This window comes from Arvicola amphibius, chromosome 10 (genome assembly GCF_903992535.2).
Source record: "Arvicola amphibius chromosome 10, mArvAmp1.2, whole genome shotgun sequence".
NCBI lineage: Eukaryota > Metazoa > Chordata > Mammalia > Rodentia > Cricetidae > Arvicola > Arvicola amphibius.
The window spans coordinates 81,103,677-81,657,343 of NC_052056.1; the positions used below are offsets into that span (position 1 = coordinate 81,103,677).

Sequence of the window (553,667 nt, forward strand, 5' to 3'; positions counted from 1 at the left end):
AAGCCAGCCTGGTCTACAAAGCAAGGTCCAGGACAGCCAGGGCTACACAGAGAATTCCTGTTTCAGACAACAAAAAACAAAAGTAAAGAAAGGCCAACCTCTTCATCTGTGTCCTTTGTCCTGTGATGGGGACTTTGGAGCATTTGTTGTCTGTCTACCTCATCCACTGTCTCCTCAGGAAAACGGAGTGCCGTGAAGCTTAACAGGAGTGTTAAGCTCTTGGTTTCATGGCCTCGAAACCTCCTTTGAAATGATCTACATCTATGTAATGCCCTTGGTAACCAAATGGTGAATACAAACAAACTTCCCTGAGTTGCCCAAGCTGTGGTGAATTAAGAATCCTGGTTTGCAGCTGGGCCGTGGTGGCACACGCCTGCCTTTATTCCCAGTACTCTGAGTTTGAGGATAGCCAGGCTACTCAGAGGCCCTGTCTCAGAAGACAAAAAAACAAAACAAAACAACAACAACAAAAAAAAAAAACCTGGTTTGCAGTGAGTCCTTCAGAAACACAGGTAAAACAGCCCAGGACTCGGCACTAGCTAGCATTAGACATACGGCCAGTCTCAGGGTCTGAGTTCTCACCAATGGGGCCTGGTGTGATCTCCAACTACTAAAGATAGTCAAATTGTGTGTATGCTATGCTTCATGGTTGAGAACGGGTCTCTTTTGTACACAAGCTGGCCTAGAACTTGCTACGTAGACCTGTCTGACTTCAACCTTGTAGCAGTCCTGGCTCTGCCGCCCAAGTGCTGGGATAACTAATAGTCTACCACACACCCATTTTGTTGTTTTGATTTTATTCTTCCTCTTTTGTGGTGCAATGGATTTAGCCCGGACTTTACCCATTTTAAACATACTCTCCACCCGTCAGTAACACCCCAGCCATAGAGTGTCAGAACTGAGGTAGGCTAGAGGACACCCAGCCAGTGTACCCTGTAGATTCTGGAGAACTGGTGGTTGATTGGTACTTAGGAGGAAGCCTCACACCTTGATGACCAGAGGTCCCAGCAGTTTATGTTGTGAGGACCTAAGGGAACACAATGAGTGTTTCTCCTGTAATCTCAGAATTCTATCGTGTTCACTTTCACACATGCCCAAGGCTGGGCAATTTTTATTGCTTTGCTTGACAGTGATTCCCCCAAAGTAGGGCTTTGTTTGTTTGCCTTCCATTAATCTTTCCTGGTTTGCAGCACTGGCCTTTATGCAGACGAGCAAGCGCTCTACCAGTTAGCTATGCCTTCTGTTATTAGAGATTAGGTCCTAGGTAGTTGAAACTGGTCTTGAACTCGCTAAGTAGACAATGAAGACCTTGAATTTTCTTTAGCCTCTACTTCCCACATGCTGGGATTACCTGCATACACCATAGGTCTGGTTTCAAAAGGAACTTACTGATCCAGTTTGACCATGATGAAATCCTGATTAGCAGTTTCGTTTTTACCAAACATAATTGATACATTGTTAAAGTTATTTTTATAAATTATGCTCTACACTGACATCTTCAGGACAAGACCACAGTGAATGGCAATGCGTAAGTGAGTGGGTTTTGTTTCTTTATTTGAAAAGAGAGAGAGAGATGGCTTGGCAGTTAAGAGCGCTTACTGTTCTTGAAGTTGACATGAGTTCAGTTCCCAGCATCAACATCAGGTGACTCACAACTTGCGGTAGCTCCAGCTCTGAGGCTCCAATGCCCTCTTCTGGCTTCTGCTCTCGTGTCCAAATACACACACACACACACACACACACACACACACATACACACACACAGAGTTTATAAGTAATAAATGAAGGCTGGAGAGATGGCTTAGCAGTTGAGAGCACTTGCTACACTGACAGAGGATGTGTTCCTTCTCAGGTCCTACATAGCAATTCATAGCCATCTGTACTAACTCAGGGATCCAGTGTCCTCTCAACCTCAAGGGCATCAAGCACACATGTGGTACTCACACATATGTGCAGTCAAACACACACACACACACACACACATATATATAGCCTTTAAGAGTAATAAATGAGAAAGAAAAGGTTAGCCATGTGAGGTGGCTCACGCCCATAATATCAGGCAGGACAATCACCATGAGCTTGAAGCCAGTCTAGGCTATAGAATGAGGCTTTGTTGCAAAAATAAATAGGTGAACAGATGAATAGATAAATAGGAAAGAAAAGGTTAAGCGAGGTGGGGTGGTGCATGCTTATAATATTTAAAACTACCTTTTATGTTATGTGTATTTCTTAAATTTATTTTATGTGTATAAGTGCTCTATCTGCATGTACACCTTTATGCCAAAAGAGAGTCTCAGATCCCACTGAAGGTATTTGTGAGCCACCATGCCATTGTTGGAAATTGAACTCAGGACCTCTGGAAGAGCAACCAATGCTCTTAACCACTGAGCCATCTCTTCAGACCTCATGATGTGTGTCTTGCTGTACATAAAAAGAAGGGAGACTTGGCAGGTCAGCAGAAGCCTAAAATCTGTGCCCTCAGGGAGACAATGCAGGTGACTTCAGAGTTTCAGGCCAGGGCCAGCAAGCTGGTTCAGCAGCTGAGAGCATTTCCCACCGCGTCTGATGACCTGAGCTCTATCCTTGAGACCCAGGTGGTAGGAGGAGCCATAAGCTGTCCTCTGACCTCCACAACAAGAAATCTTGGCAAAATCACCCACATTCACACCCACAAATTTTATTTATTATTTATTTATTTGGTTTTTCAGGACAGGGTTTCTTTATGTAGCTTTGGCTGTCCTGGAACTAGCTCTGTAGACCAGGCTAGCCTTGAACTAATAGAGATCTCAGAGATCTGCCTGCCTCTGCCTTCTAAGTGCAGGGATCAGAGGCATGTGCCACCACCACCAGGCCAGGCCAAAAAAATTTTTTTTTTTTTTTTTTTTTTGGTTTTTCGAGACAGGGTTTCTCTGCGGCTTTGCAAAAAAATTTTTTTAAAGACAGGGTCTCAGCCAGTGGTGAGGATTTGATTCATAGCTGTTTCTATGTACAGAGCTAGCTCTAGGACAGCCAAAACTACACAAAGAAACCCTGTCTCGAAAAATCAAATCAGGCTGGGTGGTGGTAGCACACATCTTTAATCCCAGCACTCAAGGCAGAGGCAGGTGGATCTCTGTGAGTTCAAGGCCTGTTTGGTCTATAAGAGTGAGTTCCAGTACAGGCTCCAAAGTTACAGAGAAATACTGTCTCAAAATCCAAAAGGGAAGGAAGGAAGGAAGGGAGGAAGGAAGGAAGGAAGGAAGGAAGGAAGGAAGGAAGGAAGGAAGGAAGGAAGGAAAAGAAAGAAAGAAAGAGAGAGAGAGAGAGAGAGAAAGAAAATATATTAAAACAAAAAAAGCCAGGGCCTCATCTTGTCTCCCTGGCTGGCCTTAGAGAGACAGACAGGGAGAGAGGGAGATACAGAGAGACGGGATGGGGGTGAGGGGTGGTGAGAATCCATGCCAGTCTAAGATGCCTTGTCTCAAGGCAGAGAAAGACATGATTCAGTGTAAGACACACATCTATCTCTAGTACCAATGGGAGCAGTGGGGGCGGGGGAATGGGAGCAGTGGGGTCGGGGGAATGGGGGGAGGTGCTCATATGGTGCCAACTCTTTGTGACTTTGGTGGTGAGGATTTCAGTCATAGCTATTTCTATGTACACCTAATGTATTAGTCCTAATTAAAAATTTTAATTTCCCAGGCTTGGCAGATGGCACAGCTGATAAGGTACCCTGCCCTGCAAGTACAAGAACCAGAGTTTAGATTCCCAGTGCCCACATAAAAAAAGCCTTGCTGGTCTAGTGGATTACCTGAAATCCAAGTGTTTGTGAGGCAGACTAGATCTCTGGGGCAAGCTAGCTAGCTAGACTAGCCATATCACAAGCTCTGGGTTCAGGGAGAGACCCTGCTTCAGTAAATGAAGATCGCCATCCACCGAGATAAATCCGAGATAAATGACATGAACCTCTGGCCTCCACTTGTAAGTGCTCATACATACATACCACACACACACACATACACACGCACGCATGCGCACACACACACAGTGACCTTTTAAATTGGTCATTATAAAAGTCAAGGGACAGGGTTATAACAAGGAAGAGTTTAATCCTCCAGAGCAGGGAAGTCAGGCGAGACACAGGGCAGACAGCTTTCGGCTTGCTGCCAGCAGCACCAGGTTTGGAGCCCAGCTGCTACCCTCTTGCCCGATGAATGAAGTAGTGACAGCCTGTGGAAGAAGGTGGCAGCCATCAGACCCCAGGCCTTGATGAAAGTGGGCCACAGGCAGAGTCCTTCTGGGACACAAAAGACCAAGAAGCAGGTGAGCAGGCCCTGTCTGACTGCATCTTCAAAGAGCTGGTCTGTTTCCCGGGGAGAAGATAAGTCTCCGAGAAAGGTACCTGGCAGTACAAGGAGATAAGGGTCTCCTGCACTGTGAACACACCCACGTTACAGCCTTGTCATTGTATGTCAGAGTTATTTATTTACAGAGCATTTCAGCAGGAAGACCAGGAAGCCTTCCTTCAGACATTTATCGAACTACAGTAACCCCAGATACGGACTGGGGACCGTAGTATCTAGTAGATGTTTGGTAAAAGTACATTTCATTCCATGAGGTTCTCAGACCTAGCATCTAACAGGTACTCAACAGATGCTCCTCTAACTGAATACTGAGCCACTTGCACCAAGCTTAGCAAGTAGGCATCTGCTAAATGTGCAACTGCATGCAGGAATACTATGAAGCATGGCCTGAAGAGATTCTGAAATATTAAAACCTGCACCTTTTTAAAAATTTATTTTATTTTTTGAGACAGGGTTTCTCTCTGTAGCCCTGGATGTCTTGGAACTCACTCTGTAAACCAGACTGGCCTCGAACTCAGAGATTCACCTGCCTCTGTCTCCCGAGCACCACGGGTGGAGACAAGATCAGAAACTGAAGGTTATTCTCAGCTACATACGAGTCTGAAGCCAGTCTGGGCTTCCTGAGGTGGCCCTATCTCAAAACAAAGCCATCAGATTCAGTATCTGATGACAGCCGCTTCCTGGCTCAGTGATGGCATATTCTTGCTATGTCTTGTAGTAAAAGAGACAAGTGTTCTCTGGGGCTTCTTTTATGAAGACATGAATCCCAGTCATAAGGGAGAAGATAGAACGCCATCAGATAAAGCTTCCCTAGTGGGAAGCTGAAAAGCCACTGAGGTGCCTTCCACAGCGTAGCGAGCTAAATAACGGCCCCTCTATACACATCCTGGAACCTGTGAACAGAATGAGGTGGGTTAGATGGGAATGGCTTTACAGAGGGATTTTCTTTTTTCTCTCTCTGTCTCTGTCTCTGTCTCTCTCTCTGTGTGTCTCTCTCTGTCTCTCTGTCTTTCTCTCTGTCTCTGTCTCCGTCTCTCTCTGTCTCTCTCTCTGTCTGTCTCTCTGTCTCTCTGTCTCTCTCTCTCTCTCTCTCTCTCTCTCTCTCTCTCTCTCTCTGTCTGTCTCTCTTTTGAGACAGGGTTTCTCTGGGTAGCCCTGGCTGTCTTGAACTCCCTTTGTAGGCTAAACTAGCCTCAAATTTGGAGATTTGGCTGCTTCTGTCCCCCAAGTGCTAGGATTAAAGGGGTGTGTTGGCCGGGTGGTGGTGGCACATGCCTTTAACCCCAGCACTTGGGAGGCAGAGAAGGGCAGATCTCTGTGAGTTCGAGGCCAGCCTGGTCTACAGAGCGAGTTTCAGGACAGGCTCCTAAGCTACAGAAAAACCCTATCTCAAACCCCCATACACACAAAATAGGGGGTGTGTATGCCATTTTGCCTGGCAAGTTGTACCTTTTAGAAAGATTTTCTGATTGCTCTGACAGAATGGGCTCCAGGAGTTTTAAAAATAGTCACCGAAGAGTTGGGCAAGGGACAGCTGACATCCAGTGACTGATGGTGGCACTCTGGATACAATGAACAAGAGGAAGCTGGAGGAAAGAGCTGACTTTAAGGAAATGTTCAGGACCAGAATTGGCTGGGTTTCCTGATGGACTGGATGGTGAGGGAAGGACACCATAAAGGAAGGGGTTCGAGTATCTCCTCGGGTGATGGGTGTTCCTGGGAAGCAAGGTATTTTTATGTCATTAACCTGGAATAGTTCTGAGAAATAAGTGCCCTTAGTCTAAAGGGTTTTTATGAGCCAGGGCAGAGGATTAAAGGCAGCCAGGCTCCAGAGAAATCCCAGGTCAGTAGACTGCAGAGTATGGTGACTGTAAAACTAAACCTTAAAATGTTTTGACTCTTCACTCCCTGGGTTCAGAGTGTCACTTTAAATATGTGTTTGGCAACATCAACTGTTCTATTTTTCTTTTTAATTATACAAAGAAAGATCCCGGAGATGGCCCAGCTCCAGACTGGAGGAGGGAAGGGGAATTTGGCAACCACAGCTGAAGGCAGAGACATCAACTGAAAAATCAAGTAGATTTCAGATCTTTCTGAAGGAGCTGTGAGACCAAGCTCCCTACTCCCCTGAACTCGGTGTGGTCAGCCCTGACTCAGGATTTCTAAAAGGAGACAGATAGACTCACCAGCTTAGAGCGGACACAAGACAGATGGAAGGGTCTGGATAAAAATATCTCTGCACTAATGCTAGACTTGTACCTTAAGTTTACTTCAGGCTCCACAGTCGTCTTCCCCTTCATCCTAGGAGAGCAGAGAGCTTACTCCTTTTGTCTGTCGGCACTGCCTACTGTGTGCCAGGCACTGGGTGACACTGGTATGGGTTCTGTTTGTGCACCCAACTACCTGAGTCGATATTATCTTTATACCTGGTTTCTGCACATGGTATTTGAGGTGACAGAGGGCAATGCAATTCCACAGCCCACTGCTAGGTCTGGCCCTCTGTGCTGTCAAGTCTATCCCATCCTCTTATCCCGCTTTGGTCCTGCATCACTGAGAGCCATTCTTATGGCCGCTCAATCAGCAGGCTTTCTGCACAGACCAGACCAATGGGAGGCAGGGACAAGAGCGGATGGGGGACCACCTGGAGGGGAGGGTGGCAATTGTGTCTTCCTTTCCCTTCCTTCAGGGCAGTACCATATCTGTTCCTTTATTCTGCTACCTGTTTTTCCTGTTTGGATTCTCAGGATGAACTGCCCTTGGTAAATACAGATTAGCCCATTCAGTGCCATGGCGCTGCCTTCATTCTTTGATCCCCGCACAGCCCGTGAGAGGGAAAATAGCTACCATTTATTGAGCATTGTGCTGACTGCCAGACAAATGTCCTGTCACAAAACACTCGTAACAACCCTGGCTGCCTGGTGCCATCGTGATTCCCGCTTGACAGATGGAGCCTAGACAGGTTGGGATGTTTGCCCAAAGTAGCAGAGCCATGCAGCGATGAAACCAGAGTCCAAATCCAGGTGTCCCTACCTCACTCAGTGGTCTGCCATTTTTCTTATTTTTGAATGTACTTGCAGCTAGCCCCCTGATAAATAAGGATTCAACCTCTCTGGTCAGCTGAAGTCTCCTCTTAGGCCCTCCAGGGTCCTGAGATTAATCTCTCAGGCTAACATTAAGAAAACACTACAGGGCTGGAGAGATGGCTCAGTGGTTAAGAGCACTGGCTGCTCTTCCACAGGTCCTGAGTTCAATTCCCAGCACCCACATGGCAGCTCACAACTATCTATAACTCCAGTTCCAAGGGATCTGACACCTTCACACCAATGCACATAAAATAAAGTTAAATAATTTAAAAAAAAGAAAGAAAAAAGAAAACACTACATTCTGTTCATTTATTATTTTTCATTTATTATTGTCTCGAGACAAGGTCTAATTATATAGCTCAGGCTGGCCTCAGACTCTTATCTCCTACCACAACCTCTCAAATGCTGGAATTACAGGGTGCCCCACCACACCCAGTTAACGGATTTATTGTCTCAGTTCTGGAGGTCAGAGGGCAGCCAAGAACTACAGCCATATCACTCTGATGTCACCCAATCTCCCCAGTGTGTCAGGAGGGACACCCTTCTCAAGACTTTAGAGGAAGATCTGTTTTCGGCTTTTTGCCCCAGCCTCTGGCATCCTGCATGTACTCCAGCAGATGATAGTGGTCTTTCCCTGTGTTTCATCACATCTATGTGCAGATGCTGGGTGTTTTAATTTCATGTGTGGGTGTTTTTGTGTGTATGTATTTGCATCAGAGGTGTGCCCAGTGCCCAAGGAGGTCAGAAAAAGGTTTCTGATGCCCTGGAACTGGAATTAAATGATTGTGAACCATCATGTGCATGATGGAAATTGAACCCAGATCCTCTCTCTGCAAGAACAATGAGTGCCTTTAAACCACTGATCTATCTTTCCAGCCTAATTGTGTATTTTTAGGACTCTGTAGCCCAGGGTGGCCTAGACTCACTCTGTAATCAAGGGTACTCCTGCCTCAGCCTGTGAAGGTCCAGGATCAGAGTTATAAACCACCAAGCTGAGTTAATATCTCAGTTTTGCTTAAACAACCAAAGCTCCGGGAGGAATTTGCCCAAGGTCACATTGTAACTGAGCAGACAGAAGCACAACCAAATTTAAGCATGTAATAGACTCAAAACACTTGAATGCTTAGCTAGAATGGCTTCTTTTTAAAGATTTTATCTATTTTTAACGTGTATGGAGTGCTTCGCCTGCAAAGATGTGCACCATGTCCAGGGAATGCCTGTGGTAGTGAGAAAAAGGTGTTGGATCCCCTGATGCCACTTGAGAGTCACCGTGTGGGTGCTGGAGAACCAAGCGCTATATTCCTACTAGAGCTCTTAACCACTGAGCCAACTCGGAGTCTCTCTGTGTGGCCCCGGCTGTCCTGGAACTAGCTGTGTAGACCAGGCTGGCCTCGAACTCAGAAATCCACCTGCCGTGGTGGCGCACGCCTTTAATCCCAGCACTCGGGAGGCAGAGGCAGGCGGATCTCTGTGAGTTCAAGACCAGCCTGGTCTACAAGAGCTAGTTCTAGGACAGGCTCCAAAGCCACAGAGAAACCCTGTCTCGAAAAATCAAAAAAAAAAAGAAAAAAGAAATCCACCTGCCGCTGCTGCCTCCCGAGTGCTGGTATTAATGCTTTTCCCACAGTATGAGGATGTTGCTACCACCTAGGCTACTCACCCAGCAGTCTTTGATCGCCCCAGGCTATAGCCATTAGTCCCAGTAAACTGAGCCATTTTCCTTGCAGGAGGGTCTCTACACTGTCAGGCACAAAATTGATTGGAAAAGAAAAGTACTTAGCGCTTTTTTGAGATACCAACACCAGAGGGTGAAAGTGTACCTTTGGTGTACTTGAGGGAGCAGCAGGTTGGCTTGGAGAAACTGACGAATCAGGATCCTGGGTTCCGATCCTCTCTGTTCTCTGTTGGCAACTTTTACCGTCTTTTAGCACGGTGCTTTCTCGCTGGTTCCTGAAGTTCTTCACCTGCTGAAGTATGGGTACTGACAACTTTGCAGCCTTTGTGGCCACTCATGGTCCAGCTGAATCTAGGAAGGGAGACAAAGGTTACTATGGGCCCTTCTATCCTGCAGGGCCAGTGGCTGTGCTTAGCAGCCTCCCCTCCACCCTAGGTCTGGATTCTTTCTTTGCTTTGCTTTTTGTGCCAGGGTTGAACCCAGAACTACATGCTGAGCTGTTTTCTCAGTTATACAGATGGGCTGATTCAAAATCAGATTCAGAATTAGCTTGATAAGGAGAAGAGGGGATTAGCATGTGGCAACCAGGAAACCATCTCCCTGTAAAGCCCCTCTGTAGCCACCACTGCCAGATCCCATTGCTCCAAACAGTAGGTCTCTCTTTGTGGTTTCCAGACTCCTCCCTCCAGACCTCAGCCCCTCTCTCAGCAGGGTTTTCTCTGGACCAAGGGCATTTGTTACTTCATTCAACCTGTTTCTATACACACACTCTAAGGGTGCTCACGCTTTAGGGGGGGTCAGATCAATACACAAATTGGCTAGATAATCTCAGATGCTGTCTTAGTGTTGCTGTGAGAAAGGCCAAAACCAAAAGCAACTCGGGGAGGAAATTCGACTTACGCTTCCTAGGTCACTCTATGTCAGGACAGAAGCTGAAGCAGAGACCAGACAGGAACACTGCTTCCTGGTGCACTCAGCCTGCCTTTTTATAGAACCCAGGAATACCCACCTAGCAGGGACAGCTGGGCCATCTCACGTCAATTATCAATCAAGAGAATGTCCTACAGACTTGCCTATGGGCCAATCTGAAGGGTGCATTTTCTCAATTGAGAGCCGCTCTTCTCAGATGATTCTAGCTTGTCTCAAGCTGACAAGGAAAAAAAAAAAAAAAAAAAAAAAGAGCCAGCACAGATGCTGTCACAATCGGAGATATGCAAGGAAAGATATCAGGGCGACTAGACACGTCCTGGTGAGAGGCTGTAGGCAGAAAGAGAAGGTCTTTTTGGAAGTGATATTTGAGTCCAGATACAGATCAAGAGTGATAAGCATAGGAGGGGTGTAGTGGCCTTTAATCCCAGCACTTGGGAGGCAGAAGCAAGTGGATCTCTGTGAGTTCAAACCCAGCTACCTACAAAACAAACTCAGCGGGGTGAGATTTCAAATTCCAAGTCCTCAATCTTATTTTGTCATTTTGATTTTGTTATTGAGCCGGTCTTTTTCATGTAGCAGTGGCTGGCCTAGAACTCAGAGATCCACTTGCCCTGCCTTTGTCTTGCTGAGATTAAAGGCACTTACCACTGCAAACTCAGAGTTCTGAGTCTTTATAAACCTGGGAAGAAAGCCTCTAGGGGAATCTCCGAAACTTGGATGGACGCATTCTCCTTTGTACCAGGTGGTTGGGTGGCGGGCTGCCCTCTAGTGGTTTTACAAGAACGATCGCACCATAGACCTGGCGTGCCACATGCTTAGGACTTGACTGGGGTCTAAATGTGTCACTTGTTCTTCTCTTTCCCACATGTATTCAGTCAACAAATATTTCTTCAATGTGGAGCATATGCCAAGAAACAAACATCCTGAACTCTGGGGCCAGAGCAGCGGAACCACTGTTAACATAGTGGCTTTGGATTTAACATTGTCGAATTCTTTAGTCCGTCCGTACCTTACCTCTCCTGAGCCCCACCCTCAACCCCCATATTCCGAAGTCCCTGACTCGTGGTCTCTGCACTTAGTTTCCTTTCTCCTTAGGTCCTGACTCTTTACATTGCTGGCCCAAGTCTCAGTTCAGATGAGACCCAGAGGTGTGAACGAGTATATTGTCTGCCCCCACAGAATAGAAAATCCCATGAAGAGACCCAGGAATGGTAGTACACTATTATTTACTTATCTATTTATTTGTTATTTATTTATTTTGAGACAGGGTTTCCCTGTGTAGCTTTGGCTGTCCTGAAACTCACAATGTAGACCAGGTTGGTCTTGAACTCACAGAGATCCACCTGCCTCTGCCTCCTGAGTGCTGGGATTAAAGGCTCACGTCACCACTGTCTAGCTAGTACATGAATTTGATGCAAGCACTCCAGAGCCCTGGGCAGATGGATCTGTGTGAGCTTGAATCCAGCCTGGTCTATATGACACGTCCCCAGGCCAGACAGGGCTATGTAGTTCTCAACAAAACAAAACAAAACAAAACAAACAACAACAAAAACAAATCGGAACTATCCCCATTACTATCCACTTTTTTTAAAAACCGTTTTTATTTTTCCCTATACATCTACAGCTTTCTGAACCATAATTTACACGTTGGTGTTTGTGGGTCTCTTCTAGTAGAATGTTGGCTGCAAGGGAGCATGGAATTTTGCTCCTCTTGTGTTCTGAAGCAGGCACTCACTGCTCCTTCAAGCTCGTGAAGCTCCTGCCTCAGCCTCCCCTGTGCTGGGATTACAGGCAACATGACCACTCTGGGATCGACTTTTTATCCCTCTTAATCACAAATTTAATGCCCGTCCTGAGCGCCTGGCAGTGTTGGCACCCAGTAAGGCGCTCAATAATCACCGAGCGAACTCTAGACCTCCACTTGGTCTTTTTCCAACAGACCTTTTGCCACCTTGTTCCAAGGAGGAAACAGGCCTCAGGAGGCGCCCAGAGGTGACCTCGAATGGCTCAACTCAGAAGCTCCGGGAGCAAAGCCACACGAGCAGCTGCAGAGATGAAAAGCGAGGCCTGTCAGCGTGGGTCGCTTCCAGGAAGATTCGCCAGGGGCTGTGGGCGGAGCCGTCGGAGGCGGCGTGGGGCACGTAACTCGCAGGACACCGCCCACCTCTTTGTGGGCGGGCATCTGAGTGGGTGTGGTGTATGCAAATAACCGCGGGGGGGCCGGCCAATCGTGGAGCGCATCGAGGTGTCGGCCTGGGACCGGACGCCGGTCGGCGCGCAGGCTCAGGTTGCTGTAGCTTGGAACTTGCGGAGCGCTTCTGTGGCCACGGCCTCGGCCTCTGGATCGGGTCCGTCCGGCCGCGTGCGACAAACTCGAGTGGGCGCAGGCGGAGGTGCGGCGCGGCCCAGGGCCGCAGCCTTCGCAGGCGCCCGCCGCCAGCCGAGTCTTCGCAGAGTTACTCCATGCATCCGGAACCTGCCCCGCCCCCGAGCAGCAGCAATCCCGAGCTTCCCTTGAGCGGCGGCAGCAGCACCAGCGGCAGCCGCCGGAGTCGCCGCCGCAGCGGGGACGGGGAGCCTTCGGGGGCCCCACCGCTGCCGCCACCGCCAGCCGTCAGCTACCCGGACTGGATCGGCCAGAGTTACTCCGAGGTGATGAGCCTCAACGAGCACTCGATGCAGGCGCTGTCCTGGCGCAAGCTCTACTTAAGCCGCGCCAAGCTCAAAGCGTCCAGCCGGACCTCGGCTCTTCTCTCCGGCTTCGCCATGGTGAGCTCGGGCCGCCCTGCCTTCCTCCCCTCTTCCTGCTTCGTCCGCCCCCCCCCCCCCCCCGCCGCAGCCCCGACGGGGCCCACAGTTGGGAGCGGGCTGGGCGTGCCTGGGGTGAGGGGAAGAGCTGGGATAAGCCGTTGTAAGCGCCGGTGGGAAGCCAGAGGTACTGAGCTGAGAGGGAGAAGTGGACCACCCGAAATACCCAAGCACAGGTGTTTTCAGACGGGTACTGTGTTGCGGCAAAGAAGTTAGGGGCACAAAAAATGTTCCTTTCCTGAAGTTGATAGTATAAGAAGTCTGCTCTGCATATATGTGCTCAGGGGCACAGGGAGAATGCAAAAGGTCTGGCCCACTGAGGACAGGTGTCAAGGGATGGAGAGGAGAGCTACCCTGTGTTGTGCCCTCCCACACACCTAAAGCCAGAAGGTATTACCATGGCTACTTTATCAAATACTGGAGGAGATTTCCTAAGGCTTTCTGCTCCCCATACTCCACCCACTCTCACTCCCCCACGTCTCCCCCCACCCCCGCATTTTCCAAGAGCCTCAGCCTAGGGTTTGACAGCCACTCCCCATCCTCAGTTTCTTCTCCAGAAACTTGTCTCTGAGTCACTGGGTGTGGGGGAGGAGGGTGGGACATGTTCCCCTTGAAGGCTCTCGCTTGATTAGGAGGTTGATTAGGAGGAGGTCAACATATTTTCTTCCTCTGGAGTCCTTAGAAGATGGTACAAGAAGTAGCAGCAGGAGGTGCCCTGGAGGCTGCAGTTATGCTTTGAGAAGTTCACTCTAGGAATACCTTCAGGCCTGACAACTTGGAGTTTGCCTGGGGCAGGGCACCACATAACAATTTCATTATTATCTCTTGGTGATGTCAACCTGCTTCAGTGAAGTCTATCTCCCTCCCCTCACCAGCACTCCCGCCCCCCCTTCCCAAGAATTAGCTAAACCTTGGCCTTGAGGAAGGGAGTGGCTGGCACCCTTGGTGTTTCTTGGGAAGGGAGTGTAGCAAGGTCTGGGTCTCTCCCTGTCTTGTGTCAGTGCAACAGTGAGCCTGAATGCTTTAGAGGCTCTCAATGTGCTGGGCCTCACTGAAAGGCCAGGAGAGGGGGTGATGGAAATACCCCTCCCAGCTATGCCACTTGCTTGTCACTCTCAGGCCAATCCCTCCCCTCTCTCCCTCGACCTTGATTTCCGAAATGGTAAATAAAAACTTATTTAAAAGTCCTCTGATGCCACTGGGTGGTGGGGAGGCAGAGGCAGGCAGATCTCGCTGAGTTCGAAGCCAGATTGAGTTCCAGACCAGCCAGGACCACACAGAGAAACTGTGTCTTCAAGGTGGGGAGAGTTCTCTTGCCTTTAAAAATGAAGTTGAAGGGCCCATTAGTGATGAAAAGAGGAAGAGTTGGGTGAGACCTATAATTACAGGGGGAGAGGCAGGAGGATTGCCCACAAGTTCAAGGCCAGCCTATTCTGCTTAGTGACTTCAAGCCAGGGCTACTTATTAAGACCTTGTCCTGGAGAAAATAGAGGAGTAGCTCTGTAGTTTGTAGTTCAGGCAAAATGATAAAAATTTTCTTCTTTTCCAGATAGTTTCTCTTTGTAGTCCTGGCTGTCCTGGAACTCGCTCTGTAGGCAGGCTCAGAGATCCACCTGCCTCTGCCTCCTGAGTGCTGAGCTAGTCTGGTAAACAGGACTTGACCGAGGTCAGCAGGCAGGCAGGTAGTTCTTGTTTGGGTACTTGTACCACCTGTCACCATAGTGCTGTGATCCGTGTCCAGCCGAAGGCGGGTAGCACCAGGCCTGGGGAATGAAAAACTAAGCCAAAAGGTTTCTTTTTGTTGTTTGTTTGTTTGTTTGTTTGTTTTGTTTTTCGAGACAGGGTTTCCGTAGTTTCTAGAGCCTGTCCTGGAACTAGCTCTTGTAGACCAGGCTAGCCTCGAATTCAGAGATCCGCCTGCCTCTGCCTCCCGAGTGCTGGGATTAAAGGCGTGCGCCACCATCGCCCGGCGCCAAAAGGTTTCTGTGGACACTAAAGAGAAAGTTTTACAGTCTGTGGAGGTGAGCGACCACTGTGTCCACCTTCCTTCTTCAGGTGACACTCTCCTACTCTGTTGTCCTCATTCTTTACTCTGCAAGAGGCCAGGCCTCCACTGTCAAAAGGCTGGAAAATAATATAACCTTGAGGGGGCGTGGGCATCTCCACACTCTGGGAATTTGGTTTTCTCAGCCTTGGTGAAGTAGGTTCGTCAATTCCACGATGGCTTCTCCTACGCTCTGCAGACTGGGGACCGTTGAATCCCAGGACAGCCTCCATGTTGGGCAGCAGATTTGAGAGGGTAGCTAAGTTCTTGCTGTGAAGCTGGACTTCTGAGAGCCCTGGAGACACGGTCTGAGCTCTAATTGTGCCCTGCCCCCACTGCCCACTGAGTGAACCTCAAGAGAGGAAGGGGTGCCTGCCTCCCCAGTGCCATGGTAACAGAGTGACAAGTTTCCTGGATTACTCTCCCTTGGCTTGTGAGTCAGCACAACTAACTTCCTGTCCCCAGAGGGCTTCCTTCCTACAAACCTGGAAGAGTGGAGGAGCTCACATGACCTTTGCTCTCTAGGGTCAGCCAGGTTGCCTAGAATGCCAAATTTACCTCTTTGTCCATAAAGTGAGGGTGAGGGAGAGAGTCTCCCAAAACGCCTGGGGGAGATCGAGCTAACCCTTGCTTCATTCACATAGGAAGAGCAGCCAGGTACCTGTAACTTGACGAGGGTAAATGTCTGGAGCTTAGTCTTCTCACATGTGAGGTAGGCAGATCCTAATCTCTTGACGTGAGTGAAGATTCACTACAAGGGTCCACGGCAGGGAGAGGGGCAATTTCAGGATCTGATGATGTACCCTGCTCTTGTATAGTCTGCTGGTGAGACTCCACAAGATGAAGAATAAACCCAAACGTAGGGTAGATGTGCGTCTTGCCGTGTCCTTCGGAGCCTGCCTTCCAGCTCTCCGTACCTAAAGTTACCACTCGACAGCCTGAACAGGACTCCGTAAGGACTGTGTGCTCATGCATGGCAATCCGGTCCACTGAGGAGGGCAGGCTGTAACATTAGCCTAAGCAGACAACAATTGGAAAGGTCACTGGTGCAGTAAACAAAATGCTTTCCATGACCTGGGATCAATTATTTTTGGATTATCTTCCTCCTCAAGTTCTTCCCGCCAACCCCCTTTTGTTCCAGGTTCCAGAGCAGGTTCAGAAGTTGGCTGAGATTTCTGGGAAAATGAGTTGGAAGGAGACACTCAAGCCATGAGACGTTATTGGGTGTTTATGACGTCCTCAGAGCTCAGGGAGCCTGGAGATGACCACTTGGTACTAATCCCCAGAAGTGATTGTTAGTGCTGGAGCTGATGAGGCTCTTGCACTAGGCCAGCCAGGGTACAGAATGCTCTAGAAGTGCCATCATGGCATCTTTTTCCAAGCATGGTTGTCCCTGATGAATGACTTGCCTCGTTGAAGTCATGTGGTTGGGAAAGTGGCTGTATCCTTCTGAGCGGCACCGAGAGAAAACAAGCATCAGAATGGTAAGGGCATAGAGCCCGGAAGCTCTAGGATAGAGGAGTAGGAACAGGGACCGCATCTCTCCAGCTGGATGTCAATCTCAGCCCAGCCTCTTCAGACTGTACAATCTGGGGGAAGTGGAAGTCACTTAACCTCCTTGGATCTCGGTTGTCTCACCTGTAAAATGAAGTAATAATAACAGCAACCTCGTTGGTGTGAGGATTTGGTGGGTTGGTATTTGCCTAGATACATGCCTTGGTATCAAGGAAGCTTGTTCACCTGAGTTTCCAAGGTGTGGGGGGGGGGGGGGTTTGGAAGGGTTAGCTGAGTTAGAAGAATGTGTTTCCACCTGAGCCTTGAGGACGGTGGAGTGAGGTTTGGAGAAGAGCCTCGTCAGAGGAACCGGCAAGAGCAGTTACAGAGATCAGGGAAAGGTAGGAAGTCTGGTGTGACTGGCATTGTGCCACGTGCCAGTTCACTATGGTAGCCAGGCATGGTGGTGCACATCTTTAAGCCCAGTACTCAGGAGACAAAGGCAGATGGGTCTTTGTGAGTTCAAGCCCAGCCTGGTCTACATAGTGAGTTCCAGGCTAGCCATAGCCATAGTGTGAGCCCTTGTTTGGCTGTTTGGGAAGTTTGAGCTCCTGTGTGGGCGGTAGGGAGCTATCAAGGGTTACAGACCCCAGAGTGGCATGGCTAATGTGATAGCGCTGGCCGAAGTGGCCATCATGCAGCTCCCATTGTGTCTGGAACAAGCCCGGACCCCCTTCTTTCATTCTTGTTTAAACCTCACAGGGCTCCTCGCAGCTCAGCTCGCCACTAATTTGGAGCCTTTTCTCCTCTTCCCCCTCTTGCCAGTATTCCCTGGTTGGTACCCAGGCCTTTGGAGCCTGCCAGATGCCCAATTCTGCATGCAGGATTTGTGTGCTGGGCTGTGTGTAAAAGGAATGCTGCTGAATGTCCCAAGAGGAGGTTGGTGTCTGCCCTACTGAGAAGCCTTTTGTGAAACTTCACAAGTGCCTGCGGCGTGTTTCTGGAATTCTCAGCTGGGAACAGTGAGCCCCCCCCCACCCCCCCGTCCCCGACTGGTAAGGAAAAAACTCTTCTGAAGTAGGTTTCCCAAGGCAGTGCCCTGTTGATGCGCACTGGGTAGAGATGGAGGATACTCAGAAGAAAACGAAATACGAAGTTAAAGTGGAACTCGGCCAGTTTCTCTGATGAGACATCTCAGGGTCTTTAAGTAGCTGATAAAGAGGCCAGATTCAGACGGCACCACAGCCCGACAGTGTTGATGTGTTTGTTTTTTAAAAAAGGATCGTTGTGATTTTTATTTCTTTGAAATTGGGTCTCTCTAGAGCCTGATCTGGCAGGGAACCCCTGCTCTTCCTGCTTCAGTGTCCTGAGTGCTAGGAGGGCAGGCATATACGGCCACGCCTGGGTTTCTCTGTGTAGTCCTGGCTGTCCTGGAACTCACCCTGTAGACCAGGCTGGCCTCAAACTCAGGGGTCCTCCTGCCTCTGCCTCCTGAGTGCTGGGACTAAAAGCTTTTGTCACCACACCTGCTGAGAAAGCTGTCATACAGGTGATGGGTTTCGTTATGGCATTGTCGTTCCTGTGCCCTTAAACTTGGCTCTGATGGGTGATCCTCCCCCGAGGTTAGGACTCGTGTGTGGCTGTTACTTGTTAATCTCCTTTTGGGAGTGTTTGTCCAACCCCAGGGTCAGCCAGCTTTCTCTGTCAGGGCAGTATGGTTTTCCAGGTAACTGTCACACTCTGCCATTGGCCTTAGATGTTATGTAAATTAGTGGGTGTGGTCAGTAGAGGGGGGGTAGGCCTATAAAACATGTAAACCACAATCTGAGGGCCCTAGTTGATCAACCTTTGCTCTGAACTTTGGTCTCCAAACTACTAAAACTTGTTAGTGCCAGCCTTACTAATTTTTATTTGTTTATATTGAGACAGGATCTCACTGTAGCCCTGGCTAGCATGGAACTGTGTAGACTAGGCTGGCCTCCAACTCCCAGAGATCCACCTGCCTCTGCCTCCAGAGTGCTGGGATTAAAGTCGTGCGCTGCTACCCCCAGCCTTGTTTGTGTTGTGTTTCTACAAGTAATATATACATTCTAATAAAATAGCAGTCAAACCAGTGGTGGTGGCACACACCTTTAATACCAGCACTTGGGAGGCAGAGGCAGGCGGATCTCTGTGAGTGCGAGGCCAGTCTATGGAGTCTATAGAGGATGAGTTCCAGGACAACTTGGACTGTTACACAGAGTAACTCTGTCTCTTAAAAAAAGAAGGAGGAGGAGGAGGAGGAGGAGGAGGAGGAGGAGGAGGAGGAGGAGGAGGAGGAGGAGGAGGAGGAGGAGGAGGAGGAGGAGGAGGAGGAGGAGGAGGAGGAGGAGGAGGAGGAGGAGGAGGAGGAGGAGGAGGAGGAGGAGGAGGAGGAGGAGGAGGAGGAGGAGGAGGAGGAGGAGGAGGAGGAGGAGGAGGAGGAGGAGGAGGAGGAGGAGGAGGAGGAGGAGGAGGAGGAGGAGGAGGAGGAGGAGAGGAGGAGGAGGAGGAGGAGGAGGAGGAGGAGGAGGAGGAGGAGGAGGAGGAGGAGGAGGAGGAGGAGGAGGAGGAGGAGGAGGAGGAGGAGGAGGAGGAGGAGGAGGAGGAGGAGGAGGAGGAGGAGGAGGAGGAGGAGGAGGAGGAGGAGGAAGATATCGATCATGTTATGGCCGATCATGTTATGGCCGGGAGGTGTTGGCACATGCCTTTAATCTCAGCACTCAGGAGGCAGAGTCAGGCAGATCTCTGTGAGTTCGAGGCCAGCCTGGTCTACAAGGCGAGTTTCAAGACTGGGTCTATAACTACTGAGAAACCCTGTCTTGAAATTGAAAAACAAAATACAAACCAAAAAAGCTATCACGTCATTAGAAACATACCTAGAAACAAAAGAAAGTTAAAAGATGGAGCTAAGCAATAGTAGCACGTGTCTTTAGTTCCAGTAGCACTTGGGAGGCAGAAGCAGGCAGATCACTGAGTTTGAGGCAAACCTGATCTACAGAGTACCAGAACATCTAGTACTACACAGAGAAACCTTGTCTCGAAAAAGGGAAGACAAAAAAAAAAAAAAAAAAGGTGGGCATTGGGGTTCATGCCTGTCATTCCAGCACTGGGGAGCTAGAGGCAGGAAGATCAGAAGTTCAAGGTCATTCTTAGCAGTGAGTAAGAGGCCATCTGCTACAATATAAGACCCTATCTTGAAAAGGAAAAAATGCTTCTTGTTCTTTGGAATGTACTTGACCCAAAAGAAAAGTTAAAGGGATGCTTGGTGCTGAACCTCAGTTACAGAACACTTGCCTGGCATGCACAAAGCCCTGGGTTTGAATAGTAACACCACAAAGAAGAAGAAGCGTGCTAGATATCCACGCAGGAAACCCAGACAGGAGGACCGTAAGACCTTGTCTCCAAAACGCCTAAGCATGGGTGCTGGACGGTTGGCTTGGTGGTTAAAATGCATGTTGCTGAGCAGTGGTGGCCACACCTTTAATCCAAGCACTGGGGAGACGGAGGCAGACAGATCTCGTGAGTTCGAGCCCAGCCAGAGCTACAGGACAGCAGACTACACAGAAAAACCCTGTCTTAGAAAACAAACGGAAGAAATAAAAAATGTGTGGCTCTTGCAGGGGACCTGGCTTTGAGTCCTAACACCGAAATGGCTGCTCACAGCCATCCATATCTCCACTTCTGGGGGTCTACCACCCTCTTCTGACCTCTGAGCTCATGTACCTAATATAAGTTCAGGCAAAAATCCTCACATAAAATAATAAATCTTAAAAACAAACAAAAATGTGAAGAGACAGGATGAGACAGGAGGATTGCCAGTATGAACTACCAAGTGAGGCCCTGTCTCAAAAATAAAAAGGGGTGGGGGAGAGATACCATTGTGCTGAATCTGCAGAATGAAACCTTTACTCAGAGAAGTGACAGCCTCATCAAGGGTCAGAAATAAGTGTGAGGCCAGGTGTGGTGGTGCACGCCTTTAATCCTAACACTTGGGAAGCAAAAGCAGGAGGATCTCTGTGAGTTCAAGGCCAACCTAATCTACACAGCAGGTAGGACATGAAGATCTACATGGTAGAGAAAACCCGTGTCAAAACAAAGCCAAATAAATAAAAATGAGTGTGGACACCAAGATCAGTAGATATGTGTCTCCATTTGGGGGGTTTGTTTCATTTTTAGAAACAAGGTTTCTATAGTTTTGGAGCCTGTCCTGGCACTTGCTTTGTAGATCAAACTGGCCTTAAACTCATAGGGAGCCTCTGCCTCCCGAGTGCTGGGATTAAATGTGTGCGCCACCACTGCCCGGCTTTCTCCATTTTTTTTTTTTTTTTTTGAGGAGCCAGCTAGGGGGTCCAGCACACACACCACCACCCCATTGACCCTGGTGTTGTATGCTGGCCCTTCTGCACCTGCCCTTGGGTTAAGGAAGATTGAATGCCAGGCATTTAGGAGGGCTTGCCCAGTAATGGTGGAATAGTGTTTGATTTCCACAATATTGTGTCTCCTTCAGAATGGGAGGAGATATCTCTGGAATTCTCGGGTGGGGGGGGAGTAGTGAGCCCGAGCTTGTAAGAATGGACTGCATTGACAGGCTACAAGAGTAAGTGGTTTTTAGTGAAACTTTTGTTTCTGTTTCATAAAAGAGTACATATCTATTTTTAGAAACATTTATTAGAGTACTGGACTGCTGTGGCCAAGAGAGTTTATAAACCATGGGCCTGGATTCAGATCTCTCTCAGTCGATGGTTTGCATTTGGAGTGGAGTTGGCAAAGGCAGGCAGCTCGCTGAAGCTCATGTGGCTGGGGTCTGGGGGTCTCCCAAAGGCTACAGCTATCCAGAGGATAACTGTAGGATGGACTGGAAGAACTAGGGGGGAAGAAAGCCATGTTGCCCACTGTGGGTAGAGGGGTTGGGCAAGGCAGGTGGGGGGCTCTCTCAAAAGTACGTGAGTGGCCAGGTGCTCAGGGTCTCCATGCACCCAACAGGAAGGTGTGAGATGGTATTCAAGGGGAGGGGGGGCATGTGCCTGGCCAGGTCAGCCAGGCATTGCCCTCCACAGGATCCGTCATCTTTAGCCCCTGCTTCAGTACTAGGATCCCCAGTTTCCCCGGTGAGGGTGTGTAGACTGGTGGGAGCTGGGGACCGTGGTCACTGTTCCGTCCGGCCAGGTTTGTGAATTTGTGAAGGCCCCTGGCTGACTACGACTGTTTATTTTGGGTTAACAGCCCTGCTCCCTGCTATATTTACCTTGTGAAGCTGCATGCAATCTGATCTGATGTGATCTCTCTGGACGCTGCTGGGGCCCCCAGATGTCAGCTGCCAGATCCTGCCAGGCCTCCCCTGACTTACTCCCCCGACCCTGCGGGACATACTCCTCGTGGGAATCATTTCGGAAGAGGACTTATGTCTGTGAGCGGTTTTCATCGGGGTTCATGATTTATGCCAGCCCCCCCTTACTTCTCATTCAGAACCATTTCTTGTATGTAGCCTGTGCTATTGAACTTGGTCCTACACGTGGCAAGTGTTCATCCCGCCAGCCTGTGTGGCTGGACTTCCAGGAATGGTAGATGAGGATGATGGGTTCCTTCTGGAGCAGCAGGCCCTTCCTCTTCCTTGGGGACTTCAGCCTTCCCTCAGCCCAAGGCTGTGAGGATACTGACTTTTGTGGCCCTGGTGACGCTGTCGTGCAGGGATGGTCAGTTGACCAGGTCTTGGGTGGAGTACACTTCTCCACTACCCACACTGGGAGCTCGTGCTGTCTCCGAGAGAGATATACCAGGCCCCCAGTGAGGAATAGCGTGCAGGCCTGGGGAATCCACCCTTTTTCTCTTCCACTTCTAGCTCTTTGTTTTTCTTTTTAACTAAGATTTATTGAGCTTCTCCTTTGGCCGATTCTGTGCTAAACATTTACACACAAAAACCTCATTTAACCTCAGTGACCATGTGAAGAAAGCGCACCCTCATTACACGCGTCCCCCTCCTCTCCCCTCCCCTAGCACAGCGTAGCTGCCTTTCTGCATTGATCTCATTTCTCTGAGCCTCAGTTTCCTTGTTGGAAAATGAGTAATGAATGCGTGTCTGTCTGTCTGTGCACATGTGCAGGGCCTCACCACGCTAGACTAGCATGCTCTTGCTGATAACTAGTAAGAATCATTGATGCTCTCTAAAGTTTATCCTAGGTCAAGCAGTGTTTAAAAGGGCATTTTGTGCTCACTGTGGCGCTTCATCCCTGTTACAAGCAGGCCGTACTGAAGCCTTTAACACTGACTTGTCCAGGGTCCCCAGCTTTGTGAGCTGCTGCCGCCCAGGTTTCACATTCAGCCTTCTGTTGTGGGTCTGTGTGCTAGACGCTCCACAGAGTGGGGCAGGATGCCATGAGAAGGTTGCTGGGATGCAGGAAAGTACACAAACTGACCGGAAACACCCCCAGCAGCAGTCCCACAGGGCAGCTCTGCACATTCCCCTCCACTACAAGTGCATCTGTGGTGGCTCCTCCAGGCTCTCCTGCTTGTCCTTTCTCAGGTTTCAGTATCCGGAACAGCAGGCCAAAACAGGAAGAGGAAGTGTGGGGGTGGGGAGGTGGCCGGAGGTGCGGCTGCTGAGGGTACCAGGCTCCTCCAGGTAGGGGTAGTAGAGACTGGGTCAGAGCCTCAAGATGTTACCTTTCCTTGTGCTCTTCCATGCCCCTCACCCGCATGTACTGAGTTACCCGGCTCCCTGACCCGCATGGGCTCAGAATAATTCTCAGGGTTGGCATTAGGCCACTAGGGAATCTTAAACAACGGTCAAATGCCTCATGGCAGTGCCCCAAATTTACATGAACTTGAACCGTTTTATAAATTCTCAGGCTGGAGCATCCTTATCCTTGCTAGTCGTGGCAATTCTTAGGCAAAAACCTTTAAATCCTGTTGAAGTGTTCTGGCTGTTTGTCTGCAGCATCCGCTCGTTTCCCGAGACTCTGGGCTATCTCTTTGCTCTGATCCTGGTCTCACCCCTTCTATCTTACAAGATGCTTGGGTCTGGGCAGAAGCTTTAGAGGGGGACTTGGAATGGCTCTGACTTGAGCCAGGTCCACTGGTGACCTGCTTTTCTGGAGCTGAGCCTGTCTCTCCAGCAGGCGGGTGAGAACGGCAGGATTTCAGGTGGACTGGGATAGGAATGAAGGGTTTAAACTGAGTACTAATAAAATCTATTTTTATTGTGCCCCTCAGGTTTTAAAGGTTTGTCCACACCACCTGCACTTACCATCATTTTGTTTTATTTTCTCATTAAAGACGGGGTCTCGTGTAGCTCAGGGTGTCCTTGAAGTTGCTGCGTAGCCAGGGATGACCTTGAGCTTTCCCGGTGCTGAGATTCCAGGCATGAACCACCACACATAGTCTATACTGTAGCCATGTTAGGGACTAATGGGGCTGCGTGCCTGGGAAGCAAGCACTCTAGCGAGTTAACACTCCCCAGCCTGCCGGGCGGTAGTGGCGCACGCCTTTAATCCCAGTACTTGGGAGGCAGAGGCAGGTAGATCTCTGAGAGACCAGCCTGGTCTACAAGAGCTAGTTCCAGGATAGGCTCCAAAGCCGCAGAGAAACCCTGTCTTGAAAAACCTAAATAAATAAATAAATAAATAAGTAAATAAATAACACTCCCCAGCCTTCCTTTTTAAAAAAAAAAAATTATTTATTTATTATGTATACAATATTCCGTCTGTGTGTATGTCTGCAGGCCAGAAGAGGGCACCAGAACTCATTACAGATGGTTGTGAGCCACCATGTGGTTGCCAGGAATTGAACTCAGGACCTTTGGAAGAGCTGGCAATGCTCTTAACCACTGAGCCATCTCTCCAGCCCCCCCAGCCTTCCTTGATGATAGCGTCCTCTCCCTGTCTCTCTGCCGCCCTTGACCCTCCGGCCCACATGGGCAGACCCTGGCAGTGCACCTGGTTGCCCAAATCTGATGAGCTGGTGTAAAGAGCAGGTAGCAGGCCCAGAGTATGACCCTGGTAACCCCAAATCCTCAAGTCTCCAGGAACTTGGGGAGCTGGTGTGTGAGCCCTTGGGCTAAAGGACATGGCCGTGGGGCTTGCTGGACAAGATACAGGCACAGGGTTGAGTCTGTCTGTTCGGAGAAGCCACTCTTGGTTCCTTGTTGGCCTGTGCACTCTGTTCTCAGAACGGACCTAGATGTGACGTGAGAAGGCCTTCACTTCTCCAGCTTCCAACCTGTTCCTTGTCCCCGAGCAGGACATGAAATAGAGTCCTGTTGCCGGGCGATGGTGGCGCACGCCTTTAATCCCAGCACTCGGGAGGCAGAGGCAGGCGGATCTCTGTGAGTTCGAGACCAGCCTGGTCTACAAGAGCTAGCTCCAGGACAGGCTCCAAAGCCACAGAGAAACCCTGTCTCGAAAAAACCAAAAAAAAAAAAAAAAAAGAAATAGAGTCCTGTTTTAATATGACACTGTGGGGCCAGATGAAGTAGTAGATGGTAGTTGTTGGGGTTTTTAGGCTTTGTTTTTGTTTGTTTGTTTTGTTTTGTTTTGTTTTTTTCAAGATAAGATTACTCTGTGTAGGCTTAGCTGCCCTGGAACTTACTCTGCAGACCAAGCTGGCCTCGATCTCACAGAGATCCACCTGCCTCTGCCTCCTGAGTGTTGTGATTAAAGGTGTATGCCACTACCATCCTGTGATTTTTTTTAAAATTTATTTTATATGCATTGGTATGAAGGTGTCAGATCCCCTAGAACTGGAGTTATAGAAAGTTGTGAGCTGCCATGTGGGTATTGGAAATTGAACCCGGGTCCTCTGTAAGAGCAGCCACTGCTTTTAATTGATGAATCATTTCTCCAGTCCTGACTTACTTTATTTTTAAGGTATTTTAAAGTTTTCCTGATCTAGAGAGAGAGTTAAGCAGGTAAAAGTACCAGCTACCAAGATTATCAAGCTGAGTTTAATTCCCAGGATCCATCATGACAGAAAGAAAAAAATGTGTCCCCCCCCCCCCCACATACACCCCAAGGCAGAGACAAATGGATCTCTGAGTTTGAGGTCAGCCTGGTCTACAGAGAGACTCTGTGTTGAAAAAACACAACAACAGCAACAAATTACAGTGTGTATAATACATTTTACTGTACCATCTTCCCTGTCTCTGATCGACACTGACAACGGCAGCGTTCCCATTTGGAAGATGTTTATTGTACACCAGGAACCCTCTTAATTGTTAAAATAATTCTGTTTTCTATATGGTAAGGCTCAGCGACACTGACTTCCTAAGGACACACAGGTAATGGATCCATTCTTGCTGCCCTCATCAGTAGTTTTTGCTACTTCTCTACTTGAAGCGGGTAGGGCTTTATCATTCCCCGAAACGGAATCTGAGAGTCCAAGGGACAGGTTGGTGGGAAGGGAACTAGGATTTGGCCTGCTCCTCACTTCCCTGTTCCCCTCCCTAGGTGGCGATGGTAGAAGTCCAGCTGGATACAGACCATGACTACCCCCCGGGGTTGCTCATTGTCTTCAGCGCCTGTACCACGGTGCTGGTGGCCGTGCATCTGTTCGCACTCATGATCAGTACCTGTATCCTCCCCAACATCGAGGCTGTGAGCAACGTCCACAATCTCAACTCCGTCAAAGAGTCGCCGCACGAGCGCATGCACCGCCACATCGAGCTGGCCTGGGCCTTCTCCACTGTCATCGGGACGTTGCTCTTCCTGGCTGAGGTCGTGCTGCTCTGCTGGGTCAAATTCTTACCCCTCAAGAGACACTCAGGCCAACCAAGCCCTACCAAGTCCCCTCCCGAGTCAGCAGCTGTTGCCAACAGCAGTGGCATCACCCCGGGTGAGGCGGCAGCCATTGCCTCCACTGCCATCATGGTCCCTTGTGGCCTGGTTTTCATCGTCTTTGCTGTTCACTTCTACCGCTCACTGGTCAGCCATAAGACAGACCGGCAGTTCCAGGAGCTCAACGAGCTGGCAGAGTTTGCCCGCTTGCAGGACCAGCTGGACCACAGAGGGGACCATTCTTTAACACCCGGCACCCATTACGCCTGAGTCTTTGCCTTCCCACTGGCCCTGGGGAACTTTCGAACTTTTGAGCTTTTGCCTTAACGCCCTTCCCATGACCTTGTCCTTGCCCGATCTAGAGGACAGCCTGTGCAGGCGGCTGGGCTTCACCAAGGCAGAGTGTGGAGGGAAGAGGCTTTTAAAAAAGAAATCACTGCACTTTGAGACTTTCTTCTGTGAGAATAAGCACTCCCTGTTCTTCCAGCTCTGGGTCCCCCTCCTGGTAGGATGTGTGGGGGGTGTGGGACAGATGCTCTTTGTCCAATTCTCCTCCCCCGCACCAGTGCCACCCGGATGCTTCCTGTCCTGTCCTTCTCAGCCTCCTTCCCAGTTGGTGTGAATGTGTGTGTGTGCGTGTTTGTGCGTGGGCGCGTGCTTGTGGGCGTGTCACATAAAATATACACACAAGGGACACCTCTTCCTCGTGTCTGCGTTTGTTGGGTCTAGACTGTGTGATAAAATGCCCTAGTCAATTGAGCCACTAAACAATCTTTTTGAAAATTGAGGAAAGGGGCTCAGGGACAGAACACTAGCTTCATAGGGCCAAGGCCTTGGCCTTGGACCACCAACCTCTACAACACTTGTGTTGCTGGGCACAGAAGTCAGGACTTGCCCCGCACTCTTCCACGGAGCTCTACTCCAAGACGTGTAACTTTGTTTGGATAAAAGACACCTTTGCGGGGTGGTGGTGACAACACACACCTTTACTGCCAGCACTTGGGAGGCTGAGGCAGGCGGATCTTAACAGCACTTGACTGTGCTTCCAGAAGACCCAGGTTTGATGCCTGATATCCGTGTCGTAGCTCACAACCCTCTGTGACTTCCATTACAGGAGATTCAACGGCCTCTTCTGGCCTTTATGGGGACTAGACACACATGTGTTCATAGGCATGCAGGCAAGGCAAAAACACACACATTAAAGAATTTTAAGAGACCTGGTTGGTGGTGACCCATGCCTTTAATCCAAGCGCTCTGGAGGAAGAGGCAGAGGAATCTCTAAGTTTGAGTCCAGCCTGGTCTACAGAGCAAGTTCCAAGACAGCCAGGACCAAATAGAGAAACTATCTTAAAAATCAACAAAAAATAAAAGACACAAGGCCAGAGAGATGGCTCAGTGGTTAAGAGTACTTGCTGCTCTTCCGGAAAACCAAAGTTCAGTTTTCCAGCACCCACAAAGGACAGCTCACAGCTGCCTGTAACTTCAGCTTCAGGGGATGTGACCCCCTTTTCTGGCCTCACTGGGCACCAGCATATATGTGACGTATGCTCACATAGATTCACGGCTATCCTTGTTAGCTTAGATACGACCTAAAAACAAAGCTGTTCCTTTACATAGCCACAACTCATTGATCAATTAAAAAAAAAAAAAAACAAAATGAACAAAACTTGAGAACAGGATTTTAAGTAGCCAAGGCTGGCCTTGAACTTGTGGTCTTTCAGGAACATCCACTGTCCAGGTGCTGGAATTAACAGTTTTGTGGGCCACACATCCACTTCACGGGATGCGGTCAAGCCTAGGGCTTCTTCTGTGTTAGGCGAGTTGTTATGCTTTGTCTAAATCCTCGGTCCAGATGCAGGAGATTGGATTTGGGGTTCACTGCAGTCACTTCCTGATGCTCAAGTACCGTTTCCTCCCTTAGGACCACGTTACAGCAGTCTGTTTCTCCGCCCCATGTGTACTAGAGTTGTCGCTTAATGTCTACCTTAGTGTGGAACAGTTGCCTGACTTATGCCTTTTCCAGACCCAACCTTTTGGGGGTTTTATTAAGATGGCTTCATTCATGTAGCTCAGGCTAGCCACGAACTTGCTATATAATGGAGAATTACCTTGACCAGCTGATACTCCTCTGTCTCCCATGTTCTGGGATGACAGGTATACCACCATACCAAGTGGCTTGCAGAGCTGGGGAATAGACATCCAGAGCCTCCTGAATGCTAAACAGGCATCTAGGGACTGAGCGACATCCCAGGACAGCCTCCAAAGCTACACAGAGAAACCCTGTCTCAAAAAGCCAAAAAAAAAAAAAAACCAAACTTTTTTAATGTTCATGTGTGAGTGCTTGCATGTATGTATGTATGTGTGCCACATGCATGCCTGGTGCCTTTGCTGGGCAGAAGAGGATGCCACATCACCTGAGACCTGGACTTCAGTTGTGAGCCACCATGTAGGTGCTGGGGACAAAACATGGGTCTTCTATGAGAGCAGCTGGTGCTTTGATCACTGAGCCATCTGTCCAGCCCAGATTTTAATTTTTTTTTCAAGTACCCAGAGCTGTGGTTTTACAGAATGCCGTGTTAGTTTAGCTTTTTGATAGTTGTAGCCATTATGTGTGGGGTGTTGTAAGTACTGCGTGCTGCTCACTGGACCCTCAGCATTCTCAGCACGTTAATCTTCACTATGCAGGAAACAAAGGTGATGCTCAAGGAAGCTAATGTAGTGAGCCTTTGCATCACGTGACCAGGGAGGGACAAAAAAGGCAACTCCGAGGATTGGTGTCAGCTAGCCGTCTTGGACGTGTCAGCCCGTGGTGATGGAGAGGGTACAACAGAGACATTAGTTTGTGTCATGGCAGCCAAGAGTCAAACAAGGGGACCTAGGAAGTGACCACAGCGAGTTCCAGTCCGCGAGGATTCACATCCAGTGACCTTCCCGTCAAGCGCCACCTCCCATCCTTCACCACCTCCCAATAATGCTGTAGTACATGTTGGCCAGAGAGCCAAGACTCCCTGCCATTGATTAGGTCAGAGACCTTGTGAGCTACTTCTTTGGAAATGCTTGCACAGTACCCAAGGTGCTTTACTAATCCCCTGGGCTTTTCCTAATCCAGTCAAACTGACAGTGAAGATTAAGTATCTATCACAAGAACTTGCCAGAACTCAAACCCGGAAGGTGCCTCAGAGCTCAGGGCCTCGAAAGAATCTTACCCAGGTAGGGTCTGGCGTTGCCTGAAGAATGGGAAGGTGCAGGGGCCCTGGGCCTGCCTTGCAGAGCTACACTGAGCAGGGCCTCTCTACCACAGCCCTCACCACTCCCTGTGGTTCACACTGGGCCAACTAGTATTATTTCCCTCGGGCTATCCGATGGCTCAGCAGATAAAGGAGCTGTCCCAGAGTCTGGCCACCTGAGTTCATATCCCGGAACCCACCCGCATGGCAGGAGGAGAGAGACAGTTCTCATCAGTTGTCCCCTGTCCTCCACACATGCAATATGGAACTTGCAGACATGGTCACAATAAACGTAAATTTAAAGACATTATGTACCTGACTCCCACAGGCCCTGAGTTTGAGATGTGTCTTCCCTGAAGCTCCAGTATATAATGCGGTTTCGTTTGCCTTCTAATGGTGCTGAGAATCAAATGAAGGGCATCGTGCATAATAGGCAGGCATCCTACCACTGAGCTATATCCCCAGGCCCTATAAAGTGTCATGCTCCCATCACTTGCCAACCATCCTGCATCTCGGCATCGCTACACAAGGACCATCCTCAAGAGATGCTAGGTACGACTGGGGAGGGTCCCAAGTGCTACCTCTGCTCCCCAGAGAAGCCTGGCTATCACGTAAATCACCTTCCTGCTTCTCTAGAAATCCAGGATCCTGCTGGAATTACTCCAGTACAATGACTCTGAAGTCTCATGTTTTGTTTCCTGAATGTGTCTGGATCAAGAATCACCTGGCTGACTTGTAGAATGTAGATTCCCAAACATCGCCATCCACCATGAGCTGCTGATTCAGGTTGGCGGTTGACCTGGGTACCCAGGCACCTAGAGTAAATACTCGTTAAGAACCCCATCTCGGAGCTGAGGTGTAGCTCAGCGGTAGAACATTTGCTCAGCCTACACCAGGCTCTGTGTTCTGTGTGTGCTCTATCCCAGCACCAAAGTAGATGATTAAATAAAAACACAGTCTCTCTGCTTCAGATTTATTTTTATTTTGGATATGGTAGATTATTCATTTGCTTCCAAATTCAACAGTAAAAAGTTGTTCTTAAACCAGGCATTGGTGGTACACGCTTTTAATTCCAGCACTTGTGAGGCAGAGTCAGGCAGATTTCTTAAAATCAAGGCCAGCCTGGTCTACAGAGTGAGTTCCAGGACAGACAGGGCTGTTACACAGAGAAACCCTGTCTCAAAAATCAAACAAGCCGGGCGGTGGTGGCGCACGCCTTTAATCCCAGCACTCGGGAGGCAGAGGCAGGCGGATCTCTGTGAGTTCGAGAACAGCCTGGTCTACAAGAGCTAGTTCCAGGACAGGCTCCAAAGCCACAGAGAAACCCTGTCTCGAAAAAAAAACCAAAAACAAAAATCAAACAAAAGTCATTCTCCACTCCTATTCCCAAGTCCTCAGTTGTCTCTAGAAGTAACTACTGTTACTTTTTATAGATTTATTGCTTTTTATAGATAAGTATATCCTCAAACTCCACCCCTTTTTGAGGTATGCAGTATGTAGAACAGACCAGGCTGGCGTCACAGAGATCTGTCTGCCTTTGCCTCCCAAATGCTAGGATTAAAGGTTGCACCACCATACCTGGGAAAAAGCCATATACTTCACTATCTATGAATGTAAAGATCTGGGCTGGAGAGATGGCTTAGTGGTAAGAGCACTTGCCGTTCTCTGGGACCCTGTTTAGATTCCCTGCACCCACGTAGCAGCTCACAACCATTTGTAACACCTTCTTGGGCACCAGGCATGCACATGGTACACAGACATGGTACCATGCAGGCAAACACACAAAAGTAAAAGAATATATAGGGGCAGGCAGTGGTGGCAAACATCTTTAATCCCAGCACTTGGGAGGCAGAGGGAGGCACATCTTTGTGAGTTGAAGGCCAGTTTACAGAGTAAGTTCCAGGACAGTCAGAGCTAAAATCTTGTCTTGAAAAAGCAAATCAATTAGGTTAGGCACAGTATTAGCTTGGGGACTTACAAACCTGTTTCCTCTAGAACAGCAGAGAACAGTAGGTCACCTCACAGGCTAGGGAGTCACAGGAGAGGCAGCTGAAGCTGTCCACACCCAGTCTGGGACAGTGCAAGCACCACTTGGCATGTAGTTATGTTGATCTTGGAGTCAGGTGCAGTCAATACCACACACACTGAAGTAGGTCAGCATGCTTAGAATTTAGGGGCAAAGAGAACCTCCTGATGTCAGTGTGAGCTTTTCTGTTCTGCTGAGGCCATCGTTTGTACTCACTGTTTAGCAGGCTGGTGTCAAACCCTTAATGATTCTCTTCCCCCCATCTCCAGAGTGCTGTGATTATAGGTGTGAGCCACCATGCTTCGTTGAGTTTGGGGCATTTGCTAAGAGCTTTACAGACAGACATTAAACTGAATTATTCCTTTGTAATCTGTTTACAATGTAGCATGTTGAGCTGGGCATAGTGGTACAGGAGGCAGAGGCAAGCAGATCTCTGTGAGTTTTAGGCCAGCCTGGTCTACATAATGAGTTTCAGAACCATCAGAGCTGTTACATAGAGAAAGCCTGTCTCAGAAAAACAGAGAAATAGACAAACAAACTAAAACTTAAAAAAGTATAACATGTTTAACAACATCCCTGCCCTAAGATGCCATTAGCATGGCTCTCCGTCACCATGACAACCAGGAGTGTCTCCAAGCATAACCAAATGTCCCCAAGGAGCCGGGTGAAAGGATTCTTCTCAGTGGTTTTAAAGTACTGTCTTTTTACCGTGAGATCTCACGATACTGCCCTACTGAGTGTGTAGCCCAGGCTGGCCTCAGACTCAGATCCACCTGCCTCTGCTTCCAAATACCTCTTGTTAGGGCACGAACTGCAACAACTGTCCTGTATACTCATGGTTTTTAAAGCTTCCTTGAGATTCCTGTGATAGGCTAAGGAGGTGGGGACCTGCTTTAATCTCAAATCTTGGTGGCCATTGTGGCGGAGAGGGCAGCTCACTTTCTGCTCTTGGCTGGCTCAGATGCAGTAGAACTGAAGCCACTTCCGTGCTCCCCTGCCTCGAACCCTCAACTCCTCCTGACACACACACACACACACACACACACACACACACACACAGAGTTGGTGAGGCTGCCTCTCCTTCCTCTCTGACTCCTCCCACCCCTGCTCAAGCCATAGGTCCTTGGAGCAAGGCCACCAGGTTCTTCTTTATTTTCATGTCCTCTGATAAAAAGGCATAGGGCAAAGGATTTAAACAAGTGGGTCCCCAAGGCCAGCCAGGGAGAAGTAATACCACACCTCCATTGGCAAAGAATAACCTAATGTCTTGGAGGAGTGGGTGCCCTCTGAGGGAGCCAAGGGCGTGCCCAGAGTCGCTTGCTTCTGCAGGAGCTGCACCGGTCTGAGCAGTTTGGTGACAAGGGCTGGCATTTCTCCTGAGCCTTGATGTGCTCTCTCTACAGGTGGGGATGATGCTGGAACTAGTATTAGAAACACAATCATCTAAAACAAAACAAAAACCACTGTCATCAACACCCTTTCCCTGAAGCCTCACAGCCACTCCAGGCAAGGCCCAGAAACAGCTGACCAGCTCAGTGCTCACCTCAGGAGGCTGAGAATGCACCTGCTCTTCTAGGAACATGAGCTTCAAAGAGGAGTAGAAGGAAAAGCTAAGGTACAGGAGCAGGAAGCTCTTCCTCTCTGGTCCTGCTCTCAGAGATACCAGATCAGCAGTGTTCAGGGATGCAAAGCCTCCTCAGATTCTGAGATCAGAGATGGCAGATGTGTCTTCTTACCGGACGTCAGTCCTCTTCATCCTCCGAGTTCATCAGCGCAGCTATTGCTTCCTTCAGCACACCATCTGGGTCCTGAATCTCTACCTGGAGAGCAGCAGCAGGAGGGGATTGGTTGCTTGGTCTAAGGGCATGGAAAGCCCCAGGCTACCTTGCTAGAGACGCTCTGCTAAGGGGAAAAAAAAAAAACCTTTAATCCCAGCACTTGGGAGGCAGAGACAGGAGGATCTCTGTGAGTTCAAGGACAGCCTGGTCTACAGAGCGAGTTCCAGGACGGACAGGCTCCAAAGCTACAGAGAAACCGTATCTCAAAAACAAGAACAACAAAACAAGACAAAAACAAACAAACAAACAAACCTCAGTAAAACAAAACCTTATCCATAGTTCCTGGACACGTGGGGCTGCAGATGCTATATCTATCCTCTGGCTTCACCCACCTTAGGAATGGGGAACTGGGTGGGCTCCGGGGCTTCATCACGGCCGAAGTCAATCATGGTACCACACTTGGCCACGTCATCCACCCAGAAGCCTTCAAATAACTGCCATGGTCCAGGTGAAAGAAACGCCCGTGCCCATTCTTCATGCCTCTCTCCCAGCTGCCCTCATATCGGTTCCCATTCTCTATGGATATAGAGAACAGACAAGCCTGGGTGCTGGACACAGGGCAGCAGTCAGGGCTATCAGGCTGGGCCTCACCCGCCTAGCTGCTGACACAGGTACACTAGAGAGTCACTAGGCGCTAGACAGCAGCCCACCCCAGCACAGAGAGTCCCTAAGCGCTAGACAGCAGCTCACCCCAGCACAGAGAGTCCCTAAGCGCTAGACAGCAGCTCCACCCCAGCATAGAGTCCCTAGGCGCTAGACAGTAGGTGTAGCATCCAGCTCCACACCAGCAAAAACAGCGTTTTACCTCGACCACTTCAAGAGGGTTTATTTTTTTGGTGTTGGAGACAGAACATGGCGCGTGCATGGACACACTCTGGCTGTAGCATGCATGCACACACTTGGCCTCTGGGCTGTAGCTCTAGTTCCAGTTTATGGTTTTGTTGTTGCTTTTTTTTTTTTTTTTACTTTGTTTTGCTCTGCAGTGCTAGGGGCTTTGAACGTGCTAGGCAAGTGCTCTACACCCCAAGAATAGCTCTGCCTGTCTCTGCCTCCTAAGTCCTGTGATGAAAGCTACAGAAGTTGTATCTTCTGAGACAGCATTGCCACCTAGCTAGCACAGGCTGGCCTTTAAGTCGAAGCAGAGCTGCTGATACCACAAACTTTTACTCTGGGCAGTGAGTTCTCTCCTACCACCTCTTGGGCCCAGGATCAGCCTCAGGTGGACAGGTCTGTGTGGAAGAGCCATTACTCACTGAGCCGTCTCCCAGGTCCTCTGCAAGCAGATTGCCTGGGGCCACAGCGCTAGCACGGACTCACACCGGGATCTGAATTCAGGTAATCTTGCCCAGAGCCCAGGTCATGAGAAATGACACGCCTAGAACATTGGCTCTGTTCAGCAAGTGACCCTGAATACAAGTTACACATAGTGGAGACACGCTGAAGGCTGACTTTGCTAAGGCATACAGGGACAACAAGACAGACCGACTGACCGACCGCCAAAGCCTTCCACCTGACCCAGGGCCTCAGCTAGTCGGAGCTCACTGGAAGTTGGAATCTCACATTTTAAGGGCCAACAAGGCTGGTGTTGCAGGGACGTGGCAGGTGGGGCAGGGAGTCGGGGGGGGGATCTTTCCGGGAAGGGGTGGGGCCAAGAGGCATTGGGGCGTGGTTTCACGGGGAGGGGCACTCACTCAGCCGCAACATGCCCTCCCCGTCAGGCTTGTCGTTCTTCCACTGGCCCTCGTAGATGTTGCCATTGCGGTAGTACATGCGTCCCCACCCGCTGCGCTGGTTGCTGCACCACTCACCCTCATAATAGTCCTTGGGTCCATAAAACTGGATCCCATAGCCCTGAAAGAAGGAAGATGTCCCACCTTTTGCCAGGTTACCCAAGTCTCACACCTGAGCTTCCTCGCTTCGCCAGCCATCCAAGCAGAAGTGAAAGAATTCTAGGATTCTAGCACCGGCTTTCGATTCATCACGTGCACCGCCTTTCTACAGCCCGCGTCGGTTTTCCCTCGACCCCTCTTCAGTAGTCCCCTCATCTCTGGCGCCACTTCCGCACACCCTCCGTACCGCTCCAGAAGGATATTTTATAGTCCACAGCGTCACCCATCCAGCTCTGCCCTCCCCAGGGAAGACATGACCTGCTATTCGACATCTTTGTTATTTCTTCCTCCCCGTTGACATGTCTACCTGGCTAACCTTGTTTCTTTGGGTATGACCTGCCCTGTATTTTCTAAGCTAGATAACACAATCTCCCAAGCCCAGGGAAGCCACTGTTAAGGCTCTATTAAATGCAAGTCCTTTGCTTTAGACTGTCTTCCCTCTAGGAGCAAAGAAGATGAAATCTTGGGCTCTGAAACTTGGCTTAGTTAGTAGTCCCTTAGTTAGTAAACCGGAATACTAAAGGTGATAAACTGTTACAGGAGTCAGTTCAAGTACCGCATACAGTAAGTGCCCAATAGCAACACTGTTATCAGCAGGCTCCATAGCCAGCATGAGTAAATATGTCTGCAGAATGGACAGGGATTTCTCTCTGACTAGCTTCTACCCCCTTCTCTCTTCTACCCCCTTCTGCTCTTGCCCTATGGCCAAGGATGTGAACCCTGTTCTCGCTCCCTGTTTTCTACCCCCTCCCCTTTCCAGTCATGGTCTCTCTGTGTAGCCCAGGATGACCTCAAACATGCTATCCTCCTGCCTCCACCTCCAGAATGCTGAGATTGAGGCCTGAACCTGACCTCATTACACCCTGCTTCCTCACCTTCCATCTGACTTAAGCCAAAAGGAGGAGACTCAGAATGGGGTGCCATGGAGAAGAAAGCCAGGAAATAGGGGGGAAGAGGGTGGAGGAGGCCTTGCCTGCTGCCTCCTAGTAGCAGTAGAATTTTAAAGGTTCCTCCGTGGGGCCCTCTGCTCCTCTTGCTTCCTGTTTTCTTGGTTTTGTTTTGAGAAGCACTCCTCCACCCCTTCCTTATCCCACCCACCAAACTACTGGTCCTCCTGGCTCTAGGTCCACCTCCTGCCTTCCCCCACACACACACACACACACAGAGAGAGAGAGAGAGACAGAGACAGAGCTAGGTGCTCAGCCTCACCTACAGACAAGGCATGCTGGGACCCACTCACCGATTTCTTGTCCCCTTTCCACCAGCCTGAGTACACCCTTCTGTACTTTCCGGTCTCCGGGTCAGGGTGACTGAGGGTGCCATAGCCATCTCGCTTCCCAAACTTCCAGTCCCCTTCATAGGTAGCGCCGCTCTTCTTCCAGACCTGTGTTCCTTTCCCTGGTGACACATGGATAGGCCAACACTGCAGACCGTTGCCATCCGGAAGCTGAAGGCCATGTGCTGGTACAGACCTCAGGGACTTCCGCCCTGAACAATTTCTTCAGAACTGGCATAGGGTCTGTACCTCATCATTAGACTGTAAGCATGAAGAAGAAAGGAAAGTTCCATGGCTAAAAACAGTTCTCCTGCCCACTGTCTCACAGCTAGACTGTTAGGGCAAACCTCAAGTAGAGGTGAAGCTGAGGCAGGAGGATGGTAAGCTCCAGGCCAGCTGGGGCAGCTTCTAGAGCCTGTCTCAAAATAAAGAAAAAAGAGGCTGGGAAATGGTGTGTGAGATCATGAGTTTGCTTCCCAGCAGAGAAACAAAGAAAACAGAAATCCTTCTATTTACAACATGAACGAGCATTGAGATGAGTGGAACAGCCGGGCGGGGGTGGCGCACGCCTTTAATCCCAGCACTCGGGAGGCAGAGGAGGCGGATCTCTGAGTTCGAGGCCAGCCTGGTCTACAGAGTGAATTCCAGGAGGAGAGTCAGGACCACACAGAGAAACCCTGAAACCCTGTCTCAGGAAAAATAAAAAAGAAAAGAAAGAAAAGGGAAATAAACCAGACTCAGGAAGACAAATACCAAGGGATGCCACTTTTATGTGGAATCTCAAGAAGCCAAACTCAGAAACAGAGAATAGAATGATGGATACCAGGAGCTGGGAGGAGAGAAAGAGGGAGGTATAGGTCAAAGGCTCTCAGCTTAAGGTGTCTACCTTCTAGAGGACCGATGTCCAGCATTGTGATTAAGTTAATAACTGCATCATCCTGGAGAGATGGCTTGGCCATGCAAGCCTGATGACCAGAGTCTCAGCTCCGGAATCCACGGCAGGAGGAAAGAACTGACTTCCAAACGTCTCTCGTTTCCCATCCACACACATGCTGCGGCAATGCCTGGCCTCACCTGTACACATCACACATGCTGTACCGGGATTCGAATCCTGGGATGCATGTCAGGGAAGCCATCTATCAGCTGATGGCTACATCGCTCCCATATTATGGATTTTTGAGACAAGATCTTATCCTATTTCCCAGGCTGCCCTTTTACTCATGATCCTCTGCCTTTTTCCTGAATCCTTGCTTCTCAAGGATTTAGATTACAGCTATTATTGCTACTATTCCTGGCCAAAATCAGTCTGATTGCAATGAATAAATCTAAGGAATGAATGAACGAATGAGTGAGTCACCATGAAAGAAAGCATTGGAAGCAAGTACCCATGTCAAGTCTGCATGCATCTTTCCTCAACTCCCCTGCTGGCTCATTAGCAGGCCAGAATTTTCTGTCCCCTAAACAAAGTTAAATCAAAAGCTGCTGGCAGGGGCCCCAGGGCTAGCTGGAAAAGGTGTTCCTGCTTTCTTTTTTTGGGGGGGGGGGGGTTTCAAGACAGGGTTTCTCTAGCTTTGGAGCCTGTCTTGAACTAGCTCTTATAGACCAGGCTGGCCTTGAACTCATAGAGATCCGCCTACCTCTGCCTCCCGAGTGCAGGGCTTCAGCAGTGCCAGGCAAGCTGTCTATCACTGTGTTAGCTAGTTGAGTGACTTTTGAAGAGAGCGACAGTGTCCCATCAGATTGGAGCCGTGAGCAAACCTGCAGGGCAGTTTCCTGACTGACGGTTGGTGTGGGTAGGCGCAGCTCACTGTGGATATTATCACCCTGTGTTCCTGGGTGCTGTGGGGGGAGGGGAAGCAGGCTAGGGGTGGCTTAGCTGGAGAGATGGCTCCATGGTTGGGCACCCTTGCTGTTCTGACAGAGCATCAGGGTTCAGTTCCCAGCACCCTTGTCTCACAGTCCTCCACAGACATGAATATGGTGCACAGACATGCATATATGCATGCATGCATACATACAGGCAAAAGACTTACACACATAAAGTAAATAAATTAAAAAAAATGAAAGCCAAGAACAAGCCAAGTATCAGTTCTCCTCCATGGCCTCTGCATCAGCTCCTGCCTCTAGGTTTCTGCCTTGGACGCCTGTCCTGACTCCCTTTGTTGACGAACTGTAACGTGGAAGGAAAGACAGAAATAAACCCTTTCCTCTCTAAGTTGCTTTGGTCTGTGCTGTTTCATCACAACAATAGAAACTTGGTAAGACAACCACTGAGATACATTCCTAGCCCTTGGATTTTAAATTTTATTTATAAAATAGTATTTATTTTTAGAGATTTATTTTTTAATTAATTAATTTATTTTTTATTATTAAAAAATTTCCGCCTCCTTCCCGCCCTTCCATTTCCCCTTCCCCTCCCCCTAGAATTTATTTTATGTGCCTGTGTGAATGTCATGTGAATGTAGTACCTACAGAGGCCCGAAGAGGGTGCTATAATCCTGGGAGGTGAAGTTACAGTGCTTATGAGCCACTGAAAGTGGGTGCTGGGAACTGAATTCAGATTCTCAGCTTTCTTGTTTGTTTTGTGTTGTTGCTGAGACAGGCTTACACTGTGTACCCCCAGATGGCCTAAGACTTGCTATGTAAACCAGGCTGGCCTCCAGCTCAGAGCTCTACCTGCCTCTGCCTCCTGCTTCTCAGCTTGAAGGTCTGCACCACTGACACTTCTGAGCCATCTCCCAGGCCCAACCCTTGGGTTTTTAAATCTAGAGCAGGTAGGGCTTCAGTCATATCTCAGTGGTAGGACATCTGCCTAACAATATTTGAAATATTGTGAAATAAAATATTCACATAAAAATTTGATCTAGGTTATTCCTGACAAGGGCAGACTCACCCTTCATCCAACACGTGTTTGGCACACACAGTGCTGACTAGCCTGTTCCCTTCTTTTCAACAGTGTTTGTCCTGTAATAAAGACAGACAAAGCTTGGGGGTGGAGAGATGGGTCAGCGGTTAGAGTACTTGCTGTCTTTGCAGGGGACCTGGCTTCTGTTCCCAGCATGCACAACCACCTGTAACTCCAGTTCCAGTGGGATCTAATGCTTTCTTCTGATCTCCCTGGGTACCAGGCACTCACATGGTCCATATACATACATCAAGGCAAAACGCTCATGCACATAAAACAAATCATTTTTTTAAAAAAAGAGAAGGCTCACAGTGGTCCATGAGGCACAGTATATTTGTTGGACAGTTAGCTGTACAAGCACCTGAGTCTCTCTCTTATTCTCTCTCCTTTCTTCCCTTCCTCCCTCCCCACCCCTCTTTGTTTTATTTGTTTCATTTTTGAGACAGGATTTCATTATGCAGCACAATTGGCCTGGAACTTTCTATGCAGACCAGCCTGGTCTTGAACTCACATGCACAAAGATCTCCTGCCTCTGCCTCTGGAGTGTTGGGAGTAAAAGTATGAGCCACCACAGCTGGCCACTGCTCTTTTTCTTCCTTCCTTCCTTCCTTCCTTCCTTCCTTCCTTCCTTCCTTCCTTCCTTTCTTCCTTCCCTCTTTCCTTTTTAAACTTTATTTTGTTTTGAGATAGGGTCTCTTGTAGCTCAGGCTGACCTTGAACTTACTGTGTTCAGAAGCTGGATTTGAACTCCTGATCTTCCTGCATTATCTTCCAAGTGCTTGAGACTACGGGGAATGCATCATCACCCCTGGCTCCCTGCCACATACTTTCTTTTGTTTGAGAGAGGGTGGCTCAGCCTCCTGAGGCAATAATTGTAATAATAAAACCACACCAATACTGGCCCTCTTTCTCCCATTGCCCTCTCTGTTCCAGCTACACTGACTTCTAGTCTGTTCCTCCATCAAGGTATACCAATCTCCCTAACTCTAATTTTACTGTTTAAGGTCTAAACTTTAGACCCTTAGCCTGGCCCCTGCATTCTCGTCCTCTCTGCCCAGTTCCAACATCACCCGGCTCCCTACTGTTTTCTGACTCTACTCCCTTCCCTCTCCTGTCTGGTAGTGTTTCCACTTAACAGGTGAGGAAACTGAGGCTCGGATATGGAAATGACGACCTCCAGACTGGAGCTGGTAGAACTAGGATTCTAACACTGCAGGCTCATGGTTTCTAGTGTGGATAACTCTGGAAGGCAGGAGAAGACAGTGGTTAAGTCTGGAATTGCAAGACTGCAGTGTGAGACTCTGAAGACTTTTAATAAAGCCTCCCGCACACCCCCCACCCATGCCCCGGTTTGCACTGAATTACCAGAACACCTTCGCCCCCTGCTGGTCAGACCTGAGCCCAGGCACACAGGAGTAATCATGGAAGCTGAGTTACTTTTGGGGGTTGGACTGGTCCTACCTGTGTCCTGAGGCCCAGGCCCTGTGCTCCACCATCTGCAGAGCATCAGGGCTGGGTCTAAAGCCCAGAGCCCCTACGGCAAGCCATTTTCTTATCATTTTAGCCTTTTCTGTCAACCAGCCCCAGGCTCAGCCAGCCTATCAGAAGGCAGTGAGGGGCCCAGCTCCATCCCCAGAGCCCCAGCTTTGGGCTGGTTTCTGAAGACCTCTACCCTATCAGTGTCCCTAAACCTCTGCTCAGCTGAAGTCATGGCTGAGATGGGCCTCAGAGCCAAAGCATGGGAATGCCCCTTGCTTGTCCTGATCAACATCTACCCCCAAGAGGATTGGGACACCACCACTTATGTTCCTAGGGAATTCTGTACACTGCTTTTGGTTGTGGGTTTTTGTTTTTGTTGTTGTTTGTTTTATCGAGACAGGTTTTCTTTGTATAGGCCTGATTGTCCTGGAACTCACTTTGTAGATCAGGCTGGCGTTGAACTCACAGAGATCCCCCTGCCCCTGCCTCCTGAGTGCTACCACTTCCTGGTTGTTTTTACTTTGCTTTGCTTTGCCCGCCCACTCTGACCCCACACTGACCCCTCGAGGACCCCCTGCTCACCATGTTTTAAGTTGTCTTTCCATTCGCCCACATAGTGATCGCCGTTCACTGCAAATACTTGGTGCCTCAGTCCATTCTTCTGGGCCTTCCAGTCCCACCCCTTCCACAGGGGCTCTGATTTTCTTGGGCACTTGGTGACTGGCATGTTGGCTGCTTCTGTGGTGTTGAAGGGTGCTGGCAAGAGGTAGGAGCATCAGGGACTCAGTGTATCCCGTGTATCTCTGGGATCCTGGGGCTTCCTGGGGAGGCGCCTGCCTGAGTTCCAGTAAGGCAGGTCATGTGTGTTCTGAGTCCCCAGGGCAGGTGAGCAGCCCTCAGTGGGGATCCTTCTGTGCTGGACTGACCCTGAACAGTCCCCTCTCTTGCATTCTCCTGGGGCCCTTCTATGGGGATGTGATGGCACAATTGCTTTGGAACCCAAGGAGACCAATAGGAACCCAGGGCTTATGATGACATCAAGGAAGAATGATAGTCACATACTTAGTGACTAGAAGGGCCAATCAGAACGGATTTTGATGGAAGAGAAGCCCAGTAGGAAGGATCAGATGGTGGCAAGTGCTGGGACCACTCCAGGAGAGGCCAAGGTTACCAGGCAGACAGTTGCCTTCCACACAAACTGCAGGACATCCCTGGTTCAGTGCCTGCTCAGTTGGCCCTACATACCTGGTAGATGGGACAGATGGTGAAGCTCAGGGCTGCCTTTCAACTGGGGCAATCCTACAAATTCAAGAGACCGATTCCAGCCGGGTGGTGGTGGTGCGTGCCTTTAATACCAGCACTTGGGAGGCAGAGGCAGGCAGATCTCTGTGAGTTCAAAGTTAGCCTGGTCTACAAGAGCGAGTTCTGGGACAGGTTCCAAAGCTACAGAGAAACCCTGTCTTGAAAAAAACCAAACTAAACCAAAACAAAACAAAACAAAGGCTGATCCCAAGCCAACTGCCCCTGGCTGACTATACAGAGACCTTAACTCAAGACAAACACAGTGTAAAGTCTGCAGCATCTTTCCACCTCTGACCCCTGACCTCTGCTTTACCACTCAGCTCAACCCCCTGGTCAGCTTCTTCTATGGCTCCATCTGCTAGAACCCATAAAGAAACCGCGGGGTGGGTGGCCCAGGGCCTCCTCCAGGTGTCTGGGAGGCCCTGTCTGTGTTCCTCATATCTCCCAGAATCTCCAGAGAGGACATCCATGTCTTTCCATCTGTCTCCACAGAGTTTGCTCAGGGGTGATAAACAGCCCTGTTCCTCCTCAACAAATAATCCTGTATACTCCCTAGGTTCTGAGGCTGCCCAAATTCACTCCCATTAAATCTTGCACCAGCAGCACACACAGGTACTGCCAACCCAAGTAACCTCAGGCCAGTCCCCACCCCATCATGGCTATCTCAGCATCTACCCACAGGGCCAGCCTCAAAAGCGTGAGCACACCACCGTGCCTGCCACCTGTGCAGCTGCGCAGCTTCTGTCCACAAAGAAGGATGCTTCAGATCTTTGCTCACACTTTGTTGCTACCCAGTTTTGAAAAATCTTTCATTTATTTTTTATTTTACTTTTTGGTTTTTCGAGACAGGGTTTCTCTGTGTAACAGCCCTAGCTGTCCTTGAACTCACTTTGTAGACCAGGCTGGCCTTGAAATCACAGAGAACTTCCTGCCTCTGCCTCCCTAGTGCTAAGATTAAAGGTGTGCACCACCACACCTGGTAATTTTTTTTAAATTGAGTCTTGCTATGTAGCCCTGGTTGACCTGGAACTCCATATGTAGAGCGGGTTGACGTTAAATTTCCACCGTTTTTCATGCCTGGGCTAACAGACACGCACAGCCACACTCAAGTGCGCTCACGCATTCATTCTCTCTGCCTCTCTGTTTCTGATAGGCTTTCGTGTACCACAGGTTAGACTCAAACTCACAATGAAGCTGAGAATGACTTATTTTTCTTTTTTGAGCCAGGGTCTCACATAGCCTAGGCTGACCTCAAACTCAATATGCAAGATGACCTTGAATTGGTGACCCTTCTACCCCCACCTCCCAAGTGCTGGGGTTGCCGGCAGGCGCCAGCATGCTTGGTTTCTGCAATTCAAGGGTCAAACTCAGGGCTTCATGCATGCTAAGCAAGCCTTCTACCAACTGGTCCTCTGCCTTTACCAGAAGAAGACATCAGCTCCCCTGCGCCTGAAGTTCCGACAGTTATGAACCCCCATTTGGATTTTAGATATCGAGCCCGGATCTTCTACGACAGCAGCCAATATTCCTAACTGCTGAGTCCCTACAGTCACCTCTCCACAGGCCCTTGGATTGCATCTTTGTGTAGAAGGCTGGATTCCTGGCAGGGCCTCAGATGGGGAGTGGGACTCTCGAGAGAGGAGCAGCGGCTGAGCAGTAGTAGTGTGTGCATCTTTAATCCCAGCCCTTGGGAGACAGAGGCGGGTGGATCTCTGTGGGTTCAAGGCCAGCTTGGTCTACAGATCTAGCTTTAGGAAAGCCAGGACTACACAGAGAAACCCTATCTTGGAAAGAAAGTGGGGGAGTGGAGAAAGTGAGAGAAGGAGGGAGAAAAGAGGGGTCAGTAGTATGAAAGGATTTTGCTGCTGGCATAATACTGGGGTTACCAATGTGCTTTACGATATCATTATATGTTCTTCAAGATCAATCTTGGGGGCTGGAGAGATGGCTCAGAGGATAAGAGCACTTACTGCTCTTCCAGAGGTCCTGAGTTCAATTCCCAGCAACCACATGGTGGCTCACAACCATCTGTAATGAGGTCTGGTGCCCTCTTCTGGCTTGCAGGCATACACACAGACAGAATATACATAATAAATAAATATTTAAAAAAAAGATCTTGGCAGCACCTTTCCCCCGAGTCCCCGCGCAGTGCTGTTCCATCTCAGTAGAGAGGACAGATACCACGTCTTTTCTGTTTCTTACCGCACCCGGTACCTGCACACATTAGGTCCTCAACTAAGGACAAAGGGACCGTGGGAGTAGTAATGCAACCTGGAATCCTAACTGTTGGGATGTTTAGGCAGAGGAATCCCCATGAGTTCGAGGTCAGCGTGGGCTACAGAGCGAGCCACTGTTTCAAAACAGCAGAAATCTGGGCAGGAGAGGATGGCTCGGTTGTTGGGAGTCCTGGCTGCTCTTGCAGAAGACCTGGTTTGGTTCCCAGCACCCAGCTCACAATGGCTAACTCCAGTTCTAGGGAATCCAATGGTGGCACATGAGTTGTGCGAGAAATACATGTAGGCCAAATATCCATACACATAAAATAAAAAATAAAATAAAATACATGAGAGATGAGCAAAAGTCAAGGGAGATATGGGTGCCATATTAGCCCCAAAGTGACAGCGTGTCCTGGGCTTGCTCAGAATCGTAAAGGAAGGCTGCACGAGACCCCATAGCACCACGGTGTCAACAGGTGTCACCGCTTCAGCCATGCATCACAGAGTCTACTTTTTTTTTTCCAAGACAGGTTTTCTCTGTGTAGCCCTGGTTGTTCTGGAATTTGTTCCATAGACCAGGCTGGCCTCGAACTCACAGAGATCCACCTGCCTCTGCCTTCCGAATGCTGGGATTAAAGGGCTATACCACCACTGCCTGGCATAGATTCCGCTCTTGTCCCTGCATTTTTCAGAACTTAAGGAGAGGTAGAAGTAGACCAGAAAGGAAAGGCTTACAAGACTGCCCAGGTTGTTTTGTTTCTAAAGAAAAAAAAGGAGAGACCAGTGTGGACACTGGAGGGACGGGCACAGACAGCTAGGTGTCCTTTCTGAGCCCCCCCCCCCCCCCTTGTCCTCATGGCTCACCTGTGATAGCAGTTTTGGGCTTCACCCTCAGCCAGCAGCTAGAGTTGCGGCGAGTGTGGGCCCCTAGAGGTTGTTATAGCAACAACAAAACGAGCTGGCAGTGCCCGCCTCTTCCTGCAGAGGCAGGGGAGCGGGAAAATTTAAGGACAAGGAAAGTTTTGTTTGTTCTTAGTCGTCTAGGAGTGCTTTGAATGTCTTTGGGAAGCTCTGGAGACTGTCTCCCAGGAAGTTGCATGGCATGCATATGACAGACGCAGGTTCCTGCTCTGCCTACCACGCTCACGTTGTATAATAAAGCCTTGAAGACGCTGGAAGACCGTCCTCGCCCCTCCACTTTTCTCTTTGTCCTGTCCCCCTAGGCTTCCTACTCTGCTCCTGCCAGGCTACACACTTGCTTTCCTGCTGCTCCTGCCTCAGGCTTTGGGCTCTTCTGGGACAGCTGCTAGGACATCCCTTCCTCCACACTTTCCTAGAGAGCTCTGTCCAAACATCAGCCCCTTACCAAGGAGTTCCCAGAACCACCCTATTTAAAATTGGAATCACCACGTGTTTCACTCCTGCTTATGCTGTTTAAGCACTGAGCACCGCTAACGCACCCACCCGTCCCCAGCCACGGAGTTGCTGTCCATCTCCGAGGACAAAGACTTTTGCGTTCTCAGTTTTCTTTCGTTTGGTTGGTTTTCTTTTTCCGAGACAGGGTCTCACTGTATAGCTCTGGCTGTCCCAAAACTCACTAGTCTGTATGACTAGACTGGCCTCAGAAAGATCTGCCTGCCTCTGCCTTTCAATGTTGGTATTAAGTCATGTACAACTACACTTGGCTCGCATCCTTACTTTTCTCTTGTGAAAAAATAAACAAACAGCAACAAAATCCTCAAACATAAAAAGAAAAAAATGGCTCAGTGAGAAAGGCACCAAGCCTGGTGACCTGAATTAGATCCCTGGGTCACACACAGTGGGAGGGACACACAGTGGGAGGGACACACAAAATTTCAAAGACACAGGAAAACATAGCTGTGACATACGCTGCTACTTCCCCTTCCTGCACTCAACTGGGCCATTCCTGACCCTAAAACTGGGGCCATTCTGCCTGATCTGAAAACAGAGAAAGTTTCGTAGGTTTTTACTGTGTGAACTCACGAGTTCCCCTGCCTCTGGCTCCAAGTGTTGGGATCACAGGCGTGCACCACCAAGTCTGATCTTCATCGTTCTCATTCCATCATCAGCCTCCTTATGTTCTTGGTAAAAAGGAGCCACTCCCTATGTCTCTGCGATTTTAATTCCTTACAGGAATTATCTGTTTCCAAATTCCTATCTCACATACTCAGTTGGCCCAGCTAGGCTCTAGAATCTGCCTTGGCTGACACTGCTTCTCCTCAGGCATCCAGCCAGCAGCCGCAGCCAGCCTTTACCCTGGTACAAACTGTCCTTTGGCCGCTGGCCCTGTCCTGAGCCTCCTTGCCACCTGCTGAGTAGCACCTGCAGGTGCAGGCGCTCACCCTCTCTAGGTCAGACTGCAGCCCAGCATGCTGCCTCTCAGGTCCCCACTGTGAGCGAGCCATACCTTGTTTTCCAGACAGGGTTTCTCTGTGTAGCCCTTACTGTCCTGGAACTCGCTCTGTACACCAGGCTGGCCTTGAACTCACAGAGATCCTCTTGCTTCTGCCTCCTGAGTGCTGAAATTAAGGCAATAGCCAATACCATCCGGCTTTTTCTTTCTTTCTTTTTTTCTTCTTCTTCTTCTTTTTTTCTACAGTTTTTAATATAATGCAGAGGAAACCAGGTCTGCCTCGCAAAGAAAGATCTGGGCTATGGTTTATCTGTATTGCAATCTGGCCTAAAAGGGCAGGTTATAAACATATTATATTGTTCTCCCTATGGGGTCAGAATCTGATAACGTTTCTAAAATATTTGTTTTCCCTGCATGCATGTCTGTGTACCATATGAGTGTAGTGTCTTTAGAAGCCAGAAGACGGTTCCCCTGGAACTGGAGTTTCAGACAGTTGTGAGCCATCATGTGGTACTGGGAATGGAACCCTGGTCCTCTGGAAGAACACGGGAGCCATCTCCCCAGCCCTGGCAGCATTTCCACAAGTCCATAAGTAGGTCCCTTGGACTGGCCAGTGAGTGTATCACTCTTGGGAGTGTCCATCTCAAATGCCCTTTTGTTGCTGTTGTTAAAGATTTTTGTTTTAAAAAAAAAATCTTTTATTTTATGTGTTTGAGTGCTTTGCCTGCATATGTAAAATGCCGCTGCCTGCAGAGGCCAGAAGAGGGAGCCAGATACCCTGGAAGAGTTATACCTGGTTGTAAACCTTCATATTGGTGCTAGGAACCAATCCCCAGCCCTCTGTAAGAAGCCATCTCTCCAGACCTCAAATACTTTTATAATAATCACTTGCCAGATCTGCAAGGTTGGCATTTGACTAGACTCTTCTCAAGGATTTCATTTACAGTTCGAGGGAAGGGTGTTGTAATGTGAAGTGAGAGAGGTTCCCACACACACCACATACAAATGTTTCCTTGGGGAGGCGTGGTCCTGCAGACATTAACCGGCTCCAAAGCTTTGATTTAAGGCTGGATGCTATGGCCTAGCAAAGAAACCCACGACCTCACTGAGAACTGTCCAGATGCAGTGGGTGCCACTCATACTGAGAGTACAACCTAAAATGAAACTGAGAGTGTGGCTTGCTGGATCAGAACCACCTAGGTCTCACCTTCCCAGAACTACCAGGAAGGACCGACCTGTCTGGACCAGCCAGTCTCATTGAATACAATGGACAGAAGGTGGAAACAGCCCAGGTATCCATCAATGGCTGAATGGATAAACAAAATACCGTCTGTCTGCACAATAGAATATTATTGACTATAAAAAGAACAAAGTCATTGACACATGCTGCAACATGGATGAAACCTGCAAACACGGCACTGAGTGAAAGCTGCCGGACACTAATTATACCATCCCCGTTCATCTGAAGCATCCACAGTAGGCCAGTCCCTCTGTACGGACAGCAGATTAGTGGGTGCCAGGGAATAACACCTAATGAATACAAGCTGTTTGTTTTGTTTAGACAGAGTCTCACTGCGCAGCCCTAGAGGGCCTGGAACTTGTCATGTAGACCAGGCTAGCCTCAGTCTCACAAGCTTAGCCTACTTCTGGCCGTCTGAGTGCTGGAATTAAAAGCATGCGCCCCGCACTGGCCTCTCTGTGCAGCTGAGCATGACCTTGGATTTCTGAGCCTTCTATTGCCAGCTCCCAGACTCTGACGACAGGCTAGGTTTATTGGGATTTCTCTTTTGGGGGTTATACAGTTGTCCTAAAACGGACTGTGGTGATGGCTTCACAACTCTGTGAGAAGATTTAAGACAACTGTGAACTTTAAATGAGTGAATTTTATGAGATCTGATTTGTATGAATATATCTCACTAAAGCTGTTTATCAAGTCTTCCATGCGGAAGGAGCGCCCTCTAGGGGCTCTCAGGAGTTTAGAGTAAGTCACAGGACAATTTTTGTTTCGAAAAAACAGAAAACAAAAACAAATAAACACAAAAATCAATGCAGTCTTGGTTTTGTGTTTTGAGATACTCACTTTATAACCCAGCCTGACCTGGAACTCATGATCCTCCTGCCTCAGCTTCTTGAATGCTAGGGTTAGAAGTGTATGCTACCACCCCCTGTAAGTTTTTCTCTTTTCGTGTTAAGGATGGAATTCAGGACCTTGGGCATACTAAGTACATGGTCTACCACTGGATTTCAGTCCAAATCGTTCTTTAACATTCTACTGAAGTGTAAAACTGAGTGGGGTTTTTTTGTTTTTTGACAAGGTCTCTTGTAGCCCACACTAGACTCAAACTTGCTTTATAGTTGAGTATGATTTTAAGCTTTGATCTTCCTGTTTCCACCTCCCAAGTGTTTGGATTATGGGTGTCTGCCAACACGCCCTGTAGTGTATTGCCTCTGGTGAAAACCAACTCCCTTTGGGACTTTCTTCTTCAGGAACAATGTCAGGAGTCAATTTTTCAGTTCCTTTTTAGCTATGTGGACTACCTTCTGGTAAATTTGCAGATCCCCCTCCTTGACTCTGTTTTCAGTCTCATGTTGCTGGCTCTACAGACTCTACAGACTCTACAGACAGACCCTAGAAAGTTCTGCTGTGCAGAACAGCTTTTGGGATGGGCGTTGTCTGCTGGCCTCCATCTTTTTCTTGTCCGTTTGTCTGCCTGTCTCTCTCTGTTTCTACAGACGGGTCTTGGGTCTTAGTGTGTAGCCCAGGCTGGCCTTGAACTCCCTTTTCCTTTTTTTTTTTTTTTTTTTTTTTTTTGGTTTTTCGAGACAGGGTTTCTCTGCAGCTTTTTTAGAGCCTGTCCTGGAAATAGCTCTTGTAGACCAGGCTGGCCTCGAACTCACAGAGATCCGCCTGCCTCTGCCTCCCGAGTGCTGGGATTAAAGGCGTGCGCCACCACCGCCCGGCTTGAACTCCCTATCTATAACGGCTGAATTTGAACTTCTGGCTCCTCTTGACTATATCTTCAATGCGCTGGGATTAGAGGCAGGCGCCACTGTGCCTGGCCTCTCCAACATTCTTTTTTTAAAAAAAGGCAACAAAATGCTCTGTCAAAGCCAAACATAATGTCTACAGGGATAAGCCAGTAGAAATTACAGTGTTCAAAAACAGTTGTCAGGCAACGCAATAAAATTAATAAATTATCCCAAGGGAAAAAATGCATGGTCTTACTAGCAATTAAAGAAATTAAAATTAAAATAACTCTACCATACTATTACATATTGTATAGACAAGGGAAAGTATGTAAAAAGAATGGCTGCCCTATGGTCTAAGAGACCATTACACACACCTGGCCATCCTTGCAATTAGGTAAATCCTTCTGAGGAACTTTCTGGAACTCTGCAGCTGGAACTGTACTGCTGTCTCATGAATGAAGAATGCCATTTATCAACTACTATTTATTTAATATATGATTAGAAGAAGGTATAATACTTTGTACTTACATATTTTAAAAACTTACTTCTTGGGCTGGAGAGATGGCTCAGTGGTTAAGAGAACATACTGTTTTTGCAGAGGACCCGGGTTCAAGTGGCTTACAACTGCCTGTAACTCCAGCTCCAGGGTTTCTGATGTCTCTGACCTCTGAGGGCGCCTGTAATAATATGCACATACACACAGTTAAAAAAAAAAGATTACTTCTGACAATCCTATGAGACTGGTGGGTGTTATCTGCAGGTTAAAATCCAGCATCCCTTAGGCTCACTGGTGAAAGTAACATTTCTAGAAAAGAGCAAGAACCGGGCAGTGGTGTTTGGCACTAAATCTTGGAAGCTTTACTTTCTTGCCCCCAACCCCAGACAGGGTTTTTCTGTGTAGCCTTGACTCCTCTGGAACTTGCTCTATAGACCAGGCTGGCCTTGAACGCATAGAGTTCTGCCTGCCTCTGCTTCCAGAGTGCTGGGATTACAGTCATTTGCCTCCACAGAAGGGCTTGAAATTCAGTTTTCTGTTTGTTTCTTTTGGTTTTTTTTTGGGGGGCTTTTTTGTTTTGTTTTGTTTCTTGAGACAGTGTTTCTCTGTGTAACAGTCTTTACTGTCCTGGAACTTGCTTGGTAGACCATGCTGGCCTCCAACTCACTGAGATCCTCCTGCTTCTGCCTCCCAAATACTGGGATTAAAGGCGTGCGCCACCACCGCCCAGTTTAAACTGCTTTTTTTGGTTTTTGTTTTGTTTTGTTTTTCGAGACAGGGTTTCTCTGTTGCTTTGGAGCTTTTGGTGTTTTTATTTTTTTTTTTTTTTGAAACGGTTTTTCTATGCAGCCCTGGTTGTCCTGAAACTCACTCTGTAGACCAGGCTGGACTCGAACTCAGATCTACCTGCCTCTGCCTCGCCTCCTGAATGTTGGAATTAAAGACATGAGCCACCATTGTCCGGCCTAAATACTTAATTTTAAAAAGCATTTTTGAAGCCAGTTTTGGTGATAATTCCAGCACTTGGGAAACTGAAACAAGAGTATCATAAATTCAAGGCCAGCCTGGCCTACAGAGGGAAACTCTGTCTCAGAAGACAAAAGGCAAGGGCTTAGGATGTCTGTGGTCGATAGCTGCTCTTCGAGAGGTCCTGGGTTCTGTTTCTGGCACCCACATGGCAGCTTACCACCTTGTTACTCCAGTCCCTGGTGATCCGATGCCCTCTTGCAGCCTCCTCTGGCACAAGGAACACACGTGGTCTATAATAAATGCAGATAAAACACTCATACACATAAAATAAAAAATATTAAACAAAACATTTGGTTGTACTTAGCCAGCCATACTATAATGTGAACTTAAAAATTTTTTTTTTAAAGATTTATTTATTTATTATGTATACAACATTCTGCCTCCATGTATGCCTGCACGCCAGAGGAGGGCACCAGATCTCATTACAGATGGTTGGGAGCCACCATGTGGTTGCTGGGAATTGAACTCAGGACCTTTGGAAGAGCAGGCAGTGCTCTTAACCTCTGAGCCATCTCTCCAGCCCTGAACTTAAAATTTTTATACATAAAAACGTATGAATTTAGTTTTTAATCACAATAAAATAAAATTATAAATCAAAACCCACAATTATGTAGAACTAGAGTCTAGCTCTTTAAAAGCGGGGTTGTGGCGAAAGCAATACAGACAAATCACATCGATTGTGTGGCTGACATAAACTTCGTAGTACTCGTTTTAAGTGAGCATGCGTAGAGCTCGCTTTCCCCCCCCCCATCACCACGCGCCTCCTCTCAGTGCGCCTGCGCACGGCGAAGCCCGCCCGGCTCTCGGCTCCTCCTGCTTAGGTGGGCGGAGTCAGTCGCGTGAGTTCCCGAGACCCACCTGGTCCCGCGCAATTACCGGGCCTAACCTCTGCGCACATGCGCAGTCACCCTCACGGGCCTGGGAAGCCACAAACAGGCGGCCGGGTCTTGCGCCTGCGCTCTGGATGCCCTTAGCGGAAGTGGGTGGGGGAGGGGTGGAATCGCGATTTGACTCGGAACCTGCGGAGGGCGGGGCAGGAAGCGCGGTAACGGTTGGCGGCTCTGCCCACGGTGTCCGGAGCCCGTCCAAGTCACGTGAAGACCGGAATACAGTCACAAAATACTTTACGATTTTAAAAGGTTTCGCAAAGTTACCGTTGTCTACGTGAAGGAAGTTTTTTCTTTCACCTTGTTTTTGTGGAAATAGTTTAATTAGTCCACGCAGATCTCGAACTCATATCCTGCTTCGCTTAACTTCACCCAGGAAACTTTTCTATATAAGTATTTATTTATTATGTATACAATATTCTGTCTGTGTGTATGCCTGCAGGCCAGAAGAGGGCACCAGACCGCATTACATGTGGTTGCTGGGAATTGAACTCAGGACCTTTGGAAGAGCAGGCAATGCTCTTAACTGCTGAGCATCTCTCCAGCCCCATCAAACCACTATTTAGTAGAATGTGCTAGGCAGTCTGGTTTCATGTGCTTCTCCGTGTAGTTGGCCACTGCCGTTTTGCCCTAGGCCTCACAAATTATGTAGTCGATGTTGTTTCTCATCTCCCAACAGGCTGTCCATATTCTACCACCACCACCCTGAGGGCGGAAGGGTTTTCCAGCGTTCAGGGACATATTCAGATCATAACAAAGCACACCTAAGCGAGGGGCTGGCCGGATATGCCGAGCAGTTACAGCTCTTACTGCTTCAGAGGTTCTGGGATTCGTTCCCAGTACCCACATCAGGCTGTTCACAACTGCCTGTAACTCCTGTTTTAGGGGCCTCCTTTAATCCCAGCACTCGGGAGGCAGAGGCAGGCAGATCTCTGTGAGTTCGAGGCCAGCCTGGTCTACAAGAGCTAGTTCCAGGACAGGCTCCAAAGCTACAGAGAAACCCTGTCTCGAAAAAAAAAAAAAACAAAACTCTGTTTCAGGAGATCCAGTGCCCTCTTCTGGCATCCACGGGCATCCACATGAGCCTGTCTCAAACAAAAAAAGGAGAGACAGAGAGAAAGAATTCCCTGTGTGGGAAGACTGTATCTCAGGTTCCTAGCTATGGTATGATAAAGAGAAATAACCTACAACCTGGACAGAAAAAAAAAAAAAGACAAAAAGAAAACACAAACCATGCTGTTGCAGGGCAGCCGACCTGGGCAGGCCCTGGACATCTGCCATGCTCTGATACTCCACTTCATCATCCTAAAACGACACAGCCATCAGGCTGAGCTCTTGGGGCTGCCACAAGGATTAAGTGAAGTAGTGTTTGTGAGCGTCTGTAAACAGCTAGCGGCTGTTCAGATGAAGGTGTGTGGAAAATGTACCCGTGGTGGTGTTTGCCCTGTTGTCAAACACAGGGGGAGCTAAGAGGCCTGAGTTCACTCGAGTCTTTCAAGTGCTTTCTTCTGGCAAGTGGTACTTCTCTGCTCAGGGCAAATTAGCCAGCTGTCTGGTTTTCAGGAAAACACACTTGGATTTTTTTTTTTAAACATTAACTAAATGTAATGTGCTTTCGAAAGGTAATTAGGAAAGCAGAAGGCTTGCATCCTCTGGGGAGTGTAAATCACCATGACAGACAGTTTAGTGTCAAAAGGTTGGAAATGGGGGAAAGCGTGTATCCAATTAGGGATCAGGAGGAAGGGAGGAAAGTGTTCACTGTGGTGCTCTTCTTTAAATCCTTAACTGGAAACCGCCTACTGTTTGTTGGGAGCCGCCAAGGCAGAGCACCGCGGCTGTGAACCAGCTGTCTTACAGCAGTGAGGATGCCGGATACTGGTTGGGAAAGGAACATGGAAGCCAGGTGTCGTGGTGCATGCCTATAATCCCAGCGCTTGCAAGCCTCAAGCAGGCAGACTGGAGAGACGGCTCAGTGGTTTTAAGCTCATGCATTTGCAGAGGACACAAGTTGTTTCCAGAACCCATATGGGGCAGCTCACAACTGCCTAAAACTTCAGCTCCAGGGGACCCAACACCTTTTGAGGGCACCTACATACATGTGATGTACAATCTTCACTCACATAAATAAAAATAAACTCGAGAAACACTCAAGCATGAGAAAATGCTTGGGCTGCATAGGGAGATCAGTGGGGTAGCGGTGCTGGCACACAGCCTGACGCAATTACAACACTGTCGAGCTTTCCCATGGGGTGGCATTATAGCATTCCATTGTATTTTATGTCACATTTTATTCATTTCATAAGATGATGGACATTCAGATTATTTCTTTTAAAAAAAGATTATTTCTTTACGTGTTTGTGTCTGTGTATGGGTATGTGCACATAAAAGTGGGTGCTCTCAGAGGGCAGAAGAGGATGCTGGATCCCCTGGAGCTGCAGTTACAGGCAGCTGTGAACCTTCTGACTCAGGTGCTGGGACCTGAGCTCAGGTCCTTTCACAAGTGGCAAGTGCTTTTAACTGCTGAGCCATCCCTGATTCCTATGGTCGTTTCCTCTGTCTGGCTATCATAAAATATGCTTTTATAATGTACACAAGTCTTCATGGGGACATACGTGTTTATTCTCCTTTCTAACATACCTCCAGCTAGAAGTGGAATTTATGTGTCATATAGTTAAATTTGCCAAATTGGGCCAGGTGGTGGTGGTGGCCCATGCGTTTAATCCCAGCACTCAGGAGGCAGAGACAGGCAGATCTCTATGAGTTTGAGGCCAGCCTGGTCTACGGAATGAGTTTGAAAGCTACAGAGAAAACCTGTCTCGAAAAAAAATTGTTTTCCAAAGTGGCTGTGCCATGTTCCATTTGTGTCAGTAACATGCTGTAAGGGTTTTCATTTTTCTTTTTTTTAATATTTATTTCTATTTCATATGTGTTGGTGTTTTGCATGTATGTCTGCATGAGGGTGTTTTATCCTCCATAACTGGATTTATAGACAGTTGTGAGCTGCCATGTGGGTGCTAGAAATTGAACCTGGGTCTTCTGGAAGAGCAATTAGTGCTCTTAACCAATGAGCCATCTCTCCAGCCCTGGATTTTCATTTTTTCTGTGCTTTAAAAAATGTATATTTTTGGGCCCGGTGATGGTGGCGCACGCCTTTAATCCCAGCACTCAGGAGGCAGAGGCAGGCAGATCTGTGAGTTCGAGACCAGCCTGGTCTACAGAGCTAAGCTAGTTCCAGAACAGGCTCCAAAGCCACAGAGAAACCCTGTCTCGAAAAACCAAAAAAAATGTATATTTTTGGGCTGGAGAGATGGCTCAGTGGTTAAGAACACTGACTATTCTTCCAGAGGACCCGAGTTCAATTCCCAGCAACCACATGGTGGCTCACAAGCATCTGTAATGAGATCTGGTGCCCTCTTCTGGCATGCGGGCATACATGGAGGCAGAATGTTGTATACATAATAAATAAATAAAATCTTTAAACAATGTCTATTTTTGTAAGCCTGGGTACTTTGCCCGGGCTCGACACGCACACCTGACGGCTGAGACCAGGAAAGGGGGTTGGATCTCTTGACACTGGAGTCACAAACTATTTTGAGCTCCTCTGTGGGTTCTGAGAATTGAACTTCGGTCCTTTGGACGAGCAGCCAGTCTCTCTAGCCTCTCTCTGTCTTTCACATGTTGGTGTCCCTGTCACCTTGCTAGTGGGTATGAAACAGTCTCTCCCTACAATTTTGTTTGCATTTCCCAGATGGTTATTGATGCAGAAGGCATCTGTGCTTGTTTGTTTTATTTTGTTCTAGATGGGGTCTCACTATGTAGACCAGGCTGGCCTTAAACTCCCCGATATCCTCCTGCCTCTGCCTCCCAAATGGTTGGGATTAAAGGCCCAGCGAGAATATATTTGTTGAATGCAAGAATAACTATAAGAATTTACAAATAAAATGGCTACACTAAAAATTTAAAATTTGTGTTTATTGCCGGTTGTGATGGTGCATGCCTTAATCCCAGAACTCAGGAGGTGGAAGCAGGTGGATCTCTATGAGTTCAAGGCCAGCCTGGTCTACAGAGTGAGTTTCAGGACAGCCAGGGCTACACAAAGAAACCCTGTCTTGAAAAGAAAAAAAGGTTGATTTATTTCTTATTGTGTGGTTGTGAATGTGTGTGCCGTGGCATGCATATGAAGGTTGGGATGACTTTGTGCCAACCTTTTCTCCTTCCACCTCCATATGTGGGTTCTGGGAATTGAACTCAGGTCCTTAGGCTTGTTTGGGTGGGCAAAAGTGCCTTTACCCACTGAGCCATCTTGCCACCCTGAAAATTTCATATTACTGATTTAAAGTGCTCATTTAAAATTAGTACTTTGAGGGACTGGAGATATGACTCAATGGTTAAGAGCACTGGCTACTCTTCCAGAGGTCCTGAGTTCAATTCCCAGTGACCACATGGTGACTCACTGTGGCGGCCGCACTTACATTTCGCCATTACAAGATGGCGCCGAGGGCTAAAGTAAACAAGTATGTGGCGCGAACTTTTCGCGCCACATCTGCCTAGCAACAGGTTTCCACCAATCCTTTTCTGCCACGTCACCTAATCAGTAGACACGCCCCGTCCTCCTCTATATAAGCCACCACCCAGCCCGGCTCGGAGCCCCCTGCTTCCAGCTCTCCCTCAACCAAGCAGCGCTTCATTAAAGTGTGATCAGAGAAGAATCCTGTGTCGGTGGTGATCTTTCCCTGCTGGTCAGGGCTCGCTCGCCGCAGCTGGTGCCGAAACCCGGGAACTTCGGCGGACACACACAGGGGGCCGAAGAGGATTCAGAACTCTACACACGAAGCGGTCGGCGCCGGTAAGTATCCTCAGGTATGCTTCTTGGAGGAATTAGTCCTTTGTGGTTTGCATTAGCAGTGGTTGTTTTTGCTGTAGTGGTTTATGCCTTTTGCATTTTTATCCGTTGTCATAGACCAGGAGAGGAGTGTCTCTGCTGCAACATCTAAAGCGAAAGTAAATCCGTGGCAGATAAGGCGATTTTTCTGCCCTTTTGTAAGCCTCTTGTAGAAAAGTGAGCAAAGATGGGCAACGATCAGTCTGTCTCCGGTGCATGCGATTTTGTAGAACCTATACAGCGGTTACTACAGGAGAGAGGATTGAAAATCTCGAAATCCACCATAAAGGTGATTGTCGGGGATATTGATCGCATGGCTCCGTGGTTTGCGGTGTCTGGGGATCTAAATCTGCATTGCTGGAGAAAGCTAGGCAAAGATTTGGAGGCAGCAAAGGAACAGGGGCAATTAAAGAAGGGGACTTATCCTTTTTGGAGATTAGTACACTCCTGTTTGAAAGACGGAAAAAATGTAGAGGAGTTAAGAGAAGGAAGGAAAATGCTGGCAAGACACCAGGACAGCCTTTCAGAAGCAGGTTCAAAGACAGAGGAGGATACTGAAGAAAAGTGCACGGTAATAAGGAACAAAAAAGGGAAAAAGAAAGATATAAAAGAAAAGGAGGATCCTAAGATAAATAAACCTTCAGCACCTCCCCTGTATCCGGTGCTGGATGAATTCGCAGCCTTGCAGCTGGCTGAAGAAGAGCTGGTAGAGGCAGAGGAGGAGAGCTTAGAGGAGGAAGATGCACATTATGAGGAGGAGAGATATGGGCCAGCTCTAAAAGTGCCCACTAGAGAGTTTCCCCCTCCTTACGTGCAGCCCAGGAGTAGCTGCCATTTCATTGACAGGGGCACTCTTGCGCAGTTAGCTGTGCATTATCCACCTTCAGTGGTGGTATTTCCTGTTTTTGAGGATCAAAATCAACAAAGATATCATGAGCCAGTCCCTTATAAAGAGTTAAAAGATTTAGTGGAAGCGGCAAAGACTTATGGAGCTAATGCGCAGTATACCCGCACATTACTGACTCGGTTGACCACCAGAGCTATGACACCAACAGATTGGTGGGAAATTGCTAGAGCATGCCTTTCTACAGGTCAATATCTAGATTATAGATCTATAGTGGTAGAAGCTGCTCACACTCAGGCTCGAGTAAATGCGCAAACGCCAAATCGAGCTCCCTGGAATGCAGACATGTTATTAGGGCAAGGGCAATGGACGGCTAATCAAACAGCCTATCCAGTGGAGGTATATCAACAAATTAATGAAATTTACACAAGAGCATGGAAAATGATACCAAAAAGAGGTGAAGTGACGGGCAACCTTACTAAAATTATTCAAGGCCCTACTGAACCTTTTTCGGAGTTTGTGGCTCGCATGATGGAAGCCGCAGGGAAGGTGTTTGGTGAAGCCGAAGAAGCCATGCCTTTGGTTCAGCAGTTAGTGTTTGAACAGGCTACTAAAGAATGTAAGAGAGCCATCATGCCGTGGAAAAATAAAGGACTGGATGCTTGGCTTAAGGCCTGCCGAGAGATAGGCGGCCCTCTAACTAATGCTGGTCTAGCGGCTGCTATGCTAGCAGTCTCCAGGGGGCAGGGAAGATTAGGTACCTGCTTTAATTGCGGGAAGCTGGGGCATGTACGAAAAAATTGCCCCCAAGGCACACATAAAAAGAGCCAAGGTCAGAGACAGCCGGGCACATGCTCGCGGTGCAAAAAGGGAAAACACTGGGCAAATGAGTGTCGATCCGTAAAGGATATCAATGGACAGCCCATACCTAATGCAACATCAGCCATGTCAAAAAACGGGCAGAAGGGCCCACTACCCCAGGGCCCGAGAATTTATGGGGCAATTCAGGAGCCAAACATGAGACCACCCCAGTCATCAGAAGGGCCACCACAGGCTCCGCAGGGTTGGACCTCCGTGCCACCTCCGGATTGGTACTGACTCAGAGTATGGGTGTTCAAGCTATAGACACAGATATGTCAGGACCTCTAGAGGAAGGAACAGTAGGACTAGTTTTAGGAAGATCCTCTAGTACTCTTAGAGGGTTATTAGTGCTACCTGGAGTGATCGACCCTGACTACAAAGGCATTATTAAGGTAATGTGTCATTCTCCGTTTAGCATCATTTCGATTGCACCCGGAGATCGTATCGCACAATTGTTAATTCTTCGATCAGACCATGAAAAGTTTCCCGCTTGTGAGAAAGAGAGGGGCGAGCGAGGGTTCGGCTCCTCTGGGGTTGAGCTAGCATGCTTGTCTATAGGACTTGATGATCGCCCCATGTGTACCCTAGAAGTAGAAGGAAAGCTCTTTACGGGCCTGTTGGATACCGGAGCGGACAGAAGTGTGATGCGTAAACAGGATTGGCCGAAGAGATGGCCGTTACAGACGGCTGCACAAACCTTACAGGGTCTAGGATACAAAAATACTCCAGATATGAGTGCTAAGCAATTGCATTGGAGGATGGAACACAGTCAAGGCACTTTTCAGCCTTTTGTCATAGACCTTCCTTTAAATTTATGGGGAAGGGATGTACAACAACAATTAAAATTGATAATTACCAATGATTATTCTCAAGTGAGTAAAGATGTCATGAAGGCACAAGGCTTTGTACCAGGAAAAGGGCTGGGGGCTCGCCTTCAAGGACGAAGTGATCCCGTGTTGCCCACTCCCAAATCTGATCGGAAGGGCTTGGGTTTTTCCTAGGGGCCACTGATGATGCGTTACGCATCCCCTGGGGCACAGATACACCCGTTTGGGTGCCTCAGTGGCCCCTGTCTATGGAAAAGCTCCAGGCCGCACACATATTAGTTAAAGAACAACTTCAGCTTGGTCATATTGAACCTTCTGTGTCTCCTTGGAATTCCCCTATTTTCATCATAAAAAAGAAGTCAGGAAAATGGAGGCTGCTGCATGACCTTAGAGCAGTTAATGCACAAATGCAACTCATGGGATCTGTCCAAAGAGGGTTGCCTCTTTTAAGTGCTTTACCAAGAGATTGGCCTGTTTTTGCCATAGATGTTAAGGATTGCTTCTTTTCTATACCCTTGCATGTTTTAGATAAACATCGTTTTGCATTTACTGTTCCCTCTATAAATCATGAACAGCCTGATGAACGCTATCAATGGAAGGTCTTACCACAGGGTATGGCCAACAGTCCCACCATGTGCCAGCTATACGTGGATCAGGCGTTACAACCAGTGAGACGTAGTTTTCCCAAAGTTAGGCTGATCCATTACATGGATGATATCCTATTGGCAGCAAAACAAGAGCATATGCTAGAACGGGCATTAGTTGCCCTGGAGGCATCCTTAAAACAAAAGGGGCTGATTATTGCCGCCGATAAGATTCAAAAGACAAGTATTATAAAGTTTTTAGGAGCCCGTGTTACCCCAAAACAGATTTTTCCACAAAAAATTTGCATTCGCACATCACATTTACGCACTTTAAATGATTTTCAAAAGTTGCTCGGAGATATAAATTGGCTGAGAGGATATCTCCCCATTACCCGTGAAGCTTTGCAGCCGTTGTTCTCAATATTAGAAGGAAATCCTGATGTAACGTCACCTAGAGAGCTTACACCCAAAGGAAAAGAAGCATTAAAGATAGTGGAAAAGGCCATAGAACAAGCGCAGGTTCTTCGGTTTGATCCAGAACAACCATTATTGCTTTGCATTCTGCGCACTGTTGGTCATCCTACTGGAGTATTGTGGCAGACAGGCCCGATTTGGTGGATACATGGTCATACACTTGGTTCGCGCACGTTAAGCTATTATCCTGATTTAGTGGCACAACAGGCATTATTGGGAGTGAAGTTCAGCTTGACCACCTTTGGCAAAATGCCAGAGAAGTTAATATTGCCCTATACCAAAGATCAAATTGAGGTTTTGACAGGGACTACTGATGATTGGGCCGTATTGATTTCCTCATATTCAGGCGTTATTGATAATCATTATCCGTCTGATAAATTGCTGTCCTTTATGGCACAGAATGTTGTATATTTTCCAAAGATTACCAGTGCTTCTCCTTTGAATAATGGCTTGACTATTTTTACTGATGGGTCCAAAACTGGAATTGGAGCCTATATGGTATATGGCTCCCCGCCTGTTACTCTGAAATTTCGCTCTGGAGCACCCCAAGTCGTGGAGTGTCAAGTAGTGTTGGAGGTCTTTAAGGCCTTTCCCCATCAGCCTTTTAATTTGTATTCTGATTCATGCTATGTAGTTAATGCTGTAAAACATCTGGAAGTGGCTGCATATGTTAAACCTAGTAGCATGGTTGCATCTTTGTTATTACAAATTCAGAGTTGTATAGTTCAACGTGCTAAACCATTTTTTATCGGTCATATTAGAGCTCATTCCGGTCTTCCTGGACCTATGACTGAAGCTAATGATATGGTTGATAGGGCTACCAGGGAAATGGCTTTAGTTGCCCTGGATCCTATGCAATCGGCTGAACAATTTCATAGAAAGTTTCATGTGCCTGCAAATACCCTTCGCCTTAAGTTTAATATTACTCGCGACCAAGCGCGTGAGATAGTTAAACAATGTTCCTCCTGTGTGATCTTTCATCATCCGCCTCATATTGGGGTTAATCCACGTGGGTTAAAGCCACTTACCCTTTGGCAGATGGATGTTACTCATGTTTCAGAATTTGGCAAACAAAAATATTTGCATGTTTCTGTGGACACTTGTTCAGGTGTTATACATGCCACCCCGTTATGTGGTGAAAAGGTCCTTAACGTAAAGACCCATTGCCTAGAAGCCTGGGCTGCTTGGGGCAAGCCTTATTCTTTAAAAACTGATAATGGCCCGGCATATGCCTCTAAAAGTTTTCAACAGTTCTGCTCTATTTTTGAAATTAATCATACTACTGGTTTGCCCTATAATCCACAAGGACAAGGCATCGTGGAAAGGGCTAACCGCACCATTAAGGAATTGCTTCAAAAACAAAAAGGGGGAATAGCCGAGGGCGCATCCCCGCGAGATAGAATATCTCTCGCTCTCTTTACATTTAATTTTTTGACCTTGGATTCCAATGGCTGTTCAGCCGCGGAAAGACATATGGACCACAGTCACAGAAATACAGAATTAGTAAAATGGAAGGATGTAATTGATAACAAATGGTATGGACCGGACCCTGTGATACAGAGGTCCAGGGGAGCTGTTTGTGTCTTTCCTCAGAATCGGCCAGATCCAGTGTGGATCCCTACCAGACTGACAAGGATCGTGACAACACTGGAACAGCCTGACGAAGAGCAAGGAGATGTTGCTGCTCCTGATCCTGTTGGTGAACCTACCGGTTCCAGTTGAATCTGAAGAATCTTATTTCTGGGCTGTGGCCCGTACATGGCCCATTCCAATTCCTGTTCACAATGAGTCCACAATATTGCCACAATTTTTTGTTGATAGTTGCCAATTGAACTTAGTTTGCAAAAAGGTGGATGCTCAGGAACAAAAATTTAATCAAACTGTAGTGCCCCTAGCAGGAACTTTATGTTTTACCACAAATCAGAGCACTTCTATCTCAGACTGCATCTTGCTAGATGCTATGAATCTTACTGTAGCTAGAGATCCATTTTTAGAAGATACCCCCAATTTTTTGAGAAAGGCCATTAGCGTAGCCCTGCCTCAGGTTAGATCTGGAGCTAAATCTGGATCTGGCTCCTATTCCGGTTCCAATGATACTGTTAATGTTACCACTTATGGGATAAGTTGCAACCTTACAACGCCCAATTGGGTACAGGTTAGCAAGGTTAATAATAGTGATTCACAGGTTGGCAATAGTAATCATACTAGTAATAATATTTTTTCTTGGTCTGTCCCTAGATGCTCTGGTAATGATTTGAGCTATCCCCCTGAATTTGTGGATTGCAGAGGACGATATGATAAGTTTTACAATAATTCTGGATGGGTTCTTAGGAATCTTAACCATTTTAAGGTTAAAAGAAAACTTATGATAAAGGTTGGATCACCCTTTACTCCATGGATACTTATGAATTCCAGAGGAGCTATAACTGAGTTGTCTCCATTTGCTACATTTGTTCGCTCTGGAATAATTATGTTAAATAATTATACAGGGATTATGAATCACACTTCTAAAGAAATTAATATAACTAGTGTAGAGAAAAAACATAATACTACTCTACGGCAAACCAGAGTTTGCCTGGATCCTCCCTTTGTCTGGCTTTTGTTTAATACTACAGGGAGTTCAAATAATACTGCAGTTGATTGCAAGAAGGATAATTGCTCTCTGTCACAATGTTGGAATTTCTACCATTCAGGTGCGATTGTTATGCGCATCCCTACCTTTGTGTTTTTGCCTGTAAAAGCCAATCCTAAGAACTTCCCATTAGCCACCCTGGTTCGCCGGAAAAGGGATTTTGGCATTACAGCAACTATTGTGATGGCTATTGCAGTGTCTGCTGCTGCGGCTGTTACTGCAGGAGTAGCTATGGCCAATCAAGTTCAGACAGTTACTTTTATCAATTCCGTGGTTCAAAAAACCTCGGACGCTATGTATATACAAGAAAAGATTAACCATCAATTAATGTCAGGTATTTTATTGTTAAATAAGAGAGTTGATTTGGTGGAAAGAAATATGTTAAAAATGTTTGATATAGTTACCTTTGGTTGTGTAGATCGTACTAAGCACTTGTGTGTTACCCCCTATACTGCTACCCTTAATGAATCCCGAGCGATTTCTCAATATCTAAATGGCAATTGGACAAGGGAATTGGAACAATTGCAAGCCAATTTTAGTTTGAAGATTTTGGCTTTGAATCAAACCCAGGCGACTATGGTTTCGCTGGGGGAATTTACAGATTGGCTGGTAGATACCTTTTCATATATTAAGGAATGGGCAGGGGTTGGCGTGCTAGGATTAATATTAACTTCAGGAGTGATATTGGCGTTGTTTCTGATTCTAAGGCTGATTCGGGTAAGGAAACGGGAAAAGGTGGCCATTGCACGTGCCCTCGCAGCCTTGGAGGCCGGTAACTCCCCCCAAGCTTGGATCAGCATCTTACAGGACTCCTGACCCTGATCCCTGCTTTTGCACCCGAAGGCCATTGAGCCATTGCACTCGGAAAGAGGGATCGATGAGGTTCCCCTGAATCTGGGGATGTGTTGTCCTGGACAGGAGGTTTTGCACCTAAGAGTGCACTGAGTAGATCCACTCAGGAGATCATGACCTTATGCATATGGGTAGTCCCGCTTATTTTTCCCATCCCTGAGAAAAACGGGACATGTCTACATTTTCAGGGTAAGGTCCTCTGACCTCAGCCTTGACTGTCTTTTAAATTTCATAAAATTAAAAGGGGGGAACTGTGGCGGCCGCACTTACATTTCGCCATTACAAGATGGCGCCGAGGGCTAAAGTAAACAAGTATGTGGCGCGAACTTTTCGGGCCACATCTGCCTAGCAACAGGTTTCCACCAATCCTTTTCTGCCACGTCACCTAATCAGTAGACACGCCCCGTCCTCCTCTATATAAGCCGCCACCCAGCCCGGCTCGGAGCCCCCTGCTTCCAGCTCTCCCTCAACCAAGCAGCGCTTCATTAAAGTGTGATCAGAGAAGAATCCTGTGTCGGTGGTGATCTTTCCCTGCTGGTCAGGGCTCGCTCGCCGCAACTCACAACCATCTGTAATGAGATCTGGTGCCCTCTTCTGGCATGCGGGCATACATGGAGGCAAAATGTTGTATACATAATAAATAAATAAATAAAATTTTTTTTGAATTAGTACTTTGAGCTGGGCACACTGGCACACACCTTGAATCCCAGCACTAGAAAGACAGAGGCAGGTGGATTTCTGTGAGTTGAAGGGATATGCTTTACTTGGTAATGCCTTCCATGCATGTTTGCGTTTGGATCTTCAGAGTCCATTTAAAAAGTCAAGTATGGCGCTGAGAGATGGCTCAGCAGTTAAGAGCTCTTCCAGCTCTTCCAGAGGACCCGAGTTAGCTCACAACTGCCCTTAACTCCAACTTGTCTCCAAGGTTACCGGCACACCCATTGGTGCTAAGAAGGTAGACACAGGAGGACCCCTGGGGCTTGCTAGCCAGCCGGGCTAGTTGAGTCTTCAGGCTCCAGCTCAGTCAGAGACCCTGTCTCAAAAAATTAGATAGAGGCTTTAAGAATGACACCCAGTGTTGCCCTCTTGCCTCCACACGCCCTTGCACACATGTGCAGCCCACACACATCCACTAATGTAAAGCATAACTGAGGCCGTGGAGATGGCTCAGACATCAAGAGGCCCAGGGTCTCTTCCCAGCACCTACCTTTAGCATCTCACAACTACGTGTAACTCCAGTTCCCGAGGAGTCAGGTGTTTCTGGCCTCTGTGGTCACCTGCACACAAATGCCCAAACACACACTTAATTTAAAAAAATTTTTTTTTCGAGGCAGGGTTTCTCTGTGTAGCCTTGGCTGTCCTACTTGTGCTGTAGACCAGGCTGGCTTTGAACTCAGAGATTCGCCTGCCCCTGCCTCCTGAGTGCTGGGATTAAAAGCATGTGCCACCACCGCTGGTCACACACATAATGAAAATAAAATCTTTTAAAAAAAAGAATGGTTGAGGGATGCTGTTGTTTCTTTACTCTTTTGGCTTTTTTGGGGGGTCCACCACCCAGCCCCCAAGTAAATACACTGAGTTTATTCCTATTTATGAATGCCCAGCCTTAGCTTAACTTGTTTCTAGTCGGGTTTTCTTAAGTTATCTCGTCTACCCATCTTTCTCTGTTCTATACACCTTTCTTTACTTCTTACTCCATGGTCTGCTGTGTACCTGGGACTGGCCCTTGGTGTCCTCTGTCCTTCTTCTGTCGCTCTGCAATCTTCTCTTCCAGATTTCTCCTCTTATCTATTCTCTCTGCCTGCCAGCCCCGCTTATCCTTTCTTCTGCCTAGCTCTTCAGCTCTTCATTAGACCAATCAGGTGTTTTAGGCAGGCAAAGTAACACAGCTTCACAGAGTTAAACAAATGCAACATAAAAGAATGCAGCACATCTTTACATCATTAAACAAAAGTTCCACAGCATAAACTATAACACATCTTCAATATTCCACAACAGGACGCTCTTGAGCAAAGTACTGTGTATGTGTAAGAAAATATAATAATAAAAAACATTATGTTGTACACCAACTTAAATAGTTAAAAAAATGAATAAGAAAAATGGGAAAGTCAATGTTTTTGAGGTGAACTTTAAAAATTTCTAGTACCCAAACTAGCAGTCCATTTTTCTGTGAGTGATAGATATTTAGATGAGATAAAAATGAATTAATTTTTTTTCTGGTGCTGAGGCTCAAACTCAGCCTTACAGAGTATTATACATGAATATATTTTTTGTTCAATAACCCTTGTGCTTTTTTGTGGTAGGAAATAAATTCCATGAAATATCCAGCAGGGGGCGCAATAATCCAAGATTTAAGCTTGTAGTAAAAAAAAAAAAGGAGCTCTGCCAACATTGTACCTTTTTTGTTGGCCTGTTTTTTTTTTTTTTTTTTTTTTTTTTTTTTTTTTTTTTTTTTTTTTATGGGGGGATTGGTTTGGTTTGGTTTTCTTTGAGACAGGGTTATTGAGACAGCCCTAGTTATCCTGGAACTCACGCTGTAGACCAAGCTGGCCTTGAACTCACAGATATCCACCTGCCTCTGCTTCCCGAGTGCTGTCTCAAAAACCACATTAAACAAACAAACAAAACAAAACAAAAAAACTCACCAAATATGGTTTAATCATAGAACTGTTTCTCTTAGCAAAGACAAAACCATAGACAGTTGATATTTTTTCTGCTGCTTGAATTTTGCATCAAAATAATGGGTTTGGCTGGGGTTCAGGATCTGGGGCTTCTTGTGTCTGTGGCCAATGAGGAATGAGGAGAGCAAAGACTTTTGCTATCTGTAAATACATCCCTATGTGTTCCCTCTCTCCTTCCCTTTTTTCTTTTTGTAGTCCTAATTATGTGACCCAATGCCTCGAATGTGCCCCGAAATAACAACACACAAACTGCATTCATTTAAACACTGCCTGGCCCATTAGTTCCAGCCTCTTACTCACATCTTGATTAACCCATATCTAATAATCTGTGTAGCACCACGAAGTGGTGCCTTACTGGGAAGATTCTAGCGTACATCCATCTTGGGCTGGAGCTTCATTGCGTCTGTCTCCCTGAGGAGAGGAAGGTCTTCTGATCTAGCCACCAGATGAATCAGAGACTTTATTTATGGCCAGCTCCAAAACAGAAGGGCCATGGATACTGGGTTGGTATGTCATAAACTAAAAAGTCCTGCATTAGCTGAACATTCATGCCTGTAGTCCCAGCAGCTGGGAGGTGGCCGGAGGGTCAACGTTCAAGGTTGGGATGGGGTTGGTGGTGCGTGCCTTTAAGCCTAGCACTGAGGAGGCAGAGGAAGGTGGCTCTCTGTGAGTCTAACTCTAGTTGGGTCTACATAGCAAGTCCTAGGCTAGCCAGGACTACATAGTGAAGCCCTGTCTCAAAAATAAAAGGGATGGGGACCTGGGAGAGATGGCCCAACAGTAAGAGCACTGGCTGCCCTTGTAGAAGACCTGGGTTTGGTTCCCAGCTCTCACAGTCACACAGAACCCCAAACAAGACCACCACAGAGCTGGTACCTGATGCAAACCCACAATCTGACACTCCGACCCAGTAGGTGGGGGAGAACAGCCCCAAGGTCTCAGGGTAAGGGGATTTTTAAAGGGGAAACTGCAGGCAGGGTGACACAAGCCTTGGTGTTTTGGGATTGGATAAAAGTATACAACTTTTGAATTCGTTGGTTGGGATATAGAGGAATTTCAAAACAGTGACTGTCAGTAGACAATAACTTCAAAACAGCAGTTAATCAGATACCTATAAGGATGTATGAAGCAAGCAGATGTTGTTTGGACAGCCTGATGGGCATCCACTTTGGCCAGGGTTGGCACAGAATTCTTGGGAATGTTCATGACTTTGCGGGTTGCATTAGTTAGGCCCTGTCTAAAATGGAGCTCTTTCTCAAAATGGAGTTTGTAACTTCTGTTCCAGGAGATCTAAGGCCCTCTTCTGACCTCTGTGGGCACTAGGCATGAAAGTGGTACACAGGCATATATGCAGGCAAAACACCTATGGACATAAAAACTAAGACAATATTTTGTTTTATTTTTTTTTCTAGTTTTTTTCAAGATAGGATTACTCTGTGTAGGTCTGGCTGTCCTGGAACTCACTTTGTAGACCAGGCTGGCCTCAAACTCAGAGATCCGCCTGCCTCTGCCTCCCAGTGCTGGGATCAAAGGTGTGTGCCACTACCACTCGACAACAATAACAATTTTTTAAAAAGATTTATTTATTTATATTATATACAGTGTTCTGGCTGCATATATGCCTGCAGGCCAGAAGAGGACACTAGATCTTATTATAGATGGTTGTGAGCCACCATGTGGTTGCTGGGAATTGAACTCAAGACCTCTGGTAGAGCAACCAGTGCTCTTAACCCCTGAGGCATCTCTCCAGCCCAACAATAACAATTTTTTAAAAAAGACTTCAACGTCATTCTTGGCTAAGTAATGAGTTTGGGGCCAGTGTGGGCTACATGAGACACTCATCTGCAGAACACAGAGGAAAAGGTAAGGTGGAGGATTACAGTTTCTAGGATCTGCCAGGACAAGGTGTTAAGGGCTAGAGGAATCATGTCCCAAGCCAGAAGATAGGTATCACAGGACCTGCTGTTTACAAGTTTCTGAACAAAGTCAGAACAAGGACTTTATCATTATTTTTTATTTTTTTTCCATCGCGCTGGGGATTGAACCTTGGTCTTGTTTATGCTAGAAAGCACAATACCACTCAGCTATGTCCTGAGCCTCATGTCTTACTTTTTACTCTGAGACAATCGTTGCCGAAGGATGGCCTTGAATTCGATCTTGAATTCGATCTGTTCACACCTTGAATTTTGTGGGAAGGGGGTTCAAAATCCCTGGTTGTTTTGGAACTAGCTCTGTAGACTACAGGCTGGCCTTGAACTCACAGAGATCTGCCTCTTGAACATTAGAGTAAAGGCATGCTGGCACACTAAGTCTTGAAGTTCTGATCCCCTTGCCTCAGCCTTCCAGGACTACGTGCCTGTGCCAGCTGTCCTGCCTAAAATGAAGATTTTAATTTAAAAAAATTGAGTAATTAAAAAAAAATCCATCTATTTATATAATAGATCACTCCTGTTATATTAAATTTACCTGATTTTTTTTTCAGTGTGTACGAATACAACTTTAGTCAACATCCTTTTGTGGGGGTATCTGGGACAAGGTCTCAGTATGTATCCCAGGCTGGACTCCAGCTCACAGAAATCTGCTTGCCTCTGCCTCTGGGGTTCTGGAAAAAGGCACGCACCACTGGAATGAACTCAGAGTATACTTTATTAACTGTTTGCCTAGCAGAGGGGATTTGAGATGCTTCTCATTTGGGCTGCTATAAATATCTTTGCAAGATGGCTTGGTGTGGTCTTGGGAACTATTTTGAGCAAGCTCCTTGGGGAAAACAGACAAAGGAAGAGTCGCTGGAATTTTAACCTCACCTTGGACAGCTGTGTTTCTTTGGAAAGGACGCAGGGAGTTTTGCAGTGTGAATTCTGGGTAAGTTCTGTCACCCTGCTGTGCCTGCCTGAAGCACTGTTTGGGAGCCTGAAGGATGGCAGAATTTTAAGCCCCTCTGCATTTTAACAAGATTGATACTAAGGGTTCCAGGGTACATTAAAAGTTAGAGAAGCCAGCTAAGTGGTGGTGGCACACACCTTTAATCTCAGTTCTCAGTACGTGGGAGGCAGATGCAGGCGGATTTCTGTGAGTTGGAGACCAGCCTGGTCTATAAAGTGAGTTCCAGAACTGCTAGGGCTGTTACACAGAGAAACCCTATCTCAAAAAACAAAAACAAGGGGCTGGTGAGATGGGTCAGTGGTTAAGAGCACTGACTGCTCCTCCAGAGGACCTGGGTTCGATTCCCAGCACCCACATGGCAGCTTGCAGCTGTCTGTAGCTCCAATTCAAGAGAATCTGACATCATTATACCAATGTGCATGAAATAAAGTTAAGTAAAGTTTTTTTTTTTTTTTTTTTTTTTTTTAAAAAAAAAAGAACAAGTTAGGAAGCCAGGATTTGTGGCTCGCACAAATCCCAGCATGTAAGAGGCTGTAGCAGAGGGACCACAAGATCGAGGTCATCCTGGACTACATACCACACGTCCCTGTTGACTGAGGTTTTCTGTCCTGCCCAATCCCTTAACTCCCAATGAATCACAAAGAGATCTACATTAGTTATAAACTGATTGGCCCATTAGCTGAGATTGAGCTGATGGTGGAGGACCCAGCACTCCCTTCCCAGGCTGGAAGCAAGTGAATTGGTCTTGCAGAGCTTACTGAGGGAAGCCAGGTTCTTGCCACCTCAGCTGATGGCTTCTGGCCACAGCCAGTGTTGGGGGGTGATGAGTAACAGAAGAGTTGAGGAGGTCAGGAAAGCAGCACCCTTGATAAAGGTGGGGAGATGGGAGCCCTGAATTCCTCACTCAAGGCCCATTTCAGAGGGAGGGAAGGATTACAATCTAAGCTTTAGCCAAAGGTGGGAGTGGAAGAATGTGAGGGGTGGGGAAGGAAGGGCAGGAAAGCAACGAGGGATGGGACAATGGCTTGGACAGAATATCACTTAAGACTTAGGAAAAATGGAGACCAGGCAGTGGTGGCGCACACCTTTAGTCCCAGCACTCAGGAGGCAGAGGCAGGCGGATCTCTGTGAGTTCGAGGCCAGCCTGGTCTACAAGAGCTAGTTCCCAGAACAGGCACCAAAGCTACAGAGAAACCCTGTCTCGGAAAAAAAAAGTACCTCCAAGCCTCCCAGTAGTCCCAGGGTGCCACCTAAAGCCTTCCCATCCATTCTAAGGCCCACCATTCACCTGTGGTGGGGTGGGCAAAGGCAGATCCAGAACATGGGTCAGCAGCACGTGATTGTGTAACACATCTGTTCACAGTTGTGTTAGTTGTGCTCACTGCTCCCAAAGAAACCTATCTCAACACATCTTCCTGATCCAGAAGTTCAACTAGGCAGCCAGTGGTCACACTCGGCAGACGTTACACAGCACAGCCGAGGTATTTGAAATGGACCAGAAATGAGTATGAGAACAGTGTCTCAGGATGGACGATGTCTCAGTGGGACTTCCTCGCCAGGACTTTGAGGTCTACGAGAGGTATCTAGAAAGTTCACTGCTGTGGAAAACGAGACTTAGGTCAGATTGGGGAGGAGAGGCCAGGGCCTTGGTGACTAATTGCTGTAACACCGTCCTCTGGCGGCTGTAGTGGCTTCGTGTCCTCTCTTGACATCGAGTGCGAGGCTCCTGCAGGATGACTTTGATGCCTGGGACTTCTGGCGCTTTGCCAGCTCCGCTGTGGCTCTTGTATTCACCAAGCCATCTGAACTACTCAGAGTGATCGTTACTGACACTTTTGTTTATCAGTCATACAGATGGGGTTGCTTCTGGCTCTATTTTAAGGCTGTATATTCAGTTTCTGTGAATTGCTCTTGGAGGCCCAGATGTCCTGTTCACCTCGGTCATGTTCCTGTCATCTTCCAGACCCCAGCTGACGGCCGTCACCTCCTCCTGGCCTTCCAGCTCTTCCAACAGCTGGAAATTTTGAGGGACTTTTACTCTTGAGCCTGTGGTAGCTGCCGCAAAACTGTCTTTTTTTTTCAAGATAGAGTTTACCTGTGTAGTCCTGGCTGTCCTTGTAGTCCAGACTGGATTTGAACACAGAGATCTGCCTGCCTCTGCCTCTGGAGTGCTGAGATTAAAGGCATGTGCTATCATGCCTAGCCTGGGCTACTTGTTAAGTATCTGCCCAGCCTGGGCTACAGTATGAGACCTTGATTCAAGAAAAAAGAAATCGCCAGGGGGTGGTGGTGCATGCCTTTAATCCCAGCACTCGGGAGGCAGAGGTAAGTGGATCTCTGTTCGTTCAAGGCCAGCCTGGTCTACAGAGCTGGTTCCAGGACAGCCAAGACTACACAAAGAAACCCTGTCTCAAAAAAACAAACAAATAAACAAACCTTGAGGGACCCTGCTTTAGAGCAAGATGGTCCCTGATTTACTGAGGTTGGATTTAGTTTTTGATTTTTGTTTTGTTTTCTTCTTTTTCATGAGACCAAATTTCCCAATGTAGCCCAGACAGGCTCCAAGTTCTGAATTTTCCTGCCTCAACCTACAACTTACCAAGTCATCCTCTGCTACTTAGTGAGTTTGAGGCCAGCCTGGGCTATATGATACTGTGTCTTAAAGATAAACATAAAACCCCATTCTCATTAAGTTAGCAATCAAAATTAATTATCATGTGCTGGAACCAGGCCAGGATCGCCATTAGGGAAGACTTCTAGCAGCATCTCTGGCGGGGCAGCCTGCCTGTACCATCTCTATAAGGGCTTGTGGATAGTGTATGTGGACTCCCAACCCCTTGGAAGAGTCCCGCAGACTTGTAACCTGACATCTGGCTATAATGTAGCACCTGTCCAGGTGTTCTCCTGCAGACTTTAACCTGACAGCTGGCTATAATGTAACACCTGTCCAGGTGTTCTCCCACAGACTTGTAACCTGACAGCTGGCTATAATGTAACACCTGTCCAGGTTCTGGGGACAGGACCAGCCTTTCCTACTCAGCCTAGGAAGCTGCAAGGAGCCATAAAGAGACATCTCACAAGCCTTTTACTTATTCCCCCCCAAGAAAGGGTTTCATTTCATAGCCCTGGCTGTTCTGGAACTTGCTTTGTGACCCAGCCTCTGCCTCCCAAGTGCTGGGATTAGACTCCTCCAACATGCCTGACCCCAAGATCCTTTACTTTTGATTTTGTTTCAGTGAGTTCTACTAAGTAAATCTTTCCCTCTTTTCTTTTTTCTTCTTTTCCTTCCTTTCTCTCTCAAAAAAAATCATCTTGGTGTAGTGGTACACACCTTTAGTCCCAGCACTTAGGAGACTGAGGCAAGTGGAGCTGTGTGAAGTCCAGGCCAGCCTGGTCTACTAGGACAGACAGACAAGGCTACATAGTGAGAGTCAGTATCAAGAGAAAGTTTTATTTATTAATTTTTTAAATAAAGAAACATTTCAGGGCTGGAGAGATGTCTCATCGGTCGAGAGCACTGAGTGCTCTTCCAGAGGATCTGGGTTTGGTTCCCATCACCCACATGGCAGCTTGCAACTGTTTGTAGCTCCAGGATCCAACACCCCCACACAGACATACATTCAGGAGAAACATCAATGCACATGAAAAAAACAACAACAACAAAAGGAAAATCCATTTTATGTGTATGAGTGTTTTGCCTACATGGATGTATGTGTGCCGTGTATGTACCTGGTACCTTTGGGGGCCAGAAGAGGGCACTGGATCCCTTGAAACTGGAGTTAGGGATGGGTGTGAACCCATGAGGACCATGAGGGTCCTCTGTGAGAGCTGCGAGTGCTCTCAGCTGTGAGTCATCTCTCCAGCCCCTCAACAAATTCTGTTTTCATTATAGAAAGGATTATTCCTTTCCAGTTATTTGTTTTTAATTATATAGTGTGTATGTGTTTGTGTGTGTGTGTGTGTGTGTGTGTGCGCACGTGCGTGTGTGCACTCGTGCACATGAACAATACAACACACACGCAGAGGTTAGAGGGCTTTGGGGGAGTCTGTTCTCTTCCACCTTGTTTCAAAGCAGGGTCTCTAGTCTGCTCCTGTTCTATGAGTGTTCCAGGCTTTCTAGCCCAAGGGCTTCCAGCCTACTCTTTCTCTACTTCCTACTTTACCACCCTGGGAATGCTGGGATCTCAGAGGGATGCTCACCACTCCTCCTGACTTTTATGTGAGTGTGGGTTCTCGGGCTTAAACTGGCTTGGCAAATACTTCTATGCACTGAGCCAGTCTCATGATATTCCCAGGTTGATCCTGAATTTGAGATCACCCTCAGTCTCAACCTCCCCAATGCTGGAATTACAAGTGTGTCCCAGCATAGCCAGCTCCTTTTCAAAACTTCTAGCATTAGACTGTGGAAAGTATTTATCTGAAGAAAAAAAAAACTGGGCAGTGGTGGCATACACCTTTAATCCCAGCACTTGGGAGGCAGAGGCAGGTGAATCTCTGAGTTTGAGGCTAGCCTGGTGTATAGAGTGAGTTCCAGGACAGCTAGAGTTAAACAGTGAAACCCTGTCTCAAAAAAAAAAAAAAAAAGAAAAGAAAAAGAAACAGTCATTATGTCCTTGAGTGCCCTCCCATCCCCAGGGGAGGGCAACAAATGGTTTCTGAAGTAGCTCACAGCCCACCACTGTTTTAGGCACCTCTCACTAGCCGCGTACCAGTTTAGGAATCAGGGATAAGAACCTGAATTCCAAGTGGGTCATGAGTTTACATCTTGCATAGAGCATGTTCCTCTTCTGGTCTCAAGTAACAATTGAAATACACCTGACAAAGTGGTACCCGACTTTATCCCAGCACTCGAGAGCCAGAGACAGGCAGATCTCTGAGTTGGAAGCAAGCCTGGTCTACAGAGTGAGCTCCAGGACAGCCAGGGTTGCTATACAGAGAAACCCTGCCTTGAGAAACTAAAAAAGAAAACAAAAAAACAACAAGAACAAAACTGAGTTGCAAGCTGGGAGCCAGTTGTGGTATACTGCTGTGTGATTTTTTTTTTCCCTAAGAGACATGATTCTTCATCCCAGATAGGGTACCAAGGACAGACAGACCAGGACAGACAGACCAAAGAAAGAATTCCATCTAAGTCTGTCTGGTGAAGTGGTGAGTTTATTGAGGCTATTCACAGGAGTTTTGGAGAGAGGTTACTTAAAGAGCAGAGATGACTCAGAAGCAGTTGTATCTCGAAAAAGCCCTTCCTAGCACAGGGAGCCCATGCATCCCTGGAGCACCTGCATGACTGGCCTCTGGTGAAGGAAAGCCCCTCTTCCCAGCAGTTATGGCTGTTCTGTAACACTGCTGGGGGTGGGGAGTCCTCAAGAATCTTCTAAGTTTCAGGAGCTTCCTGAGGTCTGTAAGTGCATTTGAAGTCTCATCACAAGCCAGACAAAATAGACAAAGACTGGAGCATGCTTGTAATCACAGTGTTTGGGAGGCAGAGGCAGGAGGATCAGGTGTTAATGTCATGCAAGTTCAAGGCCGGCCTGGCCTACATGAGCGCCTGTCTCAGTTCCCTTTCACTTCCTAAAAATAATTGCAAGTATGTTCCTATGCACTTACATGAGTTTTCCTGGGTGGATCTGTGAATCCCAAACACTGGGAGCCCCTGCAGTAGATGACTCTATTATTTATTCCTTCTTGGCATTTGACAATTATTTATTGAGAGTCGACTTTGTGTTAAGCTCTTGGAATTTGATGACAAAGAAAACAGAGGCAAGTTCTTTGAGGTCTCATAGAGACTCCTCGCCCTTGGAGAGATACATACACACTCATCCAGAACCAAACCCTTCAGAGAATGACAACCTCCGTTACAGAAACTAAGCAGATGGTAGGTTCTGATTATTTATTTATTTAAATGATTTTTTTTTCCAGACAGGGTTTCTCTGTGTAGCCCTGGCTGTCCTGGAACTCTCTCTGTAGACCAGGCTGGCCTCGAACTCACAGAGATCCGCCTGCCTCTATTAAAAATTTATTTTATGGAGCCGGGCGGTGGTGGCGCACGCCTTTAATCCCAGCACTCGGGAGGCAGAGACAGGTGGATCTCTGTGAGTTCGAGGCCAGCCTGGTCTACAAGAGCTAGTTCCAGGACAGGCTCTAAAAAAGCTGCAGAGAAACCCTGTCTCGAAAAACCAAAAAAAGAAAAAAGAAAAAAATTTATTTTATGTTTATGAATGTTTGCCTGAATGTATGTCTGTGTGCCACATATGTGTTTGATGCCTGAGGATTCAGAATAGGGGATCCTATCCCCTGGAAGTGGGGTTGAAAGATGGTTATAAACTGCCATGTAGGGACTGGAGAGATGGCTCAGCGGTTAAGAGCATTGACTGCTCTTCCACAGGTCCTGAGTTCAATTCCCAGCAACCACGTGGTGGCTCACAACCATCTGTAATGAGATCTGGTGCCCTCTTCTGGCCTGCAGGGATACATGGAGGCATAACACAGCATACATAATAAATAAATAAATCTTTAAAAAAATAAAAAAAATAAACTGCCATATAAGAGCTGGTACTTGAACCTGGATCCTTGTTCTCTCTTGCCCAGTTTCTGACTTATTTGGAGTGTCATTACGACCCAGAGGAAAATGTGCTGAGGTGCTAATATTTAGCACCTCCCAGTATGACCTTACATGGAAATACGGTGTTTATGGATGTTATTAGTTGAGATGAGGTTACATTTGCAAAAGGTATTGTTCTCATTGCAACACAACACACACCTCAAAGGGGATAAGAGATAGTCTATTCCGGACTTGAGAGATGGCTCAGCAGTTAAGGGCACTGGCTAATCTTGCAGGGGACCCAGGTTCAGTTCTCAGCACCCATATGGTGGCTCACAATCAGCTCTAGTTCCAGAGTGCCCTTGAGTGCCAGACACACACATGATACACAGACATGCAGGCAAAGCACTCATATCTATGATATAAAATAATTTTTTTTAAAGAGAGATAATTTATTCTGAAGCCAAATATGATAGCCCGTGACACAGGAACAGAGATGTGGTACCCTGAAGTCCATATCCCAATGGGTAGCAGTTTGATGCAGTTTTTATGCTAACTGAACAAAGAAAGTCATAAATCAAGACACTTAAAAATACACCGCAAAAACCATTGAGTTATAGACAAGTGGAGACATCCTCATTCTAGGCCTGAGATGCTGCCTGATGACACCTTCAGTCTTTGGCCAGCAGGAATTAAGATTTTATTCAGTTAATTATTTCAGAAAGTTTTATATGTTAGATCTGATGCAGAGGTGGGCAAGTCATGGCTATTTAGCCCCCAAATGATAGCCCACGATAAACTGTAATTAGACTCCGGACCTGCAATATTCCGGCCTCTCCACAATCACGGAAATTCTAATCAGTTACCCAGCTTTGCAGAGGGTTCAGTAGAAGGTGCAGCTTCTTTCTGGAGCCTTCTTTCATAGGAGAGGGCACACAGAAAGGCCCCTCGGCCGCAGGTCAGAGAGTGGAGGAATGCAGCTGAAAGCTAAGGCACACCTAGGATGGACAGCCCCTGCCATGAGCCACTAGGCAGCAGGGAAGGCCTCTCTACCCAGACTCTCAGGTGGGGAAGGCTTTCCTGACACTTCCGTTTCATATTTGTAGGCTCTTAACTGTGAGAGAAGTGCATTCTAGGGTTTAGGCCACCCACTTGTAGTGACTGCAGCCCTATGAACTAATACAGGTGCCTCTCAAGTAACTTATTAATCAATTTTTAGTGTGTAGTCCCAGTGAGCCTGGAACTCACTATGTAGACCAGGCTGGTCTCAAATTCACTGAGACCTGCCTGCCTCTGCCTCCCAAGTGCCATGATTTAAGGTGTGCACACCACCCAAGCTTGGTCTGCAGAATGCACTTTTAACCATTGAACCATCTCTCCAGCCCCCACAGGCATGATTTGATGTTTCACTTTATTTTGTTTATTTTTTGAGACAATCTTGCTATGCTGTCAAGGCTGGTGTGCAGTACCACACCCGGCTGCAGGTTCCCTGTGAATGAGGCTCCAGGAATGGGCTAGAAGCCACTACATGAAGACTCAGAGGGAAGGTGCCAAGTTGGGATGAGATTTTTCTGGAGAGCTAGGACCAGGACAGTGAGATAGGAGGTGTGGCTGGAAAGCCAGGCTGGTGCAGCTCCCGCGGGACTCTGAAGGGAAAGGGAAGTAACTGCATTCAATAAACCTGGAGGTGGGGGCTGGAGAGATGGCTCAGTGGTTAAGAGCATTGCCTGCTCTTCCAAAGGTCCTGAGTTCAATTCCCAGCAACCACATGGTGGCTCACAACCATCTGTAATGAGCTCTGGTGCCCTTTTCTGGCCTGCAGACATACACACAGACAGAATATTGTATACATAATAAATAAATATTTTAAACAAAAAAAATAAACTTGGAGGTGGTTGTGTCTTCTGAATGACAGCAGCAGCTGTCAGGAGTCACCTAGTGTCATAGAGGACAGGAATCTAGGCTGTATTGGTTGCAATAAATACCAATGCCAACGTGAGGTGTCAGAGCCAAGTCTGCATTTTCCCACCCTGCCCTTGACCTTATTACACGGTCACTGTCAACTCTGGCATTCCAAGACACTGGCTTTGGCCTCCTGAGTCAGGCAATGTTAAGAGGTACATGGTTTTTCTTTTACCTCCCCCAAATCTTTTTCCACTCCACTCTCCCCACAAACACAATCTAAGTAACTTAAGCCACAAATGCAGCTTACAGATAAGTCCTCCACCCACTCTGAGGAGAAACGTACTATGCAGGAGCAGAAGGAGAGGAGACAGATCTAATCAAGAACTTAAAGTTGAGCCGTCCACGCGGCGGACGCAGGGAAACGTGTGCGCACGCGCGGGCCCCACCCTCGAGTGAGAGGTGGAGCTGGCGCCGGGGCGGGGCTCGTGACATCAGATGCGCGCGTGGCTCCGGCTGCGCAGGAACAGCTGGTGCCTCGGGAGGCGGCGAGTGAGCGGGCGGGCGTGGGGTGCTGGTGCCCGGCCGGGCCACGCTGCGGGAGCCACCGCCGCCTTGCATCATTGCACCATGTCCGGGCAGCTGGAGCGTTGTGAGCGCGAGTGGCATGAATTAGAAGGAGAATTTCAGGAGCTGCAGGTAGGGCCGGACCACCTGGTCCCGCAACTCTGCTACTACCTGCCGTGTGGTGCCTTCCCCACCTAGCCACCCCAGCCCCGAGGTGGAGGTGGGGCGATAGGACCCAGAGGGTGGCCCAGGCTGTGCGTCCGATAGGCTGGTGGGTGGCTTGGCACAGCCCCTTCCTATTTCCCAGGGCTTTGGCTTCTCAGCCTCGTGGGGCACCCGGTCGAAGCCCCCATTCTCCCGCCCTCTCACTTGCTCTTTGCTTCACGCTCCCCCTTCGGTGCAGAAAGTTGGTCTCTGACTCCTGAGGATAAGTTCTAGGTGTGTTCACGAGGAAATAGTGACTCTCGGAAGGACACCAGACCAGCCCCCACGCAGGGGTCTCCCTCAACTCTGCTACACTCCAGCTGCCGCTGGCTGCTCAATTACTCCCTCTGCTAGCGGGGCAGCCCTTCCTGCAGCTGCGCTTTGAGAGATGCACTCAGCAGTTTTCACCTTGATCAGAGATCACAGTCGTAGCCCTGTCTTTGGGGGGGGGGTGGTTTGATGTGGTTCTTCTTGTAGGCTGCTGCAAGCTGAGTTTGTCATGGTGGATGGCAGGCATCTGTCAGTTGACATCTAGCTGTCTCACCCAGCGATAGAGGACTGCACCCTACCCTCACCCTTTGACTCAGGGCTTTCCACCTGATAGGTCGAAGGCGGACCTAAGAGCTGGCTCTGGGAAGGATGGCATCGTGGTCTTATCAGGAGGGACCTTCTCATAGGTCCACAGAGGCCTCCGCTGTGTGCTCTGGGGACTAGAGACTCAGGAAAACTTGGGGATGTCCAACAGGAAGAACACACGGTTCCCTCTCGAGCCACCGGGTTGCCTGAAATCATTCCCACCCTCCCACCCTCCTCCCCTCAGTAGACACGTTGTCATTTCCCCTGTCCCTGTAGTTCTGCCTTGTCCAGAGGAGGATGTTGTCCAGGGTGCTGTGATTGGTCTTTCTAAAGTGAGGCTGTAAGGTCCTGATGTAGGTGCAGAGGGTGCTGCCTGAGCAGGAAGGCTCAGGTCCCTGGGTACGAAGGTCTCCCCAGCACACATGGGTGGGTTGGTGCCTCCTCTTTCAGATCTAGGGCTTGGATCCCTCATGGTTCTTTAGGGCTTCTTTGGTTCCACATTCAGGGAGAAGATGCAGTCACTTAATCTGTCCCACTGGGCTGCAGTGGGTCTTAGAGTTGGGAGTGGGAGAAGAGGTTTCCCAAGTGGGGCTTTTATTCAGAGTTCTTCCTTGTGACTTGCTTTTAAAACTGCAAGGAGGAGGAGCCGTACACTGCAGAACTCTGCAATTAATGCAATTAACAACAATTAGGTAGCAAGTCTTGGCAGGCAGATGTTGCAGAGGAATCCTTTGATTTGTTATGGTCTGGCTTGGACAGGAAGGTATCATGATGTGTCCAGTGCTGGGTGGTCAAGGACCGGGAGTTATGAGTTGACCTGGGTACCGCTGTGAGGTGTTTGAGCAGCAAGCATTGTAGAAGGACCTGCGGAGTGGAGGTGGTGGAGTGTCAGCTCCTCGGAGCCTCCTTTGAGGAAGAGGCACCCAGCTGGTGTAGGCCTGGTGGTCAGCTGCTGAGTTCAGCAATGGATGGCTGCTTGGGGCTCTGCTTGCATTTCTGTCTGTGCACCACACGCATGCCTGGTGCAGAAGAGGGTGTCGTCGGATCCTCTGGAGCTGGAGTTATAGTCAGTTGTGAGCCACCATGTGGGTTTCGGGATTTAAACCTGGGTCCTTTTCAAGAGTAGCCAGTGCCCTTAGCCACTAAGTCATCTCTCCAGTTCTCTTATTTATTTACTTATTAGTTTTGTGTCCCTCTGTGTGTGTGCCATGAATGTGCTGGTGCCTGTGGAGGCCAGAGGAGGAAGATGGTGTTAGAGCCTCTAGAACTGGAACTCGCTCTTGTAGACCAGGCTGGCCTCGAACTCACAGAGATCCGTCTGCCTCTGCCTCCCAAGTGCTGGTTATTTTTGTTTTTTAGACGGCATCTCACTATAACCCTGACAGATTCACAGAGATCCTCCTGCCTCTGCCTCCCAAGTGTTGGGATTAAAGGCGTGCACCACCACATCCAGCTGCCTTGTCCCGCCTCTACAGTTTTTATTTGAAGAGGAAGAAACATAGGAAACTGAGGGGTGGACATGCTGATTGTCCTAGCTGGGATCGCACAGTTATTCTATCTGAAAGTTAGTGCTAGATTTTATTCGGGAAATGTCTTGAATCTGCCTTTTGTTGTTGTTGTTGTTTGTTTGCTTTTTGTTTTGCACACATGGGAATTTTGAACTCCTGGGAAGAAAGTGTCCTAAGTCCAGGGTATATGTTGTGTATATGTTGAACAGAGATTCTGATGAGAGACATTTATGGAGAGACAAAGGTGATATAGCTGTGTGTGTCTGTGTCTGTCTGTCTGTCTGTGTGTGTCTGTGTATCTATGTGCCTGTGTGTGTGTCTCTCTGTGTGTGTCTGTGTATCTATGTGCCTGTGTGTGTGTCTCTCTGTGTGTGTCTGTGTCTATGTGTCTTTGTGTGTGTTGTGTCTGTGTGTGTCAGTGTGTGTGTGTCTGTGTGTGTCAGTGTGTGTGTGTTGTGTCTGTCTGTGTGTTGTGTCTGTGTGTCTGTCTGTCTGTGTATGTATGTGTGTGTCTGTCTGTGTGTGTCAGTGTGTGTGTGTGTGTCTGTGTGTGTGTGTCTGTGTGTGTTGGGGGAGTGGGTCTGGCTGCAACTGAAAAAGTTAACAATAGCAGGGACTTTTTTTTTTTTTTTGGTCAACAGGAAATCCTGATTAGCCAAAGTTTTCCTGCATCCTCCTAAGAATCTGGGATCTTGTTTTCCAGTTTTGCACCTCTTCATTTCTGCGGGAGATGTGTTTTGTCTGTGTTTTACCTCTCCTTCCCTTTTTGCAATGGAAAAAAGAGGAATCCTGTGTCTCAGACTCTGGAACATTTAAGAGGTCTTTGGAATCCCACTTCATCTACAAGAGTCCTAGGGCAGTGCACGGGACTTAGGGAAAGGTCTGTTTTCTGTGGACTTCGCTTTACATTTCCTGGGGCTTTGCTGGACTCTGGGGATAGCTGAGTCCTCACTGGGACTTACTGTTTAGGTGGTCGTGAATCGAGCATCAGTCAGAGATCAGCAGGCACCTGGCCCCCTGGCCTGTTTGTGATCTGAAGGTCACGTGCAGACCGGGTCTGTAGATTTAACGATCAGTTCCTGCCTTACGTCACTGGAAACCTGACCCCATCCTTCCCAGCACAGGAAGCAGCCTTTCTCAGTGTCTGGCTTCAGGGATCACTGGGGCTTTGTACACCATTGTAAAGACTTGAAATGGGCAAGCCACTGGCTCCAGACCACAAAAAATAAAAATAAGGGGTGAGCTCAGAAACGGAAGATCAGTGTTATCTCATTAAGACCCCATGAAATAGAACCTAGAGTCAAGTCTTTTGCCTAAGGTCACATGTCCTGTAAGTGTCAAGATTTGAACACAGATGGTAGAACTCCAGCACCTGCATATTCTCCTCCCCGCCCAAAGATTTATGTTTAATTATGTGTGTATGTATGCATGTGCACACATGTGTGTGTGTTTATGCACATGTGAGTGCAGGAGTTCAAGGTGTCCAGAAGACGATGTCATCTTCCGGAGCTGGAATTGTGAACTGCCCAGCGTGGATACTAGGATCTGAACTCAGGTCCTCTGCAAGAGTAGCAGAGTAGCAAGCACTATTAATGGCTGAGGTGGCTTTCCACACACACACTTTCTAATTATAAAACTGTACATTTATAGCTGGGTGGTGGCAGCGCACGCCTTTAATCCCAGTACAGAGGCAGGCGGATCTCTGACTCCAGGCCAGCCTGGTGTACAGAGCGAGCTCCAGGACTACATGGACTACACAGAGAAACCCTGTCTTGAAGCCCCCTCACACCATGTACATTTATTTATGTGTGTGCATGTGTGTTGGTGTCACGGCACATGTATGGGAGGCCAGAGGCCAGCTTGTGGGACGTGATTCTCCCTGTTTAAGGTTGGGGTTGAATTCAGGTCATCAGTTTAGTAGCAAGTTCCCTTTCCTGCTGAGCTGTCTGGTCCTGGAGTCTATGTTTCTCTCTCTTTAGAGGCAAGAGGCAAGGTCTCTCCATATAGCCCCTGCTGTCTTGGAACTCTCTCTGGGAGTCTAGGCTGGCCTTGAACTCATAGAGACTTTCTTCCTGCCTTTGCCTCCCTTAGTGCTGGGATTAAAGGTGAGTGCCACCACTGTCCCTGGCCAAGCCTGTACTCTTAACCTCTTCACAAGGCAGATTCATGTAGACTTATCTCTTTGGTTGGCCTTTGCTCTTCTTTTATGTTGGCTGCCCTGGGAGCCTCTCACTTTAGAAAGAAGGCTGCTTGGGAGTCAGGATTCCCCGGGCCCAGGTCCGCCTTCTGTTGCCACAGTCTGGCATCTGGCCTACAGCAAGCCACCACTCCGAGCTCGACAAAGACTGGCAGTAATGCTGTCCAGTGCCATAGTGAACTATGTGACACATAGCTGTCCCGTTGAGTCCGAGCCACGCCCCCTCCGTTCTATACATCGGGGAGTAAAGCTGAGTGAGGAATTTGGAAATTGGAAATCATCCACTTAGTTGGCTGGGCATGGTGGTGCTGTTACTCCCAGCTCTCAAGAGGCAGAGGCAGGGGGACCTGCTGTGAGGTTGAGAGTTCCAGGACGGATACATAAATAAAAAAGAAAAGAAAAGGAAACTCTTCAGGTTAGAATTTGAACACAGGTCTACTGTTTGATTCAGATGCTCCTGTGCCCCTACACAGTAGGCGCCGGGGTATCTTGAGAATTCCTTAAAGCTCTAGGAGAAAAGGTGGTTTTTTTTTTTTTTTGTTGTTGTTGTTGTTTTAACATTTATTTACGCTTGGGAGAGAGCTGTGAGCCATGGCAGATAAATGGGTGGCATCAGAGGACCTGGTTCTATCTCCACTGTGGTTCCAGCCTTGGTGGCAAGCACGTTCAACTTCTGAGCTGTTTCACTGGCCCCTGGAAGGAAAGGTTGGAACTTGCTGGGTCTTTGTTTGTGTGGAACTTCCTTATGCCCAGTCAAGACTCTTAGTTATAACTCTTAGCAACAGAACCCAGTTCTCTGGTTTTTAGCCAAAAAAGGAACTCCTGAATTGGGAAGTCCAGAAGAAGTGACTAAGCAGGACTGGATCCAGGAGCTCACTTTGTTTTGGTCTGTGTCTCTCCTTGTCCCCTCAGTTGGGTTTCATTGCCAGTCACCCTTCCCCCTTGATGTGATGACGGTAGCTAAGGCCAGGTGTGGTAAGAGGAGAGGCCTGTGTGAATTGACACACGCAGAATCAAGGCTTTCAGGAGCTGAGGCAGGAGGATCCTGAGTTCGAGGCCATCTTTCTGAGACCTTGTTTTATATCCAGCTGTCACTGTACTAACACTGGTCATGCATCTGCCTCTGGAGTCTGGGAGTGGGGTCCGTGAGGGTCCCTGGAATAGGTGGGGGGGGGGGGGTGATTCCATGCAGGGAAACCAAAAGAACAAAAGTTAAAAAAAAAACCAAAAACAAACAAAAAACAGAAAGGGATGATGGAGAAACTTTTTTTTTTTAATTTTGGCTAAAGCCATGTAATAGAAATTGTCTTTATCTGCTGGGTGGTGGTGGCATATGTCTTTAATCCCAGCACTCGGGAGGCAGAGACAGGCAGATCTCTGTGAGTTCGAGGCCAGCCTGGTCTTACAAGAGCTAGCTCCAGGACAGACTCCAAAGCTACAGAGAAACCCTGTCTCGAAAAAGTAAGAAAAAAAGAAATTGTCTTTATCTGTGATTCTCAAACTGTGTCTTGGCAGTCCTCCCCACAAGTAAGGATAATTAAAAATGTCGAGGCAAACAGTGAAATGTCAGATCCTGGGTCACCTTCCATTCTGTTTGATGTCATGTCTTTGTAGCAGTGCGAGACCATTTCACACAGACCTCTCCTCTTAGCTGTTAGCCAGCTGAGGATACTGAGGCAAGAGCGAAGCCACACATCTGAAGTCAGCCCGCCTGACTGCAGAGTGCCATCACTTACCCATTGTCTTACCCTGACTCCCTTGCTACACACCCGTGTGTGCAATCCTATCCCTGTCCTATGGCAGACATCACCTGTCAGTCCTGGCATATGACTCAGAATATTTCTCAGTACGGGAATGACAAGCTTGAGGTGGAGTGAACTTGCCATGTTTGGTTGTGTTTCCATGGTGATAGGTCCTCCTTAGGGAGAGTCAGCATCCAAGAGCCTCCTTGAAGATGCTTTGGACAGCAAGCTCCATGGAAGTAATCTCTTAGACGTTTACGACCAGCCAGTGGCTGAGCTATAAGGCAGTATGCACTCTGGTGGTGGCCCTGGCTCTGTTGCAAGTTGGACTGACACACCAACTGCTAATGCCCTTGGGCCAGAGCTCGTCTGTAGGTGCCATGAGATTCACCTGTCTGGAGATTCCTGTCTGGGATGTTGGCGAGGACGATTGACTTCCCTGTTCTGGATCTTGGATTGCATTGTTAAGAAGGTGATTCCAGATGGTTCTCAGTCCTGCTGGGACCTGGAGATGTCAACCTCACCTTCCCACGGGGGGTGGAGCATGGGGCCTCAGAGAAAGAGAGAGGTGGCCTGGATTTGTGCCTTGGTGGAAACTCTCTTGTTTATGTCTTCTAAGTGTGGCAGGTGGCAATTAGGCAGGAAGGAAAGACGCTAGGGACGTCCTGGCTTACAGAGCTGTTAGCCTTTTTGTTTGTTTGGTTTTAATCCAAATGTAGTCTCTTCCACATGTCCTTGTGGTTAGGTTTTGTTTGTTTTGCTAAATTTATTTCTTATGGGTGGGGCATAAACTACAGTGCACTGTGGAGGTCAGAGGGCACTTGTGTTTATGTGTGTATGTGTTCTTTGTGCACACCTGTGTGCTTTAGTGCACTGTGGAGGTCAGAGGGTAAACTTGTGTTTATGTGTGAGTGTTTTGTGTGTGCACTTGTGTGCTTTAGTGCACTGTGGAGGTCAGAGGACTTGTGTTTATGTGTGTGTGTTCTGTGTACACGCCTGTGTGCTTTAGTGCACTGTGAAGGTCAGAGGACAGCTTGTGTGTGTGTGTGTGTGTGTGTGTGCACGCCGGTGTGCTTTAGTGCACTGTGGAGGTCAGAGGACAACTTATGGGAGTAGGTTCCCCCTTCTACCATTTGTGTCTGGGAATTGAAAAGGTACTTAGCAACAAGTACCTCTTCTTTTTTTTTCTAGAACTCACTTTGTAGACCAGGCTGGCCTCTGACTTACTTACTAGATCCGCCTGCCTCTGCCTCCCGAGTGCTGGGATTAAAGGTGTGTGCCGCCACCGCCCGGCGACAATCGCCTTTTCACTGAGCCATATCATTATATTGCTATTTCCTGGGCCTAGAAAATGGCATTTATAATAGATCCCAAACTATTCAAACCAGTATGCTGTATTTCTTAATGATACTGTAGATGTAGCTCGAGTAAAAGACTTACAAGAGATAGTAAAGACCAAGTTCTGCTGGGTTTGGAAGCATACACTTGAAATCCCAGCACTTGGGATGCAGAAGCAGGAGTGAGTCAGGAGTTCAAGGTCATCCTCAGCTGTATTAGCCAGCCTGGGCTACGTGAGACCCTGCCTCAAAAGCAGACACACCAAATTTAGTGTAGAAGGCCCTGGGATAAAGCAAATGGATATGATTAAAAAAATAAGGGGGGAGAGTTGGTTTTCAGATGTGCATAGTTTAAGCTGAGCCCCTCCCCCCAGTTCAGGTCTGGACTGAGTTGTAAGGGTGGAGGCTGGGAAGGTTCTGTTATCTGCCCTTGGCTGGAGCAGCGAGCAGGAGCTGCCCTTGTGGAAGGATGCTGGAAGCAGGAAGAAGCCACAGCACAGTTTCTCTTCGGTCTGCCCTCCAAGCCCTCACTCAGGCCCATCCACCAAGGGTGCAGAGCAAGGGAGCCCGAGTTGGGCAATACATGGGGGTCAGAGAAGCAGAACCGACCTGGGTGGCAATGAGATATAAAAATAACCAGCAAAAGTGAGTCACCTTGTGTGGGGAGGATGTGGGACCTGTCTATTCCCTGTGCACTGTAGTTTGGTTTGGGGCCAGTGTCTCACATAGCCTGGTACATCTTTAAACTTGATATATAGTCAAGAATGACCTTGAATTTCCAAGCTCTCTGCTTTCACCTACCAAGTGCCCGGATTCTAGGCTTGCACTAACAATGGCACGATAGTTCTTACACTGAGGGTAGCATGTGGTTGCTAATTATGGGGTTGTCTGCAATTGTTTTTGTTTGTTTGGTTGGTTGGTTTTGGTTTTTCAAAAGAGGGTTTCTCTGTGAAGCCCTGACTGTCCTGGAACTCACTATGTAGACCAGGCTGGCCTCGAACTCGGAACTCAGAGATCTGCCTGCCTCTACCTCACCAGTGCTGGGATTAAAGGCTGCGCCACTGCCTGACCTAAACTTCATTTTTACTTCTAACTTTATAGTGGGTTGAACGTGGGGAATAACTCACCCCAAACTGGAGGCTAGCTCTCGGCAGACATAACCGTTTGCTTTTTAAATCAACTTATTAAACATGATTGACTCCCACATCAAGTTGCTACTTCTAAAAATAATACAGAGTGTTGGGAGTAGCATGGCAGACAGGCAGCTGTGTAGAGGACTCTGTTCCACAGACCAAAGCAAGCCCAGGCCCCCAACTGTCTAGTGTAAGAGCAACCCAAACATACAAACAAAAGCATGCAGTCTGTCATAGAATACCTAAAGATGGAGATGGGAGGGTGCAGCGGTCAGAGAGGAAACCCTGCCAGAGAAGAATCAAAGACTGGGACACTTATTTGCCACAAGCAAAAGCTACAGGGACTGGAGAGATGGCTTGGTGGTCAAGAGCACTGGCTGCTCTCACAGAGTTTGGTTCCCAGTACCCACATGGTGGCTTACCTCCATTTTCAGGAGATCCAAGACAGCAAGGGTAACAGTGAAACCCTGTCTCAAAACAAACAAAGCAAACAGAAAATGAAGTTCAGTAGTTGGGTGTTTTCTTTACAAGGTAGAAACTTACTTTATCAGAAGGAAAGAAAACGAAGGGTATGGTAGCACCTGCCTTAGAATTCCAGCACTCGCTCAGGGCAAGGTTTTGTTTGTTGTTTTGTTTTGAGACAGGGTTTCTCTGTAGCTTTGGAGTCTGTCCTGGAACTAGCTCTTGTAGACCAGGCTGGCCTCAGACTCACAGAGATCCCCCTGCCTCTGCTTCCAGAGTGCTGGGATTAAAGGCATGCCCCACCACCGCATGGCTATTTCGGTTTTCTTGAGACAGGGTTTCTCTGTGTAACAATCCTAGCTGTCCTAGAACCCACTTTGTAAATCAGGCTGGCCTCGACATAGCAATTTCCAAGCTAGCCAAAGTCACAGGGTAAGTCTCAAAAGAGGTGGTGGGGTAGGGATGGAATTTACTTCACATTCCAGCAATTCCACTAAGTGTCTACTCAAGCACACCACACCCAGATGGTCTTGAATTTCTAATCCTCTTGCCTTCGTCTCTGGAATCCTGAGACTGTATTAGGGGTATGTGCCACCTCAGGTCCAAAGGAAACTGGAGACTATGGTTAACTGAGGTGTCTGTTAGCATACCAAAGCGCGTGCTGGCCTAGGGCTCTCAGTTCTTCTCACCCTACCATTTCTGCCTAGTTCTCTGGGCTCTCTTTTGGTTCTTCAGCCCCCCTCTCATGGCCTACTCTCCTCTTTGCACATACCCCCCCCATCCTTTACTCCCTCCCTCACTGCCCCCCCCATCTTTCCTGTCATAACCCATTCTGTCTGCTAGCCATGTTCAGTCCTCGCTCCGGACACCTCCTCTGACTGTACTCTCCCTCACAGCTACAATATAAACCATCTCAGCCACACACCGGAGCAGTTATATCCTCATTTTTCTCAGCCGCCACATTGCTTTAATAAATTCAAGGCCTCTTGCACTCTGGGCAAGCACTATACCCACTAAGCCCTATCCCCACAAAAAGACACATTCTATAGGGTCTGAAGAGAGTGGCAGCCAGGGACTGGAGAGGTGGACAATGACTGCTGAGAGAACGTAGGGAATCTTAGTGGGTGATGGGATTTCTGAAACGAGATGTGGTGATGGTACACCTCGGTAAATGCCTAAAAGTCGCCGAACTGGGCCAGTGAGATGTCTCTGCAGGTACAGTGCTTGCCAGGCAAGCCTGACAACTTGAGTTTGATCTTGTGAATCCACACAGAGGTGGAAGGAGAGGACTGACTCCCGAAAGCTGTCCTTTGACCTCCGTGTGAATGCTGTGTCATGTCTCCTGTCACCGTCTGTCTGGTGCACACACAGATGATAATAGTTAACAGATGTCATTGAACTGTCCATGTACCCATTTTTGTGAGCTTGTATGTGTGTGTGTGGTCTGTTGTGCATGCATGTTTGTCAGCACATAACTTCACATTAGCAAAGGATTCTTTGGTTTCTGGGGTTGGTGGAAAAGCTACCCCACCTGGGTGTTCAGGGGTCTTCATGCTTGGCTGCCTCCTCAGCTGCTGGCCTGATGAGGGGACCGCTCAGCCAGCTTTCAAAGTCCTTATTTGTGGTTTCTCTCACCTAATGTGGTTAACTTTGCCCAGGAGGGAGGTTCTGGTCCTTGTCCCTTCAGTGTGGATTCTGGCACCTGCCTGTGTGGTGAAGATAGTAAGACCTGGTACGGCGGTGGAGTGTTTGCTTCTCAGGCAGTTGGGAGTCCAAGGGATGATTTCAGAGGGGAGCAAATGGATGCAGAAGAGGGCTCAGCCTTCATTTCCTTCTCCTCGGTTGGGTTCATTCCCGGCTATCCAGACATGGGTAGGACCACCCTGGTAGCTCTGGACACCATGTTCTGACAGTCCCTTCCTAGCCCCGCATCAACTGTCCTTAGTTCTGAGTCCTTGTATCAGCAGCTGGGTTGGCGGTGGGAGGCGCTGAAGTTCAAGTGGAACAGGCCCAGGCCATATGCCCTGCTTTTAAGACAGGGCCAATCTTACTCCTGGCTGGATCTCATAGGTTGAATATGGAGAAGAGATTGGTCTCCAAAGAAATCTACAGGCGTAGAAGCTGCCTTTCTGGTTAAAAGGAAAACAACAGAAGGTCTCTGTCTGGCCAGCTGGCTCCACGGAAGGAGGCCAAGGTTACTTGGAGGAAAGGAAGCTAGGGACACTGTTGTCATTTGGATCCAAAGTGTCCCCCACGGGTTCGTGTTCTGAACACTTGAACTGGACTTTCCATGCTGTTTTGAAGGCGGCAGAGCCTTTAGGAGCAGGGGCCTGATTGGTAGAAACTGGGTTAGTAGAGGTGGGACTTTCAAGTTCATACCTGTCCCTGCTTCCTGCCAAGCCCCCTCTGCCTCCTGAACTCTGCCACACATTCTCACTATCATGAACTCCACCATGCCTTCTCTGCCATGACAGGTGGGATCCTCTGAAACCATGAGCTGAAAGCTCTTCCTTCTACGTCATTTTTGTCTGCGTTTTGGTTAATGACACGGAAGAACAGGTGGTATCTGTTTGGTTGGAAGTGTCACCCCAGCCCCTGGTGCTATTCTTTTTAAAGATATAGGGGGGGGGGAAGGCTGGTCCCATGAGGGGTGGCGGACCCACGAGGGGCTGGGGCTGTGGTGGGTCCCCAAGGCCTTGGTGGGTCACCTTGGCAGGTGGGAAACCGCGGTGGGTGAAAGACAGATACACCATGCAGAGAGTTTGGGTTTAGAGCTTATTTAGTGGGTTATGGAGGGAAAAGGAGATGGGGAGGGGAGAAGAGGGAAGAAGGGAAATAGAGAGAGAACAGAGGTTACTCTTCAGGAGAGATGGAAAGAGCACAAGGGCTAGAGGAAGCAGGGATATCTGCTTCCCTTGGTAGAAGGGGAGAGGTTGGGAGAGGTGAGGCGTGTCTCTTAAAGGGACAGGGTACCCAGGTGACAGATCAGGCCAGCAGATCATAACACCTGGCACCCCTGTACCCAAAGACCCTGCTTTGTCTTGTGGGCTCAACTCTGGTTCCCAGCATGGTGGCTTGACAGGCATTCTGTCCCGTTGGTACCCTGCCCCCGCCCCATGCTGCCTCCCACTGGATTCTGTCTCTTCCATTCACTGAGCCCTGTTTCCACCACTGCTGCACTGCAGGCAAAAATCAAACCTGGACCTTCTACCAGCCCACTTCCCAGCTTTCCCTCGGTCCGCTGGGACAGTTGGTAAGACTTCCCTTGGTGGCCTAGAGCCGCTCGCGTGATTGCCCTTACTCTGGATGTCCCTCAGCACTGCACTCACTGAGTGCCCTTTGGACACTGCTCCCTTTTGGGCCTAGTTCTCCCCTAGCACTGTGCTCACTGAGCGGTGCATTCGTTTTTGGGGCCCAGGGGCCCCTTGGGTATTTTTCTGCCTTATTGCTTCCCATAGCTAAAAAACGTGAGCGGACCAATTGGAGTGGTCCTTGCACTGTTCGGATTGTGTGTATATGTTCTTTTCGGACCTCTCATAAGATGTCCTGGCGGCTGTAAGGATTGCTCGGTGGAATCAGCTTACTTGGAGACGGCAGGCTAGTTGCCCTAGGGTCTGTGTCGTTTTGTCGTTCTCACGTTTCAGCTATGGAAGACCAACCACACTTCTTTACCAGCAGACGGCTAGATTTAAATAGTCACACCACGTGGACAGCCATGGCTGCCGCCATTTTCTCGGTTCTGCCCCTAGCCAAAGAGTCTGGAATGTTTGGTTGGAAGTGTCACCTCAGCCCCTGGCGTCCATATATCCAAAGAGTCTAGAATGTTCAAATGGAAAGTTTCATTCCAAGCCCCCCCTTCTGGGAGTTGCTCCAATCTAGACTTAGCTCCGAGAGGCTCAAGACACTCCCACAGGCTATTTAAACTGCCCCCAGAGATCAAACACAGGGTTTCCAGTCTTCCATCTCCATCTCCTCTCCGAGTGCCTGGAAGGCCACCCGGAGTGCTGGCATCCATTAAACCTGGGCTTTTTCTAATTTGATTTGATTTGGTCTGATTTGGATTATTGTGTAGGAGAGGTTTACTGGAACATAAAAACTTTTCAGTATCTTTGGTTTGTTTTGCCTCCTGGGAGAAGCAGCTCATAGCATAGTAGCCTGAGTGTGTTAGAGACAGTCTCTGTGTGCAGAAGGAAGACAGGAACAGCACACTTTCTAGCCTCCTGCTAGAAATACCATGAACAGTCAACTGAGAGCTGTGGGCCTGAGGATTTGGCTCAGTTGGGGCCGTGGGGACTGTGGAGCTCCAGCTCAAGAGGATTCAGAGGGGAACAATATTAGCAACTGGGCTAGAGGCTATTCATGGGGATATTTTAGTGAACAGTCTATCTGCCTTCTGCCTGTGTCTTAAGAACTTGCCTGAGGCTAAGTTCAAAAGCAATAAAGTGATTTCTTTGGCTGAGGCAATTTCAGGGCAGCATAATATTGACTCTGTGGTGTGGTTATTATTAATAACTAACTCATATGTGGATCTACAGTGAAAAAGAGCAGTGGGGCAGAAGGAAATACAAAATATACAATTTGCAGTGGAAAAGAGTGCCAGGCAACTCAGTGTTGCAGCCAAGGCTTGTGTTGAAAGAGCTGAGATTAGGGTCATGGAGGAGGTGCTTCTCACTCAGCACTGGGGGAAAAGGAAGGGCCCTAGGGCAGGAAGACCCTGCCGCTAGCTTTCTGTCTGTGAAAGAGCGGGAAGAATTACTGCTCCTAGAAAGCAGCTGAATAAATGCTGCAGATGTGGTTCCGGGGACCAGGGGACCAGGATGCATCCCGAGCTGACGGGGTAGTTGACAGTGTTACCCACGCGGCGCTGGCTTTAGAGGCCTGGAGGATGCAGTAGTGGAGGAGGTGTGGATTCTCTGTGGTTTCAGGGAGCCCCTGATTAGGCAGTCTGTGGCGGGGGAGTCCCTTGAATGAAGGCTGTGCTTTTCTAAAAAAAATTCCTCGAGTGCAACAAGATCCAAGGAGGCTCTTCCCTCCCTCCCTTACCCACGTGACTGAGGTAGGTTCTAGGTGGAGTGTGAATGAGGGTTCATATGTATTTTGAGGCAGGGTCTTACTATGTTGATGAATTAGGTCGGTGCGATAAATAACCAGACCAGCTCAAGAACAACAGTGGTATTCTAATAGTTGAAAGGGGAAACTCACGCTACAAAGAGTGGGAGGTCCAAAATTCAATAGGTCCGGTGGGCACCCGGCAGAGAGCGCATACCTGGATCTCCTGGTTTTTCTACCTGGGCTCCAGGTAGCCACACCCTAACTAGATGTGATTGGTTGATAGTTTCCCCATCATTACTGTGTATGTATCCCCAGCTAACCGAGAACTCTCTGTGTAGACAAGGCTGGCCTCAAACTTATGGAGAGCCACCTACCTGCCTTTGCCTTCTGAGGGTTGGGATTAAAGGCGTGCGCCCCTCCACCCAGTTACTTTTTTTAAAAGACAGGATCTTTGGTACCTATCCTATCTTGGCCTTGAACCCTGATCTTTCAGATTCCATTTTGCAAACGCTGTTATTAGAGTTGTGTGCCACCATCCCTTGACTTTTAATTGTGTGTCACTGAATAGAATAATAGTAACTGCCTCAAGCTCATGAACTTGGAGGTGGGGTAGGAATTTAGACAGGGCACAGGAATTTAGAGTCCAGCAGACTGGCTGTGCCTATGTCGAAGGTCTCAGATGGAAGAACAGAACTATACGGAGTTTTCCTTTTTGCAGGTCGTTCTGACTTTAGGTTTCTCTGTGTAATTGGGGCATTGGGGTAGTGGGACTCTGTTCCGGGAGCAAATTGTCCAGTGAATGAGGTAGAAGCGGCATAAGCCTCGGTGGCCTTTCCTCAGAAACTGTGGTGTCACGGTGCCACATTTGCTGGGCCATTATTGCAGCACAACTCAGATGGGGGTGGGGGGCCAAGTCCCCACTTCTGTTCAGCCAAGTATGGTGGTGCGTGTTGTGTCTTTGATCCCAGCACTTAAGAGGCAAGCAAATCTCTGTGAATTCTAGGCCAGCCTGATCTTCACAATGAGACATTTTCTCAAGACAAAACACTCGGAACTATTAGGGATAATTACTTTTTGCAACAGTATATATTTTTCTGTATACATTTGGAAATGGCTCTTTCTTGACTATCAGAAGAGGCAGATGCAGGGAAGGAGCAGGGAGATGGTGAGTGTAGCCTGATAGAAGCTTACCTAGCATAAACCCCGTCCTGGGTGCCCTCTCTAGCACTCAAAAACAAACAAATAAATAAGTAGGTGAGGAAGGGCAGAAAGAACCAGATAGGTAAGTCCTAGACCAGGCCAGATGTGGTGGCTCACGCCTTTAATCCCAACCCTCAGAAAACAGAGAAAGGAGGATGTCTGGGAGTTGAAAGCCATAGGAGTTCCAGGCTAGTTAGGGCTGTACAGCGAGACCCTCTCTAAAATAAATAAATAAATAAAATTACCAAGAGGGTATCTTTTTTTGTTTTCTTTCCTTACCTACCAGTCTCTCAAGCTCTGGCTGGCCTGGAACTCGCTGAATAGAACAGGCGGGACCTCGAATTTGCAGTAATCCTCTGGCCCTGCCTTCTAAGTGCCAGGGTCACACAGGTGTGTCACCACACCTGCCTTGAAGTTCTTTTACACAGAAGTAGATAAGGGGGTGAGAGGAGACCTTTGGAGGTGATGGATGGGCCCACAGCGTGGTCTGTTGTGGCTGGGTACTCACCTCCACTCCGCTTCCTAGATGTTAAATATGACAATCATACAATAAAGTGTTTTGTTTTGGTTTTATTTTGGTACCGGGCACTGAATGCAAAGCACCACACAATGTATTTTTAAAGAAAGGAATACTGTGGACAGACACACAGAATACAACCTGGAAGAACATGGAGCAGATTGTCTAGGTGAAAGTCTCCGGGAGCTGTAGTGCACCCTGTAATTCCAGTACTTGGGAGACTATGGAGGAGTCCAGCTTGAGTTCAAGGCCAGCTTGGGCTACACAGTGAAGGTAAAGTCAGCTAGGACTACACAGCATGTCATGACCCTGCCTCAAAAACAAAGAAATTGGTGATCCTTTAACATGTTGTGTTGTGGTGACCCAACCTTAAAATTACTTTTGTTGCTACCTCATAACTGTAATTTTGTTCCTATTATGAATCATAATGTAAATATCTGACATGCAGGATGTCTGGTATGTGACCCCCAAAAGAGTCAGGACCCAAAGGTTGAGAACCACTGGATTAAGCCGTAGCTGGTGTTTCAATTTTTAACAAGGATAATGTCTTCATGTTTGACTTGTGAAATTAAATATTCACACTGAAGAGGGCCTGGTCCGCATCTGGCTGCTGATTTCGCAGCCTTTGTCTTATCTCGGGAAGGTAGAACCTGGGGAGGCTGTGTCGTCCTTTATCTGGAGCCCCTCCTGCAAAGGCCCCACCCTCCAGGCGGCTGTGGGCCCCGCCTTCCCTGCCATGTCTTGGAGGCTTCCTTTGCACTGAAACATCAACACCCCTTTACACGCGGTCTCTCTTCTTCATTGGTTTGTTAATCATTTCTGTTGCTGGGACCTCACGTGTGCAAGGCAAGCACTTAGCTGTGCTACATGCCTGACCCTGAGGTAACTTAGTAGTTACAAATAGCAAAAGTTGATTCCTCTACGGGTAGAGACTCAGGGACACTGTTAGCAAACACTCTAAACTGATGTCACAGACACCATGTTCCTCCTGACAGGAAGCTCAGAGCACAGGTCCTCATGAAGGCCAACTACGAAAACAGAAGCGAATCTTCAGGAAACATCAGGGTGAACCCAGGTCGAGAGATGACATCCTCTAAATGATGAAACTAGACCTGAAGGTGTCAGTTTGTGAGAGATGGAGGTTGAAGTTCTGTTCCAGGTTAAAGAGACAAAAATACCTGCAAGAATACTCAGTGTAAAATTGGGTGGGACCCAAGATCTGAAGGACAAGTGCCATGGAAGGGACAGTTTGGGCTGCAAGATGGCTCAGCAGGTAAAGGTGCTTGCCTGCTAGCCGAGCCCAGTGACCTGAGTTTTACCCCAGGACCCACATGGTGGAGGGAGAGAACCACCCCTGCAGACTGTCCTCTGACCTCATGGGTACTGTCTTAGTTAGGGTTCCCATGGCCACAACAGAACATCATGACCAAAAAGCAAGCTGGGTGGACAGGGTTTGTTTGGCTCACACTTCCACAGCACTGTGCATCCCTGAAGGAGTCAGGACAGGAGCCTGGAGGCAGGAGCTGATGCGGAGGCCATGGAGGGGAGCCACTTACTGGTTTGCTCCCCAAGACTCGCTCAGCCTTTCTCTTTCTCTCCTTCCTTCCTCCCTTCCTTGCCCTGCCTTCCCCTCCCTCTTTTCTTTTCTGTTTATTGAGACAAGGTTTTTCTGTATAGCAGCCCTAATTGTCCTGAACTGTCTCTGTAGACCAGGTTGGCCTTGAACTCACAGATCTGCCTCTGCCTCCCGAGTGCTGGGATAAAGGCACGTACCACCGTTGCCTGGCTTAGCCTGTTTTTTTATAGACCCCAGGACACCAGCCCAGGGGTGGCACTGCCCACAATGGACTTCCTTGCCCACATTGATCACTAATTGAGAAAATGCCCTACAGCTGGATCTCATGGCGATGTCTCAACTGAGGCTCCTTCCTCTCTGATGATTCTAGCTTGTGTCAAGTTGACGCAGAATCAGCCAGTGTATACACTGTGGGGGGCAGCAAACAACCACACACAGAACATGTAAACAAATGAAACTTTAAACATTTTAAAAAGACAGTTGGCAAACTGTGATGTCTATTTGTGGTATCTGAAAGCCTCAAAGATGTATATATGTATGTATGTATGTATGTGTATACATGTATGTATCTCAAGGTTTAGTAACTACATCTGAATAGATCGGATATCATTGATTACAGCTGATGCTCATTGAAGCTCAACTGACAAGATTACAGCTAACTCCCTAATGGGTCGGGATGGGGTGGTGGGTGGCGGGTAGGCTGGGTCAAGCTTCCTTGGCAAAGGGTCAAATAGGGAAGTGTGTGTGTGTGTGTATGTGTGTGTTTTGTTTTTCAAGACTGGGTTTCTCTGTAGATTTGGAGCCTATCCTGGAGCTAGCTCTTGTAGACCAGGTTGGCTTTGAATTCACAGAGATCTGCCAGCCTCTGTCTCCCAAGTGCTGGGATTAAAGGTGTGCGCCACCACCGCCCGGCTGAGGTTTTCTTCTTCTTTTTTTTTTAATTTATTTTTATTTTATGAGCATCGGCATTTGGCCTGCAGGCATATCTGTGTGAGGGTGTTGGGTCCCTGGAAGTGGAGTTACAGACAGTTGTGAGCTGTCATGTGGGACCCCTCTTTTTTCTTTTTTTTAAGCTTTGGAGGTCATACGGTCTCTGCACTGCCACTCATCCAGCTGTTACGGTACCAGAGCGGCCACAGGTCATGTGTGATGAGCGTGACAGAGCACAGTAAAGCTGTATGTGTGGCTGCCACAATTCCAGTGTCCTGTGGTGTTCACAGAGTGTGGGGTATTCACAATTCCAGTGTCCTGTGGTGTTCACAGTGTGTGGGATATTTACAATTCCAGTGGCCTGGGATGTTCAAGGAGTGTGGGGTATTTTAACATTTTTATTATTTTCAATCCTTCAGAACCCGCTTCTGTCTTATAGCCTCCAGAGAATTAGATGGCAGGGTTGCCTGGTGCTTACTGATACCTGATAGAGAAAGAGATGTGCACACACAGCAGACACACGTTCTGAGGGTCCCTGTGACTGGGGGAGAGGCTAGAGAGGGATGTTCTTCATCTGGCTCTTGGAAGTCTGCAAGCTTGAAATCATCTTAGGATAAATAAGCATATTAGGAAAGCATGATTTTCCTCCCTAGGAGGCACAGGGAAGAGAGGAGGCTCCTGGTTTTGCCCCTCTTGCAAATGGGTGGTACAGGGTGACTGGCTCACGTATTCTTGGATTAGCATTGCTAACTGTTCTTTTTTCCCTTTTGAGACATAGTCTCACTCGCAGCTCTGGCTGGGTTTGAATTCGCTGTATAGCTGGGCTTGACTAGCAATGACCTGGGATTAAAGGCGTTTGCTACCTGTTCATGGTCTCTTTGATACTTTTCTTGCTTCCTGATTTTCTGCTTTAACTTACTGTTTTCTTGGCAGGCATGCTAGTGTAGACTCTGCACCTTGCTTCCCCTCCTCTCCCCTCTGGTAAACGTGCTTCTATGGCAGCTGAGAACACAGCTGTTGAAGTCAGGCATGGCGCACCTGGGCTGAAGAAGCATCCAGATCTCTGAGTTTAAGGCCATTCCTATCTGCATAGAGTTAGTTGCAGGTCAACCAGAAAGGAGGAAAGGAAGGAATGAACATGGCTCTTTGAATTTTGTCTACTGCTCATTGATTTTGGCTTCATGTTCTGCACCCTCCTGCTTGCTCCCATCACCTCCACAGAGTTACTTAGTGTGCGTCAAGTGAGGCAGTAATTTGAGGACTTTGTTGCCTTCTCCCAACATTGGGATAAGTCTCTTGTTCTATGTCTCAGAAGGGTTGTTTTCAAGAAGGAATATAAAGTTTGTTGAGTGACGATGTCTGGGGCAGGGAAGATGGCTTTAAGGGAGGGGATGGGAGCTTCTCTTAGTTGACTTAGCAAGAGTTTTCTTCGCACTGAGGATCAGAAACTCAAAGTGCACAGGAAGTAGAAAGTGCACAGGAAGTAGAAAGTGCACAGGAAGTAGAAAGGAGCTTATGGGTCCGTACCACTTACAACTCACACCCAAGAGCTGAAATCTGTGTTGTGTTGTTACTATAAAATACTTGTGTGCTGAAGGGCTGGCTCAGCCATTAAAAGGCTCACAACCAAAAATAAAATACTTGAGAATGGCTGGGTGGTGGTGGCAGTGGTGGTGCATGCCTTTAATCCCAGCAGAGGCAGGTGGATCTCTGTGAGTTCAAGGCCAGCCAGGGCGACACAAAGTAACTCTGTTTTGAAAAACTAAAAAACAAAAAACTTGCTACTGGATACTGTATAAGGAGAAGAGGTCTGCTTTGGCTCATAGTTTGAGAGGCTGAATCCAAGCTTGAGAGCCACATCTGGGTAGGGTCATGATGTGCATCATGGGGTAGATAGAATATGGAAGAGTATGTGCTGGGAGATTGAGGGGGAAGCACCACAGTCTGCTCCTGTGAGTCCGCATCTAGTCCCATGAGACTTAACTGACTCCTGTAGCTCAGTCCTTTAACAGCTCCTAAAGATCCCAGTACATCTCAGTGTCATGACGTTGAGGACCCATATCATAAACCCAAGTCACAAACCCAAGTCATAGCAGATGCTGTCAGGATTCCATCTTAGCATCTCTGGCTTCTCTTTCCATGTCTGACTTCAGGCTAGAGTGGGCATACCCAGGGGAAAAGACATCTCTTGTCTAATCCTTCCATCCAAAGTCCCAGGACTGGATCTCATTGGGTCAGTAGGAACCATGTGCTCACCTCTGAACCAATCAGACTAGAGGATAATGATGGGCTGGGACTGGATATGTGACCAGCCATGCGGGCGTGTTCTGCTCTGCTGAACCATGCAGATGAGAAGTTGACAAGGGCTTGGCTGGGGATGCAGTTAACTTGGCATAGTGCAGGCCTGGCATGCATAAGGACCTGGGGGTGTTGGCATCTGGGTATTATCCTTGTACTCAGGAGGTAGGAGTGGAAGAATCAGACGTTCAAGTTCATCCTCAGCTACATAGCAAGTTCAGCACCATCCTGGGATACACAAAACCTGGTCCCACAAAATCAATAAGAAACGTGTGGCAGGGAGTCTGAGGATGTACTCCAGTGGTAGAAATTCTGCCCGGAATGCACAAGTTACTAGCCTCAACCCCCAGACAGACAGACAGACAGACAGACAGACACACACACACACACACACACACACACACACACACACAATGCAAGGTAACCTTTCTACATCATGTTTGGTTGTTCATGTCTGATAGAATGAAATAGTACACCTTCTTTAATACAAGCATTTAGAGATGGGGGAATCTCAGTTCAAGGCTAGCCTGGTCTACACATTGACTTCCAGGACAACCAGGGCTACACAGAGACATAGTCTTAAAAAAAAAAAAATCAGGAATGACTCCTGGGCAAAGCTGGCACTTATTCCACAGCTGCTGTGCCATGCCGCCTTCCTCGGTCAAAGCTACATCTCTGATAGTTGTACCATTATAGCTGTCACTGAGATCTCTCCAGCTGGGTCTCCAGACCTGTGAGAATGATGTGTGTGTGTCCCACCCTCCCGTCACACTGCTCTGCCCTTCAGGAGACGCACAGGATCTACAGGCAGAAGCTGGAGGAGCTGACAGCGCTACAGACTCTGTGTAGCACTTCCATCAACAAGCAGAAGCGGCACCTCAGGGACCTGAAGCACACGCTCCAGAGGTGAGAGGGCGTGGCTTGAAAGCTCCCCCAGGGCCTCCTACCCCCCCACCCCCACGGGTCTCACTCTGGGTGACTGAGGATGACCTTGAATTTCTGGCCCACCTTCCTTGCTGAGTTGGGATCACAGGTGTCAGCCACCATGCGTGGTTTGCACAGTTCTGGGTTCATTGGGATGGAACTTGGGGCTTTGCACATGTCAAGTGAGCACTCTACCTTTAAGCTACACCCCTAGTCCTAAAGGACAGAAACCCAACTCAAAACTGGCTTAAGAAGAAAATGGAAATTTTAGTAGAAAAAACCAAGGATAGCTTCAGGTATCCCTGGTTGCAGGGGTCAGAGTGTGTTTCTAGGACTGTTTTTTTCCTCTGAATGCTGCTTTTCTCTAGATTGGCTTTGCTGTCATGGTCACTGAGGTGGCCACCTGCATGCTGAGCTTAGATCCTCTGGCCCTTCCTGACTGAGGAAGACTGGGCCTTTCAGCCTCTGTCCTGTTAATAACTGCTGCTCAGACTGTTCGGACACTGGCTGCTCATCAGAACCCCAGGAAATACAGCTGAGTGGCCCAGCCCGGCTGTGACAGCTATGACAGACGCTGCTCAGTGTCACCACAAGAGAAGCACCATCTGAGGAAGGTTGACCCATCAGTTAGGGTCCTAGACTGAGGAACCCTTCTGTTCCAGGATGTGGCATCAATATGGTTCTATTTTTCTTCGTTTAAAGACAGGGTCACTTGTAGCCCAAGCTGACCTCAAACTAGCTATATCCAAGGTGACCTGAAATCTCAATCCTTCTGCTTCTCTCTCCCAAGTGCCTTCTCGTCTTCCCTTTTATGGGTTTCGGGGTTGGAGGTTTGGTTTTTTAAAACAGGATTGCTTTGTGTACCCCTGACTATCCTGGGACTTGCTTTGTAAACCATACTTTACGTGAATTCCAAGATCTACCTGCCTCTGCCTCCCGAGTGCTGGGATTAAAGGTGTGCGCCACCACTGCCCGGCTGGTTTTCTAGTTTTGATAATGGCATCTCTCCAAAGAGCAGCAGGAAGACCTTGATTGTTTGACTGCCAATACTTCCTCATGCCTCTCAGTCAGTCCACTTAGGAATCTTTAAGATCTGTTACAGTAGAAGAAAACAGCTTAGCCACCCACCCAAGTCTGCCAGCTACTGATGCTGAGCGTCATTCCTGATGCCTCACTGAGCCTGCTCACGTCATTATGTGGCTGTTGTTTGTGCATGCCACCCTTATCTGTCAGGTATGGTCTCAAGGCTAGAGGAGCTCAGCATCACTCCCTTTGCAGGTACAAGCGCCATTCCAGTCAAGAGGAGGCAGAGCTCATTCAGCAGATAGGCGCCAACATCAAGGAGCGACAGAATGTCTTCTTCGACATGGAGGCCTACCTACCGAAGAAGAATGGGTAGGAGTGGGAACCCTCTGATTCCTGTTGCGGACACCCCCGCCCCTGCTAGGGCATGAGATTCAGAGGAAAGGGGAGGAATGAGGACAAGGAGGAGAGGGCACTTCTGTACCTGCACCTCCTGATCTCGGAGGAGCTGCAGTCCTTCCCCTGTGGCTGGCAGTCCATTCCCAGTGTGACTCTTGTGAGCTGGCACCTGATACCTGTGTGTGCCACCTGGGCTAGGAGGAAAGCGTTCTCTCTCAGGAGAACGGACATGTGTTGAGTGAGTTTTGCGTGCCCAGCACTGTACTGGTCATGCCCCTGGCAACAGTTATTGTATCCTCAACAACCTGCTCTATTAGATTGAAGTGCTCCCCGCTTTTGTTTCCCTCTGGGATGGAATCCAGGGCATCCTTATATGCTAGGCAATGTTCTAGACTCAGCTACATCCCCAGCCTTTTTTTCTTTCAATCTTTTAAGAAGGGCCTTACTATATTGCTCTGGTTGACATGGAACTCTCTGTAGACCAAGCTACCCTCAACCTGGGGGTGATCCTCCTGTCTCCACCTCCTGAGTGCTGTAATTACATGTGTGTGCCACACTCTGCCCTTATTTACTTTCTGGTTTTGAAGCAGGGTTTGGCTTTGCATGGAGTCAGATCTTTCCTGGGGAAGATTCCTGTTGAGCCTTAGCCAGATGGGTATTAATATGGTGGCCCTGGGACATTGTAACCCACCTCTCAGTTTTCCTTTTTTGCTGTATTTGGATTAAAGTCTCCCCAAATTAGTTGGCAGTCCTGTTAACAGCACACCTTCCTCCATCATTCATGGCCTCTAGGACTGTGTTGCTCAAACTCACTTCCCTGGTGGTTTGGGCGTTTTGCTTCAGTTGGGAGTCTGTCACCCAGGCTAGACAGCTCAAAGTTGCTTCAGAAGAAATGAGGGATTTATAGCTCATATATAGCACAAATATAGATCAGGTCTGAATGGATCCTGCCGTCCAGATGCTGTTAGAACCCGCTTCTCATTTAACTTTTTTTAACTGTCTTTTCCAGTGTGTATATTTTTCTATTTATGGGCAGTCTTTCTCTATAAATACTCCCCGGCCATGCTAGGCTTGCTCCTACGTGCCTAGCTTTTCCTGGTTCCCCAGTAGTCTCAGGGATTTAAAATTCTAGGATGTGTTTTCATTGGGTTAGATTATGTTCCGTGACCAATCTTAACCCAATCAGGAGGATGTCCTGCTTTGATAAAGCTATGTTCATGTGCCTTTGGGGATGCAGGGGGGACTGTTCTCTGAAGGGATTGCATTGCCTTTGCAGGATGTAGGGACTGAGTGCTAGGTAAGAAATACAGGTCCTCGTAATACCTTATATCTTCTGCAGACTAGCGGTGCTCCACAAAGCCACGCCTAGTGGAAAGAAGGGCCCCTACTCATTCCTCCTCTCCAATCTCTACTTGTTCTTTAAAGCTCTGTTCACATGCCATCACCTCGGTGGAGACTTTCCAAAGCCCTTCTTCCCTCAGGGTCTCGAGGGTCCTCTGTTTGCATGTTTGTCAGTGTGTTAGAGCACGGCTGCTGCACAGAAAGAGGCCTAGCCATGCTTGGCTTACAAAAGAGAGCTTCTCCTGGGGTTGGAGCGATGGCTCAGGTGGTTAGGAACACCTGCTGCTCTTGCGGAGACCCGGGTTCAATTCCCAGCACTCACGTGGTGGTTGGCAATTCTCGATAACTATAGTTCCAGGGGACCTGATGTCCTCTTATCAGCTCTGAAGGTACTACACACATGTGTATAGATGTACATAGGAACAAAACACCCATACACACACAGAGAGAGAAAGAGCATGAGTGTGAGAGTTTACTTCTCTGTCATGAAGAATCAGAGAGAAGAGGCGAAGAATCAGAGATAAGAGGCCAAGAGCCATGGCCTGTAGTTCTCTGGCTGATGCTTCTCTGCCCCTCAGTAGCTGTCTTCTTCCCTGAGGACAAAGACTGTTCCCACCATCGCAGCCTCAGGAAGGGAAAAGAGAGGAAAGGAAGTAAACGATCCCTTTTTACAAAAAGAGCTGCTGCCATGTCTTCTAACAGTTAAGCAAACAGCATACACTGTGGTCCCAACATACCCTTCTAGCATGTATACCAAGTGGAAAATGAATGCTTATGTTCCTGCGTTTATTTATGTGTGTGCATGTTTGTGGGCACACACATGTCCTTGGCATGTTTAGTCATCTGCTCTTGCCTGGCTGCCAAGGAGGGTGGGAGATAAGGCCTGTGTGTTAGCTTCAGTGGGGAGGCAGATGGTCACACTGTCCCGTATGCAGCTGCCATGCTCTCTGGCTAACCATTATTCCCAGCCGTGGTGGGGCCCCTTGGACCGTTAGCTCAGCACCCTGTTTTCTAATATGAGACTCAGTGTGCATTCACCAAGCTTGAAAAGGACTGGTTGCACCCTCACAGGTCTTTCCTTCCAGGCTCTACCTGAATCTGGTCCTTGGCAATGTCAACGTGACTCTCCTCAGCAACCAGGCCAAGTGAGTATGCCCGGATCCTGACCAACGCCAGGAAGCCGCCCTTCTTCCTTTTACTCAGGGACAGACTTTGCATGGATCAAACTTGTTAGCAGTTGAGGCTCTGACCATCTGGCTTTCTGACCCTGCCCACCTCAGTGGTGTGTGATGTTTTATTCTTTTGGCTTTTTGAGGGACCCGCCACCCAGATCCCAAATAAATCACACACAGAGGCTTATTCTTACTTATGAATGCCTGGCCTTAGTTTGGCTTGTTTCTTGCCAACTTTTCTTAACTTAAATTAACCCAATTACTTTTGCCTCTCGGCTTTTATCTTTCTCTATTTCTGTATACCTTTGTTATTTCTTTCTCCATGGCTGGCTGGGTGATTGACCCTGATGTCCTCCTCTCCTCTCCTTGTTCTTTTGCTCCTTGTTCTCCTCCTCAGATTTCTCCTCCTATCCTCTCTGCCTGCCAGCCAGCCAGGCATTTTAGACAAGCACAGTAACACAGCTTGGCAGAGTTAAACAAATGCAGCATAGAGCTGGAGAGATGGCTCAGAGGTTAAGAGCACTGGCTGCTCTTCCAGAGGTCCTGAGTCCAATTCCCAGCAACCACATGGTGGCTCACAGTCATCTGTACTGAGATCTGGCGCCCTCCTCTGGCGTGCGAGCATACACTGAGGTAGAATGTTGTATACGTAATAAATAAATCAATCTTAAAAAAGAAAAAACAAAAACAAATGCAGCATAAACAAAAGTCACACACCTGAAAATAATATTCCTCAACATGGGAGAGCACTTGGGGAGCTCTCTCCTTCCTTTCCAAGAGTCAGTATGTTGGTTTGCTAGGACCCCCCCACCCCCAATTCCTACACCTTATCATGGCATCTGTCCTGGAGAATAGAGTCCTGCCCAACCAGTCGAGGTGCTGTTTCCAGGTTGCATTGGTCTTTGTTTCTGCTGCAATCTTTAGGTGAGGGTAGAGATCTTGTCTTTTAAATTATATTTGCGTTGGCCTTCAGTCTTTGACCCTTGCCTGTCCCCAGCACTGCCCCAAAGCCTAGGGACAGGGCCCTTTTGTAGCTGGTGCGCTCCCCTTCACTAGACATCACTAGCTGAAGGTCAGGTTCTGCTGTAGATCGATGGGCAGACTATGGCGGCGGAGGCAGGGCTGGTGGCTGGTGAGTCAGAGCGGGAAGGTAGCAATATGAGACTTTTCCTGGGGTGTCTGTCATGTCAGGTTTGCATACAAGGACGAGTATGAGAAGTTCAAGCTCTACCTGACTATAATCCTGCTTCTGGGTGCTGTGGCCTGCCGCTTTGTCCTTCACTACAGGTAATGGGGCATGGCGGAGTGTGGTGGAGTACCCACAGTATGAGCCAGGAAGTCCTCAAGGAAACAGTCTTTCTGTTTCCTCAGTCCGTGGCTAGGATAGGGTTGGTAAGGACCAGTTCTGACTGGCAGGAAGTGGCATACCAAATCCATCTAGTAAGCCTCACCGACCAGCTGCTGGCGGGGCCTCATGATGTAGTAACTGACCGAGTCCAGTGTGGTTTTATTTGTACGCTGGAATTTGACAGCCTTAACATGGAGTACAATGCTGACATGCTGCAGCATGGGTGAGCTTTGACATCATGCTAAGTGAAAGGCGCCGGTACAAAAGGCCACATATTATGTATGTCCATTGATATGAAATGACACATAATGAGGGGCAGAACTTGACAGGGGAAACAGGAGTGGGGAATAACAGTCCATGGGTACCAACATTTCCATTAGAGATTAGTCAGTAGTGTAAGAAAATGAACAAAAGATGCCAAATTACATCTTCTTTAAAAATTTTTTAAATTTATTTTTTGATACTGGGTCTCTTTGTAGCCCTGGTTGTCCTGGACCTCACTCTGTAGACCAGGCTGGCCTAGAACTCACAGAGATCCACTGCCTCTGCCTCCCAAGTGCTGGGATTAAAGGCATTCACTCCCTAGCCTTCAGATTACATACCTTAAAAGGGAAAATTTTACGGTATGCGAATTACATCTCAGTTACATAATAAATAAATCAATAGGGCTGAAGACGTAACTCAGTTGGGAGAGTGTTTGCTTGGTATGCAAGGAGACCTTGGTTCAGTCTCCAGCATTGAATAAGCCAGGTCCAGTGGTTCACCCCTGTGATCCCAGCTCTCAGAGAGTGGAGGCAGGAGGATCAGAAGTTCAAGGTCTTCACTGGCTACAGGAGAGTTGGAGGCCAGAGTCAGATGCATGTGACCCTGTCTCCGAAACAGATCAATAAAAGATGGACGCATGCAAGAACAAAAAGAGCACCTGGATTCCAATCCTGGCTTTGAGACTGAATGGCTATGTCTACGTGCAGATTCCCTGTGGAATCTCATTCCTCCATTTGTTAAGACAGTGGCAGCAGGCCATACCTTGTAGGGTAGCCACTCAGCTAGCTCACACTATGTGTGCTAGTACTCAGTGTCTGCCCATCCCTGACTGAAAAGAGAGGGAGGGCAGACCGAGCTGAGCTGAGAATGGAGCCCTCCTGCCTGGTCTGATCCACTCCTCTCTGCCTAGGTTTTCTGCCATAAAGGGGGAGGGGGTAGCCAAGTATGACTCATGCATTGGTCTAAGTGTCCAGGTTTGCTTTCTGCACACACTTTGCTGAGAGTCCAGCTGTTGGCCTGGCTACTTGAGTTTCTTAACAAAGGCCTTTGCAGGCTCTTAGTTCATGCCTGTGTGCTGCCAGTGCCTGACTCATGCCCCTGAGGGCAAAGGCTGCGCACACAAGTAACGCCTGCTCATCTGCCCTTTTGGAAGAGAGAGGAGTTCTTGGTGTGCAGTCACAGGCCCTTAGCTGGGGCCGCTGGGTTCTTCCCAGGACGTCATTGTCTAAACCTCACCTGGAACCTGGACATCCCCATTTCCCCCTCTTCTTAGACACACGTCTCTAATCTATCTCTCAAAATCTCACCAACTGGAGCACACAACAAAAACACATTTCTATGACCATTCTGGAGGCTGGAAGTGAGAGGTCAGGATGTCACAGGACCGGGCTGGTTCTGAATTCCTAGCAAGCTCTTCCACGGCTCTGTCACGTGGTCATCATCAGTCATTGACATTTTCCAGCTTAAACCTGTTCCAGTCCAGTTGCTGGGTGGCGAGGGAGGGCGCCTCTGCTAGACCTTCTTCAGATGTAGGTGGGACCAGGTAGAGATGGCACAGGTGCTGGGTGTGAGCAAGAGGAGACACCCAAGAACTGGTGCCAACTCTTGGCAGTTCTGGTCCTGGCTGTCCTGTCAGGACAAGGGGCGAGCTCATGCTGTTCACTTCCCTGGGGGCTGTTTCTTCCAACCAGGGTGACAGATGAAATCTTCAACTTCCTGCTCGTGTGGTATTACTGCACTTTGACCATTCGGGAGAGCGTTCTCATCAGCAATGGCTCCAGGTACCTAGAAGCCCAGCTTGTGGGGATGGTCAGTTGGGGGAAGAGGGAGCCAAAGAGAAATGTCAACCCCAGGGTGGGGGAGACCATGCCTGATGCTGTTGGTGTAATGTCACCTACTTTACAGTCAGCCTCTCGCTGGCAAGCGACAGAAACCCTAGTCCGTCTGATTTCATGTCATTAGAAATCTGTCGTCTCTCATAAAAACAGGTTTCTGGACTGACGCCAGGTAAGGCTTCATTCGGGGCTCAGGCACTCTGAGTGATACTGTTTCTCGCCATCTCTCACCCCCACCCCATTCTGTGCTCTCGGGTTTTGGGCTCTATATAGGGTGCTGCAACAACCCTGGGCTTACACCATTACTCCTAGCAAACGGCACATTTCCTTTCTCCTGAGAGTCTCCCAGCCTTGTCCCATTAGCTGTGTGCAGGCACTGGCTGGACTCCGTGCCTGTCTCTGAACCAGTCGTTGTCACCAGAGAATACAAGGCTGCGATTGGCCAGGCTTGGATGCTGCGTCCATCGTAGCTCCAGGGACAGAGCTGACTGGGACATTGAGGGAATGAAGAAAAGGCAAACACACAGAAACACATGGACACATAGAAATAAGCGGGCTCAGATGGACTGGGCCCACTGATGGACTCTCAGGTGAACGGCAGAACCATAAGCTCACTGTGTTTATAATACGGAGTTGAACGGAACTGTGATTATTGCATACAGCTGAACAAGGAGTGGGGGTTACTACATCCAGATAAAGAAAGGCAGGGTTATGGTATACAGCTGGTCCAAGGTTTAGCTGGTCTCTATAGGGGAGTGGTCTTCAGTCCTGGGGGAAGAAGCTACAGGGATATTTTCCACACACGACTGTTGGTATTTGTGCTTGGACCAAGAGGGAAGGCTTTGCCATTTCCTCGTGGGTCTGAGGCTTGGAGGTCTTCCACATGGCTGTGGTCATGATAACAGCACAGAGTCACTCAGAGCTTCTTCTGTTCCCCACACTTGAGCATCATCTTCCCCTAGGTCCATCAGCAGAAAGAAGGAGGTGTCAGGAGTGGGGGTGGGTCCCGGAGGAACATTGTTGCTGGGAGGATGAGTGGTTTTTGCTGAAGTGAGGAGGAGAGTGGACCAGTGATGAGGTTTTCAGGGTGTCTCCGAGCAGCTCTGGAGCACTGGGCAGGCCAGGGCCTCTCTTTCGATTGCTTCGCTGTCCCTTGGGAGAGTCACCATGTCTCAGTGTCAGAGTATGAGTCTAGGCAGGAGGAGGTTCCCGGTGGCTCTGCATTCAGGAGAAGCCACTTTTATTTCTTCTATTTGCTCTCCCTGCCTCTGAGCAGAGTCTTGGATCCCAGTTAAGATCCAAGATTTGGGGGACTGAAAAGATGGCCCAGTAGTTAAGAGTACTTGCTACTCTCGCAGAGGACCCACATGATGGCTCACAACCTTCTATAATTCTAGTCCTAGGGGATTCAACACCCTCTTCTGGCCTCTGAGGACACTGGGCACACATGTGGAACAATACATACATATAGGCAAAACATCTGTACACATAAAATGATAAATTTTAAAAAGTTTTTTTGAATATTTTATGAATAGAAAGTTATTTTCAACTGTTCACTCTTTTTTTTAAATTTATTTATTTATTATGTATACAATATTCTGTCTGTGTATATGTCTGCAGGCCAGAAGAGGGCACCAGACCCCATTACAGATGGTTGTGAGCCACCATGTGGTTGCTGGGAATTGAACTCAGGACCTTTGGAAGAGCATGCAATGCTCTTAACCACTGAGCCATCTCTCCAGCCCCTAAAAAAGTTTTTAAAAGATCATGATTTTTAAAAAATCTTGAGGCTAGCAAGATTAATCAGTGGGTAAAGGCTCTTGCCACAAAACCACAACTTGACTTCACTTGCTGAGACCCACAGAATGGAAGGATAGAATAAACTATAAAGTTAATTTTCTGACCTCCATACATTATCCCATCCTAAATAAATAAATAAGTGTAATTAAAATATTTTTTAAAATATTTGAAATATTGTAGGAGTAGTGGCTTACACCTTTACTCCCAGCACTTGGGAGGCAGAGGCAGGAGGATCTCTGTGGGTTCGAGGTCAGCCTGGTCTATAAAATGAGTTCCAGGATAGCCAGGACTATACAAAGAGCCCCTCCTCTCCCCGCAAAAACTGGGTCATCTATCAACCCCCAGTCATGTGACACCGTCCCACTTTTCTGCTTGGTGCTATCTTGCAGCAGGTTCTACCCCTGCATGTTTTCTCCCGGAACACTGAGCCAGAACGTAAGGAGTTCTGCCAGCCTGGCAGGGGGCACAGCAGTGCTTAGGAATGTAACCTGTAGCATGCAGATGAGGTCAGTGTCCCTCATTCTTGTCCTGTTTATGCCACCGTTGTCACATCCGTGCACCACCTGGGCCGTGAGTTCCTCACATTGTAAATCAATCTGGTCCCTGTTTTATTTACTATTTTTCTCTTTGTCTTTTGAGACAGAGTCTTCAGCAGTAAGCCAGCCTGGGCTCCCGCGTTAGCCACTTCATTTGCTGGGATCACAGGCATGTACCACCATGTCTGGCTACTGTTCTACTTTTTTCTGGTGGTTATTGTTGAAACAAGGTCTCATGATGTAGCCCTGGCTGGCTTGGCCCTCGCTATGTAGACAAGGTTGGCCTTGAACTCACAGAGAACTCCTTCTGGCTCCCGAGTGCTGGGATTAAATGCATGTGCCACCACACCCGGATTCACACCTCCCCCCTTTTTCTGGTTAGCTGCTGCCTCCCTGTCCCCGTGAACTTGCTGTCAGTCCCATTGTTTCTGTTGTACGCCTTAAGAGTATTATGGGGGCTGGAGAGAGGTGGCCCGGTGGTTAAGAGCACATATTATCCTCACAGAGGACTGAGTTCAATTCTCAGCACCCATACCCAAGTGCTGGGATTAAAGGCAAACGCACAGAGACACATGGACACATAGAAATAAGCAGGCTCAGATGGACTAGGCCCACCTATGGACTCTCAGGTGAACGGCAGAAGCCATCAGCTCACAACTGCCTATAACTCCAGCTCCAGGGGGTGCAGTACTTGGGCAAATGCCCATACACAGTTACACACATGCACACATATATAGATGGACGGACGGATGGATGGAGGGTTAGACACTTAATAGAGGGTGGTGTTTGGTAGCAGTTTTCATGTTGGAGTCATTACTCTGCCTCCATGTTTGCTTTAGTATGTTTAGCTATGGAAGGATCATACCAGAGAGAGAAGGGCAGAATTACAGAGGGTCCCCTGGAAGGACGAGGTTTCTCAGGGGTGCTAGAGGTGTCAGGGGTATGGAGTTCAGAGCCACGCCTTACGTGCTTTAGTTTAGCAGGGACTTTTCTGGGATCCTTGGAGCGGGGATGATCATCTGCATCCGTAACTCTGTGCTTTGGGTGCAGGTCTGCCGTGTCCTTGCCCCCATGTACCACCCATGTACCATCCATCACGCATTGACTTTGTTCCCCGAGCAGCGACACTGGGTTAGGGATTTTGAGGTAACTCAATCTTTTCTTCTAGGGATCACCCACAGATGTTTTAAAAGAGGCTTTCCCATACAATGTCATGGTCAAACTGTTTCTCCAGGCCTGGGGAAGGGGAGCCTGGAATAGATCCAGTGGACCCTAGCTTCTAGAATAACCACAGGAGCTAGGGCCAGTCTGTGGGGGCCATAGGGCAAGGCAGGTGGGCAACTCTGTGCATCTTATTTTTTTAAATGTTCATTTAATGTCTATGTATTGTTTGTGTGTATATGGGTATGCATCTGCAATTGTGTGCGTCATAATTTTTGTTTGTTTGTTTTTCAAGATGTTTTTTCTGTGTAAGCTTAGCTATTCTGGAACTCACTCTGTAGACCAAGCTGGCCTTGAAGAACTCACAGAGATCTGCCTGCCTCTGACTCCCAAGTGCTGGGATTAAAGGCAAGTGCCACTACCACCTGGCGGATCTTAAATTTTTTTTGCATTTGTTAATTTTGTTATTATGTGTCTATGTGGGCATGCATCTGCAACCATGTATATCTTAAGTTTTTACAGTTGTTTATTGTCTCTGTGTATGTGGGTGTGCATACACAATTGTGTGTGTCTTGATTTCTTTTTTACATTTACTTTATTGTCTGTGAGTGTGTGGGCATGCACACGCCACCGTGTGCATATAGGTTGAGCACAACCCATGGAAATCTTATCTCCTCTGCCATGAAGGTTCTGGGGATTGAATTCAGGTTGTCTGACTTGGCAACAAGTGCCCCTCCCACTGAGCGATCCCATGCCAGACCCTCTCTTATCCCTTAACCGTCCAGGACCTGTGCAGGGCTGGCTTGGTAAACACCCATAAGTTTGGCTGAGATGAATGAAGTCTGAGCCTTTCAGTGAGGAGAGATCTTTGGGGATCCCTAGGTGTCCTGGGACAGCAGACCTGAGCCACAGGCCTCCCGGAGACCTGCTGCCCAGGGTAGGCTCCTTGAAGCACATTCCCCTCTACCCTGTTTTGTAGAAACAGAGCAGAATTGAAACAGAAGGAAGTCAGGGAGAGTGGGCCTGGGGTGGTAGGGGATGACTGTCTTACTTTGAAACAGACAGTCCTGGGTGAGTCTGACACTCCACCACAGGCAGCACTCGTTAGCTCTATAATCAGTCAGCTTTCCCTTGCATTTTTCAAGTGTTGGAAACCCACCTAATGGACTAAATCTGAATGGCACTGACTGTTCTTTATCTGGGAAGTTTAAGGAGGCATGAAGGGTTAATAGCAAGATCAATAGCGTCCCCCCCACTTCATTCCCCACAGCCCAGGCTGGCTCCCTATCTCATCAACCTCTCTGTAGAAAGAAGCCTTCCTGTCATTCCCACAGAGCCAGTGGGGGTCTTGAGACAGACTTCTGATTGGTGAGGCTTGAGTCACTTGCTGACTTCTGAGCCAATCACTGTGGCTTGGAGGGCTATAGAACCCAGAGGGCTGGCTCCACTCTGTGTGCACAGACATCTCCATTCAAATCCCTGCCTGGGTGAGGTGCTGCCCCTTAAGGAAGCAAAGGCCTGGGAACCAGAAATACTGATGATTGGCAAGTGGCAAAAGAGCCTTTTCTTCTGGGCCAGAATGACTGAAGAATCCGCAATCATGTTGACTTATTCCAAGGAGCCAGCCTTGGTCCCCAGCTCCAGCTGGCTTTTTTAGGGGTTACACTTAGAACAAATGTATCTAGATGTATCTAGTCATGGTTCCTGGCTCCCTCTGGCTTTTTTAGGGGCTATACTTACTTAGAACAAATGTATCCAGAAGGTAGCGGGCAGAGAGAGAGAGTCTTTAATGCAGCCTCCAGCTATTCTGAAAATCCAAAGCCTAAAACCAGAAGCTACTTGGTACTGAACAGTGAGTGCCTGGCGCACCTCTGCTCTGCATGTGTGCAGGCTGATGTTGTCCTGCAGGGAGTAGCAGTGAGCTCTCCCACACAGTGCCCAGAGACTAGTACATTCTGTCTCCACATTCTAGATGCCAGGTCACCTGCTCCTCCTGGAGCCTACAAGCTCCCTGCAAGCTGCATATCTATAGCAGACAGGTCCAGGTCTAATAAGGGTGATTATAGTGATGGTGGCACAGCTCTGAAAAGACTCAAACCCACTGAATTGTTTAGTATCTGAATTCTATTATGATGAAAACTGTTACATAAACACATGCGCACAGAACCGGCCCAGAGCCTTAGGGAATGCAGACGATGGCAGTGGTTGCTCATGAGCATGGAGCTGGGGAAGAAAGTGGATTCTGGTTTCTAGTGTCGCCGAGCTGTGTTTATTGGTGGCATCTGTCTGAGCTAGGCTCTGGGCACAGTGAGCTGTGAAATTAAAAGCTGCTGCTCAGTCAAGCTTGTTGCCCAGGGTCTCTATCAAGCCCGAACTGCTCCCACACCAGGAGAGGGCGTTTCTCATGGGAGCTTTGTGCAGACAAAGGAGCCTGGGGGTGGCCAGGCTCTGAAGGCTTGTGGCATGGCCTTGCAGAGCTCTGGGGAGGGGCAGCCAGACCTCTTGGTTGCTTGTTGAGCAGAAAGTCTGAGGACCTGGCTAACTGCCTTTACTGTTAGGAAAGTAGAGCCAGGGTCTTCTAGATGCCGAATGGCCAAAGGGTTGTGTTAGGGCTGAGCCGGTGCTGGGGACAGAGTAACTAACTGTCTTGTCCTGATCCCCTCTGTCACGTCAATGTGGATGGCATTTAGACTCACTGCTTCTTTTTCCCTCTTTCTTTCTCTTGTAATTTTAAATCATGTGTAGGAGTGTGTGTGTGCATGTCAATATGAACACATGCGTGCAGCTGCCTGGGGAGGCTGGATTGGCTGCTTTTGTGTGTCAGCTTGACCCAAGCTAGAGCCATCAGAGAGGAAGGAGCCTCAGTTGAGAAGATGTCTCCATGTGTCCAGTTGTAAGGCATTTTCTCAATTAGTGATCAGTGGGTGATCAGGTGGGTGGTGCCACCCCTGGGCTGGTGGCCCGTGGTTCTATAACAAATCAGGCTGAGCAAGCCATGGGGAGCAAGCCAGTAAGCAGCATCCCTCCATGGCCTCTGCATCAGCTCCTGCCTCCAGGCTCCTGCCCTGTTTGAGTTCCTGTCCTGGCTTCCTTCAGTGATAAACAGCAATGTGGAAGTGTACTGTCATGATGTTTTGTTGCAGCAAATAGAAACCTTAACTAAGCCGGGCAGTGGTGGCGCACGCCTTTAATCCCAGCACTCGGGAGGTAGAGGCAGGCGGATCTCTGTGAGTTCGAGACCAGCCTGGTCTACAAGAGCTAGTTCCAGGACAGGCTCCAAAGCTGCAGAGAAACCCTGTCTCGAAAAAGCCAAAAAAAAAAAAAAAAAGAAACCTTAACTAAGACAGAGGCCAAAGCTGTCGGATCCCTTAGTGGCTGTGAGACACCTAACGTGGGTACTGGGAACCGAACTCAGGTCCTTTAGAAGAACAGCAGGTGCTCTTCTTAACCTTGAGCCGATTCTCCAGCTCCTCTTTCTTTATATGTGAGACAAGGTTTGATTATGTGGCCCAGGCTGGCCTTGTACTCAAGATCCTTCTGTCGCAACCTTCTGTGTGTTGGGATTACAAGCTTGTGTCACCAGGCCTGGCTTCAGGCTACTTCTCTCAACAGCCACAGCTCCTGGACCATTATTGCATTCATGTTGTTACCTGCTTTCGGTCGGTCGAGGTGACAGCAGCATAGAACCATTCAGCTGCACCCAACGGACTTTCCTACTGCAACGAAAGCCTTAGCACCCTTTCCCAATGGCAGACCCTTATGGTCCCTCTACTTTTTTTTTTTTTTTTTTTTTTTTTTGAGACAGGGTCTTATTATATAGACTAGGCTGGTCTTGAACTCTCAGGTGATCTGCCTGCCTCTGCCTCCTGAGAAAATGAAAACCAGAATCCTGTTGCTAGTGGGGGTTGTGGAACTATTTTAGGCCTTTGGGTAGAAGTGAAGGACCTGTGTCTGTTTACAGGGCTCCCATGAGATATCACACACTGGGCATCTTAATCAGCAGACGTTGCTTTTCTATGGCTTTGGGGGCTGCAGGTCTGTGATCCAGGTGTCATCAGTGTGGGTTTCTGGACTCTTCTAGCTTGCAGATGGCTACCTTCCCATCTTGTGCTCTTTATGGCCTTCCCTCTGTGCCCTGGTCTTCCTGATCCTTCTCTTACAGAGACACTAGGTCAAAGATGGTCGATGAAGGCTTCCCCCTTGTGTCCTCTTAAGCTCACGTACCTCTCCAGATGCAGTCTTGCTGGAAGGCACAAGGGGATTGAGCTCTAGCATAGGAACCTGAGCACATAGTTCAGTCCAGCATGGACCCTGGGCAGCATTATGCTTGGAGTATCTCCGTGCTGGGGATCTGTCCCTGGGCTAATCTGCAAGTAGTTTGGGCCCATTTCTTATTCCATCTGCAGGCTCGGAGGCGAGGAAGCAGGTGTCTGCATTTCTCTCCCCATCTGAACCCTTTTCTCTCTCTTGTTCTCACCAAGAATCAAAGGCTGGTGGGTGTCTCACCATTATGTCTCCACGTTCCTGTCTGGAGTGATGCTGACCTGGTGAGTCATCCCTCACTGGGCCCTTTGACCTCCCTTCCCATGGAGCCAGAACTGCAGCTGGTACATGGGGAAGGGTTCTCAAAATTGACTTGCGGGTTGGGTAGAAAGCAAGTATGAACTGAAAACTGGGTTAGAGGCCCCGCTGCCAGGGACTATTTCACAGTTTCTGTTGGCTGGGGCAGAGGTGACAGGGAGCAGCACGAGGAATCAGAGTGACCATGATGTCCCTTAATTCTGGAAAGGGTGATGGATGTGGCCTGATCAGCCCAAGGACAAAGGACAGGAATCTGGGAGTTTGTTTTACCTTTGGAAAGTTTTCTTCCCTTTCTGTTGGAATGAAAAAAAGGGGTCTAAGAGAATGTCTGGTTTCACAGTGTGTCCCACCTTTGTGTTTTTTCAAGGCCTAATGGACTAATTTATCAGAAGTTTCGAAATCAGTTTTTAGCGTTCTCCATTTTTCAGAGTGAGTACTCAAGCCCAGTTGAGGAGGAGGGACCTGGTCTCCCAAGGGATTTTACTGATGAGGAGGTCCCCAGAAGATATCCATCCTCACCTGTGTGGAGGGGCGGAGAGGGTTCTGGCCAGAAGTCTAGGTCATCTATCTCCTGCCCCAACACAGTCTTTCATACTTGTCTGAACATGTTTTATTACTTACAGTACGGACAGCTCAGACATGTAATGACCCATCAAAGCACCAACCAGACTAAGAACGACTGGAATTTTCCTAGGCTAGCAGTAGGCCCTCAGTAGATGCTTTTTGGAATGCAAGCTATGTGAGATTATGCTGGGAGCAACACGCAACATTAAGACCAAGATGAAGGGGAGGTGGCTCCTCGCTGAGGGAAACATACTGCTGAAATGAGGTAGAGACATAGAAGTACACCTGCAGTGACTTATTAAAATAAAAAAGCAGGTCACCAGGGTGCTCTTTCTGCCCTTCCACTCAGCCCACCCACTAGCCTGAATTTGTTGAGGGCATTGGATTTGGGGGAGAGGCCTTGGGTATATTCTCCTTGAGCCTGGGCGCTGTGCTCCCCCTACAGGCTGTGTTCAGTTCCTGCAGTACTATTACCAGAGAGGCTGTCTCTACAGACTGCGAGCCCTGGGGGAGAGGAACCACCTGGACCTCACGGTCGGTGAGTAACTGGGCTACAGGTAGAGCTGGGGAGACCGGGCCACCACTCTGCAGGAGAGGCACAGCATCAGGAGGGCCTAAGACTTCCAGGCCTCAACACTGGGCCGCTGTTCTTTCTTTACCCTACTTGCTGTTCATAATTCACTGGGGACCTCTGCTTCAGCTCCAAGTGTGGTGGCAGCAGAGTGCTAGGCCTCTCCATGGAAATGCCCATATTCTTGTCTGAACTTTATAATGTACACGATGTTAGGTCGGGTGTGGTGGGACACATATGAAGTCCCAGCTACTTGGGAGGCTGACATGGGAGAACCACTTGAGCCCACAGGTTTGAGGTCAGCCTGGGCAACAAAGAGACGGTGCTGTTTTTTAAGTAGTCACACATACTAAACCTCTTCACTCTTCCCCACAGAAGGGTTCCAGTCTTGGATGTGGCGGGGCCTCACCTTCCTCCTGCCTTTCCTTTTCTGTGGCCATGTGAGTCCCTCTATATGTGGGTACCCCTGTCAGGGATGACCCCTGGGAACAGAAGATCCTTGGGGCTCCCCTCCCTCACAAGGTATCTGTCCCCGGGTATCTGGGAGGAGATAACCCCTCCCCATACAAATATCACCCCCACCTGGCTCCCTGTTGTGATAGTTTTAATGCTTGAGCTTCAAAGCTTCCTGGGGCCATAGTGCAGGATAGGGCCAGTCTCTCTGAAGGAGAAGTGGAAAATCTCAGGTAGTCCCCACCCCGCCCCCATTTCCGCAGAATCTAGGGACACTAAAGGTAGAAAGAGCTGGCTCTTCAGACTTGCTGTCTCTGAGACACTTGTGGTTCCATAGAATGGGGGTGTCAATGTTTTGGGTAGCTGGTCTTGGATGCCGGGGGGCCTGGTCCATCTCCCTGGCTTTCCACATGGGTCTGCAGGGAAGCTGACAGGTGAGTGCTGCCTGTCTTCCTGTCTCCAGTTCTGGCAGCTCTACAATGCCGTCACGCTGTTTGAACTCTCCAGCCATGAGGAATGCAAAGAATGGCAGGTACCACGCCTACATGTGTCTGTCTGTCTGTCTGTTGGTAGGGAGGTGGGAGCTTGAAGAAGGCAGGGCTGCCTTGAGGAGGACTCTTTCGATCCCTTGTTTTCTGCTGCTGGGGCATGAGAGGAAATAGTAGGAAGGAATTTGAGAGGTCGGGGGGCCCCTCAGTGTTGTTGAATGAAGGAGGGTTACCCCAGTCTTCCAGAACCCCACCTGAACTTAGTCACCTATTTCCACACTTTGCTGGTGGCTCCTATGGCTTTGCTAAGGGTTGGGGGGCTGAGGTTAGAGGCAGGTTCTTCTGCAGGGGTATTGACTCAAGCTTCTCCTTCCTTCCCTGCCCCGGGCATTGGTGGGTGCTGCACGTCTGGATCGACCAGGTATTTGTTCTGGCACTCACCTTCCTCATCCTCTTCCTTGGCAATTTCCTGACCACACTCAAAGTCGTGCACGCCAAACTCCAGAAGAACAGGAACAAGGCAAAGCAGCCATGAACCTCTGGACCCTTGTGCCTGGGAGTCTTGAGACTTAAGACTGCTGGTGATTCCAGTCAGCACCCTGGCTGCCAGTCACTGGTAGCCAAGGGCAGCAGCATCTCAGGGGCCAGCAGCATCACTGGGAGCAGGGCCAAGGCCCTGGTCCCTGGCCAGACATGAGGAATGTGAAGGGCACCTTTGCGCACAGTATTAACTTGCCCGGCTCCCTATTTATAATGTATTTAATGCTGGGTCTTCCCTGCATCCCTGGAATCCGAGACCTCTGCAGTTCTGGGTGATGGCAGTGGCCATATCTACGTCCGTCTTCCAGGGAGGGGCAGAAAGCCTCAGGGAACCCCTCTCTTCCTACTCCTGTCATTTGAACCCCTCACTGGGGTTTAGATGTGCCTCACTGGGGTTGGCTTTAGCTGACCTGCTATTGACTGTGTCCCAGGCACCGGGTGGAATGATACCTTCAGCACCTGTGGAGCGCCCTTCTCTGGGCCACCCCATCCCCTGGACCACCACTTCTGTTGTAAGCACCCCCCCCCAACATCTCCCCCTCTGTGGTGAGGGAGTATTTAAGTTCTCAGAGAACCTGACTGTCTTGTCTCTTGCTTTGTGTTTCCTGAACCACCTGCCTGCTGGCCACTGGAAGAAAGTGGCACAGCCTACTCAGGATCTAGAGATCTCTTCCCCTTGGAACCTGAGGTGGCAGGGTTTTAAGGATGGTCACCACCAGAGGGCGCCAAGCTTCCGGGTTGTTTGCGTTCCAGTGAACTCTTGGGGGTTTCTCACTGCCGCCCTTCAGCCTTCCTTCAGGGACTTGTACGTCCTTGACATGGGCCCTAGACCCAGTGTGACTAGAACTTAATCCATTTGGAGATCATTCGTTCCCTGCCTCCCTCCATCTCTGAGAGTCTTATGTGGGAAGGCCTGTGAGATCCAGGCAGCAGCAAGGGTGGAGGTGCAGACAGGTTCAGTTGAATGTTCTGTCCCTTCCGACCCATGGACCTCAGCTGCCCGCTCAGATCCGACTCCACAGCTGGTGTCCTCAGACATGCTTCATTTGGTCTTCACAGGAGTTTACATTTCTTTAGTTATGTGATAAAAATGAGATCTCGCCTCCCCCACGTAAGAATCCAGATTTCTGTTTACCTTACAAAAATGGAAAGACCTGGCAACATTCCTAAGGGGCAAGATCAGGCACCTGCTTCTGTTTGCCACAACCCGCCCCTCCCTTCTCCCTGCCCTACTTCTGTCCTTGGTCTCCTGTCCTTGGATCACCTGGCCTGCCCTCTGCAGGTACCCAGGATTGCCCCAGGTTAGGAATCAGCAGACTTTTCCCATTAAAGCCGGACTATGGTAGTTCAGGCTTTGCAGGCTAGCCCTATGGTAACCTGCCATTGCACAACTGAGGCAGTTCAATAAAACTTTATTTACAAAACAGGCAGTGGCCACGTGTGGCCCACAGGCTGTGGTTTGTTGACCTCTGCCCTACATCATAATTTATCTACAAGGCCTTGGATTCTGAGAGACCAAGAGGTCCTTGGTTAGCTCTGCAGGGGACAGCAGGGCCTTGGGGCACTTGGGGGAAGGGGGTCAGAAGTCCCTTTCCTTGGCAACCTGACTTTGGGGGCTGAGTCAAGAGGTACTAGGACAGATGAGCCAACCTAGGCCATGGTTTCTTCTTGGGGGATGCTGACTTCCTCTTGGGGGCACTAAAACCACCTGGGAAACTTGGCTTGAAAAGTTCTGAAATGCAGACCTTCCGGAAGGAATTTCAGAACTCAAGAGTCTTGCTGTCGTAGACATTGGTGGTCTGCAGGTCAGTTCTGGAAGGAGGCAGGGACAGGCTATTCCTGAGCCCCACATCCTGGTAGAAGCAGATACTGAACAGGGAGGGGTGATGAGATTGATTACTTAAATGACCCAGTCCTGGCCATTTACAGATGGGGATGGTCTAAGGAAAGAGTCCATTCGCCTGAGGCCCCTGATGGGGCGCGGGCACTGTCTATGAGGAGTCCCCAGTGGAAGTCAGTGTGGGTTTGGAGGTGAAATCTGGGGCAGGGATCAGATGGGAGGCCTGAGTATATTTTGACCTTTTAAGAGATTATTTCTTCTTCCCCTGAACATGTGTCTCGGGCTAAGACAAACAGTGTGGTACAGTGGGAACAACTGGTGCCGGCCCATGTCCGGCTTGATGCCTGTGTTCTCTTGATAGGCTGTGGCCCTCAGTTCCTGACGGGAAGGAGGAAGAGGCTGGAGGATGTAGCTGAGCTATCTCAGGAGCTCAGGGAGATGGTGAAAGAGGAACGGTGACCTTGGGACACTTGTGAACAGCAGTGCACATCCATACTTGCACACTCTCCGTGCCTTTCTGAGCTTCAAGCATGAATTGGGTTTGGAAAGTGAAACACGCATGGCTGGGGCAAGAAGAGCTGTTCCGAGGGCCCTCCTGCGGCCTGGGAACAAGTGTCAGCCCCAGGGGAGAGCAACACTGGTGGGTCTGGCATCCTCATTCACCATCGAACCATAGCCTGAACCCAAAGGGAACAGTTCCAGAATGTTCCAAGAGTCTAGCCCCAGTGCTCTGATGGGATAAAATCCCAGCAGGAGCCGAGGCCTGGGTCCCTAACCAGGACAGCCCTACTCAGGGCTGTGTGCCCCAAGGTCACAGCAGCAAGCAGATCCTGCGCTTTTTCTGCCTTTGTGCTTTCTTCAGGGCACTGAGGGCCACCTTGGCAGCTTCCCTGAAGACGTCTTCCACATTCTCCCGAAACTTGGCGGAACATTCCAGGTAGAGCGCAGCTTTCATCTGTTCGCAGGCACTCATGCCCTGCGGCGGGATGGGGGAGGCAGTATTAATTAGAGGAGGGCCTGATGCCTCCTGACACCCCCTCAGAGACTTAGGAGTTTGGGATAGCTTTGGAGGTTCTCCAGAGTTGGAGAACTGACTTCGGTGGCCAAAGTCTAAGTGCTGGCCAGTTTGGTGTTTGCATGGCTGGATGGAAGAAAGACACCCCCCACCCCCAGTCCTCTCCCAAGTTCTCAGCGGAGGGGAACTGAATTCTGATATTCTGAGAACTGGGGCTAATTACATCTCAGGCTCTTTTCCAAACTCAACAACTGAGTTTGCTGGTTAACTGACATAATAAAAACCTTGGTTTTACTATTATTAGTGCCTATTCCTTTCTGTTTATTCAAGACAGAGTCTCACTACGTAGCTCTGGAACTTGCTACGTAGACCAGGCTGGCCTTGAACTCAGAGATTCATCTGCCTCTGCCTCCCGAGTGCTGGGATTTAAGGCGTGTGCCACACAGCCACCCAGCCCTAGCCTATTAGTTTTTGTTTTGTTTTGTTTTGAGACAGGGTTTTTCTCTGTGTAGCCCATAGACTGAGCTGGCCTCAAAAGCTCAGATCTGCCTGCCTCTGCCTCCCGAGTGCTGGGATCAAAGGTGTGCGCCTTATTATTATATTATTATTACTATTATTATTATTATTACTACTGCTACTGCTGCTGCTGCTACTTTGGATGCTCTTAGACCTTTGTTTGCTTCCACTCTCCAGAAGCCTGCTAAGGCTCCAGTTGAAAAGACCAAGCCCTGGGTGGTTTCTGGCAATGGTTGTTCAGGGACCGAGGACCTGAGTGGTAGCTGGGACCCTGGCCCACCTGTGTGTAGGTGATGGGCTCCAGCTGGGCTGCCCGGAGCTTCCGCAGCTGCTCCTTGTCCTTCCTCAGGTCTGTCTTGCAGCCGATGAGAACCATGGGGGTCCCTCGGCAGAAATGTGTTACTTCAGGGAACCACTGAGGAGGGAAAAAGCAGGGTATCAGGGCGGAGGCCACCCTGGAGCTGCCCCTACTCTCAGTGGAAGGCAGGACTTTACCTTGATGAGGACATTGTCATAGCTGGTGGGGTTCATGACGTCATAGCAGATGAGAACGAGATGTGTGTTCTGGTAGGACAGGGGCCGCAGCCGATCATAGTCTTCCTGCCCTGAAACCAGAGGGGCATCAGAGACACGAATCCTTGGGCTTTGATGAGGGATGAGTGCAGGGCCTAGTTTCCTCGTTTATAAAATGGACAGGACAGGGAGAGAGGGACTAGATCCTATGCCATCAAAGCCATGCACTCAGCTGGAGTGATAACAGAGAACTGTAAACTGTAGCCTTCTGCCAAGGATAGTGTACTCCCCTGCCTGCCAGCCTGAGACTTGGATCTGGGGTCTTTGCCATTCGGATGTCTCCCAGGCCCAGAAGCATGGGCTGGCTCCAGCCTCCTTGGTTCTGGGGCAGCTGCCTGGGTTCCTCCTACCCATTCTTGCAAATGCTAATGAGGTAGGAATAGACACATCTATCACCACATCTCATGGGGCAGTTAGCTCCCATTGCATCTGGCACCCACCAGGGGACATGTGACAGTCCCAGACATAGCGCTCCAAAGGCCCAGTCCAATCAGAACCTAGAAGCTGGGCCTAGGTGTGGCTCATTCTGCTTTTGTAAAAATTGGAGGTAACAATTTTTAAATTTGTATTTGTTTTGTTTGTTTTTGACATTTTTTTCCCTTGGGTTTTCGAGACAGGGTTTCTGTGCAGCCCTGGCTGTCCTGGAACTCTCACTGTGTAGACCAGGCTGTCCTTGAACTCAGAGATCCTCCTGCCTCTGCCTCCTGAGTGCTGGGATTAAAAGTGTGCCCCACCACAACCCAGTTTAACATAGGATCTTACTGTGCAGCTCTTGCTAACCGGGAACTTGCTGTGTGGACCACGCTAGCCTCAAATGCACAGCCACCTTCCTGCCTCTGCCTGGACCACCTGCATCGGCATACATCATTCCTAGCCACAGGAAGTTTCTGTCAACGGTTTTAAACTTCTAGAGTCTGCACAGGAGAACCCAGAGAACCTTCTGAGCTTCAGTGTCCCTGTTTGGCTCACTTGCTTGATCTGTCTCTGCAGTTACCCTGTGGTATCAGCACACATGCTACCCCCATTGCTCTCCTAGCAAGGTGCCTCAGAACAGCCTTCCTTTGCTTGTCATGGTATTGGCGCCAATCCCAGCAAGCCCCACCAACCCTGTCATTGTTCCATGGTGAAGTCAGAGTTCACCCACTTCACCAGAAAGGTGGGTTTTTCCTAGTCCAGGAAACCGTCAGGATTACACACCCCCTTGAATCACCTCCCACAGTGGGGAAGGAACACCTAGAACTCACTGGTGACCCTCAACCACCTCTGTGTAAACGTGATGTCCATCTCCTACAGGAACATGGAAGTCCAGGAGGCACCCACCCATCCTGTCCCCAGCCAGCCTGCACTCAGGATGTACACTCTGGGTCTCCCATTGGTAACAGGGCACAGGTTCCCCCTCTCTCCTGCCTGGTCTTATGGCCTCATTGAGCTCCACCAAAGCACAGCTTCTAAAGTCATGGGCACCATAGGCAGGTAGGACACAAGTTGCGTCTCTCACTTGCTGTGTGACTTAGATAAGTCACCTGTGAAACCTGAGTCTCCACCTGGAACATCGGCATCTTTTAATTTTTCTTTCTATTTTTCAATTTTGAAAATTTTATTGGTTATTTGAGAATTGCTGTTTGTTTTTCATTAAAACAAGTTTTTAAACATATCTTGGTCATAATCTTCCCTTCCAATTCATATGACTTTAAGCCCTTTCTCAAAATACGAGCAAAAACCCAGTACGACACCCCCAAAACCAAGAAAACAACCACGCCCCTACAATTTAAAAAACATTGAACTGTAACCAAATAAAAGCACACAAAAAACCCGCTGAGTCCATTATAGATTATTCAGCTACTCCTGCACACGAGGCCCATCCTGGAGGGGGTGATACACCCAGTGCCACTCTTGGGGAAAATGGATTCCCCTCTCCCAGCAGTTCTATGTGATGGGTCAGTTAATCTTTACCCTAGTGGCTAGGTTTTCATTCCTTTTTTTAAATTGTCTTAACTGATTTACTGGGGCTGGAGAAATGGCTCAGCAGTGAAGAACACGGGCTGCTCTTCCAGAGGACCGGGGCTCTGTTCCCAGCACCCATCTGGTGGCTCACAGCTACCCACTACTCCAGTTTCAGGGGACCTGACACTTTATTCTGATGTCCGGGGGCACCAGAGACACATGTGCACATAGTGGATGCATAACACCGATACACATAAACCTAAACAATTTTTTTTAATGAACTTATTTTGGGGACTGGAGAGATGGCTTGGTGCAGCACTGGCTGGGAGGACCTTTCTTGCAGAAATGACCCAGGTTAAATCTGCAGCACCCGACTTTTTGAATTGACTTATTTCATGGGTATGAGTGTCTTGCCTGAATATATGTTTATGTGCCATGCATGTGGTGCCATTGGAGTCCAGAAGAGAGGGCATCAGATCCCCTGGGACTGGAGTCACAGATGGCTGTGAGCTATCATGTGGGTGCTGGGAATAGAACTCGGGGTCCCGTGGAAGAGCAGCCAGTGCTCTCATTCACTAAGCCATCTCTCCATCTTTCTGTTCTGTTATTTTAAAAGACAGTCTCACTACGTAAGCCTTGGCTGACCTCAAACTCAGAGATTCTCCCCCCCTCTGCCCACCAAGTGCTAGGATTAAAGGCGTGTGCCACTGGACTTGCCTTCTTTACTTTTTTTTTTTTAACATGTATTGTGTGTGGCATGCATGTATGTGGGTTGTTTTTGAGACAGGCTGCTCCTGAACTCCTGACTCAACCTGCCTCCAACTTCCAAGTCTTGTTGATATTACAGGCACATATGAGCCCATACAATTAGGAACATGGAAAATAAAACCCGCCTCATGGGCTGCCACCAGCCAATATTCCTCTAATGGATGGGGTCAACAGAGTATGTGCCAGCCATCATGATGACAGCTGGGCCAGGAAAAATACCCATGCTGTCCTTCAGGTCCCCTCAACATGGGAGGAAGGGGCGCTTGACTTTGGCCTCTCTCCCCAGTACAACTAGGAGACACCCTTTGTGGGTGTCAGGGCACTGGCTCAGGATGTTACCCACATATAACCCTACGCAGTCTTCTATCTAAATCTCTGCCAGTGTCTTTCTAGGCCTGTGTATCCAGCTTCCAGCCCTATGTGACTATTTGAATGTCAACTAATTAACAAGAAGAAATTGAGTCCTGTGTTCACTAGCTACATTTCAAGTGATTAATTGCCACACCAGGCTGGCGGCTGTCCTACAGAGCGCCCTGTGCACAGCTTGGATCTGTCTGTTTGCTTGTTAGTGACCCCACCCCCATGCCATCCTTTTAAAAATACCAATGGCTTCTTCCTTTTTCTTTTTTTCCTGAGACAATATCCCATTATATAGCCATGGCATCCTGGATCTAACTACGTGTAGACTAGCCTGGCCTTGAACTCACAGGGATCTGCCTATCTCTGCCTCCAGAGTGCTGAGATTAAAGGTGTGCACCACCAGAGCCCAGCAACCAAGACAACTTTTAAAAGAAAGCATTTAATTGAGGGCTTGCTTACACTTTCAGAGGCCTAGTTCCTTATCATGATGGGGAGCATATGGCAGGTGTGATGCTAGAGCGATAGCTAAGGTCACATCTGATCTGCAAGTGGCAGGCAGGATCTGGTGAGGACTTTGGAAACCTCAAAGTCCAACCCCAGTGACACACCTCGTCCAACAAGGCCACACCATCTAGTCATTTTCAAATAGTTCTACTAACTGGGGACCAAGCATTTAAACATATAAGCTATGTGGGCCATTTTCATTCAGAGCATCACAATGGATATGAATGTTTTGCCCGGATATAGGTGTGCGCATCATGTGTGTTCTGGGGTGTATATCAGTCACCCGGAGCTGGAATTACAGGTGGCTTTGAGTCACTATGTGGGGACTGCAGACCTAAACTGACTCCTGTACAGAGCAAGTGCTCTAAACTGCTGAGCCATCGCTCCAACCCCAGTGTATGATTTTTCTTTTTTTAAAGACTTACTTTTTATTTTATGTATATACATGTTTTTCTTGCATGTACATCTGTGTTCCATGTACATGTAGTGCCCACAAATGCTAGAAGAGGGCATCAGATGTCCTAGAATTAGACTTACAGACAATTGTGAGCTGCCACATGGGTGCTGGGAACTGAGCTTGGGCCCTTTATAAGAGCAACAAGTGCTCTTAACCGCTGAGCCATCTAGTTTAAGTGTTTGCCATTCATCATAAGGATTCTTTACGGGGCAGAAGAGATGGCTCGGAGGCTGAGAGCACTTGCTGCTCTTGCAGAGGACCTGGGTTCAGCTCCCAGCACATCACTGCCTGTAACTCCAGCTCCTGGAAATCCAGTGCCTTCTGGATTCTAGAGGTACTAACACTCCTAACACTCACATACACATACCCACGAACACACACACATGAACACATACATACTAAACATTAGAATAAAGAAGAAAATACTTGCTACTCTTGGAGAGAACCCGAGTTCTGTGCCCAGCACTCACATGACTCAGTCATCTGTAACTCTAGTTCCAGAGAATCTGATTCCCTCTTCTGACCACTTTAGGCACCAGGTACATACTCCTGTCCTGCACATACATACATGCAGATAAGCAGACATAAAAATAATTCTTAAAAAGTATATGCCCTTAATTACAACCAAGGGAAAGTACAGCGACAGTCAACCTAGTATCTTTGGATCCTCTCTCCACAGAAGCAACTTCTGCTAGAAACATTCAGAAACAGCTGGGCTGCATCCTTTAATACCAGCACTGGGGAGGCAGAGGCAGGCGATCTCTGCAGAGATCTACAGAGCTAGTTCCAAGACATCCAGGACTGTTATACAGAGAAACCAAAAGACACAAAAGAAAAAAGAAACATTCAGAAAGCGACATTGTATCTGTACTGAACAAACAGTCTTGTCACATTTCCCTAAATAATACAGGCGGCAGCTCTTTACATAACACTGATACTGTATCCTCAGTAACCTGGGATAACTAAACAGGTATGTGTAGGTATGCCATAGATGCTGTACCATTTTCTCTAAGATCTTGAAGTTGAGTCTCAATGGATTTTATTATCAACGGGGTAGGATAAGGGTCTTGGAACCCATCCTTTGGGAATACTGAGGGATGACTCTACGCAGATTCATTTCACAGAAGAGAAACAACTTGCCTAAAGCCACTGAGTTAGAAGGCAACTCCAAACCTTCTAAGTGGAATTAATACGAACTAACAGCTTTTATTTTGTACTGTGTAAAGTCAGGCTCTGGGCCTCTAAGTTGTAGGTGGGGTTAGGGTGGTGATCATAACTCTGATACAAGAAACACATTTGTTCTCTTCCAAAATTTTGTCTATAGGGTTCCACAAATAGTTTACAAAATGAGGGCCAGGTACTGTGGTTTTCCCTGCATGCCAACTGCTGTGGGTTCGAAGGACACCTCCTCTGACAGGTCCTCCCTGCTCTCAGCATGTCTTCCAAGTGTGTCCTATTCTGCTTGTTCCAGACAGGTTCCTTAGATGCGTACCTGTTGTTTACTTTCTCACCTGAAGGCAGGGCACACTGTGAGGGCAGAGACTGACCATGTCTCTCCTCCATTCCCGGCCCTCAGGAGACATTCAGGAAATACTAGCTAATTGTTGGCAGGAAAGGAAAGAGATGTGCTGGGCTCAACTCAACTATACATTAAAGCGAGGGACCTGCGTAGAGTTGAGGGTGGAGTCGGTGGCTGTGGGTTGGAGGAAGAGGAACCACAGTATGTTCAGAGTGTTCACACACACTGCCATTACTGTTCCCTCTTCCAGAAGGTTCTCTTAACAGTTTGCAGCTGGCTGATTCTCTCATTTTTCTACGCAGAAATGTCACCTCCAGGAAACCTTCCACAACCACCCTGAAGCAATGGCCTCTTGGTGTCCCTCTATCCCATAACAAGGGTTTTCTTTCTCTTTCTTTTTCTCTTTGCTTTAAGATACATCTTATTTTCTGATGTCACATTACTTTTATGACGTTTGTTTCCCACTCCCAAGTAGGGGGCCACTGCAAGTCTGGGAAGCCAGGTGAGCACAATAAAAATTGAGTGAGGGAAGGGAGACAGCTAAGCCCAGAGCTGTTTCCACACAGCCCTTTGGTGGGTTTTGCATTTCACTTCTTGATCCAAGAGAATCCAAGCAGCACCCAGGTGCTTGCTAAGAGCCCACGTGGTTGAGGGGAGCCTCCCTGTCAAGGTCACAGTTGGGCAGTGCCAGACAGCTTAGTCCCCACTATCAAGGTCATCTCCTGCCCAGACACTCTAAAAGCACCCAGAGTCCCCCCAGGAAGGCTTTCCCAGTAGGAATGAAGCCACCTTCAGCCTCCTCATCTGTGACTGGAGCCATAAAAACAGGCAAGTCTTTATGACCGTGATCACCATGCTTAGTAAGAGTAACACTTCTCTCTGAATGCTTATCCTGTCAAAACACTTTTTTAAAATTTCATTTTGGGGGCTGGAGAGATGACTCAGTGGTTAAGTGGTTACTGGTTGCTCTTCCAAAGGACCCAGGTTCAAGCTGGGCCGTGGTGGCGCATGCCTTTAATCCCAGCACTCGGGAGGTGGAGGCAGGTGGATCTCTGTGAGTTCAAGGCCAGCCTGGTCTACAAGAGCTAGTTCCAGGACAGCTAGGACTGTAACACAGAGAAACCCAGTCTTGAAAAAACAAAACAAAACAGAAACCCACCACCAACAACAAACCCACTAGTTTATTGAGTTTCTGCATTGGCTTCCTGCAATGATAGACCATAGCCTATAAATAAAATAAGCCCCTTTTTCCTCCAAAGTTGCTTCTGGAACACTAAATTAGTACAGTACCCCAGCCCTGGCAAGTTTGACAGGGAAAATGTTGGCAGCTGTCTCAAGAAAAAAAGAGGCCTTTGTGAGGAAATGGGGAGCCAGCTTAGACTCCCCTTTCCTCCTCAGGCTTGACCTGACTTCTCTCAGGATTCAGCGTAGGCCTTTCATAAACACAAGGAATTCGAGCCAGGAGGTGGTGGCACACACCTTTAAACCCAGCACTTGAGAAGCAGAAACAGGTGGATCTCTGTGAGTTTGAGGCCAGCCTGGTCTACAGAGCAAGTTCATGGACAGCCAGGGCTACACAGAGAACGCTGTCTTGAAAAACAAAACAAGAAACAAAAAAGAAAAAAAGAAATTTAGGTTCTGCTGCCGCATCTTCCCTGCAGGGAAGTCCATGACGTGGACACACATCTGGAGCCTAGCACTTTCCTTTCTAAGTCTTAATTCCCTTACCTGGGAAAGAGGTGACAGACAGCCTCTGCCCTTGGGGAGGGGGGCAGAGGTGTAACCACCGCTATTGTGGTTACTACTGAAGCAGAAAGTTCCATGGTAGGTTAATGGGTGCAATTCTAACCCCCTGAATCTCTGAACCCCTTAAGGAGGCCTCCCACCCACTAGGTTGGTCTGTTTTCCTATTTTGCCCATGAAGATGCCCACATCACCTGCCCATAATCTCCTTAAGCATGCCCTTGGTTCTAGTGAGGAACGGGGCTGTGGCCAGAGCTCCTCTGGAGTCCCATTTCCCCTCAGCTAGCAGTTTTTGAGGCAGGTGAAAGTGAGGCCGTCCCTCCACCTGACGTTTCCTGTGGATGGGGCTTTCCCCACTTGACCATGTCCCTTTTCCGGCACAAGGTTCCTGAGTCCTAGAGCTGTATTGGAGACTAGCATGTCATCAAGACACAGTACCCCCGAATTTGCTGGAGGCCAGGAGGTGACCCGTTTTGACCAAAGCATAGGTTAGAGGTGTGGACAGCATGAGAAGGGGAAGCTGCTGAAGGAGGAACCCACTCTTACTGGCTTTGCTAGGGCCCCTCTACCCCCTTCCCTCCCTAGGGACAGGAAAAGACAGGGAAGTCCCGTCCTGATATGCGACCATGGTACCTGACTTGGCTGGCTCTAGGCTGGAGTGGTCCCGACTCTAGGACCATAATGCCCCTCTTGTTTTGACCCCTTGTCTTAGCAGCTGTTGTCCCCCAACTTTCCTATTCTCTCTCACACAGCTCCCCATGCTTCTGTGCCCCTCTAAGTCTAGATTAGCCTCTCTGGGTACTTTCTAAACACCCCCACTGCACCATGACACCTCCCCTCTGCCTAGCAACTTCTGGCCTCACCACAGCTTCCTGTCTGAAGATGTCAGGGCTCAGGGGAGGCTCCTAGAGCTGTGGGTGCTAGGGCCCCACCCCCTCCACCTTCTGAGCTTGGTAAAGGTTGTGGTGTCTCTGCTTCCGCAGGATGGAAGCAAGGAGCCAGACAGGCCTTACATGTGGGGCCTGTGGGCACTGACGTTAGCACTGCCCATGGCTGTCATTCCATTTGGGGATTGGTAAAAAATTAGCTTTCTGGGGTCATTCCTGTTCCATAATGCTGATTATTGCCGACTGGGGAGGCAGGTCCCTCTCCCCAGTTCCAGAGCTTTCTATGGCATTTTTTTAGACTCATTTCTAACTCAGTCATTGCCCTCACCCTGTAGCCTCCACTTTTCTCCAGTCCAGACAGTTACTAGCCATCACTTCTTCCCACAGTGTCCCAAGACCCAGCCACAGGTAGAGCTGACTCATCTTCCCGATGATGAATTCACTTATCCCACCGTCACTGCGAGAGCCTCCTCCTGACAAACACTGTGAACACACATGAGCCAGCCTCATGCTCGCTGCTCACTGGCCAGGGAATTTCCTCCAACCATTAGGACTTGCCCAGTCACTCCTGAGTGACAGACAACACGCTACTCTTCAACACAGCTCGAAGGACTTAGGAATCCTGTCCCAGAAAAGGTACAGTAGACAGTCCTTGAGAGGGTATCTAGATTCTCCACACCCTATAGTAAGAGCTGGGGCGGGAGCCGTGAGTGTGCATGTGTGTGTGTGTGGGGGGGGGGTAGTGTGGCTACCTCAGGTGGCTAGAAGGGAGGCTGGAGAACTAGAAGGCATCATGGGCTACTAAGCATGTCTGAGGCCAGCCCCAGGAACAGAGACCCTGTCTTGAACAAACTCAGACTGAGGACTGGGGATGTAGTTCAACGGTAGAGCTTAGCATGCACAAGGGTCTGATTTTTCAACCCTAGCACAAAAGAAGTCTAAATAACAGTATATGCAAAAGCTGGGCGGTGGTGGCACACACCCAGCACTCGGGAGGCAAAAGCAAGCAGATCTCTGTGAGTTCAAGGCCAGCCTGGTCTACAAGAGCTAGTTCTAGGACAGGCTCCAAAGTCTTGTATCGAAAAACCAATATATATTCAGCATATACATATCAGTATATGCTGAGCTGCCCAAGAGCCAGCCGCTGTGCTGAATGCTGTGTCTATGAGTTTTATCTCACTCTTCTGACTATTTTAGCTCTGATTAAAGATGAGGAAAATGAGACTCGGATGCCCCCAATGTCGCAACTAAGTAGAACCAAGTCAGGGTCTTGGTCTGGCTCCAAGTAGGTACAGAAAGTTACAGATGCGATCACCACACCGTACTATCATCTCAGCCTTCTGAGGACAGCCCCTGGCTCTACCTCCATCCCTGTGCAGCCTCTTTCTCCAAGAAGCAGCTGCATTCGGAACCCTCTATATGACACTCTCGCATGACATGTACTTTGGGCATCTTCCTTTTTCCAGAAAATGTCCAGAATGGTCTCCGCTCTGGTCTGATGGGGGAAACAGTCCCAAACAAGGAACTTTGGGATGTGACAGGAAAGACTGATGGCAGAGGGAGGAAAAAAACCAGACTTCCCAGCCTCTCCTGAGCTGTGGGGAGGCGCGATACTTCTGCTCAAGCAGTACTTCCCCCAAAGTATGGTCAATGGGCCTGCCCCTCCCTGGCTCCCGGAGCAGAGGCCTGTGAAAGTAAGTCTTCCAGACAGACTTTTACTGCTCTTGAAGCCACACCTCAGAATTCCTTCCTCACACACCTGGGGTTGGAGGAGAGGGAGGGCAGAGAGCCTCAGTGGGCCGCTCAGAGGAGCTGGAAGTCTCCAATAGAACCTACTACAGGAATGAGGTAGTCTGGGGTGAGAACAGCCCCCCTTGATCTTCTCCAGGTGGTGGTGGGCTGGGGAGAATGCCTGGATTTGGACTCCATTTAAGACCTGAGACTTTTTACCTCACACACAGGGATAGACTAGCAGGGAAAGGGCACTCGGTGACAGTAACGTGGTTCCACTCAGTCACTAGACACTGAGTCACCAAGATGGGTGAGGCTCCACCTGGGTCAACCTTTACCCTGTAAACGCTCATGGCACCCCAAGGGAATCCCAGTGTTCGTGGACTATGAGCAGAAGTCCACTCTTTGAGGGGCTGGCAGTAGTAACTTATTTTGACCCAATTCTTAGACCTTAGGTTCTTTCCTAAAGTTGTCTGTTTTTTCACAGAAAAACTAAGAAAACATAAAATGGATTGTAGGCCTAGGATCCCAGAAGTCAGGGACACAGTAGGAGGTCCATTCACAGGACCTTGGGGTCTCCACACAGACGAGCCAGCCATAGAATCCTGGAGGCACAGCTGTGGTCTAGAACTTGCTAACCTAAAACTATAGGGCCCAGAAACACAGCCCATTGGAATCCAAGCCCCAGGGGACTCAAAGACCACAGTAAGTAAGGAATTCTGCAACCCTAGGAGGTAGAAGTACAGCCCACGTTTTCTAGAACCACAGGAGAGAAACAAAGCTGCAGAACAGAACATAGCTTTCGGGGGGAGGGGGTGGCTCAGAGTTCACCTCAACCTATTAACCACCTCTTAAAGCTGAGATGGCAGAGGTCCTTTGGCTTGCAGGGCCTCCCAGCCAGCCAACACCCTACAGAGACCTTCTGGCATGGTAGGGTGTCAGGAAGGGAATGCCCCAGAAGGCAGGGGAAACCCTTGGGGATGACCAAGGGGACCCTTTGGGCTCTGGTGCACTTACCAGCTGTGTCGTAGAGGTTCAGGGTCACCTCCTTGTTGCCCACAGTCACACTAGCCGTGTACTTCTCAAACACAGACGGGGCATAGTGCTGTGAGAGAGGGGTCGGGTTGATCCTTTAAGGGATGTAAAGGAGGACCCAGAGTCCCAGACAGATCCCTCCCCCACAACTGTCTAACACCATCACTCCATCCAGCTCAGACCTGGCAAACCACTGGGCTCAGCCCAGGAATTCTCGAAGGGCTGCCTGAAGGAGACACCAGGACTCCACGGTCTAGACTCTGGGCCTGGGTCCAGGCTGGAGGATACCCCCTTGCTCCCCGCGGTCCTAAGCCCATCCTCACCCCTCCTGCCACCTACCGGGCCTCACCTCGGGAAAGGAGCCTTGGCAATACACCATGAGCAGCGACGTCTTGCCGCAGCCACCATCACCCACGATCACTATCTTCAGCTCCTTCCTTGCGGAGCTGGGGGCAGCGGCTGGGACCGGGGCACCTGGGGCGTCCATAGCCCGGAGCCCGCAGCGCGCTGGATGCTGCGCTCTGGCCAGAGCCCAGTTGAGCGACAGGGCGGGGGCGGGGCAGCAGGGCGGGGCCACGAGGCTCCGCCCTCGGGCAGCCGTCGCCACCTCTGCCAGGCAGCCTCCCGGGTTCCCCCTCTTGTCTCAATTACTCTCTGCTATGTTCCCAGTCCCGGGTGTTTCTTAGTCCCCGGGGAAACGAAAAAAAAAAAAAACCAAACCCGGAGGAACCGGATGCTGAACCGCAAGCGCAGCGCATCCCCGTCACCACGTGTCCCAGCACACCCACAGCTCTGTTAGATTCGTGGTTTCTGCCTCTTCACACAGCCCTTGATTGGCAGGCTCCGCCTCCTAGCGAGGACTCTTTGATTGGCCAGCTTCATCCCCCTCCTTCCCCCCCCCCCCCGTAGACTCCTTGATTGGGGGCTGTACCCGGCAAACGGGTTCGCATCCAGCCCTTGCAGCTAGTCGGCCAGTGTGGCCTGTTTTCCTATGGGTTGTAGTCCCTGGGTCGTTCCCGCGAAGACACCAGAACGTGCGTTGTGTGCGTCCACATAGTTTGCGCCTGGCCCTCGTCAGTGTGGGAATATAGGAATTCTGCTCTCTTCCCGTCCCTACTCAGGTGTTCTGTTGACTGGCACCGTGGAACCGTGGCGCCCCCTGCTGGGAAACGCCTTCTGCAGTGCCTTCAGAACAGCCTATTTCCAGGACTGACTCAAAATACATAGGTAGTATTGAGCAAGGCTCAGAGAGGTGAACCCAAGTGACAACTGTCGTGACTCTGACAGGTCGAGAGCACCTGGCCCTTCGGTAAACTTTTGGAAACCAATAGTCTCCATCTCCACCAAGATGCGTTCTGGTGTCCTCTGGCTCCGTGTCTTTCACCCCAGGAATTCCACTCCCATCATCATTCAAGTAGCTCTTGGCTGAGAGCTTAATACAAACAAGTACTAGCGATACAGTTGGTTGATGTCACTGTGACATTTTCCCGTTACTGTGAGCTGAGGATCTACTTTCAAAAGCAGGCCAGTGGTCAGGGAGTGGGATCCTTGCAGCTAGCCAGCAGTAGGCGCACCTGGGGGTATAGCATGAGCGCGACCCTCCAAGCTGGAGTTTGGCTGGGCTCAGGGATCTTCTTGATCCTCCCCACCCTGGTGATACCTAATTTGCAAGTTCTCCCCAAACTTTCAGTTAATTTCCCTTTGTGGAGTAAACTACCGACCCAGGAGGTTCCATAAATGTCAGGGTTTCTTGTTTCCCCGCCCTCTCCTCTTTCCTCCCTCTCCTCTTTCCTCCAGGAGCCGCAAGGCAAAGCCCTACCACCAGAGGGCAGCAGCGACCGCTCATGGAAACTCAAAAGCCAACATGGACCGGGAGAGTGGAAACCTGATCAACCTCCAGCTTTAGGGCAGAGGCCTCTTGTCATTGGATCAAGGAAGGCCCCTTAGACGAAAATTCAGCAAGTCGTTCAATTCCTTTCTTGCAACTTGTTTATTGAGAAGAAACGAGGCAGTCTGGAGGAAGCAGTCTGACAGGAGTTCCCAGCACCAGTGAGATCAGCTAAGGGACCAGGGAAGGCTGTGTTTGTTATATTGGGTACAGCTGGGCAGAAGATGTGCCAATGGAAGCAGAAGCTGTGCCCAACTTGGGCAAATGTACTGCAGCTTGAAAACCTTCTTCAGGTTTCAGTGGCGAGGGGGAAACAGGACCAAGGGGTTGTCAAGGTAACAGCTATATCAGGGAGGGCCTGACTGTTGGTTGAAGGGGAAGAAAGGCTGGCTACAAAGAGTCAACAGATGATTCCTGTCAAAACCAGGCAAGGGAGGAAAGCTGCGGCTATATCTTAGTGGCCCTTTGAGGATGGTTAAAAAAAAAAAAGCTGGGGGGTGGCACACACCTCTAATCCCAGCACCCGGGAGGCAGAGGCAGGCAGACCTCTGAGTTCGAGGCCAGCCTGGTCTATAAGAGCTAGATCCAGGACAGGCCACAAAGGTACAGAAGAATCGTGTCTCGAAAAAACAACCAAAACAAAAAAGGAGGGACAGCATGCCAGAGGCAAGGTTCCCCAGAGAACATAGAGCAGGCCACTCCAGGGTGGAGCACAAAGGTGGGGATGGCTCGGAGGGAGTTGGGACCCACTTACCTTTGCAAGGATTCCAGGTTTCTTCTTTCAGGCTTCTTTGGGCTTGGTCCTGAGCCAGGGAGGCTGGCTGGCTGCATGTGGCCAGGGGAGAAAATTCACTTAGAAGGAAAAAGTGCTTGTTCTGCTCCATATAGCCAAGAGAGGGCTCCCAACTTTCCACAGAACCCCGAGACCAGTGTCTGTAGTCTCCATCCTCAGAGCAAGTCTGCAGGAGCCTCAGAGAGGAAATGACTGAAACGAATGACTCTGGCTCAGGTGGGTTCAGGGTACACGCGCTACTGGTTCCAGCCTGCCCTACCCACCCACCCAGCTTCATCAGGAGGCTGGCAGAAACCCAGGACTAGCAGGCCTGGCGTGCTGAATTTGGACCCAGCTCTCATGGTGATGGTGGGGCTGGATCTGTGCAGCTAAAAATACCCAGGAATCCAGCCAGCTGCTGTTTAGAGACTCCTCAGAGGTCAGGCCAGGCCAGGCCGGTCTAGCTGAGAAGATAAGACTCACTCACCCACACAGGGTGGCTTATTCCCTCACCAGCAATGTTCTGGGGGCCCTGGGTCACTCTGATTCTCCAGGAATTCCTGGAAAGCGTAGGAGAGGGAGAGATTCCTTCATTTGCTTCTTACCACAAAGCCCCTCAGGGAACCACAGGACTGTCTCAGGGAAGACTATGCCACAGAGGCCAACAGGGAAGAGAGCCCAGGACAGCAGAGGCAGAATGCCTTCAGCCTTTCAAGACAAAGTACAAATTTGGATGGGAGAGGCTGAGGGCACCACTCCCCTACTCAGAGGCCCCATAAACCAATTATTTAGGTATCCAAATGTAAATGGTATCAATAGCAGTGAGAGACTCCAGGTTCTACTTAACAGATATGGGGGGGGGGGGTGAAGCCAGGGTGCCTGGGGTGCTATCTTAGCCTCTGGCTAGGCAGTCTTCCTCAGGCCCCAGCTGCCTAACAGCTCCAGGGAACCAGTGGAGGATGGCAAGTCATTTCTAGAGGCTAGGCTCAAAAAATGGCTTACGCTGGGCAAAAAGGATTGTACTTATGTCTCAGCCTGTCAAGAGGACCCTCTTCTGTTAGAAATAGCCTACAAGGTTGTTCGACTTTCCCCTCCTCGTTTCCACCCGCAGAAACTTGCCTGAGAGCACAGAACAGTCTGCGAAAACACTGGGGCAGGTGATGGTGGGGAGTTCCTACCCATCTTGACTACTGTCTCCACCTAGAGTGTCTAAAAGGTCATATTCCAAACGAGGGCTCCAGGCCAGGTGGAGGAGACGGAAGGGGCGGGGACGCTGGAGTCCGTGTGGGTGAAGCTAGTCCAGCCACCGCCCAGCTCAGGCAGTCCTTCCGCTGGCGTGGCCCTCTCTCAGCAGGCCAAAGCAGCCCCGCCCCAAGCTCAGTGGGTGACCAGTGGGCGGGGCACCCCTCAAGGCCAGGAACAACAGCCAGACAAACTGCTCCACCCTACTGCCCAGGAGGTGATAAGGGGGCCAAAAAAAAAAAAAAAAAAAAGAAAAAGAAAAAGAAAAAAAAAAAAAGAGAGAGAGAGCGAGCGATAGCGCGAAACCGGAGGTGAAAGAGCCTGAGGTGGAAATGGGTCGCAAGTTGGCCCTGTCACTTCTGTCTTTCCCTTTCAAGAGTCACACCACACAGTTTAGCACCTAATTGTTCCCCAAAGTCCCTCCAGGGTACAGCTGACACAGCGTGACTCGGTTACTTAGTCTGAGGCTGGAGGAGATAAAGACCCCAGACACAAGGACTCTAGCCAGAAAAGCAGGTCCCTTAGAAGGACCAAGTGGCTTACAAGGTCCGTATATTATGAACCCAACTTAGAAAGTGCTTTTCCTGCCTTTTCCCACTCGGGGCGAAGAGTTCAGCCCTCCCAGCACAAAGCAAGCTCACCCAGAGCTGGAAGCCTGGCCCTCTGTACCGTCGGGAGCCACAGGACCATTCTGGTTCCTCGCTATCAGCTATCAGACAGCTCTCTGACAGTGATGGCAGCAGACAGCTGGAACGGGAGGGTGCCTAAAATAACCCAGACAGCTGAGCAAGGGGTTGTCAGGGGCCCAGGCTCTGGGCTGAAAACCAAGATAACCTGGAACCCTGTCTGTCGTGGCCTCAGAACCTTGGGCGAGCTGTTTCTTTTCTTGGGGTCATTAGTGGGTAACCCTTAAAAATCGTGACCCACTACAGAACAGCCCGGACTGAAAACTGCACTGGAAGAAAAACAGCTGGCCGCCTTCCCAAGCAGAGCCAGTTTTCTTTCTCCTTTGCCTGGAGGCTCCGGCACGTGCTTCAGGAAGTGGGCTGGCGGGGAGGAGCCCAAGACACAGCCCAGCCCCCACCCACGCAGCCACTCCCAGCAACATTCCCTATCGTACTGGAGGCTAGAGCAGGAGTGCGGCCCCCCTTAATCGCCATTAATCCTGCCCAACCTTTTCCAGCAGTTACGATCCTTTTACGGGGGTGGGGGGAGGGGAACGGAACAGGAGACAGCACTGGTCCAAGGTCACTAGCTCACAGCTGCCAGGCTTCAATCATCCCCCGACTGGGCACTAACCTGCATGTCTCCAACAATCCCTCCGTGAAGCCTGCCGGGCTCCCCAAGCCACACTTCAGCACTCACTGTAGGGGTGACGAACAAGGGGAAGAAGCTGGAAGCTTAGGCCAAAACGGGAAGCACCTGCAGCCAAATGGCTCATCAAAGAACATAACTAGGCGCACTCTTGGGGAGTAGGGGTCAGAGATCAAGGGCCAAACCACTTTCAGCTGTGAAGTTTCCTGGGCCGGAGGAGGGCTAGCCAACTGGAGCTACACAGATGGAGAATATCCCAGGTGTCACCTAGCAGGGAAAGTCTGGAAAACTGGCCTGGGCCCTTGTAAGAAGTGCTAATTCTTAGATGCACCTTCTGAATGAGACGCTTTTAAGAGCCGGGCACAGTGAGGCTAAATGAGTTCCCCTTCCGACTTATGCTACGGTGCCTAATTTTTGCAGCTAAGGAGACTGCTCGGAGACCGTGTTGACTATGCACGGTAAACACATGTAAAGAGCCCGTCTACTTCACAGCCAGCTTTGTACAGTTCTAGAAGCCAGGCTAGGCTATCGCCATCCTGGCCTTGTTAGGAGCTAGGAGGCCACTGTGAGAATCCAGGAAAAGAAGTCAAGGAAACCTTTTCTCTGGGAAGGCTGCCTAAGATTTCAGGTTTTTTGGTTCTTTGTCTAGCCAGCAAGGCAGACATCAGAGGGTGGCTCATTTGGCCACCCTAATGGGACTCAGGAGAAATGGCTGAGGCACCACCGGCAAGCCTGGCAGCAGTCAATGCCTTCAGAAGCTTCCAGGACCCTCCCACCCACCATAAAACACACCACTGGGAAATACTTCGTAGTCCTGCTCTAGTAAGTTGCTAAATTCGGCAGAGAATCGCCCGCCCTAAACGCCTGACAACAGAGGTTGACAGGCGGGGCTGGATGGACCCAGCAGGCCGCCCATTTCACACACAGACACAACCGCCACATCAGCGTGGGGGAGGGGCTGCTGAACCAGCCCAGCGAGTTTGGGGATCCCAACCCGCCCTTCGAAGGCCGCAGGCCAAAGCCCCCGATACAGTTCTCTCAACTTGGGAAAAGGGCTCTTACCTACCTTAGTGGGCAAGCTGTCAGTCAAATTGGGCCTGTTCCAGATGTCCAGAGGAGGCAAGGATTGTTACTGTGGGGGGGATAACCGAGACATTGCTCCGGGCTCCGAGCAATACCTGTGAATTCGGACGATCTGTTAGGGCAGTCCCACAGTTTGTAGGTCAGAGAATGGATCGGCCAAATGCGAACCAACAGGGTCTACTAGATAGAAAGGGAGCCTCAGAAGTGCTGCCCCCCCTCTTCCAGCTGACAAGGCAGCCCTCACTCTGGAATGGGTGGGGGTGGGGTGGGGGTGGCTGAGTCACTAAGGTTCAGCCCGGGCGACGAGCAGCAGGAGACGGCTCATCTGCATTTCCAAAGGCCCGCCCTGTCCGCATCCCCTCCCCCAGGAAGGCTGAGATCTAAGGCTTTACCCTCGGGCACTGTCACGGGAGGGGGGGGTTCCCGAGGGGGAGGCCCCAATCGGCTTTCCCAGGCCCCAACCGCCCCCCTCCTCTAACACACACCTCCAACCCGCAGAGCTGGGTTGGAGGCTGAGCCCCTGGCGACCAAGTGAAGGGACTCAGGCACCGCGAGGGCCTCTATCCCAAAGTGGGGGACAAAAGGGGAGACCCGCCCCTCCGGCTCGGCTATCAAAGAACGACTGGGGGAGGCCGGGGTGGGTCTCCTGAAGCCAAGTGGGCAGTGAAGGCAGCCTCTTAGCCCTTGGCTACTTGGCTCCTGTTTCGAGGCAGAACAGCAGGCACAGCAGCCAGAGAGAGGCCTCGTGCCCTCCTGGGCCATGGAGTCCGGGGCTTCAGCGGAGATCAGGGTCCTCAACCCGCCTCCAGCGGCTCGCCCAGCCCAGCTCCGGCTCCTCCCGCGGCCGCCACTGCGGGAGTCGCACGCCTCACCCGGAGGCAGGCGGGCGGGTGTGGGGTGGGTGGGCGAGTGCGGGAACTGTGGTACGCGACGCCCCGGAGGCCCAAGGCCGCCAGAGACCCGTCACCGGTATCCCGGGTGCCTTGCCTTGCGGGCTCTTAGGACCCGGGACTGCCTCCCAGCGACAACCGGGGAAAGACAATGGCGGAAGGAAGGAGGAGAGCCGGCCGCCATTAGCCACCGCAGCATTGAGCAGCCGGGCGGCCCCAGCCTTGGCCCCAACCCGGCCCAGCCAGCGGCTCGGCTCAAAACCTGAAAATAAAACTCATGTTTGGGAGGGAGGAGCGAGCACGGCCGGGAGGACAGGCAGCGCCCGGCTGCAGGCGGGAGAGATGCTGCGTCATGGTGCCAACATGGACGCCGGCCTTTTGTCCTTTTTCTCTTTGGAAGAGCAGGCGAGCCCCGGAGCCCCGAAAAGCTGATTTAAGGGTGCAGAAACCCCACAATCAAATGGGAACGAAACCTTAGGATGGGTGGGAAGGTTTCCTCGCTCTTTCAGCCCCTCCATCTCCAAAGCACTTAAATTTCTTCTCTGCCACCAAGGTTCAGACCTGAGGCGAGCCAAAGGGACTATCGCAGACAGCTCCATGGATGTCCCAGGGTACTGGGGAGATGCTCTCTTCGCCTCTGGGGCAGAAAAGGCAAAGGGGTCTGGAGAGTCTTTGTCCCCTCACCCGCCCACTGTCACCGGTTGCCAAACTCAAGCTCTAGAAACCTCAGCTCCCATCACCTACAGCCCATGGCCTGCTCAATCAAGAGTTCCTCGAAGGGGGCAAAGGCACTTAAGTTTTTTCTAAATTATTTTAGTTTTTTACTTACCCGCTCAGCCCGGTGCCATGGAGTCTAGAAGAAAAAACTGGGCGGTGTTTTTGGAGATGTTATTATGAAAAGGTTTTTTTGTTGTTGTTTTGGTTATTTAGTTGGGAAAAAAAATCTGGGGTAATAGTGTTCTTTTGTTGTTACCTTTTTGTAAGTTACACTCAGTATTTTCTGCTCCTTCCACGACTGCAAACTTTCCAGGGTTGGGCTGGCAAAAAGGCGGCTTCGCTGTGGACTGTTTACCGCTCTGGATTTAGCAATGGTGTGATCATTAAGAAACAAAAGGCGAAAACACGGTCAAGTCAAACAAAAGGCAAAATAGCTCACCAGCCGTCCCAACCACCATAGAAAACAGCACCGGGTTAACGTGGGTGTTTGGCTTGCACCAGCTAGGACTTGTTTTCCAGTTTTAATCTAGTTTTCAGTGACGGCTTTGAGTCTTTGTAAAGAAAGACTTCCTTTCTCTCAGTCGTCCCCCCCCCCCAGTCGAGAAAAAACAACTGTTTTTCTTCAAAATAGATCGATTTTCAAAGAAAGTGTACGAGTTACTGGGAAGAAGTCGGAGCAGCATCTATTGCTATAAACATTTTTCCAAAAGCTTGAACTAAAAACCGTAGCTTTATAAAAGCAAGCGTCTAAAAGCATTTTAACTGACTTATATCAGACAGAGACAAAGACACACATGCAGATGAAGATTCCGAAAATTCAGGACATTTCAGGCGACAGTAACATGAAAACTGCAGTGCAGGAAGGACAGAATGGATTGGGTACTTACAATGTAAAAGGTTTTTTAGAAAATTTAACAGTAACAGCTCACAATTTTTTGTTGCTGCCATTTCGCTATTCCTACAACTATACATTTAAAACATTACCTTGTTAAAAAGAGTAGTTAATAAGATGACCAGGTTAAGTGTTTAATAGAGGAAATATTTAAAAATTTATTGTTCAGTCAAGAGAATACAGATTAAGACAGCTCCAAGCTCTCCCCCCATCCACCCAAGAAAAAAAGGAAAAAATTAAATATGTCATTTACTTAGGTTTTTTTGAATTCAAAACTGTTAACTGCTGACATTGATAGTGTGCTATGACCTAGTTATACAAGACAAAGATGGATTCCAAGTCATAAGGAAAAATCCAGATCTTTTTAAAAGGTCTTCTTCATTCTTCCAAGTGTGAGTCCTTTGGCAAATGTTAAATACATTCGGGCGTCCTGAACTGGATGGTGGAGTCAAAGGAAAAGCATTCCCCATTTGCAACAAAGGAAAAACCCACTTGGCCATTTAATTCCATTGCAGAAAAATGGCTCCCCTCATCTGTTGGCCTCTCCTTGGAGTCTGATGAAGGATGTTTTGAGATCAGCGTCTAATAACGCAAGCCCTATAGAAGCCGTGTGCTGATTGGCTGCCGCGCCCTGCCGCCCTGCTCCAGCCAATTACCTACCCACGGCCAAATTACAAACCCCGAAAAGAGCCCCAATATGAAAAACACCACCACGAAGCCCCAGCGAGGCGGCTGCTTCATGTCGGCAGCCCGAGAAGAGAGACCGAGGGGTCTGCAAACATATCCACGCGAAGCCGGGGAAGCCTCCGAGTTGAACTCACAAAATGGAAGCCGAGCGCTGATTGGCCGCCGCCACTCCCGGACCTTTAATAAAGAAAGGGGAAGGAAAATGATAAATGCAAAAAAGGGGACTCTCTGTCGCTGGTGCCTGGAGGAAGAAGCATGCGTTCAGGACAATTACAGGGCGCTCCCTTCCAAAAATAAAAACAGAAAGGAAAAAAAAAAAGCTATCTTCCACGTCCAGGCGAGGGCTGTATCCTCCCAGGAATGTGAAGGCTAATGTGGTTCCAAATCTTGGTTTCCCCTCCCCAGTACTGCTCCAGGGAGGGAGGGGGTGTGCGGGCCGAAGAGGAAGCGGGATCGGAGATACCTCGATTGCAAACTCGTTTGGGGTCGACGTCTGCTTCCCCAGTCTCCTAGTATTCAAGCACACAATCGCCCCCTCCAAACCCAGCCCTTTCGCCTAGTCTCCACGCGCCCACCTCCGGTCTGGGCAGTTTGGAAACAGTTTGGGAGGCCCCGGGGGCGCACGCCGTGAAGTGCCCGGTAGCTGGAAGAGTAGCCCCAGCCGCGGGAGGTAGAAGGCCGAAGAGACCCCCTCTCCCCCGCCAGCCAAGCCCCCCACCTCAGTCCCAGCAGAATAAATAAATTAAAAGGCCTTCCCCCCGGGGAGGGGGGGGAGGCAGTGTGGGAGCGCGCAAGTGAGGGGTGGGGGGCCGCTGGGGCCCGGGGCTTTGGCGGCGCAGCTGCCGCCGCCGGGAGAGTGCCTGGGGAAGCGGCGAGGAAGGCGAGGGGAGGAGGAAGAGGAGGAGGAGGAGGAAGAGGAGGAGGGTGAGCGCTCGGGTCGGGCTCCTTAGCGGTGTATTGTGGGATGTGCGGCTACTGGGAGCCGAGCCTCCGCCGCCAGCCGCCTCCCGGGCAGCAGCAGGAGCAGCAGCGGCAGCAGCAGCGGCGGCAGCGGCAGCAAGGGCAGCGACAGCCCGGGGCCCGGCAGCCGCTAAGGCGGCGTCCCCCCCATCCCGGCCCCCGGTCCGGCCGCCCCGGCCTCGGCTCCCGCGGGGGACACCATGTACTGGCTGGCGGCGCAGGGAGGCCGGCGCCCGGCGGGGATGTAAGCACGGCTGGGGAGGGAGAGAGGCCGAGGCTAGAACAGCCGGGCGGCCCGAGCCCCCGGCCCCCGCCCCGACGGGCGACGCCAGGCCTGCCGCGCGCCCCGAGCCCGAGCCGGGCCGAGCGCCACGCCGGGCGGCCGGCAGCACCATGGGCCGGAGCCCGCGTCCTCCGTGCGCCCCGGACCGCGCCAGCCCGCAGCGGGGGCCCCCGGCAGCCCCTCGCTGGCAGCCGGAGACGGTGGCCGAGCGGGCGGGCGCGTAAATCCTCCGGAAAGGGTTTATTCTCTCGCTCCATTCTTATTTTTTTCGGGGGAGGGGGAGAGCCAGCGAGACAAGCTTTCGGGGCGCGCTGGTAAGGTGGGAGGGGGTGGGGGCCAGCCGAATGGATTCTTTGGCGAATGTGTAGAAGCGGCGGAAAGGACAACAACTTGCTGGTTTTCAGGTTGGGTTAACGGCATGGAGAACAGTCACCCCCACCACCACCACCAGCAGCCCCCGCCGCAGCCCGGCCCTTCGGGCGAGAGGAGGAACCACCATTGGAGAAGTTACAAGTTGATGATTGACCCGGCTCTGAAAAAGGGGCACCATAAACTGTACCGCTACGATGGGCAGCATTTCAGTCTGGCGGTGAGTAGCCGACGCGCCTTCCCGCCACCCCCACCCCATCCCCGGTGGAGCCCCCAGACAGAGGCGAACGGAGGGGGACCCCCTCTCCCAGCCACCTGGCCAACTGTCAGCCAGGGCTCCCCCCTCAGCCTGGAGTGGGACTGGTGCCTGGAGACGGGGGTGGGGGGGGGTGTCTGCCCCTGCCCCTGGGGAGGGTGCCAGCCTTCCATACTGAGCCCCCTATCCCTGTCCACAGATGTCCAGCAACCGCCCGGTGGAAATCGTGGAAGATCCCAGGGTGGTCGGAATCTGGACCAAAACCAAGGAGCTGGAGCTGTCGGTGCCCAAATTCAAGGTAGGACCCCTCCTCTCTGTCTTATGGTCCCTCCCCCCTTCTCCGAGTTCGAAAATAACGCCAGTCCTGACCAAGCCCAGCCGGATTCTGAGTTCCCGCCGTCCAGGGTTGGCAAGTTTTGGCGGGGAGGGGGGGGGAGAGTGGTGTCCCCTCCCGGCCACTGTAAACAAAATAACACTCGGAGAAACTGTAGGGAGGGCGCTGATACAGCGTCCTGCCGGCGGAGCTGGGGGCTCCGGGTCCCTACCTGGGTCCTTGTGCACCCAGGGGCCTGGTTCAGGGACCCGCCCCCTTTCCCATCCCTTTGGCTTTAAAGGGGGCTACTTCTAGACTAGGGGGTCGTTCCGGAACCGGCAGTAAGGACAGGAGACCAGAATAGGGAGTGGGGAAAGAGAAACTGTTTCTTTTTCCCCTTTCCTTTCGAACCCAGAGGACTTCCAGGTTCCAAACAATTTAATCCTCCGCTTCTCAGGCCCGCCCGCATGCTTTTTTTCTCTTTCAAAAAAAATTTAATTTTTTTCCACCCTTTATTGCTTTTAACTGCTGGGCAAGTGAGGAGTGTTGTGTTTTTCTTTGGTTTTAATGTTTTCCAAACTCCCTTCCCCCGCGGCCCCTGCCAGATCGATGAGTTCTACGTGGGCCCTGTGCCTCCAAAGCAGGTGACATTTGCCAAGCTGAATGACAACATCCGTGAAAACTTCCTAAGGGACATGTGCAAAAAGTATGGGGAGGTGGAAGAGGTGGAGATTTTGTATAATCCGAAGACCAAGAAACACCTGGGTATTGCCAAGGTGGTCTTTGCCACGGTCAGGGGCGCCAAGGAGGCCGTCCAACACTTACATAGCACGTCTGTCATGGGCAACATCATCCACGTGGAGCTGGACACCAAAGGTTAGTAGAGGCCTATTGGCCGCCCATGGGGGAGGAGCTGGAAGGCCACCTGTCAGCCTGACTCCCTTCAGAGTTAGGAGAACCCTCTACTGTCACCTCTTCCTTGGGATCTCCCCCCATCACCTTATTTATTTTTTTGTCCCCTCCGGATGGCAGAGTCACATGGAACCAAATGTGTTGTCTGTTGCTAGGAGACAGGCTATAATTTACCAAATGTGCCAGTCCTTGGCCACTGTACCCTTAGGGACCACCCAGAGATTTCCCCACCCGACACCTCTGTGGGCCCCTCTCTGAGCCCCAGTGGCCTGGGTTTAGACAGTCCCTAGGTGTTGCTGCCTGCCTTAGGGGAGAAGGAAGCATTTGTTTATTGTAGGGGGCAGAAGAAGGACTTAAATTCAGATGTCATTCCTTAAGGATCTAGGGTGCCATGCCTCCTCCAACCCTACCGGTGCCCCTTCCCTGAACCAATCTGAGCCCTGAAGTGTTTCATTGATAATGTTCTGCTAGCACTGATAGTGGATCTTGGGGGCGGGCTGCTCTGGGTGCTCTAGGGTTGACACTTGTCTTCCCTCCTCTCTCTTAAAGAGACAGCAGCACCTTGGTCTGCTCTATCCGGCCGGGAGCCACACCTCCTACCTCCAGGGTTGCTGACTCCTTCCCTCAAGTCCTGGCTCAAGACTCGGGTAGAAAGACCTGGCAAGACTCAGAGGGCATTCCCCTAAGTCTGCCTGTGTCCTTTTTGAGGGATTCCTACCGATCTGAAGGAAAGAGCAGGGTGCCCTGGAACCAGGGAGTCCCTAGCCAGCTGTGAGACTGTTAAAGTCCAGAGTTGGGAGTGGGGGTGGCACACTGGTGAACTCTGCCTGAGAGGATTTCAGTCCAGCTCCTGGGTATTGTGAGCTCTAGGTTTGCGAGTATCTGAGCACACAAACGCAGGAGAGGAAAAACTTACTCTGTTTTGTTTTGCTTTTAATGATGGCTACATGCAGAGTGGCATCTCTGTGACTGACTCCTGTGCTGGGTGCAAAGAGTGGTGGGATTTTCTGAGTGAATTTGGGGAGCCCAGGGCCTGGCCATGTGGTCATAAGCTTTCCTATATGTCATAAGCTTTCCTGTAGACATGTCATGTCATAAGCATTCCTGCTCTTTTCCCTAGTTCCTCACTCTCTAGTAAAGCTGGTGCGTGCGTGCGTGCGTGTGTGTGAACAGACAAATCTACTACGTGTTCTTACAGTAAGCTCAAGTCTAATTTCCCCCAAGACTGAAGCATGGAGTCTCCCTCCCCCATCACCTGCCCACATCTTAAAAGAGCAGCTAAGTCTTACCACAATTTCATTTCTGAAAAAAACAAAAACAAAAAAACACCAACCCTCAGATACTACCACCTAAGTTTGAGATTGTCTTTCAGGAAAGAGTCCAGTAAAGAGTAGGTCGCTCAAGGAATGCACCTCCTTTGCATATGTAAGCAGCGCATCTAAGGTTCTATAAATACCAATGATCTGGGGCCTGGTTAGTAGAAATCTCTCTCTCTTCTGATGATGGGTAGAGCTTTAGACTTGGGGCTCTCTGGGACCATGTGGGGCCCTCTTGGGGCTTGAGCTGGAGCAGCACACGTTGGTTCACAGTAATCTGTGTGTTTGGCTGACTGTGCTGGTCTTCTGGTCCCAGAGAGTTAACAGTCACCTCTGTGTCACCTGACTTCCTCTGTCCTTGCTACAAGCCATGACTACTAAGTGTGAAAGAAGAATTGTGGGGAGATGGGGGTAATAATGGCTCCTTGGAACCGTGGTCCAGGTAATAAGAAGGACTTTGCACTCAGGATGATGTTTTCTTTGGGTTTGAGGGAGTCTCTGCCCAACAAGGTGCTAATTTTAGAGTCTCAGGATCAGAAAAATCAGTTTTGTGGCTTTGCTGGACAGATGGGAATCTTAAATGCGGTGCAGTGGATAGGAACCTAATCAGGGGACATGCAGTGTCCCCAGGCTTGTGGTCTCAGGCACAAGGGATCCATGAAGATGCTAATAAGCAAGTTGGAATCCCCATGGATGTGTCTCCTGCTGGAGCCTCCATGGATACCCTCTCCCCTGCCTGTTACAGGGGAAACTCGCATGCGCTTCTATGAACTGTTGGTCACCGGCCGGTACACCCCCCAGACCCTCCCAGTGGGTGAGCTGGATGCTATCTCTCCAATTGTGAATGAGACCCTGCAGGTAGGTTGATCCCCTGTTGCTCTCTGGCTCAGAGGTCTGACCACATCCTGCTGTAGGTTCCAGAGCTGGTCTAAAAGCCCTGTTTTCCCAAGATCTGCTACAGCATGTCTCCCCTGGGATTGGATCCCTGTAGCTGTCAGTCCACACGGAGTCCCTCCTCCTCTTCCTCCTCTTCCTCCTCTTCCTCCTCTTCCTCCTCCTCCTCCTCCTCCTCCCCCTCTACCTTCCACTTATCCGGGATTCCCACAGACCTGGGGCTGCTTTTCCTTATGAATGTCAAAACACTACTGTGTTTGGGTCTTAGTGTCTGGTGTCTGGCCTTCCCTGTACTCCTGTCTGCAGGAAGCAGAGTTCAGAACCTCTTGCAGAACAGACTGCAGAACTCCCTTTCAGCCCCCTGCCTACCAAGACACTTGCTTGACCAATTCCAGTCAACCACAATTTCAGCTTGCCCCCCCCCCCAGGGATATTAAAGTGTTTACCTGCTGATCAGGAGGCACTTGTCCTATGTCACACTGTTTAAATCTCTAGAATTTGTAAGGACAGTTCATCAAGCCCAGGACCACAGTTCTAGGGCACATCTCTGTCTCAATGCCCTCCAGCATCAGATAGCCCGAGGTGGGAAGGCAATGTCAGCCTTTATGGAGATGTCAGGGTCTTCTCTTCTGCTTCGGGCATTAGGGAAAGTTCTCAAAGTGTCCAGAGGGTTAACATCTATAGCTAGGGGGTAGAGAAAAGCTAAGAGCTTCTCCACACTTCCCTTGTGATGGAAAGTTCCCAAGTTCCCAGCAAGCCAGAGTTTTAGTGGGAGACCGCTGCACTCCCTTGCACAGATCTACCCTCCCTCCACTCCTGTGATTTCTTTCTCTTTCTAGTTATCAGATGCTCTGAAGCGTCTCAAGGATGGCAGCCTGTCTGCAGGCTGTGGCTCTGGCTCCTCCTCTGTCACCCCCAATAGCGGTGGGACCCCCTTCTCCCAGGACACAGCTTACTCCAGCTGCCGTCTGGATACACCCAACTCCTACGGACAAGGCACCCCGCTCACGCCTCGCCTGGGTACCCCCTTTCTCCCAAGATTCAGCTATTCCAGTCGTCAGCCCACACCCTCCTACCTCTTCAGCAGGACCCCACGGCCACTTCAAGGCTCGGAGGCACGAGAACAAGTTCCACCGATGCCTACAACCGCCGCCATGAGCATCATTATGTCCACAATTCTGGCCGTGGCTCCATGGCTGGAGCCACATCTAACTTTCCGAGGCTCCCTCAGACCTTCCTTTGGCAGCAGTGGAGGCAGCAGTGGCCCTCCCTTCAAGACCCAATCACAGGATTCGGCCACATTTGCCCACACTCCACCTCCTGCCCAAGCAGCCCCTGCTTCTGGATTCAAGTCGGCTTTCTCTCCATATCAGACTCCAGCACCCCCATTTCCCCCACCCCTGAATAGCCCCTGCCACAGCAGCCTTTGGGACCCGTGACAGCGGGGAGTTCCGGAGGGCACCCGCACCCACCCCCTACCACCTTCTGACCTCCAGCCAAGGAGAAGCCAGGCACACCTCCTGGTCCCCCACCCCCTGACAACAACAGGCATGGAGCTGGTGGTAGGCCTACCTTCGGCTGGAGTCCTGAGCCCTGGTATTGACAGCCCAGAGCACACCCACTCTGGAGTCATCTCCAGCCGGGCCAGAGAAGCCCCACGACAGCCTGGGACTCCCGCATTGAGATGCCTGCTGAAGAGCAACGTACCAAGCTGCCCTTCTACGTGAGCAAATGACTCAGACACTGAGCTCCAGGGGGAGGAGGCAGCCCCTCTCCTCCTCCCTCTCCCAGCCTCTCCCCAATCACCCACTTTCGGCACATAACTCGCAGCCTGGCTTGCCGTGGTCCCTCCCCGCCCATCCTCGCCACCCCTCAGCACAAGGTCTGAGGATATCAGCCCAACACCACTGCCCTGACTTCTGATGAGGATGACGACCTGAGCCTGGGCCTGGGGCCTTCGGCCTCCACCTGAGTCCCAGGCCCACCAGACCCCTATGGGGCTTTCAGGGCAGACAGCTGAGGTGGCTTTGGGGTACCTGGCAGGAGACAGTACCCCGACCTCAGAGAGGATGGATGAGGTATGTCTGGGATTGTTTTGTCTGTTTTATTCCACCCCTCCTCGCTTGAGATTTCAGTAGCTAAGACACAGAGCAATGGGACGAGGTGACAGTGGCGCTGTCTTTACTGGAGGTGGAGTCTAGGCTTCTCCACTTGGGCTAAGTTCTGATTTTGCGTTGAGTGGAGTCAAGACCCGAGCTAGTTTTGGACCGTGGTCATAGTTCCAGATCATTTTCCTTGTTGGTGGCTTATGAATGATCAATCAGTCCTGTGCTCAGGCATATGGAGGCTGGCCCGCAAGCACTCCCGAGTGTTGTTCTCAGAGCCTGAGGAGATAGGTGAGAAAGCATTGCTGGCAGTGCAGTTGGCTTCCTTTTCCTCGCCGATGCTTCAGACGATCCAGAGGGGAGGACTTGCAGGTTAGCTTCGGAGGGGGAAGAAAGCGTAAATCAGGCAAATTTTTACCCGCCCCGCCTTGCTTCACTCCATCCCATCGTTCAAACGTCCAGTCTTGGAAGGAAGTTTCAAAGCTGGGAGGAAGATGGCGGTGCTATTGTTAAGGTTTTCTGGGGGAGAGGAGGGTTATGTCATCCTCCTGAGTTCCTCTCAATCCTCATCCTGGATCAGGCATCACTGGACCCAGCAGACATGAACAAGTAGAAGCTCAGATACAGCCCCAATGCTGTGGACACAGAGATGAGGTTCTGCCTTCCCTAGCCCTTGCATAAGCCCCTGTCCGAGAGGAGGTGGGGCTGCAGGTGGCTGAGACTCCTGGGAGCCTGCAAGCAGTTCTCGGGAAGTGGTTTCTGGCTTCAAGGGTCAAGGTAGAAGGAGTTGACAGGTGTACTAGAACTAGCTAGGCTGTGAGCCCTCCCCCAACCCTTCTAGGCCGCCTAGGTTTGGCGGATGTTTATTATGCCAGCCACCTGGTCCAGGGCTGAGACGCTCAGAGTAGCTAGAGGGCACGGGCCTCTCTCCCTTGTACTCATGCACTCCCTGGACTTAAGAAGAGGAAACTAAGGCTGGGAGGGCTGGAGTCTGGGGCACCCAGGACAGAAGCCCAGGGATGCTTCCAAGTAGGGTTGAGCACCACGTCGGCCCTCCGGCGCCCCCTGCTGGCAACCTGGAGAGCGGTACTTAAGTGCTGTATCTGGTAGTGTGTAGTGCCTGTGTAAGATAAAGAAGAGCTCTGCCCACACAAGACTGAGATAGAGACCCGGGAGCTGCGGCGTGGAGGGGACCGGTGGGGAGAGACTGGATAGGCAGCGGCTGGTGACTAACAGCACAAAGTTTTAGCCCCAGAGCCTTAGCTGCCTTGTCACATGGGCTATGTAACCTAGAGGAAGGCATTTTCCTCTAGTCTCAGTTTCATCATCTGTTGAGTGGGTCAGTAAGAGCCCTGTCTCACCATCTCCATGGAAACACTGCGTTGCCTGGGAAGCCCAAGCGTCCTTCACCTAGACCTGCAGGAACTGCCGCCAGCTGGTTCCTCCCCGCTGTGCCCAGGGAGGAGGGGAGGGCTGAGCCAGAGCTTGCTTGGTGCTCCTGTGATTGGCTGACTGGAGCAGCCTGGGTTAACCCTCTGTGTGCTGCTCCACAGTGCTAGGAGCTGTCCAGAGCTGGTGTCAGGGCATCCTTTCTCTTTTTGCTGAGCTTGCCTGGTCCTCCCTCACATGAATACCTGAGAGTGAGCAAGTGTGTAGACATGGTGTGTACAGGGCAGATGAAGGGCTGATACTCTTTCCCCCACCAACGTCCCCTGAGACCCTCCTCACCAGGTGGTGTGACCCCTGACCTCACAGCAGCCTTCCAGAGTACTTGCTGTCTGTCTAGGAGCCTTGTTTTCTTACTGGTTTCACCCCAGGTAGGGACTGAGCCACAGAAAGAGTCTTGGTGTGGCACTGGAGCACCTTTCCTCCAGCTCCTAGTTCCACCTGTACCAGAGGAGCTCAGTGCCTCTCTCCGGTTCCCAGATTCTGACTTTAATATCCCAAGACCACGGCCTCAAAGTAAAGAGCCCTCCCCATGTGGTTTGGGATTTTTTGTTGTTTGTTATCGGCCCAGGATGTCCTTGACTTCTCTCCCTTCTACCTCCTCACTTTCTAATTTTTGGGGCGGGACCGAGGCCTCTGGAGCACGTCCCAGCTCTGGTTCTCACTGTTGGGTGTGGCTCTCTGGTCGGCTTCCTCATCTTTCAAAAGGGACCCACATGGAGCCTCACTGGGTGAGGTTTTCCTGCAGTTAAGGAATGAGACCATTCGTATCTGCAGCTCAGACCCTTGCCAGCCCTTTCTAAAAGCTTGGGAGACTTAAGTGAAAGGAATGATGAGAAAACACTGGAAAGGGCTCAATGAGAGCGTTCTGGCCAGCTCTAGGGGCTGTGGGGCCCATTACCCAGCATGCTCTGGGTCTGGGCTCAGTCTCTAGCAGCTGTCAAACAAACAAAAATCCCCTGTGAGTCCTTAAGGCTGCTACCTCACCACCCAGGCAGCACAGATGTTACATTTGCACCAGGCCCTGCTGGCCTCAGTGAGGACCACTGGCTGGCTCAGCCCAGCCAGGTCGGGGAGCCACTTCCTGTTTGAAATCCCAGCTGTGTCTCTTATTGGTTGTGTGGTCTCCGGGAAGTTACTTGAACCTTTCCTGTGTCCCAATTTCCTCACTAGTAAAAGTGGTAATAACAAACTCACTTTGCAGAGTTGTTCTAAGAACTACCTCATGTATGTAAATTTCCCTGGCCTGTGGTTCCCAGTGTTGACTCTTTCCTGTGTTCTCTAGTCCCCCTGCCCTCCCTCCACCCCGCCCCGGCTTTCCTCTTCTCCATGGTGCACTGTTGTTCGGTTACACTTGAGCTCCACCGTTTATGAGTTCTGCTCCGCACAGAGCAAGACTGGGGTCTGTCGCTTTCATGTTGTCAGCATCTAGAACAGTGCCTGGCACCCGGGTGCTGAACTAATGGTGGTGGAGTGAATGGCTGTTTGATGCCCCTTGTACCAAAGGAACGTATGATCTGGGCTGGTTAATGGGTTTGCACAGGGCCCATTCTGCAGCTGGGAATCTCCAGTACTGATCCCAAGTCTCCAACTTCCTGGTGCTCAGAAAGTGCTTATGAACCTGTGATACCCTCACTGCTCTCTTCCAGGGCCAGCAGTCCTCAGGAGAGGACATGGAAATCTCAGATGATGAGATGCCCTCGGCCCCCATCACCAGCGCTGACTGCCCCAAGCCCATGGTGGTGACCCCAGGGGCAGGGGCTGTGGCGGCTCCCAATGTGCTGGCTCCAAACCTGCCCTTGCCCCCACCCCCTGGTTTTCCTCCATTACCCCCACCACCTCCACCCCCACCCCCACAGCCTGGCTTTCCCATGCCCCCACCTTTGCCTCCTCCACCACCTCCACCCCCACCATCCCATCCTGCGGTGGCAGTGCCCCCACCACCCTTGCCAGCACCACCAGGAGTCCCACCCCCACCCATCCTGCCACCACTGCCACCCTTCCCCCCAGGACTATTTCCTGTGATGCAGGTGGACATGAGCCATGTGCTGGGTGGCCAGTGGGGTGGCATGCCCATGTCCTTCCAGATGCAGACACAGATGCTCAGCCGGCTCATGACAGGCCAAGGTGCTTGTCCCTACCCCCCCTTCATGGCTGCTGCAGCTGCCGCTGCTTCAGCTGGACTGCAGTTTGTCAACTTGCCCCCCTACCGGAGTCCATTCTCCCTGAGCAACAGTGGCCCAGGCCGCGGGCAACACTGGCCGCCCCTGCCCAAGTTCGACCCCTCCGTGCCGCCACCAGGCTACGTGCCACGTCAGGAGGACCCGCACAAGGCCACGGTGGACGGGGTACTGCTGGTGGTTCTCAAGGAGCTCAAGGCTATCATGAAGCGCGATCTCAACCGCAAGATGGTGGAAGTGGTGGCCTTCCGGGCCTTTGACGAATGGTGGGACAAGAAGGAGCGGATGGCCAAGGTATGTGGGCTGCCGGGCAGGGAATATCCTAGAGTGACAAGAGACACCTGGAGACATCCCTTTCTCCCAACATGTGTTACTGGCTGTGGGCTGCCTCTGTCCCAGCGTGAGACCCCTTTAAACAGTACACCTTACTGAATAGCCTGGACCCATGGCCTCTGGCTGTGCGCAGCTCTTTCCCTTGAAATAGAGGAGACGAACTGAAAGCACCAATCAATTGTGCAGTTCCTCATTTGCCCAAGCGGGAGTTTTAGAAGCTCAGTAGCTTCCTGCCCAGTGGCTGCCAGCTCACGTGGCCCCACAGCCTACCTAGGCCTTCTCGCCTTCCCTCTTTCTTCTCAGGTCTTTGGCACAAAGTCTGGTCTTGTGGGGACTTTTCCTTTTTTTTTTTTCTAGTTAGTTTATTTTACATCTGCTTTTCCTTTTTCCTTGGAGGGCATATCTATCCAGACTCTCAGAAGCCATCCCTAGCTGCCTTACCTCTACTTCAGTTCTTTTTCTTTAAGAGGTGGAGTCTCAGCCTGTAGTCCAGGCTCAAGGGTGTTTCTGCTTCTTAGGCCCTTTAACTACAGTGACAGGCGTGTAGCTGGGAGTGGTGGCACACACCTTTAATCCCAGCACTCAGGTGGCAGAGGCTGGTGGATCTCTGTGAATTCAAGGCCAGCCTAGTCTACAGAGTGAGTTCTAGGACAACCAGAGCTGTTACACAGAGAAACCCTGTCTGAATAAAACATGAAAAGCAAACAATAAGAATGCTGCTGACGACAAGGAAAACCGCAGCTCTAGGTCTCTCTGCTCCTCACCCCACCCCAGAGGGAAGCAGACTTTCTTTTGCTGTCCCTCCCTACACTGCACTTTAGGGAACGCTTGTGTGTCTGGGAACTTGCTCTTTGCTGAGTAAGCGAGCCCTCTCACAACGGCTTCTCGTCCATATGAGGGGGTAATAAACTAGAAAGAACCACCTGCCACCCGTTCTTTATAGTTCACTTGCATTGTGTTGGCCCCCTGGGATGAGTGACAGTCACAGCTAAGTAAAGCTGTGTCATCAATAGTGTAGTGTCCGTGCCCCAAAGACGGCTCATTTTGTTTTGCGCAGTTCCACACCATCCCTTTAAAGCCAGTGTCTCAGCCTTGAGTGGCCACCTGTGGGTGAACAGTAAAGGAACGTCTGTGCAGACATGCTCTGGATTTTTGTTTTCTCTTGTTGTTTGAGATAGTTTCACTGTGTTGCCTTGGCTGTCTGGGAGTTGCTCTGTAGCCCAAGCTAGCCTCCAACTCAGACCCACCCACTTCTTGAGTCCTGACTTTAAAGGCCTGCAATAACTCACTCACCTGGCGTTCATGAATATTGTCAAGAGGCTTTATTTATTTATTTATTTATTTATTTATTTTGGTTTTTCGAGACAGGGTATCTCTTGTAGCTTTGGAGCCTGTCCTAGAACTATTCCCTTGTAGACCAGGCTGGCCTCGAACTCAAAAAGATCCTCCTGCCTCTGCCTCCCAAGTGCTGGGATTAAAGGAGTGTGCCACCACCACCTGGATGAGGCTTATATTTATTAAAGCTGAATCTGGTTTAGGTTTAAATCAAATACTTATTGAAGCCAGGTGGTGCACACCTTTAATGCCAGCACTCAGGAGGCAAAAGAAGGTGGAACTCTAGAGTTAAAGGCCAGCTTGGGCTACAGAGTAAATTCCAAGACAGACAGCTTGAGCTACATGGAGACACCCTATTTCAAAAAAACAAAAACCAAACAACCCGGGCCGGGCAGTGGTGGCGCACGCCTTTAATCCCAACACTTGGGAGGAAGAGGCAGGCGAATCTCAAATGGGTTCAAGGCCAGCCTGGGCTACAAGAGCTAGTTATAGAGTTCTGGGAGAGGCTCCAAAGCTATAAAAAAAACCCTTTCTCAACAAACAAACAAAACCCAACAATAACCAAACCAAAACAAAAAACCCCACCAGAGACTCTAACCCAGGCTAACCTCAGATTCCCTATGTAACAGAGAATGATTGTGAATTTAGAATCTTTCTGCTTCTACCTCTGGGTGTTGGGATTACAAGTATGCCCCACCACGCTCAGTTTGGCAGATGCTGAGAGGAGCCCAAGGCTTCACGCTTGCTAGGCAAGTGGTCTTCCCAGCTGTGCTACATCCCCAACTCTGAATAAATCCTTCACGCTGTTGAAAGGACCTGAGCCAGAAGAGAAGCGCACCTGTAACCCTAGCATGTGGGAGGTGGGGTCAAGAATATCAGGAGTTTAAGGCCAACCTTAGCTACACGGCTCCATGCTATCCTGTAAAACAACAAAAGCAGCGGTTAGAGCGATGTCTCAACAGTTAAAAAAGCCCTGGCTGCTCTTACAGAGAGTTTAGTTCCTAGCACCTACAAGGTGGGTCAGAACTAATCTGTAAACTCAGTCCCAGGGGATCCAGCTCACTCTTCTGGCTTCCACAGACAACAGACAGACATGAAGACAAAGCACCCTTGCACATAAAATAAAAATAAACTGTTAATAGAAATTATGTAACAGGATTAAAGAAAAAAAAGAAAACAAAAAGAAAAAAGTTATGTAACAAACCTTGGGTCTGCTTTTGTGTTTTACGTTTATTATATTTTATCATACTTTATTTTGAGATAGGGTCTCGTGTAAGCCAGGTTGTCCTTAAAACTTTCTGTGCAGCTAAACAATGTGGGCTTTAAATGCACTGGTCTCCCAAGTGGTGAGGCTTGGGAGCGTGTGCCACCACCCCCAGCTCTCCCATCGTCACCAGTGTTGGTTGTTGGTGCTATTTTACCTGTACGGGTGTTTGCCTGCATGCATGGAAGTGAAGTCAGTGCCTGCCTGATGTCCACAGAGGATGGCATTGGATGCCCTGGACCTAGAGTTACAGATGGTTGAGGGTCACCATATGGGTGCTGGGAATGGAACCCAGGTCCTTCGCTAAGACAGCCAGTGCTCTTAACAAACCGTTGAGTCATCTTTCCTGCCCCCCTCCATTTTTTTAAAAGCACTTGCTCAAGAAATAAAATTGGTTTCAACTAATTTCTGAAATGGGAACCCCTAACACTCCATCCCTTCTCTTCTGGGGCTATCAAGTCTGCTGCTTCAACACTGTGGGCTGTTTGTAACATGCCGGACCCACACGGCACAGGAAATAAGACATTGTAAAGGTTCATTGAGTGTGGACCTTGGTCCGTGAGATAGTACACAGTACACAGCTCTCGTTCCCACATGCGGAAACTGCTATTCTATAACTTCATCTGTAAGTAGTGTGTTGATAGTAAGGCCATAATGGAGGGGCAGTGCAGGGCTTTGGACCCCCAGGAAGGGAGTGTGGGGTGGTCAGGTGTGTGGGAAGAACGTGTGCTGGCTGGAGAGGGTGGTAGCAATGCCTCTGATTGTGGTCACTGTTCCCTTCTCTCCCATCCTAGGCCTCACTGACCCCCGTGAAGTCGGGTGAACACAAGGACGAGGACAGGCCAAAGCCCAAAGACCGAATCGCCTCATGTCTGCTGGAGTCATGGGGCAAGGGTGAGGGCCTGGGTTATGAGGGCCTAGGCCTTGGCATTGGCCTCCGTGGTGCCATTCGCCTGCCCTCCTTCAAGGTCAAGAGGAAGGAGCCACCAGATACAGCCTCCTCTGGTGACCAGAAGCGGCTGCGGCCCTCAACATCCGTGGATGAGGAAGATGAAGGTTTGTGCTTTTCCACTGCTGGCTGGCTGTTTGTTCCCCTTCTTCCCAGCTCCGCATCTCAGCTCTGACTCCTGCTGTTCCCACAGAGTCAGAACGGGAGCGTGATCGAGACATGACCGATGCCCCCTGTGAACTCACCAAGCGGGACCCCAAAAGCGTGGGTGTGCGACGCCGACCAGCACGGCCCCTGGAACTGGACAGTGGTGGGGAAGAGGATGAGAAAGAGTCCTTGTCTGTGTCCTCCTCGTCATCAGCATCTTCATCCTCGGGATCTTCCTCCACCTCGCCCTCATCTTCAGCCTCAGACAAGGAGGAGGAGGAACAAGAAAGCACAGAGGAGGAAGATGATGAAGCGGAGGAGGAGGAGGAGGAGGAGGAAGAGGAGGAAGAAGGCCCTAGGAGCCACGTATCCTCACCCTCATCCTCATCCACCTCTGATAAGGTCTGGATCAGGGAGGCTCCCGGGTGCTGGGTGGGGGCACATGGCCCTTCAGCTCACCTGCGTCTCTCTGGCCCTGCATCCCAGGATGATGATGACAGTGATGACCAGACTGATTCTGATGACGATGGTCAAGACACAGTCCTGTCTGAGGCAAGTGAGAAGGACAGTGGAGACTCTGAGGAAGGTGAGCAGGAAGTAGGCGGCTGCCCCAAGCCCATCCTGATGCTCTGAGTTCCCAATGTTAGTGCTTTTAAGAGGTTTGTTCATTAGAGCGAAAGAGCACATACCTCTTGTGTCAGGATCCTAGCTACATCAAATGGCAGAAAGGACGAGTCCACAGAGCAAACATAGATGAGTGGGTTTTTAAGGCTGACCTGGGCAGGGGTAGGAAGGAAGGGGTGGCGTCTGACAGTAGAAGTGCTTTGGAGGTGGTGGTCGCCACACTGCGAGTGAACACACTGAGGGCGCTGGGATTCTTCACTTGAAAATGAAGAGTCTTGTGTTAATTTCACCTTGTTCTTTTTATATTGAGTGAGGGCTGTGTTCAGAGGGCGTCCTGTTCAGAGGCCTGTGGGGAAATACCTGGCATAGGGCAAGGGCACCCCGGGCTGTGTCATAACCCTCCCAACCCGTGTCCCTCATCCAGAGGAGACAGAGAGCATCGCCGCTTCCAAGGCCGCAGCCGAGTCGTCATCGTCCAGTGAAAGTTCTGAGTCTTCTGAGTTTGAATCCAGTTCTGAGTCATCGTCTTCATCTTCATCCTCGGAGGATGAAGAGGAAATGACTGTACCTGGTGAGGAAGAGGAAGAGGAGGAAAAGAAAGAGACCGCAATGGCTACAGCCGTGGTAGTGGCATTGGCCGACGAGAGCATGCCTCCAGCAGGTGACCAGGACTTTGAGCAGGAGAGGGCGGAAGTGTCTCTGGGCCCAGGAGCCCCCATGGGGGAGTCGTTGGGCACGGAAGAGGAACTGGACATTGAGGCTGAGGACGAAGTCCCTGAGGTGCAGGCTGCTGTGCTGGAAGAGCCTCCCCTGCCCGTGGGTGCTCAGGAGCTGGAAGGGAGCAGAGAGCCCCCAGAAGAGCCAATCCCAGACACACAGGAGGACATGTTGCTATCTCCAGAGCTCCCTGTCAGTGAGACAGAGGCCCAGCCGCCATCACCCCCTGAACGTGGTCCAGGTAATCCTGCAGCTTCCTGGGTGGGAGTTGGGTGGGGTATGGGGCAGGAAGCTGGGTAGTGTCTTTACCACTGGAACCAAACCAGATCCTTAGGAAGGGCCTCAGCAGACTCCTGGGACACTGCTGGGCTCACCGCTCAATTATAAGATTCCTGTCAAGCCTTTAATTTCCAGCGCTCAGGAGGTGGAGGCAGGCGGACGGACCTCTGTGAACCAGAGAGACCAGCCTGGCCTACAGAGCGAGTTCCAGGACAGCCAGAACTATATAGTGAAACCCTGTCTTGAAACCCACCCTCTTCCCAAAAAAAAAACTTCCCCAAGGGTTATTCCTCAGCCTGTGTGTCTCCGAGGTGCCCTCCCCCAAAACACACACTCAGTGGGAACCCATGGTAGATGAGTAGGGCAGCCTTGGGATGCCAGGTCAGGTGAGGGGACATTGGGGTTCTGTAGCCTCCACCACTTTGACAGAGTGGGGCAAAGCATGTGCAAGGCTCATTGCTGGGGCCTTGGTGTGAGTGGTGCCTGCAGGGGCAGAAATGGTCTTCACTTGAGCTGCTGGACACAGTGTTGCCTCTGCGCTCCTGGGGAACCAGTACTGCTGCTAATTACAATAACTGTTAACATTTCAGAATATTTAACTTAGCCGCACCTGGTTAGTATGAAATCCAGGAGATCAGACTGTAGTGTTTGTTTAATGTATGTCCTTTTACTGAGTCGAGACCACAGTCTGAAGAGTTAAGTCACTATGACGGTTCTCTTGGTCCCCGGTACTGTTTAGGTCATTGTCAGTACAGCAGTAGATCAGGTGGATGAAGCTGTCTGTCCTCATGAAGCATGTATTCTAGGTCAGGGTGGCAGGTAACAACAAATCCACTAGAAAACTTCAGATCCCAAGAGAACAGAGATAAATGCCAGGGGACTCTATGAAGACTGATGGGGATGGCAGAGACGAGACTTGAATTTTGTTCCTCCATGGAGTAAGTTTTCTTGGGCCATAGGAACAAGGTAGTGTCTGGTTTTCTGCAGTGCTGGGGTCCAGGCAAGTACCCTACCACTAAACTGCACTCTAATCACAGAGCATAGTTCCAAAGGCATGGGGGAAAGCTAGCATCGTTCATGCTGGCCCTAGGAAGCCCTTCTAGGTGCATGGCACTGGGCTGGTTCCCGAGGTGCCTCGGTTAACTGTGTAGTGTCTATGTGGCATGCATTGTAGGGCAGTAGGAGCACAAGGCTCTGAGAGATGGCTGTATCAAATAACAATGCCCTGGTTTCTGCCTTCCTCTCTGCAGAGGAAGACCTGGGAGTGGAGCCCGAGCCGCCGCCGCCGCCTCCGATGCTCACCTTGCCCTTGCAGCCGCCATTGCCGCCTCCTCGGTTGCTCCGGCCACCCAGCCCACCACCTGAGCCCGAAACCCCAGAGCCCCTCAAACCTCCTGTTCCCCTGGAACCTCCCCCCGACGACCAGCCTCCACGTACTCCAGGTCTCTGTGGCACTCTGGCCAAGTCACAGAGCACAGAGACAGTGCCAGCCACCCCGGGCGGGGAGCCCCCACTGTCGGGGGGCAGCAGTGGTCTGTCACTGAGCTCCCCACAGGTGCCTGGCAGCCCCTTCTCCTATCCATCCCCATCCCCTGGATTGAGCAGTGGGGGCCTTCCACGGACACCTGGCCGGGACTTCACCTTCACACCCACTTTCCCTGAGCCCAGTGGACCCTTGCTTCTACCTGTCTGTCCCCTCCCAGCTGGGCGTCGAGATGAGCGCTCTGGCCCCCTGACCTCCCCAGTGCTCCTGGAGACTGGCCTCCCTCTCCCGCTTCCCCTCCCTCTGCCCTTGCCTCTTGCATTGTCTGTCCCTGTCCTAAGGGCCCCACCTCGGCCACCTACCCAGCTGCCTCCCCTGCTGCCTGCTTCCCTAGCTCCGTGCCCACCCCCTATCAAGAGGAAGCCAGGCCGGCCCCGGCGATCCCCACCATCTATGTTGTCCTTGGATGGACCTTTGGTCCGGCCACCGCCAGGGCCTGCCCTTGGGAGGGACCTTCTGCTCCTATCAAGCCAGCCACAGGCCCCCATCTTCCCCAGTGCACATGACCCTCGGGCTGTGACTTTGGACTTCCGGAACACAGGGGTCCCAGTGCCCCCACCACCTCTCCCACCCCAGCCCCCCCCCACCCCCACCTCCACCACCTGTTGAACCCACCAAGCTGCCCTTCAAGGAGCTGGACAACCAGTGGCCCTCTGAGGCCATTCCTCCAGGACCTCGCCGCGATGAGGTCACTGAAGAATATACAGACCTGGCCAAGGCGCGAGGACCATGGCGACGGCCACCTAAGAAGCGCCACGAAGACCTGTTGGCCATGTCAGTGTCACCCGAGCCCTCCCCACCCCAGCCTATCTTCCGGCCCCGCTCAGAGTTTGAAGAGATGACCATTCTGTATGACATCTGGAACGGTGGCATAGACGAGGAGGACATCCGCTTCCTGTGTGTCACCTACGAGCGCCTGCTGCAGCAGGACAATGGCATGGACTGGCTGAACGACACACTCTGGGTCTACCATCCCTATATCCTGCCAGACGTGGGGCCCACATCCTCAGACCTGTCTGTAGCAGTCACAGTGCTGGGGAGGCGGTAGGAGTCATTGTCACCTTTCCAGGCTGTGATCATGCCAGGCCTGTGTCACTTCATAGGTAGCAGGGCTGGTCTCGGGTCCACATATAGGTTGAGCATCTTAGAACTTACCAGTAGAGGAGACTGACCAAGACTCCCTCAGCCTTTCTCTGCCTGGCTGGAATTGAATCCCAAATGGCCCAGTGAAATACCGGGTGGGTAGTTGTTGCATTTTTCACAGGAAGAAACCGAGGTTCAGAGAGGCTAAGTGACTTGCCCAAAGTCACACAGCTTCCAAGTGACAGGCAGAGCTGAGATTTGAAGACAAAGCTGGCTCTAGAGTCCAGCTCTTTGCTATACAATCCTGAAGCCAATTTGTTACCATGCCACTTTAAGAATGGACCTTTCTTGATCCCCACTGACCACACTGATTCTATCAAATGCTGTCTCAGGAGCTCTGACAGAATATTCTGATATATTTCACTATTTATAGATTCATCATTACTGCTGTTGTCAGGTGAGAAACGGGTAGAAAGTAGTCATAGCCTCGCCCAGGTCATTCACTTAGGGACAGCATCCGTGGTGGTGGCCTTGGGCATCATTACCCTTAGAGGTGGGTCTGAGGCTGGGGAAGCCAGGAGGAGGTACCTGGAGGGTGATCTCTGAGAATGTCCATGTGGCCCTTGACCCACACCCACCCACCAGCCTCTCGTCAGCAAAGAAGAAGAAACGAGAGGATGGCATCCGTGAACACGTGACAGGCTGTGCCCGAAGTGAGGGCTTCTACACCATCGACAAGAAAGACAAGCTGAGATACCTCAACAGCAGCCGTGCGAGCACTGACGAGCCCCCCATGGACACCCAGGTACCGTGAATAGGGTGGCCTGTGTGAGCCGTTCCCAGAGGAGGTTCAGGGCAGGGCTCCGAGAGCATCCTTCCCATCCCACCGTTGGGCTTTGGGTGGGACAAGGCAGGGCTGGGAAGGTGGAGGATTACCACATCTAGGGTAGACTGGGCTACATAGATAGACTCTGTCTCACAATCAAAAACCTGTGAATAGTGGAGAGCCCCACATGATTTTAACCTTGGACATAAAATGCATTTCCAAAAAGTTGGCTTTCCCCCCATTCTGTTCAGTATATACTTACTGAGCACCTCTGTGTACTAGTCATTGTTTAGGGACTGAGTCAGTGAACAAAAAGAAGGGTTTTTGTTTGTTTGTTTTTTAGTCTTTTGAGACAGGGTTTCTCTGTAGCTTTGGAGCCTGTCTTGGAACTCACTCTGTATATCAGGCTGGCTGGCTGGCTTTGAACTCACAGAGATCCACCTGCCTCCGCCTCCGCCTCCTGAGTTCTGGGGTTAAAGGTGTGTGCCACCACTGCCCAGCTCAAAATGAAGTGTTTTTTTTTGTTGTTTTTTTTTTTTTTTTTTTTTTTTTTTGGTTTTTTTTTTGAGACAGGGTTTCTCTGTAGCTTTGGAGCATGTCCTGGAACTAGCTCTTGTAGACCAGGCTGGTCTCGAACTCACAGAGATCCACCTGCCTCTGCCTCCCGAGTGCTGGGATTAAAGGCATGCGCCACCGCCGCCCGGCTGAAGTTTTTTTTTGTTTTGTTTTTCCTTTATGTTGTGGGATGAACTTTCAAGCAAACATACATAATCAAAGGCAAATGCCATGGATAAGAGGGAGGTTGAGAAGTCCAAGGGTTGGAGAAGGCGGTGTCGGATCTGAGGGAAGAGGGAGGAAGCTGTAGAGAATGTCAGAAGAGACTACTGAGGATTTCCATAAGGCAGGGAAGGGCTCAGTTGTGCGAGAAAGAAAAAGCTTTTCAAGATGCTGATAAGAGCCGGGCGATGGTGGTGGCGGCAGCGCATGCCCCTGATCCCAGCACTTGGTGGGAAGCAGAGGCAGGCGGATCTTTGTGAGTTCGAGGCTAGCCTGGTCTACAGATTGAGTTCCAGGTCAGCTGTGGCTATACAGAGAACCCCTGTCTGGAAGAACACTGAAGAGGTGGGAAGTCAGAGAAGCTCAAAACCAGGAGGTGGGGGCTGGGCTGGGGAGGAGGACATGGCAGTGCCAAATCTGCTCCTTTCTGATTTGTCGTCCCGTCGTGCCAGCAGGGTATGAGCATCCCAGCACAGCCCCACGCCTCCACCCGGGCGGGCTCAGAGAGGCGTTCCGAGCAGCGCCGCCTTCTGTCCTCCTTCACTGGCAGCTGTGACAGTGACCTGCTCAAGTTCAACCAGCTCAAGGTGAGGCTCACCCTTCCCTGGGACAGCCAAGGCAGCATGGGACCTGGAAGAGCACTCACCCCTCTGTCCTCCCCTCCCTTAGTTTCGGAAGAAAAAGCTCAAATTCTGTAAGAGCCACATTCACGACTGGGGCCTGTTTGCTATGGAGCCCATTGCTGCTGATGAAATGGTCATTGAGTATGTAGGCCAGAACATCCGCCAGGTAGGTGCCGTCCAGGGGACAGGGGAGGTAGCGGGGGGCATGGAGCAGGCCCAGACTTACAGTTTTGTGCGGCCAGGTGATCGCGGACATGAGGGAGAAACGGTATGAGGATGAAGGCATCGGTAGCAGCTACATGTTCAGGGTAGACCACGACACCATCATCGACGCCACCAAGTGCGGCAACTTTGCACGCTTCATTAACCACAGCTGCAATGTAAGTGCCCAGTGCCCAGTGAGGGGCTGAGAGGACCCCACCTTTGTACTAGGGACCCAGGCTCCTCTTGGGCATGACAGTCATGTGTTTAGTCTCCTTTCCAGGCTCCAGTTGACCAGAGGTGACAGGGAGGAGGGAGGGGATCTGAGGCCTGTACAAGGAGCTTTGCTCCTGGCCTCAGTTGTTGTTTCTGTGCAGTGGGTGCAGTGGGAATTCTGGAGTCAGGATGAAGTACTCAAGAGGTGGGTTGGAGCCTGGTACAGTGTGCACACCTCTAAACCCAGCGCTTGGGAAGGAAGCAGGTAGATTCTGATTAGTTAGGGGCCAGCCAGGACTACACAAGAGAGACCCAGTCTCATTAGTTGGTAAATTGGTTACCTGGCAAACACAGAGACCCAAGTTCAATCCCCAGAACCCACATAAAAAGGTGTGCTGTAATCCCTGTGCATAGCTGATTTGGTGAGCTCCAGACTAGTGAGAAGCTACTGCAGCTGCCCAGGTGAGCAATAATGGGCTAACCATGCCTGATGGCTTCAGAAGAAGGGGCATAATGGTTAGGGGCCAGAGCCAGCATTGACTGATGAAGGGGAGGGCTTGGGGAGAAGGGTACAGATAGTTTCAGGCGCCCTGTGAATGTGATGACCTCTATAGTAACTGTTTATCTCGCTCTCCAAACAAAAGCAGCTACAAGTAATATGCAAATGAAGGTGGCAAGACTCTGCCAATCACACTTTATATGCTAAAGTGGGCAACTAGGGCCCGTAGTATACAGAAATAGCACCTGCCTAGAAGCACAGATGTAGGCATCCCATGTATCACGGCTGATGGGAAATAATCGTGGTCATCTTTAAAGGTTCATTTGTTTGTTTTTGTTTGTTTAGTGTGTATGGGTGTTTCGCTAGCATGTATGTATGTGAGCTGCAGTGTTCCCCCTGAGAAGCCAGAAGAGGGTGCCAGGTCCCTTGAAACTGGATGGTTTTGAGGCACCGTGTTGGGGGAGACAAGAGCCTATTGTAGGACCTCTGCAAGAGTAGTAAATGTTCTTCCCCACTGCCATTTCTCCAGCCCCTCATCAGTTTTTTTTTTTTTTGTTTTTGTTTTTTTTTTTTTTTAAATACCAGGCATGGGAGGAGCTGGCTGGAGGGCTGAGCCCAGTCCTGCTCCATTGAGCGGGTGACCCCAGTAATGCTCAGTTGGGTTTGGGATAGCTACATGGGTGAGGACTGGCTAGGGTCCTGGTCCCTGGCTTACCCCATCACCACTTCCCCTACAGCCCAACTGCTATGCCAAGGTGATCACAGTGGAGTCGCAGAAGAAGATTGTCATCTACTCGAAGCAGCACATCAATGTGAATGAGGAGATCACATACGACTATAAGTTCCCTATCGAGGATGTCAAGATCCCCTGCCTCTGTGGCTCCGAGAACTGCCGGGGGACCCTCAACTAGTCCCCGGGTGCCAAAGGCCAAGGATGTCAGCCGTAGCCCGGGAGGACCCTCGCCCTGGGCCAGGCTCCACCTCCCACCCATTTCAGGTGCTGTCCCTTCCCCCAGCAGCCACGCTAGGGCCTGGCGCCCCCCCAACACTACCCCAGGACCCACCCGCAGCCCCAGCCCCGCAGCGGGAAAGGGCTTCTCTGTCTCACCTGTGTCTTTCCGTTTTAAAGACGCTCTCCGCAGGCTTTCCTCATCTCCTCTGTATCTAGCTTTCCATCCTCCCCCCCATCTCTCCGATGTTTTCCGTGAATGCTGCTCTGTTGCAGTTGTCTTCTCTTTATTTCTTCTTCCTTGTCCTAAGAAAAGACATTTTTAACCGTTGAAAATGTGAAGGCAGAAACAGAGGAGGAACCCTGTGAGGGCCTGGAGGCCTTGGTGAAACTGTGTGGGCCCAGGGTCCAGGCTGACTCCGGGCCAGGTGCTGCAGGAGGAGGGGGCTCCAGCGGCGGGAACCTCTCAGAACACTACATACCCGAACGGCCCCTCTCGGCCTGTGGGTGCAGTGAGCAAGACCCCACAGCTTCTCCGGCCTGTTCCCCAGTCTGTCCCTTCCTCTGTGGTTGAGGGTGTCCTTTCCCTGAGGTAGACCCTGGGGGAGCCAAGCTGGTCCCAGACAGAAACTTCCTTTCTGGGTGCTCCCAGCTGCCCTATCACCCCCAAATCCTTGGGTTCAATGTTTACTTTCTCATTCGGATGCCAGCAACGATGGAGCCTCCCAGTGCGGTGGGGGCACTGGGAAGGGTGTCTCCACTCTCTGCTGCCTCGGCTTTGCCTGGGTGTAGGGGGTGCCAGGGCCCTCAGGGCCCCCCAGCCCTGCCATTACGGGTTGTCTGACCGTACGCATGTGAGATTTTTTGTTGTTGATAAGCTTCGCCCCTTTACCCCACGCCACACCCACATCACCCTGCTGGAGGCCCCCACCTGGGAGGCCAGAGCGTATTTATTTCTATAGTGAGCAGGTTTTTTTTTTTCCCCCAGAGAAAGGAAAATAGTCTTGGAAATGATTTTAAATCTCAAATCTAAGTCTTAGGCAGCTCCTGTCCCCGCCCTAGCCCCATCCCCATCCTCTTCAAGACTAATTTTATGGATTTTTTTTCTCATGTATAAAATCAAAACGAAGGGAAAAAATGATTCTTTTTGAAGTTCAGAACCTATTCCTGTAGATAGACTGCCATAACGGACTTTTCTCGGGAACTTTGTTTCTTGTAGAAACGTGGGAAGACTTTTTTTTTTTCCATATTTCTTTGTACTTCCAAAAAAAAAAAAAAAGCAAACCAACCAACAACAACAAAAAAAATGACACAAACAGCAAGTCTCCCTTCCCCCCAAAGTAGAGCAGGCCTGTAAATACTTCTGGACCGTGACTGTTGTGACCCGGAGTCCTCACCAAGACGAAAGTGCTCCGGGTGGGGCCAACCCCACCCGTGGACCAGGGCGGAGCCTCTGGTATCAGCTTGTGTCAAGCTTCTTACATGTAAATTCTGTACAAAGAATTGTTATTTTTTTCTTTCTCTCTCTCTCTGTCGTTGGTGGTTTTGTTGTGTATTTTTTTGTTTTTTTTTTTTAATCCTCCACGGGCCTTCCGTGTTTGAGACCGTGCCCACGGGTCTGAAGTTAGTCTAAAGATGAGTGGCATATTAAGACACGGGGGCAACCTGGGCACCAGCGCCGACCTTCTCTTCCATTTACAGTTTTCCACATAACTGCAAATGAGGAAAACTATTTATTTTTCACAAGAAAATGTGTAGTGTTGTAGAGACGGCTAATTTGAGTTCCTCGTGCGGCCACCCCCCCCTCCCCCAATGGGCGGTTTTACCCTCACCTCCTTGTATCCTCCACAGAAGGGTGAGGATGATGATACCCAGAAGCCAGGGAGGAGCTGTGGGTCCCTGGCCCTGACTCTCCTTGAGCCCATCCTGGGATCCGCGTGCCACTCACCCTTGGCTTGACTTTGATGTGGGTGGTGTTGAGGTTGCCCCCTTGCCCCAAAACCCTGGCTCACCCCAGGATGGTTTGCGATGATCCTGATGTGGGACCCCATTCTTCTTTGAGTGCTTTTGTTATCACTTGAATAGATCTCTGCTTTTAAGGGCCAGGGGATTCTGGTTTTTTTTTTCGTCTACCCCCTCCCCCCCCCCGCCCCTACAAAGAAGCAGAACCAATAATAAGTTTTCGGGTTGTCTGCGTATAGACTCTCTGTCATCTGTATGTAACTGTTTTTGGAGATAGAGTGTTTTGTTGTGGGCTTGTCTTGCTGCTAAATACCTGTTCATATTTTTGTGAATTCAATACTATGTACATTGTATTATAGTAACTTTTTATAAAGCGAACCATAAATATACTGACTTTTCTTACAGATTCGCCGTCTCTCTTGCTCTCCCCCTCCCCCCCTTTTCCCCTTTTGGAAAGTGCACCCTGTTTACAAGGATGGGTGGGTTGGCCAGGCCCAGGAACTAAGGGTGTGGTGGGTTTGTTAGCAGTTGAGATTGTTTTACCTCTGTAGCCCAAGCTGGCCTAGAACTTAAGCCCTCCTCTAGCCTCCGCCTCCTGAACGCTGGGGTTGTAATCTGACTGACTACGCCAGCTGCCGTGTGTGTTCTCTCCCCTTGATTTTCAGGTTCAGGGTCCCTGGTTGGGTCTAAATTCTGAGCCTGTCAGTGGGTTCGAACTGGATCAGTTGTTTGTTTTTTGGTTTGTGGTTTTTTTAAAGAGAATTCTTGTCCTAGCTATTTTTATTAAGAGTTGCTAATGATCTATAATTAAGCAGAAATCAGTGCCATAGGCCTGTTATCCCGTTTACTCCAGCGGAGGGTCACAAGTTAAAGGCCTGGGTATAGAGTGAGTTCAAGCCCAGCTAGGCAATTTAGTGCGAGCTCTGCCTCAAGATAAACAGTATAAAAAGGGCCCGGGAGGCTGGCCACAATGGCTCAGCAGTTAAAGAGACTTGCTGCCCACATGGGTGGGAGGAGGGAAACTGATTGGTGCAAATTGTCCTCTGACCATATGTGTGTGTGCCTGACCTGGGGGCCTGGGTAATGGGATAAATCTCCACGGTGATCTGAGAAGAAAAGACTCAAACCTGAACAAGACTGGGTATAGTGGCACAAACACTCAGTAATTCCAGCAATCGGGATGCAAGCAGGATGGCCAAGTGTTCTAGACCAGCTGCTGTAAAATCCTGCTGCACGTGACGCAGGGCTAGTGAGATAGCTCAGGATGTCAAACACCTGAGTTTAGTCCTCAGACCTCACGTGGAAGGAGAGAGCTGGCTCCTGAGAGTTGTCCTCTGATCTCACGTGTGCTGTGCTGTGGCCATGTGTGTGCATTACACACATGCATTCACACACAATAAGTAAAATTAAAAACCCAAAACAAGCCTGGGAGTAGAACCAAGCAAGGGTGATTGGTGCCTGTAACCCCAGTACTGGAAAGCCAGGAAGGACTTTGAGTTCAGGCTACATACTAATAAGACCCCTGTCTGAAAAACAAAAGCACATGAAAGCAGGTGGTGGCGGCACCACCTTTAACCCCTACACTTGGGAGCAGAGACTGGTGGATCTCTGTGGAGTTTGAGGCCAGCCTGGTCTACAGAGTGAGTTCCAGGATAGACTCCAAAGCTACAGAGAAACCTGTCTCGGAAAAACAAACAAACAAACAAAACCATGTACATGACCCTGTGGCAGCCACTGTTTTAAATATGTTTGATGTGAAAGTCACAGCAGTGCTAGGAGATTGTTTTCTCCATTCACTAGATGGAGCGCCAGGCTCTGCGGAAGGTGGCATGCCCAAGGTCGTCTAGGTAGCAAGTAGCTGGTATGGGATGTGGCTATGGCCGTCCGAGCCCACTGAGGGTGTTAGGTATATGGAGGTACCACGACTTAGTACCAAGGCAAAACCAAAGACAAGTGGCGTCTACTGTGAGAAGCCAGCAGAAGCCCCGGGAGTGTGTGAAATGGCCCAGCTTCTAAAACGTTATCTGGAGCAGGGCATAATGGCATGTGCATTCAGTTCTAGCATCCAAGAGGCTGAAGCAGCCTGGATTTCTGAGTTACAGAGCAGCCTGGTCTACGTAGAGTGTTCCTGAGCAACCAGGCTACACAAACCGTCTCAAAACAACGACTCATTTGTTTGAAATCATACAGACAAATCTGTCCAGATGTGGCCCACAGCTATGGATTTTCAGCCTTCTGTGTCAGAGGATTTTTTTTTTCATGAGCCATGGAAATAGGGAGGGAGGAGTTTTGCATTGGCTGCAGCCTGATCCTCTCATTTTCTCCTACATGTTTTGTTTTTGATTTGCTTTTATGAGTCTCAGTACAGCATGGAGACTGTCCCCAAACTTTGGATCCTCCTGCCTCAGTCTCTGGAGTGCTGGGATTGCAAGTGTGCACCACCACCAACATCTTTCCACTTCCCAGTTCATGATCTTAGAAGCCCTGATTTTCCCTCTGATGGGAAAAAAAACCAAAAACCACAACAGAAGTTATGGCAATTTCCCCCCGTGATACCAATGCCATCTCAGGTCTTTTTCCTACAGAGATCAAAGTGTGCCTAGTTTTGTCATGGTGTGGTGCCAAACATGTTTGATTCCCAACCCTTTGGGAGGTGGAGGCAGAGGCAAGCTGAACTTGAGTTACAGGTTAGCCTGATCTACATAGCAAGTTCCAGGTCAGCCTGGGCTACATAGTGAGACACACCCCCATCTCAAAATAAAGTAAGTCCAATTTTAAGTTGGTTTGTGTTCAAAAAGAGAAACCGAAGTCCACCCCACTCTGCCACTGAGCTGCATCCCCAGGGTTTGAAGGAAACCATCCAGTAGCTTTTGACTGTTATCCCCTTTCCCAGCTGTCTTTGAACAAGGACATGAGGAATGCAGCTGCACTGGCAGTTGGGGCACCAGTGACCGCCAAGCTCAGGGTGCAGGGAAGGGGCTGAGGGGTTCAGATTGGACTCTATCACAGACCAGGAACGGTGTCCTGTGATGGCTCGGGAAGGATGCCACCCCCAAAGTCCCTTGACCCCCTTCATGTATTCCGAGTGACGACATTAAGGAAGGCTCATCTTTAAAGCCATATCGGGACCTTGTCTACTGTTACCTCTTTCTAGGACCTTCCCTGGATCAGATGGTCACTGGACTCAACTCCACCACCTGCCTTACTGTCTTAGTGGCACTTATCGCTCTTGAAACGGTATCATCTCTTTACCTCTATAGTGAATACCCCTTGGTCCTAGTTCCACAAGTTCGTCCCACCAGTAAGGTCCCATTTATTAAAGTTCTTGCACCCTGCACCTGCAGCTCTGCACACAGAGGACCCAGGCAGCTCAGCAGTCTTGGTCTCCCCCTGGCGGCGAAGTGATGCCACTACTTCTCGCCGAACGCAAACACAAGACACAGTTTTGGACCTGGGAAGGTCGTTTTACTCAGCAGGGAGGGAGCAGGCAAGGAGGGACCCTTGCAATTGAGGGGCGTGGTCATGATGTGGGTAGAACCCTGGGGTTGTCTCTCAGCCAGCAGAAGATTGATGCCCCCGGCATCTGCCTTGGTCTGGGTTCTAACCTACATTCCCGACCTCACTCCGTTGGTCTCCAGGTCGGTGAGGTTGCCCCGTAGGGCTTGCTCCTCTTCGAAAGCCTTGAACAGGGAATTGAAATTGCCTGCTCCGAAGCCCTGTGGCGATGGAAGGCAAGAATGAGGTGGAGACCTAGCAAGGAGCAGGTGCTTTTCTTGGGTGCGGCCTTACCTGGTGGTTGTGGCGCTGGATGACTTCCAGGAAGAGTGTGGGCCGGTCCTGCATGGGCTTGGTGAAGATCTGAAGGAGATAGCCCTTCTCGTCATAGTCTACCAGGATTTTCAGCTCCTGGGAGGGAGACAGTAGGCTCCGTTAGAGGAAGGCCCACCCGCCCTTGTAGAATCTTTGTGGGATCCTTAGAACTGCTTGAGGTCTGCCCCCCCCACACCGCGCCCCATTCTCCCATAGCTCCTATCAGATGTCACTCGGTGGAAACTGGGACTCTCTTCTGTGTTGCTGATGAGAATATAAAATGCTGCATCCACTTTGGGAAAAGAGCCTGGGAGTTTCTCAGAACGTTAAACATGTCTTTCACCTCAGAAATGGCTCAGCGCTTAAAAACACTTGCTGCCGAGCCTGACCACCTGAGATTAGTCTCTGGAACCTACAGGGTGGAAGGAGAGAACTGGATCCCACGCTTGTGCCATGAATGACCCCCCCTGCCCAATAAATAAGGCAGAGAGAATTTCTTAAACATATTTGCCTGTGCCGGATGGCTAGTCTCCCATATACATAAGAGAGGGAATGTCCGTGTAGAACCATGTACACCAAAGTCCACAGAAGCCTTAGCCATGATAGCCAAAAAATAGAACCTACTCACAGCCATCCACTGATGAAAGAATAATTACAATGTGATTTATCCATACAGTGGGATGTTATTCAGCCATGACAATGATCAAGTACCCCATAGGCGTGGACTGTGGGGCTGGAGAGACGGCCCAGAAGTTAAGAACACTTGCCAATCTTCCAGAGAACCCAAGTTCAGTTCCCAACACCCACATCAGGCATCTTACAACCACTGTGATTCCAACTCCGGGGTCTGGTGCCTCTGACCTCTGCAGCCATCTTCATGTGCAAGCACCCACGTGCAGACACATACCCACTCATGAGAACAAATAAATCTTCCTTGTTCTTCTTTTTGCCTTTTCTTTGTTTGGTTTTTGGGTTTGGGCTTTTTGTTTTGTTTTATTTTTTATTTATTTTTTTTTTTTGACATAAGGTTTCTCTGTGTATCCCTGGCTGTCCTGGAACTCACTCTGTAGACCAGGCTGGCCTCAAACTCCGAGATCTGCCTGTCTCTGCCTCCTGAGTGCTGGGATTAAAGTTGTGGACCAGCTGTGTGATTCTTTTTTTAAAAAATAACTTTTAAAAAAGAGTTTTTATGCACATTGGTGTTTTGCCTGCCTGTATACCTGTATGAGGGTGTCAGATCCCTGGAACCGGAGTTACAGACAGTTGTGAACTGCCCTGAAGGTGCTGGGAATTGAACCTGGGTCCTCCGGAAAAGCAGCCAGTGCTCTTAACTGCTGAGCCATCTCTCCAGCCCTTTTAATAATTTTTTTCTTTTCTTTTTTTTTTTTTTTTTGGTTTTTCGAGACAGGGTTTCTCTGCAGCTTTTTTAGAGCCTGTCCTGGAACTAGCTCTTGTACACCAGGCTGGCCTCGAACTCACAGAGATCCGCCTGCCTCTGCCTCCCGAGTGCTGGGATTAAAGGCGTGCGCCACCACCGCCCGGCTCCTTTTAATAATTTTTAAAGATTTATTTATTTTATGTGTCCATATGGTGCACTATCTGTATGTATATGTACACCCGCATGCCAGAAGAGGACATCAGATCCAATTATATATGGTTGTGAACTACTATGGGGGTCCTGGGAATTGAACTCAGGACCTCAGGAAGAGCTGTTAATGCTTCTAACCGCTAGTTGAGCCATCTCTCCAACCTCCAAAGAAGTGGCACATTCCTGGGGTACAAAAGCCATGTACAAAGTTCCAGGACAAAGCCAAGCAGTGGTGGCATACGCCTTTAATCCCAGCACTAGAGAGGCAGAGGCAGGCAGATCTCTGAGTTCGAGGCCAGCTTGGTCTACAGAGCTAGTTCCAGGACAGGCTCCAAAGCTACAGAGAAACCTGTCTCGAAAAACCAAAATAAATAAATAAATAAATAAAACAAGCCAGGCAGTGGTGGTGCACACCTTTAACCCCAGCACTCGCAGAGGCAGAGGCAGAGGCAGTTGGATCTCTGTGAGTTTGAGGCCAGCCTGTTCCAGGACAACCAGGACTACACAGAGAAACCCTGTCTTGAGAAAAATAAAAAAAAGAACTGGTCCCTGCCAACCTGCCCGGCCTCCAGTCACTTTAGCCATGGTTTCTTTCTGTCCCTCACACACTTAGAGGCTGTGTCTGCTTCAGGACCCTCTCACGTGTTGCTCTGTCTTTGCCCAGCCCTTTACGTGACCGGAACCTTCTCATACAGATTTCGAGCAAAGCCATCAATTCGGAGAGGCTGTCCCCAGATACTATGCAAAGCAGCCTCAGGTGGGTCTGTTTTCACACTGCTGCTCGAGCTTGTTCCTGTCGCTGACACCCCCTTTCCCGCACCCCAGCTGGGATCTGGTCTGGGTTTCCACTGCCTGTGTGGCCCAGTGGACTCAGGACTCAACGTTCTTTTAGTTGGGCATGGGCCAGGCCTCACCTCTAGCACGTCCAGGCTCTCCTTCACCTGGATCTTGGCTGTCTTGAGATTCTCCCGTAGCAGCTTGTAGTAAGAAGACGGGACAGCCAAGAACTCCATGCCTCGCTCCCTCAAGTGGCGGATCTGTCACGGAGCAGGGTCCAGGTCAGCCCAGTTGCCTAATCTCAACTACTATAGCCAGGAGGGGCTAACAGGGCAGAAGATGGCAGGGTCCTGTCTACGCCCTCTGTCAGGATGCCCTGTGACCTCTCCCTACGTCTGAGCTCCACAGAACGGAAGTGATTGGTCTCACAGAAGTGTACTCCACGCCTGCCTTTCTATGTTAGGGAAACCGAGGCAGTCAGATGTCTGTCTCGGCATAGCAGCTGGATGACTTCGGTGGCTATAAACCAAGTGTGTCACTTCTCTGCTTAACCCACAGCGAAGTCACAGTCAGATCAGACTGCAAGGTCCTCCATGGCCTCTGCCACCTGCCCCCTTTCTGACCTCTTCCTGTCTCCCTCCCTCATTTGGTCCTAGCCACACGCTTCTCACTGCTTCTGCAGCTTTCCTGGCTTCCTCATCTTTGTCTTGGTGGTCCTTTCTGTGTGGGGTGTCTCTTCTCAACTGCCTCCGCCATGTGGCCCTCTGTCCCGGCTGGGTTTATGTCAACTAGACACACTCTCTCCTCATCAGAGAGGAGGGAGCCTCAGCTGAGAAAACGCCTTTGTAAGACTGGGCTGCAAGCAAGCCTGTAGGACATTTTCTTAATTAGCAAATGGTGTGGGAGGGCCCAATCCATGGTGGGTGGGGTCATCCTTGGGCTGGTGGTCCTGGGTTCTATAAGAAAGCTGACTGAGCAATCCATGAGGAGCAAACCAGTAAGCAGCAGCCCTCCACGGCCTCTGCATCAGCTCCTGCCTCCAGGTTCCTGCTCTGCTTGAATTCCTGTTCTGACTTCCTTCAGTCACAGACAGTGATGTCAAAGTGGAAGCTGAATAAACCCTCTCCTCCCCAAGTTGCTTTGGTCATGGTGTTCCATCGCAGAAACAGAGACCTTAACTAGAACACCCTCCTTGATTGCCCTATTATCTTCCACTCTCTTGCACTTCTGAGCTTTTCCCCACAGCTCTTACACTGACCTGTTGTCTGTCCTTTGGGCCAGGACTAAACCAGTCCTTCCTTTAGGACTAGGTAGGCTCTGGCCTCCTTGAATATTGCATCCATAGGCAAAGCATATTTAATTTGGATAAAAGAACATAAGTGGTCTTATAGTCTAATATCCTTGGTTATGGACTGAGGCCCATTGAAGCCCAGAGAGGGTGCTGGATCCCCTTGGGCACACAGAAAAGTACCAGGAGAGCTGGGGCTGGAGCCCAGGCTTTCTTATACTTGGGACTGGATTTTTCTGCAGAACCAACTCTTCCATCACAGTGGGCAGGGGTAACTCTGTGAGTTACACCATCTGGAAGGAAAGCCCTGTCATCCTCCCAGAAGGACTGCCACCACCCTCTCCTACTCTATTTGGCAGAGACTGTCCCGGCAGTGGATAGAGAGGGCACACGGGCCAGGAACAGGGTTCTAACCGCTGTGATGATGTCGTCCGTCTTGAGAGCGATGTGTTGGACCCCGGCACCCCCATTATAGTCCACATATTCCTGAAGAAGAGGAACAAGGGAGGAGACCACTACCATTTGTTGGTCACTCAGATCTGTGCCCCGTAAGAGCCCTCAAGCCTCCTTCCCTGTTCTTCCCCACCTGAATCTGCGACTTCTTCTTGCCCGGCGCTGGTTCATTAATGGGCATCTTGATGGACTCCTCATAGTTGGCCACCACGATGGAGCGTAGAGAGCTGTATTCTGTGTGCACCTGCGTGTCATCCACGGACCAGAAACGGTGGAACTGAAGGTTTTTCAGATACCTGCAGAGTGGCCAGGGGACACACCCCTGAGTGCCTGACCAGATCCACTTAGAGTCGTCCCATTCCCACCACTGAGCATGTGCCCATCAAGCAGGAGCCACAAAAAGTGACACCTTGGGCATCATAGATTTGTCCTTTTGATAATTTTCTTCCAGGAGAAAGGAAAGGGTCTTGTAACAAAACGTAGGAGGAAGCCAATGCTCCCAACCGAGGGTCAGGAGCTTACTTCTCATCTAGAGGAGGCTGATGCTGATGCAAACCCATGGCTTGGATGTGCTGACCAAACTCAATTGCCACTGTGAGGATTTGCAGAGCCGGGACCCTTAAAGGGCTGGGCTGTAGTTTAGCGGTGTGTTGTGGAATATTCCTTTACACTGTGTGAAGATGTGTCACTGTGATTGGTTTAATAAAGAGCTGAATGGCCAATAGCTAGGCAGGAAGAGGTTAGGCGGGACTTCTGAGGACAGAGAAATCTCAGGGAAGAAGAAGCAGGACATGCTGGAGGAGAGGTAAAAGCCACGAGCCGCATGATGACACATAGATTAATAGAAATGGGTTAGTTTAAGTTATAAGAACTAGTTAGAAGCAACCCTAAGGGGCTGGAGAGATGGCTCAGTGGTTAAGAGCATTGCCTGCTCTTCCAAAGGCCCTGAGTTCAATTCCCGGCAACCACATGTTGGCTCACAACCATCTGTAATGAGGTCTGGTACCCTCTTCTGGCCTGCAGACATACACAAAGACAGAATATTGTATACATAATAAAAAAAGAAAGAAACAAGCCAGAGCTAAAGCCAAGCTTTCATAATTAATAAGTCTCTGAGTCATGATTTGGGGGCTGGCGGTCCAAAACAGCCTGCTACTGTGGTAGAGTGCTTTTGTAGCTACCTCAGCTGGGCCATGTGAACGTTCCCTGTTAAATATGATAATATTGCCAGGTGGTGCACACCTTTAATTCCAGCACTGGGTATGCAGAGGCAGGTGGATCCGAGTTTGAGGCCAGCCTGGTCTACAGAGTGAGTTCTAGGACAGCCAGGGATATAGAGAGACCCTGTCTCAAAGAACCAAAAAATGCATATCTTTATCATAGGCTTTATCTTCCTCACGTGCAAGTCTGCACACCCTGCTGTGACCTTGTGCAATAATAATAAATAATGATATATAAACAGACTCAGGTAGGTAGCAACACTCCTTGATGAAGGTGAGAGTCTCACACCGAATGCACGAATCTGCAACCTCAGTTTGGCCTTCCACTGCCTGTACCCTATTTCCCATTTCACTTAGAGAAATGGGGCAATGGGGGTTAGAGGGGGCGCTCAGCAGGGAAATGCACTTGCCGCCAAGCCTGATGGATTCCATTGTGGGACCCGGATGGGGGAAACAGAGAGTCAGCTCTTGCCGACTGTTCTCTGACCTCTACACACGTGCTGTGGGATGTGTGTGTCCCCACACACAAGCACATGTCAAAAAATGAGTAGCCAGGAAGTGGTGGCGCACGCCTTTAATCCCAGCCTGGGAGGCAGAGGCAGGCAGATCTTTGTGGGTTCAAGGCTGGGGACTCACCATTCTGAGGCAGATACCATTTCCTGGTCGGGTTGGTTGCCTACGATATGGTCGATGACCTCGAGGTTGCATCTGGGCCTAGAAGAGAGAAGGGGTTATAAGGTGGGAAGACTAGCCCCCCAAATCCTTTCCAATGCCGCAAACCTTTTCCCAACCCTAGTAGCTCACATTTATGTAGCAGACTCTGCTGTGCATTAGGCACAGTTAACCCAACAGCTCTTAACATTTTAAGACAGCATCTCACTATGTAGCCCTGACTGTCCTGGAACTCACTCTATAGACCAGGCTGGCCTCGAGCTCATGGAGATCCACCTGCCTCTGCCTCCCGAGTGCTGGGATTAAAGGCGTGCGCTACCACAGCCCGGCTCTCCCCATCCTGTCTTATGATGAAGAAACAGAGGTGTAAAGTGGAGCCTCCTGCATGAGGTTCATCGGCTGGAAGTTTGGAACTGGGATGTGAGCCAGAAAGTCTGGCTGGGGCCTAGGCCTTCACCTGCTATACCACTGCTCAGTGCCTGTGCCACCTTCAGATTCCACCAGAGTGGAAAGGGTGGTGTCTCTTTCTGCCACTCCCACACCAAGGGGCACTCACAGCTTTGGAAGGAGGGTGTCCTTGTACACTGGGGCCTCGAATCCAGGTAAGAAACGGCCAGTGTAGTTGATCTTCTCCACCAGGGTGTGTGTGGTATCTCCGTACTGGGGGTGGGAAGTAGCTGGAGTCAGGGAGAAGCCCCCACCCGTCAGCTCTACCAAGGTCCGGTGTTTTCAAGGCACCAGCAGACCTCTGGGTTCCACCAGGAATCTGACCCCGACTCAGAGGGCAGACCTTTCTGGAACGCATGGCTACTTGCCATTTGTTTGGAAGTGTCTTCAGTCTGCCTGTAGGTCCAGAAACTGTGGCCTGGGGATTCAGTTTTCTCCTTCATGGCTTTATTTATGTTTGAGATTGAGTCTAGTTAGTTCCACTTAGTTCCAGGGATTTTCCCGTGTCTACCCCTAACCCCCTAATGCTGGCCTAACAGGTATGCTGGCACTGTCCCTACCCCCAGGGGTGGGGATTAAACCTAGGTCCTTACATGTGCCAGGCAAGTGCTCTACCACGAAGGTATGTCCCCAGCCCCTACAGCACCTGGTTTTTTATATAGGTGCTGGAGATCTGAACCCACGTCCTCCTGTCTTTCTATGGGTGCTGGAGATCTGAACCCACGTCCTCCTGTCTTTCTATGGGTGCTGGAGATCTGAACCCACATCCTCCTGTCTTTCTATGGGTGCTGGAGATCTGAACCCACGTCCTCATGTTCTGCCGAGCACCCACCGCACCATCTCATTTCCGCAGCTCTCTTTCCACGTTTTAGATCTTGAGACAGCGTCTCACTGAGTTGCACAGGCTGGATTTGAGCCTAAGCACCTGGAATTTGTGATCCTCCTGCCTCAGCCCCCCAGAGGCTGAGATTACAGGCCTTCCTCACTTTCAGCAATCTTTAAATTTAATTTAACTTTGAGGAAGAGGGACTGGTGGCTGCCCCGGTCTCCAGATAATAGGATGTTGCGCAGGCTCACTGTCCCTGTAGAGAGTGACCCCTGTGCTGGGTGTTGTCCTCCTAGGTGCTTTCCTGACAGGGGAAGGGTAGTAGGTGGAGAGTCTGAGGCGCGAGGAGACTCACTATGTGCCCAGGTCACGTGTAAGTTCCCGCTTCAGTATTTGGTCATTTCAGCAGTGCCACAGAGGGGGAGATTTGCTCAGATGCCACTGCTCGCCCCTTTTTAATGCCCCCACCTCTGCTGAAGCTTACACCCCCCCAAGCTGTTGCTCCCCACTGGGGAGGATGCCTGGCAGCTCCCAGGAGCCTATGAGCACTGGTTATGAGTTTTCAGAGATCAGTCTTGAGAAAGGCTATACTCAGAGTCACGTGGATAGGGTGGTGTAATGGACGAGTTGGGGGTGGTGGTGTCACAGTGTCTTCATGGGAGTGGGACAGCAGAGATCACTCACCGTCTGTAGTACAGCAAACTTCACCTTCCCGAACTTGTCTTGCTCCACCCAGGGCTCCCTCACAATTTTGGCTCCCCGTTCCCGGGCTTTCTATATGTGAGACCAAATTGGGAGACTAGTGAGGGCTGGAGCCTCCCAAAGACATTTTGCAGGGCTCCTGCTGTGGGCTTCTGTGTGGCTCTGACATAGCAGGGCACCTTCAGCTGGGTTCTCTGGGACCAATGCTTCATGCCCATCTGCCATGTAGAGAAACAGGTCCAGGTTCGAAGCTGTGCTTATATAGGAGACAAAGCAAGTGAGCGTGCCTTTTGGCCTTGCCTTTACCAACAACTCTTTGAACCTGCTGTCTAACCAGTCCACAGTTTCCCCTCCTAGAAGAGGAGTGGTTGTATAGCAACAGACGAACTGCTCTTTCATTGGGCACTTAGCGTGTCAGACCCGGTGCCGACTGCCCGACCAGGCTCACACATTTCCCAGTGGGAGCTCACTCACTGCACGAAGTGTTCCTATCACAGGCCAGGCACTGCTCTGGGGTTAATCTGACAGTCACATGACACAGAGATGGGATTGCCATCTCTATTCCGAGGAAAGAAGCACAGAGAAGTTATGTCACGCTCTCAAAACCACACAGCCGCTCACTAAACCTCTCAGTTCCCATTTTCTTCCATTCAGTGCCTTGCCAGGGATGCTTATTAGGCAAGTGCTCTACTACGGAGCCCAGCCCATGAACAAGGAGGGCCTCGTGTAGCCTAGGCTATCCTCGAACTCTCTATGTAGCTGAAGGTAACTCTGAACTCCAGATCATCCCTCCGAGGCTCAGGGTGGGCATCACCATGGCTGGCTCTAGACTGCCTCTAGAGAACGTTCTGGTCCAGACATGATCATTTTAATTCATTTTCTTTCCAACCTTTCAGCAAGGCTATGATTGTCCCCACTTTGGAGAACTGGACACAAGATTTGCACAGAGAGCAGACACAGTCAAGGATGGGGTGTGTGTTGCTGGAACTAGCGTCCAGCCTGACTGGTGGGGTCCTAGTGGCAGAGGCTTGCTCTGTCCGTCCAGCGGCTTCTCACCTGCACAATGTGTTCACAGTCCTCCACCTCAAATGCAATGTCCTTCACCCCATCGCCGTGCTTCACCAGGTGGTCGCCCATCTCTGCAGCCAGCAGGAGAATACAGGCAGTGGTGGTCTGAGCCCCTATCCCGCCCCGGCCTTCTGGGCTCCAGTCTCACCCTGCCCCAACCCATCCCTGATCAACTGTCAGAGTCACACTGCCACCCGCTGCGATGCCCCTCACCTTTGTTCCAGGGGTTGAGAGCGGAACAGAGAACAAACACGATCTAAAACGTGGACAAGGGGATGGGATTGGTGGCCAGAAGAGGGTGAGGTGCCTGCCCTCCATCTTCCCTGCCTACTCTATGGCTCCCCTGGTGGGACACAAGGCTCCACCATACAGGATTCCTGGAGCATGTGTTCCCGCTCTTTGTTGCCTCTGGTCCCTCCTGGTCCTAAGAGCTGGGGGTTTTCCCCTGTGGTAGCCTTGTGCTGGGTCCTCAGTCAGAGCCTATAGAACTCCAGGGATCCCATAGATCAGAGCCCATTTAAAGTCTCTTCTCTGGCCGGGCGGTGGTGGTGCACGCCTTTAATCCCAGCACTCGGGAGGCAGAGGCAGGTGGATCTCTGAGTTCGAGGCCAGCCTGGTCTAAAGAGCTAGTTCCAGGACAGTCTCTAGAAACTACAGGGAAACCCTGTCTCGAAAAACCAACCAACCAAACAAACAAACAAAGTCTCTTCTCTGACATCCTAGGTTTCTAGGGCTTCTATGGGTCCAATGCTAGGCTAGTTTGAGAAAGCCGTGAAGCCAGGGAGATCCCGCTGCCTAGGGCATGAGTCAGTAGCAGCTTTGCCATGCTTCTTGGAACCAGCTGGGTGTGTGTCCTGAAACGACAGGGTACCCCAATGCAGGACACACTGGAGCCCTCCACGCCAGGACACCTGGGTGTGTACTCACTTTTCCTTGCTTGATGACGTGGCTGACCACCTCCCGGGAACCTGTCTCCAGGCCCCTGTAGGCCAACGGCTCAAAGCCCATCTTGTTGCAGTAGAAGGAGGCAGCCTGGATGGCACAGTGGCAAGGGGCTCAGAGGGGCGTGGGGACCAACCCGGGAGATCCCTAGAGGGAGCCCCAGTCTTCTGCCTGCCCTCTTGTTCCTCATTCTGAGACCCTCCTAGGAAGAGCGGCAACCCTCCCCTCCCTCTGAAAGGTCCCTGCTGGGGTCTGTGGATCTGATTGTGTAATGAGGATCCAAAGGGCCAGTTCTAGCCTGGCCTGGATCCTCCCCTCACAGTAGCCAATCCCAGTTGCAGCTGGGGCCAGCCCCCTAAAGGAGGCCTCTGACCTGTCCCCTGACCCCCCTCCAGCCTTTCTACCTGCTTGGCATTGCCAACCCAGAAGGTCACAGAGTGGAAATGGAGAAATCGGCCTCGCTCGGGCTGCAGGAGGGAGAAGAAGGAGGTTGGATCCCAGGATGGAATTTGTCCTTGCCTCCTTTCTCCAGTCTCAGTCCCCAAACCTAGGAGAATGTCACCCACCACCTGCATCTTTGTCTAGCCTCCAAAGACTTCTCTTGCTAGAGGATTTGAGCTCCTTGAGAGTTCAGAATTGGGGATCCCCCATAGGAGGCCTGCCCAGGGTTCTCAGAAGGAAATGAGCTCATGTGGGAACGGCATGGGTGTCAGGGAGACCACAGAAAAAACCTGAACAGGTAAGCCGGGCGGTGGTGGCGCACTTGGGAGGCAAAGGCAGGTGGATCTCTGTGAGTTTAAGACCAGCCTGGTCTACAAGAGCTAGTTCCAGGACAGGCTCCAAAGCCACAGAGAAACCCTGTCTCGAAAAACAAAACAAAACAAATCTGAACAGGTTCAAGAGACCGACAGGCATTTATAGAGGGAGTTCTTCAGGAAGCCGACATTAAGTCCAGCTCGGTCAGTTGAAGGGTCAGGGGATTCAGGCGTAGATGTCACACAGCCATGGGCGTTCTCCTCCTCTACTTTGACACCGTTTTCTTTCCCTTCCTCGGCAAAGGGCCCTGCATCTCTCTCCTGGCTTACCTTTGGTCCTTTGTTGGTGTAGGTGGTCTAGAGGGGAGAGGAAAGGCACAATGAGAGGTGATGGCAGGGACATCTTGAGTCACTGTGGTCAGCACTCATGGCTACCCACATGACCCAGACACACTTACCATGGCTGATAGTGGTCAGGAAGGCTGGGGCGAGAAGCCTGGGGAGGTTGGACGGTGTATTTATTGCAGGGCAAAGGCAGGGACCGCCCCTGGCCTGGCCTTCCTGGAGGTGGAGAGCTGAGCTAGCTCAGAGCTCCTAGACCTGGGAACCTCTGAGTCAGTTCTGACTTCCCAGGGACAGGGCGGTGGTGCCAGGCTCAGAGGGAGAGTTGATGTTGCTATGGATCACTGGCCAGTAGAGCAGAGCCAGGACAAGAGGCCAAGGGCACATTCTCTCCATGTGGGGTGGGACTGCGATCTTTGCATCCAGGTTGAAAGCTCTGAGAGTAAGGCCAGTTTTAGTGCAGGGGCTACTGACTCAAGGGAGTGAGCTGGGCTGTTGGGGATGTGTTGAAACCCAGTTTGCAAAGCAAACATTATATTTAGGGCAGGGTGCTCCACGGTTACTAGAGGCATGGGTGTAGGGGGGTTACATCCTGGCTCTGCTGTGAAAGTCACCAAGCCTGGGAGTCACAGTTTCTTTATCTGTAAAATGGGAACAATAGCCAGGTATGGTGACACATGTCTATAATCCGAGTCCTACAGGTCAAGCACAAGGATTCCCACAGTTCAGGTCCAGCCTGGTCTACATAGTGAGTGCTAGCCAGCCAATCCAGGTATATACAATGAGACCTTAGAAAAGGGGCCAGGGGATGCGGTGATGATTAATATGGAGGGGTCAATGAGATGACATAGTCTTTGGCATGGGGCCTGGAGCACGGTATGGCTCTACTTGTGCCGACTGTAATCAGTTACACTTCTTTGAGAGCTGAGGGGGGCCTTGGCCTTGCTATAATCTGAGTTTTTATTGGAAGGGAGGTTAAGGCTTTATTCCTGCCCCCTGGCTCTTAGCACCGCTTAGGATGCTGGGAAGGCAGAACTGATAGTTCTGGGGTGGGGAGAGGACCCAGGACCTTTCATGCACATCTCTGGGTCTTTCTAGGAAGATGCAGTGACAATAGCTGGTATTTACCTGAGGTCCCTAGGACACCCCCCCCCCATCTTCACTCTATCTCCACACCAGGACCTAAAACCTCTTTTTTTCTGGTTGACACCAGAGAGCCTGGCCGAGGGCTCAGGTTTTGACTATGCGATCGACAGTGGGAGAATGAGACTGTTAAGTTCAGGGCCCATGCTTCAAAAATGTGTTGTAATGCCAGGCGTGGTGGCACATGTCTTTCATCCCAGCACCTGGGAGACAGAGGCAGGCAGATCTCTGTGAGTTCAAGGCCAGCCTGGTCTGCAGAGTGAATTCCAGGATAACCAAGGCTACACAGTGAGACCCTGTCTCAAGCCCTGATCACCCAAAAAGGGGGAGGCTGGGCCAGGGAGGGCACTCTGTTGGCAAAGTACTGGGCCCATGAACCCACAAGTATGTGGTTGTGTGCCTTTTTAAATCTCTGCATTGGAAGATGGAGACAGGAGGATCCCTGGGGCTCCCTTGGGCAACTCCAGGCCAATCAGAGGATCCAGCTCAAAGGTCAGGAGTAGGGTGAATGGTCCCTGAGGAACAACACCTACGACTGTCCTCTGACCACCCATGTACATGTACACACCAGCGTATCACACAAGTCCGTCACACATGCACACAGAAATGGAGTTAACACGTCTTGGAGGTGGCCGAGCTGGTGGGAACAGAGAACCAAACTCTAGCCTATTTGATTCTGAAGTTGAATCTTATCTGCCCCTCCAGAGATCATTTCTCCATTGTTCAATCTCTGTATTTGGGGCAGTGGTGGAGGCAGAGTAGGTGGTCTCACTCCCTTACTCCTGCCCCTCCTCGGTGACTCTCTACCAGAGAGGGTTCCACTGAGGGAGAAGGCCACCCACTATCATGCTGGACTGGACCACAGGAACATCTTGTCCTTTGTTTACTGTGACCAGCTCAACCCCCTGCTGCTGGAACCTGGCCTGGCTTCTATCCTAGGCACAAGGCCAGCCTTTCCTGAATTCAGCAAGCACGTCACGTCACGAGCAGCCTTGGGTTCAGAAGGCTGGAGCAGCAGGTGTCAGGCTCAGCTGGGCACAGGTGGTGCCTGTAACTCTCCTCCCCTCCACCTTTACTTCCAGAAATGTGTTGGTTCTCAGTCATGGTCTAGATATGCGACAAGGTGCTTATCCATCTTTGGGCAGAGCCTAGGGCGGGCACTCTCAGGACTTAGCCTCGGGAGCCCCTTGTCTCTTCCTCATGCTCTAGTTGGGCTCCGCTGGACATCAGATTAGTAGTGGTTGAATGTGACCATTGCTACTCTACCCCTGTGCTAAGGGTAGGTTCCAGAAGCCATTTTTTTTTTTGAGTCAGGGTTTCTTTGTGTAGCTTTGGCTTTACTGGAAGTAGCTCTGTAGACCAGGCTGCCCTTGAACTCACAGAGATCCACCTCTCCCTTCCTCCCAAGTGCTGGGATTAAAGGCAAGCGCCACCACTGCCTGGCCACAGCACCACCTTTAAGAATCTATTTAAACAGAGCAGCGGTGGCGCACGCCTTTAATCCCAGCACTTGGGAGGCAGAGGCAGGCGGATCTCTGTGAGTTTGAAGCCAGCCTGGTCTACAAGAGCTAGTTCTGTAACACAGAGAAACCCTGTCTCAAAAAAAAAGAAAAAAACAAAACCAAACGAAACAAAACAAAAAAAGTGGTGCTATGGCTTGTGCCGCTGTCTCAGCGCTTGGGGGTAGAAGTAGGAGTTCAAGGCTAGCCTCAGCTCCAGGAGAACTCTGATTCAGCCAACCAACCAACCAGAGAGACAGGTACAGAGGACAGAAAGAACTCCCACAGAAGACCTACAATACAAGGGGGCCTTGGCTGGTATCCAGGATTCTGGGCTTCAGGAAAGTTCTCATCTTCTCAAAAATGATGAAGTGGTTGGCCATGCTCAAACAGTTTGGTTTGTACAGTACGAAGCCTGTGATACAGCTCAGTGGTAGAGAAAGGGTTCCACCCCCGGTACCAATAAGAAAGAAAGTAGAAGGGAGAGGAAGATAGGGAGGAAGGAAGAGAGAGAGCATGAATTGATGAGCTTCTGTGTAGTCATGGGGAAAGAGATTCAGGATATATGTTGGTTTTGGTTTGTTTGGTGTTTTTGTTTTGGTTTGGTTTCGTTTGGCTTTGATTTTTCAAGACAGGTTTTCTCTGTGTAGTCCTGGCTGTCCTGGAACTCACTCTGTAGACTAGGCTGTCTTTAAATTCACAGAGATCCACCTGTCTCTGCCTCCCGAGTGCTGGGATTAAAAGTGTGTGCCAACACCACCTGCCCTGAATTGTTTTTTTAAGACACAGAATAATGTATGTAACATGGCACCAGACAGTGGTGGCATATGCCTTTAATCCAAAAATTAAGGAAGCAGAGGCAGGAGGATCTTTGAGTCTTCAGAGTGAGTTCTAGAATAGCCAGAGTTACACAGAGAAAGCCTGTCTTGAAAAAGAAAGGAGGAGGGGCTGGAGAGATGGCTCAGCGGTTAAGAGCATTGCCTACTCTTCCAAAGGTCCTGAGTTTAATTCCCAGCAACCACATGGTGGCTCACAACCATCTGAAATGAGATCTGATACTCTCTTCTGGCCTGCAGGCAGACACACAAACAGAATACTGTATACATAATAAATAAATAAGCAAGTAAATATTAAAAAAAGCAAGGAGGACTAAAAGAAAAAAAATTTATACCAATGAATTACATCCTCAATCCAAATCATCTTTCTTTTCCCTCCCTTTCCCCTCCTTCCGTTTCATGTGTGTGTGTGTGTGTGTGTGTGTGTGTGTGTGTGTGTGTGTGGGAGGGTACTCTCCCTGTGGATGTGCATGTGAGCAGAGGACAACTCCCAGTGTCTGTTCTTGCTGTTTGAGAAATCATCTCCTGTCCTAGACTGTAGCTCATCCACAAGTTTCTGTGGAGTTTCCTGTCTCGCTGCCCCAGTGCTGGGGTTAGAGATGTGCTGTGGCTTCTGGGGATCCAAGCTCAGGTCCCACACCTGTGCAGCAAGTGCTTCACACATCTCCTCTGTAGATAGATGTTTTTGTCCTGCCCAGTTCCGCAACCTTTCAGTCTCAAAGAAGCACACAGAGGATTATATTAATTATAAACTTTTTAACTTATTAACTCAGGTCTATTATTAACTAGCTCTTACAATTTAAATTAACCCATAATCCTTATCTATGTTTAGCCATGTGGCTTGGTACCTTTTCTCAGTAAGGCATTCTCATCTTGCTGCCTCTGTGTCTGGGTGGTGACTGCGTCCCTCTGCCTTTCCTCTTCCCAGAATTCTCCTAGTCTGGTCACCCTGCCTAAAGTTCCTGCCTGGATACTGGCAAATCAGCATTTTATTAAACCAATACAAGTGACAAATCTTTACAGTGTACGAGAGCATTGTCCCACAGCACTCCCCAGCCTTCGTTACTTTCCGAGCCGAGCCCCATCTTGTGAGTGCATCAGAGTCGGTTCACAGTATGCTCCCTTTTCAGAAATCAGCTCATTGGTGTCCAGAAAAACCAAGTCTTGGGTATGAGAGAAAGTACCAGAGCAGAATGGTAGACAGCAGAACGGTAGACGACAGCAGAACCGTCAGTCACGTTTTCTCCCCTTCATTTCATGAAGAGGAGAATTCAGATTGGGCATGGGGCTCAGTGGGTAGAGAGGGCTTGCTTAGGTTGCCTGAAGCCCTTGGTTTGAATCCCAGCATTGCACATCACATGCCTGTAATCCCAAAGATCCAGAGGCAGAGGTAGGAGGGTCAGGAGGTAAAAGGCTATCCGCAGCCACGTGAACTCTATCCCCTCATCTCCCATGAAGCAGTAATTACAGCACATTCTCTAAAGGCATAGAACAGAAGCATTTTGTCTGCATGTGGTGTACATCTGCCATCCTAGCCCCTGGGAGGCTGAGGCAGGAAGAGCTGTATAAAGCTGAGGCCAATCTGGGCCCACAGCAAGGTCTTACTGTGCTGGCTTGAAAGAATAGGGATTGGCACTATTAGGAGGTGTGGCCTTGTTGGAGCAGGCGTGGTCTTGTTGGAGGAAGTGTGTCACTGTGGAGGTGGGATTTGAGTTCTCATATGTATTTAAGCTATACCCAGTGAGTCAGTTTACTTCCTGTGTCTGCAAGATGTAGAAATCTCAGCTCCTTCTCCAACTCTATGTCTACCTGCACACTGTCATGTCCCACCATGGTGATAATGGACTGAACCTCTGAACTGTAAGCCACCCAGTTAAATGCTTTCCTTTATAATAGTTGTCATGGTTGTGGTGTCTCTTCCCAGCAATAGAAACCCTAACTAAAACACTTACCTTTAAAAAAGAAAAGAGCTGGGCAGTGGTGGCGCACGCCTTTAATTCTAACTCTTGGGAGGCAGAGGCAAGCAGATCTCTGTGGGTTCAAGGGCAGCCTGGTCTGCAGAAGAGTTCCAGGGTAGCCAGGGCTGTTACACAGAGAAACCCTATCTCAAAAAACCAATAAGTAAGTAAATAAGTAAGTAAACAAATAAATAAGTAAGTAAATAAAAGAATTTCATTTAAAGCAAGGAAGAGAATCACTCATTCACAACCCACTTAAGGATCTGGGTATACGCATGCTTTTAATCCCAGCGTCAGAAGGCAGAGGCAGGGGAAGCTCTGAATTTGAGGCCAATCGGGTTTACAGAGTGAGTTTCAGGACAGTCAGAGCTACACAGAGAAACCCTTTTGTAGAGGGTGGGGGTGGGAGGTGGAGAGAGCCATCTAAGGGGCTGGAGAGATGGCTCAGAGGTTAAAAGCACATATTGCTCTTCCAGAGGACCTGGGTTTGATTCCCAGCACCCCCAGCACCTGATTCACAACCACCTGTGCCTCCAGATCCAAGAGTAGGAGCACCTCTAGCTTCTGTGAACACCTGCACACCCCCCATATGCTGTAATTAAAATAATAAAAATAAACTTAAAAGCAAAGCAAAACAAAACCCACCTAGCAGATTGTATGGTCACAGGAACCAGAACAATGACAGCAATGTGTCTGAGGGTCTTTGCCCCTCTTTCATAAAATGCCAGCGGATACAACTAGAGAGTGAGTGTGCTTCCCAAGTGGCTGTGACCTTAGGCTATGGACTGCCAGAGACTTAGTGAAGACCCTGGGTTTCAGAATGTCCTTCATCTGGGAAGGAACCATTCAACAAATATGGTCACCATGGGAACATTCCAGTTTGTGCCTCCAAAGTCGATGTTATATTTTAACCAAAAGAACTTTCTTTTTGTCTAATTTATTTAAATTTGTTTGTTTGTGTATTGAGGCAAGGTCTGGCGTGTAACCCAGGCTGGCCTCAAGCTCATGTTCTTGTCTCAGCTTTCTGAGTTCTCATCTCCTTGCCTAGGCAGATGCTAGAATCCCTGCATCCTTCTCCTAGAAGCTGAGCATCCTGAAGCCAGTCACTCAGCTTCTCTGAGCTCCATTTCATGCCTGAAAAGCGGGAATGGCCCTAGTGCCATTTCCATAGGGTTTCTGCAATGTCATTGCCGTTTGGATAGGAAATGTCTCCCCAGTGAGCTCACAGACTAAACGAAGGCTTTGGTCTTTGGAGCAAGTATTGTTCAGAGCTGAGGTCTTAGGGGAAATAGTTGGATCATGAAGGCTCTGCTTTGCCAGTGGATTAATCCATTGATAGAATCTACATCTTTCTTTTTAAGTCCTTTTAAATCCATAAAATAAATTGTATGTGTTTATTTTATGTGGATGGGTATTTTGCCTGTGTATGTCTTTATGTGTGCAGTGTCCTCAGAAGACATTGGAGCATCTGGGACTGCAGTTACAGGTGGTTGTGAGCTGCCATGATGGTGCTGAGAATTGAACTCGGGTCCTCTGGAAGAGCAGCCAGTGCTCTTAATCATTGAACTATCTCTCCAGCTCCCAAGTCCTCTTAATTTTGTCATAGTGAGTATTGAACTGAGAACATCATACGTGTTCTGCAAACACTCTGCCACTGAACTGTATCTCCAGCTATTAATTTAAAATCTATTTTTTAAATTAATTAATTAATTAATTTATTTATTTATTTATTTTGGTTTTTCGGGATAGGGTTTCTCTGTGGCTTTGGAACCTGTCCTGGAACTAGCTCTTGTAGACCAGGCTGGTCTCGAACTCATAGAGATATGCCTGCCTCTGCCTCCCGAGTGCTGGGATTAAAGGCGTGCGCCACCATCGCCCGGGTTTAAAATCTAATTTTTTAAATGTGTGTGTGCGCACACATGAGTGCAGGTACCCTTGGAGATGCGACCAGGTTGTCAGATCCCTTGGAGCTGGAGCTGCAGGCCTTTGTGGGCTCTCCAGTGTGGGTGCTGGGAATCAAACTCTGTATGGAACACTCTTAATCACTGGTCCCTTTCTCCAGCCCCTGAATTTCAATTTACGGAACAGAAGGGTGGCAGATAGAAGCAGCGAGGTTTCAGAGGTGCGGTCCTGTATGTAGAATGTCTTTCTCTCCAGCTGCCCATACAGCCTCCTCAGGCAAGGGCAAAGGTCACAGTGGGAGCTGGAGGAGGCGAGGAGCACCTGCCTCCTCATCTGCTGTTGGTTGTCTTTTACTTTTCGTTCCTTTGGGGACCCTCTACCCAGCTCCTAAGCACGGAGGCTTATTATTACTTATGGGTGCTGGGCCTTAGCTTGGCTAGTTTCTTGCCAGTTTTTCTTAAATTATCCATCTACCTTTTGCCTCTGGGCTTCTACCTTTCTCTAGTTCTGTGTATCTATCTTGTCTTTCCTTCTTATTCCATGTCTGGCTGTGTGACTGGCCCCTCCTTCTATTGCTCCTCAATCTTTTTTTTTCTCTTTTTTTCCTTCTCTTTCTTCTCTCTGCCTGCCAGCCCTGCCTTACCTTTCTTCTGCCTCATTATTGGCCATTCAGTTCTTTATTAAACCAAGCTCACGTTTCTCAGAGAGGTAGAGTAACCCAGCTTCACACAGTTAAACAAATGCAACAGAAAAGAATACAACACATCTTTGCATCAGTACACAAATGTCCCACAGCATGAACGAATGTAACACTTCTTAAAATGATATTCTACAACCCTCATCTCACGCGGTTATCAGTGCTGGCACAGCTGGGCAGGGCCACTTGGGTGGAACTGTTTTTATCTTTTGAGGCATAGTGCTGTAGCTTGAACTTTGTGGTGACAGGCAGCTACATCTCCAGGCATCAATGCCTGGAGAGTCCAGAGGCTCTCTGGAGTATTTGATGACATGGAATCAGGGGCTCTAGGCACTGTGAACTGTCATCTTGAGTCGTCATTGACTTCTTTCTAATTCTCAGTGTACCTAATTTTTAAGGCAGGGAGCCCTGAAATCTAGCAGGTTTGAAGGTTTTCCTCTGCATGGCACTGGGGACACTAAAAAAATCTCCTGGCTGTGTCATTCACATCCCCGCAGCATGTTTCTGTAATGGTTTCTCATTTTTCCTTTGTGAATTGCCCCTTTACCGCTCTGTCTGATGGGTCACAGGAATAGAACTGGCCTCTGGGGATCCAGTGACCTCACCAAGGATGGACGAGGATTTGCCCTGGGCTTGAGGAAGCCTGTGTCTGCTGTGCATATCAAATGGTGCTCTGGCGGCCAGGTCCAAGAGGGAAGATCCATTCACACTTAGAAAACAGTTGGGAATGGGGCTCATAGAGTTCCAGCATCTTCGGATCTTGCTCCTTGTGTGCGTCTCCCTGAGCCTAGGTGTCCTCCCACTGGCTTAAGTCTGAGCTGGGTCTCTGGCATTCATGGCACAGCCCTGGCAAACCCAAGGAGAACAACAGCAACCCAAAGTGTTTCTTCACCCTCCTAGGGTAGGGAAGGGAGTCTGATTTAACAAGGACAAATACCTTTTTGCCTTGAGGTTTATTTTATTATTTATTTGTTTAAATTTTGTTTTGTTTTCAAGACAGTGTTTCTCTGTGTAACAGCCCTGGCTGTCCTGGAATTAGGTTTGTAGACCAGGCTGGAGTCAAACACCCAGAGATCCACCTGCCTCTGCTTCCCTAGTGCTGATTAAAGGTGTGCGCCACCACCGCCCAGATCCAGCTTTCCTTCCTTCCTTCCTTCCTTCCTTCCTTCCTTCCTTCCTTCCTTCCTTCCTGCCTGCCTGCCTGCCTGCCTGCCTGCCTGCCTGCCTGCCTGCCTGCCTGCCTGCCTGCCTGCCTCCCTCCCTCCCTCCCTCCCTTCCTCCCTTTCTCCCTTTTTTCTTCTTTCCTTCTTCCCTGCCTCCCTCCCTCTCTCCCTTCCTTCCTCCCTCCCTCCCTCCCTTCCTTCTCTCTCTCTTTCTTCCTTTCTTTATGTATTTATGTATTTATTTGGTGTGTGTGTGTGTGCGCGCGCGCGCGCGCGCGCGCGCGCGCGCGCGTATGAGGGTTTTCAGATCTCCTGGAATGGAGTTAAGGGCAGTTCTGTGTCATGTGGCATGGGTGCTGGGAACTGAATGCTGGTCCTCTGAAAGATCAACAAGTATTCTTTTATTTATTTATTTATTTATTTATTTACTTATTATGTATACAATATTCTGTCTGTGTGTATGCCTGCACGCCAGAAGAGGGCACCAGACCCCATTAGAGATGGTTGTGAGCCACCATGTGGTTGCTGGGAATCAAACTCAGGACCTTTGGAAGAGCAGGCAATGCTCTTAACCTCTGAGCCATCTCTCCAGCCCCGATCAACAAGTATTCTTTTTTTTTTTTTTTAAATTATTTAACTTTATTTTATGTGCATTGGTGTGAAGGTGTCAGATCCCTTGGAACTGGAGTTATAGACAGTTGTGAGCTGTCATGTGGGTGCTGGGAATTGAACTCAGGACCTCTGGAAGAACAGCCAGTGCTCTTAACCACTGAGCCATCTCTCCAGCCCTCAACAAGTATTCTTAAGCACTGAGCTATAAAATCTTATTAACAAAATTGCTAGCCGGGCGGTGGTGGCGCACGCCTTTAATCCCAGCACTCGGGAGGCAGAGGCAGGCGGATCTCTGTGAGTTCGAGACCAGCCTGGTCTACAAGAGCTAGTTCCAGGACAGGCTCCAAAGCCACTGAGAAACCCTGTCTCGAAAAAAAAAAAAAAAAAAAAAAAAAAAAAAAAAACCAAAAAAAAAAAACAACAAAAAAAACAAAATTGCTTATGTTTGCTGGCATGTAATGATAAAGCCAACAGAATTGATCAGTTTTTATTAATATTCAGGTATTAGCTTTAGTGTCATTAGTACTTTTACATATTTTTATTTTTGTATTAAAACATAAACTATGAGTGTGTGCATTTGCAGGGGTGCACTCACGCCATGGCCTGTGTATGGGGGTTGGGGACAGCTCTGGCATCCATTCTCCCCTCTATCTTGTTTGAGACAGGATCTCTTGTTAGCCACTTTGTATACCAGGCCAAAGCTGGCTTTATTAATTTGAGGTATGGTCTCTCTACCTAGCTCTGCCTGTCCTGGAACTCAGCATGTAGACCAGGCTGGCCTTGAACTCACAGAGATCCACCAGCTTCTGCCTCCCAAGTGCTGAGATTAAAGACATGTGCCACCACGTCCAGCCCGTGAATCCGACTTTTTGTGTATTTTAGAGATCTGAACTCTGGTCCTCATGCTTGTTTGGCGAGCATTTTGCTCAGCTTGCTCCTGACTTGTATGTGTGGCAGGGAGAGGCATGTGCATGTGTGCTTGTAAGGCCACAGTGTGTGCATGGAGGTCAAAGGACAACTTTTGGGGGTTGTCCTTCCATAGGTTCTGGGGATCAGACTTTAGTTTCCAGGCTGTTTGTTTTCTTTTCTTTTCTTTTTTTTTTTTAACCCAAGGTGTCACTGTGTACCACAGGCTAGCCTTAAGAGCTCACCAACTTCCTATTTCAGTAGGGGCCTGGGTTGCAGCTGTAAACCTCCTGGCCCAATGTGAGAGTGCTTTGTTTTGTTTTTGAGTGGCTCCCAGGCTACCCTTGAACTTGGGTAGTGACAGACGACCTTGAACTCCCACCCACTCCACTAGTTGCTCCCTGAGTGCCAGGATTGCAGGTGTTTACTGCCAGGCCAGGTTTCCAGCTTGTTAGAATTGTAAAAGTGCTGCAGGCAGCACACACTGGGATTCCTTAGGGGAGGCTTTCCAGCCCTCTGTGGAGAGGTGAGGCAGCTGTCGTCCCCTACTCGGTCCCCTCACCTATCTGACTGCTCTGGGCCTCTTTCTTCCCAGAGCAGCTCACGTGTGGGTATTGAACAGTGAGACAATAAATTTGGCCATGTCACCCGAGTATGGTAGGTAAATCTGCTCCCAGAGCTGGGCAGAAATGCCCAAGGCCCTTTTGGGTCTCTACCACTGACTTCTCTACCCAGCCCCGCCCCTTTTCGTTTCACTAGTGTGGATCCCTAAAACAAACTTGCACCTCAAGCTGTGTGTCTTCGTCTCTGCCACGGGAGGCCCAGGTTACTAGTGCCTCCTTCCCACCCACACCAGGCTGGCCCAACCTCCTAGCTCTCCTTGCTTGGTGTGCCTGCCACTGCTGAACACTGTGCCTGCCCGGTGTGCCCTCTGGGAAAGCAGAACATACTCAGATGACCTGCCCATGGCCATTAGAAAATGCTGAGTCAGGTAATATGCGGCAGTATGTACCTGTAGTCCCCAGCTACTCAGGAAACTGTTAAGGGAGATACGGATACAGGTGAGTCTGGATGCCTAGTGAGATCCCATTCCAAACAGACAAACAGCAACATGGCTCAGCAGGAGGAGGTGCTTGTTGCCAAATCTGAGACCTGCAAATTGTCTTCCAATTTCCACATGCATGTCATGGTGTTTGGATGCACACACACACACACACACACACACACACACACACACACACACACGTTCAGTTGGAAGCTCCGTCTTAGCCGCCCTCCTCCCTCTCCAAACCCTGTTCCACCAAGGGGCAGCACCTCCTATGGAATAAGACTGTGCCTACAAGGTATTCAAGCTCCGGTTCCTACACCTGCCATGCGATTTCTCTTCCTCCGTCCCCCCAAAATCACCTGGGAGTGCTTTGCTCAGATTAAACCTGCTCCTTTGCTTTTTAATTCAGCTTGATTTAGCTTGTTGCACTGGGGGAGAAACCCACAATTGAGGTACTGAAAAATGCCTTCCAACACACACACACACACACACACACGCACGCACACATGCATGCACACCTCATAATTTTTATAAAGTTTAAAACAAAACAAAAATAACACCTCTGAGCCAGGACTCAGATTCACACAGCACTCAGCAGTCATTCTAGCCATCTAAACAAAAGCAGTTCCTGGGGCTGGAGAGATGGCTCAGTGGTTAAGAGCATTGCCTGCTCTTCCAAAGGTCCTGAGTTCAATTCCCGGCAACCACATGGTGGCTCACAACCATCTGTAATGAGATCTGGTGCCCTCTCCTGGCCTGCAGACATACACACAGACAGAATATTATATACATAATAAATAAATAAACAAATAAATAAAGCAGTTCCCATCTTCAAAATGCTAAGACACTGGAGGCCTTGGTCTCAGCGCTCAAACTCCTGAACCAGAGATGTCACAAGTTCAAGACCAGCCTGAGCTTGAAAGCAAGATCCTGATTCAAAGAGAAAACAAAAAAGCACATGAATCCAAAATTAAAAACAAAACAAAAACTAACAGTCTGTGTTTGAACCACCGACATCACTTGCTAACTCTTGCTTAAACAAGGAAGAAGACAGTGATCCGACCTTGGTTTGCATCACTGATCTCTATGTTGTGAGCACTCCCTGTGGCTCATTCCAAGTCCCCAGTGGGAGGTCACTGGACTTGGGATGGGGAAGGACATGTGCAAGGACACACACAGGGCATAATGAGAGTCATACCAAGAATAAAATGACTAAAGAGGGAACAAGATTTGAGCATTTAATACCTCAATTCTTTACATTGTGTGTGTGTGTGTGTGTGTGTGTGTGTGTATCTGTCTGTCTGTCACAGTACACACATGGAGGCAGAAGACAGCTTGCAGACTAGTTTCGTTCCTTCCACTCTGTGGGCTCTGGGGATTGAACTTAGGTCATCAGGCTTGTCAACAGTGCCTCAACCCACTGTGCCACCTTGCTGGCCCCTATTGTCCTTCCCATTCAATGTCCCCAGGCTTGCAAAAATCTCTTATGGTTCTGTTTGAAAATGCTGACTTTCAATTTTGTCAAGGGCCATGGTGGAATTCACTGCTGGTCTCTGATTTGCTGGTCACCTTTAATCATTTAACCTCTCTCTATTTTAATAGTTGTGGGGATTCATGGCTTTTAAACTTGGTTTTAAGATGCAGTTTAAGTGGTTATATCTGAAAAAAAAAATCCACAAACTTTCTTAGGAATCAGCAGAGACCCTGAGCGCCAATAGCATTTGTCCCTTGGCTTTGGTTTCAGGGGTGCGAAGCTGCATGACTGGGAGCAGGAGTAGGAAAAGCTGGTTGGGAAGCTGATCCAGCCTGGAACACATCAAAGGAGTTTCCTCTCCACTCTGACCAAACTGCTTTGACATCAGTAGTTCCATTGCTTGCATAAGGTGAGGGTGAAGTTACTCAAGACCAACCATTGATCCCCTCCCAGCTAAACCTGTGCCCTTGCCATCCAGTGTCCCCGGGCTTGCAAAAAATTCTCCCATGGTTGCATTTGGAGTGCTGACTTTCAATTTGTCAAGGGCAATGGGGGAATTCATGGTTAGTCTCTGATTTGCTGAGTTGACTTTAATACATCATGTAACCTCCCTTAACCTTCTTCTTATTTATGAATATTTAAAAAGAGCCGTTATGAGTCCCTGTTACCCACAGGGACAGGAGTGGCACTAGACATGGTGCTGTCCATTCGGCCTCATAACCTCAGGTTATTCTGAGACAGGACTGTGTATAGCCCAGGCTGGCCTCAGACTCACCACAAAGCTGAGAATAGCCTGGAATTTCTGTCAAGTGTCGGGGTTACAGATTGTGCCAATCATACCCAGTTTATTCTGTGCTGGAGATTGAACTTGGGGCTTCATAAATGAAGGGAGCACCTCTACTAACTAAGCTACATACCTGTCTCTAGATAGGTCTTATAGCTGTTTGAAAGATGGGGAAACTGAGGCTCACAGCAGTTGAGAGGTCTATACTAATGGGGAGAGATGGGGCTCATCTGTCCTTACCTTTGTCCTTGTTAGGGTTTTCGTTGCTGTGACCAAACACCATGAGCAAAGCAACTTGGGGAGGGAAGGGTTTCTTTGGCTTACATTGCACAGCAACTGCGCATCATCGAAGACAGTGAGGCCAGGATCAAATAGAGCAGGATCCTGGACACAGGAGCTGATGCAGAGGCCATGGAGGGGGCCGCTTACTGGTTTGATCCCCATGACTTGCTCAGACTGCTTCTTATAGAACCCAGGACCACCAGCCCAGGGATGGCACCACCCACAATGTCTGGACCCACCCACGTCAGTCACTAATTAAGAAAATGTTCTACTGTTGGGATCTTATGGAGACATTTTCTCTATTGAGGCTCCTACCTCTCTGAAGACTCCAGCTTGTGTCAACCCCTGTATACTGTTTTCTCCTCTTTCTGGTGGTCTTGTCGCCTTGGGATCTTTACACAGAGAGGGGTGTGAAGGCCAGTAAACCCGCACTTGAGCTCAAATGAATTAGAAACCAAGAGGGTGACACAGAGGGCAGAGCCGTTTGGGACTGTGAAGAGTTAGCTGTCAGATCTAGGGTGTGGAGACATGGACCAAGCTTGGCTCCAGAGACTGAAGAGAAGTTCCTGTGGGATCTGTTGATGAAAGTTATATTGATATCGTATCCAGGAATAGTCGTGGTTGCCTATAATCCCAGAATTTGTGAGGCTTGGGGCAGAAGTATCTTGAGTTCAAGGCCACTCTGGGCTGCATAAATTTTTGTCTAAAGTAAAACAGGTTGCATTACTGGCAAAAAGCCTCGATATAGTTAATACTGATGTCAGTAAGACAGGGCCTACAGTCACTGGGCAGGCAAGCCTCAGGCATGCCTGTGGGGAATTGTCTGGACGATGCTAGCCTCTGGTCCGTCTGTGAGGGATTACCTAGAGTCGGTTAGCTGAGATGGGAAGACCCAGCCTGGATGCGGGCAGCGCCATTCCGTAGGCCGACAAAACAAGCTGAGCAGCAACATTCATTGCCCCCTGCTTCTTGATTGCAGACCCAGTGTGAACTGCAGCTTTGCTGCTTCTGTTAGGAGTTTTGTTGCATCAGCATGACAAGTAGCTAACCCACTCCATTAAAAAACAAACAAACAAACAAACAACAACAACAAAATGAATCTCTCGGATAGACAAGTCAGCAACTCTGTTTGCCAAAGCCTAGGACAAATAACAAGGAGAGGAGCTTCTGCTGTGAGTGTAGTGTTTCCTTCAGGGATAGTGGGATTAGAGGAAGGTGGTGGCTGCATTACACTGTCATTATACTCGATGCCACTGAAGCTCGCTCGCTCTTTATTTATTTAGAGACAGGTTTCACTGTGTAACCCAGGCTGTCCTGAAACTCACTGTGTAGACCAGGCAGGCCTCAAACTCACAGAGACCTGTCTGCCTCTGCCTTCCGAGTGCTGCCATTAATGGCACTGTCCCGGCCTGTACATTTTAAATATTGGGAAATAGGATAGTGTTTTTTACTGAAGTTGGTTAGATATGGAAAAAGCACATATAAACAAACATGTGGCCTGAATTATTCCATACTGAAAATACCTGCTTAATCAGCCCAGAAATGTGTGCCTCTCTTCTCTCTTCTCCCTTCCTCCTTCAGACTATCTGGTGTGTGTGTGTGTGTGTGTATGTGCATGTATACATGTATGTGTTTTAGACAAGCTGTCACGACATAAGAAATTGATTTTCGCCGGGCGGAAAAAAAAATGATTTTCTTCTTTTGAGAAGTGAAGTTTGTTTAGAACAGAAATAATAAAAGTTAATTTAAAAGATGAAAGAAAACATGTAAAATTACCTGGCGCGAGTGAGAAGAAAACACGGAACACCGAACAAACTCTCTTAGGAGTTTATTAGAGGGGGCGTGTGCAGGCCTAGTGAGGTGGGTGTGCAGGGGGGGTGCTAAAGATGGCGCCTCCAGCTTTTAAAAGGGCTGCCTAGCTCATATGCCCAGGGGAATTGCATGGTTATATCATACGCAGATGACAGAGCTCACGCATGTGTGCAAGGGCTCACACAGCTGCGTCATACGGAGATGATGCAACCATGCTGCACGTGGGTCATGTGGGGTCCTTTAAGATTCCTGGGACCATTAGGCACTTCTGCCTGAGGGCTTGTCCACTCGTGCATGACCCTGGAACCAGGAAGTGTCAGCCATCTTGTGTGGCTGAATCATTACAATATCTAATTAAGAGTTAAAAAAAGTAAAAAGGAAGTTTTTAAAAATTTAGTAATCTTTTATCAATCTTTAACCATAAACAACCAAAGACATTATCTTATCTACAGTCTTCTAAAAAGTATCCATATACACATATATATGTATATATGTATATATACACACATGTCTGTATACATATATACACACATATATACATATATATGGAGTGACTTTATGCTTTTCTTTATATAATTTTTATATATACTTTTTTTGTTGTATAGTCAAGGGTTACCTTAAGCACCTGGCCCTCCAAAGTCCTGAGATTACAGGACTGCACTACATTCCTGGCTCTTTTCATATCTTTTCTCTCTGTGTGCGTGTGTGCGTGTGTGTGTGCGCGTGCGTGCGTGTGTGCGCGCGCGTGTGTGTGTGTGGGGGGGGGGTCAGAGTCCAGTGTCTTTCTCTGTCACTCGCCACCATATTTTGTTTGTTTGTTTGTTTTTCGAGACAGGGTTTCTCTGTAGCTTTGGAGCCTGTCCTGGAACTAGCTCTTGTAGACCAGGCTGGCCTCACACTCACAGAGATCCACCTGCCTCTGACCCCCACCCAGTACTGGGATTAAAGGCTTGCGCCACCACTGCCTGGCCACCATATTTTTTGAGACAGGGTCTCTTCTTTAAGCCTGGAGGACATTGACTGTTATTCTGGCTGGACATAAAGCTCAGAGGTTCCAAAGGCCTGTGTCCTCCCCGCGCTGAGGTTATGAACACATGTTCACACCCGACCTTTCATGGGCACTTTCATGTGACACTTCTGTGCCAGGCACTATACTCACGAAGCCATCTTCCTAGTCCCTTTTTTTTTCTTTCTAATTTCTTAAAAACTCTTTGGGCACCAACTTGCACAAATCTGCTACCCTTTGGGCTCTTGAAATCTCACTTTTTTACTGTTAAGAAACTCAGGAAAGCCAGTCGGTGGTATTGTGGGCCTTTAACCCCAGAACTCAGGAGGCAGAGGCAGACGGATGTCTGTGAGTTCGAAGCCAGCCTGGTCTACAAGAGTTAGCTCCAGGACAGGCTCCAAAGCTACAGAGAAATCCTGTCTCGAAAAACAAAACAAAGACAAAAACAAAAGAAAGAAAGGAAGTCAGGAAAAGAGAAGATGGAGTCTTGGACCAGGACCGAGGTGAAAGAAATACCACAGACTGCCAATTCTGACCCACAGATCCGGATAGGGTGAGTCTTTGTCTGTCTCCAGTTCCCTTATCTCCTGGCCTCTCTTGTTCTGAAGTGAACGTGAGAAAAACAAGTTACATAGAGGAGATAGCAATTCAGGCTCCTCTGGATTTTGGCAGCTTCCTAAGACACAAGTTTTATTAGGTCGGGTGGCAGTGCAGGCTGTGAACCCAACAGCCAGGTGAAGGAACAATGGTTGGTTCTTCCCCCTCTCCGCTGCAGCTATCACAACCCTGCTCAAACACCTAACGGTAAACAAGGCTCTGTCCACAAGTTTCTGAGAATCCAGGCCAAACACGTACAGCTGGGGCCAACATTTACATACCACACCGAGTGGAGAGGACCAGGCACAGACATTCGGGGAGGAGCTGATCAGTCGGGCCTGAGATGCTCTTCTGAGAAAGGGATGATCAGGCACTAAGCCCCTGAGTGCTAGAGACTGCTAGATGCTCAGTACGGCTAGAATCCTAGTAGCGTGAGGTCAGGAGGAAGGAGGGAGACTGAGCGCCTGAAATAAACAGAGACCAGAAAGGCCGGAAAGGCAAGAGAAGAGGCAGAGAATCATTGAAAGCTTTTGACTGACACATGGTAATGGTGCCCTTTAGAAAGGTTATTCAGGCTTCTGTGGGGGATGGATTAATAATAAGTCGACTGACAGGCTGCAACAGGGAAGATGTGGTGCTGCAGACTGGAGTAGCAATGAAGGCAATGATGGATTTGAGAGCTACCCAAGCAGTAGAAAGGGACAGGACATTCAAAGGTTTCTTGATCATAGCCACACTGATGTAACAGCATAACACAGTCTTTTAGACACCAGCCTTGGTTTTAGGTGGCTCTGGTGGGGCTCCTCTCCTTGTTATTGGGTACATTTCAAAGCTCAGAAGATTTGCCAGGCAGTTTGCATAGACATCCACATACCTTTCTCCTGCCTTACATATTGTTACATTTGCTTCTTCATACCGCCCTGGACCTTTTCAAACTCAACATCACTTGCAAGGTGGTTGCAGAAACCATGATCCCTTCAAAACTAGGGCATTTGTTGCTTTTCAGTAAGGAAATTCTCTTATGTAATTACAACATCATCTTAGTGCGGGAGTTACTCTTATTCTTCTTATAAGTATACATATATTTGCATATATACATATACATACATATGTATATATGCATGTATGTATGTGTGTATATATATGTGTATATATGTATATATATATACACACCACCATGCCTGGCTCCAAATAGTGTCGGATACCAGCTTTAACAAGGATACCACTTACCAGGGAAGGGGCATGGGGATTAGAAAAATAAGTAAAGAGAACGAAGACCTGAGTGAAATACTAAAGCAGAAGCATAGGAGAGTACTGGGAAGGAGTTCTAGTGAATACTGAGATTTCCTGTGTTAAATTTTCCATGCACTTTTATACCCCAATACAGTGGGGGTGGGAAGGGGTGGCAAAAGACTGCGTTAACGTATACAAAGGACAACCAGAACAGTTACTTTCCCCAGCACTTGAGACATCAAGTCATTAATGTTGTTTAGGCAGTGAACCCAGCCTAGCCCAAGTATCCTATCTCCAGCCCTTGCATTTTTTTTTAAAGAATTTATTTTTTTTCAACTTCTTATTTATTGATTATTTAAAAATTTCCATCTTCTTCCCTCCTCCTCCCCCTTCCCTCCCCTCCCCTCCACCCCTACCCCCCTCCCTCCCTCTCCAGGCCAAGGAGCCATCAGGGTTCCCTACTCTATGTTAAGACCAAGGTCCTCCCAACTCCCCCCAGGTCCAGGAAGGTGATCAACCAAGCTGAGAAGGCTCCCACAGAGCCCGTCCATGCAGAAGAATCAAAGCCCAGCGCCATTGTCCTTGGCTTCTCAGTCAGCCTCTACAGTCGGCCACATTCAGAGTCCGGTTTGGTCTTATGTTCCATCAGTCCCATTCCAACTGGAGTTGGTGATCTCCCGTTAGTTCTGTCCCACCGTCTCCATGGGTGAACGCACTCCTCACGGTCCTGACTTTCTTTCTCATGTTCTCCCTCCTTCTGTTCCTCATCAGGACCTTGGGAGCTCAGTCCGGTGCTCCAATGTGGGGCTCAGTCATTTTCTTCATCTATCGCCAGGTGGAGGTTCTATGGTGATATGCAAGAAATTCATCAGTATGGCTATGGGAACTGGCCTTTTCAGGCTCCCTCTCCTCAGCTGCCCAAGGAACTAGCTGGGGGCGTCTCCCTGGAAACCTGGGAACCCCTCTAGAGTCAAGTCTCTTGACAACCCTCCGATTGCTCCCTTAATAAGATATATGCTTCCCTGATCCCATATCCACCCTTCCTGTATCCCAAGCATCCCATTCCTCCGAGCTCCCCCCATTCTCCCCTTCACGCTTTTCTCTCCCCATCTTCCCTTGGCCCCGTCTCGCCCCACCCTCAAGATCCCAATTTTTGCCCGGCGATTGTGTCTACTTCCAATACCCAGGAGGATTACTATATGTTTTTCTTTGGGTTCACCTTCTTATTATCTTCTCAAGGATCCTGAATTATAGGCTCGATGTCTTTTAATTATGGCTAGAAACCGATTATGAGTGAGTACATCTCATGTTCATCTTTTTGGGTCTGGGTTACCTCACTCAGAATAGTGTTTTCTATTTCCATCCATTTGTATGCAAAATTCAAGATGTCATTGTTTTTTACCTAAAGAATTTATTTTTATCTTATGTGCATTGGTGTTTGGCCTGCATATATGTCTGTGTGGGGGTATCAGACCTTGGAGTTACAGACAGTTGTGAGCTGCCATGTGGGTGCTGGGACTTGAACCTGGGTTCTCTGGAAGAGCAGTCAGTGCTCTTAACCACTGAGCCATTTCTCCAGCTCCCGTGTTGCATTTGTCTAACCATGTAAAGACGTGTTTTACCTTGTCAGCCCAAGGCACCTATGAGGTCTAATAAAAAAAGCTGAATGGCCAATAGCAAGGGAGGAAGCAAGGGAGGTGGGACATGTAGGCAGGGAGTGTAAGGAGGAGGAGAAATTTAGACTCAGGACAATAAAGAAGAAAGATGACAGGAAGATGCCGGGGCCAGCCAGACTTGGAAGAAGCAGGAAAGTTGGACGTACTGAAGGGAAGGTAAAAAGCCCAAGGCAAAAGGTAAATGAATAGAAACGGATTATGTTAAAAGAGTTAGTGGGACAAGCCCAAGTTAGCAAAGGGCCAAGATTCGTAATTAATAAATCTCCACGTCTTTATTTGGATGCTGATAGGGGACCCAAAGAAAAATCACAACTACAGGCCATTATAGTCAGTAAGTTGTTTAAAAAGGGAAAAAATGAGGATTTGAAGGTGTGAAGAGGACAGGCTCAGGTAGAATGGGAGGAGTGCTGAGGTGGATCAGGCATATGACTGTTTGCATGCACAGAATTGTCGAATATTCTGAAAAACGTGAAAAGTTCCAAGACCACCTTCATCTACATGAGTTTGATATAGGTGACCGTGACTGAAAAACCCAAAATGCCGAAAAGCAGTTTTTTAAATGCTCAAGGGCTTTGCACTGTGTGAAGAACTGGGTTGGACAGCAGGACAGTGTCACAGGGATGCTGGGTGTCCTGGACATGGTAGCTTCCAGCACTCAGGAGGCAGGGGCAGGGGAATCGCCGGGTTTGAGGCTAGCCTGGTCTACAGAGTGAGTTCCAGGACATCCAGGGCTACACAGAGAAACCCTGTCTTGAAAAAAATTTGAAAGAACGAAAAGAAAGGGGTCGGGTGGTAATGGCACTTGGGAGGCAGAGGCAGGCGGATCTTTGTGAGTTTGAGGCCAGTCTGGTCTACAAAGTGAGTTCCAGGGTAGCTAGAGCTGTTACTCATAGAAACCTTGACTCAAAAAACCAAAAAGAAAAAGAAAAAGAGAAAAAAAAGAAGAAAAAGAGAAAAAAAGAAGGGAAGGAAGGAAAAGAAAGGAAGGAAAAGGAAGGAAGGAAGGAAAAAAGAAAGAAAATCAGCTGGGAAGTGAGAGCATGAAAAGGCTAGGTTGTCCGTGCCTCCAGACGTGCCTGCCGAGTCATCGGCAAACCACGTGGTTTATCTAGCTGGAGCTTCCGGTGATCAAGCTTCACTCTATACGTTTCCCGGCGCGCCAGCGCTGCCTGGGAATTTTGGCCCTCGGAGGGATCCGTGGTCGCCGTCTCTGCCGGCGTCCGTAGCCGGGAAACCGAGCGTCCGGCGCTGCAGGTTGTGGTCCGCGATGTCTGGTGAGGAAGCCCCGCGTAAGGCAGAGTCCTCCGAGGCCCGTGCGGCCGCTGTCAGCGACATCCAGGAGCTGATGCGCCGCAAGGAGGAGATCGAGGCGCAGATTAAAGCTAATTACGACGTCCTGGAAAGCGTGAGTGTGGCTAGGGCTCCGGGCGGAGAGGACGGCGAGGCTTGCGGACGCGAGGCCCAGGGGTGTCTGCTCAGCACTAACTAAGCGCTTTCCATCCGTTACCCCTTAAAAGCCCCTTGACGTGGGACTTATTTTCATTTTCGGAAGCATTTAACTTTGTTTTTAAATGCAGCCCAAGCTGGCCTCGAACTCGTGAGCTTGCTTCAGCTTTCCAAGTGCAGGAGTTACAGGCCGGTGCCATCATGACAGGCCTGAAGCATTAGTTAAACTTCATGCTCACAAAGATAGAGTATTTGCTGAGGCGTATGATAGTCACCACGGCCACCGTCCATGGGTAACGTTCCCGGGTTTGGCGTGCCTTGCCACCCGCTTTTCATTGGGCCGTAATAAACGTCATCAGTGAGAATTAACTGGGCCCCTTTTAAAAGGTAGGCTATAGCCAGGAGAGGCAGCCTTACTTGTAATCCCAGCACTTGGAAGGTGGAGGCAGGAGGATCTGGAGTTCAGGGTTATCCTTGGCTACATAGTTAGCTCGAGGCCATCCTGGGCTATATTGGACTCAAAAATTTAATAAAATAAAATACAGTTTCTAATTGGGGTGGGGAACAGACTCTGCATTTCAGGAAAACTCCTGGCAGCGCCACAAAGGACTGCTTTTGAGTGACAGGTAAAGGGCATTATTCTTACTGTAAAAAGGAGAAACTGAGACCCAGAGTGGAGCAAATGCTTGCCAGGTTAGGAAGTGGCAGCGGTGGTCAGGTTCTCTGACTTGTCTTCCTCCTTTTTTTTTTCTTTCTTAAAATCACAAGTCACGGTCTGGAGAGATGGCTCAGCAGTTAAGAGCCTTGCCTGCTCTTCCAGAGGTCCTGAGTTCAATTCCCAGCAACCACATGGTGACTCACAACCATCTGTAATGAGGTCTGGTGCCCTCTTCTGGCCTGCAGGCATACACACAGACAGAATATTGTATACATAATAAATAAATAAATGTTTAAAAAAATCACAAGTCACTTTGTAGAGGAAGGGGAGTCAAAATCAGACCCGGATAGGCTGGGTAGATGGGACTAATAGAATGATGCATCACGTGGAGGTGCCATGTTGTGGATATTAGTTAAATGTGGCTTTTTTTTTTCTTTGTCTTTTTGGAGGTCTGCCACCCAGCTTCCAAATAAATACATGGGGTCTTATTCTTACTTATGAATGCCCAGCCTTGGCCTGGCTTGTTGCTAGCCAGCTTTTCTAACTTAAATTATCTCGTTTCTCTTTAACTACTTTTTGATTCTGGGCTTTTTACTTTTCATTATATATTTTCTTTTCCTTCTTCCTCTGAGACTTGCTGGGTGGCTGGCCCCTAGCATCCTCCTCTCCTCCTTTTCTCCCTCCTCTTGTTTATTCTCTCTGCCTTAAAGCTCTGCCTATCCCTCTCCTGCCTAGCTATTTGCTGTTCAGCTCTTTATTAGACCAATCTGGTGTTTTAGGCAGGCAAGGTAACACAGCTTCACAAGGGTAAACAAATGGAACATAAAAGAAAGCAACACATCTCTGCATCATTAAACAGATGTTCCACAGCATGAAACAATGTGACACAGCTTAAGCTGATAGTCCACAACAGTACCACATACTAGGTACCGTCTTACTAGGTGCTGACCCAATGCCTGAACAATACATACTTTATGTGTGCTGTATCAGGTAACTGTCACAGCTACTCCGCTCAATTGGTGTGTGCCCCTGAAGCTCAAAGAGGTGAAGTCAGGGGCTGGAGAGAGAGTGCAGTGGTTACGAGCACTGGCTGCACAATCATGAGGACTGGAGTTCTGATCTAGCCCCTACTATATAACAGTCCACATGTCCCACAGACACCTCTAACTCCATATCCTCGTGGATACATTTAAAACAGACATGTTAACAAACAAATCACTTTTTAAAAATGTGTGTGTATTCATATATATTAATATTTATACATATGAAAGGAGAAATCATTTGCTTAAAGTCACAAGTTAGTTTCAGCCCTCGGGGTTGGTCAAGTAGAATCAAACATCTCATTTTTGATTCTTTGGTATTGGCCTCCTATTTACCATTTAGCCGGGTGTGGTGATGTATACTTGCAATCTCAGCACTTAGAAGGCAAAGGCTGGGAGATTGTCCCATGTTCAAGGCCAATTTGGTCTACACAGAGTTCCAGGGCTATGTAGTGAAATAGCAAGACCCTATCTTAACAGCGGTGGAGTTGGGGAGAGGAGATACTGGGGATATAGCTCTGTTTGTAAAGTGCATCCCTCAAAAGCCTGAAGACCTGACTTCAGTCCTTAGAATCCATGTGTATAGTTGTTCACGTTCGTAATCCCAGCTGGCGAGGCAGAGACAGGACGATGGCCGGGGTTTTTGGCCATCCAGTCTAGCCTGGTTGATGAGTTCCAGGCCAGTGAGACACCTGTCTCAAAGAAGGTAGAGGATGTTCCCAAGGACGTCCCCGGAGCTTTCCTCTGACCTGCACATGCGTATGTGCACGCACAGGTGCACCTGCATTCATACGCATGCACGCATGCACATGCGATAAAACCAAATAAGAAGAGGGAAATTTATAATTACATTGCACATGGAATCTGAGGCTATTTACTATTTTCTCTTAACTATAAGGTGATAGTGTATGTTAATTGCCTTTAATTTATTGTTTGATTGCTGAGGGCAAACAAATATCTTTTCTGATTTTTTTTTTTGTTTGTTTTGTTTTGTTTTTGAGACAGGCTCTTGGTAGGAAGCCTGGGCTATGTAGTAAGACCCTGCCGAGAAGGGGGGAAGGGGGGGGGGGAAGTAAGGTAAAGAGAAAGGAAAATGATACAAATATTAAAACTTCATTTTGGGGCTGGAGAAATGACTCAGCGGTTAAGAACACATTGGCTGCTCTTCCAGAGGTCCTGAGTTCAATTCCCAGCAACCACATAGTGGTTCACAACCATCTGTAATGGGATCTGATGCCCTCGTCTGGCATGCATGCAGGCATGCATGCAGACAGGTCACTCATAAAAAAAAATACATAAAACCTTTCATTTCATAATGCTTAGTCACGAATGTGAAAAGAGAAGGAGACAGTGGTCGCAGGTCATCCGATAAGAAGCTAGTGCCTGGGATATAGTAAAAACAGCAATAAATACACAAGTAAATAACAAAGTTAGCAAAAAACATAGGATATAAATGGACATTCCTCAAATAAAATATGTATGGTTGATAAATAAGCACATAACGCATTTGGAACAGGCCCTGGAGACGACTCAGTGGTCAAGAGCTCTGGCTGCTCTTTTAGAGGGCCTGGAGTCAGTTTCCAGAACCCTTGTGGTAACTTAAAACCAGCTCTGACTCCTCTTCCGGGGACCTGATGCCTCTTCTGACTATTGTGGTCACTGTATGCACATGGTCTGCATGCGTACCTGGAGGCAAAACACTCATGCACAAAATAAATCTTAAAAGCAAGACATGCTAAGTATAGCTATTAAGGAAATGTAATCATAGCGAGATACTATTTTATACTCATTAGGGATGGGTATAATGAAAACGTAGGTAATATCTTAGGGGGAACATGGAGAAATTGGAGACTTCATACAACTGTAAGATGGTGTAACTGCTGTCCAAAATTGTTTGGCAGTTTCTCAAAAAAAATTAAACAGTTATGTAACCCAAAAAACCAATTCCTCCAATGTGATAATTATCATATATTGCAAATATATATTCCTCCCAAAATTTATACACATTGTTTAAAATATCCAAGAAGTGGAAAATGACACAGTTATTCTTCAGTTAACAGATAAATATAGTCTACCCATATGGTGGGCTATTATTTGGAATAATAAAAGGAATAGTGAATTAATCATACTATAATTAGTAATAGTCATGCTATAATGTAAATAAGCCTCAAAAACATTGTGATAAAGAACTTAAAAAACACCATGGATTGTATGTTTTCTCTCTCACACATCTTACTGTGTGCTTCTGGCTGGTTCCCTGTACTTACTATATAGCCCAGGCTAACCTTGAACTCTTGGCAATCTTCCTGCTTAAGTTATAGGTTGACACCACTACACCTTGCTTGTTTATTTGATACACATCTGGATAAAAATCCAGACTAGGCTTGAACTCACTCTGTAGTTCAAACTGGCCTCAAATTTGTAATTTTCCTGTTTTGGCTTGCCACATGTTGGGTAAACAATGTCCTGTTCTGAATCTCTGAAGTCTCCCCTGAAGACCTGAATATTAAAAGTTTGGTGTCGAGCCGGGTGGTGGTGGTGCACGCCTTTAATCCCAGCACTCAGGAGGCTGAGGCAGGCGGATCTCTGAGTTCGAGGCCAGCCTGGTCTACAAGAGCTAGTTCCAGGACAGGCTCTAGAAATAACAGGGAAACCCTGTCTCGAAAAACCAAAAAAAAAAAAAAAAAGCTTGGTGTCCAGGGTGATGCTCTTGAGGTATGGTGGAACCTTTAAGAGATGGAGCTCTGTAGGTCATTGGAGGCATGCCTTTGGTGGGTAGTTACCGTAGGTCATTGGAGGTGTGTCCTTGCTGGGGTACCTTAGGTCATTGGAAGCATGCAGAGGTAGTGGAGCCACAGTCCTTTCTTTTTTTTGCTCCCAGGATGATGGAAGTGGTTTCCTCCATGTGGATGTTCTGCCTGTGCATAAAGCTAAAAACACTGAGTGTCCAAAATAACACACACACACACACACATATGCATACATACATACATACTACATACATACAAACAATGTGACTGTCCAGTTCTGTACTGAAACTTGAAAACTGTGAGCCCAAATAAATCTTCTCTCTATGTTTATTATAAGTCTCAGACATTTTTCTATAGTTTCAAAACATCTCCAGTACAGTCGTTTAATGGTTGCCAGAGGTTTGGGAGAGGGGAGGATGCAAGTGTCTGCTCATGGGTCTAAGGGAGTTTGGTCATGCTTTCTCTACATGCCCCTCCCATGTCTTTAAGAAAACCCCTTTTTCCTTTTCCTTTTCTTTCTTTCTTTCTTTTTTCTTTTTTTGAGATAAGGTTTTGGTTTGTAGTAAGGTTGGTTTTTTTTTTTTTGTTTTCAGAGACGGGGTTTCTTTGTAGCTTTGGAGCCTGTCCTGGACTCGCTCTTGTAGACAGGCTGGTCTTGAACTCACAGAGACCTGCCTGCCTCTGCCTCACAAGTGCTGGGATTAAAGGCATGCGCCACCACCGCCCGGCGTCAAATTGGTTTTGAATTCCATATCCTCCTGCCTCAACCTCCTGAATGCTGGGATTATAGGAGTGGGCTGTCCAAGGTTGTTTGTTGTGTTTTTTTTTTTTTTTCCTTTTTTAGGAGGATATTGATGTAAATGTACTAAAACTGATTGTGGTGGTGGGTGATTAACTCTTGAACATATTGCAAACCATGGGCTTGTATATTTTCAGTGGTTCAGCTATGTGTATATGAATTCTGTTGTATTACAACTGTTTTAATCCCAGATTAGCCTGAAACCTAGACTTGTTGTAACAACTAGCCCTGAATGGGAGTTTTGTCCTTGAGTGCTGGAGAACTGAAGAGAACCGGCACAATCCTCCTGTCTCCGCTTACCTTGAGATCCTTGGCTTGATCCCATCCTTCCTCACAAAGTCACAGTGGTTCTGGGGAGTAGGATGTGGACATACTTGGGAGCCACTATTCAGTCCACCATATTTCATGGCCTGGCTCTCTGCTAGGCATTCATTCAAGTCTGTGTATTAGTCTTTCAGCAGGGGAATGTTGTGTTCCCATTGTGCGGCTGAGGAATTGAGGTTTGGAATGTGTCTTAGACAAAGATGCCCAGCTTGTGGATGGCAGAACTGGAATTGAGATCCAAGTCTAGGCAGCTGGGCAGCTCCTGCTCACCTCAGTGCAAAGCATGCTCTGTTCCCTGATTTATGTAGGAAACTTCAGAAAAAACTTCAGGTGTGGTGGCTCAGGCCTGTAATCCCAGTACTTGAGAGGCTGAAGCAGGAGGATTGCCATGAGTATGTGGTCAACCTGAGCTATAGTGTGAGAGTGTACTTCAGATAAACACTAGACAAAATAGGCCCTAGGCAGAGCCTCTAGTTCCAGCGGCTCAGGAGGCTGAGGCTAGAGAACTGAGAACAGCCTGAGTCAACACAGTGCAGCTGACTAGAAAGTGGTAAAATGGATGGATTGTTTTGAATAGGGAATATATTCCCAATGTTCAGATTCAGAACCTCTAATGGATATCAAATACAAAAGCTCTCCCCTTTCCCTAACTCCCAGCCACTTAGTTTCTTTCTCTGGTGGCGACTACTACCATCCAGTGATGGAAAGAATCTTGGTAGGCCTCTTCTGTCTTTGTATTTATTTATTTATTTATTTATTTGTTGGGGCAGCTGGCCCAATCCCTGCGTTCAGGGGCGTGGCTGCTCCAGCGGGGTAGCATTCCCCTTAAATAGGATTGGGGAGCCGGAAGGTGCCCGTTCGTTTGCGCTGCCCTGCGCTCACCTTCAGCTTCGCTGGACCCTTGGTTCTGTAAGTTCCCTTATCTCCCCTTGTATTAAAATTGAATAATTATAAAAGGACTATTTTTGGTTATTTCCAATCTTCGCCGCATCATTTATTTATTTATTTATTTATTTATTTATTTATTTATTTATTTATTTATAAGAGCCCAAGCCTGGCCCCAGCTGGATCTCTTTAGAGTTTACTCCCTTCAGCTTCAAGGCTTCAGCCAGGTGTCAGCTGCTGGGAGGGAGCAGAGGGAGGAGTCAGGCCAGGGATGGGACTGGAAGGGAACCTCTGAAGGCTCTTTGAGTGTTTTGTTGTTACTTTAATTATTTGGTTTGGGAGAGAAGATCTAATGTATCCCAGGCTGATACTGAACGTACTGTGTAACCGAGGATGACCTCAAACTTCTGATCCTCCTGTCTCCCCATCATTCACCACCACAGTGGCTTATGCAATGCTGGGGGTGGAGTCCAGGGTTTTATGCATGCTAGGCAAGCACTATAGCAGCTGAGATACATCTTATATTCCTAGCCCTGTTTATTAATTTTTTTATACTGCAGAGAATCAAATCTAAGGTCTTGCATATAGCAGTCAGGTGCTCTGCTCTGAGCTGCAGTCCAGCCCCGGGGTCTTTGCTTTGTGTGCACTGTTCTCATGCACCACTTGCATTATGATTTTAAAGACTTCATTTTATTAATGTGTGTACAGTGTGAGGGGCGTTGGTGACAGAGTGTTTATGGAGGTCAGAGGACAACTTTGTGGGATTTGTGTTCCTCTTCTGCCTTTGTGTGGGTCCAGGAACTGAACTCATTGTTCTTCTTGATGGCAGGCATCTTTTCTTCACTGGCTCATCTTTGTTGCCTCCCTGTTTTCATTAGTACCCACTGCAGAGGGTAGCTGCAAGGACACAGCTAAAGAGATCACTCTGTGGCCCTTACTATCACTTTTGTCATGAGTTAGAAGGACAAGGGACTAGGTAATTGCCTCACGATGTTCTTACCTGTGATACCTTTTAACCACATGTCTTTCCTCCAGCAAAAAGGAATTGGGATGAACGAGCCGCTGGTGGACTGTGAAGGCTATCCCCGGGCAGATGTGGACTTGTACCAGGTCCGAACAGCAAGGCACAACATCATCTGTGAGTGACCCTTGCTGGGGCTGGGGCTCAGCCTGTGCTGGGGGTGCTGAAGACACAGGGGAATGACTAGTGTTGAGCATTATGAAGTTTTTCTGCTGTGACAAAATATCTTGTCACCCTTGCGTGACTGAGAACCAAGGGACTAGAGTAGACTGAAGAGTTCCATGTAAATGGTTTTAGTTTTCTATTTTAAGTACTTTGCTTCAAAGCCTGGTGTGGTGGGGCACACCTTTAATCCCAGCACTCAGGAGGCAGAAACAGGCAGATCTCTGTGACGTCAAGGCCAGTCTGGCCTACAGAGCTAGTTCCATGACAGCAGTTTGTAGAGAAACTCTGTCTAAAACAAACAAAGAGACCCAAAATACAAAAATCAAAACCTTGGTTCAATCTGGGCGAGGTGGTGCCCAGCTGTAATGATCAGGAGTTGAGGCCAGTCTGGGCTGTACAAGAAAGCAAAAAGCAAGAAATGGAACTTTACTTCATTATGGGAAGTTTATTGAAGTTACATGGAAGCCCATACCAGTATTGCTTACCAGCCCCATCAAATTCACGAAGATTAGATTCAGCTTCTTAGGGTAGTGACCTGACTCCCACCATTCAAACAGAAAAGACCTGGACTGGCGCTCAGTGGGGACCCTTGAAGTATGCGTGCAGTACAAGGGTCAGCAGAAGTCAGTCTCTGCCTCTTCCTCAGGGCCCACAGGCTGTGCTCCAGCCAGAGGGCAGGTGACAGAAAGGGTCTTGTGTCAATTAACATTTTTCTCTCACAGTCCCCCTGCCTGCCAGGAAAGCTGGGCAGACCTAGTCCACTGCAGGCCCTCACTGTCCTAAGCTAGCAGAGCATGGCACCTGGAGAGGGCATTAGGCTTGTGTTTGTGCCTTGACAAGCTATAGACACATGTTATCTCTGACTGCTCTGGAGGTGAGATGTCCAGATGGCCTCACTGACAAAATCAAGGTGTCAGCAAGGCTGGCTCCCCCTAGACTGGGGGCAGGGTGTATTTTTTGTCTTTCCTGAGGCCACCTGTGTCTCCTGGCTCTCGGCCACCCTCTGTCTTTAGAAGTAGTGATCACATCTTTCTAGCCTTTGGTCTGTTATCTCATCTTTTTCTGTGGTCCTCCTGCCTCCCTCTTGTTAAAACCCTGGGATGATATCAGGCCCTCCTGGGGCTCAACCCTCCTCTCAAGATCCTTAATTATACCTGACCTGCACACTCTGTTTTGTTTCATGAGGTCACGTGTGCCTCGGCTTTGGGAATGAGGATGTGAGCATCTTTTTCTTGGCACTGGTAGATAACTAGTCCTCCATCCCAGTTACACCAGGAGATTAATCGCCCGCCATTTGCACTTAATGATTTCCTTTGAATGCACCCCAGCTCTGGCTTCATCTGCAGAGTGTTTTGGTAATGAGGCCTTCTTCGTAAAAATAGGATGCAGAGTAAGATGCAAGGTCCCTTAAAGCCACAGTGCGATGATTGAGCACCTCAGAGCATCCTCTTTACCCTGAATATTCTGGTTTCAAGAAGGCTCAGTTTACATTAAAACAACAGGAAATGCTGAGAACAGGAAAACCACCCTAAGACAACCAGGTGGGAGCCAAATTCTGGGCTTTACTCTAGACCTCTAAGCCCCAAGTGATATGGCCCACTCTCTTCCACATTATTAGCAGGACCTTGGGGAAGGACCTTGGGGAAGTTTGAGGAATGCAAATTTTTATTCAAATAATTAACTTCATTTTTTTTTTTTTTTTTTTTTGGTTTTTCGAGACAGGGTTTCTCTGTGGCTTTAGAGCCTGTCCTGGAACTAGCTCTTGTAGACCAGGCTGGTCTCTAACTCACAGAGATCCGCCTGCCTCTGCCTCCCGAGTGCTGGGATTAAAGGCGTGCGCCACCATCGCCCGGCCCTTAACTTCATGTTTTAACACCATTCTTTTCCCACTAATTTGAAATGCATCAGTGTGTGTGTATGCGCTTGTGCCTCTGCGTTGCTGGGGGTGGAGCATAGGACCTCATGCTGAGTACTTACTGTACCATTGAACTACACCTCAGTCCCAGTGTAGGTTTTCAGTTAGGCTTAGCCTATTTCTGGACTTTTTACACTGTTCTACTCTCTGTGTTAATTTTATATCCTCTTAATGACTTTATTATATGTTAAGAACATGGTTGAACAATTCCCTCTTATTAGTGTTCTTTTGAGAAACTATTATTGTACTCTTAGACAGGGACTTTTCATAAGGAATAGTCTTGAGCTTACATTGAAATTGGGAAAATAATGCAGTCTCATGTGCTCTGTCCCCAGTTTCCTCTAGTCACCAGCGAGGGTGCGCATGGTACATTTATGACTGCTTAACTTAGTTTTGAAATAATTGCTGCAGAAACATTTACCCAGGAGATGAAAGCCTTTTGAATTCTGAAGTGGAGCTGTAATGTGTTAGCGATCAAGTCATTCCTCCTCTCCGCCATAGCTGTGTGGTGGATATAGATTATGCAGGCAATTCTGGAGGTTCTGGGGCTCCCCGTGGCCTTTACTGCTCAATGTGGCTTTTCTAGTCATGGTGACCATCTATGACATTAACTCTGCTTTAAACATTCCTGATCTGGAGTCTAGTTTTGTTTTTGTTTTTGTTTTTTTTTTCCTCACATTTGCTTCTGTGGGCTGAGTCCCCAAGGCCTGTAATGCCTGAGGGCCTCTTCTTTGCTCCTCAGTGACAAACCAGGTTAGGTAACCAAACAGCCCACGGTCAAAGCTCCTGCAGAGATGGAGAGTCTGTGACCCGTGGATGCCAGGTGTGGGCTGGCAAATGATGGGAGATGCCAGTGCATGCAGGGCCTGATGGACGGCACAGTGCGTCTTCATTTAGTTTCAATGTTTATTTATATGTATGCCTGTTTTGCCTGCTACCTACAGCATGTGGTCCCGGTAACTGCAAAGGCCAGAAGAGCGCAGAGATCCCCTGGGACCAGAGTTACAGAAGGTTGTGAGCATCTGTGTGGTGCTGGCATTGGACCTGGGTCCTTTGAAAGAGCAGCCCGTACTCCTAACTGCTGGTCCATCTCTCCAGCCCCTGGTTAAACATTATGAACTAGTGTTTAACACTGAAAAATTAGAGGCTGTTCTCCCGTCAAAGCCCTCAATTTTTTTTTTTTTTTGGTTTTTTGAGACAGGGTTTCTCTGCAGCTCTTTTAGAGCCTGTCCTGGACCTAGCTCTTGTAGACCAGGCTGGCCTCGAACTCACAGAGATCCGCCTGCCTCTGCCTCCCAAGTGCTGGGATTAAAGGCGTGCGCCACCACCGCCCGGCTCCTCAATTTTTTTTTTTTTTTGTTTTTTGTTTTTTGTTTTTCGAGACAGGGTTTCCCTGTAGTTTCTAGAGCCTGTTCTGGATCTAGCTCTTGTAGACCAGGCTGGCCTCGAACTCAGAGATCCGCCTGCCTCTGCCTCCTGAGTGCTGGGATTAAAGGTGTGCGCCACCACCGCCCGGCTAAAGCCCTCAATTTTTGACCTTTCTAAAAAAAATCAAAGCTTTGGCGGCATTGGATTTGTCTCTGGAGCCGCGTCAGTTGGCAGGAGCCCGGTAGTAGTTGCCTGCCCCACACTGAATTATTAGGGTCTTATGTCTTTCTTTCTTTCTTTTTTTTTCCTGGAGAGGATTTAAGAGAAGAGGCTGAAGAGATAGCTCAGTGGTTAAAAGTACTGGCTGCTCTTCTAGAGGTCCTGAGTTCAATTCTGAACACCCATATGGTAGTTTGCAACCATCTGTAACTGTAGTTGCAGGGATCCAATGCTTTCTTCTGGTGTGCAAATGTACATACAGACAAAGCACCCATATCCATAAAGTACACAAATAAAAAGAAAGTTGTTTTACTTGTTTGAGACAAGCTCTTATGTACCCCAGCCTTAACCTCAATATTTGGCTGAGCATGGCCTTGAAATTTTGATCCTTCTGTTTCCACCTCCTGAGTTCCTGAGTGCTGGGATTGCAGGCCTGTACCACCATGACTGGGTAATGCTGTGCTGGGACTCGAACCCCAGGGTCTCATGGGTGCTCAGAGACACTCTGCCAGTGGAGCTCCACCCCCGCCCCAGGGTCTCATGGGTGCTCAGAGACACTCTGCCAGTGGAGCTCCACCCCCGCCCCAGGGTCTCATGGGTGCTCAGAGACACTCTGCCAGTGGAGCTCCACCCCCGCCCCAGGGTCTCATGGGTGCTCACAGACACTCTGCCAGTGGAGCTCCCCCCTGCCCCCCCCCCCGCAGCCCCAGGGTTTCATGGATGGTCACATATACTCGGCCAGTGGAGCTCCACCACTGCTCCAGGGGCTTATGGGTGCTCACACTCTGCCAGTGGAGCTCCACTCCCGCCCTTTTCAGCAGCTGTTCAGCCTCACTGTTTTGTTTTGTTTTCTTGAGACAGGGTGTCATGCACCCTACTCTGGCCTCCTGATCCTCCGGCCTCTCTCTCCAGGCATTGGGGTTGCAGATGTTGCATCCTGCCCCACTGCCACCTACTTCTGTCTGACTTCTGCCATTGTCCCTGTTTATAGCATGGTTGCAACTGGATGTACCCAATTTGTCCTCACATTTCAGGTCTTAGCAGGCTATGCTGCTTTTGAGGGGCCCTCTTGATGCCCTAACTTATTCAATCATCACCTGTTCTTTTCTTCACTAGACAGCTCGCTAGGTGAGGCTAGGTCTGCCCTGTGTCTGGTTCTCAGGTTTGCCTGCCCCTTGGACTCTGGCATCTAATGAACACTCGTTAAACATTCTGCTATGTTGTTACTTTTTTGGTTGCTGTGACAAAATACCTGGTAAAAGAAACTTCAGAAGGAAGAGCTTGTTCTGGCTGACAGTTGAGGGTACAGTCCATCCTGGTGGAGAGTCTCAGGTACCCAGGTACAGTGTGCCTGCTTCAGGGGCAGAGCTTTGAGTACTGGTCCTCAGTCTCTTGGGATGGTGCTGCCTGCATTCAGGACTATCTTCCTTCCTCAGTTAAACTTCTCTGGAAATGCCCTTAAAGATACTTCCAGAGACTTATCTTGGGCGTTTCTCAGTCTCAAGATGTTGGCAAGATACAGCATCACAGTGAACAAACTCAGGTGTCTCATGTCATCTGTCTTGTGTCCTGAGCTTTCGTCCCTTTCCTCTCACATGCTGTTCTCTTCCCAGGTCTACAGAATGATCACAAGGCTGTGATGAAGCAGGTGGAGGAGGCCCTGCACCAGCTACATGCTCGGGACAAGGAGAAGCAGGCCCGGGACATGGCTGAAGCCCAAGAAGAGGCCATGAGCCGCAGGCTGGGCTCCAACAACCCCATCCTACCCCAGGCCTTCGCCAGAGTGAACAGTATCAGTCCTGGCTCCCCAGCCAGTATTGCGGTAATCCTGCTTGCTCCCTTAACCCTACCTCTAAAAGTGCTATGACTTAGACTTGCCAGAAGCCCAGCCCATTCTCTCATTCTGTGGCCCTGAATTCCTCTATCCCTTTAACACGCGCTGGCCAGAGCTTGGTGTACATAGGGTCAGTGCACTGCACTCAGGGAGACCTGTTGGGGTAGCTGGGACACAGTGTAGAAGGCAGTCCATGCCTCAGAAGAGAGGAGGCGCTCTTCTTGGAACCATTTTCCCTGGACACTGAAAAAAAAGAACAAGAAGAGCTTGAAATGAATTCTTCCTCGATAGGTTCTGAGGAGACATCTCTGCAGCATTACTGAGTGGTTGTGCTTACTAAAGGAACAGGGTAGCTTAGAGCTGTGTATCCAACACTGCAGCCAGTTTCTGACTATTTTCTTTTCTTTTGTTTTTTGTTTTTGTTTTTTGCTGAAACTAGCTCTTGTAGACCAGGCTGACCTTGAACTCACAGAGATCCACCTGCCTCTGCTTCCCGAGTGCTGGGATTAAAGGCGTGCGCCACCACCGCCCAGCTCCCACTATTTTCCTAGGTCCTAAAACGAAGCCCTGTGGTCCCAGACATGTCACTCTGAACTTGGCAACTGCCAGTCTTCTTGTCTGGACAGATGTGCCTGTTCTGTATACTTCATGGGAAGGCAGTCCTGTGGCACGTGGACTTTTGTGTTTGCTTTCTTTTACTCAGTCCTGTGTTCAGGGTTTATTCAGGGCTCAGTCATATATCTAGGCTTCATAACATTTTATGGCCAAATAATATCCCATTGTGTGATAGACATGACTTGTTTGTCCGTTTGTCAGCTAATGTGTGTCACGAATATTCGTGTAGGAGTTTGTGTGTGGGCCTGTGTTTAACCTGAGTACTGCAGCCATCCTCTGGGGTAGTACCACTGTTCTCCATATCTGACCTGTGAAGAAAGCCACACAAACTTGAAGCAACCTGAGCCAGGACACACACAGCTCCTGGGAAGCAGAACTGGATTCTGAATCCAGATCCTACAAGTCATCTTATGACCATTAAACCCTCAGGACTTGGGGCTGGAGGAGTGGCTTGGTGGTTAAAATCTCTGGCTGGTCTTCCAGAGGACCCAGGTTCGGTCATCAGAACTTACATGGAGTTCGCACCCATCTAACTCTAGTTCTAGGAGATCAGTGCCCTCCTCTGGCCTCCATGAGCACCTGCCACATAACTGGTGTACAGACATACAAGTATGCAAAACACCCATACACATTAAATAGCAACAACAACAAAAAACTTAAAAATTAAAAAAGGTCACAAGACTGCTGGGTATGGTGACATACATTTATAATCCTGACCACTCAGTCAGCTGAGGAAGGATGGTCACAGGTTTGGGCAACTTAGGAAAATCCTGTTTTGAAATCAAACGTGAACGAAGACTGAGGATAGAGCTCTTGCCTAGGTTGTGTCCCTAGTGCTGCAGACAGTTTAAAAGCAAAAGCAAATCAAGTCCCCAGACTGCAGGCTGCAGCTAGCTCTGTTTCAGTCCCAGCTGCTTCTGTAGCAGTGCGCGCCCAGCTGCAGCCAGTCTGACAGGTGTCTGTGAAAGGGATGGGCAGTGATGTCGATAATCTTGAGATCTAAAATCAAAGGGCCGCGCTGGGTCTGGCTGGCCTCTTCCCTGTGCCTGCTGTTTAGGGACTTCTAGCGCAAATGTTTGTCTTGTCTAAAAAATATGCCTACATTAGCCTGTCTCTTCTTGCCCTGGAACCTGGCTCAGAAACTCCAGAAGGCAGCTTGAGCTTTTCCTGTTGTCCTCAAGGCCTCCACTGGGCACCCTGGACACCATTTGCTATATCTGCCTTAGAAGAAACCTCCAGGATGAGGTGGTCCACTCATCCACTCACCTTCCTGTATGAGGAGTAGAAACCTTTGAGTTATACTTTGAGCTTGCTTTTCTTTCCCTGTAGGAAGTGAGCTCTTGACCTTGTCACTGAGCCGTGTGTTGAGCAGTAAAAGTGACCAGAAACGCATTCAGCCTCTTGGTTGATTTTTAATCTTCTCCTGTCTCTAGGGCCTGCAAGTGGATGATGAAATTGTGGAGTTTGGCTCTGTGAACACCCAGAACTTCCAGTCGCTGCAGAACGTTGGCAGCGTGGTGCAGCATAGCGAGGGGGTGAGTTAGGGGTGGCTTGGCATCTGGGTGCTTCACAAACTGCAGAGGGGGTGGGGAGGGAAGTCCAAGAGGAGCATACCGCAGATGGAGGGTCTGCTGTGGATGGACCACGAATACCATCACCAGGTTTCCACCCCCTAGATGACCTCCTGCTGAAGCTGAAGTTTCCTGCTCCATCATACTGGGGTTAGGCTCCCAGCATATGCATTTTCTGGAGGGAGACAAACGTTCAACTCATAGCACTGGGCATAACATTGGTCCAGAAAATGTTAATGGGTTCCTCACTGCTGACAGTGTTGTCCCTCAAGAGTAGTCTGTGTTGCACCCCTCTTCTTGAGAGGCTTTTCCTCCCCTTTCCTGCACTTGTCTTTAACCAGGTGAGTTTTTTCCCAGTCACCTTGTCTAAATCCCTTGTCTGTGTGCAGTGCCTATTTGCAGTAACTCTTCTGGAAGGTCTCTCCGCTTTGGCACAGGCTCTGTTCCCCTGCAGCTGCTATTGGAGCCTCCTTGTCTGTCATTGACTTCTCAAGACCCTACGATGTTTTTAGCTTCCCACTAGCATGACAATATGTACATGTGTATGCTTTCTTCTTTTTTTTTTCTTTTCTTTTTTTTCTTGAGACAGGGTTTTTCTGTAGCTTTGGAGCCTGTCCTGGAACTAGCTCTTGTAGACCAGGCTGGCCTCGAACTCAGAGAGATCCACCTGCCTCTGCCTCCCGAGTGCTGGGATTAAAGGTGTGCGCCACCACCGCCAAGCTCCATGTGCGTACTTTCTGAGGTGGCACCCCTAAAAAAGGGTTACTGGCTCTGAGAGTGCCACTGAGAGTCTCAGCCTATCCCAGGCTGGCCTGGAGCTCACTGTGTAGCCTGGGATGATCTTAACCCTCCTGACTGGTCTAATGTCGTTCTGAGCCATCTCTCCAGCCTGTGGACGTACGTTCTTATTTCTCTGGCACATATACTTCTGGAATTTATTTTGTAATTAGTGTGACACACATTACCAGCCCACTTTTTTCCCAAGTGGATAGTAGTTATCCCAGTAGCATATACTATGATTAATGCTTAACTGGCATTATGATTAACTGGCACCTTTGTTAATACCAGATATCTTTGTATGTGGGTGGTGTTCTGTTTGTTCTGAACCTTTTTGGAATTGCTTAAAAGAATCCATTTGTCCCTTGTCAGCTTTCCTTTAACACCGTGCTATAGAGTGAGTGCAAAACCATTTTGCAGGCTAATACCACAGACACTGTCTGTCTAGAGCAGTGGCTCTCAGCCTTCCTAATGCTGCGACCCTTTAATACAGTTGTGTTATGTTGTGGTGACCCCAACCATAAAATTATTTTTGTTGTACTTAGTAACTAATTTTGCTGCTTTTATGATTTGTAACGTAAACACGTGTTTTCTGAAGACCCATATGATGAGAACCACTGCTCCAGATGGATAGAAGATTAGCCATCCCCACCGAGCACTGCTGGTTCTGGCCCAGAGGCTTCTGTGAGGGTTAGCCAGGATGTCAGCAGAAGCCATAGCCACCCAAAGGCTTCAATGAGGCTGTGAATCCACCTTCATCCTATGGTTGGCCTGAGGCTTCAGATACTGACTGTGTGGCTTCTTACCTTAGATGAAGAGAGCTGAGAGGAGGCCACAGGACTTTTTTATTTTTTTAACCCAATCATGCAAAACACAGAGTCATGTCTCCTTACCTGTTGGGAGTGCGTTGCTAGGTCCGACCCACAGTTTGGGAGAAGGGAATTGGACCTCCTGAAGGGAGACATGTGAGAAGATGTTGGGGCGTGTTATTAACTTGTCCAGAAGGTCTTCTCTGCTCGGCCCTTGCCCACTTGTCCTGTTTCTGTAAATTCATTCTGTCACCATCTGAGAGGTCTGTGACGGAGTAAACAGGCTCACTCACCCTCACCTCCACCTCTCAGCTTTTTCTCCTAGCTCTTTTTTTGTTTTGTTTTGTTTTGTTTTTCGAGACAGGCTTTCTCTGTGTAGCTCTGGTTGTCCTAGAACTCACTCTGTAATTGGGCTGGCCTCGAATTCAGAGATCCTCCAGCCTCTGCCTTGGAAGTACAGGGATCAAAGGTGTGTGCCACCATGCCTGGTTACTCCTGTTAGATTCTGGAAGAGGATGTTTATACAAACAAGTTCCTGGCCATTTTCTAGCTTGGGACCTTCCAGGAGGCCTGTGTGTCTCCTAGCAAAGTGCTATTGGCTGTCTCTAAAGTGTAGTTTCCTATAGCAAGATCAGCTTCTCCGGCATTCAGGCCTAGGAGTTATGATAGCTCTATGTAATTACATCACTACCAGCACAGTAAACATGCGGAGCTGTGGACCCCAGAGTGACTCAGTTTTCTTGGTAACTAGTTCTTTCCTGCACTTGATCACTGATCAGTGCTCTGTTGAAAGTATATTTTTCAGAATGTTACAGAAGTTAACCATAGTGCTTTAAAAAAAAAAAAAAAAACACTTGTCCTAGACAGGATCTCACTACACATCCTTTGCTATCCTCAAACTTGCCATGTAGATCAGGCAGACTGCCCTTGAACTCACAGAAATCCTCCTGCCTCCCAAGTGCAGGTGGTATTAAAGGCGTGTGCCACCACCCAAACTGGCACACTGGTTTGTTTTTGTTTGTTTTTTAAGTATAACTGTTTATAATAAACTAGTTCAGCTATAGGAATGTAGTGAGTTCTTCGTTACAACATGGATACTGAAAACATGATTCAAAGTGAAAGATGTAACACAAGGCCATCTACGTCCACTCAATGAAACTGTCTAAAGGGCAGATGCACGAAGCAGAGAGACAGAGGGGAGATTGGCGGTTACTGGGGCTGGAGGGACGAGCATGGGAACTGACTGCTGGCGGTCTTTTGGATGATGCAGACATTTTGCAGTTAGATGATGGTGCTGGCTCATAACTCTCTTGAGTATAGGAAAGCCACTGAGCCATATACTTTACTCTATGTGCAAATTGTGTCTCAGTAATAAATACAATGCCTATTTATCTTACAAACAATCACATTGTGCAAAAATGTTTACATTAAAAATCAAAGCCCTGTGTCTCTCCCTCCCTCAATATCTCCCCTGTGTGTGCTCCCTTCCGACTGGGGGCTGGGGTCCAGCAGGGAACAAAAGGAGACGGTCCTGGTCCTTGGCGTTGATGGGGAGCACATTATGGGGGCAGACATTAATCAATAATCCTAGGCATGCAGTTTCACACCCTGACAAGTGTTAGAAAAGGCAGCACAGGAGGGCTGGAGGAAAGCAATGGGGTCCATGATTTAGTTTGGGGTTGAAGGAGAGTGTTCAGAAGGACGGAGCCTTGGTGTGTATAGAAGTTGATCAGGTAGGGCGGCCACCAGAGGAGCCTTCAGGCCGGTTCAGAGGCCGAGAGGGCAGGAAGAGCAGAGGATGATGTTGGAGCTCAGAACCAGGAGAATGGGGAGAAGGGCAGGGGGTGGAGCAGGGAGGTGACCAGGTGTCCGGCCACTCAAGGCCAGCCTTGGAGTGCCTCACAGTGGAAATTAATTGCCTTCTTTTCCTGGGGAACAGCAGGAGCTGCTGTACCTCCCAAGTTGGGGAGAGTTTGTCTTAGAAATTTCACTGGTACTAGTTAGAGTAGGTTTGGGGGACAGTTTGTAGCACCTGGGGCTGTGTCCTAATATGGTCCTAAATAGGGCCCAGGGGTTAAACACACGAACCTGGGGGACATTCTTACTCAGATCATCACTCTACTCCCTGCCACTGTGCTTTGAAGTTGCACACAGCCCCTCAGTGCCAGCTTCAGGAACCCGCCCAGCTAGGCGCCCATGCTCTGTAATTTCTTATAGGTCAGGAAGGGGCTTTTCAGCTTCAGTCCATTTTGAGTGTTACGGAAGCTGAGGCCAGAGTGACTTTTTGCCTTTCAGAAGCCCCTGAATGTGACGGTGATCCGCAGAGGGGAGAGACACCAGCTCAGACTGACGCCCACACGCTGGGCAGGAAAAGGACTGCTGGGGTAATGGTCTGCTTCATTCCTTCACGCCACAGTGTGGGTGGAGCCTTAGATGAGGCTGCTGGGGTAATGGTCTGCTTCATTCCTTCACATCACAGTGTGGGTGGAGCCTTAGATGAGGCTGCAGGTAAGGGGCAGTGAGTCCTCAGGTTTCCTAAGAGTCTGGTTCTCTTATTACCTGAGCATCATCTTTAAGAGGAAGAAAAAGGGCTGGTGGGAAGGCTCAGCAGGTAAAGGTACTTTCTGCTGAACCCAGTGACCTGAATTTGACCCCCAGTAGCCACATGGTGGAAGGAGAGACCTGACTGCTGCAAGTTGTTCGTAGCACACGCTCTCAGACTCTCTTACGTACACAGTGAATAAATTGAAAAATACAGTTTGGGGCTGGAAAAATGGCTCAGCAGTTAAGAGCATTGGCTGCTCTTTCAGAGGACCTTTGTTCAATTTCCAGTACCCACATGGCAGCTTGGAGCTACCTGTAACTCCAGTTCCAGGGGATCTAACACCCTCATACAGACATAGATGCAGGCAAACACGCCAATGCACATAAACTAAATAAGTCATTAAAAATAAAGACAAATAAAGTTTTTTTAAAAAGAGAAAAAGTGTTGATGAAAAGCCCAGGAAGCTTGCTTCAGCTGTTGGTCTTGCTGGATGGAGCCATCAAGCGTGACCTGTGTCTGTGTTTTCTTTCCCAGCTGCAACATTATTCCTCTCCAGAGATGACTGTCCCCAGGGACCTGCAAGAGTGCTGCAGCCGGGCCCTGCTCTGGGTCTGGTAGGGATTTCCTCATTCTCCTTGATCTCTGAAGTGTAAGGATCTGGAAGAGAGCAGGGAAAGCCGGAGCATCATGGTGGAGGACCCGCTCTGGCCTTCGGTGTAATCTCTCTGGATTGAGGCATTAAAAACATGATTTGTGCCTAGCTAAGTCTTGTGTGAAATAGGCCATAGCCCTATCTGGGGATTCTGTACATTGACCCAGTGAGTTGGAATGATTCTGGCAGGTAATGATCCGACTTTATTTTCTTATTTGAGACAGTCTCATTGTGTAGCTCTGGCTCCCCTGGAACTCACTGTGTAGACCATTCTGGCCTTGAGCTGACAGAGATCCTCCTGCCTCTGCATCCTGAGTATTGGGGTTAGAGGTATGCACCACCATGCCTGATTTGACCCTGAGAGATATTTGTTCTACATACATAATTTTGACTTAAGTTTTTGAGAATACCTGCATATAGCCTCTTCCTCTCCTATTTAATTACACCTTCAGTCCCTCCCAGATCTCCCTCATGTCCACTCCCAGCTTCGTGTCTTTTTTTTTTTTTAATAAATAACCTACTAGTACAATTTGTGTTGCCCATATACTTATGGATGTGGGGTCTTCCACCTACCGGGGACCTCACCTCTTAACAGCCACAGGGACTTGAGTGCCCCCCCCCCTTTTTGAAGCAGGGTCTTATGTAGACCAGCCCATCCTCAGATTCGCTCAGGATGGTCTTGAACTTCTAGTCCTTCAGCCTCCAACTTCTAAGTGGAGTGTGCCCTGCCTAGGCATTTCCTCTTGGGGTGGGGTTTGGAGTCAGGGTCTCTTTATGAGTTCAGACTGTCCTTAAACTTGGGGTCTCCCCACCTCAGTCTCCTGAGTGTATGCCACCAACCCTGGCTCCTTGTATAGGTTTTCTCTTTTCAAATAAACCTGGTTTTATAGTGGCAATTTTGACCATTGTACCGTCCCACCTGGGTTTCTTATCTCCTCAAGCCAAGCTCAGAAGGACTTGGGAAGAAAGTTGGGCAAAGCAAACTGGTCCTGGGCTGCAGTCAGGTTGATTCTTGTGCTGGAAGCCGGAACCTAGAGCTCCTGCTCCGGGCAAGCGTTCTCCTGTGGGGTTGCACATCTTCCAGCCCCTGACGTCGGCAGCTGGCCAGCATCTGCTTGGAGCGGTCCTAACCTGGGTAGAGGAGGCGCTAGAGTAATATGCATGCAACCTCTGAAGTTGGCTCTGTATATCCAGAGTTCCATGAAGGGGTTAGCAAAGGTCAGGAGGCCTCACAGGTTACTCGGGATGATGATGGCTTCCTCTTCAGTGACCTACTGGAGAGCAGCAAACTCCCTTTACTTCTGTAATAAAAGACCCTGCAGATGGCTCCTGATTTGACTTTTTTTTTTTTTTTTTTCAAGACAGGTTTTCTCTGTGTAGCTGTTCTGGAACTCGCTATGTAGAGCCTGCCTCTGCCTCCCTAGTGCTGGGATTAAAGGCCACTGCCCAGCCTGACTTGACTTTTATAATTGAGCCCTGGCCTTGCCATGGGATCGGCAGCTTGAGAAGTTAGGGTGTGCTTGAGGTTGCCAAGGTGAACATGTTTATTTTCTGTCTTTTAAGGGTAACATTGGTGTGGGTGAGTCCTGGTGACTTTTTCTTTGTTTTCCCATGTACCCCACTTATTTTCCCCAGTTGCCGTTTTGAGGTCTGGCACGTTCTGAGACGAAGCTCCAGTCCTTGGGTTGGATTGCTCAAGATGGAGGCAGTCAGTATTGGCGTGTGCTTCCCGCCCTGAGTCCTCATACTCAACCTGAAAGCCTCCCCCAAACTACTTGAGCCAAGCCAGCCTTATGTATTCCTCGCTTGTAGCCAGACGTGCTGTGTTTACCAGTGTTTGCTGTTTAAATTGTAGGCTATGATTCCAAGTATTTCCGAGCCTTTCTAAGCCCTGCACTATAATAAACACAGCTTGTGCCATTCAGTTCATCCCTCTTGAGATCTGCATATGATCACCAACCAGTGCTGGGGCATGGCGGCGCGCACTTGTGGGAGAGTCATTCATGTTTCCTAAAGTGGCAGTAGCCAAGTGTTTCCTGTGGGCCTCTCCTTGGACAGCTCAGGACAGCCACCTTGGGCTCTTCTGTGAGTGGCTGTGATCTGAATGACCCTAATGGATTTAACCAAGGTGGGTTTGCAGAAACTTCTGGATAACAGGAAGATCATACATTCCATATAACTCCAATCCCAGTTAGCTAAATCCCTCTGCATGCCCTGCCCTGGTGAGAAGTGGACACAAAAACACCGTCTGCAAGGCCGCTGGGTTTACTTACAGGGGCGTCCCCCTACCACAGTGACAGCCCCACCGTACTGTGGATGGATGTACAGCTGGCACGCAGCTCCACTCAGTCTCCTTTCCCCCAGTAAAGTCTTATGTAGCCCAGGCTGACTGAACTGTCTTCATCCCCCTAGTTTTGGGTTCGCAGGTGTGTTATGCCACACTTTGCCAGGAGGTTGCTCCAGATTTTTTTGTTTGCTTGTTTTTCAGTTTTTCGAGACAGCTGTTTCTCTGCAGAGACAGGTTTTTTTTTGTTTGTTTGTTTGCTTGTTTCTCAGTTTTTTGAGACAGGTTTCTCTGCAGCTTTGGAGCCTGTCCTGGAACTAGCTCTTGTAGACCAGGCTGGCCTCCCAATTTACAGTGGTCTGCCAGTCTCTGCCTTTTAAAAAAAAAACAAACTTCTTTGATGACCTAGGGAAGGACTTCCTGACACTTCAGGGTTATTTGTTTGTTTATCTGAATTTCTGGAGCATGTCCCCGTTTCCTCTACCAGCCAAAATGTCCCAATTTGGAGAACATAACTTCAAACATGACTTCGTTTCATTTTGTCCAACTTTGGGAAAGTCAGAACTGCCAGTATTGAATGAAGCTCTTCCAAAGGCTCTCTCAGGAAAAGCAAGAGGGTGAACCACTCATCCGGAAGCCGCCGGCAGGGGGCAGGCTAGTCCAGCTGGGCCTGTGACCACTATCCCGTTCCATCCCTTTCCGGCCTGGGGTTTGTAGCTGTTGCCATAGAGACGGAGCTTGGTTGGCAACCGTCACTAGGGTTTGTGGACAGAAGACGCTGGGCCGCTTGGGATTTTGAGGAACGAAGTGGGCGCGCCCCTGTAAGTGCAAAGTGGAGGGCACGGCCCGGGTGTGGGTCCCGCTCAGGCAGGGCAGGGTTGTGGGGCTTGGGGCACCCCAGAAAGAGGAAGTGGTGGCGCCTGGACCTAGTTCAAGGATAGACACACGCGCTGTCCCTGCCCCCCCCCCCCCCCCCCACACACACACACTGCCTGGGCGTAGTTGTCCCGGCTAGCGCACTGGCATAGTTGACACTGGATCTCAGCAGCGCGTCTTTTTTCTTTTCTTTTTCTTTTTTCTTTTTTTCTTTTTGGATTTTCGAGACAGGTTTCTCTGTAGTTTTTAGTGCCTGTCCTGGAACTAACTCGAGTTACATATGGTTGTGAGCCTGTGTAGGGGCTGGGAATCAAACCTGGGTCCTCTGGAAAAGCAGCCAGAGCTATTAACCCCTGAGCCATCTCTCCAGCCAGAATTAAATTTTTAATTATATTTATTTGCGGGGGGAACACACACAACATGCTGTTTGTGGTGAGATCACATGACAACCTTTGGGAGTTGGTTTTCTCCTTCCACCATGTGAGTCTTGGGGGTCTGTCTACCTCAGGTTGTAAGACTTGGCGACTCATCTACCCCCAGAAGACTTTCAAGCTTTTACATACTTTGCAAAAGCAGAGTTGCTTTTATCCCCCTAATACCTGCCCCTACCTTTTTTTTTTTTTTTGCAAGGTCTTGGTTGTATCTGTTCTGAACATTTGACATGTGTTGTCCCAGTCTTCAAATCATATTAGAATTTAGTATTATCGTTTTTGTTTTTGCCCGTGAGCAAATTTGACCTTGGAAGGAAAAATGACTTGCTTCCTGTCACAGAACAAGGGTGGTGGACGTGCATGTGGAGAGAACCTTTGACTGTAAAGCCCACACTTCAGTCACCAGCCCATGCTGCTCTCTTATTCCTATTACTGGGGTTTTGCTAATGTCTGCCTTATGCATTTTGCTGTCTATGGGAATATGAATTATCTGAAGTGAGTCAGAAGATGCTAAGATCATTCCTAGAAAGACGGGAGGCTCGGGAGTTGATATTTTAAAGATTTTTAAGATTCGAGCTGGCTTTCTCGAGAAGACAGCATGACTGGAGTAAAAAGCTCCCACAGGAAGGACAGAGCTGCTGCTGTGTGCATTTCAATGTGTTAACTTATCAGGAAGCCGGGGCAGGAGGCAGAGGGCCTGCTTGCTGAGTCTGTGTTACAATTGTCCTAGAGGAAACTACAGAAGGATGTCAGATGCGGAAGAAAGTGTAGAAACAGAAAACGAAGAGGAGGAATATAATCCAAATCATGAAGAAGAAAATCCACAGCAGAGCCTGACGGGAGACACATTATCACGGGAGGAGTCTCAGGAGACGGAGGAGAAATGGGTGGAGGAAGAGAAGCAGATAGAAGGAGAGGAAGCAAGAGGAAAGGAAGAGAAAGGGGAGGAAGAGGGAGTGGGAGGGGAGGAAGAAGAATTGGGAGAGGAAGAAGAGGAATTGGGAGGTGAGGAAGAAGAATTGGGAGAGGAAGAAGAGGAAATGAGAGGTGAGGAAGAAGAAATGAGAGGTAAAGAAGAGGAAATGAGAGGTGAGAAAGAGGAAATGAGAGAGGAGGAAGAGGAAATGGGTGAGAAAGAGGAAAAGAGATGGGAGGAAAAGGAGAGAGGTGAAGAGGAAAAAGGTGAGGAAATGGGAGTTGAAAAAGAGGAAAGTAAGGAAAATGGAGGTGAGGAAGACAAGGTGAGGGGAGAGGAGGAGCATAAGGGGGAAGAACAGGAAGAAAAAGAGGAGGGAAAAGAGAGGAGTGGGGAGGAAGAGGGAGGTACTGTCATAAAAGAAACTGAGAAACAAATTGGAAGCGCTGAGGAAGAAGGGGCAAAGAAGCCCCCAAAACGATTCAGCTTAGATGACATCATCATCAGCTCTGAGTCATCCACATCAGCATCTTCCCTGGTGAGTCCAGACAAAGTCCTCTCCCCATCCATCCGGGAGCGTCTGCTGTGTGCTTAGTGTATGTCAGGCTATGGGGTACAAAACCAAAGTAAGAGACAATCCTGGGGCTGGAGAGGTCACCTGGAGGTTAAGAGCCCTTGCTGTTTCTTCTGAAGGCTTGAGTTAGGTTCCCAGCACCCTTGACGGCATGTCCTGTAATCCAGCTCCAGCGAATCTGATGTCTTCTTCTGGACTCCCTGAGCACCTGTATAAAACACATGCACACACGTGCGCACGCACACACATACACCACATCACATAAACACATATGCATTCTAAAAAGAAAAGAAAGCTACATGCTATGTATAGTAATTGTGAGATGCCAAGGAGGGTGGTCAATGCAAGCTTCCATGACATGTGTACCTGACTTGGAAAGGGCCAGTGGATTAGCTGAAGGTGAGACACACTTGTTTTGGGACCAAGTTCCTGTGGCATAATAGTGGTATGTGTTTCCTATAGCCTGCCCCCAACAAACAACTCAGTGCTGGTCCAAGGGTGGGATTCTCAACGCTAATTACCAGGGCCCACTGTGTGGTCTTTGCTGTGTGGGCCTGCTGGGAGACCAAGAATTAACCTGAACACAGTCATGATTAATTTCTTTAGCACAAAATGTCCCAGGCATGGGGCTGGAGAGATAGCTCAGAGGTTAAGCAGAGGCCCTGAGTTCAGTTCTCAGCAACCACATGGTGGCTCACAATGATCCCTGATGAGATCTGGTGCCCTCTTCTGGCAGTGCCGGCATACATGCAGGCAGAACACGGTATACACAATAAGTTAAAAAACATATATCCCAGACTTCTTTTGATCCACCTGTTATCATGAGACTGGCTGATTGGGAATGGAAAAAAACAGGAAGTGGGAGAATGTAGTAGCATTGCATACGAGGTGCGGGGTCAGAATCTTTTGTTTCTATTTAAAGATTATACCCTCGGGAAGTAGCAAGTCGTCCTCACACTCCCAAAGTCCTGTAGTGAGCCAGATCTTCAGAGATCGCAGTACAAAAGATGAAATCACTGCCGTCGAGTCTGAGGAGGTACAGATCGATTCCCTCAGGAGTTCATCGAAGGAAGTTAAGGAGAAAACTAGCCAGAAGGCAGATGTTTTGGCCCAAGGAGGGAGAGACAGAGGACCTGAAGCAGCAAAGGATAAAGCGGAATCTGCAGAACTGGCCTTCCTCCTCACGGAGGAAGAAAGACGAAGATTATCCCAGCTCAAATCAGGGGGTCCCGAGGAGTCAATGGTGTCCACCTCCACAGAGGACACCTTGTTCCAGAAGGAGGAGGCCTCCAAGGTGTATCCTTTGGTGAGCGTCACAGTCGGCCATTCCTGGGCTTGGACGTTGCTGTGAGATAGAGCATCTGTGTGTGTCGGGGAAGTTCCAGTGTGAAATCCATGCGCATGTGAGAACCTTGGGTGTCGTCTTCAGCCCCTCTTCACCATTATTACTTTTGGTTTGTTTGTTTTTTTTTCTTTTGTGACAGGGTTTCTCTGTGTATCCTTGCCTGTTCTGGAACTTACTATGTAGCCCAAGCTGGCCTCAAATTTAGAGATGGACCCACCACTGCTGGGCTTCTTTTTTTCCCCCCATTGGCTTGGAATTTGAATTGCAAAGTAGCTGGCTGGCCAGTGACATCCACCTCCAACCTCCCAAGATCCACCTGTCCCTCCCTCCCCAGCAGGCCCTTCTGTTGTGCCTAGCCGGTTTTGGTATTTACAGGAGTCCTGAGGACTAAACGTAGGACTCTCAGTTGGCATCTCTCCAACCTAGAGAAACAAACAACTTTTTAAATGAACGCTTTTCAGACAAACTATGTCTTTTGAAGTTGTGTCAAGAGCTGGGAGGTGGGGGGCGCCCATGTCTTAGATCTGGGACTTGACAGCAACATCTGGGTTCAATAGCACTGCGCAGCAGGCCCGACATTCCCGGCATAGTTGGACGGTTGCGTTGGCTATTTCAAGAGGGAGATTCTGTCTTTCCCTCTCCCACCCTCTGTTCCTCTCCTTCCTCCTCTGCTCTCTCATCTTCTCATCTTCCTCCTTGACCCTCTTCCTTCTTAGACGCTGCCAACCTTCCTCCTTCGTTTCTACGCCTTCTGCCCTCTTCTGCCTCCGCTAGGTGGAGAACTTTGAGAGCTCCCCCCGACCTTCATCAGAAAGTAGCAAATCTCTGTCCTTGTTGCTGACACGTATCCCAGGGAGGCGCCATCTGTGAGGCACAAAAATATTGTCATTTGCTCAGCAAAGGAGGAGGAAAAAGCCCCTCCCACAACTCTTTCCCCATCTGCTGCTTTCTGGAAATTGCTTGCTAGGATTCATTCTTGCTTTTTCCTTTTTTTTTGTCTTCTGTCCCCTTTCCTGAGGATTTATGCCTCTAGAAAATTGATTCTATGTAAATAATTTAGTCCTGACACAGCCTTTGTACACAGCTCACAGTAGATTTTGGTTTTTCTGTTTTGCTTTGAGACAAGGTTTTGCTATGTAGCCCAGACTAGCCTTGAATCTATAACTTTCTTAGCCTCAGCCCCGAGTTCTAGGATTATAGGCATGTACACCTGCCAGTCTTCAGTGAGTCCACTGTTCTCCGCCTTACTTCTTCTTTAAGAAAGAATTTACTTGTAAGAGGGTGTGCACAGCTCCAGGGTCCTCGTGGGAGCCAGAGGGTACCTTGTGGAAGCCGGTTTCCCCTTCTCATCACGTGAGTCTAGGGACTGAACTGACGTCCTCGGGCCTGGCGGTGATCGTCTCCACTCACTGAGCCGTCTTGTCCAGGTCCCACTGAATTTATTTTGAGACAGTGCCTCTTACTTAGCCTGAAGCTCACCATTCCATTTAGACTGGCTGGCCAGCAAGCCTCTGGGGTCCTCCTGCCTCCACACTCCTTTGCTGAGGTGTCTTAGTCACTGGTGGAACGCTGTGAAGAGATACCACGACCACGGCATCTCTTAGAAAATAAAGCTTTTTCTTAGGGGGTTAGTCAATGGCCATCATGGTAGGGAGTGTGGAGGGCAGGCAGGTAGGCACGGGGACTGGCATGGTGCTGGAGCTAAGAGCTTACATCCTGGTCCATCTACAGGTATCAGGGAGAGAAAAAGAGAGGCTGGACCTGGACCTCAAAGCCCACCCTCAGTGACACACACCTCCTCCAGTGAGGAGTCCTGGTAGCCCCAGCTCTAGCCTCCTACTCCTTCCTAATCAGTCTGCCACCTGGGGACTAAGCTCAGAAATGTATGAGCCTATAGGGACCATTCATTTTCTGTTGTTGTTTTATTTTTCAAGACAGGGTTTCTTTGTGTAGCTTTGGGTCCTGTCCTGGAACTCACTCTGTAGACCAGGCTTGCCTTGAACTCAGAGATCCACCTGTCTCTGCCCCCAAGTGACGGGATTAAAGGTGTACGCCACCTCTGCCCAGCCCCAATGAGATCTCTTTATGGCCCTTGTTTTGTTTACTTGTCTATCTCAGGCTGGTTTCAAATTCACTATTGTAGCCAAGGCTAATGTACTTCCCTCCACGCACTACCACACCCGGCGGGAATCTTTCCTTTCTCATGACTAATTTGGAATTGACAAAATGAAATTTCAGGATGAACATGATGATCCTTTTAGGATTACCAAGTCTCTAAAAGAGCAGTTTCATTTGCATAAATTGGCATTAGAACCAAGGCAAATATTAAGTAACTGTGTTCCTAGAAGGTGCAGCTCGAGACAATTATAATTCCACAGCCCTACCGCTCATACGCACACACTCTGAGATCTAAACAGAAACACAAGTTCCAGGGAGCCGACACATTGGAAACAAGAAGTTTGGGGAGTGAACACCACAGGAGAGAGACGTCACCGCACACATCACCTGCGGTGTCTGTCTTGGGCAGAAATACGCGCTTCCTCCATCCAGCTTGCCAAGTTTTGTTCCAAGAAGACAGACAGCGGTTGCTGTCTTCCAGTGTAACTCACTGATCTTCAGCCATTTCTCATGCGACCACCAGCACTTTCAACGCTGCTTTTAATTGATTGGGTTTTGTATGTGAGAGAGAACAGTTTCAGGCTCAGGGAAAATTGGAGTGGACAGTACGTAGAGTTTCTGCACATCCCTTCATGCCACCGCCTCCAGACTCCCCTTTCACTGCCAGCTTGTGTCAGCGTGGCGCATTCGCCAGCACCAATATGCCGCTGTTAGCGTTACTATTGGCAGATGGCATCAGCAGCCGGGTATGCTGTGCCTTCTGCGGGCTTTGACAGGGGTGTCAACTCTGCATGTCTGCCATTTCTGTCCACCCCTGCACACCTCCTGTGCACTCTGCCCCCTCCTCCAGGACCCTGGCAGCACTGGCCATTTTTGACGTTGTGGTTGTTTTGCCCTTTCCAGAATGTCTTGGTTTCTCATTTCATAAAATTCTTATTTTGCCATTGCTCCCAGAAGACTAGATTTATTTATCTAGTATCTGTAGGTGGTGCTGGTATTGGACTCAGGGCCTTGCCCATGCTTGGCAAGTACTCTACCACTGAAGTACAAAAAGTAACAGCAACAACAAAAACAAAAACAAGGCAGAAGAATCAGCTATTCAGGCGATGCTTCCCTTTCTTATAAATCTGCTGGGTGGGTTTATTACACGTTCTCTGTCCTAGGTTTCCTGGAAGTAATGGAATTCACCACATTAAGTAACTCATTCTGTGTTGGTACCAAGTGGGGCTTCAGACCTGGGGGGTAGAGAACAGAAAAGTATGTTTTGTTTGTTTGCTTTAATTTATTTTTTTAAGAATTACTTTTATTTTATGTGCATTGGTGTCTTGCCTGCACGTGTGTCTGTATGTCTGTGTTGGATCCCCTGCAGGCAGTTGTGAGCTGTCATGTGGGTGCTGAGAATTGAACCCGGGTCTCTGGAAAAACAGCCAGAGCTCTTAGCCACTGAGCCATCTCTCCAGCCCAGAAAGAGTGTTTTATGTGATGTTAAAGACCCTCCCTCCCTGCCGCTCTCTCTTCCATTTTTTCATCTATCTATTTATTTATTTAATTAATTTTTAGAAAAGGTAGAATAATCAGGATGATGGGGAGTAAAAGGCCACCCTTTAGCTATGTAGTGAGTTTAAGGTCAACCTGGGTCACGTGTGACCCTGTTTCAAACAAATAAAAAGGTTTTTTTTCTTCGACTGTCAAAGTCATTCTCCTCCAAAGGCAGGCAGGGTGGGGCATGCAGGAGTCACAGCTGTGGGCTCCCCGTGTTTGTTTTTGTCCTCCAGACCATGACCTGGTCCTTTGGATGGAACAGTTTCCTCCCTGTCTACTACCTCCGGGAGAACCAGAGAGTCATTCTCTATGTCTGTGCGCACACTGCCGTCATCTACAATGTCTTCAGGAACACCCAGTACCACCTTCAGGTATGCAGGCTTTGGCTCCCCGTGAACAAAAATATGTCTTTGGCTTGTTTGTTTGTTTGTTTTTGTTTTTTGAGATAGGAACTCAGATATGGAGCCCAGACTGTTCCTGGGCTCTCAAACTTTCTGGTTCAGCCTCTGAAGTTGTAGGGACGACAGGCATGTGCCACCAGGCCAGGCTGGAAGAAGCCACCTAGAAATTGCATATAGAACTTTTCCCTGGGTCCCAGGCTGACTTCAGTGCCTCAGTGTCATTCCTGCTGTCCTCTCCTTTTCCCAGAAAATTCTCCCTTTAGAGCAGTGGCTCTCAACCTTCCCAATGCCGCTACCCTTTAATACAGTTCCTCGTGTTTCTGTGACCTCCCAACTATGAAATTTTTTTGTTTTGTTTTTTGAGACAGAGTATCTCTGTGTAACAGTCCTGGCTGTCCTTTCTAGACCAGGCTGGCCTCGAACTCACTGAGATCCACCTGCCTCTTGCCTCCCAAGTGCTGGAATTAAAGGCGTGCGCCACTACCGCCTGACCATAAAATTATTTTTGTTGCTACTTTATAACTGTAATTTTGCTCCTGTTATGAATTGTAGTGTAAATATTTTTGGTGATGAAGGTTTGCCAAAGGGTCACCACCCACAAGTTGAGAACCGCTGCTTTAGAGGCACAGGCCACGACAGGTGAGGCGGCTCAGCCTTGCGGGCTCCAAGCCTGATGACCTGAGTTTGGAAAGAAACACTCTTATAGGTTGTCCTCTGACCTCCACGTGTGCATTGTGGCAGGTGTGTGCGTGCACACCCACACCCCTGCACACGTGCACGCACGCACGCACACACACATAGGCATGCAGGGATGCACAAATAAATGTAATGAAAGAAGCAAGTGCTGCTGCCTGCTGTCTTGTGAATCTAATCAGTGCCCAGTGGCCAGTGGCAAACAATAGTTGATACTAATTCTAACATTTCAAGAATTGGAAACATCTGGATTTTGTACATTTCTGCAAAAATAAAGCAAACAAAACAAATGAACAAACGAAAAACATGGCAGCATGGAGACCGTATCTCCAGAGGTGTGATGAGCTATGGAGGATGGTTGCTCACGGGACGTAGGCCCACAGCCACTGAGACTCTGGGACTGTGCTGGAAAGTAGGTGTTAGTATGCCCTGTGACAGAAGAGGAAACAGATGACCCGCCCAGACTGCAGACTGCATTAATGTGCAGTGGCTCTTAGTTCACTCCTTCCCTGGGTGTCCTCTACGCCTGCCTTCCTCACCCTGCTTGCTTCCTGCATCCCTGACGGTCTGAGCCCTCTCATTGTCATCATTCCCTACCCAAATGTCCTGTTTCTGAGCATCTACTATTCTGATGTTACCCTGGTTAGTAGTTACGTGTCGTCCTTTCATGAATGTGTGATGCTATAGGACCTCTGTTGTCAATGCTAAGATTCATGAAGGATTCCCAAAACACCCCAGGATGCCACCTGAGAATTTCCTTTCTGATAAAAACAGTGAGTGAACAAGTCCCACTGAAGCTGGATTAAGCATGTGTCACCATGTGCAGGAATCACAGAGGGAAGGTGGCTGGGATGGGCTAGCAGCTCAGATGGGTGTAGCCTAACCCACAAGAGCCCATCTGTTCACAACGTAGTTGTACCCTAACCACTGCTGAGTTTTAGATTGCCTGTGGCCATGAACAAAACTGACCTAGCCCCATCTTCATGGATTTCCCAGTCTGTGATATAAACAGGCATTGAAGCAGGGCACATACACAGATGGGCACAGAGTCAGCAGTCAGAGGAGATGGGAAGGTGCACTAAGGAAGCTGGGATGCAAGAAACCTTAGGTTGACTAGTGGGGCCTTAGAAAGTCCTGTTTCTGTTAAGACCTGAAAATGAACCAATGGGACAGTCTGGGGAAGAACCTTCCAGATGGAAGCAGCTTCCAGGGCTAAGGCCCTGTGTGTGAGGGCCAGAGAAGACTGTCAGGGTGACTGGTACAGATTAGATGGCAGGGGAGGAAAAACAGGGACCAGGTCCTACAAGAATACTGTCATCAAGCTGGGCATTGGTGGCGCATGCCTTTAATCCCAGCACTCAGGAGGCAGAAGCAGGAGGTCTCTGTGAGTTCAAGGCCAGCCTGGACTACAGAGTGAGTTTTAGGACAGCCAGGGCTACACAAAGAAACCCGTTTTTGGGGGGTTTGGGGGGAAGAATGCTGTCCTTTTTGAGTATGTTTCTGGAAGATTCCTTTGTTTTGTGGGGAGATGACTGGGATGTTGAGATTGGATCAGAGACTTGCAGAGCTGTTCAACAATCCGAGGTTATTAGTGTTTGTGGGGGGCGAGGCCAGCAGGGAGTTCAGAGGGCCTGGTTGAGTTGGCCACTTAACTCCGTCCCTAGGGAGGACCTAATCCTTTGGTGAGTACAGCTCCTTCAGTTTCGCGGAGGAAGAGAAAGCTTGGGAACCCACCCCCAACCCCGACCAGTCCTCAGGGAGGGCCCCTGGAAGTGGCTTTCAGGCAGGCGAGCTCTGGGAAAGAGCTCAGGGCTATGTGGACACAGCCCCCCTTGAGGGCAACACTAGGCCCTATCCTTATTGTTTCTAAAAATGTCTTCTTCTTCTCCCTAGGGCCACCCTAATATCATCTCCTGCCTCTGTGTCAGTGAAGACAGGCGATGGATTGCCACAGCAGACAAAGGGCCAGACTGCCTCATAATTATATGGGACTCCTTCTCAGGGTAGGCTCTGTGTGGGCGAATCTTTCTCACTCAAATTTCTGTAGAGGATTGGCCACTGTGGCTGAGAAGGTTTGTTGGTGGCCCAGAATAGACTGGACTGAGGGAGGGTCACAGTAACCAGTTCACGTCAGGGTGGAGCATGCACTGGATGTCAAATCTGTCACAATCAGGAACCTTACCTCTACGTCAGATACAAAAGATTTTCATTGAAGTTCTTTTTCCTTTTGATACAGGGTCCTCTGTGGCCTTTACCTACAACGAGTCCCCTCTCTTTACAGTCACTGCGTTCTGGCTCTCTGTGTGTATGTGTATATAGTTTATGTTTAATTGTTGTGTGTGTGTGTGTGTGTGTGTGTGTGTGTGCATTTAAATAGTAAGAGTTTACTTTCTCATGGATCTAGAGGTATTAAATTAGAGGTGTCAGCAGTTCTATTTCTCTGGGTCTCTGCGGGAGACACTATCCCAGGCTGCTCCTCTTGCTTCTGCTGGATGCTGGCAGACCCTGGTGTTCTTTGGCATCTGGTCTCTGCCCTCCACCCTCTCATGGCTTTTCTCTGCCTCTGTGTCTCCTCTTCTGTAGGACATGGGTCTTAGAGCCTTTCTAGCCAACTGTATCTGCAAAGGCTCAACTTCTTTCTTTTAAAAATTTCTCTCTCTCTCTCTGTGTCTCTCTCTTTGTCTGTCTCTTTTTGTCTCTCTCTGTGTCTCTGTCTCTCTGTGTGTCTCTCTTTGTCTCTATCTCTGTCTTTCTCTGTCTCTCTCGCTGTCTCTATCTCTCTGTCTCTCTGTGTCTCTCTATCTCTGTCTGTCTGTCTCTCTCTGTGTGTCTCTGTCTCTGTCTCTCTGTCTGTCTCTCTTTTTCTCTGTCTTTGTCTCTCTCTGTGTCTCTGTCTCTGTGTGTGTGTGTGTGCGCGCGCGCGCGCGCGCGCGCGCATGCACGCGCGTGTGTGTACACACCATGGCCTACATGTGAAGACTGGAGGAGAACTTGCAGTGTGTTCTCTTCTGTGGGTCCAGGGGATCAAACTCAAGCAGTGAGACTTGCTGGCAAGTACCCTTACTGAGTCATCTCACATGCCCCAAAGACTCTGTTTCCAAATGACATTGCTTTTCTAGGATTTCCTAGACATAAATTTGTTGACACTGTTTACCTTGCTCTGCCCACTCCTCAGGGCTGCTATGCAAATGGAGTTTGCTTCAGTCCCAGAAGCAGAGAAGGGCTTTAGGCTCCAGCAGGACGTAAGGCCTTGGCTTGTTTGGGGGCGTTGGTAACAACTGAGTCAAGATGAATAAGACAGTTAAGCAGGACCTCTGTAGAATGTCCTAGAGTGGGGTACACAGGGCTGCTATCTGTCAACTGAGCAGCGACCCCCCGCCCTTAGGTCCTGCTACTCAATCACCTGAAGTGACTTGTAGTGACAGCCAGCACTGCACTTCCCGAGGCTGCGTCCTCGAGCTTCTTCTCAGGTTCTCATTCTGGGCGTCCCATGAACGTGGGCAGTGGCAACAGGCTGCCATGTTGTTCTCGGGACAAGAGACAGTTGTCACCACAACCCTGTGGGGAGGCTCCGCTATTCCCAGGCATCTCCTGTTAAAATGACTGGGAGTCCTGTGGTGTCTACCTCGCGGATAGCTTCTTTGTCTGCCCCCACATGCCAGACTGTTCCTAACTGACTCCTCAGGTTCATTCCGGGACTAATCATCTGTTGAAATGGTTTATTTTTAAATTTTATTTTGAAGGTCTCACTCTGTAGACCAGGCTGGCCTGGAACTCACAGAGGTCTGCCTGCTCTGCCTCCCCAGTGCAGGATTACAGACCCTGCATGGTTTTCTTTTTTTATTGTAGTGAAATATAGACAACTTAGAAGTTGCTGTGTTAACCATTTTTATTTTTTACATTCATTTATTTATGTGTGTGCGTGTGTCTGTGCCCATCTGTCTATGCCACAGCACACATGCGGGGCTCACAGATACGAGTGGGAGATGGTTCTCCGCTTCTGTGTGGGTCCTGAGGGCTGAACTCAGGCGGTCACACTTGCCAGCAGGTGCCTCTTCCCACTGAGCCATCTCACGAGCCCTATTTCATTTTTGTTATTTATTTTGGGGTTGTTCTGAGACAGGGTTCTATAGAATCCAATCCGTCCTGGAACTCACGCTCCTTCTGCATACTGGGGTCCTGAGTGTACACCGCCATGCCCAGCAGCCATTCTTAAATATATAATCCAGTGATATTAGTTACACCACAGCGAGCTGCTTCCGGATGGATATTGGCATCACTGCAGGTAGCAACTGTATCCTGAGTAGCTCCCACCCTGCCTCTCGGAGCTCCTCTGATACACCTCCCTCCACAGATGTGTGTATTTCAGACTTCCGGGAATGGAGTCATGCAACATGTGGCCTTGTGCTTCTCCCGTGGGCATAGCACTGTTAAAGCTCATCCCTGGTATAGACGCCAGTCTTTTGGGTTAAAAAAATTTATGTAGAGCCTTGAGGAATGGCTCAGTGGTTAAGAGCATGGAGTGTTCTTCTAGAGGACCCAGGCTCAATCCTCATCCACATGAGAGCTCACAACCACCTATAATTCCATTCCTAGGGAGTCCTATGCCCTTTTCTGGCCTCTGGGGACACTACACACTCATAGTGCACAGGCATATACACCAGTAAAATACCCATAGACAAACACAAATAAGTAATTAAATATTAATTTTATGTATGTGCATGAGAAGTCATAAGAGGAGGTCTGATCCTCTGGAAATGGAGTTACAGATGTTTGTGAGCCTCCGTGCGGGTGCTGGGAGCCAAGCCCAGCTCTTCTGCAAGAGCAGCCAGTGTTTTAACTGCTGAGCTGTCTTGCCAGCCTTGTGCTTCCTTTCAAACTCCACTGGCCACAGTGCAACAGGAGTGAGGTGTGACTCGTCACTGAAGACATTTGTCACAATTTTAATAAAAAACTAAATGAATTATTTGAGCTGAAAATTGAAGTCTGCACTGGCCAGCAGCAGCAGCCACGGTGCTTTCTCCAGTGGTAATCAGTCTGCTGCACTTCCTTCTACAACATCTGCTAGATTTAAACACACACAGAGGCCTTCATTGTGTGGTTTTTCGGCACAAGATTTTGTACTGTCATTTCCCAAGAATAAACCTGATTGTGTAGCTCTTCTCTGGAAGCTGGCATGACCCTGGCTTACAGAGAACACATACGCACCCCACATCAGAGCCTCAGATAGGGAGCTGTGCCCACCTGCATGCCCGAGGTCCCTGTGGGCTGTGTGCCCCCCTCTCCCATTTTCCTTCTCCAGTGGCCCTGTAACAGCCACTGCGAACAGTCCCGTGCCACAGCAGTGTCAGCTGGCCGGGACAAAGTCCGTGCTCCACTGAAGGACACTGGTCTCTGTCATTCGAGAAGCTTCAGCTAACTAAAATGCTTCCCTAAACGTTCACATGGCAGCTCTCACATGGCAGGGAATGGTAGCACGGAGTTCACCGTGGGAGAACGGCTCTCAGCCCTGGAGAGGTGTCAGATTAAACACAGAGAAGACAGATCGCTTAGCTCTGTAGTATTAATGTGCGTACGTCCCAAAAAGCTTGGTCAGAATTTCTGGGCTGGATAAAGTTTAAGAGAACTTGATGGATCAGGGTCTCTAGCAGGTTAGATTTGTGATTTTAATTGAAATGTGTCACTAATTTAGGCTTCCAATCTTAAATAGAAATCATTTTAGCTTTATAAACAGTGTTAGAAACACTTAAGAAAACTTAAGGTTTACCATATTTATAGATACATTTATTAGATTTATAGGAATTACTCCAGTATTGGTAAGAAATTTGTTTCTTACTTAGACCACAAAAAATCTTAACCATAAAACTGAATATATTATATTTCCACATGCATCTTAATTTTTTAAAGGTGTAATAGCCAAATTTGTGTAGCCGTACATTAATCAAAGCCACACAAAGGTGACTGCAAACAATATGCTCCATTTATAAAGCAAGTAGGGTCTGTTTTGAGACAATGGCCTCTTAGGTAGTCTAGGGTGACATGGAATTCGCTGTGTAGCCCAGACTAGCCTGATGTTCAGGATCGTCCTGTCCCAGCCTCCAACTGCTGGGCTCACCGATGTTCACCGCCACACCCAGCTAACCTTTTGCTATGGTCATAGCTGCAGGGACTGAGCGTCGGGTCACACATATGCTCTGTGTGTCCTCCATCACTGAACTGTATCCCTAGCCCTGAGTAAGACTTTTAAGTTGAACAAAAACCTTAAGGAAAAATAATGTTTTTTCTTTAATTTGTCACTTTAATAAGAAGAATATTAATTCTAAGACCAGAAAAAGACTCTGGATAATCTTTTATGGGCCATAAGTTATCATCAGGTCGAATATCATAAAACTCAAACTAGGCACCAAGCTCTAGGTGGACTTTCTCTGTCCCACCAGCTGCTTCCCAAATAACCTACGTAGAGACTAATTATTAACTATAAATGCTCAGCTGATAGCTTAGGCTTGTTGCTAACTCTTACACCTGAAATTAACCCACATTTCTTATCTACACTCTACCATGTGGTACCTTTTCTCAGTATGGCATGTTCATCTCCTTCCTCTGCACTTGACTGCTGACTCTGCCCTTCTTCTCTGAGTCCTCCCTGCCCTGAAAAATCCTGCCTAGCTATTGATTGTTCAGGTTTTTATTGAGTCAATCTGAGTGACAAATCTTCACAGTGTACAACAGGATTATACCACAGCACCAAGTGGGGCTACAACAGTGCTCTGATCTAGCTGGGAGCCCATGTCATAAACGAGAAAGCCGTGGTGGGTCGTACCATGAAGGTGACTGCCCACAGAGGCTTCCAAGAAGAGACACTGCTAGCGATGCCCCTTCTGTTGATAGATCTTTGCAGACATCTGATGTGGGATGTCCTTCTGTATGTGTGTTGCTTTTATTGGCTAATGAATAAAGCTGCTTTGGCCTATGGCAGGGTAGAATATAGCCAGGCTGGAACTGCTCTTGCCTGAACAGCTTGATGGTATGCTGTATGAACTAGACATGCAGGACCCACAGAAAAGTGACTGCTGAACTTTTCAAAAGATGGAATAGTCCTTCAGGGTTCCTGCTTCACAGAGGAAGTTGTCAGACATTCTGCAGGACACAGAAGAAAGTGACTGACAAACTGCCAATATAGGCAGAATAGATCTTCAGATTTCCTGCTTCACTGAAATGTCTGCCAGGCATTATGGGCCTGTAGGCTGAAGATTGAATGCCCCAATGGTACAAAAGAATTTTGTGTGACTGTCCAGGTTGTGAGATGTCTCTGTCAATTCTGGAGTTTTGGAAGTTGCTTTCAATGCACTTCTTGTTTACTTAGGTAATTTATCCTTCTGAGGTCTTTGAAGAGTGGAAGACAGATAGTTATAGTTTTCCTTAGTTATGATATAAGATAAATTAGATATGAAACTTTAGATTCACAAAGATAAGATAGATGATAGAGTATTTTTCTTAATTTGCCTAATGTAAATGGACTAAATATTATAATTATAATTCTTGTTTGATAACTGTTTTGTATATGTAATTTTACTATGTTAAAGTTAAAACCCTTTTCATTTAGACAGAAAATGGGAGATGATGTGGGATGTTTTTCTGTATATGTGTTGCTTTTATTGGCTAATGAATAAAGCTGCTTTGGCCTATGGCAGGGCAGACTATAGCCAAGCTGGAAAATATATATGTATACACACACACACACACACACACACACACACACAGCGAGAGTAGGTAGGCATAGTCAGAGAGAAGCCATGTAGCTGCCGAAGGAGAAAGACAGACGCTGGAACTTTACCTGGTAAGCCACAGCCTCATCATGATACACAGAATAATAGCAATGGATTAACTTAAGATGTAAGAACTAGCTAGAAATATGCATGAACTATTGGCCAAACCGTATTGGAATTAATATAGTTTCTGTGTGATTATTTGGGTCTGGGTGGCCAGGAAATGAATGAGCAGCCTGAGTTTATAGATATCCACTTTCTTGGGTCAGTTTTCCCTTAGGGGCAAGTTGGATGCTCCGTTGTTTGCTAGGGGTAAGACCCACTCTCCCACGGTGAACTCCGTGCTGCCATTCCCTGCCATGTGAGAACTTCCATGTGAACGCTTAGGGCTGCATTTTCGTTAGCTGAAGCTTCTCGAATGACAGAGAACCAGTGTCCTTCAGTGGAGCACGGACTCTGTCCCGGCCAGCTGACACTGCTGTGATACGGGACTGTTCGCCGTGGCTGTAACAGGGCCTCTGGAGAAGGAAAATGTGGGGGCCACACAGCCCACAGTCTTGCTGCCTCTTGATCCCTTCCCCCCAGGTTGTCAGCTGCCTCCCTGTCCCATACACTTGCTCTCCTTGTGTCTGGCATTCATTGGTTCCCACTGGAGTTCACATGTCACCTCACCGAATTCTGTGTGTCGAGGCCGGGAAGGAACTGTGCTGTTGTGACATCTGGGCAGGGACACAGCGTAGGAGTGTGCAAGTGAACACAGGAAAATACCTCCTCACTCACACACGGCTCCACACCAGGACCGTGATGTGTGGTTGGGAATCTCTTCCGGGGTTTACAAGGCTGAAGGAACACGCATGCCCACATGACAGAGCAGGCTGTGTTTGCCTGTTCTCACTTGGATTGTTTTTTTTCCCCACATGTTTTGGTTACTTATTCAGCTCAAACCTCATTTAAAAAATATTTTAATTGTGGTCTGGAGAGATGGCTCAGTGGGTATGAGCCCTGCTGTTCCAGAGATTCCCGGCACGCTCATGGTGGCTCACAGCTGTCTGTAGCTACAGTGCCAGGGAATCCAGCGCCCTGTTCTGGCCTCTGTGGGTGTCAGGCTCACATGCCGTACACAGATATGCTTGTAAGCGAAACAGCCATACACATAAAAACAAAAATTAAAGGAGAATGTTTTAATCCTGTCTCTACCAGCAATTACATTTTAAAACATTTTTATCAATCCATTTATTGGGGAGGCACAGGTGTGTCATGTCTCAAGTGTGGAGGTCAGAGGACAGCTTGTGGGAGTCGGTTCTCTCCTTCTGCCATGCAAGTCCCTGGGATCAAACTGAGGTCATCTGGTTTGGTGGTCAGCATCCTTTCCCCCTCCCCAGCCCCCACCCCAAGTCTGTTGGGAGGCAGAGCATGGTGCCTCGAAAGCCAGAGGGCACTGGAACAAAGCAGCTCACCTCACGCTACACTAGCCAGGAAGCACACAGAGACACGACCCCAGTGACTACTTCCTGAAACAAGGCCACTTCCTAGTCTCCCTCACCCTTGTGTGTGTGTGTTGGGGGGGGGGTTCATATGTTAGTGGCCAGAGGTTGACTTTGGGGAGCTATTTTCTATTACTCTCTACCTTATTCACTGACACAGGGTCTTAGTTGAACCCAGAGTTTGCAAATTTGACTAGTTTAGCAAGCCAACTTGTTCTGGGGATCCTTGTCTCTTCTTTCCCAGCCCTGGATTAATAGGTGGGCCACCACACCCACCCAGCGTTTCTGTGCACGTTCCGGAGACCAGAACTCTGGTCTTCCTGCTTGCAATGGCAAGTGGTTTAAGCGCTGTGCCATTTCCCCAGTACGACATTCTAGTTTCTACCATCACCCCTCATACTATGAATCGCTCCAGGGATTAATCCATTGATGAGCATAAAGCCTTCAGGATTCAGTCACTGCCCCAAAGTCTATCAGCTGACAGCCAGGGCTTTGTGGACACTGCAGATTCAAACCTTACAGCGTTCTTCCTGTCCGGCAAAAGAGCCCTGCATCGATCAGCACCGGGAACAAGCGGCTGAGGACCGGAATGCTCCTGAAGAGAGTACAGAGCACACTTACCCCATTGCTCCAAGTTAGGCTGTTCTTACTGTTGAGGTGAAGTTCAAGCAGTGTACGACTGGACACCTGAAAGCACACAGTGAGGTTGGCATTCGGTTACAGTGTTGCCAGACTGTTTCCTCTCTGTGGGCCCGTGTATGTGAGCTTGCACTAGTGTCATGTTCTCAGGGTGTGTTGTGGCATGTGTCAGTGCGTCTTTTCTCCTTGCGGAAGAATGCACAATGATGATGCTTTGCTCATACATTAGTAATTAATAAAAACGAATTAATTCAGCTGTGCCTACTAGCTCATAGCTGTAATCCCAGCACTCAAGAGGATCATAATTTTGAGGCCAGCCTGGGGTACAGAGCAAGACCCTGTCTAAAAAATGAGATGACCTAGCCTTTAAGAGGCTGGCTACTTGTGCAGAGTTCAGTTCTTAGCATCCATGTCTGGCAGGTCACCAGCTTCATGGGATCCAATGCCTTCTTCTGACCTCCACAGGCCGTTCACGTACATATATCTGTGCACACATACCCATAATTTTAAAAATAAAATATTTAAAAAAGAATAAATTGCCAGGTGGTGGTGGCACTCAGGTATACAGAGGAATTTCAGGAATACACAGAGAAACTCTGTCTCAAAAAACCAAAACAAAACAATACAAGGACTGGAGAGATGGCTCAGAGGTTAAGAGCATTTATTGCTCTTCTAGAGGTCCTGAGTTCAATTCTCAGCAACCACATGGTGGCTCACAATCATTTATAATGGGATCTGATGCCTTCTTCTGGCCTGCAGGCACACATGTAGATACAACACTGTATACATAATAAATAAAATCTTAAAAATATATGTAAATAAAAATAAATTATTTGGACACAAATGTTAATTAGACACGAACATTCCTTTGCATAGAGAGATCATACTTCGTTACGTTTGTGGAAGGTTTGGGCTGAGTTCAGCCTTGTTGCAGCCTCACTGGGAAGCCAGGCATCCCTTGGCAAAGGCCGCCCCCTCTGTCCTGTTTTTCAGAATCCCAGTGCACACCATATTTGACAGCTGTCCAGAAGGTAATGGCATAAGGTCGATAGCCATCACCCGTGATGCCAAGCTTCTGGCTACCATCTCTGATGCCGAAATCCAGGTAAAGTGGCCTTTGGGTACACCTCTCTGAGCTGGCCAACACTGCCAGATGTCTTTGTAGCTACCTCCGCACAGGCCACCTGGGGTGTGTGTGTGTGTTTCTAGGCTAAGCAGGCTTCACAGTGCAGAGTGTCGGGGGAGCATGCTTAGGACTTGACTGTTTCATTGCTCAGTTACCAGGCCTCAGGTAGGGTTTCCATAGCTGTAGGCTTCTCCTTGCACCCTCAGCGGCCTCAGAAGTCCCTCTCTGTGCTTTCCTTGCAGAAAGTGTGCATCTGGAAGTGGACCTTGGCAGTGGAGATGCCCGCATGCACCCTTGAACTTCCCAAAGAGTATGGTCTCCAGGTGCGTTGAGTTTGACCCTGTGAATGCTGGCCTGTGCTTACTCTGAGGCTGCTCTGTGGGGCTCTTTCCGTTAGTGGGCTTCCTCACGGAGCAGGAGGGCTTTGGATGACACTTCCCTAGCCCAGACCTCATTTTATCCTTCCTAATAATAGCTAATATGTTTGACACACTTGCTACGTCTTAGATTCTGCTCAGTTCTTTACTTACATTATCTCCAGTAATCTACGCAAACACGCCAGTGAAGAGTTGCTGCCGTCTATGGACTACCACCATTAATTATTAAATACTCTATCTAAAGCCACCCGCCAGCAGCCTGCCTTATTCAGGAGCCAGGGCTCTGCTGTTTCGGACCTTGCAGCGAGTTGTTGAGATAAACGGATGTATACATTGTTGTCAGCTCTCCTAAGGCGGCCTGTCTAGGATACCGAGCACTGAAGTCAGGCCTCTGTGCCCCACATCAGGGCTCTCTGCTTCTCATGTTCTCATTCTCCCTCCATTAAGTTTAGAGGGGACTGGTCTACACCTGGCTCTGTGCTACCGGGGTCGCACATCTGAAACCCAGAGTGTTGAGGGACTAACTCAGCAAGGCTCAGATCCTCATGCAGTCACATGTCCAGCTGCCCCTGAAGGTGTATGTCACAAACAATCTCACACCAGTTTGGAATTATGAGTATTTATTTAAGGGGGAAAAAACTTAGAGATCACCGTCCCACACAACAGCCCTCTGCGCAATCAGCAAGGGAGACTAGTCGCCGGAAGCGGAGCCAGAAGCTAGAGAAAGAGGCAAGGGCAGTGGCAGCTTTTTTAAAGAGAGAGACCATGCCCCTAATGGGCTGGTATCTCAGCAGCTATTGGGTGAAGGAGCGGAAAAAGCTCCCGCAACATGCGCCATTTCTACTAGCCTGTCAATCACTCGGAAAAATAAATGCTTCTATTTTTAAAATTTGCACCGATCCAACAGCCAGCCACATGTGGCTATTTAGGCATGGGGTGTGTGTATGCGAGTTGTGTGTGTGTGTGTGTGTGTGTGTGTGAAGTGTGCATGTGTATATGCATATGTGAAGGCCATTAGGATTTATGTCTGGAATCACCCTTTATTGCTCCTCTACCTTACTCACTGGGCCAATGTCTCTCAGTCAAACCCAGAGCCAACTGATAGGATTAGACCTGCTAGCCAGCTGTCTGGGAATTCCCCCATCTCTGCCTTCTGAGGCTGGGGTCACACAAGCAGGCCACCACGCTCACTCAACATTTATATGGGTTCTGGAGGTCCCAGCTTCTGTCCTCAGCTTGTGTGGCAAGCACCTTTAACTGCAGACCTCGCCCTAGGTGCACCATTTAGTTTTTGTTAATTGATGCCAGCCTACGCCTCCATCACATAGGCCTGGGGGAAGTGAGGCATTTTCTTCATTGCCAGTTAATGTGGGCGGGCTCAGCCCGCTGTGGGCAGTGCCATCCATGGGCAGGTATGCCTGGGCTGTACCAAAAGCAGGCGATGCAAGCCATGACGAACAAGCCGGGGACCAGCAATACCCTGGAGCCTCTGTGTCCTGCCTGTGTCCTCCTCCCACCTGACCCCCTTCACCCCCAGCCCTCCCCACCCCCACTTCCCTCAGTCAAACCCTCCCCTCTCCCAGTTGCTTTGGGTCACTGTTGTATCACGGCAATGGAGAGCAGACTGGGACACCAGTCTCAGGCTTGGCATCTTTGAGACAGGTCCTGCCTATGTGACCAGGTAGCCCTTGAACACAAAGAGGCTTCCGGGCTTGGCCTCTCCAGTGCGGGGGGGGGGGGGGGGGGGGGATTACGGGTGTGCGCCACAGTTGGCTTCCGGTTTTTCAGTTTGTTTCTGTGCAAAATGCCTTTAGGACTTTCCCCGCTGAGTCTGTAGATCACCTTGTGAAGTATTGTCATCTTAATTATATTGTTTCCAGTCACTCAGCACACCAGGTGTCCCGCTGTTTGTTTATGCCGTCTTCAGTTCTTTTCTGGGCAGTGCTTTGCAGTTTCGAGCATACAAATCTTTTCGCCTCCTGAGTTAAAATTATTCCTGCACACACACACACACACACACACACACACACACACACACACACACACACACAATTTTTTTTTCCTCTCTCTCTTTCTGGAATCGCTTCCCTAATTCCCCTTTTCAGGTTGTTCCCGGCTGCTGTGTAGAAACACAGCTGGATTCTGCCTCGTAGTTTTGTGTCCTGCAACTTTGCCAAATGCACTATTTAAATTTAAATCACTTGCAGTGAAATCAAATGATGGGTGGTTCTTCCGCTTTACTCGCCACATTTTTAAGTTCTCTCCGGCAGTGTGGGGCCTGTTGGCTACAGAATTTGATACATTCCACAACAGAGATCTCAGGCTGGTCCAGGGGCTGACAGCATTCCTCATTCCTCATATGTCACTGAGAGGATGGGGGCCATGAGGGTCAAACACTGGCCTGTCCCCACTCCCACACGTGTTTCTTTGTCCCTTTAACTGCCCCATGAAAAGGTAGCCCATTAGACCTCTTGGTCTCCTCTGGCTATCTTCCCCTGGGGCCTCCACTCTGCCTCTCCTTAACCCTGAACCAGCACAGGACAGAGCACATCACTAGTCTCCAGCCAGCTCCTGTGGGCCCTGTATCTCCCCTTGGTCCTTGTCTTAGGGTCTTGTGTTTGTTTGTTTTATTGCTGTGAAGAGACACCATGACCACAGAAACTCTCGCAAAGAAAACATTTAATTGAGATTGTGGCTTACAGTTTCAGAGGTTCAGTCCATTATCATCATGACAGGGAGAATGGTGGTGTGCAGACACACATGGTGCTGGCTACATCTTAACCAGAAGACAACAGGAAGTTGACTGTCAGTCATGCTGAGGGAAACTTGAGCAAAAGAGATCTCAAAGCCTGCCCTCACGGTGACACACTTCCTCCAACAAGGCCACACCTCCTAATTGTGCCACACCCTTTAGGGGTCCTTTTATTTCAAACCACCACGCTCTTTCTCACATAAAATATCTAGAAGGGAGCTAGGAAAATGGCTGGGTAGATAAAAGCAAACTCCAGGGCCTGAACTGAACCCCTCCCTGGAACTTACAGCAGAGGGATCGATCCAACTCCTGAACGTGGTCTTCGGACCTCATTGTAAGGGCCTGCAGTCACACACATAATGCATAATATACATTTTTAAAAAACCTTCTAGAAGAGATCTTTCTACTTCTTTCCTCTATTTTGAACCTCACCTTTACACACTCTTCTTTCTCTTTCCTTCCTTCCTTCCTTCCTTCCTTCCTTCCTTCCTTCCTTCCTTCCTTCCTTCCCCCCGCCCTCCCCCTCTTTTTCTTTCCTTCCTTCCTCCCTCCCTCTCTCTCTGCCGTTCTCTCTCTCTCTGCCTTTCTCTCTCTCTCTCTCTCTCTCTCTCTCTCTCTCTCTCTCTCTCTCTCTCTCTCTCTCTCTCTCTTTCTTTCTTCCAGACTTCCTTCCACCTAGAAAGTTTTGGCTTCTTAATGTTTAGTTTCATAATATTTATTACTGTGTACACATGTAGAAATCAGAAGGCAACTCTGGATTCAATACACTCAGTCCACCTCTACGTAGGCTTCAGGGATTGAACTTGGGCTGTCAGGCTTGCGCATCAAGCACAGGCATTTTACCTGCTGAGCCATCTCGCCATTCCTGTTTCTTTCACTCAGCTCACTTTGTGACACTGGTCACAGCTCTTTTTCTTTTTTCTTTCTCATTTTTGACTGGTATGCCTTGGGTGTGTCAACTGCTTGTTTATCCTGTTAGTGGGCATTTAGGGCTTTTCCTCCTCGTGACCAGTAAGAGCAGATGCCTCTGTGAAACAAAGCCCCCCCTTCTCGTTCTTTATTTTATTATTTATTTTTGAAGGCTATTTCCCCTAAATGATGACCAGTCTTGTAACCTTTAATCCTGGCACATGGGAGGCAGAGGCAGGTGGATCTCTGTGAGTTCCAGGCCAGCCTGGTCTACAGAGTTAGTTCCAGGCCAGCCTAGTCTACATAGTGAGCCCCTGTCTCAGGGGAAAAGAAAAAGAAAAAAGAAACTAAAAGAAGCATAGCAATTATTTACAGTTCAGGAGATAACTTCCTTGGCAGAAAAGACACTTGAAATAGAAAGTTCCCTGGCTGAAGACTGGTTTTCAGCCATGGGGAGGTCTGGTCCAAGCTTTCCATCAGTCTGCATCACCCCAGGCCTGTGTGCTGCCCTGTGAGTCCAACACAGGCATTGGCGGTTCACATTTACACTGTAGATAGGGTGTTGATGGAGCTGCAGGGCTGTGTCCCGCCACCCGACTAGCTTTACCCAAAATAATTATATGGAAAACTGTATTCTTTTAAACACTGCCTGGCTCATTAGTTTTAGCCTCTCCATCAATAGGGCAAACGATTGGCAAGGAATAGGCCTGAAGGTAGGGGGAGTGGAGGGGGTGGGGCAGAAGCAGCTTGCTCTCGGCCTCCAGCGTCCCAGCTGGCAGCTCCTGCTCCCTGCACAGGCTCAAATCTTCCAGCCAGGGGTTTCTGTCCCATAACTGTGGCCATTGTTTGGTTTCTGCATTTAGCATTTCCCTCACTACAGTTTCTTTGGCGTCGATTTTTGGGAAGGGTGCCAACAACTCACGCCATACTGTCTTGGCAGCAATCAGAACTCACTCCCAAAGCCTCATATTCATTCCAAGATCTCTTGTGGCCCTGTCAGTCTCTGAAGTGTGCGCTCATCAGCCTTTGTCTGAGAAAGCACAGAATAAAGATGATTGGAGACGGCGCAGAGGCTGTTGTTCAAGGGTGGAGTGCAGTAGCTGTAGCACCCCGGGTTCATCACCCAGGGGCTGTGGGGGAGGAAAGAATAGATGAATAGCTCAATGGTGGAGACAGCTTATTCTGTGCTTGCTACGGATGATGCCTTGTAATAAATGAACCTTGTAAAGGGAGCGCACCTTACACTCCATCCTTAAAGCCAGTACTTAAATGCTCTTCCTCTTGTTTCCCAGGTTCCAAGTCTTTTGCATTTTTATGTCTATCCCTACTCAGTTACTTGTTTTAATTGTAACAGTTGAAGCGGCAAGAAACAGGTTTGTCTTCATGTAACCCATCTTATGCCCTATGCTTCAGAACTACCTCACCTTCAACCCCGCGAGCAACAAGGAGCTGGTGAGCAACAGCAAGACACAGGCTGTCTACTACTCCTGGGTGAGTCGAGCAGGCCGTTCCAACCGTGGATGGAAACATACGTTTAGTTCCTGAATATGGATGTCCCATAGTATAATAATAGTGCATCTCTGTAGGAAGCAATGAACATGTATTTAAATGTTTTTATTTAATTATGGTATTTATCTTAGTCTCATTGGAAATTAGCATATTAAATTAGAAGCAGATAATTAAACTTCATTTAATTTTTTTAAGGTAATGAGGCAAATATTTATTTGACTATATATCTAATAGGTCCGAAAGATGGGTTTGGTTTCATTTGTTTGTTTGACACCTTGAACTCTATTCCAAATTTCGGAAAGGTTTTTTTTTTGTTTTGTTTTGTTTTTGTTTTTGAGATAGGGTTTCCTGTGTAGCCCTGGCTGTCCTGGAACTCTCTCTGTAGACCAGGCTGTCCTCAGACTCAGAGATATACCTTCCTCTGTCTCCCAACTGCCAGAATTAAAGGCATGGGCCACTACCGCCTAGCTCATAAAGTAATTTTTTTAAAGTAAGAAATAGTTTATTTATTATTTGACAATTTCATCCCAACTCCCTCTCCACCTGCCCTCGGGAATCCCCAACTCTTCCCTCCCCTTCCCTTCAGGAACCCTCAGCTTCTCCATCCACTCCCCCTAAGTACCACAACATGTTCCCCACTGCCCATTTCATGTCATTTGTTTATTTATTTAATGAGATTAAAGAAACACGCAAACAGCCGCAGCAGAATACAGATGGACTTTGACTCAGCTCCTAGGTGGTCACCTTACAGACCTGCAAACAGGCGCTCAGACAAACAGTCTACCTAAGTAGTCATGGCAGCTGCGCTCTTACCAGTGACCAAAGTGCTCCGCACACTCACTCACCTGTGGCCCTGCATGCCTCTAATCACAGCACTCGGGAGACAGGTTCTCTATGAGTTCAAGGCCTACATGGTCTACAGAGTGAGTTACAGGACAGCTAAGGCTACATAGAGAAACCCTGTCTCAAAAAACAAACAATCAAACGAAAAAGAAGCAACACAGTTTGGTTACCAAGTGTATGATTCCATTTATATGGAACACTGGACCAGGTAAGTCCACAGAGACAGGGAGTAGGTTTATGGCTGTCAAAGGTGGAGCAGAGCAGGCAGGAAGTGGTTGCAGGTCTCCCTGGGCTGACAGGAATGGTTGTTAAGCAGCATTATGAATATCATCCCTGCCACTGACGTGGACACCCAAGGAAATGCACTTGCCTTAAAAAAAGAAAAAGAAAGTAAACAAAGCAAAACCAAAGACTTGTTGAAAGGCTGCATGTCGTTGATATTTACTGCTTTGGGTGTTTATTTTCACTTTAAAGCCTCATTAATGTAGAGCTCAGATTCGCATTAACCACTACACAGAGGCACAATCATGCTGGCTTTTAAATAGATTTGTGTTTCTTTTCAAATGTTTTTAGCTCTTCCCCAGGTGACAGGTTTTCTTCCCATAGGAGCTGCGGCCCTCTGATCCCATTTGGGTGCATTCGCTCTGGGTTAGTTAGCATGTAGTGCCTGTCTTGGCAGCTTAGTCTTTAAATAGTAATGTCTTTTTCTGTGCTTTTCAGCATGAAGAGAGGGGTATACTTGCTCACAGTGCCCCAATTTTAACAGAGAAAGTGAGTATTCCTGTTGTATTCTCATGTCAGACACCGTGAAGGGGGAATGCGGGTGTGCTGACTTGGTGGGTGTGGGCTTGCCTGGATCCTTTGTCCGTAATGAGTCGTCTTGTTAAAAATAATAGAAGTCTTGTAAAAATAAAACAAAAGATGGAAAAAGATGGAAATACCGAGAGATGGATAGATTTCATAACGTGCATGTGTCTGTTGACAAAGAATGAGCGCTAAGGACAACAGAGAGCCGGCCAAAGGGAGAAATGAGACGAGTGAACTGGGGGAAACAAATGCGATCTCCTCGGGAAGGTTACTCTGTGTCTGTCTGCAGACTTTGTTCTTGTGCTCATGACTCCTGGCGGCCATGTCTCATAAAGTCCCTGTGAATAATGAACTAGAAAGTAGTGGACCATTGCTGCTGAGGGAATAGAGAAGTTGGTTTCTGTAAGCTGGTGCCATGTCTCCAGTTGATGAGGGCAGAACCATGTTCCGTGTAGGCTTCTGCTTTAAAGATACTTTTTAGATGTAACATGGAGGGTGTGATGGCTCATGCTTACACTTGGGAGACAGAGGCAGGCAGATCTTTGTGTTCAAGAATAGCCCGATTATACAGAGTGAGTTTCAAGACGTCCAGGACTGCACAGTTGTCACAGACAAAACTAAACAAACAAACAAATCCCTGAGGGCTGAGGACGTTGCTCAGTTGATAGAGTGCCTGTCCATCATGGTCTAGAAGGAGGGAGCCTCAATTGAGAAAAATGCTCCTATAAAATCTAGCTATGAGGCATTTTCTTAATTAGTAATTGATGGGGGAAGGGCCAGTCCATTGTGAGCGGAGCCATTCATGGGCTGCTGGTCCTGGGTTTTATAAGAAAGAAGATTGAGCAAGCCATGAGAAGCAAGCCAGTGAGCAGCACCCTCCATGGCCTCTGCTTCAGCTCCTGCCTCCAGGTTCCTGCCCTGCTTGAGTTCCTGTCCTGACCTCCTTCAAGGATGTACTACAGTATGGAAGTGTAAGCCAAATAAACCCTCCCTCCCCAAGTTGCTCTGGTCAAAGTGTTCCATGACAGCAATAGAAGCCCTAACTAAGACACAAATCTATAATCTTCTTGCAGAGGGCAATGGGCAGCAGATTTGCTGTGGTATATGATAGATTTCTGAGTTTCCTTCCTTTCTTCTTCCCTCCATAAATCCACTGCAGGCTTCATCACAGCCCATTTCTTTTTCTCCATGTATCTTTAAAGACTTCTGTAGCATGAATAATAAAAACTCAGAGACTGGCATTGGGGTTCAAGCTGAAGATCAGAAAAGCAAAACAGCCAAGCTGCTAGAGAAGCCTCACCTCTACCAGGCTGGGCGACTGCAGCCTGAGCCTCTGTCTCCTCCTGTTTTATATTCCCCTCTAGTGCTGGGGTTAAAGATGTGAGCCGCCACCACCTGGATCTGTTTCTGCATTGATCTTGTGTAGCTCAGGGTGGCCTTGAACTCACAGAGGTCCAGCTGCCTCTATCTCCCAAATCCTGGGATTGAAGGTGTGTGACACCACTGCTTGGCCTCCAGTGGCTTAGTTTTACCTTCTGATCTTCAGGCAAACTTTACTTATTAAAACATGAATAAAATATCACCATATTTCCCCTTTGTGTCTAAAACTTAAAAAGAGTAACTAATATAAGAAAAACTATATACAATAAGTAAAATAACTATATACATTATACACAGGCAATAAATATATCAACAATCTCTAGTTCATTTGCATTTGGCAAATTCAGAGAAAATACCCCATTTCTATTCTGTCTTGGTGACTCCAAAGTCTTGTACCTAATTTACTTTCTATCTTAACTTGATTTCTGCATCTGGTAAACAAGGAAAACTGTAACTATCTAGTCTTCAACTCATTCAGAGACCCACGAAGGAAATAATATTAACTGAGTAAACAGGAAGTGCCAGCAAGTGACTTCCAAAAACTGTGAGAAATGACAGAAATAGCAGGCTACCTGGACAGCCACTCAGAGTTCCTCTGCAATGCTGAGGCATCCATCTTCAGCCTACAGGCCTAGAATATCTGACAGACTTTTCTATGAAGCAGGGTTTTTGAAGGATTGTCCTGCCTTGTCTGGGAAAGGTTTGGCAGTCACTCTCTTCTGTGTCCTACTTGTCCATTAGGACAGCACACTGTCAGAAGTTGAGACAAGGGCATTTTATTGCCCCATGGCTTACTTTTGCCACGAAGAAAGCAAACTCCATATGAAATTTCTTTGGTGCTCATCATCTTCTCTGAAGTAGATTGGTGCTGCCAGGAGCAGACATGTTGTATTGTCATAAAGAAAAAAGAACCTATGTTATTAAAACATTTTAAATGCCATATTCTGTAGATCTCTGAAGTGTTTGATGATGACCTGTCTATTTAAAACATATCTCTGTTTGACCTTGAAAATATACCTAATGTGACTAAAAGTTCAATTGTAATAGGTGACTAATTACTAACCTGCATTTCCTTATTATCCTAAACAGTTGGTAATAATAACTTTCAAGGACTAGAAATTTACATTATACTGTTAAATGAGTTGTATAGGTATGATGCCTTGAACAAGATTAGAAATGTATGTACAGTCTCTTTTAACAAAATTAGTCTCAAATTTGTATCAATATACAAAATTTGTATATAACATACAAAAGTCCAATCTAGTGTAACATATTTAAAGCTAGTAGTTGCCTTTTTAAAAGTACATTCAATAATCTACCTTTTTATCTTATCATATCTATATCCCCCTTTTCTCTTTTCAAGAACCTTGACTCTAATTTTCTTTGTTTAGCTTTTTTCCTGACCATTACCAATAACAACTTGTAACCAATCCCCTTAAACAATGACAAATCCATAACCCATTGAACAACCAAAAACCACACACCCCACCTCTTGGGAATGTGGGCATCATATTCTTAAATTTACTTCCTGCTGTCTGGAGGTGACAGTGTCTTTAGGGATCCTGAAAAGAAAATTTGGGGTTAATTGTCAAGTCCTGGGAGAGGTAGCTGTATCATTTGTTGTCCAGTATCTGCGTAATGAGAAAGTACAGGGCTATTCTCAAGTCCTGGCTAGAGTAGTCTGTTAGACTAAATCATCTCAGCTAGCCACCTCAAAATTGTTCTGAGAAGTTTATAGTCCAAAAGTGAATCTTTAGGTGGTGTTTTGCTGTTTAGCGATGTTATCTTAGTCCTGGAGAAATTATTGTTGTAGGGCCCCATCCTCCTTATGGAGAACTCAAAGATCACCATTAGGCATGCTCATGGTTCACTACAGAAAACTGATAGAGACTCAAGCTTGAAATCATGTACATGAAGGTAGATGAAACCTTTATCTAGAATTAGTTAGTACTCTATATGATCACTAATATCATGACAAAAAGTGTTTTTATATTTATCTGATAAATCTTATACCTTAAGAAAAGCTGTTAAAGAGTCAATATAAAACCAAAGATTTATGAGATTAGTGGCAATAAAGGAGTCCATAAATATTTGTTTTTCTTCTGTCCCATATCAAGTGGCTCTTCTGACTGAGGCAGAGATTCTGGATTTCACTTTAATGAACATGTTTGGGATTAGAGAAGGAGAGAGCCACACTCCAACTCTAAAGCCAGCTTTAATTTTTAATGAGAATGGGACCACAAAAAGGATTATTTGCATTACATGTCTGTAGAAAACAACAGAAACAAACATTTGGGGAGATTTATGAAATTTTATCCTGATGGAAATGTGATATACCAATAGATCAATTACTCCTTTTCTTGGGGAACTTCTGGATGATTTGTCCTTTTTCTTCAGAGGTCTCATTTTGTCCAGCGATCTTCAGATTTCTTAGCTGGATACCTTTATTCTCCTATAAAGACAGAAACAAAACCCTTCCCCAGCCCTAATTTTGGGGAGATTTTCTTTTGGCAAGTTAAATCTGATCAAATGAAAAACATTGTTAGTTTTATAGGTTAGTTCAGATTAAATGGCCATAGTTCTTAATGAACTGTCATCTTTTCTAATTAAAAGAAGTCTCTTGTTCAAATTTGATCTTTATCAATTTTGATGATAACCATAGCTTTTCTTCTCCTATGAAAACAAAAGCAAAACACCTTTCTCAACATAACACATGCCGTGGTTTCCATTCTGAGGTCAGTACATCTTTAAAGTATATCGGCTGATTTAATTCTGTAGTTTTTTTTATTATCCAATGTCTCTTCCCAGCTGTTGTTCCTTTCTCATTTAGAAAATTCAAAGTTAATAAAGCATTATGCGATCTATTTCTGGGGGTGCTGTGGGACAATGGTCTTGTACCCTGTCACTTGTATTATTTTAAAACACTGATTGACCTGTAGCCAGGCAGGAAGTAGAGGTGGGGTGATGAGAACAGGGGAATTCTGGGAAGAGGAAAGACTCAGTCTGCAGTCGTCACCTAGACACAGAGGAAGCAAGATGAGAATGCCTCACTGATAAAAAGATATTAAGCAATGTGGCTAACACAGACAAGAATTATGAACTAATTTAAGATGTAAGAATTAGTTAATAAGAAAGCCTGAGCTACTAGGCCAACCATTTTATAATTAATGTAGGCCTCTGTTTCTTTGGGACTAAATGGCTGTGGGACTGGGTGGGACAGAAACCTCAGACAACATGGGGTTATTTATCATACCTTTCTGTTTATTTAACATATCCTTTAGAGTTTGATTTGATCTTTCTATAACTGCCTGCCCTGTAGGATTGTGTATAATATGCTTTATATTATAATAAGCAAAAACTGTTTTATTTTCTTAGAGACATATGCTTCTGGAGCATTATCTGTCTTTATTTGTACAGGTATACTTATGATGACCATAACTTCTAGCAAATATATGATTACCAAATCAGCCTTTTTCGAACTCAAAGCAGTTGTCCATTGAAAACCTGAATAGGTATCAATAGACGTACATCAATAGTTTTCTAAATTCTACAAAATGGAACACATCCATCTGCCAGATTTCATCCCTTTAAGTACCCTTTGGATTACTTCCTGCAGGTGGTGCTGTTTGGTTGTATAAAGAACAAATAGGACATTTCCTTATAATTTCCTTGGTTTATTGCTGCTTGATGGAAAAGTCTTTTTTTTTAATCTTCACTATTGATATGATGTTTTCTTATGAAATTCTGAGGCCTTCAGCACACTTCCAATCAATAAGTGATTGATTTCTGCACTAACTCGTGCTAGAGGACATATATGGGATAGGATGTGATATATATATATATATATATGGGATGATTCATATTCCTGATTATATCTTGTAACTGAATAAATAGTGAAGTCAATTCTGTATCATCTGGTATAAATCCAGTCATTTCAATATGCAGAACAACGCTTTCTGCATATTGTGAATTGGTAACTATGTTGAGTGGTTCTTTAATAAAATCCTTTAATGAAGATGGACGTTAAAAAGAAATCCCACACTAGAGCTCAGAATTAAATATAATAAAGTGTTATTTATTTAGGGGTAGACTCACAGATCACACTCCTCTGCTCAAATGGGGAACAGCAACCGAATCCTGCAGCTGGAAGAGAGAGGGAGAGTATGCTTTACATCAATATAAATAGTATAAGAAGCCACGCCCAAGTGGGCAGGTAACTTAAAGGCTACTGGCTGAAGTATTTTCTACAGCACCTCTCCCTTTTGTTTCAATTCGAAATTTCTATGCCTAACACAAAATTATAAACAATAAGAACAAATATTAAGTATAAAAATTAGAATTACAACCAGCATAAACAATATCAAGTAAGAAACATGTGATAAATGTTTCAATAATTATTCTATCCTAAGAAGTCTAAGTGTTGTATATAAATAACTTGACCAAGTCAGAGGAAAGTAACTGTGACTATCTAGTCTTCAACCCCATTGAAGATCTGAGAAGGGAAATAATATTGCTTGAGTAATCAGGAAGTGCAATAAAGTAACTTCAAAAATATGCAACAAATGACAGAGACAACTGGCTATCTGGGAAATCACCCAAAGTCTCATTTGCAACATTGGAGCGACCAACTTTGGTTAAGGTCTAGAGTAACTGACAGACCATTTTCAGAGGCAGGAAAATTTTCAAAACCGTCTAACCCTGTCTTGGCAAGATTTGACAGTCTTTTTTTCTTGTATCCTGCTTGTCCTGTCCGGACAGCATACATTTTGTCAGTGGTCAATGCATGGGCAGTTCCTTGCCCAAAGACCATTTTTAACAAGGAAAAAACAAGCTCCAAGTGGAATGCCTTCGGTGCTCAACATTCTCTTGGGAATAGATCAATGCTGCCAGGAGCAATTGTGTCTCACATCAACAGAACCCTAAGTTATTTGAATGCTATATACTACAGCTCTTTGAAGTGGTTGAAGATTATCTGTCTATGCAGAATACAGTCTCTATGTGTTTAAAGAACCTGATTAGTCTAACTATAAGTATGACAAACATGGATGACTATTGATCTATAATTCTGAATACCTATATAACTTAAAGACTAAGACTTCATATTAGAATATTAAACAATCTTTAAATAACTGTGCAACAAATGAGGACAGTGACCTCAAAATGTATCAACATACAAAATGTCTTAAGCAGAGGTAGAAGCATGCATTCATACAATATGACAAAATAACTTTGCCTAGGTATACAAATATTGTAGACAAAAATAGGAACATTTTCAATATAATTTAAGTTTGTATCAATATATAAGAATCTATACTAATGTAAATTGTCTATAAATAATAGCTCACAAGTATCCACTCTATTGCTCACTGTTATTACCAGTGTGAGCTTACTCACACTAATCTGTTGTCCCATCCAATTTCCCTTTTTTTCAAAGAGATTCCTGAGCCTACATAATTTTCCCCCAACCCTCAACCCTATACCAATTATTATCATCCTCTAACTGATGTACCTAATCCTGAGGACAAACTTTGTTGGGAGAAGGGATGTCTTCTAGAATTACTTCCAGCTGTCATGGGTGATGTTCTTTCTATGGGATCCTATAAAAGTAAAATGATGGTTAAGTTTCAAGATTACTGTCTGGTATAATTGTAAATAGTCTCTGAATATTTGGTAGAGTTTTTCTGGGGTTTCTATTTGTAATTCTGGCCAGAACGTTGTAAAAAGGTGCACCATTTCAGCTAACCAAGTTGGAATCATCTTGAGCAGCTGGTACCCAAAACAGGTCTTATAGTAGCGCTATCAGCATCATGATGTCATATCAACCAGGTGGAATCATTGTTGTGGGGCTCCTTCTTCTTCCTGGAAACTTCAAAGATTACTGCAGGAAAATTAATTGTTCATTGTGGAAAGCTTAAACATTATTTATACAGACATATATTCAATGAAAGGTATGATAGAGACAAAAATAGGTATGAAGAAAAGTAAAATTTTTTCTAAATTCTTTCTTCTTTCTGTCCAATACCAGATGGCTCCTAACATGAGACAGAAACTCTGAATTTTTCTTTTAACAGCATGTTGGTTTTAGAGAAGGACAGAGCCATTGTCCAACACCAAAGCCAGCTTTGATTTTTTTTTAGTGAGTCATGACCATTATTCTAGTTTATGTTCAGAGATTCTTGCCCTCAGATAACCTGTCCTCATAAGTGATAATTCTCTTTGCTTGGTGATCCTATCTAGATAATTATCTTTTTCTCTGTAGGCATCTAGATGTCTAGGGTCTCTTGGCTTTTTGAAGGTGAGAATTTTCCTGCAAAGATAAGAATAGAACCCTGCCCAGCCCTTATGTGGTTTCCTCACCACCTGTGTGGAGCCATCAGTTCTCATTCTCAAGAGGTTTCTCTTTTTCAAACTGAATGTTTATTGATTTTGATGGTATCCATAACTTTTCTTCTCCTGTGGAAACAAGAGTGAAACCCCTTCCCCAACATAGCACATCTCCTGGTTTCCATTGTGAGGTCAACACATCCTTGATATACACTGGCTGATTTAATTCAGAAGACTTTTCTATTATCCAATGTCTCTCTGCTGCTGTTGTTTCTTTCTCATTAGCGTTAAGAAATTCAAGGTTAATAAAGCATTATGTAATCTATTTCTGGGGTTATTTTCCACCCACCTCTGTTTGTTTAACATATCCTTTATAGTTTGACTTGATCTTTCTATAACTGTCTGACCTGTAGGATTGTTTGGTATACCTGTAATATGCTTTATATTATAATAAGCAAAAACGGTTTCATTTTTTAGAGACATATGCTGAAACATTATCTGTCTTTATTTGTGAAGGTATACCCATGATGGCTATAACTTCTAATAAATACATGACTACTGAATCAGCCTTTTCTGAACTCAAGGCAGTTGCCCATTGAAAACCTGAATAAGTGTCAATAGTGTGGTGTATATATTTTAATTTTCCAAATTCTGTAAAGTGGAACACATCCATCTGCCAGATTTCATTCCATTGAGTTCCCTTTGGGTTACTACCTGCAGGTAATGGTGTTTGGTTATAGAAGGAACAAATAGGACATCTCTTTATAATCTCTTTAGCATGTTGCTATGTAATAGAATATTCTTTCTTCAAACCTTTGCTATTGACATGATGTTTCTTATGAAATTCTGAGGCCTTCAACACACTTCCAATCAATAATTGTTCAATTTCTGCATTACCTTGTGCTTGAGGACCTGGCAGACCCTTATGGGATCATATGTGTGTTATATATATGGGACAAAGCCTATTCCTGATTATATTTTGAAACTGCATGAATAATGAAGTCAATTCTGTATCATCTGGCATAAATTCAGCAGTTTCAATATGCAAGACAACTGTTTATGCATATTGTGAATTGGTAACTATATTAAAAGGTTCTTTAAAATCCCTTAGTACCATGAGCATGGCATATAACTCTGCCTTTTGGACAAAATTATAAGGGCTTTGTTCTACCTTACTTAAATCTTCTGATATGTAACCTGCCTTTCCTGGTTTATTTGCATCAGTATAGAATGTGCAGACTCCAGTTATTGTTGTGTTCCATATAATGTGGGAAAGGATCCAAGTAGTTCTCTTTATAAGGTTAATTCTATCACTTTTGAGATAATTGCTATTAATCTCTTCTAAAAAAATTAGCACAAGCTCTTTGCCAAGGTTCATTTTCTTCCCATAATTTTTAAATTTCATTAGTAGTAAAAGGCACTATAATCTTTGTTGGGTCTATACCTGCTAATTGAAGAAGTTTCAATTTTCCTTTTATAATTAATTCAGGTACTTTTTCCACATAAGTTTTTAATTTTTTACTTGGTTTATGTGGTTAAAAGATCTACTCTAAGATAATATCTTCCCTTTGCATTAAAATTCCTGTAGGGGAAATTCTGAAAGGCAATGTGACTAGAATGCAACTAAGATTTGGATTCACCCTATCCACCTGAGCCTCCTGTAATTTCTCTTCAGTGACAATCAATTCACTGTCTGCTTCAACTGTTAATTCCCTGGGACTATTTAAGTCTTTATCACCATCTAAGGTTTTTCTTAAATGAACTATTAGATCAGGTGTTATCCCAACAGCTGGGTATAGACTGGAAATGTCTCCTAACAATCTTTGGAAATCATTAAGAGTTCATAATTGGGGTCTCCTAATTTGTGACTTTTGTGTTCTAATTTTCTGTAAACCTATTTTATAACCTAGGTAATTGACAGAATTCCCTCTCTGTATTTTTTCAGGAGCAATTTGTAATCCTCACTTTGGCAAAACTTTCTTTGCTTCTCAAACATTCTTTCTAAAGTATCTATGCTTGAATCAGATAGCAAAATGTCTTTCATGTAATGGTAGATTACAGATTTAGGATTTTTTTGCGTATTATTTTCAATGGCTGACTTACAAAGTACTGGCATAGGGTGGAGCTATTGAGCATTCCCTGTGGGAGGATGGTCCAGTGGTATCTCCTAGTAGGCTGAGAATTATTGTAAGTAGTTACCATGAAGGCAAATTTTTCTCTGTCCTTTTCTTGTAAAGGTATAGTGAAGAAAGAATCATTTAAATCAATAACTATAAGAGGCCATAGGTTGAATTACCTTGTTGACAGCTCTTAGATCTGTCACCATTCTCCATTTACCAGATTTCTTTTCAATGAACAAATCTTGTCCCTATGCCACAAAGCAGCCTTAAATGCTTGGGACAGGATTCATGACCAGGAAAACGAATTGAATCATATACCAGGGTTAAAGAGGGCCAGAGAACACCCTTTAGTGATTTTTACAACATTAAATAAGGCTGTACAAATAGGAGTAACAGATCCAGATGCTAGATGAGTACTTATTGAATCTCTGGATTTTGAAAATGCCAACTTAGAATACAAAAAGATACTTGGGCCTTTAAAGGTTAGATCAGCACCAATGAATGAATGGATCGTGCATACAATGAACACTGAGATATTTGATTATAATACTGAATCTTGGGTAGGAGAAGCAATTTTCAAAGGCATGAGGAGACATCACAATGCCAAATATTTTAGTTGAGGACATCTGAGAGGGGATTGTAGACAAGGAATTCCTAGAAATAATGTCTCCTCTGGGAATGGCAAAAATAAAAGGTATCCACCTTCTGGATTATGTAGAAAGTGTGGCAAAGGCCAACATTGGACCAATGAATGCAGATCAACAAAAGACATACAAGGCAACCCAATACCATCAGGAATTCCTTGGGGGGCCTCTCACAGGCCCCTATGTCAAAAGTGGTACAGTCATTTCCAGTCACTGTGGAGGACATGTCTCACCAGGAAAATTAAAAATCCAGATCCTTCTGTAAAAAACTATACTGTTCTGGATGATAGAACAAACATGGAGAATGAATCAAAAATTCCAATAGGAAGTAGGAAATGTATATTCTGGCAGACTTCTATAAATGATCAAAGACCAAAGCTAAGAGTGCATATAAATGGCATTGTAATTGTTGGTTTGACAGACATGGATTAGGATGTGAGTATCATTACTCTAGAATCTTGGCATATAAATTGGCCTCTTCAAGAGGCAAATGTTTAATTTCTAGGAATTAGAACCCTATCTCAAGTGAAACAAAACAGGAGATGGGTTGAATGCATAGAGCCAAAAGGACAGAGAGAAAGGCTGAGGCTGTATGTGTGTAATATTGCAGTAAATTTATGGGGTCATGACCTGTTGCAGCAATGGAATACCCAGATTAACATTCCTGCAGTCCCAGAAACTTATATTTTGGGGAAGGATATTATAACATACTATACACAAAGGTCACCAGCCATTCAGGCTATACAAGAACACAAAGCAACTAGCAAATTTTTAGAGATACCAACAGCCCTACCTTTAAAATGGTTAACTAAGAAACCAATATGGGTTAAACAGTGGCCTTTAACAGAAGACAAACTGCAGGCTTTAGAACAGCTGGTACAGGAGCAACTAGATGCTCACCATCTTGAAGAATCAACCAGCCCTGTTGTTCTAAAATTTTTGCCTCTTCTCACAAATAACCTTTCCACAGCAGTTGGGGCCCATCTTCCAGGACTGCTGAAACTAACTGAAGCCAGTTGTGTGGGGTGTCCTTATTGGTAGACACCCATGTCTTTACCATCTCCCTAACAAATGCGGAATCCAAGCTGTAAGTTACAATTTCTTTTAAACCATTCATTCCTAAAGGTATCCATCAACCTTCTTTGGATCCTTTTGGGCATTTAGAACTTGATGCTTTGTCAGAGTAGATTACAGGGTAGGAAGCTAAAACCCTGGGTAAGTCATCTCTGACAGCTACTGGTGATGTTAAATTTTGTCCTTGTACCTTCTTTCCCTGCTCATCAACTCCAATAATTTCCTCAATCTTTTCTAATCTTTTTACTACTGTCTTTTGTAAAGCCCGAATCTCCTGGCTTGTATATATTTCTAGTGATTTCACTGAGGCACCTAGTCTCTGGTCCTCATTCTACACATGTGATTCCAAAGTCTGAAGTTTTTCCTTTAAAAACAACACCTCATCCTTCGACATTATTTGGATTGTGTGCAGATTGCCTTCCTGGATAGATACTCTATCTGCGAACCTATCTTAAGTTTTTTTTTTTAAAAAAATTTATTTATTTATTTATTTATTTATTTATTTACTATGTATACAACATTCTGCCTCAGTGTATGCCCACACACCAGAGAAGGGCACCAGATCTCAGTACAGACGGTTGTGAGCCACCATGTGATTGCTGGGAATTGAACTCAGGACCTCTGGAAGAGCAGCCAGTGCTCTTAACCTCTGAGCCATCTCTCCAGCCCCCCTATCATAACTTTTAAACAGATTTTGATTTTCATATTCAACAGTATGAATTCTTTCAGATAATTTCTCAGTACCCATTGACATGGATTGAATTTTGTCTGTCAAATTAATGTTATCCTTTTCCATAGCATTAATTTTTCAGGTAACTTGATTTTCTATGGTATTAATCCTGTCAGCTAGCTGTTCATCTTTAGTATGTAAAGACTGTATCATTTCCAAAAGTGACTCATTCTTGGCTCTGTTATCAAACCATTTTCTTAAGGATATAATATCATTGACAGAAGTTTCTGTCTTGCCTGGTCCCACAGCTGTTCAATCCCAAAGAAATACATTAATTATAAAGTGGTTGGCCTATTAGCTCAGGCTTCTTATTAACTCTTATATCTTACATCTTAACCCATAATTCTTGTCTGTGTTAGCCACATAGCTTGGTACCTTTGTCAGCAAGGCAGTTTCATCTTGCTTTCTCTGTATCTGGGTCACAACTGCAGACTGAGTCTTTACTCTTCCCAGAATTTTCCTGTTCTTGTTGCCCTCCCTCTACTTCCTGCCTGGTCATCCAGCCTATACTTCCTGCCTGGCTACTGGCCAATCAACTTTTTATTAATAATAATACAGGTAACAGGATAAAAGACCATTGTCCTACAGCACAATATGCAGAAATAAACTGAGTCCCAATATCCAATAAATGGATGTATCACAATAACCATATAAGCCTTGCAGTACAATCCACAGTATTAGCAAAAAGATTATTAAAATTTTGCAGGCAAATGTTTTCTGCCATTATATAACTTTCAAGTTTATTGATTTATTAATTAATCAAATAGTTACCAGTGTTATGAGATTCAGTGTAATAGGTATTTTAGGTGTAATAATCTTTATTGTCCAGCCGGCATCGCAGTTGCAGAGTGGGAACCAGCGGTACAACCCGCGGCAGCATGAATAGTCCTGTGCAGCTTTGGTCTTCTGCCTTGGTGCTGGTCAAATACTGACAAATATGCTTTGCTTGACAAACCAAAAGCAATCAAATCAACTCCATACACAGAGTAAGGAACCCAGAACTCATGAATAGGGAACACAACCTGGAAGCTTCACATGTTGCCGCTTGGTAGGGAATGCAGCAATGTTGGGGAGAAATGTGCATGAGCTTGGGAAATTTCCAAGTCACTACACACTTAGCTCTGCTGTGGCTGGGGTTATTAAAAAAACACTTAGTAGGTGAAAGCAAGCCAGGCAGGCAGGGGTGGGAGACTTTCTGGGCCGTGGACTGTTTGGGCTTTTTGGACCAGCCCACCTGGTATTTGTGGAGTTGGGATGCACCATGTTGGGTGTCAGATGAAGATGGACTCTAAAAAGAAATCCCACACTAGCTCAGAACTGAGTACAATAAAGGGTTATTTGTTTAGGGGTGGACTCACAGATCACAGTCCTCTGGTCAAATGGGGAACAGAAACTGAATCCTGCAGCCAGAAGAGAGAGGGATCACATGCTTTACATTGGCATTTATAGTATAAGAGGCCACGCCTAAGTGGGCAGGTAACATAAAGGCTACCGGCAGAAGGATTTCCTACAGCACGTTAGTACTATGAGAATAGCATATAATTCTGATTTTTTGACAGAATCATAAGGGTTTTGATCTGCTTAAATTTTCTGATTTGTAACCTGCCTTTCCTGGTTTATTTGTAATAGTATAAAATGTTGGGATTCCAATTGTTAGTGTGTTCTGTACAGTGTGAGGAAGTTAATTCTGTTTATACATTGAACTCTTTTGCTTTTGGGATAGTTGTTGTTAATATCTTCCAAAAAATTACTACAAGCTCTTTGCCAGGGTTCACTTTCTTACCATAATTTCATCATTATTAAAAGGTAGTATAGTTTCTGTTGGGTCTATTTCTGCTAATTGATAAAGTCTCAATTTTCCTTTTAGAATTAACTCAGAGACCTTTTACACATATGTTTTTAATTTTTTACTTGGTTTATGTGGTAAAAAGTTCCAACCTAAGATAATATATTCATTCTACATTAAAATTCCTGTAGGGGAATGTTTGGAGGATAATATCACCAGAATGCTGTTAAGATTCAAATCCATATGATCCACATGTGCCTTCTCTAATTTCTCTTAAAAGTCAATTCTCTCTGAACTTCAGCTGATAATTTGCTGGGACTATTTAAGTCCTTGTCACCATCTAAGGTTTTGTTTAAATTAATCAGGTCATCAGGACCTCTCCCTATAGTGGGCTGTAGATTGAAAATCTCTTTTAGCAATCTTTGGAAGTCATTAAGAGTCTTAAATCAATTTCTTCTAATTTGTACTTTTGGGGGCCTAATTTTTTGTAAACCTCTTTTATAGTATAAATAATTAATAGAATCTCCTCTTTGTACTTTTTCAGGAACAATTTGTAACCTTCCAAAAGGCAAAATTTTCTTTACTTCTTCAAACATTCTTTCTAAAGTATTTACATTTGAATCAGATGGCAAAATGCTGCTGCCCATGTAATAGTAAACTACAGATTCAGGAAATTTCTTAAGTATCATTTCCATGGCTGACTTATAAAATATTGCATAGGGTGAGGCTATTTATCATGTCCTGTGGGAGAATCTTCTATTTATATCTTTTAGCAGTCTGAGAATTATTATAAGTAGGCACTGTGAAGGCAATTTTTCTGTCTTTTTCTTGTTAAGGTACAGTGAGGAAGTAATCTTTTAAATCAATGTCCATAAGGGCCATCCTGTAGGCAATAGAGAAGGCAAAGAAATGCCAGACTGTAGAGAGCCCATTGGCTGAGTCACCTTATTAACAGCTTTTAGATCTGTCACCATTCTCCATCTTCCAGATTTCATTTTAACAGCAAATATAGGAGCATTCCAAGGGCTAGTTGATTCTTCAATATGGTAAGCATCTAGTTCCCCCTGTACCAGCTGTTCTGAAGCCTGCTGTTTCTCTATTGTTAAAGGTCATTGCTTAGCTCATACAGGTTTGTCTATCAACCATTTAAAGATAAAGCTGTTGTGCCCTGTTTTTGTATAACCCAGAATGGTCGGTGACTATTCTTTATAATATCTTATAATATTTTTCCCAGAACTGTATGTTAATTTATGATTTGTTTCTAAGATTGGGGAAATGTTAATCTGAGTATTCCATTGCTGTAACAAATTATGTCCCCATAAATTCTTTGCTATATTAGCTACATATGGTTTAAATATTCTTCTCTGACCTTCTGTCCCTATACATTCAACCTATCTCAAGCTCTGTGTTACCTGAGATAAGGTTCTGATCCCCAAAATCTGAACATTTGCATCCTGAAGAGGCAATTTGTTTGCCAAAATCCTGATGAAATTATTGTTACATCCACAGCTGTGTCTACCAGAACTTCAATAACAATGTCATTTATTTGTATTTTTAATTTTGGCCTTTGTTCATTTATAAAAGTTTGCCAAAATACTTGTTTTATGGTTTCTTCTGAATTTTTTTGTTCTCTCTTCTATTATCCAGAGCAGTATGGTTGCATATAATATGCATTAGGTTCATTAATTGCTCTTGGAAGGAGTTTCCTCTATGATGGCAGGAAATGAATGATCCAGATTTGGTATAGGGACTTGCAGGAGGTCCCACATGGAGTTTCCTGAGGCAAAGGATTACCATGAATATTCCTCATTGACCTATACTCATTAGTCCAATTCCTGCCTTTGTCACACTTTCCACATAGTCCAGAATGGAGAGGCATTTGAATGGATTATTCTTTGAAAAAACATTGTTTCTAGGAATGCCCTGTCTAAAATACCTTTTAGAATGTCACAGTTATAAAATCACCTCTCCTATCCATGCCTCAGCATGTTCACGAGATTCAATCTTAATTGTATCTCGGATCAATTCCTCCAGAGGTGCTGACCATGCCTTTAATGGCCTAATTTTCCTTTTGCATAGAGAACTGACATTTTCAAAAGCCAGAGATTCAATTATTATTTGTCTAGCTTCTGTATTTGGTATCCTTCTATTTACTGCTGAAGTAGATCTTTGTAAGAAATATATAAAGGCTTCCTTTGGGCCCTGTATAACTTTAGTAAATGACTCAATTTTCTTTACTATTTCTCCAGTTCTGTCCCAAGCATTCTAAACTGCTGTGTGGCATAAACCCAGTGTGTGGTCATCACACACAGCCTGCCTTCCTATAGTAGCATAATCTCCTTCTCCAAGAAGTTGGTCTTGGGAGATCTCCCTACCTCTGGCTCTACTCCATTTTTCAATAATCTTAGCCTCTTCTCTGAACCAGGTTCTCCACTGTAACTGTGGACCAGGCTCTAAGACACCTTTAACCAATTCTATCCAGTTGTTAGGTATAATTCTATTACAAACTGACCACAAGTTTAACATTTGCTTCACAAAAGGTGAATGCATGCCATACAGAGTTTTGCTTCCTAGAATCTCCTTAAATCTAACATTGGCACAGGAGTCCAGTTAGCTGTAACAGAGTCTCTGCCATTTGGCAATTCCTGTAAGGTTACTAGATATATTAAAGTTGGTTGTCTGAAAGCCTCAGGCTGTTCTTCTCTATTTTTATAATACAATGCTGTAATTGGCTCTCCATTAAATTTCTCTGTCTGGATTTGAATATCTCTGTGATCTGTGATCTGTGTTTCTAAGGCCTGTATCTTAGAACTCAGATTAACCAACATTTTTTAGTGATAAGACAAAAATGATAAAGGTGATAATGTTTACAATTGACATTACATAAATCCCACCTAAATTAGATATTCTCTCATTTGATTGTTCTGTTTTCAAACTGTCTTGTATATTATCATTTTATCCCTCTCCATTGTAATGGTTTTTCCCATTTTTTAATGTGGGAAAAACTCTCTCTTTTAACTAATTCCTCCCTTTAAGAATTCCCAATTGTTTTATGAAATCTACTGACGATGTTGATGAAGATGTGAGGCTGATCGCTGCTGCATAGATCGGTAAAAGCCTGACCGAATTTCATGGCAGCTACCTAGTTTGGCAGCAGCCCAAGAAGTGGGGGGGAGGGTGTTCAGGGAGAGCCCACAACACACGGTGGAGAAAGAGAGCTGGCTGTCAGAAAAATGCACAGAGGTTTGTCTGGAAAAAGCACATGTGTTGGAGGGCTGCCTGAAAGCCAGAACAGAAGGATCCCAAACTCACTCAGAGGCTTGGGGACAAAAGAAAAGTAAGCCTAGCCGGGTGGAGTTGGAGCCCCACATGCAGCCCCGGCCTGTGCTGATGACTTTGTTGTGAATCTGTACCCCAAACATTGGGCACCTAATATAGCACAAGTAATAGAAACCCAGAGACAGATACTGGGGTTCAAGCTGAAGATAAGAAAAGCAAAACAGCCAAGCCACTAAAGAAGCCTTACCTCTACCAAGGCTGGGCAACTGCAGCCTGAGCCTTTGTCTCTTTCTGTCTTTCCCTCTAGTGCTGGGGTTAAAGGCACGGCTCAGAGTGGCCTTGAACTCACAGAGGTCCAGCTGCCTCTGTCTCTTAAATCCTGGGATTAAAGGTGTGAGACACCACTGCCTGGCCTCTAGTGGCTTACTTTTATTTACCCTCTGATCCTCAGGAAAGCCTTATTTATTAAAACATAAATAAAATATCACTATAGATTTTATTTTAAGATTAAGCATGTGCATGTGTGTGGGGTGGGGGTTATGTGCCTGGGAGTGTTGGCACCTTGGGAATCCAAGGTATCAGTTTCCCCAGAGCTGGACTCACAGGAGGCTGTGAGCTGTCCAGCACGGGTGTTGGGAACTGAACTCACGGGTGTTGGGTCCTCTGGAAGAACAGTATGTGCTCTTACCCTCTGAGCCATCTCTCCAGCCCTCCTTCCATATTTTCTCTCTGAAACATTGTATAAGAAAGACAGGGCTAAATGTCTTGTTTATCTCACAAAGCATACATCGAATAGGTGGTCTTATGCTAAGGGCCAGAAGAGTTTCTTCTGCTGAGACAATACCTTGCAGCCAAAGGACATCACCCAGAGCATGACAGACTATGTGTTTAAGAGCCTCCATGAGAGAAGCTGGGCAGGTATCAGCAGCAATTAGGCATTCTTGGGTCACGTTTCACCGTGTATCTGAGCACAGCCCATAACCTTCAGCGAACCTGCAGAGGGTCAGGAGCTCGTTACCCACAGGCTTCAGCCATTTCTTTTTTGTCTCACTGTATTTTCACCCTGATGTTATAAAACGCCACGCTGATACATGTAACTCCTAACCCGTGATTTATAACCCATACTGTAACTTACAACCTGTCTCTGAAACACAGACGTTCAACAAACTCGTGGGAAAATTCAGCCAGTCTGTCTTTCACTTGAAGTTAGCACAAATACTTTCGGCCACGAAGGAAGGGAAGCTTGTTGTCTGGGATATCCACTACCCCCCATCGTCCTCCGTGTCGGCCTTTCCCTTCATCAAGCCTCGCAAACTGGTCCATTTACAGAAGGAAGGCATCACCGTCCTCACCACAGTCGACAAGTAAGGAGCCCATTGGAGGAGATCCTGGTGTGATCACGCATGTATTGTAGAGCTCTGGTTTATGTTCACATGTATTTGTAATTAAAATATAATTACATCATCTTCCCACTAACCCCTCCTATGTACCTCCTTGCCCTTTTCCCAATTCATGAACTGTTTTCTAAAATTGTTGCTACATATTATATATATAAAATATAACACATACACACAACACACACACACATATATTCCTAAATAATTAGCTGCAACCTACACAGTTCGTACAATGTTGCTTGTATGCATATGATTTCAGGGCTGAACACTTGGGATTAGACAGCCAGTTGAGGGCTTCTTCCCTGGGGGAAGACTATTCTTCCAGCGAGTTCTCTGTTAGACCCTTTTTGTTTCCATCACCATAGACACACACTGCTTCTGGGGGAGTTGACACCTGGAGTATCAGTTGTCTTTCAGCAGGAGAAATGAGCACTTGAGGTTCAGCATAGGAATGGGTGCCTTTTTGTTCTGTTTTGTTTTTGAGACAGGGTTTCTCTGTGTAACAGCCCTGGCTGGCTGTCCTAGAACTCACTCTGTAGACTCACAGCTTGAGGCTGGTCTCAAGCTCACAGAGATCCACCTGCCTTTGCCTCCCGAGTGCTGGAATTAAAGGCAAATACCACCACCATCTGCAGGTGCTACATGCATTAACAGGATTTTATTTTAATATGTTTTCTTTCTTACTATTTTTTAAAGATTTATTTATTATGTATACAACATTCTGCCTCCATGTATGCCCGCACGCCAGAGGAGGGCGTCAGATCTCAATACAGATGGCTGTGAACCATCATGTGGTTGCTGGGAATTGAACTCAGGACCTCTGGAAGAGCAGCCAGTGCTCTTAACCTCTGAGCCATCTCTCCAGCCCCTTTCTTACTATTTTTTATAGGGTCTCATTGAGTAACCCTGGCTAGCTTGGAATTCACTGTGTAGACCAGGCTGTCCTGGAACTCACAAGGTCTGTTTTCTTTTGCCTCTTCCCCCTGAAGAGCCGGAACTAAAGGCATGCACTACCATGCCCGGCCGCTAACAAGACTTTTAAAAAGTCTCACGGGCACACATTGTGTTTAAAAATCTTGTGTGTTAGTGACACGAAAAGGGACTCCTTTTCTTCTGTGCTAATGAAACCTGTTTCAGAGCCCCAAATTTCATGCTTTAAATGTGAGAAAATACCTCAAGGGGCTCGAGAGGTGCTCAGCCATTAAGAGCACTGGCTGCTCTTGCTGAAGACCTGCGGTTGGGTCTCCGCACCCACATGTGACTTACAACCACTCATAAATCCATCTCCAGGGACCCAACAACCTGTCGGTCTGAGTGCAGTCCCTGGAACCCGTAGAGGGGGAGGTGAGAAGTTGCCCTTGGTCTGCCCGCTTGTGGCCCTTCGCTCAGCCCCAGTCGTTCCATGAGGATTGCATGTCTGCTCCTTAGCACACCGGGAGCCCTAGGTAAAAAGCAACTATCACTAGTGTGTTAGAGAAGTTCCTGCAACTGTGAGAAAATGTCTTTAGGACAAGAACCTGCCCTGTGGCTGGAGTCACTGTACAGTCCATCTTCACTGTGCCCGTTAACCTTCATCTGCACCACTCAGTGCAGGACGCTGGGCAGTCCTGGCATCCTGGGGAGCCTTTACAAAGAGGAATGCAAGCTGGGGTTAGAGCCTTTGAGGACCAGGCCTGGGTTCCCCTCTCCCTTATTAAGGAACACTAGCCAAGGGGAGAAGGGTCCTACAAACACTGGGTGAGTTTTGCCACTTCTGCCCAGCAGAGGGCAGTAGAAGCAATCCTTGCAAATTACTCTGCCCACCTGGCCTGGCTTATAAATCAGAAATCTCATTTAATCATTCTGCATAACATCTGAGAAGAATCTCTCCCCCCACCCGCCCGTGATTAGATTGTTTTTTAAAAGTCTTAGAAAATAAAAGATCTCTCTTGGGATGGATCAGAGGACTAGAAATAAAAGCCATCCCCCCACCCCCACCCTGCACTGCCTTTGCTTGCGATGACTGAGTGCGGCTTCATGGTTCTAACGTGTCCCACTGTCTAGCCTGTGTGATGGGGGGCGGCTATGTGATTGTTCTCCATTGTCATCTGTGGTCAGCTGGCAGTGACTGTAAGTCACCGTCTCCACTGTGGTAAGGGACTGATCTTGGAGCCAGAAGAGTGAGAGGACATGCCATTTTCTTTAGGCACACCGGGATCCTATGTACTCTAACCATGGAGCCCAGCTAGGTGCAAGTGTGTTGCAGGGGGCTGCTTGTTCGTCCCGGCAGCCCAGAACCGAAATAATCACATAGAAACTGTATTATTTAAATCACTGCTTGGACCATTAGCTCTAGCTTCTTATTGGATAATTCTTACATATTAATTTAACCCATCTCCATTCATCTGCACATGGCCACGAGGTAGTGGCTTACCAGCAAAGTTTCAGCACATCTGTCTCTGGCGGAGGCTCCATGACTTCTCTCTGACTCTGCCTCCTTTCTTCCAGCATTCCATTTAGTTTTCCCCACCTAGCTCTGCTATACGCCCAAAGCAGTTCCTTTATTAACCAATGATATTCACAGCATACAGAGGGGAATCCACATCACCTCCCCTTTTCTGTTTAAATGAAAAGAAATATTTTAACTTTAGACGTTTTCATGAAGAAGGCACCCTGAAGGATCATCTCACCTTTAGACAAGTTTAGCAGTCATTTCTCTGTGGGTCCTGCATGTCCAGATCACCAAGCAGTTTAGGCAAGAGCAGTTTCTTGCCCAAATGGCCAGCAAATTCCATAAGGAGCCTATTCAGTGCCCATCTTTCACTTGAAGTAATTGGTGCTGCCAGGAGCAGATGTGTCTCATTGTCATGAAAAGTCCTAAGTTATTAGAACATTTTAAATGCCATATTCTGTAGTCTTTGAAAGGTTTGAAGAATACTTATCTGAAATACATCTCTGTACATCTAGAAATTTTAACTAACATGACTACAAGCTTGACTATTATAGATGATTATTTATTAACCTATATTTCTTAATTATACATTGTTGTCTGAGGTTTCTGTCCTGCCTGGTTCCCACAGTTGTTAAGTCCCAAAGAAATCACACAGAGATCTACATTAGTTATAAACTGACTGGCCCATTAGCTCAGGCTTCTTATTTACTAACTACTATAACTTACATTAGCCGATAATTCTTGTCTGAGTTAGCCACGTAGCTTGTTACCTTTTTTGGTGAGGCAGTCACATCTTGCTTCCTCTGAGGCTGGGTCATGACTGCAGACTGCATTCCCTCTTCCCAGCATTCTTGTTGCCCTGCCTCTACGTCCTGCCTGGTTGCCCCACCTATACTTCCTGCTTGGCTATTGGCCAATCAGCGTTTATTTAAAATACAAGTGACAGGGTACAGACCATTGACCCACAGCACTACATTACATTTTTAAATGAGCTGCACAAACACAATTCCTTAATCAAGAGCAGAAATATATATACACAGTATAACAAAATTGACCTTAAATTTGTATCCATAAAGCAAGATCCATACCAATGCAAATCTCTATAGCATATCCCCTTTAAATGTAAACAACCATTCATAGACAACATTTGGGACTATGGGCGTTTATTCAAGATTCAGATTAATGGAACCTGCTGTGCAGGGTATCCACTGTGTCTGGCAACCCTAGGCTTTGAGCAGGTGTCTTCTCTTTAGCCTTGGAGATGTAGCTATATGTAGTGATGGGAACAGCGGGCTGTGTTCCTGCCGCCCAGCTCCCGGCCGCCTGGCTGGCTTATGCCCCGAAATAATTACACGGAAACTGCCTGGCCCATTAGTTCCAGTCTCTTATTGTCTAATTCTCACATCTTGATTAACCCATTTCTAATAGTCTGTGTAGCACCACGAAGTGGTGTCTTACCAGGAAAGATTCAGCATGTCTGACCTGGTGGTTGGCTCCATGTCATCTGATCCACTGAGGAGAGCCATGGCATCTGACTAACTTCCCAGCATTCTGTTCTGTCTATTCCACCTATCTAAATCCTGCCCTATCAAAAAGCCAAGGCAGTTTCTTTATTAACCAATGAGAGTCCTCCATCAGCTATAAAGTGGGGTGACAGGAAAAGAAACCTCACTGGCCACTCTTGAGTGGAGCATGGCAACCCCAGGGGCTAGAGCCTTACGCAATCAAATGTTCAGTGAACGGCTCTTGCCATCAGTGATGTTGTTCTTCTCTATTCCAGCTACATTGTCACAGGTGACGTTAAGGGTAGCATTAAGTTCTACGATCACACCCTGTCTGTTGTCAACTGGTACAGTAACTTCAAACTAGGTGCCATAAGGACGCTGTCCTTTTCCAAGAGCCCAGCCAGTCCACCTACAGAGAAATCCAACCTCCCCACAGACTGCACATTAAAAGGTGACCTTTTCGTCATCAGGTGAGTTGATAATGAGTCTAGTCATGGCCAGAAATGACTGATGTCCCCTTTCAGTCTGTCTGCGGTGCCGTGGATGTTTCTCTTGTTCCTAGGACACAGAATTGAGCGAGTTCGCCTTCCTAGTTTGACAGCTGTCTCTCCTTGGTTCGTTGCAATCAGTGTTGGATTCTTTTGTTTTGGTTTTTCAAGACAGGGTTTCACTGTGTACCCTGGACTAGCCCGGGATGCACTCTGTAGACCAGGCTGGCCTGGAACACAGAGATCCGTCTCCTCTGCCTCAGGAGTGCTGGAATCAAAGGTGAACACCATCACTAGGCTTGGCTTTGTTTTGTTTTCCAGACAGGGTTTCTCTTTGTTGCCCTGGAGATTTTTTTTAATTAGTTAAAGACTTTACCATGTAGAAGCCAGAAGCTGGATGGCCCTTATCCCTGACTTCTCATCTCTATTGTGCCTGGAGTCCTCGGCCATGGGGTAACCTCATTTCTTGGAGCTGAGCTTGTCCTAGCCACTGAGGTTAAAGGCATTGGGTAATTAATAGCCATAACATTTCAAGACTGAATTATCCATGAGTCTGCTTAATTACCCTTGCAGTCTTTACAGGCACATCTGTATGAGTGCACCCAACTCCATATTTGCATACACAAATGAATATTTGCATGTGTAGATTAGCTAATTGTACAACTGACTGTCCATCTGCATACTTAATGACTCAATTTACATGTGGGAAAGTGGGCTTTTTCACTTGCAAATGGAGGCTGTTGGATGTTGGTGGTATATTTTTGGAGATGTTGGGTTAATAATGTCACCAAATTATAGACAACAAAGGCGGCTCGTGTGCAGTTAGAAGCAGAATGGTTGGCGTGGCCACTCCCTGCAAATGCTGATCCTGTGGGGGTCTCTCCTTGGCAAACAGGAATTTTATTATCGGAACATTTGATGCTACCGTGTACCACATGACGGCAGATGGCACCAAACTCGAGAAGCTGTTTGTGGAGCCCAGGGATGCCGTTTATGCCATCTCCTGCCACCCGTACCAACCCCTCATCGCGGTCGGGAGTGTCTGCGGGATGATCAAGGTGTGGGACTATGAGAAGAAGGTGTATCTGTTCAGCAGGACCTTCGAGAAGGGGCTTGGCGTCCAGAGTCTGAGCTACAACCCCGAAGGTACCCACAGGGGCTGTGCCCTGGTCTGTCACCAGCCAGTTGTCCCTCTCCCCAGTCTAGCGCCCTTCCCAAGGTGTTTCTTTTCCCATTTTTCTTGTGGGGGTTTTTCCTCTTGCTTATTGCTGTCGAGAAAAGCTTGTGCAGACTCTCTTGGGATAAAGGAAGTCCTTTAGCGTCATCGTTCTTGGGCTTGTCTTTTCAGGAGCCCTGCTTGGAGCTGGATTCACCGAGGGGACAGTTTATATTCTTGACGCAATGTCTTTAGAGAATGAAAGTCCAGAGCCCTTCAGATATTCCAGAACTGGCATCTCACATGTCAGCTTCTCACACGATTCCAATTACATGGCTACTGCTGTGAGTTCTCTCCTCCGCTCAGGGCTCTTTACGAACAAAGGGGCAAAGAGCCTGAGGAAAGTGGGTCTTACATCCCAGTCAAGCTGTGACACAAAGAGAAGGGGAAAGGTGGGTGAGGTAGAAGGGCTCCTCAGGCAGACAGGAGCAAGGCCTCAGAACTTCCAGACTTGGATTCTGCAACCCCAGGGACTGATTGTCGTGTTTCTGGGACCCCGAGACCCAGGAGCTGGCTGTCGTGTTTCTGGGACCCCGGGACCCAGGGGCTGGCTGTCATGTTTCTGGGACCCCGGGACCCAGGGGCTGGTTGTCGTGTTTCTGGGACCCCGGGACCCAGGGGCTGGCTGTCGTGTTTCTGGGACCCCGGGACCCAGGGGCTGGCTGTCGTGTTTCTGGGACCCCGGGACCCAGGGGCTGGCTGTCGTGTTTCTGGGACCCCGGGACCCAGAGGCTGGCTGTCGTGTTTCTGGCACCCATCTCTCTGTATGCCATGCTTCGCCCTCACTCATTTTGACAAGGCGGCCTCCTTAGAGATTTGGATTCTGGTCTTTCCTGCTGCGACAAGGGCATGTGATCTCAGGAAAGAGGTTCTGGATATCCCCTGGTATGGCAGCGTGGTGGTGAGGAGGACGGTCCTCATGGGGCCACCTCTCTCTGACGTTCTACCCACAGGCAGCCTGGCCTCTGGCTGGAACACACACACTGGCAAGGATCAGAGCTGTCCTGGCACCCAGCATGGGCATGAGACACCTGCTGGCTGCTCTCTGCCGCTCTGGCCTGTATCAGATCTTTTTTATTTTCTGTAGTTAGACAAAGGGTAGGGAGGACAAAGGTAGAAAGAGTCAGGCTCTTGGCTTTCCCTGAGGAACGGTGTAAGAACATGGACAGAAGAGCGGGGCTGGTGCCACGCTGTACTCCCTCCCTCCCCCTCCCCCTTCACACCGGGAACCTCAGTCACCTGGGCTGCTCTTCCTACTGGTTCTGCTGTGCTGAGATTTATTTGGATAAGACAGTCTGAAGGCCAACAAGTCTGAAAACCACGATGATGATTCTTAGTTCCCAAACTCAAGGGACAGCTTATGCTCTTGCCCCTTCAGGATGTCAGTTTCACCGTGGCTGTGTATATGGTGGTGGTCAAGAACGGACAAAGGGTCTGGGAGTACCTGGCGAGACTCCGTTCCCATCACAACAGCATCCGAAGCCTCCTGTTCGGAGTTCATCTGGATAGCAATGAGCCCAGGCTGCTGAGCCTCGGGAAAGACAGGTTCCTGGTGAGAAGCTCAGTTTGGTTTGCTGATCCCCAGGGCCACGAGTCTCCCCCTACCTCCCGCCCCATCCTGCCTGTTCCATCCTTACCACCTTGTGCAAACCCCGCCTGCAGCATGTTGGGAAAACGGCTATGGCGAAGCATCACAGACTTCTCCATGTTGGCATCTCCGAAGCAATGGCTCCCATGGCTCATGTCCTGAAGCGGAGGTGGGCAGAGGGAGGGTGTGTCTCACACAGGACAGAAGATGCAACCACCTTCACTCCCCAGCGAGTGCTGGGAAAACTGACATAATACCTCCTCAGCGTCCAGGGGTCAGGGTGAGCTGTGACTTTCATGGGAAGCAGTAGGAAGGGGACGGGCAGACACAGCATCCAGGGGTCAGGGTGAGCTGTGACTTTCATGGGAAGCAGTAGGAAGGGGACAGGCAGACACAGCGAATCCTTATTTGCTTTCCATTGCTGTGATAAAACGCTTAGCAAAACCAGCTTGGGGAAGAAAAGAGTTTATAGCTCACAGTCCCTTGTTCGGGGAAACTGGGGCAGGAACTGGAGCAGAGACCATGGAGGAATGCTGTTTACTGGCTTGCTCTCCATGGCTTGCTCAGCTACTTTCTCATACAGCCCAGGCCTACTTGCCTGTGGTCATGGCCTCAGGCCAATCTGATGGAGGCAGTTCCTCAAGCGAGGGTCCCTCTCCCCAGGTGAGACTATTTTGTATCAAGTTGACAAAAACTAACCAGAGCAGCAGGGACAGTGGGTGATCTTATCAGGTCAACCCTTGCCAACCGGGCAAACCACCACCTGCCCCTGCTTCCGTTGTCCCACCTGGCCCTCCTTCCCCCTCCTTTCTCCAGGCCTTCCTTGCTTCTCTTTACTTCATCTGGACCACCTGTGGCCACTAGGTAATCAGGGACCATCGAGTGCTGAGATGTAGGCTTGAGTTAGTTCCTAGAATAACGAAAAGGGACAGGGCAGAGGTTAATCCATCGGCAGAGTTCAGGGTTGGGCTCCCTTGGCTAAGACTTAAGTTTTCGCTCCACCACTTCTTGGCTGTGCATTCTTGGACAGGCCATGCGGAATACCTGTGACTCATAGCCTGCTCATGGGTCTGTGTGCGAAGAGACACAGCACTGCAGATCTTTGGGGGGGCCACAGGGGTGATAGTGCAGGGTGTTGCGTCATCCTGCTTGCTGGGAGTTGCTTGGTGAAGGCAGCGTGTGGTGCGGAGTCTGGGAACTTCCCTTAGAGACCCAGCCAGTTACCATGCAGGTCAACACCCAAGGCTTGAAGTGCCTCAGCCAGCTGGGTAAGCGGTTCTCAACCTGGGGGTCGCGACCCTTTGGGGGGACACTTGAACGGCCCTGTCACAGGGGTCTAAGTCCATCAGAAAACACCAATATTTTCATTGTGATTCGTAACAGTAGTAGCAAAATTATAGCCATGAGGTAGCAACAAAGATAATTTGATAGTTGGGGGTCAGCACAACATGGTGGACTATTTTAAGGGGTCTCAATGTTAGGAAGATGAGGACCACTGAGCTAGGTCTTCATGAGCTCCTGTGCGTCTCTGCAGATAGAGTACAATCTCATGAAGAGCTTCAAAGACCACCTGTTGGTCCTGGACATCCACCGGACCGACCAGGGCACCTACCCCACCTGCATGGTCTGGTACCCGCCGCTCACCAAGGAACTCTTCCTGCTCATCTGCAACAGCTGCTACAAAGTGAAGCTTTTCAACTCCATCACGAAGATGTGCAGGTGCGCCCCGGGGCAGCCGCTGGTGGGCCGGCCGCCCCCATGACTCAGCCACTGATGTGCCCGCCACCCCTATGACCTCCATTGCTCGGCCTCCCCCCCCCCCAATTGGTAACAGTTCATCCCTTCCCCTTCTCAAAGGGATAACCTAAGTCAGGTTTGCACAAAAGCAAAAGCACACAATGGGGCCATACCTGAATAAGGATGCCAGTGTGGCATCCTTGCTTTAAGCCAGGTACCGGGGAGGCAGGGGACCTGGAGCTTGATGCCTGTGTATCTCTCTGAAGGATACAGCCCTGGAATCCAGAAGTCACTGGTGTTCCAAAACCAGCCATCCTTTTCCACACAGGAAAAAAAAAACCAAACCTAAACCAAAGCCAACCATTTAACAAAACATGCCAGTTGTTTGGTTTTTGTTGTTGTTGTTTTGATTTTATTTTGAGAGAGGGTCTCACTCTGTAGTCCTGGCCTCTGCCTCCTGAGTCCTGGGATCACGGGTATGTGCGGCCATGCCCAGCGTGTTTGATTCTTCTCCCACTGCTTCTCAGAGGCGTTTTGTCCAGCTGATTGCATTCATTTGTTTGTTCATTCCTTACATGGGCCAGGTAGTGTTCCCGGTGGTGAACAAAGCCCCATCGTGGGGTGGACACTTTAGTAATGGGGACAACACAGTAGCAAGTAGGTAGCCGTGGTAGCTCTGCACACAAAGACTGGAGAGACAGGCGTCCTGAGGCAGTTCCTGGGAACAGAAAGGCTGCTGTCTTCAAAGAGTACGGGGAGGAGGGTTTTAGGGAGGGAGGAATTAATCGGGATTTAGGACATTTGGGGGAGAGCCCACAGCTGGGATCTGCAGGAACAAGGTGTTTGGGGTCTTGAAACTTCTTTGAAAGTGGCTTGGTTGGAGTAGAGTTGGGGAAGGGTGAGTGGAGAGAGTGGGGAGGGCACCCCGCAGGGCAGCTGGCCTCTAGTGTCTACCCCATGGCTGGGCTGTGGGTACAGCAAGGGGAGGAGGCTATTCTGTGGAGATGATAGTGGCCTGAAGTAGCCGGGAAGGGTCGGACGCTGGCTGCATCTGGGGACAGGGCCAACAGCATTTGCTGAGAGCAAAAGGTGAGTGAGAGCAAGCGTAGGCTTTCCTGCATACCTTGAAGACCGAGGCCCACATAGCCAGAAAAATGGAATTGACCTCAATGGGTGGGGGCACAGACAGGGAAGGATAGATCTGAGATCAGTAAATTCCACGTTTGGACAAGGCAAGTTCTAGACCCCACTCCGTGTGACAGCACCCAAGTTATGCACTTGATTCTGGGTGGAGGCCGGTGGGGGTCAAGAGCAGAGGGTGTTAAAGCTGTGGGAAGGAGGCTGCGGAAAGGTGGATGGGCCACACCCAGGGCACCCACGGCTGCGTTTTCCTCCCTCAGAGGTGTCCTTCTGTTGGGTGTGGTCATAGATTCTGCAAGACCTGCGGGTCCCAGATTTCCCTCACCTTGGACATGGACCTTGTGTGCTGTCCCTGCAGCAGGGTCCCTGTCTTCAGTTTCCCAGAGCCTTGCAAAGTGCTGTCCCTTTGAGGTTTGGGGAGGCTTCATAATTTCTGGACAGTTAGGCAGGCAGTTTGGTCAAGATTCAACCCTTGGCTCTTGCTCTAACTTGGCCCTCTGCAAGGGACTGCACAGAGGGTTAGACCCTTTGGGGAGGGAGCCTCTCTGCCGGGGATTAGATGCCAATGGGTACAACTGGAAGGCGCTGAGGCAGAAAGAATGGTGGATCGGGGAGCCAGCAGCAGTAGCAGTGTGCCCAGGCTACTGGAGGAAGAGCAGAGTTTTAATTGGTTGGTTGGGGTACTGGAATTACAGGCATGATCCATCATGGTTGGCCATGCTCATCCCTTGAAGTACATCTCAGATGAGATTTCCAGAGCCCCCTCCACCCCAGGCTCTCTTCCTCTTTGGTTTGGTTTTGTGGGTTTTGTTTTCACTTTGAGACACTGTCTCATTCTGCAGCCCAGGCTGACTTTAAACTTACAGTAAGCCTCCTGCCTCAACCTCTCAAGTGCAGGGATTACAAGCATGAACCATTCCTCCTGCCCACTTCACCCTAACCAAGAACAGTTCTTTTCCAGATGGTGGGAGGAAAAATAACAGAGCCCTTACATCTTATGACAGGAAGTGAAATCTGGCAGTGTTTAAAATACTTGAGAAAATGGGTGAAGAGCTTCAGGGTGCTCTTCATGTTCCCTCTTTAACGGACACACACTTCTGGGCAAAGAACATCCCTGGAGATGCCTAGTCAGTCCTAGAAACCGAATTCAAGGTAGGCGACAGCATGCCTCAGGCTTGTAGCTCCTGCTAACTGTTAATCACCAGTGGAGACAGAGGTGTAGGGTGGGGAGTATGTGTGTGGTGAGTGTGGTGTATGTTGTGGTGTGCATGTGTGGTGTGTTTATGTGCGTGTTTGTGTATGTGGTGTGTGTAGTCTGTGTGTGTGGTATGTGGTGTGTGTGGTATGTGTGTGTGGTATGTGTTCACGTTTCTGTCTATTGATCATCCATCTGATAACTCAAAGCATTGTCTAAGAAAACAGCGTACAGGGCTGGAGAGATGGCTCAGTGGTTAAGAGCCCTGTGTTCAGTTCCCAGCATCACATGTCTGTAACTCCAATTCCAGGGGATCTGACACAGACATACATGTAGGCAAAACACCAATGCACTTAAAACAAAATAAATAAATTGATGTGGGAGGTCCTTCTGTATATGTGTTGCTTTTATTAGTTCATGAATAAAGAAACTGCTTTGGCCTGTGATAGGGCCGAATAGAGCTAGGTGGGAAAACTAAACTGAATGCTGGGAGAAAGGAGGCAGAGTCAGGAGATGCCATGTATCTGCCAGAGGGGAAAGACGCAAGCTGTCAGCTAGAACCTTGCCAGTAGGCCATGAGCCTCATGGTAAAATATAAAATAATGGAAATGGGTTAATTCTATATGTAAGAGCTAGCTAGCAATATTCTTAAGTGATTGGCCAAGCAGTGATTTAATTAATACAGTTTCTGTGTGATTATTTCGAGTCTGGGCAGCTGGGAACCGAACAAGCAGCCTCCTACTACAATAAATAATTTAAATAAGATAAGATAAATCTATTAAAAAGAAGAAAATAGTGTATACGGCAGGAGGAAATAACTCCTCAGGTAAAAAGTACTTGCCACACGAGGCCAAGTGTGAAAAATTGACCCCTCAAAGTTGTCCACGTGGCATGTGTGCACCGACCAGCCCTATCATACACACACAATAACAAAAAAACAAAATTAAAACAAAAAACTGCCATTACTTCTCAGCCTCTTGGGTAACCTCAAGTATAGGAAATAACTTAGCAAGGTTGGAAGTCAAGTTCATAGAGCATTTAAATGAAGGGCACATTAAATGAAGGGCACTGTATAGCCACCTCTTCTTCCCTTGCATAAGGCATCTCTTGAGTTAGAAAAATAATAAGTCTGGTAGCCACAGTTCAACTGGGAAGCATTGTCTTCTCATGAGGAATCAGAAAAAGAATTTTAAAATGCATTTTAGGTGTTTGAAAGGCTATGGCAAGGCAGCTCGCAGAAGACCAATAACCGTAGGGGCAGATGCTCAGCAGCCTCTCTTGATGAGGCAGACGAAAGCAAGACATCATTTTTTACAAATGGGATTAGTAAAGATAAAAGTGATTGATGGTGTGGAGCCTTGGCAAGAATGCGGGGAAGCAGGCTTGCTCGTCCAGCCACTGGTGGGGGTGTAAATTGGCGTAACCTTTGGGGAAAGCAATTTGTCACCCTCTGTTAAATTTTATACCCTCTGACGTCTAGGAATGGAGCCTGGAGAAGTGCCCTGTGCTAGCCCAGACATAAGTAAAAGGATCTCTTGTATGGAGATATGTTTTGAAATGGAAACATTCAAATGTCCGTTAATAGGGCATTAGTTAAATGATGTCTTGTCAGTACACCAGAACACAATGGCGCCTTCAGCAAACAGGGAAAAATAACAAGATAACTGTCCACACAGTAACATGGCAATGTCTCCAAGATACAGTAAGAGATAAAGCAAATTTCCAAATAAGCATGGATAGTATAATTCTCTCTTCCTATGAAATCATGTATATGTAAATTTGGGTGAGTCACATGTACCAAACAATGGCCCATCTCTTTCTTGGGACAGAATTTAGCATTGTAGGATGTGGATGTTCTATTCTATGAGTGTCTGAAGGCTTGAACTTTCATTTTTGCAATGAACATGAAATGTCTTTCAATCTGAATGAAGAGATAAGAGTTTTGCAGAATATTGTCAGACAGGTTGACTGTCGCTAACGGTTACATGCCTGTGTCAGGAACTGTTCTGAGCACTTTTTGTTTTCTGTATCCACTAACTAAGGTGTGCAATTCAAGAAAGCTGCTGTCACACCCAAAGGGTAACTGGTTCCTGGGCTGGCAGTTTGGCTCCGTTTGTAGAATGCTTGCTTACCATGTACAAAGTTCTGAGTTCTCTACCTTGTGCCTAATAAGCCAGGGATGCATGCCTGGAGTGCCAGCACTTGGGAGTGAAGGCAGGAGGGCCAGAAAGTCAAAGCTGTATCCTCAGCTACATAGTGAGTCTGAGGCCAACCTAGACCACATGAAAAAGCAGAGCAAAACCAAAGAGCACACTTTGGTTCCCATCGGTAGCCACGCCCTGTCCCTGCATCCCTACGTCCCTGGAAACCACTGGCCTGCTTCTGTCCTCTGAACCTGTCTGTTCTCTACATGATTTCATGTTATAGATGGAGTCACACAGCATGTGACCCTCTGTGTCTGGCTTCTTTCACTTAACGTGGTCTTGAGACTCACCCACTTTGGGACGTGAACTAGTGCATTGTTGTTCTGGCTGAGGATTGGCCCTTCCTGCCCACCCATGCATCTGCGGATGGCGCTAGACATTTGCATTGTTTCCATTCTGTAGTGGTCCTGAGCACTAGGGTATAGGATCCGGTGTTCACAGACCTGCATACTTTCTTGAATGACCCTAGGATTGGAGTTTCTACAGCTCCTACTCCCCACAACTTCCCCAACCAGGGACAACAGTCCCTGTCTTCTCATACCTTGTCCCTGTTCCCCTGCCTCTGCCCACTTGCCAACATGTGGTAGGGCCTTAGGAAAAGGCATTAGCTGTTACGTTGTCTACCCGGTGGGCATTGTAGTGTTTCAAAGTGCTGAGTCTCTCACAGCCCAATACAGAAAGCTCACCTTGAACAATGTTCCTGCCAGTGTGTCCCCTTGCTCTGCCTCCTGTCTCTTTCCCATCATCGCCTGTGCCTCTTAGATCCGTGTCCCCTGCCTTTACCTTCTTCCTGAGTCCCATTCTACTACAGGCTCTTCTCTCTGCCTCGGATCCATCATTCTGAGCACAGTCAGCTGCCCCACTAGGAATACGTTACCCCAGACCCTGGGGCTCCATGGCATCTCCGCACTGCTCACTTCAAACAGCTCCTTGTCTCCTGTCCCTGCCGGTCTGTGGCCTCAGTAGCAGGGGCTAGACCTTGCACATTTCTGCGCCCTGACTACCTCACGCCTGGCGTGAAGAGGTACTCACAAGACTGGTGTGGTAGGGTCGGTTCTCTTTTATCCAGCACTTGCAGCCCGCAATGGGACCTCACCTTAGAGCAGACCCCTGTTTGGGGAAGCAGCTGGAGTTAGGGTAACCCAAGCTGGGTACCATGGGTGGCGTATACCTGCAATCCCAGCTCGGCAGGAGGCTGAGGCAGAAGGCGCTCTTGAATCTAGGAGTCTGAAGCCAGCCTGAGCAAAATATCAAGTGCTTAAATGGAGAGAGAGAGAGAGAGAGAGAGAGAGAGAGACGGAGGGAGGGAGGGAGGGAGGGAGGAGTGGATAAATACTGCCACTGCCGTGCCCGAAGGCCTGAGTTCAGTCCTCGGGATGGAAGGAAAGGAGGGCTCCTCCCAGAAGCTGTGCACACTACCGCACATGGCACAGAGTAATAGATTATAAAATCCAGCTAAAGAGGCCTGACCAGAGTCACTACAACCTGATGCAACCATGGATTTGGTGACCTGTGTCACTACAATTTGACACAACGATGGATTTGGTGACAGTGTCACTACAACTTACACAACAATGGATCTGGTGACCAGTTTAAAGACGTCTGGAACAGAGGGTGGTGTCTCATTCCAGTCTGTGGGCCTGTTGAGTGTCTGCTTGCATCCTGCCAAGTGTGCCATTTCCTCACAGGCTGTTTTCTTGTTAGTTGTTCAATACCATTTCTTAGGACATAGTGTCAGAAGGGAAAGCCTACACCGCAGCCACAGGAGCTCCCCGCACAGGCAGCTTCCCTCAAGCCCACTATAATTGCTGTCGGGAGCCAATGCCCCTTCTTTACAGCAGTCGCTGGCAGCACTTGATTGAGAGGTTCTTACGTAGAGATTAGCTGAGTGACAAGACAGGAAATCCAGAATCGTAAGTACATAAGGACTCCAGTGTAGAGGTGTGTGCCTGTAACCCCCGCACTCAGGAGACTGAGGCAAGGATTCTAAAATCCCAGGCCAGCCTGGACTAAATAGCAAGACTCTGTGTCTTAAAACAAAAAAAGCAGCAACAACAACAACATCAACAAAAAACCCAAACCCTAAACAACACAACACAACACAACAATTGGTATGGTAGTACCGATTATAGTCTTAAAATATACATTGAAGTTTATGGAGTTTGCACTTTTTTCCTACATAGAAAGACACTTCTTGGACCAGCTTATGGGTCGCCTATTGAGCACACACAGGTGCTCCCTGTTAGATCCACATTAGAGCTGCAGAAGCGTTACCTGGTGTTCATCAACAAAGACAAGGTAGGCTTCCCTTCTCTGTCCCTGCAAGACGATTGTGCAATGATCTAAAGAACTTGAGGTCCAGGGCCCATGAGACAGCCAATCAGGAAAGGTGCTTACTGCCTCATCTGGGGACCCACGTTTGAGCCCTGGAACCTGGTGAGAGGAGAGACTACCTTGGGAAGGTTGTTCTTTACTTCTAAACAGGCACAGTGGCACAAATGTCCTTTCCCAAAGAAATAATCTCAATAATACAACAAATGATAAGACCCATGGGTCCTTAGTTCTGCTGCAGAGAATTACCTACATATGGGTCATTGACCAAACTGAAAATTATCACAGATTAGAGAGAATGGCTTCTGGGAGGCATTTCTTTCTTTTGGTTTTAATTTTTTAGTGTGTGTACATGCACACACCTACACACGCACTCGTGAACATGTGCCACAGTATGCCAAAGGACAGCTTTCAGGAGTCTGTTCTCTCCTTCCACCACATGGGTCCTGGCGGTAGAAGCCAGTCAGGCCTGGCAACAAGTGCTTTTACCCACTGTGCCATCTCTCAGGAGATGTTTTCAAATAGAGTTCTCAAAGTTTCCCAGTGAAAACTCATAGACTTCCAAATTATGCTTTTCTTTCTTTTTATTGACCTGGAACAATCTAATTTACACGGAAGATACACCAATCAGTTGTACCTAGTTGTATGTTGACTCTGACAGATGGCTCCAGATGTGTGCATGTTAGCACAAGCATCTGGAGGTGAAGCCTGGGTATGTCAGGCTAGCTTGAGACTCAGGTACGCAAGTCTGAATATCTAACTACACTTGCCTCCCTAGGTTGGACTCCAGATCTTACCAGTTGACGGCAACCCACACAAAACATGTGCTGTTATTTGCCACCCAAACGGGGTGGCTGGAATGACCCTTTCCTATGATGGCCGCTATGCCTTCACATCCGGAGGCCAAGATTGCTCTGTGGTTCAGTGGGAAATCAACTTAAGGTACTTGAAGGGACATACCCTGGCCCCATAAGGAAGTGTAGACATCTTTTTAAAAATGTATTGTGTGTGTGTGTGTGTGTGTGTGCGCGCGCGCGCGTGCATGTGTGTTAGTATGCACTTTTGCATGTGAGTGCTTGAGAAGGCCAGAAGAGGGCACTGGATCTCCAGGACTTGGAGTTCATGCAGTTGTGAGCCACCCACATGAGTGCAAGCGCTTTTAACTGCTGAGCCGTTGCTCCAGCCCTTGGACCCCTTCTTTTCATTCACTTGCAGCAGACAGCTATAGAGTGCCTGCCACGTGCCCACTCTGTGCTAGGACAAAACAGTACCTGGTTCTAAGGATGCTTCCTGGTGACATTATGTGCAGATCAAAGGCTGCTGTGCAGCCTCACGGACCATTTGTTAAATTTCCAGCTTGAATGGTGAAAATGCCCCCGGCTCTGCCTGACTCCCTGAAGTTTCTCAGTATCTGAACATTCTCATGCTGGCCAGAGAGACCAAGGCTAAGACTTCAAAGTGGGCATTGCAGAAACAGTAAGGGTGAATTAAGAATCTGCTCCTCCCTGCCCTGAAAGGAGACCTGCTCACCTAAAGTGAGGCTGGAAAATACTAGACTTGTACATCAGAGTAAGAATATAGGTACTCTAGGGTAGAGTCTCGGCTCTAGAACCCGGGTGGTTTTCTTCATGGCGCTAATCCTTTGATTCTGCTTGTGAAGTGGAACTAACAGCTTTTACAGAGTCCTGTAAGGACCGTACAGGCTTACACAGGTGATGCAGTAACCAATATATAAATTGCGGCATCCTTCTTTCTTCTCTTCCTGAAAAGGGCATTTGTGTTTCAGATGGGACAGGCATTAAGGTGACCCTCTCATCCATCTCAATGCAGTGATCTGAACCAGGGCAGAGCCAAGGAGTGGGCAGCCAGGTCATGTTTCTGATGACCCTGTCCACGCAGACAGCAGAGGCCCCTTCCTCCCTCAAAAGGCTGCCTGGTTCATGGCTCCCAATAACGTCTGCCCCGCCATCTGCCAAGCGCTCCTCTTTCCCTTTATGGCAGATGTTAACACTTTTCTTTGTACCCTGAACTTGAGTGAGAAAAGCTGGCGAAATCTGCTCTGGCGCCATGATGCCTTCAGACTGCAGTTGCAGCTCTGCCTCTGCCTCTGCCATCCGGGGTAGCTGATCCAGGAAGCTTGGGGACTTGGGAACTGGAGGTGAGCTAGCTCTCCATCCAGAAGCACTTCCCCAGCAGTCCCAATGTGTCAGCCCCTTGCCACCTGCAGTCCTTGGGGCCAGTGGCGTGCTGGAGGGAGATGAAGTCTCCCCATTTTGATTTTTGGCCTCACTCAAAGTGGGATCCAGTAGGGATTTCCAGTAGCGTTCCTATGCTTGGCCAGAATCCAGGCTTCTGAGAATTCCAATTTAATCTGTTGTAGGGACAAAGGATCATTATAAACTAATTAGCACTTTATTGCTGCTTCTGGTGACTTAATATGTTCAGCGTTTCACTAATGGAAAGAAATGTAAAAGCCCCAAACAAGTAAACAATACAATTCTCTACCAGGGCCCAGGCTGCAGCTCAGCTGGTAGCGTGTGTTCCCAGCATCCACCAGGGCCCAGGCTGCAGCTCAGCTGGTAGCGTGCTTACCTAGCATGCATGAAGTCTTGAGCTCCAGTCCCAGTACCACATAGATGCATGCGTGTGCTGGCTACTTTTATATAAGCTTGACCAAAGCTAAAGATATCTGAGAGGAGGAGACCCCAACTGAGAAAACGCCTCCACAAGGTCCGGCTGTGGGCAAGCCAGGAGAGCATTTTCTCAGTGATTGATATGAGAGGGTCCAGCCCACTGTGGTTGATGGTCCTGTTTTGTTTTGTTTTGTTTTTTTTAGACAGGGTTTCTCTGTGTAGCACTGGCTGCCCTTGGACTCACTCTGTAGACCAGGCTGGCTTCGAACTCACAGGGATCTGTCTCCCAAATGCTGAGACTGAAAACGTGTACCACCACTGCTTGACTGTTCTGGGTCCTATAAGAAAGCAGACTGAGCAAGCCATGGAGAGCAAGTCAGTGAGCAGCGTTCTTCTGCACCAGTTCCTGCCTCCAGGTTCCTGCCCTGCTTGAGTTCCTGTACTAATTTCCTTTGATGAACGGTGATACAAGAAGTGTTAAGCCACCAGACAGTGGTGGCGCACACCTTTAGTCCCAGCACTTGGGAAGCAGAGGCAGGTGGATCTCTGAGTTCAAGGCCAGCCTGGTTTACAAAGCAAGTTCCAGGATAGCCAGCCAGAACTGTTAAACAGAGAAATCCTGTCTCAAAAAAAACAAACAAACAAAGTTAAGTCAAATAAAACTTTTCTTCCCCAAATAGCTTTGGTTGCTGTGTTTCATTACAGCAATAGTAACCCTAAGACAACCCATCATGGTGGTGCAAGCTGATAATGCCAGCACTCAGGAGGTGGAGGCAGGAGAACCAGAATACCAAGATCACCCTCCACTTTGTATTGAGTTGAGAGACCCTCTCTGAAAAGCTTTTGGTTTTGTACTGGATTTACTGATGAGAGTGAAGTGGGGTGGAAAGACCTTCCACCTCCTACTCAAATACAAGCAGAGACGTGGGTTCAAATTCCAGCTTGGTCAGATGTAGCAGACAGCACAGGACAATAATCCTAGTACTCAGGAAGTAGCGGCAGGAAGTCAGCAGTTCAAGGTCATCCTCAGCTACGTAGTGAGGTCAAGGCTAACATGGGGTACACAAAACATAAAACACAAACAACAACCAAAATAATGAACTCCTCCAAGCCCCAGCTCTTCCATGAGGCAGAAAGGGTACCATTCACACCTCTGTTGGGGAGCATCTCTTGGGTACTTGCCTGATGTCTCTAGCTTCACCCCCTTGCCTAGAAGCAACCATGCTATTCCTGAGTACAAGATATGTTCAACAGATCCTATTTCCCAGGACCAGAGCGTTGGCTTAGCAGTTAAAAGCATTTATTGTTCTTGCAAAGAACGGGTTTCAATTCCCAGCACCCACGCACATGGAGACTCACCGCTTCCTTAGGCCCCAGGCATGCATGTGGTGTGCACACATACACTCAGGCAAAGCACTCATACATACAAAATAAAATAAATCTAAAAAAATACATAAAATGCCATTTTCTTTCCATGTCCCAGTGATTCTCTCTCTCTCTCTCTCTCTCTCTCTCTCTCTCTCTACCTCTCTCCCTCCCTCCCTCCCTCCCTCCCTCCCTCCCTCCTCTCCCTCTCTCTCTCTCTCTCTCTCTCTCTCTCTCTCTCTCTCTCTCTCTCTCTCTCTCTCTCTCTCTCAGTGTGATTGAGACCTCAATTTAGGCACAAGGAGGCTTTTGGGAAGGCTACCGGAATCCCATGTGGCTGCCTGGCCGCAGAGTGGGCCTGCAGAACAGCCACCCACTTGTGGCTCTTGGCCTTCTTCCTGCCCAGCTCTGCCCTCCGTGCCCTCCTCTGCCACTTCCTCAGATTGTAGCCCTTGCCACAGAGAGAATGAGTCCTTTTCTTTGCTCTGGTTAGAGAAATTTGGTCCCTCTAGGGCCAGCAGACGGTGGCAGGAGCAGGGTGCATGCAGCACAATGCTGACTGCAGAGCCCAGAAAATCAGGCTGCCTTAGGGAGCCCAGTGCATTTGCATCCCTACCCTTGGGGTTCCTGGTGGTGACAGGGTCCCGTGTCATTTATGGTCCTGATACCCTGCTCTAGGCAGCTTGTCTGAAAGTGACATTGTTACCCTTGGAATCGGGAGCAGCCTAGGGGGCCACAGAGAAGGAATGAATAGCTAGCTGATCACCTGCCTTCATAGCTTCCTGTCAGAGCCAAGAAGCCTGGTGAAGCCTGGGCCCTGCAGGACAGGCAAAGGCACATGTGGAGAACAATGTGTCAGGCCCTCCCTTGGACCCAGCAGCAGGGCAGAGGACATTTTGTAGTTCATATGAAGAGGGCGAGGACATGCCAGCGATCATCTGTCCTTGGCACAGACAGAACTGCCTTCTGGGCTTGGCCCTCGCCTGGCTGTTTTACACAGTCATTTCTACTTCATCCTCACAGCCATCCTGGAGACAAGTATCGCTCTTATCCCCACTTAACTTCCAAGGGGTCTATTGATGGCTCAAGTGATGGAATGGTACTCGAGGAAAATAAAGGGCCTGCGGCAAATCCTTCACGGGTGTTTACTTAATTCTTATAGCAGCCCTGCTTGGTCCTTCCCATTTCGCAGATGCGGAAACAGAGCAGAGGTGGTATTTCTCGTGGCCGCAGGCTTGCCAGTGGCACAGTCGGGCTCGCGGGCACGCCCCGGTGACTCCAGTTCTGGATTCTTCAGTTCTCCTCTGTAGGTCTTCACTGAAGTAGGCTCTAATTCACTGGCCTAGTGGAAATCCAGTGAGTGGCTTTTTTTTTAAACAGTGACTTTAGATTATTTGCCTTTTGAGCGAGGAAAAGTCGGTTGGTCTCATGCAAAAGTAGGTTTTCTTCCCATTCAAAGGGCCTATTTTTGGAGGACCTGACCCTGTGCTGGAGAGCAGAGGGTTATTTTTATCCACTTGGCATGGGTCCCTGTGATCTCCTGGGCTTTTCTGAAGGCAGTGCACCTGAAGAGCACCCCGTCCTTTTGGTGCTGGTCGGGCGTGATCAGCTCAAGAGGTTTGAGGTTTCCAGACTGGAGCCTCCCCCAGCCCCCAGGAGAGATGTGGTCCCCAAAGATAGCAGACAAATTGCCAGGCACCTGCCCTGTCATTAGAACGAGCATATCACCATAATTAAGGTGGGTGCCCTGTACGGCTGCGTACCACACTTGAAATTGAATTTCTGTCGCAGGCTTCATCACTGAGGGACGGAGACCCTGCAGAGGCCACCATCTGTGCGACTGCTCCATGACTTCATGCATGAGTACTTCCTAATGATGATGTTTCTATTGTTCCAGTGCCCTGGAGGCGGCCGTTTCTCTTGGGGGCGAAGACTTGACCCCATTCTACGGTCTGGTGCCTGGTGGCAGAGAAGGAAAATTCTACAGGGTAATTGTCATCAAACACTTCCTGGGGACATCTAGTCAAGGCAGACATTAGAGACGAGCCCTCTATGCTTTTCCGTAAAGCCCCCTCCTCCCTACTAAGCTTAGAATACGCTTTGTAGAAAGCATCCCCTTCCTGGCTGTATCTGACTGCCGTGTGCCGTTTCTGTTTGGTTCCACGCAGGAGCTGGAGGACTACTTCTACTATTCTCAGATTCGCAGTCAAGGTATCGATACGATGGAGACCAGGCAGGTGTCGGAACATATCTGCCTGTCGGAGCTCCCTTTTGTCATGAGAGCGATCGGCTTTTACCCGTCAGAGGAGAAGGTAGGTACAGACACATAAGACCAGCGCTAGGATGGGCTATTCATATCAGGCGCCTCTGGGAGCAGTCACTGCAGGCCAGCCTGGAAGCGTGCCAGATGAGCTGAGAGACTGACTGGGATGAAGATGTGCCCATTCCCCAGGCAGAATTCCTCATGGATGTGTGCTGTTACCTGCAGAGGGGCCTCCTAAGCCTTTGCTGCCTGCCCGTACCCCCCCCCCCTTTCCCTTTGAGACAGGATCTCTGTGTAGTTCTGGTTGTCCTGGAACTCACTCTGTAGCCCAGGCTGGCCTCGAACTCATAGATCCGCCTGCTTCTGCCTCCCAAGTGCTGGGATTAAAGGCGTGTGCCACCACACCCAGCCTGCAAACCCTTCTTTGCACAACTCTGGGTATATTAGTGTATAAAACAGGTACACAAATCAAACAACTGCTGGTAATAAATGACAAAGAAGGAATCTTGTGGTTTCCATACAGTTTTACCACTTGTTGAAGACAAAACAATTTTGCATACTAGTGAGATGCTTGTGCTCATTTCTTCTTACATAAAGAATTGAATCTTAGCCGGGCAGTGATGGCTAAGCCGGGGGGAGGCAGAGGCAGGTGGATCTCTGTGAGTTCGAGGCCAACCTGGTCTACAGAGCTAGTTCCAGGACAGGCTCCAAAGCTACAGAGAAACCCTGTCTTGAAAAAAAAATGAATCTTAGCTAAATGTCCAATGCTGTGAGATGAAGAGATGAAGAGCACCTTCAGTGCCTCTCAGAGGCGGCTGAGATGTGATTTTATAATCGTTAATACCAAGAATACTGCTTCACATGATGCCAAAAAACATAGGGTGTGTTTAGGGTCATTTAGGAATTGTTGGAAAGTCTAATTCCAAATCAAAATTTATTTAGTGATTAAAAAAAAAAAAACTTGAGCCGGGCGGTGGTGGCGCACGCCTTTAATCCCAGCACTCGGGAGGCAGAGGCAGGCGGATCTCTGTGAGTTCGAGACCAGCCTGGTCTACAAGAGCTAGTTCCAGGACAGGCTCCAAAGCCACAGAGAAACCCTGTCTCGAAAAACCAAAAAAAAAAAAAACAACAAAAAACAAAAAAAAAACAAACTTGAGTCAGCAACTCAAACAGCAATTCTTAAATCAAGCGTTTTGGGTTGAGGGTCTAGCTCATCAACAGAGCTCTTGCCTGGCAAACCTGAGGCCCTAGGTTCAATCCCCAGGACAGAGGACAAAAAAAAAAAAAATCAAACTTCTACTGGAGTCTATTCCGAATATATTGTAATACTCACATCATAGCAGCAATGGTTGGGAAATAGGAAAAGTCTTTTTTTTCTGTAGTCACGTGAGCGTAGTTCTGCAGGAAAGACACTGCAGCCTGCAGTAGTAGATAGCCCTGGATCCCAGCTGAGGTTTGCAGCGGCACTCTGTGCTGTTTTGTGGCATGGTGGCATTCGTGGCAAATATGCACGTGTGTGTTCAGAACTAAGGCTGCAGAGGAAGTGCTGCCATGCGCCCCTGGGGTTGATTGCATGCTTGCTTGGAGCACATTTCAGTTGCGTCTGCAGAAACATTCACTGCTGCCAAGCTCGTTGCAGCCCCTCCCTGACGGTTCATTGCATGACCCCATATGAGGGTTGCAACCCGTAATCTTTAAAAGATGTATTTATTTTTATTTAATATGTATGGGTGTTTTGCCTGCATGTATGTTTGTGTACCATGTGTGTATACTGGAGCCCTTGCAGGCCAAAAGAGGGTGCTAGATTGCCTGGAACTGGGGTCACAGACAATTGTGAGCCATCATGTGGGTGCTGGGAACCAGGCCTGGGTCCTCTGGAAGAGCTACCACTGAGTAGCCTCTCCAGCCCTAAACCTGCAACTTAAGAGAGTTGGAGGATGAACTGACGAGCAGAGCTGGGCATGTGAGGCTAGTCTAGCTCTGCCCTCCCTGGGCAAAGGCTCGAACCCTGGGCTTCAGCGGGATGGTGTGTTCAAGGCAGGGAGCTCATCGCCGGGCCTGCAGAGAGAGCTCGAGCTGTGTTGTCCTCTGTACAGTTGCTGTTAACCTAGTGCATGTTCTTGGGGCAACTCTGGAAGCTGTGCGGATGCTGGTCCTGACTCTAGCTCAGACATCAGTCTGACCACATGGCAAAAATCCCCCAACACCGGCAACTCCGGACAGGGTCAAGAAGCCCTTGTATGTTCCTCACATGAACTGCTCTAAATATAACTTAGAGTATTCCCTTTCTGAGCTGCAATGTGAGACATCCTCACTGCAGAAGATCTGGGAATGAAGAAAGAGTTACTTAGAGTCCTGCCACCCAGGCTGACAGTCACCACTATTCTCCTGCCTCTTACGCATTTATACAGTGGATGGTCACCGCACTGAATATGTATGACTGTCTGTGTCCACACATAGTACAATATGTCATAAGCACTTTCCGTTTGGTTAGAAATTCTCTAGAAAAAAAATATGTTCTTTTTAAGACATTTTTCAGCCAAGCAGTGGTGGCACATGTCTTTAATTCCAGTACTCAGGAGGCAGAGGCAGGAGGATCTCTGTGAGTTTGAGGCCAGCCTGGTCTACAAAGCAAGTTCTAGGACAGGCTCCATGGCTACTGGGAAACCCTGTGTTGAAACAAACAGAAAGATACTTATTTTGAGTTTGTGTGTGGTATTTGCATGTGGGAGTATGGGGGTATTGTCCTATCTGCGCTTGTCCTTTTTAAAAAAATATATTTATTTATTTGGTTTTTTTTTTTTTTAAAAAAAACAAAACAAAACAGGATTTCTCTGTGTAGCTTTGGCTGTCTTAGAACTCACTCTGTAGACCAGGCTGGACTCAAACTCACATAGATCCACTGCCTCTGCCTCCCGAGAGCTGGGATTAAAGATGTGTGCCACCACTGCCCAGCTTAAAATTTTATTTTGTTGGAGGCATGTACATACCATGATACATGTGTGGAGGCAGGAGGACACCTTCATAGAGTATGTTCTCCCATGTGTTCCGGGGATTGAACTCAAGTTGCCAGGTTTGTATTGTCAAGTGGCAATTACTTACCCCCACCCCCAAGACAGGGTTTCTCTGTGTGTAACCCTGGCTGTCTTGAAACTAACTCTGTAGAGACTAGACTGGCCTCCAACTCACAGAGACCCCCGCCTGCCTCTGCCTCCCACGTGCTAGGATTAAAGGTGTGCGCCACCACTGCCCCACAAATGGCTTTGAGCCATCTCCCCAACGTCTTTATTTATTTATTTCTATTTTATTTATTTTGTGAATGTGTCTCTCACTGTGGCTGGAGCTCACTTTTCTGGCTAGATTGACTGACCAGTGAGCTCCCAGTATGCACCTGTGTCTGTGCTGCCCAGCACTGGAGTATCAGGTGCTGCTGCTGCACCTGGCTCTACTTAGGTCCTGGAATCTGAACTCGGGTCCTTATGCTTGCTTACTTACACAGAAAGCTTTTTACCCACTGAGCCATCCCAATAAGAAATATATTTTGGGTTTGAGGTATAGATAGTGATAACGCATTTGCCTAGTGTGTGTAAGGTCTTGAGCTAATACAACACACACATTAAAAAATTAACTTCAGGGCTGGAGAGATGGTTCAGTGGTTAAGAACACTGACTGCTTTTCCAAAGGACCCAGATTCAATTTTCAGCACCCACATGGCAGCTCAGAACCATCTAAAATGCTAATTCCAAGAGATCTGATGTTCTCTTCTGGCCCCTGTGGACACTGCACACATATGGTGCATGGACTACCCTAAAAATAAAACCTTAAACAAGTTAAAAAATAAAAATAAATGTTTGCATAACTTTTTAAAATATACAAGATAGGACTATGGGTGAGGATGTTATTGTGTGGTTGAATCCTTGCCTACCATGCACCAATCCCTGGCTTTAACCCCCAGCACCATATAACCTGGCTGTGGTAGCTTGTACTGTAATCCCAGCACTTGGGATGTGGAAGCAGGAGCTTCAAAGGTTCAAGGTTATCCTCAGCTACATAGCAAATTTGAGGCTAGCCTGTCTCAAAAACCAAAACAACAAAAAACTCAAAGTTATTGAGACAACCACTTAATATTTTGGCAAATTCTTTTTTATTGTTTATTTGTGATATAGTCATATCTGCATTTTTAAACAAAGAATTGGCATTCTGTGATATAAATATGTACATCTCTGTACGTCAGCATTAGACTGCATATACATAAGTAGTTTAGTGAGGGTATGTTTACGTGCATAGCATCAGCATACTAAGTTTCCATTGTTTTGTGAGCTTGGTTGTAAAAATTTCTCGGTGAAAACTCCATGCCTTTAAGAGGCATGACCTAAGCTGGGCGGTGGTGGCACACGCCTTTAATCCCAGCACTCAGGAGGCAGAGGCAAGCGGATCTCTGAGTTCGAGGCCAGCCTGGTCTACAAGAGCTAGTTCCAGGACAGGCTCTAGAAACTACAGGGAAACCCTGTCTCGAAAAACCAAAAAAAAAAAAAAAAAAAAGAGGCATGACCTAGCTGACTCCTCTCCCAGCTGACAGAAGTTGGGGCTGTCTGGAGCATTTGGCTGTAGAGACCCAGCGAGCATCTCTGTGTGTGTCTTGTATATGGATCTCTTTCCATGATTCAGAGTCCAAGCACAACATGAGCTTTTAGGCCCTGTTGCCAGCCAGGTGTGGTAGCACTCACCTGTGATCATGGATCAGGGAAGCATGTCCGACCCACATAGACGTCTTCCTTGAGGTGGTGCTGGCGTCACATGGTCCTGCTGTTCTGAGGCCACACCCAGGAATTCAGGCTCATTTATCTTTTTGATTTGTTTTGTTTTGTTTAATTCTTCCTCAAAGCTGTATTTTTTTTTATAGGGTCTCCCCGTGTAACTCTGGCCTGACACTTGTCATGTAGACCAGGTTGGTGTCAAACTCACAGAGTGCTGGAATTAAAGGCACCAGTGACACCTTGTCCCACCTTTACCGCTGTAACATTCTTAGACCTTGGTTTCCAAACTGGCCATTTTATTAGAATTACTTTGAACATTTGTCAAGTGAGATGGATTCCTAGGCCTCACCACAGTCTGAATACCATAGCCAGCCAGGAGAGGAGCCAGGCCATCTGAAGTCACCTCTGTTCAAGGTCTCTCAGATATACACCCACATGGAAAGCCCTTGCCTCAGACACCAGCTCTGAGTGGCATTTCCCAGGGCTACTCACCCATCGAGGATGAAGGACTCAACAAACACTGCATGGTTATTGGTCAGGAATCTTCTCTGGCTATAAGTCACAGGTACCTAAGTCATGCCAGGTTTAGATTCAAAGAACCCAAGTCCTGAAGTAGAGGCAGCGTACAGCTTAACAGAAGCCAGAGCGTCAGAAGCAGAGCCAGGAAGTATCCTCTCCTGGCCTCACTTGCCTTTGTGCTTCCTTGGGCTTGTGGTCCGTCCTCACCCCTGCCTGTGCCTCTGCCTCAGGCTGTGGTCTGTCCTCACCCCTGCCTGTGCCTCTGCCTCAGGCTGTGGTCTGTCCTCACCCCTGCCTGTGCCTCTGCCTCAGGCTGTGGTCCGTCCTCACCCCTGCCTGTGCCTCTGCCTCAGACTGTGGTCTGTCCTCACCCTGTCTGTGTCTATGCCTCAGGCTGTGGTCCATCCTCACCCCTGTCTGTGCCTGTGCCTGTGCCAGTGCCTCTGACTGTGGTCCGTCCTCACCCCTGCCTGTGCCTATGCCTCAGACAGACACTGTGGTCTGTCCTCACCCCTGCCTGTCCTATGCCTCAGACTGTGGTCCGTTCTTGCCCCTGCCTGTGCCTAGAAGACCACAAGCATAGATATTGAGAAGAGCTTCCTTTCTGGAGCCTTGTTCACCGCTTGGTAAGAGTGGGCCTGACCTCATCACTGTCCAGGAGCACATACTGCCCAGGCCGCCAGGCCTGGCCACCTACCCTTGCTAGAGTCTAAAGTTAGTTTCCGTTCATGTTCACTGTAAGGACTGGAGCAGGATAGAGTGGTTCCCAGCTGAGATTCTGCCTAGGCCCTGGGATGTAGCTCAGTGATGGAGTTCTTGCCTAGCATGTGGCTTCCATCCCCAGCTCTGTGTGGGACAATGGTGGCAGCCACATCCTGGGCTTACTGTAAGGATGTTGTAGATAACTAGCTGTTAGCTCAGTCCATGGGGCATGGTAAGTGTATGAAAAGCATCCTGTGTCTTTTCATCCTCCTAAATGATTCCAGGCTCCGAGATTCAAGGTTTCCCACCCTTTTCTGTGCAGGGGATAGAACCTGGGATTGACACATGCTACAGCCAGCACACTAACACTGAGCTTTCTCTCCAGCCCTCAAAAGTTCAAGGCCATCCTCAGCTATAAGGCTAGTCCTAGGCTATCCTGAGCTACATAACACTCTGCCTCAAAAAAAAAAAAAAAAAAAAAAAAAAACAAATGAGAAAAACATCTCCTTGGGCTGGAGGCAGAGCTCAGTGGTGTGGGTCTCACCTGGCCGGGGTCCAGGTTCCACCCCAGCACCATCTCCACTGTGCACACAGACGCCTTTGCTCTTAAAGACGGCTGAAGATCCTATGATCCAGATGTGCCCCACACCAGTGTGCAGGCTTCGTTAGCTGATGCACTCGCTGCCCAGATGTTTCTGATGTTGTTCTCATGTCAGATTTATAGTGATTTTAAAGATTTTTTTTTAAAGATTTGGAAAGAACCTGTTCAGGGCTTTTACGTTTCTAAACCTGGCTCTTGCTGGAGCTCATGGCACACTACTTCCTATGTAACTGTGCCCCTACCCCACCCACCAACCCCGATTCCCTGAGAAGTGTATGGAAAAGTTGGCCTAGCCAGCTTGGGCACAGGCAAGACTCAGGAGCAAAGCCAAACCAGCTCCTCCCCCTCTCCACCCCAAGGCTAGTGAGTACGGGACGGTTTTCTTATATCATCATAGCCACCTCTGGACTTGAAGTCAATGCAGTAAGCTGAAGACAAATTTCCCAAGAATACAACCTTCCCCCACAGAGTTTCTAACCCCCCTTTCGTCTACAGATGGCGCACGTGCAGTGAGCACGCCTCGAGCAGCTGAAGGAAGAGGGCATCTTCCACGCCTTCATTCTGTGTTTTGAACCCCTATGTCGCCTCGCCCGGCAGTCTTCCGTGCCTGGTGCTCGCTCCCTGCCCTCCTGCAGCCCCCTTTCCATTTTGCTGACCAGCACTGTTTAATCTGGGCTGGGTTTTGTGGCAAGTTAACATCAGTGCAACCTCTTTGTTCCATAAATTTAAGGCTAATCCTGGTAGAAACATATGTGCCCCCAGCAAGCGCCCAATAGCAGGCACTCAGCAAATGTTAATTGACTGAATGAGTAAATGAGCAAATGGTGCCCAGTGGCCTCATTCAGCTGCAAGGACAGAGGGAAGAGCAGAATCCCTGATGTTAGTGCTGGATCTCAGAACAAGGACCAAGTTCCCTAACATGCCAGGCAGATTCAGGAGTGGTAGCCTTGTACAGGGGCATTTAGGGAGGAAATAAGTGATTGCTTAACCTTTCAACTGTGTGTACATTTGTGTGTCTGTGTTTGTGTGCCTGTATCTGTGTGTGCGTTTGTGTGTGTGTGTGTCTGTGTGTGTGTGCCTATATCTGTGTGTGTGTGTGCGCACACGCACACCATGGTGCATATGTGGAAGTCAGAGGACAACTTGCTGAAGTTGGTTCTCTCCTACCATGTGAATCCAAGGAATTAAACCAAGGTTATCAGTCTTGGTGGCAAGCACCATGAACTACTAGGCCATTTCATCAGCCCCAACACATTATATTTTAAGAATGTATCCCGACTGGGTGTGGTGAGGCAACGTCTTTAATCCCAGCACTTGGGAGGCAAAGGCAGGAGGATCTCTGCAAGTTCGAGGCCAGTCTGGTCTACAATAATAAATAAATAAATAAAATTTTAAAAAATTGGAATAATTATAATGAGCAATGATGGGAGATAGAATCAACAAAATAAGGCAGGCCTATACTCAGGAGCCGCTAAAAAGTGAAATTGCTGAGTGGGCTCAGTGGAGCACTTTGGACAGCATGCAGAAAGCCCTGGTTCCCAGTACCCACACTGCATAAAATCATGTGCATTCCTATAACCCCAATATGTAGGAGGCAGAGGCAGGAGGATAAGAAAGAAATCTGGTGTTGACCTCAGTTCCGTAGGCCGAGGCCAGTCTAGAATCCATCTTGAACCCTATCTTGAGGGAGAGCAAGAGCGAGGGTACGGGCTCTAGAATCTTCGATCACTGCTTGTATGGCCAAAGCTGGCAGTGCAGGCCTGTCATCCCAACTACCTGGGAGGCTGGGGCAGGAGAATAAGAAGTTCAAGGCCTGTCTGGGCAATCTAGTGAGGTCCTGTCTCAAAATGAACTTTCTGGTGTGTCAGTGGTAGAACATTTATCTAGCATGCATGAAGGCTCTGAGTTCAATTCCCAGTATCATTGAATAATCATAATTATCATGATTTATTACTTGTACATTCGTGTGTCTAACCTGAAGGAACAGCTTCTAACCCTGTGATGACACTCATTTCTGGGGCTGCGAGCTGGGGGGATAATTCTTCCTGTTTTTATGGCGTTCAGTCTGAGGTCAACTGGGGCCTCTGGGATCAACTGAAAGCAGACCGTGGTCTGTCTCCTCCAGAGGACCCAGGCCCTCCCAGTCTCTGCACTCCACGTCACTCCAGGCCCCATGCTCCTATCTTCCTCGCTTTGCACACAAACATGAAGCCCACTCCCTCAGGAGAGCTTTCTTGAAATCGCCAGAAAGGGTCACGCTTAACCTCATTCCACAGCTGTTCACCTTAAGCTGCGTGTGACCACCCACCGTGGGACTCCCTGGCCGGTCTCCATCCCACTGGGCTCTCACCTTCTACCTCCTGTCCTGGGGACAGCCTCCTTCTCCTGGGCTCCTCTCAGCCTCTATTCCAGGGTCTGTGAAAAGCCTGCTTGCTTACCTGCCGTCCTCTCCCCACACAGGCAGTGTGGTTGTAAAGAGGGGAGGCTAATACATATGCTTTCATGCGGTTTGGTTTTTTTCACTGACCAGAATATAGTTGTATTGCTTTTGTATTCAGAACAAAAACCCAGGAGATGAACGCACAGGATCCTCTGAACGCCTGTGTGCTAATCTGTTAGAATCGGTCCCAGCTGGGGTAGAAATGCAGCCAGTGGTGCAAGCTCACCCATATGGAAGGGGGGAAACTTGAGAAAGCGATCACGCACATAACTTTTCCTCCTCTGATTAAGCCCCCACCACACTTAGTATGTTGGGCCCTGCTCTGAAAAGTAAATATCAGGTGGTTTCCATCCTAAAGTTAAGAGAGATGTTCTAGGGGAAGCCTGACTGGCCAACGGGGCGGGGCCTGGAGAAGGATGTCACTCAGCGAGCATTTAAATAAATAAATCCCAGAATCCCTGAGAGCCTCTGGATAAAGCAGGTGAGGGCACTGTAAGGCCAAGTGCAAGGCAGATGGGGTCTTCCCTCTCGCCCTCTCTGCATGTATCTAGCATCTTGAAGGATGCCCTGTGGGGTTTGGTCCTCTCAGTGGCCTCAGGAAGCATGCAGACCCTTGCTTTATTTGGTCTGCCCATTTTACGGGTGGTAAAAGTGAGGCTTGGAGCAGGAAGGAAACTCGCGTTGCCACTCTGCTTCTGAGGGCTGAGCCAGACTTTGAACCACGCAGGCTGAGCCCTGACTCGGTGTTCTGTGTTGACACATGTGCCCTGGTACAAAGAAGGAAAGCAATCCCGGAATGTTGCCGGAGTTCTGGGGATTTTTGTTTGTTTCTGTGCAAGGCAATCACTTGACCGCTGAAGCACACCCTGCCCAGGGCATGTGCCTTTTCTTATATCCCCTCTGCTGGAAGCTTCCACAGCAAGCATGCGTCCATCTCTACCAGCTTTGTGGCTATGAAAGACTGGATGGAGCACAGTGATGGTGGGGAAAATATATTTTCTAAAATGCCAATGTTCTAGAATTGAACAGTTGTGTTGCTTGCTTTTGCTATGGCTCTTATTAAAAGGTTTACTGTAACATAACACACACCATACAGTGCACCTGCTTTCTGTGTGCAGTTCAGTGATTTGGGGTTCTTTACAGAGATGTGCAGTCATCAACCCTGTGCAACCCCAGGATATTATCATCCCCCAAAGAAACCCTACACAGTTATCAGCCACGTTCTGCCCCTCCTCCCCCAGCCCTGGCAACTGCCGATCTGTCTTCCGTCTGTGCACTCTTGTCTATTCTTGATTGCATAAAAATAGATCATACAGTATGTGATATGCCTCACTTAGTGCACTCATAAAAATAGACCATACAGTAATGTGATATGCCTCACTTAGTACACTCGGCCTGATGCGTTCAAGATTCATTCAGAATGTAGCATGCATCAGACCTTCATTCTTGTTAAGATTTAATTTTTTTTATTTGAGACAGGGTCTCACTGTGTAGCTCTGGCTGTCCTAGAGTTCACTCTGTAGAGCAGGCTGGCCTCAAACTCATAGAGATCCACCTGCTTCTGCCTCCAGAGTGATGGGATTAAAGGCATGTATCACCATGCCTGGGTAATTTTTTATTTTTGATATATGTGTATGTGCTTTGCCTGCATGCCCTCAGAGACAAGAGGTGGAGATCACATCCCCTGGAACTGGAGTTTTGGATGATTGTGAGCCACCATGTGGGCGCTGGGAACTGAAGCTGGATCTTCTGCAAGAGCAAGAAATGTTCTTAACTGCTGAGCAATCCTCCAAACACTTATTATTATTATTATTATTATTATTATTATTATTATTATTATTATTACTATTACTATTACTATTATTATTAGTTTGTTTTTTGAGACATGTTTTTCTCTATGTAGTCATGGCTGTCCTGGAACTTGTTCTGCAGATCAGGCTGACCTTGAACTCAGAGATCCACCTGCCTCTGCCTCCTGAGTGCTGGGATTAAAGATGCGCGCCACTACTGCCTGGCTTCTTATTGTTTTTTAATTACTTGTGTGTCTCTGTGTGGGTTTGTGCACATGAATATAGTTGCTTATAGAGGCCAGAAGAAGGCATTCTGTCCTCTTAAAAGTGGTAACTGCTTTTTACTGCTGAGCCTTCTCTTCAGCTTCTTTGATGATAGTGGTGATGGTGGTGGTGGTGGTGGTGGTGGTGGTGGTGATGATGCTGGAGATGGTGGTGGTGGTTCTTTTTTTTTAATTCTTTTGATTTATTTGTTTTATTTACCCAAATGAGCATTTTGTCTACATGTATGTATGTGCACCACGTGCATGCCTGGAGCTTATAGAGGCTAGAAGAGGAGTTAAATCCACTGAAACTGGAGTTATGGATAATTATGAGCCACTATATCAGTGCTAGAATCCACGCCCTCTGCAAGAGCGGTCAGTGCTCCTAAAAGCTGAGCCGTCTTTCTGATCCCCCTTTATTCCTTTTATTGCTGAATAATCTTCTCTTCAGCCCTGTGACTTTGCCACATTTATTTGTCTGTACATGATTTGCTGAGTGTTTGGGTTGCCCCCACCATGCGCTGTTATGAGTGGCACCATCATGAAGACCAGAGCATTTGCAGCCACATTCCTGTGTATAGCTTCCTATTTCTCTCGTGCTTGTTCTAGAAGTGGAACTGTCTTGTCAAGTAGGAGTCTGTATCTGCCTGTCAGAGGAATTTCTATCCCTGTTATATCGCAACTGGAACCAACCAGCACGCATCTAGGTGCCTCAGAGTGTCCAGGATTTCTGAGAGTCATGGACACCTAGTCAACTCACCCTCTTGACTTGGAGGAAAGCTACAGGACTTGGCATTTAGGCAAGAGCACCTTTTTTAAATCTTTATACGTATGCATGCAGGCTATGAAGAGTCCGCCCCCATTGGTTACCTAGTAGCTGTGCGTGTTGACTGATAGACTGTCGCAAGACCACAAGGTAGTTTGTCGCTCTCCTGTTACTGAACATCCCCACAGTGCAGGCGTAGTGCTGCTGAGAAGTGGCTATGCCACAGAAGCCAGAACGTGCTTCTTTTGATGGGAGAGGTAAACGTTCTCTGCCTACTATGGATAGAAGGGAGGCAGATAGCTTACTGAACCTGTGCAATACCATAGGTTTGATACCTATGACCACAAAACGGTGACTGTAACAATGAAGACAAAAGGACATGCTCTACATGCTCTAATATCTATGCTAAAAACAAATCTTGTACCTGTGGATTTCAAAGAGGACATTGGTGCTTGTGCTGTTATGTGTCAAAGTGCATAAACTATAGGCATTCTGCATGAAAAGTATCTCATTAATATTAAAAAGGTGTGGCCACAGGAACCAGGTGCGGTGGCACCTGTTCTCTCCCAGCTTGAAGGTGGAGGCAGAAAGATCAGAAGTTCAAGGTCATCCCCAGCTACCCATAGAATTTGACGCTGGCCTGGACTACGGGAGATCTTTTCTGTAAAAGAAAACCAGTGGTTCAAGGGTTAATACTCCCAGCGGTTTCGGTTCCAGCTTCTGTAAGGCCTTGGGTGACTTGTCCCCAGCTTGAGAGGAGGCTGCTCTGGGCTTCAAGGGCGGAGTGGAGCATGAGTAGCAGAGGGGCTCCGGGGAGTCTCCAGACACAGCCACATGGAGAATCTGCCTGGCTGTGGTTCATCCTCGTGAGCCCACTCCTCTGCCCCAGACCAGTGTGGAAATGCTGGAGTGGGCAGCAGGGTGAGCTGTGGAGAAGGACTGACTGCCGTGTGTCAGGATGTTCTAAAGAGCTCTGTGCGACAGGAAGCGGGGGTCAGGAACATGGAGAGCCCTTCAGGCCTTTGAGCCTATGACAGTCACGGAAGGGAACATGCCAGTCACCCAGAACCTTCTTCTGAGAATGAGAATGGGCTCAGTTCAAGTGCATCATGTTCCTCTCCATTTAATAAGGAGCGTAAAAAAAGTAATTATAAGACATGATTCAAAAGCCCTCAGTGGCTCCTGTGACTGACAGCAAGGATTGCAAACCGAAAGGTCTTCAGGGCTCAGCAGTGGGCTGAGGAAAATCATCCTGTGGGAGGGACTAGGGCCACCCTGTGTTGTAGGCACTGCAGTAGCAGCACCAACAAGGGCCGACATGCTAACGTCTAAATGTTTAAAACTATTCTCTGGGTGGTGGTGGCGCATGCCTTTAATCCCAGCACTCGGGAGGCAGAGACAGGTGGATCTCTGTGAGTTCACGGCTAGCTTGATCTATAGAGCGAGTTCCAGGACAGCTAGGGCTGTTACTCAAAGAAAGCCTGTCTGGAAAAACAAACAAACAATCAAGAAAATTAAGTAAATAAGTAAATAAACACAATTATTTGTCAGGTGAGAGATCGAAATGTTCTACCTCCAATAAACCTGAGTCAGTGCTAGAAGCCAAGCCACACAAGCTAGGGCAGGAGATGGTTACTCCAAAAGAAGCTTTTGTGATTTTTTTTTTAAAGATGGTCTCTTACTAAATATTCCTAGCTATCCGGAAACTCACTGTGGAGACCAGGCTGGCCTTGAACTCACAGAGATCCATCCGCCTGCCTCTGCCTTCTCCACTGCTGGGATTAAAAGTGTGTGCCGCCAGGTCTGACTCATTTTTATTTTTAATTGCCTGTGTGCATCTGTGTGTGCATGTGAATGCAGGTGTACTCAGAAGTCAAAAGAGGGGTCAGAACCTTTGAAGTTGGAGTCACAGGCAGTTGTGAGCTGCCAGACACACATTCTAGAAATGGAGCAGCAAGCACTCTCTACTGAGCCATCTCTCAGCCTGCTTTTTGCAAATTTTAGAGGATGTCCCTCACAGTCTATCACTGTTTACTTCGTCCGTTTGCTCCCATATGAAGCCAAGCCAAGGAAGCAGAGTTGAAAGGCGCTCGCTGCACCTTCCCAGGGGAACAGATGCAAACCCAAACAACCAGTTCGGGCACTGCAGCTGCCACCTGTCCTTTCTCCGCCGAAAGCCACAGGCCTGGTGTGACTCTTTTCTGCATGAATGCCACCTTTGTGACTCCCTCCTCCACAGTCAAGAAGAGTGGTTCTAAGCATATTACTGAACATGTGCAGTACCACAATCTCATCCCCAACCCCTGGCTCACTGAGCCGGGATCCCCCTTGTTAACAAGCCCTCCAGACCACTTTGGTCAGAGCAGTCTGAGAACTCTTGCCAGGCTTCACAACCTCCGCCACATTTCTGATAATGTGGCTTTTAAGTAGTATGACTGACTCTGTGTCCCACACTAATGAAATCGGCATCTCTGGGCACAGGGGCTGCCCTCAGAACTAGGAAACTCTCCAGACTGATGGAATGGCCCACTGCCTCAGGGGATGAGGGACCAGGGTGAGAATGTCATAGAAGGCCCAGCTGACGACAGAAGAGCATTCTATGTGATCCTCCGGGCCTCCCGAATCTCCAGAGTGGTCCTCACACCAGAACATACAGAGGACACTGAGTGCCCACATCCCTCCCCACAGTTCTCCTGAGCACAAGCTTCATTTAGACCTGCGGCAGAACCTGTCTCTGTCACTAACACCTGCACATCAGCTCAGGAAGGAACTGTGGGGGTGCCAAGTTGCCAACACTATCATTGTGTGTGCATATGATGTGTGCGTGTGAGGGTCGGGGGACAACTTTCTAGATTCAGTCTCTCTCATCAGGGATTGAACTTGGGCAGCCTATCTTGTGCAGCAAGCCCTTTACCCTCTGAGCCATCTCTAGCCCAAGCAGTGGCTCTGAGAGAGGAAGAGCAAGTCGCCTACCGAGTGGTTTGTGCCGCCAGCATTCGCTGAGATCTGGGACTCTCTGGGTATGACTAATGCAGGCATTTCAATTCCTTTGTCATCACAGTCCCCTACCTTGGAATCGAGTTAAATCATATATTCCATCGGTAATGTATAGGTATTATAATTTATATACTTATTACTTATAAATTTGATCATATGTCATTAACATAGAATTACAACTTATATTGTAATTACATGAATTCTAATTAGTAAGCACATAGAAAATATAATAATCACAGTATAATTACTGTCTGTTCAGTCCCTACCCTGTGCAGACACTTTACTTATGTGCTTCAAAACAACCCAGTACAGGCTGGGCATGTAGCTAAGATGGCAGAGCGCTCACCTAACCTACAGGAAGGCCTGGATGTGATGCCCTGTGCCACATAAACCAGGCGTGCAGACACCCGCCTCTGAGGTCGAAGCTCAAGGTCATGCTCAGCTGCTTTGCAAGACTGAGGCCAACTCGGACTGCATGAGACCATGTCTCAAAAAAACCCACAAGAATAAAACCCAGACTAAGCAACGCATAAACCATCCAGTGTGTATGTGTTGTGCTTTGCTCTATTCTCTCAAGATAAGAAAGTTGGACATAAGTAATGCACTCAAGATCCCATACACAGAAAATGGCAGTGTTGGTATTTGGAGATAGATCTGCTCTCTGAAACTGTCACTTAACTTTACTCTCTACTAGGTAAGTAGTGGTGAGATATATATATATATAATATATACGATATCTTAACAGTATTAAAGTCATTAAATTTTTTGGCATTTTATCATTTAAAAATGTTTGTGTATATTGGTGTTTTACATGCATGTGCATGTGTATTTGTATACCTCCTGCGTGTCTGGTGCCCACAGAGGCCGGAAAAGGGCATTGGATCCCCTGGCACTGGAGTTACGGTCTGCTGTGAGCTGCCATATGGGTGGTGGGAATCAAACCTGGGTCCTCTGCAAGAGCAACCAGTGTTCTTAGCCACTGAGCCATCTCAGCCCCAATAGTATTTTAATTATCATTAAAATTGGAACTGGAAAGGTGGCAGTAACTACAGTTAAGAGTTACTGATCTTGGGGCTGGAGAGATGGCTTAGTGGTTAAGTGCACTGACTGTTCTTCCAGAGGACCCTGGTTCAATTCCCAGCACCCACATGGCAGCTCACAATTGTCTGTAACTCAAGATCCAGGGAATCTGACTTCCTAACAGGCATACAAGCAAAACACCAATGCACAGAAAATAAAAATAAGTAACTATTAAAAAAAAAAGACCTACTGCTCTTTCAGAGGGTACCAGGCTCAGTTTCCAGCACCCACATGACAGCTCACAGTCATCAGAAACTGCAGTTTCACGGGGTCTGACACCCCTTCTGGTCCTCACAGTCACCAGTCATACACATGGTGCCCATACATAACATAATGCAAGCAAACATTCATGCACATAAACTAACAATAAATAAATCTTCATAATGATTGAAATTAAAGGTTTCTCTTCAGATAGTACTCATCTTTTGCCTTGTATTATTCATATAACATAACATGTTAATATGCTCTTTTTAATATGCATAAAAATTCCTATATAATCCGTGCATATATAATAGTGCACAGCCATGCCAACTGCAAACCCGGTAAGCGCTAACTGGGAAGCAGTGTCCTCACACGCAGTGCACACAGTTTCAGTTACAGCTCCTCATAACCAATAATGCTATTCCCAGGAGCTCAGGCTGCCAGCATCCAGCAGTTCCGCTTCACACGCCGGGAAGATGGTTGCACCTTTTTCCCTCCAACACTGACACATGGATCTAGGTGGCAACATTCCGCAAGGGGAAGAATGAAAACAGAGGCCCTACCTAGCAGGCTGCAACTGTGCTGGCAGCAGCTTGAGAGCAACAGGTTGTGAACAATCTCGTTTTCTTCTAAGTACCCTTACAATGAAAGTAAATAACCCTGCTTTAGAGACGTGTGCTCCCGTAACAAAGCCGAGTGAGCCAGCGAGGTGGCAGGAGATGGAAAAGTTTCCGTAGTTTTTCCCGAAACCTGGCGGCTCAGGAAAGTAGCGCGTGGAGGAACAGACAGATGCCCATGATTTTATCCTTTAGTTTGTTGGCGACTTCAAAAGTAATTATAAAAGTTATGAGTAACTGGCTGGAGGCAAAAATAAAAATTAAGTCAGACCATGGTGGTCCGTGTCTTTAACCTTAGCACTCTGGTGTCAGAGGCAGGTGCATCTCCGAGAGTTTTGGGTCAGCCTGGTCTACCTAGTGAATCCTGGGCAAGTCAGGGCTACTCAGTGAGGCCCTGTCTCAAATAGAATAATAGAAAATAAAATTTAAGACTAAAAACAGCAAAACGTCTGTGGCTGGCAAGATGGCTCAGTGGGTAGAGGTGTTCAGTCACAAGCCTGATGATGTAAGTTCAATATCCAAGATCCATATGGTGGAAGCAGGAATTTAGCACCATAGATCATCACAGTGTGTGTGTGTGTGTGTGTGTGTGTGAGTGTGTGTGTGTGTGTGTGTGTGTGTGTGTGTGTGTGTACACGCGTGCGCGCGTGCACAGAGGCCAGGAGAGGGCGCTGGGTCTGGAATCACAGGGTGTGAGCCACCAATTATAGATGCTGCAACCGAACTCAGGTCCCCTGCAAGAGCAGCAAGCAGTCTTAACCTCTGAGCCATCTTGCCAGCTTCTTTCCATGCTCTAAATCCCTTTCAGTAAACTGTCTGCCACTCCGCTGGAGCCACACCATGTTGGTGGCTGTAGGACAGCAGTGAGTTTTCAAACTGAGAAGCGGGGAGCGTGCACCCTTAAGCTTTGGTCTACTTCATCCCTACGATTTTGTCTCTTCTGCTTTTTTCTACTATTTTGTCGATTCTTGCAGTATTAATTTCAGAATCAGCTTGTCACTTTTCACAATAACCAAAGAAGCTGGATGGGGTCTCTGGTGCTGCTGAGGGTGGACTCAAGGTCTGGGACATGCTAGACAAGTGACCAATCGTCACCTGGAGTGCAGTCACCTAACACCATTGAGTCTTCCAAGTGCCAAGTAAGGGAATCTTTTCCTTAATTTAATGTCAACATTATTTTATAGTTTTTAGAGCTTAAGCCTTTTTTGTTAAAATTATTCCTAAGTATTTATTGAATTTGATGCTACTAGAAATAAAATCATTGGGCTGGTGAGATGGCTCCACAGATAAATGTCAAACCCACATGGTGTCCTCTGTTCTTCACGTGTGCCCTGTGCCACACATGTACCCATACATTACAACACACACACACACACACACACACACTCATGCATACATTTAAAAAAGAAATGGAATTATTTCTCTATTTTTCTTTCTTTGTTTTTTGTTTTTGGAGACAGGGTTTCTCTATGTAGTCCTAGCTGTCCTGGAACTCTCTCTGTAGACCAGGCTGGCCTCAAACTCACAGAAATCCACCTGCCTCTGCCTCCCCAGCGCTGGGATTAAAGGTGTGCACCACCATGGCCCAGCAGAATTATTTTCTTAATCTTCATTGTATTCATTGTATAAAAATACAATTGATTTTCATATATTGAACCTTTTATTTTATGTGAGTGTTTTACCTTCGTGTGTGTGCACCATATGCATACAGTGCCTGCTAAGGTCAGAAGAGGGCGCCAGAACTGGAGTTACAGATGGTTACAAGCTGCCATGTAGGTGCTGGGGAGCAAACCCGGGTCCTCTGCAAGAGCAGCCACTGCTCTTAGCTGCTGAGCCATCTCTCCAGCTCTGATTTTTCCCATATTGATACATACTGATATCATACCCTGAAATATCACTAACACTTTTTATCAGTTCTAATATGGTTTTGTGAACTTCTTAGAATTCTTTCCTTTCCTTTCCTTTCTCTCTCTCTCTCTCCTCTCTCTCTCTCTCTCTCTCTCTCTCTCTCTCTTTCTTTTTTTTTTTGAGACAAGGTCTCATTATGTAGCTCTGACTGACCTGAAACCAGCTGTGCAGTCCAGGTTGGCCTTGAACTTAGAGGTCCACCTGCCTCTGTTTCTGCCTCCTGAGTGCTGTAATTAAAGGCATGTATCACCACAACTGGCTGTATACCAAATTGTAAAACTAATTCAGAAAAAGAATTTACTAGGGCATAAGTCACATATTTGAGTTTCTCATTAAAGTTCTCATTTAGCCAAGCTTAGTTTTAAGTTCTTGAAGATTCTATCTTCATGGTTTGGGAAGTACTCTTTTGTTTATTGAAACAGCATCTCGCTATCTAGCCCTGGCTAGCTTAGAACTTGCAATGTGGGCACAGATTGGTCTGGAACTTACGGTAGTATCACTGCTTCCTGACCACAGAAACAGGTGTGTACCACCAAGCCTGGGTAGATCCTACCCTTTAAGCAAACTGACACGTATCTCTCAGGGTGAGGAAGTGGTTGATCTACTGTGTGGTCCTCAGTGTGGAAAGAGACATAGAGTCCCCATGGTATGGACAGTATGACATCATCAGGGTAGGACGAAGTGCCACAGACAAGGTGGCTTAAAAACAATAGAAATTAGGGACTGGAAAGATGGCTCAGGGGCAAAGAGTGCTCGCCCCTCTCCTCTCCTTGCACCCACACATCAGGTGGTCTCAGAACCCCCTGGGACTCCAGCTCCAAAGGACTCCACGCCCTCTTCTGGCCGACACAGGTACCTGAACTCACATGTGTGTACACAAAGAGGGACACATGCATGGTCATAGTTTTAAAAAGTAAATCTTTAAACAAATTATTTATGAGTTTATTCTATTTCGATGCTAAAGACCAAGTCCAGGGCCGAGAATGTGCTAACACAACAGTTTTACCCTCTGCTAGCTTCTACAGTCAGTGCCATCGGTGCCACATGCTCCCTGGGACAGCTGTCGGGCTGACTCTTTTGGGCTCCTCCTACATTCTGACACATTTTGTTTCCTGACCATGAGGAAACAGGTGTGAATGGTTACCACTCTGTGTTCAGCTCCAAGCTAATGGTGCAGTGATGGACATATTGGATTGGAAGGCACCCTACTCCAGCATGACCTCATTTCTAATAAGGTCACCAAGGTTGGCGGGACATCACGCAACCCACAAACTCATGCTCCTCTGCAGCTTTCCCAAGTGGCATAAACAAGTATCTTTTGTGTTGACCACAGTCTTTGCTTCATTTCCTGGTTTCTTCTATAGATTGAGGACATGTTTAACGAGATCAAGTTTAGCGAATACGTGGACACAGGGAAGCTGATTGACAAAATCAACTTGCCAGATTTCCTCAAGGTTTATCTTAATCATAGGCCGCCTTACGGTAACACCATGGCCGGCATCCAGGAGAGCTTTAACGTGCTGGGTTTCACCAATTCCCAAGGGAAAAAGGTTATTCGCAGAGAGGACTTCCTGAACTTGCTCCTCACTAAAGGTAAGGTGGTAATGTCCTTGAGCCATTCCCAGCAGAGGAGGCCTCGTTAGGGCAGGCAGACACATGGGGTCCCCATCTGTCATGACGAACAGCCATGGGACAGGGCCACCTTGTAGTGTCTTGCATATCTGACAAGTGTGGGTTAATGAGAAGGTCCCTGACCTAGAAATGGGGACCATGTGACTCGTGGGCCAGCAAGATGACACAGTGGGTAAAGGTGTTTGCCGCAGAGCCCGATGACCTAAGTTCAACTCCCAGAACTCACAAAGTGGAAAACACTGTACTCTGACCTCCAAGCACAGGCCATGGCATGTGCCCCCATCTCCACCCACAAAATAAATAAATAAAAATGCAAAAAAAAAAACTTAAAGAAAAGTGTGCTTCACTCTCAACTTTCCAAGACTCCCAGTCTCAGCATGCTCACCTGTGCTCTTTTGTTGTTTTGCAGCCCAGGTTAGCCTTGAGTTGTTGTTGTTTTGTAGCCCAGGCTAGCCTCTCCATCCTCCTGCCTCAACCTCCATAGTCCTGGGATTGGAGACATATACCACCACACCCAGTTTGACTTGTAAAATGGGGAGGTATTTGCCAGTTTATCAATCTCCTTGGGCTAGAATACAGTCAGGATGGGTTTGGGATGGCAAACTACACTACAGTGAATGTCTATTTCTACTTGCTATGTGAGGGCCATCTTGTACTGTCTTGCACATCTGACAAATGGGACTTTTTATCGCAGTCAACCTAGGATGGCTCTGAGCAGAGGAAGTCTGAACTAAGGCAGAGCCCAGCCTTCATTGCCTTGCCTCTTCCTACAAGCCCCAACATCTTTCAGCTTTGCAATGCCATATAAGAGTGTATCGGGACAGAATAGGACTCTTTCTATCTAAAGAAATGGCAGGGTACATCTCTTTAAGCTGTCTGGGCCAGCAAGATGACTCAGCGGTAATGTGCTGACTGCTAAGACTGGGGACCCAAGTTCAATCTCTAAGACCCAGAGTGGCAGGGGAGAACCGAAACTGTCCTTTGACCTCCAAACATGCACCATGTCGGTATACACAGCATCCGTGTGCGCACACACGCATACACACAAATAAGTAAACAAATGTAACCAGAGGGGTGGCGCACAACTGAAATCCCAGCACTTGGGAAGCAAAGGCGGGAAGATGGAAAGGACCGAAGGCGTAGCTCATTTGTAGAGTGCTTGCCTAGTGTGCTCAAAGCCTGGGTTGGATCTCCAGTACCACATAAACCAGATCTGGTGACCCCGATCTGGAATCCCAGCACTTGGGAGGTGGAGGCAAGATCAGGAGTTCAATGATCACCTTAGCTTTATAGAAAGTTTGAGGCAAGGCCGAGGAGACCCAAATACAGGAGACCCAGCCTCAAAACAACAAACAAAAGGATCTCATAGTTGTCAACCCCGATGTGAGATGGAGCCCCAGAGTTAACTGGACTCCTTTGATCCCCCATGCCCAGGCGAGCACATGACGGAGGAGGAGATGTATGACTGCTTCGCAACGCTGTTTGGCCTGAATCCTGAGGGGTGGAAATCCGAGCCTGCAGCCACCTCCGTCAGAGGTACTTGGCCTTTGTCTGGGCCTGTAACCACCACTCACTAATTTGTAAGACTTAAGGGCATTTGTTCCTCCTGACTGGTACAAGCCACTCTCCTTAAGACCCTGCACACAACAGTCGGTCTGCTGGGAATCCCGAGAGTAGGCGATGGTAGAGCAAGTGAGCCTTGGCCGTGTCTGCTGGGTGAGAGCATTCACTCCGCTCTGCTCGTCCTGTGGTGTTGTCCAGTTTTCCGGCCTTGTTCCCTCCCTCCCCCCACTCTCAGACATGGTTTCCCTCTGTGTAGCCCTTGCTGTCCTTGAACTCACTAAGTAGTCTACACTGGCCTGCTCTGCCTCCTGCTGGGATTAAAGGTGTGCACCACCACTGCCCAGCCCTCTTTCCTTTCTTTATTACACTGGGTTCATCTTTCTGGCTTGGGTAGATGAACAAAAGCCACTCCTGGAGGGTAGCTGTGGAGAGGGGCGACAACTGGGTAGGTCATACAAATTCAACTCCAAGCTACTAGGACTTTAAAACTCTTTCTATTTCTCTTTGTTTTTTTTTAATTTATTACTTTTATTTTATGTGCATTGGTGTCTTGCCTGCACGTGTGTCTGTGTGAGGGTATCAGATCCCCTGGAGCTGGAGCTACAGACAGTTGGGAGAGCTGGGAATGAACCCAGGTCCTTTGGTGCTCTTAACCATTTAAGCCATTTCTCCAGCCCGTCTATTTCTTTCCTCTCTTTCTCTAGTGTTTGGTTTTCTTTCTTTATCTTTTTCTTTGTTTTTTTTCTGAGCTAGAGTCTCATTATGTAGCCTTGGTTGGCCTGGAACTCACTATGTAGCCAAAGCTGGCTTCAAACTCACAGAGATCCACCTGCTGCCACCCGAGTGCTGTAAAGGGATATGCAACCATGCCTGGCTTTCTTTTTTTTTTAATTTGTGAGTGGTCTCTTTATGGAGACCACTGGGCTAGCCTTGGACTCCTTCCTGATCTTCCTGTCTTCGCCTTCTAAGTGCCAGGATTACAGGTGTGCACCATACCTGGCTCTAAGTTCTTTTACTTAAACATTTTCTTTTATGTCTTTTTTTATTCTCTCTGTGTGTGTGTGTGTGTGTGTGTGTGTGTGTGTGTGTATTTCTCTCTGTGCGTGTGGGGGTGGGTGCACATGAGTTTATGTTCTCTCCTTCTACCATGTAGGTCCTGATGATAGAACACCGGCCTTCAGACTCAGTGACAAGGAATTTCACCCGCTGAGCCACCTCACCCACCTGTCTAGTTCTTTTTCTTGCATGTGTACATGTATCTGATGTGCAGGTGTGTGTTCTTGTTTGCATGTGTGTGAATAGTTATGCATGCAAATGTGTCTGTTTATGAGTGTGGAGGCCGGAAGTGAACACCACGTGTCTTCCTTGATCATTTTCTACTCTATTCATGAAGACAGGGTTCTCACAACTCAGCTATCCCCCAAATCCCTGTCTGTCTGCCTGGTGCTAGCTGTAAGAGGTCTCTCTGGGAATCTGAGCTCGATCCTCACTTGTATGGAGAGCACTTGTATGGAGAAGTCATGCTAGCCTTGGGGTGTGCTTGATGGTAGGGGCTTTCCTCACATGCCCAAAGCCCTGGATTCCGCCCCCAGCATCAAATGAATGAAAACTCCTCTTCCTCTTCTCACTGTACCCCAAGAATGTCCCACTTCTGCCTCTTCTCAGCAGTTGCCACTCCCAGGTGTCCCTGGTGTGACTGTACTCTCAGGAAGAGCCAGTTCACACCGCCCTTCCAGACCCTCTCGGGCTTGCAAAGTCTCTACCCACAAGCCCAGGGTAGTTGGCGGTCAGTCCACAGCTCCTTAGACTACGGACACAGACTCCTGGCCTGTCTCCCTGCCACTACTTCCTTTTATTGTCTAACCAGGTTTGCCAGGACCTTGGTTAATAGGGCTCTCCTCCTTAGTAAACTGGTTCCAAGAGTCAAAAGTGACCCTTAGCTCAAAATACTACCTACTTCACCCCCCCCTTTTTTCTTTCTTTTCAAGGGTTTTATTTTATGGGTATGGGTGTTTTGCTTGTGTGTATGACTGATGCCCAGGGAGGCCAAAAGAGGGAACAGGATTGGAGTTACTGATGGTTTTGAGCCACTGTGTGGATGCTGGGAATCCACCCCAGGTCCCCTGGAAGAGCAGTCAGTGCTGGCTTAGCGTCATTCCCTTAGGTTTTAGAACTCCCTCTTGTTAAGAGCTTTATCCCTGAAAAAGGCATTTGGTCTTCTTTTTCTGCCTGTCTAGATTCAGAAATCTGCCTCGAAGAAGAACTTCCAGACGAAATCACCCCAGAAATATTCGCGACTGAAATTCTTGGCTTAGCCATTTCCGACAGTTCCGGACAGTTGGATCAGTGAAGTCCCTGGGAATGCTGGCAGCACAAAGCACTCCGTGTGCTTGCACACACATGTGTGCCTTTTCCAAGGGGTGTTCCTTTCCTGTACACGCCTGCCCCACCCTAATCTTCAGAGCATTTAGACATTAAAAGTCACTTTCTCTTAGACAGTGGAATTCACACAGGTGGACATTGCACTGTGTGTGAAAGGGGAGAGTGGGTGAAGGTGAGAGCAGCCTGACTGAGGGGGGGGGCCTCAGCCAGTGGCAGGCCTTCCTCATGGCATGTATGCTTCATGGAAGTCTTAGCCGCTCGCGCCCTTCCTTTGGCGTGCTGTCTGTACTGCTGGCCTCTGTGCTGGGAGGAGGAGTTCTGGGTTCGCGGGAGTAGCAGACTATTTTCTTTCTCAGCAGAATACCCAAGCAGTTGTGCGTGGCCGTTCCAACGAGCATCACTGGCCATGCTTAACTCTGGTGGCAACTGCCAAAAAAAAAAAAAAAAAAAAGCAGAAGCAACGTGAGTCCCACGGACTGCACCTGCAGGAGCCCATAGCCCTGCTCCTTCATAATATAACATTCATGACAAGCATTGCTTCACCCTCTCACCCTCTGCTGGGCTGCAGGGCACTTGATGGGCAAGATCGGGGCATCAAGGACATCTCTGAGTTTACAGTGATGTTTTGTTTCCTACATGCTGGCATAATAAGGGAGCGTTATGGCCTGCTCTTCGAGTTTTCCCTCAGTTCAAAGGTCAAGTTCCAGCAAGTGCCCCCGTGTTACCTCCCATCACTGTATCTGCCTACCCCACCAGGGCCTTCTCCTTAGATGTCAGCATTAAGAGACGCTTCTCTTTGAGGGGAGGTAAACATTTTTAAAATTCTTTATTCTTATTTTATGTGTGCTGGTGTTTTGCCTACATGTATGTCTGTGTGAGGGTGTGAGGTCCCCTGGCACTGAAGCTACAGACAGTTGTGAGCTGCCCTGTGGGAGCTAGAAACAGAACCCAGGTCCTCTGGGAGAAAAGGTAGTGCGTTCAACCACCGAGCCATCTCTCCAGCCCAGAGGAATGATTCTGATCCTTTAGAGCCTTTCTCCTATGGAGCAGGAGAGACCTAGCATCACACTGCGTCTCTGCACAGGCACCAGCCTTCCTCAGGGTGCAGCTGCAAGTTTGTCACACTGAGAGTCTTTGGAATAGTCTGGAAGGAGGAACAGAACCATCTACCCCAAACCAGGCTGTGTCATGGCGACCTTGGGGCAGGCTGCAGGAATCAGCAGGCACCTGATTGTTGAAGCGGAGCGTCACTAGGGCTTTGCAACCCGGTTTATGTTTTGTTCTTTTTTTAAAAAAATAATCATCATGGAAAAAAACCACAAGCTTTATGAATTGATTTTGTAACTGCTCAGGACCTAGGAGATAGATTACCAGACTAGTTAAAAAGTTCCCTGGGATATTTTAGGGAGCAGGAAACTGGCAAATAACTTGTTCTCATAAAAACAAAAAACTGGAATTGAGCGCAGCCTGGACACCAGGCAGGACTTTCCTTTACCCAATCTGGCACCTTTAAATTTTGCAGTTCCTGACTACAGATATTGCAGTGGTTGTCATGAGCAAAACTGTCAGTGCCACTTGAACCCACAGGGCTGGTGTCACTGTCAGAGGCAGGTGGGACGATCTCGCCGTGCTCATCCAGCCATAGAGAAGGAAGGCCAAGGTCCTGGCTATGCTGTGGACAGTCCTCCAGGAAGGCCAAAATAGCCAGGCACAGCGAAGTTAGTCACAGTGCCCCACTCTTCCCATCCCAACACGGTCAGGGGACCCTTCTACCTGGGATACTTCCAGCAGGTGACTTGAATGCATTGTCTTGGTATATTTGACCAAGGCAGAGTCAGTGAGCAGCTTCAGGACAATTGAGCAAAGGAGAGGACGGGCCAGCATTGTCACCCGAGCCCACTGGTCTTGGGAATGGGACACTGCAGAGGCTCACAGATCACAGAGTATTGAGATCAAAGGACAGAAACTTCAACACTGAAAACCTTACTGGAAATGTTCTTTTGAAAAATGAGGCCTCTGGCTAGGAGGCTGTGTGTTACTGTGAGATTGTGAACTCACAGACCAGTAGTGAGTGGTCTTCCAGAGACACCTCTCCTCCCCAGCGCCCACCCCCCCACACCATCTGGCCACCCATCCCCAGCCGGCTCTGAGAACTGAGATTGGGTCCCTGGTCTGCTTCTGACATCTTGTAGCCCTTGTGACACCTGTGAGCCCTTGGGCGTGGCTAAACCCTTAGTTTTGCCCAGGAATAGCTCCTGGGGAGGTGGTGAGGACTGCAGAAGACAGAGCATTCCTGGCACAGGGTGCCGTTCCCAGTATGACAGCAGGTATTATTATCACAGCAGAGACTGTACCGGAGAACTGAGAAGAATTAACTTCTCCTGGGACTACGGTTAGAACATCACAATGTACCCACTCAGCAGGGGTCTCTCTTAGGTTCAAGCCTGGGTCTCCAGTATTTGTAGACCCAGAAACTTCTGTTTCTTTATTGATGGATTTAGGTAGACGCTGATGCAGATGAGGATGGCTTCTAACTTCTCATATAGCTGAGGGTGACCTTGAGCTGATCCTGCCTCCTGTATGTCATGTGCCACTACTTCTGGGGAGATATGAACAAACATCTCCTCTAGCATGAATTCTAATTTCTCTTAATAATAAAAACCCGGAGTCAGATATAGGGGTTAATGTGGAAAGATTAGAGAAGCAAGTCAGTCAGTCACTGAAGAGTTCTTACCTCTACCAATGCTCAGACCGAAGGGGTGGTCCTGTCTCTACGAATCCTCTGGCTGGTGCTCTCTCTATGAAACCTTAGACTGCCTCTCAGACTGAATCCTCAGACTGCATCTGAGCTCATCTCCTCCCGCCTTATATTCCTCTCTCTGCCCAGCCATATCACTCCTGTCTCCACCTCCCTAGTGCTGGGATTAAAGGCATAGGGTCCCAAGTGTTGGGAGCACCTTTGTGTGAGCTCTGTTTCTCTTTTAGACAGATTCAATCTCGGGTAGCCCCGGGTAGTCTTGAACTCACAGAGATCCGTCTGCCTCTGTCTCCTGAGTACTGGGATTAAAGGCGTGTGCCACCACTGCCTGGCCTCTGACTATCTAGTGGTTTAGTTCTGCACTCTGATCTTCAGTCAAGCTTGATTTGTTAGATTACAAACAAAATATCACTACAGCCTACTCAACCCAAACAAGGGACCAAAGTCAGGAAAGCACTGAAGTCCAACTTGGTGAACCAATGAGTTTTGTTGGGGTTACTTACAGGGACAGAAATGACTCAAAGACAGCTGCATCACCAAAGCCCACCCCAGCATGGGTGACAGCTCACAAAAATTGGGAACCTGGAGCCTACTGCACAGCCTGCAGGCAGCTTAATAGGCTAGATAGTGTCTCTTCAAGGCATGGAAGTTGGTCTAAGCCTCTTCCGGACAGCTCCATTTGTCCCAGCGCTTCACTCAGCAGGCCTTACTATTCATATATGCTTGGGGAGGGAAGGGCCTAGTGAATCTGATCAGTTTCAGGGACTTGCTAAACCCTTTGGGTTGTTTTCTTCCTGAGCCTGCAGAGCTCCCCTGCAGGACTGATGGAAAGTTTCACCTCCCTTTGGAACATCCCATGTCTTACTGAACTTTCCTCCAAGATGGAAGGTTTTACATTGGAGAAAATTACTACACAACACTTCCAAGTGCTAGAATTACAGTCATGTGCCACCATCCACACCTAGTTCATTTTTTTTTTTTTTTTTTGGTTTTTCGAGACAGGGTTTCCCTGTAGTCTACAAGAGCCAGTCCTGGAACTAGCTCTTGTAGACCAGGCTGGCCTTGAACTCAGAGATCCGCCTGCCTCTGCCTCCCAAGTGCTGGGATTAAAGGCGTGCACCACCACGCCTAGTTCTTATGGTGTAGTAGGTCCTTCTGTTCATGTGTTGCTTTCATTGGCTAATGAATAAAGAAACTGCTTTGGGCCTGATAGGGCAGAACTTAGGTAGGCGGAGTAGACAGAACTGGATGCTGGGAAGAAAGCAGAGTAAGAGACGCCATGGATCTCCTGCCTGAGATGAACACTGGTTAGAATCTTGCCAGTAAGCCACAGTCATGTGGCGATTCACAGATTAATAGAAATGGGTTAAATTAAGATGTAAGAATTAGCCAATAAGAAACTAGAGCTAGGGTCTGGAGAGATGGCTTGGCAGTTAAGAGCATTGCCTGCTCTTCCAAAGGTCCTGAGTTCAATTCCCAGCAACCACATGGTGGCTCACAACCATCTGTAATGAGGTCTGGTGCCCTCTTCTGGCCTGCAGGCATACATGTAGACAGAATATTGTATGCATAATAAATATTTTTAAAAAAACTAGAGCTAATAGGCCAAGCAGTAATTTAATAAATACACTTTCTGTGTGGTTATTTTGGGTGCAAGCTAGCCAGGCAGCTGGGATGGAACAAAGGGTCACCCTCCTTGTGCAACGTTCTTCTTTGGATCTGAAGTGAATGCCACATCCTCCCAACCCTCCACATCAGGGCTGGCAAATTCTTCAATGGGACCCGAGGTAAATAGCACTTCAAGGCCAGTGGTCTCCATATCAGTTCCGCAGAACTTACGGTGTAGGGCAAATATCAGCATAGACAATGTAGCAAAGAATGGCCGTGCCAGTGAGGCAACACAGCTTTAGTGACCGTCACCAGAAATCTGGGCTCCTTAACTCCTACGTGTGACATCATTCTCTTCTTAATGTTTTTCACCACTCTGAAAATGAAAAGAAGTATTTCTAAGCTTGCAGACTGAACAAAGCAGAAGCAGCCTTGGTTTGCCCACAGACCGTAGTCTGCTGACTTTGCTTCGCCTCACAGGCCAAGTGCCCCACCCTACCAGATTATCACAACTGTACTGAATCCTATACAAAGTACTGGCTCTGCCTGGCATGGTGGCACAAGCCTATAATTGTAGCACTTAGAAGATGGAGGCAGGAGGACGAGTCCAAGGTCGTCCTTGGCTATGGAGGGAGTTTAAGGCTACACAAGACCCTGTCTTTAAGAGTGATGATGATGATGATGTTAACAAAAGTAACAGCAACACTTGCCCACATCCTTCAAAAGATGTTAAGGTTGTGACAAACAAGGAAGGACCTAGACACAAAGGCCAGATGTGGCATGGTCCCTGGATCTGTCCGCTGACGTTGCCTGGAGAACCCAGGCGATTGAAAGGATCTCAACACTTAGTTAACAGTGCCCCAGAAACAGGCATTCCGTGGCTGCCACTAGCCTTCCATGGTCCTCTCTGTAAGACACTCATTTTGGGGAAGCTGGTGAAGGGTCTGTGGGGACCCTCTGTACTGCCTTCCAATGCCTCTAAATCTAAAATGATTAAAAGTGGGCAGGGGCAGTGCTTTATTTTTGCTGTGTTACGAACTAAAGACAGGGCCTTGTTCATGCTAAGCAAGTGCCTTGCCACTGAGCCACACCCCCAGACTCAACAAAAGCTGCGTTTTAGAAGGTGGGGTCTACATCCTTGCCTGCCTTTGCTACTTTGCTCTTTGTCTTTCTCCAGTGAACGTTCCTGAGACACTGGTACCCACCACACCAGACACCCTGGCTCTCTGACTATCCTGACCCACCCTAAGCAGGCTTTACGGTGGGACATTTGCATCCTGAACTATAGCTCTGGGAGTCACAGGTGCTTTCAGTGTGAGCATGCTCTCTAAGGGTTTGGCCAGTAGGTCCCAGCAGGCAGCCGTTTCACAACTGACGCAATAGACAGGGGGCCTTGGGAACCAGTATCAAGTTGCCACCCTATGTTCATGTTATTTAACTACACTCTGCCATCTCTGCCTCCAGGAACATGAAGAAGAAAGAAGGGGACAGGGAACTGGCATTACACCTGTGGTAATTACACACAGTGGTACACACCTGTAACCCCAGCAGTCAGGAGGCAGAATGCATCACATGTATAAAACAACCTTCATAGTGAGAGGAGGACATCAGGTTTGCTTAAAAATGGAGGTACAGACGGTTGTGAGCCACCATTAGGTGCTGGGAGCTGAACTCCATCTAGTTCCCTGAATGAGCAGCCAGAACTCTCAACCGCTGAGCCATCTCTCCAGCTCAATCCTAGGGCTTTGTGCATGCTAGGCAGGCTCCTTACGATGTAACTGTACCTCCAGCCCTTTGTGTCTTCATTCATAAGCCAAGAACAAAGAACTTTACTTGTTTACCCAATCCTGGGTTCCACATATTTACTACACACTAGAGACTACGCCCAGAGTTAGCTGTCCCCTGCGACGTGCCTGTCCTCCGTGAATAAGACGGGTGGTTCTTATATCCTAGGAGCATGTGTTAAACAAACAGTCCCACTGTGCTGGGAGGCTGGAGAGAAGGCCTGGGCCCAGGAGACTGACATCGGAGATGACTGTGTTCTGAAGAAACAGCCAGGGTGAACCATAGAAAAAGGGAAGCATTCCAGTCAGAGCAGACAGTGTGTCCCAAAGCCGGAAGCTTGGGAAGGGTGTATGTGTGTGTGTGTGTGTACTCCCTGGGATGCTGTGGGCATGGTGATCTCTGAGTTCCTTCCTTGGTGCCTTGTCCTTCCACATGGGATTCTTCCTCCTGAACAAGAATGATTTAATACACAGAAAGGGGCAGAGAAAACAGAGACCACCAAATGTTAGAATGGAAGCTCACTTGCTCGCTCACACTCTCTCTCCTCTCTCTCTCAATTTTATTACATTTATTTTCTTATTTTGTGAGAAGAAAGACACATGCATGCTAAAGTATGCATGTGGATGTCAGAAGACAGCTTGCAAATCCATATGGGTTTTGAGGATCAAAAATCAAGTCATCAGGTTTGGCAGTGAAAACCTTTTACCCACTGAGACATCTTTTGGGTCCCATTCTTATTTCTTAATAACCAAAGAGCCTTCATATGGGACAGGATGTTACTCTGAGAATCTAGGGGGAATATATATATATCTATATATATATATATATATGTATGTATGTATATATATACATATATGTATATATATACATACATATATATATTTTACAGGTAGTGCCAACCCTGAAGCTGATATGTTCCTTCATGAAACTAAAATGAGGTCCAAACTCCAATAGTATTTCATTCCACGGGTCTTGAGTCCTTAGGGGTACCTATTCATCCTTTCAAGATTTTCAGGAATACCAACATTGAAGGTGATGCTGGGAATTGAACCTAGGGCCTTGAACATGCTAAGCACATGCTAGACCACTGAGCCACACCCCTAGCAGAAATCTTTTTTATAATTCTTTTTTGTTTGTTCTATGATGTTCACCATGCTGGGGATAGAACCAGGGCAGAGTTTGCTACTCTCCGATGCCCAGGTTAACAAAGGCCCAGTGTCAGCCATGTGTGCTACTTTGTGGTACATTGTGTCAGCAAACCTGGTCCTTGCCTTAAGAAGGTTACATTACAGAGAAACATGCCTGGGAGAGACCTGGGGTTAGGGCAGAGACAGTGCAAAGGAGGAAGGAATCAGAGGGGAAGAGATAGCTGAAGGATCTCGGGTACCAGGGATGGGGTAGAGGCAGAAGATCTGTCCAGACAAGGCAGTGGGTTACATCCAGGTCTGCAGTACTAAACCAAGAAGGCTAAGCTGGATGGTGGTGGCCACACCTTTTATCCCAGCACTCGGGAGGCAGAGGCAGTCGGATCTGAGTTCAAAGTCAGTGTGATCTACAGAGCGAGGACAGCCAGGGCTACACAGAGAAACCCTGTCTTGAAAAACAAAAACAAAACATAAAACCAAACAAATAAAAAGGCTAGGTTGGATTTAAATGGAGGGGAGAGGAGGATCAAATTTGTGTCTTGGAGGTGGAGGGATACACGGGAAAGGGGACAGTGAAGAATCTGTTCTGTAGTTGAGAAAAGTGTTGGAAATAGTACTCAGAAAGAATAAATAGGCTTAATAAGATGAAGGGGAAGCTGAGTGTGTATTGATTACGGCCACTGATTAATGGTAGTAGAAGGGGGCTCTGGTTAGCTTGAACAGAAAGGGGCTTTATTGGAAGGCTGTCGGGTAACAGAGAATCTGTGGAGAGGCAAGCTCTGCAAATGGGCAGGACTGCCACTGTGCACGTTACCTTCCAGTCCCCACAGGCTCTCCAAAGGCCATGCCTCCTGTGTGCCTTTCTCCTTGGCCTCTATGTATCTGCTAAAGTGAAAATCAAAAGCCCAGTGTAGGCTGGCAAGATGGCTCAGCCGGTAAAGGTGCTTGCTGACAAGGCTGACAGCCCTGTGACCATCAAGTCAGGGCCCTTTGACCCATGTGGGGAAGAACTGCTCCTTGAACACTATCTTCTGACCTCCACACACACGCCATGACACAAACACACACACACACACACACACACACAGAGGGAGGGGGGAGAGAGGGAGAGGATGTTTAAACAACAGCAATGGCGGCGCTGGGTATGACGGCGCATGCCTACAATCCCAACACTCACAAGAGAGAGGCAGAAGAATGGCCTCGAGTTTGAGGCCAGCAGGGCTACATAGCAAGACCCTGTCTCAAAAACAAGTAAAGAAATCAAGACAAATCAAAACCACAATGTAATACCATGTCATGAACCAAGTTAGCTAAATAAAAAAGTGCCAATACCAAATGTTGTTGAGGAGTTGGCGAAGTTGGACTCCACACACGGATATAAACAGGTCCTGCTTTGGAAAGTGGTTTGGGAGTCCCTGAAAATATTTAACATAGACTTTCTGTCTGACGGAGCCATTCCTTTCTTGACATACTGCCAAACAAAAGGGAATCAGCCACACAAATCCCACATCCACACTAACATTCACAGCAGCACAGCAGCATCATCCGTAACAAACAGAGGTAGAAGCAAGCAGCTGTGCAGCAGATGAGACGACAAACTCTGGTGTAGTTACGTGATCAAATATTGTTTAGTCATAGTTTTATATTTCTCATTTTGGTCATAAAAGAAATATTAGTACATGCTACAACACGGATGAACCTTGAGCACACGCTAACTGAAATCACACATATTGTATTATTCTACTTTTGTGAAACATACATGCAACAGTTTGAATCTGGACTGTACCCCATAGGCCATGTATTAAAGGTTTGCTCTCCAGCCTTTAGGAGCCAGGCTGAGCGGAAGTTACTGGGGTTTGCTCTTAAAGGATCTACAGGGATTCTTCCTCTCCTCTCTTCCCCCACTTCCCTGCCCTCCCCTCTCCTCTTCCTATCTCCCTACCTCCTCTGCATCCTGGCTGCCATGAGCAGCTCTGCTCCACACCTCTTCCCTGCATCTACCTTGCCACATGGCTGAGCCACTGCCTCAACCATGCAGTGCAGCTTCCGAACCTGTGAGCCCAAATAAACATCCGGCCCTTGAAGCTGTATACTACCTGGGTGCAGTGGTGCATGCTTCTAATCCCAGCAGGAGGCAGAGGCAAGCAGATCTCTGTGAGTTTGAGGCCAGCCTGGGCTACAGAGTGAATTCCAGCCCAGCTACATAGTGAAACCCTGTCTCAAAAATAGATAGATAGATAGATAGATAGATAGATAGATAGATAGATAGATAGATAGATAGATAGACAGACCAGCCTGGGCTACAGAGTAAGACCCTGTCTCAAAAATAAATAAATAGATAAAATGAAGTATCTTTTCAAGAATTTTGTCAGAGTAGTGGAAAACTTTTTTAAAAAATATTAATTTTATTTTTTGAGACAGGGTCTTACTCTGTAGCCCAAGCTGGCCCTGAACTAAGAGAGGTCTGCCTGCCTCTACCTCCTAAGTACGGGAATTAAAGGCGTGCACTACCATGTCCAGCTAGAGTAGCAGAAAACTTACTAATACAAGCTAGGTGTAGTGGCTTGGATAATTACAGCATGGAGTCACATAAGGGCCAGGCCAGCCTAGGCTATGGAATGAGACCCTGCATCTGGGGGCTAGGGGGGAATAAACTCATGAACAAGGCTGGAGCCATGACCAGGACTGAGATTTCCAGCTGCAGGAAGATGGGTCCTGTCTCCAAACTCGAGAGCTCCCACCCAGAACTGGGGAGGATGTTCAGATGCAAGAGAGCTACGCGAGAGAGACTCTAGGAGGAATTTGGGCAGTTTTGTAGATTCATGACTTTAGAATTTATTGATCCTAGTATAGCTGAGTGGGAGAGCACTTGCCTAGCGTGGGAGAGACCCCTGGGTTCAGCCCATAGTTCTATGAAACAATACAAAAACTGAAACTGTTTTGTTTTGAGATAGATCTCACCATGTAGACTAGGCTGGTCTCAGACTCACAGAGATCCACTTGCTTCTGCCTCTTGAGTACAGGGATTCAAGATGCACACCACCATGCCTGGCAATATGGTCTGTTTGTGGAAAGGTTCCAACTTTACTCCGAGTTACTAGGTCACTTAGCCAAACTGCCTGAGTTTAATACTTCAGTGTTAGAGGAGGATGCGGATATTATCTCACCTTGAACACATTAATCTTCCTTTCTTCCCACCTCCCACCTTTGACAGGATGTCATGTAGCCCAGGCTAGCCTCTAACACATTCTATAGTCAAAGATGACTTTGAACTTCTGACCCTTCTACCTCCACCCCAAACGCTAGGATTACAGGCTGCACAGGCAGGCCCAGGTTTGTTGGGGAATATCACTTTAACTATGTAAAGATTGTTACATTCGTCTAGGCTGTATTTGTTTAATGATGTAAAGATGTGTTGCTTTGCTTGCCTAAAGCACCTCATTGGTCTAATAAAAAGCTGAATGGCCAATAGCTAGGCAGTAGAGGGATAGCTGTATACCACCTGGGTATACCTGGCTAGCAGAGAAAATAAGTAGGAGGAGGAATCTAGGCTCAAGAAGAGAACTAGAGGAGGGAACAAGGGAGAAAGAGAGGACTATGCTTAGGGCCAAGCAGTCACCAGACAGACACACTGAGTAGGGCATACAGAACGAAAGAAAGGTAAAAAGCCCTAGGCAAGATGTAGATGAGAAGAAACTGGATAAATTAGGTTATAAGAGCTAGTGGGACAAGCACAGGATAAGGCCCAGCATTCACAGCTAAAGATAAGTCTCCATGTCATGATTTGGGGACTGGCTGGTGGCCCAAAAGAAAGCTCGCTACACAGCTACAGTGTTTGCTTTCTGTTAAAGGAGAGAGATTGTCTCCACTGGGTCAGCTTCATAAGCAGTCTGTCCTTTCTGTTCCTGTTTCACAGGAAGGGACGCTAATGCATTACGTGGCTGGAACTTTCTCCCCAGCACACATACACGTTTCTGGTCTGGCTAATGTCCTGCTCCTCAAACACAGAGCACACCACGCTGTTGAGTCGCTAATGTCCTGCTCCTCAAACAAGGAGCACACCACACTGGTGAGTCGCTAAGCTGCAGGGAACACTGAGGCAAGGCCTGCAGTTCCCTCCCAATTACACATCTCTGTTCCAGAGATGGAAACCTCCTCCACCCCACAGTGGCGAACCAGCCTCCACCCTGGAGGTATGCCTAACGGCAGGCATGGAGAGTTGAATTTAGCAACCCAGGAAAGAGGAAAGAGTTTGACTTGTCTCCTGGGTGGGGCTTCATGATGCCAGCGATCTTATGGGTCCCATCTTTAGCAAATGCTTTCTGTTACACACAAGCACTTAAACAAAACAAAACTGTTTCATCCTCATAACAACTCCGTGAGGTAAGAAGTGTTACTTTATCTTCATTTTAAAGACAAGGCACAGAGTTGGGAAGATATTTGACACTGGTGGTGACAAACTTCCATTATCCTGAGATCATCTTGTATTCTTAACCTGCCTGGGAGGCGTAGGGCAGTGGTGGCGCACACCTTTAATCCCAGCACTCAGGAGGCAAAGGCAGGTGGGTTGCTGTAAGTTCAAGGCCAGCCTGGTTTACAGAGTTCCAGGACAGCTTCCAAAGCAATGGTGAAACCCTGTCTCAAAAAACCAAAACCCAAAACAAACAAACAAACAAAAAAAAAACCTGTCTGGGAGGCAATGTTTCTGGAGACCTTGACTCGTGGTTTCTAGTCTACAGTTAGCCTAACCTTCCTACTCCAAGCTTCCAAAGAACCAAGAAGAGGACCCGAGAAAGGTGGTACTTGCCATCCCAATACTCTGCAGACTAAGACAGGAAGATCAAAAGTTTTGGAGCCCAACCTGAGCTCTATAGTGAGTCCCTGTTTCTAAAAATAAAAAACAAAAGCTAGGCATTTTAGAGTCAGCAAGACAGCTCAGCAAATAAAGCTACCGGTCACCTGATGACCTGAGTTTGATTCCCAGAACCCATGTAGTAGGAGGAAGGAACCAACATGGTATATGTATATTCCCTTCTAAATAAATAAATTAATTAGAATTTAAAAGGTATTTGGAAACAACTTAAGTGCAAGACAAGGTAGACTGAAACTGAGAAGACGCTCGACGGCACTCTAGAGGGAGCGAACTTCCTCACCTGTTAGCTTTGGCTTATTTCTTTTTGTTTAGAAACTATTAATTTCTGTAATCGTCCATGTGGATAAGACCTTACATATGTTTGTTTGTTTGTTTTTCAAGACAGGGCTTCTCTGTAGCTTTGGAGTCTGTCCTGGAACTTGCACTGACGACCAGGCTGGCCTCGAGCTCACAGGGATCCACCTGTCTCTGCCTTTGGAGTGCTGGGATTAAAGGTGTGCACCACCACCCAGCTGACCTTGTATTTTTAATACCATGTTACCTGTACAAATGGGAAAAAAAATAAGTTTAATGTTTCTACACCAGTATGGCTGCTCATTTCTGTAATACTAGCTCAACAGGTAAATTGAGATACTTTTTTCCAAAGTTGACAGCTAAGTTTCCAAAAATTTTATATATATGTGTGTGTGTGTGTGTGTGTGTGTGTATATAAAAAGGTTAATAACAGTATGTCAGGTATCAATTAGCAACAGCTTTTCTGGCATCTGCAGTCACATGAACAAAATTGTAGAAACACCCAGCCCACTCTATTTAAAAAAAAAAAAAAAGCAAAAAGCAGATTCCCAGGAAGGAAAAGAAATAAAAAATACTGTCTGACCCAGTCAGAGAACTAGGCATCTAACAAGAAAATGCAGCACCATGAGCAAGACCTAGCAGAAACATTAGCGTCGTCAGACACATACTATAAAACAACTGAGTTTTGTTGAAAGAAAGAAATATCTTCAGGGACAGGAAACTATAAAAAATGACATACTAGATTGAAAAAGAACATTTGTAGAAAGCTTTATGGTTTAATCAGGGATTAAAACCACAAATACCTTAAGGGGCTAGACAGCAAACAGAAATGAGTCAGGTGGCTGGGTGAGCAGTCGGGAGGACAAGGGCTGCTTAGCGCTAGTGGCTGCTGTATGGACTGGGGGCCCAGTTTATAGAACTTTGGCTAGATCTAATGAATTTGGATTTCTTTTTATAATAGTCAAACTCATATAGCATCACACTGACCATTATAGCCATTTTTCTCCTTTTCCCATTTTCATGAGTGTGTGCTGTGTATTGCATGTTTACATGCATGGTATGGGTGCATATGCACAGCCTTGGGTGAGCATGCACGTGGAGGCCAGAAGCTGAATTTGGGAATCATCTTAGCTACCTTTTGTTTTTTTGAGGCAGGTTCTCTCAAACCCAGAGCTCGCCAGTAGCTTTCTCTGGGGCTCTCCTGTTTCTGCCTTTCAAGGCTGGAATGACAGGCCAGTTGCCATGTCTACTAGCACGAGCTCTGGGATCTGAACTCTAGTATTTGTGCTTCCGTAGCAAGCACTTAACCACTGAGCCATCCGCTCAGCTCATTGTAACCATTTTAAAGAACCATCCAGTGACATGGGACAGTCACCTCTACATAGTTCTAGGAATCTTTCACTTTTACAAATGAAAACCCACACCTATTAGCCCTCACCTGCCTCCCCTCAACCCCTGGCCTAATCTAGAAAGCTCATGGAAGTGGGGTCATACAGTCTTCTTCCTTGTACGCCTGCATCTTTCCACTTAACAAACTTCCAAGCATGTTTAGTGGTGTGGGTATTACTTTTATTATTTGTGGATAAATAATCCCACTGTGTGTGAAGACATCCATTCATCAACTGGTATTTGGATTTAAAATTTTCTTACAGTTCAGTGTGTGTGTCTCTCTCTCTGTGTGTATGTATGTGTGTAGGTGTATATGTGTGTGTATGCATGTATGTAAACATGTGGCAATCAGAACAACTTTGAGGAATCAGGTCTCTCTTTCCCACAACAAGGGTTCTGGCAATTGAACTCCTGTCTTCAGGCTTGGCTGCAAGTGCATTTCCTAAGACATCTTGCTGACCTGATATGTGGATTTTTAAAGTATATACATATATGTACACACATATATGTACTGGGGTACAGAACTGATGTAGCACAATGGCTAGCACTAAACAAAAGTTAATTCCCTGGGGCCCAAGCACATATCTGATGGTCAGTCACAGAGGGGCAAAAGTATGAGACTTCTGATTTACAGCGTATTTTCCCAAACGGTTCTCTGACTTAATTGTCCTAATCTTTTGTTTTGTTTCAGGGACAGATTTCTCTGTTCTGGAATTCACTCTGTAGACCAGACTGGCCTTGAACTCACAGAGATCCGCCTGCCTCTAACTTGAGTGCTGAGGTTAAAGGGATGTGCTACCACAACCTGGGTGTTTGATTTTTGTTTTTGAGACAGGGTCTCACTACGTAGTCCTGGCTGGACTCAAACTTCTTAAGTAAACCAACCTGGCTTTGAACTCTGAGATCTGCCTGCTTCTGTCTCCAAGTGCTCAGAGGGAAGGAGTGTGCCACCACGCCCGACTATTGTTCCTGTTTTTATTTTTCACATTGGGACCGTGTGTTTAAAATGGTAAAAATGATATGCCTGGGAGAAAGGCCACGGGTTTTTCACTCTCATTTCCCCACTACCTCTCTCTACCATCCCCCACCTCGCAACACCCCCAAACTTTAGGTGAGGTGCTTTAGTCACAGATGAAGTTTATGGCTTCAACCTGGAATTACTCCTTGCCTCAGTTTCCCCATCTGTGAAATGACTGGTGATTAGCTAGTTCCTCTCCAGGCACTGGCTTGCCCACATTAGGTCATCTCTTTTCCCAGCATCCATCTGGGCAAGCATTCGCTCAGTCCAGTCGGTTTAGCCACAGCTGCACACCCACCTGTCCCTATCCTGATTGACCGCGGTAGATACTGCCACCCAGCTCTGTCCTGGGATGGGGGACAGCTTCTCAAGTCTTTCTGGGTTGGACCAGTCCAGTTTACCTGCTGCTCCCGGTCAGTACACTGTGCTTCCACCAGGAGCCGTTTAAGATTAATTTGTGGTCTTCTAACATAACCCAGGGAGGTTTATCCGTGACTGGGGCAACTTATCTGCAAAGGAAAGAGAGTCTTGCGACAATGCCAATTACCACCAGGCTCGGGAACGTTAAACTACGACCCTAGTTTAAGCATGGTGAGGCAGACGTCCTAGCTCGCACATTTCAACAAGGCAGCTAGCTGGCCAGAGACCGGCGTCTCAACTCTTTCCAAGATCACGAGTCCGGAACCGCCGCCTCTAACTCTTAGAAGTCAAGCGTCCGACAAGAAACTTGCACGATCGCGCCCGCGGCCACCAACCCAAGGCCAGGGCACCCACGGCTTCCAGTCTGCGATCCCCAGGGTGTGTGTCTTGGGGGGAGGGGTTCCCACCGCACCTGCGGCCTCCGGGGGAGTCCGCGCGCGGGCCAGCCCCGCGTGCCGGGAGGTCGGGGTCACCCCTGATCGTTTCCCGGGGCGAGGTCCCCGCGGTTCCCCGGGGAGGGCCGCGGCACCCGGAGGCCGCACTAGTGGCGGCCGCGCCGCTCCCCCTCGCTCTGTGCAGCTGCCGCCCGGCGCTTGCGCACTGGGCCCCGGGCGCGCGGCGGCACCAGGCTTTGTGTGTGCGCGTATGTGTGTGAGTGTGTGTCTGTGCGCGAGTGAGAGAGCGGGCGAGTGTCGCGAGCAGGACCCGGCGGGCGCGCTCCCCCAGCCTCTCTCCCTCTCTCTCTCTCCTCTCTCTCCCTCCCCGCCAGAACCATGTCGGGCAGGTCGGTTCGAGCCGAGACCAGGAGCCGGGCCAAAGATGATATCAAGAGGGTCATGGCGGCTATCGAGAAAGTGCGCAAATGGTAAGCCGAGGCGCCTGCTCGCTCGTTCTCTCGCCCCGGCTCGCTGCACCGCGCCGCGGCCGCCAGCAGCCCTGACCCAGCGCACAGAGCCGCGGGGCGCAGCGGCCCCCGGGCCCGGAGTTGACGAGGACGCGCGGCCCGGGTCACCTGCGCCCCCGCGGGGGCTGCGTCCGCTGCCCAGGTGTGCTTGGAGCGGGTCGCCCACCTGGCGCGGTGGCGGCGACAGCGGCGGCGGCCGCGGCGGCGACTGCAACCCGGAGCTCGGAGCTCGGGAGAGGGGGGTTCGCAGCCGGCCCCAGAAGCCATTTCGTTTTTTTGTGCAAGTCACATGAAAGCGGCTTCCCGCGCGCCGGGGCTGTGATGCCGGCGGCGGCGGGCAGAGCGCGAGCTCCATTGTGCAGCGCGGAGCGGGCCGCCGTCTTCTCCCGGGGCGGCGCGGCGCCGGAGTCCCCCCCCCCCAACACGCATACACATCCACCCCACGCCCCGACCCGCCCGCAGCTCCCCGCCTCCCAGGCCTTGGCGCCCTCGAGTCTGCGGAGTTTGCAGAGCGCGAGCCGTTTAAATTTAGCGCTTTGGGCAGCCTGGAGCGAGGGCTCCGGGCGAGGAAGGAAGATGGGGGCGAGCGCTGGGAAGGCGGTGGCGCGGATGGGAGCGGGGCACCCATAGCTCCCACCCGCTCCGCGCGGTACCGGGAGCTCGGGGGACGTGATGTTTGCTGCCAGAAGCCAAGTCCTGGGCCGTGTCTGCCTTCTCCAAGCTGGAGCTGGTGTTTGTTTTGCGGAAAGAGCGAGCGACCGTTGTTTTTGTTCTCTGCACTGGGGGAGGAGGAGGGGACCGCGAGATTCGGTGTGGGCCGTGCGTGTTTTTCAAGCTCAAATTAGATCGTGCCCGGCGTGGCCTCGTTATAATTAGTAGGATGGAACATTTTCACGGGCCTCGTCGGGATCTGACTCCGAGGCGGCCCCAGAGGCCAGGCCGGAGGCGCCAGTAGTCCACCACCAGGCTAGGTCAGACTTGTTGAAAACTCCCTGCCCCCAGATTTCAACTTTATTATGTTTTTTTTTCTCACGACTTCATTGGGGTCCGAGAGGTCCCCAAGTGTCAGCGGCCGCGGGCTGGTCCTGTCCTTTATAGAAACTGGCCAGGCCCCACTGCAGGCGGTTTCTTTTGGGGGTGTCATTTCATGAGTAACGTCTCTGTTGTTGTTGTTGTCTTTTTTTTTTTTTTTTAAGCACTACTCGGCCTGTCTCAGGTCTGGTGGTGTCACAAGTTAGCTGTCCTTTCAGAGTGAAACCCAACAAAAAAAGGCAAGGAGAAAAATCAATAAAGTCCACGTGCTCCCGGGCCTCCTATGGAAAGGGCTGTCTGCCGATGGCCGGATGCCCGCCGTGGGCTGGGTTTGGCTCCAATGGGACAAAGAATTTTCACAACCGTGAGAAGGGGAGGCTTTCCAAAGTTGAGATCCAAGTCCTGGGTGCTGGGAGCTCCCCTGCTGAGCAAGGCTCCCAGTGCCCAACTGGAGCCATTTAAAAATGGCAGAAACAGCTGCAGGCCAAAACACGGAGGAAAACAACGCAGTGCCCCTCTCCTGTGGGACTCTCAAGGGAAGGCTGAGGTGGCCCCCTCCTCTGCCTCAGTCCCGGTGCAAAGAAAGAACTGATAGCTGGGCGTGAGTCTCTTCTGTCTGTCACCGGCCTGGAGGGTAGAAAGGGGCCCGTGTAAGCTGTGACAGCTGTGGCTGGGTCTGCCAGCTGCTCCGCAGGGCAGGCAGATGGAGGGATGGGGCTTTCCACCCTGCCGGCCCCAGAGCAGCAGGCCTGGAGGCTTCAGTCCTGGCCGGTTCTGCCTGCCAAGCCTGGGATTGGAGTGGGGGATGTGGCTGCCTTCTTCCCCATGTTTTGGGGGAATAAGAATATCGTGACCCCTAAGATCCTCAGACTTTGGGATCTCCTGGTTAAGTTTCTTCTCTTCCTTGGTGTGACCTTGGGCAGAATATGAAACTGGCTTCTCTAACCCTGGCAACCCTGGGATTCTGTGCCCCCTCACCTTCTTGAACTGCTGGACTCACAGGCTAGTTGGTGGAGTCTCCAGGGTACACAGGAGCCCTTGTAAATGTCCTTATGTAAGGTGGACTTTGTAGAAATTTTGGTTTTGCTTCCCTCCCCGTTTTAACAAAAATGGAGGGGGGCTTTCTTGGGGGCAGAATCTGGTCTTTTCTGCCTGTACAACAGTCTGGACCCTGAAGGCATTGCTGCTGTTTATTAACTGGCCACCAACCATACATTTCACCACTGGCTGAGACATGGGATTGCCAGAATTAGCAAATGAAAATACAGAACACCCAACTAAATTTGAATTTCAGATAAATAGCAAAATGATTTTTAAAAAATAAACCTTTTTCCCTGGGTGGTGCACGGTTATAATCTCAGCAGGAGAACTAGGAGTTCAAGGCCAGCCTCAACTACATAGTAAGTTCAAGGCTAGCCTGGGCTACATTCAAGGTTCTCAAAAGAAAGCAAAAATAAATGAAATTTTCTGCTAAGATTAGTGCTTTAGTGGTAGAATTTGAGCTTAATATGCAAAGGGCTCTAGGTTTTGTCTACAGCCTGTACACACACATACACTCCTTTGTGTAAGCATATTCCGTGAAATACACATAATAATGGCACGTACTGAAAAGTTATTCATTTATCTGAAAAATTCAAAATCAATGAGTCATTCTGTGTTTTAACCAGTGGAGAGCTGAGGTGCCTGCCATTCTATTCAGTCCAAAAGCCTAGGGTAGTGTTTCTCCTCACGCAGCCGGCCCTACCCTTCCTTTGCCCTGCAGAAGAAGCCAGTGTGAGCTATGGCCTCCCTACCCACAGTTGGCAGCTGGTTCCCTTCTCCTTTCTGTCTGGTGTCCCGGCAGAGCAGGTTGGAGTGGTGTGAAGTAGCCAGAATATGGCTGAGAGAGAACAAAATGGTTGGTCCCTTTTGGGGAAATGGGGCCACTGGGCCAGGCTTAGGAGGCCCAGTATGAGTGGGAAAGACAGAGAGGTCAGAGCTGCAGAGTGGGCATTGGTCCAGCACCTTTCAGCCTTGGCCCAAGGGGTCCTTTCGCAACTTACCACAAAGACAGAGTGGCCAGCTTAATGGGGGCTTTCCACCCATCCCTGAGACAGGCCTTCTGAGGGACACCCAGACCTACCTGATGAGGATGAGGACGGGTCTTCCAAGGTGACAAAGACTAGTCCCATAGTGAGTGTAAAAAGATAGATTGAGAGCTTGGAGTCACTGGGGACCCCTGGGGCGCACTGGACCCGGGCCCAGTAGAACGCAGGGGTTTACCTTGACCTTGAGAATCTGAGAGCCTGATCCGGGGAAGAACTTTGGAGCTCTAGTCCCACATCTGGGGCTTCCTTGCACCTTTTTATCTCAGGAGCTCGATTCTGGTAGACAGGGGAGGGAAGCTGGTTTTCGGGGGCCACGGAGGCAGGGGGACTCCGGCTCCATGCTGAGTAGTTTTGTGGCTAAGTTGAGGTGCAGCCTGGTGGTCAGTGTGATGTCTCCCGGATGGTGAGAGGTGGGAGCTGGGAGGGAGCCAATGTGTGTCATTTGGAGCAAGCTGTGCCTTCCAGGGGCATGTTTTGAGAGTAGCCAAAAACCTGAATTTTTATGGCTCCCTCTTTCTTTCATTCTTTTTCTGCTTTGGTAATTGAGTAAACCCCCACCCACAGACCGGGTTTCTCCGTAGCTTTGGAACTAGCTGTCCTGTCCTGGATCTAGCTCTTGTAGACCAGGTTGGCCCTGAACTCGGAGATCCACCCACCTCTGCCTCCCAACTGCTGGGATTGAAGGCGTGCGCCACCACTGGCTTTGAGTCCACTTTTGAAGAGTGCTGTGGAGGTCAGACTAGACGTGCCTGTTGGCCAATCGCTTGCTGCCCTTGCTGTAAGGTAATGGGAACTGTCTAATCCCCCATGGGAGCAGCCAGCTGTGTGGTCCCCCAATGATGGGCTTGGGGCACTTATGATTTCAGCTGCTCCCCTGAGACACTGCCTTTGTGAAGCTCTGTCTGGTTTCCTGGGAGACCAAGGGCCAAGTCCCAGGTCAGAGGTCAAAGGTCAATCCCAAGGTCAGATTCTGCTTTCTATTTTTTTGTACACAAGTTTGCTCTGTGTAGCCCTGGCTGTCCTGGAACTCTGTCTGTAGACCAGACTGGCCTCAAACTCACAGAGATCTGCCTGCCTCTGCCTCTTGAGTGCTGGGGTTGGTTTTTTTTTTTTTTAATCTTTATTTTATTTTTTATTTTATTTATTTAGTGTCTGTGCTTGTGCACAAGAGGGGGGAGCACTCACATGTCCACGATGCACTTGTGGAGGTCAGATGACAACCTTCCACCGGGTCAGTTCTGAGGACCTAACTCAGGTCACCTCACCAGCCCCTATTATTATTATTATTATTATTATTATTATTACTTATTGTTATGATTGGTCTCACTGTGTAGTTTAGAACCCCCTGGGACCCAGAGTTATCAGGCCTCAGCCTCCCAAGAGCTGGGATCTCAGGCGGCCAGAATTGTAAACCATCACACCCAGCTCTCAAGGTCAAGTCTCTGAAGCCTGCCTCTGTCCCACAGCGCCACCAGTGTCCTCCCCTCAGTGCTGCAGACTGTGTTCTATCTCGGGGTGACCTGGGTAGACTGGTGACAAGGTCACCAGCTGGGGAAGAAGGACCCGGTATGCAGCCGGATAACTTCAGATATTCACCCTGGTTCCTGTCATCTTGGGAAGCCCAGAGCTCAGGTGTGCTTTCCAACCTGAACCATGGCTTTTGTGTTACAAGTTAATTACGTAAATAAAAAAAAATTTTTTAAAAATATACTCCAACTTTGAATTGCTTGATTTACTAAGGCTTAGCCCAAGGAAGCTAGTCAAGGGTTTGTAAGCGCTGACTTTGGCCTTTGGATTCTAGAAGCTTCTGTCCCCAGGTGGTCTCTAGGATAGAACAGGCAGCAGAAGGTGGACTCTGGCGTCACAACCTAAATTCACTCTTTGTTCTCCCAGTATTGTCTATGTGGCCTTGGCTGTGGTAAAAGTTGCTGGGCTTGTTTCCTCATCCACAAGACGTGTTCCTACCTTTCTGTGGTCTGAGAAAGTGGGGGGGGGGGGGTCCCAGAGCTTGGCCTTTCTGCTTGTCACGACCTTGATCCTGGGAACCTTCTGGGTGGAGAGTGAAAGGTGGGGCCTGTGGCTTGTGCGCTCTGCCCCCAGGAGGCAGGAGAGGGATGGCAGGTAGACATCTGTCTTCACTTCACGCTTTCCCTGCTCCAAGGAGCATGGGCAGGGCCTGACAGTGGTGCCAAGGGTTTGGATTCACCTTTTCGGTCCCACTTCCTTCATCTGTCAAGTGGGAAGGTGATTCCTGCTGCCACACATGGCCTTGTGAACATCAGTGTGTGGATGTCGTGTTTAGCACACAGAAGCTACCAGAAACGGTCTCCTTCAATGATAAAGGCCAGGCTGTAGCTGACGGGGGGGGGCGGGGGGGCTTGGAGACCTGGGTAGGCAGAGTTTGTGGATGAAGGCGTATGGTTTGGTTAACACACATACATGTGCGCGCGCACACGCGTGCACACTGGTGCCCGAAGCCTCAGTAGTGACATGCGGAGACTGTCAGGGACATAGGTAAAGTTTGGGTGGAGAAGCCAAAGTCCTCACACTGCCTAGGTAGCAGTGGGACTTTTGCAGCCTTGCCTTTGATCTCATCTCATTGTGGGTCCCTCGGATCAGCTGGGTTCCTTTCTGAACACAATGAAACTTTAGGCTGCTTCCCTGAGATGACCAAGCCGGAGCCCAGACAGTTGGGGTTCAAACCCCACCTGTGCCTCTGGTGACTCTCCCCAGGTTGTGCCTGTCCCCGCCCAGGTACATGGCCTCTGACTATTCAGAGCAAGAAGTGACACTGTCTGACAGTAATAGCCCAGCAAATGGCAGTGGCCTAGAGAGGGCATAGTTATTATCCTTGATGAAGCCCGTCGCCCCCTTTCCCTTCTCACAGCCTGTAATTGTCTCCTTCCTATCTGTACACCTGTGTCTTTCTCAGCTGGGCACTTGGAGCCTCACCTGAAGGATAGGTGCAAGGATTTGTCCCCACAAAGCCAGACTCAGCCTGCCTCTCAATGCCCCCTCCCCCATGCCCCTAAACTGTTGTGAAGGGAAGCTGATGGGAGGGCAGGACCATTGCTTGCTGTCTCGGTTTTGAGAGAGTAGGCAAAGAAAGGCTTACCAAAGCCAAGGGCCCCAGCCACCAAGGGCGGAACTGGGATTCCAGCCATATCTCTGTGATCAAACCTTGTTGTTTTAGCCCCTGGGCTACACAGACAGCTCTTTGTAGCTGTGACCTCTGTCACCTTCCACCCACAAGCGGAGTCCGGTCCAAAGCCCCCTGGTTATGGGCTCTTCCTCATTCCCTGCAGGGAGAAGAAATGGGTGACTGTTGGCGACACATCCCTACGAATCTACAAGTGGGTTCCTGTGACGGAGCCAAAAGTTGATGACGTGAGTACATAGGGCTGTCATGTCTTCACTCCCTACCCAGGGTGGCCTCCATGCTGCAGGGAGAAGAGACTGTCTCTATCCACTGGCCTGGGGACCTAAAGCCAAACTGCTTGGAAGACACAGAGCCCAGCCTAGGTCTAGAGAGCCCTCTGAACCTGTGTCATCAGCCCCTACAGTCATACCCCAGATTAGAATAGGGTAGGGCACAGGGAATGTCCCCTGAAGGTTGTCCTCTGTGTTAAGTGTCGGTGAAGCCACACTTTTATTTTGGGCGTGCTCCCCCTAGGAGCCTGTGCACTATGTATAGGAACAGGCAGTATGGTACCCAGCTATACCAAGCCTCTGCCTTCACTGTGACCCCATCCTGAATGCCCATCCATCTGCCAGGCCCCATGCTCCTGCTTCATATCATCATCTTTCACTTGCTGTCTTTTCAAATCTCTTTACATGATCTCTAAGAGGCACAGCCACTTCCCCAAAGTTACACAGTTATGTCAAAACGGAGACTCAAACTCAAGACTCTCTGATTTTGACGTGTGTGTTCTCTGTTCCTCAAGCGCCTTCTAACGGTTGGGGCTGTTGGTGGACCAGGAGTGAGAGAGCCTGGTATAGGGATGCCTGCACCACCCCCTAGAAGGGCTACAGGCAGGTTAAGTGAGGCAGGTGGGACGGAGCTGACGGTGGTGACCATTCTGGGTCCTAGAGAAGGATGCTTGCACACAGCCAACCCACTTCCCACCAAAAGGTCTTTGTCCTACCCACCCTCTCCATGCCCACTCCTGCCCAAGATACCCACACTTAATGCCCTTCTCTGAGAAGATGAGAGCTTGGCCCTACCTGCTTCTGGGAGCAACATGGCCGTGGTTGATAAGTTTTATTATGGGTCAGCAGCTACCTCAGTAAAGATGGAGGCTAAGCTTCCCTCACAAGGGGCTTGCCCCTCTGACCCATCTTCAGTAACCGCTGAGATCACATGCTCACAGGGAGTCGGGGATTGATACTGGCCTGGGAACTTAGGTGATTGGCAACCCTTCTCATTTTGACCTGGGTTTCTGAAGCTTCCAAGGTCCCTCTTACCGTAAAGGGACCAAGGCTTGGTCCATCCTCACGTAACTGGACAAAGAGCAGGTTAGCCCTAGTCCTCGGAGGCAATTCCTGCCTCCAGCCCATCATTAGGTGGTGTAGAAATGATGGCTGTATTTGAGGAGACGTGGTCCCTGCTCTCAAGGAATGTCTAATCTCGCTGAGGAAAGCTAATTATAGAATAGCATGAAACAGTCATCGGGGAAGTGCCAAGTGGAATCTGATCAGGGGGCCATGGGAAGGATGGGACAGCTCCCAGCTGGGCAAAGAACACTGGATATAGATAGTCAGACGGACAAGCCCTGGCGGCCTGTGAAGCTGGGTTCATCACCTCACCGGGGCCCTCCGCCCTCTTGTGTAGTAGAGGAGCCATGCCAAGCTTGGGATTTCTGTACCCAGAATGTGCACTGTGTCACCTGGAGAATACTTAGCACAGTGTTCCTGAAATGCTGAGGTCCTTTCACCTCTGAGCCATTCAGGAGTGTGCTGCCTAACCCTCTTCTAGGGCTGAGCAATTGGGTGAGATGCAGATTCCTGGGCCCCTCCCCAGACAGCTCTCTGAAGGTTAGACCAGGAATCTGCATGGGGGTCGGGGAAGGGTCAACTTTATGGTTTTAGAATACTCAATTAGGAGCTGGGCAGTGGTGGCACACGTCTTTAATACTAGCACCTAGGAGGCAGAGGCAGGCGGATCTCTGTGAGTTCAAAGCCAGCCTGGTCTACAGAGCAAGTTTCTGGACAGCCAATCTCAAAAAACCAAAATTGAAAAGAAAAATAAATAGATAAAAATAATCAATTAGGACTCAGTTATACCATCTTTCTCAAAACAGTATTTTTTGAAGTTTTTATTTTCTAATAAGAAAAACAGCTCGGGAGGCAGAGGCAGGCGGATCTCTGTGAGTTCGAGACCAGCCTGGTCTACAAGAGCTAGCTCCAGGACGGGCTCTACAAACTGCAGGGAAACCCTGTCTCGAAAAACAAACAAACAAACAAACAAAAAAAAAAAGAAAAACAGGTGTCAAAATTCAAATGTTATTTTCTTTTTATGTTTTTTTTTGTGTGTGTGTGTGTGTGCATTCGTTTGTGTACCATGGCACATGCGTGAAAGTTAGAACAACTTGAGGGGATCAGTTCTCTCTACCATGTTCCAGGGATGCAGCTTAGGTCCTGGGGCTTGGCAGTAAGTGCCCATAGTGCTGAGCCATCTCTCCAACTCCTGTTATAAATTCTAGCTGAGGAATTTGAATGACTAAGGCCCTGCTAACCCTGAAGTGTACATTTTGGTTTTTATTTTTTCATCTTTATGTATGTGTGTGTGTGTATGTTTGTTTGTTTGTTTGTTTTTTTGAGACAAGGTCTTGCTCTACAGCCCACGCTGGTCTTGAATTCTCTCTCCTCCTGCCTCTGTTGTACAAGGATTACAGGCTGAAGTGCATTCTTTGGGAGAGTGAATTTTGCTTTGAGGGTATAGCTCCATGGTAGACTATTTGCCTAACATGCATGAGGCTCTGTGTTTCTTCATACTACAGGATGCTGGGATTGGAAGTGTCTACAATGGCTCAGTAGTAAAGACACTTGCCACCACGCCTGATAACCTGAGTTTGATCCCTGAAACTCACATGGTAGAATGAGAGATCCAATTCCTGAAAGTTTCCTCTGACCTTCACATATGCACTGTGCAGCCCCCCCATGCACACTCCACACGTGCATTCATGTTAAATAAATACAATGTAAATGTTAGTCATTCTTTAACATTTTCATCAGTACCTGTTAGCACCTACTCCCCATGCCACCAGTAATCATATGTATGTTCTGCCTCTATTCATTTGTACTTCAAGTGTTACTTTAAAAGAAAGTTACTTATTTCCTATGTGCATGAATATTTTGTCTGCATGTGTGTATGTGCACCCCATGCATGCAGTTACCACAGAGACCAGAGAGGGCATTGGCTCTCCTAGAACTAGAGTTATAGATGATTGTGTATGGGTGCTGGGAACTAAACCTGGGTCCTCTGCAGAAGCAGCCAGTGTCCTTAACAGCTGGGTCATCTCTTCAGCCCTATTTAAATATTAATTTTGCAGCATATTTCTTCCTGAGTCTGCCTTTACCCTGCCTGCACACACTCTCTCTTGAGTTTACATCCCTGTTGGCACCCATGCACCCACTTTGTGTTTATCCTTCCAGAAGCACACCCCAACAGTGCTGGCAGCTGCACACATAGATACAGCCCCTCATCACACCCCAACAGTACCGGCTGCTGCTTGCTCTGCTCCTTTTTGTCTAGGGGTTATTGAGGTATCTTAACATGTTTGTGCCTCACAGATCTTTCTGATTAAAATCCAAAGAGAGTGCCTTTGTCTCTGTGTTACATTGACTGATTAAAATGTCCTGATTTATTTTAGGAGTGTCTCACCATCACTCATAGAAACCTGAGTGACTCTGTCCCCTTGAGCCGTAAGTGTGGCTCACCTTCTGAGCACTTCTCTAGTACATGTGAGGACCGGGTTTGACCCCAGCACCCCCAAAGCATCCCTCTTCATTTCCCACTGCCTCTTTGACTTCTCCATCCTTCCCAACACTTTGAGAATGGCAGCCCCAGGGGCTCAGGACCCATGGCCGTACCTGCTCTGGCCAGCATGATGGTGACCATGACCATTCCCATAGTTTCTCCTCTAGATGAAGTTTCCACTAGGCACAGTGTTTGCCTGGCTGCAGGTGACAGCCCTGCAGACAGGTGAGATTATCTTTCAGAATCCTCTCGGTGAGACTCTTTGATTCCAAGGTGGGCACAGAACACCTTGTGGGCCACATTCAAATGCGGGCAAAGACAACCTGCCAAGGCTTGGGGGCTCTGACTGCTTGATGGAATATTAAATATTCATGCCACTCCCTGGGGCCGCTTGCGTGCACACACACAAACATGATTGACTGACTGGGTCTCTGCTCCATTTTTCTCCTCTAGAAAAACAAGAATAAAAAGAAAGGCAAGGATGAGAAGTGTGGCTCAGAGGTGACCACTCCGGAGAACAGTTCGTCACCAGGGATGATGGACATGCATGGTGAGTCTCGCCACAGCCGGTCTCCCTGCCTGGGCCTCACGAGGCCCTAAGTTGTGTTTTTGTTTCTCTAGCAGGTTTGTTCACATTCCAGGCAAAGGATAGGAGGGCTGAGCAAGACTGCCAGGCCCCTGTGCCAGGGAGGAGCTCTTCGGAGGAGCCATTTCTTTCCCTGGCATACCTAGCCAAGAAACAAACAGAAGCATAGAAATCGCACCCTCTCCTCACCCAAGGGCACAGTCTCACAGATATCCCAGCAGCCCTGCCCACCCAGGAAGACTTGGGGGTGTGACATGCCAGACCCACAACTGTATTTCCCCCTTCTCCATTTTTGCTTTGCTCTTGGGACACTCCAGAATGGGTTTTTGAGTAGTTCATGGTCACCAGGAACCTGGGCACTGCCCTCTCTTAACAGCCTAACTTCCTTGGCTGTCTGATTTTAGAAGTTATAATGTGTGTCTGTTCCATCCGTCATGGTGAGGCTGAGCCCGTGATGCAGCCAGTCTCCCGTTTTCACCCTGTCTGTCTGGCTCTCTTACTGTATGGAGAGGAAAGGCTCAAATCACAGTCTATGGCTCCATGAAGTGTCCATAAAATGCACACACCTTACAGCCAAGCCAAAGCACAGGATGTGCACAGCCTGACCTGACGGGCTCTCTCCCCTCTTGGCTGCCCATCCCTACAAAGAGAGCCACCATAGACATTCAAACCTGAGTTTTCCGTCCCTGTGACAAAATGCTTGAGATGATGCAGTTTGGAAGGGGAAGGGTTTATCCGGGCCTATGGCATCAGAGGGCTCAGTCCATACAGTTGATGCCATTTTCTGGGAGTAGCTGGTGGGCTAGTACATCGTGATGGAAGCAGCAAGTTAGAGAAAGCTGCAGGCCCAAGAGGAAGAGGAACAGGCATCCTTGAAGATGCATGCCTATAATCTCAGTACTCGGGAGGTATAGACGGGAAGACCACTACAAGTCTGGGACAATCTGGGCTACATAGTGAATTCTAGGCTAGCCTGGACTATGGCATGAAACAGTATCTCAAAACTAAGGGGGCCAAGAGGACCCCTTCAGTGGCCAAAAGATCTCCCCCAGATGCCACCTCTTAAAGTTTCTACTGCCTTCCAACTGCGCCAAGCTGAGGATTTAGCCTTTAACACATGGGCCTTTGGGGACATTTAAGATTCAAACTATAGCAGCTTTTGATATTTATAAATCAGAAAGCCTGCTTTGCTGTTGTTTGAGAAGTCAGGTGTTATTGTGCTAAAAGCAGCTGGCTATGGCAGAAACAGCTGTCATGTCATCCCTTAGAGGACATGGATGCTCTAGCCTGCCTGGACAGCCCCAGGCTGGCCCCACCCTACCAGAGTTTACAGTGCTTATCACCCCTCCCCCTCCTTTCTTCTCTCCTCCCCTCCTCTTTCCTTCTCCTTAGTTTGTTTACTTGTTTTGTTGTGTCTTATTTTTTTAAAGAACAGTGTCTCACTGTTTTAGCCCAGGCTGGCCCAGAACTCATTGTGTAGAGTAGGCTTACTTACATCTTACCACTTCTGCCTCCCAACTATTGGGATTTAAACCGTGTGCCACCACACCCGGGTACATTTATTTATTATATGTGCGCATGCCATAGCACACATGTGGAAATCAGGATAACCTGTGGGAGTCATATCTCTCCCTCCACCATGTGGGTCCCAAGGACTAATGGTGGCAAGCGATTTTATCTACTGAGCCATTTTGCCGCCCTGTATTGTGAATTGTTTTGTTGTTTTGGAGACAGTGTTTCACTGTGTGTGTGTGTGTGTGTGTGTGTGTGTGTGTGTGTGTGTGTGTCTAAAATTTATTATGTAGCCCAGGCTGTCCTCGGACTTGTGGTAATCTTCTTGTCTCTGCCTCCCAGGTGCTGGATATGCATCCAGCTTTTAATCTTAATTTTAATGTTTTTACTTTTGAAGTTTTTTATTGCATTTATTTATTTTGTGTGATGAGTCGGGGAGACATGTAAACAATCATGTTAGAGGACCGTTTTCTCCTTCCACCAAGTAGATTCCAGGAATCAAACTCAGGTCATCTAGCCTGGTGACCAGCACCTTTAGCCACTTAGCCATCTCGACGGCCCCCGCATGTATGTGTACTCTTGGCCACTCTAAACCTTTTTGTACAACAAGGTGGCATCCAGTAGATCAGTCGAAGTCAAAAGGGAGTGGTGGCGCAGTTAAGTCTGGTACACTTGTGTCTTGGCCAGGGTCACCATTGCTGTGGTAGACACGTGACAAAAGCAAGTCGGGGAGGAAAGGGTTCATCAGCTTCCATTTCCACACTGCTGTCTATCGTTGACAGGAACTTAAAACAGGGCAGGGACCTGGAGGCAGGAGCTGATGCGGAGGCCGTGGAGGGTGCTGCTTACTGGCTTGCTCCTCCTAGCTTGCTTCGCCTACTAATAGAACCCAGAACCACCAGCTCGGGGTGGCGCCGTCCACAGTGGGCTGGGCCCTCCCACATCAGTCACTAATTAAGAAAATGCTTTCCAGGCTTCCAAACTTGTGGGGACACTTTCTCAATCGGGGTTCCCTTCTCTCGAAAGACTCTAACCTGTGTCAAGTTGGCATGAAATTATCCAGCACACCTCATTTTCCCAAACTAATCATTCTGGATTCCCAGTTCCTGGCACCTAATCAAGGAGACTTGTGTCTTAGTGGCTTGGTTTCATAAAAACACAAAAGAGCTTTGCCACCGGTTAATGAGCAAAGAAAGACCCACTGAGTATAGTGGTGCAGGTCTGTAATTCTAGCTCTCCAGAGATGGAGGCAGAGGGATCAGGAGTTCGAGGACAACCTGAGCTACATGAGACTCCGTTCCAAAAACAAAACAAAGAAAAAAAATGCTCACCTGGTGTGCACAAAGCTCTGGGTCCTGTCCCTAGCTCTGTGTAAATTGGGCTTGGGGGTACAGGTCTGTAATCCCAGAAGTTCAAGGTCACCATCTGATCAGGACCAAGCTCAAGGCTAGAATTCATCTCCTTCTCAGGGTGAGATATAGACTATGGCCCAGTTCCCTGGCAGCCCTTCTCTGACTTTCCCGCCTCCCCTAACTGTGTCATCTTGAGTTAGTGATGTAGCCCCTAGCCTTCTGATTGATGTTAACGTGTAGAATGTGGTGGCAATGGCTGCTTCATGAAGTCCTCGTGGGGATTAGATGAGACAATCTCTGAATAGCCTTAGCATGTTAACAGCTCCCATGTATGAAGCCATCACAATATGCCAAGCATCCTGTAACAAGACACATCTCACAGATGAAGAGCTAAGGCTCAGAGAAGGGTGTCACCTTGCCCCGTGAGCAAGCTGATAACTTCCAGTGCTAGAGCTGACTTAGAGCCTTTGTGGGCAGAAGCTAGACTTGCCGCTTGGACTGGTGCGGAAAGAACCGGCTCCTGGACATAAGCAACATATCCACCTTTTCCCATCATTTCCATGTAGCTCAGAGCAGCCAAGGCAGGGGTGAGCAAGCATGAAGGCCTGGCAAGAGTGTTCCAGGAGACTGGGGAAGGGGCCCAGCAGGAGCTGTGGAGGTCACCCTCGCTGCTGTCTGTTGTCTACAGAGTTAGCCATGTCAGCTGTGGGTCCGGTTCCCAGGCCAGGCTCCAGCATCTGCCTGGTTAGACATTAATGCTTACTATCATTTATTAACAGAATCTTCATCACACATACATTTGAGTCTTGACCTAGGAAAATTTGACTTTCTTAAAGGTAAATGAGGAGAGTGCATATTTTTCAAGTCAAGAATTCACAAGAGAATGCCTTTATGTAACCAGCATTCCAGGTTATAGTTAAGTGAGACCAGCTGGACCGTGTGAGTGCGGTGCTCCCTCCAGGTGGAGGTAAAAGAGAGAAGGGGTTGAGCCTTGGTCCACATCAGGTGGGAGGCACACACCTGTAATCCCAGCACTGGAGAGATAGAAAGAGGATAATCAGGAGTTTAAGGTCATCCTCAGTGTCAGGACGAGTTTGAGGCCATCCTGAGCTACATGAGACTCTGTCTTAAAAATAAAAAAACCAACCCATCTGTAAAAATTTTGGTAGCAATACCAGATAGGTGGGTGCCCATCAGTATGTTGATGTTGATTAAATGTGCCTGGGCATCGTACTGCGCCTGTGGTCCCCCTGGGCACCGCACTGCGCCTGTAGTCCCCCTGGACACCGCACTGCGCCTATAGTCCCCCTGGGCGCCGCACTGCGCCTGTGGTCCCCCAGCTACTTGTAAGCTGAAGCTAGAGGATTGCTCAAGTCCGAGTTTGGGGCTAGCCTGGACCACATGGCAAGACCTTGGTTTCAGAACATAGTGAGGTAATCACAAATGTTCTTTCTCAGTGCATGACACATAATAGGTGCCCAGAGCCCTTGGAGTGCCTCTGCCCGCCTTTTTACAAGGTCCCACACATGGCATCGCCTACAAAGACAGCCTCAGATTATAGTGTTATTTGTTTCGTTGCAGACAGTCTCAATTCGAAGTGCTGGCTGGCTTGAACTTACTGTGTAGAGCAAGATGATCCCAAATTTTCGGTAATCCTCCTGGCTCTTCCTGAGTGCTAGGATTAGAAGCATGAGCTGCCATGGTATTGAGTACTTCTGTGAGATCGCCACTTGGGTACCTTTGATCTGAAAGGACTGCGTCGTACATAGCTGGCAGAGCGGAGACCGTGGTCCAGAAGGTGGTTTCCAAGGGCATGGTTCCCCATTACACTTGGGATTTGCTGATTTACCCATGATTCTCCCCAGTGTGGGAATTCAACTGTGTGATTTGTGGTACTTGGGGACTGCGTTTATGCTTTCCCCTATAGACATTAAAAATAAAATGACTGTACCTGTGAAGTGGGTTCAGGACAAGGGGAGGTGAACCCAGGGCCCCAGATCTGTCTCCAGCTTTCCCGCAAACACCACTTCCCATGCCTCTCATCTCTGCATCAGTCTCATTGGAGAGAACACAGTGTGAGAAGCTCCATCAACTCCCTGCTTCAGTTTTTATGAACACTAGGCCATATTTGCCACATGTATTTTTAATGTATTGTTTGTGATTGACGTGTAATTTGCATAAAAACACAAGTGTCTGGTGCGACACTGCGGTGCCCTGACAGTTGTCTGCAGTTTGAGCTGACTCCTCCCCATCCAGACGTGTGTACCCACCCATCTCAGCATACGTTGCCATAGGGTGACATTTCCCCAGACCCACTGCCATTATCTCTAACAGAATTAAAAATAATCCCTTAATAGCTTTAAGAATTCAGACTTTATGCAAATTCTCCAATTGTTCCAAAATGTGTTAAAGCCTATGCGTTCCAAATTAGATCCAAATAATTGGCACACATCATACTTACTGGTTAGGTCTCTTACATTTCTTTAATATTTAGTATTCTCCATTTCTCCTTCCTTAGTTTTTGTATTTGTTTTTGTTTTCCCCATAATGGGAATAAGACTTGGGGCATTGGGAGGTTAGGAAGTACCTTACCGTGAGACATACGCCAGTCTTCTTCTAAAGTTGATTCTGGGCCGGGGAAATGGCCTAGTGTGTAAAAGCACTTTCAGGGAAAGCCTGAAGACCCAGGGTCAGATTCCTGGAAAATTTGTAAATGCCAGACTATTCTCTGACCTCCACACAGGTGTAAGCCTCTGCACACAAAGTGTGTGCACACCAAAATAAAGAAGTGTGTAGACAGTCTTCATTGGTTTGTCTGGGGGACAAAATCTTATGAGGCAGGCAGCCTTGGCTGGCCTAGAACTCAAGAGATTCATCTGCCTCTGCCTTGTGTGTCAGGAAAAGTCAGTGGTTACGAGCTTCAGTTGCTCAGCTAACCCTGGTTCAGTTCCCAGCATCTGTAACTCCAAACTCAAGAGCTCCAATGACCTCTTCTGGCACCTATGAGTGCCGAACCATGCATGTGATGCAGGCATATATGTAAACAAAACATCCATCCACATAAAATAATTTAAAACATTTTGTGGGTGAGGCTGGAGAGATGGCTCAAGTGGTTAAGAGCACTTGATGCTCTTCCAGAGGACCTGAGTTCAGTTTCCAGCACTAGTCATGTGGTTGATACCTGTGACTCCAGCTCCAGGGAATCCAGAGCTTCCAATGGGCACCTCCACTTGTGTGCACATAGCCACCTGCACACACACACAAACCGAGCACATGATTAAAATAAGGGCTGTGCAGTGGTGGGGCACACTTTAAATCCTGGCACTCTGGAGTCAGAGGCAGGTGGATCTCTGAATTTGAAGCCAGCCTGGACTACAGAGTGAGTTTCAGGACAGCCAGGGCTATTATACAGAAAAATTATTGTCTCAAAAAAAATTTTTTTAAAATAAATTTTATAAAAAGTGATTTCAGTTCTGGAGAGATGGCTTAACAGTTAAGAGTGCTGGCTGTTCTTCCAGAGGTCCTGAGTTCAATTCCCAGCAACCACATGGTGGCTCACAACCATCTGTAATGAGATCTGGTGTTCTCTTCTGGCCTGCAGGGATACATGCAGCAGGACACTATGCATAATAAATAAATAAAATCTTTGGAGAAAAAAAGGGATTTTAGTGGTTGGAGAGATGGCTGAGTGGCTAAAAGCACTTATTTTTTTAAGATTTTTTTATTAATATTTATTTATTATGTATACAATATTCTGTCTGGCCAGAAGAGGGCACCAGACCCCATTACAGATGGTTGTGAGCCACCATGTGGTAGCTGGAAATTGAACTCAGGACCTTTGGAAGAACAGGCAATGCTCTTAACCTCTGAGCCATCTCTCCAGCCCCAAAAGCACTTATTTCTCTTGTAGAAGGCCTGAATTCTGTTTCCAGCACCACTTTGTAACCACCTGGAGGCTCCAGTTTCAGGGGAACTTTTCTGCTTTCCACAAGCATGTGTGGTGCACGCACATAAGAAATAAAGTAATGATTTCTGGTTCTCTTGTTACATAGCCCTGTCAGGCCTGGAACTCACAGAGATCACTTGATTCTGCCTACTCAGTGCTGGGTTTGAAGGCCTGCGCCACCATGCCTGGCTTTCCCTTTTATATTGCATCAACAAGAATCTAGTCTGAAATTTTAGGAAACGAGGTAGAATGTTGTAGTAACACTATTTCAAGGCTACATGCACAAAATACCTGGTTTTCCCCACCCAGAATCAGTTCTCATGACCCCAAAGTTTTTTTTTCCAATATTTTCATTCTTTGAGAATTTGACATATATACAATGTATCTTTATTATATTCGCCCCATAAGACCTTCCAGAGCCACTCCATCCACCCCATCTATCTTTGCTGTACCCATATTTTAAAAAAGATTTATTTATTTTTCTCTCTCTTTTGAGACAGGATTTTTCTGTGTAGCTTTGGAGCTTGTCCTAGAACTCACTTTGTGCACCAGGCTAGCCTTGAACTCACAGAGATCCACCTTCCTCTGTCTCCCGAGTGCTGGGATTAAATGCATGTGCCACCACCACCCAAAAAGATTATTTTATCTGGGCATTGTAGCACACACCTTTAATTCTAGCACTTGGGAGGCAGAGGCATGTGTGAGTTCAAGGCTAGCCTGGTCTACATAGCAAGTTCTAGGTCAGCTAAGACTACATAGTGAGACCATGTCTAAAGAAAAAAAAAGATTTATTTATTTTCATTTCATGTTTGTTTGCCGCATGTATGGAGACCAGTAGAGGGTCAGATCCCCCGGAACTGGGGTTATGGGTGTTTATGAGCCACCGTGTGGGTGTTGGCAGCCACACCTGCATCCTGTGGAAGAACAGCAAGTGGTCTCACTGCTGAGCCATCTCTCCAGGCCTGTGTGCCCTCTTTTCTTGTTTTTTTGTTTAGTTTTGTTTTGTTTTTTCAAGACAGCGTTTCTCTGTAGCTTTGAAATCTGCCCTAGAACTAGTTCTTGTAGACCAAGCTGGCCTCAAACTCAGAGATCTGCCTGCCTCTGCCTCTTGAGTGCTGGGATTAAAGGTGTGCGCCACCACCGCTCAGCTCTCTCTCTCTATTCATTTATTTTTTTGATAGCCCACTGAATCTAATTTGTGCTGCTCATATATTCATGGGTGTGGCCCAGTCCACTGGAGCTTGGTCAGCCTACCAAGGGTGACACCCTTAAAGAAAATAGCCTTTCCCCCAGCAGAGTCAGTGGCCCCTCCTTGCATGTTGAAATGTTCACTGGCTTGATCGTCAAGCAGCTAAAGCTGCGGTGTCTTCCTGAGCAGCTGGGGTCCTGTCAAGGCCAGGAGCTTCCCAGCCTCTGGCTGTTACCAATCTGCCACCATCTCTGTCTGGCCCCAGACACAGGGACCTCCTTAGTTAGCTAGGAACTGTGGGGAAGGTGTAGGAGGAGGTAATCTAGCTCTGAGACTTCCTGGCCTCACAGGTTGTGAGGCCAAAGGCAATGAGGCATAGAAAAGCTGAGCCCTAGCCAAGCACCCACGCCCACCCTCTCAGCAGCTATAGGATGTCAACCTGTGCTCTGTTCCTGTGCAGATGATAACAGCAACCAGAGCTCCATAGCAGACGCCTCTCCCATCAAACAGGAGAACAGCAGCAACTCCAGCCCTGCCCCAGAGCCCAACGCACCTGTGCCCAGTGATGGCCCTGAAGCCAAGGCTGATGAGGCACAGGCAGATGGAAAAGAGCACCCTGGAGCTGAAGGTACTTGCCATCCAGGGATGGGGCGCAGATCGAGGGGTTGCTGCTCGACAGCCTGCAGCCAGACAAGCTGCAGGTATTTCAAGGAGGGCTTTGTAGTGTGCCAAGCCCAGACCATGACCATAGAAGAAAAGTAAGACCTGATTTAGATCCAGTGGCGGCACACGTCTTCAATCCCTGCATTCCAGAGGCAGACACTGGCAGATCTCAGTGAGTTCAAGGCCAGCCTGGTCTACAGAGTGAGTTCCAGGACAGACACCAAAGCTACACAGAGAAACCAACCCTGTCTCAAAAAACCAAAAAAAAAAAAAAGAAAGAAAGAAAGAAAGAAAGAAAGAAAGAAAGAAAGAAAGAGAAAAGAAAGGAAGGAAGGAAAGCAAGCAGCTGGGCAGTAGTGATGTACACCTTTGATCCCAATACTTGGGAGGCAGAGACAGGCATATCTCTATGAGTTTGAGGCCAGTCTGATCTACATAAAGAGTGAGTTCGTGGGGCTACACAGAGAACCCCTATTTCGAAAAACAACAAAAATTAAAAAAGGAGAAATCTGACAATTGTCTTGGGTTCTATCCCCAACACCACATGTAGTTCATGCTGTGATCCTAGCGCTCGGTAGGTAGAGGCAAGAGGATCAGGAGTTTGGGGCCAGCCTGGATTGCAGTCATAAATATCTCACCTGGGGGCGGTGAGCATGCCTTTAATCCCAGTGCTCAGGAGGCAAAGGCAGGCGGATCTCTGAGTTTGAGGCCAGCCTGGTCTACAGAGTTTCAGGACAGGCCCCAAAGCCACAGAGAAACCCTGTCTTGAAAAGACAAACAAAAAAAGAAGTGAGAGCCGGGCAGTGGTGGCGTGTGCCTTTAATCCCAGTACTTGGGAGGCAGAGGCAGGCGGATCTCTGTGAGTTTGAGGCCTGGGCTACAAGAGCTAGTTCCAGGAAAGGCTCCAAAGCTACAAAGAAACCCTGTCTCCAGAAAAAAAAAAAAAAAAAGTGAGGGATTGGAAAAGTAAGATGGAAGTCAGAGAGAGGGCTGAACTCCAAAGGTGGTGAGCTCATAAAGCCACTATCCCCTGGCTTTTTATGAGCAGAGAGACAAGAGCATGGGTTGGCTAGACCTAAAGAACTGAGGAAAGGTGGAGGCTGAAGAGCCGGCTCAGAAGTTCAGTTCCCAGCAACCACATGGTGGCTCACAACCATCTGTAATGAGATCTGGTGTCCTCTTCTGGCCTGCAGACATACATGCAGACAGGACACTGTATAATCTTTAAAGGAAAAAACAAACAAAAAAAAATGATGTGGTGCTTAGGGTGGAGGTGACAACACCTTTGTGAGACTGCAGCTAGGAGCAGAGGAGGTGGTGCAAGGTCTGATGACTGGCTGCAATTCCTGCCCAGTGGAGGCAGGTACAAGGTGACCAGTGTGAGGCCAGCCTGGGCTACAGAGCAAGTCTTGGGCTAACACAGAACAAAACGAAGACGTTTGGAGAGATGGCTCAGCAGTTAAGAGTATTGGTTGCTCTTACAGAGAGAGCCCAGGTTCAATTCCCAGCTACCACATGGTAACTCATACCTGTCTGTAACTCCAGTTCTAGAGGATACAATCCAGTGCCACCTTCTCCCCTGCAAGGGCGCAGCATGTATGTGGTTTACTTACATGTAGTGAGAATGCTCATACACAAAATAAAACAAATAAATAAAAGGCTGAAGCTATAGGTCATTGGCGGAACTCTTACCAGGCATGCAAGGCCTAGGTTTAATCCCCAGTCTCTCTCTGTCTCTCTGTCTCTCTCTGTCTGTCTGTCTGTCTCTGTCTGTCTGTCTCTTTCTCTCTCTGTCTCTGTCTGTCTCTCTGTCTGTCTCTCTCTCTCTCTCTCTCTCTCTCTCTCTCTCTCTCACACACACACACACACACACACACACACACACATGTGCCAATCCTGCTGGAGTTTCTTCCAGAGAGGTAACAAGTAATGTGACTTTCTGCCAGAGCAAGGGTTCCTGGCCTCGGCACTGTCGGCTTTGGAGACTAAGGAATGCTTTGCTGTGGGGCTTTCCTCTATGTTCAGGAAGCTGCATAACACCCTACTCTCTGCCAGTAGCTTTCTGTCCCTAGCTGTGGCGTGCACGCGCACGCGCACACACACATCCACACACACACACATTTCCTTATCATTGTGGCTTATAATAGTGAGCTATAATACAATAGCTAGAGCTCTCTGCCATCTACATCTATGAGCATGACCTCTCATCTCCCTTGAGGGCCCTTATATAGTCAGGGCAAACCCACTAGGCTTCCCAGCGTCTAGTTGGTTAGATGACACTTAAGGCAGAAGGCGGAGGGGCTGGGGCTACAGAGCGGCTTTGGATGGGCCACACCGACTCCCATGCACCTACCTGTTGTTTTGTTTCTAAAATGGGACCGATAAAAGTGGCTTCCTTTGTCAGGGGGTAACATGGGTGAAGGAGGTAGTGATATCAGCAAAGTGCTCAGCAAAATATGGGTGGAAGGGGCTGCAGAGCTGAGGAGAGACCTCCCCGCCCCTGCTGTATGTGTGTGGCGGCGGGGGCTCTGAGGTTACAAGGGCAAGTATGTCACCTCTGGAGCCACACAGGCTCCATTCCGATCCTGCAGTCCGGCTATTGCCTCATTTCCCATTTCCCCTAACAGGCCAGTTGAGCTCAGCTGTCAGAGTTACATTTGGGATGACATTTCTGTGACTGCTGTCCTTTATACCCCTACACCCCAACTGCATCAAATGCTTTATAGACTCAGGTGGGAATCATACCAGGATCCTCTTCCAATCACCTCAGGCCACTGGGCTTGTACCCACCTGCCCCAGCTCCCCATGCAAAGGGCATAAGCCCAGGGCCCATGTGACCTCCCCACAGGTAGGTGAACTGGGAGAGGGTGGATTGGCCCCCAGCTGTTGACCTTGCTTTGAACTTGTTTACTGCTGGTTAAGCTCAGGGAATGACATAATGTCCAAGCTCCCTGGACTAAATTTAGGCCCCGGGAAAATAATTTCCCCTGGGTGAGTTCCAGAGGCACCAGAATGCTCAGAGAACGGGCTGCTGTCTTGAGCCTTGGCACGCTGCAGACTGCACCATTGGCTCCATTTGAGCCCTCAGGCCTGGCTCTCAAGGAAGCCTCGAGCCCGGGCATGCCTCTGCCAGCTAACAGGCAGTGTGAATCTCCAGATCTCCTGTAACTGACTGTCTGGGGTGTGTTAAACCCTTCTCTCCTCCATCTGCAGAGCCCGGTGCATGCAGAAAACAAACTGGCCACAGAGGCAAATGCCACCGATAAGGCAGACTTTTTAGGTCAGTTACATATGTGTTGTGTTAAAGCAAACAAATAGGCCGGGCGGTGGTGGCGCACGCCTTTAATCCCAGCACTCGGGAGGCAGAGGCAGGCGGATCTCTGTGAGTTCGAGGGAGGCCAGCCTGGTCTACAAGAGCCAGTTCCAGGACAGGCTCTAAAAAAGCTGCAGAGAAACCCCTGTCTCGAAAAACCAAAAAAAAAAAAAAAAAAAAAAAGCAAACAAATAGAATACAAAATTATTGTAGTTTCTTTTTTTTTCTTCTCTCCAAGCAGAATATCATGTAGCAGCCAAGGCTGGTCTTGAACTCCAGACTTCCACCTCCCAAATGCTGAGGTTACAAATATGCACTGCCAAACCGGGCGTGGTGGTGCGCGCCAAAAATACACAGAAACCCTGTCTTGAAAAAACAAACAAACAAACAAAAAAATCCAAACAAATATGCACTACTTCCATGCCCAAATTTTCTTTGTTTTCTTCTTTCTCTCCCTCCCCTTTTATTTTTGAGTTAGGGTTTCACTAGCCTGGGCTAGCCTGGAGCTCACACAGATCCTCCTGCCTCTCTACCTCCTGGGTGCTAGAATTAAAAGTGCGCCACCCTGCCTGGCCCTCTAACTTTTTCTTTTAAAAAAAATTTTATGTGTGAAAGTGCTTGGCTGTAGGTATGCATTTGTACCGCATGTGTGCGTGATACCCTAACAGACAGATCAGGAGAGGGAGTAAGATCCCCTAGAACTGACGTTACCAATGATTGGGTGCTAGGAACCAAATTCAGGTCCTCTGCCAGAGCAGAGCAGCAGGTGCCTGAGCCTCTCGCCAGCCCCAGCTTCTCCTATGTAGTAACTTGAAATTCATGTCCAGACCTGGTGGTGCCCACACGTAATCCCAGCACTCAAGAGGCTGGATGGAGCAGGAAGATCACAGACTCGAGACTAGCCTGTGCCCCACAGCTTCATTGCCAAACCTGTCTCCAAAGAGAAAAACGAAAGTAACGTGAAGTGAACCACTTTTCCACTTTGGTGATGGTATAGCTCAGCTGTAGGGTAGACATGCTTGGTCCATGAGAGAGCCCGGGTTCAACACCCAGGACCTGCGCCCCCCACCCCCCCAAAAAAAGATTGAACAGAACTGTTTCTTTTTTTCTTTCCTTTTTTTTTTTTTTTTTGTATGTGTGTGGGGGGTTGAGATGGGATTTCTCTGTGTAGCCTTGGCTGTCCTGGAACTCACTCTGTAGACCAGGCTGGCCTTGAACTCACAGAGGTCCATCTGCCTCTGCCCCCCAGTGCTGGGATTAAAGGCGTGTGCTACCATCACCCAGCAAACTGAACCATTTTTTTTTTTAAAAAGATTTATTTATTTATTATGTATATATAGTGTTCTGTCTGCATGTATGCCTGCAGACCAGAAGAGGGCACCAGATCACATTACAGATGCTTGTAAGCCACTATGTGGTTGCTGGGAATTGAACTCAGGACTTCTGGAAGAGCAACCAGTGCTCTTAACTGCTAAGCCATCTCTCCAGCCCCCAAACTGAACCATTTCTAAGTGAAAAACAGTTCACCAGTGTCTAGAATATTCTGTCTCCTCAGTCCACAAAGAAACTGCACGTACGGCATAATCCCTCCTATGCCTTCCTCATAATGACCAGTTTGCTGCGTATGTGCTGGTGAGAGTGGACACTTTACATAAAGAACGTGATGCATCTTGCCTTCCACCCTCTCAAGGCAGGGTTCCTTGTCTCTGCTGCTGTGCTATATAATCCAGGCCAGCTGGCCTTACCTTTCGGAACCAACTAGTCTCCTGTCTCCACTTCCCATCTCGCTGTGTCACGGGACTGCCGGTTTACAGACGTGTGCCGCTATACCCTGATTTTACATGCATTCTGGGGAGCAAATCTGGATTTTTAGGCTTGTGTGGATAGTGCCTTTACCGCCTTTCCCCAGCCGTCTCCCTGGCTCTCTGTAAAGAAGACCACATTTTGTTTTTCCCTTTGGCTGTTTCCTCTGTTGCTGTCATCTTTGGGAATAGTACCACTGTGGCATTCCTAGTCAAGACTCTGTAAGAAAAAAAAAAAAAAAAAAAAAAAAAAAAAAAAAGAAGACTCTGTAAGGCTCTGGGTTTAGTTCTTTCGGAAATAAAATTTCTAGGTCATGTGTTTAGGTTTTTGAGGGACTGCCGTTAATGTGGATTTTCAAGGCAAACCTAAGCCCGACATTCAGGCATGGGCCAATAGTCACAACATTCAAGAGACCAAGGGAAGATTGCCACAGGTGAAACCAGCCAGAGTTGTACAGTGAGTTGTAGGCCAGCATATGTAATAAATAAGTAGACGATACTAAACTCTGAAAGAACCTTCAGGTTTACAGAGAGTTTGAGTCCGTGTCCTAGATAATCTACCAGTTACTTCAACCTAGAGTTAATTTGCAGTAGGGGAGGGCGTGTTTTTGAGATAGGTTGTCACTACAGAGCCTAGATTGGCCTTGAATTCTTTCTCGCCCTGTCTCAACCTTCCAAATGCTAGTTTTTTACACAGCCTTATGCCGCTGGCCAGGGTGGCTATTGTCAATCTTGTACTTATAGGGGAGGCAGGGATTTTGGACAGGATCCCATGATTCACCAGGGGCAATGGCAGTGTTTGAATGAACTTAAATCTGTCTCTAAACTTCATCCCTCTGCATCTCCCGAGTTGTAAGTGAAGTGTGCCCCCCTCACCATCCCCGCCCCCATGGCTGTAAGGAAGCCCAGCACAGGAACTCTGGCCAGCCGTGGAAAGGGCCTAGAGCTCCTACCTGCCCTGCATGCTAGCCGTCTGCACCCCTACCTGCCTCAGACTCGAGACAGCTGCAAAATCCAAACATGAACTAAAAGAATATATAAGTATTTTGGGCACAGTTCATGTTTGGATTTTGCTCTTTGTTATTCCTCTGTCTCAGAAAGTAAGCCATGGTTGTTTAGTAGGCTTTTTTAAACCAGGGTGAGAGCTGGAGAGATGGCTCAGCAGTTAACAGTGATCTGAGTTAGATTCCCAGCACCCATGTTGGGCAGTTTACAACTCCTGTAGCCTTTGCTACCCTCACTGAGGTGCACATGCCCCCTCCAATTAAATATAAGGGTCAGGCAGTGATGGCGCACGCCTTTCATCCCAGCACTCAGAAGGCAGAGGCAGGCGGATCTCTGAGTTCGAGGCCAGCCTGGGCTATAGAGCTAATTCTACAACAGCTAGGGCTGGTACAGAGAAACCCTGTCTCTAAAAACCAAAATAAATAAGTAAAATCTAAATTGATAAAGTCAGGGTGACCTGTCATCGTGGCCATGTGTGAGCATCTCAGGCTCAGGTGGGATTTTTTTTTTTCTCTTTTCTCATTGGTTAGTTGTAAAAAGCCAAATGGTCCTGTGGTGCCCGTGCCGCTACAAGATGGTACGCGAGCCGGGAACTAAGCTGGAGACTTAAAAACAGAGACACGGGTCGGGGGAACATGGGTCACTCTTGATACAAGAGTGCCACACTTTATTGTGCTCACGGGCAGCTTATATAGGGATCCTTAGCTCTTGGGATCTTTCAGCTGCAGGCCTCATTAGAACCCACTCCCCTGCCACCAAGGTCTTGTGCTCAGAGCAGCTGCAGGCACAGGTGTTTTGCTCCGTTCACTCCAGCAGGCAAAGGCTCCCAGCGAGATCGGATTTTTACAGCTAGTCCTTACTCTGGTCACCAGAGAAATGTCCTTAATTATTAAGAGAAATTTTAGGCTAGGGATTTAGTTCAGTTGGTAGGCTACTCGGCCAAGCCTTCAGGAAGCACTGGGTTTGGTCCTCAGAACCGAATAAACAATGGCGGTGCGCACTTGTGGGTCCCAGCATTCAGGAGGTAGAGTCAGTAGAACAGAAGTGCAAGGTTATTCTTAACTACATAGAGATTCGGGGGCTGGTCTAGGGGCGGCAAGATGGCGCAGCAGGTGAAGGTGCTTGGCCCCAAGCGCCAGGACTCACATGGTAGGAGAAGGCAGACTCTATCTGGTTGTCCTCTGACCTCCACGTGCTCTCTGTGGCAAGTAAGCACATATAGTAAATAAACAAATGTGGGGGCTTTCTTTCTTTTCTTTCTTTCTTTCTTTCTTTCTTTCTTTCTTTCTTTCTTTCTTTCTTTCTTTCTAAGATTAGAGACTAGGAAGATGGCTCAGTGATTAAGAGTATGTGCTGCTCTTGCAGAGAACCCTGGTTTGGTCCAAGCACCCTCTTGGTGGCTCAGAACCATCTGTAACTCCAATTCCAAGGGATTAGATGTTCCTCCCTGGCCACTGCAGCTAATGGGCACATATGAAGTGCACAGGCATAGGTGTAGGCACAGCACCCATCCACATAAAAGAGAAATAACCCTTCAAAAAACTTGTTTGGGAAGAGTCGGCTCCCTCTACAAAAGCCTGCTGAAGTCTCTGTGGGAGCCAGGAGGTGATTGCTATGGTGTCTGGTGCCCAGCAGAGGGCACCAGACACTGGCAGCATTGTGTACAAAGTAGTCCTTCAGGCAGGGTAGGTATGCATGGAAAGAGGGTTGGAGACCCACAGAGCCCCCCCTGTGGTCTGGCTATTGATAACTGCCTTGCTACCAGATAAATGGAAAAACTTCCCAAGTTTTAGCCCATCTAACTCTGGAAGTTCTCAGCCACAAAACTACCCAGATCCTGGTATTTTTAGTATTTGGTGCAGCTGGTGCTGCTTCTCATGCGTCTGAAAACAGCTTCTGTCGTCTTGCTCTTTGCTCAGATGCTTCTGATGAGCAGAATTCACAGTCTTCGATGGAAAACTCAATGAACAGCTCAGAAAAAGCAGAACGGCAGCCATCTGCAGAGTCGGGGTTGGCAGCGGAAACTTCGGCAGTCTCTCAGGTATCTGCCGCCAGGCCTTGGTGGGGCGGAGCGAGGGTTCCGTGGTCCACTGAAAGTCGAGCTACTTCACTGTCCGACAGTTGGAACACTGTTTGTCCATTGGATAGCGGCTGAATGTGTTAGCCTCTCATCTGAGGCCACCATGCTAGGAGGGACTTGTGGTCCTGCTTCAGGAAACCTTTGGGATAGAGCATGCACACTCATGTTCTAGTCTCAGCTTGGTGACAGTAATTTTTGGGTCCATGGAAGTACCACCACATCCTTTAAGGTTAAGGAAGACTCCATCTCAGAAACCTGAAGGCCAGATAGGTTCTTCTTTGGGATTTTGCTTCTGATCCAGCCCCCCCTGCTCAGACCTCTTCTGTGTTGTAACTGAACATCAACATCTCTTGGGTTGTTCAGTGCAAAAATAAGACCCAGCGGCAGGAGGCAGATAGGATGGAGTCTCGTCCAGGCCCAAATCCAGCTCCAATCTGCTGGGTAGGGAGGTGCAAGCCAGTAATCCCAGCTACTTGGGAGCTTGAGGCAGGAGAATCACAAGTTCAAAGCCAGCCTAGGAGACTTAATGAGAGCCCATACATCTCTGTCTGGCCTGCCCTGTGTGCTCACTACCTAGAAGAGGCCCAGATCTCTAGGAGGCACTACTGGGGCTGTAAGAAGGCCTTAGACCTAGAGAGGAGGTTGTCTCAAATATAGCAGGATGGGGGGGCTGGGTCTGTAGCTCAGCGGCACAGCACCTACTCCTCATGTGTGACGCCTCAGGTGCTATCCACAGCTGCATCACTGAGCCCCTGGGCGTCTGCTGTTGCCAAGCCTCAATCTGTCAGCCGCCAATGAAGATTAGATGAGAAAATATGGGTAAAATACCCTGCCAGGGCCACTGTGGTGTGTTGACAGAAGAGGGACTGGAGATACAGCTCAGAGGTTAAGAGCACTTACTGCTTGCAGAGGACCCAGGTTCCATTGGCAGCACCCACATAGGCGCTCACAACCGTCTTCTCCAGTTCTAGGGGGTCTGACAAAGGCACATGGTGTTCTTACAAGCTTGCATTCATACACACAAAGTAAATAAATCAAGTTTAAAAGTAGAGTTTTTAGAAGATGTTAGATTCAGAAGAAGCATCAGCTGTGTGTAACTCAGTGGTAGAGTACTTGCCTAGCATGTCCCATCATAAAAAAGGGGAAAGAAGAAAAATGTTCCTCGCTCTGGGGCCAGGACGACCCCTTTTCGCTGGCCTGAGTCTATTGTTCTTCCCTCCGCATTCTTCCTGAGAGCCCAGAGACTTTCCTCTTCTGTCTTGATGTGGAACAGCCCAAGCTGACTCACCCTACTAGATCTTCAGCACAGCAGAAGGCTGCTCCTTCAGACAGGACCCAACAGCCCTGGCAGCACCTTTGCCCACTCTTATATCTGTGTCTCCCTTTAAAAAGCAAACCAGGAAGCCAGGTGTGGTGGCGCAGGCCTTTAATCCCAGCACTTGGGAGGCAGAGGCAGGCAGATGGCTGTGAGTTCAATACTAGTCTAGTCTAGTCTAGAAATTGGGTTCCCAGCCAACTAGGACTGCATAGTGACCCCCTGTCTCAAAGAAGGCGGAGGGTGAGCAGCAAGATGACGCCACTGATCAAGGCATTGCACCAGGCCTGATGACCTAAGTTCAAAATCTAGGACCCATGTAGTGGAAAGAGAAAAATGACTCCCTCAAGCTATCCTCTGACCTCTCTGCACATGTTACATGCACACATGTCCATGTGCACGCCCAGTACATATAAAGAATAAATGTAATAAAACATTAAATTCCAAAGTAGTAAGGAAGAGAACCCGCTTCCCTGATGCCAAGCCTTGTCCGTAGTCCTCAGAGAACGCTCACTCAGCCTTCTGTTTAGTTCTGATGCCCAAACTGGCGCCTCTTTGACACAGTTAACACAGCACATGCTACAAACCAAGCCCTGTTCCAGGACTAGGGTGGCTCAGGCAGAGAAGTTTTGTAGACAGACGCAGGACACTAAGCCTCTGTCTTGAGAGATGGCGTGGGTTGATGCAGAGAAGCGTGAGAGGAGTCTGGGTGACTTGGGCTCTCTTTGGTTTGAGAGGAGTCTCCTGTACCTGAAGTTTGAGAGCCAGGAGCCCAGGAGAGTACAGGCTTCTAGGGGTGGAATGAGTGGAAAGGGGGCTGTCCAGGCACAGGCTTTATTCCACACCTGTGGTAACATGAAGACATCACAGAGGCCAGGGAGCTCAGTTAGCATGGATACTGTCTGCAGTTTGGTCTCGGGTGATGGCTGAGGTCTGAGAGACCAGAGGTGACAGCTGGTGAGTGAACACCTTTTTGGGTGTCATAAGACTTCTGGGGAATTCAGTGACAAGGATGGGCCTCTTTCCCCCAGAATAATGTCCATATGTCCACTCAGCATGAGCTCAGCATTTGAAGCAAGCCGGGTGCCTGAGGGACAACAGTTCACACAGTAGAGCCTTCCGCTCAGGTGCTTACCTCCGCGGTTACAGACAGGAAGACTAGTCACAAGGGAAACATGGTCTAGGCTTTGTGGAATCAAAGACCAGGGCCTAAAAATACAGAGGGAACAGCCCGTGTCACGGTTCAGAGTAACAGTGGTCATAGTGGAGGTGGGTTTCACACACTCTCCAAAGCATTTGTATTGCAAGTTTGCTGTGTGTCTGGAACCTCCCCTCCCCCCAGGTAGTGCTCATGAGGTTGGTCAGAGCTAAGTAGTTTTCTCTCTTTTCCTTCTGGAGCCAGTCTGCTGTCCCACCGGTGTCCTAACTGCCCTTCCTGCTTATACTGACCCCAGTCCCTTCTCTTCTTCCCCCGAAGGATTTAGAAGGAATGCCACCCTCTAAAAAGATGAAGCTGGAATGTTCTCAACAGAACTCTGAAGAAATGTAGACGCCCAGTGGAACCCTTTGGTCCATGTTTCATGGCAGGTACATCAGCAGGCTTAATTCTAGAATGCTGCCCAAGCATTTCCCCTTGGGCACGAACAGAACTAACGTTTCAAGTTTACTAAGTGCAAATCCAAGAAAAATCTAGAACGGTGGAACTTCTCAGACGCTGGCAAGCTCTGCTGTGAAGCGAAACACTCGAACCTTCAAGTGACTGTCCTTGGGAAGTGGGCCGACAGCTCAGGAGTGTCTGCACACTGTCTCGGAAGCCAAGATTACATTTGTGTTGCTGCTGTATCCCCTGCCCCCACTTCTCTATTTAATGATATAAGCTATTTGAGGGTGGTACCAGTCAGGAATTTGCTTTTCATAGGGGCTTTTTCACTCTTCAACCAATTCCTTCCGCTTTCTTTTTTTGTGCCTTGTACCCTAGAGGTTACCTCTGGCATGCTTCCTGGTTTTTGCATCTCTCCTGGCAAAGTGCCCATTCATTTTGGTTGTTTGCTGCCCTCTTTCTGTCTCTCTCCTCCCTGCCCCGAGAGCAGGCAGGGTAGAGAACAGGAGATCAGGCACCTTCAGTGGCTCCTGGTTCAGGTGGGCAGTGTTTGGGCACACCCTGCACCCTACCTGGAGCCAGCCCCAACTCCCAGGGCCCCTAGGGCTACAAGTGTCAGCCTCGCTTCCCAAGGGCTGGCCTCCTTGGTTCAGGACATGCCCTCACCTCCTGGAGCCATGGAGGCTAGGGGTTTGCAAGCCACAGTAGCCCAGATTGACATGCAAAGCCTTTAGATTTTTCTGGCACTTCCGCCCTATCTCCCTCCACTCTAGCCACACAGGCACTGCTTCCAGGCCCTCCAAGGACAGAATGGCTGACTGCAAGCTTGTCTTCTTAGGATAGTACAGGGCTGGGGAGGTTGGGAGCAGGCAGCAGGAATAGCTGGTGCTGAACTCTCCCACAGGACATTGCTTGGATTTCAAATCCATGGAAACCTGATGCCCTTCGTCCCTGTCCCCTGTCCTCCCACACCCCAGATCCCAAGCAAGATGCTCCTGGCATCATGTTCTGACTCTCAGAGCAACAGGTGGATGGAGTCTCGGTCCCAGCATGAGCTGTCAGCCTCCACTGGGGAGCGGACCTTAACAATTGGGCCTCAAAGGCCAGAACCAAGGCACCGAGGAACTGGGAAGATTTGCACACAGCCCCAGAAAGGAGCCACGGAGGCTCCCTCTTCCCCTGCCCTCAATTGCACCGAGACAGCTTTTTCTCACTCAGTGGAGACACCCCTTGTACGAGCTGCCCAACTGTTCTGAGGCCTGGTTTGCTCTTAATTCCTCCACGGACCCCTCAGACCTGACGGCTTCCCCCGCGCTTTCTTACTGCACTGGAGCACTGGCTCCCTACAAGTTGTATGTTGGGGTGGGGGGAGCGGGGTGTTTGTTTTTGTTTTGTTTTTTGTTTTGTTTGCTAATTGGTGCATATTCAGGTACCACCTTGTGACGTGTGGATCTTTCTCCCAGTCATTGTGAGAAGTGTCTGCCAGGCTCCGTTTTCTAAGAGTGTCTGAGGGAGAGCTCCGGTTTCTTTTTCTGTTTTCAAGGGAGCTGTCTATTTCCTATGCTCACGAAGAATCAAAATGTTCCTGAATTTTAAATACCTCATGCAAAAATATCTCCTGAAATAAGGGAAGAAAAAAAAAAACTTTGAAATCTTAATGTTGAAGTTAGCAATGCTAAAATGTTTCTGTCTTAAAAAAAAAAATTCTTGTACTTAGCAATTTTGCCCCTCAGGCAGTCAGTTCTATGAAGAACTGTGTTCTGTGTCTTTGCTGGAAAGCAAGCAGATGCACGACCTCCAACATATCTCAAGGTCAAGGCGGCTTTACCTCCAGATTCTAGAGTTAGGGCAACATTTTTCTTTTGCAGCAAAACTCCATTTTGGTGAAAGATGAATTTGGATATTTATTTCTTTTTCTGGGAAACAAGCGGTTACAGCATACGCAGCTGAAGGAGAGCCCAGCACGTGTATCCAGGGAGCCAGCAGGGCGGCCAGGGCCACCTGCACCTCTTCTGTGCACTGCAGCCTCTCCGGACAGTCGAGGAGTTGACGCAGTTGAGGATGAAGACAACGACGAGGTCCACGGTACCGAGGCTGTATTAGTTTTTCTCTGAAGTGCCTGAAGGTAGGAATGGGCTGTTGATGGGGACCATTCGGGCGTCCCCCGACGGCCACGCCAGGCAAAGAGCCAGCAGCCTTGCACTGCACGCTGGCCAGGAAAGCCTTCCACGCGGAGCGGTCAGACTGCAAAATCAATGTGCTTCCTTCCCCACCACGGTCCTCTCTCCGGAGCCGATGGTCCCCATCCCCGAAACCCCGCCCTCATCCCCGCCACAGAATCTAAGACCTTTCATCTGGCCGAGCCAGGGGCTGGGGATCCTAAGCAAATGCCTTCCGTGGACATCAGGCCCCATGGCCTAAAGGGCTCCCAGGGCAAACTTCCCCCAAAACTTGAAGGTGGGGGAATGGCGGCTACACATTCCACAAAGTGCTGGCACTTACACCCACAACCCGGAAGGCTATTGACCGGTTCCTAGAGGGTGGTGACTACCCATCAGACGGTGTCATGGTTTGGAATGTTAGTTATCGCCGAGGACCTGGTTAGAGATATAAAGACCTTTTTTTCACTGTTACCTTTTTTTCCTCTCTTACAATTTTTTTTGGTGTGTTGTACAGCAGTATAATTTTTCACTTATTTATTCCATCAGTAGATATTGTTTGTACAATGTACAATGGTTTCATTTCAGAAAATAAAAAAAAATCAGATCATGAGTTCCGTGGCTTAACTTATTATAATAAAGAATAAAATCTGGTGGATAAAGAAGATGGGTGCCTGCTCTGGCTGCTTCTGCACAAGTCTGGGATGTTCCTTGTAGGAGACTCTGCTGCCAGCCAGAGTTATGATAGCTGCCATTATTAGACACCAGGTGGGTGCCAGGCCAGTCACTAGATACTCCTTTTTGTGGGTGTGTCTTGTCAATCACCTTGTGCACCAGAGTAGACAGCAGGGTATACCTTGTCCAGTTTATGTAGCCAGGTAGAGCTCCAATCTGTGTCTATACCTGGGAGCCAGGACTGGGCAGACTGAGGCAGGGTGATTGCTGAGAGTTCAAGGCCTGGACTACTTAGCAAATAGCAAGCAAGCCAGGGCTACATAGCAGAGCCTGCCTACTGGGTTCAGACCTCAGCACCAGGCAAAACCGCATGGTCATACCAGGAAAGGGAGCAGGAGGGTTTAGAAGCTCAAGGTTTAGCCAGGCAGTGGTGGCGCATGCCTATAATCCCAGCACTCAGGAGGCAGAGGCAGATGGATCTCTGAGAGTTTGAGGCCAGCCTGGTCTACAGAGTGAGTTCCAGGAAGCCAGAACCGTTTCACAGAGAAACCCTGTCTCGAAAAACCAAAAAACTAAAACAACAAAAAGAAGTTTGAGGTTTTCCTATCTACATAGCAAGTACCAGGTTAGCCTGGGATACAGGATACCAAAAGAGAAAAAAACAGATTCTGTCATGTCAGCAATTCTGGTGAGCAAATACTGAAGAGGGTGAGGAGGAAGAATCAAAGCCAGCTTCAACCATACCTTTAAGGCAGAGGCAGGCAGATATCTGAGCTTGAGGCCAGCCTGGTCTACAGAGTGAGTTCCAGGACAGGCACCAAAGCTACAGAGAGAAATCCTGTCTCGAAAAACCCAAGGGAGGTGGGTGCAGCTGGAGAGCTAGTTAGCAGCTTTTGCTACCCTTGCGCAGGACCATGGTTCTGCTCCTTGTACCCACATAGCACACAGCCATCTATGATTCCAGTTCCATGGGACCCAACACACTCCTGGCCTCTGTAGGTACCAAGCATGCATGTACATATTTGCAGGTAAAACACTGATACACATAAATCTGAAAAGTGAGTAAATCTTCAAAGGGTAGACAGCAGCTAGGAGTGCTGATGGGATAACTTAGCCCTGTGACTCTCACATTCCTAACAGTTCCTCATGTTGTGACCCCCAACCATAAAATGACTTTCGCTGTTAGCCAGATAGTGATGGCGGCACACACCTTATTCATCACAGCACTTGGGAGGCAGAGGCAGGTGGATTTCTGTGAGTTCAAGGCCTGCCTGGTCTATATAAGTGAGTTCCAAGACATCTGGGGCTACACAGAGAAACCCTATCTGGAAAAAAAAATAAAAAACTTATTTTCGTTGCTACTTCATAACTAATTATGACTCTAATGTAAATGTCTGTTTTCTGATGGTCTTAGACGAATCCTGTGAAATGGGTTGTTCCACCGACCCCCAGGGGTCACGTGCCACACATTGAGACCCTTCCCAGACCCCCACATGATAGAAAAGAACTGACTGCTACGGCTGTCCTCTGGCCTTCACACACCCACCATAGCGCACGCATATCTGCACACATGCACACAATAAATGTAATTTAAAAATCAAGGGGCTTGGTTGGTAGAGTGCTTGCCTAACAAGCTTGAAGCCCTGAGTTTGATTCTCAGCACTGCACAAACAGGATTGGTACATCCCTGTAATTCTAGAACACGCAGGAGGATCAGAAGTTCAAGGTCATCCTCAGTTACACATTGTGTTTGAGTCAGCCTGGGTTAAAGACCCTCCCCCCCCCCAAAAAAAAATCGAATCTTCAGCATTACAAATACACTGTTTTGGGGCTGGAGAGATGGCTCAGAGGTTAAGAGCATTGCCTGCTCTTCCAAAGGTCCTGAGTTCAATTCCCAGCAACCACACGGTGGCTCACAACCATCTGTAATGGGATCTGGTGCCCTCTTCTGGCCTGCAGGCATACACACAGACAGAATATTGTATACATAATAAATAAATATAAAACAAATACACTGTTTTTCAGGGGGTGGGTCTCCTGGTCTTTGCGTTTTTGTTTTGGGGTTCATTTTGTTTTGCTTTAGGATTTTTAAGACAAGGGTTTGCTCTCCAGCCAGGACTAGCCTTGCACTGTTCTCCTTTGGATCGCAAGGGGTCTCCACACTTCAGGTCTTGTTTTTGCTTTAAAGCAGGGTCTTGCTATGTAGCCTAAATTGGTTTAGAAGTTGTGATCCTCCTGCCTCGGCCTCTGAAGTGTTGGGGTTAGAGGTCTGTTCGTAGGTATGTGTACCACCATGCCTGGCAAAAAAAAAAAAAAAAAAAAAAAAAAAAAAATTCCAGCTGGGTGGTGGTGGCACACGCCTTTAATCCCAGCATTGAGGAGGCAGAGGCACTCTGAGGTCGAGGCCAGCCTGGTCTACAGAGTGAGTTTCAGGACAGGCTCCAAAGCTACACAGAGAAAGCCTGTCTCGAAAAACAACAAAACTTCCCCCTCCTTCCAGATCTGTGTTCCCTCATGGAGATTACTGCTGCTTCCTCCGCTGTAGGGGGATCTAGCCTATAGGAGAGACTCATTGGCTTATCGTGGGGACACAGCTGTAGCCTCGTCCTGACCGTACCTGGGCTTCTACTCACTGGTGGTCAGGCTCAAAACAGAACCGTCTGGCTTGTTCTCGGCAGTCCCTCATGGGCTTTTTCCGGCCTGTGCAATCTCACTTCTTCCAGCCGAAACTTGGCTCTGGTCCCGGGTGGTGAGCGTAGGAAGTTTGTCCAAGAGGTCTGGGAAGATGAATGTTTTCTTGTAGCTAACGAACTGCCTGTCCTTCCCGCTCCAGTCCTCGTCTCTGTGTACCCAGGTTCTTACCAGAACCTGTCAGTCGCTCAGCTAAATCAACTCCCACTAGGGAAGGTTCAGCTGTACAAAACACAAATCACAGGGACTTTGTTTACTTAACGGGGGAGGGGGCAGGGGGGATAAAGCTGAATCCACTGGCACAGCTGGTGCACCAAGCATTGTTCCTGGCCTGCTCGCTCTCCTTGGATCCACATCGCTCCCATGCTCTCTCCGAGAATCTTGCCCTCTCTCTCCTCCCCGTGCCTCTACTCTCCAGTCCCTGTCTCTGTTCTGCCTCACTTTCTCCATGGCTCTGGAGATGCTTTTCCTGATGTCTCCCCTTATTGAGAAGTCATGCGCAGAGCCGGCTTTTGTTGAGCCCCATCTGTGTGTCGGGCCCTAGGCAGCTATGACTTGCACTCGGCAGAACAGTGAGCCAGAGCCCTAAGAAAGCTGCCCAGTCTGGGTCAAGGGGATGTGTGTGTTCTGAAGGCAGGGGTCACGAAGCTCCTAGGAGAATGGAGGAACCCCAGGAAGGGAACTAAGACCCCCCACTTTCCCCTGTTAACTGGAAGGAGGCTGGTGGTTTCTGAGTCCAGGCTCTGCTTGACAAGGGACAGTGTTGACACTAAACAGCATGGACTGAAAAGGCTACACCAGCGGTGGAGGCAGGGCAGAAGGGACCTGGGACATTGTTAAGAATGTCTTGTGTATCCCCGGGTGAGCTGAAAACAGCCAATATTGCTGCTAAATAATAGCAGGGAGGGGTTAGTGGCTGAGGAAAGCAGACCAAAAAAAAAAAAAGTTCAAGTTAGCCAACAGTGACTTATGGAGATCAGTGGTAGATTTGAGGGCGGGTTGTAGATTCTACAGGCCAACTTTAACTTCAAGGCTCAACACAGTAACTACGTTGTCCAGTTGCATTCCTCAGTGCGTCCACTAGGGGTCGACCTTCATCGCTGTTTTTCTAATGGTTTGCCTGGGCTGTCCAGTTGACATAATCCCTCCTCTAGACTACAACTATTGGTTGAGGGATGGATGCATAAACCTAAAGAGATCCAATGAGAGCCAGCCCTGGGAATTTCCTGAGCACTGACTGGTGCAATGGCTACTGGAGCCAGGGTACAGGTTTTTAAATTTGACTGAAGCCAACATAAAGTTGTTGAGAGACTGAGGTTGTGCCTCCTGAGCGCAGCATTTGGGAGAGAACCCCAGTTGCCTCTCTCCAACCTGTTGGTTCTATAATCCAATAAATGCCCTGGAAGGGTAAGGCCAGTTTGTGTGAGTCTTCGTCCCAGGGCTCAGAGTGCCTATTGACTCCAGTCTTCACCGAGCCCTCCAACTTGGAGTTCTCTCTGCTAAGTCTACAAGCAAAGACAACGGAGGGAGTGTCTGCCCCTGCTCTAAATCAAACCCCGTTTAGAGCTCCCGTGTGACAAGGACTTGGAAGTTTCACAGCTGGGGACAAGAATATAAACAGAATAGCAGATCCTAATTCGAACCATATATACAGCCTCTTCTAGATGCTTCTGCACTCCGGTGCTGTGTGAACTCCCTCAGGCGAGTCTCTTAAGCTTTCTCATTAGTAAAACGGGGAAAATGAGAGAGCTGCTACTAATTGGGTTTTGTTTTGTTTTTCTTTTTTGAGAGGAGGGTGGGTGGGTTTAGAGACAAGGTTTCTCTATGTAGCTTTGAAGGCTGTCCTGGAACTTGCTCTGTAGACCAGGCTGGCCTTCAACTCCCAGAGATCAGCCCTGAATCTGCCTCCCTAGAGCTGGGATTAAAAGGAGTGTGCCACCACCACTCTGCTAGGTAGGGTCTGCTACTAATTTTTTAAAAACTACATTATATTTATTTTGTGTGTGGGGGGGGTGCGTATGCCATAGCTTGTATGGGGGGGGGTCAGAGGACAGCTTCCAGGATGCCTGATGTTGGGCTTGCTCAACCACTGTCCCTCACCCAGTGCATAGCCTGAGCCAGCCCTTGTGAGATAAATGTAGCTTCCAGGAAGCAAGAAAAGAAGGTTCCAGGGGGGCTGGAGAGATGGCTCAGAGGTTAAGAGCATTGCCTGCTCTTCCAAAGGTCCTGAGTTCAATTCCCAGCAACCACATGGTGGCTCACAACCATCTGTAATGAGGTCTGGTGCCCTCTTCTGGCCAGCAGGCATACACACAGACAGAATATTGTATCCATAATAAATAAATAAATATTAAAAAAAAAAAGAAGGTTCCAGGGCTGAGCAGAGTAGAAACACCGGACTACACAAGACTCAGCTCAGATAACATTCCAGCCCTAGGCACTGGGCTCAGGAAAGCATGCCCTCAAAGAGATTGTCAGAACAGCCTACTGGAGACCCGTTCTGCTACTGCCCTCTGGTCTTCATTTGCTTACTCACCGGGCCCCCAGGAAGCAAGGTGAGGCTGCAGTGCCAAGCCTTGGATGCTGTCTTCCTCTGGGGTACCCCCTGGAATACTGGTACCCATGGATGTGATTTGGCTTGAGGACAAACCTTTCTCTCTCCAGACCGTGGAGGAAAACAATCTGCTTTGCATCAATGAACCTCAAGAGGCCCTCACTCTGCTCAGTTCTCCCTTAGGGCGCCCTCAGCGATGAGCTCATCTGACCTCTTTGCAACCTTGAATGACAGTTTAGGATAGAGACTCAGCTGCTCCACTATACGGCAAGGGAAACCGAGGCCAGGGACATAACTGAACCGGCTCCTACAGGGGCTCAGTAAGGAGATGTTGAAATCTGGCCTGTCATCTACTAGAAAGAAGCTAGGAAATCCAGCCCACCCCCTGTTTTTTGTAAATACAGTTTGACTAGACCATAGCCATACTCATTCCCCTGCCTGCCTGCTTTCACCGATAGTTGTGGAGCTCAGTCATCGCAGCAGACTCTGATTTGCAATGCTGAAAATATCTGCTGGCCTATTATGGAAGTTTGCTAGCCCTTAGGCAAAACCACGTTCTCCTGGAGAAACATTGGAGTTGAAAATAATAATATTATAATAAGTTGGGAGTAGTGGGATATGCCTATAATCCCAGCAGTGGGGGAAAGCTGAGGCAGGAGGATTAAGAAATCATGGTCATACTTGACTACATCAAAAGTTGGAGGCCAGCCTGGCCTATAGAAGATCTTGTCTCAAGAAAAATAAAAACAAGGATTTCCTGCTTCCTGTGAGCCCTTGGGCTGAGGTTTGCAGCCACATGAAGAGCCCTGGTGAGTTAGAGGCCTTCTATTTTATGTCATTTCAATGCCTTGCTGATGGATCTATAGCCTGTTTTGAAGTCTGCGGGGTCACGGTGGAATGAGTACCCACAGTGGGTAACCTACGACCTCAGCCGGTGGATTCTTCCTATGCCTGCCCTGTCCCCTGTCCCCTTCAAGTGACAGAACTTGAATTCCTTTCTACTCTAACTTTTTGTAGTCTGGGTCATGAACCCCTATCAGCTGTTGGCACTGGAACTCCAATCGTGTGTGATCTGGTGCAGTCAGGTTTGACTGGCTATGTCTCAGTATCACGTTATCTTCAAAGAAAAATTTTAATCAGTTTGGTCATGAAAGAGAGTGAGGGAAATAGGCACGACTTTAAAAGGCCAATGGGACAGAGGATTCAGTGTCACTGATCTTGAGTGTGTGGAAAACCCACTAGGAGCGCTACCTAAGGAAAGCCGTATCCTTCTGGTTCAATGTAAGAATTAAGTTGGGCGGTGGTGGCACATGCCTTTAACCCCAGCACTCAGGAGGCAAAGGCGGTCGGGTTTCTGAGTTTGAGGTCAGCCTGGCCTACAAGAGCAAGTTTCAGGACTGCCAGAGCTACACAGAGAAACTCTGTCTGGGGGGAAAAAAGAATTAAGCTTTAATTTCTAGGAGGTGCAGTGATTGATAGCCCTGCTCACAGCCTCTCTGGAGTGGGGACTGACGGCTGTGGACAGCATCTCACTTTCAGTTGGAGCTTTTGGAACAAACTTGAAGTGTTGTCCATATTTATGAATGATGTAGATGGGATCAGGGTTCCCAAGATTTTAAATCTGTGATGAAGACACTCCATACCTCCCCCCAAGACAGGGTTTCTCTATGTAACAACCCTAGCTGTCCTGGAACTCTCTCTGTAGACTAGGCAGGCCTCAGACTCACAAAGGTCTGCCCGCCTCTGGCTCTCGAGTGCTGGGATAAGAGGTCTGAAGACTCTTTCTAATAACCTGCAATCCTAGCACGTGAGAGATAAGGCAAGATAATCAGGAGTGCAATGTTATCTTCAGTTGTACAGCAAGTTGGGGGTCAGCCTCAGACATATAAAACCTTGTTTCAAAATAACATTTTTATTTCTATTTTATGTGTCTGAGTACTTTGTCTTCTCCTACGTAGGTGTACTGTGTGCCTGCCTGGTGCCCACAGAGGCCGTAGAGGGCTTAGATATTCTGGGACTGGAGTTACAGGCTGTTATTAGTTGCTTTGTGGGTGCTGGGAACAGAACCCAGGTCCTCTGTTGAGACACATGTTCTTAACTGTTGAGCTGTCTCTCCAGCCCTGGATATTCATTTTTCATAAAACTAGAAAGAAATACACGAGCCCAAACCCACAGGCACCCGTGCTGCCTTTACCCACCATGCTTTATTTACTAATCTAAGACTGGAGTGACATTTGCTCTCACCCCAGCCCCCAGAGTCTTGTGTGAGGGAACAGACAATGAGGAGATGGGAAGATATGTAAATTGTCGAGGGTACTCCACCACAGGCTTCTCCTGGGTCCTCCTAAGATCAGGAGCGAGCAGGCTTGCAAAGGTGCCAGTGTCTCTCTGGCCAGAGGTGACACCTGAGGTGCAGGGGATCCTGTTTGGCTTAGTGTATCCGACCTGCCTCGGCCCGAGCTGCCCAGGCACGCGCAGCGGATGCACCGGCCCTGAACTCTTTCTCCGAGTGGTCCCCAGAGGCAAAGGCTGCCTTTCAGTTTCTTCGCTTGTTTATTTTTTAAGGGATGTTGCCAGACCACAAGGCCACCCCTGCCCTTTCATGGTTTGCTACCGGGATTTCAGGAAGAGAGAGAAGTAAAGAACCAAAAACAAATCCTCTGCCCATAAAGAACTGCAAGAAGCCCCCTGGTTGTTAGGTTATAGGGGTTCATCCAGCAGATGAAGGATCAAAATGTCCCCTAAAAACCAGGAACCTGGATAATGCTGATAGTGTTGATGCTGATTGTGAATACCTAATAAGTGATGCTGAAATAATCCAACATCTGTCTATAAAAATAATGATTTGGTACCTTGCCACAAAATTCACCAAAAATAGCCCACAGAAAGGGCCAGAGAGTCGGCTCAGCAGTTAAGTGCATATACTGGCTGGGCATAGTGGCCCATGCTTTTAATCCCAACCCCTGGGAAGCAGAAGTAGGTGAATCTCTGTGAGTCTTCATAGCAAGTTACAGGGAAGCCAGGACTAAATAGTGAGAGCAAAATAAAAACAGGGGGAAAAAAGGAGGAGAGGGGGCTGGAGTCATGACTCCAAGAGGATTAGAGCACTGGCTGCTCTTGCAGAGGACCTGGATTCAATTTCCAGCACCTACATGGCAGTCCACAAACTTCTGTAACTCTAGTGCCAGGGCCTTTGTGGACATATGCACTTGTGTGCATGTACCCACATAGACACAGAAATAACTAAGTAAGTCTTTCTTTCCCCTTGTTCCAGTCTTCTTCTTTTTTACTTTTTTATTGCTTTATAAATAATACCATTCAAAATTTCCACTTCCTCCCTTCCTCCCATTTCCCTCCTGCTCCCTCACTCACCCTCCCCCTCCTCTAAGTAAATCTTAAAAAAAGGAAAGAGAGAGAGAGAGAGAGAGAGAGAGAGAGAGAGAGAGAGAGAAGGCAATTTGGTTCCTCGAGATAGTTCAGTGGGTTAAGGCACTTCTAGTCATCTAAGTCTGTCAAACTGAGCTCAGTCCCCAGACCCCGCATGTTGGAAGGAGAGAAATGACTCCAAGTTCTCCCCTGATCCCCATGCAGGTGCCTGGGCACTTGCACACCCACACATGCAATAGAATAAACAATGTTTAAAGAGAGAAAAAGAAGAAAAGAGGTGAATTTCACAAGGCAGAGGAACACCACTCAAGTGCCACAAAGTGCAATTCCCAGGAGAAGGTGACCAGTCTTCTCTCATGTTCCCAAGGGGTCTCTGGAATTGGAGACACCAGAGAGAAAAGAAAGCAAGAGACTAGGAATGGGGTGTGAGAGTCAGTCTTCACTGCCAACCTAACTATACTTGGAATCTTCTAGAAGCACACATCTCTGGCTGTCTGTGAGAGGGAAGTTTGGAGAAGTTTAAGAGAAGGTGAGAGAACCATTATGAATGTGGGTGGCACCATCTCATGACTGAGCACCCAGACTGAACAAGAGAAAAAAAGAAAAGATGAACTGAGTATTGCTGTTTGCTGACTTCAGAGGCAACGTGACCCTCCTCATGCTCCCCCATCAGACCTTCCCGCCATGATGGACTGTATCCCTTCAAACCATGAGCCCAGACAAACCTTTCCTTCCGTTTGTTGTTGAGACACTATCTCATACAATGGCCTTGAATTCCTAATCCTCCTGCCTCTGTCTCCCAAGTGTCATGATGACATGCATGTGCCACCACGATGCCGGGTGTAGGGTTTCTGTAGACCAACTGGTTTGGAAGTAACTATGTTGCCTGGGCTGACCACAAACACATGGCAATCCTTAACCTCCTGAGTACTAGGATTGCAAATAAATGCCAGGCTGAGAATTGTATGTATGTATGCGTGTATGTATGTATGTGTATATATATGTATTTGTATTGGGGATTGAACCTAGGACTTTGTGTTTATTAGATGAGTGCTCTCTACCACTGAACCATATCCCCACACTTATCAAATGATGTTGCAGGATGTTTAACTGTGCAAAGATGTGTTGCATTTGTTTATGTTGCAGAATATTTGTTTAACTATGTAAAGATGTGTTGCATTTAACTATGTAAAGATGTGTTACTATTTTACCTTGCCTGCATAAGGCGCCTAATAAAAAATAAAAGGTCTAATAAAAAGCTGAACAGCCAGTAGTGAGGGAAGAAGTATAGGCAGAATTCCCAGATAGGGGGAGTAAGTAGGAGGAGGAATTTAGACTCAAAGGAAGAAGAAAGGAAACACCAGGGGCCATCCAGACAGACACGGAGTAAGCAGGAAAGTAGGGCATACAGATCGAAAGAAAGGTAAAAAGCCCCAAGACAAAACATAGATGAACAGAAACAGGTTAAATTAAAAGAGCTAATGGGACAAGTCTAAGCTAAAGCTGAGAATTCATAATTAATAATAAGATTCCATGTCTTTATTTGGAAACTTGTTGGTGACCCAAAGAAAGTCCAGATACAAAGTAATATAGCTGCATGTAGTGCATAGGCTGGGGGAGTCTCTGTGAGTTTGAGGCTAGTGTGAAAACAGCCTGGTGAGGAGTGAGTTCCAGGGATGGGAGAGATGACTCAGGGGTTAAGGGCACTGGCTGCTCTTCCAGAGGACCCGGGTTCAATTCCCAGCATCCACATGGCAGCTTACACCTGCCTGTAACTCCAGTTCCAGGGGATCTGACACACTTACACAGACATACATGCAGTCAAAACATCAATGCACATAAAATAAAATAAATAAACATTAAAAAAAGAAAGATTGAGTTCCTAGGTCAGCTTGGGCTATGTAGCAAGACTCATCTCACAAGAAGGATCAATGCAAGAAAGGAGGCCAAGAGTGATTAGAGAATCTCAGCACATGGGCGCATGGGAGGCAGAGGCAAGTGGACCTCTGTAAGTCTGAGAGCAGCCTGGTCTACATAGTGTGTTCTGGGTCAGTCAGTCAGGGCGATTAGTGAGACCCTGTCTCAAAAACAAACAAAAAGAAAAAGGGGGAAAATGAAGTTGTACCTCATCATTCTTATAAAAACTGACAGATGATGTGATCACGCCATGGTATGTGAGGTTAAAGGGATGGTTTTTATTGTAGATATAAGATAGAGAACAGACAGAAGCATTTGGAAAGACAGAGAAAAAATAGGCTGAACATGGCCCAAAGACGGCCTGGCCATGAGAATAACAGGAGCAGTGTAGAAAAGGGGGGTGGGTGGATAGAGGAACATAGAGAGAGGGAAAGAAGGGGGAACATAGAGAGAAGGAGGGAAACTGGACCTGGCCATGAGAAAAACAGGAGCAGAGCGGGAGGAGGGATAAAGGAACATGGGGAGAGAGAGAGAAGGGGAAGCATGGAGAGAGGGAGAGACACAGGGAGACGGGAGACAGAAGGAGCGGTGAGGTGGAAGGAGACAGAGAGAGCACGACAGGGTTATAAGGAGGAGTAGCCGGGGGAGTTTAGAGAAGAAGGGGAGGTGAGAAGGGCTAGGATGCTACATGATTGTGAAATCGAACTGGTACTTGTGGTACTGAGGGAACCTGAAGGCCAGCATGAGCTTTGGGGAGCTAATTTGTAGCTTCTGCTGTTTGGAATTTGGGGAAATGGTGTTTCCTTTGGACCTGATAGTGTTAAGTTTAGAAAGCTACTGCAAAGCATATACAAGGTGGTACCTGTAGCCCCAGCACTCCGGAACTGCGGGAGACCAGAGGTTCAAGACCAGCCTCCTTTACATGAGACCCTTCTTGTTTTTTGAGACCCCTTTTGAAAGATTTATTTCTTTTGTTTTATGTGTTTGAATGTTTTGTCTGCATGTATACCCCATGTGTGCTTGTTACCTGTGGAGTTCAGAAGAGGATACCAGAGCTCCGGGAACTGGAGGTACAGACAGTTGTGAACCACTGTGGGTGCCTGGAATTGAACCCAGACCCTTTAGAAGAGCAGCCAGTGCTCTTAGTTGCTGAACCGTCTCTCTTTCCAACACCAAATCTCTGTCTTGAAAAAACAAATTGAGGAGCTGGAGAAATGGCTCAGCAGTTAAGAAAGCTCCTGCTAGTAATAGCTAATCTTGGTTGTCATCTCCACACACTTGTAAAGAAGGAATGTCTGTTGAGGAATTGTCTCTATCAGATTGCCTGTGGGAATGTCTGTAGGGCATTTTCTGGACTGCTAACTGAAGTTGGAGGATCCAGCCCACGGTGGGAGGTGTCATCCCTAGGCACACAGACCTGGGCTGTATTAGAAAGGTATCTGAGGGCTGGAGAGATGGCTCGGTGGTTAAGAACACTGTGCTCTTCCAGAGGTCCTGAGTTCAATTCCCAGCAACCACATGGTGGCTCACAACCATCTGTAATGAGATCTGGCGCCCTCCTCTGGCGGGCGGGCATACATGGAGGCAGAATGTTGTATAAATAATAAATAAATCTTAAGAAAAAAAGAAAGGTATCTCAGTGGGGCAGTGGTGACATATCTCTTCAGTCCTAGCATTCAGGAATCGAGGCAAGTGGACCTCTGTGAGTTTGAGGCCAGCCTGGTCTATAGAATGGGTTCTGAATGGGTTCCAGAACAGCCAGGACTACACAGAGAAACCCTGTCTCAAAAACAAAATCAAAAACAACAACAACAAAAAAGCCAGGGGAAGCAAGCCAGTAAACGCTGTCCCTCCATTGCCTCTGTTTCAGCCCCTGCCTTCAGGCTTGTGCCTCAGCGTTCCCTGATGAGGGACTGTATGTAATCTTTAAGCCAAATAAGCCCTTTCCTCCCCGAGCTGCTTTTCATGAGTGTTTTTCACAGCAACAGGAGCTGGAACAGAAACCAGTGCAGAGAACACAGACCATCGCTGCGCTGGACCTAACCTTGTGGCTTTTGTGCCTTGGACTATTTCATGAGAGGAAGGTGGAGGTTTTGGAGTTTTAGATTAGAAAGGTCGTTGAGTGCTCAGAGGTCAGTGAGCCACTGTGGGAAGTTGGGTAATGCTCAGAGAAATGGGGACCATGGAGGCCTGGCTTGTGAAGTTTCAGAGGGAAGCAAAGACTCGATCAGAACTGTTCGTGTGATATTTTTAAGAATCTGTGAGAGTGTGAAATTGTTTGTTTTACTGGAGCAATGGATACAGGTTTGCTGGGGCTGAAAAATCAGCTTGTAATTAAAGAAAACCAGCCTCATGGAAGTGAAATCTGTGAAGTATTTCTTGAAGTTCCGAACACAGAAGCTGTGGGCCAAAGGGACCAACGCTACATCTCAAACTGGCAGTCGAGCGTGGTAATGTATCAGGGTCTTCCAAATCATAATAATGTCTTTGGCAGCAAGGAAGCTGAAGTTGAAGGGGTCGTGGAGAGGATGTGAGGCTTGGCACCATGTGACATGGTTGGAGAGGCCGTGAAGAAGCCATTGGTGAAGGAAAAGTCTCTGTCTTAGTGGAGACCTCGGGATACTGGAGATGCCAGGACTGTGGAATGACGCCAACAACAGCGGCATATAACCTGGCATGATGGCTCCATGTGTGCTCGAGGAGAAGCTTGTTATTGTAGATATGAGGGAGAAAAGCCAGAGGCATCTGGAAGGGTCCAGAGCAGGGAAAGTAATGGACTGAACAGAGTCTGAGTCCTGGAGTTTAGGGTACTGGAGAAGAGCTGAGGATGTGAGGGCCTGAGATGTGTAACAGGTACTTGTGATGCTGAGGCGGCTGAGGGGGCAGTGTGTATGCGCTAACAGGCACCACAGATGCGATTTGTCCCTTCAGCCAAGGATAAGGAAAATGGCTGCTTTTGGTAGAGAGGCTACAGCTTCACAAGTTCCCGAGCAAGGCTGGCTTTTGTCTAGTTCCCAGAATTTGGGGAAATGGAGTTTCCTTTGGACCTGACACAGTGGGAGCCAGCCTGCGCCTAGGAGACAAGCTGCTGTCCTCATCAGCAGAGCTGGAGAAGGGGGACTGGCCAAGCCTTCTGGAGCACTGAGGATCATCGGGCCCAAATGTCAGACACTGACATTTTTATACTGTTGTAGTTTTGGTTTTGCTTTGATATGATTGTAACTGTGTCCTTGTCCTATTGGAATAAGAAAATATTTAGTTTAGTTTTAGTTTTTGTTGTTGTTGTTTGTTTTTTGTTTTGTTGTGTTTTGGTTTGGTTTTGGTTTTTCGAGACAGGGTTTCTCTATGGCTTTGGAGCCTGTCCTGGAACTAGCTCTTGTAGACCAGGCTGGTCTCGAACTCACAGAGATCCGCCTGCCTCTGCCTCTCGAGTTCTGGAATTAAAGGCGTGCGCCACCACCGCCTGGCTTGTTTTGTTTTATAACAGCAGCCCACAGCTTGGAGACTTTGGGGCTTGCATAGAAAATTTGGACTTACCAATCAATTATTAAACATTTTTTGTTTTGTTTTTTGTTTTTTCGAGACAGGGCTTCTCTGTAGCTTTGGAGCCTGTCCTGAAACTTGCTCTGTAGACCAGGTTTGGCCTTGAACTCACAGAAATCCACCTGCCTCTGCCTCCCGAGTGCTGGGATTAAAGGAATGTACTACCACTGCCCAGATCAATTATTAAACTTTTAAAGAGTGTGACTTTTAAGGTTGTATTGTTTTATACTGTGATGTCAACATATGATCTTGGGGACAATAAAAGAAAAGTTGTGTTTTTTTTATGTGGTTGTATTTATTTGTTTGCTTACTTATTTATTTATTTATTTATTTATTTATTTATGAGACAGGGTCTTTCTACATAGCCTTGTCTGTCCTGGAACTTGATCTGTAGACCAGGCTGGCTTCCAATTCAGAGATCTGACTGCCTCTGCCTCCTAAGTGCTGGGATTTAAGGTGTGAGCCACCACTGCCTAGCAGTAAGATTATGGTTTAACACTGACATGTCAGGGGTAGTCATGAGCCACTGTGTGGGTGCTGGGAATCAAACCCAGACCCTCTGCAAGACAAGTGCTTTAAACTGCGGAGCCACCTCTGTAACCTGTATCTGAGCTCCAGATAGAATAATCGAAGCAGGGGACAAAAGCTCTGCCCTAATAGTCCCGTGCAAAGTGTGGCTTGAGCATCGTCTATCTCAGTTCAGGTTCTGTCAGGAGGTCAGAAGAGGATGTTACAACTGCCAACACCAGCGGGAACCAGGAAGAAGACCTGGTCCTGGGTGGAGCCTCCCCATCTGACACGATTTTGATGGTTTGGAGGAGCCTCCCCATCCTATACTATTTTGATGGTTTGGAGTAGGTACAGGGAAGATGCTGTCCCTGGAGGCTTTGTTCTGGAACCCAAGGTTGATGTAGGTGTGTCTTCTATCTATCTGATGATTTCATTGGTTAATTAATGGGGAAACTGCGTGGCCTGATAGGTCAAAACATAGGTGGGTGGAGTAGACAGAGCAGGATGCTGGAAGTGAGGCAGATGCCTCGGGCAATTGTCATTCCTCTCCGCTCTGAGACAGTCGCCACGAAGCCAGCCACCAGATCAGACGCAATGAAGCTCTGGCCCAAGATGGATGTACGCTAGAATCTTCCTGGTAAGGCACCACTTTGTGGTGCTACACAGATTATTAGATAAGGGTTAATCAAGATGTGAGTAAGAGGCTGAAACTAATGGGCCAGGCCGTGCTTAAATGAATACAGTTTGTGTGTTGTTATTTCGGGTTTTAAGCTAGCCAGGTGGCCTGGAGCCGGGCGGCAGGAACGCAGCCCGCAGCTCCACACTACACAAGGTGACTGCCATTTAGGAAGGAAAATGATTTATTTTTGTGTCTTCAGCCTTGAAGAGGAAGGTTAGGTAGACCGACACCTCTTGAGAGATTAACGTGCCTCTGCAGAGTCAAGCAGACACAAAAGTAATGGAGGCAGAGACGCTAGGCTTTCATCTTGCTCTTAGTTCTCTGATGCGCCAAAATGAGGAGTCGATGCTTTTCTTCTTTTTTTCCTCCCTCAAAGCAGCATTTTTGCCTGTGGTGATGCAGCATCCCTTGCACACGTGTCCTTAGGACACCCCTTCCTTAGAGCTTTGTCCATATTGTGTTTAGTTATGTGCATGTGGGTGTCTGCGTGTGGGTGTGTGCACATGAGTACAGGTGCCTGTGGATTTACGTATGAAATTATTTTTAGAAATGTAAAGCAAAGCAAGCAAACTAACATGACTGACATAGCTAGTCCCCACCTGCTAAGATGCTGAGGCAGGAGGATCATCTGTGGACCAGGAGTTCAAGACTAGCCTGGTGTCTGGGCTAGTTTTATGTCAGCTTGGCACAGACTAGAGTCATTTTGGAAGAGAGAGCCTCGACTATGAAAATGCTCCTGCTAGAGGGGCCTGTGGTGCATTTTCTTGATTGACAAATCATGGGGGATGGTCCAGCTCACTGTGGGTGGTGCCATCCCTGGGTGGGTGGTCCTGAGTGCTGTAAGCAGCACTGAGCATGCCTGGAGAGACCAAGCCGGTAAGAACACTTCTCCATGGCCTCTGTGTCAGCCCCTGCCTCCAGGTTCCTGCCCTGTGTGAGTTCCTGCCCTGACTTCCTTCCCTCCGTGATGGGCTGTGCTGTGAAACTGTAAACTGAAATAAACTCCTCAAGCTGTTTTGGTCACAGTGTTCATCCCAGCTATAAATACCCTGAGAGACCTGGTCACTATAGTCGGCCAGGCAGTGGTAGCACATGCTTTTCATACCAGCCCTTGGGAGGCAGAGGCAGGCAGATCTCTGTGAATTCGAAGCCAGCCTGGTCTACAGAGTGAGTTCCAGGACAGCCAGGGCTACACAGAGAAACCTTGTCTCAAAAGCAAAGAAAAACATTGAATCATTTATTTATTTGAGACAGGGTCTCACTATGTAGCTCTGACTATCCTAAAACTCACTATATACATCAGGCTGTCCCCAAACTCCAAAGCTTCTCAAGTGCTGGAATTAAAGGCATGTGCCACTCTACCTGACACCTAGGCTAGTCTTGCACTTTGCCTCAGTGTTCCTAGTAGCCAGGGGACTACCTGTGCCAGCCATAACTATATTACTGTTTCCGGGATTTTGTTTTTGTCATTTGCTTCTTCCTCCCTCCTTCCCCTCCTTCCCTTCCTCTCTTTCTTTTTCCTTCCTCCCTCCCTCCCATCCTTCCTCCCTTCCTTTCTTTCTTTCTAAGGGCTCTGTCTGCATGAATGTCTGCAGGCCAGAAGAGGTCATTGGGTCCCATTATACATGGTTGTGAATTACTATGTGGCTGCTGGGAATTGAATGCAGAACCTTTGGAAGAGCAGCCAGTGCTCTTAACCACTGAACAACTTCTCCAGTCCCAAAATTTTATGCCTATGGGTATTTTTGTTTTTTGATTTTTTGAGACAGGGCTTCTCTGTATGGCCCCAGTTGTCCTGGAACTCACTCTATAGACCAGGCTGGCCTTGAACTCACACGGATCTACATGTCTCTGCCTCCCGAGTGCTGGGACTAGAGGGAGGCACCACTGTGATGCCGTTTACACTTTCAGATACAACTTCAGGCCCGAGGACCGCATTTCCTTCATCTGCGCTCCCCTCCCTCCCTCCAGCCCCTCCCATCTTCTCACTCCCTCTGAAACATGATCTCTTCTTTGTTAATTATTATTTTTAAACATGCAGGCACACACATGTGCATACATAAAAATAGCCTGCTGAGTCCATGTAGTGTTGCTTTTATCTTCTCCCTGGAGAAGACTGATCTTCCCTCTCTCAGCAGCCATTCATAGCCTGTAGCTCTCAGTTTAGGAGAGGGGTCCTGTGAGATTTCTTCCATCCATGTTGGGATGTTAACTGGTGCTGCCATTTTGTAAGTCTTGTTCAGGCCATGGAGATTACGTCAATGTAGCTTCCCTGTTACATAAAATAGACACCCCGTTCTCTTCTCTCTTATAATCTCCCAGCTTCTCTTCCACTTTTTTTTTTTCTTGAGACAGTTTCTCTGTTTGTTTCCGGCTGTCCTAGAACTCATTCTGTAGACCAGTCTGGCCTCGAATTCAGAAATCTACCTGCCTCTGCTTCCCGACTGCTGGGGTTAAAGGTGACCGCCACCACGTCCCACATCTTTCACTTTTTTAAAGGTGGGTGTCTCTCTACTTAGTCCTGGCTGTCCTGGAGCTTGTCCTTGAATTCGGATTGATCCTCCTAAGTGCTAGGATTACAGACCTTATTTTTTATTAAAAAAAAAAAAAAAAAAAATTCGTGAGGCAGAGGCTGGAGGATTTTTGAGTTTAAAGGCCAGCCTGGTCCACATAAGGACTACGTAGGGATCCTGTCTCAAAAAAAAAAAAAAAAAATCATTTATTTATTTATCGTGGGAGACACGGATGCCACAGTATGGCGGCCAGAGGAGTTTGCTGGAGTCCTTTTCTATCATGTGGGTCCCGGGATGGATCTAGGGTCAGACTTGGCACCAAGTGCCTTTACCTGCTGAGTTATCTCACTAGACTTCTTTATTAAAAAATAATTATTTTATTTTTTGAGGAAGGGTCTCCTGCAGTCTAAGCTAACCAAGGATTTCGGAAACTTCTTATCCTCCTGTCTCTGCTTCCCTCCTGTTGGGATTGCAAGCATGCGCATGCCTTACCATGACTGGCTCATTGCTATTTTTAGGTTGATACAACTTTCTGGGACATAGGAATTGCAGTGAAGAAAGCTCAGAACTTCCCCTTTTGGAATTTGGTTGCTGGGCCAAACTTCCAAACAATAGCTAAGTATTTTGATTTGTAGCTGAAGTTGCTGGGTCTGGAGGCAGACAGCTGGGCCCCTGCTGGAGCAGGACTGTACTCTACAGGAGTGGTGATGCCCAGGGTACATGCCTTAATTACGGAGAGCCTGTTCCCGCCGCGAAGGATGGGAGGACTCCATGCTCCTGGTCTGTCTCGTCGGAACATCCCTTAGGTGTCCCTTAGGAGCATCCCTGAGAGTTCAGGCGACTCAATCTTCGCATCAACAAAATGGGAACGGTAGTCTTAACGCTCCACAAGATCAGGAAGGCTTTTTAGGACGCAGTTCCGGGTACGGAGGGAGAAAGCAGACCGGAGGGGGGGGGCAAGAGCTCCACCCCTACTCACCACGTGGAGTGCCCTCCTCGCCCGCAGTGAGGCCTCGGGGCGATTCCCGAGCTCCGGGCGTGGCGGAGGCGGAGGCGGGGCAGGGGCTGGGGCCAGACTTCGTTGGAGAGAGAGCCAATACCTCCCTGAACCCGGACACTGGGAGGGGCGAGGCTTGGCTTTCTGGTCCCCCGACTCCCCGGCCAGCCCGGAGGGGGAAAGAGGACAGCTAGGGGCGGGGCATGGAGGCGTGGCCTCCGGCTTTTTTTTTTTTTTTTTTTTTTTGTCCTCCTAGATAGGGAAAGGGTCCCCTGCGCCTTTAAGAGTTAGACGCAGGCATCCGATTGGCTGAGGCGAGCTGTGACATCACGAGGAGGCGGGCGCCCCCACCCCCCTCTGGCCGCGCGTTCCCGGGCAGTCTGCGCGAGGGCCGGGCCCGGCCGGCGGCCTCTCAGTCCTCAGCCTCTTCGCTCCACGTCGTCCCGGCTCCCGGGGGATGCCCCGGACCAGGTTCCCTTCATGGCTGCCGACGTTTTCATGTGTTCGCCGCGGCGGCCCCGCAGTCGGGGCCGCTCGGTGCTGCTCAAGCCTCAGGTGCCAGAGGACGACGACGATTCGGACACAGACGAGCCGTCTCCGCCACCCCCCTCCGGCGTGGCCACTTCAGCCCGGGCCCACGCGAGCACCGCGCCGCTGCCACCCCGTGCCGGGCCGGGCCGCGAAGAGCCTCCCCGCCGACAGCAGATCATCCACAGCGGCCACTTTATGGTGTCCTCTCCGCACCGCGAGCACCCGCCCAAGAAGGGCTATGATTTCGACACGGTCAACAAGCAGACGTGCCAGACCTATAGTTTCGGCAAGACCAGCTCCTGCCATCTGTCCATTGATGCTTCGCTCACCAAGCTCTTCGAGTGCATGACCCTGGCCTACAGGTAAGGACACGGTGACGCCCCCAACCCCACTGCCGGACCTGGCCGAGGTGCCCCTCCCATCTTTACTCCCTTCTCTTTGACAAAACCATCGGGGGCATTTGGCTTCACGTTTTCCTTTTGGGGGCTGCTTCTAGGAGGATTTGTGGGTCTGGGGTCTCCACAGTTAGGAGAGGCGCCAGGGTTCTGGCCTATAGTTCTGTCAGCAGTGCCTGGGTTCTTCCGGCTTCGTGTTCTCCATCCAGGCCCTCCCCTCCCCTGGTGCCCGTGGGTCCGGTTTCGGACAAGAACTAGGTGTAGCTCCGGTTTGCGTGTTGTTTCGCCTGGCTCCGTGGACCCCTTCCCTCCACTGCTTTGTGTGTTACCAGCACCACCCAACGGTTAAGATCACCTGTCCAGGGTGGCTAGGGCGCTGGCTGCACTATCTAACGATTGTGTAACGCCCTGGAGTCTATTTCCTCGTTTCTAAAGAGGGGTGCCGGTGGTATCGACCTCCAGAGGGCTGTTCCATGGGTGGACTGAGATAGGTGGGGCGTGCAGTATGTAGTAGGCACTCCTGAAGTGTTAGTGACTTTTCCTGCTGGTCCCGGCATCTGCAGCCTGGCTTCCTTCACTGCTCAGTTGCTGGGAAGCGCCAAGGCAGGACTCCTTGATGCACTGAGGAGGACTTGTGGAGTCCAGCTGCCCGCCACCACCTACTCCCCCCCCCCCCCCCCCCGCAGTCTATTTCCCTGGCAAGTTGGAAGGTTTTTCTATTTTTCTTTCGGAGTCAGGGTGTCATTGTAGCCCAGGAGCCTCTCAACCTTGCTCTTGTAGTAGAGGCTGGCCTTGAACCCCTCTTGACCTTCCTGCCTCCACTTGCCAAGTTCTGGGATCACAGACATGCCTCCCATGCCCAGGTCTAGCTAGAGGATTTTTGGTTGGTCCTAAAACGATGTATGTGACATGTCCGTTTGTAAGGTTGACATCCCAGACTCTGTCCTGAGCCAGGGACAGAGAACCCTTTCTTCAGTCACAGAAAGGCCTTTCCTGGGAGGTTAGCCTTTCTTTCCACCCTCTCCCTCTTGCCCAGTGTGTCTGTTAGACATTCACGTCAGGTAGTATTTCTGCCTCAGCCGCAGGCCTTCTCGGAGCTCCTGCTAGTGTCTGGAGCTGCCCAGTGCGAAGTAACTTCTGTGGGGATCCTTGTTGTTTGGGCCTCTTGCTTTAGAAACTGTACTAGCTTGGGCTTTGAGTCCTGCACATCTGGCAGCATAGGAAACGTTTCCCAGGTGACTCCAGCGACTGTGGAGTGAAGAGTAGGAATATTCCTAGTCTTTTTTGTGTATCCAGGAACTTAACCTAGACTGGCCTGGACCTTGCAGTAATCCTCCTGCTTTAGCCTCCCAAGGGCTGGGATTACAGGCATGTGCTGCCACAGCCAGCCTTGTTTCAGTTTTATTTTTAAAAATAATTTATCTTTATCCTATGTACATTGGTGTTTTGCCTGTGCATGTATGTCTGTGTGAGGGTGTTGGAGCCCCTGGGAGAGGAGGTACAGACGGTTGTGAGCTGCTCTATGGGTGCTGGGAATTGAACCCAGGTCCTCTGGAAGAGAAGCCAGTGCTCTTAACCACTGAGCCATCTCTCCAGCCCCATTTTATGGTTTTTATTATTATTGTTTGGGTTTTTGAGACTGGTCATGCTTTGGGAGGCTGGTCTTAAATTCATGGGTTCAAGCAACTCTCCCACCTCTCCCTCTCCCCATCCCCCCCAGAGAGGTAGATAATGAGCCCCGATAAATCCAAATTAAAAGCGTTACTCAATTGCCTGAAGTTAAAATACTAGATAGTTGGCTCTGGATGGCATTTTCCCCTCTGGAATAAATGGTTAGTCAACTCATTCCTTTGTGTATTCCTTTGTTATGTTTCTGAGATGCACCTCACCCCCATTTCCTCATGTGGAGGTTTCCCTGCTAACTTATTCCTATAGCACAGCTCTTCCTTCTGTCATCCTCACACGGCTCGGTGGTCAGACTTTGCTCCGATTCTTAGGTCTTGCCAGTTCAAGCTGGCACTGAGCCTGTGAAGATAGTCTGTTTTCAAATAAACAGATGACAGTGAAATTGCAGTCCTGCGCACCCTCGGTCTCTTATTTTGAGCACTTATATTGGTATCAGACTCAATTAGATTACAGCATAAGCTGTTCTTTAAGAAAAACTTCTCAAACATAACTAGAGGCAAAAGACAGCAATGTGTTTTATTAAGAGAACATAATCCTCCTTTTTTTTGGTTTTTTGTTTTTGTTTTTGTTTTTGTTTTTCGAGACAGGGTTTCCCTGTAGTTTCTAGAGCCTGTCCTGGAACTAGCTCTTGTAGACCAGGCTGCCCTCGAACTCAGAGATCCACCTGCCTCTGCCTCCCGAGTGCTGGGATTAAAGGCGTGCGCCACCACCGCCCGGCCATAATCCTCCTTTTTTTACTTTAATATAAACTTCATGTATAGGGAGAGAAAGCTGCTTGAGCCTTTGGAGGCTTGGGCTAGAAAGGTCTGTCTTAGAAAGCTCTGCCAAAGGAAAAATAAGCCGTCTCCTTTTGTGCTCTATGTGGATAACCTAAAGGATTATTAAATAACACCAACAGAGTAATCCTACCTACCTCCCATTTCTTTCAGAAATATTTTGGCACCTGGCCATTACTGAGTTAATTTTCTTGATTGCAAAATGCATTACTGGTTTTGGTGCAAGAAGCTTACCTTGTCCTATGGTATCTCCCAGCCTCATGGGCTCACTTGCTTTTGTTGTTCCTCATGTCTTGCCTAGTATTCCCCATGCCTACCTAGTACCTAGCCAGGTTTACCATCAAAGGTTCCTGGACGGGCACCTGCTCGTAACTTCCTATGAAGATGCTATTGGTGTCAGTGAGCATGATTGAGGCTGATGTGACCTTCCCTGAGTTTAATTGGCCGTGTGGACATTTGGTACAGATTAACTGAGAAACTAGAGAAAGCTGGGTTTCTGCATTCAGTTTACCTGTCACGGCCACCAGCTGCTTTCAGAGAAGTAAGCTCCCAGTGGGGGAAGAAAGCAGACCCAGCTCATAGTGCTTTGGCTTGCCCTCACATAGGGTTAGAGCCTTCACCTCTTGTCCAGGTTTCTTCTGCTTGGCCTGGGAGGAAGACCAGCTGGTCTTCTGTGTGACTGTTTCTGGCCTAGGTTCTTCCTGACTCCAGCTTCCAGTCTGTTCCGCGGGCTCTTGGTTCAACTGCCTAACTCTCTAGTACACTCTGTGCTTTTTGTTTGATTTGGTTTCCTGTTAACTGCTCCCTCCCAGCTGTTTCCAGATGAGGCTCAACAGCTTTTTGGAGGAGGAACCAAGTACAGGGGAAGTTATTTTTTACCCAATCCTGAGAGGTGGTCTAGGAATCATGAGCAGTATCAAGCAAAGGCTTTTTTTTTCCCCTCTTTGGAGATGAACTTGGATTTGTTTTGTAGGTCAAATGCACTGAAATCCTGCCTCAGCCTCCCTAGTGCTGAGATTACAGTGGTAGCTGAACCGTTTGACCAGACTCTGGCGATGTAGTAGGTTTGGGGGTACTAGGGACTGTGAATATGTTCATTGGTCTGCTTGATAAATGGTCATAAAATGGGATTCCAGTTTCCTCAGGGATAGTTTTTAAAAACCCATGTCTTTCCCACTCTGATAAGTAGCCCTGTAGATAAGCATCTTCATTTAGTTCTAAAACATGTGCTCAGTTTCTGGGACATCTTGGAGGGAAAGAAGTTGCCTTTCTTCAAGGCAGACATGTGATGGATGGCAGGGGAGAGCAGCCTGGCTTACCTTTTCTAAGTCATCCTGTCACTGCTCTAGAATGAAGTGGATAAAACTTCCCTGCAGGGTAGAGATGAGGATTAACTGTGATAGTGTCTGTGACTGGGTCTGGTACCTGGCAAATTACAGGCAAAAGGAAGTTTATAAAATTGGATGTAAAGGGTGGACAATGTAGAATTTTAACTCTCTGTCCTCAGTCAACTGATGGTTGAGCTAGACTGGTGTTACATAATGTCAGTCACAGCATATGGAAGGCTACTTAAGACAGGAGCTTGGCGAGTTCATGGTTAGCCTGGGCTGTCGGGGCAACCCTAGCTCCACACAAACAACACCACCCAGACATCTAACAAGACCGAAGTTTCTCATCTATAAACTAAAGAAAACAATATGTCTAATTGGAGTCTTTCAGTGAAGCTTTCAAGGGTCTGCCTAACAAATACTACGTAGAAGCATTCTTGATTTGGCTGGGTCTCTCCAAGGCCCCTGTAGTGGAGCTGCACACTGAGAACCTAGTTCATGGTTCCTACCTACCTTTTAATATTTTAAGGCATGCTGTGCATGTACGCCCCCTCCCCCACAGAGATTCTGAATACATTTTGTGTGTGTCTTTTTGTGGTTGGTTTTGGTTTCACTTCTCTCTTTATTACCTTCTTTTGGAATAGATTAACGGGTAGCCAGTGGTCTTTTGAAAAAATTTATTATGTTTTTTTAGTGTGTATGTTGGGATCAGAGGTCAACTTATAACTTTTCTACTTCCATTATATAAGATCCCAGATATCAAACTCAGATTGTCAGGCTTGGCAGCAAGCACTTTTATCTGCAAAGCCAATTTGCTGGACTAGAAATGACCTTTCTTGTATTTAGGCGTAAGTAATAGGTATTTTTGGCAAGTGACTATTTAAGTGGCTATTTGAAGAGACATTTTCTTTTTAAACATTTATGTTTGTGTGTGTTTTTAAACTCTGTGTGTGTGTGTGTGTGTGTCAGATAACAACAGCTCAAGATCTGAGTTCTTTCTCTCTACCATATTGTCAGAGTTTTTTTGCCCCTCTGAGCCATCTTGCCAGCCCTCGAGGTTTTTAAATTAGGAACTGTTAGAGTCTAGGCTATGTTTTCAGGAAGTAGCGCCCATGTGTGTGCCCTGTGTGGTAATTGTTCATGGCCCAGACTTGAGGAAAAGCAAGGACTAAAGACTTAGCCCACAATGTCCTACAAATTCTACGTGTCCAGTAGAGAAATCTTTTCTTTTCTCTTTGAGGCAAGGTCTCATATATACCAGACTGGTCTTGAACTCATGTAGCTGAGGAGAAAAAAGGAACTATCATTTCTTTTTTCTTTCTTCTGTGTGTGTATGTGTATGCATACATGCAAGTGTTTTGTGTACTTGTTGACGTGTGTTGAACTTGCTCCATGGTTTCTATGTGGAAGTCAGAGGACAACTTCTGATGTCTATACCTCGCTTTCTATCTTGGGTAAGTCAGAGTTTCTTGTTTGCCATTGAATGCACTAGACTAGCTGGCTTTTAAGCTACTAGAGATCTTCCTGACCCCACTGTAGGAGTACTGGGATTGTTACAGAATGTTTCATTTTACTTGGGTCGGGTCCTGGAGAGCAAACCCAGGTCCTCACAGTTGTACTCCAAACACCTTGTCTCCAGAGCCATCTCTCCAACCCGTCTTGAATGTCTGATCCTTTTCCCTCCCTCAGAATGCTGAGATTACAGGTTTGTGCTACCATACCTGTTTCTTTTTTTTTTTTTTTTCATGTGGTACTAGAGAGCAAACCTAGGCCTGGGATGTAAATACTAGGCAAGTACTCTACCATCTGAGCTACACCTCCTACTAGAGCAGCGGTTCTCAACCTGTGGGTCCTGCATATCGGATACTTACGATTCATAATAGTAGCTAAATTACAGTTAAGAAGTGCCAATGAAATAATTTATGATTGAGGGTCACCACAACATGAGGAACTGTATTACAGTGTCTCAGTATTAAGAAGGTTGAGTACCACTGTTCTAGAGGAATCTTTTTTTAATTAATTAATTAATTCTGGTTTTTCTTTTTTTTCTTTTTTTGGTTTTTCGAGACAGGGTTTCTCTGCAGCTTTTTTAGAGCCTGTCCTGAAACTAGCTCTTGTAGACCAGGCTGGCCTCGAACTCACAGAGATCCGCCTGCCTCTGCCTCCCGAGTGCTGGGATTAAAGGCGTGCGCCACCACTGCCCGGCTTAATTCTGGTTTTTCAAGACAGGGTTTTGCTGTAGCTATCGAGCCTGTCCTGGCACTAGCTCTTGTAGACCAGGCTGGCCTCGAACTTATGGAGATCTGCCTGCCTCTGCCTCTCGAGTGCTGAATTAAAGGCATGCGACACCTCCACCTGGCTTTAGAGGAGTCTTATGATAGGCATGATAATAGGAATCATTTATAGAAATGACTTAGTTTTACAGTTTTGCTCCCATATCACTGATAAGCTGTTTTTCTTCTCTTTCTTTCTCTTAGTCTATAATCATTAGACAGTGTGCTTACTATTACAGAGTGTGCACTGGCATTGGCTACAGAGACAATAATTTGAAATAGCTCAGAAACCAGGGATGAGGGAACAGGCACAGTTAATTGTAACTGTCCTGTAGGATAGATGTAAAAGATGTGATAACAATGAATCTGATTTAAGGGCAGTATTGGGAGGCATACAGGTCAAGTGTGTTTGTATCTGTGTCCAGAGCCAGTGTGTGGATGGTTTTGCTGATCTTAGACTCAGTGCTTATCCCTTTTCCCCAGTGTTAATTATCAGAAATAATGAATTCTCTTCCCTAAGAGAAGTCTGTGTTCCTCTTAGTCTAGGAACAAATTTCTATTTTAAGTAGTGTCTACTGATTAATTGCCAGCCCAATAGAAGGGTGAGGAAGAGTTAATAGAATTGGAAAAGAAAGATGAGACTGTAGCTCATTTGGCACAAATGAGTGGTGTGGTGGTAGATGCCTGTAGACCCAGCCACTTTTGGAAAAGGGAGTTCAAGGTCACCTACAGCTCATAGTGACTTCAGGGCAACCTGGCTGCCATGAGACTTTGCCTCAAAAATAGGTAAGTAAGTAAGTAAATAAATAAATAAATAAATAAATGAATTTGGACCTAGAAGTTAAGGATTAAATTTGTGTTTATGATGCCAGGCAGTGGTGGTGCATGCCTTTAATTCCAGCACTTGGAAGGGAATAGGCAGGCAGATCTCTGCGAGTTTGAGACCAGCATGGTCTACAAGACTAGTTTCAGGGCAACTTGGGCTGTTACACAGAGAAACTCTCTCAAAAAAAAAATTGTGTGTATGTACACATATATATGTAGCACGTGTGTGTGTGTGCATGTAGGTACACATGTACACGTGTGTGTAGGCATGCAGAGGTCAGAGGTTAGTGTCCATTATCTTCCTCTGTTGACCTCTACCTTTTTATTTTTTAAATTCCTCCCCATACCCACCTTATTTTTTGAGATATGGTTTCTGGCTGAACTCAGATCATTGACTGGCCAGGCTGGCAGCTCAGTGATCTCTAGGATGTGCCCATCCCTGCTCCTTCTGCACTACAGTTACAAATGACAGAGGACAACTTGTAGCAGTAGGTTCTCTCCTTCCACCATGTGAGACGGAACTCAGCTTCTCAGGCTTGGCAGCAAGCACCTTTACCCACTGAACCATCTTGCGCGCCCTAATTCGAAGGATCTTATGCATTGTAGATGATTACTTCACTATACCCTCTGACCAGGAAAAGTCTCTTGAACTGGAAAGTCCCCCCATTCATCCGCTTATAGAAGCCTAGAATTCTATGGTAGAGGAAAAGAAGTTGCCACTTCTTCTATTGCTATAAGGCACCCAGGGCATCCCAGATGGGAAGGTGGGTGGGTGTCTTGGGCTACTTAGAATCCTATCCTCACTGGGTAAAACTGTATTTCCTTCAATCTGAGCCTTCCTCAAGTCAATGGACCTCATATACTTTGGAAAACCACCACCCTTATTTGATTTAGCCGTGTGTATGATTATGTGGTCCTGACTAACTTGCTGTTTTCACCTTTGAGTTTCCTGTGGAGGCTAATAGTACCTCTAACACAGACTGTGTGATTAAGAAATGTGTGTTGAATTGAGAAGGGATTCTCCAGAATCTGGAACCAACTTTATAAACTTGCTTTGTTAAGTCTTGCTTATCTTTCCTTCAGTTCTTTGAAGGTAACTAGGATTAGTGCTCTAGGGAATGTTGGTGTGGAGTGAAACAGTAGGATGAGCCTTTGTTGGGGGACATTGATATTGTTGCCCACTTGGACGGTATGATAGGCAGGTTAACAGTACCCTTGAAGATGTCTGTGTTGAAACTGATGAGACAGCTTGGTGGATAAAGGCATTTACCACCAAACCTGACAACCCACGTGGTAGAGAGGGCGAACAGACTCCCAGAAGAAGAAAGAACCAACTCCAGTAAGTTTTTCTCTGACACACACACACACACACACACACACACACACACAAAGTAAATAAATGTAACAACAACAAAAGGATAATTATGTCCCAGCTTACGAATCCTATGAATATGTGGTTAGACAGTAAGGTGGATTTTAGGCTGCAGATGGAATTAAGTGTGCTGATCAGCCAAGATTATCTGAGTGGGCCCAGTGTAATCACAAGGGTCCTTAACAAGTGAGAGAGAGCTGGAGAGATCACAGTAGGAAAAGACTCATTTTAATGCAGCTAACTTCAAAGAAGAGGAAGAAGGAGACTGTGAGCTAAGGAATGTGCATAGCCTTAAAACAGCAGGCCGCAGGAAGCAGCATCTAGCCTAGTGTTTTAGAAGGATACAGGCTTGCTGGATCTTGGTTTTAGCCCCGTGAGACCTAAATTTGATATTTGACCTTGAGGATTATGAAATAATAAATTCATTTCTGTATCTCTAAGTTATAGCACCAATAGAAAACTAATGCATAATAGTTTCAAAAGTTTCTTATTTTCTTTTTTTTTTCTTTTTTGTGGGGTGTGGGGAGGGTGGGCAAGGTTTTTCTACATGGCCTTGGCTGTCCTGGAACTCACTGCACAGAGGTTCACCTGCCTCTTCCTCCTGAGTGCTGGGATTACAGGCATGCACCAATTCTTTCTGTGTTTTTTGAAGTGTCTCAGTATGTGTACATGTGTATGTTCAGGGTGTGGGAGGCCAGGGAAGGATGTGAAGTGTTCTGCTCTGTCACTCTTATTCCCTTAGAGTCTCTCAGTAACTTGGAGGTGAACTAGAGGCCTACTGATCGCCTTTCTCCGTGCTTTGCAGAGCTGGGGTTGAGTGTGTGCACAGCTCCACCCAGCTTCTCTATGTGGGTGCTGGCTCTGAACTCTCCATGCTTGCTGTGCAAGGGCTCATATACTCTCACTGTTAAGCCACCTTCCTAACACCTGTTTTTCTTCTTTCCTATTGACAGCTTTTCACTGCTCACTATCCTCTTCTCTTAGCCTCTCAAGTGTAGACACTACAGTTGTGCAGTGCTCGGCCTGACTTGTTTCTTGGGAAAATGTTTCTAAGCTCTTAACCTCTCTTTTTTACTCACTGAGCTTGGTAAGAATATCTTCAAGTCTTCTTCCTCCACAAAGAGTGTGCAGCCTGCCATGGAATGATAGTTATGCTGAATGGATTGGCCTTGGTTCAGGGGGCTCTAGTGACAGGAGAGCCCTGCTCAAAGGAAATGCCTGTAAAGTGTACTGTGGCCTTGTTCTCTGCCTGGTATAATTTCTGTAAGAGGGTATAGTTGAAAGTCAATTTGACATTTTTGTTTGGGTACTGGGCATTGAACTTAGGGCGTAATGCACTCTGGCCTAAGTACTCTCCCTCTGAGAAGCATCTCCAACCTTTTTTTCTTTTATTTTGAGAGAGCGTCTCACTAAGTTGCCCAAACTGATCTCCTGTCTCAGCTTTCCAGATAAGTGGGATTATAAATCCAAGCCACTATGTCTAGCTTCAGTTTGACATTTTTGTTTCATTATGTTTTTGAGACAGGGTTTCATATAGTCCTAAGTGTGTATATTAGAGAGAGAGAGAGAGAGTGTGTGTGTGTGTGTACACTCAGATCATGTGCAGGTAGCCCTCCCTTGGTGTTGGTTCTTGTCTTCCACCTTGTTTGGGACAGGGTCTCTTATCTGCCACTGCATATGCTAGGCTACCTGACTCTCAAGCTGCTAGGGATTTGCCCATCACTGCCTCATATCTTGCTATAGAAGTGCTGGGATTACAGATGCTGACTCTTGTGTCCAGCTTTATGGGGCTCCTCATTTACCCATTGAAGCATCTCTCCAGCCTGACCTTTACCTCTTTTTAAAATTTATATCTTGACTTAATTTTTTTTCTTCTTTTAGGTTTGCTTATGTGCATGTATGTCTGTGCACTATGTCATGCCTGGTGCCCATGTAGATCAGAAGAGTGTGTCAGATTTTCTAAAACTGTAGCTATGAATGAGTTGTCATGTGGGTGCTGGGAATGGTAATGATTCTCTGGAAGAACAAGTGCTCTTAATAACTGAGCATCTTAGCCAGGCGGTGGTGGTGCACACCTTTGATCCCAGCACTTGGGAGGCAGAGGCAGGCAGATCTCTGTGAGTTTGAGGCCAGCTGGGTCTACAAGAGCTAGTTCCAGGATAGGCTTCAAAGCAACACAGAGAAACTCTTGTCTCAAAAACTAAAAACCAAACCAACCAAACAAACAAAAATCAAAAACCAAGAACTGAGCATCTCACCATCTGACTTTGAACTCTTTTTTTTTCCCCCCAGACAGTTTCACTCTGTAGGCCAGGCTGGCCTCAAACACATAGCTATCCACTTGCCTCTGTCTCCTGAGTGCTGGGACTAAAGGCATTGGCTACCAATCCTCTTGTTTCTATGTCCCAAGTACTGGGATTACTAGCATGGGCCACCCATACACCAATGGATTTGACTTGTTTGTAGGATTTCAATAATGGCCCATGAAAAAGATTCAGATTATTCCTTCTCCAGAATCAAATTACTTAGTGGGTATAAAATCTGTAGTTCAGGCAACCAGTGTTTGTGGTGGTCTGTCTTTTGTTGGAACTTCTTTGCATGGTTAGAATTCAGGCCACAAAGGTTTGTGTTTCAGGTTGAGCTTATTTGGGTCACAAGCTCTCTGATGCCAACCTCAGGAAGGGTTCTTGTTATTCCTCACCAATTCTGGCACCTTCTGTACTATCGGAGGGCTATGGAGACTGGAGCTAGAGCCAGGTGACCTTATTCTCAGCAGGAGAGAGAACCTTCTTTACTGTTCCATCTAGAAGGGACTTTCCAGCTGGTCAGTGGTGGCTCAAGCCTTTAATACCGGCATGTAAGAGGCAGAGGCAGGCGGATCTCTGAGTTCAGGCTAGTCTGTATAGAGAGAGTGCCAGCACAGCCAGAGTTACACAGGAAAAACCAGTCTGGAAAACAAAAACAAAAAAACAACAAAAAAGTGACTTTCCTTGACAGTCTCACTCCTTCGGTCCACCAGTGCTCCTCCCTTTCTCCTCTCTTGTCCTCTGCTACAGGAGCCTCTGCATCCTTGAGTTTGCTGAACTTCCTGTTATCATTAGAGCTGTTCAGCCTTATGACATTAACCCCATAGTCCCAGTCTTGATGTTTGAGAAGGAGGCAAGGAGGGAGGCTAAGTGGCTCTCTCACTAAGTAGAATCTCTTCAGCCACAGAGTTGGAATCTAGCTGTGATTTTGGTTTGTCTGCTGCTAAATCAGGTGCTCATTTCCTAACATGTATTCACGAGGTCACCTTGTGTCACAGGGTACAAGTCAGGCTTTTGAGGTACACGAAACTTACTTTCTGACAGAAGTCAGTAAGCAAATTTGATTTTGTCTTTGAGTTGCAATGAAGAAACAAAACAAAAGATAGTATAACAGGGCTGGGAAGGTGGGTAGATCCTTTGAACTGCTCAGAGAAGTGTTCTGAGGAGGTGACATTTCAAGTTAACCTATAACCTGAGTGGAAAGTAAAAGCCAGGCGTGGATGGTAAGAGGCCCGGGTGGGTGAGCATTAGAAAGACCAGCAGAACTGGGTGTTGGGCATAGACAATGGAAAGAGGTGAGCTTGAAGAATCAAGAGGATTTTGTGATTTATAGTGGGAACGAGGACATTATCCTAACTGAATTAGGAATACTGATTTACCTTCATTGTGGCTCGTCTGCTGGTGATTACTCTTTAGGGAACTAGAAGCCAGAGTTGAAATGAGCATCCCCCCCCCCTTTTTTTTGACAGGGTCTCTCTTAACATAGCCTTTGCTGTCCTTGAGACACACTACTACATAGACCAGGCTGAGATCTACAGAGATCCACCTGTCTCTGCCTCCCAATGCTGGGATTAAAGGTGTGTGTCATCACAACTAGCCAGCATCCCTCTTAAAGCTGTTGAACGCTCTTCTCAGACACAGTTGGATGATGTGAATTGAAGATGGTTTTGGACTTGCTGATGAATTGGACATGGGAGAACAAGGGAGGGAAGGAATGAATTGACTTTTCAGGTGATCAGTACCCTGTGTGGCTGGTATGTGTTGTGGACCTTGGTTCCTAGGGTGTGTGTTGGCTGCTTCCCAGAGAAGGGATTGCCAGGAGCCATCAGAGTAGTGGGCCTCACAATCACACTGAATTCTAATCCTGCCCAGTCTGAGAACTTGTATTTGTTCTGTAGGCTATGCTGCTCTATTTTGTATCTCTGAACTCTGTGTATTTATGTTCATAGTCATATATTCTCCTCACCCCGGTTTATTTGAGACAGGGTTTCACATTGTAGCCCAGGCTTCTCTCAAACTCATGATAATCTTCCTCTCTGCTGTGCCTCTTTTTTTCTTTTTCTTTTTTCTTTTCTTTTCTTTTTTTTTTTTTTAAAGACAGGATTTCTTTATGTAGCCCTGACTATCCTGGAATTCACTTTGTAGATAGGCTGGTTTAAACTCAGAGTTTCTGTTTCCCTAATGCTGTGTTTAATATGCATCACACCAGGCTTCTTCTATTGGGCCTTGTGAAGAGGCTTTTGGGAGGAGAAACTTTCAGTTTGGAGGTTGCTTTCTGAGTGATAGAGCTTTTCAAAATGTCATGCTCCTAAATGTTATTTTTATTTATATGGTTTAGTGACAGGAATATGATTTGATCTCAGATTCCCTAAAGAAACCTCAGCCTAGTGGGCTTGTTGTCTTTAGGGATAGACTGTACCATCAGAACAACCTAGAAGGAGTAACATTGGTAGTTCGAGGGGAGGCTCTCAGATCTGAAAGATAATTTCAGAAGCAAAATTCCTTGTCTTTAGCTTTTGAGCCCTAGACATGAGCATGAAGATCCTGTTTGGATAACAGTGAAGATACTAACTCGGAGATGACAGAGGGAGTCAGGTGACTGGTAAAAACAAAGGATTGGGGTACTCTGAATTAGAGAGAGAAAACCTTGGAGATTTTTGTGGCACTCTCTGTTGAAGAATATTCTGAGAATAAGAGACCAAATTTTTCTTTTTAGACAGTCTTCTAATAGCCTGAGCTGAATGATGTCAATCCTGCCTCAGCCTCCTTAGTGCTGGCATTATAGGCATGTAGCACTACATTCAGCTTCAATGTGGTATTGGGGACTGAACCTTGTACTTTGTAGACAAGCTAGTGACACCCCTACTGCATGCACCACATGTATACCTGTGGAGGTCAGAAGAGAACACTGGATCCCTTGGAACTGGAGTTATAGGGGTTTGTTAGCCACCATGTGGGTAGTAGGAATTGAACCTGGGTCTCCTGGAAGAATAGCTAGTGCTTTTAACTGCTCAGCCATCTCTCCGCCCAATATATACTACTTTTTGTTTATTTATTTGTGGACATACTTCTCTCTCCCTCTCTGAAACAATGTTTCACTGTATGACCCAGACTGACTCAAACTTGCAATATTCCTCCTGCCTTAGCCTCCTAAGTACTGTGGTTGTAGATATAAGCTACCATGCCTGATGATAGACTTCTATGTTGTTATTATTGTTAGACAGATGGAGTCTCAACTATGCAGCTCTGGCTTGCCTAGAATTCATTATCTAGACTGGGCTGGCCTCAAACTCTCAGAGATCCTCTGCCTCCTTTGTGCTGAGATTAAAGGCATGTGCCACCATACGTGGCTACAGACACGTTGTGTTTTTAAATTTTATTTTGTGTTTGCGCACATGCAGGGTGGAAGTCAGAGATTAATGTCAAGTGTGTGCCTTTATTGTTCTCTACCGTATTTTTTTTGAGAAAGGGTATTTCTCTGAACCTAAAATTTGCTGATTTGGATAGACAAGCTGGCCGGTGAGCACCACTCCCCACTACTATGATTATAGCTGCGTGGTGCCTTTGCCCAGCCTTTTTATATGGGTTCTAGGAATCAAACACATCTCCTCATGTTTGTGTGGCAGGCACCTTACCAAATGAACCATCTCCCTAACTCTCAACAAACATATTTTTGAGGGGACTTGGAAGTATTTTGTTATTTGGACATCGATTTTCCATATACTGTAACATGATTCTCTTATGGAATCAGGTAGGAACTTTCTTACAGGGTGTGATAGTTTTAAAGAAAATGGCCTCCAAAAGGAATAGCACTGTTAGGAGGTGTGGCCTTGCTGGAGGAAGTGTGTCACCATGAGGGAGGGCTTTGAGGTCTCTTTCGCTCAAGCTTTGAAGTCTCTTTTGCTCAGTGTAACAGTCAGTCGTCTTCCTGTTTGTTGTTTGAAAGATATAGGACTCTTAGCCATGCCTGCCTGCATGCTGCCATGCTCCCCATCATGATAACGGATTGAACCTCTGAAACTGTAAGCGAGCCACCTCAATTAAATGTTTTCCTTATAAGAGTTGCCATGGTCATGGTATATCTTCACAGTAATTTAAAAAAAAAACTAGGACATAGGGCAAATCTAAAATATCATGTGAAATGACATGGGACTAGAAGCCTGAGGTCAGTGTGGCCCTGGGTAGGTACTTCTTCCTTGGCTCCTTTAGGTCATGATGTTCAGGGAGAAAAATGACTAAGATAGGCTGGAGTCATGCTTACCACACTGAGTTTTCTTCCACAGATAGAGTTTTTGAGTGATATTGTCCTAGGAACAGATTACATCCAACAATAAAAAAATAAAAATTATTGAAAAACAAAACAAAAAGCCAGGTGGTGGTGGTACACGCCTTTAATTTCAGCACTCAGGAGACAGACAGAGTTTGAGGCCATCTTGGTTGACAGAGCGAGCTTCAGTATAACCAGGAGTACACAGAGAAACTCTTTCAAAAAACCAAACCAACCAACAACCAGCCAACCAAAAAGAAAGTAGGGGAAGAGAATTGCTCAGTGGTTAAACACTAGCTGTGCTTCCAGAGGACCTAGCACCCAAGTGGCAGCTTCCAACTGTCCATTACCCCAGTTCCAGGAGATCTGATACCCTCTTTTGGCCTCTTGAGGCACCTGCACACATACAGTGGTGCACAGGCATAAAGAAGAAGTAGGACTGGAGAGATGGCTCAGTGGTTAAGAACACTAAGCTCTGCCAAAAGACCTGGGTTTAATTCCCAGCATGACCTAGTAGCTCACAGCCTTCTGTTTCAGGAGATCGGATACCCTTTCTGGTCTTCACAGGCATGAGGCATACATACACAGTGCAGGTATGTACATGCAAGCAAAACACCTCTCTACATAAAATAAAATGAATTAAAAATTAAATAAATACATTTATAAAAATAAGAAGTAACTACTATGTGGAACAGCATGTTTGATTTTTTTTTTTTTTTTTTTTGAGACCAGGTTTCTCTGTAGCTTTGGTGCCTATCCTGGAACTAGCTCTTGTAGACCAGGCTGGCCTCAAACTCACAAAGATCCACCTGCCTCTGCCTCCCGAGTGCTGGGATTAAAAGTGTGCGCCACCACCGCCTGGTTCCAACATGCTTGAATTTAAGAAACCTGCCAAATAAGGCGAGTTTAAGGAACTGGGCTTTAGCTCAGTTGGTAGAGTGCTTATCCTGCCATTCATTAAGCCTATGGGTTCAAGCTCCAGCACTGTATACACCAGATATGGGGCAAGTGTCTAATCCTAGCGCTCAGGGAATGGAGGCAGAAGAATCAGAAGTTTAAGGCCATCCTTGGCTACATAGCAAGTTTGGGATCAGCCTGGGATCATGAGAACCTGTCTTTTTTAAAAAAAAAAAAAAGCATTAAGTATTTGACACAAAATAACGCCATAACTCAGAAGAGTATCCAATTCCATTTACATGAAGTTCTAAATGGGCTAAAGGAGATCAGTACTTGTGAATCAGGTGTGATAGCATGGGCCTATAATGCGTGTACTCTGAAGGATCCTAAACCACATAGAATGTTCAGGGCAGCCTGTGCTACATGAAGCCCTCGCAAAGAAAAAGAAAAAACTGGTACTTACTTCTGAAGTACTAGAGCAGCCGGCTGGGAACAGACATAGAGGTGCTCTGGAGGATGCTGACTTTTTAGCTGATTTGTTGTTACCATTTTCATTGTTGTCCACCTTTATTTGTTTATTTTGTGGCTGTGCACATGCACTCCTGTCTGTGTGCACACATGTGCATATTGTAGGTCACGTGAGGTCAGAGGAAGACTTTATGGAGTCAGTTCTTTCCTTCCAGAAATTGAATTTAAGTCATAGGCCTGCATGGCAAGTGTCTTTACCGTTGTTGGAGTCCCTCTAGCTATCTTGTTTTTGTTTTTGAGACTGGGTATCAACTTTAAGCCCAGGTTGATCTGGAACTCACTCTGTAAACCAGGCTAGCCTCAAACTCAGAGTGAAACTTCTACCTCAGCCCTCCAAGTGCTTTGATTTACTTTGTCTTTGTGGTGCTAGGTAAAACCCAGGGCCTCATTAGCACTGCACCGCTAAGCTATATCCCTAGCCCTCTTTTGTCATTTTGAGACAGGATCTCACATTGAACTCATGAGCATCCTCCTGCCTTACAGGTGCTGGGATATGCTTGGCCATTAAGAAAGAAAAAGAAAACAATTCAGATATTTCTGCATATCTAATAGTGCAGGACTAGATGTCCTCAGTATGTCAGTAACTAGAAATCCCATTATTCTGTTTTTTGTATATGCGGTCAGTACAGAAATAGTTGGGAAGTGACCTTGTCTGAGGAACAGACATGGGAATTGATTTCTGCGTCTTGCACAGGAGCTTGCCAAATTACTGTCTGCAAAAATTATCCCTTTATGACTTTTCTCTTAATATTGGGTCAGAAGTCACAAACTTGAGTGGCCACAAGGGCCAGGATATAAAACAGGCATTTCTGAGACTAAGAGGCCCTCTGGTATTTTTTCTTGCCCTCTTTTGGAAGTCATAGTTACAGGGAAATATTTATTAGGAAAATATATAAGCCGCAGTGGACTCGGCCTCAGTGACAAGAAGGCAGCAGGAAGTGGTGGGAACTGCTGTGAACTAGAGTCTTGGCCTGAGAGCAGTCGCCACTTAGCTCCAGGTGATGCTTGCTGTCTGGGAGTATGAGCTCAGTGTAACATCTGGCATATCTGAAGAGTTGGAAGAATAAATCTGGATTTTTTTCCTTTCAATATTGTGCTATGTCACTGGACTGCCTGTAGGGTAATCTGAACCCTGTAGGATTCCCTGACCCAGAAATCTAAACTTTTATGAGGACTCTACTTATAACTTTTGATTTTGTTTGTAATTTAGGGTTTAAGCTTAGTTATCAGATATTAGGCACTTGGGGATGGGGGAGACTGAATTTAACCTAGATTGAATCTAGGTTAGACCTAACTGATAAAGGTAGTGTGTTGTTTGCTACCATTTGGCTTTGGCCCGACCATTCTGGAGGAGTCCTTACTGTTTTATGTACCTTCTTGTTTTATTTGAAGTCACAGGATCATAATCTCCTGATAATAAATCTGAGACTGTCTAGTGAACCCCAAAGATATGTACGCTTCTTGAAGACCATTATTACAGTATGTTAGGAGGTGCTGAAGCCCTGGTTTTGCCCTAAAGATGGAAGGTTCACCCCTTTTTATCAAATTCTTGGGTTCTAGGTTGATCTTAGTTTTACATTATCTCTCAGTCTCATTGCCATCACTGACTAGAGTGGGGTGATAAATTTGGATTGCCTCGCCACAGATGAAACAAAGCTATAACTTTTAAGTTAGGCTGTGATGGTCTCCTGCTTAGTTCTCAACTCACATATTTTTATTATTGTACAGGGTGCTGGCCGTGTGTGTGTGTGTGTGTGTGACTGTCTGTCTGTATAGGCACTTAGGTTTGGGGTGGCTTATACTGCAGTGGTACACCCTCTCAGGGTCCCGACAGGTCCTTCAACATGTATCTGATTGACTACACTCCACTGTTTGCTTGTGCAGCTCACCTGGGGTAAGCTCCTTAGGCTTTCCAGCTGTTTGCTTTTTTTCATCTCTTTGATCTGCTTTATAATGATGTTGGCAGATAGCTTTATGATTTATAAGTGCCATTACTTCTGAGAAGATGAAAGTAGAATCTTTTCATCAGAGAGGTAGTGCTTTCTCTGCTGAGACATGTTTGCTGAGTGCTGGGTAGCTTTTCTCAGCTTAGATGCTTACTTTGGAGTTTGGCTCCATTTTAGGCTTCTTTCTAGACTTTAACTCATCATTATTTCTGTGTCCATAGTATTCCATTTTTTATTTTTACTTTTAGTGAGACAAGGTCTTAACATTGTAGCTCTGAAACTCACTGTGTGGTTTATGCCTGTCTTAAACTTGTGCCAATCCTCCTGCCTCAGCTTCCTCTTTGAGATTTTTAGGTGTGGTTTGTCAACCCAACCATTATAATTTTTGAACATTTTGTCTTTAAGAGATGGCTTAGTGGGTAAATTATGCTTGCTGCCAAGGCTGATGAGCTGAGTTTTATTCCTGGGACCCACATGGTGGGAGAACTGAATTCCCAGGTTGTCCTCTGACCTCTGTATGCTCGCTGTGGCATGTAAGTGAGTAGATAAAATGAATAGACAAAAAATTTTTAAAAAACCTACCTTTTTCTTTTAAACTCCACTTTTATTTTACTATAGAAAATTTAGAAACTATGACTGTAGATAAAAGGAAAGCTAAGAATCAGAACCCTCAGTTGTACCCTCTCGGCTCCCCAGTAGTTATCATTCTCCACCTTGTTTTTAAATTGTTTTTGGCGTGCTGAGTGTGCACTCTTCTTCCTCTTAGCAGCTGCTGAATACCTTCCCAAGTCCCCAAATGCTCATCAGCAGTGCTTTCAGTGGCTCAGTAGGATCTCATTGTGGGATGTGTTATTATTTATTTAATCTCTCTGTTGATCCTCGGGAATATTTTCATGGTAATTTTTTTGTAGAGCCCTGAGCCCCTGCTGTTTTGTTTGATTTTGGTTTCTGAGAAAGGATATCATGTAGCCCAGGCTGGCCTTGAACTTACTATGTAGCCAAGTATGGCCTTGACTTGATCCTTCTGCCTCTTTCTCTTTAATGCCGGAATTATGAGCTATGTCATATTCTGTTCATCCCTGTCACATATTCCAAATTGGCTCCATTTTCTGAAGTGTCCCTCTGCCTCCCCTTCCTTACTGATAGGACCCTTTACCTTGTATCACTACACTAGGCACCTTACCTTGTCACCTGACCCTGTGCTCATTTGGGCAGGCATAGGGGGATGGTGGTTTCAGTTGCAGAGCTGAACAGTTCCTCTTTTGTGCCCTAGGTTGCTTATTTGAAAGCTTCTCGTCTTTTTTTTCTTTTCTTTTTTCTTTTCTTTTTTTTTTTTTCAAGACAGTGTTTCTCTGTAGCATTGGAGCCTGTCCTGGAACTAACTGTTGTAGACCAGGCTGCCCTCGAACTTGCAGAGATCTGCCCTCGAACTTGCAGAGATCTGCCAGCCTCTGCCTCCCGAGTGCTGGGATTAAAGGTGTGCGCCACCACTGCCTGGCTTTTGTCAGCCATCTTTAGAGCTGCTTAAGGAGTTTCTACCAACAGCACTCTGGGGGACATGCTGGACAGGCCTGCTGAGCAGACTTTGGTTGTCTGGCTTGCCCTGAATTGAGGTGGGGACCAGGGGAAAGGGGCGGAGCCCAGGGGTCCATGTTCTGCTGTTCTTCTGACTTCTTGCCGAGGGCTCAGTGATTGCTCTCTTAGAGTGGCTCTTGTCTACTGGACATGTTCCTCTTACCTTTTAATTCTGAGTGTGAGTGTTGTTTGTGATGATAGTGGTCAAATCTAGGGCTTCATACATGCCAAGGGCACAGTCTACCCCTGAGCTCTTTCCCCAGTGCCCACTGTTGAAATCCAGTACTGCACCTTTTAACCCCAGCACTCTGGAGGCAGGCAGACCTCTGGGAGTTCAAGGCCAGCCTGGTCTACACAGCAAGCTCCAGGCCAACCAAAGACTACATAGTGAAAAAGAAAGAAAAAGGGGAGGTGGGGAGGCCAACCCTGATAGGAAGCCATGCAACAGGAAAATCTGCCTTCACAAAAGCAAAGAACACACTTACTAAGTCAGCTGTATATTGTCCTTGATGTTGTCCTTGCACAGTATGAGAGCAGACAGGCAAGTGGGGCTTACCTGTGCATGCACAGCCGCCTCCAGCTACCAGAGACCTGTAGATTGCAATGGAGCAGGTGTGGTCCATGTATGGCCACCTGCGTTTTCCTAGATTAGTCTGTGCTTATCTTTGTTGTGCCCGCTGCTGGCTCCTCGGGTGCTCTGGGTGTATGTGAAGTGCAATCTCATTGGTAGAGTGGGGACACAGTGAGCAGCACAGGATATGGTGTGAGAAATGCTATAATCTGCTTCCCCTGTCTCCAGGGGGATGTTCTTCTGTTTCATGTTTTAGCAAATCCCAAGGCAGAGCTTTTAGGGCCTTATAGTGATGGGAGTAGCCACCCCAAACTGAGAGCCCACATTAAGATCTTGACTGTGCTTCCCTCTCAAGTGCTCCTAACATAGATGGCAGCACTGTGGAGACTATAATGTTTCAGACTTTTGTTCCTCTTGGCTAGGATTACAGAGAAATTATCGGCAAGTCAGATTTAAACAGTCCTGGGAGCCTGAGAAGGGCTTCCGAGGTAGGAGATAGAGCATAACAGCTGGCTGTGGTGATGTGTCATCTGCAAAGGGCAGCTGGATGCTCCTCCTGTGGGTTGGCTAATGGTGGTTTATATGCATAATTTGTTTTCCTCTTTTTTAGCACGATGTCTCAAAGTCACGGGGACTAGAGGGATAGAAATTAGGAGGGGAGGGCAGGTTTTTCAACCAGTTCTTGTTGGCTGTTGCAATCTCCTGACAAAGCCACCATTGTTTTGAATCAAGTGCCAGTTGGTTTGGTTTGAATCGTTCTGGTGCCCTGAAACTGGCTTCTTTTTTTCTACCTCCACCACTGCTCTTCTTGGGGGAGGCCTGGAGGAAGGAGGACCACCTGGGAGGACCATATGGGGAGCACCATTTCCTTTGCCCTCTTAGAGCAGACAGCTGTGGCTGGTCCCACGGTCATCCCAGTCCTGTCCTGCGCCTTGGCTGGGCTGTAGCCCAGACTGCTTATTAATGCCCCCAAAGCATCAAGTTTCCAGGAATCATGCTGCCTGATGGTGGCCTTGGCCTTACTTGGCACTGGCCTGCTTCGTGCAAGGACCACCTGCTCTGGCACAGCTGTCTGCTTGCTGTTGCCACTGCCACCACTGACCTCCCAACCAACTTTTTGGCCTGATGCCTGTCCCTATCTTGTGTACATGCTACAGAGATAACCAACAAAAGTCAGGAATTCCTCTGGCTGAGCTCCCAAAAGGCAAAGAGTGAACCTCAGAGCCTCATTTGGCCCCTGCACTAACTTGAGAGTACATTTTCTCACTTCCACTCCTCGGTGCAGTTTCATATCTCAGATCTGACTCCAGACATTTGGGAACTCCCAGCCCCAGAGGAGGAGAACATCAAGAACTCTACTGGGTGGAGGTGGCCTCCTAGGGCAGTATTGGTAGTGACCAGGTTAAGATGTTCTTGGTACGTTAAAATTAATTGCTCTTCAAATGCAGTATGGTTACACACTGACTTCTGAACAGCCAAGAAGGAAAAAGTGCATTGTGATAAAAAATTGTATCAACTACTTTTGTCTCAGCCAAATTAAAAGTTTTTTTAAGGCTCCCCAAATCCCCAAAAGTGGGCATAGAGTCCATGACAGCAGAGCTGGATGTAGAAGGACTTTCTCCACAAGCCTACCTGTTATTCAGGGACAGTTTTCAGGATCATTTTCATACTCTGACTTGAGGGACACGGGAAAATCTTAAAGACAGATTACGACCCAGGTGTGTGGGAACAAGCCTCAGGCCCCAGCTGGTGGGGAGGTCGCAGCAGGAGTCCACTAAGCTCAGGAGTGTGAGGCCATAGCCAGGTCTCATCTCCATGTTAAAATAAAGAAGTTGTCAGATGGTGGTGGCGCACACCTTTAATCCCAGTACTCAGAAGACAGAGGCAGGCGGATCTCTGGTGGATCATGGCTACTCAGAGAAACTTTGTCTTAAAAACAACAACAAATAAAAATTAAGATAAGAATAAAGAAGTTAGGGCTGGAGAGATGGCTCAGAGGTTAAGAGCACTGACTGCTCTTCCAGAGGTCCTGAGTTCAATTCCCAGCAACCACATAGTGGCTCACAACCATCTGTAATGAGATCTGGTGCCCTCTTCTGGCGTGCAAACATACATGGAAGGAATGTTGTATACGTGATAAATAAATCTTTTTTTTTTTAAAAAAAAAAAGGATAAAGAAGTTAGATAATGCTTAGCGGGATAACTCATCTATAATCCCAGGATTTGAGAGATAGAAGGAGAATCAGGAATTCAAAGTCATTTTCCACTATATAGCAAGTTTGAGGCTAGCCTGGGATACATGATATCTTGTCTCAAAACAGCCGCCACTAAGAAAAAAAGGTTTTTCTTAGGTCAGTGCTTTGACTTTGTGGAATTATTACTGGGTTATTATTAAAATATGTTTGCAAGGACCAGAAAAATGGTTCAGTGGGTAAGATTGCTTGTCCCATGTCTTAGTCACTGTTCTGTTGCTGTGAGGGGAATGCTGACCATGGCAACTCTTATAAAGGAAGGCATTTGAGGGTGTGCTGACAGCTTCAGAGGCCTAGTCCATTAGCATCACAGCACAAAGCATGACGGCTGGCAGGCGCTGGAGAAGTAGCTAGAGCTACATCCTGATCTGCAGGCAGGGCGGGGGTCCGTCTCTGGGGGTTCTGACTTGGGCTTTTGAAACTTCCAAAAAGGCTACACCTCCTAACCTTCCTAAATAGTCCACCAACTAAGGACCAAGCATTCAAATGTAAGAGCCCATGGAGAGGCATTCTCTTTAAACCACCACAGCCAGTTTTAGATAAGTGTTGATTATTTTTTCTTTCTTTTTTTAAGATTTATTTATTTATTATGTATACAGTGTTCTGTCTGCATGTATCCTTGCACGCCAGAAGAGGGGACCAGATCTTATTACAGATGGTTGTGAGCTGCTATGTGGTTGCTGGGAATTGAACTCAGGTCCTCTGGAAGAACAGTCAGTGCTCTTAACCACTGAGCCATCTCTCCAGCCCTGTTGTTTATTTCTTTAATTAAAATTATCCCTTTTTGCCGGGCAGTGGTGGCACACGCCTTTAATCCCAGCACTCGGGAGGCAGAGGCAGACGGATCTCTCTGTGAGTTCGAGGCCAGCCTGGTCTACAAGAGCTAGTTCCAGAACAGGCTCCAAAGCCACAGAGAAACCCTGTCTCGAAAAACCAAAAAAAAAAAAAAAAAAAAAAAAATTATCCCTTTTTGTTTGTTTTTCATTTTTGAATTCGGTTCTCACAAACCCAGGACAACTTCAAACTCTTTGGTCCTTTGCCCCCATTTTTCCAATTTTGGGGTTACAGGCATGCCTGGTGCACTTTTAAGTTTCTTTTTACTTTACTGTTTTTGAGACAGGGTCTCACGATGTCCCCTTGGCTGACCTGGAACTCACTATTTAAACCAGTCTGGCCTCACAGAGATCCTCCTGCTTCTGCCACTATGCCTGACTAACTTTGTTTTTTGAGGCAGGGTCTCATATATCCCAGGCTGATCTTGAACTTAACTGTGAGACTGAAGATGATTTTGAATTTATGGCCTTCCTGTCTCTGCCTGACAAGTGCTGGGCTTATAGGTGTTTACCACCATGCCTGGGCGGGGGTCAAACTTAGAACTCCGTGCCTGCTAAACCAGCACTCTACTTATTGAGCTGCTCTCCAACCCACAACGAAACGTTTTGAACCCTTTGCAATGGGACATGGAAATCTCTCATGCACAATAATCTTCACTGCTTTCTTCAACACTGAGTATAGTATAACTTATTTCTGAAAATCAGTTTGTTATTTTTGTGTAATGTACCAGTGCATGCCACAGTGTGTGTATGGGGGGAGGGGTGCAAGCACCTTCATCTGCTGCACCATTTCAACAGTCTTACAAGTTATTATTTTAAAATGTGGTGGTGCTGAAAATAGAGCCCGGGATCTCACACATGCTAGGCAGGTGCTCTTCCCACTGGGCTACACCCCTCAGCCTCTGTGTTTTGTTTTTTGAGACAGGATCTAATGTAGTTGAGAATTATCTTTTTGTTTTTTTTTTCCCCCAGAGGTTTTCTCTGTGTAGTCCTGACTGTCCTGGAATTTACTTTGTAGACCAGGCTGGTCTTGAACTCACAGAGCTCTGCCTGCCTCAGATTCTGGAATTAAAGTTATGTGCCACCACCACCTGACTGCTAAAGATTATCTTAACTGATTCTTCTACTTTTCAGGTGCTAGAATTATAGGTATTTTCCTAGTAAAACTGAGTATTTAGAAACATATTTATGAATATTCTTTCCTGTATCATTTTTTTTCTTGTCTGTGAGTGGGAAGTATATTTGTGTGTCCATGTTTATATATCCACACCCATGTGTGGAGACATGGGGTTGACACGGGTGCCTCTCAATTGCTCTATACCTTATTTCTTATTAAAATTTAAATTTAATTATTATAACATGTGTTCATGTGATTTGTGTGTGTGAGCAGAGGTGCACATGTGCAGGTGAGAAAGCCCCTTGTGGGAGTTGGTTCTTCCACCCTGTATTCCAGGGATCAACTTCAGGTTGTCGTGCTTGTGTGGTGAGTGTTAAGCCATCTCTCAGACCCTCTGTATTTTTTGAAACAGTCTCTCATTGAACCTAGAGGTCACTGGTTGAGTGAGCTCTGCTCCTGAGCTGGGATTTCAGGCATGTACCATCACAATGGTGATTTTATGTGGGTGTTGGGCATCCAAACTTAAGTCTTCATGTATGTGTGGCCAGTACTTTATAATGGAGCCATCTCCCCAGCCCCTTAGTAGCATAATTTCTAATAAATTTCCACTGTTAAGATGTATGTGCAGTGCTCCTGGACTCTTCAGGAGTTGGGGTTTTACACATGTCGTCAAACATAAGTGGCCACTCTACCCTAAGTCACACCCCAGCACCTGGCTTTCAGATGCCTGTCTCTCCACTGCAGTGAGTTCTCAGCTTTCTCTGTCTTGAGTTATTCTTTTTTTTAAATTTATTTATTTGTTATGTATACAATATTCTGTCTGTCTGTATGTCTGTATGTCTGCGGGCCAGAAGAGGGCACCAGATCTCATTACAGATGGTTGTGAGCCACCGTGTGGTTGCTGGGAATTGAACTCAGGACCTTTGGAAGAGCAGGCAATGCTCTTAACCTGTGAGCCATCTCTCCAGCCCTCTAGAGTTATTCTTATTCTGTTGGTTTGCACAACTGTTAAGCTGAATGTAAAATAGGGATAATTAACTTAGTAAGGACTTAGAAACTCTGAGTCAAGTGTACAAACCTTGATTATCATCTTGAGTTACTTTCACTTATTTGTGTGGAGATGGCTGGGAGATAATATTTCTTTTCTGTAATAATTTAAAGCCGCTACTATCTGGTCACATCACCAGACAGTGTCTGTATAATAGACATGCTCAAACAACAAAACCACACATACGGGAAAAGGCAGTAAAAGGTACCCCTCAAGAGGACCATCTGTCTGATGTTTTCTTGCCACAGGAGCTAGGATAATGCTGATGTTGGGGGTACATTGCTAGGAAACCCTCACCTTCAGGTCCTGTCAAAGAGCTGTGAAGCTTTGTCACCCTGTTGCTTTTCTTCTTTGGTGTTGTGGAAATGCTCCGATAAACAAGAAAGACGTCCTATGATCATTCCTTTTCTGTGTTGGCTACAGTGGCTCAAATGCCTTTTAATTAACAGTTCTGCAGGGCACAAGTAGTGTCACCTGAGTGCATAAATCCTTGCTCTGAGACACTGGTGTGTTCCAGATGGAACAGCCAGCTTGCTTTAACCATCGACATCTGTGAATTCCGGCTCTCACAATCTCAATTAAAGCGAAATTCAAAAAGGTTACCTGTGTGCCCAGACCCTAGAGCTGCACTGAAGTCCTATTCCCTCTGTCCTCTGGCCACGGATATCAGCTTGTTGCTGACGTGTCTTCAGATTAGAAAAACTGCTTTTTGATGCTGGTTAGGAGGTACTCTGTGTTTCCATGAGTGAAGCTGTCCTGACTGCAGTTCCGCTGATAGGTGAGGTGGGTTTTCAGGACAGGCTCAGTGGACTAGATCAGGTCCCTCTCAGGTCTGGGACTGTGACTTTTGTCACAGTTTTGTCATAAATTTGTCAGGGAAGCTTTCGTGTAGACTGAGGGAGTGCTATTGCCCTTAAGCCAAATAGCTACAGAAACCTCAGCCATAGCTTCACTTAAAGTTAGATGTAATGGCTTATGCCAGTATTCTCAGACCCTGAGAGGCAGAGGCAGGAGGATCACTGCAAGTTTGATACCAACCTGGTCCCTGCACAACAAATTTTAGTTTAGCCACGTCTGCATACTGCATACCGAGACCCTGTCTCTAAGCAAACAGATGAGGAGATGGCTTAGTTGGTGACATGCTTTATGGACAATCATGAGGATGTGACTTCAGACCCACTGGACTCACATAAAAATCACTGCCTTCCAGTGCAGAGACAGGAGGATCCCAGAATTCTCTGGCCAGCCAGTCTAGCTGAACTGATGAACTCCAGGTTCAGTGAGAGACCATCTCCAAAAATAAACTTTTCTTATGTGTTTGCATTAGCTATTAAGGTGGGAAATACCTATCATGGTTAATACTATCCATAGGGCTCAGGTTATAATTGGGATATGATGATTATACTGGACCTCACCTTACCTCCTAACTGCTGTTTATGATTTGTTGAAAGGGAAGGAGTTTAAAATGGCAGCCAATTCTGAGAAGCATATGGAAGGGAAGCCATCTGTAACATGCTATAGAGGACTGATTTGGTGGGGGGAGGTGACATTTTAAGACAGTTGTATATAGCCCAGGATGGCCTTGAACACCTTATCCTCCTGCCTCTGCCTCCCAAGAGCTGGGATTACAGGTTTGTGCCACTATGCCTGACTAGTAAGGACAGATTTTATCAGAATTTTGGATTGTATGAAGAAGGCAGTATGAGGAGGTTGTTATGGTTGTTTGCTTTGCTGAATTGCTCTCCTCAGAGATAGTCAAAGACTGTGGTTAGGATGTTATATACCCATCTAATACTTTTTTTGTTTAATGTTAGTTGGTGGAATCTACCCAGCCACCCCTACTTTGGGCACCTCTTGTTTGTGAGGTGTTTTTTTGTTGTTGTTGTTATTTGTTTTGTTTTTGAATACTTCTTGCCATGTTACTTGGGCTGTCCTGCAACTTTCTAAGTAGACAGTACTGGCCTTGAACTTGTGTCTTTGCCTCTGCTTTCTGAGTACTAAGATCACAGAGTATACCACCATGTTTGGCCCTTTTGTGTTTCTTTTTTTTTCTTTTCTTTTTTTTTTTTTCTTTCTGAGATAGGGTTTCTCTGTAGCTTTGGAGCTGTCCTGGAACTAGCTCTTGTAGACCAAGCTGGTCTCAAACTCACAGAGATCCGTCTGTCTCTGCCTCCAGAGTGCTGGGATTAAAGGCATGTACCACCACCTCCCGGCTTCTTTTGTGTTTCTTACATCTAGCATCTCTCTCTGGAGTGTACACTTCTAGACTCTTAAGGCTGGAAAGCAAATTGAATTCTTTGTTGTCTAAAATGAGAAAAGCCACTAGAAGCCTATTTATAGGTCTTGCCTACCTGGGGAGTGTTACTTTATCCTTGAGACTGATCAGTCAGCTTCAGATTTCCCTGACTGCTAAGTAGGTTATGGAACTGGCAGCCCTCTGAAATGACAAATGTTGGCAAAGGCATGTTAGCTTCATAGGAGCTCAAAAATGTTTTGTATTTGTTGTGGTCCTCTAGAGGAACGGAACTTGCAGGTACATAATACTAAAATGGCTTACAGACTGTAGTCCAGCTAGTCCAACAATGGCTTTCTACCAGTGGGAAGTCCAAGAATCCAGTAATGATTCAGTGCCCAGCTCATCTTCAGTATATGCCAAAATCATGAAGAAGTAGCCTCTAATGCCAGTGAAGGAATGGACTTGCCAGAGAGAGAGAGAGCAAGCTTCCTTATTCCATGTCCTTTTTACAGGCTGCCAGCAGAAGATGTGGCCCAGATTAATAGTTGGTCTTCCCACTTGGAATGATTTAATTAAGGGAAAACAAAACAAAATAAGAACAAAAAACCCTCACAGGTGTATCCAGCCACTTAGGTTTTAGTTAATTGCAAATGTAGTTGAGTTGACAACCAAGAGCAGCTGTCACAGTCTCCATACATGACTTCTGCTATTATTTTCATAGCTACTTTCTAGAACCTTCTGTCTGCAGTGTGCTCTGTGAGCCAGGTGTCTGGCACTGGGTAAAAGTTTTCTTTCTTTCTTTCTTTCTTTCTTTCTTTCTTTCTTTCTTTCTTTCTTTCTTCTTTCTTCTTCCCTCCCTCCCTCCCTCTTTCCTTCCTTCCTTTCTTTTTAAATAAATCCCTTTTTTAAAAAAAAATTTTTTCTTATCATGTATACAGTGTTCTGTCTGCATGTACACCTGCAGGCCAGAAGACGGCACCAGATCTCATAGATGGTTGTGAGCCACTGTGTGGCTGCTGGGACTTGAACTCAGGACCTCTAGAAGGGTAGTCAGTGCTCTTAACCTCTGAGCCATCTCTCCAGCCCATGGGTAGAAGTTTTCATTCTTACCTAAAATCTTAACTTTTCCCACAGTGGAGAAGTCACTCACAGTACTGAATACATAGAACCAACTCACTTGTACCTGTCGTTCAACCTTACTGTTCCCAGGAGGGTGGAGGTTGCCTTATCTACGTGGGGCTGTACTGAACACAATAAAATGGACAGTACTTCACTTTGACCAGGTGATTTGATTTTTGTTTTGCTGGTTTCACTTACTAACACTTCGTTTTTATATTTTACTTTGAAATAATTCGAAAGTATGTAATCAGAAATGTCAAGTGCATACATGAAAAAGGTTTTAGAAAACCAAACATGTATATATGACATGGAGATAGAAGCAAAGCTGTCTAGGAGACGAAAGGGACTAAGGAGAATGGAGAGGATGAGACAGCGGAGGGTCAGGTTGTGGGAGGAGCATGTTCAGCGTACATTGTATGTAGGCATGAAAGTATCCTTACAAAGCTTGGTACTGTGTACAATAAATATAACTCAGACAGGTGGTGCTCACCTTTAATCCCAGCACTGGGGAGGCAGAGGCAGAAGGATTTCTGTGAGTTCAAGGCCAGCCTGGGCTACAGAGTGAGTTCAAGGATGGCCAGGGCTACAAAGAAAAACCCTGTCTGAAAAACAAAAACAAACAAACAAAAATATAACCCAATTAAAACCAAATAGCTTCAGATCCTCCCTTTCTCCCTTCTCCCTCCCTTTCCTACACACATGCTAAGCAGGTATTGCACCACTAAAGCTGTGTGAATTACTGTTGTTACAGTTTGTTGCTGGGGAAAGGATTCAGATTACTATCAGTTGGGAAGCTGTGGTAGGATTCCAGGCTAGTCATAATCAGTAGTGATGCCCCTGTCCAACGCAGAGCAAAACCCAGAGTCATCTCAGAACAGTTTCTCCTGGGACAACATCACCACTACTGTTGACCTTTTACCTCCAGCCCTCCCGTGATGTCCCAATACCTCCAGTTACTTGCTCCTCTGGCGTCTGGAACTGATCGATAGTCCTCGCTCTACAGCAAGTCACCTATATAGTCTTGCAGCTGAAGCCTCAGGCAAATACAACACTCACATCAACCAGATTGTTCCAAGGGCCTGGAATTCACTACCCAAAAGCCCAACCTTCTTTATTACACAAGATTTTTATTTTTTTATTTTTTAGCTGGATCTCGCTATGTCTCAGACTCTTCTAGAACTCACTAGGTAGCCCAGGCTAAGTTTGAACTTATGACGATCCTCCTGCCCAAGTACATTAGAGCTCTTTCACCATGTCTCAGTTCTCTAAAATTTGAGCAGTGCTATTTCTAGGTGGTAAAGTTGTCCAGTTTCGTGTGTCTTCCTTACGACATTCACTGTTGTTTGACATTTCATTCGATGTGGATAATACAATAGTCTAAAAAATTAACAAGATTGAAAAGTTTTTAAAAGAGATAAAAGTGAAACTAATCTGTGTGCCAGCAGGGTGACTCCGTGGATGAAGGTGTCACTGTCCAAGCCCAGTGACCTCACACTCACTCCTGGAACTCACAGAACTGCAGGAGAGTACCGAGTCCAAGGTTCTTGACCTCCAGCATAATGCCATACATACACACAATAATAAGATTTTATTTAAAAAAAAATCAAAAAGAGCTGGGCAGTGGTGGTACTTACTTTTAATCCCAGCACTTGGGAGGCAGAGGCAGGAGGATCTCTGTGAGTCTGAGGCCAGCCTCAAACTCTGTGAGTTCCAGGACAGTCAGAGCTACACAGAGAAACCTGTCTAGAAAAACCAAAAAAGAAAAAAATGGGAAAAATAAAATAAATAATAAGAGGGCTATCAAGATAGCAAGTGTAAAAATTGAACAAGTAAATCTCTGACTGGGGCAGGTGAGCAGGGAGGGAAGCAATAAAAGAAGTGGAACAGTAGATCTCCCTCCACAAATATTTAACCTTTAAAGACAGCTTTGAAAATAGAAGACAATCAGAAACCAGGGAGGGGTGTGTAGCTCAATGGGACCGATTTTCCTACTATGCATGAGGGATTGGTTAAATTGCCAGCTCAGAATAAAAGAGGAGGGAAGATGGAAGGAAAACTAGCTGGAACATTCATAGAAGCTTCACAAATGGTAATTGTTACTATAATTTTACAAATAGAAAAAAGACTAACATCTCATTGGATGGTGGAAAATTGAATAAGACAGTAGGGCTGGCAGGATGACTCACATACACACACACACAATAAATGTTTAAAAAACAAACGTGTTACTTCATCCTCCCTATTACAAAAAAGACAGAGGAGCTGGTCAGTGGTGGCACATACCTTTAATCCCAGCCCTCGGGAGGCAGAGGCAGGTGGATCTCTGTGAGTTCGAGGCCAGCCTGGTCTACAAGAGCTAGTTCCAGGACAGGCTCCAAAGCTACAGAGAAACCCTATGTAGTGGCATTTCAACTGCATTTTAATAAATAAAAACTGCCTGAAGATTTGAGAGTAAAACAGTCCCACTGGTCAGCCTTACAGACCAGGTTATGGTAACACACACCTTTAATCCCAGTTGCCACACTAGTTGCCATAGAAACTGGGCGCTGCATGCCTTTAATGATTGTAGTGCACGCCTTTAATCCCAGCCCTAGAGAGGATTATAAAATGGGAGGAAACAGCTCTCAGCACAGTCTCATTCTGAGATTCCTGGAGGCAGGATCACCATTTCAGACGAGATCATGATAAAAGCCTGTGACTGGCTGTTTTGCTTTTTGGATCTTCAGGTTCACCCCAATTTCTGACTCTGAGTTTTTATTAATCGTGCTTCAACCCTGCCTCAAAAAATAAAACAACAACAACAACAAAAGAACAAAAAAAACAGAGGGCCTGAAAGGCTGTACATGAAACAGGTACAGATACACAGCTAAATACACAGGTAGGTTTTTAAGATCTTTTAAAATAACATTATTTGTTATGTGTATGTGGTGGGGTATGTGTGTGTGCTGTGACAAAAGTCGAGGTCAGAGGACAACTCTTCAGGATTCAGTTCTCTTCTACTATGAGTCCCAGAGATGAAACTCAGGTCCTTAGTGGCAGCAAACATCTTTATCTGCTGAGTCAGCTTTTACAAACCTCAAGGTGGAGTTTTTTGTTTTTTATTGTTTTGTTTTTTGTTTTGAGACAGGGTCTTGCTATATACCTGTCTGGCTTGCTATTTGCTTTATGTGGCCTATGATGGACTCAAAGTCATGGTAACCTTCCTGCTGGAACCTCCTGGTTTACAGGAACTCTCGCCACACCCAGTCTTCCAGAGATTGAATTAATTGTTAAATTCTTTAACAAATGGTCCAAATTGAGCCCTCTCACCAAAGACTGTTTCTGTCCATATTCCAGAGGAATTAGTAACACCCAGAGTTCAAGGTTCAAATTTATTGGCACATAAACCTCCCCCAACCATCTTACTAGAACTGAAGCTAGAGTCTTGTACATGCTGAAGACGTGCTCTATCACTGAGCGTTTGACTGACTTTAAGTGGTGCTGAGCTGTGAGTCTAGTAAGGGCCAGAATGTAATGCCCCCAGAACCAGAACAGCCCTTCTTCTGTGCCAAACCCAGATCCCCACACCTGCTTAGGATCCACCCAGTTCTCCCACTCAGTGGATAGAGTCGCCATTTCGTAGAAGGTGGGCGGGGCAGCTCACGTGATTTGTTTAGAAATGGGTCACTCTGCTTTCTAGGCACAAACTCTACCACTGGCCACTACCTGCTCCTCAAGCCACTTGGCTCTCTGCATTTGCTTAGGAGTGGTCTGAGTCTCAGGTAGTTTGTCTCCATGTGGATGTCACTAAAATGACAGGATGAAGGGATGTGAATCATGCCATTACATGGGCAAACTTTGTCTAATTTTTACTCAGGTTGCCATATTTTTGTGTTTGTGGAAATGCTTATTTCCTGCACTTTCTACTTAATGACAGACATAAACCCTCATAAATATTTTGGTACATTTGAGCTTGTGTTCCAGCACACCTATGTACTCTCACCCTTGAAGTAGGACAGGTCTGGATGGGACCTAAGGCCCGTGTTCCTGCCCTGCTGCCTCAGTCCTCAAAGCCAACTTCTCCACAACACTTGTTCTTCATTTTTAAAAGTAAGATTCCAAGTGGCCCCAAGGATGATGAGTTTGAGACACACAGGTTGGTTCTGAAAATCTCCCTGGCTTCTATGGGAGGTGCCTCTGCTGGGCAGGTATCGATAAGGTGCCAGGAGGATTCTTGCTTTCTACTCATGGTAACTTGTCCCTATGTCCTGGCTCCTCAATGAGCCTTTGTCCCTCTGCAGCCTGTTAGTTTTGGCTCCAATAGCCTCTGGATCAAGCCCAGATCCCAGGACAAGCCAACAGAAACGACTCTTTAAAGACAAAAAGTTGGAGTACTGGAGGAGAGACAAGGTGGAACATTATCCTTCGACTCACTCCTTAGGCAGAGTTTAATAACCACATTTGCCTATCTGGGTTTGTTACAGAATTGACTCATTCACAAGTTTCTGTCTCTGTGTGTGGCTAAATGCCTTCTGTGATTAACTAGAAGGCCTATAAGGTAGGCTGTGCCTGAACTTTTATCCTTGTTTTAAAAAAAATAATATATTTCTATGTTTTTTATTAACTTTATTTTTTTAAAACAATTGTTTCTCATTTTACATACCTATCCCAGTTCCCACTCCCTCCCTCCCTCCCTCCCGCTCCCCCCACATTCCCCCTACCTCAGCCCTCCATCCACCACTCAGAGAGGATAAGGCTTCCCAAGAGGAGTCAACAAAGTCTGACACATCACTTTCAGGCAGGACTGAGGTCCTCCTCCATATATCTAGGCTGTGCAAGATATTCCTCCAAAAAGAATGGGCTCCAAAATGCCAGTTCAAGCACTAGGGATAAATCCTAGTTCCTCTGCCAGTGACCCCACAGACTACCAAACCACACAACTGTCACCCACATTCAGAGGGCTTAGTTTGGTCCTATGCAGGTTCCCCTGCTATCAGTCCAGAGATAGTGAGGTCTCACTAGCTCAGGTCAGCTGTTTCTGTGGGTTTCCCCATCATGCTCATGACCCTTTGCTCTTGTTATCACTCCTCGCCTCTTGAACTGGACTCTGGGAGCTCAGCTCAGTGCTCCGCTGTGGATCTCTGCATCTGCTTCCATCAGTTGCTGGATGAAGGTCCTATGACAATTAAGGTAGTCATCAATATGATTACAGGGAAAGGTACCCTCTCCATTAGTGCTTAGAGTCTTAGCTGGAGTCATTCTTGTGGATTCCTGAGAATTTCCTTAGTGCAAGGTTCCTTGCTCATTCCTATGTTTAATTAATTAATTTTTACCCTCTCCCTTTGTATGTATATGGAGACCTAGAGAGATGGCTCAGTGGTTAAGAGTGTCTGCTGCTCTTACAGAGGACCTGATCTCTTCTAGCAGACCTGAATTCAGTTCTCAACACCCACTAGAGGCAGCTCCAGGGAATCTGACTCCCTCTTTTATCTATTCTTCTAGCCTTTGCAGGCACCGTGTGTGTGTGTGTGTGTGTGTGTGTGTGTGTGTGCGCGCGCACACACATGCTTGCACATACACATTCACAGGCATACACATAACTAAATCTTAAAAACAAAAACAAATGGAGCCACAGTGTAGTTCACTGAAATTGCACCTGCATAAGGTCCTAAGTCAATACCCAGCTTGGTTTTTTTTTTAAAAAAAGGAAGCTATACTACAATTCATTGCTGGTTTTGTTTTCATTTAACAATGTCCCCTATAGATTTTTGCCTATCAGCATTATATGTCAACATACTTATGTTTTTTAGATTACTTTAGAATGATCAACTATGTACATATACTTGTATTTTAATTAATCTCTTTTATTGAACATGTACTTCATTTCCAGCCTCTTCCTGCAATTTAATATCCCTTTATTTATGGCTTTGTGCCCATGGTTAAATGGATTTGCAGAATTAATTACTGCAGGGGAGATTTTGGCTTAAAGGAATGTACATATAAAATATAAATAGACAGTTGTCGGTTTTAAAAAGACTCAGTTGTTTTTGCCCATAATTATCCTCAATGGCAGCTCAATGATTAGACACCTCTTCCCTGTCATGGGCTGGTTTGGAAAGGCTGTTAGCTAAGATTTATCTTGGTACAGGTTTTCCAAGGATTTGGAAGGACATGGTGGAAGAAAATTCATCTCATGGTGGCCAGGGTACAGAGAGACAGAAACAGACTGGGAGCAGGGTATTTCTGGGATGTTTCTCCAGACCACTTTCCTTCATCTAGGCCAGTGACTCAACCTGTGTGTGTCCTGACCCCTTTGGAGGTCAAACCACCCTTTCACCCTAGGAGGGCCCCTAAGACCATTAGGAAACATAGCTACTTACATTGTGATTCATATCAGTAGCACAATTACAGTTATGAAGTAGCAATGAAATAATTTTATGTGTGGGGTCACTACAGCATGAGGAACTATATTAGAGGATCACAGCATTCGGAAGGCTGAGAATACTGGCTTAGGTACTTCCTCATTTTAAAATTTTATGTGTATGGATGTTTTGTGTGCATGTACGTCTATGTACATGTGTGCCTGGTGCCCTTGAAGGCCAGAGAAGGCATCAGACCCCTTGGAACTGGAGTTACAAATGATTGTGAACCATCATGTGTGTGTTGGGAACCAAACGCAGTACCTCTGGAAGAGCAGCAAGTACTCTTAACCTCTGAGCCATCTCTCCAGCCTCCTAGACACCTAGACATTACCTCTTAATTTTTTTTATATTTTTATTTTTTGCTTTTTCAAGGCAGGATTTCTCTGTGTTGCTTTGGAGCCTATCCTGGAACTCGCTCTGTAGACCAGGCAGGCCTTGTACTCACAGAGATCTGCTGCCTCTGCCTCCTGAGTGCTGGGATTAAAGGCGTGCGCCACCACCGCCCGGCTCTCCCTCTTAATTTTCATCAACTCCCAACAATGCCATCAGATTCTAACTATTTATCAATGGATTAATCCAGTTATTGAGAGAGTCCTCAAGATCCAGTCATGTGCCCCAAAGCCCCAGCTCTGACCATGCTACATTGGACAGCGGGACTTCAACACTTGAGTCTTCTGGGGAGACACCTCGTAGCTTTGTCTGTTTCTGGCAGCACTGTTACAGCATCTCAAAGTATTGAGATATCCATTTATTAGCAGGTGAATGGATAAACAGAATGCAGTCTGGTATATGTTGTGTGGCTTTTCCTGGAAGATGTAAACAAACATTTATCACCCTAGATAGGGTACTCATGACACAGCAGAAGGTGTGATTCCACTCATATGCATGTTGTGAAGCCTATGAATTTAACTGGGGGATACACAGAGAGAGACCCACCTAAGCTTACAGTTCAGAGGTTTAGTCCGGTTAAATGTTTTCCTTTATAAGAGTTGCTGTGGCCATAGTGTCTCACAGCATTAGAAACCCTAACTAAGCTGGGTGGTGGTGGTGCACCCTCTTAGGGTAACAGGGAGAATAGGCAAATAACTCATTCCTGGGGCTGAGTCGAGTATCAAATTCTGCAGGACTTTTCCTCTGGAAGCGCTCAGTTTCTCCAGAGTAGCATGTGTATTGCTGAAGCCTGCCCATTGATTTTCGGGAAATAGGAAGAGATGGGAACTGGAAATCTCATATTAAGTATTCAGACTTGTACTTAATCCTGCAGGCTTCAAAGAAAAAAACTAGTGAATAAATAAAATGAGCTACCAGATGATGATTAAAGTATTCCCTTCATTGCTAGTCACACTAGGAGTGGATTGTAAGCCAGTTACCAGCTGGTTGGTTGGTTGCGTGTTTTGTTTTTTGTCCAGTAACCAAGCAGGGTGAGTATGGGCAGGAAAGGAGATCTGCCTGGTTCTTTTTATACTGGTGATGCCCACTCCAGTGAGTGAGGCAGGGTTGGGATGTTTTACCAGTGGGCAGTCCTCTTGGAAACATCAGGAAGAGTAAAGTAATGAAATTTGGTTGAGCAGGGGCTGGAGAGATGGCTCAGAGGTTAAGAACATTGTCTGCTCTTCCAAAGGTCCTGAGTTCAATTCCCAGCAACCACATGGTGGCTCACAACCATCTGTAATGGGGTCTGGTGCCCTCTTCTGGCCCGCAGGCACACATACAGACAGAATATTGTATACATAATAAATAAATAAATAAATAAATAAATAAATAAATAAATGTTTTTGAAAAATTTGAACAGATGAATGGACCCAGAACTATAACTGGTAGCCTGTACTCCCTCTGCTTGCTTCCTTTTGGAAAGAAGGCTTGAGCAAGAGTCAGTGTCTAATTCTACCTCGGCAAGCAGAATCCATGACCCACTCCCGCCCTCCCTGTTTTCTTGATTATTTAGTGCCTTCTTTTTGAGGCGTGCGCTTTAATTTTCATTCTAAAGCAGCCTCTTGCCAGACCTTTGAAGAACTCATGGTTTGCTAGTTCTGTACAACAGAAGTTTAAGACGGGCCTTTGTTGTCCTGTGAACTTCTTGTTTTGTGTCAGGAACCCTTCTTCTAGGAATGGGGCACGGCAGCGTATAAAGACTTCTTCATGGAAACATTAAGCATTTGTTGAATAACTGAGTTTAAAAGCACCTCTATGCCTGCACTGGGCCAGCAGTCCCAAGATGAGTCAGAGCTAGACCGGGCCTTTTCATAGGTTGGGGGCAGGGCTAAGTACCTGGTGCGAGTTCCTTAGAATCATGGCTGTGACACAAGGTCAAAGTTCAGAAGTATGGGCTGGAAGAAGCTTCCAGATACTAGGGAGAGGATCTTGTTTATTTTCTTTAGTATTTCTGATTATATTTTAAAGGAAGGCTTATGCTTGGACTATCTGAAAGATATAGGAGAGCGTGGGAAACAGAAGTCTAATTGGAGAGACTTCTGGGTACCCTGCTTTTGGTGTTCTTTCAGGAGGTGACTGACCTGCAGCTGCCTCGTGGAGTCTTTTAAAGCAGCTTTTCCTAGTTTTGTGGGAAACGAGACTTGTGGTATGAGAAGGACTCTTGTATAGAAAGCTCTTCTTCCTTCTGTGAGGTGCCAAAGAGCCCAGTAGGAAAGAAACTGACAGAAGTTTATAGTACTTCTACCACTGGGCTATATTCCCCACTTTCTTCACCGTTTGTAACCTTTGATATTGTGTAGCTCTGTGGACCAGACAGGTTTTTGACTAGTTTCTTTATGTGTATATACCGCCATCTGCTGGCAGTAGAGATATTACAGAAATTTTCAGTGATTATAGACATTTAGAAATTGTGCGTTCCTGCTGACGTTTTACTGTATTTGCCATAAGTATCCTGAACAAGAGAAATGTCTCAGCAAGCAGTGGGGAAGAACCAAGAAACCCTCACGCTGTTTATAGTTCAATATCTTTCTCTGTATATCTTCTACTCCCATCATGATACGTCCTTGAAGGTGCTATGTAGTCTGATGGAAAAGAGGCTGTCATAGCACACTGGTCCTCTTTTTCTTAGGTACACAGCAGAGGTAAGATTGGCATGGGTCAGCTCGGTGGTTAACTCCACACAGATACTGACAAGGCCCTAGCATCTGTTTCTTCCTGGGTCCATGGTTCCGTCACAGCTCTTTTGCAAATGTCTCTGAAGTGGTTAGTACTCAGTCAGATTCTGGTACTGCTGAGCACATGGCACAATCCTGGAATCCTAGGCTTCACCAGGAAGGAGTTTCAGATATAGCAAAGGAGTTTTTAGTTTAGTTTAATTTAGTTTAGTTCCTTAATTTATTTCCATAATAGAACTGCGTGCCAGCCAGGCCTGGAATTGCTGGAGGACCTTGCACAGGCTGGGAAGGAAGATTATTTTGTTGAGCTAATAACTCTTGTCCTCTGTCTGCATTGGCCCAGCAAGGGTCTTCCATCTCTGTCTAGGTTCATTTGTGTTACGTCGGCAAAGTCACGAGCCAGCGGGAACAGTGATGCACTTCTTTCTCTAGGCCGTAGCTTAGGTTTTAGCCTTGCACTGGTCCTTCTTTCACACAGGCCCTGAGATGGCCTGGACCTGTTCCTCACCTGCATCCTTCCTCAATCCGTAGGTCTTTACTCACAGAGTAGGTCTTTAACACTTGTTGGCTGAGTAAATGGAAAGCCCATGGCTCTGTAGCTGCTTCTATGTGTAGTAGGGCCGCCTTCCTCAGGTGTCCTGTGTTCCTAAGACTGAAGTAAGCACAAAGAGTCTTCCTTTTTTACATGCATACCCATGTTTACATGTGCATACACACCCTCTTCTAAATATTCTTAAAAATACTGTGGAGGAAGTGTGTTATTGTGATTTTTACCCAGCAAACAGAAGCACTAGAACACCTCTTTGCCAACATAGATGTGCAGCAATGGGCCAGAGGCAGTGAAGGCTCCAGACCTATAAGGCTCAGCTATGGCCTTAATGTCACAGATGGAGCTGATCAGTTCCAGAGGGTGGGTTAGACATGCCTTTGGAGTAGCAGCTGGAAGAAGAGGAAACAGAGAGATTCTTCATAAGCTTCTGACCCTTTGGGAGAGACTGCTGTCATTGTGTCTCCCAGATACTAAGAAAATGTGCTCCCTGGGTAGTGGTGGTGCACACCCTTAACCCAGCACTCAGGAGGCAGAGGCAGGGGGACCTCTGAGTTTGAGGCCAACCTGGTCTACAGAGTGAGTTTCAGAACAGCCAGGGCTACACAGAGAAACTCTCGAAATCCCCCCCCCCAAAAGAAGAAGAGGAAGAGGAAGAAGAGGAGGAGGAGGAAGAGGAGGAGGAGGAGGAGGAGAAGAAGAAAAGAGGATTGCTGTGACATTTTCTTGGGGCAGTCACAGTTCTCTTTTCTTTTTATCAAAAATATTTATTTTTAATGTATAATATGTGTATATTTGTAAATGTATTGTATGTCTGGTGTCTGTGGAAACCAGAGAGAGGCCATCCAATCCGCTGAAACTGGAGTAACAGGCTGTTGTGAGCCACCACATGGGTCCTGTAAACTTAACACTGGTCCTCTGCAGGAACAGCAGCTATTACTCTTTCATGGCTGAGCTACCTTTGAGCTCCAGGGCCACAGCTTTCATCTGACATAATCCAAAGCCTGAGCCCTGAAGGTGTGGTAGAAAGCAATGAAAAGTTCTGCCAGGCATTCAGCAGGAAGCTTTCCTTGTGTATCAAGCTTCCAGGTTTACTTAATGTCTTGCTCAGACCCCTCTTTAAATACTTGAGCTTCCATAACTGGGCACATCTCTGCTACTCATGTGTTCTTTCTGAGTAAGTTTGGAGAAAGAACAGGGCTGTGACCTGCCATCAGAGAGATGCTCCTCAACACCCATATGAAGTAAAAATAGTGCCTTACTGTCTCAAGCCCTCAGAAGGAGCCGCCTCGGAGAGGCCAGCGCTGGCCCAAAGCAGATGGTGTTAAAGCAGTGTCTGAAGGTGGAGTCGGGCCATAGGAAGAGTTCTTTAAAGAGGAAGGTGCATGTGTATCAGACACAGAGCAAAGGGGGGTGGACGTCTCAAAGCCCCTATTAGTGCTATCTTTAATTGTAAGAGTATGCCTCAAAATTCTTCTAGAATTAGTTACTGGGGAGATGACTCAGTGGTTAAGAGCACATGATGCTCTTTCAGAGGACCCAAGTTCAGTTCCCGGCACCCACATCAGGAAGCTCACAGCAGCCTATGACTACTGTTCCAGAAGAGCTAAAGCCCTCTCGGCCTCCATGGGTACCCACACATAAGGCTCGCTGTCTCTCACACACACAAATTTAAAAATAAATTTAAAAATGTTCTGTACGGTAAGTTGAAAGCACTCACAGACCAGGTAATAACCGGCAACATGAGCTCTCTGGTGGCACAGCCATCATAGTAGTTGAGTTTCCCAGTGCTGTACCAGCAGCCACCTCCGAGCAACTGAGAAGAATCACCTCAGATGGCTTGAGATGGGTCAGTGGTGACTGAGAACAAAAGGAGTGGGCCAAGACCCGGTAAAGAGTGCCTGGTTTCCATAGTCAATTGATGTTAGTCGAGTCTGTCTTTGAATTCACAGTCCTCTGCCTCTATCTCCTGAGTATTGGGATTAAAGATGTATGCCAACACACCTAGTAATGTGCCTTTTAAATATTTAATTATGAGAAACTTTAAGGCTAAGCAAGAGCCCAGAGTATCCACGTCTGATCCCCCATTGCAGCATGTCCTCTAAGCCTGAATATTATCATGCCCCACTCTCCCTGTGTGCTCTAAAGAAATCCTGGAGTGGCTGTGTTCGGTCAGGCTTCTCCTGTAATGGATCAGCCAAGGGTTCTTCAGTCTGGAAAGACTGGGTCTCACTGTTAATTTCTGAAGACTACTGACTCTCCCCTCTTTGTCTTGCTTTCCAGTGGGAAATTAGTGTCTCCAAAGTGGAAAAACTTCAAGGGCCTGAAACTCCAGTGGCGGGACAAGATCCGACTCAACAACGCCATCTGGCGGGCATGGTACATGCAGTGTAAGTGTGTGGCTAGCCACAAGGGCCTTAATTCTGTGGGATCAGAGCTCTGCATCTTAGAGGCCAGAGTACCTATAGCCTGCTCTTAAAAGATGTTTGCAGCAAACTATTTCCTTAGCAGTCTGTGATAGGAAACCAAGTGATAATACATCCCAGGAACCAGGACATTCACCAGCCATCAGGCAGAGTCAGCCAACAGAGCCCAGAGTCTGGAGGAACAGACATATGAGACCCTGACCATAGTGTGTAGTGCATGTGGGGTTTTTGTACCCTAAGGAGTGAGTGGTTTTTTTTTTTCAGGAGAGTTGGGAGGATGTAGCCAAAAAGTGACACTTGAAGAGCCAGAGCAGCTTGTTTCTAGCAGGTTAAGAAGACATGAGTGCCACTGTAGAGCCCTTATTCCTGGCCTAGCTTGAGGATGGGAGGATGTGGGTTTGAGGAGCGGGCTGGACTTTCCTACTCACTAGCTGCCTGTGTATTGATGAGCAGCTTCATTTCTTACCTAGATATTACTGACATCCTTTGCCTTGGGCCTACATGCTTTTAGTTCTCAGAGTTCTGCATTTCTTCAGTGTGTAGCAGTGTGGGTAGAGCTCCTTCAGGGGTCTTGGTGTAGTTACAATGTCTCTCTTCTCCCCAACCAGACTTGGAGAAACGCAAGAATCCTGTGTGCCACTTTGTCACTCCGCTAGATGGCTCTGTTGATGTCGACGAGCACCGCCGGCCAGAGGTACTTAACCAGCAAGTGGCTGAGCAGAGGGTGTGGGAAAGGAAGCCTGCCTTCATTTCTCGATGAACAACCCACCAAAGGACCAAATTCTACAGGAGGAACCACAGGGAATAGAGGAGTCTGTGCTGTGCTAGTAGTTGACATGACCTTGAGAAGGAGCAGTGGCTTCCAGAAGATTCTATCCTTAGACAGACTGACCTTATAGGGCTTCATTCTCTGCTTTCACTTAAAATTGGTGTTTCTTCTGAGGGTTACTCAGGGAAAGCTGACTCTGTAGCAGATGAAGAAGGCACATACTCATGCTCTGGGTCATCCCTAGTACCACAAGCAAAACCACCTCTCCAGAAATGTCAGAGAGAACTCAGTGTCCTTCAGCTCACACTGCAGGTGCAGCCCAGCTGGGACAGTACTCTCCTAGCATGCACCAAGCCCTGACTACCATTTCCAGTACCACATAAACTGAGCATGGTGTCAGAAGCCTGCAATTCCAGCATATGAGAGGTAGAGGCAGGGAAATCAGAAGTTTAAGGTCATTCTTGATATACAGGGAGTTTGAGGCCAGCCTGAGCTACGTGAGACCCTATCTTTGGGAGGGACGACAAGCAAACAAACAAAAACCCTTAAGGTAGGGGATGAAAAGAGGTTGAAGAAAAAGCAGCCTTTTTATATTTTGTTTATTATTTTGGTACTAAGGATAGAATCCAGGGCCTCTTACATGCCAGGCAAGTGTTTAACCATTGAGATATACCTCCTACACCAAAAAACTAATTTAAAAATTTTAAATTAGATTTATTTGTGTGTGTGTTTGTGTGTGTGTGTGTGTGTGTGTGTGACAGCTTTTGTGTAGAGGTGAGAGGACAACTTCTGAGAGTCCTTATTTTTTCATCATGTGAATCCCAAGGATTGAATTCATTGAATTCAGGTCATCAGCCTTGACAGCAGGTGCCTTTACCCACTGAACCATCTTGCCATCCCTGATTCTCACTCTCTGAGAGCATGGCAGATGCTGCTGGAGAGGGGTATTGTGTGGGCCATGTGTGAGTTTCCTTAGCATCCTCAGGCAAGGAGGAATGCTCTCTGCCTCCTCTGAGTGCTGTGTGATTACCCTGTACCCAGTGCAGAGTCACCCTTGGTGTCATGGGTGTTAAAGCAAAGATACATTTTTAGCCTGAGTTCAAGTTGTAGCTCTGAAGAGAAGAGGTGTGCCAGTGAGTGAAGCCTTCTGACCAGGAGAACCTTCTGAGGCCACTTCAGTAATGGATACTGGGTGGTCACGGGCTGAGATCTGATTGTCATCCAAGACCTGATTTTCATTTTGGCCTCTCGGTTATAGGCCATCACCACGGAGGGCAAATACTGGAAAAGTCGCATTGAGATTGTGATCCGGGAATATCACAAGTGGAGAACCTACTTCAAGAAAAGGGTAGATATTGGCAAGGGCTCTCAAAAGAACATGTTCTGGAAGCTCTGGGGGCAGGGTTGGGGCTGGGTAGGCAGGAGGTGTAACTGTATTCAGAACGTAGTCTGAGGCCCTAGACTCCACAGCTACCCCACAGTCAGGGAGCATGATGTGGGAATATTGTACTCAACACCAAACAGTGACTATGGTTTCCTCAGCCATGAATAGGGTTATTTTCTTCTTTGGGCCCACATTCATGGGATGATAGCCAGCAGAATCCCATTCCCAACTCGTTTCCCATATAGTTCACTCACATATAAGGAGGTGAAGTTGGGGCATTCCAGGGTTCTTGGTGGCTGCCTCATCTTGCTCCCTTTGCCCACAGCTACAACAACACAAGGATGAGGACCTCTCTAGTCTGGCCCAGGTAAGTGAGCTTGAGAGCCCTGCATCTTGTCAAGATGCAGCAGTGACTTCTGTGCCCCAAGAGAATCCTGTAGTAGAAGGCCAGACTCAGGAACAGCTCCTTCTCACATGGAGGTCCTGCAGGTGGCCAAGAAAACAGGCACACTCTCTGCTGGGTAGGCTAAGGGAATAGCCTTTGCCTCTTAGGAAGCATGCCCCTTTCATGCATGCCAGGACTGAAGATAATAAATCCACCTGCTTAGAGTCTTTCCCCTGTTGGCTAGGATGACGACATGCTCTATTGGCACAAACATGGAGATGGCTGGAAAACCCCAGTCCCCATGGAGGAGGACTCACTGCTGGACACAGATATGCTCATGTCAGAATTCAGTGACACCCTCTTCTCCACACTTTCTTCACACCAACCGGTGGCCTGGCCCAACCCACGGGAAATAGGTAACTAGTCTCTGTCCTTGAACAACTGGATTCCTTCTCTGAAGATTCCTCTAGGCCAGGCTTTAATCAGGGCACCTCTGTGCTGTTGCTTGGCACTTATTTAGGCTACGCAAGGGAAAAGAGAAGGATTGCCCAAGCGCCTTGTCTGGGGTCCTGTGCAGTTGCAAGGGAAGAGACTAGAAATGGAGCCTTCCAGGGGTGACCACTGTTCTTTTAGTCCCACTGTGAGAAATCAGCAGGCTCTGATCTGAACCGTCTGTGTTTCTGATACTGTTTGTAGTGCAGGATGTATCCAGTGAGCACTACACTCATGACACCACCTGGAGACCATCAGTCTTGTAGGTCCTCTGGGCAGAGCCACAGACGGACAGTGAGAGCAGGGCCAGAGGGCTGTGGGGATGTGGAGTGGGGTGAAAAGTTGGAGCTGCTCCTAGCTTCATGGTGATTCCAGTACTGCCTGTCTTTTCTGTCTCCTGAGGGTAGAGAGGACATAGCTATCTAAGAATGGCCACAAACCCCTAAGAATGTAGAAATCTCAGTCAACTTCCTACAGTTCTTAGAAGGTTCTAGAATGGCTAGCCAGGAGGATCTGTTCCAGAACTAATTGTTTATTTTCCTTTGACCTTATTTGAGGTAAAAATCATTCTCTTCTTTAACTTGTAATTCTTGCAGCACATTTGGGAAATGCAGACATGATCCAGCCAGGCCTGATCCCTTTGCAACCCAACCTGGACTTCATGGACACCTTTGAGCCTTTCCAGGGTGAGAGTAGCTCTTGGCCCTCCCATATCAGACTGGTGCCCCTTTTGTAGAGAGGACAGTTGGAAATGGGTGTAAAGGAAAGGCTTGGAATTTTTCAAAACTGAATTTTTTTCTGATAGTAACTGCAAAGCCTGGAAAAGCTTTCTGAGACATTTGAAGGGAGTTGGCATTCTCAGAGAGGGCGAAAGTGTGTTATTCTTGCTGGGAGCATCGCCTGGGCCTTGACTGTGGGCAGTTCCTTATGTGGACAGCAGAGAGCGCTGTGACACAGCCACTTCCCAGTAAAGTGCCTGCCGTTCTCCAGGCCCGAAACACTTGGTATTCCAAATGGTTCAACCAGAATCGTCTGTCTATAGAAAAAATTATCTTTGGGAGGGGTAGGGTGGGAGTCAGGCCCCTGTTTATGTGTCAGAATTCCAGAAAATGGTCAGCTCATGGACTTAAAGACTCCCATGTTCTTTTTCAGATCTCTTCTCTTCCAGCCGATCCATTTTTGGCTCCATGCTGCCTACACCTCCGTCAATACCTGCCCCAGATCCCAGCAGCCCGCCTTCTCAGGTAGAGGAAGCTGGGGGAGCAGGCATGGCAGATACAGGGCTATCATCAGACTTTACAACCAGAGCTAGGGTAATGCTGTGACTATAAATTGACAACACACTGGGACCATTGCTGGATCCAGTACTGAATGCATGTGAATATGCAAAGAAATTATGGAACCCTCTTTGAAAGCATCCTTAGCTCCCCACAAGATGGGAGACTGTACCAACAAAGTCATTTTCCTAAGGCCTCACATAATCTTTGTCCAGCTTCCCCCCCCTCCCATGTTCATTGGTGTTTTGCTCGCATGTATGCCTGTGTGAGGATGTCAGGTCCCTGGAACTAGAGTTACAGTTGTGAGCTGCCACGTGGGTTCTGGGAATTGAACCTGGGTCCTCTTGAAGACTAACTAGTGTTTTTTAACCCTTGAACCATCTCTGTAGTCCCCAGCCAGCTCTTTTCTAAGACAAGATTAGTTATAGAAGAAAAACATGGATCACTAATACAAATATATTGTGTAAACTGGAGGGTGGTGGTGCACACCTTTAATCCCAGCATTTGGGAGGCAGAGGCAGGTGGATCTCTGTGAGTTCAAAGCCAGCCTGGTTTACAGAGTTCCAAGACACCCAAAGCAACACACAGAGAAACCCTGTCTCGAAAACAACAACAATAAAAAAGTATATGGTTTTATTTTTACGTAGCAATTAATTAAAGATAATTACAAGTATTAGGGGTACAGAGCTGAGCAAGGCATAGTTCTCTGCCCTGGGGGAGCTCTCAAGTTGTGATATACTCAGTTAGTCATCCGGTAACCTGGCACCTTCCCCGCCTAGCTCAGATATTGGTTTCTTCTGTAGAGACTTGAGATCTGCACAGGTGACTCCTCATGGCTTTTCCACTCAGGAAGAGCTAGCCTGACTGGAAGTTGATACTTGAAGCTGTCCTGGAGGAACCTCTGAGCAGCTGTAGTCTAGGCTGCTTCTACTGTGTAACAGAAGATGGCAGAGACTGAGGGCAGACCTAGACCAGACTCTGGAAACCAGATATCCCTAGGCTTCTGTCCAGCTTTGTCTGAGCTCTGTGTTATCATTAGTTCCTAATGGAAACAAGACCCCTGCTGACACCCAGGGAACACCGATCCGTTTCTCCAGCAGATCAATGTGTTGGGCGTGAAAGATAGCACTTTTGTCCCTTGGTCCCTTCGTCTCCATGCCCACAGTTAGTCTTTGTGTTATGTAGTGCTAAACGGTGAGAGCTAATTATCCAATTGCATCTTTGTTTCTTCATGTTTCTTTCTTCCTCAGGGGAACATCTTGCCAAATACAGCTCTTCCCACTGTGAGCCTGCCCAGTAGCCTCATTGACTCTTCTGCAGCCCCCTCCCTGAATCCCTCAGATGGGCAGGGTTGTGAACACACCTCCCAGACTGTGGACCCATTTATTCAACCTGCAGACTTTGGTCCCTCTGAGCCACCACTGAGTGTCCCACAGCCCTTCCTCCCTGTCTTAACTATGACCTTACTTTCCCCTGGCCCTGCCCCAGCACCTGTCCCAGCTGCATTGCCATTAGTCTCCCCTCCTGCCTCTACTCTGAGCCCTTCAACCCCACCAGCTTTCCTGCAGCCTCAGAAGTTTGCTGGAGTCAGCAAATCAACCCCTGTAATTACCCACACAGCCTCTACTACTCTTACCCATGATGCTTCTGCTACCACCTTCAGCCAGAGCCAGAGTCTTGTTATCACAGCACACCACCCAGTCCCCTCATCATCCCCTTGTGGTCTGGCACTGTCACCTGTACCCCAGCCACCAGTTGTGGGAGCTCCCCAGCCTCATTTAACTTTTATACACCCCAAGCCCGTGTCCTTGACTGGAGTGAGACCCAAGCAACCCCCCAAAATAGTGCCTGCTCCCAAACCTGAGCCGGTGTCCTTGGTATTGAAGAATGCCTGCATTGCTCCAGGTGAGTTGGATTAGGGTTATAGCCTGCCAAGGAGTCATGTTTTCCTTCCTCAAAGGCTTTACATTTGTGACACCTCCCCCACATTTAAATGGAACAGAGCAGTGTGGATAGTTCATATGTGCACTCTCTCTATTCTATATGTTTAAACATTAGTCTAGTGTTATCTGGGTGTCGTGACAAGTGCCTGTAAACCCAACATTTGAGAGGTTGAGGCAAGAAGACTTTGGACTTGAGGCCAGTCTGAGTTACATAGTAAGTCTCAGGCCAGCCAAGGCTGTATAATGAGACCTTATTTAAAGAAACTAATATTAGGCTGGTGAGATGGCTCAGTTAGAGAAGACATTTGCTGCTAAGCCTGACAGCCTGAGTCTGATCTCCAGGATCCACATGGTGGAAGGTGAGAATCAGTTTCCATAAGTGTCCTCTGACTTCCACACATGTACCACAACACTTGCATACCTGCACACATATACACATCACACAAAGTAAATAAAATATAATTTAAAATCTAAAGGAAATAATAATAAGAATTAGAATTGAAAATGTGGTTTGAGAAGAATACATGGTCATGAGCATCTCTTTGTAGGGGATATAGTAGGACTCAAGTAAAAGGTACAAAATAATTCAGAAGCCTTGATGCCCTGGTTTTCCTGGCGTCTGCAGCTCAGCAGTTTTGTTAGTAGTAGCGAGGCCTCTCTAGGATCAGACCCTCACTTTCAGCTCTCTTCCTCCCTACAGCTGCCTTCTCAGGCCAACCACAAAAGGTGATCATGACATCAGCCCCTCTGAAGAGAGAAGGGATTCTGGCATCTACTGTGTCCCCATCCAATGTGGTCATTGCTTCTGCTGCTATCACCAGGGTAAGGAGATCTAGCCTAGGCAGGCCTCTAGCATCCTCACCTCTAGAGTGGCTTTCAGCCAATGTAACTGCTCTGCAGCAGTGGTACATGACCTCCCTCATGGGTCTCCACAGGCTTCTGGAGTCACAGAGTTCCTCAGCCACAGTACAAGTAGCCAGCCTACCCCTGTCTCTCGGCTCTTCTCTCCAAGTACAGTGCAAGACTCTCTGGTGAAGGGCGAGCAGGTCCCACTGCATGGGGGTAGTCCCCAGGTCCCTGCCACAGGCTCTAGTAAGTATTTTCCTGAGTGGGGTGCTTTGGGCTTTATGGAGGAAATAAGCAGCTTGCTCCTGATGGGGAGGCCATTCACAGGCTCCATAATCAAGCCTGGCCTACAGAACCTTCAGTCTGCACAAGCTGGGGAAATGCTTACTGAGCATCAGAGTAGTGTAGCCATACCAGCAGAGCAGGCACAAGGGACGGCAGTTGTGTTCCAGCAGGGGCAGCTAGCACATTCAGGAAACCACGCTCAGAAGGCCTGGCTCAGAGCTGTCAGTCCCATCCAGAAAGGGACTGAAGATTGTTGTCAGCAGTTTGGAAAACTTGAGCCTGGGACTGCTGTAGCTGTCAACCAGCAGCAGGCTCGTCACCGCACCACCTCTCCTAGTTTCTAAACCACTGCAGATCTGTGGTCGTTTTCATAGCATACAGCTCGGAGCAGTCAGGACAGGACTGGTTTTGCCTGGTGACTTGGAGAGTCAGAAGTAGGGACTAGAGGTCCTGCGACATCAGTGTTGGGTTCCTTCTGGTGCCATACTGGGAAAGGAACTAGAATATCTATGCACATGCCAGGCAAACAGTCTGTCACTGTGCTGTACCTTAATGCCTTCTCTTTGCTAAAACCATGGTTGCATCTGAGCATCTTACCTGGGAAGACATGATACAGAGGGGTTTCCAGCTGAGAGGGGTGGACTTGTCCAAGGGCAGGTTTTGAAGAATGGGACTCATCAGTCTGGAAAGATACAGACTCAAGAGACAGGAGTCAAGTTTCTCAAATTATCCAGGAAAGGGAAGTCGGTCTTGGCCTGCAGAACCGCAGAATGCAACATTTAGAGCTGTGCACTGAAGTGAAACCTGGTACTCTAGGAGAAAATAAATTAACTGGAAGCATTTGTTAGAATAAAGTGAAACGGACCTAGGAAATGGCTTCCAAGGGACATCAGTAAGTGGGACATGAGCCCAAGTGGGTCACAGTAATACTCTGGTATATTCCGCATGGGTAAAAAGTGGTCGTACTCTTTATTTAACATTTTCAGAGTGGGTGAGAAAGAGTAAGAAAATACCTATGTAGAATTTAAAGAACAGAAATAAAGCAGATTCCAGTGCCCTGAGAACATGGGTTAAGAGCTATTGCCTTACAAACCTATAAGGGCCCTGGGCTACCTTGAGGTGGCATTTTAAGGATTGGGTTAGCAGTTCAATTCCTCCTCTGAGCAATTGTGGACACCTAGGATGGGGTAGCATTCATGCCATATCCCACATCTAACTTGCCTGCCTCATGGGTTGCTTTAGAACCAAGAAATCCCCTTTGGAATATGGGCAAGGGTTTCTTCAATTTTTTTTTTTTTTTTTTTTTTTTTTTTTTTGGTTTTTCGAGACAGGGTTTCTCTGCAGCTTTAGAGCCTGTCCTGGAGCTAGCTCTTGTAGACCAGGCTGGTCTCGAACTCACAGAGATCCGCCTGCCTCTGCCTCCCGAGTGGGTTTCTTCAATATTTTCAATATTTCCAATATTTTCTCTGGGGTAGCCATAGAAGGACTTCCAAGCCTAAGGGCTTGCAGGGAGTCCCTCTGGTTGGTGAGGACTACCGTGGGGACGGGACAGAGAAACCTTACTTCTTATTTTTTCCAGTTCCCTTCTCAAGTGTTTTCCTGTTAAGAGAATTTTTTTTTCCTCAGGCCGTGACTGCCCCAACTCAGGACAAGCCTCTCCATGCCCATCAGAACAAAGTCCCAGTCCTCAGTCTCCCCAGAACAACTGCTCAGGGAAATCTACAGACCCCAAAAATATGGCTGCATTAAAGGTACTGCTTATTTCTCTTGATTGCCTTGGTGGGATGGGGCAGAAGAAAACATCAGGAAAGGAGAGCCACAGATCTAGCTGGTGTTGCAAACCCAGAACCACTAAGATTAAATTAACTCCGACCATTTCCCATCCCACCACAAGCCCATGACGATTAGAGCCTATTCAGAGCTCTGGGTGGGCACTCTGGGCTCAAGAACCAACAGCAAGTTCTTATGACATGGTAGGGGTGCATGCAACCTTGGCCACACCAGTTGCAGGGAGGAAGCAAGATTGTAGGTACTAGGTTGTAGAGAAGCAGTCAGTCTGGCTGCCAGGGGCCAGAGCACATACTGCTTTCTAGCCCATGAGTCTTGCCCACTCCCTGATGACTCCTCTTAGAGCTTTTTAGCCATTTGCCTCTCCTTCTGCATAGTTTTCTGGCCTGTCTTGTCATGTGCCCCGAGTCATTAGTCTCTCTCTAGCCTCTCAGCATTATGTTGTGCAGTAAGGAGGAACAAGGCCTAGCCTATGTCTCAGTGACCAGTTGATTCTCCAATAGAACCGACAGAAGCATATCTCAGCTGAACAGAAAAGGCGTTTCAATATCAGGATGGGCTTTAACACCCTGAACAGTTTGATCTGCAATAATTCCAAGCAGGTAAGTTGCTTGAGAGTCCTGGTGGTGTGATAGGACATCTTTCCTGTGTGCTACTGGCCAGCTAAGTATTGCCCCCCTGAGCCACCTGTCCTCTACAGACTAGCCATGCCATCACACTGCAGAAGACCATGGAGTACATCACCAAGCTGCAGCAGGAGCGGATGCAGATGCAAGAGGAGGCCCGGAGGCTTCGGGAAGAAATTGAGGAGCTCAACACCACCATCATGTGAGGTTCCATTTGAGTGCTCCACCCCATGTATTTCCGTGTCTCAAAAGCAGAGGGGACCCTTTGTGGCCTTTGCTACTGTATTGCAGCAGTTTAGCTTCTTGTCCTCCTCTCTATCTGGCTGTGTCCTGCCTGTCTGGTCTCCCAGGGTCCTCCTCTACAGTCACTACCCCAAAGCATCCCCTGGTTACTGTTGTTTCAGCTCCTGCCAACAGCTGCTCCCTGCCACAGGAGTCCCTGTCAGCTGCCGCCAGTCTGACCACATGAAAGAAATGTTTGATGAATATGTGAGAAGTAGGATCCTGCAGAATTGGAAATTCTGGATTGTATCCTTAGGTTTTCCTTGCTCTTCCCTTCCCCAGGCAGCACACTGAAACAGTGGACAGTGCTCTCGGGCACCCCTCGGAGAAAGATTCTCACAGTTGTCAGAGTTCAGGACTAGCAATGCTATTTTATCTCAGGGAGAGAAGACTCTGGACTGGCTCTAGGGGCTGGGGAGACCACATCCAAGAGGCTTTGCAGGAAGGGGCAGGGAGGTAGATGCCCTGCTTTGCTCTCTAAACTTTGGCAAACAAAAGCAGCTTGATAACTGAAGAGACAGCAAGGTGAGAAGGAGAGGCCCCTTCTGACAGCCAGCGACAGAGAGGGTGAGCCCTACCTGCTGTGACATTGGAAAGAAACCAGGGCTTACTGAGTTACTGAGAGGCCAGACCCTAATGCGGTCGTGTGGTTTGTTTCTTCTCTTATTTGTGGGGGGTTTTAATTATTTTTTTAATTATGTGTGAGTGTGTGTATGTGTGTGCGCGTGCACGCACGAGTGTGTGTGTTGAGTGCAAGTACCTGCAGAGTCCAAAGAGGGATTGGATCCATTGGAGCTGGAGTCATAGGCTGTTGTGAGCCTCTTGACACAATCCCTGGGAACTGAACTGGAGTCCTTTGCAAGAGCAGTACGTGCTCTTAACTGCCAAACCATATAGTTCTTTGTTTTGTTTTTTGAGAGAAGAGTCTTTGGTGCCCAGGGTGGTCATGAACTCTTGAGCTCAAACAATCCTCCTGCCCCAGCTTTCCAAGTAGCTATAGGTAGGGTTTGAAGCCTGTTCCCTCAGATTTTTCTCTGCCTTTGTGCCCCTGGTCTTGAGTACCACAATAAAGCATGTCCACCCAGGTGCCAGGACCTCTGATCTCAGCCTTTGAGGTGGCAGCATTGCTGATACAGGATGGTTGCTGCCCATCTGTTTTCCAACAGCCCTGCTCTGAACATGGTCAGCTTATGTGACAGGTCACCTATGACAGGACAGTCCCTGGAAACACAGTTGTATGGAAAGAAGGAAAGTGTGGTGAAGGTAGAGTGTGTGTATGTGTGTCCTGCACTTCAGAGCTAAGTTTGTTTATATTTTGTTTGCTTGTTTTTGAGACTGTCTCAGTTGTAGTGTAGGCTGGTCTAGGAATTGCTTTGCAGTACAGTATCCTCTTCCTCTTAAGTGTGCCACCATGCCTGTGTATTTGTACTACTTTTATTAGTATTGAGAATGAGACTCAAGGCTTCACATACTCTGTCTAGGTCAGGACTCTGTCAGGGAGCCTAAGAGCCTGACTTGAGATGGCTGACAGCATGTCTCCTCCCCAGCTTGCTTTGCTCTCTTATTCTGCCATTAGTAGTAGAGCCTGGTCACATATGGAATGTCAGAAGTGCTTTAGTAAAATGCTACATTCCTCATTTTTAGGCTAAGGTGGGTACTATAGACATCAGAATTCAAGAAAAACATTTCTATCTCTACTGCCCCATCCTTTGGGAGCTCTGCAGGAAGTGGGGAGCTTGCAGGCTGTGCACAACACAAAAACGTCAGGCTCCAGCTGCAGGCAGACACTTTGCTTTTGAGTGTTGTGTTGTGTGCCTCTAATGTTCCTGTCATGTCTCCTCTCTTCCCACACAGCTATCTCCTGTAACTGGCTAACCTATGGTCTCGTGTTCCCCTCATTGTTTACCCTGTACCAGGCTAAAGAAACTGTCTTCTGTCTCCTCAAAGGTCAGTCATAGTAAGAGCAAACCATTGAATCTCATGGTGGGCACACCTTGCCTGGCAGTAATTGACTTGGCCCTTCCTCTCTCTGATCAGTTTTCGGTAGGTAATTATTTGCCATTTCTGAGGGAGGTCAGCAGGTAAGCCTGGCTTGCCTGAGCTTGCCTTCTTTATCTGTGTGCTCGTTAGCCCTCCTCAGTGTTCACATTTTCCTTAACATGGTCCTGTAGTTCAGCATGATCATCAAGCCACTGTTTGAGTCTTTCAAGGGAATGGTGTCTACCAGCAGCTTGGACGAGTTTCACCGAACGGCGCTTTCCTGGCTGGACCAGCACTGTTCTTTGCCTGTCCTCAGGCCAAGTGAGTCTGGAATACCGGAGTTTAGTACTTCATGCTGGTTCAGAAGGGAGAAGAACCCTTATGTGGGCAGTGACAGAAAAGTTTAAACTCTACTGCACAAAGCCAGGCCAGAGGCCTGAGGACAACGCTGAAGGGATCCTAGAACCAGAAAAGCTCTAGGAGCCAGCCTGGGTCCCTGGGCCCTCTCAACAGGCCTGCAGTTAGTCACATCCAACTTACATTTATTGAATATTTGTTATTTGTCAGACTCTGTTTTAGGTAAATTTTATGCTTTCTTACTTAATTTCTTATTTAGTTTTAAAACTACAACCATATATTAAAGTTACAGAAGTTCAGTATTAGAGCAAGAACAACACTCTGGCAGCAGGAGCTGCCTAGAATCCTTGGACCACTTGCAGCCCCTGCTAGGGTCTGCATTGGCAGGATGTGAGACTGGGTCTCAGAATGGGGCCCCCGTCATTTTCTCCATAGTTGACTCTGGCCATCATCCTTAATGCTTGGGAATCATGTGTGAAGTTTGCATCCTATCATTCTGAGTCTTGTGCCCCAGGCTAATTACTGCCTCCTCTCTCTTGCAGTGGTGCTGAGTACCCTCCGGCAGCTGAGCACCACCACCTCCATCCTGACAGACCCATCCCAGCTGCCAGAGCAGGCATCAGAGGCTGTTTCCAGGATTGGCAAGAGATTGGGGGAATCCTAAGATTAGTTGGCATGTGGCTGCATGAGATGCCTGAAGACCCCCCTGTACCCTTCCTGATGCACGGCCTCAGGGCTCACTGCGCCTATCAAGACGATGCTGTGCTCAGGTCTGAAGCAGGCTGGGGCCTGCCCACAGCAGTGTCCCATCTTGGGAACCTAGCTGTGCCCTCTCACTCAGTGACTCAATCATAGTCTCCCCTGCATGGGGCCCAGACAAAGGGAAACATCAGCTGTTCTGCTCCTGCCCTCCTGGTGGCCTACTGGGGTCCAGGGCTAGCAAGTGCAAGACAAGGGACAAAGCCTAGTCCTGCAGGTGGTATCATCCAGGGTCCTCAGGATTCCTTTCTTGAGACTTAGAGATTTGGCCCTGTCACATCATTATCCACTTGTGCTCCTCTGGCAACCCCTGCACACTTTTGACCTCTGTAGCAGCAGTGATTCTTCCTCTCCATCTCCTGCGGGGCAGCACCTGACCTCTGGGCTACCGCTCTGACCTCTGCAGAAAGGAATGTGCCTCCTCCCTGGTGTATCCTATTGAAGGGGAAACTGCCACCAACCCCTGAGCACACAGGGAGAGTAATGGGTGTGGAAGCCAACTGGTCAGGACAGTGGTGCATGCAGTGCACTCGGAGACCCTCCAAGCAGTGTCATATCTGTTATGTCTCAGTCCTACCTGGCATCACAGTCACCATGAAGTTCCCAACATTGCCTTGGCCTTGCCTCCCAGCTGAGGCCCTTCCGTGCCTGTTTCTGCCCACTTTACTCTGCAGTTATGGAGGAGGCAAGTACACTCCAGGGACTGTCACCTTTGGTTCTAGCATTAGAAAGGTCAGACTCCATGATGCTGCTGTCATCCTGATCATTTTATCTGATATTTAGCTGGGAGCTCCAAAACAGGACAGTTCTCAGACCAAAGATGTCACCCTACTAAAGAAGTCTGAACAACCTTGTGTGAGGAAGAAGAAACAGCTGACAGGCAGGATGCCAAGGAGTTAGCCGGTGAAGCTGTCTCCAGGCTAGATGGTAAAGAGCTGTGCTCAGATTTGAACCAGTGACGCTTGGAAGGTGACGTGTGTCTGAAGGTTCAAGTGCCCTAGTGTGCGTGTTACAGTTGGTAGAGACAGGGAAAGGTTGGGGGAGAGGGCACTTGACCCTCATCCTTCTCCTTGCTGCCTCTGAGATGCCGCAGGTGGTGAGGTACTCTCTCCAGCTCTCAGGGAGCCCAGTCAAGGGCACCTCCCGGGAAGAATGTGCTTTTTCTCCTGCTGTGACACCTAGAGCAGGCAGCGGGCTTTCCTTTGAATTCTGTCCTCGCCCCTCCTCACCGTGCTGCCTGTCCTGAGGGGACCACGTGAAGCCGAGAGCCCAGCCCGTCCCCTGAAGTTCTGATTCATTGGGAGCTCCTGCTGTTGGCCGAGGCCTGCCCTGGACTAAATAGGTGGAGAACAAAGAAAGGCTAGGGGCTGTTGACTGTGCCACCGTTGATGCTATGAGCCCCTGACCACATGCTTGCTCCATTGTCTAATTTCTGTCCTGTTTGGGAATAGCATGGTGGCCCTCCTCAGCTGACCCCAAAAAGCATGTTTACAGGTTGAAGGATGAGCACAAGGCACCTGGGCTGAGCCTTGGAGTTTCCACCAGGCACCCCTTCCTTTCCCCAAAACAAGGTGAAATCATTCTTCAGAAGATGCAGGCCACTGTGGTAGAAGGAAAAACTAAACCGCTGCTGTGAGGGCCTCGAGAAGCCCAGCCCTTCCTCCTCCCATGCACGTGACATGGGCCATACCATGGACTCCAGGTTCTCTCTGCGCTTGCTGGGGAGTAACCTTGTTTTTAAAACTCTGTGGGTATAAGATTGGCTTTTTGCTTCTCTTGCCTACCTCTCCACCATTTTGCTGAGTTAATCTCATCCTGTTTCATCAGACGTTTTAAGGCTGTTAGATTGTGTAAAATTGGGGTGAGAGAGGAGAGTGAGAGAGTGTGTGCGTGTGTGTGTCTGCGTGTGTACATGCATGTGTGTCTCTCTGTGTGTGTCCTGGTAGACTTTATTAGGTGCATTTTTTTTTTGTGACTCCATTTTCTTTTTCTTGGTGCTCACTTAGGCCGTGGCTGTGAGGTCATGATGCTTTAAAGTCTCCAGGAATGATTCTACCTTAGAGATTTTCTTGTTTTGAAATCTTGCCTGATGAACCTGGCCAATCAGAGGGTCCTAGCCTTGACTTCTGTCCTGGACACCAAGGCCCCTGTGCTGGGGGTCTCCCTGGGTGCTGGCCACACTGTTGGACCAGGCTTGTTTACAGTTCTTTCACTCCCATTCCTGTCCCCACTCATGTGGTAGAAACTTCAGAATGTTGCTGCTTTGGAGACTAAGAATATTGGCCTGAAAGGATAACCCACAAGGCCACCTGGGAAATCTCTGCAAGGGTTTCCGTGAAATCTTCACAAGCCATCAGCGCTGTTCTGTCTGTTCTTTCACTATGAGTGGGGCCTGCAGAGGCAGGGAGCTCTGGCTGAAGGGCTTCCTCAAAGTTAGCAGAAGTTATGCACCAGTTGTCCACCCTCGGGAGAGGCTAGCCACGCTCCAGTGGCTTTGCACAGCACAAAGGAAACACTGCAGCTTTAGAACTTGTTGATATACTGGGTCTTGTAAAGGAGTCTGGAAGTGATGAGCCAGCACAGATTCTCATGTGACCCAGCCATGAACCCTGGATGTTGTCAGTGTTCTCAGGACCTGTTACCTCCCAATAGTCCCCCCCACCCAACATACATACTTTAGAGATCTGTCCTCAGATCTGTGCCCTGGTGAAGAGTGACATCCCTGTAGATTCCTAGAGGACATGGCATCTATTCGCTGGTATCGTCCAGTGGCGGATGGCACTGCCTGCCTGCTGGATCACCTGGCCTCGGTTCAGCCTCTCCTCCGTTCACTTACTCTTGTCTTCCTTCTACACTGTCAGAGATCCCTTTCTGTTATTTTTTTTTCTTTTTTTTTTCGAAACAGGGTTACTCTGTAGCTTTGGTGCCTGTCCTGGAACTAGCTCTTATAGACCAGGCTGGCCTCGAATTCACGGAGATCCGCCTGCCTCTGCCTCCCGAGTGCTGTGATTAAAGGCGTGCACCACCACTGCCCTGCCCCCTTTCTGTTTATTCTAACCTGGCTCTTCAAGACTTTTAGTCCTACTACCTGAGGCGTTCTGAGAGACCCTGGGTGTGTGCGGGGCTCTCCCTTTTCTCTCCTGAGGGTAGAAATTGCCTCTTAGACACCTAGAGACCAGGGCACAGTTGAAACCCACCAGTGTGTGTGGAACTTGGTTTTTCAGTGTATAGTCCTGCTGGCAAGGTGTGTGGACAGTGATACAGGAATAGTCACCTGGAGTGCTGGTGTTGCCAAGAAGTGCAACTTTGATCTCAGTCCCTTGATGCTGTGTAGTGTTTCAGAGGACCTGTTTCTGGGTCTGCGCATGTCTGGAAGGAAGGGAAAGTGAGGTTGCAGTGGAAGAACATGGAGCTCAGGCGTGTGTGATGTGTGTTCCTCCAGCACACACCGTGCCTAGGACCTACTGAGCAGGTTTTGAGATTTTTGTTTGTTTTTTGGTTTTCCAGGGAGGGTTTCTCTGTGTAGCTTTGGAGCCTATCCTGGAACTCACTCTGTAGACCAGACTGGCCTTGAATTCACAGAGAGCCACCTGCCTCTGCCTCAAAAGTGCTGGGTTTAAAGGCATGTGCCCCCACTGCCTGCCTAGGTGTTGTGATCTTAAAACCCATGGGCAGCTGGTGGGAGACACCAGCAGTGTGAGAAAAGCCTTAGGAAACAGCCCCCACCCTGTGCCGCCTCTTCAGATGTGGGCAAGAACAGGTCAGCTACCAGCTTTCTGAGGAATGGACCTCCCTGCTCACTAGGTAGGCCTGACTGCTGTCAGAGCTTGCCAGACTCAACCTTCTGGGAAGAAAAGGGAACTTTCCATAATGAATGATAACGTGTGTGTGCACGCGCGCTTGCTCAAGCCTGTGTGTGTGTGCATGTGTGCTTACTTTGTGGAATTTTATTTTTGTGAGATTCCTTTCCAGTTATTTAGCAGAATTCACCTATATCTTTCCGCCAATTTTTGTTCCACAATTATAACCCTAGGCATAGTGAATTTGGAATTCCTTTGGGATTTCTAGTCTGGCATTCTCAAGAACTGAGATTGCGGAAGGGAGGGAGACACTGACATTTCCTAGTTTACATCCTGCAGGTTAAAAGGTCTCATGGCCTCAACCAGTCTGTGTCTCTCATGGGGGAATCCAGTATCTCACCCCCAGGTACCTTGTCACCTGGATCCTCACCCTGTAAAGGGAAAGCAGGCTTGTTTGCCTGCTCTGCAGTGCCCCAGCTGAAGCAGCATGTTCTCCTTCAAGTCCTTGAGGTTTCAGCTTCTGTGCACAGGCCGAGTGTCTGTCCTGTGCTTTGGTGATGGTGTAGGGCTCCTTTGAGGAGGCCGCTACTCCTGGGTTAGGGTGGGCTCCACTTAAACCAGAGATCCTTGGGACTGCTCCCCGAGCTGGTCCTCTTGATGCCCTGCTGTTGACAGGCACGTTTCCACCAGCTGTACCGAACACTACAATGCATTTTTAAAACTATATTTGCATCTAAGACAATAAATAGACTTATTTTTTTTGGAAAGCTTGTTCTGTGTGACTTTCAGTGCTGCCCATCGAGCAGTGGGAGGGATGAAATAAGGAGATTGGAGCCGTGTGATGTCCTGGCTGACTGGCTCTCTGCAATCAGGAGTGGAGGTATATGGAGCAGGTGGGCAGGAGAATTCTGGAGGTGTGTCCATGAAGATGATATTCCTAGAAGCCTGCATGCAGAGAGAACTGGTGACAGACACTGGGCATGCTGAGTGCTACCTATGAGCTCTTACCCGATGGTCTGGTAACTCATGGAGCTCTATGCCCATAATGTACATTACTGTTAGCATGGCCTACACTTTAGAGGGGTCCCAGTAGCTTCCTTTGCTAACTGTTGACCCAGAACCCTAGACAGAATACTGAAATGTTGACCAGTAGAGATGCCCTCTTGTCCAGGGCTGAGAAGGTTCTGATCATCTCTTTAAATTGGAAGCTTTCTTCACACCGTCTTCCCTAGTTGCTCACCTCACCCTGACTCCGCACCTGGACAGAGTGGCTAACAAGAGCCAGCCTCTATGGGAACTACTGGCTTTTTTCATGAGATAACGGCCTAGATCTAAATCTCTTTACCTGAAACTCTCTGAGCTAATATGCACTCTTATCTTCTCAAAACGCCACACCTCCAAGAAAAAAATCATGGCACAAAGCAAGAGAACTGGAGTCCCTTCAGAGAAAGATGAGTGGTTCACAGCTTGTTAGCTTAAAGGACCCTGGTTTCCACTGTGCTGAGAGCTATCTGCTCTGATCTTTTCAAAGTTTTGAATCCATCTCTATGCATCTCTGGGGTTTTGGAAAATGCTACAAGAGGCAGAATTTGGAGAAGGTCAAGTTTGGGTGAACCAGAGAGCCAGTAGCAGCAGTTCAAGTGCTCGGTACTGGAGCAGACTGAGGAGTTTGGTCAGAGCCCAGTGCCGAGTGTGTATTGAGCCCCTGCTGTGGTCAGACTTCATGTCGTATATAGCTCTGAACAGTTCACAAATTCATGGGACTCTTATGAGGCCACAGCTAAAAGGTCATCTTTGTCTTACAAATGGCTTCCCTTCTCTGCCAGTTGCCGAGCCAAATCTGATATCCTTGTCTTCTCCCCTTCGTCCTTCAACACTAGACTTGTCAGGTCACCTTCTCAATTCCAAGTCCATCTGCTTCCTGTCAACACTCCTTGCCTGGTTATGTCATTTCCTAGCTGACACAATGCATACTCCATTCTAGTCTGTCTGTCTCCGCCTCGCAGAGGGACTTTCAGAGACCCAGGTCTGGTCACGTCACTGTGTGCAGCTTTCCAGGTGAGGCTGCACACCCAAAGCAAGCCCTCCCTATCTCACCCTCTGACGCCTGCTTGCCTTTCCAGCCCCGTTTTGTTCTTTGTCCTTCCCTGCACACACGGTGTGTCAGTTGGTAATGTTTATTCTTCAAGGTTCCCCCAGGCAAGTTGCCCACACCCAAACCCTTTCTCCATTTTAATTCCCTTTTCCAGCTACTTCCATTTTTTTTCCCTCCAGGTCTTTCCTTGAAAGTAGTTTAAACAGGAGACCAGCAACAGTTCCCCTTCCTCCAGCTCACCTGGCCCTGTTTTCCTCAGAACACTGAAGGGTCAAGATCATTCCGTTTTCTTCCCCATGAGCTTCATGGCCCCTAAGACCAAGACTCATTGCCTCTTGTTTGCTGTGGCACCAAACACACGGTGAGCATATAGGGAACTAGGTAACCTGTGGATGAACTCAGTCCAGGCTTACTGGCCACCCCAACTGCCATTCCCAGAAACGGTGAAAGAAGAAAGACTTCTGAGGAAGAATTCCAGGAGGGGGTCTGCAGTTAGCAAGAACAAGTGCCAGGCTAAAGAGGATATCAACTATTATGATTACATAGGAAATTTTAAAACAGTTTTAAAAATTGATTATTTGAGCTGGAGAGTTGGCACCAGGCATGTGCATGAACGTAGGAAAACCATCCATACACACTGAATAATAAATAAATGCTTAAAAAGTTGTTTCTATTGCCGGGCGGTGGTGGCACATGCCTTTAATCCCAGCACTCGGGAGGCAGAGGCAGGCCGATCTCTGTGAGTTCGAGGCCAGCCTGGTCTACAAGAGCTAGTTCCAGGACAGGCTCTAAAAAAGCTGCAGAGAAACCCTGTCTCAAAAAACCAAAAAAAAAAAAAAAAAAAAAAAGTTGTTTCTATTTTATGTGTATAGGTGTATTTGTATGTGCTGCCTACATGCCTGGTGCCCAAGGATCCCTGGATTTGGAGTTACATATGGTTGTGAGTCACCATGTGGTTGCTAGGAATCGAACCCAGGTCCTCCAGAAGAGCAGCCAGTGCTCTTAATCTCAGAACCTTCTCTTCAATCCCAGGATTTTTAAAACCTTAACTTGAGCAATTTAGGTTATTTGCATAAAAATAAACTTAAATATCATTTTGATACAAACTTCCCCACAGCACTGGTGGTCAAACAGCCTTGAGCATGGTAGACAGATGCTCTCCCACTGAGCTGTATTCCCAACCCTTGCTACTTTGAGAAAGGGCTTCACTACACAGCTCAGGCTGGACTCCAGCACACAGCCTCATGCCGTGGCCTCCCAAGTGCGGAGCCAAACCTGAGGCCCTATGCTTGGCTTCTTTGGACTTTTGATTCTGCAGACTGCAGTTGAGCTTCTTGGGTTTTGGTAGCTTTTGTTGTTGTTGTTGTTTAGGTCAAGTCAGAACATAGTTTTGTGGAGGACCTAGCATTTAATGAACATGTCTTTTTTTTTTTCCCCTCCCAAGACAGGATCTCACTATATAGCTCCGGCTATCCTAGAATTTACTCTGTAGATTAGGACAGTCTTGAACTCACAGAGATCCGCCTGCTTCTGCCTCCCAATTGCTGGGATTAAAGACGTGCACCACCACCACCCAGCCCATGAACAAGTCTTTTTAGATATGGCTTCCCAAACACACAGTAATTGATAATAGTGTGATGGACACCTAATGTTATTAGTGGTCAGCCCAGGGCCAGTTTCATTTCTACCCTCCTTGCCCTCATTCTCATTATTTTGAAGCAAATCCAGATAACATATGGATTTCAACTGTTGATAACATTTTTTTAATTAGTGGAGCGTGGTGGCATACTTTAATCTCAGCACTTGGGAGGCCAAGGCAAGCAGATCTCTGAGTTCAGGCCAGCCAGGGCTATATGTAAGACCTTGTCTTAAACAAGCAAACTAACAAAAATTCCCTCAAATCCCCCACATTTCCATAAGCACATTAATACTCGTTAAGTCATTTAGAAGCTCCTGAGAGGTTACAGTAAATAAAAAACCCTGGAGAATGGAGTGCTGTAATTAATCAGATTTCTCCTTCACTGAATCATTAGCTAGACAACCCTTATTTAGAAAAGGAAAGAGCTTTCTAAGATAAGAGTTTACTTTCCTGCCTGAATGGGTATGTTACTGCAGGCTGCCTAATCTCTTTATCGAGTCTGATTGGGTACAGCTCCTGGGCTGTTTGGTTCCATTACAGTTGTTGCAGGGGCAGGGTCTGAGCCAGCAGAGACTGGCACTCTGCCACGCACTCAGCCAAGCAGCCCCATGCCACCCATTAGTGAGGGTGTGACTGACTTTCACTGGGACACTTACAAGCGCCGCCAGCATCTTCCCTTCTGTCCCTGAGTCGTATAGCTACCCAACATCTGCTCCTCTAGTCTGGTCCCCTTTGGTCAATAGCTATACCCCAAGCCTAGATTTGAGCTGTGTGTGGGGAGATCAACTTTACTGGAGATCAAACAAAATCAACTTCAGTCCCAGTGATACGGGTCTCTGAGATCCTGCAGGAGCTGAGAGGATGTAAGGCCAGGAGTGTTTTAGCATCTGGGCCAGGAGCCAAGCAAAGCTAGCCAGGCTGCGGAGGGATCTCCCAGGCAAAGCCTGCGGGGATGGAGTGAATGGCAAAGGAAGCAACGGTTGCCAAATCGTAATAACTTAATGTCTTAGATTTTTGGGGTTTGCCTACCCCAGGGTTTTTCTTGTCCCTTACCTCCTCCGACTTTTGCATTTATCTCCTTTGTTCCTGACTCATTCCTTTCATGAGTTTCTCAGCTCTCTATTTCTCATCAACCTTTCTGTAACTTCCAACCTTCCCTGCCAGAAAGTCGTGCATTCCCAACGCAGGGCGCCATGGTACCACCATCTCCTTATCGCCTTAAGCCAAGCTTGAGGCTCCACCTTGATTTTTTTCTTTCTGTCTCATGTTCTCAGTATCAGTAAGTTCTCCACAGTACACACAGATCCTTCCACTGTTCCTCCAGAACAAAGCCCAACGCCCTACTTTGTCATTCACCATAACAAGCTCTGTCTCCCACCGCCTTCCGGTTCCACGGGCCAGGCAGAGGAGCACCCATGACCTGCCAGCCCTTGCATCCCGACGAGTCCTCACCCTTTGCCAGCATCGCTTGCTCTCTTCCTCCATGGTTGGCCCTGGCCTGACTCGGGCCCCGTTGGTGCTCCATTTCTCAGGCGCTCGCGTCACATGCTACCCTCACTTAGTAATGTAGCCCTCGGTGCCACTTTCACGTCACTGCTGTGGCTTGAGGACAAAGACCACATCTCGTGTTATCTGGCATCTGTCATGCATGCAGCTTCGACATCCAGAGTCCTTGGTAAGGTCGTGATTTAAATCGCATCTACCACTACCTGTTAGCATAAGCAGCAGCCTGTGAAATAGGTGCTATTATTACTCCCTCTGTAGAGATAAGGAAATCGAGGCTTAGAGATGCTTATGTAACACCCAGCACCAAATGCTGATCTGAGCTGTAGGCCGGGGTGTGTCTGGCTGTAGTGCCCAGTCAGGGATTCCCCTGAACTGCAGCAGGTGTGTGCTGGGTCCTCTGCTGGACGTTCCAACAGCCCACTTTGTCTTCAGGGTCTACAGAACAGAGATGCGGTCCCATTTGGCACGTGAAAGCCGAGGCTTCCCTTGTAAGAACGTTTGGCAAATGAAGAACACAGGGAACAACTTCAGTCTGACAAAGTTTATCTGTGAAATGTCTACAGCTGATATATTGAGTAGTGACAGACAAAGTCTCCTCCAGGAGCTGGAACAAGATTGGGATGCCACTTTGTGCCACCTCTATTCAGTATTGTCCTGGAGCTTCTATCTGGGGCAGTTAGGCAAGAAAGCAGAACACAAGCTATTCAAGTTCAGAAAGGAAGACATAAAACCATTTCTTGTTCTAAGTGCTAATGAGAATCCTGTTTAGCTTCTGCGACCACATGAAACCGGGTGTGTTGACCATGGTATGCCTGTAAGCAACAAAACTGTGTAGAAGACATGACATTATACATAGAGAAATCCAAAAAGTTTATTGGAGCCAATCCATGAGCTCAAGATGGGTGCAGAAAGCAAGATTAGGGCACAAAGTCAGCTTCATCCATGTATACCAATAAATAACCTGCAGATGAAATTAATATCCTGAGGCTAGAAAGATGGTTTAGTGGGTAAAGGCACTTGCCATGTAAACCTAATGACCAGAATTCAATTCCCAGAACCCACATAAGGGTGAGAGGAGAGTATACAGTCTGTAAAGTTGTCCTCTGACCTCTACACATATACCGTGGTACTGGCATGTGCACACACATGTCATGCACACACATTTAATAAAACAATCTTATGTAATACACCATCAAGAACAAAATTCTGCCAAGCAGTGGGGGCACACACTTTAATCCCAGCACTGGGCAGGCAGAGGTAGGTGGATCTCTGTGAGTTCGAGGCCAACCTGGTCTACAGAGCGAGTTCCAGGACAAGCTCCAAAGCTACACAGAGAAACCCTATCTCAAAAAAATCAATGTCAAAAGAAAAACACTCCTAAGAAATTTAACTAAGGTAATTCAAGACTATTAAACTGAAATTTTTTTCTTTTCGATATTTTTTTTCAAGACAGGGTTTCTCTGTAGCTTTGGAGGCAGAGGCAGGCGGATCTCTGAGTTCGAGGCCAACCTGGTCTACAAGAGCTAGATCCAGGACAGGCTCTAGAAACTACAGGGAAACCCTGTCTCGAAAAACAAACAAGCAAAAAAAAAAAAAAATAACCAACTTTGTGTGCCAAAAGCCACTAGATCATGGCTTTACTATTGCTAACTTTATTTTGTATGAATTCCTCTTTGTTTTGTTTGTTTTCCTTTTGAGGCAGGACTTATCTGTGTAGCTCTCTTTGTCCTGAAACTCACTCTGTAGACCAGGCTGGCCTCGAACTCAGAGAGCCACCTGCCTCTGTCTCCTGAGTGCTGGGATTAAAGGAGTGTGCTACCAAGTACGGCTGAGGAGGAGGGCGAGTTCGAGGAGGAGGCTGAGGAGGAGGTGGCCTAGAGCTGTCGGAAGCAGCCACAGCATGGGAGCAGTGTGAACTCTTTATTCATTCACATCTGTCTGCTAGCCATGTCCACTGTGCATTTGCTGTCCTGTCCTGACATCACTTGTACAGATACCACCATTAAAGCAATTCATAGTGAAAAAAAAAATGTTTAAGGAATTTTCCCAGAACATGAATGGTTGGGTGAAGCAGGGGAATCATGAGTTTGGGGCTAGCCCGAGCTACATATTTACCCAACGACCCTGCCTCAAGGCATTCTGTGCTGGTGGTTTGGAAGATTTGCCCCTGCTGTAAACTGTGCTACAGACCCAGCGCAGTCCCCATCAGACTCCGTCTTTCCACAGGAACTGACACGTCAGTCCTAACGCCATCTGTCAGGCAGGGAACCAAGAATAGCCGAAACCATCTTGAGAAAGAACAAGGTTTAAACCCAATTTTAAAACAGTTTAAGCTAGGTGTCATGGCTCCTACTTGTTAGCCCAGTACTTGAGGGCAGAAGCAGAAGGATTACAGCAAGTTCAAGGCCAGCCAAGGCTACATAAGGCCCTGTCTCAACAAAGCAAAGCAAAGCAAAGCAAAACAAAACAATAATTGTAAAGCTACACTTTGCCTAGAACTTGAGTAAGAGAATCCAAGTTCCAAGCCTTCCTGGGCCACCTGAGACCCTGTCTCAAATAAAACTAAAAACATGATGAAGCGATAAAAGAGCTGGGGAGATGTGTGTGTGTGTGTGTGTGTGTGTGTGTGTGCATGCAAGTTTGTATGTGTGTTTGTGTGCTTGCGCTCATGCATGCGTGTGGGTGTATGTGTGTCTGTGTGTGCGTGCACGTGCATGCATGTGTATGTGTGTATGCGTGTGCGTGCATGTGTGTGTGTGCATGTGTGTGCATGTATGTATGTGTGTGCACGCATGCATGCATGTATGTCTTGTGTGTGTGTGCGCGTGTGTGTGTATGTATGTGCGTGCATGCACATGCATGTGTGTGTGTGTGTAATTTCAGTGGCAGAGCAGTTGCCTAGCATGTGTAAGGTCCACAGTACTAGGAGGAAAGTAAAACAAGAACAGAGAATACGACTCAGTGAGCAGACAACAGGAATGTGAAACAGTACATTGTGGGAAATAAGCAGTGCTTCCACAGCAAAATGCTATGCAAGAATAAAGACGTGAGTTCGAATCCCCAGAATCCAAGGAAAAGACCAGCTACAAGGAGAGATGGCTCAGCAGTTAAGAGCACAGGCTTCTGGGTTCAGTTCCCAGCAACCACATGGTGGTTTACAACCATCGAAAACTACAGTTCTGAGGGATTCAACGCCCTCTTCTGGTGTCTATGGACACCAGATACACAAGTGGTGCACAGATAAATAGACAAAACCCATACACAGAAAAAAATTAAACAAAGATAACATCACCTGCAGTAGTATCTCCCTGTAGTACTAGCATTCCTCCAGGGAGTGAGGGGAGACAGTGGAATTCCTGGACGCTCAAGCTAGTCTGGCAAACGCAACAGACACAAAGAGACCCTGTCAAAGTAAAGGGTCTGACTGACACCCAGAGTTGTCCTCTGACCTCCACAGGTGTGCCGTGGCTCCTACTCATGCACACGCACGCACGCGCACACACACGCATGTACACACACACACACAACAGGGATCCTTTTATGAGATGTTTGTATCTACATTACAGTCAAATGTGGAATTGTTGAATATATCAAGTTGAATGTGATCTGTTTACGTCAGGGAGTGTCACTCTATCAAGAGGGATGAAGACTGACAGGTGCTTCAACATGGAACTTGAAAGCATCGCACCAAACAAAGAGGCCAGGCACAACCCCCACGTACTATGTAAGTGAAATGACCAGAGTAGACAGATCCACAGATGGACACAGACTGGTGACTGCCAGGGACTGGAGAGAGACGGCACAGAGAGAACTGCCACCTTGGTGAATGGCGTTCTGGAATTAGATCACAACGGCTGTGGTTGTGGCTGCGGTGGTGTTCACACACAGCTGTGGGTATGACTGCAGTGGTATGCACATGACAGCTGTGGATGGGGCTGTGGTGGTGTGTACACAACAGCTGTGAGTACAGCTGCAGTGGTATGCACATGACAGCTGTGGATGGGGCTGTGGTGGTGTGTACACAACAGCTGTGAGTACAGCTGCAGTGGTGTGCACACGACAGCTGTGATGTGGCTGTGGTGGTGTGTACATGACAGCTGTGGGTACGGCTGTGGTGGTGTGTACATGACAGCTGTGGGTACGGCTGTGGTGGTGTGTACACGACAGCTGTGGATGTGGCTGTGGTGGTGTACACGACAGCTGTGGATGTGGCTGTGGTGGTGTGTACACAACAGCTGTGGATGGGGCTACAGTGATGTGCACACGACAGCTGTGGGTACAGCTGCGGTGGTGTGTACATGACAGCTGTGGATGTGGCTGCAGTGATGTGTACACAACAGCTGTGGGTACAGCTGCGGTGGTGTGTACACGACAGCTGTGTGCAAGGCTGCGGCAGTGTTTAACTGCTGACTTGACGGGTCCTGCAGTCTCGGGGAAGAGACTTCTGAGAGACTGTCTAGGTCAGGCAGCCTGCAGGTGTGTCTGGGAAGGGGATTATAGTACCGATTGGCTTAATCGCTAGCGGCAAGCCTGTGGGAAGTGTGCAGCTCACGTCCCTGGTTCTGAGCCCTGGACGGTAGAGAGCAGAAAGCTGCCTGAGCACCAGTGTATGCGTGTACACCTTCATCCTCTCTGTGCTCTTGACTGTGGGTGTGGGGTGCCCAGGACCTCAGCCCCCACTGTGGCCTCTCTACAGTGCTAGACTGTACCCAGGAATTGTGTGCTCAAATAGACCTCACAGCTAGGTTGCTTTTCTGTTTTCAATTTAGAGACTAAGTCTCACGCTATATCCCTGGCTTATTATATAGTCCAGGATGGCCTTGAACTCACTGCCTTCCTGCCTTAGCTCCTAAGTACTAGAATTACAAACATGTGGTACCACTTGGCCCTAAATGCTGTTTTTAGAAATATAAGAGTAAGGGGCTGGAGAGATGGCTCGGCAGTTAAGAGCACTGGTTGTTCTTCCAGGGGACCCGGGTTCAATTCCCAGCACCCACGTGGCAGCTCACGACTGTCTGTGACTCCAGCTCCAGGGGACCCGACACCCTCACACAGACACACACGCAGATGAAACACCAGTGCACATAAAATAAAAATTATTAGAAAAAGAAAAATAAGAGTACTCTCCCTAAGGTTGCATAATAAATGTTAAGACAGAACAAGCCCGAGTATCTGGTGTTAACACTGATGCTGCTGGGAACAATTCTGGGGCCCCTGCATAAACCACTTGATGAAGTCGAGACTGAGTTCTCGTTATAAAGGCCTGTCGTTTGGATAATCTATTAAAGGGCTGGGAGAAGCAACAGGCTCTATATTGGTTGCACAAGGAGCCACCCATAACCAGCTGTAGCTACGAGACGTGGGGAGCAGAAGAGGACTGTGGGCAGCCGACTGGCTCAGACCGGCTCATCTCCGAAATCGCGCATGCTCCTAACCCACTGCTGGGGCTAGAGGCAGTGGGGTCAAGAATGTTATTCCTCACCTTCACCGGTAATGTTCTCCGGGTCCACTTTCATCTCCTTTTAACTATTTTACTTTAAATTTTGAAATCATATTTATTAATCTTTCTAAGGTGTGGTGGCTCACGCCTGTGATACCAGTTTTCAGGAGAGGAGGGTTGCCCCAAATCCAAGGTCAGCCTCCAGAGTCCCAAGCCAGCCAGGGTTACAGAGTTACGCTGCCTCAAAACCGTTGCCGATAGGACTGGAGAGGAGGCTCAGCAGACAGAGGCAATTCTGTCGGCCCAAATCCAATCCAAATCCAATCCCCAGAACCATGGAGAAGAAGAAGATAGATGGCTTCACAAAGTTGTTCCCTGGCCTCCACATGCACACTGTGGTAGGTGTGTACACATCATTCACAAATAATAATAATAATAATAAAATAATAATAATAATATAGATACTTTTTAAAAATCTGCAAGCTGGGGGCTGGAGAGATGGCTCAATGGTTAATAGCACTTCCTGCTCTTCCAATTTCAATTGGTCCTGAGTTCAATTCCCGGCAACCACATGGTGGCTCACAACCATCTGTAATGAGGTCTGGTGCCCTCTTCTGGCCTGCAGACATACACACAGACAGAATATTGTATACAGGATAAATAAATAAATAGATATTTTAAAATATCTGCAAGCTGGATAAGCAGGCAAAGGAAATGACTCTCCACCCCAAAGATGTCCTTCTTTGTTGCTTTCTGTCCTCCTGTGAGACAGATACACACAGACAAGTGTGACTCCAGCTCAGGAAGAGAGCATTCTTTAGTGGTTCGTTATTTTGAGTTAGGGTCTCTTCTTGCCGAGGCTGTTCTCCAACTCCATGTAGCACAGGCTGGCCATTAAACTCATGATCCGTCTGCCTCCACCACCCCAGTGCTAGGATTACAGGTGTATGCCACCATGTTTTGACTTGGGCATTGTGTGTCATGCCTATATTCCAGCCCTTAAGACATGGAGGCAGGAAGACTACTTCCTGTTTAAGGCCAGCCTGGCTACATAGTGGTTTCCAGGGCAGCCTGAACTAGAGACTTTGTCTTGGGGCTTTAGAAGCTGCTTTTAGCCATTAGCCTGGTATTTTACCTGTGGCAGACATTGCGTGAGAAGGGCTATGAAGGCTCATCGTCTATCACATGAAGAAGAACCTATTTTTTTTTTCCTGTTTGGGTTGCATGATGGCCATGAAAATGTGCTCTCCCAACCCTTACGGGGAAGTGTGATCGGCTGAGCGCCTCTGATGGCTGAGAACCTCTGAAACACATAGCCCCAGCACAAGGCCCCGCTTTTTACCAGCAACCCGGACAGTGGCAGTGTAGCAGGGACTGAACTGGCTAGTCCTCGGCAGACAGGGACCCCACTGATAATCAACTTTGGCTTGTTTTTGTTTTCTCCAGCAGCTTAGTTAAGCTGTATCAATAGAAGCCGTGCATGGGGGTAGAGGGGGGAGGCACCCAGATCTAAAGTCCCAGTACAGTGGAGGCAAGAGGGTCAGGAGTTCAAGGCCAGCTTTAGCACAGGAAATCTGAGACAACCTGTGTGACCTGTCTTTAAGAGAAAAAAACAAACATCTTAAACCAGCTCCACCGGCCAAGAGCTGCCTCCAACTCCCCTTTGCCCCTTCCTTCTCCTTTAGCTAAGATCTGACTGCCCCTGGGGTCACATAACTCTCCAGGGCTCCCAGCCCCTCCCAATTTTCGGTCCCTTCCCTCCTGTGGACAGGGTTGGTGTCAGTGTGATCCCTAAGGCTGGCGCTAGTGTGCACACCTTGTCTGTTTTGTGACCAGGTTAGGACAGGGTGTCAGGGTCAGAGTCCTTCCGGGAGGCTGGTGTCGCTTCTGGAGGTGGCTCTTGGGACTTTTGCCTGCACGTCACTTTAGAAGCACCTGAGTGGCAGACGGTCACGCCTCCTGTTTGCCTTTCAGTCTCGGGTGAGCTTGGGCGCAGTTTCGCATTTACTGGCTGTTTGGCTTATTGTTTGACATTTGGTCTTCTGCGCGCTTGTGGTTCTGAGGGCGTCTGAGCTTTTCTTCTCTCCTCTGTCCTTTTCTCCCCCTCTGACCCTCTGCTTCCTCTCTCTTGCCTACTGAATCTTCTAATTCCTTTTTGCTTTTCCTCACTTTTCTTTATCCTCTAGAATAAGGACGTTACATCGCTCAAAACTGCTTGTCTTGGGGCTGGAGAGACAGCTCAGCGGGGCGAGAGCTCTTGTTACTCTTCCACAGGGCCTGGATTTGGCTCCTAGCACCCATATCCCACAGCTGTAAACACCTGCAACTCCAGCTCCAAGGGACCCAGTGCCTCTTCTGGCCTCCATGGGCACCAGCTTACATGTGGCATAAGCTCACATGGACACACACATACACATGGCACGCACATGGGTAAAATAAAATCTTCCTACCACTGTGGTAGGCACCTATTCTCTAACTACTTGGGAGTCTGAGGCAGGGAAATCACTTAAGTCTATAAATTCAGGGCCAAATTGGGCCGATCTGGACTAGTGTTTATTCTTTTGCTTTTATCTTTCCCTCACAGCTGTGTCTCCCCAACTTCCTTTATAAAATGAGCAAGCTCGTGCTTGGCTCCCAGAGACCCCCCGGAATACAGCAATCAAAGCTTTATTATTCGCTGCTTCTCCGTAACTCTGATTGTTTAGCTGCTTCTCTTCTCCTCTGAGTCTGTGGCGCATGAATTTCTTTTTTGTTATTTGTTTGCTTATTTTTGAGATACAGTTTCACTACATAGTTCTAGCTGGCCTGGAACTCAATTTGTAGACCAGGCTGGCCTGGAACACCCGGAGTTCTACCTGCCCCTGCCTCAGGGTTGCTGGCACCCGGCAGCACTTGACCCTTTAAAGCCACACTATGAACGATGTTTGGGATATTTAGTTTCCCACAAAATGCCATGGTCTGCTTGTTAATTCTTCAGCCTTTTTCTAGGTTTTGGTTGATCATGACCCAAAGACATTCTAGGTGCTTGAGAGGTTTTTTCTAGTTGGGTTCCAGTTAGCTTAGGGTTTATCATGTTCACCATCTGTGGTTGGGTCTATCCAATGTCACTGCCTCTAGAGAAGGCAAATATGAGTGAGCTTTCCTTCTTGCATAGGGTTGCGGCAGGTGGTCTTGGTTTAGAGTGAATTGCTGTCTAATCTCTCCTATCTTTTTCTACACTTTTCTTGTTTCTTAGAATCTGTAGGGGGAAATTAGGTGTTCAAGACAAATGTCACCACAGTAGTGGGCCAACTGCATCAGGCCTCAGGGCTTGTATCAAAAGTCCCAATCCCAGTATGAAAGCCTCTAGGCCACAGAGGAACAGCGGGTGAAGGCATTGCTACCAAGCTGGCTACCGACACAGGTCAGCTAGGAACCAAGCAAGCAGCAGTAGATGCCTGTTCCATGACGGCCGAACCCCAAAAACAGGATGCTGTGTGATAGAGCCAGACTCGAGGGCACAGCGTGTGATGTCATCTGGAGGACAGTCTAGAAGGGCAAATCCGTATAGGCAGTGCTCACGAGGGGTCAAGAGCAGAGGGGCCTTGGGAGGAACTGCTAATGTGGCGGGCAGGGAGTTTCCTTTGGGACTCAGTGGTGTGGTTGCCTGACTCGGCGAGCACGCAGGGTTTCACCGGTTCAGGACACAGCTACTTTCCGAGGGTTCCTGTCCATGTGTGGACACCATAGGGTACACTTGGACAAACCTGGAGGAATGGCCCAGTCTTTAGGCTTAGCTCAACAGATGGGAAACATGGGGTACAGGATGTACTGCCACCATGGCACAGCACACCTTTGTGCTGGGTTCTGCACTAGCAAGCAGTGGTACACTCTAAGATGACGCTGAAAGGTACGTAGGGTTGGGAATGTAGCTCAGTGGTAGAGGGCTCCCCAGCAAAGTCCATCACTGAAAAACAAAACACCTAGATGTGCTGATACCTGTCTCTCTTCCCAGCACTCTCAAGACAGAGGCAAGAGGGTCACTTGCAAGTTCCAGGCCAGCCTGGTCTGCATAGGCAATTCTAGGCCAGAGCCAGGGTTGCTTAACCCGCCCCCAACAACAATGTATATAGGTCAGGATAGTATTGCATTGTGTAGTGTAGTATTGCATTGTGTAGTGTAGTATTGCATTGTGTAGTGTAGTATTGCATTGTGTAGTGTAGTATTGCCTTGTATAGTATAATGTCTTAGTTACTTTTCTATTGCTGTAATCAAACACCGTGACCAAGGCAACTTAGAAAAGAAAGCATTTAATTTGGGAACTCGCAGTTTTAGAGAATTAGAGTCTGTGACCACCATGGCAGGAAGATGGCAGTAGGCAGACAGGTACAACGCTGGAGTAGTAGCTGAGACCTCACATCTGGTCCACAAGCACAGGCAGAGAGAAAGAGAAAACTCACTCAGAATGGTATGGGCTTTTCAAACTTTGAAGTCCTCCCTCAGTGAACCTCCTCAACAAGGCCACACCTGATCCTTCCCAAATAGTGCCACAAACTAGGAAAGAAGCATTTAAATATATGAGCCTGTGGTAGCCATTCTCATTCAAACCACTATATATAGTACACTATATAGTATAGTATTGTATATATAGCACAGTATAGTCCTGTACAGTATAGTATAATATAGTGTAGTAGAGTATATTATTGTATAATACAATATGGTATAATATTGTATGGTATAATATTGTATTGTATAATGTAGTATAGTATTTTATACCAGAGTATAGTACTATACACTATAAAATAATATAACATAGTAGAGTACAATATAGTATAGTATATTATTATATAGTATTATATGATATAGTATAGTATTATAAGCATAGGATAGTACTGTACAGTATATTATAGTACATTATTGTATAGTACAATATGGTATTGTATGGTATAGTATTGTACTGTATAATGTGGTATAGTATTGTGTAGCATTGTATAATATAGTATAGTGCTATCATTGGGATCTGGTCACCAGCCTATGGGACAGCAGGAAAGTGGTGAAATGTTTAATAGGTAGGGCCTAGAAGGAGAAAGCTAGGTCATTGGGGTCATCCCTTGATCCCTGAACTCCAGCCCCTCTTCTCCTTGCTTCCTAGACTTACCACGGGTGAACAGGTTTCCTCCTCCCCACGGTTTTGCCAGGATGAGCAGACAAAGGCAATGGGACCAAGTGACTCTGCACACAAACTCTGACACTGTTCCCTTTTCTCTTCTCCTTTCTTCTGGGAGCCAATATACGTGGCCCCTGCCTGGAGGCGTAGATTCAGGTTATCCTGAGTCCCATCTCCATACGGAAGCAGCTACTGTTGTTGTTACACAAGGAAGAAAGTCCGGAGCCGCTGAGATGACTCTGGGTATGGCTTTTGCTACCCAGCCTCCTCACCTGAGTTCCGTCTCTGGGGCCGTTATGTTGGAAGGAGAGAACTGACTTGGGAAAATCCTCTCGCTTCTACATGCGTACTTAAATACCACACACATAAATAAGTAAATGAATAAATGTGATGAAAAGCTTTTAAAAGAAACTAATAAACCAGGTCATTTGCCACATACCTGGGCGGGGACTTTGGGGAGGTGAGTTTCTTGGTTTCTGTTCTATTGTTTTTTTTTTCGAGACAGGGTTTCTCTGCAGCTTTGGAGCCTGTCCTGGAGCTAGCTCTTATAGACCGGACTGGTCTCGAACTCACAGAGATCCGCCTGCCTCTGCCTCCCGAGTGCTGGGATTAAAGGCGTGCGCTACCACCGCCCGGCTCTGTTCTATTAATGTGAAAAGATACCATGACCAAGGCAAGCATTTAACTGCGGAGTCGGGGGCTTGCTTACAGTTTCAGAGCATAGTCCACACCATTTTAGTGGGCAGCATGGTGGCAGGCAGGTGTGTGCTAGGACCGTGCCCCTGTGGTCGAGAACTCTGACCTGACAGGTGCAGGCGAAGGGAGAGGGACCTGTGAACTTTTGAAACCTCGAAGCCCACCGCCAGGGACAGACCTCCGCCGAGAAGGCCACATGTCCCACCGACTGGAAAACAAGCCTTCATACATGTGAGCCTGTGGGGGCCTTCATACATGTGAGCCTGTGGGGGCCATTCATACATGTGAGCCTGTGGGGGCCATTCATACATGTGAGCCTGTGGGGGCCTTCATACATGTAAGCCCGTGGGGGCCATTCCCGCTCAAACCACCACAGTCTGCCACAGCGAAGTGGGAAAAACCCAGGTATGGGCTTCAGATGCTATCTGATGACATTCTTTTATTCTGAGATTTATTGATTTTATTTTATGCGTATGAGGGTTTTGCTGGTTTGTATGTATGTATGCCACATGCGAACCTACTGCCTACAAAGGTTAGAAATCCCCTAGAACTGGAGTCCCAGGTGGTGGGTTCTGGGAATTAAACCCAGGACCTCTGCAAAGGCAGCAAGTGCCCTGAACTACTGAGCCATCTTTCCATCTTCCCAGGTCCTGATGATAATATTTTTAAACATTTTTATTTATTCTGATAATTTCATACATGTTTATAATATAGCTTGTTCCTGTCCATTACCTTCTCGTGTCCCCCTCTAATGTCCTCTGAATGTCTTCTCAACAAATCCCCTCCTGCTTTCATACTGTGTGTGTGTCTTGCGTGTCTGTGTGTGTCTGTGTGTGTCTGCATGACTGTGCATGTCTGTGTATGTGTGTCTGTGTGTGTATGTCTGTAAATGTCTGTGTCTGTGTGTCTGTGTCCATGTCTCTGTGTGTGTGACAGAAGGCAGGGAAAGACTGACTTTAGCTAGTGTTGCTTGCACAAGCATGGGTGTGAAGCCATGACTGAAGCACGGACAACCACCAAACAGCTACAGCACTGATGAGCAATGACCCCTCCCACTGCAGCAGCTGACCACCAGCAGGTCCCCAGGGGCCTTTCTCCCTTTTAAGTTGATTGTCTCTGGTGTTTTGCCACGGCAATGGGAAGTGAACACGCGTAGTAACTGCAAACAAAGATTATTTAAGTACCATTTACTGTGCCTAATTTTAGGTGCTGTACCTGCTTTTGGTTTGGGTGTTGAAGACGGAGCCAAGGTTCTTGTACATACACAGGCGAGTGCTCCGCCACTGAGCTAGGCCCCAGGCCCTGTGTGGTACTTTTATGTGGTAGCACAGTAGGCTTGTTGACATCTGTGTCAGCCCATGCACACACGAATCGTGTATTGTACCACCTGATGAACTAGCATTGATGAGTGCCCAGTTCTGAAGACTCATGCACATTTAACAATTTAACTGTGTTGATTATAGATCAATAAATTTATTCATATGTATTACAGAGACATACCTAAACCCATCAAATCAGGATATCCAGGTATCAAATCCAGGAATTTGGTTTTTGTTTAAACACACCAATAGCACCAGCTATGTAGTTAGATCAAAACACATGAAGGATTTTGAGAGAGTGGCAAGAACAGAGACTTAGCCATGCCTGCCACATGCCTGTAATCCCAGCACTCAGGAGTCTATCAGGACGATTGCAGCTTCTGGGCAAGTTGAGCTATTCAGCATGACCCTCAGGGTAGAGCATTGGGGTACACAAGGACCTCTGGGTCCTTACAACTGCACACAGGCTGTGCCGACACTGATCTTGCTCCCCAAAGTGTGGGATGCTCCACCTCACGGAGTGGGCCATAAAGTGGACATATAAAGTCTATTATTAGGCGGAGGAGTAGGGGTGTGTGTGTGTGTGTGTGTTTGTGTGTGTGTGGTATGTGTGTGCCAATGCAGATGCTTGCTGCAGCGATTGTGTAGAAGTCAGAGGACAATGTCCACAAGTCAGACTTGCCTTCCACCTGGGTTTGAGGCAAGTCCTCTTGTTTCTGCTCTGTGCATGCTCTGTGCTGGCTGGCCCATGATCCTCTCTTGTTTCTACTCTGTGCTGGCTGGCCCATGATCTTTGGTGCGGCTTTCCTGTCTCCATCTCCATTTTGCTGTAGGAGTGCTGGGATTACAGATGTGTGCCACCACATCTGGCTTTTACCCAAACTCCTGGGATCAAACTCAGGTCCTAAGACCTGTGTAACAAGTGCTTTACCCACTGAGTCATCTCATGTCTAGTCAAACAGGGAACTAGAGAGGAGAAGCAGACATGTCATAAGGTGTCTTCTCCCTGCAAGGACCACTAAGTGGTTTTTTAAATGTTTCTATGTGTGATGTGTACATATGTATGTGAACATGTATGCATGTGTGTAATGACCCCAGATGTTAATACTAGCCTTCTACCTCATTTGAGACAAGGTCTCTCATTCAGCACTGTTGTATGCTAGACTAGCTGGCCCGTGACCATGCAGCCACCATAGCTGTGCTGGGTTACAGGCATGCACTGCCACTTTGGCTTTCCCTGAGTTCTGGGGATTTGAACTCAGGTCCTCATGCTTCCACAGTGAGCTCTTTATCCCCTGAGCCATCTCCCCAGCCCAAACTGTAGCTTTAATCAGAAAACTGCTGTGGAGTCCCCGGCCTGGGGCTGAGTCATCTCTGGAACTGTGGGCTTTCAGTGACAGGAGACAGGCTGAGAGACCCTAGCTCAGTCCCTCTTCTGGCTGATTCCAGTGGAGCAAGAAGTTAAGACACTAGGCAGGGATGGGCAGTGGCCCTCAGAATCTCTATGAGCTCATTGCTTGTCATCACCTAAATCTGGGGCACTGCAGCCACTGAGACCTTAGCCTTCCTGCTCCTAGGCTCTGGCCTCCTTGCGGTTCCCATCTCTTCCTGTGAGGATTGATTTCCCATTACCTCGGCCACTCTGCATCTGCGTCATGGCCTCCTTATTCAAAGTCTGGTCCTTCAGTTATGATTACTGAGAAGGCTTCACATTTCCAGGTAGCATGTTCTCCTTGCCCCCCAAAACATATCTCAGATTATCAAAGCAGTCCTCAAGCAGAGCGGGGGCTCTCTCATGAGGGCATCGGCCGCACACAGCTGATGCCCAGCTCCCATGAGGGCATCGGCCTCACACAGCTGATGCCCAGCTCTATCACACATGCCAGTGAAGGAGGCTCAGGTGCACCACCTCCCTGGCCACTTGACCCCGACCTTTGGAACAAGCTTCTCCACCCAGAGAAATCCCTTTTGTTCTTGTCTCTGGGGCTCATCATCTGTCAATCAAATGTGTCAATCAAATGCAGCCCTCTGAGAGCAGGGCTGTTCCATCCAAGTTGCTAAGATAGGAATGTTCTGCATCTGTGTTGTCCAGTGGAGGAGGGTGTGGCCATCGAGCCATTTGGACTATGGTCAGTGTGCCCTAGGAACAGAATTGAAACGAAAGATGCAATGTTTTAGGGGCTGGATGTAGAGTTCAGTAACATGTCTGGACTGTGGCAGGTGAGAGACCCTGGAACAAAAACAACCTAAATCAAGGAGCTGGGTGATGGTGGCGCCCACCTTTAATCCCAGCACTCAGAGGCAGAGGCAGGCAGATCTCTGTGAGTTCGAGGCCAGCCTGGTCTACAGAGCTAGTTCCAGGACGGTCAGGGCTACATAGAGAAACCGTGTCTTGAAAAACAAAAACAAACAAACAGAAAAAGAAGTGATGGAGACTGCCACTGAAGACATAAGTGTCTGGGGATTCCAAAGTCTGCTGGGAGCCTACAGCCACGCCATCCTGAATGTGCTTGACCGTGTGTAAGTGTAGTATGAGAGAGTAGAGATACCCATTAGAGCAAGAATGGGAAATCTAACCGGGAGGTGGTGGCTCACTCCTTTAGTCCCAGCCCTGAGAGGCAGAGGCAGTTGGATCTCTATGAGTTCAAGGCCAGCCTGGTCTACAGAGCAAGTTCTAGGACAGCCAGGGCTACACGGAGCAACCCTGTCTTGAAAAACCAGAAAGAGAGCCAGGCGGTGGTGGCGCACGCCTTTAATCCCAGCACTCGGGAGGCAGAGGCAGGCGGATCTCTGTGAGTTCGAGACCAGCCTGCTCTACAAGAGCTAGTTCCAGGACAGGCTCCAAAAGTCACAGAGAAACCCTGTCTCGAAAAACCAAAAAAAAAAAAAAAAAAAAACCAGAAAGAGAAAAAGGATGGGGAGTCTAACTCCTAGCTACACAGCACAGAATCCTGACTGCAAGTTCCCTCTGTGTGTCCTTTGATAGGTCACATCTCTTCCTCTGGGCCTCGGATTTCCCAAACAGACAATGAAAGTACTGGCTGACTCGAGCTTAGTGGGTTTTGGTTGAGCACCTATGAAAATGAATGCTCGGGAGGACTGCTGGGCTGATAGTTTATCATGTGCTCAAGTACTAACATGTTCAAGGCCCTGGGCTCCATACCTGGCTTTGCGACAAGAAAAACTAGACAGCTGGCCCCGTCCTTAGACCGTGCAAGCGAGCAGATGGGACCAAGGCTTTGTGTTTCCAACCTGAGGCTCAGTGCTGTTACTGCTGAAGGTCTCCAGACATTTTGAGAACCCCCACCCCCAATCCAGATGCCCACTTAGGACCTTATCAGCTTCTACTCAAGCAACAAAACATGTTGGCCGTCCCTACTGAAGTGGTGGAACAGGTGAAGACCTGGGAATGCAGCAGGAATTCTGCAGGGAACACCGAGTCACTGCCCTGTACTGGGAGTGCAGTGGGAATTCTGCAGGGGACACCGAGTCACCGCCCTGTACTAGGCATGACCCAGCCACTACCCAGAAGGACTAAGGTCAGGTAGGACAGTGAGTCCAACCTGGAATCTGGGTTATACTATAAGCAGCCGTGTAGCCCTGAGTAAGTGACTAAATGACTCCCTGCCTCAGTTTCCCATGACCTGGACTAAAGAAAATGTTTAGCAGATGCCTGCTGCTGCTGGGATTAATTGTCTGCCTGTCTCGTAGAGGGAAACGACAGTGACAGAACATTAGCTATTTCCAGAACATTCCCACTCAGCAACATGGTCCAGTCTGGATTCCCACCCTCTAAGTCCAATGCCATCAAACTCCAAACCAGATTATGAGATCATGTCAATATAATTTATTAAATAGACCCTGAGGGCTCCTCCTAGGAGCGTGAACAACTCAGTACATAAATACCAATAAATAAATATAGCTGCCACTTCCAGCCCCTGCAAGGGTGGAAGAATAAAGTTTCAGTGGACAGAATAAAAATACCATAAATAACAAGGTTTGTCACATGGCACTACCTCTTTCAAGTTAATTCTTGTGGCACAAGTCCTGCCCTCCGAGGACAGGAACTGCTGAGGACTCCAGGATTCTCTCCTAGAGCTCCACCCCCTCACTCAGCATATCCTGTCCTTAGCCTCCAGTTTTTCCATGCAGTCTGAGAACCGTTTCAAAACGGTCAGTTTGAAGCTTTTACGCTCATAGAATTTTTCAGGCCCAGAAATGTTCCGTTTCAGTTGATTGGAACACCCCGTGTTGGAGCACGTGATATCGCTGAGTCGTTTTGTGACTTTGGAGGTGTCTATTCTGTTCTCGCTCAGCCTTTTGACCTCCTCCAGATATGCCTGGATGGTGGAGATGCTGGCTGACGCTTCGCAGCCCAGGGTGAAGCAGGGCAGCTGGAGGGTCTCGTCCATTGGCACCTCGCCTGAGCTGTTCTTCTTCTGTAGAGAGAGGGAAAGGTTTGAAATAGTGTGAGAATCAGGTTTGTGATGGCCTAGAGATCCGAGCAGCCTGTTTCCAGGCTTCCTCTTGTCAAGCCTGACTCGGACATCAGCTAATTGGCACAGCATCCCTGTGAGGCTCGGGCCATCACTAACCCCGTGTCTGCAGGAAACTAAGGCAGGGCTGGTTTAGGAGCTAGAAGACATGGCCCATCCACCCAGGTTGGCCATGTTAATGCTCCTACCTACGTAGCTGAAGCCACCCAGCCTTCTGCCACCTGCGCTTAGATGCTCAGAGGCCGAGGTAAAGGACAAAGAGGGCTTATCTGAGTTTCCACACAGCTCCCTCCTCTTCGTGCCTCTGTATGGAGACACTGGTGCTGCGGAAGGCGGTTTATGTGGCCTGCACAGGCCTCTGAGAAGCTAGGGAGTTTCTCAAACTAATGAAGGACTCGAAGTCCTTCCTTACCCTCCCTCTTCCTCAAAACTGAGAGCTTTTGGGTAAAACTAAATTGCTAAGACCACATCAGCCTCACCTCGCTCAGCACCTCTACCTTTGAGTCTATTTAAGCCTAGGACAAAGCTTCAACGCCAGGGCGGACGACAAGGTCAATGCTAATATCAATGCCATTTCCTGTCTGGGCATTGTTTATCTGAAGCTATCTGAGAGGTCTGGAGGAAGTGCGGTATTCACACTTACTGGGCCTTGTGCTATTCTCCTGCCAGCATCTGCCAAGGAAGAGGGCCTTCCGGCAAGTCCCAACAGCACGCACAAATAGTTACCTACTTTAACTGCTATGAACTAGCCAGAGGCACCAGTCACCCAAGGGAGGACTTTCTCAATCTGCTTCCCCTAGGACATCTTTTGCTGCTTTGCAGGGGATTCCTGACTCGAGCCGGCCCGTCTCTGAAGCTGTGCTTCCAGCAAGAACGCTGTCTGTGGGGCGGTGAGCCAGGTAGATGTGAGATAAGGACAGCTGTGAGTGGGGCACACATCCTGTCGTCTGGGGGAAGTGGCTGGTGTCTGGGTCCCTGGACTAGTCTGCCTCTGCCTTCTCTGTTAGTGCATTGACCCCCTCAGAAGCATCCCCACAGCAGCCTGTCTTATTCTTTCCCATTCCACCTTGGCTACTGTAGCTAGTTTCACATCGGGAAAGAATAGCCATCTGGAAAGCAAAATAAGGCATTTAAAGAAGTGGTTTGGAAAAGAAATCTCAAGGGCACTTACGTAGTCTTCATACAGTTCCTTAGATTCAAGTTTCAAGTGTTCAACTATAATTTTTATCATGTTTGCTGTAGGTGCACTGTTTGCTGTAGGTGCACCTAAGGATGGACCATAGGTGGCCAGCAAGGTTCCTATACAGCAGAGCAGCGCCCAGGCAGGCTTCGTCGGTCCTGGAGAAAGAGAAGGATGCTGTGAGGGTCATGGATCAGCTCTGCCTGCTGTAGCTGTTCCTGTCTCGTTCCCCTGAGAGCCACAGAGCTGAAGCCATGCGAGCTACAGAACCGGTGGTACCTGTGCGGAAGATCATGACGATGGCCAGAGAGTGAGCAAAGCCTGCTTCGCTTGTGGCCTCTGGAGCTCGATGTGTTCGCCATGGCCACCAGGCAATATATAAAGGGCCGGTGTGAGGAAGATCACAGGCCCGCCCATGGTGAAACCATTGCTCAGCTTTTCTCCAGAAAACACTTTCAAAGCGCTGCCAGCCACGCTCGGGGAAAGCGGGGCTGGAAGGAAGTGCTGAGGTTACCCTCAAGGCAGGCAGAGGCTTGAGTCAGAGCCATACACGTGCGTACACACACTCAGATACACACACATACCACACAGGAAGGCACATGCATCTTGGGCATCTCTTTCTTCTTGGAAAGTGCTTGTTGGCTTAGTGAGAGGAAATTTCGAAGCCCAGAGTTGAAGAGTACAACCACCGAGGAAGAAGTGGCTTAGCGGGGGCTGGGGGCCAATGCCCTGCAGGGAATTTCTGGGAGGCCATGTGTAGGCACAGAGTCACTGTGAAATCCGCAGAGCGATCCATCTGTGGGCATTCCTGACGCACATCCACGCCAGTGGACGGGGGATGGCTCCGATCAGCGCTGTGTAGGTGTGCAGGCAAAGATTCCACGCTACGATGCTTGCTCGTGTCCCTGGATTCTCATCTGTGTCTTCATGACTTCTAGCTCTAGAACCAAAGCCAGCTCAAGAGTTATTTGGTGATGGCATCTTCCATTTCCCAAGTAATGGGAGTAAGGAGGGTGGCTAATTGTTGGAACACAGCAAGATGGCACACACCTGCAACTTAGCGCTCAGGAGGCTGAGACGAGAGGGTCACAAATTCAAAGCCAGTTTTGACCTTATAGAAAATCACTGTCTGAAAAAGAAACTATTTTTTTGAGCCTTGAAGAAAAATTTACTACTGAATTTCAAATCACACATGCAAAGTAGGTAAGACATTCTCTGTCACCTTTAGAATCAACATATCTTTAACTTTTTTAAAAAAATGAAAGAGTTATTCATGGATTGGAGAGATGGCTCAATGGTTAAGAGCACTGGCTGCTCTTCCAGAGGACCTGGGTTTGATTCCCAGCTCCCACATGGCAGCTCATAACCATCTTTGACTCCAGTTTCAGGGAAATCCAGTGCCCTCTTCTGGCCTCCGTGGGTACCAGGCATGCACATGGTACATAAATATACATGCAGGTAAAACACCCGTTCATGCTGGGTGGTGGTGGAGCGCACCTTTAATCCCAACATTTGAGAGTCAGAGGCAAGCGGATACCAGTGAGTTCGAGACCAGCCTGGTCTACTGCTGAATTCAGGACAGCCAGAACTGTTACACAGAGAAACCCTATCTGGAAAAACAACAAAAACAACAACAAACCTACCCATATACATAAAATACTTTTAAATAAAAATAGAATTATTCAGTCAGGCATGGTAGCTCATACGTGTAATCCCAGCATTCAGGAGGCAGAAGAGGAAGGATTGATGCAAATTTGGGACTGGCCTTGTCTACACAGTGAGCTGCAGCCCAGGCAGGGCAGAGTGAGACTGTAAATCAAAGAGGAAGAAAGTTCTTTGTTAGGCTGGATTTATCCATCAATGGTGGACATGCCCCTCGCATGCCCAAAGCCCTAATTCAATACCCAGTGTTAAAAAAATATTATTGAAATCATTTATCCTTTTTGTTAAGAGTGTGTGTGTGTGTGTGTGTGTGTGTGCCCCAGTGCCTGTGGAGGCCAGAAGAAGGCATCCGTTCTCCTGGAGCTGGAGTTACTGGTGCTTGTGAGCTGCCCAGCATGGGTGCTGGGAACTGAACTGAACTCAGGTTCTCTATGGGAGCAGCAAACACCGAGGCGTCTCTCTAGCTTCCCATTTATTCTTCTTTGTTTGTGTTTGAAGATTCGGGGTCTGATCATTTATTTGTTACTCCTTTTGGACGGTTGGGCTTTTTTATTTTGTTTTTGTTTGTTGGTTGGTTTGGTTTTGAGTTTTTTCAGACAGAGTCTCTCTGTGTAGCCCTGGCTGTCCTGGAACTCAGTACATAGATCAGGCTGACCTCGAACTCACAGAGTTCCTCCCGCTCCTGCCTCCCCAGTGCTGGGATTAAAGGTGTGGGCCACCATTCCCAGCTGTGTGTCACTCTTAAAGGCTAGTTGACTGAACTCAGACTTAGAAGTAGAAGCTCTCAGGAAGGATAGCCTCCATCTCTTGGTAATCTGTTCTTCGTATTTTCTTTGGCTTCCTTCATTCTCTTGATCAAAAGTTTAGCATCTTCTGCAGCCTCCTTATTTTTCTATGTGTGTTGTTTCTTCAGAGCAATATGTTAGCATCTGTGTTACAGGACACGTGGAGGAACACACAGTAGAGCTTGGTGCACTGGTCCTGGGCCTCTTACCTTCTTTGTTTAAGGGCTTCTGACAAGATATTGGTGGACATCGTCTCCTTTAGAGAGATGGAAAAGCTTTCAGATTCTGCTGCCTCTTTTGAACCCAACTGCTGAGGCACACAGTAGAATCTGTGAGCCCAGGAATGATCCTTCTCTCCTTCTTTTACAACAGCCAAGGTGAGACACTCAGATTGGCACCCACAAGGCATCCTGAACAGACTGTGCTTCTGCCCTCCAGTTCTTCTGGATCCATAATGAGAATGCTCCTCACTCATCAGGCAGTAACAGTGTGTGCCTTTGATACCAGCAGAACCAGGCAGAAGTAGAGAAGTAGGTGAATCTCTGAGTTCGAGGCCAGCATGTTCTACAGAGCGAGTTCTAGGATAGCCAGGGCTACACAGAGAAACCCTGTCTCAGAAAAAAAAAGAAAGAAAGAAAGAAAAGAAAGACTAAAGAAAGGAGAAGAAGGAAACGAAGAGGAGGAGGAGAAAGGGCCCCCTTCACTCAACAGCAGGAGCACCGCAGTGGGTGCTGTTTGTTTGTAAAGAGTCTTTATTCATTAAAATACATTTGAAATGCCACTACATTTCCTCTATTTGTCTAATAAAAAAGGCTACAACTAACACAAGAAAACTATATAGAGTAAGTACAATGACTGCATATAATATATACAGGCAATGAATACATCAACAATGTCTAGTCCACTTGCGTTTGACAAATGCAGAGAAAATACTCCATATCCATCCGATCTTGGTGAATCCAAAGTCTTGTGCCTAATTTACTTTATATCTTAACTTGCTTTCTGCATCAGGCAAACAAGGGAAGGTATAACTCTCTAGTCTTCAACTCCCTCAGAGACCCACGAAGGAAATAATATTAACTGAGTAAGCAGGAAGTGCAAACAAGTGACTTCCAAAAACTGCGAGGAATGACAGAAGCAGTTGGTTTGTTTGTGGTTCCCACCGCCGATCTGGACCACACGACCCCTCCACTCTCCACCAGAGCATCAGCAGCTGCTGCTGGGCCTCGGGCTTCTTGTGGAAAGTATACAATTTGCATTCATCATCCACTTCAATGAGTTTCTAGCAGCTGTGGCTGGGAAGGTCACATTCAGCTTCATCTTGACACAGCCGACCCCCTAGGGGGTGCCATGAAAGAGAGCCTATAGAGCTCCCAATTTATTTATTTATTGTTGTTTTTTTTTTTTTTCAAAACAGGGTTTCTCTGTTTTGAATTCACACTGTAGACCAGGCTGGCCTTGAACTCAGAGAGATCCGCCTGCCTCTGACTCCTGAGTGCTGGGATTAAGGCGTGCGACACCCACCGCCTGGCCCCAATTTACTCTTATTTTGAGTTGTTAACTGTTTTCCTCTGGGTCCTCGGGAAGAATCTCAACAAAGTCCCTGTCCTTAAGGACCTAACATGCCAGAGGGCAAGGGACAGGATTAAAAAGCGCTTGTAAATTAGAAAACACCCAGCAACAACAAAATTACCAGTAACTGCCACACGACTGTCTAGAGAGTGGTGTGTTCAGTCCTCTAAGTCAAGGGATCAGACATTGAAGCTGAAGCCAGGCTTGATGGCTCACAGACAGTTTGAAGCCAACCTGTATTACGTAGTAAGTTTCAGGTTAGCCTGGGCTACCGTGTGGATCATCTAAAAAAACTGACTTAGCAATTAACAGATTGGTTGATTAAGACTGAGACCTGGCCGGGCAGTGGTGTGGTGGTGCAGGCCTTTATTTCCAGCACTTAGGAGGCAGAGGCAGGTGGATCTCTGTGAGTTCTAGGTCAGCCTGCTCTACAGAGCGAGTTTCAGGACAGGCTCCAAAGCTACAGAGAAACTCTGTCTCGAAAGAAAAAAAGAAAGAAAGAAAGAAAAAGAAAGAAAGAAAGAAAGAAAGAAAGAAAGAAAGAACGGACTGAGGCCTGGAGAATAAGAATAGCTGTAGGTCAATGTGAGGACATTGTTCCAGGTAGAGAATAGACAGCTGCAGAAACCAACTTGGTGTTCTTCCAAGGCCATGGTATCTGGAGTGAGGAGGAAGAGGAAGAGGGTGGTAGAAATGTGAGCAGAGGCCCAACACAAAGGACCTCGAGGCCTTGATAAAGAACTGGGGCAAGAGGGATGAGACACCACCAGTTAGCTTTAGGTAGGACATAGAGATCCAGTGTGCTTCTGAAAAGAGAGAAATAATAGGCTGCTGAGTGAAGAGAGGAGCGGGACTCTAGGATGGAGGCGGGGAGCGAAAGAGGCTGCACAGGTGTCCAGGTGGGAGGACAGAACAGCCTGGACTCCTGGGAGCAGGGTAGATGGAGAGATGGGTGTCAGGTTTGTGCGCTAATGCAGAGATGAATCAGAGGGACAGACCAAGGATAACTTCCGGGTTTGTGAGCATAGGAGCCAGCTATGATAAGCTAAAATAGCAACAGACCATCCAAAGGAAGTTCTTTACTTCCAACCATTATCACCTTCTAGTGTAGGACTCAGCCACCTGTAAGTTTAATAGAGGCCTAGGTCTCCATGGTTTACCCTGAAGCAATACCCGTTTGCAGGAAGAAGCACAAACTGAGAATACCTGAGAATACCACCCGAGAACAGACCACCCAAAGGAAATGCCTAACGTTCCAACCATTGTAGAAAGGATCACCTGACAGCACACACTCACCAGGACACCCCTACACAAATGTCAGTCAATCAGGGGTCCTGATCCTCAGAAACCCCTTACCTCCACCTTTACTACTATAAAAACCCAACTCTAGCTGAGCGCGGGGCTCTCCGTCTATTCCAATATGCTGGACATGCGGATAGACCCACGTTTGCAAACTTGCATAAAATAAGGCTCTTTGTTTTTACATACAGGACTCAGTCTCCTTGTTGGTTTTGGGGGGGGACTTCGCGGATCTGGGCACAACAGCGAGGAAGCAGCCAGGCAGATGGTTTGAAATGGGGAAAGAGAAGTCTGCAGACAGGAAGTGGAGAACCCTGCTAGGAAGAGTTCACCTGGACGCCATTGGCCGTCTATCTGTTCTCTGACAAATGGGCCAGGACACTAGAGTCCAGAGCTCAGACTGAGGTCAGGTGTGGGCAGTTCATAGTCCCCAAGATACATAATAGAGGGCATACCGCCAGGAACCCCTGCCACCCTCGACCCCACCTTTGCTGCCAGCTTCTCTTTTCCGATTTCTCGCCCGTGCTCCTTGGAAGTGCTTCACTCTTAGCCTGGCCTGTTTTGGGGGTTTACCTTGTAGCTAAGGCTCACCTCAAACTCACAGGGATCCTCCTGCCTCTTGGGTCCTGGGATTACATGCATACATACCGACTCTTCCTCGACCGTGCTTCTCCACAGAGTGGTTAATCCTTGCTCTTTGCCTCACTTTCCAAATCACAACTTAATCTACTCTTATGGTAAAGCCAGTAGTAGACAGTACTGGGACCGCTGCTGTCTGTGCCCGCTATGCTACATTATGTGGCAAAAGGGTCCCTGGGGAGGAGATCGGGTTTAGTAATCAGCTTACTTGAAGATGCAGAAATTATCTGGCTACTTCAGTTGGTGTAGCGCAATCACGGGAGCCCTAAGGACAAGATGTAGCACCATGGTACAGGGCTTGCCTACCTTCTGAGGCTCTGTGGATCCATCCAAGTGGCCACCAAAACTGGAGGAAGAGAGGCATGATGGTGCACACTTACACTCTCAGAACTTGAGAGGTGGAGAGACAGGAGGACCAGAAGGTCAAGGTCATCTTTACTACGTAGCCAGCTGGAGGCCCGCCTGGGTCTATGAGACCCTGTCTCAAAGAATAAATACAGTGTGACAAGCAGAACCAGCACAAAATTAGGACAGAGAGGAAGGCAGAGATGCCATTGCGGAGGAGCTAGATGCCATTGCTGACCTAAGATAGAGGTACCTCAGTGGAAAGTATGAAAGCAAACAAATTTGACTTAATAAAGGTGTGAGCCTGGTACAAGACCTGGAGCCCCGGATGAGAACAGGAGCTCCAGTCTATAGCTTCCCCTGGGTCTGTTAGAGACCGACCAGACCTGCCGGTGACAGGCTTGACTTTCGTTGACTTTGTTTTTCAGATAAGGGTGTCACTTTGTAGCCCCAGCTAACCTGAAACTCACTGTGTGGCCCAGGCTTTGAATTTACAATAATCCTCCTGCCTCATCTTCCAAGAACTCAGACTGTTTTTATTAGCATATATTAATTTTACATAATAATGGGTTTCACTATGACATTTTCATGTATGTGTGTAATGTATTTTGATCATGTTCACACACACACACATACATATAACATATGTATAAACATACGCTTGGCTGCCATTTTGTCTCCCTTCCTCTTCCTCTGTTCCCCTTTCTCCCCCCAGCTAGTATCCCCTTTTAATTGCATGTCTTGCTTGTTTGAATGATCCAATAACTTTCATAGGGTTTCTTATAGGAACAGGGAAAATTGTTTGCAACCGAACAAGCACCTTACCAGCAGCTACACCACTGAGGAAAATGCCTCAATCACTGAACTTACATAAACCCTCCCTCCCTCCATGACACTAAGTCACAGGCCCAGCCTTGTGCAGTAATTGTTTTATGAGAAGGGAGTCTCACTATGTAACCCATACTGGTGATCCTCCTGCCTCCACCTCCCTAAAGCTGGGGTTATAGGAATTCACGGCTGTCCAGCAAATTTATGGTTATCAAGAGAGTAACAATGCAGTCCCAGTGACCTCATGTTGTAGCCTCACGGGTTCATTTCAGCTGTCATTTTTCATGACTGCTCCATGAGATGCCAGAATTCTGACCATTATTATGCCACAATGCTAATCATTTCACTTTTTTTGTGGAGACTGGATTCAGGTCCTTGGGAATGCAAAATAAGCTTCTCAGATCAGCTATAGCTTTCTTAAAATCTCATGTTGGGCCAGGTGGTGGTGGCACATGCCTTTAATCCCAGCACTCTGGAGGCAGAGGAAGGCAGATCTCTGTGAGTTGGAGGCCAGCCTGGTCTGCAGAGTGAGTCCCAGGACAGCCATAGCTGTTATTCAGAGAAACCCTGTCCATAAAAACAGAAGAAAAAGAGACGGCTCAGGGCTCAGTGGGTGAGTGATTGCTCTCCAAACACGAGAATAATCCTCAGAGTCCACGGAGAGCTGGGCACAGTATTACGTGTCCATAATCCTAGCTTTCCTACTGAGAGCCGGAAGGTGGAAACGAGAGGATCTCTGAAGCCTGTAGACCGGCTAGCCTGGTGTATGCCTCTGTGAACGATAAAGAGACCCTGCCTAAAGCAGGTGGAAGGTGAGGACCCAAAGCTGTCCTCTGACTTCCACATGGGCCCCCCATCTCACATACAACATTAATACATACAATAAAATACAGTCTGAGCCAGGCATGGTTATACACACCTTTAATTCCACACTCAGGAGGCAGACAGATGTCTGTGTGAGACCAGCCTGGTCTACAGAGTGAGTTCCAGACCAACCAGAGCTACACATGAGACCGTCTCCAAAAACAAAACAAATAAAAGCCAACCTGGTAGAGTTGTAGTAAACACAGCTGCCTTCCAAGCCTCCCTCTCCTCCTTCTGAACAACAAGCTCTGTCCTGACTGCCTTCGCAGGGCTCTAGGCTGAGCGCCTGCCTGCTTGTCTCTTCTTCACAGGCATATCTCCGAGGTTTCCATCTTTGACCTATATCCTACACCCCTTAGTGACCCCAAGAACATCCTGACGATCTCAAACAGCGCGTATTCACAGATGAGCCGGGGTAACACCACAGGTGGATGCCAAGAGATGTAGAATGGAAAAATGTAGAAGAGTAAAACTCAGGAAAAAATGGCCGGCTGTGGAGACGGAGGAATAGGTGGAAAATGAGGGTAACTTGTAGGTTTCTGGCGCTGGCAGATGGATACAAGGCAGTGAAAGCAGAAGAACGAGGAGAGGAGGAAAAGTAACTAGTTCCACCTTGACATTGTGAGGTTGAAGGAGCACAGAGAACACAACTAGACGCTGGGCAGTGGTGGTGCACACCTTTAATCCCAGCACTCTGGGAGGCAGAGGCAGGCGGATCTCTGTTGAGTTCGAGGCCAGCCTGGTCTACAGAGTGAGTTTCAGGACAGGCTCCAAAGCCACAGAGAAACCCTATCTCAAAAAAACAAAACAAACAAGCAAACAAACAAAAAATACAGCTAGAGATGGTTAGCAGGACTGGACTTGGATTTGCAACCTAAAGGAGGGAACCAGAAATTCCATTTGGAAGCCATCGGTATATAATAGTTGACAGAACTGCAAGCTTATAGCGGATGACCACCATAAGAAGGGACAGTCCTTTGTAGAGTCTTGGTACCCGAGCCATCAGCAGCAGAAAAAAAAATGATTTGGTTCAAGAAGGCCACACCCAAAAAGGAAAGAAAGGAAGCTGTCACGGAACAGGCTAAGAAGTGGTTTTGAAGTCAGAGGAAATGGCTGACATCCTCACAAGCCATGGAAAGGTCAGAAGATAAGCCTAGAGAGTTTGCAGGTTTGTGCACTTGAGGTCACAGGAATCTGACGAGGGAGCTCTGATTAAGTCCTCTGGGGCGGAAGGGTAACTGTGGCATCCAGGAAAAAGTGAGAGCAGGCTGCATGAAGACAGAGTGACAGGGGAAAGTGGGGTTGGGACAGCAGGGGAGTCTCCAATGTGGTGCTTCCGTCACGACTCTTAGGGTCACTGGACTAGCCAGGACTGATCACATCTTGAAGCCAAGGGGAATCTAAGTAAGCTCTCCAGATAGTTCCTGTAGTTCCTTGTTACTTGCTTTTAGTTGAAACTTAAAGCTACCAACTAGGGGAGAGGAGAGATGGCTCTACAGTTATGAGCACAGGCTGCTCTTCCAGAGGACCCCAGTTCAGTTCCCAGGGCTGATGTGGCAGCTCACCACGGTCCTGTGACTCCAGTCCTAGGGGATCTAATACTCTCTTCTGGCTGTGTGGACACCAGGCTTGTTCGTGGTACACACACTTACATGCAGGCAAAATGCTTACACGCAAGCTAAATTTTAAAAAGACTATATATAATGAAGCCTGGTAAATAATAAAGCCCACAACAAAGCAGGGATAAGCCAGGCACGTGCTTGTAGCCCAGCACTCAGGAGGTGGGGTTCAGGTTCAGGGTTCTTCTCTGCTACCCAGCGAGTTTGAAACCAGCCTTGGCTCCATGGGTGAGTCTTGAAAACATCACAAATAAAGCAAAAAGATATTTTAAAAAAAAAAACAAATCTTGCCTATGACGCCACCTTTGGAAGAAGCCAAGAAATGCAGAGATACCCAATGCGAATTACTGTTTGCCATTGCAGAGCAGATGGTAGAATTTGCTTCATTGGTTTGTAACTTGACGGAAAATGAGGAGATCACGGTGGTGTACTCCAGCAAAATTCCCCAGTCAGTCATCCATCCCATTTCAGAGACCACAGGCTGAGAGCCCCTACCACGTGGAGGTGCTTACAGCCATGGCAAGAGAAGATTGGATGAGCCTAAAATGGGTCTGGTGCTCAGCGATTCGCAGATACATAGAACCTGGCACTGGGATCCCCTAATTAGAGTCCTAAATGTTTAACCTCGGACTAATTTTTTCCTCTTTGAAACTCTGATCTGCCGAGTGGGGAGACAACAGTCAGCACTCCCCACAGATCTTTGGGAGGAGGGAAAGAATCCCCTAAGAGGCGCCTACTACCTGCTGTTGCAAGGTGAGGCAGCCAGCCTGGTAGAAACGTAGCTGGGGTCTTTGATACTGGGAAGGTTAGCTTTCACTTGCTCTTCGCACCCAGGGGTACGCGTCTGGCGGTTGCGTAGCAACGAGCCTTTTTCTCGCAGCATGGAGACTAGAGACTCCAGCGCGAGCTACAGAAAGACTGAGGGCATACCCGGGACCTTGAGCACCGCTGTGCGAGAGCATTTGCGGAAGCTGTGTCTGCGTGAATTCCCATGTGGCACCGGGAGCTGGGTGCGTGCTCCCCATGCCGGGGATGGGGGTGAGGGAGGGAAGGATCCAGCAGGTGGTCCCTGGGACTGGGCCAGAATGGCTGCGTGGAGTAAACCAAAGTAGGTTGGTACCTAGCTGGGAAACTGGGTGCCCTAGTGGTCAGGAGATGCTCTGATACAAGTTTGAGGCCGGCCTGGGAGGTTTGGATGTGGCGTTGGCTGATTTGAGAGTTGGCGTGAACAGTGCAATCTGGAACATTGAAGGAGTTCAGGGACAAAGTGCCCCCCTTGCCATGGTGGGGTTCAGGGACCAAGTGCCCCCCTTGCCATGTGGGTTCAGGGGACCAAGTGCCCCCCTTGCCATGTGGGGTTCAGGGACCAAGTGCCCCCCCTTGCCATGTGGGGACGGGCCCAGAATGGACTGACCCAGCACATCAAGCTGACCTTTGATCTCATGATAGCCCAGGCTGCAGATGCGAGAGGGAAGAGATCCCTGAGGAAGAGCTTTGGTGCTGAACACTCTACAGCCGCTCATGAGAAGATGTAGAAAAAATGATCCCCTGTGCTCTGGGGCTACGGGGCTAGCTTTCCCCTTCTGGGCAGGGTCTTTTGCCCCTCCATCCCTACCTGCTTCCCTCCTGTAACCGCTGGACTTGGGAAACCTAGGGCTCTGTGTGACCTCTGCCCTCTTTCCAGGCTGAGGAGAGACAGAGGGAAATACAGCCAAGGGCATGGTCAGCGCAGCAGGGAAAAAAGATCCCGTCCAATAGGGCAGGAAGATTCTCTTCCGGTCACTCCACCTTGCGGGGGCGTTCATCCTGCTCAGTATGCAGGGGACCCTTGTCCTTGAAAATGTGTCCTGACGGTCTGTCACCTGGACCCTCCCCCACACTCTGCCCGAAGTTAAACAGCCAAATTGGCCTTCCCCTCGTAGAAGGAAACACATCAGGGACACACTCCCTTTGTTTAGTCAAGAGATGCAGGCCGATGGCAAACCTGTGCTGGGCACCGTCCTAAGCTCTGGAACTTCAAAGATGGATCTAGGGGTAAGGATGGAGCTAAATGTTTTCCCTGTTTGTCCGGGGCGGGGCCTTTAGTGCCACCCCTGGCACCAAACCAAACAAAATCAAACAAGCCCATAAAATCTGAAGAGGCGTAGGTCAACCATTGCCTGGAGGGGCTGATTCTGAGGAGCACACTCAGGTTTTACTCACCAAGGCTCAAGTTTCACCTTTCCCTTTGCCGCCCACAAGGAAAGCCTTCCCGCTGCGACTTCTCGATTTCCCAGGTTGCCTACAGAGCCTCCTGTGCCATGTCAAACCCAAACTCTCCTTTTATTCTTTTAATTTGTTGCGTTCTTTTTACTTATGTGTCTCTGTGTGGGTAAGTGCATGCTGGGACAAGGGCTCTCAGGCTGGAAGCATACCCCGGATCTCCTGAAGCTGGATTGCAGGCAACTTTTGAGCTGCCTGACTTGGGTGCTGGGGAATGAACTTGGGTCTTCTAGAAGAGGTCAAGTGCTCCTAATACTGACTGAGCCACTTCTGCAGCCCCCAAAGCTAGTCGTTTTGCATGTTCAAAGTTCCCAACTCCAGAGTGAAGTAAGACAGGAACTGGTCTTTGATATTCTGTTGTCTGCTGCGTGTGGTGGCACACATCGGGACTCAGCCCTCGGGAGGCTGAGGCAGGAGGACTGAGCGGTCAAGGCCATCTGGCTACACAGTAAGCTCTGCCCCCACAATAATTATCCTGTGACAGGCATTGTTAGCTCAGTGCTGAGAGACTCTTCTAGAGAGTCCTAATCTCATCACCACCTAGTGTGTAAACAGAGGCGGCGCTTTGTTTTCCCGGCTACCCATCACTAGTGTTGGGGTGTGTGCCTATGGTCCTTCATTGGGAGATGGGAATAGGAGGATCAAGGGGTTCAAGGTAACTGTCAGCTATGCAGTGAGTTCAAAGCCAGCCTGATCAACACAGATTGCTTGTCTCAGATAGCCAGGACCCCCTGTGATGGCTCAGGGTGGCAAGTTCTTCTGCCAACCCTGATGATCTGCGTTTGACCACTGGGAACCACATGGCGGTAGGGAGACGAGCAATTCCTGCAGATTGTCTCTGAGCCCAGAATGGCTTGTCTCTTATTTGTCTTTTCAAGACAGGGTTTCTCTGTTGTAACAGTCCTGGCTGTCCTGGAACTCTGGCTTGCAGACTCACAGAGATCCGCCCTGCCTCTGCCTCCAAGTGCTGGGATTAAAGGCCTGGTGACGGCTATTCTGGATATACCTCGGAATGACTAAATCCAAGGAGTTGGGTGCAATGTTAGTTCTGTTTTTTTCTTAAATAAATTATCTGGAAGTGAGAACACCACTTTTGTGTTGTTTGATTTTGTTTGTTTGTTTTTTGTTTTTTTTGTTTTTTTGGCGACAGGGTTTTTCTTTGTGTAGCCCTGGCTGTTCTGGAACTCACTTTGTAGACCGGCTGGCTTGAACCTCACAGAGATATGCCTGCTCTGCCTCCCAAGTGCTGGGATTAAAGGTGTGTGCCACCACCACCTGGCAAAAAAGACCCCACTCTTAATCTGAATCTTTGAGGTGTGGGAAGATCCACAGTTTTCTGGGCCACATCTTTTGCTGGCACGCCTGTAAAAAGGACATGGAAGAAGGAAGCTTGCTCTCTTTGCCTGCTTGCTCTCTCTCTGGCAAGTTCATTCCTTCACTGGCAGTAGAGCCTACTTCTTGGGGATTCTGGCAAATACCAAAGATGAGCTGAGACATCTAGCCTTGGGCACTGAACCATTACTGGATTCTTGGACCTTCTATTGGTAGACAGCCATTGTTGGACTAGCTGGGCCACAGCCTGTGGGCCATTTTTCCCTTTAATCTTGCATGTATGTGTGGTTTCACCTTCCGTAAGTGCTGTTCCTGTAGAGAGCCCTGACTGACACAGAGCCCCACGCGCACTTGCTATGGTGAACACGGTAGACATACGTCAGTGTGAGAAGGCTTCCATTTCTACCTCTGCAGAATAAGTCACGCTTTCTTCCTAAAACATGGCGAGCCTGGAGGGACTTGGTCCCCAAGGAGGAGGAGACTGTGAGCGCTGGCGAGGAGACTGTGGAGGCCCTGCTGGGTCTGGTCCGCAGCGACCATTCTCCGTGGGCCTTGATGAAGGACTCCAGCCCTGAGGACCATTTCCTGAGAGAGCTGGCCATCCAGCATCCACTGATGATCAAAGACACTTTCTTCTACTACTACTTTCGGTCCCTGCGGGTGGTGGACAAGGGGGTGAGTGCTGGGCATATGGACAGGAAGGGAGGGGGCGGCCTCGGGAGGTGGTTCTGGGGGAGCCTGTCTTTTCGACCTCTCCTTAGGAGACAGGAGGGCCTCCGAGACCTTGGTTGTGCAGCTCTCTCCTGTCTCTAACCCCGGAGGAGCTCAGTCCTGTATGTCTTTGGCTGACTCTTGCATGCTCTGCAGTGAGACCCTCCTGGTAAAGACCTTTAAGGGACCATGACGTTTCTCTTTAAGGTGGAAGAGAGGACCTGGAGAGGGTTGGCTAACATAAGCAGACCTGTTTTTGGAAAGCTGTCATATTAATAAGGCATAGACATGACAACGACCCCCAGCCTCCGAGTCTCTCCCTTACTTCCCCTGTGACCCACCCATATCATTTTTGTCTGGGACTTTCTGAGGATTGGAAACCCCCCAATCCTGGCACACTAGTAGACTTGGTCACCATAGGAAAGGGAAAGCTCAGCCTGGAAGGGCTTCTAATGATCTGATGACCTTGAGGCCACAGGAAACCAGGATTCACGGGTAGAGTGATGAAGCCGCTGGTAGGCCCTGCTCCGTCTAACCCACAGTAATTCTGGAAGACCAGGCCGGCCAACTGCTAGATGCTTTTCTTGGGAAGAGGTAAAATTTATCAGGGAAATGCCAACAACCCCTAAGAACAGCTCACTGAAGTTCATGTTGATGAGTATAATGCGCTCATTGCGTTGCTTATGCAAGTGACGGATACAAACACTCCCCCTCCCTAGCCACACCTCCCCGCATCCTCTATTCTCCCATTTACCAACATCCTGCTTTGTTTGGTTCTGAGTTCATAGAGGGACCTATGCAAGCCTGAGTTCTCAGTACCACCCAGAGCTGAAGCAGTAGAGTTGACTACAAGACTCAGGCTACAGGGTTGCAGGCAAAACAGACATGCCAAAGAGTGTTTATGTGTGTTCCAGTACCTCTGCTGGTCTCAGGAGACACTGTCCCGCCAGGGGAAGGATGGCTTTGCTTGGGCTGGCCCCTTACAGCAGAAGTTCCTTGTGCTGTGGTGGAGGATTCTTGTTTTCCAGGAGTCCTGTGATCCAACATAGGAAGGACACAGGACACTGGTGTGGAAATCAAAAGCCTGCTTTTAGAGTTGGAACTGGGCCCTTAAACCCTCAGAACCATGCCGTGTGGGTGGGAAGTTGGACCTGGGGATGAGCAGGTGCGGAGCTTTGACTGAGAGATGTCCCCCACCCCCCAGACTCAGGTATCTGAACGCTTCTTCCCCAGTTCTTTGGGGATGTAGTGGAACCTTTGGGAGGTGCAGCCTTGCTGGAGGAAGCCCATCACTGAGGCTTTGAGGGCCCTACTTCATGTCCTCCCAGCTTCCTGTGTGTGGTTGGAGTGTGAGCACTCCGCTTTGTGCCGCTGCTGTTGTGCCTTGCCTTCCCCTCCGCTGTAGACACCTGACCCTCTGGAGCCGTAAGCCAGAGTGAAGAGGGTGGCTTTGTCGTGACATTTTGTCACAGCAGCAAAACGGGAGCTAACACAGCTGTTACTTCCTCATGTGAACGTACATGCGCCAGTGCGTCCTGGCTCGCCAGGGTCCTCAGTTTCCCTTCCTTCCCTTCCTTCCCTTCCTTCCCTTCCAGGTGAGTCTGGTGGACAAAGATCTCTTGAAATTTCTAAAGCTGGAGGAGTTGATTCTGAGCGCCAATAAAATTGAGGGAAATCGATGCTAACAATCTGCCCCCACACACTGAAGGTACAGGTTCTTCTATGGGGGTCTTAGAGTCAGCAGCTCTAGAGGTCCTGCCCTCACCTGTCCCCACCAGCTCTGGCTAGGGTGGTTGTGCATGGGGACCTAGCACCAGGCTTTTAAAACATAGGTTATGTTCCTTATAAAGTTACAAAATTCTTGGACTCCTCTCTTCACGGTACATTCAACAAGAACAGGAGGAAGGACTCGGGGGGGCTCTGGTTACTAGCCCTGCTGTTCACAACAGACAGAAAGTGGGGGACAAAACCCGGAGACCAGTGGTCACAATGGACAGAGGAGCAGAACATGGTCTCCTCCATGCAATGGAGTCTTGCTCACTGTAAAAAAGGAAGGACATTGGTAGTCAGTCACCTAGAAAACATCACACTCGATGGAAGAAACCGGATTTTAAGAGAGAGAGAGAAGATTTTTTTTAATAATTTATGTATTTGTATTTTTATGTGCATTGGTGTTTTGCCTGCAGGTATGTCTGTGTGAGGCTGTCACACAAAAGTTACAGGAGCTACAGACAGTTGCGTGCTGCCATGTGGGTCCCAGGAGTTGAACCCGGGGTCCTCTGGAAGAGCAGCCAGAGTTCTTTTTTTTTTCTTTTTTTTTTTTTGAGACAGGATTTCTCTGTAGTTTTTGGTGCCTGTCCTGAACTAGCTCTTGTAGACCAGGCTGGCCTTGAACTCACAGAGATCCGCCTGCCTCTGCCTCTCGAGCGCTGGGATTAAAGGCGTGCACCACCACACACAGCCAGAGTTCTTAACTGCTGACCCATCTCTCCAGCCCCAAGAGAGAGATCATATGTATAATTGCACTTATGAAATATGTAGAAGTGGAAAGTCCACAGAAACAAAAGTCAGCAGAGGTCACAGGGGTCAGAAGGACCAGGAGAACTTCCTGCTTAGTGGGGTTTGTTGTTCTCTGCTTTTTTTTTCAGAATCTGTTTGAGGTGGTGATGGTAAGCTGGTATTGCAGATATAATTAGAGCCTGTGGGTCGTATACTTGAAATGGCAGAATTTACCAAGTTAAAACAATAGGTGGGGGTGGGGCTGGGGAGATAGGCGTCAGTAAAAGGGATTGCCTTGAAGGCATGAAGACTTGAGTTGGCTCTCCAGAACCCATGTGAAAAATGTGGGGGTGTGCTTTTAATCTCAGTGTTGAGGAGACAGAGACGGACTCACTGAGACCCTCGGACCAGCCAGCCTGCCTCTATAGTAAATTCCAGGTCAGTGGGAGGGCTGTCTCAAAAAACAAGGGAAGTGGGGTCTGAGGGAGCTGAACCTGTCTTCTGGCCCTCCACACACATACACATGCGTGAGCGCGCATACATGTACACGAACACATACGCACACGTGTGCAGGCGCACACACACAATCCTGAGCCCACACAGTGTAACGTGAACACACTCGCATAGACACACGAAACAGAACCAAAGGGTAGAGCAGACTTTACCGGGAGTCTTCAGAGGCACGGGTGTAGAGGTGGTGCATGCTTTAATCCCCAACACTCAGGAGGCAGAGGTAGGTGGGCCAGCCTGGTCTACAGAGCGAGTTCCAGGATGTCAAGGAACACAAAGAAACTCTGTCTTGAACTCCCCACAGTGAGGGTTCTAGGCTGTATGCACCTGAACTGTGAAGAACCTTTGAAGAAGCCTGTGCTTCCTGCCCTCCAGTCCCCTTCTTTCAAGAGGCTGTGTAAGTCTAGGCTGACTTGGGATTTACTGTTGTAGCCCAAGCTAGGCAGATCTCCTGAGTCCTGGGGTTACAAGCACACACTGCCTCACTCACTCTTCCTACATTAAATGGTTTTTGTTTTCAATTTTATTATTTGGGGAGGGGGATGCATGTGCTGTGGGTCTGTATGTGGAGGCCAGAGAACCGCTTTACAGTTCTCTCCTTCCACCTTGGGACTTGGGAACGGAACTCTTTGCTTATGCAGCAAGTGCTTTCACTAGTTTCCCAATTCTCAGTACTCCCCACTCCTCCGCCTCTTTTTTTTCTTTTTTTTTTTTTTCGTTTTTGGAGACAGGGTTCTCTAGGAAAGCCCAGGTTGTTCTCAAACTCATTCTGTAGACCAGGTTGGCCTTGAACTAACAGAATCTACCTGCTTCTGCCTCCCAAGTGCTGGGATTAAAGGCGTGTGCCACCACCACCACCACCAGCATTGGTCAGCAATCTTGAACTCTTAATCCCCCTGCCTCCACTTCTCAAATATTGGGATCACAGGAGCACGCCATCACTCGGGTTACTCATTCAGAGCTAGAGATGGCACTCTAGGGTCCTTCGCATGTTAGGTAAGATCTCTACCAGTTTGGGCTATGCCAAGCCTCTGACTTTTTTTTTTTTTTTTTTTTTTTTTTTTTTTTTTTTTTTTGCGGGAGGGAGGTTTTTTGAGACAGGGGTTCTCTGTGTAGCTTTGGAGCCTGTCTAGAACTCTGTAGACCAGGCCTGGTCTCGAACTCTCAAGTGCTGGGATTAAAGGCATGCACCAGACTGTATTTTTTAAAGCAAGTTAGCAACCCAAACTCCCTTCTGAGTTTCCTGGGGAAAGAGTAGGAGTTTGTGGGGTGAGACAACCCCCCATCATAGTGGGACGCTCTTCCTTCTCATGGTGCTGGAACTCTATGGCAACTTGATCACCAGCATGGAGTGTCCTGTGCTCACCTGCACCCCCGAACCTGCAGCACTTGGGGCTAGGACACAACAACTGCTGGGCCTTTGGAGAGTCTGTATGTCACCGCCAGAAACTGGTAACTTTGGGGCCTGGATGAAAGGATGGAGAGGCGTTTAAGAAAGAGGTGGGGGGGTGACTAGGCCCTGGAGGACTCGGCTTTGCCGGTCCTGTGGCTTCTACATGGCTGCTAAACACACACTAGGATTTTACTCTCACTCGGTCACAATGCCCCACTGGAGCTCCAGGGAGGACAAGGTGCCAGCTGCTGGTGGGGGTCCTCAGCTTAGCTCTTGGGCATTTCAGCTGGGCCATGCCTTCTGTTTTGGAGACATTTAGCAGCACTCTGGCCTCCAGCTGCTTGGTGCTTGTAGTATCTTCTGCCTCTCTCTGCCCTTCCTTGTGAAAATCAAAAATATCTCCATTCAGAAGCCAGTCTTCTGAGGCAAACCACCCCAGGCTGAGAACACCGTCTAGAGACAGCTCTTGGGAGCTCCACTATCACCCAGCATCTATTAGCGGTTGTGCAGGGTATCCCCCCCACCCCCAGTTTGTGTCCTCCTTGGTGGATTCACAGAGGGAAAACTTAAAATTCAGGATTGTGAGAAGCATGAGAGGTCGAAAGCCATCTATAAAAGGCTGTCACAGGGAGCTGGGGCAAGAAGGATGGCCCCAGGAGAAGCCCCAGGATTTCAGCCACTGAGGGCATTTCCATAGGTGGGATTTTTATACCGGCCCTTCCCTTCCCTTCCCTTCCATTCTGCTTCTCCCCTTCCCTTTTTTATGGTTTTTCGAGACAGGGTTTCTCTGCATAACAGTCCTAGCTGTCCGGGAACTCGCTCTGTAGACCAGGCTGGCCTTGAGCTCACAGAGACCCGCCTGCCTCTGCCTCCCGAGTGCTGGGATTAAAGGTGTGCACCACCACCGCCAGGCCCCTCACCCCCTTTCTTTTGAAGACAGCAGGATCTAATGTAGCCCAGGCTTGCCTCAAGCTCACTGTGTAGCTGAAGATGTGGTAGACCGCCTGGTCCCCCTCCTTAGCCCCCCACCCCTCTCGGAGGCAGAAGGTGCCGTGGAAAGGGTAATGCCCTCTCTGGCCGACCTCGACCTCAGGCTTCCTCCCTTTCTCTGCTATTCTTACCGATATGCATGTCTTATGCTCACTGGGACTCCTTCCTTCCATTGTTCCCTGGCTTCAGCAAACATAAACACACACAGGAAACAGCACACTTGATCTTCTTGGGACAGCCAATGCAGGGTCATGTCACTGACTGAGAGCAAGTATCTGGCCTTTTTATTTAAAATATAGCATAACCTTGGGCTTAAATACCAGCTCGGGATTACACACACACACACACACACACACACACACACAAAAAAAAAAAAAAAAAAACCAAGCCCTGGGCTACATTAGATCCATTAGATCCTGCTATCTTAAAAAGAAAGGGGGTGAGGGGTCCTGGCGGTGGTTGGGTGCGCACCTTTAATCCCAGCACTCGGGAGGCAGAGGCAAGGCGGGGTCTCTGTGAGCTCAAGCTCATCATTTGCTGTTAATTAAAAGAGAGAATCAGCCGGGCAGTGGTGGCGCATGCCATTAATGCCAGCACTCGGGAGTCAGAGGCAGGCAGATCTCTGTAGTTTGAGGGACAGCCTGGTCTACAGAGTGAGTTCCAGGACAGGTTCCAAAGCTACAGAGAACCCTGTCTGAAAAACAGAACAGACAGACAGATAGATAGAGATAAACAAACCAAGTGAGAGGCTCTGTCCTGGGAACCCACTATCTCCAGGAAGGATGACGCTGTGCAAGGCCTGTGGTGACCCCCCTGCACTGTCCTTTTGTCCCTCCCCAGGGACTGGCCAGTGGCCCAGCATAGCAGAACAGACCTGGGAAGAAGGGGACAGAGGAAAGTGGGGAGGCTGGGTCCAGGCTGTGGGAAAGGCTCTGGGGTGACCACGACAGTTGCCATGACAACATTATTCCCTGGTGCTTCTTTGGCGTGAGCTGGCTCTGTAGTTTGTGGCATGGGCAGACTCTGCTGCTTCTGTGTCTTGGTCTCTCCTGGAGGCCTGGGCTTCATCTTCGCCCGCCAGTCTCATTCGCCGGTGCCTTAGCATACTCGTTCTTCGTTACTGTTTGTCCTAGAGGATGCGCTGGCGAGCTCTCTGTGGCCATGGCCATTGTGGCTTGAAGAGAGATTTCCAGCCACAGCCTGGTGACCCTCCTTCCTGGTCCCACACCACCAGACTTCCCTGGCCCAGCCTCCTGCAGGGTTTCCAACATGTCTGTCAGTAGGAATTTGTAAAGAACCTTCTAGAGGCACAACAGAGTTTGATCTTTGGCAGAGAGGGAGGTTCAGGTGGAAGCCAGGTGGGGAGGGCTGTGAGAATGAGTCCGTGAACACAGGCTGTGGTTTTGGAGAGAAAGGAGACGGCTCCAGAGCTGATCTGGGTCCAGGACTGAACAAGGCGTGTGGCCCAGAGCGCTGAGGCCTCTGCTCACTGAGCTTCCTAAGCAGCATCTTGGCCAACCTTCCAGGCCCCAGCTCGTCTCCCTGGACCTGAGCTTCAACGAGTTTGACGGACTTGCAGAGCATGATAGCAGGACTCAGCACCTTTGAAGCACCTGAGGGCTGCTAGTGCTGCAGGGGAACCCACTGGCCCTGGTTCCGTACTACCGTGGCTTTACTGTGGACAGCCTGGCACGCCTCTGTGTGCTGGATGACACCACCGTGTCTCCCAGTGAGAAGCACCAGTTCCGGGGGCTCAGCATTCATGGCGGTAGGTGTATCACACTCCCAGGCCTCTGCTTCGCCTGCCTCGGTCCTGTAGAGATGGCCAGCAGCTCTCCTATTTTGCCCTTGGCCCTGGTCAGGTCCACTAGATACTTTGTGGCTTTCTTCTCTGTGGTGGGACCCCGGTGGTTGGGACGTGGGGTGGCAGCTGGTCTTTCTTGGATCTTGTTCTATGGTGGTCGACACCACCCCCTTGTGGCTCCTGTTATAAGGGTGCACCAGGGCCTTTGCTGGCCGAGTGGTGGATGGCTGGGGGGTAGCAGCTACTGTCACAGCTGAGATGCTAGCTGATGGTCTCCACCCTCCCTCCATCAGAACTGTCTCTGCCACTCACCTCTTGGCACCACCCCCATTTGGCAAACATGAAAACAAGACTTCATATTTTTAATGGCTTATTCCCGGCTCCCTCCGGTGAACTCGGCAGAGCTGGACTCTAACTCTGTGGGTGGGCAGTCAGCAGACAGCCCAGTCTCTCAGCCCTGCCATCGCTCCCTTGCAGACCTGTTGGCACGTGAGGCACAGTTTCTGGTGACCATCGGCAATGTCAGGGGTGTTATTGACAGCTCTGTCTTGGACCCAGAGCCGGGACCTGAAGGCCCTTTCATCAGCTACAGCTATTATGTGACCTACGACTTGTGGAAGACGAGGATGCCGAAGGGAACGTGCGCCCCAGCACGATGGCAGAGACCCAACCCGACAGTGTTCTGGCTGAGGTGCGACGGAGCTAGGGAGCAGAGTGGACTTCACACAGGCCTGAGGGCTTTTGTGTGCACACAGACAAGCTTTTTAGTCCCCGCCCTCTCCCCCCCCAAATCTTCAACACATAGTCATACCTCCTCTATTCGGGGGCCTGGTTCCCGCCTGATATCCCCCTTCCCCAGGCAGGTTGAGTGGGCTGAGTTGTAAACCACCTGCCTGGCCTTGCGTGTGACCATTTGCGATCCAGCTCCAGAACCGCGTTCACGGAGTCCCCAGACCTTTGCCTGCGCCAACCAGCACATCGCTGGGATAACAGCCGGGGCGTGTTTGTCTTTGCTCGCAGATGGCCGAGCCCTCCTCCAGCGGGGAGCAGTTAGATGAGGAGGGTGGCGAGGAGGACCAGCAAGAGGTTCTGTTGGAGGACCATCCTGGGGCGCAAGCGCCATACCCGACCAAGTCGCCCGGCCCCGCCCGTCAGAGGATTCGAGCAGAGTCTCCGGAGGTCATGTCCAAGGAGTTGTCTGAGTTTATAGCCGAAGAGATGAATCAGATGGCCGAGGACTCCGGGAGAGTCTGGGATAAACAGATATGGAGGAGTCGGAGACAACCCTTTCCATCCGCTCTGGCCCCATTGCCACAGTCAATTGGGCTCGTCGGAAGAGCTGTCAAGCTACGGCCACGCGTAGATCCGCGACTCTGTCCATCCCCAGGGTAAGGGGCAGAATGCGGCTGCGGGTGGGCGGAGCATCTGTGGTTGCCACAAACCTAGGCTGTCCTCACAGCTCCCCTTGAGCGGTCTGACTGCTGAACCACAAAGAACTCTCCCAAGGCCATGCCTTCTTATTAGCTGGCCCGTAGGCTGTGAGCTAGAGGTAGGTGAGCTTAGTCACAGACCTTTCTTTTCTGGAGCCCTAACCTTCCACTCTGAGCCCCAGATATCTGGGGTGGGGGCAAGATTCTATGAAAGAACTGGCTCTCCTGTCAACAGAGAGGACACAGGATGAGCTCCCATCTCAGCCATTGGGATTGAGTTCTTATAGCTTTTCTTTAAAAAACAAAAACAAAACCAGATGTGCTTATTTTCTATGGATGTGTGTTTTGGCCTGCGTGTACAAAAGTGTACTACAAATGTGTCCAAGAGGCCTGAGGAGTCCGGAAGGGTACAGGGCCCTCTGGAATTGGAGTTATAGCTGGTTGTAAACTGCCATGTGGGTTCTGGGAACTGAACCAGGGTCTTCCTACAAGAGGCAGCAGCTGGTGCTCCTAATCTCTGAGCCATCTCTCCAACTCTTAGCTTTTCTGTCCATATGGGATGTGTTCATATGAAATGCAGCAAGGCACTGGGTTCAAGGCCGCAGGTTTTTTGTTTTATGTGCTGTATTGGAGGTTGAAGCAAAGGCCTCATATTACTAGACAAGTTCTCTATGGCAGAGCCCACAACCCCAATCTTTTTTTCACTTTGTGCTTAGATACAAAGACTCACTAATTTTCTAGGCCAACCTTAAACTTGGATCCTTTTGGCTCAGGCCCCTGAGTAGCTCAAATCTCAGGCCTCACCAGGCCTACAAGCCAGGTTTTTGTTGCCTAGTAAACCCAATTTTCATGCAGGCGTGTACGCACACGCACGTACGCCAAACACACACACACACGTCTTTGCATGGTGTATTGAATGATAAATTGCCTGCTGGCTTTCATAAGAATGCAGGAAACAATATGGCTATTTAAACATAGTGTGGCTGAGCTCTGATTCACACATTTAAACCCTGCTTTGGCTTTGCCACTTTGCCATCCTGGGGTGTGAGAGGTTGGCTTCTTTTAACATGGGCTCTAAGAGTTGTTGGGTTTGTTCGAGTGGCGGGAGGGAACCCAAGTCTCAGTGTCTGCAGAGCATCACCAGGACCAAGCTGCACCCCTAGGTGTGCATGATCTAAGCTTGCTGAGATCCAGGGATCCTGGGCCTCGGCTCCCAGTGAAGACAGAGCAGGGGAACCAGCTGTCCTGCTGCCACGGCCAAAATCAAGCAGGGGGTGCAATCATCTGACTCTGTCAGGAGCCGAGCTGGGTCCCAGCTGAGTCTTCTGCTTTTGTTAGTTTCGATGCTTGACCCAGGACCTCCTCCATTCTATGCTGCTCTGCGTTTTGCTCTACCACTTAGCTACATCAGGGCTCAACTGAGGAATTAAACCAATGCTTTTTTACTTGGGGGAAAATTAATAAGAGCGGGGTGAGTGGCCAGGAGTTGGTGGCACATGCTTTTAATCCCAGTACTCGGGAGGCAGAGGCAGGCAGATCTCTGTGGGCTCAAGGCCAGCCTGGTCTATAGAGCGAGTTCCAGGACAGCCAGGGCTACACAGAGAAACCTTGTCTGAAAAACAAACCAGAGAAAAAGAGAGTGAGCATGGCTGTACATGTTTGTCATCCCAGTTTAGAAAGCTTGAGGTCTCCTTGGGCTCTGTAATGGGTGTCTCTGAATGAATGAATGAATGAATGAATGAAGAGGCATGGGAGGGAAAGTCCAAGAGGAAATCAGGCACAGGCTTTAAGCGTCTAGGAGTCCAGTCTTAGTAGAGCCATGATGGGGTCACACAGTAGGTCCAACATGCTGTGACAATTCTTGAAAACAAATGAGGTCTGCTGGAGAAGCTTCCCTAAGGCCCGGCAGTGGCACTTCCACTGGAATCTGGTCACATGGGCACCCATTGCCTGACACCCCCTACAGTTCCACACTGTGCAGCTCTGTAGACCAGGCTGGTCCTTGAACTCACAGAGATCCGCCTGCCTCTGCCCTCCAAGTGCTGGGATTAAAGGTGTGCGCCACTGCTGCCCAACACAATTTTATATTTCTATATTCCTGTACTGAACCCTTTATTTCTGTTTCTATTCCTGGATTCTTGATTATAACTCCCTTTAAAACCCTGCCTGAGTATACAGCACAGCCACACTGTCTGTATTCGCTGGGGCTGAGCCAAGGGATCACTGGGGGAACAGGGCTCCTTTTCCATCATCTCAGATCAGAACTCTCCGCTCAACACCACCTGCCCAGCGGCCTGCCCCTCCTCCACCCCAGCCTCCTCCCTGCTCCTCTCTACAGATCTGTCCAGGTTCGGCTTCCATACAGTCTGGATCATTTCTTTGAGCATGATGCAGTTTCAAAGTTAATGTATGCTGTAGCATGGGTCAGAATTCTCTTCCGTGTAGTCTTCCACTGATGGAGAGACCCCCCCCCTTTCACTCATTCACCTGCTCAGCGGTGGGTCAATGCCTGACTTCCACCCCTTGGCCGGTCGAATGATGCTGCTGAGAACAATGGCCTATGATACCTGTCGGAGTCCCTTTCAGCTCTTTTGTGGTGTGCTCTTCGGAATTCTTGCTTTGCCACCTTTGGTTTGTCAAGCCCCCACCACATGTCCCAGGAGAACTCGTATTGCCTTAAAGCATCGCTTGTAAGATGACTTGTGTTTATGATGTTTTTTCCACTTTGGCTGGTTTTTTTTTTTTTTTTTTTAATTTTGGAGTCGAGCATAGTGGTACAGACCTACAATTCCAACATTTAGGAAGTAGAGACAGGGGGATTACTTCAGTTTGGAGACCAGCATGAGCTATTTAGTGAGTTCCAGGTCAGCCAGAATTACAGAGTGAAACTTTCTTTCAAAAAACCAAACAAAAACCTTTATAGATTCTAGCTGGAGGACATCTGCTGTTCCACACTGAGCATGCCCAGAAGAGCACCTCTGCTCAGCCTTTGCCAATGTTTCTTCCTGGCTTTCTGGGTCCTTTGCCCTGCGTGGATCTTGATCTCTCACCATTTGTGGGTGCTTGCTGTCTTTTGGATGTCCCTTGGCAGCCTTGCCTCAGGTTATCAACACAGTCCCACGTGGTCCTCTCGTTCCAAGGACAGTTCTCTTCAGCACTGTCCGAAAGCCCTGGACTGATGTCATTCCTTGGTAACTATGAGATGAAGCACACCCTCAAGGAGCTGGTGCGGGTTCAAGAACTTCCTGCTGGCAGGGACCACCGTAACCATCGTAGAAGAGAAGGTGGGCAGAGCAGGGGGCTCTGGCCTCTCATTGGCTGGGAGTGTTCTGTGTCCGCATCCTTTCCAATGACCTTTTTCTCGTCACGTTGTCATATTCGTGTTCCCTCCTTGGTTTCCTTTGAAGGCGGGGTGGGGGTCCTGCGAGGAGTCACTTCCCTTGTTCACCCAAGATCGGGGTTTGTCCTCCAGATCCTATCCTGGCCTGTGATGCCCACTCCTGTCATCGAGAGTCGCCTTGCCTGCCAAGAAGGGAAAAGGAGACAAGAAAGAGAAAGAGAAAGAGAAAGGAAAAGAGAAGACAAAGACAAAGGGAAGAAACAGAAAGCAGAGGAGGCTGCCAAGGAAAAGGTAAGGCCTGCTTGGTCACCTTGAGGCAGGGAGGTGAGTGCGGCCCAGTCGTCTTGCTCACACCTGTGTGCTCCTGGCCTTGTCCACAGGACAAAAAGGGGCTCAAGAAGAAAAAGGAGCCGCCCAAGGAGCTGCGCCAGGACCCGCCTGTGCTGCGCGTGCTGGGTAGCGGCCTGGTGTACCTGGAGCCCCTTGCTGGCAGGGGACTCAGTGGTGACCACTGTGTGTAATTTTGGGGTGATCCGCACCATGGAATCTGACAGATTGACTCATGCCAGGGTACAAAGGGGCCCTTAGTCTTGCCCTTCTGTCTCTGCCTCCCCTCTTCCTTCCTATGGACAGCTTGCTGGGTCAGGCAGGGATGGGGTAAGGTCGAGGGTGGTGACACTGTAGAGGGGGCCCTGGTTGTGTGTCAGGGCTGCTGGGCACCTTTGACAGTTGCTGTTGTGGTGATGGCCTCCTCCATGAGTGTGGCCCAGGTCAGCCACACTCCTCAGCAGGAGCCCATTCTCCCTGAGCTCCTGGATGAATCCAGGCCCAGGGAGGGGTGGGTGACCCCAGAGTCAGCCTCAGCATCCATCCCAGCAGCACCTGGCTTTGTGGTTCTTTCTCTCAGGATTCAAAGAAGATAAAGAAAGTTCCAAAAAGGTAAGAGCCATCGGCCGGGGAAGGGTGGGGACTGAGCCCAAGAGACCATAGGAATGAGGGGACTGAGAATGACTTCCAGCCAGCACAGAAGCAAGCCTAGAATCATCCTGAAGCACGGCTGCAGCTGCGGGCTGTGATGTGCTGGAAAGGGCCCGGGTGGGTGAGTCCTGGCCCGGCCCTGCCCTGCTTTCCCCACCCTGCATTTCTCAGCCAGGTTTGTTTATATCAGAGCTTTTCCAGCTTCCTTCCTTCACCCCCTCCAACCCGTCCCCACTTTCTTCTTGCCTACCTGGATAGCCCAGGCTGGCCTGGAACTCAGGAATGTCCCTGCCTTGGTTTTTTGTGTTAGATTGAGAGTTTTGGCTGTTGTTGAGTCAGGGTTCTTTCACCCTGATCAGCCTGGAACCCACAAATAGTGGGGGGTGCCATTAAAGTACTTAGAGATTAAGTCATTCAGTGCCTTTAATAGAAAAACTTCGCCGAGTGGTGGTGGCGCACGCCTTTAATCCCAGCACTCAGGAGGCAGAGGCAGGCGGATCTCTGTGAGTTCAAGGCCAGCCTGGTCTACAGAGCGAGTTCCAGGACAGGCTCCAAAGCTACAGAGAAACGCTGTCTTGAAAAATAGCAAAGAAAAACTTCAAGCCAGGCATGGTGGTGGCAACCTAGAGGGTAGATGCAAAAGCCCTGAGAGTTTAAGATCATCCTCAGTTACATGAGTTTAAGGCAAGCCTAGGCTATATGAAACTATCTCAATAAACAAACAAGAGGCCGGGCAGTGGTGACCTGCACCTTTAATCGCAGCACTCAGGAGGAGGCAGAGGCTAGCAGATCTGAGTTCAAGGCCATCATGGTCTACAAAGAGAATTCAGAACAGCCAGATTTAAGTGAGATGAGACCCTATGTAAAAATAAACAACCAAACCACCACCAAAACAAACAAAACAAAAAAACCTGCAAAATACTCACATGTTTCTCTCTCTCATGCAATGCTGGAGAGCAAACCTAGGGCCACCAAAGCTCTCCACGAACTGAGCTGCATCCTCAGTGCCTTCTTTCTTTTTAATTATGTGTTTATTTTGTGCGTGGACTGTGGCCTTGCACATGGAGGTCAGAGGGACAAGTGGGTCCCAGGGGATGGAACTCAGGTCGTCAGGCTTGCCGGCTTTTAAAAGCACCATTTTTTTTTAATACTCAAACAGCTGGGCCTTATTCAGTGATCTCGATAGATGCAATTGAACTTATTCTCTATTACTGCTAACATTCTAGGCCTGGTCTCTTTCGGAAGCTGAGTTCCTTTAGGTCGATGAGAACAGGGCTTGAGTTTCGGGAGAGGGAGGAGCATGTCCAAGGTCGGGGAGCCCTGCATCCCATATGTCCCTTGGGGTTAATCTGTTCGCACTGTTGTTTTCTCAGAAAAGTCAAAAATGGCGACTCCAAACCTACGAAGCGTGTACCAGCCGGAGCCTCTGACCGTGGAGGTAGTTCAGATCCAGCTGCATCAGTACCGCTCGTGTGGAGGAAGCATTCCTCAAGCCTACTTGACTAGCCGGGAAAGTAAGGATGCTTCGCGGCCCAGCCGGAGCTTGGGTGTCTGAGTGTCCACCGGCAGGGGAGGGGGCGTGGCGCGGCCTACCAACGGGCATCGGGAGGAGCGCAGCAGCCGCTTCCTATCCACAGATGCTACCAGGGACAAAGAGCTTGGTGGGGCGGGGGCCCAGGGCTCCCGGAACCCCGCCCCTTAAGTCCCGCCCCGAAGAATTTCCTTCGGGAGCCCCGCCCCCTCTCACTGCCCCCCCCCCTGAAGCCCAGCCTTCTCTGGGGCCCTGCCCCCGAAGCCCCGCCCAGCGGGGTTTCCTCCTAGCGCACAGGTAGAAGCCGTGCGTGCAGCCTATGCAGGTGCGCGGTTCCCACGGGAGCTTAGGTAGGTCGGGGGGGGGGGGGGAGCGGACGGGGAAGCCACGCGGCCTGCGGCGCCTGGATCCCGTTTGCCCGGAGTGCGGGCGCCTCTGCTGGCGGACTTTCTGTTTGCCCCTCCGTCTCGGGTCCGCTCTGGGCGTTTGTCCTGATTCACCGCGCGGCCGGCTCTGGCGACCGCAGCCCTGTAGATTCGGGCTGAAAGAATGGAACTGATCGGGGCCCTTTTCCCGGAGCCTGAGGCTGGCGACACCCCCAGGGCTTGGGCGCGCAGGACCCGGGGCACGTCGTACGGTGGGAGGATCCGGTCCCGCGGGACGGAGTTTCGGGCAGGGAAGTGGACTTTTCGGGGACTTTGGGTGGGCATGGGGTGCTGCGGCGTGGGAGGGCTACCAGGTCACGGGACAAACCAGAGTCCCCCTCAGTGAGTGGCGTGGACGGCAGCAGACTTCGCACACCTGAGATCCTGGAGCAGTTACAGCTCCGCGGCTCTCCGCACCTCCTCGAGGCTCAGCTCCGCTTTGCAGCATAAGGGCTTTCTAGCAACCTCAATCCACCACCACCACCACCACCCCCTGCCCCTGTCTTTCACATCCTTAGCCGCAGCAGGAATGACATTAAAACAAACCATAGGCACATATTTAATCCTGGGCTACATCCTCAGGTGTTGCTCCTCAGCTTTGTGGGGCACTCTAGTCCCCATACGCTCTCCTCTTCAGGTTTGTCTGCCTGGCTCCTTCCTACTCCAGCGCGCAGCTTGGCTGTTCTCTTGGCCTGCCACTTTTTGTTCCCGTACTTCATGCACTTGCTGAAATGTCCCAAGGTCTAGTAACCTTTCTTGTCACTTAATTCTTAGCATTATCTGGGTTATCTGATGCCTGTGAGGGTGTTCCTAGCTGCTTGGCTAACACTAGAGATGCTAAAAGAGATGCTCTGGCTATCGCTAGGGACGACAGGGACGAGGCTGACCCAGATAGACCGTTTTGAACTGAAGAATGAGAAAAAGATACAGTGACAAGTATTTAGAGTTTTGCCTGCTACACCTGTGGCCCTGTACCCCACGTGTAGGTGTGGAGCTGGCTGTGGCTGTGGCTCCACGCTCCAAGGGATGGAGGCAAGGAGAGTCACTAGAAAACTTGTTTTGGGGCTGGGGGGTGTCTTAGTTGTGCATGCATGCTCCCCAGTGCCACATGAAACTTGCCTATGATCCCGGTACTGGTGAGGTGGAGGCAGGACGGTCAGGTGTTTAACATCTGTGGCTATACAGCAAGTTTGAGATTATTTCTGAACATGAGATCCTGCTTGGGGGTGGGAGGAATCAGAAAACATTTTAGGCAGGATACAAGACAAAGCTGGACCACACCTGGAGGAGCAAATGACAGGAAGGAAAATGGAATGAACTGTGTTAACGCAGGCCTTGGGCAGGCGACTATGGTGAATATCATTTGTCTTTGGGTCACCGTAAGACTTCCTGAACCAGAACTCAAGAGGGTGGCATGAAGCCCAAGCTGTAGTTCCTTTGATGAGCCCTGCCCTCCCCTTAACCTCACACGCTGTGAGTTTTGTTCTGTGAACCACCACTGCCTGTTGCCCTGCCATGAAGTTTCCCTCTTTGAAAAGGCCTGGGACTCAGGTGCTCTCTTCCCACAGGGCCCTCAACTATGTGGCGCAGGTTGGGCTGTGTGCTGTCCTGCAGCCTTGTGGCACTGCGGCTCAGTGGCCTGCTCTTTCTGAAAGAGCGCACACCAACAGGGAGCTCCAAGGCCCACAAGCACTTATGGGCGCTGCCAAGGCCCCAACACAGCCAGTGCCCACCCAATTTAGCAATTGCTAATGCCTCCCTGTCCCTGCCCAGCCGCCATCGCCTCTTCTTAACCTATCGACACTGCCGAAACTTCTCCACGTTGCTGGAGCCTTCTGAGTGTGCTAGGGACACCTTCCTGCTCCTGGCCATCAAGTCCCAGCCTCACCATATTGAGCAGCGTGCAGCTATTAGAAGCACTTGGGGCCGGGCTGGGAGCTGGGCTAGGGGCCGGCAGCTGAAGCTGGTGTTTCTCCTAGGGGTAGCAGGACCTGTGCCCCCAGCCCAGCTGCTGGCCTATGAGAGCCGGCAGTTCGATGACATCCTGCAGTGGGACTTTGCTGAGGATTTCTTCAACCTGACGCTGAAGGAGCTGCATGTGCAGCGCTGGATGGCAGCTGCCTGCACGCAAGCCCACTTCATACTAAAGGGAGACGATGATGTCTTTATCCATGTTCCCAATGTGCTGGAGTTCCTGGAGGGCTGGGATCCTGCCCAGGACCTCTTAGTGGGAGATGTCATCCGCCAGGCCCGGCCCAATAGGAACACCAAAGTCAAATACTTCATCCCATTCTCCATGTACAGGGCCCGCAACTACCCACCTTATGCAGGAGGCGGTGGCTATGTTATGTCCCAGGCTACTGTGAGGCTTCACTCAGCTATGGAAGAGGCAGAACTCTTCCCCATTGATGATGTCTTTGTGGGAATGTGCCTGAAAAAGCTAGGGGTGAGCCCCATACACCACGCTGGCTTCAAGACATTTGGGACCCAAAAGCCCCTGAACCCCTGGGACCCTTGCCTGTACAGAGGGCTCCTGCTGGTGCACCGTCTAAGCCCCCTGGAGATGTGGACCATGTGGGCGCTGGTGACAGATGAGAGGCTCAAGTGTGCAGCTACCCCCCTAACCCTAGCCCTGAAGGGCCGGTTGAGGTAACTGCTTTTGAGTGGCTGCTGACTTCCTATTACCAGGAGAAACTGAAAACTAGGTCCCGGCTGGTCGATAGGAAGCGCTCTCTTCATTTCTATAAAGCCACCAACCCTATTTGATTAAAAGTGCTAAAACCTGGCAAACTTGTCCAACATATGCGGAATGGGAACGTTTGCTGCAGGAAGGCCCAGGGCCCTACAACTCCCTCCACCACCTAGGCAACGAAGGAAAGACACAGCGTGACTTTTTCTTTTTTTTAATGCAAACACCAACTTCTCTTCCTTTGGACACAGCAGAGAAATGTGAAGGAGTGGGCAGGAAGCATGTGTTAGAAGTAGAAGGCTTGCGGGGAGCACCAGGAACAGTCACACTCTGAGAAACTCCTTAGCTGAGCTGTACTCACAGGGACAGAGGACATTATAAACACAAATCTTACAAACCAGATAGGCTCCCTCTTTTGGAGCAAACTTTAAATTATACTTGAAAATCTGAGTAATATTAAAAACTGCAGCTAAACAGAAATTGAACTTGAGGGTTTGGCAGAAAAGGCCCCTCCTCCTCTGGCCCAGGTTGGTAAAATACTTTGGGTGTAAGGTAAAAAAAATTGGCGAGAGAGGTGCTGAGTGAGACAGTGTTGGATGAACCAGGCTCATAAAAACAGACCAGAAAAAAGCAGGCACAGCTTCTGGTCTGACCAGCAAGGGCAGAGCCTGTTGTCTTCGCAGAGTTGGGGTGACACCAGGTGGATGCCATCGCCCGCTTTCCCCACTGAGTGGGCAGATAGGATAGGGCAGTGGGCTCAAGGCCTCAATCTTCCCGCAGGTAGGCCTCCTCTTCCTGGTCAGCCCTCTCATCACCAGCTTCCTGGGTTTTTTGGTGCAGCTCTTGTGTCTGTGCTTCAGCCAGCTTGGTCTCTGCTTTCTGGGAGAGCTGGCGCACCTCCTGCACCTGCGACTTCACCAACTGGATGTGATTCCTGGCAGTTATAGAGGCCTGATCGGCTCCTGGTGAGAGAAGGGACAGTGCATTGAGCACAATTAGTCAGACATAGGCCTGAGTTTGCAGCCCAGCCCTCATGGGGTTACCATCCTGCTTCTCTGAGCTCAAATCTGCATCTTATGCTTTTCAAGATGGGGTATTGGATGTTGGGGAGATGACTCAGTGTTCAAGAGCACTTGCTGCTCCAGAGGACCCAAGATGGGGAGTAGCCCATGTTGAGTGGCTAACAACCGCCTGTAACTCGAGCTCCAGGGAATCTGATGCCCTATTCTTGACTCTGTGGGCATCTACATGCACATACACCCAAGGACATATGCACCAAATTGTTTTAAAAAAGAGACAAAAACCTGGGGTCTCCCCATCCAGCCCAGCCAGGCCTTGAATTTTTCTGTCTTACGCATAAGGTGCACCATCCTACCCAGGTGTGTTCGGCTATCCCTGATTTTAAAAAAATGCCCATATGGGGCTTGCACTCGATGTAGAGGTCAGTCCCACTCAGCTGTTAGTCTAGTGCTGTGCTAGCTTATACACTTACCACAGGTTGGTCAGCACTTCATGCACATTGCAGTGTGGATTTTTTTTTGTTTGTTTGTTTTGTTTTTTGAGGCAGGGTTTCTCTGCAGCTTTGGAGCCTGTCCTGGAACTAGCTCTTGTAGACTAGGCTGGTATCAAACTCACAGAGATCCGCCTGCCTCTGCCTCCCGAGTGCTGGGATTAAAGGTGTGCGCCACCACCGCCAGGCTGGATTTTTTTTTAAAGAGTCTCTTGGCTGAAGTGGGGGTTTGGTGATTAGGCTACTTTGGCTAGCCAGACAAGCCCTCAGGAGAGAAGAGGAAGCCCACTCCCAAAATGGTGTGTGTATTGCAGGGTGTAGCACCCCATCTTGTTTCTGCATGGGTGCTAGAGATCTGAACCTGGGGCCTCATGTCTGCGGAAGCGTGTTAACCACAGAGCCATTTCTCCAACCTGGAATTCTAGTTTTTGAAGATCTAACTTTCCCCCAAAAATAACATGGGCTTGGTATCCATCTCTGAATGTAATTTCAACTTTACTATTAGTCTTCTATGGATTCCTTAGTTCTTCAACCTACTTTAGATTTATGTAAAAATTTAGATGGTCTTTGGATGTTGTTTATATTTAATATCTGTCTCTTAAGAGGAGAATCCAAACCCTTGTGTACCTAGATGTGTTAGGTTGAAATACTGTCTAGTTTTTAGCTGTGTAATCTGTATTAGATGGTGCTAGTTTATTTTATTTCAAGGTGGAGAATGGTGTGCATGGAGAAGCCAGGGGACAACTAGTGGAAGCCAGTCTTCTCCCCACCAGGACTTCTCTGTGTAGCCCTGGCCTTCCTGAAACTCTCTCTGTAGACCAGGCTGGCTTTGAACTCAGAGATCCACCTGCCTCTGCCTGGAAAAGGCGTGTGTCACCACCACCTGCACCAGTTTTTTTTTTTAACACCATTTGGGTCCTAGAGACTGAGTTCAGGTGGCTAGGCTAGGTGGCAGGAGACTATTTGCTGAGTCATCTCAATAGCCTAATTTTTCTTTTTCTGTGGTGCAGTGCAAACAGAAGACACTGACGGTTTCCAGCAAAATCAACAGCTAGATCCTCTGGGGTTCTAAGCCTGTGTTTGTGTGATTTAGAGGGAAAAGCAAAGCAGGGATAGAATATGCTTTGCAAACCCTTTCCAAGAGCTTTTGGGCAATAATGATCTCTTAATTTTAAATCCCAAGGTCCTTTCTCCACAACACTGTTGTTAGCAACGACAACACTATATTCCTGCAATGACTGGAAGGGGCGTCCTATAAACAGGCAGCTGCCACTTCACCGTCTCCTTGTGTTAGCTTTACGGTGACGTCCCTTTACTGGAATGCATTACTAGTGTGATGCTAGACCACAGTGCCTTTACCACAAAGACCAGCCCAGACACCCACCCACCCCCAAAGTCATACTCCACTTTCATCTACTTCTGTCTTTTCACACTGTGCCTAGTTAATCTTCCTTATGTTCAAATGTTTTCTGCTGTTTTCTTGGAGTTGCTTTTCACTAGTCCATGCTTTTATTAATTTACTTATGCAGTAGCTGGGACAGCTTGCAGGAATCTGATGTGAAGGCCTGAAAATATGAGCCTATTTCCACGTTGACCAAAGGTCAGAGTTGGAACTTAACCTCTAGTTTCTTCAAGGTTATTGTGCTTCCACCTCAAAGGTCCACCTAGCTGTAGAGCACAGCTCTGCTCTCTCAATGTTACTGTCTACAGGTGTGGCTAACAGCCAGCCCTTGTATTCCAGAAATAGAGAAGTAGATCAACAGAACTATCTCAAACAAGAGTCTAAGGATCCAACTAAGTTCCAGTTCCCTTAAGGATTGATTCCACCCAGGAGCGGTTTGCCTACAGAATGTTTTGGTCTAGGGTGTAAGCATGACTTGTTTTGTTCTAGCAACAGAGTGTTTACTATGAATGCAGCCCGCGACCTTCAATTGGTGTGTTCATTTCCTTGTATTATGTCAATGCAGTCTTTTGTCTTACTCCTACTTTTGGGGTCGGGGTATTAAAGCAGTTCCCTCCCAATACTATTTTATTATTATTTTCTCCATTTTATTATTATTTTCTAAATCCCTACGCCTCTCTCCTGGCAAGAGGTATTTTTGTCGAGGCTGGTCCTTGACACTTCCACCAATGTCTTGAGGATCAGACTCGGGTCATCAGTTTCTTACTCATCTCACCAGCCTGTATAAGCCCGCTCTTGTATGACTTACTACTTCAACAAAAACAACTTGCCATTCATCTATTTATGAGATATGCTTTATAGGCATAACCACCCAAGAACTACTCTGTGGTATCTGTAAGGGACAGCCAGATAGCCTCAGGCTAGCCTCAGACTACTGATCCTCCCACGTCCACCTCTCAAGTGCTGGTGACTACAGGCGTGTATCATGTGTGAAGGAAAGAGGTCGCTATGGGTGTGCACACTCACTTTTCCATATTATTCTGCTAGGGCCTCTCACTGAACCTGATGCCCAGTACCTGGTTAGGCTGACTGGCTAGCAAGCTCCAAGGATTCTGTGTCCCCGCCTTCCTCATTCTGGGGTTACAGGTGTGTTCTACCACAGCTGCAATTTCCACATGGGCTCTGGGGATCCAAACGCAGGTCTTCATGCTATACTGGAGGTACCCGAGGCAGGTCCCCAGCCCCAGGAGTGCTTGTTCTGTGGCAGAGTTGGACTTGTTCTCAGATTCTAAATACTTTTACATTTCTATTTATTCCTTTTTTTAGCTTGGGATTGTTCTTTAAATAATTTTGATTGTCCATGTGAGTGGACATCATGTGTATGAGATACCTATGGAGGTCAGAAGAGGGCATTAGATCTCGTAGATCTGCTAAGAAACCCAAGACATCAGCTGGGCTTTAATCCTAGCACCCATGAAGCAGAGGCAGGTGATCTCTGAGTTTGAGGCCAGGTTGCTCTATAGAGTGAGTTCTAGGACAGCCAGGACTACAAAGAAACCCTGTCTCAAAAAAAACAAAAAACCAAAGTCCAGGGCGGCATGCATGCCAAGGCACTACCACCGAGCTACATTCCCACCCCGGGAAGCATAAACTTGACAGAGCAGGAATGGAGGAAGTGGGCTGAAGGGCAGTGAGTGAAAATTTCAAGAAAGTGACATCAGTGTGGTACAAAAATCAATCTTTGTATGTTCTTAAATGCATTATGTTTTTTTGGGGAGGCAGGTCAACACTTTATATTTTTGTGTGTATGTGTGTGTAAATAAAATGAGCGCTAACCTTGGTGAGAGACTCAGTGGTTAACCACATGACACCCAAATGCGAGGGTCAGAGTTTGGGTCCCCTGAACCCATGTATGTGTGGGGTGGGCATGAAGGCCAGCTGTAATTCCAGCCTGGAAGACTGAGATGGGAGAGCCAATCTCCAAGAACAAGCTGGCTGGTGACACTAACCACACTAGCTGACTGAGAGACCCTGTCTCACTAACTGAGAAGACATCTTCTGGTCTGAGTCCCTGAAGATGCAAAGCTCATCTCACTTGTTATCACGTTGGTTTCTGCCTTGTTGCTCAGTTCTTCAGTTCCCTCTCTGACACCCATGTTGGTTCAGGTTTTCTACACTGTTTCAGGTATGCTTCTGATGAGAACTTTGCCAACCTCGTGTGCAAGCATGTGTGATACCGCAGTCATGGTCAGAGACAACTCCTAGGGATCCCTTCTACTATGTGGGGCCCAGAAATTGAACTCAGGTCATTAGGCTTGGTGGCAAGTGCCTTAACCTGTTGAGCCGTATCACTGGCCTAGAATTATTTTTCTGACACTGCCTGTTAAGGTATCCTTGTTATCACCCTGGCTGTCCTGGACCTCACTCTGTAGACCAGGCTGGCCTTGAACTCAGAGGTCCACCTGCTTCTGCCTCCCGAGTGTTGGGATTAAAGGCGTGTACCGTCACCACCAGACAAGTCTGTACTTTCTAATAGACTTTGTCATTTTCTGCCTCAACTCAATGTACCATGTTTTCTCTGTCCCCTCCTCCTATTTTTGTAGTATGTGAAACTAGTACCTATTACTTCTCAAAAAAGCTTTGCATGCTTTTATTTCCCCACTACTTTTTCTAGTCAAAGTTTTCCAAGAGTTTTAGAAAAGTAAGTTTCTTCTCTCAGACTTGACTGCTGAGTAGTGTGTCCACAAGTGGAGGCAGGTGGAGGTCTGTTTAATCAAATGTAGAACTTTAGTCTGCTCTCAGTTATCCTGCATCTACTTTTCCAGGGTAAATAAACTACTACTGTCTGGTTCTAGCTCCTCTTCCCAGTACCTTACAGGCTTTTCTCTGAGAAGAGTCCTGGCCGCTTCTGAACACGTGTTGTTCAGTAGTGCTCCACAGGCGGAGGGGGAGGGTCCCTGGGAGGCTCCTGATGCACTTCTCAGAACTTCCTTGTGTGAGAAACTTTTTGCTATCTTTTAAGTTTCCAGCCTAAGAACCAATTATTCTGATTTATTAACCTTTTGCTATTACTAGCAGTCCCTCTTTCTGACTAATTGCTAAAAACATCTGTTTCCTTATAATCAGTGACTTTCACTGTACTCTCTTCTGGAACATATTTCATGATAGCTGCCTAGTTACCCATTGACATTAGAACCCACCCCCTCTTTCCCATTGCCCTATATCTACCCCGTTTATTCTCCTAATAAACGAGACTTGATCAGAATCCTGTCTTGTCTCCATCCTCTGTGTCTCTTGTCCCTTTCAATTCTCACTCCCCCCCTTAGGGTCTCCATTGACTAACCCATAGGTCGGGGCATCCTCAGAAGCTACCCACCACATCTGGTGAGCCACTGACTCCTACAATGCTGCTTTCCTACTTTCATTTTTGAAGTTTAGTATAGTATAAAATATAATTATATAGCACCGACTTTCCAAAACAAACCTGCTGGGAAAGATGGCTCACACCCACAGTTCTAGCATTTGGGAGGCTGAAGAAGAAGGATCATTGCAAGCTTAAGGTTGGCTTGGCCTCAGAGTGAGACCGTCTCAACATTCCCATTAAAATAAAACCATCCACTATGCCTCAATCTGATATCCTGATATAAAAAAAAAGCACACATCTGGTTTGGGACTAGGTCACATTAGATGCTGAACATTTAATCATTTCTCTTAGGTCCACTGGAGAGATACCAACAGTCAAATCACACTTGGTGCAGAAAGGAAAAACACCTACATTTTCTGTGTAGTGCATTAAGAAGAGGGAAGAGCTCTGGCCCCTAGCTCCAAGGTTCCCCATTTCCAGTGTGGTAACCTGGATTTCTCTCTCTCTTTCTCTCCCTGTCTCTCCCCCTTCCCCCCTCTGAGACAAGGCTCTGTAGCCCAGGCTAGTCTCAGATTCAGATTCCTGCATCAGCCTCCCAAGTACTAGGATTATAGGCACGAGCCACCATATCCAGCTCTAACATTTGTATTCGAGGAGAAATGAAGCAAGGCTTAATTTCAGGTTGGCCACTTCCTAACTGCAGCCGTTGAGTGGCGCGACTAGCTCCATGCTAAAGGAGCGCCACGACTCAAAAGTGCCTACTGATGGTGTCTTCGAAGTGCCGCACTGACCCGCCCGAGCAGAGAAATGCTCTACTGGTTCATCTCTCTGTCTTATTTAAAGGGGCACACAGGCTTATGTTCCCACGGAAAAGGATGAAACCCTTAAAGCTATTAGCAACATTCTGATAGCAGCTTCACTAGTTATTTTTCTAGACTAGCAGCCTGACTTCTGTGAACACAGACAAAACCTCAGAACTTCATGTGGCAGCTCGGCCTGCCACTTGGAGAGGCTGCGAACAGTCTGCTCTACATAGAGTTGTAGATGGAGCGGTGGGGCTGTGATCCGCCACCAGGCTAGCTTTACACCCGACATAATTACATGGAAACTGTATTCATTTAAACACTGTTTGGCCCATTAGTTTCAGCCTCTTATTGGCTAACTCTCACATCTTGACTAACCCATATTTAGTAATCTGTGTAGCACAAGGTGGTGGCTTACCAGGAGAGATCTTAACCTGTGTCCCACTCAGAGAGGAGAGGCACGGCGACTACCTGAAGCGTCTGCCTGACTCTGCTTTCTCTCTCCCACAATTCTGTTCTGTCTACTACGCCTACCTAATTTTCTGTCCTATTAAAGGGCCAAGGCAGTTTCTTTATTAACCAATGAAAGTAACAGACAGATGACCATCCTCCATCATATAGCAAGTCTGAGGCTAGCCAAGGCTATGAGACCATATATACATACAACACAGAAATGGGGAAACCTCTAAACCAATGGTTCTCAACCCCTTTGGGGGGTCACATATCAGATATCCTACATATCAAATGTTTACATTATGATTCATAACAGTAGCAACATTAAATTTATGAAATAGCAACAAAAATTTATGTTTCGGGCCACCACAGCATGAGGCTCTGGATTAAAGGGTCACAGGACTAGGCTGAGAACCACTGCTCTAAGAAATATTTCTATCATCAATCAGACAGTCTAAAGTCCTCACTTTTAACTACATTAAAAACAAGAAACAGCAAAAACCCAGCCCTTTACCCACCAGCTTGATAGGCGGCCTCCGCAGCCATCTCTGACAAGCCAACTGCAGTCATCCACGTGGTTTCCAGCTTCAAGTATTCTTGCTGTTTTGAAGTCATCTGTAAGATCAGAAAAGAGCTCCAGAGACCATGAAGGGTTAACACGGTTACTCTCAAGATAACCGTTTAGACTATAATGAGGACCATTATATGGAAATGCTGACAAGTCTGCTCACCTCAACTCTGGCTCCTATAATCACCTGCCACACTTCATCTTCCTCCTGTGAATTCATTTTCCCAAGTAGATTTGTATATTGTCGATACAGAGACACTAACGTATAAACAGCCTACAAACACAGAATAAATAATGAGTGTGTAAAGTAAGTGAGGTACGATGGAAGGAATAGATGGAAGAAAACAAGGTCCTGCCAGATGGTGGTGCACATCTTTAATTCCAGCACTCGGGAGGCAGAGGCAGGTGAATCTCTGTGAATTCGAGGCCAGCCTGTTCTACTAATTGAGTTCCAGGACAGGCTCCAAAGCTACAGAGAAACCCTGTCTTGAACCCCCCTCCCAGACAAAAGAAAACCCCTGGGGTGGTAGTGCATACTTGCCATCTCAGCACTCAGGAGAATGCCAAGTTCAAGGTAAGCCTGAGCTACATAATGAGACTGTCTTAAAGAAACATAGAAGAATCAGGACTGGAGAGATGGCTCAGCAATTCAGAGCACTGGCTGTTCTTCCAGAGAACCCTGGTTCAATCCCAGAACCCCATGGCAGTTTTCAACTGTAACTATAGTTCCAGGAGATCTGACACCCTCACTCAGACACACATAACAGGCCAAACACCAATGCTCTTTAGTAGTAGTAGTAATAATAATAATAATAATAATAATAATAATAATAAAATGACAAGAGAAAAAGATCGTTAGTCCACTGTGCTGTGGGGTTCTTTCCTCCTCAGGCAGGCTAAAGGCCAAGGTCAGCCCCTCGAGTGTCAGAGATCAAAGTCATCAAGAACTGCCTTGAGTGGACAGCGGGTTTTCTGCTCCAAGACATTCAAAGGAGGGAGGAGTGGAGGGAGGAGTTCAGTGTGGAGAGCGCAGGCTGGGCAGCTCCTAACCGGTCACGTATGATTCCAGCTCTAGATGCTCCCCCCCCATCCCAGCCTCCCTAGGCACCTGTATGCACTCCCACACATACACATCTGTAAACCCTACTATAGTAAACTGGCTCCTCAGCCTCGTGACTCACTGGGTTGTACCAGTCTAAATAGAGGCATCATCCAGAATAGAAGTTAAAATTTTTTAAATTTGAGACAAGCTCTTACTATGTCAACTCAGCTGGTCTAGGATTCAGAGATCTGCCTGCCTCTGCCTCCTGAGCAGGGTCACCCACAGCCTGCTTTTTAAAAATTTTGTAACAGATCCTGAGTTTGAGGCCAGCATGGTCTACATAGTGAGTTCCAGAGCTACACTGTGAACCCTATCACCAAAAAAACAAAAAAACAAAAACAAAACCCTAAATAAAAATTTTGTTGACCATTCACACAGAGATGCAGAGAAAAAGAAATGCATAAGTGACTTTAAGACAGTGTCTTGCTTGCTATGCTGATGGCGCCACAATCCTCCAGAGTGGCTAGGACTGGAGCCAGGAACCACTGCATGCTGGCTGCTCTTGGGGTGATTAAATGTCATCACAAACCCTGCTGAGTCAGATGACCTCACCCTCCTGCCTCTGCCGCGCGAATGCTGGGATTCTGTGCGTCTACCGCCACGCTGCTGAGAGTAAAACTAAGGCAAGCATTGTACAGATGAGCCGCTACAAAACCCAGAGCTCAGCAACTGTTTAAAAAGGAGCCAGACCGTAAATATTTGAGGCTCAAGAGCCTAATGACCAAGGTATGGGGTGGGAGGGTGTGTGGAGGGAATGGGAGGAGGGGAGGGAGTGGGAATTTGGATTGAAATTTTTTTTTTAAAATCTATTAAAAAAAAAAAAAGAACCTAATGACCTCTGCTAAAGCTACTACACTCTCACGATACACATATAAGCCTGGATAAATCCCAATATAAAACACACAGAGAGCTACCAGAGGACATGCTGGAGAGCCATAGTTTGGAAACTGCAAATCAAAGTCTAGGAGGAGAGCAGGGATTGTAGCGCTGTAATAGAGCACCTGCCTGGCCCATGGACCTCTGGGCTCCATCTCTTCACACTGAAAAACAAAACAAAAAAACTGCACAAAACAGACGTACCTTTGTATACTCGGTGATTGCTTCGATCAGAGCATATGTGGTTTGGGACAGAAAGGTGGAGGTGCTATCTGTCACCAAAGACACAGCCCTCCTCATTAATGCGTCGTTACTAAGAGAGTGAGGCTCCGATTTCTGAAAGACAAACAGTCACTCAATTTCCAGCCTGAATAAAGCTTAAGACGAGAACCGCGTGGTCTCAGGAGACTGCCCAGCCCTGTGCTTCATGTGTATGAGCCCACAGCAGCACACTTCTTTGGGGTAACTTTTTAGGCTTTCTATGTGGTGACTTAAGATAGCATAGGAATGTAATCTGAGGGTAATGTTTCTCTCCACACTCATTCTCCTAGAAAACTGAGTGTCAAGGGAACTGTGGCAGAGTCACGGGAAACCAATCCCATGTTGAGATGTTACCGGCAAAGACTTCCAAGAGCTGATGTGACTGAACTCACAGTGACCAGGTGAATGTGGGGAGACTGCTGGGCTGGGGCAGGGGAAGATCTAGTCACTATAACCTCAGCTATTGCACCGAAAAACAAAAATCACTAGAACCCTCCATCGAAATTATGGAATCTGGTCACTCCAGCTCAAAACTGCTGCCACTGAACATCTCAATAACTTCCTTTCCTTCTCAACAGAGACCTCGCTGTATCCAAACCAACCACTCTACTTACTGTCTTAGTCTTGCTGAAGAGAGTTGTAAAACTCTGGAGTAACTGTTAAAAGCAGCATGAGTATGAAATGGTTTTTAATATGTGAATAAATAAAAAAAAATTCATCCTAGTTGGGCAGTGGTTGTGCACATCTTTAATCCCAGCATTCAGGAAGCAGAGACAGGCAGATCTCTGCGAGTTTGAGGCCAGACTGGTCTACAGAGCAAGTTCCAGGACAGCCAAAGCTACACAGAGAAACTTGTCTTGGAAAAAAATTCAATCTATCTATCTATCTATCTATCTATCTATCTATCTATCTATCTATCTATCATCTATCACATATGAAGAGCACTCAGATAGACAACTCTGCTCACAAGAAGGGAAATGCTGGCACAGCATCTTGAAGTCCTGAGTGTAATGATGCTAACTTTACAATGTGTTCTCACTCATTTCTCTTTTTACAGATGATGAAATCCTCACACACAACAGCCGGGAAACTTTCCCTAGAAACCAAATAGCTAGTTAAATCTCAATGCAAATTCTCTCCGAAGGCTGTACTCTTTCTCTTATGTTCTTCTGACCTAACACGGTGCCAGCCACTACCATCAAACATCAAAACATACATTTATGTAGCAGTAGCCAGAAGAGCAGGAGAGCTGATCAGGAACTGAGAAAGGCTTTAAAGGGATGTGACTTGAAGTGAAGAAGCTAGGACTAAAATGGCTAAGGTCCTTGGAAGGAAGGAAATGAAAGCCTGGTCAGCATGAGAGAAATGAAACTGGTTAAGGCATGGAGTGCAGGCAGAAGTAGACACAGTGTAGCTGTGTGTAGCACTAAAGGGGCTCGGGAGAGCAGACCACAGCAGCTCCAGTCCTGTGCCCCAGGAATGGTTAGTACCTGGGACTCAGAACGTAGTTGCATCAACAAACCCCCAATTCTCAAAAAGAAAAAAAAAGAATGCTGGGGGCTGAGATGACTCAGCTGTTAAGGAGGCACTTGGCTGCCAAGCAGACAACCAGCTCAACCTCCGGAACCAACCTGCAGCTGTCCTGATACCTTCAGCCACCACACAAAATTAATGTAATTTTAGAAGGGTTGTCTTGTCATCAAGATGACTGACGCTTGAGTGGACATTTCAGAGCTAAGGCTCATCAATCAGCATGCAGAGCTGACAGTAAAATCAGACAGATGGATGTTAATGAGTCTCAGATGTGAAAATCTAAATCGATACAGAAGTATCAGGAATACTTTGTTGAAGTGAACTTGCTGGTTTATTATCTAGCTCTTCTCCATAAAGCACAAATCCAGTGGTTAAACCACCGCTTTCCAACCAGCCGCTCGCTGATTGCTCTAAGGACTCTCGCCTACATGCTCGTTCTTCCTTCCTATGAGACCCACTTCTCTGTTCTTCTCCCTCCATCTGCTGCCTGCCAGCTGGTACCGCCATCTCATCTAGACTAACAGTAGCCCTTTAGTCTCCCCAGATAAACAATAACCTTAAAACCTATACAAGACCATAATATTCCAAGAACAAATCCTTTGTGGTCTGTTTAGAACAAAATCCAAAGCCTCACAATGACCCACAAAATTCAAATCACAGTATCTGATCCCTGGTCACCTGAAGCCTCACCTATTAAACAGTTCCTCATTCCATTCCGTTCACCTTGCTTTGCTGCACACCATACAAAATTAAGCTTCCGGGCTTTTGCCCCTAATTCCTCTGCTGCAGGCTTCTGCCTTAGGTAGCTTTCTCAAAGCACCCTGACATGGAGCTGTCCCAAACCACTGCACCCTATTTCCTTCACCAGCTGATCTATCTTCCTTCCTTCCTTCCTTTTTCTTTCTTTCTTTCATTCTTTCTGGGTTTTTTTTTTTTGTTTGTTTGTTTTGTTTTTCAAGACAGGATTTCTCTGTGTAGTCCTGGCTGCCCTGGACCAGGTTGGTCTCAAACTCAGATTCGCCTGACTCTGCCTCTGGGATTAAAGGCATTTACCACCACTGCTGGGCTTTTTTTTTTTCTTTTTAGTGTGCTTTTTTGAGACATATCAAGATGTAACTAACACAAGCTAACCTTACGATTTTGATTTTCCTGCCCTAGTCCCCCCAGTGTTGGGATTACAGGAATATACCACCTCACTCAACTTATATTTGCTTAGTTTCTACCCAGAATGGATGTTTTATGATAGCAAGAATTTGTATTTTCGCTCACTCTTACCTTCCTAGTGTATGGCACAAAGAAGTTGGTCAGTCAAGTTTTGCTGAATGACAGGCTTCTGCCAAAAGACTGTATTTCTTTTATCTCATTCTATCCTTTATGCAAATTGGAGCTGGGTGGTTGTGGCACACGCCTTTAATCCCAGCACTTGGGAAGCAGAGGCAGGCGGATTTCTGAAGCCAGCCTGGTCTACAGAGAGAGTTCCAGGACATGCTCCAAAGCTACACAGAGAAATCCTGTCTCGAAAAACAAACAGCAACTTAAGTACTGTTTACACCAGTACTGACTGGGTGACTGGAACTTGATTCCTGTAACCCTCTGGCCTCACCTAATAAACAGTTCCACTACTAACCCCATCCTCCCCTTCCTAATCTCATCTTTGAAGAGAGGATGCCTATACAAGTAAATTAGTCTGAACTGGTGGGTACCAGTGACAGGCAAGCAGCCTCTAACTAACTTTCTCCTGGTTCCAAGGAGAGTCAAAAATGCACTCTCCAGTGCCAAGGCAGGGGAAGATTAACTCAGTGAAAACTAAACCATAAAAAACCCTAGAGAAGCGCCATGTGAGTTCCCAGGGCAGTTGCCCATTCTCAGAAAACCATGATCACTCCTCGCCTGTTCCAGCCTACCACCTATCCCCCTTCAATTCTTTTACACTGTACTTTAACATCCGGACCCACAAAGGTTGAGAAGTTCATTTGCAAAGTTAATCTTCTACTTCTACGTTTGCTACAAGGATAAAGGTCTACTTCCCAGTTCAAAAGATGCTCAGTTTCACTGGTTCCTCGATTCAGGGTGGAGGAGCACGGACAAAAAGCGGAAACTACTGTTTCTACAACGTGAGACAATGAAAAGGGGAAATCTGCTCAACTCTGAGAAGATGCTGGTACAGTACGGCGCATAGCATCACGGGAGGTGGCACTTGGGAAACTAAGGCAGCTTCACTAAGACCGGGAGAATCACATGACCGTCCCTTACCTGAGCGATAGGGACTGCACACAGGGTCACGCCGAATCCAGCCAACATAGTTTTGTGCCATGGTCTTATCAATTCTGAGAAACAGCGTTTCTTTGAGTTAGCCACGACGGGAACACGCTGTCCATACCTGGAAATATAAGTCAAATTTTAAAAAGCACAAATCAATGTGTAAAAGGCTCTCGGGTCTGCAGGAGTCGGTCCAAGCAGAGGCTAAATGAGGAGGTAGCAGCGGTCTTCCAAGAAAATAAACCACAGGGTGGCCTATTAAGTCCCAGAAACGGACAGAGGTGGTGGCAAGCCTTTAGTCTCAGCACTAGGGAGTCAGAGGTAAGCGATGTGAGTTCCAGGCCAGCAAGAGCAACAGGCGCTTTCCACTAGGTGGAGAAGTTTAAAAGTTGCCTCCGAGCTGCTTAGCAACCTGACGCCAAGATAAAACTCTCGTGCTCGCAGGACTTAGCCCTGAATCCTGGGCCTGGGTTCCGGAGTCTCGAATGGTCCCTGCGAGCAAGGTCCTGGAGGCAGCAGCCGAGAACGCCGCTGGCGTCGGGCGCCTGAGTCTCCTGGGTCGTGCGCTAACAACGCGCTGCCAGCCCAGGCCTGAGCCAACGCCGTGGCCCGTCTGTCCCTCGGTGTCCTCGGGGACTCTGAGCTGACTGGAGGACCAACGGGCTTGGAGGACCCGCTTTCGGGAGCCCGTGATGGAGGACAGGGACTGAGGCGGCACCCTCCGCAAACTTCGGAGGGAGGCGGGACGCGGCGGCCCGCGGCCAACGCGCAGGCCGGCGCCGATGGCCCGGCTCCTCTCCGCCGCTTCCCGCCCTCTACGGCCACTGCAGTACCTGAACAGGGAGGCCACGCTCCGGGACATCCAACTCCTCAGAGCCGCCATCCCGCGGCGGACGGACGGCGGACGCACACGCCGGAAGTGACGCAGCATATCGAGCAGCCGGGCGAGCGCGGCCGGCTCCCGGGTACCCAGGGCTTCATGGTCACGCCCCCACTAGAGGACGCAGTTGCGATTGGACAGGCGGAAAGGGCGGGACAGGAGCGCTAGGAAACGGCTGTAACGGTCGCACCTGGCGTTCAACGGCTCGCACTGCGGCGCGGGACGCGGCAGGTCCCCGGGGCTCGGGGATGCGGAGCGGGGTCGCGCGCCGGGACGCGGGCGGTGGGCTGGGGGCGGAGCGGGGCCTGGAGAGGGGAACGTGTTCCGCCGGGCGGGGCGGGGCGGGGCGGGGCGGGGCGGGCGGGCCGGCCGGGCGCTGTCACTTCAGCACCAGGAAGTAGGTGGTCCAGCCGGCCAGCAGCAGCGCCCCGATGAGCACCGTGTAGCTGAGGAGCACGAAGGCGAGCAGTTCCCGCAGCAGCTGCAACACGTGGATGGTGGACGAGGCCGGCATCGCCCTGCAGAGACCTGGAGCCTGAGCCCGCGTAGGGTGCGTGTGGCGGGACAGCACTCTTCCAAGGCCAAAGAAGCCCAAAGTGCTGTTCTGCACTGGAAAAAGTGCCTTCTAAAGCAGTAGTTGCCCACACTCCCTCTTACTGGCATCTGAGCTCCAAAAGGGGAAAGGGCCTGGTCTTTCCCACTCCTAGCTTTACATTAGACTCCAACGCAGCCCTCTCTTGTCACCACCTCTTGCATTTTTAATGCAGCTGGTGCCGCTAATGGGCTGGTGGAGGATAGCTTTATTTTCCCGTCACTCAAGCTGCAGCCCTGTCTGTGGGCCGCCTTGGAGTGGAGAAGCAGCAGGCCATTGCTCATTTCCTCCGTCATCCTCCTGACCCCAGGACTGTCGACATCATACTTTAAGGATGTGTGTGTTTGTGTGCCCCAGCATGCTTGCCTTGCGGCCAGTCAGGATTAAAACCGAAGGGCGCCAAGTAATAGGTACCAATTTGATCTTGGGCTCACATCATTCCCAATATGTTTTACACACCCCATCTGTGCAGATTTCACCTCAGACGCTAAGAGTCACAAACTAGCTCATCTTCACTGCCTTGCCTGGCAGATCCCCTCAATGCTGGTGTCTAGGTTCCCACTCTTACCAATTTACTCACTTGGCAAAGTTTCCACGACTCCTCCCCGCCACAGCTTCCACAGCTTCTTTCTGGTCTGCTGAAGAGAGACTTGTGCACACTGCAGCGATCTCGGCAGAGCTGAGGTCTTCAGGCAGCTGAAGCACTCAACAACTAGGTGTGGTCTAGCGACCAATTACAACCTCTGTGTGGTTTCTGAGCTCCCAGGAAGCTGCGCACAGGCAATCCTAGGCCAGGCGGGGCCCTGGCAGCCCTGCCCGCCCTCTGCCTGTGTCTCCTCCAGTCTACAGGATGAGGCACCAGCGATTTCCAAGGCTCCTGACTTAAATGGGCTGAACAACTGGTACCCCAGGGGGGTATTTCAAGCCCCTTCTTGTCTTGCTTGTCGAAACAACCCAGCTGGGCTGTACCGCCAATGTGTCTAAAACTGAAAGCAGTCCTGTCAAGAGGCCTGGCAGAACCACTGCACGTTCACGACTGTCTTCCTAATGGAAAAGCTGCTGTCTTAAGAAAGGCAAGTATGAACACGCACATGTGTATGTGAGACTCATGCCCCAGGGTGCATGATCCTAATTTACAGAGTTTAGCAGTTTGCAAACTCATTACCCGGGCCACTTCCAAGTTTATCTACAGAAGTGAGGCAACAAAAGGAGCCAGCTGGGAAAGCAAAGGACACTTTCCCTTTCCCCGAAGTAACTACCAAGGACAAGTAAGCACAGATATACAGCTTATTCTTCTGCTTATACTAGATTATGAAGACTATTTTTTGACCTTTGGAAGAACAGGCAGTGTGGACATCAACCTTTTATAACATCATCATCCAGAAGCAAATGGCCCCTTAATTTAATCAGGATGTCTTATTATCAAATCATTGCCTTGGTGAAGCCTGCTCGAAAACAGGGGCAGAACATCAACACGCAGCTCAGGAAGCCAGTGCGTAGTAATTGCTCCCCCAGAGGACTGGACATCTGAAGGGCTCCCATGCCCTGCCTCATCACAAGACGGAAAGGATGGCTAAGATGAATGCCATCACCTACACCAGAGTGGCAGACAGAGAAGTTCAGATCCCTCCCCACCCAGTCTTCAAATGGATGCCTCAAGGCAGTTATGTGGTTTATGCTTTGTACAAACCTGCCAAACTGGGGTATTTTATAGCAACAGAGTACCTTAAACAAAGAAATACTACATAGGGCTGGCAAGATTGGCTCAGCAGGTAAAGGAGCTTGCCACCAGGCCTGGCAACCTGAATTCGATCCTCAGGGCTCACATGGAGAGAGAACCAACTCCTTGAAAGCTGTCCTCTGATTGCTATGGTGTGAATGTGTATAAACACACATATACTCACACACACTCTACATAAGATACATAAAGAACTACAACATGGAATACAATTCACATTAATCCATTTATAAATAATGAGAAAGTTTACATACTGTCTTTTCCTTCTATGGCCTGAGAGGCATCCTCTGTCATGAATAATGCGTCAGCTCCTAGAGCACCACTGATTGCCTCGAGGCAACATCCCTAGAGACAGGGATGTCTACTGCATCCCGTGCTTTGCCATCTTTTATCACAGCCCCTTTGCTTTGGATGCTTAGTTCATTTCGCTGTTTAAAATGTTTTGGTCATGTAAATCCTAGCACTTGGTAGTCTGAGGCAGAAGGACTGAATTCAAGGCCAGCCTGGGCTATAGAGGGAGACCTTGTCTCAACAACAGAAGTATATTTGCTTGAATTTAATTCCTCAGAACACAAACATTTCCTCCTAGGGTCAAGCTACCGGGGCCTTATTCTTTTTCTCCAGTTGTTCTGAGGATGGAAGCCAGGCCCATGTGTGTGTTCAGCAGCTCCTGCCACACGCTAATCCTACCACACGCTAAACCAGCCCCCCCCACAGGGTCTCAATATATAACCCAGCTGACCTAGAACTCTGTCTTTCTGCCTCAGTCTGCTGATGCTCACAGTAAAGACGTGCCACTGTGTCCAGCTTCTGGCTAGCCTTTGTGTACAACTGAGAACAAGGCAGACCAGCATGCAGTGATCAATCACAACCCAATTCTAGCACAAGTAGAGCAGGAATGGAATAGGGTTCATATGGAGACCTTCCTGGTTCTCAAGAAACCTCCCATTTCAGTCGTCCCTCCCTAGACCGTTTCTCTCTTGCTCTACAGTCAATCCAGTTAAAGTACTTAGTTTCTGGATTCAAGGCAACAGAAGATGTGTAAATTAATAGCATCTACGTAGATTTCTTTTATCAGGTTGGCTGGTGTGGCAGAATGGTCCATCTAACCAACTCAACAAAAGTGCAGACATAGCATATAAACAATCTACTTCTCTAAGAATAAGTGTTCCGTTCCCACAGCCTTTCTCAGAGTTTTTTTTTTTTTTTTTTTTTTTTTTTTTTGGTGTTTTGAGACAGGGTTTCTCTGTAGCTTTGGAGCCTGTCCTGGAACTTGCTTTGTAGACCAGGCTGGCCTTGAACTCAGAGATCAACCTGCCTCTGCCTCCAAAGTGCTGGGACTAAAGGTGTGCATCACCATAGCCCAGCTGTTAGAACACACTCTTAAGAGACAAAGACAGCTTTGAGTGCATCAAAGGGCATAATACTATTATCACCATTTCTATTTGTTCACAGATGAAGTAAGTGTGTGGTTTAAAAAAAAGTATTCTGCTGAGTACATTTTTGGAGCTGATCTTGCTATTTTCTGAGCAAACAAATATAGACTCAGAAACAAATGCAGACACATGAGATTACAACTGCGCATCTATTCACTGGATAAACACCCCAGCCAAGGAGACTTGACCAAACTTGAACAGAATCCCGGGAGTGGGAAACACTGAAGACAAGGTGGGCTGCACTCCCTGGCAGCTGAGACTAGCCAGTGTTGGGGCTCGAAGGTAAAACCAACTCCCTGGAAGAACAAGAGCCTGAAAAAGAGTGTTCTGAGCCAAGAAGGTTTTCCCATTTGGGAATCACCCCCACCTTATTCCCCACCCCTCCAAATACTGAATATCAAGGCTAAATTCATTCCATGAGAAACAAACATTATCTTTGCCACCTTTTATTCCTGTATTTTTTAATACGCAATTTCTTTCACTTACAATGTGCAGTGAACTGTTCCTAATTCTACATGAAGAAAATGAGAAGAAAACTTGTGGTTAGTAGTTAACCAGAGCAGCCGCACCCTGGGATGGGAGCTGGGCAGTGTTTAGACAGGCTGTTTTCTGAAGACTTGGATGATGGCAGAAAAGCCATCGCTGGGTGCAATGCTTGGCACCCTTAATGTCTCCGGATGCTGAGATGAGGAACGCCCAGCTTCACCAACATGCCTGCTCTCAGTCGTGGCACCTGTCACTGCTGAACTGAGACTCACCACAGTAGCTGCAGTCACCAGCTCAGGGACCGATCAGCTGCGTGTATTCGAGCAAAAGTGATGTGTGAACTTGAGTACAGCCGGTATGCTAAAGAGGTGCATATGGCAGTTACCATGGTCACAGAGCAGCGTGAAGAAACTTAAGAGCTGCGACTGCACACAGTAGGATCAGTTTGATGTTGGGGCCACAACGGACATGGAAGAAAACTGAAGCCCCATTAGCGGCATCTCCACTGGCATGTCCTGGAGTTAACGTGCAGTCAGAAGAGCCTTTGTATGGGTAATTGGCAGAAGCTGCTTGCTCTTCAGTCCTTCGTAGGCAGAGAACCTGCACAGATGCAGCTAAATCAGAGAGGGCAGAAACTTCATTACATCAAGAAACTCTTCAAAGCTGATTTTTTTCAGAAGGAAACAAAACTTGCCTTAGGAATCAAACTGGTAAGAGACTGGCGACGCAAATCCGCAGGAAAGAGCAAGCACTCGGATAATGCTGGCTTAGTCCTCAACACAAAACTACTATCCTGGACACGGCATGTCTTCCGGACTTATCGTGGCTCTTCCATGAGAGCCTCTATCCAGCTGCTTCCATTCATCAGTTTAGTGGTCGCAATTACATACTCAGTGCCTCCATCTTCCAACTGGGAGAGAAAGCGCAGGGCGGCGATTTCAGCAAAGGTGACACCCCCGAGGAAAAATATCAGCGTGACTCTGTTTTCTCCGGGTTGGCCTAAAAGGTAAACATTTCAGAATTCAAAAGTATCTATTACTGCTGCTTCTTGAAATATTTTTTTTCATTTAAAAGTATATAAAAGGGTTGGAGAGATGATGGCTCAGCAGTTAAGATTGTGTATTGTTCCTGCAGAGGAAGTTTAATTTCCCAGCACCCACATCAGGCAGCTCACAACTGTCTGTAACTCCAGCTTCAGGAGATGCCTCTGAACGCTCCAGGCACACACACAAACACACACAAATCATAAGTATATTTAAAAACAGAGAAGTATAAAAAGGTCAAGTGCATCTTGGTATAGCCGGTTCATTTGAGGCTCTGGAATGTTGATTTTGATCTTACACCCCGAGTCCTGGGGGTCTCAGTGCAGACTGAAATATGCTATTCACAAGGGCACAGCACAGCTCTGGGCTGCCAATGTGCATTAGCAACCGACTTTACAAAGCAACTGCACAACACGAGCCCCATCAACAGCACACCTGACTGTGGATGGGAGATAAACTCACGCTTCTTCTGCAGCCCGGTGGGCAATGGCTGCCGTTCTTCAAAGTGGGGTCCCGGGAGAATGCGGAGAACCTCCTCGATGCTCCGCCAACCTGGCCGGGAAAGGAGCTGAGCGAGTCGCACACTGAGTGGTGCATAACCACTGTACACGTAGGAAATGTCTGTGGGGTTCTGTCAACAGTTAAAGAAAAAAATACGGAGACTGAGAGCCACCTGCAGTTTTTTGGTAACTGAAGTTACTTGATTAGGAAACAGAAACTTAAAATACCCCTTGCCTGTGTCTTGCTCCAATCCACCTTGTAGGGGCTCTGTGTTTAGCACCCAGGGCTTTACGTCTGTCTGTTACTCTCTCTCTCTCTCTCTGGTTTTTTTTTTTTTTTTTTTTTTTTTTTTTTTTTTTTTTTTTTTGAGAGAGGGTTTCTCTGTAGCTTTGGAGCCTTTTCTGGAACTAGCTCTTGTAAACCAGGCTGGCCTCAAACTCACAGAGATCCGCCTGCCTCTGTCTCCCAAGTGCTGGGATTAAAGGCGTGCACCACCACTGCCCAGCTTACGTTTTTCTTTTTTTAAAGTTTGTTTTGACTTATGTGTACAGCAGGTATCTGTTTGTGAGTTGTAGATGGAAGCATACAGACCCCTGCAGAATCAAGGAGGTGCTGGAGTCACAGGAGCTTGTGGATCACATGATGCTGGTACTTGGAACCATACCTACAGCCTGGCTTCGCTTTAATCATTTGTTGTTTAAGACAGGATCTCACTATGTAGGCCAGGTCAGTCTCAAAGTTAGGATCCTCTTGCCTCAACTCTGGAGTGCTGGGATTACAGGTGTGCACTTGGGAGACTGAGACTGGAGGATCAAGGTGTTCAAGGTCACTTGCTAGTAGGGAGTTAGAGGCTGGCCTAGACTACACTGAGTCACACATACACAATGCACACACGCACGCACACATGCGCACACACAGGAAGCAGATTTAGCATGTGTGAGGCCTGGGTTTAATTTTCAGGACCAACAAACAAACAAACAAACAAAAAACCCTTAGTAGTATTAAAAAGAACCAGAACGGAATGGGGCACCAGGAAGGTTCTTAGATCTAGCCCTTGGTAGGCAGTAGGCGTTCCAGGGGAAGAAGGTCAGACAGTGGTGAACTAGCACACTATGTGGACAATACAAGCTTGGCAGCATCGCACTGAGTGATGACTCTAAAACCAAGAGGACCTCTGCAGACACGAGCACAGAGGAAGTGTGGAGTGCTGCGAGGTGCACAGACGCCCCATGGAAGGACTAAAGCCTGGCCACACAGTGTCCTCTGTGAGGAACGTTATCTGTGGCAGGAGCTGCTTCCCTTCCCGGTGCACAGTTGACTGGCTTACATGTAAGGATGTGAACTATTTCTAACATCTCCTGCACCTCTTCCCAAGGCCCTGTGCCCAGAAGCCTGTAGGTGTTGTGCCAACACTCCCATGACTTCTGTTTGTGCCACGGCACAATTGGAGAGCAGACAGCAGCCTGTGGCCTGGCTTGTTTTGCCCTGCCCCCTGGTCTGTGACACACATGGAGGTCAGAAGCCGTCAGCCACACAGTTCTCTCTGGTTCCTGTGACAGGTTTCTCTAATAACTATCACCTGTCCTTCATGCCTCAGCTGGTGTGATGGACGCTAACTGCAGGATGGGCCTCTGAGCATGACTGATTACATTAGGCACCATCGCGGGAAGGGCTCCTTGACTAATGCGTGTAAAGAGTCACGGAGCACTGGCTAGCACAGGTGTGCACATCCTCTCTGTCCCGATGGACATGCTGCACCTGGCTCCCTCAAGCTCTTGCTGCTGGGACTCCCAGCTTTGATGGTCTGTAGCCTGCAACTGTGAGCAACAACAGTTGGTGAAGGGCCCACACTGTTCACATCTTTATTACCTCAAGCTATCCAATCTGACAGCATCCTGTCTCTACTGAGACTGGGATGGATGCCGTACGCATATGCACCGCTTTCCTGAAGCATGGGGAAATGATTAGAAAAGAATAAAGAGCTCAAAGAGTACGGGCACTTGCTGCCAAGCCTGGCAACCTGAGCTCAAGCCCCAGAACTGACATGGTAGAAGGAAAGAACCAACCCCTTCAAGTTGTACACCCACACTGAACAGATCAATGTGAAGAGACACTCAGGAAGCAAAGCTGATGTACAGATTACAGTGTGCACGCTGTCACTGTGAACTACAAGAATCAAGCCCAGGAACACATCTTACTTGCTCATTGACATCATCCATCCAGAGCCGTAGCGTTTTCCGAATCGTTGGGTAATTGTTTCTGCCCCCTGTCTGAGCTTTTAGCAGGCCAGCCTTCTCCAGGTTGTTCAAGGTCAGTATGTGCTCATAGCCGTAGGTCTGAAGGAGAAGGCATTTGGCAGTTATGTTAGGTCAGGAAAAGGGCTTCTGCAGATTTCCAAAGAGGAGCACTCCAACAAATCAATGTGGTTTGTACCCCAGGGCTCATTAGCAAGGTCAGGACTGAGTGTAGAGTGCAGGGGACAGGGCAGAGGGTGTGGTGACTGGGACTCTTAGATGCTTGCCCACCAATATTAGCCCTGCTCCTTGTTTCAGAAATGATTTAAGGTTTTTACTTTAAAGTCAGAGTTTCCGATCCAAGCTGAGCATTAAAGAAAGTGTATTTCTATTCAGTATATATTAGCTCTCAAAGGCTTATTTGCACACTGAGAAGAATAAAAATAGTTCATAGTAAAATTTTGCACATAGAATTTTGTTTTTTAAAAAGAACAGTGGTCGCTGGCCCTGTGGAATGCCCCCCGAGACACTTTACAAACATCATGTCAGCTACCCGTAGATTGCTGTACCAGCCATGCTAACTAACCTGGAGCTCATACCGACTGGAAACCTGTGTACATACACAGCCTGCGTGCAAAGAAGAAATAGAAGGAGGAGGAACCTCTGGGGAGAGACAGGAATTGGAGCAGGGCTGGGGACAATTGGCTTGCTCCATGCACTTCTGCAATACTGGAATCTCATGAGAATTTCTGTCATTTGTGTAACTAAAGAAAGAGGAAAACAAAATCCACAAAAACTAACAATACACTGAGCACTGACTGGTAATAACAAATAACCACCTGCCTGAGACGTTCAAATGGGAAAATTGTTTTTTTCAGACAGGGTCTCACTATTTAGCCCTGGCTGGCCTGGAGCTCACAGAGCTCTATCTGCCTCTGCTCCCAAGTGCATGTGTGTGGCATGCTGCCAGGCTATAAGAAAAAAAACATCTTTTAATAGCAGTGGGCTTCCCCATTACTATAAAGTCTAACAAGCTAAGCCTGTTTAGGAACAATCAGAAATTTGTCCTGTACATACACACACATGCAAATCAATCAAAGAATGCAATAAAACTTTCCACAAGGGTTAGCAAGATGCCTGCTGTCAAGTCTGATGTCCTGAGTTCCATCCTTGGGTCTATATGGTGGAAGAAAAGAGCTCACTACCAAAAGTTATCTTCTGTCCTCTACATGCATATCATGACACATAAGCATGCATATACACATGTGCAAACACACATAAACATGCTAAATAATTAAATAAACAAACATAATTTTAAAATTTAGATTAAAAGGATGGTGGTGATAGAAGTTAAAGACAAGGCTGCTGAGAAGGTCCAGAGGGTGAAGCACCTGCCATGCCATGTGCTGAGCTCCACGGAGGTGGAAGGAAAACACACTCTGAAGTTGTCCTGCCCCCTTATGCATGCCATGATGTGTACACACAGTAACAAACAACAGGTTCTCAAACAAAGCAAGCTCGTGTTCACACTAACTAAAACAGCAGCTGTGAGAGTTAAAAGACGTGCTCCTTCTCGGCATATAGACCCTCCTTAGTTTACTACCTGGAGAATTTCCCTTTTGTAGAAGTCCAGAACCTTCTGCTTGAGCCCACTGTTGCACACAGACTGGAGGCACACCAGTCTCAACACCTTGATGAGCGGATGCTTCTGGGCAATACAGTCCTCGATGTAATTGTTGACCTAGAAATGAAACAGAAACAGACTAATAGCCCAAGGACTTAAAACAATTTGATATCTCCTATATTCCCCTAAAACGGTGGTTCTCAATCTGTAGTCAAGACCCCTTTGGGAGCCGGGAGGTGGTGGCGCACGCCTTTAATCCCAGCACTTGGGAGGCAGAGGCAGGCGGATCTCTGTAAGTTCGAGACCAGCCTGGGCTACAAGAGCTAGTTCCAGGACAGGCTCCAAAGCTACAGAGAAACTGTCTCGAAAAACCAAAAATAAAAAATAAAAAAATTAAAAAAGACCCCTTTGGGGGTCGTAGTTACAGGGTCACCTAAGGCCATCTGCATGCCAGATATTTACATCACGATTCATAACAAAATTACAGTTATGAAGCAGCAACGAAATGATACGGCGACATAAGAAATCACAAACCACTGACAGCTGCGACTGCTAGCGTCAGTGGGAGGCAGATGAAGTGAGTCAACTTTTGCCTATGAGGGAATTGCTAAATACAGTTCAGTCACTGTTGGTGTTAATGATAAACCTTCACTGTAAACAAAAAAAAAAGAAAAAGAAAATAATTTCATGTCGTGGGTCACCACAACATGAGGAGCTGTATTAAAGGGCAGCTCTAGGCAAAGAAAGACAGCAGGAGAGAGGAAGGCTGTTTCCTGACTTCCTCGCCTGGGCTGAAGGAGTCTCCCTCATCTCTGTGCTCCAACCCGACGGCTACCACACACACACACCAGCGTGAGGTGAGGTGGTGAGGACAACACTGGGCAATCAATGCCTGCTCGGACACATCTACCTCACAGACAGACAGTTTAGTGGACACATCTACCTCACAGACAGACAGTTTAGTGGACACATCTACCTCACAGACAGTTTAGCGGACACATCTACCTCACAGACAGACAGTTTAGTGAACACATCTACCTCACAGACAGACAGTTTAGTGGACACATCTACCTCACAGACAGTTTAGCGGACACATCTACCTCACAGACAGACAGTTTAGTGGACACATCTACCTCACAGACAGTTTAGTGAACACATCTACCTCACAGACAGACAGTTTAGTGGACACATCTACCTCACAGACAGTTTAGTGGACACATCTACCTCACAGACAGACAGTTTAGCGGACACATCTACCTCACAGACAGACAGTTTAGCGGACACATCTACCTCACAGACAGACAGTTTAGTGGACACATCTACCTCACAGACAGACAGTTTAGCGGACACATCTACCTCACAGACAGTTTAGTGGCTGCTGAATATTTGGGGCTTATGTGGCTTGGTCTACCTAAAAAAAAAATTACCAAATACCAACAATTTACCTAGCATGAAGTGATAGGAATACTTTTAAAAAATAGGAACCTTTGCAAATTGAACAATTAATATTTTTTTATTTAAACTTTTTTTTAATTTATTATGTATATAGTATTCTCAGTATTCTGTCTGCATGTATGCCTGCAGGCCAGAAGAGGGCATCAGACCCCATTACAGATGGTTGTGAGCCACCATGTGGTTGCTGGGAATTGAACTCAGGACCTTTGGAAGAGCAGGCAATGCTCTTAACCACTGAGCCATCTCTCTAGCCCAAACAATTAATATTTTAATGGTGATGAATATTTTAAAAAATTACATAACAAATTCTTTTGTAAAAGTGGCCTGCATTGGTTGTTGTTTTGAGATAAGGTCTCCTGTAACCCAGGTTGGCCTCAAACTTGCTATGTAGCCAAAGCTGGCCTTAAATGCTTCCATCTCTCAAGAGCTAGGATTACAAGTGTGGGTCCCCACGCCGAGCTGGTGTGTGTCTGTGTGTATATGTACAATGTTGTTGTTGTTATTTGCTTTAGGAATATTGGGTCTGACCCCAAGATTTCTAGGCATGCTAGACAGGTACTGTTCTATCAATAACCTACGCCCCCACCCCAACAGGCAAATATCGTTTTTTATTACACACAAACTCACATACACAGAGAAGGGGGGGAGAGCGAGCACAAGTGGAACCAGACAATGGCTGAGGGACAGGAAGAGTGTCAGTCTGAGTACTAAAGAGGTGGCAGAGGCAAGGGATCTCTGAATTCAAGGCTAGCTTGATCTACATATCAAGTTCTAGGCCAGCCAGGGCTCCAGGTGAGTTTTAGTCTCAAACAATAACAACATAGACAACAAATACCGCAATGGACCGCTGATCTGGCTCTAACCATACGTGACTGGCTTTCACTCTGGTGAAGAGCAGGCTCCCACATACCTTGTCAGTGTCTACCCCAGACATGAACTCCTGCTCCACTGTTAACTTATCGAAGAAGTCTTCAGAAGCTAAAATGTAATCAGCAAAGTTTTGACTTAAAAATTCAGCAGTGTCATTTGGCTTCAGTGCTATGCTTCTATTCATAAGCAGAATTAGCAAATGCGGCACACAAAACCAAAAAGGTAGAGACTGGGAGCAGCCAGGAAATGCCAGAGCATTGCACGTTACACTTGCACACTGCTCCTTCGAGGCCCTTTGCTTTGGGTACACAGGTCAGGACCAGGCAGGGGTCTCAGTGCCAGTGAACTTCCCCAGGGCACAGCCTCCTGCCAACTGATTCCTACTTTTGTCACCAGCAGATAAAGGACTAATTTCCCAACACTGAACTAAGATTCAAAAGCATATTTCTTTTTTTTTTTTAAATAAATATTTATTATATATACAATATTCTGTGTGTATGCCTGAAGTCCAGAAGAGGGCGCCAGACCTCATTACAGATGGTTGTGAGCCACCATGTGGTTGCTGGGAATTGAACTCAGGACCTTTGGAAGAGCAGGCAATGCTCTTAACCCCCGAGCCATCTCTCCAGCCTCCCTCAAAGCATATTTCTTAACATTTCATACTGAACAGATGCTATTCAGTACTGAACTAATTCCTCAGCTTCTCCATCTGAGTCAGATGGGCTTGCATTAGGACTTAATACCTTAATAATATATCTCATGAGGCTCTCTGTGATAATTCTCTGGGACGTTTGTTTTACTTTTTGAGACAGGGTTTCTCTGTGTAGCCCTGGTGTCCTGGAACTCACTCTGTAGACCAGTCTGACCTTGAACTAGAGATCTGCCTGTCTCTGCCTCCTGACAGCTGGGATTAAAGGCACGTGTCTCTGGTTTAGTTTGTTTATGAGGCAAGGTTTAGTGTAGCCCAGGCTGGTCTTGAACTCACTATAAAGTGAACTGGGCCTGCACTTCAGATCCCCTGCCTTCGGTGCCCCCACCACACTGGCACTGCAGCACACACCACCAGGCCTGTACTGTAGGAGAGCACATTAACTGAGCTACATTCCCAGGCCCCTTTCTTTCTTGTCTGAGAGTCTCACGGTGTAGCTCAAGGTGTCCTTGACTTTATGGTCTTCCTGCCCCAGCCTTCCAAGTACTAGGATTACAGGTGCTCTGCACAGTTCTTAAGAGGACCAAAGCAAAGTCTCAGCAAAACCCTGAACACCATACCGCCCTGATTAAATAACCTTCACACAGGAAAACATCATGGGGAAAATACTGTTTCATATCATACCGGGGCCATCCTCTAGATGAGTGCTTTTTTCTTATCCATATTCCAGGTATTTGACCTCACAATTAATACTTCAGCTGAGTTAATCACAAATGGAACTTTTTAAAAGACTTGTGTGTACCTGAGTGTGTCTGTGCAAGAGCACAGTGTCCTCAGAGGTCAGTGGGGTCTCCTGGGTGGAGTTACAGGTAGCTGTGAGCTACCTGCAGTGGTGCTGGGCCCTGCACTGGGGTCCACAGCAAGGGCAGCAAACGCTCATAACCATTGGGCTATATATCAGCCTGGACAAGCGTTCCTATTAATGTCACATGCTTAGTTGGATTAAGTGTCCCCAACTTGTCACCCCATCCCGGAGAGGGGCAGGCAAGAGGGTCATCAGGAGTTCATGTCAGACCTGGCTATACATCAAGTTTAAGGCAACCCGGGCTACATGAGACCGTACCTAAGCAAGTCATACACTTCCTTCTCCTGTGACTCAAGCATGATGCTCAAATGGAACTGGCTGTGGGTGGCTCAGTGGTCAAGCACTGCTTCACATTAACAAGCCCCAGTTTGATCCTAGGCACTAAAATAATAAAATAAATACATAAAGCACGGCTAGTTTTCCCAAGGAAGGACCAAGGTGCCAATGACAAGGGTGCTAGACAATGTATCCACAGCCAGTCCCAGGTAGGAACAGCTACAACAAAGGGTACTCACTAGTGACATCTTTGATTAACTCCGCAATTGAGGTGTGGTTGGCAAGAGATCCCCTGGCTGCCTGCATGTGGGGCAGCTGGGAAACAAACTGCTTAATCTCCCCCACCGTCTTGGCATTGTGCCTCTCCTGCAAGAGAACAGAACAAGCAGCTGCACCATGAGGCGGCAGGAGAATATCCAGAGGATGTGTTAGCAATATCATCATGAAAGGGAAATACAAATCAGGTTAAACCCAGCTCCAAAGCCATAGGAAGGTAAGTACAGTGACATGGTGCAACTCCATCAAATGACCCCAGGGTGGAAAGGAGAACTCCTTCAAGTTGTCCTTTCCTCCCCAAACACACACACACACACACACACAAGCTCTAAGTGCCTCACACAGCAGAAAGAGTCTAAGTCAGGCATGCCAGAGCTGACTTATAACCACAACACTTGGGAAGACAAAAGGATTAGAAGTTCAAGATCATCCTCAGCCATGAGACAATGTCAAAAATCAAAAACAAACAGTCAAAAATTTTCTGTGTAATAGAAACAAATGCCATCTGGCATTGGATCTCAACAGTGAATGCAGCCCATGAACAAAGTGAACTCGATTATTGACAAGAACATTTTAATAACATCATCCAAAACTATCTTCAGGAACATGGCGTTAATCTACAAAGAGAATCCCTAAGAAAGGTAACACCTGAAACCAGAAACACAACAACAAAGGCAAAAGGCACTTTTCAGAAACTCTCTCAGTTTCTGTCTGCAGAGTCTAAACAGTCATTGTGTGAATCTAGCGAATTCCGTACTTCCAAACCAGCGCAACCAGAACAAACTGGCTAAAGAGGAGGCAGGAAGTGGTAACGAGGCAGCTGGGGATTCTGCTCTCATTATCACTGATCACACATGTGGGCTCCCCTGCTGGGCCATGCTGGCCAGACCTCCTGTGTTCTCCTCGAGCAGCATCCCACGTCTGTCTAGTACAGCTGGCATCCTCTGGGGGAAGGAAAGGGTATAACAGAAAATCATGGGAAGTTTTTATGAAAACAATACCCATGCTCTCACGCCCCCTAAAAAGAGGAGCCCTGAACACAGCGCTGCTGATACAGGCCTGAGAAAAAGTTTTAAAGCAACAAAAGCCTAGGCTGGTGACACAGCTCAAGGGCACAGCGTGTCCAGATGACCTGAGTTTAATCCCTGGTACTAGAAAAGTAAATAAATAATGTATTTTTTTTAAAAGAAAACCTTATCCTCTCTTGAATCTGCAGGTATTTGAATAAGATAGGTGTGCTATAGCCCAGCCTCTTTAAAACAAAACAAAAAAAGGATTTCTTTTATTTTTTAATTATGTGTACTTGCATGTGTCTATGCGTGGGTATGTCCACGTGAGTCCAAGGGAATTGAACTCAGGTCCTCTGCAAGAGCAGCATTCTACACTGCTGAGCCATCTCTCCAGCCCCAACCCAGCTCCTAAATTATGGTTCACGGTTCGTACAAGACTGTGTAAATGAACATGAGGGTCACAAAAAGTTTCTGAACACGTGTTGTCCAAAAATTAACTGAAACACATTTCTGTCAGTGCTCACGAAGGCACTGGCCCTGAACATACAACATGGCGCTCTTGCAGGTGTGCCTCCTTCAGCACAGAGGGAGCCCTTGCAGGTGTGCCTCCTTCGGCATGGAGCCCTTGCAGGTGTGCGTCCTCCAGCACAGAGGGAGCCCTTACATTTGTGTGTTCTCACACCAGTCCAGGCCGCACATGCTGCCTAGACATCACGGCTCAGACTCAATGCTACTTCATGCTATAAACTGCACTGTTCTCACTAGATGAAAGATTTTTGCTCTTATAGAAACATAATGGCTTGGAGGGGGAGGGACAGCAGTGGCACACGCCTTTAATCCCAGCACTCGGGAGGCAGAGGCAGGCGGATCTCTGAGTTCGAGGCCAGCCTGGTCTACAGAGAGAGTTCCAGGACAGGCTCTAAAGCTGCAGAGAAACCCTGTCTCGAAAAAACCAAAAAAAAAAAAAAAAAAAAAAAAAAGAAACACAACGGCTAATGACAGGAGACCTCTATTATTTTCCTACAGAAGTTCCAGGCCACGATTACACAAAGAAATCCCACCTTAAAACAAACAAACAAAACCCCCCAAAAGCAAAACCAGCAAAAATCAAAGTGAATACCTCCTAAGAAACATTACCTGAGGGTGGGCTGATCTCTGGCTTCCATATGCACATGTAGCACACGTGCACATATACACACACGCACGCACACACACGTGCACATACACAAACACACAACACACACACACACACACACACACACACACACACACATACTCTGTGGGGAGAACTTTTGATTTCCAATGATTTCTTCTTCCTTCCTCCCCCACCTTTTTTTCTTTTCCTTCCTTCCTTCCTTCCTTCTTTCCTTCCTTCCTTCCTTCCTTCCTTCCTTCCTTCCTTCCTTCCTTCCTTCCTTCCTTCCTTCCTTTTCGAAGAGACCCATCTGCCTTTGCCTATTGAGCTACCAAGTGCTGAGATAAAATGGAGTGTGACCATATCCAGTTCCCATTATTCCTAAAATGGCCCTAAACACACCCCTGCTAGTCTTCACTGTGTATTATACAAGAAGAGTCAGTCTCAGCACTCACGATTATAAAATCAAAGTATCAATCCACTCTTAAAAACCACTGAAGATGCCCCATGTCCTAAGTATCAAATATCAGCTAAGATTCAATCCTTTACATAAAAGTCGGCAAGCAGGGCACCTCCCTCGCATGCAAATTTGCTTTTGTCTTTAATAGCTGGTAAAATTATGAGCACATCAAGGAATTATTTTTAAATAAATTTTCTTATGATTTGTTAGTTTAGTGTATACCTGACTCACAGACCTAAACATCCCAGGTAAACAGAAGTCTGAGCTGCAAATGCTCCCGCTGTGACCAGGACTGCTGTCCCCTCAGCACTCCCAGAGGGCAGGGTGGCAGCCGAGGCTCGCCTCACCTCAAAGGCAGCAGAGATGATCTTCGCCTTCTTGCTGAGCACAGAGCCCACAGCGTTGAAGTTCTTGTCTCGGATCTCAGCATAAAGCTCCTCTGCAGAGTTCAGCTGAAGCTTCTTCGCTTCCGTGGGAAGGTCCTTCCCGCCACCGCCACCCTGCTTCTTGGGTGTGAATTTCTCTGGCGGTAACTTCACATAACCTGAAGTTGGAGGGTTATTGAGCAGTTATTGGAAGATCCAAGAGTCAAAAGCCTGGGCCTAAAATGCCACTAGCAACTCACTGCAGAAGAGCAGATGGTTTGTCAGTCACAACTACTGAGTTAGAAGATAAGGGCTCTCCACTCTGCTAACACTCTCTGTGGCCCAGCTGCTTCAACAGCCATACTGCGGCTCTAACTGATTCTGGACAGCATAGAAACCATTGCAACAATGTCGAGTTTATCAAAAGAAATCTCACCAACGTGGGCATGCCCCAGGTGAATGCTAGCACTCAGAAGGCAAGGGCAGGAAGACTGTGGTGAGGCCAGCCTGCACCACATATCCATAAAACAGCAGCAGCAAACAAGACAGAAAATTCCAGAGTGTTCACAGGAAATAACAAAAGGTGGTGGGAATTTTAAAAATTCATTATTTTTATGTGTATATATGTTTTGACTGCATATATATTTGTATGCCATGTGCATGTGGTACCCAAGGAGACCAGAAGGGGACACTATTCATTATTACACCAGATCAGAAGTGGAGTTTAAGGCCAGCAAGATGCTCAGTGATGACCTGAGCTTAGTCCCTGTGGCTCTGGTGGTGGAAGAGAGAACGGATGGTACAGTGCTCCTGCCCCTCACGTATGGAACTGAGGACAATCTGCAGAACTTGATTCCCTTTCACTCTAAAATGAATTCTGCAAAGAGAGACTTCCAGGAACCGAATGCCATTGCTGTGGTTTGGGCCATAGGAGGGGCTATGTTTTCTCTGCTGTTTTTCCAGTTTCTCCTTAATTAGCATTTTAGTTATGAAAAACATACAACGAAGAGACTGAGTTCCTATTCTTTCTCTTCTTGGACAGTCCCTACCTGCCTCGCACCTTTACACAGCCGTCCTGGCCCACTCAGAGGCCACCCCTGCCCAGACCCTTCCTTGTCCTAAACTCCAGGCTCTCCTTTTGCCATCTTCGGAGTATGCTCTGCAAAGGCTCACCCCTTCTTCTGATTGCCACCTATGATCCAGCATCTTGGAATGAACACTTCTGTCAATTAAGAATGAGGGTAAGATACCATTTTGGGGAACAAGTTAAAAAATACAAGCCATATGACCGTATCATTAAGGCCCTGCATCTCTTGGTCCTTTATGGCAATGCCTCTTCATCTCTATCCTCAGCTGTCCACATCCGGCCCCCTTGGCAGCACACCTGTTCTCATGATAGAAAGTACAGAACACAAAATTTACCTCCTTGGCCACTTTACAGTTAACGGTTCACAGGCGTTCTGTTATGCCTGTTTATGTGTGCAGAGGGTTATGACCACAGCCGCTGGCTCTAGACTTTCTTACCCCAAAGGAACGAGCTTCCCAGTCTCTGGACTTTACAACTTTATCCACAGGATGTCAACAGAGGCCAGGCCGAGACAAACAGCAGCCTGGGTGTATGTGTGTGTCTATCCATTCATGGTAAGGGGTACAACAGACCTTGTCTAAAGGAGCCATCTCCCCTGGACATTGGCTGCCAGGTGGAAATGAGGTCTAGGGACTGCTAGAACATAGATTTTTTTAAGACATGGCATGAATCAAGACTATTAATAATTCCTCACATTTGAAACGCTAACAGAAATATGTTGGCCCAAACCAAGCAAACTACACATGCTGTGACCTCTGGCCTAATCACTTGTTATGCTCAAACTCCAGCTGGTCTTCCAAGACTTCCACCTAGTGACCTCAACCTCCTGAGCAGCTGCTGAGGATTTCACCATCTGTGCACATCAACTCAAGACAAGTTGGCTGCCCCAAATAGCCGGCATTTACAGTCTGTCTTCTTTTGAACCTCCACCTGAACTTTACTCTTCTTTCCAAACCCAGAGCTCTCCCGATGTTCACCACCCACATGGGTCTAGCTTCAGCTAATGTGAAGCAGGCAAGCCTGAGCAAGGAACATCTGGTCAGTCCAGGAGTCAGCAGAGTACTTCAAATGTCTAACCTTAGGCTCACAAGACGAGTCAGCACCTTTTCTCCGGCTATGCTCTGACTTCTATGCCAAGGACTTTCTCAATAACGTTTGGGCTGGGGTGGTGACACTGTCTATAACCTAAACTCCCAGCACTCAGGAGATTAACCAAGAAGACCAGAGCTTAAGGACAGTCTGGGCTACAGAGGGAGACTGTCTCGCAAGAGTATAAAAATCAGGGGCCAGTGAAAGGGCTCAGTAAGTAAAGGTGCTTGTCACCAAGCCCGATGGCCCAAATTCAATCCCCAGCATCCACATGGTGGAAGAAGAGACCAGCTCCTAAAAGTTGTCCTCTGACTTACATATATGCACAGTAGATACACAAGTACACGTGTGTGCACATACACACAATAAATAATAAATAAATGTGGGAAAAATTTTAAATAAGGTATGATCAAAATATATATACATGAAACTGTCAAATAGCAGATTAATAACATTTTTAAAAGCATTTCTTTTTTTTCTTTAATTTCTTTTTATTTCATGTGCAGTGGTGTTTTGCCTGCATGTATGTCTATGTGAGAGTGCCCATAGCCCTGGAACTGGAGCTACAGACAGGTGTGAGTTGCCATGTGAGTGCTGGGAATTGAACTCTTGTCATTTGGAAGAGCAGCCAGTACTCTTAATTACTGAGCCATCTCGCCAGTCCCAAAAAATGCTTCTAAAAGTTAAATAAGGTGGGTGTTTTGACACACATCTTTAATCTCAGTTCTTGGGAAGCAGAGGCAGAGGCAGGAAGAGGCAGAGGCAGAGGCAGAGAGAGGCAGAGGCAGGGAGAGGCAGGCAGAGGCAGGGAGACGCAGGGAGAGGCAGGGAGAGGCAGAGAGAGGCAGGCAGAGGCAGGGAGAGGCAGGCAGAGGCAGGGAGACGCAGGGAGAGGCAGGCAGAGGCAGGCAGAGGCAGGGAGAGGCAGGCAGAGGCAGGGAGAGGCAGGGAGAGGCAGGCAGAGGCAGGGAGAGGCAGAGAGAGGCAGGCAGAGGCAGGGAGAGGCAGGGAGAGGCAGGGAGTGTCACTCTCCTATCAGCTACTTCCCTGCCCTGTGTGTTCTTATTTGGCCATTTGGTCACTGTACGAAAATGATACATATACCAATATGAGCACAGTTTATAGTGGGAATAAACAGGACATACAGTTTCTCATGGTCTTCATTTATTACTTTCGGGGCTCTGCAATGTTGTATAATGTTCTCAACTATTTAGAATGCCTAGAAAATAAACGGCAACACAAAGCTTCACCCCAACCTCCTTCATGTTTTCTGGAATGATTCCTCAAGTGACATTCTTGGGATTTTTGCAATCCAAGAACTAATAGCATTTTTGTTTTGTTTTTTAAATATTTATTTATTTATTTATTATGTATACAATATTCTGTCTGTGTGTGTGCCTGCATGTCAGAAGAGGGCACCAGACCTCATTACAGATGGTTGTGAGCCACAATTGAACTCATGGCCTTTGGAAGAACAGGCAATGCTCTTAACCACTGAGCCATCTCTCCAGCCACCTGTTTTGTTTTGTTTTGTTTTAAGACAGGGTTTCTCCTGGAACTTGCTGGGTAGACCAGGCTGACCTCAAACTCAGAGATTCATCTGCTTCTGCTTCCCAAGTGATGGACCAAAAGATGTGCACCACCACCCAGCTCAAGAATCAATAACTTTATATGCTGCCAACTTGTTTTTTAAAAAATTGTATTAGTCCCTACTTTTAAAGCATCATTAGAAAATGGATCTTTAGTGAGGTGTGGTAATTTACACCTTAGTGCAATCACAACACTAGGGAGGCACAGGCTAGCCTGGACTACATAATAAACTCCACGTTAGTTTCAGCTACAGTCTGTTTCAAAACACAAGGGGTGGGGAGAAAAATGAGGATGGAACCTTTCGACCTTTGCATTCAAGCAATGCTTGAGACTAACATAAAGCAGCAGCCTCCACAGTCGGGACCAGTGAAAGCTGGTGTCACTGCACTTACTGTTCTGAATGCCGTAAATCTCATCGATGAGCCCTTCGTACGTGAGCTGGGTGGCGAGCGGCGTTAAGAGATCCACGTTGCGATCAAGCAGCAGGAGGTTATCAAACACAGGGAACACTGGGTTTTGGCTCCCCGTAAACTCCCGCTTCATCCTGACCATCATATTGGCCACTTGCTGGAAACAAAACATGGAATCAAGTGGAGCCTCCTGGGAACCAGCAGAGTTTAAGATTCTGCTACAAACAGAGCAACAATCAAAAGGCAAAAAAAAAAAAAAAAAAAAAAAAAGAAGGAAGCAGCAAGGGTCAGACTGATAACGAAATAAACAGCTATCAAGAAGCACCTGCGGTTAACCACCATGCCAACTGGGAGCGGAGAGTGGCCCCTGGGCCCCAGCCAAGACACAGTATCAGACCAGGTGACACTGGCTTCATGGGGTAATTACATTCTACAGTGTCTGCAGATGGTGAGGGAAGCAGCAGCTTTCCCGAGAGAAACAAAGGTACCTGTGAGCCTCTGGTCATAGCTTTAAAAATTTTTAGAAAGATTTAGTTATTTTTAGGGTAGAAGAGATGGCTCAGTGGTTAAGAGCACTTACTGGTCTTGCAGAGTGATGTAGGTGTGTCTTCTATCAATCTGTTGATTTCATTGGTTAATTAATAACGAAAACTGCTTAGCCTGATAGGTTAGAACATAGGTGGGTGGAGTAGACAAAACAGAATGCTGGGAAGAAGGGAAGTGAGTCAGATGCAATGAAACTCTGACCCAAGAAGGACGTAGGCTAGAATCTTCCTGGTAAGCCACCCCTCGTGGTGCTACACACATTACTAAATATGGGTTAATCAAAATGTGAGAGTTAGCTAGTAAGAGGCTGAAGCTAATGGGCCAAGCAGTGTTTAAATGAATACTATTTGTGTGTTGTTATTTCGAGGCATAAGCTAGCTATGCGGGGAGCAGGGCGGGATGAAAAGCAGGCCGGCCTGCTCGCCTCATCACTACAGCAGAGAACTTGGGTTCAGTTCCCAGCCCCCACCTCTGGGGGCTCACAACCATTTGTAAATCTAGTTACTAAGAATTCATCCAGACAACCTCTGACCTCCAGGGGTACCTGCACCCAAGTGGTGCATATAAACCCACAATATGCACATAAATCCTGCCCCATATAAACTAAACTTAAAGAAGATTAGGGTTTTTATTGATATGTATAAGTGTGTCTGGGTGTGGCTTTGTACATATGAGTACAGAGCCCACGTTGATCATAAGAGGGCATCGGATCCTCTGAATCTGGAAGTACAGGTGTCTGGGTGCTGAGAACTGAATTTGGTCTTCTGTAAGGCAGGAAGCACTCGACCACAGAGCCATCTTTCCAGTCCCCAGTCACAGATTTTGTCAAAAGATCAATACCAAACTTTGTGTTGTGTATTTGTGTTTGGTCACCTGATCATTCATACAGGACAGAAAGCCAAGAGCTCTGTGACTCTGGCCCAGATGGAACTTCTCCAATGCGTGACATTCACTGTAAGTCACACTACACACCTCATGCCATGCTTATGATGCATTTAAACAGCAAAGCCACCTAAGTGGCCTGTGAAAGAGACACTTGTCACCTTGGTCACCTCTGCTAACATGTCCAGTGGGTGAGTACTGACAGGGATGAGACCAAGTCCTCAACATGGATGCATGAGTGCCGAGGACTGACTGCGTGTCTGGGGACTCCCTCATCGACCACTATTCTGGATGAAACCAGAAAACAGAGGTTTCTCACCCGAGCACATTCTCCTTTCCCAAAGATGTGGGGGATGGTTCCATACAGCGCCTGCAGGGTCATCAGCCCTTTGGCTGCATGGTACAGGCTTGTCTGGTCACCCTCCAGGTAGCACTCCTGTGGAGACAAAGGCCAGTTACTGAGGGCCATCCATTTACACGTCAAAATGTTGGCTGGGGCTGGTAGTTCAGAAGGATGAGCAGGGGGACAGGAGTCCCAGTTCACCCCGGGCTACATGAGACCACATTTGAGATAAGCAAAAGACAAGAATGAAAAACATGAAATGAAAAAACCCAAAATGGTTCTCTTTTGTAGTACAGCTTGGTAGCACACACCTTTAATCCCAGGAAGAGAGGCAAGTCAATCTCTGAGTTCAAGGCCAGTCCGGCCGGTCTACAGAGCATTCCAAGCTACCCAAGGATACACAGTGAGACCTTGTCTCAAAAAACACAAAACAAAAAAAAAATGGCACCTTTTGTCCCAAAGCCCCCAGTCCTACTACCTCAGGGTCTCTTCAGTACTCAAAGCCAGAAGCAGGAGGACAATAAGAACCAGGGCTGAGGAAGGGATGGTGGAGTTCTGACCCAGAGCGCGGCTGTCCCAAAAAAGACCTCACAGAAGTTGGCTTCACTCTGAGCACCTTGTTTCTGACTCCTCCAGGCTGATGTTTGTAACCTTTCCCCAAGACAACAGCCAGGACAAGAGTGCCGTGAGATGCACGCTCTCGAGCACTTCAAATACTCCACACTTCATTTCATCTTAAAAAGTTGTATTCTGGGCTGGAGAGACGGCTCTGAGGTTAAGAGCACTGACTACTCTTCTATAGGTCCTGAGTTCAATTCCCAGCAACTACATGGTGGCTCACAACCATCCGTAATGAGATCTGGTGCCCTCTTCTGGTTCATGCAAGCAGAACACTGTATACATATTAAATAAATAAGTCTCAGAAAAAGTTTTATTACTATAAAGACTCTCCTTTTACAATGCTATCTTTAAAAAAAAAAAAAGATTTTCAAACTAATGACCGGATTTTTTTTTTGTATTTTTTTTCTTTTTTGGTTTTTGAAAACAAAGTTTTTCTATGTAGTCCTGGCTGTCCTGGAACTTGCTGGGTAGACCAGGCTAACCTCAAACTCAGAGATTCATTTGCCTCTGCCTCCCAAGTGCTGGACCTAAACATGTGCACCAAACCTGGCATTGCAGATTTTTTTTTCTTATTTTGGTAGTTCTGGAAATCAAACCTAAGGCCTCAAGCACATTGCTCCACTTCTGAGCTACTCTCAGTAACAACAGACTTAACCTGAATGACGGTCATACTGGCTACGCACTGGAAACAACACTGGACCAGCTGGAGCCCTTGCCCGCCAGGACAGTCAGTAACGGAGTGCTATGCATTAACAGCCCACTCCTTGCATAGGGAACCCCACGTGGCATTTCAAGCTACAAGGGCATTTTAGAATGAATGCTACTACACATTAATATTTAAAAGCTCATATTCTGGGCGCCAAACTTACTCATCCACACAACAGAAGCCCTGTAGTCTTTTACTAGGCTGTGTGACTTTAGATATACCAGTCTTTAGTTAGGAAAATGAAGGGGCTAACGCTATGTGCTGACACTGAACATTCAGTGGGGTGAGCACCATCTCAGATTTTATACACTGCACAATAAAGCCAGAAGCACACAAAGATCTCACATCTCTTGATGTCTCTCCATCTAGGAAACACCAGGCGGCTCCATCAGAACTGGGGGTGGCATTACCTTCAGTCATAACTCTCTGCCCTAAAACTAGGGAACATACAGGCAAAATAGTGTATGTGCTATGAGTGAGGGCTGCAGAAAGCCTGTCTGAAAAAGAACTTAAAAGAGTTCTTAAACCCCACTAAAACAAAAGCGTGAGAGGTGAGCTTGGTGTGGCTTCTGCAAAGAGGTCTGACACTCAGGGTAAAATGGCCTCCTCATCACTCTGTGTCCTTTCTAACTAAAAAAAAAAAAAAAGTACTATGTGACATATGTTTACAGTTTACAGATTCTTAGGGACAGGGCAGGGTTGAGACAGAGTCTCACTATGTAGCCCTGGTTATCCTGAAACTCATTATACAGACCAGGCCAGGAAATCCGCCTGCATCTACCTATTGGGATTAAAGGTGTGTGCTACCATGGCTAGCTATTTACAAAACTTTCAAATTATTGCTTTAATTATTAGGGTTTTTGTTTTGTTCGTTTGTTTTGAAGTTTCCCTTTTGTGGTCAAGCTGGCCTCAGCCTCTCAACTGTGCCTTAGTTTCCCAGGTGCTGTGACAGTAGGTGTTTAATTAAAGGGGTGAATCTGGGGCTGGAGAGATGGCTCAGGGCTTAAGAGCAATGGCTGCTTTTCTAGAGGACCTAGATTTAATTTCTGGCCTCTACACAGTAGCTGCCAATCATTTTCAATTCTGACCCACTCTTCTGGCCTCTGTGGACACCAGAAACACATGTAGTACATATCCATACTTGTAGACAAAATACCCAAAGCACGCGCGCGCGCGCGCACACACACACACACACACACACACACACACAAAACCCCCCAAAAAGTAACAACCTAGTAAAGAATCAAAAGAAAAAAATCCTTAAAAATAAAGGAGTGAATTCTACAGCATGTGGATGAAAGTGAAACTAGAATATTATATAAAGAATTCGTAGCCAGTGTGGGGCGCACACCTTTAATCCCAGCACTTGGGAAGCAGTCAGGCAGATCTCTGTGAGTGTGAGGTCAGCCTGGTCTACAGAGTGAGTTCCAAAACTGCCAGGGCTACACAGAGAAACCCTGTCTCAGAAAACAATAAATAAATAATTAAAAAATAAATATAAATAAATAAATCCTGAAAAACAAAAAGTGGGAGCCAGTCAGGTATGGTTATATACATCTGCAATTCCAGCACTTGGGAAGTGGAAGCAGAAGGATCAGGAACTCAAGGCCAGTCTGGGCTACATGAGACCTTGTCCTAAAATAGCAAAATAGATTTGGGACAAATACTTTATATCCATGAATGAACATTAAACAAAATATCAAAAACAAACAGAAAGAACAATGGGAACCAACAGGTCCATAATCAGAGCACTTGGAAGGCTGAGTAGGAGGATGGCAGGTAAAGCCACCACAGGCTACAGAGCACGGCAACCCCTTTAAAAACTGGGGTGAAGTGTGGGGAGCTCTTGCTGTTCAAGCCGACCTTGAATCCTCACTCATGTGAAAAGACCCCACAGGCACCTGTGTAACCCCGGAGCTGTGGGCGCAGGTGAGAGGATGTGTGAACCTGCTGGCGACCAGTCTCAGCTTCAGGTCAGGGAGAGAGCCTGTCCCAAGGGAACAAGATGGAGAGGAACAGTGCTGATGTGCTCTTCTGCACACACACATGCCATATACACCAAAAAGGGAAGAGAAGGAGAAGTAGGCAAAAAAAAAAAAAAATGAGCAGGAAATTTGCCAAAGTGAACATATTGGACATTCGTATGCATGTGAGATGGGCCTCACCACGTTATAATCCCAAAAAGATGGAAGTCTAAAGGTCAGTCATGGTGGTGCTCAACTTTAATCCCAGCACTCAGGAGGCAGAGACAGGTGGGTCTCTGTGAGTTCCTGGTCAGCCTGGCCTATATTGTGAGTTCTAGGCTAGCCAGGGCCACACAGTGAGACCCTGCCTTTAAAACATGAGTTTGATGTTAGGAAAATGTCAGCCTTACTTTGAATGCGCCCTCTGATTCCATGGATAAGAGGTCTCCATCAAATGGAATGAGATCTAAACTGTATTCTTCTCGATGGATAAACGATCCCAAAACACCCAGGTCCTTCAACCGTTGTTCACACAGCAAACTCCGGCGTGGCACAAACAAAATGTGGAAATCCCTGGTCGGGCCACGTCTGTCTTCACTGCAAAGGAAGTAAACTTTATTAGCTTATGTGCTGCTTAGAGTCAAAGGTTTTTCTTATTTCATCTTCACTGCCTGGCAGGCACTAAACAAACTTTGCTTAATTAAACACAGAAAGACAGACTCTCAAGGGACTGGAGAGATGATGGCCCCGAGGTTAAGAGCACTTGCTACTCTTCCAGAGGACACCGGTTTGGTTCCCAGCACCAACATAGCAACTCACAATTATCTACAATTCCAGTTCCAAGGTATCTAGCACCCTCTTCTGGCCTCCACAAGCACCAGGCATGTGCACAGTGCACACATATACAGTCAGGCAAATACTCATACACATAAAATAAGCAAATCTTAAAAAACACCAGACTCTCATACCCAAACTTTTAATCAAACTTTGATTCCAGCACCAACATCACATGATTCATGAATGTCTGTAACTCCAGTTCCAGGGAATCCAACACCCTTTTCTAGTCTAGACACACAGAGAGAGAGAGAGAAAGAGACAGAGACAAAGAAACAGACAGAGAGAACTAAAAATTCCAGATCTCACAACAGGACATCTGTGTATTGTTGAAAACAAAACCTCTTTAAGCAAACCAGCTTAACACACAGTCTTCTACTAAAATAATACCTAACTCCTGACTCCCACTTCCTAGTCTCCTTGTTTGTGGACTTCCAAAATTGGCCCATACGCAGCCACAGTTTTTAGGGTTGCATCAATCAACTGTACCAGAGTGCAGCCTGTGCTGAGAGCTTCCGCTATAGATTGGATCCAACATTAAACTTTAACCAGTTCTTACTCATTTTGCTTATGAAATTCAAACACATTACATCTTGGCATTTTGAAAAGAGCATGACCATTAGAAGTTTTGGGTGCTGTGTTTTCAAGGCAGGGTTCGTTCTGCTGATACAGGATTGAACTCTCAGTTATCCTGAGAGAGGGAAGTTACTTCCCTCCAGCTCCTCAGAGCTCTCTCACAAGCCTCCCACCTCTCCCCTAATATCCTGCCACATCTGCTCCTACTCTCCCAAAAGATGGCCTTCCAACACTCTGGCAAGAGGGTGCTACAAGGCACAGGTACTCAGAGCATTAAAGTCACTATAAAAACAACTTCTGGGCAGGAAAAGTTCAGCAGGGGAAAGCGCCTACCACCAAACCTGATGAGTCCAATCCCTGAGACCTCCATGGGGGAAGAGAACCCATTCCCACCAGCTGTTTTCTGACCTCCAAACAAGCACCATGCACACACCCATCTCCAAAATAAGTAAGTAAGTGTAAAAAAACCTTTTAAAGCCCAACTCCTTTTGAAATGCAAAGCTCTGATGTACCTGAGCACATTCTCAGCAATTATATCCATCAATTCTAGCCTGGGTCTGACCAAAAAAATGATATTCTTGACATCAGCTGCTGGCAATCGATTTCCTTTAAGTGTGAACATTTTTTCCACTTCATGTTCCTAGGGAAGCAAACACAAAAGGTTATTAAAAACCTGACCTCTATCATCTTTAGATTTATAAATAATTCAGTCACATAAAGGACCAAGCTTCAAGACAAAGCCATCATTTCTGCATGGCAGTCTCACTACCAGCACCGCAAACCATCAAAGGCACCAGTTCAGGGCCACACGAGACAGTGCTGTGTGCAAAATGCTTTTTGTTCCTGTTCCTTCTCCATGGTGCCAGTTATCAATTCCAGGGCCTTGGGCATGCCAGGCAAGTACACAACCACTGAAGAGCACCCTCTGCAAAGAACGCTAACCATGTCTTAATATCGGTGTTTGTACAGATTAAATAGCTTTGCAAGTGGTTATTCAGGAAGAGATGTAAAAATCTCATTACCAATACGAAGTTCAATTCATTAGTAACTCTTAAAGAGATCCCATGTGTCATGTTACCTTGAGTAGAGAATACTGGGCGATCAGTCCAAATGGTCCTGTCAGGTACTCATCCCACACAATAGCCTGCAAGAGAGGAGAAATGCTCCCTTATGCCAGACAGTCTCAGAAATCCCAACAACAGTGGCAGACAATGGCAGTTATACACTGTAGGAATACATTTTTTAAGGTTTATTTTTTCCCTGCGCCCCACTCCCATTTTAATTTATTTTAATTTATGTACAGTTGTGTGTGTCTGTCTTGGAGAATGTGCCTGTGTGGGAAGTTCCTTCGGAGGCCACAAGGGTGAGATAGGAGTTACTGATGGTTATCAGTTAGCCCTGTAGATGCTGGGAACTGAACCAGCTCCTCCTTCCTAAAATCTGGAGTTAAGATTTTTACACATTCATAGATAAGATCACATTCATAGCCCAAAGGTCGAAATAAAACTTTCATGGGGGGCAGGTATGCTACCAAGGTCCAGTAATCCCTTCTTCCTCCGGGAGTGACACTTAGTAAAACTGATACAATACCACAGTCATAATCCTAGTGTCCTTAAAATCTATTATATCTGTCGGATCTCAGCATCGTCTGCGGTCGAATCTGGGTTCCTGTGATTTAATCTGCCTTCTTGACTCAATAGCAGCAAGCAATCATCTTACTTGGGACCCCATTTTTTCCAAAATTAACTGTAGGTACCTCGGTTTTATTTTTCTCTTCAGATTAGCACTGACAGTTCCCTAGAGAATGATTCATAAATCTCAGAATAGAGAAAAAATAATGCTTAAAAGAAAATCTCACAGCAGGGCAAAGGAAGACTCACGTCTGTAAAGCCAGAACTTGGTAGGCTGAGGCAAGGGAATGAGGAGCTGGAGGCTAACCTGGGTTACACAACCAGGAACAGTCTATGCCGGCAGGAATTGACTCAAAAAATAAAACAGAGCCGTGCACACGCCTTTAATTCCAGCACCCAGAGGCAGAGGCAGGTGGATCTCGGTGAGTTCGCGGCCAGTCATGGCTACAGTGAGACTCTGCCTCAAATTAAGAATGAGGGAAAAAGGGAAGGAAATTCTATCAGCCCGGCTTCCTTGTAAAGCGGGTGCTTTAATCAGCAAGACGGTCCGTGTTAAAGGCCAACTTTTCAAAGTTTCAAGTAACTCCATCGAGCTGTGGGCATGGATGCTTCCAGACTGGAAGGGAGCTCGGGGCTGTTACAGAGCAGCGGCCTGGTCGGCGCCCAGGCCTCGCAGCGCCGCGTCGGACCGGCAGAGAGGCGCCGAGCCTCGGCCCTCACCTTGCTCCCGGCGCACTTGTCCAGAAACTCTCGGAGCTCGCGACGCACCGCCTCGCGCAGCACGTTCAGGTTCACCCGCCCGTACGACAGGTGCGCGGCCATCTTGCCAGGCCACCGGCGTTTCCCAGGCGCTGTCGCCGTCACGTGGCGGGCCGTCCACGTGACCGGACTCGCTGACGTACGTTTACGGCGGAAGGACAATTCCTTAGCTACACTACCGAAGGGCCTGGAGTGCGCGTGAGCGACTACTGGTGCCTCGAGCTAGGAATAGCGGGCACTGAAAAGTGCGGGGATGTTCTTTATGTTTTAAAATTAATTTTATTTATTTAATTGTTTTTGTGTGTGTCTCTCCAGACAAGGTTTCTGTGTGCAGCTTTGGAGCCTGGCCTGGAACTAGCTCTTGTAGACCAGGCTGGCGTCGAACTCACAGAGATCCGCCTGTCTCTGCCTCCGGAGTGCTGGGATTAAAGGCCTGAGTCACCACGCAGGTAAAAAGTGCGTTTTAAGAATTAGATTTTATGAGGCTGGAGAGGTGGCTCAGAGGTTAAGAGAACTTGAGTGCTCTTCCAAAGGACCTGAGTTTGATTCCCAGCAACTGCATGGTGGCCTACAACCATTGTGTAATTGGATCTGGTGCCCTCTTTGGCAGAACACTGTGTACATAAAATAAATTTAAAAAAAAAAAAAGAATTAGGTGTTATTTGTCTTTGCGTTTACAATACCGTTGTAAACTGGCGATTGAGGCTAAACTACAAAGTGTATTACCACACCCAGTCTAGTGTTAAAAGTGGCATAATCGGGGCTGGAGAGATGGCTCAGTGGTTAAGAGCATTGCCTGCTCTTCTAAAGGTCCTGAGTTCAATTCCCAGCAACCACATGGTGGCTCACAACCATCTGTAATGACATCTGGTGCCCTCTTCTGGCCTGCAGACATACAGACAGAATATTGTATACATAATAAATATTTAAAAAAAAAAGTGGCGTAATCTCAGAACAGATAGACCTCTCTGAGTTCGAGGCCAGCCTGGTCTACAAGAGCTAGTTCCAGGACGGGCTCCAAAGCCACAGAGAATCCCTGTCTCGGGGGAAAAAAAATAAAGAAATGGCTTATCAGTCAAGAGAACTTGCTGCTCTTCCAGGGAACCCTCATGGCAGCTGACAACTTTGTGTAATCCCAGTTCCAGGTCCTCTTATGCCTTCTTCTGACCTCCATGGACTAATGCACGTGTGTGTGCACACGCGTGCGGGCACACACACATGCTTTTTAGAGTAACTTAATGTGTATGAGTGTTTTGTCAAATGCAGCAAGTTCTCTTGACTGCTATGGCAGCTCTCCAGCCCCTCACAATCGCCCATCACCTCAAGTTAATATTAAATTGAGAATTTCTGTTGCAGGACATTATTTACTTTAAGATGATGTTTTTGAAACTACTGTGTTGGGAGGTAGTCATAGAGCAGATATTCAAAATCATACGCTCAGTAGCTAGTTCAGTAGCTAGCCTAACAATTTTGAGAGTTTGTAAAACTGTGGAGTACTAATCAGAAGACAGAGTGGCACATGCCTATAGTCTCTCCACTTGGAAGGCAGAGGAGAAGGATAGTAAGCTCCGGGACTGTCTGGTCGACATAGCATTGCCCAGGTCAACCTGAGCTACGTAGTAAGGCCTTATCTCAGTGCTTGCCTAGGACATCAAAGGCCTTGGGTTTGACCCAAGAGCTACAAAATAAGTAAGTGAAATTATACGTTGCTGTAACCAGAGTACTGAAGCTTGTTTCCATCCCCAAGGAAGCCAATAAAAAGGGACATGAATGGAATATTAAAGATTTACTTTTAACCCCCCAAAAATAAAGCCATGCATGTAGTGAGCACCTTCAATCCCAGCACGTGGGAGGCAGAGGCAGGCAGATCTCTGAGTTCGAGGCCAGTGTGGTCTACAGAGCTTCTGGGACAGCTAGGGCTACACAGAGAAATCCTGTTTCAAAAAAAATCTAAAAATGTAATTATTTTTAATTGTGTCTGTGTGTGTTGTATGTGAGTGGAGGAACCCACAGAGGCATCAAGATCCCCTGGAACTGGACTTACAGGCAGTTGTGAATTGCCACATGGGTGCTGGGAAACCAACACCGGTCCCCTGGAAGAGCAGAAAATGCTCTTAACCACTGAACCATCTTTCCAGCCCAAGAATTGTGCATTATTCAAAGAGCCAGCAATCTGAGAAGGCCTGTTTGTAGCAGTGGTGGAGAAAGTGCACAGGGTTGTCAACTCTGTGGGAGCTTAGTGTCACCCCTCTGGTTAGGTGGCCAAGCACATTGCCTCTTAGAGCTGGCAGCCAGTGTTGACTTTGTGGTCCTCCAAGGCCATCTGAAGCGCTAACTCAAAGCAAGCAAGCTGCTAATGGTGTATGCTGAGCTAGCACTAACTTGTATGTGCAGATTCCTTTTTATGCTATGGAGTGTAGAATATCTGCTCCCATCCCCCATCCTGGATAAGAAAATGGTACATTTACACAATGGAGTACTACACAGCAGAAAAAAGTAACGACAGTTTGAATTTTGCAGGAAAATGGATGGAGCTAGAAAACATTATTTTGAGTGAGGTAACCCAGACACAGAAAGACAATTATCACATGTACTCACTCATAGGTGGTTTTTAAACATAAAGCAAAGAAAGCCAGCCTACAAACCACAATCCCAGAGAATTTAGACAACAATGCGGACACTAAGAGAGACTTACATAAATCTAATCTACATGGGAAGTAGAAAGTAGAAAAAGACAAGATCTCCTGAGTAAATTGGGAGCATGGGGACCTTGGGGGAGGATTGAAGCGGGTAGGAGAGAGGCAGGGAGGGAAGCAGAGAAAAATGAAGAGCTCAATAAATATCAATAAAAAAAAAGTTTGCCCGGCGCTGGTGGCACACACCATTAATCCCAGCACTCGGGAGGCAGAGGCAGGCGGATCTCTGCAAGTTTGAGGCCAGCCTGGTCTACAAGAGCTAGTTCTAGGATAGGCTCCAAAGCTGCAGAGAAACCCTGTTTCAAATAAACCAAAACAAAAATCAGTCAAACAAACAAAAAGCAACAAGAGTTACCCAGTCATTCTGCTCTGCTCCTGATGGTTTGCAAGCCTTGAGGTTTAAAATGGGGTAAAAGGGACGGTCCTCAGTGTCGGTGTAGCGCCAGCTGGATACTGGGCTCCCCAGAAAGATAGACTGCATCCCAAGGAGCTGATCACCCAGTGGGCCTCCCACTGAGAGCCTGAGGGGACCACACTGACTCATGTTGCATTCAAGTTTTTACACCTCCATCTTTTTCCATTTCCCCCTTCCTGCCAGGCCTGCCTCTATTCGTTCAGGACCAGTCTGGCTTCTTCCTGTCCTGAGATGATGGCTCATTCAGAGTGAGCTGGAGGGGAAGGTTAGTGTGAGTCCATTGTGACATACCTCTTCAAAAGCCACCTGTGCTGTGAGAGGCTCCACAAAGCAGGACAATAGCATTTGTTGATGCTCTAAGGAAAAAAATCCTCTGTGACCAGGGTGGATCCTGGCTACAAGGCTGGGCTCTCAAACTATTTACAGAGGCTGTTTTAAGCAAAAGAACATAACATTCAGCTCAGGCCTTGGAAGCCTTTTGAGCGACACAGCTAGTCCGTCTCCGGTCATGGCAGAGCTGATGTTGAACTTTGTGTTTGAGGCAGAGGTGAACTGCAGGCCAGCGGCTCCTCTTAGGGAAATTGTGTATCTGAAGGTGTATTCATTTAGGTTCAAGCCTGACCTTCAGAGCAGCCTCTCCTAGCCAATCTATTTCGAGACTAGGATGACCCAGCGGGCCCACTGCTGGCTCAGGGTCCATGCTGGGGACTCTGGAGCCAACAAATTCTACCACTGTCACCTGCAGTGCAGCAGCCACAACTCGGACATGCTGGAAGGCTGTTATGGTCAGTGCCCACCTTTTGGCCCAAAGCTTGCTGGCATCCCTGGGGAGACTTGACTTGCATTTTCTAGGGTCTGAGTTGCCCCCATGGATCCTGTCAGTCATGACAAGCTTTTTTCCCTACTGTGAGGAATTTCGTTAGCTTTAGCTGAGGTTAAATTAATCATTGGTGTGTAAGAAAAACATGAAGCTTGCCCCTTGAGGCTATGACCCCCACGTCCAGCTGGGATTTCCTCCGCTTTCTTCCTGTCATTTGTTGGCTTCATGGGACTGTCATAGGATCATGTTGACATTTACTGTTATGTTTCCCTTGAGCCATTTCGTGTTGTGGTAGAGTCACTGTATAAGTTACGGTTCAGACCTGGACTTCTGAGAGAGAGAAGATCCTGTTAATAATCATGACAAATCCTAGGCACTCAGAGGAGACTGAGCCAGGAGAATCAAAAGTTCAAGGCCAACCTGGGGGACTTAGCAAGACCCCACGTTAAATTAAAAAAAAAAATAAAAGCTAGACATGTGACTCATTGCTAGACAACTTGCCTAGCATAATTGGGGACTGATCTCTCTCCCCAGCACTAAGAAAAAAAAAACCCAACAGCCATCAAGCAGCTGTATCCCAGACCAACCAAGGTGTGTATTCTCCCTCATGCTGGGTGGCCTGAATCCAGGCGCCTTGTGGTTATACAAACTGGCCCTGTATATGGTGTGTGTGTGTGTGGACTCCCCTTGTCTGGGGCTCATACTGGGTAAGTAGCCCAGGAAAGCCAGCTTGCTTGTCTATTACGTTACCATGCATCTCTAAAACCACTCCAGTTGTTAATCCATTTACTCCTCCACCCATTGACTTGTTTCTGTTCCTTTCCAGCCACTTTGTACCCATTTCATTAAATTTTGCATTTATTTTGAAAAAAGAGCCAGAAATATGCTTAAGCTATTGGTCAAACAGTATTGCAAATAATATAGTTTCTGTGTGGGACTGGGCAGACAAAAACCTCCACCAACAGGGGAAAAAAATGTCTCTCATGTTCTGGTGTGAACAGAATAGTTTGACGGTGTTTCATGAAGTCACTTGGAAGCCCAATATTCTTCCAAGAGGTTGTGTGATCAATCTTCTAGGACACTCTCCCTCTGTTGGGTTGGAGCCATTTTCAATCTTTATGCCTCCCACCCCCACTTTGAGACAGGGTCTCATCACACAGGCTAGGCTGGCCTTGAACTTGTGGCAATCTACTGACCTCAGTCAGGATAGCATGTTATTGAGGTTAATGTTGGGGTGCCAGCCCCCATAAACCTCTCAGGATTTAGAAGAACCATTATAGAAGGCAAAAACTGACAAAAAGGTCTGAGGGTAAATAATTCTCATAAGTCTTTTTATCACATCCCATTTATTCTTCCTGTGCTCTCTCCAGTGCTTTCTGGTTGGCTTCCTCTCAATGATGCTCCTCTTCAACGTTCATCTCAGTCCCAGAAGGTTTCCAGTTTATAAACCCACACAGAGTTAGCCATCCCATAGGCCATAACGATGGTACCAAGCATGCCTTTCTTAGGGCTAATAAGATGGATGCAGACTGATGACGCAGGCGCCTTATGTCTCAAAAGGGGCATGGCTGTGAAGTTCCCCTGTAGACACCAGGAGGATTAGGATGCTGCTCCCCCCCCCCCCCCCCCCCCCCGGGCCCCGCTGCTAAGCATCAGGCTGCTGTATCTGTTGATACAGGTGAGAAAGAATTCCTTTCTCTGGGACTGGTTTAGCAACTCAAGCTTCTTTTTTTCTGTATATGTTTTTTTTTTAATTTATTTAATATGTATATAGTGTTCTGGGCACCAGATCTCATTACAGATGGTTGTGAGCCACCATGTGGTTGCTGGGAATTAAACTCAGGACCTCCGGAACAGCAGTCAGTTCTCTTAACCTCTGAGCCATCTCTCCAGCCCTTTTTTTCTGTATTAAAGGTAAAGGTAAATATAGTTAATTTCCTAGACTAAGACCTTGTGCCAAATGATAGGTGAAGGTAAGTACAGACTTTAATAGCTTGTTCGGGTAGAACAAAGGCCAGTAGGTTACACTCTCTGGAGTTGGTTGTTGGAGCTTTTAGGGACACCCAGACCTCTTTATCACTAAGGGTAGATATGCTGTCTCCCCTGCTCAATACCTCCTGCTCAGGGTCCCTTTCTTGTCAAAGGTCTGGCTGCGTGAATGCTTTCACACCAGGGCCCCATGGTGTGGGATCAGTCACATTTAAAGAATGATTTATACACTGCTGGGATATTTTGGGATTAATCGCATTAAGGAAGGGGGGAAGCCGTGGTTTTACAAGAGTTCTACAGAGTTGACAGCCCTGTAGACTGTTCAAAAGACAGGTGTTCCCAAAGCTCTGCAGACGGGGTTCCTCACTGAAATGCACACCCATGAGTTTGTCTAGTGACCCATCTGTCAGCTGTACTTTTATAATGCTTGGGGCTCACACCAACATGTCTCCCCCTATCTCTTTCCAATCTCCAAAATCCACTATATTACCTGAATGTGTAGCATCCTGCCTTCTGGTTAACAGTGGTACCTTACAGAGATCAAAGCCTACTAGCGCTGGGTATTTATGTGTGTGCACACGCAGGTGCAGGTACAAGCTCAGAATAGAGGACAAGCT

The 553,667-nt window shown here is 47.9% G+C and overlaps 14 protein-coding genes, 2 long non-coding RNA genes and 1 other non-coding gene across 35 annotated transcripts; 11 read left to right on the top strand and 6 right to left on the bottom strand.

Annotated features, from left to right (window-relative positions):
• Positions 1-4,904: 4,904 nt before the first annotated feature.
• On the bottom strand, positions 4,905-12,109 carry LOC119824481. The gene is made up of 3 exons (XR_005287099.1): positions 11,973-12,109; positions 9,247-9,452; positions 4,905-5,236 (listed from the first exon to the last, which is right to left on the bottom strand). It is a non-coding gene; the product is annotated as an uncharacterized LOC119824481 (long non-coding RNA).
• Positions 12,110-12,263: 154 nt separating this feature from the next.
• Positions 12,264-26,866, top strand: Orai1 (ORAI calcium release-activated calcium modulator 1). The gene is made up of 2 exons (XM_038345524.1): positions 12,264-12,800; positions 25,839-26,866. The coding sequence occupies exons 1-2, from the start codon at positions 12,495-12,497 to the stop codon at positions 26,433-26,435; spliced, it is 903 nt and encodes a 300-aa protein (XP_038201452.1). The 5' UTR covers positions 12,264-12,494; the 3' UTR covers positions 26,436-26,866.
• Positions 26,867-31,218: 4,352 nt separating this feature from the next.
• Morn3 (MORN repeat containing 3) lies at positions 31,219-41,532 on the bottom strand. The gene is given in 7 exon segments (XM_038345525.1): positions 31,219-32,861; positions 32,962-33,238; positions 33,589-33,692; positions 33,695-33,772; positions 34,948-35,107; positions 36,386-36,543; positions 41,388-41,532. Coding segments are annotated over 6 exon segments (723 nt in total). The 3' UTR covers positions 31,219-32,861; positions 32,962-33,160.
• Positions 41,533-78,555: 37,023 nt separating this feature from the next.
• Tmem120b (transmembrane protein 120B) lies at positions 78,556-121,493 on the top strand. Of its 4 annotated transcripts, none has more exons than XR_005287256.1 (12): positions 78,556-78,738; positions 100,126-100,244; positions 101,541-101,657; positions 104,111-104,170; positions 105,389-105,484; positions 107,501-107,590; positions 115,623-115,688; positions 116,090-116,151; positions 116,732-116,824; positions 117,233-117,297; positions 117,733-117,842; positions 118,220-118,297. XR_005287256.1 is itself a non-coding variant. In XM_038346817.1 (12 exons), exons 1-12 carry the CDS (start codon positions 78,670-78,672, stop codon positions 118,331-118,333), a joined length of 1,020 nt encoding a protein of 339 aa, XP_038202745.1. In that variant the 5' UTR covers positions 78,556-78,669; the 3' UTR covers positions 118,334-121,493. The 4 variants fall into 4 exon arrangements, 3 of the variants coding, with proteins under 3 accessions (XP_038202745.1, XP_038202746.1, XP_038202747.1); XM_038346817.1 differs by having other exon boundaries at positions 117,774-117,842; positions 118,220-121,493; XM_038346818.1 differs by lacking the exon at positions 118,220-118,297 and adding an exon at positions 120,540-121,493 and having other exon boundaries at positions 117,774-117,842.
• Rhof (ras homolog family member F, filopodia associated) lies at positions 119,735-143,424 on the bottom strand. 11 transcript variants are annotated; one of them, XM_038346821.2, is made up of 5 exons: positions 133,580-133,902; positions 133,213-133,300; positions 122,205-122,314; positions 121,990-122,124; positions 119,735-121,154 (listed from the first exon to the last, which is right to left on the bottom strand). In XM_038346821.2, exons 1-5 carry the CDS (start codon positions 133,715-133,717, stop codon positions 120,990-120,992), a joined length of 636 nt encoding a protein of 211 aa, XP_038202749.1. In that variant the 5' UTR covers positions 133,718-133,902; the 3' UTR covers positions 119,735-120,989. The 11 variants fall into 11 exon arrangements, 1 of the variants encoding a protein (XP_038202749.1); XR_006020907.1 differs by lacking the exons at positions 119,735-121,154; positions 121,990-122,124; positions 133,580-133,902 and adding exons at positions 135,873-135,943; positions 139,513-143,424 and having other exon boundaries at positions 122,268-122,314; XR_005287257.1 differs by lacking the exons at positions 119,735-121,154; positions 121,990-122,124; positions 133,580-133,902 and adding exons at positions 135,873-135,943; positions 137,774-143,423 and having other exon boundaries at positions 122,268-122,314.
• A 261-nt stretch (positions 143,425-143,685) lies between these two features.
• On the top strand, positions 143,686-168,108 carry Setd1b (SET domain containing 1B, histone lysine methyltransferase). Its single transcript, XM_038345639.2, is given in 30 exon segments — positions 143,686-143,919; positions 144,363-144,547; positions 144,783-144,881; positions 145,502-145,772; positions 147,870-147,982; positions 148,858-149,114; positions 149,116-149,149; positions 149,151-149,228; positions 149,230-149,429; positions 149,431-149,487; positions 149,489-149,612; positions 149,615-149,686; positions 149,688-149,750; positions 149,752-149,784; positions 149,786-149,872; positions 149,875-149,931; positions 149,934-150,008; positions 150,010-150,096; positions 153,219-154,043; positions 157,476-157,737; positions 157,824-158,179; positions 158,264-158,363; positions 158,826-159,359; positions 160,648-161,516; positions 161,518-161,917; positions 162,662-162,828; positions 164,082-164,213; positions 164,296-164,415; positions 164,492-164,629; positions 165,903-168,108. Coding segments are annotated over 29 exon segments (5,955 nt in total). The 5' UTR covers positions 143,686-143,919; positions 144,363-144,376; the 3' UTR covers positions 166,077-168,108.
• A 3,411-nt stretch (positions 168,109-171,519) lies between these two features.
• Positions 171,520-183,153, bottom strand: Hpd (4-hydroxyphenylpyruvate dioxygenase). The gene is made up of 14 exons (XM_038346110.1): positions 183,083-183,153; positions 182,955-182,981; positions 182,274-182,336; positions 181,855-181,959; positions 181,141-181,183; positions 180,916-180,998; positions 179,842-179,931; positions 178,441-178,544; positions 177,849-177,926; positions 176,126-176,288; positions 175,954-176,025; positions 174,389-174,511; positions 171,866-171,982; positions 171,520-171,792 (listed from the first exon to the last, which is right to left on the bottom strand). The coding sequence occupies exons 1-14, from the start codon at positions 183,083-183,085 to the stop codon at positions 171,682-171,684; spliced, it is 1,182 nt and encodes a 393-aa protein (XP_038202038.1). The 5' UTR covers positions 183,086-183,153; the 3' UTR covers positions 171,520-171,681.
• LOC119825312 lies at positions 182,265-196,820 on the top strand. Its single transcript, XR_005287203.1, has 2 exons — positions 182,265-182,608; positions 196,475-196,820. It is a non-coding gene; the product is annotated as an uncharacterized LOC119825312 (long non-coding RNA).
• Positions 196,821-204,700: 7,880 nt separating this feature from the next.
• Psmd9 (proteasome 26S subunit, non-ATPase 9) lies at positions 204,701-225,095 on the top strand. The gene is made up of 6 exons (XM_038346111.2): positions 204,701-204,999; positions 212,532-212,634; positions 217,798-218,006; positions 220,067-220,168; positions 224,086-224,174; positions 224,870-225,095. The coding sequence occupies exons 1-6, from the start codon at positions 204,862-204,864 to the stop codon at positions 224,895-224,897; spliced, it is 669 nt and encodes a 222-aa protein (XP_038202039.1). The 5' UTR covers positions 204,701-204,861; the 3' UTR covers positions 224,898-225,095.
• A 3,998-nt stretch (positions 225,096-229,093) lies between these two features.
• Cfap251 (cilia and flagella associated protein 251) lies at positions 229,094-319,530 on the top strand. Its single transcript, XM_038344451.1, has 21 exons — positions 229,094-229,819; positions 230,991-231,374; positions 235,307-235,444; positions 238,061-238,170; positions 247,050-247,161; positions 247,425-247,505; positions 252,634-252,711; positions 254,293-254,343; positions 272,872-273,080; positions 277,325-277,519; positions 278,433-278,683; positions 278,886-279,037; positions 280,132-280,305; positions 281,876-282,060; positions 288,801-288,915; positions 289,727-289,890; positions 294,844-294,934; positions 295,115-295,258; positions 315,215-315,443; positions 316,917-317,018; positions 319,283-319,530. Exons 1-21 carry the CDS (start codon positions 229,325-229,327, stop codon positions 319,393-319,395), a joined length of 3,573 nt encoding a protein of 1,190 aa, XP_038200379.1. The 5' UTR covers positions 229,094-229,324; the 3' UTR covers positions 319,396-319,530.
• A 15,024-nt stretch (positions 319,531-334,554) lies between these two features.
• Positions 334,555-368,854, top strand: Bcl7a (BAF chromatin remodeling complex subunit BCL7A). Of its 3 annotated transcripts, none has more exons than XM_038345905.1 (7): positions 334,555-335,095; positions 335,487-335,582; positions 342,046-342,127; positions 346,173-346,269; positions 354,765-354,932; positions 363,007-363,128; positions 365,960-368,854. In XM_038345905.1, the coding sequence occupies exons 2-7, from the start codon at positions 335,491-335,493 to the stop codon at positions 366,029-366,031; spliced, it is 633 nt and encodes a 210-aa protein (XP_038201833.1). In that variant the 5' UTR covers positions 334,555-335,095; positions 335,487-335,490; the 3' UTR covers positions 366,032-368,854. The 3 variants fall into 3 exon arrangements, with proteins under 3 accessions (XP_038201833.1, XP_038201835.1, XP_041911841.1); XM_038345907.1 differs by lacking the exon at positions 334,555-335,095 and having other exon boundaries at positions 335,146-335,582; positions 365,960-366,069; positions 368,011-368,854; XM_042055907.1 differs by lacking the exon at positions 334,555-335,095 and having other exon boundaries at positions 335,147-335,582.
• Positions 350,931-351,093, top strand: LOC119825851. The gene has a single exon (XR_005287314.1). It is a non-coding gene; the product is annotated as a U1 spliceosomal RNA (small nuclear RNA).
• A 19,239-nt stretch (positions 368,855-388,093) lies between the features above and the next one.
• LOC119825255 (MLX interacting protein) lies at positions 388,094-447,809 on the top strand. 3 transcript variants are annotated; one of them, XM_038346016.1, is made up of 17 exons: positions 388,094-388,600; positions 429,927-430,033; positions 430,678-430,763; positions 432,097-432,186; positions 432,548-432,589; positions 432,852-433,023; positions 433,696-433,785; positions 434,252-434,343; positions 435,627-436,281; positions 437,020-437,141; positions 437,255-437,411; positions 439,077-439,201; positions 439,742-439,840; positions 439,939-440,066; positions 440,269-440,392; positions 442,318-442,447; positions 443,026-447,809. In XM_038346016.1, the coding sequence occupies exons 1-17, from the start codon at positions 388,188-388,190 to the stop codon at positions 443,145-443,147; spliced, it is 2,754 nt and encodes a 917-aa protein (XP_038201944.1). In that variant the 5' UTR covers positions 388,094-388,187; the 3' UTR covers positions 443,148-447,809. The 3 variants fall into 3 exon arrangements, with proteins under 3 accessions (XP_038201944.1, XP_038201945.1, XP_038201947.1); XM_038346019.1 differs by lacking the exon at positions 388,094-388,600 and adding an exon at positions 420,382-420,466; XM_038346017.1 differs by lacking the exons at positions 440,269-440,392; positions 443,026-447,809 and having other exon boundaries at positions 442,001-442,432.
• A 33,244-nt stretch (positions 447,810-481,053) lies between these two features.
• Lrrc43 (leucine rich repeat containing 43) lies at positions 481,054-500,282 on the top strand. The gene is given in 26 exon segments (XM_042055836.1): positions 481,054-481,182; positions 484,181-484,441; positions 486,073-486,144; positions 486,146-486,174; positions 488,790-488,841; positions 488,843-488,895; positions 488,897-488,938; positions 491,396-491,432; positions 491,434-491,487; positions 491,490-491,637; positions 492,151-492,282; positions 492,285-492,387; positions 492,714-492,918; positions 492,921-492,974; positions 492,976-493,061; positions 496,244-496,295; positions 496,297-496,338; positions 496,340-496,387; positions 496,576-496,617; positions 496,619-496,666; positions 496,818-496,922; positions 496,924-497,013; positions 497,351-497,382; positions 498,648-498,730; positions 498,795-498,935; positions 500,152-500,282. Coding segments are annotated over 26 exon segments (2,271 nt in total).
• Positions 500,283-500,956: 674 nt separating this feature from the next.
• B3gnt4 (UDP-GlcNAc:betaGal beta-1,3-N-acetylglucosaminyltransferase 4) lies at positions 500,957-502,030 on the top strand. Its single transcript, XM_038344453.1, has one exon. It carries the CDS (start codon positions 500,957-500,959, stop codon positions 502,028-502,030), a length of 1,074 nt encoding a protein of 357 aa, XP_038200381.1.
• Positions 502,031-502,264: 234 nt separating this feature from the next.
• Diablo (diablo IAP-binding mitochondrial protein) lies at positions 502,265-517,156 on the bottom strand. The gene is made up of 6 exons (XM_038345534.1): positions 517,031-517,156; positions 516,192-516,318; positions 512,349-512,480; positions 510,330-510,440; positions 510,117-510,213; positions 502,265-503,028 (listed from the first exon to the last, which is right to left on the bottom strand). Exons 1-6 carry the CDS (start codon positions 517,126-517,128, stop codon positions 502,832-502,834), a joined length of 762 nt encoding a protein of 253 aa, XP_038201462.1. The 5' UTR covers positions 517,129-517,156; the 3' UTR covers positions 502,265-502,831.
• Positions 517,157-521,273: 4,117 nt separating this feature from the next.
• Vps33a (VPS33A core subunit of CORVET and HOPS complexes) lies at positions 521,274-547,222 on the bottom strand. 2 transcript variants are annotated; one of them, XM_038346570.1, is made up of 13 exons: positions 547,092-547,222; positions 545,819-545,884; positions 545,253-545,380; positions 543,741-543,927; positions 540,016-540,132; positions 538,251-538,425; positions 534,075-534,271; positions 531,086-531,212; positions 529,097-529,164; positions 526,711-526,848; positions 525,072-525,209; positions 522,835-523,003; positions 521,274-522,328 (listed from the first exon to the last, which is right to left on the bottom strand). In XM_038346570.1, exons 1-13 carry the CDS (start codon positions 547,191-547,193, stop codon positions 522,147-522,149), a joined length of 1,794 nt encoding a protein of 597 aa, XP_038202498.1. In that variant the 5' UTR covers positions 547,194-547,222; the 3' UTR covers positions 521,274-522,146. The 2 variants fall into 2 exon arrangements, with proteins under 2 accessions (XP_038202498.1, XP_038202497.1); XM_038346569.1 differs by having other exon boundaries at positions 522,808-523,003.
• Between the last annotated feature and the right edge of the window lie 6,445 nt (positions 547,223-553,667).

What these genes read in the sequence shown, in the direction of transcription:
- Orai1 (XM_038345524.1), top strand. Translation starts at nt 12,495, where the DNA reads ATGCATCCGGAACCTGCCCCGCCCCCGAGCAGCAGCAATCCCGAGCTT. An exon ending in TTCTCTCCGGCTTCGCCATG is followed by an intron (nt 12,801 to 25,838) that starts GTGAGCTCGGGC and finishes TCCCCTCCCTAG; the next exon opens with GTGGCGATGGTAGAAGTCCA.
- Tmem120b (XM_038346817.1), top strand. Translation starts at nt 78,670, where the DNA reads ATGTCCGGGCAGCTGGAGCGTTGTGAGCGCGAGTGGCATGAATTAGAA. An exon ending in CGCTTTGTCCTTCACTACAG is followed by an intron (nt 105,485 to 107,500) that starts GTAATGGGGCAT and finishes TCTTCCAACCAG; the next exon opens with GGTGACAGATGAAATCTTCA. An exon ending in CTTTCCTTTTCTGTGGCCAT is followed by an intron (nt 117,298 to 117,773) that starts GTGAGTCCCTCT and finishes TCCTGTCTCCAG; the next exon opens with TTCTGGCAGCTCTACAATGC.
- Rhof (XM_038346821.2), bottom strand. Translation starts at nt 133,717, where the DNA reads ATGGACGCCCCAGGTGCCCCGGTCCCAGCCGCTGCCCCCAGCTCCGCA. An exon ending in ATGACAATGTCCTCATCAAG is followed by an intron (nt 122,125 to 122,204) that starts GTAAAGTCCTGC and finishes TTCCCTCCTCAG; the next exon opens with TGGTTCCCTGAAGTAACACA. An exon ending in AGCCCATCACCTACACACAG is followed by an intron (nt 121,155 to 121,989) that starts GTGGGCCAGGGT and finishes ATCCCGCCGCAG; the next exon opens with GGCATGAGTGCCTGCGAACA.
- Hpd (XM_038346110.1), bottom strand. An exon ending in ACTGTGAACACATTGTGCAG is followed by an intron (nt 179,932 to 180,915) that starts GTGAGAAGCCGC and finishes TCTCACATATAG; the next exon opens with AAAGCCCGGGAACGGGGAGC. An exon ending in AGAAGAAGTCGCAGATTCAG is followed by an intron (nt 176,026 to 176,125) that starts GTGGGGAAGAAC and finishes CCTCTTCTTCAG; the next exon opens with GAATATGTGGACTATAATGG.
- Psmd9 (XM_038346111.2), top strand. Translation starts at nt 204,862, where the DNA reads ATGTCTGGTGAGGAAGCCCCGCGTAAGGCAGAGTCCTCCGAGGCCCGT. An exon ending in TGGTGCAGCATAGCGAGGGG is followed by an intron (nt 220,169 to 224,085) that starts GTGAGTTAGGGG and finishes TTTGCCTTTCAG; the next exon opens with AAGCCCCTGAATGTGACGGT. An exon ending in GCAGGAAAAGGACTGCTGGG is followed by an intron (nt 224,175 to 224,869) that starts GTAATGGTCTGC and finishes TTTCTTTCCCAG; the next exon opens with CTGCAACATTATTCCTCTCC.
- Cfap251 (XM_038344451.1), top strand. Translation starts at nt 229,325, where the DNA reads ATGTCAGATGCGGAAGAAAGTGTAGAAACAGAAAACGAAGAGGAGGAA. An exon ending in TCCATCACGAAGATGTGCAG is followed by an intron (nt 282,061 to 288,800) that starts GTGCGCCCCGGG and finishes TTTCCTACATAG; the next exon opens with AAAGACACTTCTTGGACCAG. An exon ending in GAACTTGCTCCTCACTAAAG is followed by an intron (nt 315,444 to 316,916) that starts GTAAGGTGGTAA and finishes CCCCATGCCCAG; the next exon opens with GCGAGCACATGACGGAGGAG.
- Bcl7a (XM_038345905.1), top strand. Translation starts at nt 335,491, where the DNA reads ATGTCGGGCAGGTCGGTTCGAGCCGAGACCAGGAGCCGGGCCAAAGAT. An exon ending in CGGAGCCAAAAGTTGATGAC is followed by an intron (nt 342,128 to 346,172) that starts GTGAGTACATAG and finishes TTTCTCCTCTAG; the next exon opens with AAAAACAAGAATAAAAAGAA. An exon ending in AAACTTCGGCAGTCTCTCAG is followed by an intron (nt 363,129 to 365,959) that starts GTATCTGCCGCC and finishes CTTCCCCCGAAG; the next exon opens with GATTTAGAAGGAATGCCACC.
- LOC119825255 (XM_038346016.1), top strand. Translation starts at nt 388,188, where the DNA reads ATGGCTGCCGACGTTTTCATGTGTTCGCCGCGGCGGCCCCGCAGTCGG. An exon ending in AAAATATGGCTGCATTAAAG is followed by an intron (nt 439,202 to 439,741) that starts GTACTGCTTATT and finishes ATTCTCCAATAG; the next exon opens with AACCGACAGAAGCATATCTC. An exon ending in TTTGCCTGTCCTCAGGCCAA is followed by an intron (nt 442,448 to 443,025) that starts GTGAGTCTGGAA and finishes TCTCTCTTGCAG; the next exon opens with TGGTGCTGAGTACCCTCCGG.
- B3gnt4 (XM_038344453.1), top strand. Translation starts at nt 500,957, where the DNA reads ATGTGGCGCAGGTTGGGCTGTGTGCTGTCCTGCAGCCTTGTGGCACTG.
- Diablo (XM_038345534.1), bottom strand. Translation starts at nt 517,128, where the DNA reads ATGCTGCGTCACTTCCGGCGTGTGCGTCCGCCGTCCGTCCGCCGCGGG. An exon ending in GTGCAGTCCCTATCGCTCAG is followed by an intron (nt 512,481 to 516,191) that starts GTAAGGGACGGT and finishes TTTGTCTTTCAG; the next exon opens with AAATCGGAGCCTCACTCTCT. An exon ending in CAATCACCGAGTATACAAAG is followed by an intron (nt 510,441 to 512,348) that starts GTACGTCTGTTT and finishes CTGTGTTTGTAG; the next exon opens with GCTGTTTATACGTTAGTGTC.
- Vps33a (XM_038346569.1), bottom strand. Translation starts at nt 547,193, where the DNA reads ATGGCCGCGCACCTGTCGTACGGGCGGGTGAACCTGAACGTGCTGCGC. An exon ending in AATCAGAGGGCGCATTCAAA is followed by an intron (nt 540,133 to 543,740) that starts GTAAGGCTGACA and finishes TTGTCTCCACAG; the next exon opens with GAGTGCTACCTGGAGGGTGA. An exon ending in GGAAAGGAGAATGTGCTCGG is followed by an intron (nt 538,426 to 540,015) that starts GTGAGAAACCTC and finishes TTTTGTTTCCAG; the next exon opens with CAAGTGGCCAATATGATGGT.